The 488,964-nt window shown below is 45.6% G+C and overlaps 2 protein-coding genes and 2 pseudogenes across 19 annotated transcripts; 2 read left to right on the top strand and 2 right to left on the bottom strand.

Moving 5' to 3' along the window:
- Positions 1-41,699: 41,699 nt before the first annotated feature.
- On the bottom strand, positions 41,700-163,926 carry CDHR3 (cadherin related family member 3). Its single transcript, XM_012456274.2, has 19 exons — positions 163,806-163,926; positions 105,919-106,121; positions 100,290-100,455; positions 97,181-97,278; positions 86,533-86,627; positions 84,175-84,279; positions 77,870-78,018; positions 74,717-74,906; positions 66,080-66,251; positions 63,820-63,922; positions 62,675-62,773; positions 60,660-60,886; positions 57,877-58,048; positions 55,973-56,223; positions 53,930-54,111; positions 51,837-51,850; positions 49,976-50,007; positions 47,681-47,729; positions 41,700-46,150 (listed from the first exon to the last, which is right to left on the bottom strand). Exons 3-19 carry the CDS (start codon positions 100,438-100,440, stop codon positions 45,846-45,848), a joined length of 2,394 nt encoding a protein of 797 aa, XP_012311697.2. The 5' UTR covers positions 100,441-100,455; positions 105,919-106,121; positions 163,806-163,926; the 3' UTR covers positions 41,700-45,845.
- LOC105720312 (ATP synthase subunit f, mitochondrial-like) lies at positions 107,420-107,686 on the top strand (annotated as a pseudogene).
- A 35,372-nt stretch (positions 163,927-199,298) lies between the features above and the next one.
- ATXN7L1 (ataxin 7 like 1) lies at positions 199,299-466,269 on the top strand. Of its 18 annotated transcripts, none has more exons than XM_012456119.2 (13): positions 199,340-199,520; positions 200,021-200,089; positions 287,931-288,035; positions 407,573-407,795; positions 430,113-430,396; positions 433,670-433,752; positions 434,626-434,882; positions 448,110-448,302; positions 452,526-452,647; positions 454,827-455,132; positions 457,759-458,716; positions 461,590-461,664; positions 463,674-466,269. In XM_012456119.2, exons 1-13 carry the CDS (start codon positions 199,340-199,342, stop codon positions 463,713-463,715), a joined length of 2,898 nt encoding a protein of 965 aa, XP_012311542.2. In that variant the 3' UTR covers positions 463,716-466,269. The 18 variants fall into 18 exon arrangements, 7 of the variants coding, with proteins under 7 accessions (XP_012311628.2, XP_012311639.2, XP_012311688.1 ...); XM_012456128.2 differs by having other exon boundaries at positions 463,677-466,269; XM_012456185.2 differs by having other exon boundaries at positions 457,759-458,440.
- LOC105719951 (large ribosomal subunit protein uL13-like) lies at positions 255,579-256,205 on the bottom strand (annotated as a pseudogene).
- Positions 466,270-488,964: the final 22,695 nt, after the last annotated feature.

The following is a 488,964-nucleotide window of genomic DNA, read 5'->3' on the forward strand; positions in this document are numbered from 1 at the left end:
GAGATGTTCTGCTATAAAAGGGAGCAGAGAATTGGAATAGCTGAAAGAAGATGTGAGATCAAGGGACGCATTTTTGTGTACTTAAGACAAGCTATTACAGTATGTTTTTAAGCTGAGAGGATTGATTCATTTTAGAATAGAAAAAAAATGCTGACACAAGAAGGAGAGGTGGGGTGATTGCAGAGCCAACTCCTTAAGAAGGTGCCCAAGAGGAAAGGTTGATCATGGTGAGAGCAAACACAATTCATTCATTGTATAGGAAGGGAAACACAGAAGTTTAAAATATTTGTTTGTAGATTGGGTGGTGATTAAACTAAAGAAGTTCTCTATACACTTGTTTTCTCAGTGAAATAAGCCAGTTCATCACCTGAGAATGAGTAGCAAGGCGGTACAGAGGTTTGAGTGAAGGCCACATTCATACAATGTGTCAAATGAAATAACATTGTACTGAGGATCCTAGCCATCATAATAGAACAAGAAAAGTAAATATTAGAAAGCTAATATTAGAAACTTAACTGTCGTCAGCACATACTATGTATCCAGATAGAAAACCCAAAATAATCTACCACTAACCACTAGAATTAGTTAAGAAAGACACCTGATAGGACTGGCACCATGGCTCATGCCTGTAATCCCAGCACTCTGGGAGTCTGAGGCAGGCAGATCACAAGATCAGGAGTTTGAGACCAGCCCAGTCAACATAGTGAAACCCCATCTTTACTGAAAATACAAAAATATTAGCCAGGCATGGTGGCTGGCGCCTGTAATCCCAACTACATGAGAGGCTGAGACAAGGAGAATCAATTGAACCTGGGAGGAGGAGGTTGCAATGAGCTGAGATTGCGCCAACCACACTCAAGCCAGGGTGACAGTGCGAGACTCTGTCTCAAAAAAAAAAAAAAGATACCTGAATATAAGATCAATATATAAAAACTGTTTCTGTACAAGAACAACAGTTATAAAACATAACTTAAAAAAAACATCATCTAAAGTTAAAAAAAAGATTAGGAAGCTAGAGATAAAAATAAAATGTGCAAAATTATTACTAAGAAAACTGTGAAACTCTCTTGTCTGATCTACAGATTCAATTGAATTCCAATCAAAATTCTAACGTTTTGGAAAATCTTAATAAGCTGATTCTAAAATTGTTATATAAAAGCAAAAAGTAGCCCCCCAAATAGCCAAGGCACTCCTAGAGAAGGTGATAGAGGAATTTGCCCTACTAAATAGTAATACTATGAAGCTATTGTAGTATAATGTTGTGAAGGGATTTATTAAATGGATTAGGCCTCACACAGTTGCAGGAACTGGTGAGGAAGCACATGGAAGGCGGTTGCCTCTGCATTTGGAGATGGAGCTGAAGTCACAGTAGACCAGCAAGACCAGGAGTCAGGAAGCAAAGCTCGATGTGAAAGGAGAGAACAAACTAGAATCTGTGAGGGCAAGTTGGAGCCCATGAGAACAAATGGGAACGCAGAAGGACAAACTGGAACCCACCTTGTTTTCTACCTCGACCACACAGGTGAACCATGGAAGCAGCCTGTGCCTTTACTGGAGAGCAGCGTGTTTCTGGCTCAGGACTCAGAGAGGACAAAGCTGACCTGACAGCAGCTGGAGGAGCAGCAGACGCACCTAGCACCCCACGCCAACCTTCACAGCCTACTGGCTGCCACTCCTCTGCTACTTTCCAAGTCTGTTCTCTGGAGCCCATTGCCAAGGCAGGAGATGGGAATTTTGGGAAATGTAGTTCAAGCTTAACTAAGTTACCACACTTTAAAATCACAATGAGGAACAGCAAAGGGCCCAGTGTGGCCAGACTGCAGTGAGTATGGGGGAAAGTATATAGCAGTGGAGGAGGACTTGCAGAAGTGTATCTTGAAAATACGCTACCTGGGCATTCACTTATTTGATTCCCTCTACATTTGTCTGGAAACAACCTACCATGTATGGTGCCTTAGCTTCCTAGGCTGGGGAAATGCCTTCAATGTACAAGGAAGCAGCGGTGGTGGGGTAACAAATAGCACTGGTCATTAAAGCTGATTAAAGCTTCAATTTTTCATTTTGACATGAAAATCTTCATGATGTGGTTTCTACTCTTCTTTCCCTGACAAGCAGGCAGTCTTGGTTTTGGCACAAAGGGAGTTCTGAGATCAGGAAATAGATAGGGTGGAACAGCAGGCTAAGGAAGTTCCTTTGCAACTTTTTTATAATGTTATTGTTTGTTTTTATAATTACATGAAAAGGCCTAAGACATTGTTATACCTTGCAAGATATCCATATGACGCTGGCCTAAAGGCCACCTTGGTTTCTAGGCAACATCCAAAAGATATAGTGGAGGCTGCCTACTTAGTACCAGGCAAATAGCCATTCTTTCGTTTTATATCGAATTGACAGAACTCCATTTGCCCACCCAGCTAAAGCACTACATTTCCCAGCCTCCCTTGCAGCTTTGTGTAGCTTTGTGGCTAAGTTCTGGCCAATGGAATTAAAGCAATGTTCTGTGGGACTTCAAGAGTCTCCTTAAGATCCAATCTTAAATAAGAGTCTCCTTAAGATCCAATCTTGAACAAAGTGCCCACAACAAAAATCACACTAAGTAGGAAAACATTGAAAGTTTTTCTTTGAAAATCAGGACCAAAGTAAAGATGCCTGCCATCATTATTTCAAGTCAGCATTTTAGAGAGTGCAGCACAATAAGGAAAATAAACACATAAGAACTGAAATGCAGGAAATAAAACTACCATTTTTTTGTGGATGATATGATTGTCTACAGTAGTGTTGACAAAGAGTTAAACTCCATAAAATATTTTGAGAGATTTATTCTGAGCCAAATATGAGTGACCATGGACTGTGACACGACCCTCAGAAGGTCCTGAGAACATGTGCCTAAGGTGGTTGGGGTACCGCTTTGGTTTTATATGTTTTAGGGAGGCATGAGACATCAATCAAATACATTTAAGAAATACATTAGTTTGGTTCAGAAAGGCGGGACAACTCAAAGCAGGAGGCTTCCAGGCTATAGGTAAATTTAAACATTTACTGGTTGACAGTTGGTTGAGGTTATCTAAAGACCTGGGATCAATAGAAAGGAAGTGTTTAGGCTAATATAAAGCCTAAACATTTGTGGAGACAAATGTGGAGACCAAGCTTTCTTGTTCAGAGGAAGCTCTCAATACCAGACTTCAGAGACAACAGATTGTAAAGTGTTTCTTATAGGACCTAAAAGAGTGTCTGGCTCTTAGTTGATTATCTCCTGGATCTAGAAAGGAAGGAAGGAAAAAAATGAGTGGGAAGGGATTCTCTATACAATGTGAATTTTTCCCACAAGGGATGACTTTGCAGGGTCATTTCAAGATATGGCAGAGAAACATGTTTTGGGGTAAAATATTTTTATTTTCTTCCTTGTTATGCCAGAGTCAAACTGGAAAGTAAGTCACGATATACATGCTATACATCAGAAATAAAACCCATCTGATGAGAATTTATGTTTTGGAGGACATGACTTCGCAGACCCCTTAGATAGGAATTGGGGCAAGATTAAAAAATCAGAGCTTAGTTCTCAGTAGAAATCCCTAAAGAATCTAAAAATAACTTCTTAGACATACTAGAAGATTTCAATAAGATCAACATAAAAACTCAATTTCATTTCTATATGCTAGACACAATCTAACAACTATTTTAAAAAATAAATATTAATATTGTTGATGTACAGTACCACTAAACTAAGTTCTAGGGGAAAAAAACCTAAGAAAGATGTGTGAAATCTATACATAAAAATTATAAAATTTTAGTAAAAAGCGTTAAAGGACATCTAAATGGACAAAGATCCCATTTTTATGAAATAAATTCTTACGATTAAACACATGAATTTTCTCCAAGCTGATCTACAGATGTAATGAATTACAGTCAAAATCCCCAAAAGATTTTTCATAGAACATGAGAAGTTGATCCTAATATATACTGAGGAGCAGATGTCAAAGATAGCCAAAATATTTCTGAAGAAAAATAAAGAGGGGAGAATTATTCTAGCAGATACAGTGATTTTTAAATAAAGTTATAGTAATTAAGAGAGTGTGGTCTTGGTGCAGGAATAAACGAGCTGACTGGTAGATAGAAATAGAGGGCCAGGACTCAGACTCAGGCACATTTGAATGTTTAAGATGGGCTGGAAGTACAGAACTGGAGAAGGCAAGATTGAATAACAAGTGGAGCCGAAAAAGTGGTTATCCATGTGGAAAAATGAAATCAGATCTTACTTCACACCGTATACAAAAATCAAACCTAGAAGGATTAAGAGCTTACATGTTAAAAGCACACTTTCACTTTTAGAGAAAAATAAGCTAATATTGTTCTGATCTTAGAATAGGGAGGGATTTCCTAAATAACACACAAAAATATGCTAACCACTAGAGACAATATTCACAAATTCAGATACATTGGAATTAGTCATCGACACATGTCATAAAAATATTTTAAAGAAAATAGAAGAAAAATTCCAACTGAAGTTACTAGAGTACAAAGGATTAGCATGCAGAATAGATAAGGATTCCTACAAACAAATAAAAAGGGGAAAAAAGCTGACAAAACTGCAAAGATTCAAACACATTTCACAGAAGAGGAAATACATACAGGTAAAAAACATGAAGCACCGTTGAACCTCATTATCAGGGAAACGTAAGTCAAAACCACAGATACACCATTTTACACCTATTGATAAAAATTGTGTGTGACAATATTGAGTTTGAAGGGAATGTGAATCAATGTGATCACATTGCTGGTAGAAATGTAAATTAATATAACCCCCTTGGAAAATAATTTGTCATAACCTTGTAAGGTTGTTCACGCCTGAAGACACAGTAACTCCTCATCTAGGTATATACCCAAGAGAAACATTAGCACCCATCTAATATGAAATAGAAAAATGTTCTAAGCAAGAAGTTTCTCTTACAAAAAGAAATAGAAACAACTCGGATGTCTATTGGAGGAAAAAATATAAATTTTAGTAGAGTTGCACAAGGGACTATAATACAGAGGTGAAAATTAATGAACTACAGCTTTACCAACCACATGAATGTTCCAGAAACACTGATGAGTGAAAAGAACAGGCTAGAGAAGACTACTCTAGCCTGAGAAGACCCAATTACATATGTTTTAGGTGTTCAAGCATATTTGGTAAAATTCATCTTTAAAAAGCAAAGGAATGACAAACACCAGATTTAGAAGAGTAACCTACGTGAGAGAGGCAGAGAGCCGAGATAGACTGGGGGCCCTTCCCTTTCCCTTAGGTCAAGGTAAAATGGTGGTGATATTCTAGTTCTTGGTTAGGCCTTGGTTTCACCAGGTGTTCATTATTAAATAAAAGTGACATAAAGTAAAATAAGGCCATGCATGGGCTGATGATGATAGTGTGCCATGAATCAAGAATTTTTATTAATTGCATTCTGTGCATTTGAATTCCATTTTGTAAAAAATCAACAAAACTGTAAGAATTGTAAAGAAATGTTCTTCAATCCCACTATCAAAATGCATCAAGCAGTTCATCTTAAAAGTCTCATTTAATGACCTGGAGCACGCTTTTATGCTTTCCAGTGAAGTGTGAAGTGTTGCCTTTCTCGTCAACAAACTGTCAGTCAGCACTGTACACTTCCAGCAGTTCTGAGGTCAGGGGAAAGATTTTGAAAACCTTGGCTGGGAACTTTAACATAGAAACAAAAAAGGTGTCAGCTAAGGTTTCTTAGGAACAGTTGTTCATTTGTTTATTTTAAAAATCTGGTCCCAAAAAAGTCTCATTTAAATTCTAGGGGAAAAAAACAAATGAGAGTATTGCAAAGTAAATGTTTTTTCTATGTGCCAGGTCACATTTATATTGTAATGTGTTTTACACTTTTCTTGGGTGTAATTTCTAATTAAAATATTCTTTATAACTTTATACAGCCCACAGTTTCCACATAGCAATATAGAAAAGCATTTTGATTTAGAAATAGCAGCAAAAAAAAAAAGTAGTTTGGGAAGCTAGAATGTATGTGTACTTGGAGTACCATCCCAGGCCAGGCATGGTGGCTCACACCTGTAATCCCAGCATTTAAGAAGCCCAAGGAGCAAGTGTTACTTGAGCCCAGGAGTTCAAGACCAGCCTGGGCAACAAAGTGAGACACAGTCTTTACAAAAAAAAAATCAAAAAATTAGCCAGGTATAGTGGCATGCACCTGCAGTCCCAGCTACTCAGGAGACAGGCAGGAGGATTGCTTGAGTCCAGGAAGTTGAGGCTGTAGGGAGCTGCAATTGTGCCACTGCACTTTAGCCTGGGTGACAGAGTGAGATCCTGTCTCAAATAAGTAAATCAGTGTCCACTTAGATGCCAGACAAGCAAATGCACAATCTCCACTGTGTCATGAGCAGGGCTTCAGAGATGGACACTATGGTACTGTGGAAAGTGACTGGACTTAAGCATCAAGTGAAAACCCATTTGCTAAGTCTCTGCTGTGCTTCCAACCAGCTGTGTATCCCTGAACTTCAGTTTCCCTATCTGTTTAACTCGGGGACTAAAATACGCCTTCCCTACCTCAGATGTTAGGATATTGACAGAGTAGATGTGAGTAGATACTGGCCAGACACATTCTGCCCATTACACAGTAAACCAATCACTGAGATGATGAGTTTGGCGGTGGAGAAGATTTTATTCATGAGGCAGTGAAATGAGGAGCTGGAGAATGCCTCTCAGGTCTGCCTCCCTGAAGAAGAGGCTTTAGGGATATTTATGGGATAGAGAAGCAAGGTGGTCTGAGGTATGGGGAAACGTGACTGAGCAAAGGAAAATGAGGCAATGGGTGATCTGCACAAGTGCAGTCAAGCTTCACGGCTCTTCACAGGATGCACGTTAACAAAATGACATCATTAGTGTGATCTGAGGGTGGAGTTTTTGGCCCTCCAACTAAGGTCACCCATTGTGAAATGGGAGAGGTCCCTGAACCTCCTTGCAGGACATGCAACAAGAGTATGGCTCGTCTGTTCAGCCACCACGTGTGCTCAAACCCCTACGGAAGGGGGAGCACACAGACAGGCAGGTGTAGGAATCAGGGCGAGCGCTTTTGGGCTCCGGCCACACCAGTAGCATTTAGGGGTGGGAACCTGTGACTCCTGAAGCCCCAGTGGATGTGCTACAGTACTCTTTTAGCTCTGCCATCTGCGGACGGCTTAAGTGTTAACCAGCTCAGTGCCTTCTTCGTACCTGGGTTTTTGTCCAGTGTCCAGGAAGAATCAGGTCACACACAGATTTGAAGGATGGTGAATGCAGGGTTTTGTTTTGTTTTGTTTTGAGACAGAGTTTCACTCTTGTCCAGGCTGGAGTGTAATGGCGTGATCTCAGCTCACTGCAAACTCTGCCTCCTGGGTTCAAGCAATTCTCCTGCCTCAGCCTCCTGAGTAGTTGGAATTACAGGTGCCCACCACCAGGCCCGGCTAATTTTTGTATTTTTAGTAGAGATGGGGTTTCACCATGTTGGCCAGGCTGGTCTCAAACTCCTGACCTCAGGTGATCCACCTGCCTTGGCCTCCCAAAATGCTGGGATTACAGGTATGAGCCGACTGCAGGGTTGGGGAGGGGGTTATTGAGTAATGGAGGTGGCTCTCAGCAAGATGAATGGGGAGCAGGAAAGGGGATGGAATGGGAAGATGATTCTCCCCTGGAGTTTAGCCGTCCAATGGCCAATCTCTCCTCCCTGACTGCCCCAGCTGAATTCTTGATGTTCGGATGCTCCTTCTCTTCTCTCCTTCTCTGCCACACCATTCTGCTACTCTTCTGCTCTTCTGTTTGTCTGCTTATCTGCTTGTGGAGCCTGGGGCTTAGGGTTTATATATGTACAGGATAGGGGGTGTGGCATACCAAAAGGCAACATTTGGGTGTGAAAACAGGAATGCTTGTTCCCACTTCAGACTGTGGGTTTCCAGGCTTGAGGGTGGGGCCTTTGCCAAGGAACCGCCCTCTTCTACCCAGCATTTTCCTGTCTCCTGTCCATATCAATTGGACATTCACACAGGTTCAATTGAAGGGTCGGTGGTCTCAGCCGGTTTGAAGTGGACAAGGGCTGACCCCAAAGTCCTAAAAAACAACTGTTACCATAGTAAGCAATGCCTTAGAGATGTTATCTATAAGGAAGCTACTGTCAGATACATATTATTTAGCCATATAGATTTTAAAATCAGCTAGAAGCAAACGACTAAAAGCAAGCAAAGCAAGATAAGCTTGGTGGGCCTTATCAGTTTAGCACTCAGTTTCCATCAACAGCTATAGTCAAACAAGAGGCAGCAGGTGCGGTAACAGGAGACCAGTGGGATGCAGACAGCATGCCAATGCCCACTTCATAGTGCTCGGAACACGGGTTTACTATTTCTAATGACCACAGAGTTTAGAGCTATTTTATGATTGCATTCCTGACAGAAATCATCAAATCATATCTGATGTGCTTGATGTCAAGTCCCTAATCAGGAATGTAAGTCCAAATTTATAACCGCTTTTTTTTTGAGATGGAGTTTCACTCTTGTTGCCCAGGCTGGAGTGCAATGGCGTGATCTCGGCTCACTGCAACCTCCACCTCCCAGGTTCAAGCAATTCTACTGCCTCAGCCTCCTGAGTACCTGGAATTATAGGTGCCCACCACCACGCCTGGCTAAATTTTTATAGTTTTAGTAGAGACAGGTTTCACCTGCCTCGGCCTCCCAAAGTGCTGGGATTACAGGCATAAACCACCGCACCTGACTATAACCTCATTCTTAGGCTAAAAAACATATATAATCCCGTTTGCAGAAACCTGTTTTAGGATGCTCCAGTTTATGTGGTGATTTCTAGAAAAATTTTATGGTGATAACTGAAGATTGTCAGTCACTGAAATATTAATTACATAGTCAGTGAAGAGAAGGTAAAATATACTTCTGGGCTTCACTTTACACTAGAGATGTTTTTCTAAAACGGTGCCTATGAAGCAAATCTTTGTCCCCATTACTTCACATTTATCGTTTCAAAGGCACTTCATCTTTATTTCTGGTTGATCACCCTTTGAGGGTGGCACTCCCAAAATGCCAGCTCAAAATTTCCCTGCCCTTCAGTTTCCATGACAAGTAAGTTAACGATCTGTAAATAAATCCTGAAATGTCCTCGGGAATCTGCCACTTGAAGGAATCCTATTAGAATTCTTCTGAAATGCAAACATTTGGCTTGTTATGCGCCTGCCTGAAGTTGTACACTGGGCTTTCTGGAGGGCAGCAGACCCCTAAGAATAGAGCTCCGGGCTTTCCTTTAGTTCCTCTCATTGTTTTTCAGGGACAAAAATCGTTATCTTATGTTGTTTTTTTTTTTTTTTCCAGAGGAGTAGGAGGAAGATCTAAAATAGTTAGGTCTGGCAGCTTAATCTGGGTTGGCTGTCTCTGCCGGCAATCTGTAAAATGTGTTTTTCAAGGATAAGAAGTTTGGTCCTGGGCCAGAGCTCATGTCTGTCATCAGCGGGAAGATAAATGATCCCTGTAACCTACTGCTATGCTCTGTTTACCCTTGTGCTTAAACGTGAATATCTTGCCTTCCATAGGCCCAGAGCTGCTCCAAGTGGATCCTTTGCTCCTGTCAAACAGAACCTTCACAGGTCTGCCGTTTGGGTGAGCACAGTGGGGCCAGCCTTTTGTGAGGTGAAACTCCAAACCAGCTTCCATTCTTGGGATTGGTATGTGGTTTTTTCATGTTGCCTAAGAGGCTCAGGAAGGGAACTTGAGGTGTTTGTTTTTCCATGCCTGCAAAGGCCACTTCCTAAGAGGTGAGAAGCAAATGTACATGCCTGCAAGGTATCTGTGAATGCAGCCACCGAGAGTCTCGGGGCAAGAGCTCTCCAGGGGAATCTGGCATCTATTCATCATGCGAAACGTCATTCTAGCTAGAACTGGGCCTGGGCTACGCTTAAAGCTTAAAGGGATGCTTGTTAAACCATGTTTCCTGTTTCCTGTAGAATTTAACCACACTAGTGCTGAAAATGTCAAAGCTCATAGTAGAGGGTTAAGGTGTGAGAAAGGGAAGGCATTGGCAGAAGGCCAGCAGTGTGACCAGGTCCTTCTCCACCCTCTTCTCCCATCCCTTGCCTCCCTGGAAAAGCTGGTTTCCTCAGGAGTCACTCCTTCAGCAGCCGTACAAGGCAAACACCTCGGGGAAGCCTGGCACAGGCTGGGGTTGCCTCTCGCCTGCCCCTGCCCTGCCCCTGCCCTGCCTCCTGCCCCAGCAGACAGTGAATAAGCCACCCGGTTGGCTCAGCTTCCCCAAATCCCATATCCCACGCTGGGGCACAGGTATCTAGGAGGACAGGACTGCGTCGCTGGGAGGTGGCGCTAGAAGGATGACAGGAGCCATGGAATCAAAATAGCACAGTCAACTCACTTCTACTGAAAGATTCACAAAGGAAAGGTTCAGTTCTGTAGCTTGTAAGTTCAAGTCAAACATTACTTTTTATCTGACTTTGTTTACTTGTTTTTTGAGACAGGGTCTCCTCTGTCACCCAGGCTGGAGTGCAGTGGCACAGTGGTGGTTCACTGCAGCCTCCAACTTCTGGGCTCCAGGATCCTCCTGCCTTAGCCTCCCAAGTAGCTGGGACCACAGGCATGCACCACGATAGCTAACTAATTTTTTTTAAGAGACAGGGTCTCACTATGTTGCCCAGTGCTGGTCTCAAACTCTTGGGCCCAAGCAATCCTCCCACCTTGGCCTCCCAAAGTGCCGAGATTACAGGTGTGAGCCACCACGCCTGGCCGAACATTACTTTTTTATAAGACACATATTTTTTTCTGAAATAAGGTCCAGTGAAGCCCACGTTGTTTGCGTTTAAGAAGCCATGACCCAAAACAGCACTACCCATTCCCGCCCAGGCTTGTTGCATTCACCCATTTAATCGCTTATTCAACGCGCACACATGGGGCTCCAGCCAAGTGCCAGATGAGAAAGACGCAGGCCCGTCTCAGGAGCTCGCAGTGTAGCAAGGAGAAAACAGGTTAATGTGTGGTTTCCAGGCAGTAGCTAGGGCTCAGATAAGGGGCAGCAGAAGTGGTCACGGGAGCCCAGAGAAAAGACCCCAAATCAGCCTAGGCGCAGCTAGAGAGAGACAGTGGCCACTGGACTGAGGGAAGGAGAGACTCACCTACCAAGCAGGTACACTGCCCTGGTTAGGGGTTGCCTGCCCTGGCCTCTGTTTCTTCACCTGCCAGATAAGCAGTCAGAGGAGTGACTCTAAGCCCTTGCCGTATTGATAAGTCTGTGGCTCCCTTCACCTACATCTCTGCAGAGCTCAGTAGCTCTCAAAAGACAGAGCCCAACCTCAGGGCAGTGCAGTGGTGTATGCTGGGGCTGGGATGTGTTAGGGTCATCCTGACTCTAGGATGCAAAGGTGGCCATTGCTGGCCCCAGGGTTTCATAAATTGCTTTGCAAATGAACAGTCTCGTGTGGGCAACATCGGTTCTGAAATCCTGTCAACTAGGTGTAATGTGCAGGCCAGGTGGAATTCAGGGCATGTGCTCACAGAGGAACCACCAGGGATTCTGGCTGTGGCAAAGGTGCTGCAGATTTGCCCCTGGGTTGATTTGTTCCCAGATGGAGAGCACCACAGCCAGCCACACCCTAGAGCACATTCCCCCCATTCCCTCAGCACCCCAGCAGCCCAGCAGCCCTCTCTGTCCATTCATTGTTTAGGCAGTACCTGAAAGAAATCTCGCCTCATCTGGTCAGCTACCCTAAGCCTATCTGTAGGGAATTTCACATCCTCTTCCCCCACCAAAAAATACACGTCATTTTGTGTAAATGTGAAACTTCAGGGACTCTTGCCTCATAAATGCATGTGTTTTTGTCTTGTATGCAGTGCTATTTTCAAGACCAATATTTAAGTCTTTCTGGTGAATTCCTGCCCATCTGTCAAGATTGAGCCTGCATGGCCTCCTCCTATCCATCCTGTGGGCTTCCATAGCCCTTTGTGCCATCACCACCAGAGCTTGAGAGCACAGTCTTGCAATGTATCTGCTGACACGTCCATCTCCCCAGCTGGCCCTGAGCGGATTCTCAGGGGTGGGAACCGTACAGTGCCTGGCTTCCATCACCTGATACTAAGGCCTCTGCTGACACCAAAGCTCTGGAAATGTTGCAGTCAATTCCAAGTGTCTTTTTCTCAACTATTCTCATCTTAATTTTTGTGGTCTCAGTGCCTTCCACAACGGTTTACTCTCTTACTCAGATTTCACCTATCTCACTGAATGGTGGTGTTGGGTCACTTGGGGTCAGAAAACCCTTCCAAAAATGCTGACACTGTGGCTATTACTATTGCTGTCTTCTACCAACATCCATGAAATTGTGGCATGCATGCTTATTAGCCTGCAAATGAGGTAAGATCTCAGTTCTTGATGGTATGGAGCACTGCAGGGAGAGGAAGTGTGCACGCACAGGCCCAGGGGCCTGGGGGAGCCCAGCCTGCTGTTGGAACTGCCAGGAGAGCAGATGACTGCAGCACACCCTTGCTGTGTGGGGTGGCAAGCAGCCTCTTCCTTCAGACTTCTGCCCAAATGTGACCTCATTAGATTGGCCTTCCCTAACCATCCCAGCTGACACAGAATCTCACATCACTCCCTGTCTCCTATCTTGCTTTTCTGTCTTTCATACGCGTACCACATCATCTCATGTATTTGCTATCTGTACTTCCCTACAAAATGGCAAATCCTATCAGAGAAGGAACTTTGTTTCATTCACTGCTGTAATTAATTCTACCACTTAGGACAGTGCCCCACCCTGGTTTGTATCATGGGTTAGAGCCTGTAAGCCATGCCAGGAGCTTGGGTGAATCCTGGGAGGTCAGGAGAGCCTTTCAAGTATTGTATGATTTGCATTTTAGGGCAATGATCTCTTCAGCAGTTGGGAAGTTCATTGAAGGAAGGCAAGACCACAGGAGTCTGGGAGAGCAGGTGGGAGGCGGCTGCACCATCTAGGAGGAGGGTGTTGGAGTGGATTTAAGACGCTGGGCTGGAGAGGAGTGGAGGAGTGTTGAAGCTATCAAGGATGAATGGACAGGGCTTGGCGATTGATCAGATGTGGAATGCAGGTGAGTAGGGGTCACAGATGGTGATTTGGGTGACTGGCAAATGGTTCAGGGCATTCAGGGGAAATGGGGGGTATACCTGGAGGTAAGATGTTCAACTGGGGCAAAAGTTTGACTTACTGTTCTCTGCTGAACTGTGAGAAGGGCTGTTATCCTGTGATCATTACTTGACACGGTCCGATGGCAAGAAGTGTATTGCTGGTGCCAGGGTCAGAATGCGGGAGTGTCTCAGTCCTGTGTTCACAGACCCTAAAGGAGAAGCAGGTTACAGGGGTTTCTGGTAGTTGTTTCTGCAGCCAGCTCCAGCTTAGACAGCCCTCATTTAAGCTGATGTTTTTACACTTCTCCAATTTCTGTTTTTTAATATTTTTACATTTTTAATTTATATGCCACAAAAAGCACAATTCTTGGGCACACATCACTGTGAATATTTATCTTTGCATACACCCATGGAACCACCTAAATCAAGATTCGAAACCTTTCCATATTTCCAGAAAGCTATTTGTGCCTCTTCCAAGTCCAAGGTAACAATGCTCACCCAAAGGTAACCTCTGTCTGACTTTCATCGTCTAGGATCAACATTGCTGATTCTTGAACTCCATGTAAATAGAATTGCACAGTATGTACTTTTTATATGTGTCTTGTTCTTTCAACATCATGACTATGAGGTTGACCTTTCAGAAATTTGCTGTTTTTATCATAGCTGTGTAATGTTCCATTGTACAAATATGCCATAATTTGTTTACCATTCTCCTGTTGATGGGCGTCTGGGTTGTTTAGAATAAAGCTGAAATAAACTCTCTGGTCTAAGTCCTTTTTGCGTTTACTCTCTTTTGGCAATTCCAGGAAGGCCTGTGTTTCGCGTGTGTGGATGTGCATTATTAAAGGAAAACCTTCTCGACAAGGCCTCTGCCTGGGGTACCTTTGAGAATCAGCAAATCCAAAGAGCAGTGGACAGAAGCTCTAAATCACCAGTGACCAAGGGTAATGTCACATGCCCTCAATTATTTCTGTTTTATTAGGGATCAGGAGAATTTGGGGGAAATCTATAAGCGATTTTGAGCAGTTATTCTCATGCGCTTATAAAGACTTTCACCTCTTGCAAAGGAGCAGGGCTGGGGAAAGAGACAGAACCGGGATGTAGTTTGGGCCCCATGTACCTGGAGAATGGTATTGAGCTCCCTATAGCATGTGGCCACCAGTTAAGGGAATGGTTTTTCTATATCACAAATGGAAAATATTCTCATTTCTCTGTCATTGCAGTCATACTGTAAACCATCCTTCACTAGGGTTTGAATGAAAGAGGTAATCTAAATTCTGCTAAAGAACTTCTCACATCCTTGATTGCTGATGACTATGGCATCCTCATAGAGGCCATTTCCCTTCTAACTTTTTTCCCAAATATTTCTGATCCTCCCTGGACAACTCTACTAGTAAATATTCAGAGATTCCTAATCCTAGACTTTTCAGGCATCCCAGATTTTAGAAGAGAAAGAGAATTCTCATTAGTTAAGGACTTGCTATGTGCCAGGTACTATGTGATGTAGTGTGCATCCATTTCCTTATTTAATCTTTACAGCACAGCGAGATAGGTTTTATTATTCCCCTTTGACAGATGAGGAAACAGAAGTGCAGAGAGGTTAATTAATTTGCCCCAAATCACAGAGCAGAGCCAGGATTTAATCTGAGATATATTTGGCTGTCTTGCCTACAGCAGATGGCTCCTAACTGTGTCTGAATGGGTGTGGTGGCTCACACCTGTAATCCTAAAATTTTGGGAGGCTAAGGCAGGAGGATTGCTAGAGGTCAGAAGTTCAAGACTTCCCTGGGCAATATAGCAAGACTCTCATTTCTACAAAAAATAATAATAATAAATTAAAAATAAAATAAGTGTCTCTGACCAGACCTCCTAGCCTGGCTCACACTGTCTCTATAAAACATTCATATGGTCTAAAAAAAGTATTGTCACTCAAATGACTGTGAGATTCCACTGTCCTTTTATAACTTCATGATATGGAAAATAGTCACAGTTGGCTGGATGTGGTGGCTCACACCTGTAATCCCAGCACTTTGGGAGGCCAAGGCAGGCAGATCATCTGAGGGCAGGAGTTTGTGACCAGCCTGACCAACATGGTGAAACCCCGTCTCTACTAAAAAATACAAAAATTAGCCACGTATGGTGGCAGGCACTTGTAATCCCAGCTACTCAGGAGGCTGAAGCAGGAGAATTGCTTGAGCCTGAGAGGCAGAGGTTGCAGTGAGCTGAGATCATGCCTTAAACTCCAGCCTGGCTGACAGAGTGAGACTCTACCTCAAAAAAAGAAAAGAAAAGAAAAGAAAATAGTCACGATCTTGAGGCTAAAGTGATGTAACCCAGAATCACATGGGTCCTCTGTGAAAAAGCTTAAGGTGACCCAGGATGCAGTGGTGACTTCCAGAAACCTGGAGATCAAAGGTGAGCTACATGAAGGCGTGGAAGGTGCTGAGCGCAGTCCCAGCTTGGGGCGAGGGCACTTCCCACCCACCCCGAGGGCTGTGATCAGCCCCTGCCTCCTCCCAGCCCTGCATTGGCAGCTGCACACAATGCTTGCCCCTGCTCCATGTACCCTGGTAGCAGAGCCAGCATAATTTCATGCTTCCTGATTTCTAAGGATAGTGAATCAATCTCCCCTCCAGTTTGCCTAGAAGAGGAGCTTATTTAGATAAACGCCTCCACAGAAACAGTTGTGGAAATCACTTAAGAAAACAAGAGGCTGCTAAAGGAATGCTCTGCGCACTGTGTGGAACAATTTGCCGTCAACACGGGCGATCCTAGGTGGGGAGCAGCACATCTGCTGCACGTCCTTCCCAAAAGGAGCCCCGCTTATCCTGGATGCTGAACTGCAAATAAAAACAGCAAACACCAGAGTCCTAGAGTCAGGGGGAGGGGGCTGGGGACAGAGGTGAATGAAGACTTTCCTCCCTGGCTTCAGATGAGCCCTTAGACAGTTCTCAGAACTCCTAAAGTCCTAAGTGGTCTCTAAGTTACTGTCACACCATACCCATTTTAAGGGGGTTCAGGGGACCTGGCTGATAGGACCCTCTCCTGGGACACTCCTCTAGGCACCCCTCACCATGCCCTGGAGGTGTTGGACTGACAAGAGACTGCTCGCTTTAGGGGACAAAGGGCACTGGGGAGTTGAGACTGCAGAGAGGGAACCCAGGGAGGAGCGCTGGCCTCGGGATAGTGGAATCCAGCTGCCATAGAAAACTGGGAAGTGGCCTCCGAGAAGCCTCACCTCCAGTTTAGCCAAACAGTGAGTCCCGGAGCATGCTGCTGGCTCCTGGCAGGCCTGAGCAGTTTCTATTACAAAAAGAAAAGGAGGGGAAAGGCTATGAATGCTGGCCTGGTTCCCAGAACAGAGGCTTCGGGGAAAATGGAAACAGCTGTTCACCCGGCCTAGTGGGCTTGGCAAAGGCAGGTCAGTGCAGAAGCAGAGGAAAACGTGGAGCCCCCAGGCTCTGCTCCCTGGGGCCAGAATCACCCATGCCCCACCCCTTCAAGTCTCAGCTCAGACATGGTGGGAGTAGAAAGAGCCCTGGATTGGGAGTTTCGGTTCTGGCTGAGCTCCTAACCAGCTTCCTCACGTGTCCAGGAATCCTGGACTCACAGTTCCCAGAGCCCAGGAGGATCCCTCACCCACTAGGATGACTCACACAGTCCTGCCAGCCCTGGCTGACAACGGTCTCTCCCATCCTGAGCTGCTGCCAGGTCATTGCATCCTCATGGCTCCCTCCAGGCACCCTGCTGGACAGAGCTTGATGGAAGAGTGGAGAACCCCAGCCACAGGGCTCCTCTGCTCTCATCCCACCTTAGGTCTGCCCCAGCCCTGTGAGGTCCGGCCCCTGCCTCCTGTGCCTTTCATATCCCCAACAATTCCGGGGACGAGGGGGACTCAGGAAGTATTTAATGGCCTGGTTAATAATGAGCCCTGGCTGGGCACGGTGGCTCCCACCTGTAATCCCAGCACTTTGGGAGGCCGAGGCAAGCAGATCACGAGGTCAAGAGATGGAGACCATCCTGGCCAACATGGTGAAACCTTGTCTCTACTAAAAATACAAAAATTAGCTGGGCATGGTGGCGGGTGCCTGTAGTCCCAACTACTTAGGAGGCTAAGGTAGGAGAATCGCTTGAACCCAGGAGGTGGAGGTTGCAGCAAGCCAAGACTGCGCCACTGCACTCCAGCCTGGCGACAGAGTGAGACTCTGTCTCAAAAAATAACACAAAATAAAATAATTTTTAAAAATGAGCCCTGTCACAGCTTATGATTTGGGGTCCAATAAATCTGGGTTCCGATTTGAGCCCTGCTGCCAGCCGGCTGGGAGTCTGAGACAAAGGCCTTGGCCTCTCTAAGGCTCAGCTTCCTCGGCACCGAAGTGGTGGATGCTTCACAGAGCTGATGGGAGGATAAAGGAAATAAGCGTATGCCAGCAGAGGGGTTTAGTAACAGTGTTCATCTCTCCATGCATCTGGAATCCTTGCCCACTCTCTCTAGACACAGGCTCAGAAGCCAATGGAGCCTTTCAGGGCAGGAACCTCATTGGTTTTAGGGTCACATCTGTTGCTATGGAGGCAAATGGCACATCTGCTGGGCTCCACACTAGCCTGGGGAGAGGCCTTATGGTGCGACTGTTTCCCAACCGGCAATGGTGAGGTGTGCAGCAGGGCCCCGTTTAAACACAGAGAGGCGGGAGCCCTCGCCCTGCACCTAAGATTTGTAGGACACCTGCTCCCTGATGCGCTCCCCAGGCCTCACCTCTTGGTGGGAGTGAAGGAAGTGATGGGATGAGTCACCACAAAGACCCTTCATAGGACACATTAACTTTACAGAATAATGTTTCTGATACAGAGTGGAGGATTTTTTTACTTTTTTTGCCCTCGATCACTGAAAGAGTAGAGGATTTTAACTACACATAGCGTGCTCTGGCAATTGGCAAATTTAACCCCTGCTTACCCTAAATCTTTTTTTTTTCTTCGAGACGGAGTCTTGCTCTGTCGCCCAGGCTGGAGTGCAATGGCAGGATCTCGCCTCACTGTAACCTTCGCCTCCTGGGTTCAAGTGATTCTCCTGCCTCAGCCTCCCAAGTAGCTGGGACTACAGGTGTGTGACACCATGCCCAGCTAACTTTTTGTATTTTTAGTAGAGATGGGGTTTCACCGTGTTAGCCAGGATGATCTCGATCTCCTGACTTCATGATCTGCTCACCTTGGCCTCCCAAAGTGCTGGGATTACAGGCGTGACCCACCACGCCCAGCCAGGAAAGGGGTTCTTAGCCCTATTTTTCAGACAATGGCATTGAGTTCCAGAGAGGTTGGGCAATTGCCCCAAAGTCACACAGCTTATTATTCAAAGCACAGTAACTCATGCCCCCAGAGTTGACTTCCTGTCTTCTCACCACAAGCCAGGGACGAACAAACACCGCTGTCTGGCCTCGTATACTGAGTTTTGGTGAGACATTCTGCACACACACACACCCCCACGTGCGCACGCACACACCCGCATACGTGCTCTGTTTCTTTCCTGGGTTCAGCTTCCTGTCCCTAAGTGCAAGAAAGAAACCTGGAGACCCGGAGATCAACTCCCCCCACCCCATGCTGTAGACCTTACTTGGGTGGTGGGTGGTGAAAGAAGTAAACATGTTTCATCCACAGATAGATTTCTTTGACATAATTTGAGACGGCTGTTCAGAAGAAATGCAAACAGAAGGAGCCCTGCCATGCTCTCTTTCTGGGGGAGATTTGTATCTGCAGAGAATCTGCACTGATGCAGCCAAGTTTTCTCAGAGGTCTTCCTTTGTCCGGTCCAGGAAAAATTAACTGAAAGTGGGACACCTTTAAATGTCTGCAAGTAACATTTCCCATCAATTCTCTTAGGGCTGCTCCCTGTAAGGTTTTGTCTACGTAACAAGACCATCTTGGCTCCTCAGGCCTCCTCATCTCCTCCCATAACCTGTTTTGCCCCATCCACGCCCCCATTCTTTCTGTAACCTCAGGATGGTACATCTACCTCTGAACCCCAGGGGGATAGAGGTAATCACTCTATGGTTCTCCCCCATGTGCACATTAACAAATTTTTATGCTTTTTCTCTTATTAATCTGCATTTTGATGCAGATAATCACTGAGATGATTTTCTAATGAACCTACAGAGGGCAAAGGAGTTTTTCCCTTGGCCCCTACTGTGGCTTCTCTGGACTGTGAGACCACCTTTAGTCTTGCCCAGGCAGGTTCTGAGGCAGGAGAATAGGGTCTGGAGGCAGGAAACATAAGACCAATTCACATCGACTAACTAGAACTAAATCAAAAGGAAAATCCCAACTTTCCACACTTAAGTACCAAAAGGACCAGAGGCCACTCCCTTTGTAAATCCCACCCCCCAATAATCCCTCTCTGGCTGGCAAATGAAAATGGAAAGTGCCTCTGATTAGTTGCTTTCTGCAATCAATTAGACATTTGCATGAGAGAGTAACTTCCCTTCAGCCTCTGATTGGTTGCTTTCTGCAACCAGTCAGACCGATTGCAGGCCACTACTTCATTTGCATGAGGTGTACACCAAGTGGCCAATGGGAAACCCCTAGAGGGTATTTGGACCCCAGAAGATCCTGTAACCAGGGCCCTTGAGCTGCTGCTCAGGCCCGCTCCTACCTGTGGAGTGTACTTTCATTTTCAATAAATCTCTGCTTTAGTCGCTTCATTCTTTCCTTTCTTTGCTGTGCATTTTGTCCAATTCTTTGTTCAAAACGCCAAGAACCTGGACAACTTGCAGTCAATACCCTCTACCAGTAATAGTTCCAGCTGTCTCCACACACCCAGAGGCTCGCCCTAAGCCCTGCTCTGTTGAGGCCCTGGGCAGTGGAGCCACAGGAGGCACCTCTGACCCAGTGCTCTGTCTCAGGCTGGTGCGGGCCAGGGCCTGAGCCTGGGCAGAGCAGCACTGCACCCCTGTGAATCACACACCTGGCAGGGGCTGTAACAGGGCTGCATGGCCACCACCAGGCAGCTGCTGGCAGGACTAGGTTAGATGGTGGCATGCAGGGCAGGCAGGGGCTTCTGCACGGAAGAGGAACTGTGGCACGTCAGTCCCACCAGAAAACCCCGTTCATCACCCATATGTTCAGCGGCCACACCATGCACTGCCTCCCCTGTGGAGGATGCAGTACAGAGGCTGCTGAGTGAGTGTGGAGGCAGCCAGGGCAGAAGCTGGGAGGCATACGGCACAGCGATGACGAACAAAGACGCTGGAGTCCCACGGTTTCAGATTCAAATCCAGACTCCATCTCTTAGCAGATGGATGATGTTGGAAAATCACTGAGTCTCCCTGTGTGCCTGTGTCCTCATCTGTAAACTGGGATAAGAATAGCACCTCCCCCAGGGGTTATGAAGTGATTTAAATGCAATGCCTAGCCTGTAGTGATTGCTTCATCCATGGTTGTTAGTAAGAGGTCAGTGAAATGCCCTGTTTTTGCACCTGTGGTGCCATGGAAATAGAAGTTATTCTTGGGACTGCTTATCACTCTTAACATGTCATAGGTTTCACATTTTGTTTATTTCCTGTCTCACCATTTGGAACACAATCTCCATGAGGGCAAGGATTTAAGACTGTTTTGTTCACTGGTGTGTCCTCAAGTGTCTACAAGACTCTGTGCATAATGGAAGCTTGATTTTTTGAGTGAAAGAAAAACAGAAAAAAAAGAGAGCGAGAAAGAGGAACTGAGAAAGAAAAAAGTAAAATCTCCTTGATATACAGATGACAAGAACTGTACTGAGGAGCCATCGCAGGCCAGAGACCTGCCCTGCCTGCTGTTTTTATGAAGGGCATGAGAAACAACCGTGACCCCTGGAAGCTGGACTGGCTTAGGAGACACACAGGGAGGGAGGGGAGCCTCAATCAGACTTAGGAGACCAGAGCAGCAAGGAAAATAGACCATGACCCAAAGGCTTGCTCAGTCCCACCTGACTTAAGGTTTCACCAGTTCCTAAGAGCAGCCAGTTAGGACTCGGCACACAAACCCCCTGATTAGCATGTGTTATTTACTGCAGGGGTCCCTAACCTCAGGGCCTGTTAGGAACCGGGCCACACAGCAGGAGGTGAGTGATGGGTGAGAGCATTACTGCCTGAGCTCCATCTGCTGTCAGATCAGTGGCAGCATTAGATTCTCACAGCAGCACAAACCCTACTGTGAACTGTGCGGGCGAGGGATCTAGTTTGCCTGTTCCTTATGAGAATCTAATGCCTGATGATCTGAGGTGGAACAGTTCCATCCCGAAACCACCCCATCCTCCTTGTTCATGGAAAAACTGTCTTCCACAAAGCTGTTCCCTGGTGCCAAAAAGGTCAGGGACTGCTGACTTATTGGACAAGGAGTGATGCAAACATTCACGGCATGCTGAGTTGTAGCCAGTTCTCATTCCGAGCATGAGTTCGGGCATTTCAGGACATACTTTCAGCTGCCTGTTGAGGCTCCTTAAGGCTAATCAGAAAAGGTTTCCCAACAAGGTAAGCTCTTAGGAAACAGTGCCAGCAAGATCCCGAGTGAGCAGGCCACGTGGGCAGCCCCTCGGGAAAGTCGCCTCTGCAGGCCTCCCTGCAGTCTGTGTGAGCTGCTTGTTACACACAGCTTCCGCCTTGGACAGTAGTCCGGTGGGGCTGCGCATTAGGGAGAAGGGGTAGCTTTGTGGCCAGCTGAGGGAGCCCCTCTTGGTCTAGAAGGTGCTAGCTGTCAGCCATGTTTACCCTACCATCAATAGCCTGTTCTGAGGCCCTGCTGAAACTCACCATTGGGCTTGTGAGGTGGAGTGAACTACTTTTCTGATTGAAAATATGCTCTCTAGGCTGGGCGCAGTGGCTCACGTCTGTAATCCCAGCACTTTGGAGTCCAAGACCAGCCTGGCCAACATAGTGAAACCCTTTCTCTACCAAAAAAACAAAAATTAGCCAGGCTTGGGGGCACGTACCTGTAATCCCAGCTACTCAGGAGGCTGAGGCAGAAGAATCTCTGGAACCTGGGAGGCAGAGGCTACAGTGAGCTGAGACTGTGCCACTGCACTGCAGCCTGGGCAACCAAGCGAGACTCTGTCTCAAAATAATAATAATAATAATGCTCTCTAAAGCCCACTGGCAGATAAGACCTGGGTAGACGGCAAGGGAAGACTCTGAGGATGGGGTGAGGAGGCGTCTCTAGAAACTGGAGGATCTGACACACTCACCAGTGGTAAAGACAGGAAGGGAAGGGGCAGGAGCAGACTCAGGCTCTGAGTGGGAGGACATCAAGGGAAGGACAAAGCAGAGGGCTCTGCGGAGCCTGACAGGCCAGGCTTTCCAGGGAGAGGTCCAGGGCCACTGAGAGCCATCCAAGCAGCATCTCCAGGCCCCGGAGAGAGACTGGAGGAAACAGATCTCATTGCCTATTTTGCACTTTCCCGGATACTGACTAGGTTATGCCTACTCACATTTTTTTCTCATTTTTCTTCTGAACTATTTGTCTATTTCCCCCTCCCTCCACCCCACCAGGCATGCAGGACTCTCCATATATTCTTGATGTTTATCTTTTGTCACTTACGTGCTACACATATCTTTTCCTAGCGTGTGGCTTATCTTTTGAGTTTCTTTAAAGTACTTGTGATGAACCAAGTTTCTTAAATTTAATGTGGTTGAAATCACGAATCTTTCTTTTTATGATTTCTGATTTTTTTGGTGTGTTATAGTTAAGAAACTCTTCCTTACTCCAAGATCAAAGAGATATTCACTTCCATTTTCTTCTGGTCAGATATCCCACCCACACGGCTGCTGCTGTTGTTTGGAGATCTGTGTCCAAGGCAGGGATGGGCAGCCCCCAAACCTGCTGTGCTGTGCCCGGACACCAGGAGGACAAGTCAGAGCCTGTACAACCTTAGGGTGCCTTTCCTGTAAACCAGCCCCAGCCATCATTGGGTACAAGCTACTGCTCCTAATCTACCCCTTACCCATACTTTGGCCAACACAAAAGGTGCCAGTGAGCCTGAAGCCATAAGATCCATGTGGCAGATTTGAGGGCCCCAGGTGCTGCATTTAACTAGGGGTACTCAACATACTGTGATCAGCACAGATCTGTCTGCTCACCACATGCCAGGATCTGCCAGGGACCATCTCACAGCTAATGATAAATCCTCCTGTCAGGACCACAAAGCAGGGCTTTGTGACACTGTGTTAGCCCACATCGACCCGGGGCAGGGCTCCAGGCGGAGCTGGTCAGCCCAGGCCACTGCAGACAATGGAGCCACAGTGGGGCAGGGCTCTCAATCGAAGTCAGCATGGAGGATGGTGACAGGAAGCAAACACCCTGGAAGCAGCCAGGTCCATGCACACCTCCCCAAGGAGGGAGGGCAGGGTAGGGCAGGGTGGGGCGGGCTCTGCAGAGTAAACTGGGCAGCTTGAATCTTGCAGCATCTGGCTAGCACCCAGGCAGGCTCCACAGATGCCCGCCCGGGCCTGATTTTCCTGTTCTCAGTCTCCCACGTCTGCCAGGAGGCCTTGATAAATATTCAATAGCTCTGGCCTCAGAGCCTGTGTCTGGAGGACATTCGTAGGCAGTGAACTGTAGAGAAGCTGAGAGGAGGCCTTTAAAGGAGCCCCAGACCTCAGCCTCTCCATTCTCCTCGGCATTGGGTTTTACAGGGTCCCAGGGGAGCCACCCACCTGCAGGCCTGACCCCCTGAGTTCGACGTGTGGGTTCCCTGAGCCCAGCTCTCAGGGAAGAAAGAGGCAGAATTCAGGCTGCTAGAGCAGCCGGGATGAGAGAAGTAACGCCGGCAAATGTGGTATTTAATGGATATTTTTAAACACCAGTAGCAAATACAGTCATTTCTGGGACTTTTTTTTTTTTTTTTAGAAGATGCTGAATTAAAAATTCAGCATCTTCGCTCATTCTTGATCTCCTTCTGCGGTTCCAGTTGAGCAGCCCCACAGGCTGCAGGCTCACTTCCGCCGCACGCCCCCCACCTGCCGCCACACAGCTTCCTGCCCCGCACCGCCCAGCTCACCTGTTGGCCATCAGACATCGCTCACGACCGCTCCCTCTCACCACAGACAGTGGTTCCAACCATTTTGAGTATGAAGTTTCTCATTTCGCTCAAAATATTTGACAGACTCCCTGCACCATTCATTATATTAGACACACAGAGTCAAATATATATTAAACTTCAATGAAATCAATTCTATATTGGACTTCTATAACACATCCACTGCCTGAGAAACTACATAATGATCAAAGCGACTGTGAATTCAGTAACCACATTGTGCAATTATATTTTACTTATCACAGAAGTATCTAGACACCTTTGAGAGCCAAAGGGACATCCATGTGCAAAGGATGCGATTTGTTCAATCTAAAGACAGGGGAGAGGAGGGTGTGTGTGTGCGGGGGGCAAATTTGCTGGCCCCTCACAAAAGCTCTAGTTTTGGAAGGAGAGTCCCAGTGTCCACAGGCCCAGCGGTTCCAAGCATTGCTGGGTCCTCCACTGAAAGAGCAAAGGACTCACAGGGCTCCAGGTGCCTGGTAATAACGTGGAATTGGCCGGGGCTGCCTGCTGCTGAGGAAGTTCTTGTCAGGTCTGACCTGAGTGGGAGCACTGGTGGTAGTCAGAGTTTCTCCCCTTCGGTGTGACATAGACCCCTTGGAGTGAAAATGTTGGAGGTTTCTCCTGATAAGCGCATTGCAATTCAGGGGCTCCCCGGGGTCCTGGAGTCCATGTATAGGCTTCATGGACCCCACGTGGAAACCTCTAGGATTCAGAGGTCTCGGAAGCTCTTCCCGTCCTAAGAGTGTGGTTTCTAATTTGCTGGAGTCCGCTGTACTTTCCTTCCCTGGCAGAGCCATTTTGGAGGATGGGAAGATGCGTCCTCTCTACCACCGCATATGCAGTCGACGGTGACTGAGGGGAATGTCATGGTGCCACCTTGTGCTTCTGTCCTGAAACTGCACCTCCTCTGGGGTCCACACTCAGGTCCACACTGCCCACCTCCCATTCCATGGGCCTCACTGTCCACCACTCTCCCACCTCCTTACTCTGACCAAGCCACAAGGACTCCTTACATCCCTGCCTTGGGGCCTTTGTACTGACTGTTCCCTCTGCCTGAAGTCTGGGTCGAAAGCCATATACACAAGTGCAGTTTGTCCAGCCATAACATGAACCAAGAAGAAAAGCACATGTTTATGAAGATGCCTTTCTTTTCACTTGACCTAAGATGAGAAAATATCACAGCAGTACCTTAAAGAATTGTTTGAAATTTGAGGCAGCTTTGAGGAGAGACTGAGGGAGATGAGAGGGTGTAGTAGTCAGCTCTCATTAAGTTTTGCTGCAGTAACAAATAGCCTCAAAAGTCTCAGTGGCTAATAGCAACAGAAGTATTTCTCCCTCAAGTTGCTTCTTTTTTCTTTTTTTTTTTTTCTTTTTGGAGACAAAGTCTTGCTCTGTCGCCCAGGCTGAAGTACAGTGGCACAATCTTAACTCACTAAAACCTCCACCTCCCGGGTTCAAGTGACTCTCCTGCCTCAGCCTCCCAAGTAGCTGAGAAGACAGGTGCCTGCCACCATGCCCAGCTAATTTTTGTATTTTTAGTAGAGATGGGGTTTCACCATGTTGGCCAGGCTGGTCTCAAATTCTTGGCCTACAGGCGTGAGCCACCGCGCCTGGCCTCAGTGGCTTCTTTACGGTGGGGAAGCTGTGTCTGCTTCACTGCAGGACAGAGGAGTGAATAAATTGCTGGGAAGTCTCACTTTCATCCCCTTAAACGAGAAAGCAACGCCGAATGAAGAAGCCGGGCCCCCTGCTTCCTCACATCAAGAGCCTTTCTGAGGCTCCTGGCTTTCTTGCCTTCACAGAGCAGGACTGAAGCTGGCCCTGCTCCACGGGAGTGACCTGCAGCCAAGGGGCTGGACAGAGCCTCCCGCCTGGCTCTGAGTCTCCCAACCAACACGCACATTGACCCAAAAGTTCCCAAGAACTCTGCGGGGACTGCACAACCCCGAAGCCCTTCTACTCCGACTGCCACAAGAGGGAGGACGAAGGCTTCTGGGTGCCATTAGAAGACTTCAGGCAAAGAGAAGGAGGAAAAGAATCCTAAGGAAAGCAGAGGCCAGGAGAAAAGAGAGGAAAGAGGAGGATGCGGCAGACGTGTGGAGCGTGGCAGCCATCAACCTGGAGCCAACCCTGACCTCTTCCCAGCCTCTCATCTGAGCCTCTTCTCTCAGCAAAACGGGCACTGGAATGACCCACCTGGAAAACTGATGGGGGATTAGTTTCCCTCCCTTGAAAGATCTCTTTTCTCAGCCACAGGAAAACAAGTTTCAAAGTTGATTGGGAAAGGGGGGGTGGGGTTCAGATATGGAAAGAATGAGGAGGGAACAGATGGTGCCTGCTAAGGCGACCAGATTTTTTCCCCCAGTTAATCTGGGAATGACCTAATTTACATACTATTTGCATAAATTTCCATTTCAAATTAAAGCTGTCCTAACTTCAAGTATACAGGAGAAAATAAATGAGATCAAGCAATCTACTGTAATTGAACTCAAGCCGGTCCTGACTTCTGTGAAATGCAGGTCAGGCTTTGAGGCCCTGGCAGGGGAGAGGAAAGGAGTAGGCCCCACTGTCTCTTTGAAGAGGGGCTGGAGGAAGCCTGTCTCCACCTCTGAAATTAGAGAAAGTCATCACGAGGTCCTGGGACAGACGTGGGAGATGAGGAGATGCTGCCTCTCCTCTGCTCTGCTCCTCCCTCCATCGCAGGGCCTCCTTAGGAGGAAGCAAAACTAGGACTGGAGCAGAAAAGCCAGAGATGCTCTCCTAAAGTCAGACGAGACTAGCTGGCATCTCACAAATGAAGCAAAGGGAAGGCCGGCGTTGGGCCCAGCCTCTTCCAGGCACAGCAAACTGGGTTCTTGCGCAGGAGGGGAGTGGGGTTCACACGCCCAAGTGCATGGGACCTGGAGGCATACACCCGTGTGGTGTGTGGGGTTTTTTTTTTTGCCTGCCTGATTCCTTAGCACTCCATCCTTTATTCTCATCCTCCACCAGTTCCCAGACCCCATCACACAGCCTCACGGACACACAAACATATGTGAGTGCCAAGAAACACACAGACACACACACACACACCCTGGGCATTTCCACCAGCCCAGCCCGTGCAGTCCCAACCTAGCAATGGGAACACTGGGAACCCTAGGATGTGTTGGTCATCTTGCTCACTCAGTGTCCAGCCCCTTTGTCTATTTCTTGGATTAACTCAGATCCAGGGAATCTGCAAGGGCAGTGAATTCCTAGGGCATTCCAGATGGGGAAAGAACCACAGCTGGGGGCGGGACAGTGCTGTGCTCCACGTGGAGTCACCGAGAAGTACTGGCTGCTGCAGAAAGAAATCCCCACCACAGTGAAGGAAGGCCAGCCAGCAGCCCTAGATGCCACTGACTGCAATGGAGGCTGAGCGGTCAAGGTGGACTTGAACCTGCCTCTCACGTGGTCCTCTGACGGATGTCCTGAGTGCAGTGCTGGCCTCCGTGTCTTCAGGAGCTATGTCTTCTCCCCTCATGTGTTGATTCATCTGCACTTAGATCCCTGTCTGTTTCTCTACACGCCTCAAGGAGGTGGGAGAAGGCTTGCTCTATCTTGATGTTCACTGGAGCAATTTCTGCTGAGAATTCTCAGGCCTCCTTGTCCCTGAAGTTAAGCCAGAAAAACTCCCTGCCCTCACTCCCCTGAAACAGGAGGGCAGAACAGCCTAGCTGTTTCAGTGGGGAGACAGTTTGAGGAAAGGAGAGGCGAAGAAAATAAAGACTGGCCAGGCACAGTGGCTCACACCTGTAATCTCAGCACTTTGGGAGGCCAAGGTGGGAGGCTCACTTGAGCCCAGGAGTTTGAGAGCAGCCTGGGCAATATATTGAGACCTCGTCTCTACAAAAAAATATAAGAGGCAGGAGGATCACTTAAGCCTGGGAGATTGAGGCTGCAATGAGCTGTGATTGCACCACTGCACTCCTGCCTGGGTGACAGAGCAAGAGGAGGGAGGGAGGGAGGGAGGGAGGGAAGGAAGGAAGGAGAGACCGGGGAAAAAGTGGGTTCATCAATATTTCAAAAAGTTATTTTGTCACATTCTTTTTTGGGAAATAATGATGCAGGGATCATATACGCTGAAAGAAAGATAGAAAAAAGGTCCAGAGAAAAGAGTAGCTAGCAAGACAAGGAGGGAAGAAAAGCTCAGATGGAGACATCAGAGTCTAATTCTGGTGAATTTTTCAAGGTTGCGCCCTCTGAGCCCCTGCCCGCCCCCAGACGCCCTCAGCCAGGCCATGCAGCACTGAGAGCCAGTCCAGGTCTGTGGGCAGCTGCTGGACAGCTGCCCGCCTGCTCATGCGGTTAAGATGAGTTCACTGCACAGTGGCACCACACAGATGCTCCTCCTGGCCAAAGAGAAGGCTCCGGAAGGCCAGGCATTCTCATTCAGCCCACCCTTTGAAGGCTCCACACCAGCAAAACCGTTTCTTTGGGGGTCACTCCGTCCCCAGCATAAGAAATACCACAGTTTAACCCAGAAGTCAGCAAACTCTGTAAAGAGCAGGACAGTAAATGTTTTAGGCTTTGCAGCCCATTTAGCCTCTAAAACAGCGACTCAACTCCCCTGAAATGCAAAAGCAGCCACAGAAAATATGCAAACAAATGAGTGTGTCTCTGATCAAATGAATAGACACTGAAATCCGAATTTATATAATTTTCATGTGTTGTGAAATTATTCTTCGTTTGATTTTTTTTTCATTTAAAATCATTCTTAGTTCACTGACCACACAAAAACAGGCTGCAGACCTTACTTGACAAGTAAGCTGGATCTTGCTTTAAGTAAGCCCTGAAGTAGAAGGTTTGGTCTTCTTAAATGCAAATTAAGAATAGACTGATTTGATTTACAGAAGAATTTACGTCGGTGATCTAAATAAAGGGTTCCCTGAATGCATTCAAAATAAGATTTGATTGTAACTTCTTCCTGCTGTGTTACCTGTCTCCCTTTTTTACTTTCAGTGTTTTTCTTTTCTTTTCTTGAGACAGATTCTTGCTCTGTCACTCAGGCTGGAGTGCAGTGGTGCAATCTTGGCTCACGGCAGCCTCTACTTCCTGGGTTCAAGCGATTCTCCTGCCTCAGCCTCCTGAGTAATTGGGATTACAGGTGTGTATTTTTAGTAATTTTTGCATGTTTAGTAGAGACGGGTTTCACCATGTTGGTCAGGCTGGTCTCAAACTCCAGACCTCGTGATCCACCGCCTCGGCCTCCCAGAGTGCCTCTGCACAGCTCTCTCAACAGTGAGCCCTCGATGTGTGAGTTCCCCCAGTTTTCCATGATTTTGAAGAGTCTGTTGTTGTATGCTAATTGCCACAGTATAACTCCAACAATGAAATGGGGCTCCACACCTATCTACAGGACACCACTCCACCAGCAGGGACCTGTGACCTTGGGGTGAAGCTGGAGAAAGGGATGAGAGACACAGAACTTTCTCTCCCTTCTCCCAGAAAGAACGTTTAGAGTGCAGTGTTTTGTTCTGTTTTATTATTGTATTTTATTTAGGTGAAACAAACATCTGGTACACAGATCTTCTTCCATTTTAAATGCCGCTGTAACCCCTTAAGGGTGTTGTAACCCCTCCTCTCCCCCATCCTGAGTGTTAATTTGAATATGAACTTAATGGACGCTAAATAAGTCAGCCAAGATGCCATTTTTAGTGCAGCCGAGCAGATGTGTTTCAGGGGAAATGTGATTGCATGGGCAACATCACCCAAAAGGCACCTCAGTGAGTGCCCTCCCACCCAGGGGAACCCAAAGGGAAGCCGTGGCACAGCCAGCATGGCCCAGTGCCACAGGGGAGAGCACGGGGTGGTTGCCCTGTCTGGGGGATTTCAATGTGAAAATGCTACCCTGTCTTCCTCGGGACCTGCCTCTGCTTCAAGTTTCCCCTCTCTTCCTATGGAGCACCTGCCACATACTGTGCAAAGGACCCTGCCCCCGACTTCAAGTGGTGCGCAGTCATCCCAGTGCTGGGAAAATAGTCTGTGCTCAACTATTTTAATGGATTAAAATCAGGCTTTCAAATTCCACCTGGCCAAGTTCCATCCCTTTCAGGAATTCTGGGTAACTCAAGACAGGCCAGGGAGTGCTTGGCTTAGCCTGGGTGCACTCATGCCCACAGTTGGAGAATTCTTGTCTGAAGTCTGAGATTCCCAGTTTGGGATTTGGCAAGGACTCGAAGAGACTCCTTAGGGTAGCTGAAAGCTGGAGCTGTCGCTGAGACTGGTTTTATCCCCTCTGCCCCACCAAGGACTGTTCCTGAAGCTGCACTGGTGATGGGGATGTGGGCTGTGGCACAAAGCAGCCTAAATCGACACGTGGGGCCTGCACTGCAGTTGCCTTTCAAGAGCGCACAGGGTCCCCTGCATTAACCACAGTGTGCACGGCTGGAAGAACAAGGTTCCAGATCTGGCTCTAGCTCTAGCTCTGCTTTTCATTAGCTGAGTGACCTCACCCTTGCTGGGCTTCCTTTTTTTTGTCTGCATAACAAGAGAGTAAAGCAGATGACCTCAAAGTTCTTCCCGATTTAAAACTCCATGGGGAGTTTCTCTTCTCTAAACTGCAACTCAGAATTGTTACGAGGATTAAATCTGATGAGGTATTTGCAAAAGTGAGATGCAGAGCTGGGATCTGCCTGGGCCGTCACTTCCAGGTACTTTCCTAAGGGATCTGCCAGCTCCATAGATCAGTGACTTAACAGAAGCCCGGCTGAGTCCAGATTAGGTCTCCCAAATCCCAGGCTCGGGGACCTGTCCTATTGAGCCACTTTCTCAAAACCAGGTGATGTTCACAGACCAGGGTAAATGGCCGGAAGCGGGGACTCCTCTCCTATGCCCATCCCCTGCTCTGAAAGTCCTGTGCCCCGTGGCATCAAACAGCCACATGTCCTTAATGAAAACCCCAACTGAAGAGTGCTGGCTCATTCGAACCCTCTGCACTCCACACGCTTCCCACTCGGTGAACGACCAGTCCAAGCTTGCACCTTCCAAGCCTACTGTTGCCCTGGCTGTCTCTCTGCAACTAGTACCAGTTGTCTGAAGCACCAAGAGGCAGGAGGAACAGGGCTAGGAGGAAAAACCCATGACGCCCACCTATGATGGTTCTGCCACCCCCAACAAAGTGTGGGCAACCCAGCAGGTCTCTAGGAAAAAGATCTGAAAGCTTCCCAGAGAAATTCCACCCAATCGGAAAAAAGAGTGGGTCTTTCCTGAGTGCTTACTGTGCACATGATCTCACTTAATGTATGCACACAACTATAGGGCAGACTGACGCATCAGCATCCCCATTTCACACAGTAGGAAATACAGCTCCAAGATGCTCAATAACTTACTCAAGGTCACGCTGTGGTAACAGCAGAGCCAATATCTGAGCTCAAGTGCATCAAGTATCAAAGTCCATGCTCTTAACCACTAAGCTGTGTCTTCTCCAAAGTGGGAACAGGTCACCTTGGTGTTGTTCACTTACACTACGGACCATTCTTTTGTCTTGAGACATTCATTTGGCAGAGAAAGTCAAATAAATCACCAGAACCTGAGGGATTAAATAAATCAACCCTAAGCAAAGACCCTACAACTTGGGAGAAATAAACGGCTAAGGTTTGCAGAGTTGCATCTCTAGGACTCTGGGAGCCTTTACAACCAAAAGGAGTTAAAGTTTAGTGATAGCATTCTAGGCTTTGGCGGAAGTCAGCCCAGGGGAAGATGCAGCTGCCCCAGCTTCAAACTCTGTCCCAACCAGGGACAACATTCAAATCAGGCAAGGGGGTTTTCTAGTATGGCCCCACCCCTATCAGATTTCCTCCTACTGCCAAACCTGGTGGTTAGAGATTTGATTTGATTTGATTTTTTATTTTTTGAGACGGAGTCTCACTCTGTCACCCAGCCTGGAGCGCTCACAGCAACTTCCGGGTTCAAGTAATTTTCTTGCCTCCGCCTCCCAGTAGCTGGGATTACAGGCTCCCGCCACCACGCCCTGCTATTTTTGTATTTTTAGTAGAGACGGGGTTTCACCGCGTTGGCGAGGCTGGTTTCGAACTCCTGACCTCCGGTGATCTGCCCGCCTCAGCCTCCCAAAGTGCCGGGATTACAGGCATGAGCCACGGCGCCTGCCCGAGATTTTATTTTATTAAGAAAAGCAGTGTTCCGGTGTCTTTCATTAAAAGGTAACCCAGTTAATTGATGGCAGAGCTGTCGACCCTCCACACTCGGGGCTGGCCTGAGCCAGGCCTCCCAGGTGGAATCTTCTGGTTATTTGGAAAATACTTTGGCTTGAAGCTGTAGGTTCTGGAGTTGCCATCGAGCGTTGGTGCAACACCACAGGATAAACTCGGAAGATCAAGCCAGAGGTCAGCATGTGGATCCACAGCCCTGCCCTCAGTTACAGGGGAGGCTCTAGGGGAAATGTGTCCTTGTCCGGCTTCAGGGAAGGAATTGAGAATACTCAACTCTCAATTCTGTGTCCAGAGCTCGACAATCACCGTGTCTAAAGGCCACTGGGCCCACAGGGAGGGTGCTGTGCTCTGTGCTGAGGATACTAAAATGCATACTGAGCCGTTCCTCTTTCCTCACAGCCCCTCCAAGTCAGCCCTCTGGCTCCTGGAAGCTGATCACTTTCCCAGAGACAGCCAATGAGTGGGACGTGGGAAAAAGAGAGGTGCTGCAGGTGAAGCTGGTCCTTGATAATTATCATTCCATCCCCTGCTGTCATCTTGCTTTACTCATATTATTTATAGGATGGGAGAATGTACCAGGCACACTGATCATGGTAGCTGTCATATACACCATTCCCGCCTAAGAAAAACTGTACAGTCACAGCCCCCAAGGAAGAAAGTATCCCCAAGCTGTCCCTTATTCAGCGTTTGTCTTGTTTTTAGCCATGTGACCCATACCTCCTCTTGGCCACCTGTGCTTGGACAGGGGTAGATGCCTCGCCCAAGACCTCCTATCTAGGGACTAGTGGGATTGTCTGGTGTGGCCCAGCTCTACTAACTCTGCCCAAATGAGAATTCAAATTAGCAATTAGGTCAATCAAATTATCTTTTCCTCTGAGAAAACTAATTTCAGAGTCTAAAGAGAATTTTTTTATAGAGACAGGATCTCACTGTGTTGGCCAGGCTGGTCACAAACTCCTGTCCTCAAGTGATCCTCCTGCCTTGGCCTCCCAAAGTGGTGAGATTACAGGCATGAGCCACCACGCCTGGTCAGGAAACTGACTTTAGAGATAAAGAGAAAATGAGCCAACTGGTAGCAGAACAAAAGTCACGAAGAAACACTTAGAAGAGGTGAGTGGGGAGCGAAGGCAGAGAGTTGTACTGATGCCAGAGCCGTAGGACCAGTGGTTCTGAACCCAAACATCTCTGCACACCCGCGGTGGCTGGCGCATACCGTGCACAGGTGGGTAACACATGGTGCTCAAGGTGGAAAACGCACCTTTTGTTGCAACTGAGGATATGTATTGTTACAACGGTGCTTGTTGGACAGAATGTTGAGAGTACTCCATGTAGAGCGGGAGAATCCCAAACGCGCACATCAGAGGGAAGAGGTAGACGATAATGACAAGTGTGTGCCGACACAACCAAGTTTCCCAGAATGTGTGAAAACTCTGTCTTGTGAGTACAGAAGAGAGCACAGCTGGGGCCATAACAGCTATTCTCAAAGACACGGGCTTGCAGAATAATCGAGTTAATGCTATAATAACCAGGGATGCAATTTCATTCCTCGAAAGGTTTGCCAAAAATTCTAGTAGTTGAACATGTGCCATTGAATTAGTCAGGACCTTTTTGGTTTCAAGTAACAGAAACCCAACTCAGAATTAACTTACAAAGGAATCTGATGGTTCACTTCACTGAAAAATCTAGGGATAGAACAGACTTCAGGGACGGCTGGATACAAATGCCCGGCGTCATCAGGAATCACTATTTCTCTCTCTTACTTTGCTTTCCTCCAGTTGGCATTATTCTTTGATTGGCAGGCTCTTTGCACACTCAACAAGGTGACCAATATTGGCTTCATGCTTTATATGGACCTCCTTCCAGCTTAGCAGCATCAGCAGATAAGGAGTAATTCCCTAGATCTACAGCACAAGTCCCAGGGGTCGTTCTCACTGGTCCACCTTGGAACATGTATCCACCTCTGAACCAATTAACAGAGCAGGGGAGAAGCTGTGATCTGAATGGCTGGCCTGGGTCATATGCCCAGTTCTGGAGGTAGGGCATGATGTCAGCCCCAGCAGAATTCGGGACCTAATAGTAGAAAATGGTTATTGCTGAAGGGATGTCAAACAGGCAGTAACAACAGCCTCAGCCTCAAACAAAGCAACTGAGCACAGCTTCTCTAGAGCAAAGGTCCTTGAACTCCTGACACTAACCTCTTACAGCTGCCTTGCATGCTAAATAACTCTCTGATCCTAGTCTCCCTGAGGTCTCACTATGCTTTCACAATGGATTTATCAATCAGGATTCTTATCTACAGACAACAAAACCCACTGATTTGTTTAAACAGAAAAAGAACTTATGGACGCATATTAGTGACTCACAGACTCTACTGGAAAGGTCAGAGAAATAGGGGTTGGCACTCTGCAGCCACAAACAATACCCAAAGCCTCACCTGTCTGGTCACAGGCTCGATCCCACTGCCTTTGGTGCATGCTACTGTTATCATCTCTGCCCCTGCTGCCTCTGGGGTTCCACGTCTCTCCGCCATGTTCCACCCACCCCATCACCAAGAACAATCCCACGCAGCAGCTTCTCCCTTACTTTTCACTCCTCTGGACTGAAATCTCATGATACTGCATCCAATCCACAGAGCCTACGTCATGTGCCTGTGTCCTAGCTGCAAAGCAGTCTGAGTAACTGAGTTCAGAGCTCCACCCTGGTGAGGTGGCACCCTTCACATGGCAGATTTCCCAAATTTAAGATGGTTCTTCAAATGATGCTGAAGGCACCAATATGACTAATATCTATTTAACTACACCACCACACCATTGTACTACACCACCCTTCGAGAAGTCAGGTCTTCTGCCTCTTCTGGGTTATGGACAGACTGAGCAATGGAGCCAACTCTTTATTTTCACATGTGATATCCCAATAAACCTTTGATTCCCTGTTCTTTGAAACCAAAAAGAAACCCAGTTAAGACAACACGATTTAGTCAATGTAATTTAGATACACTGGAGACAGTGGTTCTCATCCCAGCAGGATTGGCTCACAGAAGCTCATGGCTTCTTCTCCACAAGGAAAGGCTCCAGTGGGCCTTTTGAGGGGGTCTGGAAAGCACGGCCACATGCAGCCTCCCAGGAGTGCCAGCCCACAGACATTTAATAAGCCTTGTTCCAGAACTCTGCAAATGCCACAGTAGGCTACCACTTAACCGCAAGCCATCCCCAGCTATTAACAAGAAGCTGGGTTGCAGGTAGGGACTCCCTAGCAAGGGTCTTGCTAGTCTGATAATTTCCTTTCAGAGTCTGGAATCCTCTGGCAGTGCTTCCCAGGAGACTGAACTCTCTGACGTTCCTCCTGTGGCGTCTGCTGCTCCATCAGGAGCTGAAGTCATTCAGGAAGAAATCATTTTTGAGTATCAACTATGTCTCAGGCACTGCGCTCATGCTGGACATGCTCTGTCTCCAAGGGCCTTCAGACAAGGAAATTAGACACAGCTTAAATGGCAGGAGAGGAGGCCAGGCAGGGAACAAAAATGTTCAAGTGCCATTAACCAGAAACAGACGCATCGTTTCACTTCTTTTTTCCTTTTTTCTTTTTTTGAGACTGAGTCTTGCCCTGTCTCCAGGCTGGAGTGCAATGGTGCGATCTCGGCTCACCACAACCTCCACCTCCCAGGTTCAAGCAATTCTCCTGCCTCAGCCTCCTGAGTAGCTGGGACTACAGGTGCCCACCACCACACCCGGCTAATTTTGTATTTTTAGTAGAGACCGGGTTTCACCATGTTGGCCAAATGTTCTCGATCTCCTGACCTCGTGATCCGCCCACCTCAGCCTCCCAAAGTGTTGGGATTACAGGTGTGAACCACCACACCCGGCCTCATTTCTTAGCAGATTTGTTGATCAGGGCCACTATGGACCCACAAAGTCTTTGACCTAATATAGAAGTATAGTCATTCTATTTTCTGAGCAGGTCGACAACAAAGAAATTTCTCTGACTGGAGAATTCATTTGTGTAAAAGTCACCTGAAGATTTTGCCATTAAATACATTTAGTTATATTGAATAAATGAAGAAACTAAAATTAGAAGAAATGGTGACCACTTCAGAAAATCTAGATGGTGCAGATCCAGTTGGATATGCATACCTGGTTAGTCTTGGGGTGAACACTAGGAAGTCCAGTCTTTGTTTTTTGAGACAGAGTCTTGCCCTGTTGCCCAGGCTGGAGCGCAACAGCGCAACCTCGGCTCATTGCAACCTCCACCTCCCAGGTTCAAGCGATTCTCCTGCCTCAGCCTCCATAGTAGCTGGGACTACAAGCAGGCACGACCACATCTGACTACTTTTTGTATTTTTAGTAGAGACGGGGTTTCAGCATGTTGGCCAGGCTGGTCTTGGACTCCTGACCTCGAGTGATCTGCCCGCCTCGGTCTCCCAAAATGCTGAGATTACAGGCATGAGCCACCGTGTCCAGCTAGAAAGTCCTGTCTTTTACCAGTGGCCCCCCCGGCCCCACCCCTGACTCTCCTCAGAGTACTGGCATGTTTCACAAAGTGGGAGGGTGGACAGTTGTGGAAAATATGTGAGCTGACAGCAAGGGAAAAGAGGAAATGTCTGATTTGGACCCCAAATCTCCTCTAGGAACCCAGTCGCCACCGACCTCGCCATTTCCTCAGAGGCGGCAGGTGCTCCTGGAGACCGCTAGGTGTCGCTGTGAACCTGTGCGAGCGCGGCCTCACCCTGCGGGCGCACATCAGCGCGGTCTGTTTTCAATCAACGCCTTGTCAGTTTTTCTCCCCAAGGCCCCAGGAGTGTGCTAGGAATTTTTATTTCTTGAGAAATACTGTGATTGAGCTGCCCTTTGTTGGCCCTGCTCGAGAGAACGAAGGTTGTGCTTGCTTCTGCCAGCCCCCTCAGACAGGGGAGTCCCCTGGAAGTGTCTTCAGGCCACCAGCCTCTGCCTCCCCACCTCCCATTCTTCCTCTTCTTTCTCCTTCGTATCTTTCTCTCTGTGTCCAGTAACACTGACCGGGAGAGGGAAAAAGGTCGTCATCCCAGAGGCCTCCTTCAACCCTTCTGAATTTCACTGGCGTCTAAATAAACTAGCTTGCAAATCCTGTCCTTGTCCTCCCCTTCTGACGCTACTGCCAGCCTTGCCCCTTTCTTTCAAAGCATCCACAAGATTGAGGCAGTGTTGCAGTGGGAGCAACAAGAAGCTCAGCTATCTTTTTAATTTCCTTTTTTTTTAACACAGGGTTTTACTCTGTTGCCCAGGCTGGAGTGCAATGGCACGCTCACAGCTTCCTGCAGCCTTGACCTCCTGGGCTCAAGCAGTCCTCCCACAGCAGATGCCCTAGTAGCTGAGTCTACAGCCCTGAGTCACCACACACCGCCAATTTGTGTAATTTTGGTAGAGCTGGGGTTTTGCCATGTTGGCCAGGCTGGTCTCAAACTCCTGGACTCAAGTGATCTGCCTGCCTTGGCCTCCCAAAGTGCTGGGTTGACAGGCATAAGCCACTGCACCTGGCCAAGGCTCAGCTAATCTTACTAGGTTTGTCAGACTCTACTCTAGGCACACAGGGGCTTAAAAGTAGAATCTGCTTTCAGATCCTACCTCCCTCTGCCACTTACTAGTTGTGAGACCTTTGGCAGGTCACACACCCTTTCTGAGCCTCAATTCTTCATAGGTAAACTAAATTTACACACATAAATTCTATATTAAGTAGAATTATAAATGTGAAGACCCCACATGATCTGGCTTGTAGCAAGCACTCCATAAATGCAAAGTGATTTCCTTATGACTACCGGGACACTTACACAGACACATATACACGCACTCAACCAAAGACAGAATTTGGGACCTTTACTCTCCCGAGCATGTAGCAAGATGGTATGCCGAGGAAACAAAATTCAGGGGTGTGTATCCAGAGATGCCAAGAACCCCCGCCATGGATTCCAACCCTCTCTGTGTATGTCAACAATGATGGACCTGTTTTGAGCCCAGCTGGGTGCTGTCTTGGTCAGTGGCCATAGCTTGCTTGGCAAAATGCCAGGATAGCTGTCCTGGGCTCTTTGGGAAAAGGCCACTTGTGGGTGGAGCAGCTGCTCACTCCCTCCTCCAGAAGGCTTGGTGCTGCTGCACTCCCTGGTTTCCAGTTACCACATGACTACTGTGGATTTTTGGGGTGGCCACAGGGTGGACTCATGGCCTTGGGTGCCCTGTGGCTGCTCTCTGCAGGCACTGAGGTCATATACCCTGGAAAACTTGGGGGAGGGTGGAGAGAAGGGAGAGCCAGTCTTTCACCAGGGGCTTTCTGGCCCATTCACTGGACGCTAAATGGCAAAGAGGGGCCACGCCCCTGCTGGCCAACATAGGTCACTGCAGCCCCTCTGTCTTTGGGAAGAGGCTGTTTCTGAGTAATCAGGATCTCTGCTTGGAAGGTACTTGAATACTCACAGCCAGGATGAGGCTGCTTTTGTTGAGCAGCAGATACATAGGGGGTGTGTGAAGAACAGAGAAAAGAATAAACATTGCCTCTTGCATCGCACATAGTAGTGTGCGAGGCTTGGCAGGGGTGCAGGAGGAAACAGCTGTTTCAGACCCCTAACTCAAGCCTCAAAGGACAGGACATGCTCAAAGTGTGTTGCTCCTGCAGAAGCTGGTGTTAACTCTGAACCTGTGAAGACTTCTGCAGCCATGAGCAGCCTTAAGCTTTCAGGGTAGGCCGGGTGCAGTAGCTCATGCCTGTAATCCCAGCACTTTGGGAGGCTGAGGCGGGTGGATCACAAGGTCAGGAGTTCAAGACCAGTGTGGCCAAGATGGTGAAATCCCATCTCTACTAAAAATACAAAAATTAGCCGGATGTGGTGGCCTGTGCCTGTAATTCCAGCTACTTGGGAGGGTGAGGCAGAGAATTGCTTGAACCTGGGATGTGGAGGTTGCAGTGAGCCAAGATCATGCCACTGCACTCCAGCCTGGGCAACAGAGTGAGACTCCATCACACACAAACACACACACACACACACACACACAATCTCAGGGTAGAGAGCTGTTCAGCCAGAGGATCTATCTGGGGGTCCAGTCACCTGACCCCTCTTCCCATCAGAACACAAATCAAAGGCCATCACTAAGTCCTTCCTGCCTAGGATCAGAGGAGACACACTCAGTTGCTGTCCTGGCTCTGTGACCTCTGGACAAATCTCCTAATCTCTCCAACCTTCAGCTTTCTCATCTATAAATGGATATGATTCTCAAGATGCAGACCATTCTCAGAAGCGTGCCATGAGAATAGAGATGGTGCAGGTGGAGTGCCCACTTGTGGTAGGCACGCACTGCAATCCTGAGGTTTCCAGAAACCTATCTGCAGGCTGCTAAGGCGCAGCGGGAGCTGTTGCTGCTAACCGCGGTGAGGTCTGCCAGCATTCCAGACCAGACTCCTCAAACCAAAGCAGACGGGAGCTGGGAAGGGCTGAATGTCCCACACTGCAACCTGGGCTAAGGGTGCCTCACTTGTCTGTTTGAAAAGCATATCAAACCCTTAAGCATTGCCAGTGGGAATGTACAATGGTGCAGCCATGGTGCAAAGCAGTCTGGCAATTTGTCAACAATATAAATATAGAGTTACCACATCACCCAGTAATTCCATTCCCAGGTATATACCTAGGAAAGAAGAACAAATGTCCACGGAAGAACTTGTATGCAAGTGCTCATTGCAGCATTATTTATAGTAGCCAGAAGATGGAAACAACCCAAATATCCATCAACTGATGAATGGATAAATAAAATATGGTATATCCATGCAACAGGTGATTATTCAGCCATAAAAATGAATGAATGCACCTACAATGTGGATAAATCTTGAAAATGTTATGCTAAGTGAAGCCAGACACAAAAGGACAAACATTGTGTGATTCCATTTGCATGAAATGCCCAGTATAGGCAAATCCATCTAGAGAGAAAGCAGTTTAGCGGTGCCAGTGCCTGGGGACGGGGAATGACTGTTAATGGGCGTGAAGTTTATTTTGGGGATGATGAAAATGTTTTGGAATTACATAGTGGTGACGGTTGCACAACTCCGCGAATATCTAAAAACCACTGAATTCTATGGCATGTGAGTTAAATCACAATGAATCTGTTATTTTAAAAAAGGACCCTTAGCCTGCCAGCTGGAGTGTGCTCTGACCGTGGACCAGTAAACGAGGTGGGCTGTGCGGGGAGTGCAACTCTTGTGAGCCTTGCCTATAAATCAGATTAAGCAGCTTCCCTCCCTCAGCTGTGCAGGGTTCGGAAGGGGCTGCAGTAGCCACAGGCTGTCTCTGAAAACCACCACTATGATGAAAGGGCTGCTGAGGGCGCTGTGGCCCAGGGTGTGAGCAGCACAAGGCCAGCCTCACCTGGATAGCCCAGCTTGCAGCCACCTGGGAAGAATCAGAGCTCAGGAGCACGCCCTGCCTCGGTCTCAACATTGATGGGGATCAGGTTTTCCAAACCAGGCATCAGAACTGATTGTATGGTTTGTACTCATGGGGACAGTGAGATACACCATTTTAAGTGGGATCTGTCTCCAAAAATGTAGGCAGGCCTGTTTCCTTGGGGTATCAGCTGGAACCTTGTCGGGAAGCGCGATGTGGCAGAAACCCTGACCAACACACCTATGTGTGCACACAGGACAGCCATCCCCCGCTGCAGACCATACATGGGGCAGTCGCACTCGGGAGAGTCGCTCAGAGTTATCTAAAATGACTGCATCTGGTCGCTTCCACTGAGGGAGGGGCTCATGCCTGCTGGGGAGCCTTGATCTGATACAGGAACAGGGCTCAGGAGAACTCAGGACTTCCTTCATACCCAGGACAATCCTTCACAAAGGTGTCACAAGGTTTCCACCATCCTCCACCGCTGCCCCGGACCCAGCCCCCACCATCTCATACCTGGATGCATCCAACAGCCACCAAACTGGTCTTTCCACCTCTATCCTTGTTCTCTCCCTTCCTTAAGTCTCTTCTCAAATCAGCAGGCGGTTGCTTTCATAACACAAGTAAGTAATGTCACTCCTCCGCTCAGCCCTCTGCCATGGCTCCCATCACTCAGAGTAAAAGCCGAAGTCCTTACAGCGGCCCACAAGGCCCTGTGTGATATGCAGACTCCTCTCCACACAGGTAGAACATTCAAGGATCCAATAAGCAAATAGGCCAGGATGCAGCTGGAACTAGAACTCTGTGGAACAGCTTATCAGCAGGCCACATTCAGCTGTAGAAACAGAATGGAGGCTGCTCAAGGGCAGGGATGGGAGCTGCTGTGTTTCCTAATGAGTCCACGCTTGGCACATGGTAGTTGCTCCATAGATATTTATTGAATGCATAGGAAGGATAAACACATGCTAAGGGCCGGGTGCGGTGGCTCACGCCTGTAATCCCAGCACTTTGGGAGGCCGAGGCGGGTGGATCACGAGGTCAAGAGATCGAGACCATCCTGGTCAACACGGTGAAACCCCGTCTCTACTAAAGATACAAAAAATTAGCTGGGCACGGTGGCGCGTGCCTGTAATCCCAGCTACTCAGGAGTCTGAGGCAGAATTGCCTGAACCCAGGAGGTGGAGGTTGCGGTGAGCCGAGATCGTGCCATTACACTCCAGCCTGGGTAATAAGAGCGAAACTCTGTCTCAAAAAAAAAAAAAAAAAAAACACACACGCTAAGTTTGGAATGAGAAACCCCAAGTTTCAATAGCAATCGTTTTCTTCAATGCTCACTCATTTTGTAGCTTAATTTTCACAGCCATTACAAAACACATTAGTAAAAAGGCAAGCAATGAGAACCCCCGCTGTGAAAGGGGGCTCTGAGGAGCCGAAATGCCATTTCCTAGTTTCTGCTTGCACCCATGCGTGCCACACAGGCTGAGTTGCAGACCCTGCTTTCTACTGAGCACGATAAAAACCTCCAATGTCACGATCTACTGGGCAGTTTCAAAGTCTTCAACAATTATGACTACTATGTGGTCTAATTCCTGAATGTATTTACCCCAATTTGATAATGAATCAGAATGAAGAAAGTAAACATTGGCTATAATCAACTCATACCTGTTTAAGGCCTTCAGAGGGAAATGGGAGAAAACTTTCACAGATCCATGATGGTCGCTGGCTTCATTTCATTCTGGTAACTTCTCTTCCCCAAACCTGATCAACACTGGGAATTGGCTGTCTGCAACCAATCAGACTGATTGCTGGCTGAGTCTTCCTTGCACCTGTGTAACTTAACCTTAGCCTCTGATTGGTTGCTTTTTGCAACCAATGTGGTTTTGCTATTTGCTACATGACCTGGAAAAGAGACCATCCACAAGCCTGCTTATTCAATCCAATTCTACAAATGTTTGTTCAGTGCTTGCTTCATATCAGATCGATTGTGGCCACCACTTCATTTCCATGAGGTGAGCGTGAAGTGGCCAAAGGGAAAGCTGTAGGGGATATTTGGACCGAGAAGGTTCTGTATCCCGGCCCTTGAGCCACTGCTCAGGCCCGCTCCACACACTGTGGAGTGTCCTTTCGTGTTCATTAAATCACTGCTTTCATCCTTTTGTTGCTGCATTCTTTCTTTGCTTTGCTGTGCATTTTGGCCAATTTTTTGGTCAAAACACCAAGAACCTGGCCAACTTGCAGTCAAGACCCTCTGCCGGTAACTCTTTGACTTGTGGATTTCCCCCAACCAAACAGCCAGATATACAAAATAAGAGGGGGCAGCAGGGGCTCTCTCCTCCCGGTGCACTCTTGCCCGATTTCTTGAGTTTCTCAGGGCCTGCCTTGCGACTAGGAAGACAGCAGTTCCTGCTCATCACCAGGGAAGACACTGAGCTCTTCAGAGAGGCCCCCAGCTTCAGGAAGTCCCTCTCTGTCCCTAACTTAAATCTCTTCTCTGGCCATTAAGCACAATTCCCTCTTGCCCTGTCATCACTGGAGAAGAAAGAACAGCTGCTCACCATTCCCCTTGGCTCACTGCAACCTCTGCCACCTGGGTTCAAGCGATTCTCCTGCCTCAGGCTCCTGAATAGCTGGGATTACAGTCACCTACCACCACGCCCAGCTAATTTTTATATTTTTAATAGAGACGGGGTTTCCCCATGTTGGGCAGGCTGCTCTTGAACTCCTGACCTCAGGTGATCCCCCTGACTCAGCCACCCGAAGTGTTGGGATTACGGGCCTAAGCCACCTAGCCAGGCCCTTTTAATCATTCTTAATGGGCTTCTAAACAGTAAGTCCCCCTTCAGCCTTCTCAAAGCCTCATTTTACTTGCATTGAAGCTGAGAGCTTCTGAGGAAAGCATTTGACTCCAGGCCCCACAGATTTGCAATGTCTTAAATAGGCAATCAGCCACTTCACTCGCTTTAACCTGCATAAACGAGCAGTTCTGCCATCTCTCGCAAAGTTTAAATCCATTCAAGGGAGTTCCCTGGCAACCAGCCCTTATTAATAAATCAAGCCCAATCTAGGCCAGGACAGGGCATTTTGCAAATGCTTCTTTTGCTTGAGAAGGGACACTGGCTCTAAGCACACAGTAAACAAGCTGCTTCTCTCTCTGAAGCTCTGTGCTGGATGGATCCCATCTGTCTCCCACAGGCCCTTGGGGGCCTGGTAGGCTCTCACCTGACTCCCCGCAATTGGGAAGGGAGTGCTGCCCTAATGAGCTCTCACCTGGACCTTTCTTGGGGTTACTGGACTAGGGTGGCAGCAGCTGGGCAGCAGGGCATACAGCTCAAGTAAGGCTTGCTCAGGCTCTGCTAGGCACACGTTGGAAAGTTTCACTCCCTATTCCACCATAAGACCATTTATTCCCAGTTTATTGCTCATGCCTGCAGGTGGAAGTCTGAGTTGTGTGTCTAGACGGAGCTTCCAGTATGTCCCACTCAGAGTCCTGAGGTTCCTTCCAGTCACAGGAAAGGGAAGGAGCAAGGCGGGTCAGTTGTAAGGCTGGTGGTGCTTCAGCTTTGAGGAAAAAGTGATTTCACTTCAATAGTAATTCTAACTAGAATGGATAAAATTGAAAGGACTGACAATCCCAAGTGTCGGAAAGGATACGGAGCAGCTGCAATGCTCAGTGTTTGCTGCTGGAGTGGGAATCAGAGCCACCACATTGGAACTCTTTGACAGCATCCAGCAATTGCTCCAACAATCCCACTCCCAGGTATATGAGCAAAAACGTGAGTGTTTATGTTCACCAAAAGACATGTACAAGAAAGTTCATAGTGTTGTAATTCACTTTTTTTTTTTAGATGGAGTCTTGCTCTGTCACCCAGTCTAGAGTGCAGTGGCATGATCTCAACTCACTGCAACCTCCGCCTCTTGGGTTCAAGCAATTCTCCCTGCCTCAGCCTCCCAAGTAGCTAGGATTATAGGTGCCCACCATCATACCCAGCTAACTTTTGTATTTTTTAGTAGAGAGGCGGTTTTGCCATATAGGCCAGGCTGGTCTTGAACTTCTGACCTCAGGTGATCCACCCACCTTGGCTCCCAAAGTGCTGGGAATACAGGTGTGAGCCACCATGCCTGGCCTTTAGTTCACTTTTAAGTTCATTTTTTAAAAGTAAAACATTTGAAGCAGCTGCCACCCAAGTGTAGAATGGATGAATAGATTGTGACATAATCATAGAATGAAATCAGACACAGCAACTGAAGTACTGTTAGAGAGAACAACACGGATGAATCTCACATGCAGGAGGCTGACCCAGACACACAAGAGCACATTCTGTGTGATTCTACTTATATGAAATTCAAAAAAGGCAAAACTAATCTCTGATAATAAAGATCGGAATAGTGGCTGCCTCTGGGAGAAGTGCTGAACAGATCTAATGTGTTCAATCATCTAGTTGAACACATTAGATCTGTGCACTTTGACTATAAGTTATACAGTAACACAATAAAAAAGAAAAGAAGGGGCCTACTGTGTTTTCTTTTTCCCAGATGACCAACTCTTATTCATCTGGTTTTTTTTCACTATTCTGCTTCCTTAGCAGAAGATTTGAGGTGACTTACAAAGGTGTATGGTATATTTATGAGGGAAGAAATCTGGGTGATGTTAAAATGAGGGCAGGAAAATAAGTTGGAAACCAGATGTGAGGATAATCTTCACTATTTATGTCAGGACGTCCTGTGAACTTCCTATGGTGAACCGAACAGAGCTTCCTAGCAGTCAGTGCAAAGAAGAAACACAACAATTCCACACCCCAAAGTTAACAGTCCTGCTGATCAGAAGCACAGGTAGTTTTGAGATCTGATAGAAACTTTTCCTGTATCATTTCAGAACAGGCAACTATGTGATCAAACCCCTTTCTATTTGTTTAAAACTTTGTCAAACATCCCAGGCTTGACCCTGGACATCTGAATCCCCTCAGCCCACATGTTCTCACCTATGCCATGCCCACACTGTCCCCGTAGAATTTAGGGTGAGGCAGCACCCCAGTGACTGACAGGCTCCTCCCTAGACCCCGTTTACTTTCTTGTGTGTGGTTTGGGGGAAGCACTGTTCATGAAGGCTGGGTTTCTGTTCTTTGGGGTGCCTGGCTTGCCACTCTTGTTTCTGGAACCCAGACTGGCATCCTCAGCCCGTGCGTTGCTACTCAGTTCATCTTCTTCCCGGCTGGCACTTCTCAGTGGCCTCATCCCTTCCCCAGCAGCAACTCTGCGTGGGGCAGCTCCCTGGGGGCCGGACTCTTTCCTTTTTGGCATTTGGGTTAGTGGATCTTTCCACTTTCTGGCTCCAGTTTTTGAATTGAATTCATATATTTTCCCAGTCACTAGTGAAGAAAAAAAAATACAACAATCACATAAACCAGAAAATTCCAATGACTGTCTCTTCCCCGACTTCTACCCTGCTCTGTTCCGACTCCCGAGGGAAGATGAAGCATACTAGAAGATGTAAATCACTGACACAGACAGCAGGCGGCTGAATAGCACCGCAGTCTTCACCAGCCTGCCCTTGCCACAAGCCGTGCTGCCCCGACCACACAGGTAGCAAACAGCAAACCTCTCTGGATAGAAAGGTTTAGGAGTGTCTCAAGGACATCTCAACTGCAGGATGAGAAGGCCATGGAAATCTTGAACTCCATGCAAGCTTCGGATAAATCAGGTTCAGTTTCTAATGGAATTACCCATTACTTTCTGATTTATTTTGTTTGTTTTAAAAGACCCCTGAATTCCTGCTACAAAAAGGAATTCATCAAGTGAGAAGGGAAAGGCTGATTTTTATTTACGTTAGGTTAGCAGCCATTTGTAGACACACACACACAAATCTGGCCCCACTTGAGATGATGCAAGGAAGCCATTTTTACTGTGGCAGAGCCAGCAGACACTAATTGATTTAGGCCAGTTGGTTCATGTCTTTCATTTTTTTTTTTTCTGTCTCAACTACACAAAAACACAAAAATCCTCCCCAGCCTTTTGCTCAGGAAGATCAGGTTTAAGGCAAGCCCTTGGTCCTTGCCATTCCCATACAGCATGAGTGGCCTCTCAGCTCAGGATCCCACCAGCACTTAAGCTAATGTGGGCACATTATGGTAACAAGCACCTAATAATAGAGGGAAATTTAATTCCAGCAGCAGCAGCGGCGGCGGCAGACTTACTGGAGAGGAGCCATCCTCCTTAGGAGGAGGACCGGTGCCGTTTGCATGTGAGGGTGGCAGGAAGCCAACACACTTGCCTCCTGAATCTGGTTTCCTTCCCTTTATTCACGTCTATAATTGAGCCTTTGTAAGCAGAGGGATGAGTGTAAAGGAGCTAAATTTGGAGCTGATTTCAGGGGCTGATGAGAGCTCCGGAGGCCTGCTCTGCCTTATGCTCGTGTTGCCGACCAAGAAGAAACGATTGGCCCTGATCTAGGGAAAAAAGAAGCCACACTTGCCATTTCTCTGTATCTTCCACTACTAATAAAACGCTATTAGAAGCATGCAGGAAGAATGTGGATGGAAGGGGGTGCAGTGAGAACCAAAGAGCAGGAAAAAATGTAGATTCCTGGATTCACCAGTTCCCTCAACTGGTTCGGAATTTAGGAAGGGAGGCGAGAAAGAGGCACGGCCCTTGAATGTGAGCCTTTCGGTGGAGGCCCACTAAGGCCCCACGTAAGCATGACCTGTACTTGAGTGGCTGCAAGCCAGCTGGGTTCACAGCTGATCTCATGTTGTATTTAGCCTAGAAGGTCAGCACTGGAAAGACAACATAGCCAAACAGATTGACAAAATGAGTTAAAAGCAGGATGGATAAGGGCCTCCATGCTTCTACCAGTCTGGAATATGAAAAGCATTCTTACGGTGGTATTGCCTCTTAATTACCTGGATCTGTGGCTTCTCCATCAAAGACAGTGTTCATCTGGATAGTTTCCTAAGAAGAAGACAGAGACGGCATGGAATGAAACCCTACATTCCTTCCACCTGGCAAGGCCGCGCATCCTCACAACCCACGTGTCTTACCCAAAGCCTTCTTGACTTCTATGTCTTTCTTGGTTTTTTTTGAGTTGGAGTTTCATTCTTGTTGCCCAGGCTGGAGTGCAATGGCGCAATCTCAGCTCACGGCAACCTCCACCTCCCAGGTTCAAGCGATTCTCCTGCCTCAGCTTCCCAAGTAGCTGAGATTACAGGCACCTGCCACCATGCCCAGCTATTTTTTTATTTTTAGCAGAGACAGGGTTTCGCCATGTTGGCCAGGCTGGTCTCAAACTCCTGGCCTCAAGGGATCCACCTGTCTCGGCCTCCCAAAGTGCTAGGATTACAGGTGTGAGCCACCGCCCCGGCCAGTTCTATGTCTTTAATAGGCACTGTGCTACATGCTGAAGACACAGCAGTGAACAAGGCAGGCATGGCTACTGCCTGTACGAAGCTTGCCAACTACAAACGGGTGCTGTGATGCAGAGTGATAAGACTATGAAGGGGAGACATAGGGTGTAACGGGGCACAGGGAGGGTAGAGGGGACATTTAAACCAAACTTGGGGGTTAAGGAAGCATCCTGAGTAAATCAAATCTGAGCATAGAAGGAAGAGTGAAAATGCCACACAGCACAGCTAAGACCTACATTGTGTCAGTGGATCACTGTTGTGTAGTGTCAAGGTGGACACAGGTGAGCTCCTAGGTGTCCATACCTCTGGCCCTGGCACTCGGGCCCTCCCCTGTGGCCTCCCGTTGCCTAGGCCAATGCAGTGTCACATCTGGGCCTCATCTAAGTCCTGTGCTCCGTGTCTTTTCTCTTCCCTGATCTGTCCCCAGTGCCACCCTCCAGATCTGTGTAAGGCACCTGTCCCTTGTCCCCATAGAAATACCCGCTTCCTTCACATACTGCCCTCTAGAGGTGCCAAAGTCAGAGTCGTTAGCACAGTAACAAGGATTGTGTTTGGAGTTTAGCAAGCTTTCTAATCCCCAGTTTTTATCACTTAAAGGATCCTCGGGCCAGGTGAGGTGGCTCACGCCTGTAATCCCAGCACTTTGGGAGGCCAAGGTGGGTGGATCACCTGAGGTCAGGAGTTGGAGACCAGCCTGACCAATGTGGTGAAACCCCATCTCTACTAAAAATACAAAAGTAGCTGGGCATAGTGGTGCATGCCTATAATCCCAGCTACTTGGGAGGCTGAGGCAGGAGAATCGCTTGAACCCCAGAGGTGGAGGTTGCAGTGAGCCGAGATTGTGCCATTGCACTCCAGCCTTGTCTACAACAGTGAAACTCTGTCTCAAAAAAAAAAGAGAGAGAGCGAGGTGGAGGAGAGACAACTTTTCAGCTACCCTGTAACATTTTGCATTTGTGTGACACTTAATTTTCAAACTATTTCTCCATCTGTTATCTTAGGCAGGTGTCCTCACCCCCATTTTACAGGTGAGGAATCTAAAGCTCAGAGAGGCCAAGGAAGGTGATAAGGCTAAGTGGCCAGAGTCAACCCAGGACCAGGCAGGGCCCTTTCTCTGTCACTTTTCTGCAAGGTGGTGGAAGAGCAAAGAAAATTTAAATCAGCCAGGCACAGTGGCTCATGCCTGTAATCCTAGTACTTTGGGAGGCTGAGGTGGCTGGATCACTTGAGGTCGGGAGTTCAAGACCAGCTAGGCCAACATGGTGAAAGCCCATCTCTACTAATAATACAAAAAATTAGCTGGGAGTAGTGGCACATGCCTGTAACCCCAGACACTTGGGAGGGTAAGGCATGAGAATCACTTGAACCTGGGAGACAGAGGTAGTAGTGAGCTGAGATTGTGCCACTGCACTCCAGCCTGAGCGACAGAGTAAAACTGTGTCTCAAAAAAAAAAAGAAAATATTTAAATCTCATTGGAGACTGAAGCACTAGTTTTGGTCTTTAAGCTTCATTCCCCCAACTCACTCTCCTAGAGAGCTGGTATAGATAATAAATACCACTACTCAATATTTATGAAATCCAGTTCTTCTGCAAATATATCAGCAGGCATGTTCAGTGGAGGGAACAAATTCTATCAGGCGCTCGTCACACAGCAATCTGTTCCAGCGGCCAAACGCAAGCACCTCCCTGAATGATAAACATGACCACGAGGCTGTGGCAGGCCTGCCTTCTGGGGAGATGGGAGTCCCATCCCTCAGCGTCTATGCCAGGTGCCCGTCGCTGTCCATACTCACCACCACCACCTCTCTCTTTGCATTCTTCATTTCTGCAGAGAACAGAACAGGCAGAAGTTAAGCTTCTTGGGCATTAAATCGACCTCAAAATTCTACCCCAACAATGGTATTTCCCTAAATAGGCTTTGATCTCAGTCTTGCAGACACAGCAAAGAATTGTTCTGTCTGTAGATGTGTTTGTTGACAGCTTTCCATCTTCTCAGAAACAAATACATATACTTATGTATGCACACGCACAATAATACACACACGATTTAATATGTTTTACTCTTTTTCTAGCTTATTATCAGTGGACCTAGGAAACTCGCTTTTAAATGGCTTTTGAGATAAGAAAGAAAGATTACATTGGATATCTCTGTTCATAAGGCAAAGATTTTGTGCATTCATTCCCCATGCCCTTTAAATTTTATTTTATTTTATTTTATTTTGAGACAAGGTCTCACTCTTGTTGCCCAGGCTGGAGTACGGTGGCACAATCACAATTTGCTGCAGGCTTGACCTCCCAAGCTCAACTGACCCCCTCAGCTACCTCCCCAGTATCTAAGACTACAGGCATACACTACCACATCCAGCTAATTTTTTTTTTTGAGATGGAGTTTGGTTCTTATTGCCCAGGCTGGAGTGCAATGGTGCAATCTCGGCTCACTGCAACCTCCACCTCCCGGGTTCAAGCCATTCTTCTGCCTCAGCCTCCTGAGTAGCTGGGATTACAGGCATGTGCGGCCACCACTGCCAGCTAATTTTGTATTTTTAGTAGAGATGGGGTTTCACCATGTTGGTTAGGCTGGTCTCGAACACCTGACCTCAGGTGATCTGCCCACCTCTGCCTCCCAAAGTGCTGGGATTACAGATGTGAGTCACTGCGCCCAGCAACCCAGCTAATTTTTAAAAAATTTTTCTACAAACAGGGTTTCACTCTGTTGTCCAGGCTGGTCTCAAACTTCTGGGTTCAAGTGATCCTCTAGCCTTGGCCTCCCAGAGTGCTGCGATTATAGGTGTTAGCCACCATGCCCAGCCCCCAGTCACTTTTAACAAGTGGAATTAGAGGCAGTTTGTGAAAATCTCACAAAATCATCTCTTTCAATATGATCAATAGCCATTATAATCAAATTTCTAATCTTGTTTAGACATGCCTTAAGCATGTCAGACACATGCCTGTGGAGTGTTTAAAGCAGGCGTTTTTTTGTTTTTTGTTTTTTAAATAAAAACACTTCCCATTTCTTTGTCCTGCCTCCCCCCATACCCTGGAGTCTACTTGAGGCCAGGCCAGGACACCTTCTCAGGCCTGGAGCTGCTCAGATGGATCTTCCCAATCTACCCACTTCCCTGAAGTCGTTCAGCTCCCTCAGCCCATCTGACTGCCCCCATCTCCCCTTTCTCACTAGTCTAACCTAAATAATTTGTGGAAATGATCAAATCTGTTAGAATGGGAGAATCAAGTATTATCTATTCTTTGAAAAGAGGCCTGTGTCCAGCACAAAGCATTGGCTGTCCTCAGGACACCCGTTGTGAGCAGCAGTAAGCAGGTCCTGTCTACATTTACCACGTGGAGAGTTCCTTCTTCCTGTGCCGTGTGGTGAGGGACAGACCTAGGTGTTTAGCTGAGCTGATTGGAGAGGGCCCCAGGTAGGGCACAGGCAGGGGACCAAGGTGAGAGACCCAGGCAGGCCAGGGCCCTGTGCCCCCACCCTTCCCCTTCTCCAGCTGCATCAGACTTCTGTTTCCTCCCATCCACAGAAGATGCAGCTGAAAACACTCTAGACGTGATGCAGACTGATTCTCTGCCTAGTAGATGCCTTTTTATGTAGCACAACAGAGCAAGCAAAAAACAACAGACAAAGGAAACGGGTAGTGTACATACCTCCTTTCTTTGTCCTATGGGGGGAAGAAAAGAATGGATATTAATTCACCTGAAAGTATGCTGCACTGGTGCACAAATGACACCATGGGGTTCTTTGGGCAATTCTGCCCTTTGAGATACGGGGGTTGACTGAAAGAGTGGCCAGGGATAGGGGCCAGAAAGAAGGCTAGACCACCATCCCTGCTTCAAAGAAAGCAGCTTCATCACTTTGGACTAGGGAGGTTCTGGGAATCTGATGAGTTAAAAAGTATCACCTTATAAACTTCAGGGAGTACATTGTCTCTGATGAGAACACCTGGTGAGGACATGACTGTCCAGCAAGTCTCCCTGCCCTATCCGTTTCTCCCCAAGAGCCAGCAGAGCAGAAGGCTTGGCTCACAGCAGGGAGGTTTGAGAGCTGGCAGTTACATTTTGGTTTCCTGTCACATGAAGAGCTGCACTTGGACCCTATGACCTTTCCCATGATCACCTTGGATTCTATAGCTCTATACTCTAATTTTCTTCTTTGCTACTTAACAAAGGCCGGCTGTCATATGGTACAATTAATTTCCAGAGAGGCTGAGTCTGAATCTGGTTTTCTAGCTAGTTTTTCTTTTTTAAGTCAACCATGTTGAAAACAATATTTACAACGTAAGTTAAAAGAACCAGGTTCAAGGTGAACATTTAACATTTAGCCATAAATTACATGAGAGTGCGGTGTCTATTGGATTAGTTCCTTCAAGAACTTCTATCCAAATCCCATTACAGTACACCACCATCCTTACAAGCAATTACTCTTTTAGAGCTGTTTTTTTTTTTAAATCAATTTGTGAATAGAGTTCAAACAAAAATGCCTTCTTTAATTTCAGCAGATGCTCGAGGATTTCTTACCTTGAAGTCAAGGTTGCCAATAGCAACAAACTTAACGCAATAAATATGGCAAAATGCAATGCATATCTTTATGTTAACGCCTTGTACTTTTATAGTCTTTCATCCACAGACTTTAAATTATTTGACAGTTAATAGTTAATATTTAAAATACCTTTAGGAGGCACACATGTCTCATCACCCCCTCTTTTTGCCATTGAGAGATCCTAGAACTCAGAGGTTCCAACACCTCAAGACATTTGGGCATAGCGCTTAACTTAGAATCTAGAATCCTGAACTCACTGGGACTCATCTGTGAAGAACAAGGAAACAGACTGGGTAGTGTACTAAGCATTCACCCTCTATCAGGAACGCAGCTAAGTGCTTTGTTTGCATTTGCTCATTTAGTTGATTAAGTTTATAAATAAGAAAATTCAAGCTCACAGAGGTGGTCCCTTGCTCAAAGCCATATTCCAAGAAAATGGTAGAGCTAAGACTTGAGCCCAGGCCTCATCTAACTCCCAGTCTCAGGCTCAGAACCATCTAAGCGGTAAGTTGTAAGAGCTGCCGAGAATCAAGAAGCCTGGCTCTGGGAGAAGTCTGTGATTCTTTGGTGCTCTCTTCACGTCGCTCTACTACCTCACTTTTAGCCAGTAAAAGACACGTCACAGATTGGCACAATAAGAGGTATGTTCGTGAGCAGGTGAAAATTGGAAAGAGAGACAACGGCCTGCATTTACAACCCTCAAGAGAGACTGAGACCCACATGCAAAGCACCAATAAGTATTTAGTCACACAAAAACCCAGCTGAGTCACTGGAGACAAAAGCCTAATTCCCGTATTGGTTTTTCGTGCTTGCTTTAATTCCATACTATCCTTTAAATATTCTACAAATAAGGGCACAGCATGTTCTATCACTATTCACAACAGGGCTTTTCTGAAGGTTTCATCCAGGGCAAGGTCATCAGAAGGTTGATGCCGCAGCCTCATTGAGAGCCCATCTCAGACAGAGTAGGTTGCCAGGGAAAGCCTACAGGATGGTTTCCTGGCCTAGCAGGTGACAAAGAGGGTGCACCAGGACTGCGGGGAGCTGGAATCCCTTCCCCCATAGCTCCTTTTCCTGCCTTCACTCCAGGCAACCTGCCTAGGAGAGAAATCCTGATTCTCCATTTTTCCTTCTCCAGACATCACCAGAAACCGTGTCCTAAAGGAGGTGGGGAAGAGGACCCAGCCCACTGGCAACTTACAGAGCGTTCTTGTTCTTCCCAGTCTTGCAGGGGCAGTGTCTGTGGATGGCTTTGGCCAACAGGATGACCAGGGACACCAGGAGACCCAGAAGCAATATGGAGCCCAAAGTGACGACAAAAGGCACGTACCATGCGGACGGAGAGTAAACGTTTTTCCTCAGGACCCGGTAGGTGACCCTGGGCTTGAACAACAGAGAGCAGGGAGGGTGAGTGGAGGGTGGTGGCGATTTTGCCATTCAGCACTCCCTCTCGCTGAGTGTTTACTCCGCTCGTTGTTCTTGCTCTATAAATTGGACATCTGTGTGCTCTCAGTTCTTGCTGCTTCAACACATCACCTTATTTATAGGCTTTGCAGACGTCCATTAGATCAAATGCAGAAATTTTAGGGAACTGAAAAGCAACTCCAGGCCTAATTTTATTCTCTGTCTTCCCCTTCCCCAAAACTAAAAAAAGTCCATTGGCTTTTTTTTCTGCCATATTGGGCATAACCCAGGGACGAATATAGCCATTGTCTCTCACCAAGAAGGCATAAGCCACTTAAGTCTTTTTTTTTTTTTAACACCTTGTAGGCTTTTCAGGGTTTTCTCAACTACAAGCTGCCACTGCCAGAGGAGTGAGCTGACAGCACAGTGAAGCCTCAAGTTCAGCATCTGTTTCCTAGAGCTGGAGACAGATACCAAACAAGTTACAGAGGTTTCAGGATTGGAGATGTCACCATCAGGTCATGCTATGAGCCCAAGAAAGGTAGGAACTCTTCACTGAGGGGAGCCTACCAGCTCCTCCCACAAGGAAAGTCCTTAGGGTTGCCGGATGCCTCCATTCACTGGGGTTCTATTGACTTGAGCACAGGAGACAGAAGCATGAACCAGCTCCTGGAATAAACTCTGAGAAGAAGCTGGCCACCTCCATAGGGGGTTCTCTAAGGTTCTGATTACCTTCCTTCTGGCATGCTGCAGGTATGAGGGGTGCAGCTTCTATTAGGAGGAGGAGGAGGAGGAAGAAGAAAGTGGGCAGATGAGTCAGCAAGCCAGTTCCTCCAGGGAGCAGGGGAGATAATCCTGTTGTCAGATTCCAGGCTCTCCCTTCCCGATTCTGTGATAGCACCTGGTCATTTTCTTCCCACGCTTTCCCACAGTCTGTGTTTACTTTGTCAGTTTGAATACTTGTTTGTAATCTATCTTCCCCTCCAGATCAGTGGCTCTCAGACTTTAACGCACATCAAAATTCCCTGAAAGGCTGATTAAAAACACAGCTCACTGGGTCCCACCTCCAGAGTTTCTGACCCGTTAGGTTAGGGGATAAAGTTGGGGATTCCAGGTTCCAGCATCCTCCCCTGGAGGTCATGGTGATGACCATGGTTGGGTGATCTATAACTTTAATAATCTAGGGTGGGCCTGAGAATTTGCATTTCCCACCAGTTTCCAGGTGGTGCTGATTCTGCTGGTCGAGGGACGGCACTTGGAGAACCATTGGCCTATACCATCATCTTCCTGAGAGCAGGGATCATTTTTGACTTGTCTGCTAAAGTGACTGGCACACTATAGACATTAAATCGATATTTGCAGATTGGATGAATTGTTTTTGGAGTGGAGGTGGGGTGTAGGGCACAGATTGGCACGTGAGACTCTTCAAAAGATGTGGAAAAGAGCACCCAGCAGCAAGTAATCTAATTTCATGGACATAGACTTGCAAAGACTCATCTGAACAAGCAGAGAGGAGTTGTGAAAGTAGCAACTGGCAGCATGCCCATGAGAATCAGCTCCTGTGCCACAAGCCACATAGATCTCTCACAGGTCTCTGCACAAACACACACACACTCTTCTGTACCAGAACAGGAAAAGTGAGTGGTTTTATGAGTCTGAGGTCTCACCAGATTTTTGCCACCCTGTAGCTACTCCCGCCCAGCCCATGGCTGCCATTTCGGCAACATCGTAATACCTTAACCCTTTTCAGTCCACCCCACGTATCTCCAAGGGGGAAAGAAGTCCGTCAATGTGACTCACAAGGGAACATGGCTGGGGATTCCAGGCCCTAAGCCCTTACCCTGGGGGTTGTGGTGATGACCGTCGTTGGGTGCGGAATGACTTTAATACTCAGTGTCACCGTTCCTGTCTCAACGAGAGCCTCGGCTTTCTTCCTGCCGGACAGCAAGTTGTCATCAGTTACGTAGACAAGTAGCTTGTAGTCCCAGATCTTATCAAGCCCACCAGCATAGTCAAAGCGAGACGTAAGCAGCAGGCGGGTGACGTTGGAACCAGCATTGGGAGAGAAGGTGAAATGATTGTTGACGTTGCCTAATGAGATTTGATGCAGGGGTGTTGGTAAAAAGAAGCAAAGAGAGTAAGAAATAAAGGTTTAGAAGAAAACTGCATTCAATCATTTTCTCAAATTTCCACACCTCAGGTGTAGACTATATCTCTGATATACCAGAGCTGGATTAATTATATGCTATAGGCTTTAACTGCACCAGAGATGGCATTAGTACAAAGAAACCCTTGCTCACCACCAGCGTGGCTGCAAACGAGGCTGAGTAGAAAAGGTCAATAGGACAACACCCTTAGCCTAGTACCGTCTTGCTGAGTATTAAGCAGAGACTTTGTAACCCTGCTGCAGCCCCTTCTGATTTATCATCCAGCAATTATTTGGTAACAACATGTGTAATTCACACTTAGACAAATGAGTGGGCATCAAGAGGGTGGAATAGGTCACATCCCTAGCCATGGACCAAGTTCACTGCTTGCTTTTCACAGGACCCGGTGGGTCGCACTGGTTATGGATGTCCCTGGAGTCCCCCAAAGGAAGGTGCCTCCTGGCTTTGAAGGAATTGCAGCCCCAGGTCCTCCTGAACCCACACCATCACACCCCCAAACACACACGCAGCTCTGCTGGGGCTCATGGCTCAGCTCAGGGAGCCTGGGGCAGAGAGGCTGTCAGCCCAAGCACACGCCTGCTCATTCCTCCACTGGCTCCAGACTCATTACCGACTGAACACCAGTAAATGGAGCAGGAGATGATGCAATTTTTGTTCCCTTAGCAGCAAAATGCTCCATAAAGGCCTTAGGGCTCTCAGTATGGATTATTTCCATCTTCGGCAACTGCAGTCTCCAGGCAGTTTCTGCCCCTGGGTTTTGTGACACAGCCAGCTCGAGAGGCTTCCTACTGTTCGAGTTCCTGCTCCGCCAAGGGCACAGCAGGCAGCAGGATGGGTTTTTACTCTCACGTGGAATTGTTCTGCTTGTTTGGGTTTAAATCTCTGGCCCCAGCACTTCATTAGATGAGCTATTTTGGTCTAATTTCCATTGAGGGGTGCTCTTTTTTCCCTACAATGGTATATTTTTAAAGAGAGAAGATGAATGGAGCAGAAGAGAATTCCTGAGGACACATTTCAAAACGCACTTAATCTATTTAATCTATTATTATCCAGAGAGAGGACTGGGATTCCCTGCCCCCACTACAAGCTTTCAGGAACAGAGGTGGTCGAAAAGTTGGACTGAATTTTTTCTAATGACACTAATATGCTTCATGACTCATACTGTAGTCAGGAATTGGGGGTTGGGGTTCACCCATTTCTTGGGCCTTTGGGCAGTTACGTATGGGGGTCTGTAGGAGTGAGGAGAGAAAGGGAAACCGAGAGGAGCGCTAGGAAGCATAGGGGCCGCTAGACTCTGTATCTCTGCTTTCCTCATTCAAATACTTCCCCAGCACGCTGGGTGCAGTGATGCGCACTCATAGTCCCAGCTACCTGGGAGGCTGAGCAGGAGGATTACTTGAGCCCAGGAGTTCAGGACTAGCCTGGGCAACATAGTGAGATCCCATCTCAAAAAAATAATGTCTTCCCCACTCCCATCCCACTTTGCCCATATCAGTGTGTGAGCACAGACCCCCACCCTGGACAACTTCAGGGTCCTCAGAGACAGGGCCAGGGTCATCAACGCCGAGTGCTATACCTGCGCCAATGGAGTAACGGAAAGATCTGGGGCTGGAATCAAGGTCAGTACACGTCAGCTTGAAATTCTGAATATTTGTGCCAACTTTCAGCTCCACTGGGAGGGCCAGGAAATAAGAGTTTGGAGTACACATTGGCTTTTCATCATTTTCTTCAAGGATGTTCACAGTAACCTAGAGCAGCAAGAAGGTGGGTGGTCATTCTCAACAGCTAAACCTCGTTGCGTGCTTACTGTGTGTAGGCAGTTTTCAGGCTAAGCACTTTTCCTAGATTAGCTCATTTAAACTCACGTGAGATAGATGACATGATTATTCCCATTTTATGGATGAGAAAATTGAGGTTTAGAGAGACTAGGTAATTGACCTAAGATCACTCAGCTAGTGAATGGCAGAGCTGGGACTTGAACTCAGGTCTGTCCTACTCCAAATCCTGTTATTAAATCCTACACTGTGTGCATGTGTGTGTGCACATGTATGCATATACCTCGCCCTCCCCACACACATGCATGCGCCTGGACACATGGGCTCACTGGCAGATGATACTGAATTGTTTTTCCAGGAAGGTGCGAGTTTACGGTGACTCCATGTGCTTCCTTGCCTGCTGTCGCTTGTGAACTGGAAGTTGTATTTTTTTTTTTTTTTTGAGACAGAGTCTCACACTGTCGCACCCGGGCTGAAGTGGTGCTGTGGTGCAATCTCAGCTCACCGCAACCTCTACCTCCCGAGTAGCTGGGATTACAGGCGCCCGCCACCACACCTGGCTAATTTTTTGTATTTTTAGTAGAGATGGGGTTTCACGATGTTAGCAAGGCTGGTCTCGAATGCCTGACCTCGTGATCCAACCCGCCCTGAGCCTCCCAAACTGCTAGGATTACAGGTGTGAGCCACCGCGCCTGGCCTGTAAATGGAAGTTCTTTAACTCTGGCATACACAGAAATGGTTCTCAAGCCTGGCTCTGCTTGCTTGGGCCCACTTCAGATTAAATAGATTGGACTCTCTGGCGGATGGGGCCCAGGGCCTTCATGTATGTTCCCCAGCTGATTCCAATATGCAGCCAGGGCTAAGACCCACTGGGACAGAACAAGCAGGCCTGGTTAAACTGGGATCTCATCTGTAACCTGGGTTATTAGCACTGTACTAAGCCCTAGGGCTAACCTGCCACAAGCGGGGGCCAGCCTATTCTCTTTCATCGCTGTCTTTTATGCCTGGTGAATGGGAATATAGCCTGGGATGCCTGCCAGCACAGAATCATACAATGTCAGCCCTGAAAGGGACTTGCGTGATCATTTAGTTCACGACCCTTTTTTAAAAGCTTATGAATTTTGAGTCATATTCATGCTACCTTTGAAATTTGGGATTTCAGCTATTTCTGGGCCTGGGAATAAATTGAAATGTTCACTCTAGTTAGCTCCCAAAGTGAAGTCCATTCATTTTTCTCAAAAAAAAAAAAAAAAAAAAAACCAGCCTAACAAACACTGCAATTATCTCCAACTTTCCTTGGGTAGCAATGCCAAACCTTGCACATCATTAAAAGCATTATCCCATTAATTCAGAGCAAGCCATTGGAGGAGCCAGACTGTTCAGGCATTGGGTTATCGGGTGACTCTTCATTTAAGAGATGGAGAAATAGGGACACGGAGATAAGCATTGCTCAGACTCCCTCGGAAAATTGGGATCAAAGTTGAGAAATGAACTCAGTCTCCTGACTCTGAACCAATCTTTGTCGATGACTGCCTGCTGCTGAGAGTTCATTTTGCCTTCATGCTTTTTTACTTTACTAATGGGAAGGACCAGGGAATAGTTTGGTCTTGGTGGCTGTCATGTTGCCCTTGGATCATCCAAACCACTGACAACACAGACCTATCAGACCCTTGCAACTCGAGGTGTGGCAGGGAACCAGCAGCACTGCCCCAGTTGGAAGCACGGCAGAAAAGCAGAATCTCAGGCCCCTGACGCACTGACTCTGAGTCTGCGTATAACAAGATTCTCAGCATCAAAGGTGGGAAGCAGCTAGCAGCTCAGCAGCGTTTTAAGATCTACCCCATCATCTGCTGTGGGCGGGGGCGGGGTAGGAACACAGCAGAACCGCTCCTGGGGAGGAAACGCGTTTAACTCCAAAACCACACTCAGCTTCTGGGCAGTGCACATTTCATCGCCATCCTTCAGTGAAGGCAAAGCGGGATTTAAAGGGCCACAAGAGGAACTTTGTCCCACAAAGTGGCTTTATGGGTCCAGCAGATATTCCAATATCTAGCCACCAATTTCAGTGTTTCTTTCTGTCACCCACAAACTTAGGCCTCAAAAATATGTGGGGTTGGGCACAGTGGTTCATGCCTATAATCCTAGCACTTTGAGAGGCTGAGGCAGGTAGATTACTTGAGGTCAGGAGTTCAAGACCAGCCTGGCCAACGTGGTGAAACCTATCTCTACTAAAACTACAAAAATTAGCCGGGCGAGGTGGCGCATACTTGTAATCCCAGCTACTTGGGAGGTTGAGGCAGAAGAATTACTTAAACCCAGCCCAGGAGGTAGAAGTTGCAGTGGGCCAAGATTGCACCACCATACTCCAGCCTGGGCAACAGAGCAAGACTCTGTCAAAAAAAAAAGAAAAGAAAAGAAAAACATGGATCTTTATTTCCCAGGGCACCTTTACTTGTTTCTCGCCACATCCACAGGATGTGCCCTGGGAAGTTTCCTCACTGCTGCATCCACACTCTGGGAGTGCCAGAGAGACCCTAGGTCAACCAATTGGGTTAGTGGGACTATACCAAGCAGCCCCACTCACAGTGACGGAGCTTGTGTCCTCGCTGTTGGTGGCCTGGATTCTGAGAATATACACGGGGGTTGTTTCATAGTCCACTTTAGTTACCAGCTGGAGTTCTCCTGTCTTGGGATTAATCCAAAATACGTTCGGGTACTGGAGGCTGGCCCCTCCGGTGGAGATGGAGTACACGAGGCTGCTCTGGGGGAGGTCTTTATCAGTGGCTCGCACCTGTCCCACTCGGGTTCTGGCTGGAGGAATAAAGTAACTGCAGTAAGTTCTGCTTTTAGCAGGTAGGGAAGGATGATCCAGGAACAGATGTCCTCACTGCCATGGGCAGAAGGACTTCTGGAGGCCTCCTTGCTGTCCAGACTGTTTTATATCTTCAATTCTACTAAATTGAAATATGCTAACACAACACTCAACAGGTAACTGACCCTATGATCCAAGCAGTCCTGTGAGGTGTACTAGACAATTTATGCCCCCCGCTTTTTTTTTGAGATGGAGTCTCACTTACTCTGTCTCCCAGGCTGGAGCTCAGTGGTGTGATCTCAGCTCACTGCAACCTCCACCTCCTGGTTTCAAGCAATTCTCCTGCCTCAGCCTCCCAAGTAGCTGGGATTACAGGTGCCCGACACCACACCTGGCTAATCTTTTTGTATTTTTAGCAGAGATGGGGTTTCACCATGTCAGCCAGGCTGGTTTCGAACTCCTGACCTCAAGTGATCCACCCGCCTCGGCCTCCCAAAGTGCTAGGATTATAGGCGTGAGCCACCTCGCCTGGCAATTTATGCCTTTATATAGACTCCAGGGACACCAATCATTTTGCTCTCATAAACAATAGTGCCAAGAACGTACATCCTCACACAAACATCTCTTTGCAGCAGTGTTGTCTAAAAGTCCCATGTGTTTCAATTTTCTGTAATGAGCATGAATTGCTCTTATAAAAATAAACAATTTTGAAATAATTTAGCAATTGGTGATTACAGATTATAGATTTTTAAATCCTCTTCCATTTTGCTAATTTTACAAATACTGTTGGTGGGGCTGCTAGCATTCTGGCTTGCTTGTTTCATAGGAGTTCCTTCCCATAAATTACATTCCTCAAGGGCAGAAGCCTTCTCTTGTTCAATTCCAGATCCCCAGCACTAAGTGTGTGACCCAAAGTAGGTGATCAAAGAGAACCGTAGTAAGATCTGTGAGTTCACAGAAAGCCTGTTCCTTTCTGATTTGCTATTCACTGAATAAAGTATAAGAAATTAAAAGCATTTTCTTTGGACCTTCATTTTGCATTTTGCTTGAAAACTTCATGTCAGGAAATGGAGACCATCCTGAAGAGAATGGATCATTTGAGAGGGAGTGTTTTGCTTTTGGTTTGATTTGTTGTTTTTGTTTTTACTATGAAAAAAGTATCCATGATCTAAAGATGAAAGACTGTGAGGAGTCTATTACACGAGAGCATTTACAGTATTATCTTCAAGCTTAGTGAGCAAAAGAGAGGCAGACAGTGAAGCTGGAAGCGGGGAGTGAGTCTTTTCCTTAATGGGGGAAGAGTCTGCAAAAAGCAGGGTGTCATAAAGGGTAGAAAAGAAGGCCTCCAGTGAATCCTAGCAGGAGAGAGAGAAATCGTCTTTATTTTGTTTGTAAATGAAGGAAATACAGAAATGGGAAACCTTTTCTCTGTTGTTAAAGTTCGATTCTCTGGGTGAGCTGGATAAAACTCACAGTGGAGATCAAGAGAAAACTTAAGCCTCAAAAAGGGAGGATTAGCGGAATTGGGCAAACAGACGAGGAAGCAGTCAGAGGCTTCCGAGAAAGGCGGTTTCATCAACAGTTTCCAAAACTCCAAGTTTCACCTGAAGGCCTCCTCAGCAGCAAGGAAAATTTAAAAGAAATAAGAGGTGCAATAATACTAATCAGCTGTGAATCACTGTGCAAAACAGCACATGAGGCCTCCAGAAGGGAGCTTTCCACTCCAAAGAACACGCGTTTGGACAGAGTCCATCAAGAGCACTGTGGTCTGTGACTTTGTGACTTACCCGGTCTTCTTTCTGACACAGAAAATACGTAGGATGGCCTATCAAAAATGAGAGGAAACTCATTTTCTGGGCTCGTTAGGATATAAATGTAGATGTTTTCTAAAAATGGAAACAGAAACACATTTAATCACAAGTTCATGCTCATCCGTTTGTTTATTCAACATCTTTAAAGAATCTCCTGTGTAGAGGCTCTGCGCATAGGGGATACCAGGTGACTAAGCTCTGGGAACCCCTGCCTTTTAGATGCTGAGGGTGGTCACCCTTTGATAAGCACATGAGCACACAGGGCACTACAGAACCCAGAGGAGGAGCAGCTTTCAGGAGCAAGTGCAAGCTGAGCCTTACAAGGACAGAATTAGACAAATGGGCCAGGGACGAGATTGGCGGGGCATTGTAGGCATATGCAAAAATGCCAAGGTATAAAACCACATAATTCACTCAGGAAAATTTCAAACTGTTTGCCCAGTTGGAAAAAAATAGTGGCTTGGGCCAAGCAAGGTGGCTTACGCCTGTAATCCCAGCACTTTGAAAGGCCAAGGCGTGCAGATCACGAGGTCAACAGTTTGCAACCAGACTGATCAACATGGTGAAACCTTGTCTCTACTGAAAATACAAAAACGAGCTGGGCGTGGTGGCACGTGCCTGTAATCCCAGCTACTTGAGAGGCTGAGGCAGGAGAATTGCTTGAACCTGGGAGACAGAGGTTGTGATGAGCTGAGATCGCACCACTGTACTCCAGCTTGGGCAACAAAGTGAGTCTCCATCTCAAAAAAAAAGGTGGGGGGGCTTGGAGGCAAGTGACGGAAGGTGAAGCTGGAGAATTAAGGGGCAACAAATGCTGAAAATATTTGTATGCCAGGCCCAAGAGTTGAAACTGGAGATGCTCGAAGGCTTTAACCAAGGAAGTAATATGATGACATTTGCATTTCCTGAAAAATCATTGACAGAAATATGGAGCATGCATTGGAAAGTGATGAGACTGAAAGTAGAGAGACCCTTCAAAGACTCTTAAGTGTTGTAATTCAGTCCCTGGGTGAGAGCAGTACTAGTGAGATGAGGGACCTAGTACAATACCTAGTACTGCCCAGCAGAGTTTAGTCATCGATAAAAAAGACACTCATGAAATAAAACAAAATTATACTTGCTTTTATGATAAGGGGCCACCACATCCTGCACCTGGATTATCACCATGTATTTATTGCCGGCTGCTAGATTACTTGGATTTTCATAATCTAGATCACCAATCAGCTAGATTAAAACAGAGATAGTACATTATACAGATTAAACAATCCTTGGATTTCCATAATCTAGATCACCAATCAGCTAGATTAAAACAGAGATAGTACATTATACAGATTAAACAATCCTATTTATTGTGCTGAGAGAGACATTTTCATACATCGTTAGTGGATATGTAAATTGGCAAAACACTTTTGGAAAACACTTTGCCCATTAAAAATGTTACGACCATACCTTTGCTCACTGCTAGTGAACTTGTTGAAATAATTTACCAGGAGAGAGAATCTATGTACAAATATGTTCATTAAGCACTACTGCTCAACAGCACAGGATCACAACTTCAGATTCATTGACGAAAAGCACAAAATTGAATCTTTTATGCAGGGTTGTTTCATCATAGCAGTCCCTCCTTATTATCTGTGGTTTTGCTTTTGACAGTTTCAGTTACTCACAGTCAACCTCAGTCTGAAAATAGTGAGTACAGTACTGTATGATATTTTGAGAGAGAGAAACACATCCCCATAACTGGTTTTCTTTATTCTTCTTTAGAGATAGAAGTCCCCTTTGTTTCCCAGGCTGGTGTGCAGTGGCTATTCACAGGTGTAATCATAGCTCACTGCAGCCTCAAACTTGTGGCCTCAAGTGATCCTCCCATCTCAGCCTCCCAAGCAGCTGGGACTGTGGGTGTGCACCACCATGCATGCCACATAACTTTTGTGATAGTATTTTGTTATAATTTTTCTATTTTATTGTTTGTTATTATTGTGAATACTTACTGTACCCAATTTATAAATTAAACTTACTATAGGTATCTATATATATAAGGAAAAAACATAATGTATGTGGGGTCTGGTACTGTCTGTGGTTTCAAGCATCCACTAGGGGTCTTGGAACATATCCCCTGTGGGTAAGGGAGCACTACTGTATTTTAAATACTTATGCTGGCCAGGCACGGTAGCTCATGCCTATAATCCCAGCACTTGGGGAGGCTGAGGTGGGAGGACTGCCTGAGACCAGGAGTTTGAGACCAGCTTGGGCAAGATAGCAAGACCCCATCTCCACAGAGAACTAAAAAATTAGCCAGGCGTGGTGGTGCACTCCTGTATTACCACCTGCTAGGGAGGCTGACATGTGAGCATCACTTGAACCTAGGAGTTTGAGGCTCTGGTGAGCTACGATTGACACACTGCACTCCGGCCTGGGTGACAGAGTGAGATGTAGTCTCCTAAAAAAATTAATAAAAATAAAAAATACTAATGCATATATGTAGAAAACACACATAAAATATATCTACAGAAAAAAGGCAAGAGGGAAATGTACCAAACTCTTAACACTGGTTAGCAGTAAATGGTGATGCTTTTCTGTGCTTTCACATTTTCTACAGTGAACATGTATTAATTTCCTAAACAGAAAAAAACAGAAATTATTTTTAAGAGGGTACGATGAATAAAGTGGGTGAGATGTACTTGGGGATTGAAGAAGGGTTTGGGGTGTGAGGTGGAGAAAGCACAGTGAGGGGAGGGTAGCAGGCGGCTGGCTTCCCTCCCTGCGGCTGCCAATCTCCCAGCCCTTCCGTTTTTCTCTTCTCCTTCCCCACCAGCCTCCGGCAGAAGCTCTGTAAGGAAAGGTCTAACTCAGCTCATTGGGATCCACTTTTCATGCCCATCCTTCTTCCAATGCAGCGTTTGTCCCTTGGAGTTGCCAGCGAGGGGGCTCTCTATACGTCCTCACTGTCTCCCTGTCCTGTGGTCTCCACTGGTTCTACAGTGCGGAATTCATCCGGACACGCTCAAGACCCGGCCCTGCTTTCTCTCACCTCACACCTCTATGGGCCAGGAATGAGCACTCAAATAAACAAAAGTGCCTGAGCACAGAGGGCACTGACGTGTCTGTGAAGGCACACTAAGCAGGCACACAAACTGGGTGCTACCCGAGAAAGAATCCAGTCCTTAGCAGCCTGGGCACAACTATGTGTAACCAACGATTCCTGGAACAGGGTAGAATAAAGAGCGAATGGAGAACACAGACTCACTATTAAGCCTGTCAGTTACAGTCGCTCTGAGAGGGGGTTACCTTGGAAATTTCTCTCTATGGGGCAGCAAAAGCGTGATGCATGTTGGACCAATTCCCGATGCCCTTTTAATGATGCAACGACCATTAACTGACCACAATTTTCCCAGAGCCAGCTGGATCCTGTAAAAATCTGCCGCTGCTCCCCACTCCAGATGGCGTGGTGAAGTTGAATCTGTTGTTTGGTGCCTCACTGTCATCATCAAAGCAGAAATTGTTCAGGTCAAGAAGCAACGTCCCGTTGGCTGTTCTTTCCGGCACCATAATGCTGGTGAAAAGACACAATTCAGTATTTCCCCCAACACATGGTGATCGAGTGTTTCTTCTCACATGGGTCCTGGGCTAGACCTCTCTGCTTTCGCTGCAATTTAAAGTGAGTCCATGATCATGGCAGTCACCTCCTAACTGGTCTCTCTGATTCCACCCTTGCTGCCTTTTGGGCTATTTTAAACACAGCAGCCAGAGGGATCCTGTTAACATAGTGTCAGATCATGTCACTCCTCTGCTCCTAAGTCCCAAATGGCTCCTCATTTCACACGAAGTCCCACCTTTGATCAGAACCCTTCGTGACGTGCCCGCCTTTTCCTCTCTGAACATTGCCCACTAGTTCTTCTCCTTGTTCACTCTCCTCCTGCCACTCTGGTCTCCTGGTGCTCCCTGAACTCTTCGAGAGGCTCTGGCCTCAGCGTTGCTGCACTTCCTGTGGAATCCTCTCCCCACAAATACCCATGTGGCTCCCACTTTCACTTTCTTTCATCTGTCTAATCAAATGTCACCTTATCAGTGAGGCTACCCTATCTAGAATGGCAGTGATCCCTGGCTGGTGCTACCTTTCCTGTTCCCTCTTTATTTTTAATTCTTAACACACATTATCATCTGATACACCATTCTGTTTATTGTCGATTTCCTAGAAAGTAAACTCTATGAGGGCAAGGATCTTTGCATTTTTCTTGGCATACTCAATAAATATTGGTTGAGCAAATGAAAAATAGACTTGTAAGACTAGCACAGTCATGAAGAAGAATATAAGAAAAATACAAATCTTACCTCCTGCCTGAAGGAGTTTCTAATTAGCCTAGGGCAAATCCCTGTACCCCTTGTCTCCCATGCTTTGAAGATTGAGAATTCCTTGATTTGTGTTCTAGTGGCTTCAATGGCCTAGAAGGGCCTCCTAACACCTTTATATTATTCATTCAAAAGAGGTTTATTAATGGTCAAATTTGGGTGTCTCAATCTCAGTAGACTCCAGGGTTTAGGCAAATAACACAAATGAGTAAAGCTACCCCCAAACTCAGAGCCTTCTAATGAAGCCCAGCTTTTGTGGGAGGTCCTGAGGAAGACTAATGAACACCTTGAGGTTTCAGTTCATTGAAGGCCTTTCTCACGTCTCCACGTTTCAGTTTCTTCATCTATAAAATGGACATAAATTATATCAATTAGTTTTTACTACAGAACGCACCATCCCCAAACTGAGTGAATTAAAACAACAAGCATTTATTATTTCTCACGGTACTATAGGTTTTCCCACAGTCCTTCTGGTTTTAGTGTAGCTCAGCTGGTCTCTGTGATCACTGACAGCTTGGCTGGGGCTTGGTGGTCTAGGATGGACTCGCTCACACGCCTAGTGGTGAGAAGGTGCTTGGTTTCTGCTTCTTCTTGTTCTTGTCTTCTAGAAGGCCAGTCTAGGCTCATTGCATGGAGGTCTCTGGCTTCCAAAAGTAACAAGAGAGGGCAAGTTCCAATGCACATGCATCTTTCCAGCCTCTGTTGTACCATGTTTGTGAATGCTCCAGTGGTCAAAGCAATTCAGATGGTCAAGCTCAGATTCAAGGAGACCCATCTCTTCTTTTGAGATGGAGTTTTGCTGTTGCTGCCCAGGCTGGAGTGCAATGGTGCAATTTCAGCTCACCGCAACCTCTGCCTCCTGTTTTCAAGTGACTTTCCTGCCTCAGACTCCCAAGTAGCTGGGATTACAGGCATTTGCCACCACACCCGGCTCATTTTAAATTTTTAGTAGAAATGGGGTTTCTCCATGTTGGTCAGGCTGGTCTCGACTCCTGATCTCAGGCGATGTGCCCGCCTCAGCCACCCAAAGTGCTAGGATTACAGGCGTGAGGCACCGCGCCCACCAAGACCCAACTCTTGCTGGAGGGAATAGCAAAATCACATTGCAAAGGAGCATGCATACAGAGCAGGCAGGGAGGAATTTGTGGCTTTTTTTTCTGTTTGTTTTGGCTACCTATCTCAATCACATTTTGCCTTGGTATAATTTCTTACAAAAATATATCGTGGCTGTCATGAGAGTGTGCCTGGAAGACCTCCCACCATGAGCACATAACTGACCATCGGCTTCAGCTGCTGGGCTCTGAAATCCACCACTGTGTTTGCGGTGAGGCCACGTACCAACAACTGGTCATGGCAAAAATACTAAGGTTTATTCCTGTCCTATGTTAGCTGACACTGGCTCCAGGACCCCCAGTGGCCTAGCTGAACACTCCTTAGATGGCATGGCAGCCTAGAACATGTCCATCTACCTTTCCTCCCTCTTTTCTTTCACCCAGGTCAGTCTTGCATCATGATCTGATGACTTGCCCAGCCTTGTCCATCTCTCTCCCCATTTTCTGCCACAGGCATCTCCCCTAATAATAGCCTTACACATTTAATGCCATCTTAGCATCTGGTTCTTGGAGCATACACTTCTCCCTGCAACCAAACTCTGCCTCCTTCTATGTTCCACATCCTCTTTTCATGGCAGATAAAATGGGCTCTGGGCTCAGCGCAGACGGTGCAAAGTCTGACAGCAAGGATGGTCATGGGCCACTGAGGATAACAGGTTTGCTGGCTGGAGTGAAAACAGGCAGAATGGAGTCTCCACGATGCCTCATTGGCAAAGATCACCTCCGTATTTCAGCAGGATTGGAGTCTGAGCATTCCTGCCTTGATTGCACAATGTGGTTTTATTCATAGGGACTTAGAATAGATACCAACTTACTAAACACCAGCTTCATGCTGTGTCATACCAAGCACTTTAAAAACACTATCTCTAATTTCCTCGTGTCAGAGAGGTTTGTATTCTTGTCGCCACTGCACAGGGGAAGAAAGAGTGGTTCCAAGCAGTTTCCCGGCCTGTCCAGGAAAGTGGATGTATCCAGACACGATCCTCTGCAGTGTAAGAGTCCCTGTAAACTTGAACTTCCATTGATAAGTATCCAGACTCACAGATGGTTTGGGGATCTAAGCCTTGATTTCAGCTCTGCAGAAGCCAGAAGATTGCATCATTTAAAGAATCCAAGGTCCTGAAGCCAGGCCTTTCAGGAACTCCAACCCTTCACTTGGCCCCCCAGGGCTGCTTGGCCTGTTCTCTCATTCATCCCTGACACTTGGTGTTTTTCCCCTACACGCCTAACTTGGAAAGCCACTCCCCTCATTCAGCAATCCCTGCCTCAAAAGCAGGCTGCCCTCTTTCCAGCCATCAGACCATGTTTCTCTCCCACGCAAGGTGACTGTGTCCAGCCCATTCCGAATCAGCCAAACTGCTCCGCCTCTTGCTCACAAACAGCTTGCGAAGCACTTTCAGCGAAGAGCCTAACAATTTACAACCAGAACGGGGGCTGTCACTGTGCCTCGGATGCCTCCTTGGGGCTCTGGGCTCATTCATCATCAGCCTGGGAAAGCCACGGGGGCCTCGGCGCGAAGGGCTGGGAGCCTGCAGGGGCCCGCACGGGCAGCAGGAGGCGCCCGCCTCCTCCAGGCCGCCCTCTTCACCGCGGGAATATGGCAAGCGACCTCCAGCAGCTGCGCTGACCCCACCCGCTCTGCCACCTGCTCTCACGAACTCCCCAGCAGGGCCACGCCCACAGCCTACGAGGAAGGAACAAACATTCCGGAACAAGCGTCAGATCCCGTGGCGGCACCACTGCTATTGTCACTTTGTTCTGTTTTGACCTGCTTGTGTGCTTGCTTTGACATAATAGGACTGGAATAGGTATAAGGCTGGGAGGATGGCGGGTGCTGCAGGTCAGGGCCTCTCGGCCCTCTCTGCACCCGTCCTTATGCAGACTTGGGGTGTGGGGCTGGGCTTTTAGACCTCGCCCCTGGGGCTGCAGAGGAAGGGTCCCTTTTGTTGCCCTGCCTCACAAATTGGCATTCACAGTGTGGTTGAGAATTCCTCCTGCTAGAAGAGCCCAGAGAAGGAACTTGAGCCCTGGTTAGATTGTCTTCAGTAATAAATGCAATTAGTCCAGTTACAGATTTCGCATTGGCCTTCAGGGCTAATCAGGAGGGAAGATTATCAAGAGCAGGACTCTGGGCTTGCCTGGACGGTCTAGGATATTTGAATTGTGGTTTCACCAGCTAATATGGAACACAGTCTGCAAACTGTCTTTCCATACCCCAGGGAACTCTGGACTGCAGGAAGCCAAATATACACTTAACAGATATGCACTGAAGGGAAAAGTGGGCAAGGAAGGTTTGAGACAGCGCACCCCTCTCCAGGCATTCTCACTTCTTAATCTTTACCCCTTACCTCTTAGGGCAGAAGAACAAGGAAGAGCAGGAGAATGGAAGAGGGCAGGAGCTTCCCAGGATGTACAGGAACTGCCCAAGAGTGCTAGCATACATTTAAAATGTCAAAGAAAGCGTAAGTGTGATGCTACAAATCATCTCTACTCCATCCTCAGGGCCCAGACATCTCTCAGCAGAGGGTGGGTTCAATTTATGCATGTAAAGGTGTGGAAGTTACAATCCTAACTACCCATGCAGCTGTCCCCAGCCATCTAATGGACTGTAGGGCTCAGGTTGGGATAGGAACCTAGCACGTGCTCAAGATTGTGACTGACGTTATCGGGGTGTCAGCAGGAAGCAGCTGGTGAATTAGGATCATTCTAGGAGGGGTCAGTAAAGGGACTAAGAAAAAGGTGCTCACTCACAGGGTATATGGAAATCTCAAGGGACAATGCAATATCTCAGAGCTTGAGAGTAAAGCATGCTTACCACCTCTAGGCCCAGGGGAATCAGTGGAGGGAACAGGTCCTGCTTCCAGGGACAGAGAGCTGCCTATGGGAATGGAGACCTTCAGGCAGGGGAGGAGTGCATCCAGCTCACAAGGAGAGAGCCTGGCCCTACCCTTTCCCCCTTCCAGGATTCCCCATTGGCCAACCAGAAGCTAGAAGGCAAGGGAGCTTGTTGGTGTCTGATATAGTTTGGCTGTGTCCCCACCCAACTCTTATCTTGAATTCCCACATGTTATAAAAGGGACCCAGTGGGAGGAAACTGAATCATGGGGGCAAGTCTTTCTTGTGCTGTTCTCATGATAGTGAATAAGTCTCACCAGATCTGATGGCTTCATAAGGGAGAGTTTCCCTGCACAAGCTCTCTCTCTCTTTGCCTGCTGCCATCTATGTAAGACATGACTTGCTCCTCCTTGCCTTCTGCCATGATTATGAAGCTTCCCCAGCCATGTGGAACTGTAAGTCCATTAAATCTCTTTCTTTTGCAAATTGCCCAGTCTCAGGTATGTCTGTATCAGCGGTATGAAAACAGACTAATCCAGTAAATTGGTACCAGTAGAGAGGACCACTGCTGTAGATACCTGAAAATGTAGAAGTGACTTTAGAAATGGGTAACAGGCAGGGATTGGAACAGTTTGGAGGGCTCAGAAGAAGACAGGAAAATGTGGGAAGGTTTAGAACTCCCTAGAGACATGTTGAATGGCTTTGACAAAAATGCTGATAATGATATGAACAATGAAATCTAGGCTGAGGTGGTCTCAGATGAAGATGAGGAACTTGTTGGGACTGGAGCAAAGGTGGCCCTTGTTATGTTTTAGCAAAGAGACTGGTGGCATTTTGCCTCTGCCCTAGAGATTGGTGGAACTCTGAACTTGAGAGAGATGACTTAGGGTATCTGGTGGAAGAAATTTCTAAGCAGCAAAGCATTCATGCGGTGACTTGGGTGCTATTAAAGACATTCAGTTTTATGAAGGAAGCAGAGTTTAAAAGTTTGGAAATTTTGCAGCCAGACAATGCAATAGAAAGGAAAATTCCATTTTCTGAGGAGAAATTCAAGCCAGCTGCAGAAATTTGCATAAGCAACAATGAGCTGAATATTATCACCAAGACAATGGGGAAAATGTCTCCAGGGCATGTCAGAGACCTCTGTGGCAGCCCCTCCCATCACAGGCCCAGAGGTTTAGGGGTAAAAAATGGTTTTATGGCCTGGGCCCAGGGTCCCTCTGTTGTGTACAGAAGAAGACAGGAAAATGTGCAGTTTAGGTACTTGGTGTCCTCTATCCCAGCCACTCTAGCCGTCAGTGACTAAAAGGGGTGAAGGTATAGTTCAGGCTGTTGCTTCAGAGGGTAGACGCAACACCTTGCCAGCTTCCGCATGGTGCTGAGACTGCACAGAAGTCAAGAATTGAGATTTGGGAACCTCTGCATAGAATAGGTTGTATGGAAATGCCTGGATGCCCAGACAGAAGTTTGTTGTAGCGGAGTGGGGTGGGTGGCACTCATGGAGAACCTCTGCTAGGGTAGTGCAGAAGGGAAATGTGGGGTTGGAGTCCACACACAGAGTCCCTACTGGGGCACTACTTAGTGGAGCTGTGAGAAGAGGGCCACTGTCCTCCAGACACCAGAATGGTAGATCCACTGACAGCTTGCACCATGCACCTGGAAAAGCCACAGACACTCAATGCTAGCTCATGAAAGCAGCCAGGAGGGAAGCTGTACCCTGCAAAGCCACAGGGGTGGAGCTACCCAAGACCATGGGAACCCACCTCTTGCATCAGCATGACCTGGATGTGAGTCATGCAGTCAAAGGAGATCATTTTGGAGCTTTAAGATTTGACTCCCTGCTAGATTTCAAATTTGCATGGGGCTTGTAGCCCCTTCATTTTGGCCAATTTCTCCCACTTGGAACAGCTGCATTTGCCCAAAGCCTACACCCCCATTGTATCTAGAAAGTAACTGACTTGCTTTTGATTTTACAGGCTCATAGGCAGAAGGGACTTGCCTTGTCTCTGATGAGACTTTGGACTGTGGAATTTTGAGTTAATGCTGAAGTTAGTTAAGACTTTGGGTGACTGCTGGGAAGACGTGATTGGTTTTGAAATGTTAGAACATGAGCTTTGGGACGGATTGGGGCAGAATGATATGGTTTGGCTGTGTCCCCACCAAAGTCTCATCTTGAATTCCTACATGTCGTAGGAGGGACCTGGTAGGAGGTAATTGAATCATGAGGGCAAGTGTTTCCCGTGCTGTTCTCATGATCATGAACACGTCTCATGAGATCTAATAGCTCTTTCGGGGGAGCGTCCCTACACAAGCTCTTTCTCTTTGCCTGCTGCCATCTATGTAAGACATGACTTGCTCCTTGTCTTCTGTCATGATTGTGAGGCTTCCCAGCCATATGGAACTGTAAGTCCAATTAAACCTCTTTCTTTTGTAAATTGCCCAGTATTAGGTATGTCTTTATCAGCAGCATGAAAATGGACTAATACGGTATCCATCCAGGTCAGCATCTTGGAGCACAGAGCAGGGTGGAGACTGGAACTGAAGGGACAAGTCAGGGGTGTGTCTAGAACAGAGTTTAATCGTTTTGATATCAGACTCGAGGCCACATGGATCCTCTAGCATTATGCTGGGCATGGCGTTTGGGACAACATGGAGACATCCATGAGTAAAACAAAGGAATTTCTATTTATACTGTTCCTCCTAGGCAATCCTCATCTGGGATCCTTTGTCCTCTGCATGTATTGGGTTTATGTTCAGAGTCACCTGGAGAAAACTTACAAAACCAGTCAAAGATAAACTCGGGAGACTCTCCCCATGGGGACATCTGACCTGAGACCCACCCTGGTCTTCAGCCTTGCTCCAGATACAGGGCCATCTCTTAGCAAGGGCTACTGTGGAGTTGCTTCCCACAGCCCCAGTTCCTCGCAAAGAGCTCTCTTCAGCCTCTCAAGCCACCAGAGACTGGCTGGGACAAAACCTCAGAGATGAGGCTAATGTGGGAAAGTACTAATCATGTGGCTATTTGACAAAACAGTAGAAAGACAATCTTGTTTTCAAAAAGCATATTAACCCAGAATCACAAGGGATTGTATTTTAAAATAATAGCAAAAAGAATGAGTCAAAAGATACAAAATCACTTGTAACCCACTTGTATCTGCATTTTTTTCTCTTTCAGATGCCTTGTGTTTATATTCAATTAAGCTGTGTAAGGCGAATTCAATGCTTTGTTTGGTTTTACATAAGCACTTGGTTTGATTTATTCATCTGGCTGGTGGTGTGTTTCTCTGGGAGTTCCTATTTACTGATCCTAAGGCTCAAGCATCTATTATAACAGCTAACTAACACCCCCATCTTGCCACCCGTGGCAATAAATAAAGAGCAGGCACAGTCCAGAGAGGGCCTAACAAGTCCCCGTGGTCCTTTTCACCAACAGAGATGAGCAGGATATAGAAGGGAGCAAAATAAAAAACAATTCTTAAGAGTAAGAAAGTGAACAAGGGAGATAATGAAGAAGAAGGAAAATGAAAGAGAGGGAGGAGGAAGGGACGATGACAAGGAAACCTGTGGACAAAAGTGAACAGTTCAAATCAATTTATTCTAGTGAGCTGTTTCTCCAAATGCCTGCGCTTCTTCAGGTCCTCCTGAGAATATACCAGAGAAGCCGAAGGGCGGAAGGCCACCAGAGGTGGAACACCCAGCATAAGTTTCAACATGTGCATACCTGAAGGTGAACCTTTGGCATGTGGCAGGATTGTCGTTGATGTCTTCCACAGTGAAGGTTATCTGGATGCGATTCTCCTGACCCCCATATGGTCTGTCCTTCACCAGAACTTCCAGGGAAATGGCGGGATTTTGTCTCAATTCACCTGCATCTCGGTCGATCCTCTGGGCCACTTGGATTGCACCAGTCACTAAGAAAGCAAAGGTTAGAATGTGACCCCTGGAAGAGAAATGAAAAATACAGAAACTTGGAGAAGCCTGGAAAAGACCTTGCTAATAGGAGGAAGAGCTTACGCAGAGCATAATCTCTTTACAAGTACATTTTTGAAAACCCATGAAGTTCCTGTGTTAGGCATTTATTGGGGTATCTGGCCTGACCCTTCTAGGAATTCTCACACTGCACTTCAGAGTTGGGTCCCTGGGGGCAGCCCTTGCCCATAGTAGACTGGACTGGTAGATAGCTGACTCCAGCTTGACCCACAGGGCTCTCTTATTGAAGAATTTCTAACTGAAAGACACATTGGAGGCTCAGCCAGGCTAACAGTGGAGCTGCAGAGCTGAGGTCCCTAGAGCAGCGCTGGGTCACATCCTTCCTGTGCCCCCATCTTTCGACATTTTCTTAGGAGATGCCCGGAATTCCGTTGATAGATGTCCCTGCCTTTTTCTTCCCTTTTGGTGAGCATGGTTTGCCTTAGTTTCTGTTACCTGCAACCGAAGAATCTTAATAAATATGCTCAAAAAATTTTAAAAAACCCAAACTCTCTCTATTTGTTAAAAGTTGAATTTTTAACACTAGAGTAGACAGCGTTCTCAACCATGGTTGTCCCTACACTCTCAGCTGACAGGGCATTAGGACGTTTTCAGAGGCAGTGCTCAATTATTGCCTTTGCCTGCATCTCCTGGGAATAGGTATCCTTTGCCCAAAAGCCTAAGGAGGCAGTAGCACATTGTTTTTTCTGGAATTGTCCAAGGCTGAAGTCCTTTTTGGTGATGCAATTAGGACTTATAGGGGTGGGACAGTCTGGTAGTGGTTAAGAGGACAGGCCTGAGGAATCGGGCGGTTGGTACTTCTGCTTCACGACCTACAAGCTGTGAGACTTTGAGCAAGTTGTTTAACCTGCCTGAGGCTCTCCCTAGGCCTCAGTTTCCTCATCTGTAAACTGTGAATGACAATAGTTCATTGAGTTACCATCTTGAGTACTTGAGATGAGATACATGTGAATAATCGCTCAGCATAATGCCTGGTATGTACTAAGGCCCAGTAAAAGATGGTTATAAAAGTGCAGAGAAGGGGAATTCCTCCCCTTCAGGGATGGGAAAATAACTCCCAGCAGTCTGGCAGATTGATCTAGAATGACACTTTCCCATACAGTTACCACTAGTCACAAGAGAGTTATTGAGTGATTAAATGGTGCTAATCCAAATTGAGATGTACTATAAGTATAAACATACAACAATCTTCCAAGACTTGGTACCAAAGAAAATGATACGAAACACTTCATGAATACCCTTTTTTTTTTTTTTTTTTTTGAGACAGGGTCTTGCTTTGTCACTCAGGCTGGAGTAGAGTGGAATGACCATAGCTCACTGCAGCCTTAAACTCCAGTCAAGAGGAGCTGGGCTCCTGCCTCAACTTCCTGAGTAGCTGGGACTATAGGTGTGGGTCACCACACTCAGCTAATTTTTAAATTTTTAGTAGAGACAGGGTTTCACTACGTTGCCCAGGCTGATCTCCAACTCCCGGGCTCAAGCAATCCTCTGGCCTCAGCCTCTCAAAGTGCTGGGATTACAGACATGAGCCACTATGCCTGGCCATGAATAACTTTTAAGTATTGATCACGTTGAAATGATTATTTTATACATGTTGAATTAAATAAAAATGCCTCATTGAAATGAATTTCTCCTATTTCTTTTTACTTTTTAAAAATGTGACTGCTAGAGACTTTGAAATTATATAAGTGACTTCATTCTATTCCTATTGGACAGTGCTGAGATAGCTCCTCTCTTCAGAAGACTAAAGGGTACTCTCAGGATAAGTAACCCATCCATCCTTACACACCTGCCTTTGAGAAAAAGGTGATGGGATTCAGGACACATTACCCTAAAATATGGCACCTTGCATTTGAGAAAACAGCAGAAGTAGGAAGGTCTCTCTGACCTTCTCCTGCCCTTCTTCCCAAAGCAGACCATAAAAGAGCTCTCTGGCTTTCCTTGAAGCTGTCATAAGACCTTCATTCCAGAGGTATCCTACCTATACCTGGAGGAAAGGCACGTCCTATTCGGGAAGACAGAGATGCCAGGAAGAGTCTGAACAAATGGGCCTTGCTAAACTCTCCCAGGTTTATTATCATTAGATCATACCCTTCTGTCCTGCAATCATACTTCTCCATAATTACTCACTTCATCAAACTGAGCATAAAAACACACGGGTTTCCCTGTTTCTTTGAGTCTTCATTTCTGAAGGCTCTGGTGTAACACAAAACTTACATTAAATAAATTTGTATGCTTTTCTATTGTTAATCTGTCTTTTGTATAGAGGTCTCAGTCATAAACCTAAAAATGGGTAAGAAAATAAATATCTTCACCCCCCCCCAGCTCCCACAAAGGTGAAGGGGGACATAGTTGTCAACCCTGTTTCGTTTCCCCAACTCCCACGCCAGCTGCTTCTCATACATCTATTACCTTGGTAACCAATGATGACCCCAGACAGAAAGGCATGCCCAGACCAGAAGATAAGAAAAATACAATCAGCCCTCTGTATCCATGGGTTCTGCATCCTCAGATTCAACCAACTGAGGATTAAAAATATTCAGCAAAAATAAATGGATGATTGCATCTGTACTAAACATATACAAACATTTTTTTTCTCATCATTATTACCTAAGCAATACAATATAACAACTCTCCACATAGCATTTACATTGTATCGGGCAGCATAAGTAATCTAGAGATAATATAAAGTATATGGGGGACACGCATAGGTTATATGCAAATACTATGCCATTTCAGAGAAAGACTTGGGCATACGTGGATTTTGGTATCCACAGTGCGTGCTGGAACCAATCCTCATGGGTATCGAGGGATGGCTGCATTGTAAAACCATCCAAATGGCTGAATTAGAGGGTGCACTTAAGGATGGAGGAGAGTGGCTTACACTGATTTATCATGAAATATTTGCTAACGGTGGTAATGCTGTAGAGGAGGTGGCTGGGAAGACCTTTCTCATCAGGATCCTCCGCTGTGATATTGGCCACGATGGTTCCGGGACTCAGTTCCTCCAGGATCGTGTACACTCGTGTCGGGCTGTAACAGAGATACAGCAGACACAGCTAATTTTCAGGGGCACAGGAAGGTAGCGTCTAGGCGATGGGTATTTTGGTTAGTCCTAAATATAGTGCAGAGCTGTTCAAGTTGCATCAACATGCTCAGCGAGAGAGCACAGCAGCGGGAAGGAACGTGGCTGGCTTTTGTATTCCCAAAGATCACATCCCTGTGGATACAAAGAAAGTACTGCACTGCCGTTGCAACAATTTACATGGGCCACCACAGTCTCCGACTCTACGCACATCTGCCTGATGTCATTTCAGATCAGCCTTGGCATTAACGTATTTTGAAATAAGGAGAGTTGGCCTATCCGGTTCTCTTTTCTCATTTTCCCACTTTTTGTGCAGATTTCCCTGAATTCTTTTAGAAATCACTGTGTCCAGAGTTACATGCCAGGGTCATGTCCGGAGCTGCGGGCTCCCTCCCTTGTTCCTGACTCCCATCCCACGGCTGCCACCAGAAGCCAGAAATGCTGTAAAGCCTCTCTATTCTCACACCTTTGCTCACTTTTTTTTAATTCCTTGTCTTTTTCTTTCTTTCTTTCTTTCTTTTTTTTTTTTTTTTTTTGCCTGAGGATACAGAATTTATGCACAGAACTTGCGGGCATTAATCATGAGGTCAGCTCTCTGACCTGAGAACTAGGTCCCCTGGCAGAAGACCAGGCCCCATAACTGTCCTTCTTGCAAGATAACCCCAAATCACCAACTTACCCATCTTCCTCAGACCTCCACCAATACCTTTGGAATAGGTCAGTAATGAGACTGATAGGTTGGGAGTTTTAACTAACTATATATTGAATAATTTTGAATGCTCTAAAGGAGGCTTATTGTTTAAAATAACTCTGCAGGAAGTTCTTCTGCTGAGGAAAATCATTTCGGTGGGGCAAACAGTCACCTCTAATCTCCCAGTTTCCCAAATGGAGGTGTTCCCATGTGGATCGTGTTTGAGAGGGGTATAGTACCTCTGAGATCTTTCGTAAGCTCAGCATGTTTCTGCTGTGCTATCTCACCATCCCGATAACGTAGGTAGGGCCAGAGGAAGGAGAGATGGCAGGGAACCAATCGCTAGAGTCAGGGGCAGACACAGAAAGGCGGGAACCAGGTCCTCGCCCTGACCCTCCCTACAAGGGCTCCTCCCTGGATCCAAGGTCCCCCCACATCCATTCACAAGGTGGTCTTCTGTGGGTGGAAGACACACAGAAGATTACTCTCCCATTGCTGGGGGAGAGTAATCATGTTCAGCCTAAGGTCACTCCAGTGCCCCACTGAAACAGGCCCATTCATCCTTCCCTTACTGGGTACACCTCCTTCTCAGGGAGTCTGTGACGCTGTCACTGGTGAGTCCAGGAATAGGCAAAGTGGGATGGGACCAAAGAGGTGGGGTGGCAGGAGGCAAAACCAGAGCCAGGAGGGGAGAAGGTGGCCGCAGCCCCCCAGGCGGGCCAGTTCCTCAGTCCCTTCTGTGAGCGCCCCTGTTGCTAATGAGGTGTGTTTTTGCTTTGGTCATTGAGTGGGTTCTATTAACTTCCAACAAAGAGCTCACTAAGAGGCCTGTGCTACTCACATGGCTATGCGCTACTCCAAGCACGCTCCTAGAAAAAGCATCGTCAGGGAGCTGGTTAGACATGCAGACCTCAGGCCCGCCCACCCCAGCCCTCCAAACCAGGACTGGCGTTTTCACAAGATGCCCAGTGGATCTCTACAGGCTTTAAGGTTTCAGAAGGATGATTATAAGGTGATGCCAGAGGTGGCAACCACAGCCTCCCAGCCTCCCACAGGACAGAGAGAGGATACCTAGGGAGGAAAAGCCCCTTCTTCCCATCACCCCTTTTTCCTTCTCAGGCAGTGGTTCTCAGCTCGGGGGCAGGGGTGGCATCTGAACACGTTTGATTTTCACAACGAGGGAGAGAGCTGCTTTGATGTTTAGGGGATAGAAGCCGGAGATGATGCTGCTACACATCCCCTAGTGCACAGGACAGCCCCTCTACAAAGGGGTGCCTGGCTCAATGCCATCAGTGCTGCTGTGTAAGAAACTCTGCTCTGAAGGCTCATCTAGTCCACACTGGGTGCTCCAAGAACCCAGATCCCCGAGAAGGGGACTGGTCAGGCTATTGGCACAGCTCCTCAGGTGAAATATTCTCTGCTGGTTAGCCTGACATTGAGCCTGGCAGGAGATAAAATCTTTCATCTATTTGATTTTTGAATCCAAGATACAGGTATATATAAAATATCATTCAACATAGACCACAGTTAAGAGTTATGCAAAGCACAGTGAAGCCAGGAGCCATGCAGCCAGCCTGACAGAGTAAAGCTCTGCCGCCACCTGCATTCCCATGCCCTTCTTCCCCGAAACACCTGACCTCCAGAGCTTGGGCCAGCAGCCACACTCAGGGGGAAAGGTGTAAATGCTGAGAAGCCATGGATGGCTTCGCTATGAATGAGTTTTCAGTAACTGCCTAAAGTGTGCATGACACTGCCGGGTATCAGGTGGAAAAGGACTGAGTAAATACAAAAGAAACAGGCAGGAGCGGAGAAAGACCTCCCTACCCAACTCTAAAATAAAGTGCTCTGCACACATAGAAAGCTCTGTGCATGGGAAAACAGTAAATTTGTCAGCTGCTGGGTTTTTTGTTTTGACACAGCTGCTGGGTTTTTTGTTTTGCTCTTGTTGCCCAGGCTGCAGTGGTGCGATCTCGGCTCACCACAACCTCTGCCTCCCAGGTTCAAATGATTCTCCTGCCTCAGCCTCCTGAGTAGCTGGGACTGCAGGCACCCCTGCCACCGCACCTGGCTAATTTTTTGTATTTTTAGTAGAGATGGGACTTCACCATGTTGGTCAGGCTGGTCTCGAACTCCTGACTTTAGGGGATCCACCTGCCTTGGCTTCTCAAAGTGCCGGGATTACAGGCGTGAGCCACCCTGTCAGCCTGTCAGGTGCTTTTATAATAAAATAATCAACGTCAATAATAGCAGACTCCTGGAGCTCGCATCCTGAGTCTATAAAGCTTTCCGACATTTGTCACCACCCAGGGATAAAATGGGGAGACAGTCTCAAGAACAGACACAGGATTCGCTTTGGTTGTGTTAATTGCAGGAGTTTAACAAATAGTAAAGATAGAAAGCCTGTCTCTACGTTTTACATTTCTATTTCACACTCAAACTCAGAACACTTGAGTCTGTTTGAGGATTTAATTTTGTTAATCCTGAATTAAAGAAGTTATCGTTAGTGCTAGCACTGATTTATGGGAAAAGGAGGCTCAGAAGCTCAGGGGAACCATGAAAGCCCTCCACATCAGCACTTAGTTTGAAACTGAGCAAATCCTTTCAAATTGTGGATGGCTGAAGGATGAGGCTGACTCTCATTGACTGCCTGTGCCAAGTCAGGGCTGCCACCCTGCCCCCACTCCTCCTTTTAGAGTGAGGCTCTAGCAGACCCATCTTCACCTTCATCCAAGAAATGCTGTTTGAAATAAAGTTGACTGACTAAAAAAACCAGATCGTCACACAGATCATGCTGTCTGCCTGGGGATGGAGCCCGATATGTTCCTCTTTCAAACCTAAAAGGAGAACCAGAGAGTTCCAGGCTGACCTCTGGGTGCATCCCAAGCCAGAGAGGGTCATGTTTTCTCTCTGCTAAAGTCAGTTGCTGTATTTTTGAAGATGTGGTCCAAACCAGATGGTTTACAAGTTCTGCCCCTGGGGAGTTCTTATTATTTCTCCCTTTGCAACCCCATTAACCTGCCTCCCCTCCTCACAGATGGGGCTCGTGGGGAAGGTGGCAAAGAATGCATCTGCTCCAGCCCTCAGCCATCACCTCCTCTGCGGGTTCTCGAAGAATCTGCAGAGCTGTGTGGGGCCATACCTGAGCATGAGTCTGGACTGGGATGTCACAATTGTTAATAAGCTGCCTGGACTTTGCTCCAAGAGCCACCTGTCAGCTTAAAGGCACTGTGCTCTCCTTCTGAACCTAACCCAGCTTGAGGCGCTGATGGAAAGCATTATGTAGCAATTTAATTGCAGCAGATAAATTGAGGGTCAAGGTTGGAAAGAGGAACGTATTGGGGCTCCATCCCCAGGTTGTGGGGCTGGAGCAGATGCATTCTTTGATACCTGCAACTGGACTGTGGACTGTGTTCACATCCAGAAGTTGTGCAACTGTGGTGCATGTACCAAGTGGCACCAGGTTAGCCTGCGAGTGCGGCTGCCTTAATACCTCCCAATCTTCCAGTACTTTTGCAAGCCCTCTACCTAGCTCTGAGGCCTAATGGTCTTGTTGGTGGAGGGTCCTGTGCTGAATCTATTCATAGCCATTTATGCTGTTAAAGGTGATTTTGCCACTTTCCTTGTGACTGGCTCCTATGCCCATCTCAGGGACTGGGGCAGGCAGAGGCTCTGTAAGCAGTATGCCAGGAGAACTGCCAGGGAAACATTCCACGTGAGAGAATCAAACTTCGCTGACATTACTTTAAAATGGGATGGGGAAAAACACGGAGTGGGAGGAGTGAGGGCAGAGCCTGCGCTTTCCAGCTCAGAATCCCCGCTTCTTCTAAATCGCCATCTATGATAGACTCAGATCTTCCTTTTGTGTCAGGTGCCAGGCACATTTGCACAAACTCCCGTCCACCCAACGCATTTACCCTTCCCACCTCTGCTGGACGGAGGAGCTGCCAGACACAGTCGGATCACTCTACTGGATCCACCATGGAAGGAAGAAACTTTAGAGCACCCAGTAATGGGCAGGCACCATGAAAACAGCCCTCTCCTCAGTGCGAGGATGACATGCCAGGAGGGAGACATGAGTGATGACACGTGATCTGGGACTCTGCATCATCACTGTTACTAACGTGCAGTTACTATCACTGTCACCAACGTGCAGACACCATCACTGTCCCTAACGTGCTGCCACCATCACTGTCGCTAACCTGCGGCCACCATCACTGTCACTAACGTGTGGCCACCGTTACTGTCACTAACGTGCGGTCACCATCACTGTCACTACACTATCACTGTCACTAACGTGCGGCTACCGTCACTGTCACTAATGTGCGGTCACCATCACTGTCACCAACGTGCAGCCACCGTCACTGTCACTAATGTGCAGTCACCATCACTGTCACTACACCATCACTGTCATCAACGTGCAGCCACCTTCACTGTCACTAACGTGCGGCCACCGTCACTGTCACGAATGTGCAGCCACCATCACTGTTACTAACATGCGGCCACCATCACTGTCACTAATGTGTGGCCACCATCACTGTCACCAATGTGCAGCCACCGTCACTGTCACCAATGTGCAGCCACTGTCACTAACGTGTGGCTACTATCACTGCTACGTGTCGTCACCATCACTGTCACTACACCATCACTGTCACTAACGTGCGGCCACCATCACTGTCACTAACGTGCAGACACCGTCACTGTCACTACACCATCATTGTCACTAACGTGCGGACACCGTCACTGTCACTAATGTGCAGTCACCATCACTGTCACCAACGTGTGGCCACCGTCACTGTCACTACATCATCGTTGTCACTAACGTGTGGTCACTATCACTGTCACTACACCATCTAACGTGCGGCCACCATCACTGTCACTAACGTGCAGACACCGTCACTGTCACTACACCATCATTGTCACTAACGTGCGGACACCGTCACTGTCACTAATGTGCGGTCACCATCACTGTCACCAACGTGTGGCCACCGTCACTGTCACTACATCATCGTTGTCACTAACGTGTGGTCACTATCACTGTCACTATACCATCACTGTCACCAACGTGCAGCCACCATCACTGTCACTAACGTGCAGCGCTTTATTATAAAAGCACCCTCTGCGTGTGCACAGTGGCAGGCCCCACACCCGGGCATGTGTCAACCCCTCCTTCCCACAATACCCCAAATCCCACGGTGCCTGTGAACGTGGGGGTACAGGCAGCAGAGGCAGCAAAAGTGGAAAACAGCAGTCCAGAGGGCCAGACAGAGACTTTGAAGAGCTCGAACCTCTAATCTCTCCTGCAGGTCAGAGCAAAGGGCATGTCTCTGCCTTGTATTAATGTGCCAGAGGGGATGAGGTGGCCTAAGAAGGACGCGCCGGTGGCCCAGGGAGTTCTGCATGCCCTCAGGCCTACCTGGTAAAGCGAGGGGCTTCATCATTGAGGTTCACGATGTTCACCTGGATGGCCGTGGAGGCCCTGAGGCCGCCGCTGTCCCTCACCTCCACGATGAGATGGAAACTGCCAGGAAACATTCCACATGAGAGTCAAGCTTCACTGACACTACCTCAAGATGGGATGGGGAAAGACATGGGGTGGGAGGAGTGAGGGCAGAGCCTGCCCCTTTGGTGGCGACCCTCTCCGTAATGCCCCCACAGTCTCAGGGCCTGCAGGGCTACCGTTTTCTCCCCGCCCCTGAACCCACTGGCTGCTTCTCATTCTGCAGTGGCTATTGACCACCATCATCCCACCAGGCCAGCGTCTGCTCAAGCACCATGCTGCACCCTCTATTCTGGTGTTTCTCGCAAGATCCCTGGAATGTGCCTATCACTCCCACAGGAGGGAGAAAGGCCCCCACGGCTCCCATGTCTAGCTCTTGTTCCCACACCCAGCACAGAGCCAGGAGCCTCACTTGCTTCACCCCAAGGCCAATGAGTTTTCATCTGCAAGGCCTGGACTTTCCCGGAGGCCTGCTCACCCCACCTCATTGCTTTCCCCTCATCAGCCACTTTGCTTGGATGGCTGCTGCTCCCAAACAACATGGGTTCTGAGAAACCTTGTATAGATCACCCTTAACATTAGTGACTCCATCTTAGAAAAAGATGCCATCTTACATTTCAAAAGGCATCAAGCCAACAGGGTCCAGATGTGCACCTAATCAAGAGAGACAACACTCAACTAGGTCAGGGCATAATCCTTTACTACCAGTCTTCACCAGAGGACCCAAGGACCATAAAATGAGCAGGACTTCACTGGCTCGACATGGCCGTCTTGACGGACCCTGTCTTGCTGTCACTTGTGATCTGCACCCAGCATCTGCCCAAATCAACAAGCCTTCCTTACAAGACATTGATGACCTCGGATGTGACCAAGACACTCTCCTTGTCCACATCACTGTCCTTGGTCTGGCTTATTAACTTCTTTTTCCTACTCCCTTTTCTCATGGTGTTAAATGTTACTTTGATGTGGAATGTTTATAACATGTATGTGTTGATGACATATCTATGTATGGTTTACAATGCTGACCGAACTGTGGAGTGGCTTAAGCCTGTGTGCTCTGACTATTGTGTCAAGAAGAAGTCTAAGGAGAGTTGCTTCCTTGGGAATTCCATGTAGTTCATGGCTTTTGGGATTGAAATAGCATCGGTAAAAATCTGACCTTATGGAAAGATGAAAATGTGCATGGACCTGGAGCTCCAGTGGCGCAATCGGTTAGCGCGCGGTACTTACACGGCAGTACATGCAGAAAATGTGCATGGACCTGGAGCTCCAGTGGCACAATCGGTTAGCATGTGGTACTTACACGGCAGTACGTGCAGAAAATGTGCATGGACCTGGAGCTCCAGTGGCACAATCGGTTAGCGCGCGGTACTTACACGGCAGTACGTGCAGAAGATGTGCATGGACCTGGAGCTCCAGTGGCACAATCGGTTAGCGCGCGGTACTTACACGGCAGTACGTGCAGAAAATGTGCATGGACCTGGAGCTCCAGTGGTGCAATCGGTTAGCGTGCGGTACTTACACGGCAGTACATGCAGAAGATGTGCATGGACCTGGAGCTCCAGTGGCACAATCGGTTAGCGCGCGGTACTTACACGGCAGTACATGCAGAAGATGTGCATGGACCTGGAGCTCCAGTGGCACAATCGGTTAGCGCGCGGTACTTACACGGCAGTACGTGCAGAAGATGTGCATGGACCTGGAGCTCCAGTGGCACAATCGGTTAGCGCGCGGTACTTACACGGCAGTACGTGCAGAAAATGTGCATGGACCTGGAGCTCCAGTGGTGCAATCGGTTAGCGCGCGGTACTTACACGGCAGTACATGCAGAAAATGTGCATGGACCTGGAGCTCCAGTGGCACAATCGGTTAGCGTGTGGTACTTACACGGCAGTACATGCAGAAGATGTGCATGGACCTGGAGCTCCAGTGGCACAATCGGTTAGCGTGTGGTACTTACACGGCAGTACATGCAGAAAATGTGCATGGACCTGGTTATGTCTGACCTTGCACTGCTCATGACACTCCTGTACTGGGGGCGCCGTCTCCCATACTGTCATTCTGGTTCTCTGGAGACCAAAAGAGGACTCCCAGACAATTGCTTTATTCCCTGTCCCTCTCTGGGGTTCACCACCATCTGAACTTACAATGAGGCTGTAGACAGCTCAAAGCACCCCCCGCCAGCTGCCCTCAGTTTGCACTGTGACCTGTCCCTCATGTTTTCCTTGACCCTCAGATAAACGGTACTTCAAGCAAGGTCAGTAACCAGGCTACCTGCTGGGTCCTGCTTCAAAGTCCAACTCTGTTGTGGAGAAGAGGGTGCCATTAGCAGACATTCTGAAGCTCTTTGAGGGAGAAATCAGGAAATACTAAAAAACAAGGGAAAAATGTTGATAAAATCAGCTCACCTGCCCACCCTTCCCCAGAAGATGTATGCTCATCTCCGGTTTTATATTCTTAGCCCACGGAATATTCCTGATGCTTCAGGATGAGGTTCAAATGAGCAATTACCCAATTTAATCGCTCTTGAATCCATAAACTTCTGGCTCTGTTGGTCTGAGCCCTGGTTGACCACACCCTGAAGAGCTGGTGAGTAGATCCTGCTCTAACTACAGAAAGTGTATAAAAGGCCCCTGTCAAGGCAGACTCTGCTTCTGAGTCCAATCTTCTTATCCCTATCAGTGTGTTCTCACTTCTTCTGGACAACTCCTGGCTTTGATTCTATGCCTTGGCTTTAACCAACACTGTTTAAATACACCTACTACCCATTAGGTAACAGGACTATATCAAAATGAGTAGGATCCGATCACTACCCTTACAAACAACTTACAATATAGCCGGGTATAAAAATGTGCATGACCAACACTCACTGAAATGACTGAAGGAACCAGGGACAAGGTGAGCTGAGAATGAAATGTGGCAGGGCCTGCCGTTCAGGCTGGAAGTTGCTTTATGGATGTAGAAGAGCTGTTTTTATATCTAATTCCTGGCAATGTGGGCCAATGGGAAAGTCCTTCCTATATCTTTGGGTAGTCAAAAGTCTTTGTCATCCTTGGCTCCCAGCCCAGCTCTCTTGATGACACCCTGCCCAGAACTCCTTGATCTGATAGGAAGAGACAGGTTTATGTGTACAGCCCACTGAGGACCAGTCCACAGGAGGACCTTGCCTGTGCCACCCATGGGAGCTCATCAAGACTGCTCTGTTTCTCCCACAATGGAGTCAAGAAAACAGGGGAAGAGCCTGGATCAGAAGAGCTGGATTCAGGGTCCAAGTTCTTTTTTTTTTTTTTTTTTAGACAGCATCTGGCTCTGTTACCCAGGCTGTAGTGCAGTGGTGCCATCATGGCTCACTGCAGCCTCTCCACCTCCCAGGCTCAAGCAATCCTCCCATCTCATCCTCATGAGTAGCTGGGACTACAGGTGTGTGGCACCACACCTGACAAACTTTTTTTGTATTTTTTGTAGAGACAAGGTTTCACCATGTTGCCCAGCTGGGCTCGAACTCCTGACCCAAGGGATCCACCTGCCTCTGCCTCCCTAAGTGCTGGGATTACAGGCATGAGCCACTGCAACTGGCTTAAGCTCTGGTCCTTACCACGATATCTGGGACAAGTGCCTTTCTTGCCTATAATTTAGGGCTGATATGACCAATCGCTCCTCCATGTTATCAAGGATTAAATGAGAATGCACACCATAAAATATGAAGGATCGCAGCAATGCTAGAGACTTACATGTCTATATCCATTTTTTCCAAAGGGCTTTAAGGTTAGAAGGTTTCATTATTTCCTGCTAGGATGAGGGATGTTCTAGCCTCAAGGCCTTAGATCTCAGGATCAGATCATCAGTGGAGATTTTGCAACCAGAGCCACAGCCCCTGAAGTCTAGAATCAAAGGAGACACCTGCCAAGGTTTCCAACCCAGCGATTTGCTGTGTTATGATCACTGCTGAGCTCCCAGTACAAGAAGAGAGTGTACACAGAAAATAGATTAAAGGTCTCCTTTGAGGCCAGTATAAAGTTTTAAAGCCATTTTTAAAGTTTCCTTTTGTTTATTATTTAATAATGTTTTTCTAGTTGTAATGAACATATTTTATACAAAACTGAGAAAGACAGAAAAGTATAAAAAAGAAATGAAATATGTCACCTATTAAATCTCATTTTGGTGATTAGCCTTCTGTTCTTTTCTATACAGATGTATACTCTCTAAAAAATAGTGGTGATTTTATCAACAAAATCAGAATAACTGTTCATTGCATTTATATCTTGAGCATTTGCCCCTATTCTTAAATCGTATTTTACAGCCTGGTTAGTTAACAATGGCACAGCATCACACTACAGGATTTATTTTACTAAATCCTTTCTTGCTGATCATTTAGGTGTTTTCTGTCCATTTTTAAGGGGAAATATTTGGGTGATACCACAGAGCACCCTTCTCCCAGCCCCACAGATTGTGCAAGCACCTTGGCGGTACTCCCAGGTGGGATGTTTAAATACCAAGCCCCCCATTAGCACTCCAGTTCACAGCCTGGCAGCAGTTGCCTAGGCCTGCAGCTGCCCACCCACAGAGCAGTCCTGTGTCTTTAAGCAGAGTCTTCCCTGCAGAGAATCCTCACCTGTCCATAAATCAGAGCCTTAAGCTAGATATGATAGAACGACAGAGTTTTAGAGACTCATGGGTCGGGAAGGAGATTTATATGAACCTGAATCAGGGTGTCTTTCCACATATGTTTTGAAATGCTCTAGCAGCTGGGTCTCCAATTCTGGTTGGTCCCAAGCATGAAAAGGTCCTGGGATACAGAGATGGCAGACAGGCCCTGCCCTCCAAAATCTTATGGTCAACTGAGGGAACAAAGGTTTGGGGAGGTGCTCCAAGGGGGATCAATACAGGATATGATGGGAACCGAGAAGAAGGACCCTTAGACTCACCTGGAATACGAGAGTCACAAATTAGGGCAGTAAATTAAGTCTGGTGACTTTGGAGCCAGAATACCTGGATGTGAATTCTGGTTCGCCACTTTCCAGCCATGTGATGCTTGCAAAGGGTAATAATATTAGGGCATGCCCCACGGGTTATCATATAAAGTGCTAGAACAATGCCTGGCACATAGCAAGCCCTCAATAAATGTTACTACTGCTGTCCCATTAGAAGGGATCCATAAGGGAAAGGGCTTCATTTTATTCACTGCTGCATCCTCAGTGACTAGCACATAATAGATGCTCAATAAATATTTGTTCAATGTGAAATATTAAGGTTTTCTTCTTATTCATTTCCCATCTACATAAGACCAACATTCCCACCTTAGAGAATCTTAAAACAAAAAAAGCAACAACAAAAAAAATCCTGCAAAACATTTTCTAAAAATCTATTTGAATGTGCTAATGCTAGACTTGGCTATGAAATCTTCTCCATCGGGCCCATAGTCTCAACAACTTATGCAAAAAGAAAAAAAGAAAAACGGTAGCAGATAGAAAGCATGTGGAGAACTGCAGAACTAGGCACATGAGAATTTTCTTTTTAATTTCTATTAAGAGGGTGATTTCCTGGAATCTTGATTTTTTTTTCTTTTTAATACCAGGCTAATTTCTTTTTTCCCTGAACCTAAGAGCTGTGTTAAAGGGAATACCAGTTTTGTACTAAGAGATAATATCCAAAGACTAAAAATATTGTGTCATGTGGCCATTTGCCAGCGACTCAGCAAGGCTCTCTGTAAAACCTGGCATTTTCTCCCCCTTTTTAAAGGCTTGTTTAATCAAAGCTGCTCCCTTGATATTCATTCTTGGAAAACAGAAATTAAATAGAATGAAAAGCAACTGCAGCCCCTCTCTGCCCCAGTCCTGGCTAAGAAAATCCTGAGTAATCAGATCAATTCAGTTAACAAATGCTTGTCAGACAAGCTTTCTGGTTTCCTGCTGGGAATATTCCTTTACCACCACCCCAGGTTTGGCTATTTGCAGCTAGGTTTGCTCTCCGACCCAAAAGCTTTAGTTTGGAAGACAAGGAACCCATCCTTCCTGCCCCATTCACCCTTTATTGTGCCTTGGCTAGGGAGAAAGGAAGGTGAGAGGGAGCTGGCCCAGTTTCCAGAAATGTCAGGCTCCCTGGGGTAAGAGGGGAACGCCACCTCCAGGCTCGCTTTCCCACTGCAGTTGGAGTCATAGGCCAGTGATTCAACCTGTGCCACTCTGCAGCCATCAATTGCTTTCAGGCCTGCAGTAGAAACAAGCAACAAGAATTCAGCCTCTTATCTTCTATAGAATAGAGCAGTCAACTGCCAAGCCACCGCAGGCCGAGTTTCCAGAGGGAAAGACCCTTATTCTGCCAACAAACAGAGAGTGTCAATGGCTCCACAAGCCCACACCCACCCCAGAGGGCCAGAGCACTCAGGACTGTGGCAAGTTACAAATATGTTGCCACATTCCTACGATATTTTTCAATGGAAGCTGAGTATATTGTAAAAGCCTCAATTCCTCTGTTTTTCCCTATTCCACCCTAATCTCAGCTAAGAGGCAGGAGGTCGGGAGGAAGGAGGGAAGAGTGCCTAGAAGAAAGAAAAACTACCGTGAAGAAACTACCAGCGGCAAGCCCTTAACGTGGCTCCTGCTTGTGGTTCATTGTTCTGGGGATGAGCTAGGTGGGTTATAGGCAAGTACTTGCATGTCATTAAGAAGAGACACTATGACAAATGCAAAATGTGGTTATTAATGTAATCCTTCACCGATAAAGCTGCACATCCTATGTCCTCACGTTGTGTCATTCTTTCTCCATAATCGGCCCAGGTTCTGTGCTGCAAGAGTCAGGCTTTGCTAATCTTAATGACAACGATCCCTATCTATTTGAGTGTCCCTCCCAACATAGAAACAGCCAGCAGTGACCACGTATTTGGAGTGGGAATTGTCCAATACCGTTGCTTTTTCCTTTTATGAGCATTTTAACAAGAACCTGGAGTAGAAGGAAGAATACCTTTTGCTAAGACCTCACGTGGTGACTCTTGAGTTGTCAGGCAGACACCAGGAGAGCTGAATGAGTGGGGCATGTGGGGGTGTGTGGTGGGGACAGGGATGCTGTCACTCAGCAAAGAAAGGGGTGAGAAGCCAATGGCAGAACTTGCCAGAACAGAGTAGAAGGGAGCTGGGTCAGGAGACCTGGGTTCTCACTGCAGTTACCTGGCCCCTCAGTTCCCTCCCTCATTCAGAAATAAAGGGCTGCTCAATGGACCTGAAAGATCTCATCTAGCTACGACCCTTGATAGGGCCAGGTTTGGCATACGATGACCACTTTATTCTCAGGAAAGCCAAAACTCACAACTGGCTGCCACTTCTGAGAACCACAAGCAAGATAAAGATGGAAAGAGAACGATGGCCCCTGCTGCCCTCCCAGAAGTCCAGGTAGTAGCTAGGTTATTGCTCTTTTAATTTAATCTTTTGTCTGCCCTAGTGAAGACAAAGCACATTTCATTTTATGCAAAAGCCCTTCCTCAGTGGAAAGGTCAAGAGAAAGCCCCTTAATGGAGAAATTGCTGCACTTGATCATTTTGCCTCCAGCTGAGAAATTGATTAACAACCTGGGAGTCTCCAAGGAGGCTCTTCCGCAGTCACGGTGGCCATTTCCAAGCAGAGGGGAAAGGAGAGAGTGTGGGAGTTGAATGGGAGGAGGGTGATCTCAAAGAGCCTCCTTCGGGAAGTGGAGGTGTGGGGGAGCACCCGAAGGCGAAATGCCAGTAAATATAATTATTCCCATGCAGATCATCCTTCTCTATGTTCTGAGCCCATTATTAATGCATACCTCCGAGCCCCAGCTCTACCTGCATGCCCACCACAACACAGAAGGTGCCCAGCGAGGGGGAACCAATGCTAGATCTAAGCCTGTGCCTGGCCAGTGTGGTAGGCACTAGCCTATGTGCGTGTGGCTGTGAGCACTGAGGCGTGGCTGGTCTGAGCGGAGGTGATCTGTGTGTAAAATGCACACCAAGTTTGAACACGGAGTATGGAAAGAAAATGCAACATATCTCATTAGTCATTTTATGTTGACTATTTCGAAATGATATTTTGAATATACTGAGTTAAATAAGCTATTAAAATTAGTTTCATTTATTTTACTTTTAATGTGGCTGCTAGAACATAACATTTAAAATTACATATGCAGCACTCATTTCTGGCTCACAGTATAGCTCTGTTGGACAGAGCTGGTCCAATATTGAACAGTGATGGTCCAAACAATGTACCAGCGCATGCTTTTTAAATTCCACTAAAAAGGAGGGACAAATATAAATGGCTTCCAGATTAGTACCTATTTTACATTAACTGTGATACAGTTTCACTTTATTAAGCTGGAGAAGAGTTGTAAGATTTGACGTTTTAAAGGAGTTGAGGTTTCAGAATGCATCCTAGAGCTACTTTTTAAAATCCATTATTCATTCTCTAGTTGCTGCCACCAGCAAGATGACTCATGGAGCCCCCCCAGGTTAAGATGACAGGCACGAACCAAGCCTAGGTTGCTTCAGTCATGTGCTTTGGTGTTTTGTTAAAGTCTGTCCTTTCTCGCTCAGTCCAGTGGTTCTCTAAGTACATGGTACATCAGAATCACCGGGGAGGTTTGTATTCAAACTCAGCATTCTCATGCAATGTCCAGCAATCTGCATTGTTAAAATCAGCCTAAGTATGTTCTAATGCCAGAACACACTTCGAACGCCTGAAAAACACTTATAAACCAGTGTTTCTGCTGGGCGCGGTGGCTCATGTCTGTAATCCTAGCACTTTGGGAGGCCAAGGCAGGTGAATGGCTTGACTCCAAGAGTTTGAGACCAGCCTGGGCAACACAGCAAAATCCTATCTACAAAAAATACAAAAATGAGCTGGGCAGGGTGGCGGGCACCTGTAGTTCCAGCTACTTGGAAGGCTGAGTTGGAAGATTCACCTGAGCCAGGAAAGGAGGCTGCAATGAGCCATGATTGCACCAGTGTACTCTAGCCTGCATGACAGAGGTGAGACCCTGTCTCAAAAATAAACCAACCAACCAGTGTTCCCAGCCTTTTTGACCAGAATAATTGCCTAAGGTATTTAGCAAATATGCAATATTTTCTCAGACAATGCAGAAATGCAGACTCAGACTCGAAAACTCCAAGAGAGGGGCTTAAAAATTTTGGGGCCAGGCGCGGTGGCTCACACCTGTAATCCCAGCACTTTGGGAGGCCGAGGCGGGTGGATCATGAGGTCAAGAGATCGAGACCATCCTGGTCAACATGGTGAAACCCCGTCTCTACTAAAAATACAAAAAATTAGCTGGGCATGGTGGCGCATGCCTGTAATCCCAGCTACTCAGGAGGCTGAGGCAGGAGAATTGCCTGAACCCAGGAGGCAGAGGTTGTGGTGAGCCGAGATCGCGCCATTGCACTCCAGCCTGGGTAATAAGAGCGAAACTCTGTCTCAAAAAAAAAAAAACCAAAAAACAAACAACAACACCAAAAAACAAACAACAACAACAACAAAAAAATTTGGGGAGATGGTATCGCAAACCAGCAGTTCTCAAACCCGGACATGCATTAGATTCCCTGGGGGCTTTATAGTCCGGATGCCCAGACCATGTCCAAGTCCAGTCACGTCAGACTTTCACAGGGTGGGACCCAGACATCCATGTTCTTTAAAGTTCCCCCAGTGGCTTCAATTTACAGCCAAGGTTGAGAAGCACAGGTTTGGTCAGTAGCAAATTACCTGCCTCCCTTCTACTTTTACGAAGCAAAATAGGTCATTTGCTTCTGCTTAGTACTCCCAAGTGCCCAGAATAAAACGTCTAAGCACAGAGGCCATCGTATGTTACATCCTAAACTGTTATTACCTTTTTCTAATCTGAGAAAGTTTTCTTCCAGATTCTGTTCACCGCTCCCGCAGGCTGGCGGTTGACTTTCTGTACAGCTGTTAGTTGCAGCACAGGTGTTAAATATTTCATTAACAATTTCTGCTGTGACTCTGAGTAGCCCCTCCCCAAACAACTCCTCAGCTCACTGCAGAAGCCACAAGTCCTGCAGCTGCTCTCAGAACGCTCTTGATGGCACTACGTTTTTTTAAAGGGAGCAACACCTGCTGCAGTTCTTCCCACCTGGGCAGCTCCCCTTCCTCTGAAAGGGTAATTATCTGATGTCTGCAGTGTTTTAAAAGGGCCCATGATCTTATTCCGTCTGCATCATTTGGAGAGATACATTTAAAATGGAGATTTAAAAACAAATATAGATTTGTCTTCATGACTGAAATTCTTTCCACTTTGCCCCCACTGGATCTTATAAAAACTTTACAATAATTGTCACGTCGAATGTTAATGATTTAATGTTTGCCTCTGTCAGAGATCAGAGCACAATACCCCAAAATACGGCATCTTGGCAACTGAAGAAACCTCAGAAGGAAGAAGGCCACTTTGACTTTCTCCCGACTTTCTCCCCTGAAGCATGATCATAAAGGAATTCTCTGACCTACCACCCCTAAAAGTAGGCCACGAGATCCTGATTCCAGAGGGATTCCAGACCCTGCAACCAGAGACCAAGAAGAATCTGAACAAACAGAGCCTTGCTAAATTCCTTTTTGTCCAGTTATGATTCTACCTCGAACCTTGGCATAAAAATACAGTTTTCCCTGGGGGTCTTTGAGTCCTCATTTCTGAAGCCTCCCGTGTCATGTAAAACTTTGGTGAAATAAATGTGTTACACTTTTCTCTTGTTAATCTGTCTTTTGTTATAGGAGTGTCAGCTGTAAACCTTTTGACAAGTGAGGAGAAGCTATTCCTTCTTCTCCCCTACGCATGGATGTCTCCCATTCGGACGATAAACTTCCTAAGGTGAGTGTGTCCTACTCGTGTCTGTTTCCAAAGTATCTAATAGAATGCCTGGCACAGAGATAGCTCTTCGTAAATGTTGAAATGAACTTAATATGTAAGCGAGGTGCTACACTCTGGGTTTCTGACTTTATCTGCATCCGGAATCGCTGGTCATCAGTAAGCTAAAGTGGCCATAGGGCAGAGTTCTGGCCTCTGAGATGTGGCAGAAGTCCTCTGGGTAGGGCTTCCGGGAGAGTTTTTGTTTTCCTGCCAAAAAAGGGACAGATCGGGCCTGTCCCCTCTGCCCTGTATCCCTCCCTGCCTGCTTCTTCCTTCTTTCTGCATGGAACTCAGAGGTAAAGCCTGGAGGTGCAGCAGCCATCTTGCAATCATGAGGTGAGGAAAAGAGGATAGTGCCAACAAGCAAGCTCTGGATAGAAAAGTAGAAACGTAGGAAGGGCCCCGGCTCCTGATGGCAGCAGCTGCACCAGGGCTGAGCTTCCTGCCTGCCTCTAGACTTCTTCTTAAAGTTCCCATGGCCACCACTGTAGTTAAGTTTTGCTATCTGCAGACAAACACATTCCTAACTAGTATGAGAAGTATGATATTAAGAAGTATGTGTTTCAAGCACCTAGTATTGCTCTTAACACATAGTAGACACCCATTAAATGTTTGCATACTCATTCATTTATTCATGCAAATATTAACATGAATGAATTCTGAATGAGTTAATGAATAAATGGATGATTTTCTTTTTTTACACAGAAGGATCATCTTCTAATAAAAATGGAGTATTCCCTTACTTTAAGTTGTATCCAGTAATTTTATAACAGCTTTGCATCAGAGTCTGTCTATATATATGTGTCCTGGTATTCCCAAGGCTCATTTCTTCCTTTTAGAAAAAGTAGTCCAATTGAAGCTGCAAATCATGCAGCAAACAGTAGAAACAGCCTCCTGGTGTTCTGTTCCCTGAGTGTCATATTTCAAGTATTCTCTTCTCTGCAAAGCAGGGTTGGCAGGAGTGGTTCCTGCTCCAAGGTTAGTCGGATGGGATTCGCTTTTTTTTTTTTCTCTCTCCAACCTGGGCTGCTTAGCTGCAGTGTGTGCACAGGGCATGTTAGTGGGCAGAGCCAGGAGCTGAGGCGTCCATGCCCAGGGACCAACTAAGAGGCTTCACCTGAGGATTGGTGGTTACAGTTGCCCCACTGGTAGCTACATTAAGAAAACTGATTAAGAAGGGAGAGAAGAGATATCTGCTGTCTCAGACTGAACCATGAGACAATTCCCCAGGACCCAATCTCCTGCTCTACAACCTGGAATTCTGGAGACTCTTTATTTTTTTATTTTTATTTTTAGAGACAAGGTCTTGCTCTATTGCCCAGGCTGGAGTGTAGTGGCATGATCATAGCTCACTGCAGTCTCAAACTCCTAGGCTCAAGCGATCCCTCCACCTAAGCCTCCCAAGTAGCTAGAATTACAGGCACGCACCACCATGCCCAGCTATTTTTTTTATTTTTTGTAGGGATGAGGTCTCACTATGTTGCCCAGGCCGGTCTCAAGCTCCTGGGCTCAAGCCATCCTCCCCTTTTGGGATTACAGGCATCAGCCGCCGCATCTGGCCTCTGTTTTAATTTTTTAAACTTGACTCTAAACAGCTTGACTTCATCTCTTGAGAAAGGTATGTAAATGCTTGGATTTGGGATGTACATTTTATGCTTTTAAATACTAGAGTTGGTTTTTAACAGCTTAGATTTTTAAACTATTGAGCAGTTTCACATGGCAGGCACTGTGCTCAGTGGTTTTACATGCGTTGTCATGTCATACTCACAGGTTCTCTACTGTGGCGGGTGCTAGTATCTTCTTGGTTTACAGATGAAGAAACTGAAGCTTACAGAGGTGACTAATTTGTCCTAGATCACACAGAGCCACACATCCACTCTAGAATGTCTGGTCCCAGAGCCCCTTCATTCATTCCAACCATCCCGCATACACTGTGTTTGGAAGTGGACGGGATATTCCCCCGATGGCCACGGCCCACACCCACCCCGCCAAGACTCAGGGCGGCAGGCTCCTGTGTCTAAGCCAACACGGACAAGCACCTCTTCCGTCTAAGGACACTTACACTGAGGGGAATGTTTTGGCCTGTGTCTTCCGGATCGAAGGCCTCAACCTGGTAAATGAATCCAGGGTTTGCTCCTTCTACTACGTAGAGTTGTAGACCTATACCAGTGTCCAAAGCGGAATAAGAAACATCTTATTAGGTAAAGCAAAAATGGGGAATTCCAAAATCAGGGCAGCTGTACGTAACCAAAGGAACCAAGTGTGTTGGCATCGTGGGACAAAGAACGCAATTAAAAAGGCCATGAGCAAGGCCACTGGCCAACTTTCCTAAGTGGGTCCATTTAGGGGAATTCATAAAGTGCTAGGGTTGGCCAAGCTGTTATCAAGTCCTCTGTTGAGAGGTGCCCCGGGGTAATGCTGTTTATGGTGGGGGAAGAAGGAGGTGATAGGGCAGAGAGTTGGCAAGTAAACCCAGCTAGGAACCTGCAGCATGAGGATCCCCATGTGCTGGATCCACTTTAATGTGCAAATCCCTCCTCAACTGTGCTAAGCTACCCTTTGAAGGACACTTGGCAACTCCGCAGAAATGAGCTACTGAAATGAGGGACCTTACGGCAGAACACAGAAGAGATAGAATAATTAAGGGAGGGCTACAGAGGCTGAAGGGAGGAACCAAAAATTGATTTCATCTGTTTCAGAGTTTTTCCTGGTGAAGGAGGAGGATGGAGGAGCTGGCGATACCAGCACTGACCAAGGGGCCATGGAGCTTTCACCCGGGCATTTTTTTTTTTTCTGAGTAATGACTGACAATAAGAAAAGTAACAGGCCGGGCGCAGTGGCTCACACCTGTAATCCCAGCACTTTAGGAGGCCGAGGCAGGCGGATCACAAGGTCAGGAGTTCAAGACCAGTCTGGCCAACGTAGTGAAACCCTGTGTCTACTAAAAACTACAACAAAATTAGCCGGGCACCGTGGCAGGCGCCTGTAATCCCAGCTACTCAGGAACCTGAGTCAGGAGAATCTCTTGAACCGGGGAGGCAGATGTTGCAGTGAGCTGAGATAGTGCCATTGCACTCCAGCCTGGGGCCAGTGAGACTCCATCTCAAAAAGGAAAAAAAAGAAAAGTAACTCACTCTTTTGGGGGCACCATGCTCAGGACTTAATATACATTTTCTATTTTCAGCTTCATAACAGTTCTATTAATAGAAAGCAGGCATTGTACTTATTCTTTTAATGTAATTAGTGCTTTTGAAATGAGAACTCTGAGACTCAGGGAAGTGATGAAGTTGTCCTAGCTAGTAAGTGATAAAATCAAAATTCAAATCCAGATGCCTTACATCTGAGCTTCAGCTTTGATTCACTTTTTATCACTCTCACGCTTCATTCAAAAAAATATCTATTGAGCACTATGTCCAAACACTGATCTATACACTGGGAATACGGCAGCTCGCAAAACAGAACCTCACTCTCATGCGACTTCCATTTCCTTGGAAAGATATGGATAGCGACATAATTGAGTAAAACCTGTGTATACTCGTGAGAAACATGATGAGAACAATGAGGGAGGAAGTGTGAGTTGGGTTATAATTTTAATAAAGTGGCTATGAAAGTTTCACTGTGGCAGGGAAGGGCATGACACTTGTCAAGGTGAGATAGGATCTCGCTTTGTCAACCAGGTTGGAGTGCAGTGGCACAAACACAGCTCACTGCAGCCTCAGCCTTCCAGGTTCAAGTGATCCTCCCTCCTCTCCCCCTGAGTAGTTGGAACTACAGGTGCCTGCCACCACACCTGGCTAATTTTTGTATTTTTTGTAGAGATGGAGTTTCGCCATGCTGCCCAGACTGGTCTTGAACTCCTGATCTTAAGCAATACTCCCACCTTGGCCTCCCAAAGTGCTGGGATTACCTGTGATTACAGGTATGAGCCACTGCACCTGGCCTTAAAGAAATGAGGAAGAGCCAGGAGATAGGAGGGGATGCAGAGGAATCAACAAATGCAAAATGCTGAGGTAGGGCCATGCCTGAGGTGCACAGATCAGTAAGGGGTCCGGAGGCTGGGTCAGAGGGACTGAGCGGGGAAAGGGGGAAAGGAGGGGTGGGAGGGTAAGGAATGTAAGCAGCTTGATAGATTTAATGAGCTCTCAAGGAGACGCCCTCTGAGTGAGATGGGAAGTTCTTGCAGGGTTTTAGCAGAGGAGTGCCTTAACTGACGTTTTAATAGGATCCCTCTGGCTGCTGTTTGGAAAACAGACGGCAGGGGGCCAGAAGGCCAGCTGCCAGCCATTGCAGCAATCCAGGTGAGATGGGCTGAGTGGTTTGGACCATGGTTGTAGTGGTGCAGACACTAGGGAGGGGCCGGGTTCTGGGTAGATTTAGAAGCTGGTAAGATTTCCTAATGGATTTCACGTCAAGTGTAAAAGAGAGGAGTCAAGGATGACTCAAGGTTCGGTCCAAGCAACAAGAACGATGGAGTTGCTGCTGATCAAAACGAAAACGACACGGGAGCAGCAGATTCGAGTGCGCGCGAAGGGTGGAGAGGAAGCCAGGAGTTTGATTCAGAAGCAGGTTAATTTGCGATGTCTGTTAAACATCCACGTGGAGACGCTGGGTGGGAAAGGTGGATATTTGTGTTAGGACTGCCACAGCTCAGAGCAGCACCTGGACTGAAATGACAGGCTTGAAAGTGGTCAGTATCAGGGTGGTGCTCAAAACCAAGAGCTCGGGGGAGATCCTGTAAGATGTTAGTTACCGTGTGCTCTGGTCTTTACATTGTCCCTATTCTGTAGCAAACACATACTGCCCTCAAGGAGTCAGAGTCCGTGAGGGGAATGAACAAGCCATCAATGGCCGCAGTGCACAGGAATGGCCCGGGGTGGCTCAGCCAGATTCCTCTACAGTGATCCACTTGAGGTCCCCGAGCTCCAGTTTCCTCCCAGGGCCTGGGAGGGGACGGAGAGAAACCATGCCTGTTAAGGGCTCTGCGTACTGCTGGACGTTATTACTGGGAGTGGCGAACTGGAGGACATTTCATTTATTCCCTGCTCATTAAGCAGCTGCCTTTTCCAGGGAAACAGCTGCTTGTTTATTTACTTTTTCTGTTTCTCTCTATCCCCCAGGGCCCTCCCTGACGCCACCGTCTGGGCTGCAGTGCACTTCCTGGTGTATCCTACCTTCCGCCAAGTTGCCTTGAAACTGAGGAGGCTCGTTCACATCTGTTACCTGAACAGTCAGGACTTGCAAGTCTGTGACACCAACCTCATCCTTCACATAAATCTGCAAATCAAATATGTTTGGTCCTGTTTCAAAATCTAGTTGTTCCATCCCAGTGGTGACAACCTAAAACAAAATGCGAAATTCTTAGTCACCATGTGAAAAAGGATCCTTTTCGTAAGCATGCATTTTGCAAAGGGATATTCCTAGGAAGGAAGCATCTGGCATCCCGGAAACCAGCATTCATTCACTGTCAGAGGAGCCAGTTGTTTTGCCTGAGTCCTTCCAACATAAGCCCTGTGACACTTCACCAAAGGGACTCCTGCGTGTGATGCTGCATTTCCAAGAAAAGAAAAATATTCAGGAGACATTCTGATGTAATTGACTGGGGACAGAAAGCCTGAGAATGAAAAACAAAACACAAACAAAAAACCCTCCACTACTTGGGGGTAGGTTCCTAGAAAAATCCTTTAACTACCCTGAATGTAGTTGGATTTCCTCATTGTTAAGAAAGAATGCTGTGCTTTCCTGGGATTCTGTTAAGTTTTATCTTGACTCATCACTTCATTCTAATTTTCCCAAAGCCACATTCAAAAATAAACAAGAGACGAGGAATACATCTGCATAAGTAATGACATTTACTTAATCATCAGGCTGTTCACTTTGTGCCTTTCCACACAGTCTTCCATTGTCAGGAGCTTTTGTTGTCTGCACTGTCAGTATTTTGGAGATGTGGGAGGGATGCCAGGAACCAGGGCCAGAGAGACAGCACCAGAATCTAGAGCTGTTGCCAGCAGGAACCCTGGTGGTCCACATTGGGAGGGTCCCACTGAAGCCAACTAAAGACCAGCCTGTGACTGCTCATAGCTATAGGCACACACCCCCGCCAACTTGCGCCTTGAACTCCCAGAAGGCTTGGAGCCCTTTGGGAATCAGGGACTGAATTCCATGTATGTCCTTAATTATGCCAACAGAACCTTTTGGTTATTAATATGACTGGGGCCAGGTGAGGAGACACTCAGCATCTTGCAGTGAAGACAGAACTTGGCTCCAATTCCATTTCTACCACTGAACTTCTGGGCGGCCTTGGGGAAATCACCTTTCCTTTCCCTGATTGTGTTTCCATGTGATTGTAACTAGGGAAATAATCATTGCATTAGTTAAACAAATGAAGAATGATACAAGGTATTAAACAGCTAGATCAAGGTACTATGGGAAATGACGGGGGAAAAGTTCAGTGTGAGCTGTGTTTAGTTGGGGAAGGCTGCATGGAGGAGTGGGTAGGTATTGTGTTGGACGCTGCAGGTTCTAGGTTGGTTAAGAGGAGAACCGGGCCACAGATATGAATGAGTACTTGTAGTGAAGGGAGAGGGTGGTTGAGGTGGGAAAAGAGGTATTTTTGTGTCTATTGGTGAACAGAAGCAGCCTGGGAGCCACGTAAGTGGAGATGAACTGGTCTCTTTGCAGGGCACATGGTAGTGAGGGACAGCACATGGGTCAAACACACAGACGCTGGAGCTGGACTTACGGGCTTCAAAGCCCAGCCTTCCCATTGCTTAACCTTCCTGTGCCTCAGTTCTCCCATCTGTAAAATGGGGATAATAACACCTACTTTAGGGGTTGTCGGGAGGATTCAATGAGCTAATCTATGGGAAGTACTTAGAAGACTGTCTGGCACTGACTGTCAAACACTCTGCGAATGGTGACTTTTCTAATCACTAGGTAGTCAAAAACTGTTCAAAAAATGTACGTTCACCAGAGCAAGTGGACTTCTGTTGAGATGGTCTGCTCTCGATTTACACCCTGGCTTCCTGATTTACACCCTGGCTCCCTACTAAGCCTGGAACCTGCTCCTGCACGCCAAGCTTGGATAGATCCTTGACGTCAGTATTACCTATTGCCAGCCCCTTCTCCTCGGGGAGTACCTCTTACACCCTAGAGGAAGGAAATAGATCATCCAAAAAAGGGTCCAAAAATGTTGTATCTTGGAACCAAAAGAATGGGGTTGCTCTCAACACAAATGAAAAAACTGTTTTGTTGTTATTGTTACCAGCATTTATTGAGCATTTATGTGCCAGATTTGTCGAGCCATTTTGTGGAGTATTTAATTGTCACAATGACCACAGGTTGGTAAAACTTCCTCCATTTCACATATAAGGAGATGAACTAGGGGAGGAGGGGAAGGAGCTCTCCTGAGGTCATAGCTGGGAGTGGTGGAGCCTGGATTTGATTGCGGGCAATCTTGCTACAGAGTTTTAGTGAAAGACAGTAGGTTTTGCCTTAGGCATGTTCAATTGGAGGTTGTTCTGGAGAAGGATGAGAAGGTCCCCAGTGCTCACGATGGTAGATGGGAAAAGAGGGGAGTCAGGCTCAGAGATGGGCAAATGAAAGAGGGGCAGCTGCTGGCCTCCAAAGGACCTTACAGAGCCCATCTCTCTGCAGCTGGCTGGTAGTCACTCCTTCCTGGCCTCTTGAGCTATGCTTCTGGTGCCGCTCCAGGAGAACACCCTTGACCATGATTAGCTACGAGTGGCTGAATGAGGATCTGACATCTCTCTTGCTGGGCAATAGCAAACCAGTGCAGCATGAGGGCAATGAACAAGGATTCTTGGGGCCACCTGATTGCAAATCCCAAGCCCGCCACCTCCTAGCTGTGTGAACTTAGGCAAGTTGCTCAACCTCTCTATGCCTCAGTTTTCCTGTCTTCAGTGTGCAAATAACAGTACACCACTTCATAGCATTGTTATGAGGATTCAATGAATGCATTCACAAAATGTTTAGGGAAATTCCTGGCATATGATAAGTGCCCCGTAAATGAAATGTTAGCATCCTCCTCATCATTATCATTACTCCTCCTCACCACCCCCTGCCCCGCCAGAAGTCTCAGTAGCTGTGTCCCAAAGCAGGAAGGCTTGGCCTGTTGCATGATTTGGAGTTTACCCTCAGGAAGTATAAATAAGTCACAAGGCAAAATGGTGACCTAGACTTGTCATCCTCCAGACCGTCAAGGCTGTCCAAGGAGCAGCCAGGTTCTGCCACAGAGATTTTCATGCCTGGAAGGCTGTAGGAGCAACTCTTGTGAGCAATTCGGGTGGAGAGTGGGATCTTCGTGGAGGGATGGTAGATGATGTTGTGTAGTTTCCAGGGAGAAGGAATCAATGCTTAAGAACAGCTTCATGACTTGTAAAACTGTAGCTCATCTTAGCACCAACACAGGGTCCTAGGCAGCTGCAGGGTGTGGTGTGAGGAGGGCACAGGACTAGGACAATACACCAGACGCTTGAGCTACATTAGTTGAGGGGCTGAACAATCTGCCATTTCTAGAGGTTATGAACAAGATGGAATTCTTCCTTGATTAACAGCCCCGCTTGAATCCCATGGAATGTGGGAAGAGCAGACCCCATGAAGAGAGTTGAGAGCTCACCCAAACAGCCATAGACGTGCATGGCACTGTGACAGAAAGCCTGGGACTGGGGGATCAGGAGGCTGAATGAAGTTCTTGTTTCATCTTTCACAGCTGTGTGATTTCAGATAAATCATTTAAATTTGCTGCAAGTGTCTGTAGTCTCAGTTACTGGGGAGGCTGAGGCAAGAGGATCACTTGAGCCCAGGACTTCAAGTCCAGCCTGGGCAGCATAGTGAGACCCCATCTCAAAAAAAAAAAAAAAAAAGAGATCAGGTATGTGAATGTGCCTTGGAGGCTGTATGCAAATTCAAAGGCACATGGTCATTATCATCACTAAAGACTGTAGACCATAGATGCTGAGGATGAGAACTCCCAAGTGGAAACAACCAAATGTCTGTCAATTGATAAATGAAAAAACCAAATGTGGAATATAATATAATTTAGCCATAAAAAGCAATGAAGTAGTGATCCACGCTACAACATGGGAGACCCTTGAAACTATGCTAAGTGAAAGAAGTCAATCATTAAAACCACATACTATGATGATTCCATTCATAGGAAACACCCAGAATAGGCAAATCCGTAAGGACGACGTAGATTAGTGGTTGCCAGGGGTTGGGGGAATAAGGGAATAGGCGAGTGACTGCTAATGGGTACAGGGTTTTGTTTAGGGGTGATGAAAATATTCTAAAGTTAGATTGTGGTGATGAGTTGCATGGCTGTGAATACACAAAAACCACTGAACTGTACAATTTAAGTGGCTGGATTATATTCTTCTGTGATTTATACTCAATAAAGCTGTTTTTTAAAATGAGAGCACTGGAGCCAGACTGCCTGGCTTCCAATCTCAGCTTAGCTACCTACTAGCTGTACAATCCAGGGCAAATGACATAACCTCTCTGTGCTTCATGTTCCCCATCTGTGAAAAGGAGGTAATAAGATAGATACAATCCTTATGCTTTCGAGATTAGAAAAGCAAACACATGCAAAGCACTGTCAACAGTACCCGGCATACACAGCGCGCTCTATAAGGGTAAGCAATTGACAAGGCTTACAGGAACTGAGGAGCAGCAGCCACTGTTAAAGATAAGCTGGGTGTCTAGGGAGTCAGTGCACAGGGCAGGTAAGTCACAGAACCAGCATCTGGGACCCAGGAAAGTAAACCAGGGCTCCCCCGGGGTGATGAGAATATCAGGAGCCTGGGCTCTGGCCTCCAGTCGTGGGTTCTGCAGGTCTGCTACAGGGCCTCAACGTGCACACTTTTTCAAAGCTCTCATAGTGACTCTAATGATGAGCTGGGTTTGAGAACACCTAGTGGGAACCTCAGAGAAGCAACCAAGCGTAGGCCAAGCAGGCCTGAGTCCACTGGGTCCCATAAGGATGCCAGAGGAACGGCAGATCCAACGGCCGAGCTGATGATACAGCAGGAGGTTCCCAGGCCAGTTGAGGAAGGAGGTAGGGGCAGCGAATACTGAAGCATAGGCCGATCCAGACACTGGGACCCTAAAGACACCTTCGAAGGCCTCTACAGTTACCAGTGGCAAGCATGCAAGAAACAGGCTTGTACCCACTTTGGGGAAGTGACAACTTTGGAAAAGATTCAAATGACAAACTAGAAAACAGAGCAGCAGAGGCGTGCCTCCTGAATGTCAATGGTTGGGTCTAAATTATCCAAGAGGAAACATTCACATGGTAGGGCTGGACATTTAGACATATATTTTTATTAAAGGGTATATAGCTTCCTTATTAAATAAATCTCCTCTTAGATTGTCTCTGAAACAATCAGACTTACAGGAAAGCAGAATCACTAGACACAAGTTCATCAGAGCATGGCTTTTAAGGAGATTAATATCCAAACAGTTCCACCTAAAGAATTTAGATACTGTAGGCTCACCTAACATCCGACGTCATGTGAGGGGTGGAGGCAATAAGAAGCAGCTTTCTGTTTGCAACACATTGAGCATAATGCTTATGTGAACTGTGTGGAGTGGAGACGGTCTGAAGGCTACACGGGCATCTTCGCACAGAAGCCCTGGGATGCCTCAAACAGGACTTCTGGGTCTTACAAGAGGGAAGATTAAACCAGAATGGAGGAATCCATCACCGATCTGGAATCCCATCCACCCTCATTTTCAGGATCACCTCTTTGCAGACAGCACCCACGTTGGTAAGTTGTTGCTTACCTCAAAGTCAGTGCCTGTCAGCCAATTCACCCTGAAGGCTTCCGTGAGGGGATTTGAGTTGATTATCAGGGGAAATCCTGGGATCACAGGCGACAGTGATGCTGCTAATTTCACAGAAAACTTGTGCACCGAAGTCCCAGGTGGAGAATTCTCAGCGACGGTGCCTGTAGCAGGTAAGAGGATTAGGTGTGTCGCCTCTCCCCCTGTGGAGTAAAAAGAGTGCAGGATGACATGAACACAAAGCCTTTTGCTGGGAACAGAGACTTAACAGCTTGGTTTGTGGCTTCATTTCGTGGCTCGGGGTGAAGATGAGAGCTGGTCACTCCCCAAGAACGAATGCTCTTGCCAAGTGCTGGCAATGGATATGTGAGATCTCCTGGGAGCCAAGCAAACAACCACTTCCAAACAACCAAGAAATCTGCTTCTGTCACTCAGTAAATAAAGCTGCTGCTTTTCTCTTCTCTCCCTGCTTCCCTTCTCTTTTCTTCCAGCCTTTGGGAGGAGCAGCGAAGGAGAAATGTGACACCTTAGGAGATAGACACCCACCTAAAGGACCTCTCCTGATACCGTCATCTTCTCTCTTGCCAGGACCCTGTAGCTTACACGAGTTTGTTTTCCTTCTTTGTGTCAGTGATCTAGAGGTCACCTGAGAATTGAGTATGCATGTTCTCTAGAACACCAAAATCATGGTAAATCTCTCCACGTCCGTTAGCAATCTCAAGGACAATTTGTTGTTATTACTGGACTGTGTAGGCATCATGCGGCGGCATCATCAATACGTCTTGGTTGGTAGATTAACAGCCATTCCACAGAGGAGGAAGCGAGAGGCTTGGGGATGGCATGTGAATTGCCTTGGGCTGCCTTACAGGCAGGGAACTTTATAATTTAAGAGAAAACACATTTCTTCCAGGAAAGCCTTGGGACCATTCTAAGGTCTCCATGACAGTGCAAGACTTTGCCCGTGCGGAGAAAAGGAATAAGCTGTGTTCTCTCATGCGTCTATAGTAATAGTTACTGTTGTGGGTTGAACAGTGTCCCACCCGGAACTGCAGAATGACCCTATTTGTTTTTGGTTTTGGTTTTTTGAGACAGAGTCTTGCTCTGTTGCGCAGGCTGGTGTGATCTCGGCTCACTGCAACCTCTGCCTCCCGGGTTCAAGTGATTCTCATGCCTCAGCCTCCCAAGCAGCTGGAATTAGAGGCACACGCCACCACACCTGGCTAATTTTTGTATTTTTAATAGAGACAGGGTTTCATCATGGTGGCCAGGCTGGTCTTGAACTCCTAGCCTCAAGTGATCCACTCGCCTCAGCCTCCCAAAGTGCTGGGATTATAGGTGTGAGCCACCACGCCCAGCCAAGAATGACCTTATTTGAAAATAGAGTCTTCATGGGTGCAACGAGTTGAGAGGCAGTCATACTGGATGAGGGTGGGTCCTAAATCCAGTGGCCAGTGTCCCCATAAGAAAACAGGACACATACAGCGGACACCAGGACCCCAAGATGGCGTCACTTCTACCAGTGAAGGACAAGAAACTTCTGGAAGTCAAACTAGGGGAGCTGCCAAGCTGGATCTTGATGCAAGACTTCAGCCCTCGTGGCATTGCCAAAGTGTTATGAAGAGGTTACTACCAGTACTGCAACAAGTACATCAACATGAAGAAGGGGAGCCTCTCAGGGGTTACCATGGTGCTGGCAGGCTATGTGCTCTTCAGCTACTCCTTTTCCTACAAGAAGCTCAAGCACGAGCGGCTACACATGTACCACTGAGGAAGAGAACACACTGCTCTCCCCCCACCATCTTGACCTGAGCCCCTCCATAAGGAAAACAGTCTCGATCGTTGTTGAATCCTTTCATATCTTAATGGAAGTAAAAGACTGGTAGTGAAATAAAAGACTGGTATGTGAAAAAAAGAAGTCAGGACACGCACATAGGGGAAAAGGCCATGATCTAGTGGTGGCAGAGACGAGTGATGCCGCTACAAACCTGGGAATGGAAAGCAAACAGCAGAAGCTAGGAGGTGGGCATGGAGCAGACATTCCCTCAGAGCCCCAGCAGAAACCAACCCTGCTAACCTTTTGATGCGGACTTCTAGTCTGCTGGGCTGTGAGAGAATAAAGTTCTGTTGTTTTCAAGGCACCCAATTTGTGGTAGTTTGTTACAGCAGCCCAATGTTACAAATAAGTGCAAAATGTAAAATCCTGTCTTTCATTTACTCCTCAAACACCTCTCCCAGACAGGTATTAATGTCATTTTACAGATGGGGAAACTGAGCTGAAATCCACACAGCAAATAAAAAATAACAGAGCCAAGATTTACACTGGTCCCTTTTCCCAGCCAGCTTCCCAGTCTTGGCCACCATCAGACCCTGGGAACAAAACCCTGAACAAGTAGGAGGCACGGGGGTGGGTAGGGTCAGTAGAAAGCTCTGTCCCGCTGAAAGGTATAAATGTTCTAGAAACAAACAAGCCAGGATGTTTTCTTTCAGTTGGTGGGGGGTGGGGTGAGTGCAGAGGAGTAAATGGAAATGAAAAAAATTGAAATATTAAGCACATCCACTGATACAAGCTTTTATAAATCTAAAGTCATCTTATTTAGTTTAGAGGCTAAAATGCATAATGCATAAGTTATTGTCACTAGCAGAATTATCAAGTTTTATGGACAAGGACTGTGCAAGGACTCAGAAATATCAAAACAGCTGAAGTTTATGTTGATGCGAATATGAACAGATTTTTAAAAATCTATTAAAATTGACTTTAATATTATAGCATTCTTATGGTAAAAACCAGGAGCAAAAGAGTATGGTTGGAGTATTTAAGGAAAAAGCTCTCAAAAATAGTTTTTCAAAATGAGCAAAATAATCTACGGCTTTGATGGGTTGGGTATTTGGGGCATCATTCCCTCCCATTCTCTTTTCTCACAAGTGAAAGTCACTAGGACACCTCCCTGAGCTGTTCATGAGAGTGTTTCCTCACTGTTTAGCAAGACAGAGACAGCCATACAGGAAATAGATTGGCAATCTGTCTCATGGAACACCCACCTTCTCACCCATATTCTTCCCTTGCCCCCTCCAGCCCTCCCCAGTGACTTGTGCCTCTCCAGGCAACAAAGTTAGAACTTGCTATGTTTTTCTCAATGATAGCCTGGGGTAAGGTAGTGCCTAGCCCAAATGAATAGACTAAAATAAGTACCCACCTGCATTTACCAAGCACCTGCTCAGCGGGCACAGTGCTAGCTCCTTGACTCCCTGATGCCCCTCACTCCCAGCACAATCCTCCGATGGAGGTATTGCTGTCACCATTGCACACATCTGAGATCATACATTAAGGGAGTGGTCATGGAGGGCTCTGGCTCATGGCATCTGGATCTTGTAGCTAGCAGACTACACATACCTACTACAGACAGTCGGTCACTCTATGCCTGTCACATGAGCATGCACATAGGATGCAGCATAGTTATTCAGTGACCCTGGGACACTGCAACAACATGGCTCTGGGGGCGGGGAGGAAATTGACCTTCAATCTGGATGTTAGATCTGGATGACGCAATCTGTAAGAGGCTGTTTTGGGAACAACACGAAGAATTGTGCTGGAGTGTGAGTATGAGCATGGTGTGGGCTCAGGTAGGAGGGGCTTGCTAAGCTCCACTCAGGGCTCTCTACAGCCTCACCCCGAGTGGGGAGATCACTGTGGCTCCCAACCTTAGTGAAGCTCCTTTGGGGAGCTGAGGACTGTGGAAAAGCCATGCTTCTCAAATATTGCCTGCTGATAGCTCCTGGTTTTCTTTGCTGGGAGTATATCCATTGATTTTCTTGAATTCATCATAACTGATAATTCCTGGGTCTGAAAGACTAATTCCATGAAAGATCCATCCAATCTTAGGCATCTGACTCCAAGGACAGCTCCATGCTGTTTCCTAGGTCAATCCAGGAAGGCTCCATGAGAGGGGTGGGGCTTGAGTTGGGCCTTGAAGGAAGCATAGGAGTTAGACCACATGAAAGGAAAGAGGATGCTGTATGTTACTTCATTCATTCATTCATTCACTCAACATTTACTTGAGATGGAGTCTCACACTGTCACCCAGGTTGGAATGCAATGGTGCGATCTCGGCTCACTGCAACCTCCACCTCCCAGGTTCAAGCGATTCTCCCACCTCAGCCTCCCAAGTAGCTGGGATTACAGGCACCCGCCATCATGCCGGCTGATTTTTTACTGTATGTTACTTTATTTGAGATTACTATAGTGATGCCTGCTTCCAGCACCCTGAAGGGATGCTGATGTGGCTGCCCCACTAGAATCCTCTGTAACACAGGTGTTGGTGTGTGAGGGTAACGAGCAGGTTCCCAGACTCACAAAAGACAGTGAGATAGAAACAGTTTGCATCACAGCAGCCCTTCCAAAAATAAGATTTGACCTATTGTGTGTTTTAAATAAGAAATCTCAAGTATTTCTTGCAAACCTTTGTGATCTGTCCCTTTCACACTTCTAATAAAGTTCCAAATGATAGGGTTCAGTATAAGAAATTGGGTTCTTCCTAACCTCACTCTTTCCCTAGTCACAATAAAAGGCACCTCAACTCAAATGATATGGCCCTAAAAGCCCATGTTTCTGGGGGAAATCTGAAATGTTTACTTCAAGTGACACTCTGAACTACTCATGGCCCACTTCACATTCACAGGATACCCTGCCCTCTGCTTAGCTGAAAAGTCCAAGATAGAAGAAGGCTCAATATTAGGAAACCCAGTTATTTATTTATCTTATTAGCAGATTGAAGAGGAAAATTAAATGGTCATTTTCATAGATCTTGAAAAAGCGTTTCATTTAAAAATCCATTTCTATTTAGAAATTAATATTCTTATATTTTTATTGTATGTTTATTTAGAAATAAATACTCTAATATTCTTATATTAATAAGAATAAAAGCCACCTCCTTAACATGTAAAACATTTCTCTCCCACACCAAAAGTTAACATCATGCTTAATGGGGAACAAGACAGGAATTTATACTCTTGTCATTATTTAAAAATGATCAGAATGTCCAGGCCTGGCCATTAGATAAGAAAAAAATAGGAGCTATAGAAATAGGAGAGGAAGAATATAAATGTTCATTCTTTCAAATGTGGGAAATTCATGAGAATCACCTGAAAAACCATGCCAAATAATAAGACAACTTGTTAATAGATTTCCATACCTCATACAACAATCAGTTGAAAGATGTAGGGAGGAAGAGATTCCATTTACAAATGTAAAAAAAGAAAAAGTAAGAACTAGAAATAACCACAATCAGAATGTGCAAAATCTATATGAAGGAAACCTCAAAATACTCTTCAGGAAAACAAATGAAGACTCAAATACGTATCTAGAAACCTGTTCTTGGATTAGGAAGACTCAAGAGGATCAATAACACTCACTAACATTTACTAAGCATTTACTGTGTACTCAGACACTCTTCTAAGTGTTTTACCGTATAACTTATCAAAGATGTAAATTATCCCTAAATTAATCTGCAAGTTTAACATGATTAAATTCTATACATTATGCATATACTACCTATTCAGAAATAAAGTTAATTTTAAAAGTGCAATTTTAATAATCCAGGCTGACATTCATAAGATCACCCAAGATTCTTGATGCCCTGGAAGAAGGAAGAGGGAGTGAAAGGATGGCTAGATTGAGTCTTTGGCCCCTCTGTCAGACGGTGTTTGCTTTGTCCAAAAGGAAGACAGCCCCTCAGTAACTCAGTCTCCTCACAGGATCACTTGGCAACCTCAAATTGCCTGGCCAGAATCTCCACAAAAACTGACCTGGCATGCACACGAAGCTCTGCCATGAACATTATTTTCCCAACCTTAGATCTCAGGAGGACTACCAAATGTAGGCCAGTTAACCCAAGAGGGAAAGTGAAGTCTGTACCAACATACGTGAGATTAGGCTCTCTAAGTATCTCTCTTCTCCAGGGCTTTACCCGGCCCCCCAGGGCTCCCTGGAGCTGCATCACCTCACTCATAATTGCAGCTAAGCCCTCAGTTGAACAAGCCTCCCAGGAGCAATTTCCTTTTTGGGGGACATTGTCATACAATGGTATTATGCAGACCAAGTAGGCAAGCCATTCCAAAGCAAAATTGAGTTCCCACCTGACATGGCACCCAGGAGAACCAGGAGAATGATGGCTTCTTGCATACTTGACGGCCACCACTGTGTGTACCTCCAGCACATGAGCCACGACCTGAATCCCGTCTCACACCCAAAGTTTATTTCAGATGCCACTCAGCTTCCCCTCCAGGTTTTGTTGCCATGCAAGAAATCAAACAGAGGCTTTAGCAGTAGCCAAGGGAGACTCTAAACACCACAGGACTGTGTGTTCTTTGATTACCTGCTTCTGTGACTGCATGGTACCCAAGAGATCAACTGGCCAGTCTTGGTCAGCTCAGAGTTCACCTTGAAAGTCCGCACTCACCGAGCATCTCAACCGAGAGCTCCAAAGAGAAGTCAAAAGAGAAAGCCGAGACGCAGAGATAACAGTAAGAGCTGGACATGCGTGCGTAGTCCACCCCCAGTGGTCTCAGTCACCCTGTAGCCAGGCTTGTCATTCCCAGAAACAGGGGCGGGAAGTGGGAGTTTTTCTGATGTCTTGAATCAATGAGCAGGACTCAGACTTGGGAATTAACTGGCACTCGTTGTAAAGACAAGATCCGAGAGCTGGGAGCAGACCCGTCCTCATGGGTGACTCGAGGTGGAAGACTCTGCCCTCTGACTCCACCCCTCACCACCGCCCCTCCAGCTGTTGAAGAAGGCTGTGAAGGAAGATTACTGGAGTTGTGAGGCTTCTGCCCAGTGGGGAGTGATGCAGGTGTTGCCCTTCATGATGCTTTTCTGCTCTATGCAGCCCTGTGCCAGGGCACAAGATGTGCCATGTGAACAAATGCGGGCTGGGGTCTAGTCTCCACCGAGAAGGAGCAACAGCAGAGAAAAGAGAGGGTGACCAAAGAGTGGCCTGTCGCCTCTCCATGTAAAAGCAGTAAAAGCAGTAGTGGATGTAGTGGAAGGCAGCTGGGCTTGGACCATCTCTCCCGTTCCTGTGCCAGCTTGGGGAGAAGAGCCCAGCAGCCCAAGGCCGGGGGCAGGAATGCAGTGAAGAAGGTGAGGAGTTGAGGCAGAACCTCCCAGTCTGGACAAAACCCCACAGGCGCTCTGAAAACTACACAGATGCCCCACAGGTGAGCCAGCTTTAGGCACCTGCTATGTGGAGGTCACCAACAAGGGATAGAGGGAGACAACGTAATGGAACCAAACTGGGGTCTGCTCACCTGGTGCAATAAAACCAGATATCCACACCGAGGTTTCTGCAGCAATAGAAAGGAAGGCATTTATTTGCAAGGGCACCAAGCAGGAAGGACCAGGCAGCTAATGCTGAAATCCTGACCGACCTCCATGATAGCTTCGGAAACTAATACATGGAGGTGACACATAGGTTTTGGCCTGAAGGAGTGGGATGTCCTGAAGTGGTGGTGGTGGTAAGGAAAATGTGGTTAACAGCCGGATTCAGATTTGCAGTTGGTTAAGGAAGAGAAGCTTTGTTTAAAATTTTGAGATCAGTAGAAAAAAGTCTTGCCTGGCTGGGAATGTGACTCCCTCCATGCCCCTTGTTAGGCCTCCAAGTCCAAGCCTGGCCATTATAGCCTTGGTGACCTGCACATACACTTCCTGATGGCCTCCAGGAGCCAGAAAGTCTGAAGTAACCGGATGGCCACAAAGAGAAGCAAAATGACTGGTTCCTGCCTCAACTAACTGCTCTCCCCCTGCAACATTCGACCATTGTTCCTGCTCAACCTTGTGAAATTTCCCCCTTGGCATTAGGTTTCTCAAGACCCCCACCCCTGAACTATATAATTTACTGCACCCTCCCCTCTACTTGTAACCGATAACCCCCACCCTATGACCGTGCCTGTTGGTAATAGATGACCCCTACCCTTGTGACCTCCTCCTCCCTAAAATAGATGACCACCTCTAACTGACCATTTGCCCCATCCTATAAAACCAGTCCCCGTTCCGATGCCCTCACCTAACTCCCTTCTTGGACTTGGCCCGCTTGCCCCCAAGCGCAAAATAAAACGGCCTGGTTGCCCACACAAAGCCTGCCTGGTGGTCTCTGCTCGAGCGACGAGCCTACCCCTAAGGGAGAAATTTAGAACAAAAAATGGTGATCAGAATTCAGCTTTCAGTTCCTCTGTATCTGAGTCCAGTGGGGGTTCTCCGTGCGAGGGCGCCTAGGTTTCTGAAGGACAAATCCGGGACATGTGTTAAGATGTTGTCTTTAGTTTCTATAGGAAACCAAAAAACTCAGGGCTCTAACTTCCTTGGCTAGTGTTCGAGGCTACTATCACCTGCTGGCATAAATTACTTACTTACTTCTCAGGCTGGCTGGGTGCCTGAAATTGCTCTTGAAGGAACTCCAAATTTTTCTTTATTTCCATGCTTGGGGGCGCTCATCGGGTCCCTAGGAGAGGGTCCCTGCTCCATCTCAACAGCAACAAGGGCAGCCACGTAGCCTGCCCTTCTCCTTTCCCTCCTCCTCTTCTGTCCACCCAAGGACAAGATGGAGGAGCAGCTGGCAGCCACAGCACCCCACGCCCACGCCCAAATCTCAGTCTCAGCCCCAGCCACCAGGTTCAGGCCTGGAGAGACTGAGTTTGAGATGGAAGCCTTAAACCGTGGAGGACTGGGAATGTGACCAGAAATCAAGACATTGAGGAACAAGAAAGGGAATTTTAACAGAGGCCAAGTGAAAACAGTGAATGTTCAAAAAAGGAAAAAATTAAAACAGTGCATGGAAGAAACCTAGAACCATCTCAGTTTACATGTCACTGAACAGAGACTGCTCAATCAGCTGTTTAGAGCCCCTTCGAGGCACAGGGACAGGGACACTAAGGCTCAGAGAGTGAGGGGTTTGACCCGGGTCATGCTGCCTGCCAGCGTCCCTTGTGTCCCCTGCGTCCCAATCCCAAGATGGCAAGGCTGCCCTTGTCTTCCCCCACATCCAAACATTTGTCAAGCCCCTTCCAGCCTCCAAGTGCCTCCTGCCGGTCCCCTGCCCAGGTTTGTGGCTACTCCCCTGGCTTAAGGTCTTTGCCTCTGGCCTGGGTTATGGCCCCCAGCACATCCTACAGAAGCTTACATTAATTTCCCAAAGTGCGATTTTGGTCATTTACTTTCCTGCTCAAAATAATGAACAACATTTCCCTTAGGAAAAGTTGACTTTTCCTGTATAAAGTGTGAAAGAAGGTAGTAAGATTAGGAAAGTTGGCCCATAGGCCTCTGTTTGAAGCACATAGATGGTAACAAAAAACAAAACAAAATGGAGTTTTGTTGAGTAACCTTAGACAATTTACCTAACCTTTCAGAATCTCAGTTCCACCCACTTATATAAATCAGGGAAAATAATTCCTGCTACACGGTATCATCGAGAGCAATACACAAGAGAAAGAAGTGAAAGAAACTAGCCCATACTATGTATTTTAACAATACTTTTTTTTTTTTTTTTTTTTGAGACAGGATCTCACTCTCACTCTGTCTCCCAGGCTGGAGTGCGGTGGCGTGATCACAGCTCATTGCAGCCTCAACCTCCTGGGCTCAAGCAATCCACCCACCTCAGCCTCTGGAGTAGCTGAGACCACAGGCGTGCACCACCATACCAGGTTAATTTTTAATTTATTTTTTTTGTAGAGAGGAGGTCTCCCTATGTTGCCCAAACTGGTCTCAAACTTCTGGGCTCAAGTGATTCTCCCACCTTGGCCTCTCCAAGTGTTGATATTACAGGCATGAGCCACTATTTTTACTAACAGGACCCTGGCAAGGCCTGAAACATAGTAGGTACTCAATATACATTGGCCAAATAAAAAGAGAAATAAAAAACAGTTGCCAAGCTACCAATTCTCACCTCTCAGTTTTTCCTGTCACGTGAGTTACTGTAAATAATCTATTTCATTATGTATAATTAAAGTTGAAGTGACGGCTCAGATTAAGTTATAGAAAACGTCAGAATAATTAAACTTTTGAATTAAAGAAACTCACATCTGTTTAATTTTCAGCCTGACTGCACAGCATCTTTCACGTTGCTCTGTTTTTACCAGGGTAGCATGCTTCCCCTTCTTTCCCCTTCCTGGTTCTAGGGAGCAAAAGGGTCATCTTTTGGAATTTGTTGTGGGTGTTTTCTCCTGTAATTACAGCTTCTATTTCCAGCCCTGAGGTTGCTTCTGCCATTGCCACAGGCTGCTGCCCATGTGTCAATTCCCATCTCCCTCCGAAATCTCCTGGTTCTAGTACCAGACACACAGCTGGGCCAGAATCACACGAGGCTGGGTGGGACTCTGCGGCCCCTGGCTCTCTTGTCCCCTGACTTCCAGCATCTGAGCTGTCCTGGATCCACCAAGGTCTCAGCCAGGTGGGATGAATGGGGCCCTCAGGCAGGGTCGGAGTCTCTAGGGCAGGCCCCCCTCCAGCTTCCCATGAGACTCGAGCCTTCTCCTCCATGCTATCTGGCTCAGCAGTGATTCAGGCAGGCCCTTCACGTATTTCGGGGGACTTCCCTGGGAACTAGCTGCTATAAGTGTCTACTTTGCTAGCAAAGGAGTTGTGTTCCAGACATTTTTTGACTTGGAACATGGAACCCAGTTACCCTTACATAATCTACAACGTATAGTCATGCACTGCATAACAACATTTCCGTCAACCATGAACTTCGTACACGATGGTGTTCCCATGAGATGATAATGGAGCTGAACCATTCCTATAGACTAGTAACGTTCTAGCTGTTGTAACATCGTAGTGCAACACGTTACTCATGTGTTTGGGGAGATGCTGGTGGAAGCCTACTGCACTGGTAGTCATGTGAAAATCTAGCACGTACGGTTATGTACAGTACATAATACCTATCACGATAATAAATGACTCTGTTACTGGTTTGTGTATTTACTAGTCATCTTAGAGTATACTCCTTCCACTTATTACAAAAAAATAGGCCAGTCACGATGCTCACACCTATAATCTCAGCACGCTGGGAGATCGAGGCGGGTGGATCACCTGAGGTCAGGAGTTGGAGACCAGCCTGGCCAACATGGTGAAACCCCATCTCTACTAAAAGTATAAATATTAGCCAGGTGTGGTGACAGGCACCTATAATCCCAGGTACTCAGGAGGCTGAGGCAGGAGAAGCTTGAACCCAGGAGGCAGAGGTTGCAGTGAGCTGAGATTAAGCCACTGCACTCCAGCCTGGGTGACAAGAGCAAGACTCCATCTCAAAAATGAAAATAAAAAATAAAGCTAACTGTAGAACATCCTCAGGCAGGTCCTTAGGAGGTATCTAGAAGAAGGCATTGTTGTCATAGGAGATGACAGCTCCATGCGTGTTATTGCCCCTGTGACCTTCCAGTGGGACAAGATGTGGAGGTGGAAGCCAGTGACACTGATGATCCTGACCCTGTGCAGGCCGAGGCTCACGTGTGTTTGTCTTCATTTTTAACAAAAAAGGGTAATGAGTTTTAAAAAATTAACAGAAAAATATTATAGATTAAGGATATAAAGAAAATATTTTTGTACAGCTGTACAATGTGTTTTAAGCTGTTATTACAACAGAGTCAAAAAGTTTTAAAAATATAAGAGTTTGTAAAGTAAAAATGTTACAGTAAGATAAGGTTAATTTATTATGAAGAAAGAAAATTTTAAAAATAAATTTAGTAGACCAAGTTTACAAAGTCTATGGTAGTGTACAGTATCATCCTAGCCTGTCACATTCACTTACCACTCCCTCACCCGAGCAACCTCCAGTCCTGCAAGCTTCATTCATGGTAAGTGCCCTAAAGAGATGTACCATTTTTAAAAATCATTTATGCAGGGTTTTTTTTTTTTTTTTTTTTGAGATGGACTCTTGCACTGTCACCCGGGCTAGAGTGCAGTGGTGCAATCTTGGCTCACTGCAACCTCCGCCTCCCTGGTTCAAGCGATTCTCCTGCCTCAGGTTCCCAAGTAGCTGGGATTACAGGCACCCGCCACCACACCCAGCTCGTTTTTTGTATTTCCAGTAAAGACAAGTTTTCACCATGTTGGTCAGGCTGATCTCGAAATCCTGACCTCATGATCCACCCGTCTTGGCCTCCCAAAGTTGTGGGATTACAGGCATGAGCCACTGCGCCTGGCCTTATGCAGTATTTTTACTGTACCTTTTCTATGTTTACATATACTACAAATACGTATCATTGAGTTACAATTGCCTACGGTATTCAGTGCAGTAACATGCTGTACAGGTTTGTAGCCTAGGAGCTATAGACTATACCATGCAGCCCAGGTGTGTAATAGGCTATACCATTGAGGTTTGTGTAGGTGCACTCTGATGTTCACACAATGATGAAATTGCCTACTATTGCATTTCTCAGAATATATCTCCTTCATTAAGTAACTGTACTTGTCTGTAGTTTAAATTTACAGCCTTAAGATAAGACACAGACGTATTGTTCAATGGCTGGGGTCTGTTACTAGCTCTATGGGCATTGGTGGGCTAGTCCACAAACGTCGTCACCTTTGTATATGTGGGGCAGTTCTGTTCACGGTTCCCATTCGTTCAGCGCTCAAACTATGGGCTTCGAGGAATCCAAAACCTGGAACAGAACACCCGGGTTCCACCCTTCAAGCACCTCCCCCATCTCAGGTCTCCCTCAGGAAAAGCACTCAGGGAAGACCCACGCTCACACCAGTGCTGCTTGCAGGAATGGAAACACATCCCTCCCCGTGTCTTCTTTGTGGGCCACTGTCCTAGCGCACACGTTGCTTTAGCACCACATCTCATGGTTCTTTTATACATCTGTCTCCAGGCAGCCTTGGCAAGTTTTCCAGGACAGAGAAGCTCTTATGCTTCTTTGCACTCCAACTGCTTCACATTTAACACTGTGCCAGATGCATAGCGATGCATAGCGAGTGCTCAAAAAACATAGAATGACTGAGCTGACTTTATATTTCCTTGCCTTGTGCCATGCTCTCCTCTCACACCCACCCCAAACATCCACCCAGTGAGAGCCCCTCAGCTCTTGCAGGGGTAGAAATAAAGAAGTCCCATAATCCTTCTCACTCCTAGAACCCCGGAGCTACGTTCCCCCACTGGCCCTGAGGACCATGAGAGAGGCTCCTCTCAAGCCAAGGCCCTCAGGACCCACTGCTAGGGTCCTTTTCCTGGCTTCAAGGGTGGAAGAGTGACTGAGAAGACTTCCTTGGGCTCAGCCCCACCCGACTCCAGGGCACATGCTGTGAGTGTGAGCTGGGCTGCCTGCCCTCTGGGTTCACGCTCCAGATAATTCTTTTTTTTTTTTTTAACAGTTTGTGATATAATTCACATACCATACAATGGACCCAGTTCAAGTGTACAATTCAGTGATTTTAGTATATTCACAGAGTTGTGCAATCATCACCATAATCAATTTTATAACATTTTCCATCACACACACCCAAAAAAACTCTTCAATCCTTAGCAGTTACTCTCAATTTTCCTCTAACTCTCGCCCCCAACCCTAGCAACCACTAATCTACTTTCTATCTCTATAGATTTCCTTATTCTGGGCATTTCATATTAATAAAATCATATAATATGTGGTCTTTAAAATTTTTTTTTTAATTTTTGAGATGGAGTCTCACTTCATCACCCAGGCTGGAGTGCAGTGGCATGATCTCAGCCCACTGCAACTTCTGCCTCCCAGGTTCAAGCTATTCTCCCTTGTCAGCCTCCTGAGTGGCTGGTATTACAGGCACACGCCACCACACCTGGCTAACTTTTGTGTTTTTAGTAGAGACAGGGTTTCACCATGTTGGCCAGGCCAAACTCGAACTCCTGTCCTCAGGTGATCCGCCCTGAAAAGTGCTGGGATTACAGGCATGAGCCACCACATCTGGCAACACGTGGCCGTTTGTAACTGGCTTCTTTTACTTGCATAATGTTCTTTGGGTTCATCTGTGTTGGAGTATGTTCAATACTTCATTCCTTTTTATTGCTGATTAATATTGGGTTGATGCATTACCTTTAATGGAAAATAACCGCAATTACTTTGCATCAACCCAATATTATTCCATTGTATGGATATACCACATTTAATTTTCTTGTTCTTCAGTTGATGGATAACAGGATTATTTCAACATTTTGGCTATTACAAATAATGCTGTTATGAACATTTGCGTACAAGTTTTTGCATGACATAGGTTTTCATTTCTCTTGGGGAAATACCTAGAATTACCAGGTCATATGGTAACTTTACCAGGTCATTCTTATAGGCAAATATCTAACTGCTTTGAAGCCAGTTCCTTCTCTAGCGTCCTTCATTGGCTTCCTGGAGCCCATAGCCCAAGCTGTGGGTCTCTTCCTACTTATCCTCTCTGCTACCGTGTTCAAACATCTTCTTGCCAGCTGATTCTTCCTCCTTCTCCCTCTAGGTGGCATTTATTTATTCACTCAACAAATACTGACTATCTATTGTGTTCCAAGCCCTGCTGTGCATGCTAAGGTTACAGCGGGGAATAAAGCAGATGAAAATGCCTGGCCACAAGCAACAGATGCTGTGGAAGCACTCCTCCTTCCGCCCATCCAGTCATCCAGCCATGGCTCTGGTTGAAGCCCACAGCATGGCAGTGCTGTGCATGCATCAGGGTGGAACATCCGCTATGACATGGTTCTCCCATCAAGGAACTCAGGCCCAGTCCAGACAAACCAGTAAGCCCAGGATTACAACCAGGTAATCCAGGCATGCCTCTACTGAACTCCAAGCATGCCTGAGGCTGTGGGGCTTGGGAGACTGGAGGGAATAGAATCAAATTCTGATCAAGAGTGTAGCTGTCAGAGATGGTTTCCAAAGGCAGGAGTGAGTTGGAGAAAAGAAGGGTAAAGGCCATTTCCAGCAAAAGGAATTAACAACGTAAAGGTATGAAATAGCATGGCTCACCCCATGGCATTATGCCAGCTGATTTATCCTTACAGAAGCTCAATTTTTAAGAAAAAATGATTTCTTAAAATAGATAGTACATGCACACGATACAAAATTCTAAATCTTCAAAAGCGTAAACAATGAAACACATGTCTTCCTGTCTATCTCCTTTCCCCAGAAGCTGTTTCCCTCCTCAGAGACAGCCATTATTGTCATAGCCTTGTGATCCTTCCAGAAACAGTCTATGCATATACAAGTGTATACTCATCTGCATAGTCTCTGCTTTATGGAAACACAGTCTGTGCTTCCTGCTACTAATGGAAGCATATTATATCCTCTACTTTACTTGGTTTTCCCTCTTACTATATCTGGGAAATTGTAACATATCAGTGCATACCCAGCAGCCCCATTCTTTGTAGTGACTGCATAATATCCATTGTATGGATGTGCCACATATTGATCAAGTCTGCTATTGATGGGTTTTGGCTTTGTTCTCATTTCTTTTTCTATTACAAGTAATGCTGCAATAAACATCTTTGAACCTACATAATATCATACCAGAATATATTTGTAGACTAAATTTCTAAAACCTGACTTGAATAGGAGAAAACATTAACTGTTTGATAGACATTGCCAAATTACTCCTCAAAGAAGTTGTTCCAATTTGTACTCCTACGATTGACATATAAGAGTATGGGAGAAATCCCCCAAATCCTCACCAATATAGTGTTATCAAACATTTTACTTTTTGCCAATCTGTTGGATTAGAAAATTGTATCTCATTTTAATTTGCATTTCCTTTTCATGAGTAAAATTGGGCATTTCTACCATTTTTCTACTGGGTTGTTGGTATATTTTCTGCTGATTTGTAGGAAATCTTGATATGTTAAGGAATTTAGCACTCTATCTGTAATATGCATTGCAAATATTTTTTCCTTTTTACCATTTGATTTTTGACTTTATTTCTAGGGATTTCTGCCATACGATTTTTTAAAAATTTTATATAGTCAAATTTATCAATTTGTGTTCTGTGGCTCCACTTTTTGCTTGCTGCTTGGAAAGGATTCTGTCTGAGATTACACTAAATACTTTCATATTTTCTTCTAATACTTTTATGGTTTTGTTTTCAAATATAAGCTTCTCATGTCTTTGGAATGGTTCTGAAATGGGAAAAGTTCCCTTGTCCTTACTGCAGGGCGAGCAATGGGGGTGTGGCTCCCTTCTTCAGTGCCCCACTGCCCAAACCTCTAGGGCAGCATACAGACGGGCAGGCTGTGGGGCTCCGATGTCATGACAAATGTCTAGGGGTGAATGTTTACAGCTGAAGCCCCAGTGGACATGTATTACAGTGTGCTCTTTTAGTTTAGCCATCCGTAGGTGGCCTGTGTTAGCTCAATTAGACCTGTCTTATCGCGAGGAGAGATGGCTTTTTGTATCCTGGTGTTCTTGCCTTGGTCTACCAGAAGAATCAGATCACACGTGGACTTGGAGAATGAGTGCAAGGTTTTATCGAGTGAAAGTAGCTCTCAGCAGATGGGGAAGCCAGAAGGGAATGGTTTTCCCCTGGAGTTAGGTGGCTTGGCGGCCTGGGCTGTCCTCCAACTACCCCAATCAAATTCCACGTTCTGCCAGCTTTCCAGTGTCTGTCAGTGCATTCCTCTAAACATCCAGTTGCCTGTGTGTTCCTCCACTGATGTGCTCGTCTCCATGTCCAGCTGCTTATGTGTCTGCCTGCTAGGGTCTCAGGATTTTTATAGGCACAGGATAGGGGTGCGGTAGGCCAGAGTGGTCTTGGGAAATGCAACATTTGGGCAGAAAAACAAAAATGCCTGTCTTCACCTAGGTCCATGTGCATAGGCCCTAGGGTGGAGCCCTACCCAGGGACCATGCCATTCTCTACTCAGCACTTCCCTACCTCCTTCCATATCATTTAAAGGGACCACACCCTTCCCAGCACTTACTTCCATATCAGTTTCTTAAGGTGTGAGGTAGGATCCAGTGGGAACTTCTCTTTCCAGTAACTGCTCTTTAGCCAACTTAGCCAGAGCACTAATCATCTTCTCAAAGAGTTGGGGATATGGGAATACATTCTCCTTCACATTCAAAGAGTAATTAAGCTTAGGATAGAACTATCAAGCAGAGGAAATGTGCCTCTAGCATGTTTCACACAGCACCTGGAAGAAAAGAGGAGGAAAGTTTCTCCTAGCTCACAGCAGGCCATTCAAGAGAAAGTTGGAACTTTCCCCTGTGTGAAAGAATCAAGCCAAGACTTGCTTTTCCTGGCCTCACTCCCCTCATTTGCATGGATGCAGGTGACCCAGTGTCCTGTGCCTATCAGCCCTGTGCTTTGTAATCCCATCCTGAGTAAAGCAGTGGATGAAATGCATTTCAATGTGAGTGCCAAAAGCAAGTCTGATACTGCAGGCAAAAATACTCAGTGTTCTCATTCCCTCCCTGCTTTTGCCTAAACAGGAAGCTATGTCTTTACTCACCTAAACTCATGCAACAAGACCAGAAAGAGCCTTATAACAGGCAGCAGATCCTTTCGACCTCACAGTCTTCTAGTTAGGAATTCTGACTATTTTGATTCGTTTATTTATTTTTATTTTCCTCCTCCCCGAAGAAAGAACTTAGCCAGTTTTTAACTTTCCTCTGAAACCCTTCTTCCCATTTTCTATGTTTTCTGTGTTATTTAGAATTAAATATATTATTCTTCTTACACACAGGTGAAGGGTTCTTTTTAACCATCAATATTGTCAATACATTTATATTTCTCAAGATATTTTATAGCTTTTTTTATGCAACTTATGCAGCTTTTCTTCTTTCAATTCTTTTTTCTAGGTTTTCTTCTTTCTTACAGTCTTTAGTAGTTCTTTCATCCAGAGTGTGTAGTCAATAAGCACTTTTAGTTGTATGTGTCTGAAAATCTTTATTTCATCCTAGCTTGTATGTAATAGTTCAGCTGGGTATAGAAGTCTAGGTCAACAGTTACTTTCTCTTCATTTCTTAAAGATAGGATCTCCCTGTTTTCTAATATCTATTTCTACCCATGAATAGTTTGCTGTTGGCTTAACATTGTTTTTGGTATTTGGTTTCAGAAATCTGTCTTTTCTTTTTGGTAGTGTTTAAGCTTTTCATTTATCCCTAATGTCTTACAATTTTAAAATTCTAATTTTTCTTTGAGACTACAAGGTTAGCTGTTCTGTACTGTAACTTTCTATTTTTGAAAGGATAACAAGTTTATAACTGTTTTTAAAGCTCCACTGGTTTATTACCAATTGAAAAACAAATTCATTGAGTAGATGGTATTAGTATCAAAGTTTTGCTTTGTTATGTTTTCAAACCATAAGTCTAAATAGATTTGATAGAAGGGCCTATAGATTAGGACTTCTGCTGAGTACTGTCAGATAACCACAGACTTATTGTATATGAAACATAATATTAAAATAACAAAAATTGGCTGGGCGTGGTGGCTCACGCCTGTAATCCCAGCACTTTGGGAGGCCGAGGCAGGTGGATCACGAGATCAAGAGATTGAGACCATCCTGGTCAACATGGTAAAACCTCGTCTCTACTAAAAATACAAAAAATTAGATGGGCACGGTGGTGCGTGCCTGTAATCCCAGCTACTCAGGAGGCTGAGGCAGGAGAATTGCCTGAACCCAGGAGGCGGAGGTTGCGGTGAGTCGAGATCGCGCCATTGCACTCCAGTCTGGGTAACAAGAGCAAAACTCTGTCTCAAAAAAAAAAAAAAATTTTCACAGATAACATTTCACATGTAACAAATCATTTTTATTATTTCATCATAATCCTTTATAGGTATGTTTCATTAAAAACTGATCTTCAAAGGAAAATAATCTTAATTTTCAAAGCAAACAATATGAGATCTTGAAAGACAAAAATTTAGAGTTGCATTTATTTGGTTTGGTTTTGCTTAGCTTTGGGGACTTAAGATTTTCTTCCCTTTTAAAAAAAAATAGTATACTCTCTTCATGCAATCAAAATATTTCAATTCAAAAAAATTTAACTTAATATCCATCTTTTCAGAGCCTACTATATCTTAATATGAGATTCTTCTATTTGTATATGTGTGTATGTGTATGTGTATGTGAGTGTTTATACATTTGTGTGCTGGGTAAACCTACATTCTCAAATAAGTTCCAACTCAAGCAGTTGGACTTTTAAACAGCTCTTTGTGCTCCTGTGGGCCCTCCATACTCTGCATTTAAAGTCTCTGCTATATTAAAAATAAAAAAACTCTTTGTCCACTGGGCTCCTTACAGAGTTGCCACTAATTAACAGTTTTCTGGACAGCTAGTTGATTATACTCATGGGGTTTCCTCAAGCAACTAGATAAAAACAAGAAAGGACCATAGAGATCTTCTAACTGAGTGCTATACAAGCTTTGCATTTTCTGGATAAGGAGGCAGTTTAAATGACTTACCCAACTCACAAACCAAGTAGCAGAGGTCCAAGAACGAATGCCAGTCCTCTGGCTCTCCAGCTCTGCTATATTTCTCCTACTGTAAAAGTGTTGTTAATTATAACAGGAGGAACACAGCAGCAGCAGCCAATGACTGATATGCATGCACTGCTTACAGAAAGCACTTTCAAGTGCAGACAACACCTTCCGCTATAACTGCTTCATTGACCATCTCTTAAAACTTGCCAATCTATCTTCCAAACTGCCACCTCTGTCCCTCAACAGATAATGTGAGAATATAGATATTCTCTGAGAGAAATCTGGTCTTGGAGGACAGTGGCTACTTAACAGGCAAATCACCATGGCTGGACAGAGTCCTGAGGAAGGGCCTGAGGAGTGGGAGTGGATGGCCACTAGCTATTTGGACATGATCATCATTGTCATCACAGAACTCTCAAGGGCACAGCACATAGGGTGGCTTTCCTGAGGTCTTCTGCTTTGGGGAGCTCTGATCTGGAAGATGATAGATAGAAAGAAAGTGAAAGCTCTGCCAACGTTGCTTAAAGGGGTCCCTCAAATATATCTTGTGTGAATCTACACGTGTGAAGGTATCATTATCTAATGAGACTAGTTTTTAAATTTGTACATCTCTTTGAATGTTATTCTTCCACAGAGGAGATGCCCTATACATGACTTTTGGCTTGTGGATATAGCTGAAAGTAGGGGAGCCCTTTGGAAAAGTGGGTGGTAGAAAAGGAGGAGTACTGACTTTGCAGTTAGTGGACCCAAGTTCGAGTCCTAGCTCACAAACTACCAGCTTTGTGCTTTGTATGAGTGTTACTTAGCCTCTTCCTAGCAAAAAGAAAGAAAATGCAGCTAACTTCCATCTCTCCCACGTCCAAGATACATCTTGTCCAACACAGAAGGAAAAATTGACCTATGGGCATCAGAGAAAGGTAATCTTGACTGTGGGAAATCGGTTTATACTTGTTTTGAAGCTTAGTGTTTTCCCAAACCTATTGCTCTTCTTGAAAAAATAACTGATGGAGTCAAGTGGGAATAGATGGATGAGGTAAACAGATATTCCGACCCAGAAATGGTAACAGTACAAAATAAAGAAACTAGAAAGGAACAGGTAGGCTGCTGCATCTCAGCTGAGAAGCAGCTGTGCTTCAGTCTTCTCTTCCAAGAAAAATCCAGCCAGAGAGGGCTGAACGGGCTGATGAAGGAGAAAGTGAAGCCAAGACTATAGAAATGACAGTGAGAAAGCAAAGTCATGATGCAAGCACCATCCACCTGGGGAAGGAAAGACCCAGTGCTAGGCTCTTGACATGTGGCTTAAAATTCAATGGCACAAATACTATACTAGGCAAAGTCTTCCCACCAATCCCAAGAATGTGTTTACAGTCATATAGGTATAGACACAAATCTTGGCTGTACTGCTGATCAGGAGGGTGACTTTGGGTGGGTAACTTAATCTCTCTAATTTTATATAATGAGAATAGTAATATATACACATAAAATCATATCAATTAAATGAGGTGGTATCTATACAGCTCTTGGTATAAAGCTGGCATTCCATAAATAATAGCTAACATAACAAGTATTAATTTCACAAAACACAGACTTATGTGGGCAAAAGATAACTTTAGTTTTCCTGTTTCCAGCCTTACTTTTCATCTCAAGCTTTCTCAGACCACTGTGGAAAACTCAAATTAGCTATTTTCAGGTAAATCTGGTCAAATCCAGTAACTTCCCAGGCATTCTGGTTTTAGAACTGAGTTACAGTTCAGATTTTCTTCACCCTCTTTCCTTGTATCTCTGAGGTTGACACTGGTGTCCAGCTGAATTCCCACCTGCCCACACAGTGTTGAGGCCTGGGTGAGGGCACGGGGAGAGGGTACTCCCTTCTTGGTGCACTGCTGGCCTGCTGCTTCAGACACACCATCACCCTGTCTCAGAGACCTGCTGGTCTTCATGACGTCCTCCCAGGCTTCCTGCAATCCTCACTGTGAGCTGCGCCTTTCCCACGTAGGGTGCCTTCATTCTGGTCTCCAGGCCTCACAGGCTTGCTGTCTCCCAGGTATCTTCTGTGTGTCCTCACTCAGGAGCCTTGGGTGTTTTCTGATGGCTGCCACACCCCTTTAGGGATATGGAAAACTCAGGATAGCCTCTGCCATCATTGCTACCCACTTTGACACACAACAGTGGATCAGATGTAGTCTCCCTGGAGTTTATCCTCACATTTAAAGGTGCTCCCCAGACACACCCACCTCTGTGAGTTGGCTACTGTTCTGTTGGAGATAGGGAGGATGTACGCCTTCCACATAGCATGTGACTTTCTTACTCGCTCTTTGACTCTCCTCTCTCCACTCAGCCTGAGGGCTTTATCTGTTCGCCTAGAAGCAAGGGAGGATATGGATGGAGAGCAGGCAGGGAGAAATGGGTGCTGCCTGCTCACGTCTTCTTTCAGATTTTTCTTCTGTCTATGCCCAGCTCATGCCTTCTGGAGCCTAGGAGTTTGGTATCTTGTTCTCTGTTGCTGCACTGTTTGGATTATGGAAAGCTGTATTTGTTTGCTTATATGGTACAACTATAACAAAGTGCCACTAACTGGATGGCTTAAACAACAGAAATTCATTGTCCCATAGTTCTTGAGGCCTGAGGTCTGCGATCAAGGTGTCAATGGGGTTGATTCTTTTTCAAGGCTGTGTGGAGAATCTGGGCACGCTCCTCTCCTAGCTCCTGGTGATTTGCTGTCCTCACCCTGGTCTCAACCTTCCTGTGAAGACGTGGTGCACTTCTCCCTGTGTGTGCTTCTGTCTCTGTGTCCAAATCTCCCCTTTTGTAAGGATACTAGTCATATTTGCTTAGTGCCTACCTTAACAACTGCACTCAGACTTAACTAATTCCATGTGCAAATAAGGTCACTGTGATGGTTAATTTTGTGTGTCAACTTGGCTAGGCCATGGTACTCAGATATTTGGTCAAACATTGATCTGGATGTTTCTGTGAAGTCAATTTTTACAAGAAATTAATATTTAAGCCAGTGATCTTTAAAAGAGACTTGCCCCCATAATGTGCATGGGTCTCATTCAATCAGTTGAAGGCCTCAATAAAACAAAGATTGACCTTCCCTGAGCAAGAAGGAATTCTGCCAGCAGACTGCCTTTGGACTCAAACTGCAACATCAGCCTCTTCCTTGGGTCTCCAGCCTGTTGGCCTGGCCTGCAGATTGTGGACTTCCCAAGCCTCCGTAATCATATGAAACAAATCCTTAAAATAAATTATCTATTTATTCATCTATCTATCATCTATCTCCCCTTTAGTTCTCTTTTTCTGGTGAACCCTAATACAGACATATTCTGAGTGTTAGGACTCTAACATAACTTTTGGGGGGACACAATTCACTGTATAACAGATACTATTCAGCGTACAAGTGAATGAGGTGCACGAGGCTGGGGGGCCTGTTATTGATACAACACGGTTATCCCATAGTCCAAGATTGCCACCACCGCCAACAAGCACCATCGTACAGTCCCTCCGACGACGTATGAGGGCTCTGTACATTGTTCCACAGTTTCGGTATGGCTTCTTAAGTCTCTCAATGTAGGTTTCTCCTCTCTTCTTTTTCCTTTGTAAATTATGTGTTGTTAAACTGGGTTATCTTTCTTGTGGATATTCCCACAGTCTGTATTTTAACAAGTCTGTTTCCATGTATTGTTTAAGATGTTTCTATTTTCCCTGTCCTTCTTGTTAACTACCCCATCCCAAGCAACTCGCCCCACCCCCACTCCCTCCAGCCGCAGTGACCTCTGTCTCCTCAAGGACACCAAGCCTCGCAGGACCAGGGATTTTCCCACACGGTTTCCTCTGTCTGGACCATCCTTCCCCCCACTTCCTCCAGCTGGCTCCTTTTCAACACGCAGATCCTATTTTAGAGGGAAATCCCCTGACCCCACTCCGAATCATCCTCTCTCCTGATACCGCCTTCCCTTGATTCATGATTTCATTTATTTATTTATTTATTGAGATAGCATCTCTCCCTCTGTCACTCAGACCTGAAGTATAGTAGTGCAATCATAGCTCACTCACTGCAGCCTCGAATTCCTGGGTTCAAGCGATCCTTCCTCCTCAGCCTCTCAAGAAGCTGGAACTACAGGCACATGCCACCATGCCCAACTAAATGTTTAACAATGTTATGTAGAGATGGGGTCTCACTGTGTTGCCCAGGCTGGTTTCTAACTCCTGGGCTGAAGTGATCCTCCCCCATTGACTTCCCAAAGCGCTGGGATTATAGGTGTGAGCCACCAGGCTAGGCCTATTCATAATTTTTATATTTTTACTACGTATTTCTTCATGAAGTTATTTGTTTACAGCCCATCAGATTGTGAGCTCTGTGAGGGCAGGGACCATGTGTGTTTTGCGGATGACCGTAGCCCAGTGCAAGCCACAGTGCCATTAACTTGTTAAATAAATGAATGACTCAACGAAGGCATGTTGGCTCTGAACTCAAACCAGTGGCAGAGATTCTGCCTAGCAACCCAGTCCCTAGATCCCAGATGGAGGCTATTACAGAGAAGACAATAATAAACCAAACGCCAGTTGTAAGCACATGAATCAATTAAAGCCCTGTTTACATTTTTTTTGTCAAACATAATCAGTTAGCATTTGAATTAAGGTCAGGCTCATTGTTTATAGCCTCTATTGCTTGTCAAAAATGGATATGAGTTCCGTGTGCTTAAAAGGCTTGGTATCCGGGTTAAATTGCTTGCTATCTGAGCAATGGGGCTTATCTTTCCTCATCCAGATGTGAAGAACCAGAAGGTACCAGTTACTCTCGTTTTAACTCTGCAGAACCTGAGGCTTAGGTGGTCTGGAGGAGGTGGTCCAGAGTCTCGACCGATTGGTAGGTAGTTGCAGAGCAGGAAGCATGCGGGCTTTGGCATTGGATTGGCCTTAAGCCCAGTTCCTCCCAGAACTTGCTTTGTGACTCTGGTCAGTTACTTAAGCTCTCTGATTCTGCTTCTTCATCTGAAAAGTGGGGGCAAGGGTGCCTCTCCATTGCAGAACAGCTTGTGAGAATCAAAAAGGACCATCTTTTTGATTGGGTGAAGGAGCAAGTCCTGGCACGTGGTAGGTACTCAAGACGGTGTTCTCGCGTTCCACACAAAGTTACAGGGCGCCTGCAGCATTCTCATTATTGCACTCAAGGTCTCCTGGCTCAGGGTTTCAGATGTTTTCCACCACCCCACAAGTGTGAACATACAAACAAAAAAAAAGGACAGATAAAAATGATAATCCTCCATAAAATAACTACAAATCAAACCCCACATGATGAATTTTCCAGTGACTGCCATTGTTCAACTACCATATCTTTTGGAAGTAGCTAGGCATTCATTAAAAGTAAGCTATAAATTAGACTTGCTCCCCACTTAAAATATAAGCTATGATAACCAAGTACATGGTGACAGAAACGGAACTATTATATCATAGCTATCTATAAGAAGAGCAAGCATTTATATAGTGCTTTTCATTGCAAGATACTGTTCTTCGGCCGGGCGCGGTGGCTCAAGCCTGTAATCCCAGCACTTTGGGAGGCCGAGGCGGGTGGATCACGAGGTCAAGAGATCGAGACCATCCTGGTCAACATGGTGAAACCCCGTCTCTACTAATACAAAAAATTAGCTGGGCACGGTGGCGCGTGCCTGTAATCCCAGCTACTCAGGAGGCTGAGGCAGGAGAATTGCCTGAACCCAGGAGGCGGAGGTTGCGGTGAGCCGAGATTGCGCCATTGCACTCCAGCCTGGGTATCAAGAGCGAAACTCCGCCTCAAAAAAAAAAAAAAAAAAGATACTGTTCTTCGTGCGTCATATAGAATAACTCTTTAATCCTCACGATAACACTGTGAGACGGTTGTACTAACATCTACATCCCCCATTTTACAGGTGGGAAAACTGAGGCAGAAAGTTAAGTAACTTGCCTAAGTCTACAAATCTAGGAAGTGATAGAGACAGGATTCAAACCTGGGTGATTTGGCTCCAGTCTGGGTTCTGGCAGTCCCTCTGTCCTCAATTACTGCACTATTCAGAGCACTTACATACATAAATAGCACATTTGTCCGTATTGTACGCAATAAATATATACCAAATTTTGTCAATTAAAAATTAAATTGGGCCGGGTGCAGTGACTCACACCTGTAATCCCAGCACTTTGGGAGGCCGAGGTGAGCAGATCACAAGGTCAGGAGTTTGAGACCAGCCTGGCCAACATGATGAAACCCCGTCTCTACTACAAATACAAAATTAGCTTGGTGTGGTGGCAGGCGCCTGTAATCCCAGCTTCTTGGGAGGCTGAGGCGGGAGAATTGCTTGAACTTGGGAGGTGGAGGTTGCAGTGACCCGAGGTTGTGCCATTGTATTCCAACCTGGGTGACAAGAGCAAGACTCCATCTCAAAAAAAAAATTAATTTAAAATAGATAAATAAACAGCACGTCTGTCCTCTTAAATACAATGGTGATCCCATCTCCTAGTGTTGCTTCTTATTCCTTCTCCCATATTCACTGGAAAGAAAAGTAACTGGACAAAGGGGTTTGTGTGTGGCAGAGGTGGAGGAGAAGAACCTACTGGAGTGAGAATTCAATCTGGATCCGTTTTGTTCTTCCTTTGGTTCACTTGTTTGCTGCTATAACAAGAAATCCCACTGTCAATCCCTGAGCAGGTGAGGTGGGAGGGGTTTGGTGATCAGGAAGGAATGGGGTCTGGGTGCTCTTGGCTGTCAGAGATGGGGACAGGCTCTTTGATGTTTTAAGCTCAGCTGTCTTTTTTGGGAGCTTTGGGGAGAATAAAAAAGCCCTAACCGCCAGGGGCTTTCTAGGGAAAGGCCTGGGAAGGGGAATCGTGAAGGCAGAAAGAATCCTAAATCAGCCCTGACCAGAGCCTCTGAGGCAAGAGGACCCCTAAAGAGAATGCCTGATGGTAGGTGGGTGGGTTGGGGTGGGCAGCAAAGGTATAAATGTCTCACCAGTCTTGGAGGAATGGGCTCAAGCCAGTTGTAGGTGACATTATCATGCCCGTGTATAATGGAGATATTCACACCTGGAATGCAAGTGGCGCAGATGGCAGACTTTTCAGCTCTCCCACCTCAATAGAAGGGCCAAATCAGGAACCCATAGTCCATGCCCACCACGTTTGTCCCATCAGCTAGGGGCTGCCTCTGATGTCCCCAGGGAGCTCTGTCAGGCCAAGGGGTCATGAACACATATTGCCCCAAACCAGAGCTGCCCGTTGTCTCCCTCTGTGAAAAACAAGTACAGAAACGTTTCATTTTCCTGGTCTACCTGAGCGAGAGGAGGTTAGAAAGCACCACTGTCAAACTCTCATTTGAGAACATTCTGGTTCTGCTCCATGGAGACAAGAAAATATGCTGCTTACAGATTTGGCTAGAGTTCCCGTCTTCACCTTGGTGTAGCATGGATTCCATTCCAACTGACTTTTCTGTGTTTCAGAGGCTCCTGATCTGTGGGAGACCTGTGGCGGGGGGTGGGGGGGTGGGGGGTTGCCAGCCACAGGGTCCCATCTTAGAGTTAGGGTTCCAGGAGCAAGTCAGGATTGGGGAAGACAAGAAGTGCAGGACCCAAAGGGAGACTGTAAATCTGAATTAAAGAGAAACAACAGAGTGAGAGCCAGAGAGACCTGCAAGGTGAAGGAGGAGAGTGAGGCTCTAAGTAACAGGTAACTGAGGCTCAGCACCCAACTGGAAAGAGAGAACATGGAGAGTAGCATGGGTTTGCGTTTGGGTGGCGGCTGTGGACAGGGCGAAGCTGTCTGGGACTCAGTTGTCAATGGGGCCAGCCATGGGGCAAGGCAGTACTACTGGCCTAAGGATACTTGCCCAGGGCAGTCAGATTGAGAGGAACTGAAAAGAGGAATGTTTTCATTTGGTGCCTTGAGTTTTGGACATTTCTCCAACAGGCTTTTAGGAGAGAATGTTCTAGCAAAGACGTCATCATTGTTCACTGAAGTCAGTGAGCTCCGCAGGCATTTGAACTGGAGAGGACCAGGAGTGGGCAACAGAAGTCAACACAGGTTTGTACTCAGGTTTTGCTTGTTCCTACCCCTAACAAGGTGGGAGAGTATGAGCAGGATCCACTAGGCTTTTCTCTCCAAGCATTTCTGAGGTTTTTCATTAGGCGAAGTCCTGTCTGCCTGAGGCATCTCCAGCTTCCGCTTTTCCTCTGACTGGAGATAAAGGTTCTGTTCCTGTTAAAGGGATAGGAAGCCAGAGGGAAAGAACTCTGGGACCCAAGAGAGCCTTCCCCAGGCCTGGGCAGAAGGACCAGCTCCTACAAACTGGACACAGGGCTCTGTTTGCTTTATTGCTATGCCTGCTTAAGGATGCCTGGCTGATAAGATTAGTTGACACACCAGTGTCCCTGGGAAGTTCTAAGTGATGCAAACAAGCGTGACAGGAAACACTGAGAACAATATGAGGTTTCTATGTACTCAGGCTGGAGGACAGCTTTGCTTTCATGAATCAAATCCCTGGACTGATAGCCTATGCTGTGGTCTGGTTGCTACAGTTGTGATAGAAGCCAGAGTTTCCTTGGAGAATTCACTGTAGACTAGGTTTAGTCATGAGCTACTTGATTCACAGCCTTTGACAATGCCTGTGAGGGACAGACTGTATACCATTCTAACCATGGCTACTGATTGGTACCCAGACTGGTGGAAGTGGCCATCAACAGGAAAGCCAATTCCAACCTCCTTGAATTACAAACAAGAAGGTGGTATTTGTAGCAAATGGAGTCTCAGAGAAAGATAACAAGAAGACATTTCTTTATGAGCTGAGTCTAGGAAACCACCTGATGTGTGCATTTGAATATCATAAGTTAAAAATATCATGATTTCAATATATAGCCTTTGGCAGTAATTCTTGGATTGGTTTAGTTGACTATGCATGCTGTACATGTGTGTACCTGTGCAAATCAAGGAATTTTCCAGAAAGATACTGTACTCCCAGTAAGCAGGACTGCAGCATGATGCTGGTTAGAGCCTCCCCATCTTCATCCTTTTCTGAGGTAATTTGTCCTCCCACGGTCCCAGGGAGGACTCTCATTTACCCTGATCTTTTTTTTTTCTTTTCTTTTTTGAGACAGTCTCCCTCTGTCACCCAGGCTGGAGTGCACTGGCATGATCTCAGCTCACGGGAATCTCCACCTCGCAGTTTCAAGTGATCCTCCTGCCTCAGCCTCCCAAGGAGTAGCTGGGACTATAGGCATGTACCACCATGCTCAGCTAATTTTTGTACTTTTAGTAGAGACAGGGCTTCACTATGTTGACCAGGCTGGTCTCAAACTCCTGACCTTAAGCAATCCACCCACCTCAGCCTCCCAAAATGCTGGGATTACAGGCGTGAGCCACCGTGCCCGGCCTCATTTACCCTGTTTGTACCACACCCTGTCCGCAGATGACTGAACGTCCTAACCCAAAAGACCCTAGGCCATGGACAGGGCTGTGCCTATCACACTTTCCCTTTGTTTTTTTCTCTTTCAAGACTTTGACCTAAGAGTCATGGTGATGTTTCAGCGATGAAGCGCTCCAACTCAACGGTGATATAGACTCAGGAGTGGGGAAGTGTGCCAATGAGGAAATGCAAAAGGCAGAGAGAAGAGGACAGGAGCAGACACACAGACAAGCAGAGAGAAGAGGAAGGCTGTGGTCTCATGAGAGAGGCAGGGGACGTTTGGGATCCCAACATCCTCATTCCACTCTGAGCCTTCATTGTCAGCCTTGGTGTCTGGAGGTTGTCTGTCAAATCCTCAGATCTGTACAGTAACCCCCATTAAACTCCAATGAGTCCGGGGATGTTTCTGTCCCTTGCAACCAAATAATCCATAAGACAGCATGATTGGACAAGATCAGAGAGTAACCATCCAACACCCCAAAGACTAGCATATCTAAATGGGAGCCATTTAGGTGTCTCCAATTTACTTTAAATATTCCAGGGAGGTAGATGCAGTGAAATTATCTGTGTGCTGGTTCATTTCTGCTTTTACTCTAAGGACAGTCAGTTGCTTTAATGGAAAATTCTACTCCAGGGTAGTGAGCTAGTATTTTATCAGAAAGGATGCACTCTAGAGGCAGCTACTTCAAGTGCTTCTTTAATCGATGTCTCCCTGAATACCTGAGGCTTTGTTAATTAGCATAGTGAATGTCAGAAATGGATTTTTATTGTTTAAATTAGTTCATCGTTAATAAATATGATGAATATTAGAAATGGACTCTCCTTTGTGAAATTGAAGGTATTCAAGATGTGTGGATTGGCCAGCATATTTTAGATGTGTTACATTCTTCGCTGTTACATGAGGAAAGATGTCACTGGAAAGGGGTCCCAATCTAGACCCCAAGAGAGGGTTCTTGGATCTCACACAAGCAGGAATTTCAGGGGAATCGATGCAGTAAAGTGAAAGCAAGTTTATTAAGAAAGTAAAGGAATAAAAGAACAGCTACTCCATAGACAGAGCAGCCCCAAAGGCTGCTGGTTGCCCATTTTTATGGTTCTTAATTATATGCAAAACAAGGGGTGGATTATTGATGCCTCCCCTTTTTAGACCATATAGGGTAACTTCCTGATGTTGCCACGGCATTTGTAAACTGTCACAGCGCTGGTGGGAGTGTAGCAGTGAGGACGACCAGAGGTCACTCTCGTCACCATCTTGGTTTTGGGGGGGCTTTGGCCAGCTCCTTTACTGCAACCTGTTTTTATCAGCAAGGTCTTTACGACCCGTACCTTGTGCTGACCTCCTATCTCATCCCAAGACCTAGAATGCTTAACAGTCTAGGAATGCAGGTCAGTAGGTCTTAGCCTTATTTTACCCAGTCCCTATTCAAGATGGAGCTGCTCTGGTTCAAACACCTCTGACATTGTCGTAGATCCATAAATGTATGGTCTAGAGTCCTCCTTCAAGGAAAGACTTGCTAGCCAGCTGTGCAGAGGACCATCAGGGGACAGCTGCAGCTGCCTGCTCCTTCAGGGTCTGCTTCAGATGCAGACAGCCTCCTTATCCACAGCCCTTATCTACTGCCTGAGCCAGGTGGGGGATAAAGACCCAGCCATTTGACCCAGTGCAAGATTACCCTGATGGCTAATATTTGTAGTGTGATGCATTCAGCCCACCAGGTTGCTGAGGGATTGTCTACTTCCTGAATCCTGAAGGCCAGGCCATGAGTGAAGTCCACGGTACTTAGCTGAGGAGCAGGTGTCCCTGAGAAACCTGACATCCCAGAGAGTATCTGCAAACCTACCAAGAAAAACAGTCCCATCTCTCTCTCTCACCCTGCCCCCCCCGCCACACACACGGCAAACAGCCAGAAAATGAGCTTAAAAGCAGCTTAGAGATGGGGGAGCGGGCAGCGTGGATCTCTAAAGCTGTCCTGCTGCTATCCAGGAGTTCCTTATATGTAAGTCCTAGTAAACTCATCTATTTGCTAGGCTGGACTTGTCATTTTTTGGTCTCTTCACTCCCTCCCAGTTTAAGGGAAGGTTTTTCTGTGTGATTCCAGGGTTTTCTCATTACAATATCCACGCTAAAACTCAACATTGGCTTGGTTGGGACTTTGTTGGATGTGCATTACAGTTCCATTTTCCCTCTGCCCAATCTAGATTCCTTCCCTTTGGTTTTTTTAATTTACCTTAAACTTTATTGAACTTAAATTCTAACAGAAGAGAATTCAAATAGAGCAGTAAAAACAAACAAAAAACAAGCCAGAGCAGTTATTTGCCATTAATAGTTGCCTTCAATGTATAGATTACAAAGCTCCGTCAACATGGAAATAAACTCCTAATCATGTCATGCTTTTGATAGACTAGTAAGAGAAAACACGTGTAATGAGTATACATGAAGTTTAAAGATAATCTATACTCTTTGTGATATTCAATTATTTTGAGGTTTTTTAAAGCAGAACTAGTTGGCTGTATATGTTAACTGGTTTCATGTCATTTGCATTTGTTTCTGATATGGGTTCTTTCCCCCTTCCTTTTAAGGATTTGATCCCTAGTAAACACTTTGCACCCCAAACTCTGTCTCAGTATCTGCTTCCAGAGAACCTAAGTGGTTGGGAAGTCCAAGATTAAGGCAGCAACAGATTCAGCATCTGGAGAAGGCTACTCTCTGCTTCCAACATGGCACCTCTTCCTGTGTGCTCACGTGGTAGAAGGGATAGAAGGGTCAGGCAGCTCTCTGTAGCCTCTTTTATAGGGGAATTAATTCCACTCACAAGGGTGAAGACATCAGGACTTAATTACTTCCCCAAAGGCTCCACCTCTTAATACCATCACCTTGGAGTTTAAGTTTTAACTTACAAATTTTGGAGGGATACAGACTTATTTATCTCAAATAAATAAGACATATAGCACTTATTTATCTCAAACTTTCAACAATGATTTTCAACTAAAAAGAACTTAAGACTGGTGCATCAAGACCGAGCTGATTTAGGTCAGTTCACCATAATGGTGATACATGCTTTAGTTTTAGCTGAGCGACTCTTACATGACTCACCCCCTCATTTCACTCGAGTTTATCTGTTCAAATGTCATCTCTTCCAAGCAGCCTTCCCTGATGAATCTATCTAGTCAAAGGACACACACACACACACACACACACACACACCCATCACTTGTCACTGTGTCTGAATCCTGCTTTACTTTTTGTATTGGCACTTATCAAACCTTTATTTCTATTTTCTCTCCTCCACCTTACATCTACCATGTAAGCCTCATCAGGGCAGACACCTTGTGCAGTGATGTCTTCCTACAGCCTGAAAGCACGCTGGACACATGGTAGAAGTTAATTGCCATCTTGATCGAGTACATGAATGGAACTATGCAAAAAAAAATCTACCTCTGTCAAGTGGCAGCTATGGAGCGCTGGGGCTTGAAGGCATCTACACAAGTGGCCAGCCGTCAAACTTGGGTCCTATAACTGCTTGGCGACCCTCTTCCCCTTGACATTCCCACCCTCTTGACAACCTTGATTCCTGTTCTTTCATATAAGTTAGATTCATGGTCGCCAAGAAACCGTTTATCTGACCAGCCCGATTACGTAAGTTCAGCAAATGTTTGTTTCTGTATCAAGTGCCATGTTTTGACTCTCCGTGGGTCACTGGTATGCCTCAAGGGGAACACTTCAATACAGTGACAGGTTACTAATTGAAAGGACGGGGCCTGAGAGTGGGGCTGGTTACTAAGCAGAAAGCGCATGCTAAATACATTGATAATGCAAACACAAGCTTTTCATTCACATAGAACACCACCGTTTTCAAATATTGCTTAAGTAGATAAGAAGCAACTACTTATCTACCAAAAGCAGTGATATGCAGATACAAACCATCCTTATCTATTCATTAAAGCAATTCTCCTGAATACTGGGCAGCAGTTTGTTAATCTACTTGTAGCATAGATTTGACAAAAACATTGAAAAGATGTATATTGCTAACTAGATCTCTCCTCCCAGAATTAGTCTGAATGAAGGTTTAATTTTCCAGTACCGACAAAATACAATACCAACATGAGTGACTCAATTAGTGGCGGTGGTGGTGATAGTGCTGGAGGTGATGATGACGATGGTTGTAGCAGTGGTTGTGGTGGGAACAGTGGTAGTAGTGGTAGAAATAGTTAACACCACCAGGCTCTTACTACGGGCTGGGCTCTGAGAGATGGATTGTTAGGACCTCCCTTCCACCAGATCTGGCTTCAGTCTTCTCCTCCACACAAGCTCAGGTTTCACAAAATGTGTCAGGATTGACACCTGTGCACTGTTGACCTGTCCACAGGGCCTTGCCAAGTTTACATTTGGAGAAATGTTGCCATCTAGTGCCCCACAGGAGTCTTCACTCTTCAAGCAGCCAAGCCAGTCTCCCTCTGCGTAGTTCCCCCACCTCCCTCTCAGGTAAGAGGTCAGACACGCTGCAGGCCAGGAACGATGAGTATGGCCCTTACCCACAGTAGAAACCATGGAAATGTCTCCAGAAGTTGTTTCAGTTTTTGTTTTCATTCCTTTTCTCTTTATAAAATGTACAAAGAGAAAGAGCTAGACAGGGGCAAAGAAAGAGCAAGTTAACATTTGCCATGTCTAGCAAAACCCAGTGAGGAATGGGAGAAAGGTGTTCAGGAGAGCTCTAGGTACGGTAGTGGAGTATGTGAAGATGAACCCTGGCAGGGACTTCAGTTGCACTTTGGGTCACCTCCTGCTGATCCACCTGGATTTATTCCTCAGCACAGCAAGCTGCAGACTTTCCCACACTCACCCATCTAAAGCCCTCCGTCTGTTCTCTCAAGCCCATCCTCTTGGATTTCTGCAGTAACAGCTAACTAAACCCATCAGCTCCTTTGTGCTCTGGGTGTCTTAACCCTCCCGTCAGGTAGAAGAGGGATGTTTTCAATGGAAACTTTCAAAGGCTTAACAACGATTAGCTATGCTATAGAGGGGCCAGTGGCAGTCAGGCAGGTAGGGGAGATGCTTCGGGCACTGTCTCCAACCCCAGGCCCGCTCAACTTTCAACCATGATTTTGTCTTTCCTGGTATTGATACCTCTTGATTTGGATTTACATATTTATTTGTTTAATCCCAATCTTCCCAACTGGTCTATGAGCCCCTTAGGAGTTCTGTTCACTGCTGTATGCCCAGTGCTTGGCAGAGGGCCTGGCACACAGGAGCACTCTCATGAATGCTGGACAGAAGAGTCGGTGCACATCTTTGGGGATATTTGGGTTAGTGAATGGAGACTGAGAAGCGAGGCACACCACACCGGCAGTGTTTGGTCGGAAGGGACGTGAGACTTCATCCAGACTTGTGATTTTCAAATTGTTTAACTTCAGATCTCTTGATTTCCTGGAAATGCTATGCTGGAGCCCCCTCCTTTTTTATTTTTTTGGAAGAAAGCCCTTCTTGGCCAGGTGCAGTGGCTCACTCCTGTAATCCCGGCACTTTGGGAAGCTGAGGGGGACAAATCACGAGGTCAGGAGTTTGAGACCATCCTGGCCAACATGGTGAAAACCGGTCTCTACTAAAAGTACAAAAAATTAGCTGGGGGTGGTGGTGGGCATCTATCATCTCAGCTACTTGAGAGGCTGAGGCAGGAGAATCGCTTGAACCTAGGAGGTGGAAGTTGCAGTGAGCCAAGATCATGCCACTGCACTCTAGTCCAGGAGGCAGTGCGAGACTACATCAAAAACATATATATATATAGAAAGCCCTTCTCAGCGTCTCCCCATCTTTTTGTTTTTCTACTGGGCCCTACCAGATCAAGTGGCTCCAGGTAGCACAGTTTGAAAGCAATGGATCCAATCCCTTCATTTTACAGAAAAAAGAAACCCACAGAAGGCAAAGAAATGGGGAAAAGTGACAAAGGTGAGAGACGAGGAAAATGTGTATGTCAGAGAAGGGAATTGCTTTGTCATGTTTTCCCATTATGGCTCTCCACTGTGATTCAAGAACACGCCTCAAGATTTGTTCTTTCTCACCCAGGAATTCACAGTGTGATGCATCCAGCCTGGACCAGAAACAAAAGAGGCCTGGAGAGAATGTCAGGGGTGTGGTGTAGAAGGCGAACCTTGCTAGGCAGAGGCGGTGGCTTTGAGGACCCTGCGATAGGGAGGGTGTGTACACTGTTAAGGGTCCATCTGGGAAACTGCAGCCTGTGGAGACGTTGGGGACAAAGCCTTTTTTGTCCTTTGCCACCCGTAAGGCAGTGCTTTTCTGAGCAGCTCTAATTATAAATCCCTGTCCTGCTAAGATGGGTAAACTTGGCAGCATTTGAGATCTGCCTTGTGTCTTAACTATTTCTCAGTTGGTTTAGGCTTGGCAAAACCCCAAACGCATTTTGCCAGGCACTCTTTCCCTTAATTTCTAATCTCTTGAGAGGCTTAAGGGAAATTTCATCCATATGTTTCTGAGTCACTTACTGTGAACTCATCTTTTGGTAAAAGAAATATGTTCTTAAGCCAGCACAGTTCAGTCCAGAGAGAAGCACATTTTTAGGCTGAAATGGGTCATGCTTTCTTTAGGAAGAATTTCCTGGATTTTCTGAGTACAAGGAAAGAAGAGAACAACAGTTCCTGTTCCCATATTCCTTCCCCTTTCTGAATGTGCTTTCTTGGGGCTTGCCTGAAAGCCTCCTCTACTGTTTATGAAGCTGGTAAATGCCATATCTGTGTTTGGAGCTAAACAAACCCCGTGGGTTTGTGGTTTCTTGAAAATTCCCATTTTTAACCTAGGCTGGAAAAAAAAGCAATTATTGAACACATACTACACGTCAGGTGCATCTTGGCAGCCTGGTAAGATAGACATTATCCTTGTATACAAGGAATCTGAGAAGCGAAGATAGGAAGTCACTAGACAAGCTATGTATTTCATAAAAGGTGAAGTCAGAATTCACATCTAGAGCTGTCTGACTCCCAAGTTCGTGCTCTTTCCACCTGGCTGTGCCCATTCCCATGCACAGACAGGAGAGGAGGCCCAGTACATTCTAGTTAATGGTCATGGGTCCAGTAATGGGAACACATTTTTTGCAAAGTGAACAGAAACTAAACTTGGCATTACTGCAAGAGTTATCCTTTTCTTATTGACTCAGAAGAGTTTGGGATGCTGCCTTACTCACCGTGGTAAGATGTCAGACATAGAGATTGCCAGTCTTAGAAGTGAAGTTTTTGATATTACTGCTAATAATGACAAGCCCTAGGTATAACTATCAGTTGATAGGAATTACAGGTCATTTGAGGAATTATAGGCAACTACAGGAATTACAAGAACATGTTAAACAATACCATGACGACGCAAACAGCAAAATGCAGAACAGTAAAAATTCTGCAAAACAAATATCTCAGTTTCTCCAATAAACGGCAAGAAAACAAAAGAGGGCAAGGAAGCCTATGGATTATGAACAGCAAGAGCTATTTCAACAGAATGCCACGCGTGCATCTTATTTGGGTCCTCATTTGAACAAACTAAGAATAAAAAGGAGATAATCAGGGAAATTTGAGAACTGACTGAATATTTTATAACATTAATAAATTATTGTTTTTTAGATGCAATGGTATTGTGATTATGTTTAAAAAAAGAGAGAGACTTTATCTCTTAGAAATACTGCTGAATTGGCCTGGCACGGTGGCTCACGCCTGTAATCGCAACACTTTAGGAGGCCAAGACGGGTGGATCACGAGGTCAGGAGTTTGAGACCAGCCTGACCAAATCATGAAACCCCATCTTTACTAAAGATACAAAAATTAGCCAGGAGTGGTGGCATGCACCTGTAATCTCAGCTACTTAGGAGGTTAGAGCAGGAGAATCACTTGAAGCCAGCCGGCGGAGGTTGCAGTGAGCCGAGACTGCGCCACTGCACTCTAGCCTGGGTGACAGAGCAAGACTCTCTTGAAAGGAGGAGAGGAGAGGAGAGGGGAGGGGAGGAGAAGAAAGGGGAGGGGAGGAGAAGAGAGGGGAAGAGAGGGGAAGAGAGGGGAAGAGAGGGGAAGAGAGGGAAAGAGAGGGGAGGGGAGGGGAGAGGAGGGGAGGGGACTGCTGAATTATTTACAGATGAAACAATATGATGCCTTGGATTTGTTCTGAAGTAATCTGGGGTGGGGTGAAGAGGAAGGTGGGCATGATTGGGAGAAATAGATGAAAGGATGAAATAGAGATTGGCAACTCAAGTAGAGTCATTGGTACAAGGGGTTCATTGGTACAAAGTCAGATGTTTATATGTTTGAAAGTGTCCACAATAAAGAAAAATTGTTTTAATTATGATGATCAAAATTATTCTAATTAATTTAAGTTTCTTTATTTCACACTTGTATCTTAATCTTTATAACTCTTTAGAGGATCTGACATAAGCTATAGGTTTTTGTAGTGTTGGTGGTGGTAGTTATTTAAAAGGAGGAAGGAAGGAAGGAGGAAGAGATGAAGGGAAAGAAGAGGAAGAGAGGAAGGAGGAAAGGGAAGGGGAGAGAAGAAAAGCTGAGTCCATGGAGAAGGGAAGTAATTTCTCATCAGAGAGCCAAGTTTCTGAAGATTCAAGTCCCAAAACGTGTAGTTCACATGGGTTCAAACTTCGCCTCTCACTTCTCTGACAGCCAGATTGCAGAGCTGAACTGTGGGTGTGGGCCTGGGTGCCAGAAGTCCTCAAAGGTAAAGAACGGCTTCATCTCGACCTCTGTCCCTGACTCCATGGAGTTGCACTTACGTTGATGCCTTAACGCTGCTCTGAATAATCTGCACCATAATGTATATTGAATGGCGAGAGGCAGGCATACTTGTGAGATATTGTTAAAAATAATAACTTCCAGGTGTTTTGAGTGATCTTAGGCTAATGGTAAAGTGAAGGTACACTCTCTGTCCATGAAGATATGAGAACCTGATTAGGCAGTATGTCTTCTTTGTAACTTTTTTAAATTAAAAAAATTTTTTTTTAATTTTCATTGTTTCAGATATAGAGTCTCACTCTGTTACCCAGGCTGGAGTGCAGTGGCATGACATGGCTCCCTGCAGCCTCAACCTCCTGGGCTCAAATGATCCTTCTTTCTCAGCCTCCCAAGTAGCTGTGACTACAGGTGTCCACCACCATGCTCAGCTAATTTTTAATATTCTTTTTGTAGAGATGGGATCCTGTTATATTACTCAGGCTGTTCACAAACTCCTGGCCTCAAATGATCTTCCCACCTTGGCTTCCCAGAGTGCTAGGATTACAGGTGTAAGCCACTGTGGCCACCTTCCTTTTTAAATGGACATGTTTAAAAATATATGCAAAGAGAGGCAGCATGCCCCATGACACCATCATCCAACCCCAAACGGTTGTCAATAGATGCCCAAGATGGAGTACAGTGGCACCAGCATCTTGTTCTGCCTATGCCTTTCCTATGCTGATTCCTGCTGGCTTATTTTCAAACAAATTCCAAGTGTCATTAACATTTCATCTGTAGAACTTCTCGATGCATTGCTGCTTTTTATTTCAGATTCATGGGATTAAGAGATGAGCCTCTGATGGATTCGAAGAGTGAAGAGTCCACACAGAGATAACTGGAGTCTGTTGGATTTGGAGGTCCAAGGAGGAGATGAGGTGGCAGGTGGCAGAGGCTTCAAGGAAGAAAGGTAGCAGGTGCTGCATGAACACAGAGTGGCGGACTGGAGCTGAGACCCACGCAGGAATGGCTGTAGTTACTGAAGGGCACTGCCCCATCCAGAAAGGGGGCATGAGTGGGTTGTGGAGGATAGCAGAGAGGGTCTGGTTCTGCCTCCATGATTGGCATTACCCCAGAACTGTCTACGAGGGCACTATGCCAGGACAGTGAAGGTTTAAGATACTGCACCGTACTCACTTAAACGGTCAAAACTTTTATTTCCACCCAATTCAATAGAGACCTTTCTAAACCATATTACACACCTCTCTGCCTTTTTTAAAGAGTACTGCACTCAACATTTAGCCTTTCCTTGTTGGCTTAAAGGCATTACCATCAATGACTGTTTTGCATTGACCTCAAATGTGGTCATGCCTCTAGAGCTTCTTGAGAATGATTTTACATGGGTGCTCCTGAAAAAAATAGCTGCTAGATCTTTCTATTTATGTTTTTCTTTTTTCTTTTTGAGACAGGGTGTCACTCTGTTGCCCAAGATGGAGTACAGTGGCGCCATCATAGCTAACTCAGCCTTGAACTCCTAGGCTCAAGTGATCTTCCCTCCTCAGACTCCCTAGTAGCTGGGACTACAGACACGTGCTACCACACCAGGCAAAACTTTTGTATTTTTTGTAGAGATGGGGTTTCACTATGTTGTCCAGGCTGGTCTTGAACTCCTAGGTTCAAGAAATCCTCCCTCAGCCTCCCAAAGCAGTAGGATTACAGGAATGAGCCCCTGTGCCCAGGCTCATTTTTATTTTAATAGGATAAAGTGAAGGTGGAAAGGATTGTCTCTTCTCTAGCTATCGATTCACGTGACTGCAAGGGCCATCTTTGTTCTGTCTTCTAACTTGGTGCTTCTAACCAAGCTGTGAAGATGTTACACCTGTGTCCCAGGTGAGCAGAAATTGACTGTGACTGAGGCTCCGAGTGGCTGGCCTCTGAGGAAAGTGTGTGGATTTTATGACATCTATTTTGTGTCTTCAGGGTCTCTTTGTGGCTGACTTTTCAGTTATTAGCTGAATCTTAGTTAAAGCTGCTGAGTAGGTGATCTGTTTCTTCTGTATTGCTCACAGGTATTTGACACTGGCTTTTCAGAAAATAAGCTAAATTAGGTCTTGGTATCTCCTGCAGATAAGAAAATCTGAAGAAGATGGGTAATAAGTAGTCCAAACATATAAACACATGATGGTAAAAAAAAAAAAATTCTCCCAGATATCCTTGGGTCTTGGCAAGAGAGAAATTAGAATGGAAATAGTAATTTTTAAAAGCATGTTTTATTCAAAAGAAGTGCATCTAACAAAAAGAAACATAGAACTTCACTTTAAGAACTTATTCAACTACATCAAAATCAGTAAGCCTAGGAGCAAAAAGATGCTCCTCTGATGAAGTGAATCAAAAATGCTTTCCCAAAATATAATATGAAAACATCTACCTCTGCATATGGATAAGAGAGCAGGGCCAAAGGGCATCACCTCCTCGACAGCTTCTACACATTTCATTCTCCTACAAGAAGTCATTCTTCCAGTTATCCATCTGGAATGGCAATCATTTTTCCCATTATCCAACTGATAACTCCCTTGCTCAGAAAGTAGACCTGGTGTTTTAGACTTCATTTTGTCCAACAGGAAGGTAAGGTTGGTGTGTTGGAAAAAAAGACATCTTTGATGAGTGTTCATGGTATTACTGAGTTCCTAATTACAAGATATTGGAATACGGTGCTGGCAGACAAAGGGGAGTGGATGTTAGGAAAGAAGGTTTCAAACTGAAGGGAAAAGACAGAGACATTTTATGAACTGAGCCAGCGTAGCACTGAATTGACTCTTACTGTGCAGCAAAATCATCTAGGAAGCATTTTTAAACTTTCATTCTCCTTATGATATATAATTTGTAAATTGCATGTGTAGGTATTAAATATACAACATTTAAGACCCCATTGGAAAATGAGTTTTGATAAATGCATATGTTTGTAACATCCACCATTATCAAGACATCAGACACATCATTCCAGAATGTTCTCTCTGGCAGTTTCCAGACACTCATAGATGCCCTGTCTTAGAGGCAACCTCTGCTCTGGTTCTCTGTATTTTAGCGTACTTATTCTAGAACTTTATATAAATGGAATTATGCAGTAGGTACCTTTTTGTGTGTGATCTCTTCCACACAGCATCATGTTTTCCAGGTTCATCTGTGTGGTCATGGGAAGCAGTAGTTTGCTCCTTCTCTATTACTGAGTCTATTTTATGGTAGAGATATACCACAACTTGTTTATTACTTTTCTAGTTGAGGAACATTTGGATGGTTTCCAGTTTGGGCTATTATTAATAAAGCTTTAAAGTCTTCTAGTTTGCGTCTATTTTCATTTATCTTAGGTAGACATCTAGAAGTAGTGTTTTTGGTCATTGGGTAGGTGTATGTTTCACTTCATGAGAAACTGCCAGACCAATATCCAAAGTGGTTGTGCCACTTTATACTCCTACCAGAAATGAATGAGAATTCCAGTTGATCTGCATCCTTGTTAACATTTGGTGTTGTCATTTTTAAAGTTCAGCCATGTGAGTAGGTATCTTATTTTGGTTTTAATTTGCACATCCCTTATGACTAATGATGTTAAATGGCTTTTAATGTGTTTACTGATCATTTACAAATTTTCCTTTGTGAAGTGCCTGTTCAAGCTTTTTGATCAATTTCTTAATTGAGCTATTCATCTTTTTATTACTGAATTGCAGCAATTGCTAATATATACTGGTTGTAAGTCCTTTGTCAGATATATGCATAGCAAATATTTTCTGCCAGTCTGTGATTTGTTTATTTTTCTTAACAGTAGCTTTTGATGAACAGGAATGTTTAATTTTGATGAAGTCGATTTTAATACCTTTTTCTTTTATGATTATGTGAAGAACCTAAACATGAGAGATGTTTATGATTAACTGGAAAACCATAGCCCAGAGGTTTGATTTCTCCAATCATTTTAATGTGCAGCCAGGGTTGAGAACCCCCACCTTAAAACAAAATATGACTTAAGAAGTAGAGGACTCTAAAAAAAAATGAAATTCTGAAAATACAATAAGGCATAATCCAAATGAACACAAGGGAGGAGGTACTTCAACCCCTGAGCTGTGTGTCGGCACAGAGAGCATTTCATTATGTGGGTAGAGAGGAGCACAGACGAAGGACAGCACTGGAGAGGTTGGGTCATGTTCACAGCTCTGAACTCAGGCCTGTGCAATGCTCAGATGGCAAAACATGGACCCCGTAAAATTATGTTTCAGGTAAGAAGATGAACAAAGGAAGACGGCCTGGAGTAGAGGATGGAACAGATGATGACACTGCCCAGCTGCAATTTTACTCTGGCCTTGCCATCTGGAAGCAAAATCTTCAATATTAGTGGAGCAGAACACAGATGGTTAAGAGGGAACAGAAGCTAAAGATGGATGGACAGAGATTTAGGGAGCCCCGAGCAGCCCAAATGAGTTCAGGTCTCCAGGCTCCATGAATTACAGCCCAGGGAACAGGAAGACCTTTCAGAGGTAATTGAGGAATCACATTGTAATCTCTGAAAATCACGGAGGAAGGGAACGGTGCCAGAAAACTCAAGGTGAGAAAATGTTCTAAGTTTTAAAAGTGAGGCTGTCAGAAACTGTCAGGCCACAGCAGTGCCCAGCATCTGCCCCAGGAATGTGGCCCTTGAAGCCTGGGCACCCCCAGGCAAGCTGTCCAGGAAGTTCAAACCCTCTCTAACTGCAAATAAACAGCTTCGACTGCAAATCCCATTGACATGCCTCTCCTCTCTGGGATAAAGCTTGTGAACACAGGCACCACCCAGCCCTGCTTCACAACACTTAGCTTCTTTCATATTAGTTGTAATTCTGTCACTAATTATTACATTTATTGAGCACTATATGCTTGGCTAGTTATCGCTCAAATTCTAAAATTCTTGAGTCCTCAATAATACACATTCAGCCCAGATCTCCAAAGACCCCAGTTTGAAAATCACTGAATTAAAAGTTAAGAGCTGGTAAATGGATTTTAAAAACTGTGGTATATCCAGACAATAGAATATCATTCAGTGCTAGAAAGAAATGAGTTGCCAAGCCATGAAAAGACCTAAAAGAAGCTTAAATGCATACAAAGTGAAAGACGCCAATCTGAAAGGCTACATACTGTCTGTGTTATCCCAACTGTCTGGCATTCTGGAAAAGGCAAAACTATGGAGACAGTAAAAAGATCAGTGGTTTTTAGGCATTGGGAGGAGGAAAGGATGAACAGACAGCACGGAGAATTTTTGCAGCAGCACAACTACAGCTACACCTAGTTTTATTGCATGTCGCTTTATTTCCCTTTGCAGATATTACATTTTTTTTAAAGTGAATGTTTGTGGCAACCTTGTGTTGCGCAAGATCTATCAGTGTGATTTTTCCAACAGTACGTGCTCACTTCATGTCTCTGGCTCACATTTTTGTAATTCTTGCAATATTTCAAACTATTTCATTATTATATCTGTTATGGTGATCTGTGATCAGTGGTCTTTAATGTTACTATTGTAATTGTTTGGGGGTGACTCAAACTGCACCCATATAACATGGCAAACCTAATCAATAAATGTGTGTGTGTTCTTCCTGCTCCAGAAACCAGCCATTTTCTCATCTCTTTCTCTCTCCTCAGGCCTCCCCGTGCCCTGAGACACAAAAATACTGAAATTACACCAATTAATAACCTTATAATGGCCTCTAACTGTTCAAGTGAAAGGAAGAATCACACATCTCTCACTTTCAATCAAAAGCTAGGAATGACTAAGCTTAGTAAGGAAGGCATGCCCAAAGCTGAAACAGGCCAAAAGCAGGGCCTCTTGCTCCAGTTAGCCAAGTTGTGAATGTAACAGGACAGTTCTTAAAGGAAATTAAAAGTGCTACTTCAGTAACCACACAAATCATAAGTGAAACAGTCTTGTTGTTTACATAAAGGAAGTTTTAGTGGTCTAAACAGAAGACCAAACAAGCCACGACAGTCTCTTAAGCCCAAAGCCTAATTCAGAGCAAGTCTCTTCAGCACAATGACAACTGAGAGAGGTGAGGAAGCTGCAGAAGAAAAGTTTAAAGCCACATGAGGTTTAAGGAAAGAAGTCATCTCCTTAACATAAATGAAATCTTCTTGCACATAAAAGTTCAAGATCCAAAAGATCATTGATAAAGGTGGCTACATTAAACAACAGATTTTCAGTGTAGACAAAACAGCCTTCTATTGGAAGAAGATGCCATCTAGATACCACCTAGAACTTGTATAGCTAGAGAGGAGAAGTCAATACCTGGCTTCAGACTTCAAAGGACAGACTGACTCTCTTCTTAGGGGCTAAGGCAGTTGGTGACTTTAAGTTGAAGCCAATGTTCATTTTATATTTTAAAAATCCTAGGGATCTTCAGAATTAAGCTAAATCTGCCTAGTGCTCTATAAATGGAATAGCAAAGCCTAAAAGACAGCACATCTGTTTATAGCATGGTTTTACTGAATATTTTAAGTCCAGTGTTGAGACCTGCTCAGAAAAAAAAAAGATTCCTTTCGAAATATTACTGTTCATTGACAATGCACTGGTTACATAAGAGCTCTGATGGAGATGTATAAGGAGATTAATGATGTTTTCATACTTGCTAACCCAACATTCATTATGCAGCTCATGGACCAAAAAATAATTTCAACTTTCAATTTTACTATTTAAGAAACATAATACATTTCATAAAGCTATAGTTGTCATGGACAGTGATTCCTCTAGTAGATCTAGGCAAGGTAAATTGAACATCTTCTGGAGACAATTCTTCTTCTAGATGTGATTAAGAACATTCGTGATTCATGGGAGGAGGTCAAAATACCAACACAAACAGAAATTTGTAAGAAGTAGATTCTAATCCTTATGAATGATTTTGAGGGATTCAAGACTTCAGCAACTGCAAATGTGATAGAAATAGAGAACTAGAATTGGAAGTGGGGCCTGAAGATGGGACTGAATTGTTGCCATTTCATAATAAAACTTGAACAGATGAGGAGTTGTTTCTTATAAATGAACAAAAAAGGTGGTTTCTTGAGATGGAAACTACTCCTGGTGAAGATACTGTGAACACTGTTGAAATGACAGCAAAGGACTTAGAACATTACGTAAACTTAGCTGATGAAACAGTGGCAGGGTTTGGGAGGCCTGACTCCAATTTTGAAAGAAGTTCTACTGTGGGTAAGATGCTATCAAACAGTATTGCCTGCTCCAGAAAACTCTTTCCTGAAAGGAAAAGTCAATCGATGTGGCAGACTTCATTTTTGTTTTATTTTAAGAAATTTCCACAGCCACCAACCACCCTGATCAGTCAGCAGCCATCAACATTGAGGCAAGACCCTCCACCAGTAAAATGTTTACAGTTGGCTGACAGCTTAGGTGATCATTAGCATTTTAAACAATAAATATTTGTTAATTAAGGTGTGTATATTGTTTTTTAGACATAATGCCATTGCACACTTAATATACTATAGTATAGTGTTAATGTAACTTTTATATGCACTGGGGAATAAAAAATTCATATGACTCGCCTTATTGCAATATTTGCTTTATTGTGGTGGCCTGGAATCAAGCCACGATATCTCTGAGATATGCCTATATTCAGTATGATACAATAATGGTGGATACATGTCATGCTACATTTGTTAAAAACCCATGGAATATTATAACTCTACAACATCAAGAGTAAATCTAATGTAAACTATGAACTCTGGGGGACAATGATGTGTCAATTGTGCCTCATCAATTGAAACAAACGCACCACTTTGGTGCAAGAAGTCAATGATGGGGAATGATATCCAGATGGAGCAATGGGGGTAGATTATAAACTACCAGTAGAGAGAGTTCTCTGTACTGTCTTCTCAAATATGATATGAACCTAAAACTGCTCTTAAAAATAAAGTACATGTCGGCCGGGCACGGTGGCTCACACCTGTAATCCCAGCACTTTGGGAGGCCGAGGCAGGTGGATCACGAGGTCAAGGGATCGAGACCATCCTGGTCAACATGGTGAAACCCCATCTCTACTAAAAATACAAAAAATTAGCTGGGCATGGTGGCGCGTGCCTGTAATCCCAGCTACTCAGGAGGCTGAGGCAGGAGAATTGCCTGAACCCAGGAGGCAGAGGTTGCGGTGAGCCAAGATCGCGCCATTGCACTCCAGCCTGGGTAACAAGAGCGAAACTCTGTCTCAAAAATAAATAAATAAATAAATAAATAAAGTACATGTAAAAAAAGGTTAAGAACTTAAGATAAAATTTTTGTGGAGAACTTTTGGACTCCCGAGAGTACATTTGTGAATCCAGTTAGAGAAGCAATGTGTGAGGCATGTTGATGCCTTATTTCTAATTCTTACCATCACCTGCAGGATACATATTATTATTTTAATTTTAGAGATGAATTAGCTGGGGCAGGTTTAAGTAAATCGTCTCAAATCACACTGCTAGTAACTGGGAGTACAGGATTTAAATTCAATAATAATATGAATATCAATAATAAGTGAATGAAAAACTCATGATCTTGACCGTAGTATACCACTGCTTCCCATTTGGACCTCAGCTTACCTGCTATGTACTTACTTGGCTTCAGGTCCATCTAGGCCATAGGTGTCCAATCTTTTGGCTTCCCTGGGCCACACTGGAAGAAGAAGAATTGTCTTGGGCCACACATAAAATACACTAACACTGCTGGGCGTGGTGGCTCATGCCTGTAATCGCAGCACTTTGGGAGGCCGAGGCGGGCAGATCACTTGAGGTGAGACACACCTGGCCAACATAGTGAAATCCCATCTCTACTAAAAATACAAAAATTAGCTGGGCGTGGTGGCAAGCACCTGTAATCCCAGCTACTCGGGGGGCTAGGGCATGAGAATCACTTGAACCCGGAAGGCAGAGGTTGCAGTGAGCCAAGAATGTGCCACCACACTCCAACCTGGATGACAGAGCAAGACTCCATCTCAAAAAAAAAAAAAAAAAAACCAAAAAAACACAAAACAACAATGATGAAAACATACTAACAATAGTTATGAGCTGAAAAAAAAGAAAGTTTACAAATTTGTGCTGGGCCACATTCAAAGCCAGTCTGGGCTACATGGAGCCTGCAGGCCGTGGGTTGGACAAGACTGATCTAGGCTCCTCTTAGGCTGGTTTTGTTTGCATACTTCTTCGTTCATTCCAGCTGTGTTGCTGCCAGAACCCCTGACCTACCCTCAGCCCGGTCCTCAGTCTTAATCCCTATCCCTGCTCACCTAGGTCTTGCCAACCTTATTCTAGCTATTTATCCTCCTAACCAGCACTATGCATACCTCCAGCTTTGATTCCACCCCTACCCATCCCTATATACCCAGCCCTGCCTCACTTAGCCCAGTCCAGAAGAATGAGCCAGGGCCCTGTCCTAGTATAACCATGAGTCACAATAGTTTGAGCCATGAAGTGGAAAAACTCATGACTCCTGCTGCTGGTGCTGCTGGAGGAAACCATGTCTTCTCAGGGAAAACTGGTCAGCTAGCCAGTGGGAGTGAGAATTGCTGGGCAGAACTCCAGGGACCTTCATGTCAGCTGTTACATCTTCTGTCTATGAAAGAGAAGCAATGCCTTTCAGAAGTCAGGTGGGTGCTATGGCATAGTAAGATAAGGGGCCATTAACTGAGCTCCATGTCCCCAAGTCCTAGTGACAGTCTATTCAGGGGCCTTCGAGAACTTGGGAATGGTCAAGGCATTCTCATCTGAGCCAAGGCCTACACCATGAATGTCAATGCCATTGATGATTTATTTGAGAGTGGAGAACGTGTTCAGTCCTCAAAAGCTGTGATCCTGATTTCCTTCTCCCTGACGAGCATGTCCACCAGTCACACAATTATACCTCTGAGCTGATGCTGGGCTACTGATCCCATGATACCCACCCATCAGCCACCCCCACCAAAGAGTTCATCAAGACCAAGTTTTCGGCAATAGTTTATTATCCATTCACCTCCTTCAGTCCTCTCTGAGAAAATAAAACCAGAGAGGTGAAGCTATGAAATGGCTAGAAGGCTTTCAATGATACAGTTGTACATGACTGCTGCCCATTCTTAGCATGTTCTCTACTGGATTCACCTGGAAAGGCCTTACACTTCCCAGATACATGACAGGTAGAAGCAGATAGAATAACCCTATGGGCTCAGCCTAGTCATGAACCAAGGTTTCTATGTTAGGCAAATAATGGTTTTATTACAATTTGGCTTCATACATAATTATCCACAGTTAAGAATGCACTAATTTGTGATCATAAATATTTCATCCTTGTGACAGTTGTATTTTTTAAAATAAATTATTTAGTCATCCTCCACTCTATAAAAGGTGTATCATTTCCTATTGCTATTGTTATAATTCCTACAGCCTTAGGTTCAACAACATATAGTTATTATCTTAGAGTTGTGCAGGTCAGAAGCCCAATACAGGTCTCAGCAGGTTAAAATCAAAGTGTAGACAGGGATGTATTCATTTTGATAGCTCTGTGAAGAATACGTTTCCTTCTCTTTCCCAGCTTCTAGAGCCTGCCTGCATTCTTTGGCCTGTGGCCCTTTCCTCTATCTTCAAAGCCAACAATGTTGAATCTCTCTGACCCTTCTTATATTGGTTGCATTTTTCTCTGTGACCACAAATGGGAAAAGTTCTCCACTTTTAAGGACTTGTGTGATGACATGGATTCCACTGGAATTATCCAGGATAATCTCCCCATCTCAAAATCCTCCACTTAATCACATCTGCAAAGTCCCTTTTGTCATGTAAGGTAACATATTCCCAAATTCTGGGGATTAGGAAGTTAATAACTTGGGGAGGTCATCTGCCTACTGCAAAAGTAAGGATAGTCTTAACGCCATTCATATTTTAAGTTCCTCTCATAATGCCAGAGCTTGTGAATTAGAGTTCATGAGACTGGTATCAGATATCTCAATTTTTAAAGGGAAAGACCATCTTTCACTTATTAGGCTTAGCAGCACAAAACCAATTATTTGTCAAAGAGTATTTGCTGAAGCCTACACTATGAGCTAGGTCTGCCACGCAGGCCACCAGTAGAACATGATCTTTCAGGGAAGAGGGTTTGAAGAGTATGCTAATTTCACAGGGCTCCATCCAGAAGACGCTGACATGCTTCTGGATTTACAGGTTAAATACAAAACTGCTGAAGTACACTTTTAACTGGTGGAAGTCAAATATCTGGGTCATGTCAACTTCAAACATAATATCCAGATGCATCAACACCATGCCCCGCGATATGCCCCTTGAAGATTAGGCAGCCCAAGGTGCCAATTCTTCTCCTACAAAGAGATTTGGACCAGTGCTGTACAATAGAACCCTTTGCAGTGATCAAAATGTTCCATAATCAGCACTGTTCAATACAGCAGCCACTAGACTTTATGTGGCTACTGAGCATGTAAAATGTAGCTAGTGTGACTAAGTAACTAAATTTTTTATTTTGATCAATTAACTTAAATTTAATACAAACAGTCACATATGACTACTGGCTACCATATTAAATAAGGCAGATTTAAACCCTTTGGGAAAAAGAGAGCTTGGCTTGGCCCTCAAGGTCATGTTTTGATCCTGCTGATCCTGTCTAGAGGGATGCAGAATCAGGCACTCCATCCTACTATGCATGAGTCACTACAAACTCAAGTGTTTCCAAAGTTCTGAGAGCTCAACTGAGCACCAAGTCTACTCATTCAGCATCAACACACACAGCACCCTGAGTGTCCAAAACCACAGGGTTTATATTCTAGCCCACAGGACTGGCTACCTGGCTCTGCTCAAGGCAGCAGGATCAATAGGCAAGAATGTTGAAGAATTTACCACAACTCAGCCTTGCTGTCCTTTGCATCTCTCAGCAGAAAGCAGCAGGAAAAGGCACAGACTATAGTCTTGGCTTGGCCTCTGTGTCAACCACAGGGCAGAGTTAGGGGTTCTATCTAACCCTAACACCCAGACACGGTAATAGTGCCTTACTTCTTCGTTTATTTCTACCTTTGCATTTTGTAAATAGGAACTTCTAGGTTAGAAGGATATGCTGACCAAAAAATGGGGACATATTCAAGGAATGTCCCTGGGTCAACTCGTCATTCAGTCTCTGCCACATGGCCAGTGACTCTGATGTTATTATCCTGAGCCTCCCAAGGTACAGCCGTTCACTACTATTCATCATATTGTCTAAGGCGTTCACTAACAGAGCTCATTTTCTATCAGACCTACAAGAAACCTACAGTGACTGCAGCTGCCCAGATGTGCATATGAAATGCATTTCATTTTTATGAATCCTCCTAATCAGATTGCTTCGGTACTGTAGCCCCAGTTTATACCCCAATTTTTGCAAAGCCAAAGTTAAAGATAATTTGTCTTTTATGCTCTACTGCCACCATCACTAAGCTCTCATTGATCCTTACAGCTATATTTTCTTTATAACATCCATCTGTTCTGCTACATTTACCCTACTTCTTGCCAGCCCCCAAAATCTCTTAAAGCCACCATGGTAGCAATAACTACCAGTACGAATGTCCTGTTGACAGGCCAATTTATGCCTTATCTTTCACCAGATCAGATATACCTATAAGGTTCAGTTGAATCCCTGGAGAACCCCTGCCTGTCAGGAACCTAGTAGAGATACTCACCAAAATCCTCATTTCACTTAATTCATCCATATATCCCAAAGTCTAAGAAGACAGAAAACACTTTCCAGTCTTATTTTCCATTGCCTAGGTCATTCATTCTGGTGGACTGGAGCCACAGTTCCTCTTCATCCCCCAAATCCACCCCCTTCTTCATAACCCCTTCCTCTCAGCCACCAAGATGGGTATCATGTCACAGCCAGAGTCCCAGGCTGCTTCTTACCCTCATCAAAGATGCCAGTGGATTCCAGGTAAAAAAGCTTCAGTTCACTGTGAACTAGGAGATATGAACTATTATTGTGCCTCTGACATACCTGACCTTCCAATAATAATGCCCTTTTATCATCATTAAGTATCAGGACCTAATAAACTGGGCCTTGGTTAGGGGGAAATAATGCCTCAAGATAGAGGTCTTTTAAAAAAAGGCCATCCCTCCTAAAAAGAGCTGTTCTCTCATTCATATTGAATGAATGACTGGATGGACAACTGGATTCAATACATCTTTTTGCTCACCTCTACACGCCAAGCTCTGTGCTAAGCACTAGGGATCCTAAAATATTTTCTGGGCTCTCATGGATCTCACAATCTAGAGAGAAGATAAGCAGATAAATCTATAATTCCAACACAGAGCAATCATGTTCTATGAAAGAAATAAAGGCATTCAAAGAAGGGTATGTTTCTCATAGTGGGAAGCAGGTTGTGGTAGACAGAGGAGACATACGGAGTAGAGTAGCAATTAGGTGAATGGGACTTAGGTGAATGTGAGTTAGGTGAATGGGAGTTAAGTGGGAGGCAGATATTTCTGGCAGTGGGAGTAACATGTTCAAAAGCATAAAAGAGCATTATAATCAACCAGAAGATGGACCACCAGAGTGTGAAGCATGAAAGATGAAGCAGGGGGTTGTGAGAAGTGAGGTATCCCTAGGAAGGGGCAGGTATCCCATGCTGAAGGGTTTCATTTTATTCTGAAGGTGACAGGAAAACCACTGAAGACATTTTTAAGCAGGAAAGAGATATGATCAAGTTTATTTCAAAATAAGGGCTATAACCACAATACATAGACTGAATGGGAAGTCGCGTCTGGAGGCCAGAGGACTTGTGATTCAAAAGTGAGATGACAAGGGTCATATTATTTTTGACAAGAATGCGAGACCATTCAGTGGGGGAAAAGACAGTCTTTTCAACAAGTAGTACTAGAAAATCTGCAAAATAATGAAGTTGGATCCTTAACTAACATATGCAAAAATTAACTGAAAATGCATCAAAGACTTACATGCAAGAGCTAAAAATGATAAAACTATTTGAAGAAAACATGGGGCAAGCTTTATAACATTAGATTTGGCAATGACTTTTTCGGATATGACACCAAAGACATAGGCAACAACGATTTTTAAATAGACATGTTAGACATCACGAAAATTTAAAAATATTGTACATCAAAAGACACTATGAGTAAACTGGCAATTCATGGAATGGGAGAAAATATTTGCAAATCCTGTATCTCAAGAGGGATTAACATCAGAATATATAAAGTCCTAAAACTCAACAACAAAACTACCCAATTCAAAAATGGGCAAAGGACTTGAATAGACATTTCTCCTAAACCATATGGAAATAACCAATAGTCACACATCTTTTCAAGATCTCAAAATCACTAATCATTAGGGAAATATAAATCAAAACTACAATGAGACACCACTTCACACCCATGAAGATGGCTATCAAAAAATTTGAAACTAAAAAGTGTTGGTGAGAATATAGAGAACTGAAACCCTTGTGCACCATTGGTGGGAATGTCATATAGTGCAGCCACTGTGGAAAACAGTATTATGGTTCTTCAAAAAATGAAAAATAAGCATCACACACTGGGGTCTGTAGGGGGGAACTAGGGGAAGGACAGCAGGGGATGGGGAGTTGGGGAGGGATAACGTGGGGAGATATGCCAGATATAGGTGATGGGGAAGAAGGCAGCAAACCACATTGTCAAGTATGTACCTATGCAACAATCTTGCATGTTCTTCACATGTGCCCCAAAACCTAAAATGCAATAAAATATATATAAAAAATTACAAATAGAATTGCTATATGATCCATTAATCCAACTTCTCAAAGAGATATTTGTATGTCCGTGTTTTTAGCAGCATTATTCACGATAGCTAAAGCATGGAAGTAATCCATCAACAAATAATCGGATAAACAAAATGTGATATATACATACAATAGAATATTATTTAGCCTTAAAAAGGAAGGAAATTCTGACATATGCCACAACATGCATGAAGATGTGAAGTGAAATGTTAAGTAATATGTTACGTGATATGTTAAGTGACATGTTAAGTGAAATAAAGCCAGTCACAAAAAGAAAAATACTATATAAACAGACTTATATGAAGTACTTAGAGCAGTCAAAATCATAGAAATAGAAAGTGGAGTGTTGGTTGTCAGAGGCTTGTGAAGAGGAAGCTGAGTAACAGCTGTTTAACGGGTACAGAGTTTCAGCTTTATAAGATAAAAAGAATTCCAGAGACAGATGATGGTGATAGTTGTACAACATAGTAAATGTATTTAATTCCACTGAATTGTACACTTAAAAATTCTTTGGGAGGCCAAGGCAGGTGGATCACCTGAGGTCAGGAGTTCAAGACCAGCCTGACCAACATGGTAAAACCCCATCTCTACTAAAAATAGAAAAATTAGCTGAGCATGGTGGCGCGCACCTGTAATCCTAGCTACTCAGCAGGCTGAGGCAGGAGAATCGCTTGAATCTGGGAGGCGGAGGTTGCAGTGAGCCGAGATACTGCCACTGCACTCCAGCCTGGGTGACAGAGAGAGACTCTGTCTTAAAAAAAAAAATTCTTAAGATGGTAAATCTTATGTTATTTATATTTTATCACAATAAAATAATGGGGGAAAAAAGAGATGACAGTGGCAAGGGTGATAGGGCAATGGAAAGAAATGGGCATTGAGAACTATTAGAGGTAGAAATATTAGAGGTAGGAATTATAGGACTTGATAGTTCAAGTGGCTATGGGGAGACTGAGGGAGGAGCAGGACTCCAGGAGGACACCAGGTTTCTGGTTTGGACAATTGAGTAGTTGGCATCATTTGCTGAGACAAGGAATACAGTTGCCTCGTCACAAGCCCTGATGAGGCTTCACTTCCCCAAGACCATTCCTCACCCTTGACTTACATCAGCTCCACCTCCCGGATCCTTGGGCTTTCATGATTTCTACCATAGTGTATATTAATCAAAATTCAGCCTCCAGCCTTCTCTGCCCAATTGGCTGCTCCCTGAAGAGACATCTACCTTGACTCCATTGTTCTTTCCCTGCCCCTTGACACATCCATACTGTGGATTCTTCAGTTTACCTAGCCGACAGCTAGCCAATTCCCTACCCTAATTAGCCAGCCCTATCACCTGTGCACTTAACCAACCCACCCACCTCATCATTGAGGCCTCTATTCACTATCCCTGTTGGCCTTGGCCTTGCCACCTCCAGGATCCACACATCCCAGCCTGAACCCAGCCCCTTTATGAGTCACCTGAAGCCCAACCAAAACGTAAGTTTGATATCAATCCACAGCAAAGTTCTTGTACAGACCATAAAAGAGATACTTTATGAACCTCAAGAAGAAAAGTGATGGTAAGTACGAACTCATACAGGTTTGGCAAGAATAAACTGAATACATACTTCCCTTTTTGAACAAATTTACTGGATTAATCAGGAAAATGCTGTGGACAAAAAGGCATTTGATCTAATTTTTCATGCCCTCATAGACAACACTGAATGATAATATAATCAGGTGTGTTCATATTTGGTTGAATAACTATAGCCCAGGAGTATTAATTAACTGATTAATTCCCCTACAAGTGCTCAGACTCTGTCCTTGGTCCTACCTTTAACAAAAACTCTTATCAATTGTTTGGACAAAGAGAGACATCACAGCTATTAAGATCTGAGAATGACATTGAGCTAGATAATTTAATTGCTGATTAAACTGAGAGACTGAAAGATCTATGTAAGTTGGAATAATGGGTCACAACCAAGAAGAAAAATAATGGAGATAAATATAAAGTCCTTTTAAGACCAAAAAACACATTTGCAAGGATACAAAATGAGTGACATCTGAACTAACAAGTTTATTTGAAACAAACAAACAAACGCTGGGTCTAGTTGCTTTAAGGTCAAAAGAAACCGACCCGCTGCTCCAAGCCCACAGTGCAGTTGGATACTGCAGTCACCGAAGATGGTGTCCAGAGCTAAGGAGGTGGCTCCCCTCTGCTGTGACTACAACCTCCAGCTTGCAGTGGTGGGCTTCAGAAGGCCTTTGCAAATTTGGCAGTGGCAGCCTCTAAGGTAGAATTTTAAACGGGAGGGTTTTACTTTATATATCCTGATTTAATGCACATTTGGCATTTATTACTTTGCGTTTAAAAACAAAGAAAGGAAAAATCTGAAGCATAACATGTTAGTTAAGGATGTAGCATTTGGAGTTAAACAGATTGTTCGAATTTCAATTTAGCTACTTAGCTGTGGGAGCTGGGGCAGGTCATATCACTTCTCTGTCCCTTGGTCTTCTCATCCCAAACACGGGGAAGACAGTGACACCATAAATTTCCTTCAAGAGTTTATCTAAAAGACATATCTAAAACACCTGGTATATAATCAACACTCTCACTCCAACCATAATCAGAGAAGGACCCTGGACTAAGGGTCTGGAAAAGGGACGAGAGATCCTGAGAAGGAAACAAGAACTGCTTGAGAGGTTACAGTGTTTGGAAGGTTATTATGGGGAAGGAGAATAGTTTTTTTATGGTATTGCTCCAACAGGCATAATTGAAACCAACAGGTAGCAATTCTTGTGGTGGAAATGCCTTTCCACCCAGCACAAGGAAGAATGTCTCAACTCAGGCCACTCATGAAAAGTAGTGAGTGCCCCATGGCTGGAGGTTTTACAGTGGAGGCTGTACAATCACCTGCCAGGGATGATCATCAAGGAGGTCTTACCCTCGGAGCCTGGCTAGCTTAGTGTTCTGAAACTGGCCTGATCATCAGAAACACAAAGAGAGCTTGTCCAAATGCAGATCCCACAACCACACACAGTCCTAATGAATCAGAATGGCCGTGGGGGCAAGAATATGGATTTTCTAAAAGTTCACCAAGAGACTCTGATGAAAAACCGGCTTGCAAACCACTGGGTTATTACCTTTCTGTTTCCTTAAGTTTAAGAATGTACAACTTGACATATGTTGAGCTGAATTTTGAAGAGTAAAGCAGAGTCAACTAGGACCAGGGTGTCTTTGAAGGAAATAGGAAAGGAGAAAGAATGTGAATAATTGAGTTACCCCATCCCTACAACAACCCCAGGCATGACCAGGGTACAAAGAGTCCTTGTCCAGGCAACGATGTGAATCCATGGGAACCCTGCTGCCCTCTGACAAGGGAACCCTGGAATATATGTCAACTTTCTGCAAACCACCAGCATAAATTTTCTTTAAAAACTAAAATCACAAACAATCCCTCCCCAATAGAAACTATTTTGTTTTCAGGTAAACTCTATCTTAGATAAAACAGGAGACAGAGAGAGATGTCAAGATGTCACAGCCAAGGAAGGAAACAGGGGAGGTGCGGCGTTTGTTACTTTTTAATTGGAAAAAATCTTATTGCAGGCAGCAAGACATTTAAGAAATGCCTTTAATTGTTTGTTGCTGTCACCACTGAGAAAATGGTGAACTGGTAGGAAGCCGACTTCTAAAATTAGCTATCTTTAAAAGTTGAGGTGGAATCCTTACTTCTAGCAGGGTCAGGTTACTGTATTAAATACTAACAAAATATTAGTTACAATGACTTCTCTAGTCCTCTTACGTGGTTAACCCCTTAATTCTAAGAAGATACTGGTTGACTGTCAGAGCACCATTTCCTTTGTGCAGAGGACATTTAAGGAACCTAAGAATGCAAATACACAACAAACAGGTGTAGCCGGATAAACTGGTCTCAAGCATATTTTTTATTACTGTTTTTGAAATGTATGTAGATGTTATTGAAATTAAAATACAGATTTGCATTACTGAATTCTCAGCAGCTTTTCATTGGTATGAACTGTCCCAGTCAATGGGTACCAAAGTACAAGTAGCATCACCTGGGTGTGCCCGAACCTTTTCCGGCCGCAAAGAGTGAACGCTAAGCTCAATAGCTTAGGAAGAGCCTATTTGTGTTCTTTTTCCTCCCATGCACTCTACAAATCGCTTTTCCTTAGTTCTTATTGAGCTGGCTCTTTGGGAGTAGACAGGAAATGCGACGGGAGTGCAGGGAGAGGGGAGAAAAGAGCAATGATTTAGCTGCTTTCTTCTTGTGTGGGAGAGGTCTACTCCCCACCTATGAAAATCTTCATATATTTATCCTACAAACGGAGTCCTCTGGGGCTGCCAACATCAGTGAAATAAAGTGCGATTTAGTTTATCTTGAAAACAAAACAACCAAAAACCCACTGCTATTATCAAAACTGAAGAATTATTGGGAGGAGGGATTCCCTGAATTATTCATTGTTTCAAAAAGCAATTATTGATTTTCTGCAATATGCAAGGTTTGTAAAGCACCCTTAAGCAGTTTATGAAATTGTAGGGATGCCACCAGAAAAGGAATGGGGAAAAAATTTTATGCATGCCCAAAAGTTAGACACAGTAATTTATTAGCTTATATTAAAATAAATTATGTACAATCTGTAAACCTTTTTTAAATGATGAAATTTGGTGCTGAGAAGTTGTTGAAAATGATACACCCACACCCTGCTGGTAGCAGTGTAAATTAGTACAATCCTTTACCAAAGCAATTTGATACTGAATTCGAGAACCTTAAAATGTTCACACCCCTTGATCCAGTAACTTAAAGAAAATTTATTTTAAGAAAGTAAGTCAAGGTTGGGCACGGTGGCTCACCTGGCACTTTGAGAGGCCAAGTTGGGGGTGGATCATGAGGTCAGGAGTTTGAGACCAGCCTGGCCAACATGGTGAAACCCCATCTCTACTAAAAATACAAAAATTAGCTAGGTGTGGTGGCGGGCGCCTGTAATCCCAGCTACTTGGGAGGCTGATGCAAGAGAATCATTTGAACCGGGAGAGGGAGATTGCAGTGAGCCAAGATTGTACCACTGCACTCCAGCCTAGGCGACAGGGCAAGACACATCTCAAAAAAAAAAAAAAAAAAGAAAGAAAGAAAATAAGTCAAATGAAGTTAAAAGTCATATGCAGAAATATTTTTATTATGTACAATTTCTAATATTGAAAACTTAGAAGCAGTCAAAGAGCTTAATAGAGGAATATCAAATTATAGTAAGGCTACTCGATGAAATACTATATAGGCATTAAAATGTCAATAATAAACTACAGAAACATGAAAAATGCTGAAGATAAAATACTGAGTGAAAAAAATGCAGAGTATAAAATTGTACCTACGGCCACAATTATAGTTGAATAAAAATATATTCCTTACATTACCAAAGATTAAGGACTGACCAGAAACATGGAAAATTCCAAACAATTTTATTTACGATTCAAAATTGTAGGTGAATTTTATCTGTTTTTGTCTTAGAGTATATCTACATCATTATAAAGCTTAGTGCATAAATAACATCTGAGCATGAGTGCAAAAAGGATTGTTAGCGGGCTTACCTGTTATCACTAACTCCTGATCCAAAGGTATCTCTCCCTGGGTTATGAAGTTTTTCTTCAATTTATCCTCAGGGGAAGGGAGAAAACAGAACGTACAGCACGAGATACAGCAGTATGAGGACCTTCACGCAAATAAGACTGTTTCTCCTTTCCAGTCTAGAATGGGATGGAAAGAAAGGGATGATGATGAAACAGGGTCTGACACTGGTGAAGCTGGGAAATTGGCTGCTTCTTTTGTGCCTCACAAAAACCCTCTGAAATGGTGTCCTTCGCTTAGAAGAACACATGCCCAAGAGGGTGATGTGGTTTGCCCAAGGACACAGAGCTAGTTGGTGATGGAGCCAGTTTTCAAATCCTGGACAGATCCGATTCTGAAAGCCTCCCTGTTCTACTCTACATCCCCTCCCAAGCAAGTATGGGAGAAGACGAAAGCACATTGCTTATGACATGGGTCAAGTCAGTTTGCACCAAGGTCATTAACCCATTTGGACCTTGAGGTTTTAGGCCACTGTTTGAAATCCTAATGGTATGTTAGAATCATCCCCGGATGTACTGAAAGTTTTTTTTTTTGATGCCTGGGCCTCACCTCCAGAGATTTTGATTTAATTGGCCTTGGGCATAGCTAAGGCAAGGACAGGATGTAAAACTCTTCAGGTGATTCTTGGCTCAATCAGGGCTGAAAACCACTGGTTTAGGCCCTTTGCATTTCCAACCTGTATCCTATAAACCTTTCAACTGGTCCCATAATGGGAGTTAGAACAACACTCCATTCACTCTTATACTTTTTTATTGTGATAAAATAGGCATTACATAAAACCGACCTTTTTCTTTTTTTTTTTTTCTTGACACAGTCTCACTCTGTGGCCTAGACTGGAATACAGTGACATAATCTCACCTCTCTGCAATCTCTGCCTTCCAGATTCAAGTGATTATCCTGCCTCAGCCTCCCAAGTAGCTGGGACTACAGGATTGTGTCACCACACCCAGTTAATTTTTGTATTTTAGTAGAGACGTGGTTACACCATATTGGCTAGGCTGGTCTCAAACTCCTGACCTCAGGTGATTCGCCTGCCTCAGCCTCCCAAAGTGTTGGGATTACAGGCGTGAGCCACCATGCCCAGCCAAAACTGACCATTCTGAAGTGTACAATTCACTGGTACTAAGTACATTCACAATGTTGTGCAACCATCACCACTATCTGGTTCCAGAACTTTTTTTTATCACAATGGGAAAAATCCAATGGGGAGTCACTCCCCATTCCTCCCCTTTCCCCAGTTAATCTGCTTTCTGTCTCTATGAATTTATGTATTCTGGTCATACGATATAATCATACAATATATGGCCTTTTGTATGTGGCTTATTTAGGTAAGCATCATATTTTTTTTCCAACCTGAAGCAGAATGGATAGCATAATGTTTTCAAGGTTCATCCAGTTGTAGGTGTATTAAGACTTCACTCCTTTTTATGGGTGAATAATATTCCATTGCATGAATATACCATAATTTATTTATTCCTCCATCAGTTGATGGATATTTGAGTGGTTTCCACGTTTTGACTTCTGTTCACTCTTCTCTCAAATCTGAAGTTCCTCAAGACACAGCTTTACAGAAAGAAGGACTACAGAGGAAGAGTTTTATAAGTTAACATTGGGACTGTAGAGTGGACCTGTGATTCTGAAATCTCACCTAGCAGCACCCACGTTACCTGGAGACTTGTTACAAATGCAAATCTTAGGCCCCACCACAGACCTACCGAAGGAAGAAACTCTGGCGGCGGGGCCCAGCAGTCAGTGTTTTCACAGCTCTCCAGGCGACTCAGACACAGGCTGAAGTTTAAGAACCACTGGCATAACCGACACTAGCATGGGGCTCCAGCTCAAGACATTTCTGCGGCTTTCGTTCAGGTTGAGTCCAGCCACGCTGCGAACCAAGCACCTCTGGAGCAGAGCAGTCTCCAGCCCTGGGCAGCCTCTCTGTTAGTGCCGTCATAACACTCTCATCTGCTGGATCCAGGATGTTAGTGTCACTGAGTTCAGCTGGTGCATGAGACGAGGTTGTCACGACACCCTCAAGTGATCACAGCTCTCTGTAATAAGCAAACACATGTTGTAAGAATATAGTCTTAATTAGAGAGCTGCATCCTAGCAGTTTACATTGTTGAGTGTCTTATACTCAGAGAACTGCAATTAACTTGTTCACTCCAGAATTGCTACCAGAAAACAATGACAGAGTCTCCATAGTCTGGTTTCTGCTTCTTCTTCCAGTCTGGTAAAAATCCTGCTCTTCCCCACCGGCCTGGATTACTCCTACTCATTCCTCCAAGTCAGTGGGTCACGTGTTATGCCACCTCCCTGTCTTTGCTCAAGGGGTTTCTCCTCCCTGTGACACCCTCCTATTCTCTCCCCACTCCTCACATCCCATCCATCCCTCATACTCAATCCAGCTTCGCCTCTCTTGTGAGAGCCCAATGGGGCCATCCCCGCCATCAGCCATCTCCTCTTCCTTGCCCTTATTTTTGGTACCACGATTCTTTACTTGATCACACTGTTTGGGCATCTCTTGTCATTTTTGTTATATTGTTATTTGGTGCTTACTTTTTCAGACTTAATTCCTGACTATCACCTATTCTATAAGCTTTAATACACATGTTGTAGCAGTGTGAGAATGCTATTTAAAGCCATGACTGTGGCCACTTTCACATATTAGGACATAAATTCTCTTATAGGAAGAAATAATACCATGAGCCTTGATGGGACTTTGTAGGTGAGAAACGCAGGCTCTGGGTATGGCCTGGGAAGTAGTGAAGAAAAATGAAGCATGAGCTGTATTGTGCTCCAGTGGGAAGTAACCAGAATTTGAGGATTGCAGGAAGCCGTTATTTGAGTAGACAGCCACTCCTAGAGAATAGCAAAGCCCAAAAAGGTAATAGCAAGGCAAGATCTTAAGGGGACATGGCAAGTGGTCTGGCTAAAGGGCAGGACATTAGGCCTTCTGCTATTGCCCCTATGATGCTGTGCTCCAATTCCGCTGCATTCAGCCAAACACTGCCTACGCCAGAAAGGATAGAGGAACTGGGGCCCTGTACAGCAGGGAGACACGTGTACAGCAGACTGACATGTCAGGGACAGGGCAGTCACTGCCAGGATGCTGACAACCCTGGACCAGGAGACTGTGAGTGCTCAGAGACAGTCTCAGGACATCTTGAGGAGGACTCGGCTCTCACAGAAGAGGAGTGGGACTCTGCTCGTTAATCTGGGTACACAAGAAGAGGAGCCCAGAAGACTGGATGCCTTAGAGTCCTGCTGGCCAGAATTATAAGGATGCAACGTCTTCCATGCAGAAATAGCACAATACTGTATTTGCCTTTCTGGAATACTCTGCTGGGATGGTGGTTACAGAGTGGAGAAGACTTTGGAACTGTTTTCTGTCTGATAGTTTGGGTGGTCCAATATATTAGGCAAAAATCACAATAAAAGAGATGTGCACTAAGTACCCTATGGGTACCATCTTTTTTTTTTTTTTTTTTTTTTTGAGACAGTGTCTTATTCTGTCACCCAGGCTGGAGTGTGGTGGCACAATCTTGGCTCACTGAAAACTCCGCCTCCTGGGTTCAAGAGATTCTCCTGCCTCAGCCTCCTGAGTAGCTGGGACCACAGGCGCCTGCCCCCATGCCTGGCTACTTTTTCTATTTTTAGTAGAGACCGGGTTTCACCATGCTGGCCAGGCTGGTCTTGAACTCCTGGCCTCAAATCATCCACCCACGTTGGCCTCCCAAAGTGCTGGGATTACCGGTGTGAGCCACTGCGCTGGCCCTATTCATTTTTTTTTTAATAGCCAGAACAGAAACTTAACTGCCTTGAGACTTTTTCCAATTAAAATTATGGCAGCCCTAATACATGAACTATGGGTTCTCAGTCATCCATTTGTCTGTGTCCTGGAGTGGACTGGAGCTTACTTTCTACGTGTACCCTGGCCTTGCTTCCCTATTTGCCCACCCCCTTTTCTGAACCTAGGTCAGTTCAAGCTAGAGCCTGTATTGGGATCCTGAGCAGGAGTATATCAGTCCTGGGTCCCATCTTGGCCCACAGGTAAAACATATGGCTCCACAGTAACTAGCCCTCCAGAACGTTGGCCCCTCAGGAACTCATCAGGATCCACACATCTCCTTAAACTCACTGCTGCCCAAGATTTGTCAAAGGCTCAGCTGTCAAGGACAGCCTTATGAAGGACTGTCACAGGGATATTCGGTCCTAACCAGTTTTCCAGAGAAGGCAGTGGCAGAGGCTCCCAAGCATCCCCGCCTGCCTGCTTGGGTTTGAAGGTTGCCTAGGGATCATGAGGCTCAGTGACCTTGGGAAGCTTTCTTAGCTTTTCTGGGCCTCAGTTTACTGATCTGTAAAATGGGGATGAGCATGTTACAATCTCATATGGGTGTTGTAAGACTTAAGCGAGATGATCCATGCCGAAGGCTCAGCGTTCTCACTGGCCTTCATGATGCTCAGTAAGCACCCGCTGTTGTTGCCCCTGGTTAAGCCACAGCCCCTGTGCGCTCTGTGCCTAGTCTCTGATGCTGGCTCTCAGGAATAGTTTCTATTGGCTTATGCTGTGGCTTGTTGCCATTCGCCTCTATTAAAGGGTAGCCGGTGGCACTTATCACTGGGTTTCCTCTGAAGAAGTTGTTGAGAACAGTTCATAACGTTGCACAATACCGTTCTCAGAAGGCCTCTACAGAGCTCCTTCTGAGCAGCTGCCTCTCCCGAGCCACTGTTTTCCTCTTGTGAACACTGTGAGTGTTGTAATAATCAGGTTTCTCTTATCACACTGGCCCTGACAAACTGAGTGTGACTTCATGGTAGGTATTTGTATATGGACCTCATTCCTGGCTCTATTCTATGACCCCACCCCTTGATTTCTTCCTGTTAAGTCATTCTATGCCTTGTAATAGTAATAACTATCCACTGAGCACCTCTGTAGTCTAGGAACTACACGCTAGTGCTAGGAGCTTTACGTGAACTGGTATTAATGTCTACCCTAATTCTACCGGGAAGACATCATTCTCAATTACAGGCAGAGAAACCCAGTGGCGGAAAGATGCTGGCACTTGTCCACAGTTCCTGGGAAGGAGAGCAGGAGAGCTGGGAGTGCAGCCACTCTGTCACACACACCTAACTGATGCCCTCTTCCAGCATGTGAAGCATTTCTGTTCCTGTCATAAATGCGCTGAGGAGCAAGGCAAGACATAAATAAATAAATTACACTTTAAATGATGTCTTCCCTTGCTAGTTCTCTTATTTCTCAGGTGGGACTGTGGTTTTGGTATCGACGCTCCAGGTCCCCAGAGAGTCCCAGAACGCCATGACCAATGGCCCTGGGGTAAAATAAGGAAGCGCTCAGGAAGCAGTAAAAGCATACATGAATTCTGCTGCTGGTGCCAGAAACATGATTTGTTGATCACAGAGCTGCCTCCTTCTGTCCCCCAAACACTGGCCTCCCTTACTCCCCTCCAGGCCCCAGAAGCAGTATCAGGACTGCTGGGGTTTAGGGAGCACCTTAAGCACAGCTCTGTACCCTGCACCATGCCATTAGTTACTCCAGATGGGTTATGTCATCCCACGTGGTCTTCAGGGGACTCCCTGTGTGACGTGCTGGATGTGGAGATGTCTCCGCATGTCCCTGGAGGAGGTAGCAAAGAAGCCCCAAGGCTCTGGAGTCTCCTGCCTGCACCTGGAATCCAGGACTCCTTCCTCTCTGCCTGCCTCAGTCTCCTTTTCATAAGAATATTAATGCTAAAACCCTCTCCTGGGAAGATGGTAGAATGCACAGTTAAGAGCACAGAGCCATATGATCAGTTTGAATCCAGGCTCTGACACTAGCTCAATAACCCTGAGCAAGAGATTTAACCTTTCTGAAACCACCTTTAAGCTTTCTGTAAAATGTGGGTAATAGTAATTACTACTTCAGAGGAGTATGAAAGAATAAAATTGGTTATGGTTACAAAATAATTTAAACTATTCCTGGCACATAGTAGGCACCGTTTTATGTGTTAGCTGTTACTATTATTATACATGCAAAATGCTTATAGTGACCACCAATTGATCTTAGCTATTATCCCCGCCCCCTCTCCCCAAATCATGAACACAACTGCAAGCGGTGCCCTGGGAAACCCGGTCTTGTCTAGTACATGCAAAGGGCAGGAATACTGTGAGTAGCTCTTTGCATGAGAAACTGAGCACAAATCCTCAGCCCTTCCATCCTTGCTGAAGCAAGAAGGGAGGCAGGGAGTACAAACCATCTTAGATGCAGCTAGCTGCATTTCTCAGCTCCTTAAGACAAAGAGAGACTCATCCCTTGAATTTCAAATAAAATAAACTCCCAAGCTTAACTCTAAGCTTCATGTAGACAAATTAGCTCTGAGGCCTAATCACTGAGGCTGTTTCTTAAGTGAATTCACATGAACAAATAGGCAACATTCTTCTTCCTTTTCTAAGTAACTCAGCCTGGGAACAAGAAATTGACAGAAGCGGGGATGAACCTGTGTGTGCACATGGAGCCGGGTTCTCGGCTCCCAGGGAGAGGCCGACACTCCCCTTCCCCTCTGCCCACTCTTTATAGCTGCTTCCCTGCTCTTTGCCCTCCTGAATCATTTTCTTTTACTGTCATATTTTCAGACACTGAAAAAACTACCTTGGAAAATTCAAGATGAAGTCAGACTCAGAGGCATTTATTAAGAAGCATTTCTAAAGGGAGAAAAACAAATTACAGAAGCAGAAGCTGGGGTTGAGCAAGAAGAGATTCAGCAGTTTCAGGTAAAGAAACAAGCATGATGGATAAAAACACAAATAGGAGATAGGCCCCAAGAATCACAAAGTATTATGTTTATTACTTAACCTTTATTAAATGTTCACTGCATCAAGCATACATGCATCTCATTTAATCTCTGGATGAAAAAGGGTAGCTACAGTGATCTTTATCTTTTTATAGACAGGGAAAGTAAAGTTTATAGAGGTTTAGGTATTTGCTGGCTTATGACTGTGCCCCTTGTGAATCAGGAAAGACTGGAGAAGATTCAGAAAAGATCCAAAGAGATAAAGACGGGATCTAAAACTTAAGATATCTGGCCAGGAGTGGTAGCTCACGCTGGTAATTTCAGCACTTTGGGAGGCCGAGGTGGGCAGGTCACCTGAGGTCAGGAGTTTGAGACCAGCCATGGCCAACATGGTGAAACCAGTGTGTACTAAAAAAAAAAAAAATAGCTGAGTGTGGTGGTGCGCGCCTGTAGTCCCAGCTACTCAGGAGGCTGAGGCAGGACAATCACTTGAACCTGGGAGGCAGAAGTTGCAGTGAGCCAAGATAGTGCCGCTGTACTCCAGCCTGGGTGACAGAGCAAGACTCCATCTCAAAAATAAATAAATACAGTAGAATACAATAAAATTCAAGACTTTCAGGAAGAGTTCTGTTAAAAGTCCTAAAATTGTTTAGCACAGGGAAAAAAGAACTGAAGATGGGAGAGGGAAGAGAAGACTTTAGTGTCCCTAGTGTCCCTTGCAACTACCCTCTGTGCCAGCCAGAGCTATAAGAAAAGGATCGTGTGGCACTTCCAATGAGTCTCCTTAAAAGAGAAGAGGTAAGCCTTTCTTCTGCCCCTTCCTGCTGCCTAGAATGCAGATGTAATGGTTGGAACTCTAGCAGTCATTTTGGACCTTGAGGTGACCTTGAGAAAAGGGGCCATACCTCAGGATGTGGAGCATCAAGCTAAATGTTTGGGTCCGCGACACAGTGGAGCCACATACCAGCCCCGGACTGCCTATCTCTGGATTTCTTTTATATGGGGGAGAAATACACTTCTATCTTGTCATAGCCACTACCACAGCACACAGAGTAAACTTAACCCTAACAGATGGACCCAGGCTTCTGCTGACAACCATCTTGTAACAACAAAGGAAGCCAGACTTGGAATAAAGCTGATACCACAGTAGCAGAGCAGAAACAAACCCCAGATCTTTCCATACATCATGAAACTGCTAGGTCAAGCTTCTCCTGAAGCTGACATTTTCATGAGACTTTCCAGTTACATGAACCAAAAAACTCGCTTTATTTTTGAAGCTAGTTTGAGTTGGCAGTTTTGCTACTTGCAACTGAAAGCATCATAGTTGACATGGCATTTCATTTCCAATGAAAGAAGTGTAAGCAGAAGTATATTTAAGTGCATCTGGGCTTTCCTTAGAGTGGAGTCATTAAATGCATACATAAGGTCTGAATGATTTTTTTAAATTACAATGATGTGATATATAACGTTTCAATCAGTGATAGGCCACATAGACAGCAGTGGTCCCATAAGATTATAATAACGTATTTTTACTGTACCATTTCTGTGTTTACATGTTTAGATACACAAATATTTAAGACTGTGCTAAGTTGCCTACAGTATTCAGTACAGTAACATGCTGTACAGATTTGTATCCTAGGTGGGTAGTGGGCATCTAGGTTTGTGTAGGTACACTCCATGACACTCGCCCAATGATGGAATCACCTAATAACACATTTCTCAGAACATCTCTCCATTGTTAGGTGACACGACGGTACTTAACATTTATTGAGTCCCTAGTATGTGCCAGGTAGTTGACATAAATTATCACTCATCTAGGCAACAGTACTGAATGGCAGAAATTGTTGTTCCTGTTTTACAAATGAAGAAACTGAGGCTCAGGGGATTACATAAGTTGCCCAAGGTCATATAACTAGTAAGGACACAGCTAGGAGTAGAACCCAGGCCTGCAGAGGTCCTACAGACTTAATCTTTGCATTACACAGAGCTCTGGCCACAAATAATCACCCAGGCTGGAGTGCAGTGCTGTGATCTCAGCTCACTGCAACCTCCACCATCCAGATTCAAGTGATTCTCATGCCTCAGCCTCCTGAGTAGCTGTCATTACAAGTGCACACCACCACGCCCAGCTAATTTTTGTATTTTTAGTAGAGATGGGGTTTCACCACGTTGGGTAGGCTGGTCTTAAACTCCTGACCTCAAGTGATCAGACTGCCTTGGCCTCCCAAAGTGCTGGGATTACAGGTGTGAGCCACTGTGCCCAGCTTGTTTTGTTTTTTACATTTTCTGTAGAGATGGGGTCTTGCTACGTTGCCCAAGCTGGTCTCAAACTCCTGGGTCGAAGCCATCCTCCCACTTTAGCCTCTCAAAGTGCTGGGATTACAGGTGGGAGCCACCGCGTCCAGTCTTAAATTAAGCTTTGCTTTTGGAAATCTTAAAACTTGGCCAATTTGGAAGAAAATTTATATCAGTCTCACCAAAAAAAATGGACCCACAGTTGGGTAATTCAGCAGATATTCATAGTCAGAGACACAAATGCCCTCTCTTTCTTGCCCACACTTGCTCGCTCTCAGAGCTCTTTGGCTCTCTCTGAGGAATGGCTTATTTGGGTACCTTGACTATTTCTTCCTCTTTGCGATAGTACATAGTGTTGAGGACACATATCTTAGATATTGGATCTGGCCCATGTTCATCTTAACAAATTATACTGTCTCACTAGTGTTCGTTCTTCTACTGCTGGGCTGAGTGTTTGAATTTCACTTTCATTTAAGATTTAAGGTTGGACATTATACTCCAAAATCATTCCTGGTCCTTATTGATTAGCATTGATATAGTGCATCCAAACTGAAGATATGTGACACCCAAGTTACACTGGGTCTTCAGGCTCTGTTTTTCATCTATGAATAAGCACACTGAAAGAGTTTTGTTTAATATTATTGAAGTTAAAGCATGTCATGTTCATTTGCTGGTATGTAATTCATTATAAGCAAATGCTGACTCTGAATGTGAAGTCACATGAGCTGTATTTCCCATGATTCTATGCCATTTAGAAATGATCCCGGTGGGCGCAGTGGCTCACGTCTGGAATCCCACCACTTTGGGAGGCCGAGGCAGGCGGATCACAAAGTCAGCAGTTTGAGACCAGCCTGGCCAACATGGTGATGCCCCATCTCAACTAAATACAAAAATTGGCTGGGTGTGGTATGGGCGCCTGTAATCCCACCTACTTGGGAGGCTGAGGCAGGAGAATTGCTTGAACCCAGGAGGCGGAGGCTGCAGTGAGCCAAGATTGCACCACTGCACTCCAGCCTGGGTGACAGAGCAAGATTCCACGTCAAAAAAAAAGAAAAAAGAAAAAAGAAAAGAAAAGAAATGATCCCCTCTGCTAAGTATTTTTAAATATTTCAAAGTAAAAAAAAGAAACCCCAGATAAATAAAATAAAAATTTTTGCTCTTTACCAAATTGCCATATTCCATCTTATTTGGATAAGTCATCAATACTTCACAATCATCAATACCAGGTAATGCCAGTGAAAGTGGCATGAAATGGGGTATATAAATAGCAGTCATTAATATTTCTTAGAATGCTAATGACATTTTGTCTTCCCAGATAAGTCAGAGTCTGAATACATAAGTCACCAAAGCATACTTTATCATAGAATTCTGACCTAAAACACTATCCAAGCAAGTTTCCCAAATAAACAAATTCTCTGGAGTGTTTCCTACTCCCACGATCTACTTAAGAGCTTCACGAGTAGCCAACAGAAAACAGCAATCAGGGGCTTTCTGCACCCAGGAAATAGGTATTTGCCAATAAGAATGAAAGCAACTTGAAAGGGAGAAATTCTGTGTTAAATATAATTTCTACGCCCATACAACATCTAACAGAGCACTCTCAGAAGAGTGTATATTCAAGAGAAAGAGAAAACAAGCCAAAGACTAGGAGAAAATATTTACAAAAGACATCTGATGACGAACTGTTACCTAACAGATACAGAGAACTCTTAAAAACTCTAAAAACTCAACAATAAGAATATGAACAACCCAACTGAAAAACTGGCAAAAGATCTGAATAGACACTTCATAAAAAAAGACAGAGTTTATTGTCGCCTGGTTCGGCTCCTGGTGCTTTCAGGGGTGAAGACTCTGTGTGAGTTCCTTGGCTATAGAGAGTCTTTGTATGGTGGCTTTTTCAGCTGCTGGTTGTAAGAGCAATGTGCTGAGTATGTGGACAAGCTCACTGTCTCCTGTGGAGTTAGAATGGCAGAGGTCTCTCGAAGCTTATCTTGTTCTCCAGTGGTATGCACTTTTAAATTTTTTCCCTAGTGCTTTATTTACTGGGTTGAACAGGTTGAGCTTCAGGCCAGACGGGGAGCTGTCCACAGGGAAAAACTGATTGTGGTGGCCAGGCACTATGGCTTATGCCTGTAATCCCAGCACTTTAGGAGGCTGAGGCAGGCATATTGCTTGAGCTCAGAAGTTCAAGACCAGCCTAGGCAACATGGTAAAACCTGTCTCTATCAAAAATACAAAAATTAGTTGGGTGTGGTGGAGCAGATCTGTAATCCCTGCTACTTGGGAGGCAGAGGTTGCAGTGAGGTGAGATCGCAACGCTTGCACTCCAGCCTGGGTGACAGAGTGAGGCCCTGTCTCATAAAAAAAAAAAATGTGGCTACAGCAAGTGGGTAAATGCAATACTCAATGATGGGCAGAGGTACCAGCCCTAATACAGGCGGCTGAGGGAGCTCTCAGTGAAATACACTGAGGTCTTTTAGAAGGAAGGGAAGGAGACACCTCAGCTCCCCTGAAAGTGATCCACCTCCCAGTCATGCTTCTGACCCAGTGTCCCAGCCATTCAGATCAGACAGACACCTCTTTTCATCTGCAGGAAGGCTGATGTTCCATGTTAAGGTGCAGTGTGACTCTACCCCTTATGCAAACCTGAACCTGGAGGGCACACCGCCTGTGGTCCATGTTGAGGTGCAGTGTGACTCTACCCCTTATGCAAGCCTGAACCTGGAGGGCACACCGCCTGTGGAGATGCAGCCCCCTTGAAGTGTTCAGGAAAGGCTGTCTACAGGGGCACCCCATGGAGCACTACTCAGCCATAAAAAAGAACAAAATAATGTCTTTTGCAGCAACTTGGATGGAGCTGGAAGCTATTTATTCTAAGTGAAGTAACTCAGAAATGCAAAGCCAAATACCATATGTTCTCACTTATAATCAGGAGCTAAGCTATGGGTATGCAAAGGTATACAGAGTGATGTAATGGACTCTGGAGACTCAGAAGGAGGCAAGGGGGAGGAGGGAGAGCAATAAAAAACTACATATTGGATACAATGTACACTACTTAGGTGACAGGTACACAAAAATCTCAGATTTCACCACTATACAATTCATCCATGGAAACAGAAACCACTTGAACCCCAAAAACTATTGAAATAAAAAAAAAAATAAAGATATATAGCTAGCAAAAAAAGCATATAAAAAAGCTCCATAGCATATGTCATTATGGAAATGCAAATTAAAACAATGATATACCCTTACATACCTATTAGAATGGCCAAAACCCAAAACACTGACAATGGCAAATGCTGACAAGGATGTGGAGCAACCGGAATTCTCACTGATGGCTGTGCAGACGCAAAATGGCACGGTCACTCTAGAAGACAGATTGGTGATTTCTCACAAAAAATAAATATATTCTTCCAGTATGATTCACCAAGAATGCTCCTTGGTGTTTACCCAAAAAAGGTGAAAACTTAGGTCCATACAAAAACCTGCACATGGATGTTTATAGCAGATTTATTCATAATCGCCAAAACGTGGAAGCAACCAAGATGTCCTTGATAGGTGAACAGACGAGCAAGCTGCCGTACATCCAGACAATGGACTATTACTCTGCTCTAAAAAGAAATGAGCTGTCAAGCTATGGAAAGACATGGAGGAAACTTAAGTGTATATTACTAAGTGGAAAAGCCAACTGGAAAAGCCTACATACTGTTAATTCCAACTGTGCAACATTTTGGAAAAGGCAAAACCATGGAGAAGGTAAAACAAAAAAAATATGGTTGCCCGGGGTTAGAAGGGTGGGAGGAACGCCTAGGTGGAACAGAGGCTATTTTTAGGACAGTAAACTACTCTGTATGATACTATAATGGTGGATACATGCCATTATAAATTTATCCAAACCCACTGGACGTACAACACTAAGAGTGAACCCTAATATAAATGATGAACTTTGGGGGACAATGAGGTGTCAGTGTTGCTTCATCAACTGTAACAAATATCCCACCTCTGGTGGGGAATGCTGTTAGCTGGGGAGGACTGTGCAAGTGGGTGAGTCTATGAGAAATCTCTGGACTATCTGCTCAAGTTTGCTGGGAACCTAAATCTGCTCTAAAATATAAAGTCTATTTTTAAAAGTATATGTTCAATAAACTCAACTTAATCTATTTAATGAACTACTTGTATGTGAAATGATAACTTAAGTTGCACGTATGGCAATTTCAAAGCCACACATTTGGTTAAAATGGTTATTATCCAAAGACCTTAAAAACAACTATATGTAACTCAGCTCTAATATTCTACCCATGGAAAAATGCCACCGCCAGGTCAAATAATCAACCACAACCAAGTTAATTTTGCCAAGTGATGGCAAAGGCTCAATCAGCGCTAACTCCAGCTAGATGCCATCTTACGCCTCCGTTGTCTTGGAAGGTGGTCTCAGAGGCTCTGAAAAGCACAAAGTAGCATCTTCGCTGAATGCAATCATGGAAATAGACCAAAGAAGTTTCTGTAACCCTGGAAACAAAGCCAGACGTATCATTGCAGTATAAAGGGCAGATTCTAAACAGCCTAAACACTATCAAACATCCTTATCAATGCCACACCTGTAGAGTTCACAATACACACACCATTTGTGGGAGGTGTGGCAGGAAGGTCCTCACGAAAAGATCACCGCCTCTGGTCTGAAATTAAAGACAGAAATGTGGGAGAACACCTTACGCAGACAATTTCTCTTCTAGAGATTAGAAAGGCATTTCCTTCCTGGTCAGAAAGACGCTACACAACTACTGTCAGCTAAAAGATTAACAAACAAATAAACAAAAACAACCACATAGGAAAAATAATGTTACCATGCCTCAGGAGTTCTGAGGAGCATCAAATGGTTATTATCCAAAGACCTTAAAAACAACTACCGTAACTCAGCTCTAATATTCTGCCCATGGAAAAATGCTACCCCCAGGTCAAATAATCAACCACAACCAAATTACTTTTGCCAAGTAATGGTATGATGTTTTTCATGGACGTCAAAATGAAAAGTGTACATAAATAGTTTATGCATCAGGATATACATTGGAGTTTGCAAGTTCAAATTAAAAAAAAAAAAGCATACAGTCCAGCCCCTGATCTGAAGCTCTACCAAAATCTAAACTTTTAATCTTGGGTTCTTTGAAGGACTTTGAAAGGCATTTAGTCCAACCTGCTACCCAATGCAAAAATCTCTTCTAAAACATATTTGATAGTCATGCTGCTTAGAGAGAGAGAGAGAGAATCTGCTGTTTTCTAAAACTCCCTATCCCAGTGTTACATTGGCCTGTTAGGATGTTTTTGCTTACTGTTACCAAAACGTCCTTCTGTCTAACTCCTAAACCCTGGGCCACACCTTTGCTTCTTCCAGAACTAGAGACTAAGAATGATCCTTCTTCCTGGCTCTAGCATTTACCAACTGTGTGAGCTGCAGAAGTTACTGAACTCCCCTGTGCCTCAGCTGTATCTCCTGAAAGGGAGATAACAGTACCTACCTCTTAGGGTTGAGGTGAGAATGAAAATATTAGCACAGTGCCTGGCTTCTGTTGAGCACCCAATAATTATTAGTATTATCATTAGCTATTGTACACAACAACCCTCCTGATAACTATGAAATGGCAACTTCTTTATTAGGCTTGCAAGGAATAGAGACATTCTCAGATTACCTTAAATCAGTGATTGTCACCCTTTCTATGGAATACTAGAATTTGGGGTTACACATATGAAGGCCTGAAATGGTAACCACAATTATCCTGGGATTTCCCTGGTGCCCATCTACATCACTGCTATTTGAGTGTGTCTTTACTTCCCTAATAGCCTCTGTCTTTGAAACCCAGAGGTCTCTCTTCTTTGGCACTACTTGCCATCAGGTTCCACCTCTGCTCCTTCAACTCTGACCTGCGGCAGGCTAGACTCTGGCTCTATCCCACATCATGCGGTGCTCAATTTAGCAATCTAGCTTTCTAGAATTGCATAACAACAGAAATGCTCCCAAAAAAGGTCTTACACATTGCAGCACACTTGGGAAGCATTTACAGCAATAAAATAAACCATCACATATCCATTGACAAGCACTGCCTTAAGTAATAGGGTTTATTTGGGGCCACCCTGAGAAACAGAGGGGTCTGGAATCTCAACCTCAAAGCCAGACTGCATGGAGACTAGAGCTCTTTCAGGAGCTGGAAGGTTGCTTAGGATACAATGTGGCTCTAACAACTGGGTTATACCAGTAAATAAAATTGCCATCTGTTGAGCTCTTAATATGGGCCAGGCACTATGCCAAGCATTTTACAAGTGTTAGCTATCTTTTCTTTTTTTTTTGAAAAAAAAAAACAAAAAAACGCTGTTTAAATTGTGGAATAAAATACTCTTAGATTAGAGTGTTCAAAACAAATGTACAGTATAATGAACAATCACAAAGCAAACACTTGTGTAACTACCTGCTCGGTCAAGAAACAGAAAACACTCAGACACTGCAGTGTCCTCTCGCGCTGAGAACTCCCTTGAGATCCCAGGGCCCCTCCCTCCCTAGATGCAACCACTGTTCTCATGTTTCTGATCAATGTTTCCTTACTTTTTAAAAATAGTTTCCTTAACAGTCTATGCTTTTTAATATCAATATATAATTTATAGTTTAGTTTTGCTTATTTTTGAATTCTCAAGTACAATCATACATATTTCTTTTGTTCAACATTGTGCTTATAAGATTCATCCATATTGTTCTCTATTGCATAGTTCATTCCCTCTCAGTGCTGCATAGTATTCCATTATGTGCATATATAACAATCTGTTTCTTCATTCTACAGTTGATGGATTTTGCATTGTTCCTAATATGAGGCCATCATAGCAATAAAATTATGAATATGCTTGTATGTGTGTATATGTATATACACATACACATACATATATGTATATGTATACATGGTATATGTGAAAAGTTCCTCTTATATACATACACCCAAGAATGGAATTACTGGGTTGTGCACTGTGCATGTTTTCAGTTTCATTTGGTAACGCAATGTGTTTTCCAAAATGGTTATACTAATCTACATTCCATCAGCAGCACACAGATTTCCTGGTGTACCATATTCTCACCAACAACTGGTACCATCAAGTTTTTCAAATATGCCCCTCTGACGAGAGTAAAAATATTTAATTGGAGTTTTAATGGCTGGTCTTTTAAACTTTAAATACACTGAATCATACCTTATGATTCATCTCTATCTTGCTTCTTTTGCTCAACGTTGTGTTTAGAGGCTTCGTCCACGTTGCTGCATATGGAATCTCACTGTGTTTCTCTTTATTAATGACGTTGGTCATCCTTTTATTCTTTGACCACTTTAATATCCTCTTTTGTTAAGTGTCTGTTCAAGTATTTTGCCTGTTTTTCTATTGGGCTGCTTGCCTTTTTCTTACTGATTTGTAAGAGGCTTGTGTTTTTTCAAAAAAGTCTGGAGACCGGTTAGTTCCCTGGTGGCTTTCTGTTGTAAATATCATCTTTGGTATTCATGCATATCTCTTGAAAGCTCATAACAACCCCAAGAAATAAATATTATAATGTCTATGAACAGAACAGTCTTAGAGAAGTTGGGTGGTTTCTTCAAGGTCACTGAGCTAGTTAGCGCGAGAGGTGGGAAATCAAACTCAGATCTGCTCAGCCTGAAAGCCTGGCTCTTAAGCACTCAGCCGCACTGGGGACAGAGGTCAGCCCTCCCTTGCTTGCGTTCTATAGGTCTTCAGCACCTTCTCCTGCACCTGCTTCTCTCTTCTCTGCTTCCCTGTGACTAACTTACGACTTCCATTTCCTGCCCTCTCCTTGTGTGGCCTTTCTTCTTCTTCTTTTTCTTTTTCAAGACAGAGTCTCACTCCGTCACCAGGCACCAGGCTGGAGTGCACTGGCGCGACTTCGGCTCACTGAACCTCCGCCTCCTGGGTTCAAGCTCCTGCCTCAGCCTCCCGAGTAGCTGGGACTACAGGTGCACGCCACCACACCCATCTAATTTTTTTTTGTATTTTTAGTAGAGACAGGGTTTCACCATGTTGGCTAGCATGGTCTCGATTTCTTGACCTTGTGATCCGCCCGCCTCGGCCTCCCAAAGTGCTCGGATTGTGGCCTTTCTTCTGACCCCCTCAGCTCCAAACATTGTCGGTCACTTGGGTTCTCCTTCAAACTCCAAGGACATCTCATCAGTTCCATTTGGCACTGTCCTCTTCATGGGCAGGCTTTCACCCCAGGCCACATCATGGCCATGGCTCAGGTACTTTCTCACTCAAATCGGCTGTGGCCAGGGCGGCAGAATCCCATGGTCAGCTTGCCTTTGATGGAGTTGTGGGCATGAGAGACAAGGGTGCAAGGGCTGTTCTCTAAAACAGGTATCTCCTCTGGATCTTCACTTTTTAGGCCAATCATCACCTGCTCCTTTGACATCTCATCATCCCAATAACAAATCCCATTCCATCTTTCATCTAGGACACTGTCTTCTTCCTCGGTCCCCACTCAAGCATCAGCTTCCATCAGTTCTGTGACCTAAAAAACTGTTAAATGTGGCAACTCCTCTCCATGGCCTGCCTCCACCTGAGTCCAGGCTACCAAAATCTCTCACCTAGACTCCCAAAATAGCTACTCAGGTGCTCTTCACATCTACTTCTCCATCTTCCCCGTCCATTCCCCCATACGGCAGCCAGAGGCACCTGTTCAGAATGCCTATCTCATCATGTCAGATCGCATAAAATTCCCTTTGGTTTCTCCTTTCTCTTCAGATAAGGACCAAAACCCTCAAGACTAATTGCAAGGCCCTGGAAGGGCTGGCCTATGCCTCCCTCTTCACTCCCCACCTGGCTGTCTGCTCTCTGCCCCTAGGGGAACTATTCAGTCCTGCTGATACACCAGGTTCCCACTACCACAGGACCTCTGCACTGTCTACACTGCCTGGAATGTTAAGGCTGCAAGAAAACATGTGGTCTCATTTGTACTCTCATTCAGGTACATCCTGAATGGTAAGAAATGTGGTGGGATCTATCATTTAAATTTTCCGTACCTTTTGACACAGTATTTCTACTTTGTGTGTGTGTGTGTGTGTGTGTGTGTGTGTGTGTGTGTGAGACAGAGTTTCACTCTTTGGCCCAGGCTGCAGTGTGGTGGCTCAATCTCAGCTCACTGCAACCTCCACCTCCTGGGTCCAAGCAATTCTCCTGCCTCTGCCTCCCGAGTAGCTGGGATTACAAGTACGCACACCATGCCCAGCTAATTTTTGTATTTTTAGTAGAGACGGGGTTTCACCATATTGGCCGGGCTGGTCTCAAACTCTTGGTCTCAAGTGATCTGCCTGTCTTGGCCTCCCAAAGTGCTGGGATTACTGGCGTGAGCCACCACACCCAGCCAGTATTCCCACTTCTCCAAATCTGTACTTTAGAAATACAACCACAGGCTATATAAAAAGGTATGCAGAACAATTGTTTGCAAATCCTTATAATAGTGAAAATGGAAACAGTACACAAAGCTATCAATAAGATACTAGTCAAATAAACTATAATACATTCACAGCATGGAATATTATTCAGACATCAAAAAGAATAAGGTAAATTTCCTTGTGTCCATGCGAGACGATATTCCAGATGTATGAAGCTAAAAAAAAAAATTCAGAAGTATATGATTCCCCTTTTATGCTTTAAAAATACATTGCATGTATATTTTTTAAAGTTGCAAAAATATGCACAAACTGGTTGACAGTGGTTATGTTTGGGGAGGGAGGGTGAGCTGATGGGCATATTTTTTCCTGTTACATATTTCAGTAATATTTCGTATTGCTATTTTATTACTATAATTTTATAATATAAAAAAATTAATACAGTGAAAAAGACATGCGCATAAATTAAGTCTGCCACGTCTATCTTCTCCCTAGAATGTAAGGTCTTTGATCTTACATCACTAATATGTGCTCATTAAACATTCATTCATTTAATGAATAAACAAATAATGAACTGTTCCTATGACCCCATAAAATGCGATACCCACTCAGTCCTCCAGAAACGGACCCCTGGCTACTTCCTCCCTGGAGTTGTACTCCACACTTTTAAAAAGTTCTAAAAGCGCTTGACTTTTTTATGGCAGTCACATCATGCTATGTGCTGACAGCTTCAGGAACTTCACACCAGTACTGCACTCAAGTCGAGTTCCTCTTCTTGACTTCAGCAAATATCTTTTCTCAGACCCAAGCAGGACTTCACAGTTTGCCCCTGTTGAGTTTCATTGCTTTGTTCATGTCTGTCAAGGTATTTTGAAACTCAATGCCTGACTCCAACCCAGTACACACCCTACCAAGCTTCATACTGCCTGTACATTTATGATGCATTATGTTTACTTCCAATTTAATTATACAAAATGAAAATCGCACTGGGCAGAGCCTAGGACAGAACCCCGCAGCCTCCCTGAGCAATGATCTCCCTGTCGACTTAGGGGGACCTGGGCCTTCTGTTTGCTTCTCACACACAAGAAGCTCATCCCCACCTCAGGGCCTCTGTGCTTGCCGCTCACTTCACTTGGAAGATGGTAGCTCTTCCATGATCTTCGGGACTCATCTCCAAGGCTTTCTCACCGGAAAGAACTTCCTACTACCTAGTCTAAAATGATCCCCGTCTCCGACTCCACGTTACTCTGTTTTGTCTTCTTTAAAGGCACTTGTCAATGGCTGAAGTTACCTTGTTCCTATTTTTCATTTACCTGTTTATTACCTGCTCCTTCCCCTTACCCCAGTGTCAGTGGGGATGCTGTCGGCCTTATCCACCACTCCAATGCCTGGAGCACTGTAGTCACTCAGTAATTGTTTCCCACGTGAATGAGTAACAGAGTTGTCAATTTTTTTTTTTTTTGAGATGGAGTCTTGCTCTGTCACCCAGGCAGGAGTGCAGTGGCACGATCTTGGCTCACTGAAACCTCCGCCTCCCGGATTCAAGCGATTCTCCTGCCTCAGCCTCCTGAGCAGTTGGGATTACAGGTGCATGCTAACACGCTCGGCTAACTTTTGTATTTTTTAGTAGAGATAGGGTTTCACCATATTGGTCAGGTTGGTCTTGAACTCCTGACCTCGTGATCCGCCCACTCAGCCTCCCAAAGTGCCATCATGCCCAGCCTGGTCAAATATCTTGATACCTACTCACACTGTCTCCATTCTACCTGCAAGGATGGTCCTGGGACTACTGTATAACAAATTACTTCAAGTTTGGAGGAGTCAAAAAACACAAATTCCTTCTCCCATAGTTCCGGAAGCCAGAAGTACCACATGTGTTTCAGAGGGCCAAAATTGAGATGTCAAAAGACCTCACTCCTCCAGCAACTCTGCAGGAGAATCTGCTCCCCGCCTCTTCCAGCTGCCACTGGCTGTGGTGTTCCTCGGGGTGTGGCTGCATCCTGCAATCTCCATCACCGGCCCCTTTACATCTTCCCTGCTCCATCTTTACATCGCCTTCTCCTCTGTGTGTGTCTCTGCCACCTTCTTATATAAGATATATTTAACGGCATTTAAGGCCCAACCGGCTAATCCAGGATAATCTCTCCAACTCCAGAGCCTTAACTTAATCACCACCACAAAGGTTTTCCCATATAAGGTGACATTCATAGGTTTCAGGGATTAGGACCTGATATCTTCAGGGGCCACCATTCAGCCCAACAGAGGTTATTACTGACTTCGTGAAATGCCTCTGCAATATTGAGACATACAATGTGTCCAGATTTCTCTTTTCCACCTCTCGGGTAGGACCTGCCACAGAGGAGAGCTCCATAAATGCCTGAATGAGTAGATGAATAGAAGATGTTGTTCCACTCCACCACTCCCCACCTTAACCCTTAAAAAGAAAAGAATGGGTCTACGGCTCCATTAGCATAACTGGCTTTCCCAGTTCACAGACTCTTGAGAAGCCAGGGGGTTTCGGAAATGGGAAGCTTGTCATAACTGGTGGCCATCTGACACGCTGCCAATACCCACTGGGAGGGAAACGGAATCGCTGAATGAGCAACAAGACTAACATTATTTACAAAATTGAGCCTTGCCCACTACAGAGGGTATCAGCTTTGCTCAGATTTCTCTCCCTCCCCACTACTCTGAAGAGGGTTGTATTGTAGCCAAATGAGTTCTTTGGCTACTGAATAGGAGGAAGGGGAGAGGGAGACCAAACGGCAAAGAACAGACAGGAAGAAATTAATTTATCTTCCCTAAACAGAAGAGACCCTTGATGCACTTCATATAAAAATACAGCATCTTGGGAGGGGGCCACTGAAACCCCTAACAGGGTCACTTCATGATAAAAACTATTCTCAAGCCCCTGATCTAGCCCCCAGAGTTGGATCAGAAACCTGGTTGGCTGCTGTCAAAGAAGGTCATTCTACAGTTAGCACATTTATTGCTCTTTCATAATTCCTTATCAGAACCAAACATTTACTCCTTGGTCCTCATCCCCAAGACACCCCACCTATGATGGAGTTCTCTTGAGGTATCAGATGATACAGTTTGGCACCCTGAGATCGCACCTGGGCTGGACCCCAGGGTCCCCACTGCTAGCGCAGGGGGAAAGGCTCTGAAAGCTGAGGCCGAGGTGAGTCGCCCTGTGTCAGCATCACAGTGGTGCTATTGGTTGAGGTTATGCTCAGCTCCCAATGGTGCTCAAGACCTTCTGTCCCTCATTCCACAAGAAGAGGAACTCTGATGGAAGGAGGGGTGAGGCTGAGGGCAACTAAGTGGACTATCATAACGTCTGTAATGAGTGGAGAGGAAGGGGAGATTCTCTTCTCTCTCTCCCCATGGTGTAAGCATTGAGAAGGCTGAACAGGCACAGTAAAGGGCCAGGGGAAAAGCAGGATGCTCAAGTCTCCCTTCAAACACAAAGAAGGGGTTTTTGAGACTCACATGTGGTTCAAGCCAGCACACCAGCATAGCAGTCCAGATGCAAGCTCAGGCACAACGGTCCCAGCCAGAGCGGGATGTGCCCTTGCGGGGCGGGCCCTCCTGACCATGGTGTACTAACTCTGCCATGAAGCCTGGGGGCGCCATGCCATGGAGAGCTGCTTGCTTTGGGGGAGCTACAACTGGCTGTAGCATTTTCTTGACTATGTATTAGAATCTTGAGTTGGTGCCAGTTTTCTGGAAAACACATCAGTGCAATTATAAAGCACATCAATGGGACAATATGATATATTCAGCAAAATTCTCAACAAACTAGTCCCTTTTGACTCCCATTATAGTCTTCGATTATACAAATAGAGGCACGCGTGTTTTGTGGTTGAGGAAAAGAATGCTCATCACCGGTTCTTACTTGCAGTGACTTATCTGTGAATTTTGAAAGTGGATAAACCCCTTCTGAAGGATACGGTGAACCACAGAAGTGGAAACAAAAGTTATACCTTACCTATCTACAATGCCCATACTATAAAGCTTGAAAAAGGAGATCAAGGGGTTTAGAGCATCAGATAAGACTGTAAAAATTACACAGGTTAATTTTGTCGCAAACTTGGTCCTTTAAAAAAGTACAAAACTCTATAAAGGAAGAGACTGATAGATATAACTGTATGAAAAGTAAAGACTTCTGAATCCACATAAATCTACCATATCTGTATACACATCAGTCTACCACAAATAAAGTTAAAAGACAAATAGTAAGTTAGGAAAAAATCTTGGAACTTATAACATAAAGGGATATTTTATTTAAAATATAAAGAACTTTCACAATTCACTAAGAGAAGGATGAACACTCTAAAAGAAAGGTAGGCAATTTACAAAAAAAAAAATGAAATACAAATAGTCAGTAAGCAGAGATACAACTGAAATAAGCTGAAGAAGAAATTCTCTCCTTAGACTGAAAGATGAAAAAGAATCATCAGTATAGTTTCTATGAAGCCATGAGGAAATGGGAATTCTCACACACCCTGGCAAAGTTTGGCAATTTCAAAATTGTAAATGTGTACCCACTTTGACTTGGCAATTTCATTTACAGAAAAGCATCCTAAAGAAATAATCATAGGCTGGGCATGGTGGCTCATGCCTGTAATCCCAGCACTTTGGGAAGCTGAGGTAGGTGGATCACCTGAGGTCAGGAGTTCAAGACTAGCCTGGCTAACATGGTGAAACCCCGTCTCTGCTAAAACAACAACAACAACAACAACAAAACAACAACAACAACAAAATATATATATATATATAAATTAGCTGGGCATAGTGCCAGGCACCTGTAGTCCCTGCTACTTGGGAGGCTGAGGCAGGGGAATAGCTTGAACCCAGGAGACGGAGGTTATGGTGAGCCTGGGCAACAGAGCAAGACTCCATCTCAAAAAAGAAAGAAAGAAAGAAAGAAAAGAAGGAAAGAAATAATCGTAGATGTGCACAAAGATATAACTACACACAACATTTATTGCAGCATTCTCAATAATATATAGAAATATTGGAAAAACCTAAATGCCAAAACTTGGAATTAGTTAAAAATATTTTAGTTTAAGAATCAATCACAAGAATATTATAGTCTTTCAAAGTGATTATTTAAAAAGTGATTATATAGATCTATATTGGCTATGCTATTCAGTTCTAGATATTGAATATATACATATATATATATATATATAAAGTGTCTTGGTTTGGAGATTGGGGACCTAAAAGTATATATATTATTGATAATGTGTAGTGTTACATATATATCAAAATATTGACACATTTATAGGCTTAGGATAACTTTTATTTATGCCTTTCATTTCCTTCTGAATTTTTTGCAATGATTGCTTTCTACGTGAGGAAAAAAATACAACTGTTTCATGAAGACAGAATGTACATGTGGGCAAACACTCTTAAGCTGGAAACATCCTTTTTGGCCAATGACAATTCACAGAGTAAACAAAAAAGATCAAAGTGCATCATTTAAAACTAGGATAGCCATATAATTTATCGTCTAAACCAGGACACTCTTGATTCTGAAAGGGGAAGCTATTAATAATTTTACTGGGACAGTTAGCATAATCCAGGACTCCCCAGGCAGAGTCAGCTATTTGGTCAGCTTAAATAGAATGAAGACTTTATATATTCTGTCTCCAAAAACAACCCAGTGTTGGAGTGTTCAAGGGTCAGCCCCAAATGTAGAGACTACCCTTTTATCAGTACATTTGGGTATAGTTTTAAACATGCCAACCTGATGGTTAAGGGATCTTGAAAACTTCATCTTTCTCATCTATTTAGCTCATTTGGATCACCAAAGCCTTAATTTTAGAGATTTGTTCTTGATAAAAAGTATTTCTCAAAGAAATATTCCAGTTGACTAAGAACACACTGTATTACTAGCTATGCTATGTCACACTGCAGATTTTAATCTTGGAAATATTGTGCAACTCTTTTAAAGTTTTCTTGATTCCAAAATCCCTGAGACTCACCTGGTTTCCACTAAGTGCTTTATATAGGGAACTATTATCTCTGTGACCCGAGGCTCTTACTTAAGATGGCCACTATTCGCACCCTTCAGCCCTGGGTCACTGCCCACCAGCCATTTATGCCCTCCCTGCCTTTCGCGTCTGGGCTCAAGTTTCTCCTCTCTCCTGAGCTTTCGCTGCCCACCACAGCCGTCCGTGCTGCTCAGCCTCCTGTGACATTTACTACCTGCACATCAGATCAGCATCTTCTCACTGATGCTGTTCCCTAATTATTGATTGCACACAATCTCCCCCAAACTAAATAAGCTTCCCAGGAGAAGCAACTATTCTTAGTCTACGCCACGTGGCACTTGGCACTCGGCCAGGCAAGGTAAGTCTGTCTACCCCTCTTATCCAGATTATAAAGTGGAGGTTGTAACTCCTTTGTATATCCCACCTCCAACGCAAACTGAGGTAGTAACTAGGCATTATAAGAGACAATTTTTTTAATTAGGCAAATTCCCCGAATGCCAGGGTATTTGCGTAAGTGGACAAATCAAAGCCTTCTCAACTGAAGCAAGGCCTTTTTTTCCTTAAAACCCCATGAAATGACACACATTACAGATTCAGAACAAAGTCAGAACAGATCTATTTAAGAATAGTGTCCTGTGTGTTAAAAAATGGCTGCATAGGTATAAAGGATAAAAGCTTGGACAGGCTGTGTTAACATCTGCAACACACTGCTTCCATTTTACAATATTTTACTTGTATTTTGATTCTCTTTGTGGAAGGACAATATGGAGCTCACCCATTGATCAATTCCCCAACATTTGTGCCCACCCTCCTAAGAGTCCAGCACCTGCCACTACGTGGGCATCGATCGCAACCTAAGCAACACAGGTTAAATCAATCACGGGTCAGTCTATAATTGAAATAACATTATCTGCTCCTCCCCGCTGCTAAATTTATTAAACTAATATAAACGCCAATGTCTCTTTCTTCCAAGCCCAGCTTAGGATGGCTTAAGCCCTAACTGAATGGTGAACAACCAAAATTAGATATTGAGGCTATCTTATTTATTCCATGACCCAAGGCACTATGTTTCTCAGACACAAGAGAAATCTTGGGAAATCTGCCAACTCAACTGTATTACTTGTAAATGGCATCACTCTGTAATACCAATGTACAACCATACAAGTGGTTGGCAAGAGAGGGTGATTCCTCTTGAAGCAAAAAGTAAAATTCCCAGGTGAACTGGTAACACATACAGAGACATCAACGACACCATTCCTTCTGCTAGTCCAGCTAGCACCTGAGTGAGCATTAGGAAAAGGCTCACCTGCTTCAAAAAACTCGACTTCCATCTGTAGGAAAATAGTCTTTATATTCCCGATTTTGTTAGAATAAGCTACTTTACTGCCATCTGCCAGAAAAATTATCACAATAAATCTCTGGTGTCTGTGATTTGAACAGTGGCTCTTTAGAAGTGGCATAGTTGTATAGTGTACAACCTCCACAGCAGTGCTGGCCAGGTGTTTAATAACTTTGGAATATAATAAACTAGCAGGGGGAGCCACACTTTATTTTACTTCCCCTCTGAGTCTCAGTTTCATCATCCATACATTGGCAATAATGAGAGCTATCTAGTATTGGTGTCTTAGCACTGTTCGTATTGGAGTAGGAAAGCAATGGTCTGTGAAAGATTAAGACAATAAAAGAAGACCACATCACTTGATTATCACATAATAACTATACCCATAAGAAAGAGCGCTCACATTCTCTTTGACTCTACAAATATCATTCCTTCAATTATATAACTGAGGTCTTCACATATTGAAAGTGAAGACTTTGGGTTTTTTGGTAGTGACAATGGGTCTCACAACCCCCACCACAGTCTTACTAGATTTCTGATTGAAGGCAGCCTCAATGGCAAGGTAGTTGATGAGACTTAGGCATTGATTATTTAGAAATGAAAAAGAAAATCTAAAATTAATTGGCGTACATCAGGGTTTCTCGATCTCATCACTATCATTTGGGATGCGATCAACCTTTGCTGTAGGGGCTGCCCTGTGCATCATTGTAGGAAGTTCCCAGCATCCCTGGCTTCTACCCACTAGATGTCAGTAGCACCTTCAACCTCCAGTCATGACAACCAAAAATGTCTCCAGACATTGCCAAATGTCCTCTGGGAGGAGTGGGTGGCAAAATTGCCCATAGCTGAGAAACAGTGGCCTACACAGAAATTCAAATGTATGGCTGGAGCATACATTTGAATTTCCTGGGAAAAAGCAAGCTATCCTCCCACCAAAGGAGACCAGGACTCTAACTTCTACTATGGGTATTCCGTGACCTTAAAGGTTCTAGCTTCTACTTCCTGTCATAGAAATAAAAACCGGACTCTGGCCTCTTGCTTCAAGGATTTCCTCCTTTGCAAGGTATTAAAAGGTAGGGCTGGGGGAAAGTGTTAGGGACGACCTCACAGCCCAGGCATCCCCCTCTGCTCACTTGGTACCTGGCTGGCTGCCGGGGTCCCAGCATTGCCAACCTCTCTTGAATGATGGTGCTGTTACCACACAGGGCTGGCATGAAGCTGGATACTTGCAGCCTTCCTGTTGTGGCTCCTACAGAAGTATAAACTCATAACTTAGTTTCCCACAGCACAACTATCGAAGGCCAATAAAAGAAACAACCACACAGAAAACCTGACAACAGGGTACTGGGTTTGAAGGATTCCAGAGTCACGCCTTGGTCATTCCAGACAGGTCCCCTTTCCAGACGCTGCCTGGCCCAGCGTCCAGCTCACACTGTCTAGCTGCCTCTCTCCCACCACCCAAGGAGACCTTTAGTCCTTTCCCCTCTGGGAAGCCCAGGGGCTCCATGGCCTGTCTCCGGTCTGTTCTCTCCATCTCCTCCAGCCTTCACTTTCCATGCCTCTACTTTCTCCCTTCTGGCCTGACGGACAGCTGAGATCATCCACATCATTTTAAAAAATTCCCAGCTACCACCTGCAGAGGTTGGCCTTTTTAGATACTTAGAAGACAATATCTCTCGATAATTCATTTCCCTAAGTCTGAGCTATTTGGCTTGGAAAATCATCTCAGGGGAAGCACCACCAAGATCCGAGCTGGCTGTAGCCATCGGGCCGATCTTTACAGCATCCTGTGGCCATGAAGTGAGGTTCTGTCTCCCATGATCATCTTCTGGACATGGCCCAGGCTCCACTGGGAGGTGTCCTATGGAAAACGTTGGACAATTTCACGTATAATACACTTTCCAGGAATTTTTAAAAAATACTTTTTTAGAGATAGAATTTTAAGTCCATAATGAAAAAGATTTTTTAGACCACAAAGCATATTATTTAAAGCAGAGTAATTAATTGGTGCAGGAAAAAAATAGTTCAAACAACAAAACAGAAAAAGAGCTCAGAAACAGACCCAGGTGTTTGGGAAATTAGTAGATGAAAGATCTCTAGAGAAAAGGTAAACTATTCAAAATATGGTTCTGAGGATAAATGATAACTGTTTGGAAAACGATTGAAAATTAATTTTTTACCTCACATCATTAACCAAAATATTCCAAGATCTGAACATAAAAACAAAACCTATAAAGCATAAAGAGAAAATATCAGAAAATAGTTGATGACCTTGGGGAAGTGAAGATCTTCTTAAGCAAGACACAAAAAACAAAAGGCCTCAAGGGAAGAAAAAGTGTGTGTGTAAAAGATGCCATAGTCAAGGTCAAAAGGAGAAAAGCGACAAGCTGGACAATTACATTATTTCCAAATAGAGAAAAGATCCAAATCGAGAATATACACAGAATTCCTACAAATCAATAAGCAGACATAAAAAACACCAATGACAAATCATCAAAGGATACTAACAGCAATTTACAGAGTACAAACGCAATGAACATGAGGGGGAAATGCTCAAAAACACACCACAAATGAGGGAAATACAAATCAAGATAGTTTTTTACTCTAACATTGGTGAAAATGAAAAGGTTTGAAAATGTTGAGCATTAATTAAGGAAATGGGCACATCTCCGTACTGTAGTGGAAGTAGAAATTAGTCAGCTACTTCAGAAGACAATCTGGCAGAACTATTAAAATTTAAAATGCACATACCCAGCAATTCTATTTCTGGGCAGTAACACTCCCTCACGTGCCCAGGAAGCATATATAAAAATAAAGATGTTGACTACCTATTTTTCACAAAAACTAGAAAACTAAATGTCTATCAATAAGATAGATAAATATTTGGGAGGCCAAGGGGTGTATCATTTGAGGTCAGGAGTTCGAGGCCAGTCTAGCCAACATAGTGAAACCCCACTTCTAGTAAAAATACAAAAATTAGCCAGGCATGGTGGTGGGTGCCTATAACCCCAGCTACCTGGGAGGCTGAGTCAGGAGAATAGCTTGAATTCAGGAAATGGAGGTTGCAGCGAGCCGAGATTGCGCCACTGCACTCCAGACTAGGTGACAGAACAAGACTCTGTCTCAAAAAACAAAAACAAAAACAGATCAATAGACCCTGAAACATTTTATGGAATACCATGAAGCAGTTTAAAAGAATGAGGTATTTCCATATATAATGACATGTAACAGCACATGTGAAAAAAGAAAATTATAGAAAAATGTCCGCAAAGTGATACTATTCACATTAAAAACAAACAAACAAAAGACAACACACACAGCAATACCATCTACACCTATAATGACAGGCATATACAGTAGGTAAATGCCTAGAATAAATGGTATGAAAAATGCCTTCAGACCTGGGGGTAAAGGAGTGACTATATTTGAAGGGAATATTTCTCTCTTATTGCTACTGTTTTACTATTTCATGAGGAGAACATGTTTATTCATGAGGTATTAGTTTGTTTTCATGCTGCTGATAAAAACATACCCAAAACTGGAAACAAAAAGAGATTTAGGCCAGGCAGGGTGGCTCATGCATGTAATCCCAGCACTTTGGGAGGCTGAGGCGGGTGGATCACCTGAGGTCAGGAGTTCAAGTCCAACCTGGCCAACATGGTGAAACCCCATCTCCATTAAAAATACAAAAATTAGCTGGGCTTGGTGGCGGATACCTGTAATCCCAGCTATTCGGGAAGCTGAGACAGGAGAATTGCTTGAACCTGGGAGGCGGAGGTTGCAGTGAGCCAAGATTGCGCTACTGCACTCCAGTCTGGGTGATGGAGCAAGACTCCATCTCCGAAAAAAAAAAAAAAAAGAGGTTTAATTGGACTTACAGTTCCACTTGGCTGTGGAGGCCTCAGAATCATAGCAGGAGGCAAAAGGCACTTCTTACATGGGTGCACCAAGAGAAAAACACGGAAGAAGCAAAAGCAGAAACCCCTGATAAACCCATCAGATCTCATAAGCCTTATTTACTATCACAAGAATAGTATGGGAAAGACCAGCTCCCATGATTCAATTACCTCCCGAGTCCCTCCCACAACATGTAGGAATTCTGGGAGATACAATTCAGGTTGAGATTTGGGTGGAGACACAGCCAAACCATATTACATGATTTTCAAAATTCGCTATCAAGTTTCTTTTATGGAAGAAACACATTTTTCAAAGAAAACAATAACAAGCAGAAATCACACTCTGCTTAGTTTTAAGACAACTATTTCCTTTATCATGCAAAGGCAGTTTTGTCTGCAACCAAACTGGATTGTGCAGTTCCTTCGCATAGCAAACAGTCTTTCAGGACCTTTCCTGAAGAAAGGGATATTTATGTATTACCATGATGTACATGTCAAGAGGAAGTTCTGGGCAGAGGTTTTAGACAGAGGCCTCCACATAACTGAATCAGGCCAGCAGCTCCATTTAAAGGAAAGAAGCACTTTAGTTTCCTTTCCAACCACTGTCCACTGTGCGCCCTATGGCTGGGGCTCATTACCCAGAATCTCACTTCATCCTCTCATCAATCCCAAGAGAAGAGCTTTACTGCCCATTTCAGAGATGAGGAGCCTGAGGTTCAGATGGATCCAGGAAGGTTCTCAAGCAAATGACTAACGGGCAATTCTAAGTCATGCCTGCCCATCTCAAGCCTGTGCGCTGGCTTCCACCCTGCACTGCCTCCTGCACCGCAGTAAACGGTAGGTTTGGAGATGTGGATGGACTTTGCTCAAATCAATATGTGTACATTAATGTAAAATTTCTTTATATGTAGGTTAAGGGCCAAAAGTGATATCTATAAGAATCCTAAAGAGAAGCTATCATCTTTCCTGTCTCGCCCTTGCAAAAGGACAGTGGTCAGGAATGGGGCTGGATCTGTCACATTTTGGGGAACAGAGATGACCTTAACCTTCAGCACCACAGCAGTTCCAGGGAGCCCCAAATGACCCAAGTCACAGCCAAGAGTTTTAAGACAGATTTCCATCAAGATAACACACTCCCATGTTGGCTGTTCTGGCTCAGTCAGAGAATGCAAATGTTTCTGTAGTTATATTTATTAATAGAGTCCATGGTTAGCCAGGCCTGGCACATGGCTAGGGCTCTATATTGAAACCAATAAGTAAAAGCCTGGAATTTCTATTTTCTTTCCCACTCCTGTTGCTACTGGGGGCCTTTTATCTAGTTCTGTTTTTAATCCAGCAGCCTGCAAGGGGCAGGAAAGAGGCAGGCAAAGTTGTCTAGCAAGGCAGAGTAGAAGGCACACCTGCCCTCCAGATGTCAAGAGCTTTTATAAACGGTAACAACGTATGTAACAAATTTTCCCCAAACTATAATTCTCAGGGAGAGTGGGTTAGGGAAATAAATTTAGAGAGAAGAGTGGCAGATGGGATAGATGGATTCAATTAAAGCAAAGAACATCAAACAATTCCGAGGATGCCTCATTCTAATGGAACATGTCATTTTCTCCTCACTGCCTCCAGGGAACTCCCAACAGTCTAGGTAGGAAGTAGGGTGCTCACATGGTGCCTCAACCCCAGCAGGAGTTTAATATCCTCAAAGGAGAGACCTAATATTCCCTCTTCTTTTCAATAATATGGTGAAGCAGCACATGAATCAGACTAAGTGAATGCAGGATACATATTAGACGCACATCACTACAGAACCAGGTGTTATTCAAATTAAATAGGTATTTTCCATTGTCATCTCCATAGAACAGATTTCTTTATTCGTCTATGGGAGACTCTCCTTTTTAATTAAACCAACCACACTGTCATTTTCCTAAGAAAGATAATAAAATGATAAAAATATTTACATCCTTTTATCTTCCTAAACATTAATCATGAGGGGAAGAGAGTGTTTTGCTAGATAGTTTTATCACATAGACATTATACTAATATGCTTTAAATTACTGTTTTACAGGTCACTTTATCCTTATTAAGGATGTATAAGATTCCTATTGCCTCTAACAGTATTTGTAATTATTTACTACCAAAAGGAATTCAACTCTGTAATAAATTGACCACCATATATAATTGATATATAAGTATTGATATATATATATAATACAGCATGTAAACGTGAACTCTACTTCCAACTGACCTCAATTTTCATCCAAAGTCAAGTGTAAATGTCTAGTAGTTTGATGAGCAATGCTTTCTTTATTCTCTGCCTCTCAGTTATGCAATTTGACTGACAGTCATGTTATCCAACACAGTCGTAGATGGGTTACAGTTTCAACAAGTCAGTATTATTATGTCTATAGTCAATGGAGAAACTGGGGAAGGCTTAGAGTAAAGGAACTCTATAATTATACTCCATAACTAACTGCAACAATGTAGATGTACTCTGTTATCAATTAAATGTGGCAATGCATATAAAGTCTTCTTTTGTAGAGATGCTAAATCACTTTTAGATTCTAGCCCACAATTTACTATGTTGTAGAGTAAAATCATCCCAAATAGAAGGAAACAGTATTTGAGCTGTCAGACCCTCTTCAAGGTCCTGTGTAGTAACCTCCATTTGAGAGATTCTGCCGGGAAAGCAAGCTCATGTTAAAATATGGAACCATTGATTTGTTTCACGGTAACTGAGGTGCCCTGACTTCTGACGATAAGCCACCTTTGATTTTTTTTGAGGGGTTTATAGTGGCTCCCAGGAGAGGAGACAGCATTCTAGAAGCTCAAGTCACTGACTCCCAGCAAGTGGCTCATTCACATGGCTACTAGCAGGATTCAGCTCCTTGCTGGCTGTTGGATTGAGGGCCTCTGTTCCCCACTGGCTGATGACCAGAGCCCTCCCTCAGTTCCCTGCCACACAGGCCTCTCCATAGGGCAGCTTACAACATGCCAGTGGGTTTCCCTTAGAGCAAGCCAGGGCGTGCAAGGGAGAGTAAGAGCAACAGAAGTGACAGCCTTTTTGTACCCTAACCTCAGAAATGACATCCCACCACTTTTGCTATATTCTATTGGTTACAGGCAAGTGACTAAGTCTAGCCCACGCGAAAGGGGAGAGGATTACACAGGGCATGAACGCCAGCAGGTGCAGACCTTTGGGCCACATTAGCAGCTGCCCACACCTTCCTTGCATGCCCAACAACACAGGAATAAACATCAAAATAGATAAGAGAGGGGAAATAGGGAGGCAGAAGGGAAAAGGGAAATGTTCCAGCATCTAATTCCTCATGCCTCAGAGTGCTCAAATTCTCTCTCCCCACCCCCAAATCCGACCCAACAGCGCACCCTCCGATCAGGTGCTCTCTTCAGTCTCACATCTGTCTCCTCTTCTCCACCTGCATAGCACCACCAAAGTTCAGGCTTTCAGTTCTTCACACCACGGATATTGCAGCACTCCTTTTCTAACCAGACTGCATATGCCAATCTTTCTAAGTCACACTTTTAACTCATCTTTATGGTGCAGAAAGCCCTTCAGTAGGTCCTCATTGTCAAACAAAATCAACTCTTTAGGCTGCCATTTGGTGCCTTCCATAATTTAACCCAGGCTTGGGTATCCAAATGCATCACCCCCAAACCCCCAGTAACAATTCTCCACCCCAGGCAAACCATGCTGAACACCCAATTATGCTCAGCTTGAAGCCTCTGCTGATAGCATCATTCACTCCCTCTCCCTCCACAAGACCAGTCTTCACTTTACCATTATAAATCTTTGCCAATTTCCAAGATGCAGAGCAGATCCCATCTTCTCTGTCACACAGTTTCTGTTCACTCCTAACTAGATTTCAGTTCCTCTTATGAATTGACACAGCCCTGAGAAACCACCCCATCTACTGCACAGGCCAGTCCCTGTGTACCTGCCCTTTTTTCCCCAAGGAGTCGGTAAGTTTCACAACTTCCTCCTTCCAGAGACTTCCAAACTGCATCTCTGTGAGAGTGAGGATGGGTCTCATTCATCTTTCTCTCCTGAGGGCAGCTGTTCCATGACAGGCAATGTTGGTTGACTAGGAAAGAAGGAAGGGAGGGAGGGAGGGAGGGAAGGAGGGAGGGAGGGAGGGAATGTCAAGCCCAGGATCTAGCATATAGCAAGAGGTCAACAAGTAATAAATATTTGTTAACATCGCGGGTTCTTAAAATAGGAATTCTTCACCCAGCGACACCTTAGGTACGTAGAAACCCTTCCAAAGAGAGCAAAGGCAAATGCAGTTTATCTGAGTCTGACACAAACAAGCCGACTCACACAGACATCACAACTAAAAGCAAATCCACAGCTCCTCCTTCACTGACCCTCCTAACATCGGCTTAGAGATACAGGGTGCCAAGCTCAGGGACATTATTAGATGGCTCAACTCAGTCAGTACAAAGCAACTTCACATCAGTGCGCTTCAGCTGTGACAACTTGGGAAACAGCAGTGGTGAGAGTTAAAACGGTGCTGAGAAAAGAGAGAAAAAATAAATATCAATTGTGGGGTGGGGGCGGTGTCCATATAGTTTAGATAATTCCTAGTAAACAAAAGTATTTGTTAAAAAGAAGTAACAGAGACTTTTTAAAGCCTTTGTTGCCTACCCCCAGGGAGACGGTGAAAATCTCAACTAAAGCACCCAACGTTCAAAATCCAGAGGAAATCTAGCGCTCCCTTTCTAGCTGGCTAGAGCAGTTAGTCTGAAGTGAATTCTCCCAGGTATCAGATTTCTGGCCAAAGGTTGCCTGCGCAAACCTGGGCCACCCTCGTCTCACCGCAGGGAGCGCTGGAAATGGCTCAGGGGCTAGGCCCGCTAGCATCATCTTCCAAGAGCCGTGAATTAGCCCTCCTGTTCTGCTGACCCTGGAGCAAAGTCCATGCAGTGGTTCTCTAAGACCCGAAAACACGCACCGCGCGGGGAACCTGGGGGTTCGGGAGCCCAGAGTTTTGAGTTTTGCACGCCCCGCAGCCTGAGATGGAAAGGGAGCTCCTCGCGCCCCAAACTCACCTGCGTTTCAGAACCACATCTACCCACTGGTTTTAGCTCCCAGAGCAACTGCAGAATCTCCACGGTCCAAAGTCCTCCAGGAAAGGGGGTGACGGGGGTGAGGGCTGGGAGGCGAGGTCACCAAGGTCCCTTCCGTGGCTCCGAGTGGTGGTGGGGGCGCAACCCCTCTCGGCTCCTCCCCACCAAGCCGTCGGGACCCCCGCGGGGGCGTCTCGCGGTGGGCGACAGGGACCCGGGGAGACAGGGACAAGCTGGAAGCAAGAGCTGCCTGCAAAAACTTTCGGTCCTCCAGCGGAAACTCTGCGGGAAAGACCACCCTTCTTTCGGCCCCGAGTCGGGCCTCTCTCCGCACGCCCGACCTCTGCGCCCCGGCTCGGGAGGCGCCGCCGCCGCCGCATCCCGGCTGCCGGGTGCGCTGCAGCCTCCGCTCTCCGGCACGCGGCGCTCGCCCGGCCGCGCGGCCCCTCCCCGGCAGGCAGGCGGGCGGCCCCCGGCGGGCGGGCGCGGACTGCAGGCGCCTCTCTGCTGCCCCTGGCGGCCGCGGGAGCGCGAGCCCCGCCGAGCCGGCTCCGGGAGCCAGAGCGCCCGCCCCTCCTCCGCTCCCTCTCCCCTCCTCCTCCGCCGCCCTCCTCCCATCCCGCCCTTCCTCCCTCCCTCCCCCTTTCAGAACACTCAATGTCGGAACGTTCCGAAGATGACGTCGGAGCGTTCTCGAATCCCGTGTCTCTCGGCTGCTGCTGCCGAAGGAACAGGGAAAAAGCAACAAGAAGGAAGAGCAATGGCGACACTGGATCGCAAAGTGCCCAGTCCGGAGGCGTTTCTGGGCAAACCCTGGTCCTCCTGGATCGACGCCGCCAAATTACACTGCTCCGACAGTAAGAACCCCACCGCCTCCTCCTCCTTTTATTATCCTGTAACCTTTCCATTCACCTAGAGCCACTGGGAAAAAGTGTGTGTGTGAGAGAGAGAGTGGCCCCCGGTGTCCTCCATGCTTCTCCCTCTCTCTCTAAATAAATACACACAGAGACAGATCATCAATGCACAGGGAGGGCCCGGCTGCCAGGGCTGTCTGTCTGTCTGTCTGTGCCCGGCTCCCCGTGGCAGCCCGCGGGGTGGGCTCGCAGCCCCACGGTGTTGTCCGTTTAAAAGGCTACTCTGTTGCTGCTTGCATAGTTTTTTGGGTACCTATCTGGGCCAGGTAGATGAAAACCCGGACTTGGGAGAAAATGTTGCATTGTCAATTTTTGAAAGAATTTCATATACAGTATTTATATCGATCTGTTTGCAAATAAACACTCTCCCTCCCCCCTTGACTTTGGCTTTTTTCCCCCCTTTTTTCCTTATTTTCTGTTTTCCTTTTCTTTTTCATCTGCAGATGTAGATTTAGAAGAGGCTGGAAAAGAGGGTGGAAAAAGCAGGGAGGTTATGAGGCTTAATAAAGAAGGTAAGTGGAGCTACTGGCATTTTAGTGTTAGCATGTGTGGCAGAATCTTCACAGGATTTCGAATATAATGTGAATTGTTCTGCTGGGTACAGAGTGACTAAGGCTTGTCAAAAATTGAGCACGCCCAGGTGACTACTGCTTCATGTTAACTTCTTTCAAAGTATAAATACAACGGGGGGGTAAAGGGGGGTGAGACTGTTGAAGGCAGAAGTTTACTGCACTTCAGTTGGAGTCCACGTTTGAACCTTCTGATGCATATCTGCCATGCTCCTCGGGAGCATCATTGCCAAATGGTGGGGCGTTAAAATCTCTGAAATGAAGAGTGGGGCTCCCTTCACAACATCCCATCCTTTCTTGTGGGTGAATGCACAACAGTTTAATGAACCCCACATGGTCAGTCATTCCAGCAGCTACTTCTCCACTCGCCATTGAAAACCATTGTACGTGGCAAACCCTTGCAGCAAGTTACATTTCGCCCGATTTGCATTTGGTCACAGATTGTCACGTGGCAAGCAGGGTTAGGGGCATCTGTGTGTGCAGTGCCCCAGCTAGTCGCCCTCTCTTTTCCCAGCATGGAAATACAGTACCTGAAATGGGACACACTGAGTAGATAGGTCATCCCAGACCAAGACATGCAAGAGAAGCCACAACCTGCTGGAACTGGGCATCAAACACACATGGTCGTCATAAATAAATCATATCCTGTTCGCATTTGCAAGCCTTCGGTATGTAACTCTGGCCTATGGGCTTCAAATGGAGCAACTCCAGGGGCCACTTGCTGCTAAGCAAATGGATGGGTTCATTTGAATTGATTCAGTAACTGATGTCTTATAAACATAATTGGCTGAAATTGGGGGTGGGAAGATGGCACAAGGGGGCGGAAGAGGTTAATATTGAAAGAGTTCAGACATAAGTAGGCCGTAGGTGCACTGGTCATCCCAAATAAATGGAGAGAAGACAGTTAGACGCCAAAGAATGGTCCCCCTCATAAAATGGGATATCACCCTGGAAGGCAGCTGAATCCTGCGTGGAAAGATGGAACTCATTTTGTGAATCGACACTTCAGTTAGTTGGTTTTCTGTGCCCAATCATTTCCTGAGCATCCACTGAGAAGAAACTTTGCACTTCAGAAAAAAATCACATGAAGGTTAAAATGCATGCATATTCAAGGACAGTTTCCTAGCATAGTGTTTCTGCTAATTAAGCACTTTGGGAACAAAACATTATTCTAAAGATGTTTGCTTCTAAATATCTTAGTGTGATCTTGACATGTGTCTTCAGGATGCACGAGGGATTGATGTCAAGTGGACTTCTTACAAGTGGCAGCTTATTTGCGTTAAATATCCGTGTGTGGGCAGTGGGAAGCATCACTAGAGGTTATTTTTCTTCACAGACAAACTCTTGAGATCTCTAAATGTTTGCAAGACTCAGTTATCAGGCTACTGGCAACGTGTCCACAAAAGATGATGAGGCTGCGGAAATCTTTAAATTAAAGTTGAGTAAAGGTCATGGCATGGCACAGGATCGGTACCTCTCAAGTCTGGGTGACAGGTTATGACTATCACACATAAAACTCACATCCTTTCCCCCCAGTTCCTGTTTCTATTTCAAAAGACTCTTGTTCTCAGATTCTCTTTGCCTCATGAGAAATGGATTCTTTTTTCTTTTCTTTTTTTTTTTTTTGAGACAGAGTCTCACTCTGTTGAGAGGCTGAAGTGCAGTGGCACGATATCGGCTCACTGCAGCCTCCGCGTCCTGGGTTCAAGTGATTCTCCTGCCTCAGCCTCCCGAGTACCTGGGATTACAGGCGCCCGCCGTCACGTCCAGCTAAGTTTTGTATTTTTAGTAGAGATGGGGTTTCACCATATTAGCCAGGATGGTCTCAATCTCTTGACCTTGTGATCCGCCTGCCTTGGCCTCCCACAGTGCTGGGATTACAGGCGTGAGCCACCACGCCCAACTGAGAAACATTCTTTTAAGAAAAAGTGAAAAGCTCTCCTTTCCTCAGAAGTCACAAGTGGTATATCCTGCTTATTAGGTCCTTTGTCCTGTACAAAGATGTAGCTCCTAATTATACACATTTGCATTAAGGACACCCACTGTTCAGTGTAACTTGAAATTGCTAACTTCACCAAAAAATAGCCATATATGGGCTGAAATCTCTTTGTTCACAGGCCTGGTGGAACAGACTTGGGTGAGCAAATCCCAGTGGTCTTTCTGGTATATATGCACTTAGTTTTCTTTTCTTTTTTTTTTTTTTCGATGGAATTTCATTCTTGTTGCCCAGGCTAGAGTGCAATGGCACGATCTCGGCTCACCACAACCTCTGCCTTCCAGGTTCAGGCGATTCTCCTGCCTCAGTCCCTGGAGTAGCTGGGATTACAGGCATGTGCCACCATGCCCGGCTAATTTTTTGTATTTTTAGTAGAGACAGGATTTCTCCATGTTCATCAGGCTGGTCTCAAACTCCCAACTTCAGGTGATCCTCCTGCCTTGGCCTCCCAAAGTGCTGGGATTACAGATGTGAGCCACCGTGCCTGGCGACATGCAGTTTTCTTTATACGTAAAATATCTATATAGTGAATATATATTACCCCATGGTGAGAAATTGAAGGGTTGAGCTGACACAGGGTGTTTGGTTACCTGGATCTCCAGTAATGCTTGCCATGGGCCCTCTTGTTGGAGTAATCGACAAAGTCTTGGGGTGGATACATGTTTGTGGATGGGTCACTGCAGGACAGAAGTAGCCTGTGTGTGGCTGTGTGGCTGTGTACCTGTACATATGAACGTATATAGATTGTCCTTAACACTGTCGGCTTTAAGCAGGTCTTGAGAAGAAATCTGGGCTTTAATGGCAATGAATGAACAAAATAAAGATTAGAAATTCCAGTTGAGAAATAGAGGGAGGTGATTCCAATTTTGATATCATTTTTTTCCTGTGGTAAAGTATACATAACATAAAATTTACCATTTTAACCATTTTGAGTCTATAATTCAGTGGCATTAAGTACATTCATAGTGTTACGCAACTATCATCGCTCTCCATTTCCCAAATTTTCCATCATCTCAGTCAGAAACTCTGTACCCATTATACAATCCCTCCGCATTCCCTACTCCTCTCAGCCCTCGTAACCACTGTTCTACTTTCTGTCTTTATAAAGTTGCCTATTCTAATGCCTCATTTAAGTGGAGTCATATAATCTGTGTCCTTTTGTATCTGGTTTATTTCACTCTGCATGTCTTCATAGTTCATCCATGTTGTAGCATGGACCAGCACTTCATTCCTTTTTAAGGCTGAATAGTATTTCATTGTGTATATGCACTACATTTTGCTAGCCACTCATCTGTTGGTGGACATTTGGGTTGTTCCCACCTTTTGTCCATTTTGAATAATGCCACTATGAACATTGGTGTCATACGATATTTTTAGTGGACTAAACTCAGGAAGAGAAGTTAGGCTGGAAATGTGAAATGAGAATTATTTTGCTTTCTGCCTCTATCTGCCCACAACTTTAGAAGACATAGCAAGGGCTTGCAGACTTTTTCAATACCTTGATTACTGTAATATAGTTCCCCATTCCTCACTCCTTTAAACTTTCTTTTAATTCTTTCCATTTCTTTCTGTTCTCCACCCCTAATGTATAAAATGTTAATTGGATGCTTTGAAATGTCTGTAATAAAGTTTTCACATCATTGTTATTATTTCATCTAAAATTAGCTAAATTATAGCCAAGAGGAATTTGCCAAATACTTTTTTTTTTTTTTGAGATGGAATTTCACTGTTGTTGCCCAGACTGGAGTGCAATGGCATGATCTCAGCTCACTGCAACCTCCACCTCCCAGGTTCAAGCAGTTCTCATGCCTCAGCCTCCCAAGTAGCTGGGATTACGGGCATGTGCCACCACACCCGGCTAATTTTGTATATTTCGTAGAGATGGGGTTTTACCATGTTGGCCAGGCTAGTCTCAAATTCCAGACCCCAGGTGATCCACCCGCCTTGGCTTCCCAGAGTGCTGGGATTACAGGCGTGAGCCACTGTGCCTGGCCCCAAATACTTTTGAATGTTGTCAAGTCATCACCTGGGTTCAGAAGGCATTGCTAGTTCCATGGGTGGATATGCTTAGGTGGGGTTATATCCAGGACAACCTGGGCACTTGAAGGAGGAGAGTGCTTTGAGGTGGTTTCCTACATTTTGATCTATGCTCTTTGGAAGTCATTTCCCTTCTCTGGGCCGATTCACTCATATTTAAAGTAAGGGGGGGTGGGACTAAATGTCCTTTAAGGTCCCTTTGAGACCTCTGAACCCAAGCTTCTGTATTGAATGTACCTTTGAGATGCAGTTACACCAGGCAAACTGTTTCTAAAGAAACCTAAAAAAAAAAAAAACAAAAAAACTCAAGCCCTCACATTAAAAATATCTTAAACTACTTCAAAAATAACTGGGTTTATTTTCTCAATTTATAACTTCCTGGTGGCAAAAATCACTGCATCTGATACACAAGCAATATTCTGCTGCAAATCATTTGTGAATGGTACCTGGCCTTCAGCATTCTGAGAAGAGTGGAGTTCTGAGTCCAAAACCCAATGTGTTCCCACAGTGAGGAATGATTTGACCTCAGTCAGCTTGGATCAGTCAGGCATTCAGATTTCCTGAGAGGAGGAATCCCAGAAACCTTAGCCTGTGAAAGGTGTTTATGAGAGAAAATTTCAAGGACAGCCATTCTTCTATGGTAACCTTTTCAAATAGTTTCCTCTTCAGCTTGGTAGATTTATCTGAAGACTTTTTTCAGGCTAATTAGGGAAAAGCTCTCAGTGATTTAGAAAGATGTTCCCCTTGCCTCACCTGAAGTTTTTTTTTTAAAGAATGCCAATTCGTAGATAAGGAATAGGGTTCCTATGGCTCATAAGTGTCCCTAACTATAAAACAGAGATAAAAATAGGGTTGTTGTGGTGATTAAATGAGATAATACAAAAGGGCTTAGCATAGAGTAAGTGCCTAATGAATGCTGGCTTTTATTATTATTATTTATTAATGAAGCTAGCTCTAGAAAACGTTATTCTAATTAACTAGGATTTTAAACTAATCTGTGATGAAAAGAAAAGATATCTAGCAGAAACTTTATTTTTAGAGTAAATCATTTTATTATAGTTTCATGAAGCTAACGATTTTTTAAAGAAACAATTTCTATGGATATCAGTTTTTTGTTTTGTTTTTTTTTTTTGAGACAGAGTCTCGCACCGTTGCCCAGGCTAGAGTGCAGTGGCGTGATCTTGGCGCACCGCAACCTCCACCTCCTGAGTTCAAGTGATTCTCCTGCCTCAGCCTCCTGAGTAGCTGGGTCTACAGGCATGTGCCATCACACCCGGCTAATTTTTTGTATTTTTAGTAGAGGCGGGGTTTCACTGTGTTAGTCAGGATGGTCTCAATCTCCTGACCTCGTGATCCACTCGCCTCGGCATCCCAAAGTGTTGGGATTAGGGGCATGAGCCAAGGCTCCCAGCCGGATATCATTGTTTTTAATGAAGTGCAGTTAAGTGATCATTGCTAAGTTTTGTCAAGAGCTAGAGAAAAATACTTAGGCTGTACATAGCCTATGGCTAGGAAGAGTTTATACAAAGTTGTTTCTAGGGTCTGGGAAATCTAAATAATTTTTTTAAATGATAGAGAAGTTGTTTTATTTTATCACTGAGAAAAAATAGTCCTCGTAGATTGCTGTTTGGGTCTCTTGGAAGCAAGCACTTGTCACTTTGAAAACTTGCCTGTGTTTTAAAGTTCTCACGTGTTTTGTTGTGATATCAATAAACTGGTGGAAAGCTTCCAATTGGAAAAGTGTGCTGAGGCCAGTAAGATATTGCTGTGACCATAAGAGTTCGCCATTCTTTTGAGATGCTGGTGGAATTGGACTGGAATATAGGAGGATGCAGAGAACATAGGAGCACACTCAGCTCGAGTTTAGGATTCTTGCTGTCATAGCTGGATGGGAGCAGTTGGAGAAAAAGGTGGCACCTGACCTGGTAAGAATGAAGTATTCTTAGAATCCAAGCCAGGGAAGCCAGCAGTCGGCCATGGAGATTTATGGGAAACTGGGCAGGCTTCCCTTTATCATTATACAGACAACTCTGTTATCTATGATAATAGGAGATGGGAAGACACGAAGTCCACAGATTACACAGATAAACCTCATTTTTACCATTAAGTTCAGCTTCATTCCTCATTAAGCCTACCTTCCTCCCCTTTTGCTAACAAGCAGTAACATTTGTTCACTTTGGTGTTTCATTATCATCTCTCTTCTCTGGCCCAGCTTTTGGGATGGAAGCCCGGGAGAGATGGAGTGGCTCAGAGGCGATAAGGAGGAAAGATGAGAAGGAGAAAAGGAGAAAGGCTTGGAGAGCTATATGCTCTACAGGTGCAGCCCACTGCTGGAGCAGGGGCTTACCACAGTCAACGCAGCACAGCTGAGAGAGGACATCCTGATCATCCAGTTTGGAAAATACAAAGCTTCTAAAATGAGTACTTCTTTATACACACAATTATTTCCTTGTGCCTGGGTTCCCATGTGGAGGAAAAGCGTCTCTGGCTCCTTCCACAGCAGGAAGCTAGGATGGACACACGGAAACACTGTATGTGATTTTGCCTTCTTTGTAAGTTACCCTGTACCAGGGTCTTATCTAATGTCATTCTATGAGAATAATGTTTTACTGCTAGAAGATGTAGACCGTTAGACACACACACACACACACACACACACATTCATTTTTAAACTACTTATTATTTTTTAATAATGTTCACGTTACAAAATTCAAAAGGCTATCCAAGTGGAAAGTAAGTCTCTCTCCCACCCCATCCCCGGTTGCTTGTTATCCTTCCAAAGATATTCTGTATGCATTCAAGTAGATACATACATCATTTTGTCTTCTTGTTCTCACGTGAATGATAGAAAGCTATAGTATTAGCTGGTATCTTGCCATTTCCATTTATCTTAGAGAGCTGTCTGTATCAGTTCATAAGGAGTCACCATGTTCTCTTTTGGTGCCTGCATAGTAGGGTAGCAATGTAAGCCTCTGGGTGTCTTGCTAAGTTTTTAATACCCTTTACTGCTTTCTTGGCCTCTCTCATGCATTTGACCTGGAGGGAGCTCTCCTGATGTGCCAGCACTGGGCTAGATACCTGGGACACAGCAGTGAAGAAGCACAACCCCTGCCTGCCCTCAGGGTGCTTCTAGCCTAGTGGCAAAAGCACAGGTGGACCCTGATGAGTGCTCTGAAAGAGAAACTCAGGTGCTGCTGGAGGGCGTTGGGTTAAGTCCGGGGTGGGGGCGGGGTGCTCAGTGCAGGCCTCCCAGAGGAAATTTTATGTAAGCTAAAACCTGGGGGATGCATGGAAGTTACCCATGTGTGAAGCTGGGCAGGACGGAGTTAGAGGAAACGACAGGCATAAAGGCCCAAATGCCAGAGAATATAGACTGTTCTGAAACCAAAAGATCCTTTTGCCAGAGTAAAGATAGCAAAGCAGAGAGTAGTATAAGGTTTCTCACCAGCAGCACCACTGAAGTTTTGAGCCGGATGCTTCTTTTTAGGGGCGCTGTCCTGTGCGTGGCAGGATGCTGAGCACCATCCTGCGCCTCCACCCACTAGATGCCAGCAGTGCCTCCCTCCCCTCCCCCAAGTTGGGACAACCAAAAATGTCTCCATCCATTGCCAAATGTTCCCTGGGGGACACATCACTCTGATGGAGAATCAGTGGCTGGTGAGGCTGGAGAGGTAAGAACACAGGAAAAATAGACTAAGATACTCACAGAAATATTCTGCCAATATCTGTCCATGTGTTAGTTCTTCAGCCCATGTTAGTCAGCCTTATCAATTACTCAGCAGATATACCTGGACTGTGACTGTCCCCTGGCACTGAGCTACATTTGGGAGAATCTAAAGAGAGAGAAGACTTGGTCCCCCAGGGAACCCTCCTCCACACAGTTCCCAAGATGAGTCCAGTCTGTGGTCACAATAGTGGGTTGCAGGTTCTAATTCTGGGTGGCCCAACCCTCCTTCACTGTGGGTGGAGGAGACCCCAAAGCATCAATTCTGGTAATGATGGCATTTATTACACAGCGGCCCCCGATGTCAAAAGCACCACAGTGAAGCATTAAGGATTTCCGTTTGTATTTAAAGCCAGGCTGGAAATACAGCTGGCGTTCTCTGCAGTTTGATTACCCAGGGGATATGTCTGAAACGGGGATGCACATGACGGAAAGCAAAGTGGCCAGTGTCACCATTTCCATGTTAGAACGGGAAAGTACAAAGGGCAGGGGAGGGTCTGATTCCTGAGGCCTTCTGACCTGTGTACCAGGTGGTCTGCAGCACCAGTTAAGAGTGGGAGGCCATGTTGATGCTTTCAGCCAACAGTTCCCAGGGGCCTGTCGCCTCTGCTGCAGAATTGATTTAGAAAACTTAGGCAGATTTGTTTCTGTATGGTTTTCTGGGTTGGTTGCATTTATATCCTTCAGGCTAACCTTCTTTCGTTTATGACATTTTGTTTCATTCATGTTGTCCTTCAGAAGTAGACGTAAGATGCTAGTAGCCGACGCAGTGAGACCTTGTCCTAGTCAAATCCCTCTTCTCTAAGGCCCCACACCCTGAGGTGGCCCACTAGTCACATCTGGAGGCAGTGATCACTGAGTGATTGCAGTAATCAAACATAGCTGTAATGGAGAGGAAGAGCTTTAGCTGGTGGGTTCTACTTTTTCAGAATATTATAGAAACTGAGCAGCAAGGACTGACTTCTGTGTGTCTGTCTCCCAAAACTCCCAGTCGAGTGTTCTGCTGATGACGTGCTCCCAGCTAACACCATTTGGCTGGCTTTCTCTTCCTCTCTTCTGTGGTAGGGCTCAGACTGCCAAATGGACCTGGATTTGGACCCTGAGGCGCTTGAACTAATGATGAAACCTCAGGAAATCCCTTCTTGCAAGTGGGCTGAGGCTACAGCACAGGATCTGAATATTCAGGGGCTAGACCTGGCTGCCCTAGTCGTCTATAAGTAAAGCTGGAACTCTGCTGTGGGGAAAGCATTGTTTTTCTGGAGATGCTTTATCCTTGTACCTGTGGTTTCTCAACACAATTCTGCTTGCCAATTTTGAGGGATCAGGTACTTACAGAAGAAATGGAAACCAAATAAATACTCTCTAGGGCAGGACAAAGTGGCACCAGGTCACCATAGTGGAGAAGATAAAAGTGAGTCGATGACGGGCTCTTTGAACACAGAAGCACTTATCGGTGTACCTGATTCTGTGATGCTAATTGTAAATCTGTGAACATTAGTGGTGTAAGGATACCCTTAACTGTAGGGGGAGTGGGAGTTATGTGACCTTACCCCAAGACATCGACAGGCCATAGAGTCCTGGGGTGGGGTGGGGACACAGGACACCCAGTCCGATGATACTAACCGCTGATGAGTCCAGCATTCCAGAAGTAGGGAAGATGGTGGAGGCATGGTCCCAGTTTGGTTATATCAGACCAAGGTGATGGTCCAGTTCTTAAAAAGTATATGAGCCACAAAAGGACGAATACTGTGTGATTCCATTTATATGAGGTTCCTAGAGTAGTCAAATTCGTAGAGACAGAGAGTGGAATGGTGGATATTCAGGGGCTGGGGGAGGGGAAATGGAGAGTTAGTGTTGACATGATACAGAGTTTCAGTTGGGGAAGATGAAAATGTTCTGTTATCAGGACACACACTTAAAAAATGGTTAAAATGGCCGGGCGCGGTGACTCACACCTATAATCCCAGCATTTTGGGAGGCTGAGGCGGATGGATCACAAGGTCAGGAGATAGAGACCATTCTGGCTAACACTGTGAAACCCCTTCTCTACTAAAAATATGAAAAAAAAATTTAGCTGGGCATGGTGTCATGCACCTGTAGCCCCAGCTACTCAGGAGGATGAGGCAGGACAATCACTTGAATCCAGGAGGCAGAGGTTGCAGTGAGCTAAGATCGTGCCACTGCACTCCAGCCTGGGCAACAGAGCAAGACTCTTATCAAAAAAAAAAAAAGGTTAAAATGGTAAATTTTATGTTATAAGTATTGTACCACACACAAAAATGTTCATTGGCATTGCAGGCTTGGGAGCTTAGTGGAGTATTATTCAAATCTTGACCATTTATTGGCTATGTATTAAATTAAGCCTCAATTTCCACTATTCTTTTTTCCAGAGTGGGAATAATAGTACCTCTCAGAATTGTTGTGGAAATAAATGAGATGCTATGTGGTATAAAGTAGATACTCAGTAATGTAAGCCTTTGTTGTGAGGATCGTTGTTTTTAGCAGGCACTTGGGTCTTTGCCTTTGTCTTAGAGCTGCCACTTCCAGGGGACAGACTGCGTCCTTACTGCTCCAAGGGTGTGCCCGGGGCTCACCAGACATCTTTTGTCAACATGCGTGTCTCCAGTTCTTTAAGGTTGCCAAGAATAAAGACAAAGGGATTGGACTGGTGTCCCTGTACTGTTAGTTTCAAGAGTGAATCTGTTTCAGTGTTTTACAAAGTGTGTTCGTTCTGGAGACCCTGCTGTGTTGTCCCATGGGTACTTCACAGCCCCGGCCCCAGGCTGCAGTCATACCAAAACAAAACAACCGGGAGTGAAGCACAGGAACCAGGAATGTGCTTTTTTTAAAATTTTATTTTTTTGAGAGAGCGTCTCTCTCTCTCACCCAGGCTGGAGTGCAGTGTCGTGATCAAGCTCACTGCAGCCTCGATCTCCAGGGCTCAAGCCATCCTTCTACCTCAGCCTCCCAGGTAGTTGGGACTACAGGCATGTGCTGCCATGCCTGCCTAATTTTTTTGACTTTTAGTTGAGACAAGGTCTTGCTGTGTTCCCCAGGCCGGTCTCAAACGCCTGAGCTCGAGTGATCCTCCCACCTCAGCCTCTCAAAGTTCTGGAATTACAGACGTGAGCCACCGCACCTGACCAGGAACGTGCATTTTAAACAGGCTCTGCAGGTGGCTCTGATGTTTTCTGAACTTTGAGAACTGCTACTTTGGTTGAGAGAAGTGGCTCTCAACCCTGCCTACCTTGAAAATTCCTTGGGAAGTTTTTTAAAAGCAAAGATACCAGGACCAGCCGCAGAGATTCTGATTCTTTAGGTCCAGTTTCAGGGGTTCTAAGGAGCTGCTTATATGTTTGCTTTTGGAGTTTTTTGTGGGTTTCTTTTACATTTATTTTTCTGGTACCTATTGGGTTAAACACAGCCCACCTTATGTGTTTTTTTTTTAAGTTACAGTCCTAGTTGTCTTTTATCGGGCATTAAGTAGGTGCCAGGCACAGGGCTAACTGTGCATGTTTGCATGTAACCCTCATGACCACCCTATGAGGCAAATCCTGTTATCAGCCCTATTTCCGAAATTGGGAAGCTGAGGCTCAGAGAAGTTAAGTGATTTACCCAAGGCGACATAGCTGGGAAATAGTAGGGCTGCCTTTAACCCCAAGGCAGGCTGATTCCAAAGGCTGAACTCTAAGCACTGTGTCCTGATGTCTGTCATCATAGGAGCAGGGTTAGGACTAAGGGGAAGCAAGCAAGCGCCCAGGACACATGTTTAGGGAGGGGCTCACGTGGGCTTCTGCAAGTGCAGAGTGAGTGCTCCGTAAGCATTGCACCTGGGCACCTGGCTTGACTCATCCTCTCACCATCCTTGCCCAAGAGAGCATGTTCTTTAAGCTAAATGGCAAGGCCAGGCTACCTTTCCTTCCCCCTTGCCTGTGTAAGCCAGTGGCCTGCTGATAGGGCCCTGGGTCTCCCCATCAGGGAAACACTCTCTCATCCCAAGGCTCCAGCTTTGGGGCCTCTGTGGTCAGAGTTCTGGCCTCAGGGAAATCACAGGAGCTAATGCAAACTCTGTTCCTTTTTGGGAGAAGGTGTTAGCAAAGATGGTTGCCAAGCAACTCCAGGGGCATCTGTCTACAGTGATGATTTCTCTCTTTTTTCCTCCTTTTGAACATCTTCTAGGCTGCTGTTCAGTTTCCATCGTGGCATTGGGGCTGCTGTTCAGTTTTCCTAGTGGCATTGGGATTGTTAGTGATTTCACGAAGGGTGCGTTCCCTGGAGCGGAGATAGCTTTTCAATACCGCCACACTAGAGGTGTCCTTTTGATGGTGATATGCTTGCTAAGTGGGTGTGAAAGTCCTTTGCCTTCTTCAGCAACAGTGATGCCCTAGTTGTCACTAGCTTTGAGAGGGCAGTGACAAAGAGGATTCTTTGGATTGGAGTAGCTGGGAAAGGCACAGAATGCATCTCTCATATGAGGACAGGACGATGTGGCAGCATTTACTTCCCATGACGTTGGATTTCACCCATTCTCCATTAACTGGGGCCCCTAAGCATTTTGTAGTGATTGCCCTGCTTATCCCAGAGGAGCTGGTGACAACCCCCACACTTGTCTCTCCCTCAGTGGTTTTAGAGACCAGGGGAGTCCTTGACAGTCCTTTCCTCCTCAGTGCTGTCCCCTCTCCTACTTAGTCACCTCCTCTGTGTGGGGTTTCAAGTGACCTTCGGTGGACCCCAGACCCAGTCTACCAGCTGGTGGTTTGATTCTTCCGATAATGACCAGGAGCTTGCGGGTTCAAGCACCTTTTACACTTGATGGGACAGAATCCCACTCAGACTGGCAGGAAGAGGGTGATCCATTGGAAAAGAGGAACCGGTCACTTTTTTGGGTGGGGAGGGGCAGTAGCTCTGTTGCCCAGGCTGGAGTTCAGTGGTGCAATCATAGTTCACTGCAGCCTTGACCTCCCAGGCTGAAGTGATCCTCCCACCTCAGCCTCCCTCCCAAGTAGCTGGACCACAGGTGCACACCACCATTCCTGGCTAATTTTTTCTACTATTTGTAGAGATGGAGATCTCTGTATATTGCCTAGGCTGGTCTTGAATTCCTCGGCTCAAGCAGTTCTCCCATTCGGCCTCCCACAGTGCTGGGATTGCGGAGTCAGCCGCCACACCCACCGACACTGGTCACATCTGGTTAAGGTTGACTCTCTTTGGCCGACCCTTGTACAACAGCCCTGTTAGCTGAGTCCCCAGACTCCAGGCTTCTGTTCCCTTGAGTCACTCCCTCAGTCTCTGTGTCCCTCCTCATCATCGTTTGCAGAAGCAGGGCAGGACCCAGAGAGAATTAGGGACTCGTATGAGTCCTGCCACTTTCAGTGGCTGAGACAGAAGACTTAATGGCAGAACAGAAACCCGGTACACAATCCAGGTTAAAACAGAGCAGGGGCTTATTTGCTTTCCAAATGGAGCTGTTGGGGATTTCTTTAAATAGTAGACAACCTAGAGGTTTTTGAAAATCATATTTGCTTCACAGAAGTTTTCATGGCACCTGCTTTTGTGCCCTTTCTGCCAGCTCCTCCCTCTGAGACCAGGCTTTGCCCTCACTGTGCTCTGCGTTTGCTCTGGACCCTGGCTCCTGATCACACCCCAGGTGGTCCCTGTGTGTGGTGATTCTAACATGCCCGCTGCTTGCCTGACCTCTCCTCCACCCAGTGCTCATCTCACCCCCAGGTGCCATGCTAGACAGCCCCTCACGGATGTCCTTGTACATCTCAGACGCCCCTAGGCCCAAGTGCAAGCCAAGCCTCTGTGTTTTCCCCATCACTATCTTTAGAAAGACCCCCTCCTGCTCTCCTCCCTCCCATCTCAGCAATTCCCTGCACCTCTCCATCTCTCTCCGCTCCCCCACCCCACCCCAGCTTACCTGCCTCATAGCCTACCTAGATTTTTATAATAGCTGTTTAATTGGTCTTCCTGTCTCCGTCTTCCCTGCACACCACTTCAAAAATTAATCTTCTGAAAATTCACATTTATCAGTTTGTTCCTCAAGTGTAAACCTCTCAGCACTTCCTCATCAACCTCAGTTAAAGCAACATTTAAAGTCCTCAGTCCCTTCCCATCCGGACAGGTAGCCTGCCCTTTGCAGCAGCACTTTGGACAAGTGGAGTCTTTTCCTTGTCCCCCTCTCTGCCTCTGCCTGCTCTCTGCATCTACTGTATTCCCCTTCCCCCCTTCCCCCCTTCCCCTAACCCCTGGCCCCCCTTCCCCAGGGCCAGCCGTACTTACTAAGGAAGCCTCCCCGCCGTCGCTTGGGCCACCCGCCTGCACGTCCTCTGCACCCTGTGCATGCTGGCCATGCCAGCGTGTACTTTACCCCTAAACCTCACACTTCCTTGCACTGCTGCAGACTCTTCCCATGGTCTACCTGTGTCTTGTCATCATAGCTGCATTCGAATCTTCTGGAGGCAGGGTGGAGGAAGAGCGATCATATTATCGCCTTTTCTTTCCTAAGTTATCTTTGAACCAGCAAAGTATTACAGTTCGACTAAGCATCTTGTTTTTCAGGCACCTGTCTTGAAATACCTGTATTGTCTTTTTCTTTTTTTCTTTTTTTTTAAGAAAATCATGGTAAAATACAAATAACATAAAATTTACCGTATTAACCATTTTTAAGTGTAAAGTTCAGTTATGTTAATGACACTCACGTGGTCATGTAGCCAATCTTCATGACTCTTTTCATCTTACAAAATTGAAACGTCATACCCATGAAACAACAGTTCCTGTTTGTATTTTCCTTTTTAAAACTCAGTCTGGAGATGGCCAGTGAGGTTTTTGATTCACCATCTGACATTTTGAAGTTGTTGAGACTCTAAGAACTGGCAAGACTCCTGAAGTTTCTGTCCAAGAGGATAGCTGGAGCTACAGTGCAAAATCCAGCTCACCTTGGTGCATTAGCTCCAGCGCCCTAGGTCAGCAGAGAGAATTCCATGGAAAAATGCTACCTCTGGTGCACAGAGTCACAGACATCTTTGAGCACCTAAAGTTTTTCCTTTAGTATTCGGTAGTAGCCCCCACCCTGCAGCATTCTTTCTTCTTCGCCCTTGCAGGTCAGTGTGAAAATTTTTCACACGTATAAGAAGGTTGAAATAATGGTACCATGATCACCTGTAGAATTAATTGTTAATTCCCATTTTGTCTTATTTGTTTTCTTATAAAGATATGGATATGTTTCTATATAAAGATATATCTGTATATGTGTCTTATAAAGAATATACAGTCATGCATTCCTTAATGATGGGGATGTGTTCTGAGAGGTGTGTCATTCAGTGACTTCCTCGGTGTGCAGTAGGCTGTGCCATCCAGGTTTGTGTAAGTTCACTCTGATATTCCTATTGGTATAACCTGTTGCTCCTGGGCTACACACCTGCCCAGCGTGTTGCTGTACTGAATACTGTAGGTAATTATTGTAATACAATGGTAAGCTCTCGGGTCTCTAAACAGATTGAAACATAGAAAAGATACAGTAAAAATGTGGTATTATATACTCTTATGGGACCACTGTATATGTGACCCATTGTTGACCAAAGTGTCATTTATGTGACTGTGTGTCTATGTATATGTATGTGTGTATATATATATTTATATTTCTGTAGCATTTGAAAATAAGTTGTAAACATCACGACACTTCCCTTTTAAATATTTATCATTTTTTCACATCTTGATTGTGCCACCTTGAGCTGTTCGCTTAACTTCTCAGAGCCTCATCATACGTAAATATGTATGTATGTTTTTGCAGAACTATTTGGTAAGTCACAGACAGCATGACACCTCTAAATACTTCAGCATGCATCTCGTCTCCTAAAATTAGAGGCATTCTCTGACCTAATCATAATACCGGTATCACACTTAGAAAACTAATGGTAATTCCATACTCACATCTAATACCTAGTTCTCATTCAAAACTCGCCTGTCATGTCCCCACCTCCAAAAGCTTATAACTGCATTTTTCAAACTAGATCCTGTTATGGTTCATGTATTGCATTTGATTGTTATATCTCTTCAGTAGTTTTTAATCTAGAACAGTGCCCCCCACGATGTATGTGTAAATATATGTATACATACATATTTCCATGTACATATGTATACATATTTATATATATAACTATAGAAAACATTGCCATTTAAAATGCTGTATGTTCTGGTCTGTCTGATCACTTCCTTGTGGTGTCCTATCTTGTTTTTGCTATTCCTTGTTTTCCCCCATTCTGGAAGTTCGAGCTTAAGTATCATTTGATTCAGACTCAACATTTTGGCAAGAATGTGTCCCAGGTGATTCTGAGTGCTTTAAGCATCTCATCCAGGGGTTACAAGATGTCAGGGTGCCCTGTTATTAGATATGGATCACTTGGTAAGGTGGTGACTGCTTCTGTCCATTGCAAAAGTTGTATTTTTGTTCCGTAATTAGCATGTCATTCTGTGAGTAATGCTTTGGCACCAAGTGACTATCCTGTTCCCCAACAGGAAATTTTGTGGACTCTTCTAGGCATCCATTGATCACCCTTGCCTGGATCAGTTATTTCTTTGGGGATTGTAGGATGGTCATTTTCAATTTGTGTCATTCTGACCTGCTTTTATTGGTTGGCATTCTTCAATATCGAAGACATCTTTCTCATCAAAGGGGGATGAACTATTAAATTCCTCCAAAAGGTCAGAGTTAAGTTTTTCTCTTTAATTATCAGTGCTCAAAGTAAGGAATGATTCTTTCATTTTTCTTTTTATTTTTTTAGAGACAGGGTTTCATTCTGTTGCGTAGGCTGAAGTGCAGTAGCATGATTATAGCTCACTACAGCCTAGACCTCCTGGATTCAAGTGATGCTCCCACCTCAGCCTCCTGAGTAACTGGGACTACAGGCACACACCACCACACCACACCACACCACACTAATTTTTTATTTTTCATAGAGACAGAGTCTTGCTATGTTACCCAGGCTGGTCTCCAATTAAGCAATCCTCCTGCCTCAGTCTCCCAAAGTGTTGGGATTACAGGTATGAACACCGTACCAGCCTGTGATTCTTTTTTTTTTTCACTGAACCCTAATCTTGGAGGTGAAGATGATGGCCTATGATTCTTTAGCTTAGGAGGGACAAAGTTGAGGACAGGGTACACTAGAATTTCAAGAAGATGTATGTATAGTGCGAAAACCACAATCAATGGGAAATCTTAGAAAGAGAGAGTTAGCTTTGTAGTGCAAACCTCAGGAAGTAAAAGTGTGATCCAATCTTGGTTGGTACAGCATGAGTTGAAAAACATTGAGAAATATTATCCCACACAGTCAAGTGACCCTCTGCTTTAACCTGAGGAAGGAAGAAGATAATTATACTTAAAATAATCCTTCTCCCACCTTTCAGAGGGAGCACAGGATTTTGCCTGGATCTGGTGAACCGCTGAAGTTAAATTGCAAATCATGATGAGTGATGCTCTGCAAGTCAGAAGCTAGGGCTGTGCTTCCTGCCCGTTGCTGACTCAGTAGAAAGTGACCAGTTGTCCAGGGGGTGGAAGGCCCTGGGCTGGGCTCTGTGTGGGATGTAAAGGTGGGACAGTGGCCCTGCCCTCTAGAAACTCACTTCACAGCACCTGGAAACTCGGATGCTGCTTAGAAAAGGAAATGTGACTAGAATGCCTTGGAGCCCAGGGAAGGAAGATATTTCAGTCTATGGTCAGCAAGACCTTTAACCTGGGTCTGAGACCTTTGACTTAAAGGTAGAGGCTGTTTGGTTTGTGGTTTTACTTGGAGTACAGTAAAGGGTATTTAAGTCGGAGTCAAGTTAATGTTTGAAAAATAAAGGAAAGAATGAATGGATGGATGCCTTGTGCAGAGGCAGCACAGCGGCTAGGATTTGGACATTCAGGGCATTGTACAGGGAAGGAAGAGCTTAAGCAAAGGCTTTAAGGGCTCTGAGTTCCTTGAGAAGTTGCTTTTGGAAAAAGAATGGTGAAACTCCATTAATACCAAAGAGAAACAGTTCATAATTTATTCCAGTTGCAGACACACTCAGTGCCCAACTCCATGCTGTCTTTTTTGGAGTAGAGTTTTCAGAAAACAGCCTTTTTTCTTTGGTAATGTTAGTGTTTATTTTGCTTTCGCCATTCAGGGTGCTGGAGGGAGTACACACTCTCTGTCTCTCTCTCTCTCTCTCTCTCTCTCTCTCTCTCTCTCTCTCATACACAAACACACACACACTTTTTGGGTCTTGCTGACCCATTAATTTGTAAATTCTTTTCTATTAGAATCAGTGTTGTGCTAGTAAATGTGTAACAATCCGCTGTCTAAAAAAAGTTAATGCATATGCATATATATGTTTATTATATAGTCTACTGATAGAAAAAGCTGTTTGGCATATAATTTATAAAGAATAAAATATTTAAATTCTTTTTTTTTTTTTGAGACTGTCTCTCACTCTTGTTGCCCAGGCTGGAGTGCAATGGCATGATCTGTCACCACAGCCTCTGCCTCCCGAGTTCCAGTGATTCTCCTGATCAGCCTCCTGAGTAGCTGGGATTATAGGCCTGCGCCACTACGTCTGGTTAATTTTTGTGTTTTTAGTAGAAATGGGTTTTCACCATGTTTGCCAGGCTGGTCTTGAACTCCTGACCTCAAGTGATCTACCCACCTCAGCCTCCCAAAGTGATGGGATTACAGACACCAGCCACTATGCCCAGCCTAAATTCTTTACTGTAAATTTCATATAGTCTATAGATCCTCAACAACCCACCTCAGCCTCCCAAAGTGATGGGATTACAGACACCAGCCACTATGCCCAGCCTAAATTCTTTACTGTAAATTTCATATAGTCTATAGATCCTCAACAAATGCTTTGGTTGACTTTTGCCAAATTCTTACATCCCCTGACCTTCCTAAGATTTTCATTGACAAACAAATGTAAACCCCACATAAGTGTTAGTTGATACTTTTATTTAAGTCAGTGAGTAAGTTAAAAGTGAAAGAACAAAGATATACATTAGAACTTCAAGATCGTTAGTGACGTGACTTCCTTGCTGAACTGAATAATGGTTTTCAGGTACTAAAAGAATATGTCCTCATTGTTCTGTGCTAGTCACCCAAAGCTATAGACATGATATACAGCTGTCCCTTGATATCCAAGGGAGATTGGTTCCCAGACCCCAAATCCTTGGGTTCTTATCCCTTATAAGAAATGGTGTAGTATTTACATATACCTATACAGTCCTCACAGTAATCTCTAGTTTACTTATAATACCAAATACAATGTGAGTCCTGTGTAAATAGTTGTCATTCTGAGTTGTTTAGGGGATAATGATATGGGAGAAAAAGCCTGTACACGTTCAGTACAGACTCAGGCATCTTTTTGTTGTTGTTCCACATATTTTTGATCTGTAGTTAAGTTGAACTGCAGATGTGGAACTCACAGATTTAGAGGGTCGACTGTTCTTTTAATTTGACTTACATCATTAAAATTTTCTTCATCACTTTGTTAAATCTTGATAATCAAAAAAATAATAAATCACACCCTGATTTTGTAGTATGTGATGATTTCCATGGTGTAAACTCTCCTACCACTGCATTTCAAGCTGTCAATGTGATATCACTGAACTGAGAGTTGGGGAGAGATATGTGTCAGCACACTGTTATGTAAGATATCCACCATACAGATACATTAGATATAAATGACTTTGAGAACAGAATTAAACAACCTGTGGCTCATGGGCAAAATGTAGCCAGCTGCCTGTTTTTATAAATAAAGTTTTATTGGAACACAGCCACACTCGTTCTTTTATGTATTGTCTTTGCTAGCTTTTGCACTACAATGGCTCCATGGAGTAGTTGAGACAAGGCCTACGAGTTTTACTATCCGGTTTTTCATAGAAAAAATTGCCAACTCAGGCCAGGCACGGTGGCTCATGCCTGTAATCTCAGCACTTTGGGAGGCTGAGGCGGGCGGATCACAAGGTCAGGAGTTTGAGACCAGACTGGCCAACATGCTGAAACCCTGTCTCTACTAAAAATACAAAAATTAGCTGTGCATGGTGGCAGGCGCCTGTAATCCCAGCTACTCAGGAGGCTGAGGCAGGAGAATCATTTGAACCTGGGAGGCAGAGGTTGCAGTGAGCCAAGATTGTGCCATTGCTCTCCAGCCTGGCAACAGGGCGAGACTCTCTCTGGAAAAAAAATAAAAAGAAAAAAAGAAAAAAAAGTTGCCAACCTATACTCAAAGCATAGGTAATAAGTGAAATGTAGCAAGATAAATTGGAAGTGATGAGCTTTATATTCAATTGTAAGCTTATGTCATATAACTTTTAATAATTTAATAATTGGCTCATCACATTCCTGAAAATTTAACAATCAGCTCTTGTGAGCCTTTACAAGCCAGCCCCAGCTTACCACTGCAAAGCATGGAGGACTTCAGCTTTTAGTGCCAAAAATGAAGCTGTCACTATTAAGCAGCAGCAGCTGACAATACCGGATTGGAGGGGGAGCCTCACTAAGAAGGATTTGAACTACTTGAAATTGTGGTCTAATTGTCCATAGAAATCAGAAGAAAGCAATTTTGAGGTTAGTTTTCCTATGATGGGGTTTTTGTGTTTTGGGGTTGTTTTTTTTCTCTCTCTTAGAGTCTGGGGTTTGTTTTGGTTTTTCAAATGCTTTTTTTTTTTTTTTTTCAGAGCTAATTTTAAAACCCAATACAGCATGCTTTTCTTACCAAATTTTGTGAGCGTCTGTCTTGAGCCCGTTTAGCCCCTGACAGACGCCCAGCAGCTTCCAGAACTCCCACAGATGTTCTGTATCCCAAGAAAGGCCGACTTCCTGTTGCTGGCCACTAGCAGGAGGAGAGGTGGTCCCACCAGTTGCATTTTGCAGGGGTTTTCCTTGCCGCCATTTCCTGCCGGTTGCCTTTGAATGGATTACAGATGGTCAGAGAAAGACTTCTTGGCACAGTGAGAGGACCAGTCTCCAGTGCTTTGTGGGAAAGGATTTATAGCAGGATGGCAGTTTACGCCTACCAAGAATGGGCCTGGCTGCCGCGGCCTTGTAAAGAAAACTGCCTGCCGAGATGGGCTTTGTGGGTGGAGGGAACGGCCAGGATGAAGGGGATGTTTAAATTTATGTGGCACTTTTCAGTGGGTGCTCGGATCGCTGTGTGTCCAGAGATGTTAGACCTCTGTGGAGGTATCAGCCGCCGGGGAATGAGGTGCTGCTCTTGTTACATCAAGCACTTGTGTGAAGTATTATGAATCCTCATCTTTTCAGAGAAAGGTACAGCCAGGCGCTGTTATTCCCCACCGCTCACCCTTTTTGTTAAGCCACACTATAGAGCACATTTAATTTTTTTTTTTTTTTTTTTTTGAGATGGAGTCTCACTCTGTTGTCTAGGCTGGAGTGCAGTGGTGCAATCTCGACTCACTGTAACCTCCATCTCCCACGTTCAAGTGATTCTCCTGCCTCACCCTCCCAAATAACTGGGATTACAGGCACCCACCACCACACCCAGCTATTTTTTGTATTTTTCATAGAGACAGGGTTTCAGCATGTTGGCCAGGCTGGTCTCGAACTCCTGACCTCAGGTGATCTACCCACCTTGGCCTCCCAAAGTGCTGGGGTTACAGGCATGAGCCACTGCATGTAGCCTGCATTTAATTTTTAAACTTTAAAAAATATAGGTAACTTAAAATTTTACTACTTTAACCACTTTAGAGTGTATAATTCAGCGTTACTAAGGACAGTCACAGTGTTGAGCCGCTGTCGCCACTATGCATTTCCAGAATTTTTCTCTCATCCCAAACAGAAACTCTAAACCTATTAAACAATAATTCACCGTTCCTGCCTCCCCTCAGCCTTGTACCTGTTCTACTTTCTCTATTCTACTTTCTGTCTCTATGAAGTCACCTATTCTGGTCACCTGTTCCCCTCACATAAGGGGAATCATGCAGTGTGTGTCCTTTGGTGACTGATTTATTTTACTGAGCATAATGTTTTCAAGGTTAATCCATGTTGTAGCATGTAGCAGAATTTCCTTCCTTTTAAAGGTTGAATCGTATCTCATCATATGTCTATTTGACATTTTGTTTATCCACTCATCTATTGGTGGACGTTTGGGCATTGTGAGTAATACTGCTGTGAATGTGGGTATACCTGTTTCCATCTGTGAGTGGGTCAAACAGAGACCTGGAGAGTGCTGATTTGACTGGGATGCTTCCTGAGTCCTTTTGAGATAACCCAGCCGAGGTGCACTCAAAGCTGCCAGGAACGTATGTACGGAAGAGGATTATGAATCCTCATCTTTCAGGGAGAGGTATGGCCAGGCGCTGTTGTTCCCCATTGCCCACCCTTTTTGTTAAAGCCACAACATAGAGCACATTTAATTTTTTTTTTCTTTTGAGACGGAGTTTCGTTCTATTGCTCAGGCGGGAGTGCAGTGGTGCAATCTCGGCTCACTGCATCCTCCACCTCCCAGGTTCAAGCAATTTTCCTGCCTCAGCCTACCAAGTAACTGGAATTACAGCTGCCCGCCACCATGCCCAGCTAATTTTTTTATTTTTACAAAATACAGGATTTTTTGTAAAAAAAAAAAAAAAAAAAAAAAAAAAAAAAAATCCCATGCAGGATTGCAGGGTGAGGGATCAGATCTAGCTGGCACTCTGCTTGCCAAGCTGTGTGCCCCCTGAGCTGCATCTGACTAGAGAAGATGATCTGCCTCTAGCTTGCACAAAGATGCTTGCTTCATGGTCTGGAGGAGTCCTGCCAGGGCTGAAAATCTGAGAGGCCAGGATTGCACAAGGCCACTGGTGCTCTTGCTTTCTAGGGAAGAGGCAGCAGATCGCTGGGCAGAGGCCGTGTAGGGACGGTTAGGAAGGCTGAACTAACTGGGTCAAGATTCCTGGGATCGGGTCTCCCTCTGTCAGAAAACAGGACAACCTTGAGCAATGACGGAGCAAGACCTGGTGATCTGCATCTGTGAGATGAGGGGAGGACTGTCAGGTCCCTGCCAGTAGTATAGGGCTGTCTGTCGATAAAGAGCCGGCAAAATATTTGGGGGACTAGAGAGAGGCAGGAGCAGGCCTCTGAGAACAGGGTATGGATGACATAGAGCAGGAAGGTGGCAGAACTTCCCAGAGGGAGCGTGGTACAGAGAACTGAGAAGGGAGAGCCAGGGAAGCACCTCACAAAAGTGTGATGAAGTCAACAGCTACATTCTTTCTGACCAAAGATGGTGGTAGCAGCAGGAGGAGAGAGAAGTGGCGTTGGTCCTTCATAAAATTATTCAGCACTTACTGTGTATAGACACAGAATAGAAGGTGCAAGAGGGAAACAGAATCGTGATTCCTGACTTACGTCCTGTGAAGCGCTCCGATTGCATGAAGAATTGCAGAGGCGTGAGGGCCTATTTTCTGTGTGTACACTTCTTCTGGGGACAGTGCTGTGGTGTTTTTTTCCTTTTCCTTTCCTGTGGACTTCCTCGCCCTTTCAACAACAACAGAATGTTTAAAGAAATTTACAGCGTGGGAGGGAGACATACCTGTGCCCAGATATAACAAGGAAGCAAGCCACATGGGAAGGGGATGGAAACAAGCAAGGACTGAACTTGCTGCTTTAAAAGTTGCATTTTGGTGTTAGGGTTTGCGGTACATGTGAATTTCCTTGGAGAAAGAGTCCTCCCTGTTTGGGGTGGAGGGCTGGGGAGAGCCACTTGAAAATCTAGCCCTATTGACATGATTGGTGTTTAAGTTTTTACTGGGAGACAACAGACTGACAGAGATACAGGGAAAGACTGGTAATATGTATGCTAGCTGGAGAAGCCACCTCTCGATCCTCACCCCCCACCGCCCACTGTATAGTCAATTGTCAAGGAACTCGGTGGTGCAGAGGAAAAAGCACAGCTTTGCAGTCAGACCTTAGCTAACTTCTTGGCCCTGCTGCCTGCTTGCTGTGTGACTTTAGGCTAGCTACCTTGCCTCTCTGTTCCTCTGCTTGCTCATCTGGACAAGAGGGCCAGACCTAAGATTAGGGATAAGTCACCAGCTTCCATACTGTAGATGGTCAGAAAATGGTAGCTGGGATGATTGCTTGGAGGAGAGACAGGTCTGAGAAATCCAGTGGTTTCCCTGGATTAATTTCACGGTTGTAAATCATTGTGGGATGCACAAAAAATGGGCCAGAATTGAGAGCAAGGAGAGGGAAGTGTTGTGGGAGGTTGAGTTTGGAAGTGTCTAGGTGAAGAGGTGGGTTATAAGGAAGCGGGGCAGCAGGAAGTAATAAGAACTGAAGTGATGTATCCTGGGGCAGAGATGGCTTTCTGCCCCTTTCGATACTGACTTTCATTCTCTCTGGGCTCTGTCTTTATCTTGTCCACCAGCTCAGCCTACGCACCAGGGCCCCCACTGAGGGCACTTGCAGAATCTGGGGAGATGGGAGGCCGGGAGCTCCTGAGAGGGACTCTCTTGCAGGCAAGTGAGGATTACTTTCCAAACAGGCAGGCCACATGGGGCATGGATACCCCTTCTGTGCAGAGGGAGACACCACAGTGTCTGGCAGCAGAAACCCATGCTTGCTCTGTGCTCGTTCTTCAGGAGACACAGGGATCAGTGTGAGGCCACTTAAGTCAGAGAGATCTGGTTCAGTGCAGAGGAAAGTCTCATAACCCCTCACAGCCTCATTTTTCCCATCTGCATAATGGGATGACCACAGGTAGCTCATAGAGTTGTTGGCAAAGTTGAAGGAAATGAACACATAGCATTTAGCTCAATGCATGGTCCATGAGGACTGCTCAGTGAACATTTCCTTTGGATGCCATTGAGTAGACCCCGGAACAGAGGACTGGGGGGTGTCCTTTGGGATGAGCTTCCTCATGGTCCTGTCCTGTGGGAACAGTGTGTTGGTGGAGGCTGTATTCCCGATGCCATGGGGCATGACAGGCATGAGGAAATGCCATCTAGCAATGGGCCTTAAACCCGAGCCCTAGGCAGGGAGCCAGGAGTGTGCAAACCTGGCACATCCTTCAGAATGTCAGTTCAACTCTGCTTCTACAGGAAAGTAGTATTTTTTATCATTATATTTCATCAACTCTAAGATGCCATTTATCAGAAAATACATTGTTATTTTATGTAACACTGAGAAAAAGCACTGCCAATTAAACTGCAACCACTGTGAATTCTAAGACATCTTGATTTTAAAGATGTTAGTTACAGTGGAAGTGGGGGTGAGTGCAGCTTAGCATGAATAAAATACAGGAGGGCAAAAATAGAGCATCAAGCAAAATCTGCATTAATTTTTAAGATAAAGCACGAAATTTGAAGAAACACGGAAAGCTCCTGCGGTAGCCCCAGAAGGTGCAGGTATGTATGAACATGCCAGCCCATTAGGGCAACTCTGTTTAAAGAGCTGAGAGCAGCTGGGGCTTGAGCTCCCTTTAAGTTCAGATGGGAAGCAGGAGGGAAGGAAATGGCCCAGACTTCAGAGCATCCATTGTCATCCAGGGGCCTGAACATCCTCAGGGAGCCCCAGTGACCTCAAGGCCCCTGGTGAATCATTTGTGTTCACTTCACTTAGAAGCAAAATCTACATACAGCACTTTCAGGAGGAGAGGAGGTGTCCTGAAACCAAGCAAACAATGGCTACACCTCCAAAAGGGTGTGAAACCACAGAACAGCACCACCCTGTGAGAGAGACAGCTTCCTGTGACTTGGTGTCTTTCTGTACAGCCTGCCTGACCCACGAGCAGCACATCTCCCAGCCCTGGCGTTTTGGTGTTTGGGTGGAAATTCAGGGAGAAAACCAGGCTTGACTCTCTTGCCCTTAAGAATTCCTGGCACATCTCAGGTCTGTCAGAAGGGACCTGGTCATACTAACTTCTTGCCAGAGCCCTCCCCATCTATATATCTTTATGTAGGGACGGCCTCTGGGCAATTGTGGGATTGCCAAGGAGTGCGCCCTGGCGTGGTGACCAGCCTTCTGCCACCTTCTTGGCAGAGAAGTGAAATCACACCTCCAAGCTCTGTTGAGATTGTCCATCTCCTCTCAGGCCAGTGGTGATGGCCTGTCCCCTCTGACGGACTAGAAGGGAAACTAATAATAGGGTGGTAATAATGGTGCCAGCCAAATTCAGTGGAACAGTTTTATTTTCAGAGTGCTGTGTCCTGGAGATTAGAGCGGAGGGTAAGCCTTAGGTCATGGGACTTGCAGGTGGGGGCATGGAGGTGAGGAGACCACGTGATCCACTGGGTGATAGCTAGTGGCGGACCTGAGTCTGGAGTCATGCAGTGCAGGGAGGGGCTCAGAGAGGAGCAGAAAGCAGTGACTTGGCCCTGAGAACACACTCCGGGCTGGGAGGAGAGGGGACTGGAGGCTGGAAGAATAGGCACTGGGCCGAGGAGCAGGGTGCTCTAGGCTGGGTGCACTGAGCTACATTCATGGAGGATCTGGGCCTCCATAAGCAGATTTATTTAATGATCCTTTTTCTTTCTGAAACAGTGATATGTGATCACTGTAGGATTTGCACATCAACAAAAGAAGAAAAAAGCTAGCCTATACGCCTGTCACCGAGAATTAACCAGTGCTGACCTTTCATTTATTTCCTGTAACTTATAAAAATGGGATAATTTTGTATTGTGTTGATTATGGTGACCACCTTTCCTCGTTATTATGTATTCCATTGTAAATATGTTTCATCATTTATTTTATTTTATTTATTTATTTTGAGACAGAGTCTTGCACTGTTGCCCAGGCTGTAGTACAGTGGTGTGATCTCAGCTCACTGCTAACTCCGCCTCCCGGGTTCAAGCAATTTTCCCGCCTCAGCCTCCCTGGTAGCTGGGTCTACAGGGGTGTGCCACCACACCCAGCTAAAGTTTTGTATTTTTAGTAGAGACAGGGTTTCACTATGTTGGCCAGGATGGTCTCAATCTCCTGACCTCGTGATCTGCCCGCCTTGGCCTCCCCAATTGCTGGGATTACAGGTGTAAGACACCGCACCCAGCCTGTGTTTCATAATTTATTTAACCAATTCCCTCTCATTGGATATATTGGTTATTTTCAGGTTTTTGTAATTAAAAATAATATTGCAATCAAATGAATATCCTTATAGCTAAATTTTTGCACACATTCATGATTATTTCTAAAGCATAAATTCTTAGAAATGGAATGCTGAGTCTGAGAGTGTGCTATTTTTGAGGCTTTTGATACTCATTGCTAAATTGCCCTCTAGAAATATTGTTCCAATTAATACTCCCATCAGGAGTGTATGAGAGTGGCTGTTTTCTCAACTCTGGTCAATATCTCACCAAAGATTGTCAGCTATTTGATGATTTAACAAGTTCAAATGTTATCTTGTTCTAGTTTTCATTCTTAGGATTAGTAATAAGTTTGAACATTTCTCATGTATTTGTTAGCAACTCATATGAGTTGCTTTTTCACAGTTTTTGCTTAATTTTCTGCTGGTCTATTAATCTTTTTCTCATTTTTTTCTAAGAGCCCTCTATAGATTAAGGGTAACTTACCCATCTCTGTCACATTTGGATCACATGACTTTTAGGAAATCTTAATGCCCAAACATTTTCTGTCCAGTCTTGCCTATGGGACCAAAGTAGCTAGGAAAACAGAAACGTCCAGATAATTCTCAGACCACATGGCAGGCATTACTCAATGCTGGCAGGGGCCATTGGCATTAATAATTATGCTGACAAGACAGTACTAATAATAAAAACTACCATTTACTGAACAACTATTTTATGCTGGGCACTTTGCATATATTAGCCTTTCAATCGTATCACCCTGCAAAGAGCTGAGTAAACTGGGGCAGAGAAAAATTAAGTAGCACTTTTAAGATCACACAACTAGTAAGTGGCAGAGCCAGGATCTGAACGTGGATCCGTCCATCTCTACCACCCATGTCCTTTCTACTTTGCCGAGCTCTTGTTCTTGGGGTAAACGATAATTTGACAAATCAAGTCTTCCTCTCAGCACCTTCCACCTCTGGACCTGTTGGTTGGCTCTAGAAGAGTCACCCTGCCCTGGTTTTACCTGCCTTTGCTGCTGTACATCGTTTCTCAGCTGGCCCTGTTCTCTAGTCTTCCAAACTGCATGCTTTCTCCTTGGTGCTAGAGAGCCTGTCTGACTGTTCTGCTACTGATAAAAAAGCCCAAAAGATACCAGGACATGATTTCTATCTCAAATTTCAGGATCAGAAGGTAAAACTAGATCCATCCAGTCCTTAATCTAGTGGCCAACTGCCAGTGATCTCACCCATTATGACAAAGGAGCGAGTTGGAGCGCACATGGTAACTGGTCTTCAGAGGAGCCCTTGCAGGGAACGCACCTCCCGTGTAGTCTCTTCTCTGTGACGCTCGGCTCACCCTGTGACAGACTTTATGTGTGTGTTTTAATAATTGCTGTTGAGATATAATTCATATGCCACAAAATTCACTCCTTTAAAGTTGTTGTTGGTATTAATATATTCAAAAGTTGTGCACCCAACACCACTGTCTCATTCCAGAACACATTGGTTAGCCCCAAATGAAACTTTGTACCCATTAGCAGTTGCTTACCATTCCCTTCTCCCCTCAGCCCCTGGCAACTGTGAATCAACTTTCTGTCTCTATGGATTATCCAGTTGTGAATATTTCATATAAACACAGTTATATAATATGTGGCCTTTTATGTGTGGCTTCTTTTCACTCAGCATAATGTTTTCAGGGTTCATCCATGTGGTAGCAGGTATCAGTACTTCATTCCTTTTTTGTGGCTGAACAGTATATTCCACTGTAGGATTTACTACATTCTCTCCATTCATCAGTTGATGGACATTTATGTTATTTCTACCTTCTGGCTATTTTGAATTGTGCTGCTGTGAGCATGTGTATAAGTTTCTGTGGACATATGTTTTCTCTTGAGTATACACCTTATATACCTAGGAGTGAAATTGCTGAATCATATGGCAACTCCATGCTTAACTTTTTGAAGAACTGTGAAGCTATTTTCTAAAGCAGCTGTACTATTTTAAATTCCCACCAGCAACGTATGAGGGTTCTAATTTCTCCATATCCTCGCCAACATTTGTTATTGTCAGTCTTTTTTATCATGGCCATCTTTGTGGGTGTTGAGGATATTTCTTTGTGGTTTTGACTTGAATTTTCCTGATGACTACATGATGTTGAGCATCTTTTAATGTGCTTGTTGGCACCTATTGGCCATTTTTAAAAATTTTATTTCTTTTAGAGACAGGGTCTTGCTGTGTTGCCAAGGCTGGCCTCAATCTCCTAGGCTAAAGTGATGCTCCCACCTCAGCGTCCCTAATAGCTATTAAATTATTTCTCTTTCAGTTAAGTTTTAAGAGCTCTTTATTTATTCTGGATATATACCAGAAACTATATATTTCTTATCAGATATATAATTTGCAAATATTGTTTCCCTGCTGTGGGTTGCTTTTGCTTTCTTGATGATGTCCTTTGAAGCACAAAAGGTTTTAGTTCTGATGATGTTGTATTTATCAAATATTTCTTTTGTTGCTTATGCTTTTGTTGTCATATCTAAGAAATCACTGTCTAATTTCAGGTCACAAGATTTGCTCCCACGTTTTCTTCTAGAAGTTTTGTAGTTTTAGCTCTTACATTAGATCTATGATCTGTTTTGAGGTACGTTTTTGTACATGGTGTGAAGTAGGGGTCCAAATTTATTATTTTTCATGTGTCTATTCCGTTGTCTCAGTATCATTTTTTGAAAGAGACTATTCTTTCCTTCATTGAATTGTATTGGAACTCTTGATGATCAACTGACCATAAATATGAGTTTATTTCTAAACTCTCAATTCTGTTCCATTGATCTATATAATCTAATGCCAGTAACACTCTATCTTGGATACTGTGGCTTCATAGAAAGTGTTGAAACTGGAAAGTATGATTCCTCCAACTTTGTTCTTTTTCAAGATTGTTTTGGCTTGAAACAATAGGAATTTCTTGAATTTCCATATGGATTTTAAGATCACTTTGCCAATGTCTTCTAAAAATACAAAAAAAGGATTCTTACAAATATTACATTGAATCTGTAGATAAGTTTAGAGAATGCAAGCCACCTTAGCAACATTAGGTCTTCCAGTGCATGAACATGGGATAGTTTTGCATTTATTTAGATCTTAATTTCTGTCAACTATATTTCTAGTTTCCATGTATGAGTCTTGCGTCTCTCTGGTTAAACTTATTAGTATTTTTTTTTTATATTATTGTAAATGAAATTGTTTTCCCAGTTTTACTTCATGATTGTCCATTGGTAGTATGTAGAAATACAACTGATTCTTTTTTTTTTTTTTGAGACAGAGTTTTGCTCTGTCTCCCATGCTGGAGTGCAGTGGTGCGATCTTGGCTCACTGCAACCTCTGCCTCCCAGGTTCAAGGGATTCTCCTGCCTCAGCCTTCTGAGTAGCTGGGATTACAGGCACCCGCCACCATGCCCAGCTAATTTTTGTATTTTTAGTAAAGACAGGGTTTCACCATGTTGGCTAGGCAGGTCTCGAACTCCTGACCTCAGGTGATCTGCCCACCTCAGCCCCTCAAAGTGCTGGGATTATAGGCATGAGTCACCGCACCCAGCCCACAACTGATTCTTATATATGTTCTTTTATTCTGCAACCTTGTTAAACTTGTTTGTTAGCTCTCATAGTTTTGTGTGTATTTATACCTTAGGGCTTTCTAAGGTCATGTCATCTGCAGATAGATCTGAATGCATTTTATTTATTTTTCTTGCCTAATTGCTCTGGCTAGAACCTGCAGTATAGTATTGAGTGCTAGTGGTGAGAGTGGACATACTTGTCTTATTCCTGATCTTGAGGAATAGCATTAAATCTTTCACTATTAAGTATGATATGGGCTTTTCATAAATACTCTTTATCAAGTTGAAGAAGTTTCCTTGTATTCCTGTTGGTTGAGTGTTTTTATTAAGAAGGGGATTGGATTTTGTCAAATGTGTCATTTTCTGTGTCCATTGAGATGATAATATGGTTTTGCCCTTTATTATGTTAATATGGCATATTATATGAATTGAGTTTCATATGTCGAACCACTCTTGTGTTGCTGGGATAAATTCCACCTGTTTGTGGTATATAATCCCTTTTATGTATTGCTGAATTCGGTTTGCTAGTATCTTGTTGGGGATTTTTATGTCTATATTCAGAAGGGATTTGATCTTTAGTTTTCTTAAGATGTCTTTGTCTGGTAAGGTAATACTAGCTTCATAGAGTTGGAGAGTGTTCCTTGTGACCCAGTCTTGATCAATGGAATATGGCAGGAGTGACACAGGAGGCTGGGTCACAGGGCCCTTGCAACTTCTGCCTGTGTTTCTTTGGAAACTCACTGTTGGGATGCTTATTCTTGGATCCAGCTACCAGGCTATAAGAAGTGCAGGACATTTGGGGTGGAGGCCCTCCAGTCAACATCCCTAACTGACAGCAAGCATCAGATGCCAGCCATGTGAATGGGCCATCTTGGACATCCAGCTCAGTAGATGTACATACAGATACTACTGTAGCTTCAACTGACGTCCGATCGTAAGGGAAAACTGCACAGCTGAGTTTAGTCAATCCATTGAACTGTGAGAGATAATAACAAATTGTGGTTTTAAACCACAGAGTTTTGGGATAGATTTATTACACAGTAATAGAGCAGGAATCCATTGGCTGCAGCCATCCCTGGCCCATACCTTTCTACAGAATTGTGGAAGCATGCGATGGTGTTTTCTTTTCTCCTGTCTCTTGAAAAGGCCCTGAAAAACGAAATGGCCAGAAGGCAGCATTGAAAAGAAGAGGGAACCTGGGTCTTGGAACACCCATGCCTAAGTAACCAGTGGCCTATTTTCCAAAAGATGCTTGCCTAGCTGTACTCTGCCTCTGCTCTTAGCAGAGTGAGTTAAAGGCTCACAGGGCTCACACATCAGTCAGCCTTCAGCCACTTTGCTGCCCCTGTACCACAGGAGGGTTTTGCCTCTTTGAGTGCCCAGACCTGCCATTGGCTGGCATTTGGAGCCATCTGCTCGCTTAGCTTCCTAAATGGATCTGTCATGTGGCATTTATCCTTAATTCCCAGGGTTTTCTCAGGCCTGCAATTGGTCTGTAAGCTGAGCATCTCAGACCATCTTGCTAATCCCACCTTCAAGCCTGTGGACAAAGCTGGACTGCCATTCTAAAGACAGATATGACCTAATAACCAGAGAAGCAGAACCAGAGTGGGCCCCAGGTAGATGTGAAAGCTTTTGTGAGCCAGTGCAGCCTCCCCAAATCCCACCCTAACCTTGGGGCCACCATTTGCTTGCTGCACATAGGAACTAACCAAAGGACCCTGTCTGTTGGATATTCAGTTTCCCTGCTGCAGTCTCTAGGTGCATCAGCTTTGTGTGTCTGCACCAAGCTTACTTCTTCATTTTAAGAAAAAAATGCCAAAGATTTTGTATCTTTTATTTCAATTTCCATAATTTCAAGAACCTAAAGATACACTGTACATGAGAACAGGCTCAACATCATCAGTCATTAGGGAAATGCAAATCAAAACCCGAAGAGACACCACTTCACATCCACTAGAATGACTATAATAATATATATTTTTTAAATTAGAAAGGAAAATTACAAGTGTTGGCGAGGTTTGTGGAGAAACTGAAACTCTTACACATTGGTGTTGGGAATGTAAAATGGCACAGCCGCTGTGGAAAGCAGTTCAGCAATTCCTCAAAAGATTAGGCATAGAGTCATGGTATGATCCAGCGATTCCACTCCTAGATATATACCTAAGGTCACACAGAAACTTGTACACCAGTGTTCAGAGCAGCGCTATTCACAACAGCCAAAAGGTAGAGCTAACCAAATGTGCATCAAATGGTAAATGGATAAATAGAATGTAGTATATCCTACAATGAAAACTGTTCAGCCAGAAAAAGGCGTGAAATATTGATACCGGCTATAATCTGGGCGAACCTTGAAAACATTATGTTAAGTGAAAGAAAGAAGTGAAGGACCATATATTGAATGATTCCATACCTATGAAATGTTCAGAATAGGGCAATCCGTAGAGAGGAAATAGATTGGTGGTTGCCAGAGCCTGGGCAAAAAGGGGAATTGAGAAGTATGGGGTAGGAAAAATAATCTCAAATTAGATAGTGGTAGTAGCTGCACAATATTGTGGATTGCATATTGAAGTGTACACTTTGGAATTTTTTTTTTTTTTTTTTTTTTTTGAGACAGAGTTTCACTCTTGTTACCCAGGCTGGAGTGCAATGGCGCGATCTCGGCTCACCGCAACCTCCACCTCCTGAGTTCAGGCAATTCTCCTGCCTCAGCCTCCTGAGTAGCTGGGATTACAGGCACACGCCACTGTGCCCAGCTAATTTTTTTTGTGTGTTTTTAGTAGAGACAGGGTTTCACCATGTTGACCGGGATGGTCTCGATTTCTTGACCTCGTGATCCACCCGCCTTGGCCTCCCAAAGTGCTGGGATTACAGGTGTGAGCCACAGCACCCGGCCCACTTTGGAATGTTTAATGAATTTTGTGTTAGATGAATTTTACCTCAATAAAAAATTTTCCAAAAAAAAAAACTCTTCTACTTTAATGGTTATTGCTGTAAGGTGACAATATATATGTTGTTTGCCATGTAAAGGGCCTTTCCCAGTCAAGAAGCAGGACTAACCAGAGAATAAGTGCTTCCCAGAGTGGCTTGACGTGGCATGAAGAATATGGTCTGGGAGCCAAAGAATTCTAGTTCTCCATCTCACATTCCAGACGGGCAACTTCGGGCAAGTTCCTCAGCCTGGAGCACTCTGTTTAAGTCATTCTAAATTGCAGATCTTTCTCTAAAAATGCCTATAAAGTGCCCACTGTGCGCTAGGCATTAGTCCACTAGTCCCTGCTTATCCACGAGGGATACAGTTCCAAGACCCCCAGTGGATGTCTGAATCCACAGATAGTACTAAACCTGGTGTCTACTGTTTTTGCCTGTGCATAGATACGTACCTGTGATAGTTTAATTTTTAAATGAGGCACAGTAAGAGATTAACAATAATAACTAGTAACAAAATGGAGCAATTATAACAATATGCCAGCATCGCTACTCTTGCGCTTTGGGGCCATTGTTCAGGAAAGTAAGGATTACTTGAATGCAAGCACCGAGATGCCACAGCCTTCCATCGGATGACTGAGACGGCTACTGAGTGACTGATAGGCGGGTGGCATAGACAACGTGGGCATGCTGGGCAAAGGGATGATTTATATCTCAGGTGGGATGGAGCGGACGGCGTGAGATTTCATCAGGCTGCTCTTAACAGTGCACAATTTAAAACCTATGAAGTGTTTGCTTCTGGGATTTTCCACTTAATATTTTTGGACCATGATTGGCTGCATGTAACTAAAACTGTGGAGAGTGAAACCATGGATAAGTGAGGACTAACTATGAGTTTTTCAGTTGGAGACAATGAGGCATAAGGAAATAGAGTACTTGTCCAAAAGGAGGCAGCCAGCGAGAGGCCGAGCAGCGTTCCACACCAGGCATTTCTGCTGCAGAACCTGTGGTCTCACGCTCTGCTCCATGTGGCCTTCTAGGAGTGCCTGACCTCCCCACCTCCCATGGCGCCGTGGGATCCAATGCCATTAGACACCGGGAAACTCTCTTATAAACATAAACACTGTGCAGCACACACAAGGCTCAGTGTTGCTCCTGTCTCAGATATTAGCAATGAGAGTTATAGAAAAAACACCTGGAGCTCGTCTGCCCAAGTGGTCGGTCCTGGCCTTACCCAAAATGCATTCCTTGTGGAGTTCACCAAGGACATTAGGATTGCCTTATGTCCAGATTTCTCTGGACACAGGAACATGTCCCTATAAGGCTTCTGAGAGGACCCTGAGATTGCCATCACTCCATGGGGCCCAAACTTGGGGACAAAGGAAAACCAGATGGATCCCGGAATTCCTGGCACCAGCTGGGGCGGGTAAACATGGAAGGGGGCGCTAACCTCTGGTAAGTTATGTTTTTTGTATTTAGAAGAGGGTCTGTAGACAGAATCAAGTGGGAAGTATATCCCATTTCCTTTTTGGGGCTTCTGGTCCTGGAGCCAGTGGAGATGCAGGGGTTGGATAGGGAGACTCCCTGGCCCAGCATTTGACAGCTGGGTTGGAAACTCTTAGGGGCAGTATGTATGATCTGGAGGGAATATAACAGAGCTGGGAGCCAGAGTATTGCTCAGATTCTGGCACTGGTGAATCTGAGAATCAGGAAGATTGAGAAAATGTGGCAGAAGAGCTGGTGTGTTGGCAGCCTGCACTCTTGACACATTGAAGACCCCAGGCTTTTGGCCCCAGGCAGGCATCACTCCCTGCTACCTGCAGCCCTGTGTCTCCACCCTGAAGCACTTCTCTGGCTCCTCCCCTTCCCCACAGTGGCAGGCTGTTCACACCCGCCCGCATTCTCTAGGGCCTTCACAGCAGCCTCTTGACTGGGCTATTTCCTGGTTTCTGCCTCTCCAATCCAGCTTTACCGTCTCCAGTGTGACTCTTCTGAAACTCAGATCAGATTGTCACTCTGCTCCTCGACTCATGTCAGTGGGTCCCTGGGGTCTGCTGAGTGAAGTTGGCATATAGCCCCTCACCGTGGCCCTTGTGGGCCCTCCCAGCCCCAGCCACTGCCCCCTAGCAGAGTCCCTGTGTTCTCCACAGACCACTCCCCCTCTCCTATCACTCCTCTGTTCCTGACTGCTGCCTGGGTTCATCTGGCAATTTCTACTCATCCATTAGGGCCCAACTCAGATGAGGTTTCCCTGATACCACCCAACCCTCAGACCCTTGCAGAATTAGCCAAGTCTTCATCTGTTTACATAGCACATTTCAGCTGTTTCTTTTACAGCATATAGTAATATCGTATTGTATCTTATTTCACCTGTCCTCCTTTCTGGTGGGCTCTGGGTTCCTTTAGCACAGATCCTATGCCTCATTTATATTCCTCTTTCCCTTGCCTGGCACATAGTAGGTGCTCAGTACGTGTATTTTCCCATGAGTGTTCGTGGGCTCTCTGAGTGCAACAAAGTATAAACTGATTATTCCTTTCTGCCATGCATATGAGGCTGGACCTAAGGCTGTCGTCCCTGGTGGGGTGTTTAAAGTTCTTCCCTCTCCTCTGGGTATCCTGAGCAGAGATGCAGGGAGAAAGGGGAGAAGACTCATCTCATCTCACCTTGAGCTCTAACTGCCATTCAGACACCCCAGACGGACCATTCAGTGTAGGCCGAATGGCCAAACAGGCTCCTACGTGCTAATCAGGTACCATCTTGAACCCAGTCCAAATGGGGAAGCTGCCAGCATTTACACCCATGTGCCCAGCAAACTGGGAGTGAGGGCAGTAAAGAGTGCCTGGGGCTGAGGCATGGAAAGCCCGGGGTTGGATCTGGAGTGTTTAGGCCAGGGAGAAATGCCAAACCATCAGGCAGTCATCTTCCACATTCAAGTTTTGATTTTCATTTTAAGTGCACAAAATCCACAATCTTTTTTTTTTTTTATGCAGCAGCAGCAACAGCTTCCTAAAAATGTCTCTCAGCTGAGCCGTTGCCCATAACAGCATGCCATTTGGCCTTTGTGAAAGGAAAAACCTCTGTATTTGTATCTAGAACACCCACAGCTTAGTGTGTCAGATGCTGCTGGCTAGTTTGATTGGTTGCCTTGCGTGGGTGGCTTCCCGCGGGGGCTGGCTTCCCTAAAGTTGAGTGGGCAGTCCCAAGAGTTCTTCAGTCATTTCTGCCTAACCCGAGGAATGCCAGGTTTAAGCAGAGATGAGGCTTCGTGAAGGAATGGATTCCTTTGCTTTTCTGTGGGGAGCGACAGAGGTTCCTAGAGTCTTCCTCGTGAGTGAAAAGGAAGTAGAGGTGTGCTCCAGCCAACTCTTCAGATGAGGCAAGTGGATTGATAATGGCGCATTCCTAGATTCCCAGAGACCTGGCTGGCGGGCTGCCCAGTGATCCGGGAGTTCGGGTCATCTCCACGTTGATCTGGGCCCTGGCTCGGGTGCCAGACGCGGAGAGTAATTAGAAGGGAGTGGAACAATCGGGGAAGATGATGTTTGCCAGCCACAGGCCGTTTTTATTGTCCCCGCGGGTTGGACACCGGGCTGAACCAGGTAGGACGGAGATCAGTTTTATTATCGTCTTTCGGCCCCTGCTCCTCCTGGCTGGAATTTCAGAGAAGCTAACCAATCTCTGCACGGGCGACTCCTCTTGTATCAAAAGGCTGAAATCCCTGGGGGTGTGGCCTACGCGGCAGCTGTTTCTCTCCTGATTTCCAAGGATAATGTCAAGTGCCTCCAAGTGTGTGAAATTCTGGCTGAAAGTGAATGATTGAAATGCTTTTTCCATTAAACCGTCTCCCTTTTGGTATAGGTGTTTTCCTAACAACCCTTATGCAAATAGCTGTGAAAAGTAGGAAATGGTAAGATGTCGAGTGTCTTCAGCTCCTGGCAGCCTGCTCTGCTGAAGCCTTCTGATTTTCCACCAAAAAAAGAAAGAACGACAGGCAGACCACCAGCCCTCTGTGTGGCACTGGGCAGACACAGCTGGGAGGCCTGTGTCGTTTTCTTGTCTGCTTCTTGGAGGGCAGGATTATGTTAGAACACTGAGCCATTATGGGTCTCTAGGATCACATATTGCGCTTTATTGTCTACACGGCCAATGTAAGTTATTGATTTGCAAATGGGAAGCATTCCTTTCCAACTCTCTTGAAGGAGGCTGGAGGGGAGCTATTTTCCGAGGGAGAAGACTTGGTTCATTCTTTGCAAAACATTTCCTGTGCAGCCCGATTCCTGCTTTTAGGACCTGCGCCATCGTCAGCGAGCGCACATGTGTGGTGTTCATTCACGAGGGAGGCAGGCATTTGGCAATCGTCCCCAGGGGTCCAGAGTGCCACTTGTTGCACGGAGGCCTCCGCTGTTGGCATCAGGCTCGCCATGTGAGTGGAGAAGGGTGGCCAGGGACTTGCTCCATGGCTGAGTCCGCCCTCCACGGAGACAGTAAAGCGGATCCCCAGGGAGCCCTCCCGTCCCTGCTGGCTTTTGCTGCTCCCTATTCTTGCATCCGCCTCCTTCTCAGCTCTTCCTTCACTGATCATATGTGGATTCTGGCAATGATGCAGCTTTGCCAAGTGAATCTTTTCACTGGCGCCCTTTCATTGGTGCCGTGGACGGGAGGTAGTGTCATGGTGCCGTGTACCCCGTCTGAAAACAGCCAGGTAGTGTATCCCTCCAATCCTTCATTTTTCACTGATTCTAAGATGCCTATTTTATTCACATTTTAACATCTCCAAAGTGGGGATGCATCTGAAATTCCATGTTGTGTCATTGTTTGGTAGTTTGGTTTCTTGTTTCTCACTAATAGATAAAATAATGGAGCATCTTATGGCATTGTAGATTCAAAGAAGTAGGAAGGAATCAGAAGGCCAGTGGTCTGATGACTATGATATACTTGGGATATTTGTCCCCACTCAGATCTCATGTTAGAATGTAATCCTCAGTGTTGGAGGTGGGGCCTGGTGGGAGGTATCTGGGTCATGGGGGTGGATCCCTCATGAATGGCTTGAGCCATCCCCTTGCTGATAAGTGAGTTCTCGCTCTGAGTTCACATGATATCCGATCTTTTAAAAGTGTGTGGCACCTCCCCCCACAGTCTCACTTTGGCCCCCGCTTTGCCTTCTGCCATGAGCAAAAGCTCCCTGAGGCCTCCCCAGAAGCCCATGCTTCCACCTCCTGGGTTCAAGCGATTCTCCTGCCTCAGCCTCCCGAGTAAGTGGGATTATAAGCACATGCCACCACACCCAGCTAATTTTTGTATTTTCGGTAGAGATGGGGTTTTGCCATTTTGGCCAGGCTGGTCTCGAACTCTTGACCTCAGGTGATCTGTCCTTGCCTCCCAAAAGTGCTGGGATTATGGGCGTGAACCACCACACTTGGCCTAAACCTATTTTCTTATAAATTACCCAGCCTTGGGTAGGTATTTATAGCAGTGCAAGAACAGCCTAACACAGACCGCTTTCAAAATGATTGCAAATCCTGCGATGTCCTTTGAGACTGTTCAGGGCCAGGTGCTATGGAGTAGGCAGATGTGTGGAGGGCACCACCTGTCCTGATGTCTCCCAGTTCCAACGCTTTCTTCTGGGGACCCTTATGCCACCTGATAGTGTTTGCCATCTGTCCCTGGCAATTTACTTCTCCTTCCCCACTTCTCTGGAAACATCACCCTCAGCTGGGAGCTTGTTGCCCTACCGTTTTAAATGTTGGCATCCTATTTTCTCCTTAATCACTCTCTCCTGGGCTCTTAACACATTCGTCTCATTTCTTAGGTGGTTTTCTGATCTTTGGGTCATTTTGGTTGTTTGGGTGACCCTGAAGCTCTTGTGTGGTTCAGAGACTTACATTCTCAAGTGTCCAGGTATAAGAGGACTTTTAGCTAAATAGACATTTTCTCTTCAACATGATGGAAACCTCCATGTTCTGTGGAGTAGGCATTTTCCCTTTACTGCGATTGTTTATGGTTCTCGTGGGTTTCGTCTCTGGTCCCCCATAACCTAACGCCATCCCATGCTCCTCCTCCCTCAGCCTTCCAGGTTTGGGGCACTGCCTCTCTTGGCTGTCGGCATTCTTTTAATTTTGTCTGGGGTTGCAGCGCATGCCAGCTGCTTCTTCTCTGGGTAAATTGGATCATTTCACCTCGGAGCAAGCTTGTTCTTACATTTTCTGAAGACCTCTTTCCCCTCACTTTTTAATCCCTTAGCTGATTTCCTCAGAAAGTTCTGAGGGTTTTTTTTTTCCCCTTGGTATTCTTCCTCTAAAAAAAAAGAAAAAGAAAAAGAAACTAGTCAAACTTCCCAAGAAAGTTTCTTTTTTAGAAAAATTTCTGCCTCTGTCACCAGTCTTGTGAAAGTCCCTTCAGTATGTCAGTTATTAATAGGGTTTCTCTATCCTTTAAAGAAGATGGGATTTATTTTGGTTTTACAAAGGGTCAGAAAAGCTCTTGTTGGCCAGAAGAGAAACTGTCTTCATTGTATAGGGAAATATGTTCCAAGCTCCAAACCACAACTTACAAATGAACTTTTGGACTAAGACCAGTGTGTGAAGTGAGGAGTCCATCTCTGCTGAGCTCTGAAATGGAAATGCTGGTGTGCTGGAGTTCAGGCTAAGACTCATGCGCTGGCTTCGAGTAGTCTGCAAGAGCCCACCAACTTGGGACCCTTGACCTCTGGAAAACTTTTTTAAATTAATTATACAATTAAGGCTGGGCACTGTGGCTCATACCTACGATCCCAACACTTTGGGCAGCTGAGTCGGGCAGGTCCCTTGAGTCCAGAAGTTCAAGACCAGCCTGGGCAACATGGTAAAAACCCTTCTCTACAAAAAGTACAAAAATTAGCCCAGCATGGTGGCATGCGCCTGTAGTCCCAGCCACTCAGGAGGTTGAGGTGGGAGGATCACCTGAACCCGGGATGCAGAGGTTACGCTGAGTTATGCTTGCACCACTGCACTCCAGCATGGGTGACAGAGTGAGACCCTGTCTCAAAAAAAAAGTTACACAATTATAAATTATTGTTAAAAAAACAGAGCATCCAGAGGGGCATGGAGTAAAGAAAGTGAAGCCCCCTCCTGCGCCCTGTGCAGGCCTCGGGTACCATGCTTCCCTTAGTATCCATCCCAAGCATCTCTCCCCCAGCATTCATGCAGCTTGACTTCATTTTCTTTAGGGGTCACAAGAGTGTTCCCTTGTTTTGGTTCAACCAAAATCCATTCATTGAGGCCCAGAGACCACCTTTAGCCCTGGGAAAAATTGGCCCTGGGTTCCCAGTAGAAACCAATTGACATGGTTTCCCATCTGAAAGACCCTGGGTTTTGGCTGCCAGATTGCCTGCCATCTGCAGCCCTCTCATCTCCTCTCCTCTCCATCACAAAAAGGCAGCCTCAAATTTCTTGTGAAGAAGAGTATCTCTACCCATTCTCAGCAGTGCAGCAGGACTCATTCTGGTCATGTGTTTTCTGGACGTTACTGAATTTGTTTTTCTGTGAGCCTACAGTGTACATGGCAGTACGCTCAGCCCAGAGAGGGAGGCAGAGCAAAGCAGTTGATCTCTCTCAAGAAACTTACAGACTCATCAGAAAATAAGAATATGCCCATTCAACAGCCACCCTTTATGAAGCAAGGCAGGTGTGCATATCAGGATTCTAAAATGTTATGACATTTGACCTTTGCATTTCTGGGCATATAAACTGAGTAAATAAACATACTTATGCACACAGATTTATATACAAGGATTTTCATTACTCTGTTGTTGATAAAAATGAGAAATTGAAGGTGGCCTCTAGGTCCAAAGATAGGAGACTGGTTAAGTAAGTTGTGATATATCCATTCAGTGGTTTACTAGATAGCTGTGTGAAACTAAGCTTTCAAAGTCAATCATGAGGCCGGGTGCAGTGGCTCCCACCTGTAATCCCATCACTTTGAGAGGCTGAGGCAGGTGGATCATCTGAGGTCAGGGGTTCGAGATCAGCCTGGGCAACGTGGTGAAACCCTGTCTCTACTAAAAATACAAAATTAGCCGGGCATGGTGGCACATGCCTGTGATCCCAGCTACTTGGAAGGCTGAGGCAGGAGAATTGCTTGAACCCAGGAGGGAGAGGTTGCAGTGAGCTGAGATCATACCGCTGCACTCCAGCCTGAGCAATAGAGTGAGACTTGGTCTCAAAAATAAATACATAAAGACATTATGGCATGGGAAAATACCATAAAATATTCAGCAAACCATGTTGGATATACTGATTGTAATCAATATGATCTGAATTAATTTTTCCCAACATTTTATAAAAATGTTCAACATATAGTTGAAAGGATTTTGCAGTGAAATCTTCCTTGTGACTACCACTGGCTGTACCATTACCATTTTATTATATTTGCTTTATCATCTGTCTCTCCCCCTCTTCATCCAATAATGCATGTGATTTTTAATGCATTTTAAAGTAAATTTCAGGCATCAGCACACTTTCCCCTTGACATTCCAGCATGCATATCATTAACTAGTGTTCACTATTTGGTTGGTTTTTTTCTTTTGAGGAAAAAATTACACACAGTGAAATGTACATTTGTTAAGTGTACCTTCTCTGAGTTTTGACAAATGCATACTCTCATGAAACCAGAATCCCTATTAAGATACAGAACATTACCAATTGTTTTTACTACTAAGCACACATACTTATTTGTATATGTCTATACCTGTGCAGTGGGATTCCAAGGCTGATGTTATTTTCTTCACTGTATTATTCTTTACTTTCTAAATGGTCTGAGTGAGTACATCTATTTGTTCTTTTATTTAACGGGTATTCATTTATCATGGAGTGTGTGTGCCAGGCTCTGCCCTAAATACAGGGACTCCAGGGGTTGACAGGACTGCAGAATTCCCTGCCTTTATGGCACCTATGATCTAGTAGTGAGTGGCAAGATGAGTGAACAAAAGATAATGCCTCAGTGAGATAGTGAGTGAGGGGCTGGGCGTGGTCAATGGAGGCTGAATGATTTGAGGAAAGAGCCATTGAGGGTCAGGAGAGTCTCGGGGGCCTGGGGACCGTCAGGAACAAGGACCCTGAGGCAGGAGGGGGAACGTGACAGGATGGGAGGTCAGAGGGGGAGCCACAAGCCAAGCCGTACAGGGCCTTGTAGGTGATGTGAGGAGTAAGGACCTTATCCTGGTGTGGAGAGAAGCCGTTAGAGGGTTTTAATCCGGGGAGTGACTCGCTCCTATTTCTGTTTTGAAAAGCTCTGCTCTGTGGAGAATCTGCTGTTCTGGGGTAAAGGTAGAAGCGGGGAAGTCAGAAAGGGAGGCTTGTGCTGGGGTGGCAATGTGGTTAGCAGCTGTGAGGGTAGAGCTGGCACTGCTTCCTGAGGGATGAAAGGTGGGATGTGGGTGAGAGAGGGGTCTAGGAAGATTCTCAGTTTCTTTGTCTAAGCAACTGGGTGAATGACGGTGGTCTAATTGCAATGGGCAGACTTGTGTAAGAAGCAGGCTCTGGGGAGGAGAGAAATCAGTTCTGTTTTAGACATGTTCGGTGCAAAGTGGAAACTTCACCTTTCAAACCTTTATGTGGCGAAGTCAGGCAGGCAGCGGCTGGGTGAGCACTGGAGGAAGGGGAGGGGCCCGAACTACTCCCCGTTGTTGGTGCACAGAAGGTGCAGGGCCATCTGCAGCCACCTTGGGGGCAGATGTGGTTTGGAATTCAGAATTATTCAAACTTTGGAAAGGTAATCGATTAACCCTCACCGAGGTCTGGGGCGTCACCTGTCATCAAATACGGAAGGTATTTCTGTAGCAAATTATAGTCTTCACACTTAAACAGATTAATAAAGACTAGAAATAGCCTCACATCAGTTCAGGTCAGGTGTTGTTATGAAGGCAGTTTTGTCACCAAATTAGGTAAAACTTGGTTTCAGAGCTTTTGAGTTTCTGAATTTCAGAAAATTAGCAATCCCCTCTCTAGTCTCAATTTCTACTCCCCAAATGCAAATACTTTGAAAAAAATTTTCACTGCTCTTTTCTATTTACTTCTATAATGTAAAGTAACTGGGCTTTCCTGCCATCTCTAGATTCTTAAAAGCTTTATATTATCTACTGACTTGCTACCATGGAAAGTGAGGGCTTATTTCTTTGATAGGCCCTCTGCACAGCGCACCCCTCCTCCATCCAGCCTTCCAATATAGTCACATGGTGATTTTTCACTAAATCAGCATTGGAGGCTTATATTATTATGACTGTAAGGTTCGTTAGGTTCTTGCCGAGTTTATAAAGAAGAAACTGAGGCCAGCACAAGAAGATCCAATGTGAATTTATTTGGCTCCCGGGTGAGGTTCTGAGGTCCGACAGGAGGTACCGGAGAAGTCGCACGGACTCCTCTCAGACGTGGGGTTTTATAGGGAGTGGAGGCGTTCGATTGGTTGTGGGAGAGCAAGGTTTGGGAAAGACAGGACTACTATTGGGTAGGGTTACAAGACTTTGTTTGCATACAGGACTCGACCACTATTGGCTAGAGTTACAAGACTTCGTTTGCATACAAGACTCGACTGCTACGAGTTACAAGATTTTGTTTGCATACTAGACTTGACTGCTATTGGGTAGGTTTACAAGACTTCGTTTGCATCCTGGCAGGGTTCCTTAAGGGAAGGCTAGGCTGTGCGAGGGGGTGAACGTGTCCGAGCTCTTGGAAAAAAAAGCGGGGGGTGTGTCCGAGCTCCCGGCGAGGCAACCGGCCTTACAATGACCATGTGAGTATTATTCACAGCTGAACCACCTGCCCTACTATTATTACATGTCCTTCCTTAAACAACTCTGATTTCTTCAGTCTTTTGCAGCGAAGAAGCAAAGGATATCAGGGTATAAGGTAATACAGAGTTCCCACCAAGCTTCCCATGCATACCCAGCCCCTCCCACATCCCTGTTCTTGAGGGTAGCCTTCCTGGACTTTGGGAACTAAAATCAGCCTGTGTCTCTGCCCCCCCGCCCACCCCACCCACTGGCTGTGTTCAACTAAGTCATTTACCATTTGTCCAACTGCTCTGCAGCAGCCTCCAGAATTTTACTGGCATCTTGGGTCTACTCTCATCTCCTATATTGTAGGACGATCACATTGTTCTGGTAGTTTATGCCTTTTTAAAATTAAATTTACTGTCATTCTTTGTGGGGCTTCAGGAGAGAGTAGAGATAGACATAGTTTATCAACCTGCCACGTTTCATGAAAAGCATCCCAGACCACTGTTCATACTTCCTGGGCCATGACCTTTTCATAGCGGGTGTCAGCAGATGTTTCTTATGTAATGATTTTGTCCACCTGTTGCCCAGTTCAGCCCACAGAGTTGGAAATTGGAAATTTGGAAGCGCTGTTACAACAAATTGCTTTCTAGGCATTTGAAATCTCCCAGGGTTTTCCCAGAGCAATTTAGGAGACCTCCTGAATGAGCCTAATGTGCTTTCAGCCTTTCTTACTACAGTGAAGAGACTACATGGCATTTGTATTTATTCAGCTATTTTGAAGTAGAATTCTTCACGCAACCGGGGTAGCATAAAGGGCAGGCAGTGGTCAGACAGGCCGGAGCTTGGTCACCAACAAGTGTGTGTACTGCACAGCGTACTTTTGCTCTCTGGGCCTCAGTCACCCCATCTATGGTATAGGTGGACTGGGGCACCTCATTCTATATCCATACTTGACACAGAGCCCTCTGTGTAAAACACAAAAAGAGAAACTGTTCTGGTTGAAGAAGAGGCAGATGCCCCCAGAGTGAACTGAGATACTTCCGAGCCATCCCAGGGCTCCTGGGAATATACATCGAGAAGCACTGGACTTGAAGATGTCTCTAAAGTCTCAGTTGGACAGCTCTGGGAACCTTGTCTTTTAAAAGGTTTACTGCTCTGCAGAAATAAAATACTCTTTGCAGCTGGGGTCCCAGGATGTGCAGCCCCTGCCTGGCTCCAGTGCCACTGGACCTGACACGGCGTGGCAGGCACTGTCCTAATCTCCCTTTCCTGGTGCAGAAGAGGAAGTGGGAATGTTGGTTCTAGCTGCCTCTTAGCAAAGACACAGATTTGTTGATTTATGGGTTAAGAGCCCTGGGATTGGAATCCTCCTGACACAGGCTCTGTAAGAATACAGGAATTTGTTTTCCCACATCATTTGCTTTTGATTTAGTGTTTTGATGTGGGGCTGCCTTATGACTCAGATGTTATCTTCCATTGCCAAATCACACGTTAGGTATGTATAACATTTCCTACACAGTGACAGCTTATCCTCTTCCAATCATCAGTGGCCATACCCCACACCCGCCATGGGGCAGGGCAGGGAGGGAGGAGGAATTAAAAAACTTTTCTATTCACAAATCAAGACATGTCACAGGGATGGGGCAGTGGTTTTCCAAATCGTTGTCTTTGTTGTTGATGTTGTTGTTTGAAGGAGACAATCATTTTCCAAAGAAAATCTTAAGCCAAAGCCCAATCAGTAAAACAGGTAAACATGGAACCCCTGCTCAAGTTGCAGAGTGGGATGAAGTGGAATAGAGACTCCAGCCCCTCTTCCAGCTCGCCATAGAGGCTTCAGTTATAGGGACAGACTCCCAGCTCATTTCTAGATCTTCCTCCTATACTTGACGTGACCTAGTAGGATAAGTGACTGAACCTCCCAGGGCCTCCTTGTCCTCATCTTTAAAATGGGGCTGTTGGGGGATGGGATAACATCTACCACCACTAGCTTTGAGTGAGGCACTTGGTGTGTTTCCCCAGTGACAAGTAGTCTTCTTATTACTGCCTACTTAGAAGGCTTGCTCCAAAAGGAAGCCTTCAGCCTCACAACAGCTTTCCTGCAGGGAATGTTTTAGAAAACCTGATTTGCACAGTTTGCAACAACTACTGTTTTCTTTTCAACCTCTGCTTTCCAGAGAAGGTCCTTGTAAGGTCATAGTAACATCCAGTTGTTAAGAGCTTGTGATTTTGCTTGGAATGTAAACAGTACTCTGTCTTTGGCTAGTTGGGAAAGGAAGTTTTATGTTTTCTTCTCTGTCTTTGGAAGTAGCCTTACTTTCGTGAATGCATTTTGATAAGACATACTGAAATCTGTGATTTTGGTTAAGCTCAAGATGAGGACACTGGCAGTAGTGTGGATCTTCTCAATGAGTGTATATTTGTGGGTGTTTTGTAGCTGTTAATTACATTAAATAAATTACCATAAAATTGCACCAATATTGCCCCTCCTTCCTCCATGCTGGCCCATAGGAGCTTTCTCTCTGTGTGGGAAATGGCTGTTTTTTCACTTCACTATTTGAGGACTGAGCAGCCTGTCAAATGTATTGATTGCCTTCTCCAAGTTGGAGATCGGGAGCTACATATTTGCTTATCTTCCCTAGTGAAAAAGCAAATAAGACTGCTTATCTAGTATTTAAACTTGCTTTTCATTTACTCTGTCAAAGGCATTATCCCACGAAGACATAATTTGAGAAGTATCTTCATAGAAAATAGCTCTCATTGCATAAGCCATGAATACCCTTGCCGGTGGAATCCATGTATTGCTTCTTTAGAAACTGTCAGTGCTCACAGCTCTCATCTCCCTCAGTGAATTATCTAGCTTCCAAACCTGTACTTTTTCTCCCACCAGCTCTTTCTTCCCCTTAAGCTCTGCCTGCAATAAACTGTGGACTGTGTGCATTTAGCTTCAGCCTCTTCTTCTGTAAAGTGAGAATAATAATGGTTCCTCCCTCAAAAGCTTTTTGCATGGAAAAAGAAAACGTGATATTGCTTACAAAGTGCTTAGTACAGTATTTGGCATAGAGTATGTGTTTGATAAACAGTAGTCATTATTTCTCTTTGTTGCCTTTTCAGTTCCCACATTCATAGTCACCCATCTCTCGGGCCATATTTACCTGGTTTATCTGGGACTTTGTTGTATTTTCCTCATCCCATGGGATTAAAAGCAAGCACAGCCCCTTTCCAGGGTGCTCTGTGTGCCTGCTGCCTCTCTGGTTCAAGATCTACTATGAACAGCTCCAAGCCTGGTGCTTCCTCCAGGTCGTTCTTCCTGTTCTTCAGGGATAGGAAGCATTGATGCCACCTGGCTTTCTTCCGTATCAACAGGACTCTGCTTGGTTCTGAATACCATGTTCCTTGACTACTTGTGTGGTAAAAATGTAATTTATGCCCTCTAATCCTCAATCCTAAACTGTGAGCCACATACAAGGAGCCAATATGGCAAGGGCAGTTAGAACCTAGATTTGGGGCCACACTGCCTGAGGGGTCAGTCCCTGACCCTACCACTTACTACCTGTTTGATTTGGAGCAACTTGTATAACTTTTTTTGTGTCTTGGTTTTCTTATCTATCAAATAGGTATAAAAATTCGGATCTGTATTTCTGAAATCCTAGCCACTCTGAAAACAAAATTGTTGTTTTTTTTCCCTCCTAATTTTGAGGAACACTCATTTGGCATCAAAGTCTGCCCTGACCTGACATATAGCTACTTATTATATACTTTATCCAAATTAGTATGATTATTCCTATGCTTCAGTGGAAAAATATTAATGTTTTTGATTATAGGATGCAGCCCCTGACTGCTGGAGTATTATATAATGTGTACCATATGACCTTACTAAAATATGATATATACAATTTGGGAAACCCACTTAGCCCAAGAGCTTTGGATAAGGGATTGTGGATCTATAATAGCCACCTCATAGCATTGTTGAAAAGATTAAACAAGATACAGCCATCCTTAGTATACATGGGGAATTGGTTCCAGGACACCCGTGTGCACCAGAACCCGTGCTGACTCACATCCCTCAGTCAGTCTTGTGGACCCCGAATATATGAAAAGTCAGCCTTCTGTGCAGGCGAGTTTCATCTCTCACAAATACTGTATTTTCAACCTCATTTGGTTGAAAAACTTTGGCATATAAGTGAACCCATGCAGTTCAAACCCATGGTGCTCAAGGGTTAACTGTATTTTGCATAAAGCTCTTAGAATGGTCTCTGGACTATAAGTACTCAATACACACTTGCTATGATTCTCCTAAAGACATGAAACAGTCCTGTGTCCATAAGAATGAGTGGTTTCTTTTACCACAATAAAAATGTTTGTTCTTTTTTTAAGTGAATGGTTTAAATATTTAACGAATGATATGAAAATGAATTTTACCGCCTGGATCTAAAGGAAGTGTGCTGTTTCTTTTGGAAAGACTTTCCAAATCCAACAAGAGAAGTCAGTTTCAGCAACTATGGGTGCCACTCTGTCAGATTTTTTTCTATACTCTTGACCTAGGGCTTGCTTACGCTAGCAAAGACAGAGTCCCTGTCCTTTCCTTTTCAACCTCACCTTCCGTTCTGCATACATCAAACATGGGTCGGAGTAGAATCCAAGGTTGACTCTCTGAGATGTTGTGCTTCCTGAAAACCTGTAGTTCTGGTGTCCCTGCTGTCTTGCATCTTTTCTGTACCTTTGTCCTCGATGACAAACCCTGTCAGCTCTTCCTTCTATATCCCCCAAAGGTAAAATATTTGTAAGTCTCTTGTAAAATATTACAGCTTCTATCTTTCTCATTGTTTTTCATCCCCAGTCTCAAGCTTTTGCCAAAATCATCTACCATTTGGACTTCTCCACTCACCTGTATAAATACAAGGTCCTATTTCTCCACTCCCCAGCCCCTGTCTCATTTAGACCTGGTCAGGGTCTAACCCTCCTTGTCTGTTTGATTATTATTGCTTAGTTATTTTTTCTTGGTGGCCATGTTGTGTTATCTTATTTGACCATCCTGTGTTTTCTTCCATATTGCACTTCTGCAAAATAGTCACAATTTACATTCCTTCATTTCTCTGGCAAATCACAAGACTCCCGTATTGTACGTTTGTTCCAAATGCCTCTATTTTTGAGATACACATCTATGTAACAAAATGCTATTTTCTTAGCACAGTGCTAAATCATATTACAGTCCAGGAAGTCAAGTTTGGATGACACCACCAACATTGGCAGAGAACCCAAATTAGCACATTAGAACCATGCGGTCATAGAATTGGACAGTTGGGAAGGACTCCAACTCCTCATTTTATAGATGAAGCAACTGAGGCCTGGAGAGCAAAGTGTCTTGCTCAACCAGACACAGTTGGCTAGTGACAGACATTGAGCCAGAACCTATATCTCCAGGCTAGCGTTCTTATTATGTTTTTATTAAACTGTTTATGTGCTTTATTTTCCCCCCGAATAATACAGGTATAGTTTAAAAACCAAGTTGTACTGAAAACTTAATCCAATGGCAGTCCCTTGCCCTGTCTCTGCCCACTGCTAGTCTTGTCTCCCTAGAGGCAGCCACTTTTCACTCTTTTAGCTGTTCCTTCTAGCATTTACTCCGTATCTCCATGAAATGTGTGTATATGAGTACTTCTTCATGTATCAGTTTTAGGTATTTCGGTGATCTGTGAACCTTCCATCACTGTAGAGGAGGGTTTGGCTGTCACACATCTCTACCCACTTTCCTTCTTCCATCCCTTCCCTATGGCTTTTCAATTCTCAGTGAAGGTATATGGTTATATCAAGCTTGTAAATATCAAGTGTCTGAATCTGTCCAGTTTCTAAGTCAAATAACAAGCTCAGAAAATGAGAGACACTGTACATCCAAATTTATTTGGTTTCTGGGTTTCAGATGTGAGTAGTGGAATTTCAAATGACGAGGAACAGATTTCAGAAAAGTATCCAAATCTGTTCCCTTCTAAAGGATGAAGGCTAAGTGTTTGGATAGTGAGAGGCATCTATACTGTTCACTTACAGAGCCAAGGAATATTTATTTCCTTGTGTCTTAAAAACATGCTTATTGATTCAGTCCTTATCTACCAATATTAGGCAATATTAGGCAATATTGGCAATTACACTTTACTTTGTATGTAGGTTTTTGCTTGTCCTAAAATTATTGCCTCATGGGTTTTACTTGTATTCTTATCTATATGTTTGTCCTTAATTTTGCCCACTAGACTGGGCATATCCTGTCACTGTTTTTTGCCCAGCTGGTCAGACATACTGGATAAACCCATCAATTCCCCTGTATTTTCTGGAGCCCAATAGCCCCTTGGCCTGCTATGCTGCTATGCTGTGACAATGGCCTCCCTCCCTGTTGTCCTGGGAAGTCCACTGACTGGCAGCTTGTCTTCTTCTGCTTGATTGACTCCCTCTTTTGCTAGGACTAATCTTCCAGGGACATCCTACATAAAAGGTAACTTTTTGGGGTCTTCAAAATATGGAAATGTCTTGGATCTGTCCTCAGACTTGATTAGTAATTTGGTGGCTACAGAACATTCAAAGTTGGAAATAATTTTCGCTTGGGATTTTAAAGCCATTTTTGTATTGTCATCTAGCTCTAGAGTCACTCTTAATAGGAGATGCCAGTCCTATGTGAGACCTCTTTTGCTCTCTGAAAGCTTTTAGGATCTTCTCTGTGTCACTATTGATCTGAAATTACTTGATAATGTGCCATGGAGGTCTTTTTTCTTTCTTTGGGTTGAGCACTCCACTGGTGGGCCCTTTTAATTTGGCAAGGCATATTCTTCAATTCTGGAAAATGTTCTTATACTGATGATGTTTTGTTTTGTTTAATTTCTTCCTTCCCATTTTCTTGGTTTTCTTTTTCTAGAATTCCTTTTGTCAGATATCGGACCTTAAGGAGTCTAAAACTCTATCAATTTCCACTGTGTTTGCTTCTGTTTTCTTTTTTGAAGACTCTTATATGCCTTCTAATAAAATTTTTATGTTACCTGTCATATTTTTAATTTCTAAAAGTTTTTTATTGTTTTCTGCTTTTTCTCTTGCTGTTGCGTCCTGGTTTTGGTTTCTCTGTCTAAGGACATTAGTAAGTGTTTTTGAAGTTCTCTTCTACTCATTGTATAGCTTCCATATTCCTCTATGCCTGTCATTGTGTCTCAGTCTCTTTCACGTAGGTGCTTTCTTTAGATGTCTGGTGATCCTTGGTCATTCATATTTAAGAGTGAGGTGCTACAAGTGGCTGGGAGGTTTAGGGTGTTTTAGTGGAGCTTTTTAACCGGTGGCTCATTGTACAGGGGGATTACATTGTGAACTTATCATTTATTTGGAGAATTTTCAGTTGCCAGCATATGGAAGCCTTTTCTTAAAAGAATTTCTCACTGTTTTTCCAAAGATGAATTCTCCCCTTTGGAGGAGAGACCCAAGGGCATCACGCGTGAGAGTGGCCACCCTCACTCCATCCTCTCCGTTTAGCCTGCCCATCACCCCATCCCTTCACCATGCCTCCTGTCCCCTGGTCTGGATCCTCTTCTAACCCATCTCTCCAGTAATCAACCTTCAGACTCAAGCAGTCTCCCCTCACATCACCCCTGCCATCTGAAGTACATAGTGCCTCCAGCTCCCAGGCCTCCCAAGGGTTGTATCCCAGGCAGATATGCTCACTTTGCATCCATACTCCTTTCTTAGACACATAGGTCACTGTTTCCTCCACTCTACTCAGTCAGCAATCACTCCTCACCTGTCTTCCAAAACCATGCCCTTGTTTGCTGATATCTCCCATTTCTATTGTCTTTGAACTCTTTTTAACTCCTTTACTGTCATTTTAGGAGTGTCTTGGTCAAGAGAAAAGATAAAATTGAGGAGTAACCATTAATCCACCATTCATTCAGCCAGTCAACAGCTAGTGGAACCAAGTGGGTTCCAGGCACTGCTGGGGATGGAGCAGTGAACAAATCAAACAACAATTCCTTCCTTCTTAAAACTTCCAATATAGTGTTTATTGGAGGTGCCATGCTCTTAAATGCCACAAAGTGGCAAGTCTAGTAACATAAACCAATAAAAAGAAGCTTGGGCTTGTTAAGATTCAAGAACCAATGTGCAAACGCCTGGGAACCCATATGTTTACTTGAACTTCTGCTGTTTGTAAGTGATCACAATGATATTGGAAATGGGGGTACCTCTGCTTATGAGCTGGGAGCCATCATGTTTGCATAGCACTGGATAGCCTTTGACAACAAAAGATGATTCATGTCAACCTTAGACTTCGTAGGAGATAGAAGACACCTTCTGCTACTCTAGAAAATCAGGATTATCACTTCACAAGGTTGTGGTGTAATCTGAAGAATACAGACCAATAAAAGTTCCTGACCAAAAGTAACCAATAATAGCAAACAAGCAGAAGGATCTATTAATCTCCAATATTAGTAAGACTCCTCTTTAGAGCTGTGGCTTCCAAGCTATTTTAATCATGCACCCTTATCAATAAAAATTTTTGGAGCTGGAACCCAAGAGGATGTGTATTTAATTATAAGTTACATGCACATATAAGTCTAATACATTAGCGATACTATGGAACAAAAGTTAAAAGTTAAAAGGGCAAGCTAAAAATAACTAGAAGTAGAAGTTGTAATATGTTTCCCCATCCTAATAGATCATCTTGGGCATGTAAAACTCACTTACGAACAACTCACCGGGAGAATGGAAGTGAGGATTTGGTCATACCTTACATCCACCATTGCTTAGCTGTGGGATATTGGGCAAGCTGCTTAATTCTAAGCCTCGGTTTCCTCATTTGTAAAGTGGTAATAAAAATACTGCAGTTTCCCTGGCTTCCTCATAGGGTGACTGTGAGGGTGAAATGGGCTCTGAAGGTGTTTTATAAACTGCAAGGCACTCAGCACTCAACATGCAAACCCACACATGGACACAGGGAGGGGAGCATCACACACTGAGGTCTGTGTGGGGGGACTAGGGGAGGGACAGTGGGGGTTAGGGAGTTGGGGAGGGATAACATGGGGAGAAATGCCAGATATAGGTGATGGGGATGGAGGCAGCAAACTATATTGCCATGTATGTACCTATGCAACAATCCTGCATGTTCTTTACATGTACCCCAGTACTTAAAATGCAATTATATATATATGAAAGAAAATAACTTTCCCACCAAATATTCCTTCAATAACACAGAGAAAAAAAAAATATGCAAACCCAATTGTGTGACCAGTTAGCCAGCTCCATGCCCCAGCCAATAACTTCTCCCTGAGTTTATTCCGTCACCCCAGATATCCTTCCTAATGATTTAAGAAGTAATGATGTGAAGGTGGATAAGAGAAGCAGTGAAAGTCTCTCATCCTTGCTTAAAAAGAGAGACAAAACCAAAAAGCAACCCAAGCCCAAATTCTGCAGCTAGTCAGTACCATCCACTCCATTCACAGAAGAGCAGCTTTCTCCCTACAGCTCCAAGGGTGTTATGTTTTCCACACTATAGATGTTATGGATTTATTTTCAGAGACAGGGTCTTGCTGTGTTGCCTAGGCTGCCATAAACTCCTGGGCTCAAGCAATCCTTCCATGTCAGCCTCCCAAGTAGCTGGAACTATAGCTGTGTGCCACTGCACCCAGCTGACGTTACGGATCTTGAGAAAGTAAATCTATTGTTGAGAAGCAGCAATGTTGTTCCTGAGACTCAAAGAATTTCAGTGTGTCCAGCTGAAGCATAGGGAAGGTCTCTATGGCCTGAGCAAGACAATTATGTGGGCTGCCTGGTGGCAAGTCGCTAAGCACTATAGCATTGTTACTGAAAGGTGTCTGGGGCTTACACACTTGGAGTATGTGCAATGTCACCATATAGCAAAACTGCATTTCTGGCATCATCCAAAGTAGAGGATTAATTATGCAAGGGGAAAATAAGATGTTCCAAGCACCAGTTAATGGAAGTGTTATGAGAACAGAAGCAATCATCACAGTTAAGTGTACTGAGCACTTGCTTTATGCCAGCCTCTACAAGGTGTGCCGCATGTGATCCCATTCAATCCGCACTGTTTGCATTTCCATTTTGCGGTTAAAGAAACCGAAGGTGAGAGAGGTTAAACAACTTGCTCACAATCATGGTGGAGCTGCAATTCAAATTCAGCTTGATCTGTCTCCAAAACCTGTACCTGAAACCACCCTATTCGTCCACCTATCAAAAGAGTTCTGTATTTTCATCTTTGTCAGTGACTCCTCTCTCTGATTTCCATATAACCAATCTTCTGTGCCATTCAACAGGACAAAACTGGAAGGAGACTAGTGATCTCCTGTGTTAGCCACTCTGCTGAGGTTAGAAACCCAGACTTGCTGCACAGGATCTTAAACAGCAGCAGCATCTGTGTGTTAGTCAATTCTTTTTGCATGACTCTAAAAGAATAACTGGGACTTCGCAATTTATAAAAACAGAGGTTTCATTGGCTCATGGTTCTGCAGGCTGTACAGGATGCATGGCACCAACACCTGCTAGGCATCTGGTGAGAGCCTCAGGAAGCTTACCATCATGGCAGACGGCAAAGCAGAACAGGCATGTCACATGGCGAGAGTGAGGGCAAGTGGGTCGAGGGTAGGTCCTAGACTTTTAAACAACCAGATCTCACATGAACTGAGCAATAACTCACTTATCACCAAGGAGATGGTGCTAAACCATTCGTGAGGGATCCACCCCCATAATCTAATCACCTCTTACCTGGGCTCGCCTTCAACATTAGGAATCATATTTCAACATGAGATTTGGAGGAGGTGCACATCCAAACCATATCAAGGTGACATATTGGTTTATTATAATTGACTCTTCCAAGGACATGGAGGGAAATTTGCAATTAAAAAAACCCAACCCTCCCCTTTTACTGCAAACTGGAGTGCAAGTAAGAAGGCATTAGTCAGCCCCACAGAAGGCAGCTCCATGGCCAAGCTTTGTTATGCTGAGAACCACAGCTCTCTGTCCAGCCAAGCTGCAGCCTCATCAAGGGGCCAGGTGAGCCTTGGAGGTCCTGCCCCAGGTTTAACACCTTCCCCCAACTGCCCAACACGTTCCTCACCTCATGCCCATCCCTCCGCACTCACTTTTCACTCCTTCCAAAAAGCCTTGCACTCTGGAAGGACACTAAGCTATCAGTCATCCATACCCCAATATGAATATTAAGCCAATATATAACTAGTATATGTACGCTTTGATGATTTTCTTGAATATTAGTTTGAAGGGCTTTGCTTCTATTGCTTTGAACTACAGGCATTAGGATCAGATGGGGTGGAGGACATCTGAATGAGTTACACATTTTTTTTTTTTTTTGAGGAATGAACAGTCTTCACTGGGCTCAGACCAGGAGTCCATGGGTCTTGAGGACCTCTGTGTATTTGTGAGTTTTTTTCTCCACGTTCTTTTCAGCCCATTTCCGTAGCCTCTTGAACTGTTTCTTCTTCTGGTAGTGGATCTTGGCCTTCTCCTTCCTCTTCTCCTTCAGGGTGGTGCCACTGCCTGGTACTTCCAGCCAACCTCATGAGCCAGGCGCCCCAGGTAGACAGACTTTCTTGTAGACTTCACATGCACATCCTTGAGGGCAGCAGGAACCACCATCTGCTTTTTCTTGTCCTAGGGTGGAGGGATGCCATCAGACACCTTGAGGCGGTCCAGGGCGGCCTGGCCTCACTTGGCCTGGTGGGGCAGCATGCCTTGAGGTCTGCCGGAAGATGCGGCTGGGGGCCAGGAAGTGGTAGGGGCCTCGGGAAGGGTTGGTGTTATTCTCCAGGTTGGTGTTCATCTGCTTGCAGAGGAAGGCCAGGTACTTCAGCTTGTTTCTGTAGAAACTGCCAGAAATGTTGATGCCCTCGTAGCATACAACAGCCACCTTCTGGCCCAGCAGTACCTATTTAGCCACAATGGCTGCCAAGCGGCACAGGAAATGGCTTCAACCGTGGAGCACCAGGACCTGCTCCCCCACCATCCTCTGCAGCCGCCTGGGAAAGTGTACTTTTGTTTTCATTTTGCTTTGTTCTAATTGTAAACTTTTTTATTGTTAATTATCTAATATATGGCTGGGCATGGTGGCTCAATCCTGTAATCCCAGCACTTTGGGAGGCTGAGGCAGGCAGATCACGAGGTCAGGAGTTTGAGACCAGCCTGGCCAACGTGATGAAACCCCATCTCTATTAAAAAATACAAAAATTAGCTGGGCATGGTGGTGCATGCCTGTAGTCCCAGCTACTTGGGAGGCTGAGGCAGGAGAATTGCTTGAACCTGTGAGGCAGAGGTTGCAGTGAGCTGAGATCACGCCACTGCACCCCAGCCTGTGTGACAGAGCAAGTCTCTCTCTTTCTCTCTCTCTCTCTGTATACATATATACATCTCCAACATATACAGGTTGTTAAAAATAGCCAAACAAAATACAGAAAGCTTCATAAAACAAATGTACAAACTCATATGAGGCCATCACCCTTTGCAGGGTCACCAAGATGCCATTTGTGATCCCCTCCCAGTGACTGATCCTGAAATTTAAAAACCAAAATAAATCCACTGGGTAGATTGGCTGTCCCCACATGTTTAACAACAAGGGATAGAGTCATAGTCTTTTCTAGCTGCAGTGTCTGGAGGTCTTGCATGGCTGTACCCCAGTTTTTAGGTAAAGCATTTCCCCTGGGTACATTATGCATTTTTTAATGCAGCTTTGTCCTAATACATGCCAGCCTCAATGCGTGCTGCATCTTTGAAGGGTACAGACTTACCAGTAGGGCCCAAACTTTTGGAGATCTCCTTTTCTGAATTATCTTAAGTTGGTAAGACAGCTAGATGGTTCTTTTCTTTTAAACCAAAACTGTGTTAGAGCAGCTGATCATTCAGCCTTGAATTTGGGCCATTACAGAGTTAAACCCTGAAAGAGTCGTTTTCTTTCACCTTGAACATTCTGATACTGTTTTACTGGTTCTAAATCTATTTCAAAAGACAAGGCGCTAGGCATGGGGGCTCACATGCTGTAATCCCAGCACTTTGGGAGGCCAAGGCGGGAGGATCCCATGAGGATTGCTGACCAACATGGCAAAACTCCATCCCTACAAAAAATACAAAAATTAGCTGGGTGTGGTGGCAAGTGCTTGCAGCCCCAGCCACTCAGAAGGCTGAGGCAGGAGGATTGCTCAAGCCTGGGAGGCAGAAGTTGCAGTGAGCTGAGATCTCTCCACTGCACTCTAGCCTGGGCAACAGAGTGAGACCCCCCCCATCTAAAAAAAAAATTTTCTAATTAAAAAAGACAAGGATTTTAGCCTAAGAAGCTTGTTAGATTGAGAGTCTGGTATACAGCACTCACCAGGATGCTTTTGGAATGCTTATGAAACCTCAGTGATTTTCTTACAGCTCCATTTGATTTTATATTATTTTTAACTTCTTATTTGGAAATAATTTGAGATTTCCAAAAGCATATCGAAAATAAGAATAGCACAAAGAACATCCTATAGCCTTTACCCAAATTCAACATTTATTTATTTATTGAAACAGGATCTTGCTCTGTTGCCCAGGCTAGCGTGCAGGGGTGCAATCATAGCTCACTGTAACCTGGAACTCCTGGCTCAAACAATTCTCCCACCTCAGCCCCCAAAGCAGCTGAGACTGCAGGTATGTACCACTGCATCAGCTAATTTTTTAATTTTCTTTTTTTTTTTTGGAGATAGAGGTCTCGCTGTGTTGCCCAGGCTGATCTCCAATTCCTGGCCTCCCATAGTGCTGAGATGATAGGTGTGAGCCATTGCCCTGGCCCAACTGTTGTTAACATTTTGTTCCATTTACTTTGTCCTTCTGTTTCTTGGGGGTAGGGAGTGGGGCAGGGGCAGGGGGAGTGAGCAGAGAGAGCGAGAGCAATCCAGATTTATTTTTAATAGTCACATATAATAATATTTTTCTGAACCATTTGAGGGCAAGTTACATTCTTCATGGTATTTTACCAATTACTTCAGTGTGTGTCTCCTAAGAATAGGAATATTCTCTTACATAACCTCAGTACAGTTTTCAACTTCAGTAAATATAACATCCAGGCATTTACTTTAATATAATCAGAAGAAAAAACCACCAACAGTCAGTGGTTTATTTTTTCTACACACTGAGCAGTAGGCTTCCATTTTCATGTGCTTTGCATATGGCAATCTTCAAGTCTAATTGTTTCAATCTTATTGAAATTGCTTTCTCCTGTATCAACAATAGGTAGAGGGTGCATATTGACATCTCCATTTTCAATCATATGTTTGTTTACTTTCTGCCCTCATTAGGGTCTCTAAACACATCAGAGAGAGAATAAAAATAAATATCCCATCCCGCTCCCAGGCCTTGGAAATGAAGGAGTAAACACAAGTATAATTTAACACTTTCCTAGTCCAGGGGAAGATGTTGCCTTTTTATGTCTATGGCCCTTAAGGAGGAGAAGCTCTCTGTCAAACAAAATATCCTTTGAATCTTCCTTGCTGAGCTTCCCCTCCGTGACTGGGTTTCACCGTGAACCCTGTCTGCTGGGGTAAAGTACTAATGAGTGACCCATGCCTGTTCCCCCCGGTTTTCTAAATTCAGCTGTCAGTGTTTGTGTCAGCTGTCATCAGCTGCATCTCACCGTGCTCCCCACTCTCTGCAGGGTTCTTGGCTTAGAGAACTTAGCTTAGAACTCCTTAGAGCTCTTGGCATGTCCCACATAGGAACTGAACCTTCCAGAGCATTCCAGCTCCCAACTGGAGGCGAGACAGCACACACATTTCCTGCTGGGGCCTCCGCTTGGGCCAGGAACAGGTATGGTGAGGGTGGCAGCAATGTTGGGAAAGTTCTTGGTGGCTGGGCCCCCTCCCTGAGGGCTGCGGCTAAGGGAGCACTGCAGGAGTGCTGTGCTTGGAAGTTTGCAGCAGCAGGAAATCACATTTATAGATTCTGGATCTGAACGATTTCATGCTGAGAATTTGGTAATACTTCCTCTTTCTTCACCTGCACCCTAACCTCTCATTTTGAGTTGCTTTGTCACCCCATTTCTCCTATTAAAAGCTGGTTTCTATAAAAATTTCAAGGCAGTGCATTCTTCCTTAAATTGTTTTCTATCAGGGTTTTCTAAAAGCAGTTTAAAATTCAAACAGCAGTGCCCTTCTCAGACTCTCCCTGACCCCAGACCCTCTCCCCAAAGCAACCTCTTTCATATCCTTTTGCTGTTTTTTCTGGTGTTGACCCCTCTAAATTAGATACTTAGACTGCGTTGCTAATTTATTGGTTTTAAACACGACCTGCTGACTTCCCATTAGAGAATTTGGCCCTCTTGTACCACCCGCCCTCACTTCTCCCCATCCTCCCGGTGGAGCTGTACAGGCGGGCAAAATTCATGGTCAGTGTTTACAGTGTGTTGATGATTTCAATATTATTCACTAGGGAGCCAACTATGGTTCTGGGATTAGGTTTCCTTTCTTATATAACTTTTTGTTTTCCTTTGAGTTAATAATTGCCTTTAAAAGACTGCTGTGTCTGTGAGATGCCCATTGCACATTCTCCCGAATGCCTACCCATGGCATCTGCCAGATGCTCACAAGCACCCTGTGAACTCTCGATCCCCAACTCCCGAATCCTCCCCCTCCCGCTCCTTCCTGGACTTGTTCCCTAGGCAAGCTGCCGAGCATCATGCGGGGACTTCCTTTCACTGTACCTCTGAGGCTTAGATCTCTGTTTTTCTTGGACCTACTTCCTACTTTTTAGTTTGTCCATTTTAGGGAGGGAGTATATCCTCTGACAGCTTCCTGAGAAAGAGTGCCTGGGAGGCAAAGTTTTTGACGCCATGTGGGTCTGAAAGTGCCTTTGTCCTTCCCTCAGTCTCAATAATGGTTAGTTGGTTACAGCGTTTTCACTTGAAAATAATTTCCCCTCCGAATTTTGAAGCTAACACTTCACTGCCTTCCAGCTTCTGGTGTTGCTAATGAAAAGCCCAGAGCCATTATGAGTCCTTGATGTGACCTGTTTTTCTCTCTGGAAGTTTATGAGATTTCCTCATTGTTTTTTTTTAAAGCGAACTGATCTCAATGTAGAAGATTTAGGGGTTTCAGAATCACGCAACTCTTAATCGTTAGGTAGAAAGTCAGCCTGCAGTGTGCATACCTTTTCCTAGAGCCAAGCACGAAATGCAAATGTGAGATTTCTATGATTCCTGACTCTCAGATGGTCTTGCACCTGGTACTTCTCCCCCTCTTCACGCCATAATACCTGGTTCTTCAGGCACAAGTAAGCAGTTTTCAGAATGTCTGAGAGAGAGGAAATGAACACCTTTATATACGTGTAAGAGTGATTTCACATCTTTTCCCTGAAGAGACAAAACTGAGGTGGGGATAGAGGAATAGGATAGAGGAATAGCATCATGGGCCCCCCTCCCCAGAAAGGACCCCAGTCCCATCCACTGCCCCCAACCCTGTTTTAGCAGCAGTTCCATTTCTTATATGTTTCCAGTAAATGATATTTTGTAACAGTCCTGTGAACTGATTGTTCTAGACTGGCAATTTCTGTGAAACCAAGTAATAAATACAAAGCCCCAGGAAGAAGCCATTCAGAACATTCTCTTCTTATTTAAAGAATATATTTGTACATGAGATTTTCTGTATCTTTTCTGAATGCTTAGCCATGAGGAGTGAGAGACAACTTAAAATGTTATCTTTTAAATTCTGCAAGTATTTTGCAACTCTGTCAATCCCCCTTCTGGCTCTTCTTCTGTCCTTTCTCATACGTGATTCTTCTTCACATGTACTTTAAAGGATTTCTAAGCATCAGAGTCAGTGAGTCCCTGAAATGAAGAAGGAATTGAGATGTAGAAGAACAAACTAAAAACAGCAAGCACCTGCCTGAAAGTCAAGTAATCATAAAGTACCTGTTAGTAACCTAAAATATGTAAACATAATCCAATAGTTATGCTAATGTATGTGGGCATCCTAACTTTCATATTCCTCAAACATAGACCCTGAAAAAAAAAACCCTGCTGGAAAGCACTGAGTTGATAGTTTCTCTCCCTTCTCCCCATCCCCTTCTTCAACATCATCATCATCATCATCATCACCATCATCATTGCCACCAAAGCTTCAAGTGGTGGGAGTCAGGGCAAAGATAAAGTTTATTGAGTTTTTAGAAGCTCACTGGGGTGAGGACAGTGAATTGCCAAGTCAGTTTCCCGGGGGGCGATGTGGGGGCATCGGCATGGCTACTGGCGTTGCTGTGACCACAGTTGGAGGCTGAGTGAGAGAAAACACTGGGTGACCTACAGGTAGAGAGGGTACATTCTGAAGGGCAGGGTCTGAGCGCCCAATGGATGTGGGATCCTGCAGAGAATGGAGACTGCTACAAAGCTGGTTTTATTCGACTGATTTCCTGAGGACGACGTCTCCTCCGGAAAGACAGCTTTTGTGTAAGGTGAAATGGAGGAGGAGAGGAGGAAGGTATTGAGGTTAGAGGGGTATTAAAAAGAAAGATTTGAGACTCGGAAGGGTGAGACTCATACTGGTGGGAGGAAATTGGAGTCCGGGATAGATGGAGAAATTGTCAGAACACCCAGCTATCTCAAGTTCAGAATTCAGGTTCAGATAATGATATCCTAGGACACTGGGAAAAAAAGAAAGAGATGGAATTGCTTTTGGTAAACTTAGCAGAGTCAGAGAGAAAAGGAGAGGTCACAAAAAGAAAGTGGCCAAATGATTTTCTGGTTTCCAGAAAAGGAGGGGAAAAAAACCTTAATTTCAGAATTTTCAGAGAAAGGAAGAGTCTAGTGTACATTATTAAAATTTTTTATTATGAATTCTAGAGAAGAAGGTAGTGAATGCCAGGAGCCAACCTGAGTTTAGTAAGAACTGTGTAGACCAGAGAAATCTCCTTTTCTTCTGGGCTGGGAGGCCAGAGAATATTATAGGTAAAACGTCTCTGGTTTTAACAAAGCATTTGACAAAGGATCTGTCACGAAATGTATGCAGAAAAGATGGAATCCACATGAAGTCATACAAGTAGGTAAATTTACAACAAGTTGAAAGGCAGTACCTGTGGAGAAGTCACTGAGAGCAAGGATCTTGTTTGTGTGGTGGGGTTGTTTGGTTTGGTTCGGTTTGGTTTTGAGACAGAGTCTTACTCTGTCACACAGGCTGGAGTACAGGGGGTGTAATCACAGCTCACTGCAGTCTCAACTTCCCAGGCTTAGATGATCTCTTCCCATCTAAGCCTCCCTAGTTGCTAGGACCACAGGTGTGTGCCACCATGCCCAGATAAATTTTTGTGCTTTTTCTAAAGACAGGATTTCATCATGTTGTCCAGGCTGGTCTCGAACTCCTGAGTTCAAGTGACCTGCCCGCCTCAGCCTCCCAGAGAGCTGGGATTACAGGCATGAGCCACCGTACCCAGCCAGATCTTTGTTTAGTTCACTGATGAATTCCCAACACCTAGAACAATGCCACAGTGGGTGCTTAATAAATATCTGTACAATGAGGGGGCCGTAACTGAGCCAGAGGTACAACTGTAGGGAAATGTTACAGGCTTCTTTCCTGCCTCTGCCCTGCTTGACATTGATGATGTGCTCAGTAAAGTTTGTGGAGAACAGAAAGCGAAGCCTGAAAACTAGTGTAGAAACCGATAGAATCAAGACCCGAATATCTCACTAGTCTGAGTTAGATTTCTCAAGATCTAAAAGTTTCATAAGAATATATGTAAACTACTCTTCTTGAGACTTGAAAATCAACTGAACAGGTACAAGAAGGGGAGATATAACTTAAGAAACCTTACTTTTAAAGTTCATATATTTTCGTTGACTCCAAACTTAGTGTTAATGCGGGTTATGATGTAGCTGCCGGAAGAGGTCCATGTCAGCTATCCATGTTTGAATTTATCAGTTTCAGCAAATGCTTCTTGCAGGCCCGCTCTGTGCCAGAGCCTGGGCCGGGGAACCAGTGGTGTACAGAGACGGGCATCTCCATCAACCCCGGGACAGGAGGTGAGCACTAGGGTTGAGGCAAGGGTAGCATCCTCGGGGGCTTGAGAAGGGAGCAGGGTGCCTCCCTGTGCCTGGGGTGGTCCAAAGCATTCACAGGGCAGGGAAGCTCTTAGGCTGAGACCCAGCAAACAGGAGGGAAAGGGACAGCTGGCAGAGGAGACAATTTGTCCAAAGACAAGGGGTGGGGGCAGTTGAGGGTGGTATGTTCAGTGGGCTGTCTGGGGCTTAGCCTGTGACGGGGAGAGGAGCGGTGGCTGCAGGCAGGTCAGCAGGAAGGCCTTGGCCCACCAGGAGCCATGGGAACCGTGGGAGCCGTGGGAGCCGTGGGAGCCGTGGGAGCCGTGGGAGGAATGCATGCCCCAGGACTCTGCACTCTTGGTTTTTCTCCTACCTCCTGGGCTGCCCCAACTCAGATTCCTTTGATAGTTTCCACTTCTCTGAGTCTCAACTTTGGAGTGCCCCAGGCTCAGTCCGTGGCCCTCTTCTCTTCCCATATATACCTTTATGCCTTTCTGCCCTCATCCAGCCCCATGGCTGTAAGTGCGTTCTATTTGCAGACGAGTCCCAGACTTCTGTCAGCAGCCTGGGCCTCTTTCCCAAACTCTGGACTCAGACGTCCCACCACCTTCATGACATCTCCAGCATTTAACATGTGGAAAACTGAACTGTTAGCTTACCCCTTCATAGTTTGCTAGGGCTGCCACAACAAAGCACCATAAACTGGCAGCTTTAAATAACAAAAATTTATTTTCTCTCAGTTCTGGAGGCTGAAAGTCCCAAGTCAAGGTGTTGGCAGGGCTGCACGCTCTCTCTGAAGGTTCCGGACAGAATCTGTTGCACACCTTCTTCTTTGCTTCCGGTGCGGCTGGCCATCCTTGGCTGTCTGTGTCTTGTAGCTGCGTCAATCCCAGCTCTGCCTTCTTTATCACGAAGTGTTCGCCCTGTCCGCCTTCACATCATCTCCAGGCCTGTCTGTGTCTCTTCTCCTCATCTTATAAGGACACCAGTGATATCGGATAAAGGCCCAGCCTAATAACCTCATCTTGATCACTTCTGCAGAGACCCTCTTTCCAAATAAGGCCACATTCACAGGTACGGGATATAGGACTTCCCCATGTCTTTTCAGGGATCCCATAACTTTCTTCATCTGCAGCCTTCCCAGGTTAGCTGACAGCCACTTCATTCATCCAGTTGCTTTGGACAGAACTCTTGGCATCATCCTTGACTCCCATCTTTTTCTCCCACCCACATCTAGTCCACCAGGAAACAGGCTAGGTTCAAAACCACCTCCACTTCTGCTGCCCTGATCTGAGCCACCATCATCTAAATCACCATAAAATCCAAGTATCAGTTCATGTCACTCCACTGGTCAAAAGCCAGCACAGCTTCCCGTGCCACTCAGAGTCATTGCCACAGCCTTTCCGCCACCCCCATGCCATCCCCGACTTCAGGGCTGTCTACGCTGGCTCACATTGGCTCCTGCACACAGGCTGGCCTCTTTGCTCTCCCTCATATGTCTGGGAGTACCCCTTCTCTGGACCTTTGCACTAGCTCTTCCCTTTGCACGGAACCACATCCCCTAGATGTGCTCCAGCCTCACAATCAACTGTCTTACCTTCTTCTGGTCTGCTGAAATATCACCTTCTCAGTGGCACCCTTTTTACAATTCCAGCCAGCCTCCCCACCCAGCCTTCTCAGCTTCAGTGTTTTTTCCATGATACTTTTCCCCTTCTATACTAGAATATTTATTGTTTGTCGTTTGTCTTGCCTGCTAGTATGACTCTACAAGGCAAGGATCTTGGTTTTGCTCACTGGTGTTTCCCAAGTGCCTAGAGCAGAGGTAGAGCCAGGACTGGGCCCAGGTCTCCCTGGCTCCAAGGCCATCCCCTTCCTGTTGTGAAAGACCACTATGAACTATGCAAGGGTAGAGCTCTCTGACACCACATCTTATTTATTCTCCCTGCCCCATCTTTTGCTGTCATCCTTAGTGACTTCAGTATCTCTGTGAGCCTACTTGCTAAAATAGAAATTTTAAACTGTACAAAAAGAACATGATGTTATGTTCAAGAGAATGGAGTCTGGGCTGGATGTGGTGGCTCACACTTGTAATCCCAGCACTTTGGGAGGCCAAGGCTGGAGGATCGGTTGAGTCCAGGAGTTCGAGGCCAACCTGGGCAATATAGTGAGACCTCCTCTCTACAAAAAAATTTAAAAATTAGCTGGGCATGGTGGCATGCGCCTTTCATCCCAGCTACTTGGGAGGCTGAGTTGAGAGGATCACCTGAGCCCAGGTCAAAACTACAGTGAGTGATGATAGCATAACTACACTCCAGCCTTCCAGCCTGGGCAACAGAGTGAGACCCTGTCTTGGGGAAAAAAAAAAAAAAAGGAATCTGGATCCACTTACACAGCAGGTAAGCATAGGCACCTCACTTCACCACTTCATCTCCCTGTGCCTCAGTTTCCTCATCTATCAAAAGGAGATAATCATGCTAGCTTACCTCAAAGGGTTTCTGTGAGGGTTAAATAAGTTAATATATGGAACCACTTACCATGGAAACAGTGAGTACCATATCAATATTATTGTAAGAATATATATTTGAGTCTTGAGAACACTACGCTAAATGAAATGGGCCAGTCATAAAGGACCAGTACTGCCTGATTCCACCGGGCAGTTGTATCTAAGGTAGTCAGACTCACAGAAGCAGAGTGTAGAATGGTGAGTGGCAGGGGCTGGGGGAAGGAGGAAACAGGGCTGCTGCTGAGTGGGTGTGGAGTTTCAGTTGTGCAGGCTGAGTCAGTTCTGGAGAGCGGCTTTACAACAGTGTGCTTATGGTTAACAACAGATTTGTTAAGAGGGTAGAGCTCATGTTATGTGGGGCTTTTTAAACCACAACTTGTTTTTTTAAAAGGATGTAATGTATTAGTCACTAACCCTTTGTTTTATTGAATTTTCTCAGGGTTAAGGGACTTACCCAAGTGCTCTCAGCTTATAAACGAAAGAGGGTAACAAGAATGAAGCCTCTGACTTCTAGGGCTCCTTGCCCCGTTCCAAGTCAGGCATCAGTCCTTTCTGTCAAAATCCAGATTATGAAAGGACCATGGTATAAACGGCTCTGCACTATGGGGAGGTGCGTCCGTGCTTTCTTGGGAGAAAGGCCTCACATGTTGGCTTCATAAAACTCTTCTATGCCCCATAGGTTGGGCAACGAGAAATAAATAATCCAGACATTGGTGTTATTGATGGGTGGCTAGGGCTTCCCAAACAGGGGTAGTAAACAAAAGAACCATCTTAATTTCAAGCTTCATTAGAACTAGCAAAGACTAAAAGTCATTTTTCAAAATGGTGGGTGGTGCCAGGGATCTCTTCCCACCTGGAAGGGGCACTTGGTCTGTAAAAGCAGCAAAAATAAGTGTGTCTTTTATGTCGCTTGGGTAGGAGCTCCTGTCCCAATTAATTCTTATCTCCTCCCTTTATAAATATGCTTGGGCAAAGTGACATCCTAGCAGTTTGTTGTTTTGTTTTTTCTCTTCTTAACAAGGAATTCTCTCTGCTCAGGCATTTTAGGTGCTGATTTTTCTCATGTCCCAGAGATGCTTCTAATTAGTTGATGCTTCCTTCCCATAATAGTTCACCACAGAGAGTGGGTTTGGACTGGAGGAGGGAGCAATTCTGTCATCTTATCAAAGCGCCGCTGATCAGGTTGACTTTCCTGAGTGCTCATTCATTTTTCCACCTCTCTGGCAACGGAAGCAGCAAGCTCCCTGCTGAGTGGAGCTGGAGGTTGCTGGGTCTTGCCGTGTCCCCAGCGCTCGCCAGCACCCTTTGATGAAATGCTGCCTCGGAGCCTTTGCAGTAGAGCTCACTGGAGGAATGATCTCCTTCCTTTCTCATCATTGGATAAACACTCAGCTGGGGATAATATGGCAAAAGCATGCCACTGTCACCTTGTCCCTAAGTAACCTGGCACCCATCAGGGCTGCCTGCAGGCCCGTGTGTGTCCCAGAGAGAAGGTATGTAAAGGTCTCTTCCTTTTCTCGCTCCCTTTAGGAGCACAGTGACCCTCCAGGCCAACAATACAGTGTTGTATTCTTGGGTGGTTCTGACATTGCAGAAAGGCTCTGCGGACACTAGAGATCCAAGAATTCTCCTCCAGTGCTTCAGAACCGGAAGGGGATGCTAGCTCGGGCCTTCTTTTAGGATTTGTATCAGTTAGCTTTTGCTGTGCGACAAACCACCCCAAAGCTTGATGGCTTAAGACGGGAAACATCACTTACCATGATCCCGTGGGTTATCTGGGGCCTCGGCTGGATGGTCAAAGGGACCCTGCCTCGCCTGTGTAGTGGTTGGGAGACTGCTTGGTCTGGAGAGGTCTGGCAGGAACAGCTCACTTGCAGTCCTTGTGGTCCGCCCATACTGCTGCAGACCAGCCCGGGCTTTCCACTTGAGGGTTCCAAAGAGAATAAGAGGGCACACAAACCCAAAGCACAAGTGTTTTATAAGTGTCTGTCACATTTGCTGATGATTGTTGGCCGAAGCAAGTCACGTGACAGCCCAGAAGCAATGTGAGAGGGAGCACCCCAGGGTGTGAAGATAGGAAGGTGTAAACAATTGGGGAGCCATTCCCACAGCGGTCTACCCAGGAGCGCCGCGTCAGAAGGTGCGTCCTGTTCTCGCCCTGATTGGGTTTGTGTCAGTGTGGGGTGGCTCTTTCAAGGAAGAAATGAAAGGCTCTTTTGAGGCAGGGAAGCACAGTGGAGTTTGACACACAGTGTTAAAATTCTGCACCGCACTTACCAGCAGTGTGGCGCCGGGCAGGTGACCTGACTTCTCTGAAGCCTGGGTTCTTCACCTCAGGCTGGGTCTGGTCCAGCCTCCCTCCAAGGTTCTTCGGGACACTCACTGATGTTTGTGTAGCAGGGTGCGTGGCATGTGGTCGGCACCCAGTGTAGCTGGCATGGTGGTTGGGCAGCGGAAGGGCAGCTATGCTGGGAAGTTGGGCAGTGCCAACGCCTGGGGCAACAGGTGGCCATTCATGCACAGAAAGCTTGGCTGGGCCCTTGGACAGCGGTGTGCCCTGGCCCGGGAGGCCAGGTGAAGATCACAGAAGGCTCTCTGGCTTCTGGCAGACTAAAAGCCTATTCACGTATTTGTTGTTTAAAATGGAAACAAGTCACCCTTTCTTGATTGTACATCCCCCACAGCAACTGCCCGTTGACTTCCACGCCCTATCTTTCCCCAGAACTTTCACTCCTCGTGCTTCCACCGTGGCTTCTCTGTGCCTTTGACTCTGTTGCTGGGTCTTCCCGGACGCTTCCTCGTGACTCGCCTCCTACCTCTGCGAGTGTTCTGCTCAGCTTCCTTCACTGGCCCCTTCCCTCCTCTCATCTTCTTGTTATTTATTGGTGTTCCCCAAATTCTGGCCTTCACCCTGTTGTCAGACAACACCGTTTCACAGAGAGAGTCCAGCACAACCCCAGCTCGGCTCCCGCCTGCTCATGATGTCCCCACTCTGTCTCTCTGGCCCCAGCTTGCCTCTTGGACTACAGATCAGTTTCTCACACTCAGTAGGCTGCAAAACAAAGCTCTCTTCCCCATATGTCCTCAGTCTGCTCAGGCTGCCATAAGAAAGTACCAGAGCCTGCGTGGCTTAAACAACAGAGATTTATTTCTCACAGTTTTGGAGGCTGACACCCACGATCAGGGTGCCAGCATGGTAAGTGGACGGGTGCTCACTGGGCAGAGAGAGCCCTGGTGTCTCTTCCTCTCCTTACAGAGGCACCGGTCCCACCACAGAGCTCCACTTTCAGGTCCTCATGTAAACCTCATCATTCCCCAAAGGCCCCATCTCCTGATACCACCTCACTGGGTACTAGGGCCTCAGCACATGAACACATGAATCCGAGTAGGGGGGACCCAGTTCAGTCTCCAGCACCATATAACCTGCATTCCGATCTGTCTTCCCCTCTTCTCGGTAAACCAAACCAGAAAGCTCTCAGTCATTTCCCACAGTGGTCAGTTCCAAATAAATGTCTCCTGGGTCCTGTGTCCTCTCTGTCCCTGCAGCCACTCCCCCCAGACCCTGCAGCAACTCCCTCACCTCCAGGCTTGGTCCAGCAAGTTCAGCATTGCTTCCAAAACAAACACCTGATCACTGCTCTCTGCATTCTCTCTCTCATACTCTTGAGCACATGGTAAAACCCTGCCTCACGCCTCTCTGGCCTCATCACCTGCCCTTCCCCCCAGCATCCTCATTCCCTGCTATATTCACCCACCTGTGGCCCCCTCACCGGGGCAGCACTGCGCTGCGTTTGCTCCTGCTGTTCCCGCGACCTGGGCTACTCCTCCCCCTCCCCGCGACTGCCTGGAAGCTTGTGCTCATCTGTCAGGAACTGACTCTGGGGTCATCCTGGTGAAGCTCTCCCTGCCCTCTGCCGCAGCGTGAGCCATGCACGCGTCCTGTTTATCTCTTGCCAAGTGTACTGTGGGCTTGTGAGTCTCAGCCTGTCTCCTTTAATGATCTGTGAGCTCCTTGAGGGCATAAATCATCTCATTCATTTCTCAGTACCCCAGTGTCTGGCATATAGTCAATGACAATAAATAAGTGTTGGATGAATGAATGAATGAGTGAGGGGATGAGGGCAGTAGGTGAGACCGGCAGCCTCCTGTTTCCCACACTGAATCACCGAAGTTCCCCGTTGGCACAGGCGCCACCAGCTGCCAGCCCCCGAACTTCCTGCATATCCAGCTTACCAAGCCCTGGAGCAGCTGGCGTTTTCCTTCCCACCCCATAGCACTAGGGCCCCTGGCAAGCTCTCGCCTGCCCCCAGGAAGGCCTCTTATGGAGAAAGCCCTTGGCACCTTAGCCAGAGCTCATGGCTCCCTCCTCGATTACGCTTTGCCCTTTCTGCCTGTTTAATCATGTCACTTTATACCATCCCATTCTCTGACCGTCTGGCTCAGGCTAGCCCTTTATTAATCAGTTCGCTCTGCTGTCCGGCTTGTTTCATTGTTTTAAGTGTGTGTTGTCGTCCTAGCGGATGCTCATTGTACACAGAGCTTCTGTTCTTGATTGGTTCTTGGACATTTGGTAAATGCTACGCCACGGGTGTTTATTCATAACGGACCTCGGAGTTCTTGTCACTTCCCTGCCTGCTTGTCTCCCTTTCTCCCAGCTGCCCTCCTCTTTAAAAAGGCACAATGTCTTAAGAGTTAAGATTCAGCAGACTTGAGTTCAGATTTTGGCTCCACCATTCCCAGACTGTAAGACTGGGAGCCAATAGCTTAACCTCTTTGAGCTTCTATTTCCTTATCTATAAAATGGAGCTAATGTCACCCCTGCAGGGCTACTGTGAGGATTAAATGAAACAATCCATAACAGCACTTAGCACAGTACCTAACGTGGAGTAAATACTCAATAAATGCCGGCTGCTGTGATTGATGTTTTTTCAATAATATTATTTTTTCAATAAATCTTCTGCTTCAGGTTCTGTTATAGACTAGCCCCAGGCCAGCACCTAACGCATAGGACAAGTTTTTGTGGAAAGCATGCAAATTGATTTCTAGGGCTACCCCTGAAACGCTTCCCCTTCCTTGTTAGTTGGAATGAGGGGCTAATTTCCCTAAGATGTTTCCACTCGTCTCCAACAAGAGCTTCCTTCTTGTGACACAGCGCATGTTCTTATCTTGGGGCAGGGTGGGTTATGCTGGCTCTTCACCTATACACACGTCTGGGACAGCCAGGCTCAGGAGTCCCTTCTTTTTTTTTGAGTTGGAGTCTTGCTCTGTCAACTAGGCTGGAGTGTAGTGGCACGATCTCGGCTCACTGCAACCTCTGCCTCCCGGGTTCAAGCTGTTCTCCTGCCTCAGCCTCCTGAGTATCTGGGATTATAGGCACATGTCACCACACTCGGCTAATTTTTGTAATTTTAGTAAAGACAGGGTTTCACCATGTTGGTCAGGCTGGTCTGAAACTCCTGACCTCATGATCCACCCGCCTTGGCCTCCCAAAGTGCTGGGATTACAGGCATGAGCCACCGTGCCCAGCCAAGGAGTCCCTTCTTAATCAGGCAAGACAGCTAGACCCTTCCTCTCTCATATCAGAGTTTAAGGCTTGCTTTCCTGGTTTGATTTGGTCTCAGCTTGGCTGTCACCTGTCTCGAAGGGCTTTTCTGGGAAGACAGCCTGAGGGACCTGACCAGGCATCCAGGAAGACTGCTCCAAGGCGAGGAAAGGATGCTGGGCCCCCGCTTCTAGCCTCTGGAGCATGGCCAGGCAGAGGCACCCTGGCTAAGGGATGCCCATTTCTCTCTCTCTGGCCAAGGCTGGTAGAAGTCCTGCCCACTGAGAGTCAGGTGAGGGGCAGGGGCACAAACCCTACTGAACACAGTTCTTGGTCCCTTTCCTGTGGATGATTCCTTCCTGGGCCACTTAGCTGCCTCAGAGAGGGGACAGTATTATGGTCCCATCTCTGATCACTGGAGAGGCAAATCAAGCACATGATTCTCACCCCTAACCTTCTTTATCCCAGTTCATAACTGGGTGGAAATAGAAGAAATCATAGACTATTCCTATGGGAAGGTATCCTTGAGGGGAGTCTAGGCCAGTGCCAGGCTGAACAGCTACATCAAAGTTACCTGGAAAGCTTTGTGCAGATTCCAAAATGCAGATTCTTGCAGTGGATGCATATCCAGAATTTCCAGTTCAGTCAGGGTGGCTGGAACCCAGGCATCTGTCCCCTACGAGCTCCTGAAGGATTCCAGTGCACAGTTAGGTATGAACCCACTAACCTATCCCACTGCCTTATCTCACCAGCAGAGGTGGAGGGTGCTCTGAGGGCCCCAGGGAGGTCTCGTGCCTTGAAAAGTTGGTGATAAAGGCCCAGATCACCGAGGATACTGCTGAAGTCCTGCCACCTTCTCAACAGCCAGGGCTGGCAGTGTCCCTTTACCAGATAGGATCCTGGATATCAGGGTGAGGCCAGCAGGTAGCACTGACTCACGGGGTCCCAGCAGGCCACATTCCCAGGGGAGCTGAGAAGGAACTAGGGCAGAGAAGAAGGGCCCTTGGCCATTTCTTTCAGAGGTCTGTGGTATGGATCCATGGATGCCCTCTTCCTCTGCCCACTGCCCTCCCTGGGCACCCATGGCGATAGAGGGGCCACTCTACAACCCACCACTGCCAGGCAGGTGGAGAGTGAAGCCCGTGTGTTGCACCGAGTCCTGTTAAGAGCATAAGTTGAAGTTGGCTGGCTGATGTTTTTGACACAGAGGTAGAAAGTAGATGTGGGAAGGCCGGGCGTGGTGGTTCACACCTGTAATCCCAGCCCTTTGGGAGGCCAAGGCGGGTGGATCACCTGAGGTCTGGAGTTCAAGACCAGCCAGACCAACATGGAGAAACTCCCTCTCTACTAAAAAATACAAAATTAGCCCAGACTGGTGGTGCATGCCTATAATCTCAGCTACTGGGGAGGCTGAGGCAGGAGAAACGTTTGAACTCAGGAGGCGGAGGTTGCGGTGAACCAAGATCACACCATTGCACTCCAGCCTGGGCAAAAAGAGCGAAACTCCATCTCAAAAAAAAAAAAAAAAAAGTAGACGTGGGACAAAGTCTAAGTTCACCAATACAGACAACTCCAGCTCCTGAGTAGATTGAAGGGGTTTTGTCTTCTCATCTGGGCATTTGACCCTTCTAGAAAGATGGGACCATCCAGAGATAGCCAGCCCTGACCCCAGCAGTTTACACTGTGGGCTGCTGGAATCACAGGCATAAACCTCACAGAGACAGGTCATGCCTCTGAATCAGAAACTGCATTTAAACGAGGAAAACAAAACTGTGTGAGCCCTGGACAGCCCAGGAAGGAGAAAGCCCCAGGCTGCTGTGAAGGGAGCCTTCTGCCGCTGGGAATTAAGGGCCCGGAGCTTCAGTTCCTCTGGACTCTGTGGCTGGGCTGCTGGTGTTACAGAAAGGTGGGATCTTTTTCCTGGTAAGCGAGAGGCAGTTTGATGGCGCTATGAAAAATCTTCCTCGGGCGTGCAGACCTTAAGTAAATAAAAGCACAAAAATAGATTTTCTCAAACCGTGTCCTTCCAGAGCATAGTAGGATTTACTGGGAAATTGGATTTAATTTTCCCTGACTCACCTGACTGGTGAGTGGAGGAATTCAAAGGAAAGGTCTGTGTTTCCCCAGTGGAATCTGCTGAAACAGGGACAACTGCAGGGCTTACGGCTTCTTATAGGTGACCTTTTAAAAGGCAGCTGGGGGTATCTGAACAGCAGGCTGGGGAGTGGGGGCTGATGCTTAGCTAGATGCTTGCCTCTGAACCTGGAGATGAGAGATTGATTGTAGAACCTCTGCCCCGTCCACATCTTATAGATCAGTTTCCTGAGGTACGGAGGCTGCCGGGCAGCCCTCTAGAGAACAGGATTGCTTTTCTAGTGGTGGTGAAGGATTGGCCCTGAAGCGCCCATGCCTTGACTCATTCCACTTGGGTATCAAGACTGCAATTTGCTAGATGGTTGGCCCAGTGCTGGGGTTTAGGGTATGACCACAGAGCACAAAGGAGGGTTTCTCTTGAGCCAAGCTCTGCAAATTAAAATGCTAGAACATCACTAGCATCTTAGGAGGGTTTTCAGACACCAGGCTTTAAGTGGCCCCAAACCTTCCCCAGACCAAAATATAATGCCATGGGCCACATTCCAGAGTTTGGGTTCCCACACCGAATTTTATCATGGATGAGAACCAGAAGTGTGCCAATATACTGCCACTCTGAAGAAATATAAAAGCCTTGATTTGTAGTGTTTGCCAATTTTCAAGGTGTAACTACTCCCACTGTGCCAATTTCAAACTACCAATGTGATGTCTCTAAAGATGGAGTTGGAAAGAGGCGTGCACAATTGGCTGTCATGAGCAGTTCTAGTCGGCTCCAGCACACCACTGAGCTCTTGAGCCTCCAATTCATATGTCCAAAGAGCTCACAAGTAGAGGTGCCTCCGAGGGGCAAACGGCTGGCACCCTCAGTACCCCTACAGGTACAGAACGCCCTTTCCCCTTAGCTAACGGAATCTTCTCACTAGCAAGAACTTCCATGTTACCAGATTAATACTGGGATGTGTCAGTGGGTGTCTCCACTTTAATAGTAGTCATAATAGGACAAAGATTGGTCAAGTTTAGGAGTTATCAGATCCCTTAAGGAGCTTATTTAAAATGCATCCTACTCGACTACACACCCCAGAGAATCTGATTTCCTCTATCTGAGCTGGGATCCAGTCATCTGTAACTGTCAAGAAAGTTGCAGGTAGTATTCACACTTTGAGAAGCCCTCATCTACTGTTTGCTCACCCTGTGGCTTAGAGGTCTGGAAGTTCAAGGTCTGGTGACTTTTAACGGTGATTTTATTCTTCATACTAACTGTTTTTCTCCAATGAAACTTCATACTAACTGTTTTGCTCTGTGTTTTTTTAAGTCCTACCATGCAAAATCTGATTCTAAACTATAATATGTATTGAGATCATCCCAAGTATCAGACATCAGACATGTGTTACCCCATCTTATTCTGACAACTACCCTATTATTACCTCCCCATTTTGCAGATGAGGAAACCAAGGCCCAGAGAAATTTCCCAAGCAGGTGGTGCTAGAATTCAAGTTCAGGCCATCTGACTCCAGAACCTGCATTCTAAGCATGATACTGGGCTGCCTCTGTAAAATAGTATTCCTTTGAGGGTCTTTGGCTTTTTACTTAGCTAATTCAGGCTAAAATTCAGTTAAATTTCATGAACATTTAATTGAGTACCTATAAGATGCTATCACTGGCATACGTTATCTCATTTAATCCTAGCAGCAACCTTACAGGGAAGGTAAGGCTTACTGTTTGCTGGAAGAGGAAAGGGAGATCCAGAGATGTTCTGTGGCTTGCCCTGTGTTGCACAACCAGCTGGAGGCAGAGCAGGAATTTGTTGCTCATTCCACTACCCCACAGCTGCCCAACTAAGTTTCCTGTGTGGTTCTTTAGTCTAAGGCAGCTTTGATTCATTGCTGCTTTTTTAAGCATTTGAGCACGTTTCTGGCAGTCTTCACTCTTGACTGATAAATGTCTGAGTCTGTATATAAAACAGTGTATGAATGGGGAAGACAGCCGTATCCACCACTATCTTTAAACACCAGGCAGAGTGGGCTAAGTGCAGCGCTAAGATGCAGAGGAGCGTGCAAATGCAGAGAAAGCGTTTGTTGTCTCAGCAGGAAGTGAAGAAGGCTCCCTGAAGGAGGTAACACCAAGTGGGACCTGGAAGAATATGCAGTATTTCAACGAGTATGGAGGGAGGAGTGGGGGATGGGCAACAGTGAGAGAGGATTTGGTGGAAACTGAAGCTGGGAACCCAGGGATTGGGGCCCGATTATATGGCTTGATGAATGTTGCCAGCAATCTCCCTTTTTTCTTTGGCCCATAACTAGTTTCATGCTTGACTTGTGATTAAGGACATTGTGATTTTTCTCCTCCAGCTGATCGATCTTATTTTCCATTACCTTAAAACAGCTTTTTGTAGCCTTTCTATGGGGGAGTTTTAATTCCTGGGCCTTTGTGCTTTAAGCCCCAGCACCTTCAAAGTGGGCTTCCAGGCACATGTGATTTGCTTGAGGGGCCCAGATGTGCTGAAATGCCCCGTGCTCCTTTCTGTTCTCTCAGAGCAAAGGTGTATTTCTGTCCCTCGGCAGCATTGGTGCGGTCGGTAGCCAGTCCAACTGGAGTGGCTCTGGCTCCCTTTGTAAGCACCCCCATTCCTAGGAGAATGCCTTGGGATATGTGTCAGCAGCTTCCTGTAGTCTGGCTGTCCTGGTGGCTGGAGTGCTTTGAACACTGATTCCCAGGGACATTACACACTTCCTTTCCACTGTTTTCTGGCTCTGCCAAGTGGACACTGACCTCAGTGGAGCCAAATGGCACATTTACCTCTGAGCTCTGGCAGCATCGTTTGAGCAATTATTGTAATCTTGAGAGGCTTGTGGGGCTCCCATAGCCTTGACTAAAGGCCTTCCATAGGAAAAAAAATGTTGCAGTTTCTTTGCCAGTTAGAGATCAATCACAGCCAGAGCCAACTTCTGCTTTCCTCAAGGAGAGGCTAACAAGTGCCACAGGATCAAGGTCTATCGCCCTGGAACCTCTGAATAGGAGCCCACCATGGCCAATAGGACCCATGGAGACCATCAGCCGTGGGATCACCTGTCATTCCTGGACTCTGGTCTTATGGATTCCGAGCAGTGCGTCTCTCCTTCATCCCTGAGTCTGCAAGCAGAGCGCTGATATAACATCCCTCACTACTGAGCGGGGGTTGGTGTGTGTAAAATGATGGGGGAATTTTCTGGAGTGAGCATTTTCTCGTGGTCTCCATCACATGTTCTGCATGACATTTGTAGTAATAGCTTGATGGCTGAGGCCTGCTGTGATGCAGTCTCACTGGCAAAGGCCTCTCCTTGTGCCTTTACAAATGTCACACTTCCTGCATGTGTGAGGGACCGCAGGAGGGCTTCTTTATAGACTCTGCTTCCAGTGTAGCCCTGCCACGTGTCATCCGAGAAGTCTCTCAGGATGCTGTGTTGGGACAGGTGGTGCATCTCTCTCTGTGCTAGATAGATGCTGCTGCCTGGCCCCTCCTGAGGCCTTTCAGTCCATTTCTAAATTAAATCTCTAAACAGTAGCAGAAGACTAGTGAGAACTGCTTTTCTCATCCTTGTTCTAGTCTTAGCAGAACTGTGAGAGCCCTCAGTACAGGGTTTTGGCTCCCACAGACAACTAATCATTCTCCCCATTTCTTTGCGTGGGATTCCTATCTTTTTTCATCCAAATAGAAGAAAAGACTCTCAGGATGTGGATCTCAGGAAGCAGTATGGTGGATATCAGGTTCTTGAGTGTACCTCCAGGTAGCCTTTTTTTTGATTCCAAAGTCTACTTAAGTGTCAGAGAGAAGGCTGAATTCAGTTGCCGACGAGGAGATCTTCAAGTAAGACTTCTACTTAGCACCTACTGTGAACAGAACTGTGTTAGGGTGGGGAAGATGAAGATATACATGAGCCTAAAGCAGGCATAGGCCATGGGAAGCCCTTTGCACAGTTATCCTCTTGGCTACCAAGGTCATCCCTGTTCAGCCAATCAGTGAGATCTCTGCCACGTTGGGCCCAGATTGCCACAGTGTGCCCTCAGTTACTCTCCTGCATGCTGGCCCAGTGTCAGACGTGCAGAGCTGGGACAGGAAGGGGTGGGAGAAGCCTAGATCTTCCAGGCCTAGGATCCCACATGGTCTCAATGTCAAGGGCCGCCCAAAGTCAGGAAGTAGAAAATGGGCCTAGAGAGAGCATCCAAAAAACACCCACACCCATCCCAAACCCTGGCTCTGAAGAGGGCGTTGCTGAGGATGGGGATGCAGAGTAGCTGTGTTTGCCATGGGGTGTGGGGAAAGAGCAGCTTTCATGCGCCTGGTGTGATGGGCACGGGAATAAACCGCTTCTCCACTGATGGCTCACCTGCAGCATGCCTTAGATCCCCTTAGTACTTATCTTCCAAGGGGCTCAAAGAGTGAATAAATAGAGACAATTATTGACCTCGTAATCTTAGATAGCAGCATGGATATTAGGGCAATTTATTATCATTTACTGCTTCCCCTTTCGAGGGAAGAGAAAATGAACGAGCATGGAAAATAAATCAACTTCTTGGGAACTTCAGCCTAGTTAACATATTACCATTGATTAAGCAGCTACCACGTGCCAGACTGTTTGGCTATGGAGATAGGAAGGGCGATAAGTCACAATTCCTGTCTTCCAGAAGATTCTGGTCTGGTGAAAGTCAGAGACATAAACCAGCCACTTCATGACAGCCTTAGGAAAGCTGCCATCGCTTTGCTGAGGGAGGGCACCAGGAGGGGAAAGGGAGGCTTCCCTGGGGAGGGGCCAGGTGAGTGGGAGAGATGAGAAGGCGCCATGGATAATAACATGTTCTATTTATTACATCCCTTCTGTGTGCCAGCCCCTTCACAAATAAGTCATCTAATTCCAAGTGTGGAAACACAGGCTTAGAAAGGACTGTAACGTGAAATGCCAGATTTGAACTTGGGCTTCTAGGGCTCTAGGGCCCAACAAACAGGCACTGCATTGTTTTTTTGTTTTTTTGAGACGGATTCTTGCTCTGTCACCCAGGCAGGAGTGCAATGGCACAATCTCTGCTCACTGCCGCCTCCGCCTCCTGGGTTCAAGAGATTCTCCTGCCTCAGGCTCCCGAGTAGCTGGGATTACAGGCACCCACCACCACGCCCAGCTAATTTTTTGTATTTTTAGTAGCGACGGAGTTTCACTGTGTTAATCAGGATGGTCTCGATCTCCTGACCTCGTAATCTGCCTACCTTGGCCTCCGAAAGTGCTGGGATTACATATGTGAGCCACCGTGCCTCGGCCTACTGGCACTGCATTTTTAAGGCCCATCTCTCATAGTTTTTTTTCTAAACTCTGAGCAAGACCTGAGGCCTAAGGGAGCATTCTGGGGACCCAGCACAGCCCCTTGGCCTCGATACACCTTGAATGCCAGTTTTTTGTTTTTTTAGATGGAGTCCCACTTTGTCACCCAGGCTGGAGTACAATGCGCAGTCTCGGCTCACTGTAACCTTTGACTCCCAGGTTCAAGCGATGCTCTTGCCTCAGCCTCCTGAGCAGTTGGGATTACAGGTGCCTGCCACCACGCCCAGCTAATGTTTTTGTGTTTTTAGTAGAGACGAGATTTCACCTTGTTGGCCAGGCTGGTCTCAAACTCCTGACCTCAGGTGATCCTCCCTCCTTGACCTTCCAAAGTGCTGGGATTACAGGCGTGAGTCATTGTGCCCGAATACTGGTCTTTAAAGGTCCTTCTCCTGAGGAAGTAGGGCTGAGACTGTCTCGTGTGGTCGTGTTTTGTTGGGTGGTTGGGGTCAGGGTCAGGAGGGACATCCTGTTCATGCAGCCTGCTTCCACCTGCCCCGTATGTTTCTCAAGAAGCTTCCACCTGACCCTTGTGTTTCTCAGCGCCTACCTGCTACCAGGCCCAGCTCTGGGCTCCAGCCAGGGGAGGGGATGCCTTTCAGCCTAGCCCTGGCAAGAAGAAGCCAGGATCCATTTTAGCCATTGGTTTGCAAAAGAAGAAAAGCTTTGCTCCTGCTGCCTGCACACACCCGCCCGCTCACTCGCCTTGATGCTGGAGAGCTGACCGCTGCTGCTTGCTTTTCTAGTTCCCTTCTTTCATTTTCCTTTTGCAAATTTCACTGATTTTGAATCTCTCACAGTTGAGCCCTTGGTTTCCAGAGATCTGAGAAACAGAAAGTGATCACATGTTCCTAGAGGGGAGCTCAACATTTTGCTGGGAAAGTGGGAGATGTCAGGTCTGAGGTCATTTTCAGACCCCAACTTGTTTTTTTCAATGCATTCAAGGAGATTTGAGAGTTGGGGAACAAATATAGTCATTCTGTCATAGCAGAGGAGAAACATTTTTGTATATTGTCTTAAGCTTTCCATGCAGTGTAATTGATTAAAATGCAACTGAAAACTGCTAGCAAAAAGAAAAAATAATAAATACAGTATAATGAGTGCATAAAGATCATTAGGGGAAAGGAAGACTCTTAGGGCTAGCCATTCTGTGTCCTGATTTGAATCTGCTTGGAGTAATCACGTGTCCTTGAACCACGGTTGCTGTTCTTCTCAGCAGTTTGGCGCATCTGTGTTCATGTAAGTGGAAGCCCACCGATTAAAACCACTGTCAGCCACCAGCACAGCTTTTTGGTAGTTTTCCAAGGAAGTTCAGTGGCACCTGGTCCTCTGGCCATTGTCATAGGTTTGTCACTTCCATAGGTCTTACCAAGATCTGTGGGTCCAGTTACCTCCCAGTGAGCAGAGCTCCCATCTACTTCCTGGAAAGGGCTTGGTGTATTTAACACAAATACAGCCCCAATTTTTTTTCATTACAATACCTTTTAGAGTAAGTTAAAATGAAAAGCATAATTTTTAAATTATATAAAATTATGTTAACAGCTATAGCATTATAGCATATGCCATCTTGACGATTTTGTAATTCCTTTAGCGACTAAGGTGGTTTCACAACCCTGAAATCTAAGGCCGTTTTCAGGAGCTTTGTTATTTTTTCCAAGAAACTGGAATGTAAGGTCGTCTGTTCTGCTGTCTTCTTTTTTCCCACTGCGGGATTCTCTGTGGCGAGCGCAGATATCACTGTTTGCGAGTCGGCTCTCCGACTGCCTTCAAAGCCGCGTCTGCTTCTTGCAGCTTCTCTGTACACCTGGTGCTTCACCTGGAATTCCTGCTTGCATAAGGAAGGAATCAAGCCTTACTTAGGCTCTCTTAAGATTTTCATCATTTGAGCTCTCACCAGTTGTTGCTTCATAATGTCAAAGTCTCGAGCCTTGGAAGGTATCCAGGGGTAAATTCAAAGGCGCGCAGCATCTAGCTTGATCCTGAATCCACAAAAGCAGCTGTCTTCCTGTCTTAGAAACAAGTCCTGTATAAATAGAGAATTGGAGATGTCACCCTGTCTTTTCCTTAACTGTAACCATTTTCAAAAGTGAATATTGGATATAAAGTTTATAAACACATGACTTTGCTTGTCAAAAGTGTTCTCCCTAGAAGACTGTTTATCTTGAATAAAATTCTGCTCCCATGCTGCCAGTTTCCTTTTCAGTGTTGACTTCAGAAGCAGTTTACCAACTACACTGGGAAGTCAGTTATTACTTTACCTTTGTAGGAACCATTCTATCGTCCCAAACTTTGTGTCTCCTTATATCACACCTGAGCTCTTATCCCTCCCTCCTCTGCCATCTGGGGACGTGGGAGGCAGATTTCAGGGGGAGGAAGGCTGTGAGCACGGACAGAGGCCTGGGAGAACCTCAGTGCCATTGGGAAGCAGGAGGAGTGCCAGACTAAGTTGATAACGTAAATGTGATGGACTCTGCCATGAATGGGAATTGTACCAGAAGTTCAGTAAGGGGAGTGAAAGGCTGCTTGCTCAGAACAGAGGCAGTGAGAAGAGTGTGATAAATTTATAATCAGTGTAGGTTTAATGCTACAAGCCTGACCTGTGAGTAATCTCCTGAATAATCTTTAATGAGTCAATATTAAGTTGATAGACATTGGAAAGAACTCCAGTAACCTAATTTCACATCCCCCGCCCCACCCATGAGGGTTTATAGCCTCTATGTGCTCATTTGACACAGGAAGTGATCAACTTGTTTACCTGGCTGTGTTGGGCATAAGTTCTTAGGTTAATAATTGGTGCTGTAACCATAATTTTAAATCAGTATAATGATTTCCATTTCTGTTCATAAAAACCTGTCTGCATCCCAGTATGGTAGATGATGAATATAATTTTCTCCATTTTATAGCTGGAGAAATCGAGCCAGGAAAGAGTGATGCCGGAAGGGGCACTAGTCAGTGAAATGCTGGTAAATGTTTTCACAAACACCTCTCCGAGGGAAGAAGTCCTGTTTGTAGTGGATGCTGACTTCCATCATGTAAATACTCCCACCTTGGCTGATTCAAGCTACCAACATGGCATCACTGAATGCAGAGTTGGGGAGAATTGCACAAAGCGCCTATGAGCTGGTACTAGCTGGCTGCAGCATATAATTGGCACGAATGATTCCGTTACTGGCTTCAGGCTCTTGGATGACCACTGAGTACCAGCTCAGACCACTTTAAATCCCAATTTAACTCTCAGACTCTGCTCAGCCTCTAACTGCATTGCCTTGAAGAATGTTTTTCAAACTTTGAGTTGTAACCCATTAAAGGATCCTGAAATTAATTTAGGGAGCTGAATGAGCATTTTTAAATGAAATAGAATAGAGTAAGACAAAAAGAAATGAATAGAACAGAACAGAAAATATCAGAGTGTAGTCTACATGTTTCAATGATAGATGATGGATAGATGGATGGATGGATGGGGTGAGTGGGTAGATGGAAAGATGGATAGATGGATGGGTGAATACATGTCTGTAGTAGGTTGGGGTCAAAACTAAAAATACTAATCCAAAAGCAAATGTACCTCTGTTTTCTCATCTGAAAAACTGAGTTGGTGGAGTTGACTCCTCCCTGCCTGTGATCAGGCCAGGGGCTGACCAGATCACTCTGCGATATTGCCATGGCAGTGCTACCACTCTATCTAATCCAAAGTTGATCCATTTGTGGGGGAAAAAAAGGGGAAAGCAGTCAGGTTTGGCTTTGTCTCTTTGGGAAATGGTTGCGCATTGTGTTTGGAACTGGACACGCATTGTGTTTGGAACTGGAGAGAGTCCCATCTTCATTGGGCACATGTTTTCTTGGCATTCAGCCACAGCCTAGAGAAGCCTCCCAGGGGCTCTCAGCCTTCCTCTGCCCACATGTGTACACATGTGCACATACACACACATGAAGTTCTGCAGTCAGAGGGATCAACCTTCCTAGGTCTGCTGTGGCATGTCATAGGGGAGAGTCCTTGCTCCAAGGGAACTAGTGAATTTTTTAAAATAAGAGAGTTAATAATGAAAGCTTTCTCCACACTCTTTCCTGAGTCCCTCCTGGAAAAAGGTACAAGGCCAAGCAGTGTTTAGGAGCCATCACAGCAACCCCGTGAGATGAGACAAAGACTGTTAGCTCTTTTCAGAGATGAGGACACTCAGCCTAGGAAGGGCTAAGCAATGAGCCCTGTGCTCCCAACCTCACCTTCTGACCCCAGGCCAGTACCCAGGCCAACAGCCCCTTCAGAGCCTCAGGACAGCCTGTTAGTCACCCAGGAAACCCTTCTAAACTGGTTTTCTCATCTGTGAAATGGGATGTTGTTCTATGTAAGCAGCATTTTGCTGAGAAAGGAGAAGTGGCTTTAGAGTCAGAGTATCCAGGAATCTCATCCTATTTTTTACAAATCACTGCCATGGGATTGCAAGCAAATTACTTTACTGTCCTTCTCTTGCATGGAAAGTGGCAATGTTGACAACTTCCAAGGTTCATTATGAAGATGAACTAAGATGATGTTGTCACATCACAAATCTGCAGAGATATATATTAACATGTCAACAGTGCTTATCACCAGGTGGTGGCATTACAGGTGGTTTCACTCTTCCCTTTTTTGCCCATGTTTTTCCAGTGGTGCACCAGTAAATATTTTTTTTTTTTTTTTTTTTTTTTGAGACGGAGTTTCGCTCTTGTTACCCAGGCTGGAGTGCAATGGCGCGATCTCAGCTCACCGCAACCTCCGCCTCCTGGGTTCAGGCAATTCTCCTGCCTCAGCCTCCTGAGTAGCTGGAATTACAGGCATGTGCCACCATGCCCAGCTAATTTTTTGTATTAGTAGAGATGGGGTTTCACCATGTTGACCAGGATGGTCTCGATCTCTTGACCTCGTGATCCACCTGCCTCGGCCTCCCAAAGTGCTGGGATTATAGGCTTGAGCCACCGTGCCCGGCCGCACCAGTAAATATTTAACAAAAGAAAAACAAAAAGCCTGATTTGTAGTCTTTGCCCATTTCCTTGGTGTAAATACTTCCACCATGGCTGATTTCAAGCCACCGCCATGACGACACTGAACATGAAATTGAGAAGGGACATGCATGCTTGGCTCTCACAAGCTGGCACCAGCCCACTTCGGCTCACCACTGTTTTAACTGTGCACTGAATGTTTTGCTTGAGGGTAAATTAAGAGAGAGAGAGAGAGAGAGAGAGAGAGAGCGCAAAAAAGAATTAGTTAGCAGAGTCCCTATCATTATGCCTGGCGTTAGTTCTCCTCGACCCCTGCTCTCCCTCCCGCTTTGTCCCCCAGTCCACATTGCTCTAATGAAACAGCACACTGCCTGTGAACGCCTAGCCACGTGAAGTGGTGGGTTTCCTGGGAGCCAGCTGCCTGTATTTGCTCCCTGTCAGCAGGGCCCTCAGGACCTGGGCAGCCTGTAGAGGAGATCCTAAGGTTGACTCACTGAGGAGTAATCAAGCAGACTCGCAGCCCTGTCACTTTCCACGGGAGACATGCTCAGAGCAGACACATAGGAGGTTGAGGCTGACGCTGCCCTGGAGGGAAACTAGGAAAAGTCTCAGTGAGTGAGAGGCCTGGAGGGGAACACGCTCAGGTGGCCACAGTGTCTAAGGAGCCGAACCTTTACCTTCCACTCACTGATGTAACAGACGAGTGTAGGGGTGGGGGTAGGGGAGATGGGATGGGCTCTGCAGGGCTCTGGAGGAATATGGAAGAATGAGGCGTCTGGCAGCCTGACAGGCCCCCACAGGTCACCCAGCATGTAAGAGAAAGGTGCAGGAACAAATTCCCCACCCACTCCAGTGTCGAGTCTCAACCTCCCAGCACTTGGCAGTTTCTGACACAAGAGTAGATGTTCAAGAAATTTTTGTTAATGCTTGGTTGGGTTGTTTTTTTTTTTAATTATTTTTAATGATCACCTTTGATTCCTTCATAGCTTGACTTGTTGCAGAAAGGATGTCAGGCAGCCAAATAAATGCTTATTGAATAAATAAGTAATTTATTTATAAATAAATAAATAAGTAAGTTATAGCCGTCACCAGCTCCCGGTTTTACCTGTTCCTGGATATAAAACGTGACTTTAAGTCGAAATGAGACATAGAGTGTTAGTCAAGTTTGCTGGTAATGGTATTTTTCTTTAATGTCTTCTGTATTTTCTGTATTTTTCCAAATGTATTTTCAGAGAACTTGGATCCCTTTTATTTTATTTAAAAAAATGAATATGTGCTACAAAAATAAACAACCTGTAAATTAAAAACAAAACTAGAGTTGTGTCAACAGTTAAGGCCCAAGAAGGGTGGTCTCCATGGCTCTGTGGCTCTGTGTGAGGGTCCTGCCTGCCCACAGAGTGTTGCTTGGACCCAGTATTGGGCTCGTCTCAGCCTCTCTTCCCACAGGCCTCCCGCCTACCAGGCCCTGACTAATAACGCTCCCCTCCAGCACCTCCCAGCACACAGTGTGTGCCAGTCTTGGAAGTGGCAGTGGCGAGAGATGAGGGGGATGACAGGCCACGCCCTTTAAAATACAGTTGGGCCTGCGTCCTGGTCACCTTCTGTGAGGCAAGCAGCCTGTATACTTTGAATGGTGAACTGTAGGGTATGTGAATTATATCTCAGCTGGGTGTGTAATCCCAGCACTTGGGAGCCAGGAGGATCACTTGAGCCCAGGAGTTCAAGACCAGCCTGGGAAACAACGTGAGACCCCATCTCTATGAAAAATGTACAAAAAGCAGCCAGGTGAGGTGGCTTGTGCCTGTGGTCCCAGCTATTCAGGAGCCTCAGTAAATACCCAGTGGATAATGGGTCATGACGGCAGCAGACGAGCCACTTGTTTAGCCGCTTGTTCAGCGGACTCCTTCAGCCGTGGCATGTCCCTCGGGTGATGGGGAAACCCAGCCACTGCCGAGGCCAATTGAGGGCACCTGAAAACCTGGGGAGGCCACTACGGTGTGAGTCGCCTGCCCCCAGCCAGGTCTGGTCCACTCTTTCAGTCACAGGCTTCCCCCAGGGCGAGTAGGGGCCTCACCCCTTGCCTGTGATAAACCTGCAGGTTCCATTTCCCTTGAAGCAGCAGGGCTGCTCTGGGAGCACAGAGCCTGGAGGCCTCCCAGGCGTTTGTTGGGTTTGAACCTTCCCCTCCTCTGGCCTAGGATCGCACTTGGGGGAACCATCATGTTGGGGAGTTTCATTAAAGTCACAGGTTGGGTGTAGCAAAGGAAGGCTTGGTGGGGGGTTCTCAACCAGAGGAGATTTAATTCCCCCGTCACCCCTGCTGGTGTTTATGGCTGCGCTCTCAAAGCCAGTCAGCTAAGAGGAGGCAGGGCGGAGGTGTCTGCCAGAACCCGTCTCTACCCAGTGGTACACAGATGTGACTGTGGGTTTCTCATAACTGGCCTTTTTCTTGTCAGATAGATAATTTTATTTTGATTTTGATTTTTGGACAGGGTCTCACTCTGTTGCCCAAGCTGGAGTGCAATGGTATGATTGTAGCTCACTGCAGCCTTGATCTCCTGGACTCAAGCAACTCTCCTGCCTTAGCCCTCCGAGTACCTGGGACCACAGGCACAAGCCACCTCACCCGGCTGCTTTTTGTACATTTTTCATAGAGATGGGGTCTCACTTTGTTTCCCAGGCTGGTCTTGAACTCCTGGGTTCAAGTGATCCTCCTGCCTCCCAAGTGCTGGGATTACTACACCCAGCTGAGCTATAACTCACATACCCTACAGTTCACCATTTAAAGTATACAGTTCAGTGGGTTTTAGTCTGTTCTCAGAGTGGTGTGACCCTCTTCACTATCCATAATCTTAGAACATTTTCATTGACCCAAAAAGAAACTCTGGACATTTTATCTAAATGGGGTCATTCAATATGCAACCTTTGTGTCTGCCTCTTTTCATTTAGCCTAATATTGTCTAGGTTCATCCACATTGTAGCTGGGATCGGTACTTCTCCTTTCAGTGGCTGGACAGTGTTCTGTGGTATTTTGTTTATCCACTCGTCAGCTGGTGGGTGTTTCGGTTATTTCCACTTTTTGGCTGTTCTGAGCAATGCTGCTGTGAACATCCGTGCACCTATGTGTTCATCATCTCGGAGATACTGCCATGTAACTGATCTTTTAACAGGACACACCTGATCATGCCACTTCTTTGCTCAAAAAGCTCTATTACTTCCCAGTATTCTTAAAGTCAGAGTCAGAACCCTCACCTGGGCCTGGCCAACCTCACCCTTCCCGTTTCCCCTGTGCTGTTCCAGCCAAGAGGCCCCAAGCCTCCCTCTATGCACAGAACCTCCTTCCTTGGCTTCAGCTTCGAACTTTCTGCCTTCCCCTGCCCTTTGCTTCTCTAAACTCTACTCATCCCGGAGTCTCAGATGGCCTGCCCCTCCTCAGGGAAGCATTCTCTACTGTCTCATACTAGGGCCACCTGCCGCACACTCCCAGGGGACCCCGTGCATCTCTGCCATAGCCCCTAACACAGCTGCAGGCAACGATGACACCTTGGTGGTCTGCCTAATGTTTCTCTCTTCTGCTACCTTAAGCTCCTGGAGAGCAGAGAACCCATTCTTGTTCCCCAGTTTTCCCCAGCACCTAGCACAGTGCCTGGCACATGCAGGCGCTCAGTAAATACTTACCAAATGAATAATGGGTCACAATGGCAGCAGACGAGCCACTTGTTTAGCCACTTGTTCAGCGGACTCCTTCAGCCGTGGCATGTCCCTCGGGTGATGGGGAAACCCAGCCACTGCCGAGGCCAAATGAGTCCTCCTTCTGTCCCCAGCCAGACACACTCTCACTTCCCTGAGGGACCCCTACTTATGCAGGAATGGGTTTGGGGGAGTTCCCCCCGATGCTGAGATAAATAGAGCCTCAGTGAGTCCCAGTTAACATGTGTGTGGGTTCTCTCAGGACAGGGTGAATCCCAAAGCACGTGACTCAGAGCCCCTCAACAGCACGTACTGATCAGCAGCAGCTGCAGTCCATTTCCAGGGGAGAAATGAGGAGGGATTCTCTGAGCCAATTGCTTCTCTGAGAGGTGGGGAGATGCCTTCTGACAAACCAAGTTCCCTTTAGTAAAGATTATTGCCTTGCCAAGTGTTGTGCTTGAAAAACTGTCCTTGAAGAAATTCCAAGAGGAAACTGTACACCTTCTGAGACTTAATTGCTGTTTCAAAAAACACTGTTTTCATTTCCCCCACAGATATGCACTTATTTGGCCATTACCCAGCACATGACGACTTCTATCTCGTGGTGTGCAGTGCCTGCAACCAGGTCGTCAAGCCACAGGTCTTCCAGTCTCACTGCGGTAAGTGGACTCCTGCCCCGGTGGGCACATCGGCAGCTGCCACTCTGGGGACAGTCGCCTTCCCCCAGGCTCCCCGACGGGGTCTGCCGTGTCTTGTCTTAGCCTGAGGCTGTGGGTAAAGTCTTCCTGGGCTGCTGCCTCTGCTCGCAAGCTAACTCTTTCAGGAGCTGTAGTCCTTCTGCTGAAATGCGCGGTCCTGTCCGAACAAATGAGAGGAAACCTACAACTTGTCTCAGTCAATGGGACTAGACTGAAACCATCTGCCCAACTTGGCGATGGCCTCTACAGGTGACCAGGGGGAGAGGAGAGCTGCTTAAGGAGTCACTCCTGCAGCCAGACCTTTTCTTCCCCTGAAAGAGGGCCAGGAGAGAGTCTCCCCAGAGTTATACAAAGACGGGCTGGAGCTAAGCGCAGCCAAGTGTGTGGGCCATTGGGGTGCTGCCCCAAGGACATGGTGCCACCAGTAAAACCCTTACGTTCCAATTCACCTTTCCCAAGAATCCCCCTTGTTAAAAAAAATGCAGGTGTGCTTGGAAAGTGCTTTCTGTCTGTGTCTTAACATCCTTGATGTAATAAATTCCTTCCGTTGGTCGTCAACAAACCATGCAGCTGCCATGGACAGAACAGATAAAAGTCCACGTGGCTGCTCCCCTCAGGGATGAATAAAACGCCATTTGGCCTTAGACTAGAAGTCACTTAACCTCTCTGGGTGGAAGTTTCCTTATCTTTAGCACGAAATTGGATCAGACAATTTCCAAAGCTATAATATGCTGTGAGTCCAGTATCTCCCAATCTCTTTAATTTAAGCCGTATTCCCTTTGGATGAACGTAAACTCTGAATGCCCTCCTTACCGTTAAGATTTCAAAGTACATTTTATTGTGCCTTAAAAAAGTCAAAGCAGTTATAATATTGAATATGCTTTTGCAAGTTACACACTTTCCCCCTTTCTCACACTCCGAATTTCTGACTTTCCTCTACCTCTTCGGTTATCATTATTCTATAATAAAATAAAGGGAGTTGAGCTTATCCAAGCTCTTTAACAGTCTCTCTATATGCTAATTGTCAGTTGCAAACACGTGTATATGTATGTAAATGATATATACATATCTACATATATATAATCTGTATCTGTGTATACACTGTAGGCATATTCTGTGTTTATAATGTATAGAATTCAGGCTTAAGGGGCACCTCTGGGAGTGAGTCCAAGACTTTCAAACCAGCACAAGGCAAAGAAAGGGTCCTAGAAAGTGCTGTACGAGGCGCTTTAGTCAGAGGCCAAGTGTTCTGCCCTGCCTGCAGCCAGCGCTATGTCCTCGGGCTACTTGCTTGATGTCTCAGGGCTTTGGTTTCCGTGTCCCCACCATGGGGAGATGACTTCTGTGGGTGCGTCTAGTTCTGACATGTTCGTTCTGGCAGAGTGAGCAGGAAAGGAGCAAGACGTGTGCCCGGCACAAGTCAACCTTCTTGCTCAGTGCTCTGTAGCAAATGACCTTCGCCACTGCCTGGAAGAAAGAAAAGGTTAAACCTCCCCAAAGAGGAACTGTCAGAGCTTGGTGGTGGTGCCACCAGCTGAGGTGACAGGTGGAGAATCCAAAGCAGAGCCATGGCAAGAAAGTCCCACCCAGCCAGTGGTTCAGTGACCAGGCATAGAAGCTCCGTGGCCAGTGCATCTGTGTGTCTTGTGAGAATGCAGAGGCTCTATCATCCTGAATGTGATTTTCATTCACAAGGATGGACAGCTATTATAGGCATGAAACAGGGGTTTGCATTTTACTGTAAGCTATCAAAACCTTCACTGGAGCTGGGTGCAGTGGCTTATGCTTATAATCCCAGCACTTTGGGAAGCCAAGGCAGGAGGATCTCTTGAGGCCAAGAGTTTGAGACCAGCCTAGGTAACATAGTGAGACGCCCATCTGTACAAAAAGAAAAAAATTAGCCAGGTGTGGTGGCATACCTGTCAGTCTCAGCTACTGGAAAGGCAGAGGGGGAGAATTGCTTGAGCCCAGCCGTTTGAGGCTGCTGTGAGCTGTGCTTGTGCCAGTGTACTCCATCCTGGGCAACAGAGCAAGACCCTGTCTCAAGACAAAAAAAAAAACTTTCACTGGGAACTTAATTCACTGGAGTCTTTGATGGAAGGATCCTGAAAGGGACCCAAGACCTGGGATCCCACTGTCCCCTGCAGAATTCTGCCTAGGGGAAAGGTCCCAGATAGCCAAGGGAGGAGGCTCTGGGGCTTGGCAGAGCTGATATACCTGCCTCCCCCGACCCTGGGGCTTTTGGTCTAAAAGCCAAGAGTCAGCTTAGGGGACAGCCTATGCTTTGGGGCTCTGAGCAATGCAGTAAATTAGTTTGGGGGTTTGGGGTTACTGACCTCAACACTCAAAGCCCAGTCTCCATTAAGCTTCTTGCTGAACCAGCTGACAAGCAGCAATGGGGACATGACCACAACTTGCAAATTGAGACACCAAGGCCTCCCTCAGCTCTCAGTGTGTGTCCTAGTACAAATGCAAACTTACATTTATCAAGACCAGGAGAGATCGCAAAGCAGAGGTCAGAACCATCATGGTTCTTTGTGGGAAGTACTTTTTAATGTCCCTAAAAATTCCTTTGATAGCTTCATGATTGTCTAAGTCGATTCAGGCTGCTATAACAGTATCATAGACTGGGTGGCTTATAAATGTATTTCTCACAGTTCTGGAGGGTAGAAGTCTGAGGTCAGGATGCCAACACAGTCAGATTCTGGTGAGGACTCTTCCAGGTTGCAGGCAGTCAACTTCTTACTGTGTCCTCACGTAGTGGAAAGAGAACAAGAGAGTTCTCTGGGGTCTCTTTTATATGGGCACTAATCCCATTCATGAGGGCTCCACCCTCATGACCTAATTATCTCCAAAGGCCCCACCTCCTAATACCATCACGTTGCAGGTAGGATTTCAACATCGGAATTTGCAGGGGACACGAACATTCAGTCCATAGCAATATTCGTTTTTTGGTTTTTTTTTGCTCTTTCCTTGCATGACCGGCCTTGCTATTTTCCACAAGTTAATAAGAATGCCAGTGTGCTGAGTGCCAGATGCTGTGCCAAGTGCTTTCCATGTCTTTTTGTTGTTGTTGATGTTGTTTTTTAAGACAGACTGTCACCCAGGCTGGAGCACAGTGGTGTGATCTCAGCTCACTGCAACCTCCCCCTCCCCAGTTCAAGCAATTCTCCTGCCTCCGCCTCCCAAGTAGCTGGGACTGCAGGTGCCTGCCACCACACCTAGCTAATTTTTGTATTTTTAGTAAAGACTGGGTTTCCCCATGTTGGCAAGGCTGGTCTCAAACTCCTGATCTCAGGTGATCCACCAACCTCAGCCTCCCAAAGTGCCGGGATTACAGGCATGAGCGACCACGCGGCCTCCATCTCTTTGAGCATATAATCCTTTCAGCAGCCCTGCCACATAGGTGTTAATATTATACCCATTTGGTAATCGAGGACACAAAGGCTTAGGAGGTCAGTGTTTTGCTCAAAGTCTGGAAGCTAGGTGTGTGTTGGCTTGATTTTGGGCACAGGCCAACACCCTGTGTTTAACTGCAGAAGTTTTTTTCAAATGAAATCTTCTATAGAACTCCATTCTATAAGTATATATGGGAAGCAGAGCTACTGGGGTTGAAATTAGGGTGGGGGTCCAAGTCCCATGGGCGCAGCCTTGTCCTGACTTTCCTTACCCCCCCGCCGTCAGGGCTCCACAGAACATTATTTGAAGATTGTCGATACAGAGGAGAGAACATGGGCTTCAGAATGAGACAAAGCAATTCATGACTTCCCCACTCACTGTGCGACCCTGGGCAAGTCACCTCATCCCTCTTCACCTCCCTTTCTTCATCTGTAAAATGGGTACTCTGCCTGCCGCAGGGGGTTGTTGGGATGATGTGACTGATGTGAAGCTTAAGGTTCATTTTTTCCTCCCTTCTGTGCATGGAGTCTTTCCCCATTGCCCCCAGCTGGATGTGACTCTTCCTGCTGAACATCCACAAAACAGTTCTTCTGTGCCACTTCCCCTCCTGCCATGCCATCATCTGTGGCCTGATCCAGATTCTAGGATTCTTTCCTGATCTAGGATGTACCTTTTCAGTTCTGTGTACTCAGTGTTCAGAAAGTGAACTCATCCTAGGTGCATGGCAGTGTTCAAGATCTCAGTATACTAGTCATTTAACTTAAATTGAAAAAAGTGAGTGTGTGTGTATATGTCTGTGTGTGTGTACATGTGTATGTGTGTGTGTGTATGTTTAGGCAGTCAGTTGTGGGGACTTCAGAAATTTGTGGTTAAAGGAAAACTGTTTCTTACTCAACACCTCTAATACCAAATTGTGAGTTTTCCATACAAAGGAAAACTGTTTCTTACTCAACACCTCTGATACCAAATTGTGAGTTTTCCATACCAAGGGGATTCTCTGGTGGCACCAGTTCAGTGGCCGACGATTTAATTCAGTTCTGACAATAACTACCCAGAGCTGGGGCCAGGCACAGGGGCTTACACCTATAATCCCAACATTTTGGGAGGCCAAGGCGGGAGGGTTGCTTGAGCTCAAGAGTTCAAGACCAGCCTGGACAACATGTTGAAACCCCATCTCTACAAAAAATTTTAAAAATTAGCCGGGCATGTTGGCATGTGCCTGTTTTCCCAGCTACTCAGGATACAGAAGTAGGAGAATCACTTGAGCCCAGGAGGTAGAGGTTGCAGTAAGCTGTGATGATGCCACTGCACTCTACCCTGGGTGACAGAGTGAGACCCTGTCTCAAAAAAAACACGAACCAAAAAAACACTACCCAGAGTTAGCACAGACCCCACAGGTTAAAGGCTCAGTCCCTCAGAACTGCACCCCCACTTCAGATGCCAATCACAATTAATAGGTTCCCAGGTTACCCACATTTGTGTCTGGCTTTGTTACACATTAGGGGCTTCCACAACCCCTCCTCGGGAGTAATTGGCTGTAACAACTCACATAATTCAAGGAAACACTTTACTAATGTTTACTGGTCAGCGATGATAGGGTGAGGTCTGGAAGAGCTCTAAATGCAGGAGCTTCTGTCCCTGTGTGAGGTTGGGGTACACCACCTCTCAGCATGTGGACATGTGTACCAATCTGGAATCTCTTCAGACTCCATCCTATAGGGTTTTTTGGAGGTTCCATGCATAGTTGATAAAATCATTGACTGTTGGTGATGGACTCAATCTCCAATCGGTCTTTCTGGTAACCAGCCCCCATCCTGAAACTGTCTGTGTACCCCCGCCACCAGTCATCTCGTTAGCATAAAAGGACACTCCAGAGATCCCAAGGGTCGGAGAAGCTCTTGTGTCAGGAAACTGAGGACTAAGACCAAATATAATGAAAGATATTCCTGTCACCCCTGTCACCCAGGAAATTACAAGGGTTTTAGGAGCTCTGTGCCAAGAACTGGGGATAAAGACCAAATATATATTTCTTATTATATCACAGCATCACAGTAGCAGTGTGAAAAATAGAATGTCATAGTGGAAAAGTCATGAATTTTGGAGTCAAACAGAGCCAGGTTAGAATCCTAACATGTACGAGCTGTTTGACCTTGAGCTAATTGTTTGACCTTCAGAGCCTTCTTTTCCTCATCTATAAAATAAGGATGGTAGTTCTTGCTTTGCAGAGTTCCTGTGAAGAACACAGAAAAGGGTTGTATAGTTTTCTGGCACATGGTAAGGGAATAAAGAAAGGATTGTCAATAAATTGTGGCTATTTTTTATTAAGTTGAATGTTACTTATGAAAAATGGGAAAACCAATTCAGTCAAGTGCTTCCTGCCTTCGTTTGTTGCCCTGTCTCAGAGGACGCGCACACCGAGGTCAGCCTACAGACTTTCGCCTGTGATTCATCTTTCACTTCCCACACTCTTGGAGGCAAAAAATGCCGGCCTGAATGTGATTACATTTGCCAGGAGTCCTGAGGGCTTCGCTTTGCAAATATTGGTTTACATTAGGCCTCTATGGCAGCTCTTTTGGAAATGTCGTGAAGCTCCAGTATCTCTCTGGGTTCCCTGCCAAGGTCCATCCAGCCGGTGTCATAGCATCCTATGGGGTAATGTGGAGCCCCCCTCCTCCCAGGGCGGGCCACAGTCCTTCTGCTCCTGATCCTGTGCCCCAGGCTGGCCTCCCAGATGTAGAAAGCAGGTGCAACCACTGCTGGCGAGACCCTCTGCTTGGCATGGAAGTGGAGTGCTCTGGGAGCCACGTTCTGTGCCACCACATTAGGGCTGGCTTCCTTGGGTCTGTTTCCTAAGTCTGTACCACCAGTCTTTTAGCCACTTTTTAAACTTCTACCCAGGAGAGGTAGGATTTCGAGAGGTTAGTTTGTTTCTAAAGTCCCTTAGGTGAATGGATAAGGTTATTTAGGAATCGTTGTAGAAAGGGAGAAACAGAAACAAGAAGCCTTACCTTGGGAGTCTGAGTTCCACTCTGCAGGCATCTCTGTCCTTCGTAGCTGTCCATCCCAATTTGTGACATGGTGCATTGGCATGACGTGAGAGCCTAATGGTTGAGCGTAACCACTCTAGGATTCATCTGTTAGGTTAAAATTCCAGCTCTAGGCCAGGCACAGTGGCTCATGCCTGTAATCTCAGCACTTTAGGAGGCCGAGGTGGGCTGATCACACTGAACTCAGGAGTTCGAGACCAGCCTGGGCAACGTGGCGAAACCCTGTCTTTACCAAAAGTACAAGAAAAAGTTAACCAGGCCTGGCGTTGTGCTCCAGCTACTTGAGAGGCTGAGGTGAGAGGATTGCTTGAGCCTGGGAGGTGGAGGTTGCAGTGAGCTGCAATTGTGCCAGTGCACTTCAGCCTGGGCAATGGGGTGAGACTGTCTCAAAAATTAAAATTTTAAAAATTCCAGCTCTGCACCTTATTCCCTGTGTGACCTTGGGCGGGTTACTTTGCCTCTGTGTTTCAGTTTCCATATTAAAATGGGAATAATAGTTTATCTCATAAATTTTCATGTTGATTAAACAAACTTGCTTATAGAAAGCAAGGTGGTAGAACAAAGTTTGGTTTTAAAAAAATGTTTCACAACTATTAACCGAGCGATAAGCTGCAGAGATTCGTGAAATCTTGTCCAGAGTTTTCACTTGCAATTACTATGGAAAGGGAGATGTCTGTGACTCTTTGTCTTGTCAGAGCTGTGATGGGTCCTTACCTCAGTCCAGGGAGACTCCAGGAAGAGGGCAGGGGTGCTCTGTGTGTGTGCACAGGCATGTATGAAAGACGAAAACAAGGAGATGCAAGGTGCCTATACTGGAAAAAACCATTTTTATTACTTTTTAGTAATTGTGTATTTTCAGTCAATTTGGCCTATTGTAATTAAAGAAAAAAATAATAGGTAGATCCAGGTTGTCGTTTTGTAATTGGGGTGAACATTTATGGAGAGTTGCCTGATTTGCCTAAATGAAAAAGGTATGGCTTTATTATTATTATTATTTGGTCTTCTAATATATTGACATTACTACCTACAGTAAAGCAGCATTTCTCAGCAGGGGCACTGTGGTCATTTGGGGCTGAATAATTTGTTTTGGGGCCTGTTCTGTGTCTTGCTATAGTATGTTCGGCAGCTTCTCTGACCTCTACCTACTGGATAGCAATAGCAGTCCCTACCCCACCCCTAATCTTGACAACCAAAACCATCTCAGGGCTTTGCCAATGTCCCTTAGGGGGCAAAATCACCCCCGGTTGGGAACTACTGTGGTAAAATATAACATGCCACCATTTATTATACTGTATTTCATGCTTTTCTGTATTTAAATTTTTTATCAAAGTAAAATGTGTGTTTATGCCCAGATTGACTTCTGTGGAATCGCATCCATATGTGGAAAGTTGACTCCTTCAGCTTACACAGAGCTGACCATCGGGATTATTTCCCCATCACATGTATGTGCAAAGTGTAAAACAAGCTATCTTACAGCAGTCCATAAAGTCACAGTCCTTTCCACCTCAAAATAATTTTTTTTTAAAAAAAATGGCAAAAGAAATAACACCTTCATGTACACAGTTCCCACAGAATTTGTCAGCCACACTTGGCACTAGTCCTCTCAGCGGAAAGCCATACGGCTCCACACCCCGCCCATCAGACAGAGATAATCCTTGGATGTCACTGCTACTTAAAAAAAAAGGTTCAGAACCAAAGAACCTGGATGTCATTCAATAGACGAGAGAGGATTCGATTTTTTTTCCCTCCTTCTCAGAGAGGGCTTTTTATTCCCTTTTCTGATTATATTTTTGAATGCCCTTCAAGTAGCTGTTTTTCATGTTGATGGTGATGCAGTGGAATTTAATGAACTGTGAGCTAAAGCAGAGAGGCTGAGCAGAAAAATAAATGAGTGACAGAAACTCACCCCTGGAGCGAGGCATAGCGTGTCCTGGCTGGCACCCCATCCTTCTGTGTACATCCAGATGCTGATGCTGGTTGGATACCGAGAACAGGGTGTCTCAGCAGTGCTACATGTGGGAGCCTAATTAATGAGGATCCAAGGTTTCCAGCAATTGTTCTTTTTGTTTTGTCTATCTCCAGGTGACCTCTGGTTGAGAAGAGACAAACGGTGTGTGCTCCTGAGCCCTAGAGAGAATTAGTCCCTCCAGATGTCAGCACCCCCTGGGCTTCCCAGGGTGTCAGGGGCATCAACACCTGCTAATTATCCCGCCAAGAATTCCTTTCTGAAGGTGTTGATTGCCATAGCGCCAGGCTTCGGTTTTTTGTCAATTAAGTTAGATTTGTTTGCTGACATTAAATTATTGTTATTGTTATTGTTAGTTGTCTTTTATAAGACTAGATTTTTTTTTACATCAGAGTAGTGTAAAATAATTAAAGGAAATTATTCTGTTTGAACATATTCTTTGTCAAGTCCGATAGCCTTAATTAATAAGGCTTGGCAAGAGCACGTGAATCTGTGCAAACTTTATTTCATTAGTAGGATTTTTTAAACTTTTAATTTGATCAATCTTTCCCAGAACCAGAATGAACTCGTGGTATTGATATAATCTTTTGAGTTCCTAATGATCAGAAACAATGTCTGCTATTGTTTTTTCTTATTTCATTTTTCCACCATCGCTAGTAAGGTGCAGTTACACTGTAGATCCTAAGGAAATCCTTATGATAGACCCTAAGAAAGTCTCAAAGGAAAGAAATGACAGAATGACTGATTAATGAAGGATTATCCTGTAAATCAAGCATTACAACCGAGAGAATCTACCACTAAGTAGGACTATGTTTTGCTTCACTTCAAATTTTTATACTTTGAATTTGCTATTGCTCAAATTAAAGTTAATGCTGGGTCCAGAACATAGCAGGTTGACCCAGTCCCACTTTTCACTCCTCTAATGCAGGATAAAAATAAGAACAACAAAGCTAAAACACTTACTGAGCACTTACTATGTGCTAAACATTTTAATGTGTTAATCGTCTCATCACCTTCAGGGGATATCTGGTTGTATTATCTTTATGTCACACTCAAGGAAAGGGAGACCTAGAGGACTTAAGAAATTTGTTCAAGATCAGGCTGACGTAAGTGGCAGAACCAGAATTTCAACGTCTGACTCCAGAGTGCCTTAACCACTACATTGGTTGTATGTTTTGTGTCTCAAACTCACTGCGATACCGTAACTAAACTTTGATGCAGAAAAGTCATTTTCATCCCCTGTAGGATGCTGAAAAGTAAGCAACAGATGCTTGGGGCAGGTGAGCTTCATTGCTCTTTCTCATCATTTTAATCCACACCACTAATCTTGTCTGCTTATTGGTATAGGCAAAAACTTGAACACAATTTTGAGGGAAGGAAGAAGGGAGGAATAAGTTGGTAATAGGGAATGTATTTAGAGCCTTAACCACAGCATTTGAAATAGACCTTTAAATACATGAAAGCAAGAAGAACGAAGCTCGTAGAAGAGGTGGAGTGGGTACCACATATGTTCTCCTAAAAGTTCTACCTGTATTTCCTGTTTATCCCCGACAAATTAGCAGATCCATGACGTTCACAAAGAGTAGATAATTTCCTCCATATTCAATTAAATTCTCTTTTTTGCATGTTTCTGTGAATTGAGTAGAAATGTTGCAAATAAGCACATAGCAGATACAACATTCAGCTTAAATTTAGAAATAAACTAATAAGATCTTCATAACTTTAGGATTATTTAAATCTTTTTTTTTTTTTTGAGACAGAGGCTTGCTTGTCACCCAAGCTGGAGTGCATTGGCACGATCACTCCTCACCGCAACCTCAACCTCCCAGGCTCAGGTTATCCTCCCACCTTAGTCTCCCAAGTAGGGGGACCACAGGCATATGCCACCATGTCTGGCTATTTTTTTATATATATATATTTTGTACAGATGGGGGTTTTGCCATGTTGCCCAGGCCTCAAATTTCTGGACTCAAGTCATCCTCCCACCTCAGCCTCCCAAAGTTCTGGGACTACAGGTATGAGCCACCACACCCAGCCAGAATTCATTTTTAATTGAAACAATCTTCTACTTACAAACTCATGAAAGGCTACTTCTTGAAGGCTGAGTGTCTCATATTACATTCTCCAGAGTCACATGGTTTCAGTTCATTCATTTATTTGAAAAATATTTATTGAACACCTGCTATATGCCAGGCACTGTTCTAATGCTACAGATACAGTGGTGAACAAGACAGTTAAGGGCCTGGTTTTCTTGAGGCATATGTTCTGGCAGGTTAAATAACAAACAAATACATGATCAAGCCATATGAAGAGCTGTCACAAGAGTGTCCCAGCAGAGAGCACAGAAGACCAGAAACAAACAAGGCATGTTTGAGGGCATCAGAGTAGTAGACAAGGACCAGAAGGGCAGAGTCGTGGAGAACAGAGTCTCAAGGTTGGGTTTTATTCTGGGTGTGGTGCTAAAACACTGGAAGGTATTGAATGAGGGAAAGACATAATCTGGTTTCTGTTTTCAGAATCTCCCTCTGGCTGCAGTGGAGCCCTAGGAGACCCAGGAAGGGCTAATGCATAGCTAGCGACAACAGATCATAGTGGTAGCCGTGGAGATGGAGAGAAAAGGATAAGCTCGAGATGTTTTGGAAATGTAACTGACAGAACTTGCTGACAGATTGGATTGGATTAGATTGGAAAGGGAAGAGTCAACATTTATTTAGAGTTAGGTTGAAGGAGAATGGCCAGTGACTTGGCAGGAAAAGCAGCAGAGAATGACGACACGGAAGCCAAGAGAAGAAAGCATTTCATAGATCATGTCAGATGCCAAGAGGTTGAGTAAGATGCGAAAAGAGAAGCAGTCGCTGGGTTAGCCACCTGAGAGTTGTTGACTCTGACAATAGCCAATTGACAGTAGACGATTTTAGTTGTATCTTGAGAATTTTTTCCAAGAACAGATGACTTCAGTTTTGCTTTACCAACATGCACCCTTTTTAGGCTGGCAGCACCCCCAGTGTTTTATTGACAACTATGCTGAGCTCAGCTGCCACCCAACTCAGTCGTCAGCTGGCCCCTCTGCCCTCTGCATCTCCGTGGCCTATAGCACCAATTACTGTGCAGTAGAGTCACCTGTGAACATTAGACAGTGAGCTTCTGAGGGCTAGGGCTGTGCCTTTGGCATCCTGAGTCCCAGCAGGAAGCACTTTTCCTGGCTTCTGGTAGACACTCAGAAGCGTCTGGGATAGGCTGAGTCAGATGGCTCACCTGAGGTCAAGAGTTCGAGACCAGCCTGGCCAACATGGTGAAACCCCGTCTCTACTAAAAACACAAAAATTAGCCAGGCATGGTGGCACATGCCTGTAATCCCAGCTATTCAGGGGGCTTAGGCACGAGAATCACTTGAACCTGGGAGGGAGAGATTACAGTGAGCCGAGATTGTGCCACTGCACTCAAGCCTGGGTGACAGAGCAAGACTGTGTCTTTAAAAAAAAAAAAAGTGTCTGGGATAAACAGGTGGATGAACAGGCAGAAAGAAGGACTCCTCCAATCCCAAATTCAAGTGCTCACCTTCTGCCTCACCAATATTAGCATCTATGATGGCTGTTGCAAAAGCTTATGCACTTATCCACCCCTGCCCTCTCACACTCTCAAGGAGCCACGGCCCCTGCCAGGCTCGTTATTCGATTCCCTGAGTCCACACAGGGAGTGCTGGATTTCAAAAGTTGATTCCAAGTATACTGGGTTTTTTTGTTTTTGTTTTTTTTAAATAAGGGAATCTTGGAAGAAAGAAGGGAGGAAGCCAGCAAGGAGGGGAGATTGGCTCGCCAGTTTTGAATAAGCCAAATTCCACATGTAAGTGAATATATTCATTTAGAAGGGATGGCTGCTTGAAAGAGAATGTTCAACTCTGTTGAGACGCAGTTGGAAAAGCTGATGCGGGGAAACATCCTTCCTCTGTGAGCAGTGGGGAGGCCATGGCTTTGATCCCTGACCACAGCTGATTGCTGGAGGGCTCTCACTGTAACGTGACCCCTGGCTTCTGACTCATCACTGGCACGTCCTCGTGTCCTCGTGTCCTCGCCATGCAGGCTGCTCCATTCCATTCCTCAGAGCTGTATCCACCGAGGAGAATTTGGGTAACAGTCATTGCTTTATTTAAATCTGAATAAGGAATGTTAGGAGCACTGATTCAAAAGGTCATCTCGGAATTCTCCCCATCCTGAGCCATAAGCAGAGCAGCATCTCCCAAGCAGTACTTTCTCTGGAACAGTAAGCCATACGAAGAACAAGGGTTTGAGTGGATGCATACCCTTGTGAAATTGTGCCAGACTCCCCTCCCCACCCCCCAGCCTCATAGAGGCTTTTAGCACATTAAAGCGTCAAAAACAAAAATGCATCTATTGCACATTGGGGTCCCATCGCCCTCGTCCGAATTCAGCCACATGCAGTGAGCAACAAGAACAACGATAATGCATGTGTTTCCTAAGAACGTGGCCCTAGACACAAGCTCACCCTTTTGTCTGGTGTCTGAGCAGAGAAACAAAGATGTTTCCCGGCCCTGGAGGAGAAACTGGCCATGGGGAGGGCCCACTGTCCCACATGCTGCGTGTACGGTACTCTTTCAAGAGGGGTTTTGGTCATACGGGATTTTCGCCTCCCACTCTGACACTAGAACCCGATCCCATGTAAGCTGCAGCATTCTGATGCCAGTTTTTCTTTGGGGAGTGCCCTCGGAGTTTTCTCAAGGAGCAGATTCTTACGTCTTCATCTGGGATCACGGAGAGTTACCCACCCCTATGTGGAGTGTCACATGCTAGAAGCCCGTGTGCAGGCTTGCCCCCGGATGCTGCAGATCCCTAACGATACTTCCAAGCCTTATCATTTCTAAACCCAAAGTGCTTCTTCCCATGATGAAGCACTTTGTTACTATGGCAGGCTTTCTTTCGGTTTATTTTTCCCCCAGAAAACAGTGCTGTTAAACTGATGTTGCATTTCACAATTAATGGCATCCTGGAATCGGGGAATACTGTTTATGATTTGGGTAGGCTCTTTCCCCTGCTGCTTTGCAAGGCCAGGCGTTTCTGAAAACTGGGTGCAAATTCGGGAGTGCTACATAGGTCCAGGGGAAAGCGTAAATTGGGGGGCATAAAGGATGAAATAGCCAGTAAACCCTTTCACTGTGATGAATCCCACTTCACGTGGAATGAATAAACTTTTTTTTTTTCCAGAGAAAGCAACCATTGTCTTTGTTTTACCATGCTGGAACTACAGATTCCTAAGATTTGCTTTCTGTTATTTGTTTGTTTGTTTGTTAGCATTATAGATATTTTGCATTTCTCCCCCTGAATTATTTCCTCAAATTCTAGAGCCTTCTGTACAGTTATAGAATCGCTTAGTTTACATAGTGGCTGTGGTTTTCTGTTCATCCCTATAAGTGGCTGCCTCCACCTCGTACATAATCTTCTTAAACAAGCACCTTCTTAAATGAGACAACCCTCTTAACCAAAGAGCACTACCATATACTCATTAATAAGAAGGTTGTGGGGCCAGGTGTAGTGGCTCACACTGTAGTCGCAGCACTTTGGGAGGCTGAGGTGGGTGGATCACTTGAGGTCAGGAGTTCGAGACCAGGCTGGCAAACATGGCAAAACCCCATCTCTACTAAAAATACAAAAAATTAGCCAGGTATGGTGGCACATGCCTCTAATCTCAGCTACTAGGGAGACTGAGGCAGTACAATTGCTTGAACCTGGGAGGCGGAGGTTTCAGTGAGCCAAGATTACGCCACTGCACTCCAGTCTGGGAGACAGAGAGAGACTCTGTCTCAAAAAAACAAAAGAGAGAAAAAAAAGTTGCTGGCTCTAACTGATCCCCTACTCCTGTGACCCGCATTTGTCAGCTTGGGCATCATCCTGATAGTGACACTAGCTCTGAAAACATGAAGCAAGTTTCCCAGTGTGTTTAAGGAGGCAGGGACTAGACGGTGGCCCTTTGAAAATTCTCCTCCCACTTTCTCGGCGGAGCTGCCCTTGTCATATTCTTACAACAAACCTATGAGTTCTTAGGGTTTGGTGATGAGGGACTTCGAGCCCTTACAACTAACCTTTGCCTTAGCTACTCTTTGAAGGGGGTACTGGGGATGGTGGTAGTGCAGAGCCGGCCTGGGAGATGAGTGGGGTGGCCAGAGGAAGAGGGTATACCCCAGAGCTGCCCCTCTCTGTGGCTTGTATTGTTTGTGAACCAAGAAACCACTGGGCTCTTTGAGCTCCCCGTGCCCCGCGTGCAGGCTGAAGAACTTAGGGTCTTCTCATTTATCTTTTTTTTTACCACTTCTCTCCCACCCTTACTTGTCTACAGAACTTGTTGACTTGCCATCAATGCGATTTGATCAATGTTACCACGATCCTGCATTCCATCCTTTTTAAGTTGTTAGGGGGTTTCTTTTTCATGTTTGTTTCATTATTCATTCGACGCTGGAGTTGCATTGGGCTGGTAGCACATCCTGGGGAGGAACCATCCATCTGGTTTTGGTTTTGATTGGGGGGATTTTTTAGGAGAAGTGCTCATTTTTCCTGAGATACCTGGGCCTGTATCTTCCCTTTGTGTCTCCTGTTTAGCCTTTCCTTTTTCAGAAGTGAAAGAGCAGACAGAAGGTCCCCTACAAACAGTTAACTATGGTATTTTCTCGATTCCAGGATGCCATTAATTGTAAGGTGCCACATCCATTAAATAGCACCCTTGCCCAGGAGCCAGCAGCATGTCAAGGGAGTCTTTTCTTCCACCCAGCATTAGGGAGCGGAAAGAGATGGGGTATAGCATGATAGCGCATAGCATGCGCCGGGGAATGTACTAAGAGCAGTTTCTAGCGCCGTATGACTAGGTCATAATTAACCCACACATGTCCCCTCTTTTCTTCTGGGAGTCAGGTACTTCATTTTCCCTTTGGCTTAGAGTTTAGTTTAAAATAAATAATAATGAAGCTACAATGGTCTGGGAGTTTCCTGCTTCTTGTGATACCCCTAATAATTGTCATGTAAATTAACTAGTCCCACAACAGCTAGGCCACACATAGGAAGAAAAAAACCACACCACTGCCAGATGGTAATCTAGGAGTGTGATTTTAGTTTTCAGACGTAAAGGGTCAAGAGGGAGTGGCCTTACTATTTTTTATTTTTGATTTCTTGTTTAATTTATGGTGGTCATAGAATGTTACTTATAGGTTATCCACTTCATAATTCACGATCACTTCCTTTGTGACTAGCTAGCATGTGTGATCCACTTTTGTAAATGTCTCACATGTGATTGAAAAATGCACATAATCTCTCTTGCGTGCAGTGTTCCATATATTTATTGTATATTTTGTAATTTAGGTCCTGTATGATTAGAAAATTTGTTTAATCTCTCTTTTGTGTGCAGGGTTCCATATATTGTTTATTTTGTTTAAGTCTTGTCTATTCTTGCCATTTTTTGTCTGCTTGCTCTGTAATTTCTGAGAAGAGAGTTTTAAGTCTTCTGTGATACTTGTAAGTGTGCCGGTCTCTCCTGTAACTCTAACAGCTTTTGCTTTACAATTTTAAGGCTGTCCTGTTAGGTACATGTAAGTGTAATTGTGATGTCTTTTTAGTAATGGTGTCTTTGTGCCTATTAATGCTTTTGCCTTAGGTTCTGTTTTATCTGATTAACATTGCTATTCAATTTTCTTTGGGTCAATATGTATTTGCCTCATTTATTTCTTTCCAGTCTTTTATTTTCAACTTTTCTGTGTCATTTTGTTTTAGGTGTCTCTCTTGTAAGCAGTATATAGCTGGCTTTTTAAAAAGTCCAATCTGATAGTGTCTTTTAATAGACGAGTTTTATCCATTTACAATTATTGTAATTACTTTATATATTTGGACTTATCTCTAACTTCTAATTTGTATTTGTTTACCTTGCTGCTTTGTTCCCTTTCCTGCCTTCCATTAGATAAATACAATTTTCCTTACCCTGTCCCATTTTTCCCTCTGCTATCTTGGTCACAATAGATTTTATTTCTAAAATCTATGTATTTAATAATTGCCATTTTTTTTTTACATACATACAGAACTTTAGTTTTTGAAGACTAAAGTTATCCAACATCTCTATTTTCTCAAATAACACAAAGATCTTTGCATATTCTACCCACTTACAGTCAACTGGTAATTACAATAAAGAATTGAAATCATGGCCCAAAACACTGGCAGTGCTTCTAGCCTGCTTCTCAGCCTGCTAATTCATAGGGGATTAGAGGCACCCTGATTAATTTATAAAGCACGAACTTTTTGCTGATTCGCTGCTTTACACCCTGAGGTGCTTCCAAGCACATCTCAAGTTCAGAGTGATACTTCATTCACAGCTCATAATCTGTCTCTCAAGTTCCCAAAGTGTTCTGAAGTAGGATTGGACAAAGGGGAACTCAGAATCCTATGATCCACTACTAGGACCTGTTTTCATATGTCAGATTTGTCATTTGTCATAATTTTCAGTGAGAACATCAGGGAGCTTCTCCTCCCTGCTCAACACCTGCTTCCCTGTCCTTCAGTTCTCAAACTTGACTGTGCATACACATCTTCCAAAATATCTTGTTAAAATGCAGATTCTGATTCAGTTCAGAAGGTCTGCATTTTTAACATGATCCTTGGTGATGCTGGTGCTTCTGGTCCACAGATCCCACTTTGAGAAGCACATGCTTGGTGAATAAAATTTAGCCAGGAAATTTGAAGTATCAGCTCTAGGTCAGGGTTCCTTGATACTTACAGAATATCAGATACTAGAAGAAACTTTCTCTTTGAAGGGGTTGGGGTTCAGGATTATTTTAATTCTTTTTTTTTTTTTTTTTTTTTTTTGCGATGGAGTCTCACTGTATCACCCAGGCTGGAGTGCAGTGGCACGATCTCAGCTCACTGCAACCTCCTCCTGCTAAGATCAAGCAATTCTCCTGCCTCAGCCTCCTAAGTAGCTGGGACTACAGGCGCATGCCACCAGCTAAGTTTTTGTATTTTACATAGAGACGGGGTTTCACCATGTTGGCCAGTCTGGTCTTGAACTCCTGACCTTGTGATCTGCCCACCTCAGCCTCCCAAAGAGCTGGGATTACAGGCATGAGCCACTGCACCTGGCAGGATGATTTTAATTCTGAAGGTCTCTTTAAGACCGGGCAGAGTGAGTAGTCATTCAGTGCTCTGTGAAGTCCCTCCACTTTGACCCCCAATTCCTCTGCTGTTCCTCTTGAGGTCAGCACAGCACACACTTCTAGTCTCAGGCCTGTCACTGCACCATTTAGATGTGAGTCAATGCCCTGAGGAAAAGTCTGCCTCGGGTTAGGGGCAGGCTTCCGGGTAATTTATGTTTAAGACAAGCTTTTAATAGAGATACACTCCTAAGTAGTAACCAGGAAAAAGATTCTCTCTCTTAACGGGTATCCATTTATAGGACTCAGCTGTTGAAGCTCAAGGGTAGCATTAGGCTTAAGCTTAATCTTCTGTATACCGTAATTTACAGCACTGAGTAAAGCATTGTACGTACAACTATTTCAGTCATTTGCCGTGATAAATAGCTATTGCTCTTGGCAGAGCAGAAACGCCATCTATGCTTTCCATTTATGAATATTGAATTGTCTCAGGCAGGCTTTTGCTGTAAGTTTTTAAAGGGGAAATCCCCAACTAATCACATCGCCTCACTGGCCCAAAATGTGATCTCCCTGCTATGTGCACCAGTCAGCTCTTGATCCAGGCAGCAGGTCTGCAGTACACGTGTTTCTGGTGAAGTCTGCACAAAGCACTTGTAACAATTCCAAGTGCAAGTCCTGCTAAAGGCTGCAGTTTTACACCGAATGCCACGAGCTGTTAGGGTGAAGATTCAGCTGGTGGCAGAAAGCCACGAGCAGGGATCAGGAAAATAACTCAGAGGTGATAATCTGATGTAGGAAAAACAGAAGGGGCATGATTCTATCAGGTTCCTGATTGTAAAAAGATGATGTCACCCATTAAAACTAAGGGAGTCAAAAAGGTAAAAGAAAATGCCCAGGCTGTAAATCCCTAGGGATCCACCCTTCAGGAACTCAGAGGCACACATGCCTTCTACCAGTTTTCTCTTCAGATACTGTATTCCCTGCTGGCGTGGAGGAAGCACAGTGGATATTCAAATAGGACATGCAGGTAGAATGACTATCTTGTCTTGGGAAATCCCTTAGGCCTGGGTCAGCTGGTCACCCTACACTCAGGCTTCCAGAAATTTCCCCTCTTCACCCCCATTCCATCCCACCAACAAATTTGCCGTGCCCGAGGGACTAAAAAACTTAAGCTGGCATTCTTTATCTCACATTTCTGAGTACCCACTATGTGCCAAGCATTGCCTGAGTGGTGGGATAAGAGAGAGTCAAGCACGAACATGAGTAGAGATGGCAAACTCACCAAAGAGTGTGCCGTCACCTGTTTTTGAATACCGTGAGATAGACTGACACGGCCACGCTTCCATGGTCACGCTCCCAAAAGCTGCTTCTCAGCATTATCTCTGGAAGATGATTCCTCTGAAAGCACTACCACCTTTTGAGCTCGATCATATACCTGTAGAAATACCTTCCATTTCTACAGCATCTTGCTGTTTCCGGAGCGCTCTTGCAGCTTACTCATTTTGATTTTCATAACAGCTCAGTAAGGTACACTGGCAGATACTGGTTTCACAGATTTGGAAGCTCAAAGAAATGTAGTGATTTACCTGGGGCCATCCAAGTGATAAGGGCAGAGCTGGGACTAGATGTCAGGATTCCTGACTCCCCACACTGCATCTTCCATGGACAGAGACCCCAGAGGGGGAAAAACATCACAAAGCAGCAAAAAAAAAAAAAAAATTCACCCACTACAGCAGGCAAATTTACTTTTATGAAACTTCCAACATTTACAGTTTCTAATTCTAAATTTACATGCAATGAATACATCCTCTAGCTATCTCGTATCTTCCTTACACAGGGCCCAAGCTTTCTGCAATACCTATTTGAAAACCAGTCATAGGATTTGGACTCTGAAGGAAGGTGATTCACCTTCTTGTAGGTTCTGGTCTTCCCTTTCATTTCCTAGCCAGAAGATTCTATCAGAGCAAAAGTGATGCTCATTTCAGCAGACTCTGAGAATAAATCCCTTCAGCATTTTGATTAGTTACAATGGGTAATAAGAGAACATGCATGTAAACCTACTCATGAGAATGGGTTTTGGCTGAAAGCTAAGCATTGATGTCCTTGCCACCAGAGCTTAGAGTTGCTTATTAGTATTCTGAGAGCTGGAGTATAGGCACGGATAACTTGAGGTTAACTTGATCCTGTTAACGCCTCTCATTCCCAGGCCACAGATAAGATTGTTGGATAGGAAGTTGAGAGGAAGCCATCTGGAGAGAGATGCAAATGGCTCAAGTGACCTGGCAACTTGGGACTCCCTTGCAACCTTGCTGTGACCACCTACCTCCATTTGCCCATCTGTGGAATGGGTATGGCAGTTATACACCAAGGTTATTATTAGAAATGATACATTTGAAAATACCTTAGCATGTAACTTGTGCTATAATTATACTCAGTGCCACATGGAAAATAGGCATTTTTAGCTGAAATGCGTAATGAGGTTAGGCAGGGAACATCAGTTGGTGGCAGGAAGAGTGTTCCTAGAGACGAGAGGTGTGAGGAGAGGGGGCCAGGTGCTCACTAAGGAGAACAGAGAGACCATCTATGAAGCTGTCTTGGGCATCACAATGGAATGCTCAGAACAAACAAGCACAAAACAAACATTTGGACATCTGGCCTGAATTTAGAAACAAATAAGGGGCTTGGCGATGAGCCTCTGTCTTTTCACGCTGCAGCTCTGCCCTCCAGCCCTGGGTACCAGCCGAATTCCAGAGGGGTGGGCTGGAGAAGGAGGAAGGCCTGAGTAAGCCAGTGCCCACGGGGGCTGCAGCCGCTGGGTTTCAAGGAGCCTTAGGGAGCCTTCTATCAGGCAGCAGAGGGGTTCTGAAAGAGCCAGACCCCAGAGCCGAGCCATCTGGGCTTGACCTTGGCTCTGCTACTCACTCACTGCGTGACCTTCAGCCAATCCTCTTCTCTCCCTGCCTTGATTTCATCATCCTCAGAATGGGGGTAATAATAGTACCTGTCTCAGAGGTTGTCAGGAGGGTAACATAAGTGAATAGGACAGCAACATGTAGGAGAACACCAGGCATCTATGTACTTAAACACAGCAAGGCACTTCTCTGGCCTTGTGAACTTCAGCACGTGGCAAAGAAGAAACACAAGCTGGACTGGCTGAGGAAAGCTCACCTCCAGAGGACTGGGTGGGTTGGCCATGAATTACATAGTCATTCTCAGAGAGGACGCATGGCGGGAGATAAGCAGCAAGGCTCATAGCTGGATGGATACATGGCCTTGGCTGGACCACTGGCTGGTGAGCATAGGGGACCTATGAGGGGCTAGGTTTTGCTCAGGCGGACCCTCTTGAAACTCCCAGTGGGCCTCCCTCCTACCCCGACTGAAGTTGGAATCTTGGGGGCTTCTGTGTCCCCAAAAGCAGATTCCAGTGGCCAGCATCCTAGAAATTTTTGTCCACTTATCTCACTTATGTCACTCCTTCCTAGGGTCAATTACTGATACTATACTTTCTCTACTCTGCAGTCATTCTGCTGCAGAATCATTCCCCTGTTATCTGTCTGCCTCAACATGGGAAAAATCCTTGTCATCTGGAACTCTTGCTTCCTGCCTGCCGTCCTGTCTCACTGCAGTGTGTGGGCAGATCAGCTCTCTGCTGCACACATCTTCAGAAAGACTGGATTTCAGGCTTTCAGAGCAAGTGTCTGAATCCACTGGTGAAAGGAGACAGCAGTCATCTGCTGGTTGGTGTTTGCCAAAATGTGGCCTTAGAATGGGATGAAGTGATGGCTCCTGGCACGGAACCTGGTTCCCCCTGGGCGTACACCCAGCCTGAACAGCTCCTTTAAAACCAGAAGTAATTTGTCATCTTTTGATTCTCTTCCAACACTGTCCCTGTCACAGGTAGATAAATGAGGCGGCATATGGGTGTCCACACGCAGGATCGTCTAATCCCAGCAGTTTCTCATGGAGCCATCGCTTCACAAGGGTGGAGAGCACAGTGGGGTGGTCCCTGACTTCAGGATTGTAGCCATAAGCATATTTTTTTCATCGCCTGTCCCATTTATATGCATGAAATGCTTTCTCAGAATCTCCGAGCTTCTATGTCATTGATAGGTGCATTTCTCATTTCAAAATCCTGAAGTGAATCATACATTTGTGAGCTCAGCATCTCATGTCTGTATTTCCACAGAATGCTACTAATCAAATCAATGTCTCAGCAAAAGCCAACAAGCATCCCTGAGTTAAAAACAGAAAACAAGTCTAAAAAGACTTGATTACAGAAAGTCAATGAGAAAGGTGCATACATTTCAAGTTCCCCTCGAGTTGCATGCACCTATATGTGGCTTGAGAGATATCTGCAGGGTTTTCTACACAGCCCATGTGGACTTTAGATTTGTTGCTTACATATAAGTAAAATCACCAGGTTATTCCCAAGGATGCAACAGGCAGAAGAGGCCTCCTGATCTAGTTGCCAAAATATGGTTGACCTGTGACTCTTTTGTAAATGAAGGATGAGCCTGTGTGGCGAATTAGCTCAGCTCACAAGGGCACACCTCCTGTCTATGCCAAAGGGTTGAGTGTGTTTCTAATCTGGCCAGACTGCTTTGATTTCTGTGGGCATAGGTCACATTCTTCATCCACACAGCTGCCAGATTAACTAGGCATCCTTGGTCAGAAGGTCCTGGGCTTGGCTGGATCAGTTCAAGTTCATCCCAAACACAGGAAAGTCATCTGCCCTGCTAGTATTACAGTGAGTCCATGAGCATCTTTGAGACACCCTTAGAAAGGAGAGAATTTGGAGCATCTTCTCCAAGCAGGAGCTGTTGAGCATGGACCAGATTCTTACGCAGGCTACTAATGCTGGTGACCATAAGAAGTGTATAGCTGCCTCTTCATTATCTATGGTATTGAAGGATAAATCTAGCATGAACTTTAAAATTTCAAAATAAATCCCACAGTTTAAGCTTTAGCCAGGGATTTCATACTAGAAACCTTTTAGGGGAGAGTAGTATTTCCTTTTATGTTTTCCCAATTAATCAGTAGTTTTAATGAGCAGCAAAATGACCCAAGGGGGATGAGAGACAGCACAGGAGGATAATTTGCCTGGGGTTAAGAGATGAGTCTGGGTTCCTGTTTCTGCTGCTTTGAGACTCTGTTCGTCTACAGACTGTATGTGTTTGCTACATGTACTTTGTAGGATCAGCATCTACTTTGTAGGATTAGGGAGGGATCAAATGAGTTAATGAATACAAGAGATATCCCATGCCCGGAACACAATACATATGAGCTGTTATGACTTATTAGGCTTCTTTATTTTTTTGAGACAGAGTCTCACTCTGGCCTAGGCTGGAGTGCAGTGCTGCCATCTCGGCTCACTGCAACCTCTGCCTTGAGGGTTCAAGCAATTCTTGTGCCTCAGCCTCCCAAGTAGCTGGGATTACAGATATGCACCACCATGCCCGACTAATTTTTGTATTTTTAGTAGACAAGAGTTTTCACCATGGTGGCCAGGCTGGCCTCAAACTCCTGACCTCAAGTGATCCACCTGCCTCAGCCTCCCTAAGTGCTGGGATTACAGGTGTGAGCTACCATGCCCAGCCTAGACTTATTTTAAGAGAAGGTGGCAAGAACTCCTACTTCAAGGAAGATGGTAACACTGAATAGTTTGTTCATTAAGACAGACACATACCTAAGTGAATCTTTGAAATAATCCTGCATTTCATTCATGGTGGAATCTCATAATTTTTTTTTAAGTCTAAAAGCCTGAGCCAGCTGTACATGATATATTAAACCCACACATTTACTTACTTTAGAAAGGTTACTATTTTGAGAGTATGATCATTCCTGGAAAAAAAAAATTTGATGTGCCTCTTGTCCATTGAAAAATTATCATATAAAGAATAATTCCATTCTTTGGATTATATCTTCAGATTCCTGCATTCTTTTCAAGCTTTGTAATAAAGCAGGGGAAAGGAGTATTGTGAACATCTTGAAGAAGACATTCCCTATCATTCCTCCACCTTGCCCCAGAGTTCACCATGTCTGACAAATAGTGGGTATTTGATCAATATCTTATGAATGAATGAATGATTTCGATATTTAATCCTTTAAGTCAGTGATACACAACGTGTAGTCATGTGTCAGAACCCCGTGGAAGGCTGTTAAAATCAATTGCGGCTCCCCCACCCTGAGTTTCTGATTCAGTCAGTCTGGTTTGGGGCCCCAGAATGTGCATTTCTAGCAGGTCCCCAGATGATGCTGATGCTGTTGGCCCTGGGACCATACTTGGAGAACCCACTACTTTGGGGTCTACTCCACTGCTTAGGTCCATTTTTTTATCCTTTGCCAAGCCTTCTAGGAAATTGACCTCTACCTCTGTCTGACTTTGCCCCATTGAACTGACATGAATTTCATAAAAATTACTAGGATTTGATCAGATGGAAAAGCTACCTGGATTTTTGTTTGTTTTCAGTTAAAAACTATGGCCAGGTGCAGTGGCTCATGCCTGTAAACCCAGCACTTTGGGAAGCCAAGGTGGGTGGATCACCTAAGGTCAGGAGTTCAAGACCAGCCTGGCCAACATGATGAAACCCCATCTCTACTAAAAATATAAAAATTAGCTGGGGTGATGGCGGGCGCCTGTAATCGCAGCTCCTTGGGAGACTGGGGAGGAGAATCACTTGAACCTGGGAGGTGGAATTTGCAGTAAGCCGAGAATGTGCCATTACATTCCAGCCTGGGTGACAGAGCGAGACTCCATCTCAAACAAACAAAAAGAAAGCTACATTTTGCCCCTTGTATAATTATAAAAGAAATGACTATCAGATTGCCACCTCCTGCATCATGATGTCTATGCTGGCAGGTCACAGCTGGTTGGGGTGAAATACAGTGGCCCACCTTACAGCATTTAAGCCAGATTGCATCTTCATCCAGTTTTGGAATCCCCACCTAGTGTCACATGTACTTAACTCCAAAGCTGAAATGAAACATGACCTTTTGCAGAAATTGCAGAGAGCAAAAAGGGCACGGGAGATGAGCATATGATACAAAGAGGAACACGATATTTGCAAAGTCTTCTCATGCTGGCTGTGGGCCTGGCTGAAGTCATTATGTCCCCAGGTTTATAAACAAGAGGCAGCATGGCCAGAGGAAGGCTGCCCCCTGCAAAAAGTCATTCTCCTAATGCCAGATGTCACTCTGGATGGCAGGCAAGAGTGGAATTGTAAACCCAGGTGTGAGGGAGCTCCTCCCTCCTCCATAACCCCTTCTCAGGAAAGAGTCCTTGAGACTGTGAGGACTGAGTGGACACAGAGGGACGGGTCAGTGGAGGGTACAACGGGGATACTAGACATCCTCAACAGAGAGAAGATACGAAAAAGGAACCTAAGAAGGGAATTGAAGGGAAGAAGAAAAGTGCCTTACCCTAAAGTAGGAAGAGTGTGTTAGTAACCTGTTGCTGCGTAACAAATGACTCCAACATTTAAGCAGCTTAGAACAACAAATCTGTGTTGTCTTGCACAGGGCCAGGGATCTGGGAGCGGCTTAGCTGTGTGGTTCCGCTCAGAGTCTCTTATGAGGCTGCAGTCAAGCTTTCATCTGAAGGCTTAACTGGAGTTGGAGGGCCCACTTCTAAGATGACTCCCTCACATGGCTGTTGGCTGGAGGCCTCAGTTCCTGGCACCCAGTACCTTAGGCCTGTCCACAGCCCTGTTCACAGCATAGCAGTTGACTTCCTTGAGAGCCAACAACCCAAGAGAGGGAGGGGGAAATTCAAAATGACTTTTATGGCCTAGTCTTAGAAGGGACACACTGTCACATCCACTTTATTCTGTTATAGAAATGAGTCTCTAAGTCCAGCCCACACACTACAGGAAGGGAATTGGGCTCCACCTTTGGAAGGGAAGAGTGTTACCAGAGTGAGACTCTTGCTAGGCTCAGAAAGCACCAGAATAATTGACAGGGCCTTTGGAGTAAAGATGAGGAGGGCTGCAGCCATTGGGGCCATAGGGGTGCAGCCTGATTCAGCAGAAGAAAGGTGGTTGGGTAGAGGAAGGGGCATTGGAAATTCTCCGTGGGCTTGAAGCCTACCATCCTATAGGGGTTGTGCAGGCCCCTTCTCTCTTTCAAGCTAAAGGGTGACTTTGCTTACAAAAGCAAAACCACCGGCAGGGCGCGGTGGCTCAAGCCTGTAATCCCAGCACTTTGGGAGGCCGAGGCGGGTGGATCATGAGGTCAAGAGATCGAGACCATCCTGGTCAACATTGTGAAACCCCGTCTCTACTAATACAAAAAAAAATTAGCTGGGCATGGTGGCGCGTGCCTGTAATCCCAGCTACTCAGGAGGCTGAGGCAGGAGAATTGCCTGAACCCAGGAGGCGGAGGTTGCGGTGAGCCGAGATCGCGCCATTGCACTCCACTCCAGCCTGGGTAACGAGAGCGAAACTCCATCTCAAAAAAAAAAAAAAAAAAAAAAAAATGCAAAACCACCTATGAGTCCCAAGACTCAGATTTGGTTCCAGAGAAGAGAAAGGCAGGGCTGGAGGCTTAGACCCAAGCCTCTGCTGGAAAAAGAGCAGTACACAGCACTATGCATCTCCTTCTCGGTAGTCCGCCCTGCCAGGTGCCTGGTAGGAAAAGAACAGGGAATGAAGGCAGAAGGGATGTCAAGGAATAAAGAGAAGCTTCTGGGCTGTGATTCTCAGGAAAGGCATTGGGAGGGGGTGTTAAGCAGGAGGGGGTGTTAAGCAGGGGGTGGAGAAACCCCACTATTTTTTTTTTATTAAAATCCCGCTTAGGATGATAACTCAGTCCTGCCAATAATGACAGCAGTCAGCCCTTCGTGGCTGCTACAGCTCCTAGGTTGCTCGGAGTTCCTCCCATGGGTGGATGTTTGTTTTGGCCACCCTGGCTCCATAAATGGATTCCATGTAGCAGTCTTCTTTTGAGAATGCAGAGCCATTGGGGTCATATTGTACTGTGTCTGTTCTTATCTCCCCTATCATCCCCAGGGAATAAGCTAATCAAACTTACTGATGATTTTACACTGAGAAGGAGATAGCTAATAACTTGGATGACAAGTATTAGAATACAATGTGATGTGGATAAATTGGGTCCCTGTATTAAGAGCTATAAAATGAGATTCTATCAAGGCATGAATAATGGTGGCCATGAAAAGGATTAATCAAATACCCCTTTAAAAAGGTATAGAAATTCTGGTCAGACAGCCCTTGTTTAATTGCACTCTTGCCCCCACCCCACCCCCACTCCATTCCCCCTGAAACTGCTTTCTACTAGGAGAAATATGGAAAAGAGTTTAGAGGAAGTAATGGAGAAATTGGGACATACATTTTGATAGAACAAGATCATGAAGACACATTTAAGCAACGAGTGTTTAATTTAGGGGGAAAAATGGCAATTGGCATGAGTAATCATTTACAAATATAATTTCCAAAGGAGCCGTGTTGATACCATTCAGCAAATGCCAACAAAGCATTTACTTTCCAAAGGGAGAAAGCAAGACAACAAGAGAAATGAAGGCATCTCCAGGAGTGGACCCGCGAGCAGCCAGGCCATAGAGAAGCATCAGGTGTGAGAATGGGAAACGCAGAAGAGACGTACAACTTCTGAAAGATCTCAGAGGACTGGCATTGTCTGGAGAAGGCTTCCTGGAAGAGGAGACTCCAGCAGAGCCCTGAAGTGTGGACAAGCTTCCATTCACTGCAAATTCGTGAGCACACTCTGGTGTCAGGATCTAGTAAGAAAATGGGCTTGAGCAGAACAGGGGGTACCTGTGGGGTTCTTCTCTTCATTTTCACCACCACAACGCTGGTCTGAGCTGCCATCAGTTCCCACCTGGACAACTGCAAAAGCCTTCCAGCTGTTCCTGCTTCCACTCTTGCTCCTCTACAATCCATTCTGCACGCAGAAGTCAGGATCAAAATCAGAGTTCATCATGTCATTCTCTTGCCTTGTGGCTTCCCATTGCTCTTAAGCTAAAAGTAAAAATCGTTATCATGGCTACCAAGTCTTGTGTGGTCTGGGCCACATCCTGTGCCAGGCTGCCTTTCATTGCCTATGTTCCAGTCAAGCTGGCCTTCGAAATTTCAGCACATTGGGTCTTTCTGCCACAGGGCTCTTGCACATACATGCTTTTCCATCTCTACATGTGATTTTCCTTCATCCTCTCTTTTCAAAGCTAACTCCAACTCTTCCCTCAGACTGCATCTTAATGATGACTTCCTTCTGGAAGACTCCCCTCATTTTCACAACTGGATTTGCTCGCCCTCATATGCTGAAAACAAGTATTTCTTGTGTGAACATATGTGTTTAACACCTGCCTTCCCAGCTCAGCCACAAGCTCTGAGGGTGGAGACTCAGTCTTTGAGTCCCTTGAAGCCTAGCATAGTCTCAGTAAATACATGATCGCTGGAGCATGACATTTCATTAGAAACAGTGAGGCTAGTTGAGAAATTATACCTGACCAGTATATAGGAGAGTACCATTATGAATTCTTAATGGGATGAAAACCCGAATTCATGTCTAGACCCTGCCACCTGCTGGCTGTGCTGCTTTAAATAAATCACAGATCCTCTCAGAGCCTGTTTCCCTGTATATAAAATGGGGATCCTAACAGCCCCCTCATATGGTTGCAGCATGAATTGAATGAAGTAATATATGGAAAAGCATTTTTTAACTGTAAAACCAGACATAAATATCCTTTGTCATTTTTCCCAGTGCATGGCACACTGGGTCATTCATTAAACACCTATTGGATGGATGGACGGACAGACGGACGGACGGACGGACGGATGGATGGATGGATGGTTGGATGGACAGACAGATTAACAGTTAGGGGGCCAGCATGAGTGAAGAGGAGAACACAAGAGGAGAACTTGGTGTATGGAAAGCATGATGGAAGCCAAAAAGGAGAGACTTCTCAGAAGTAGGAGGAGGCTTGTCGATTCACCCACAATATCACATGCAGTAGAGCAGGCAGGAGAATGAAGGGGGGAACCATTTAACCTGGGTGGAAGGAAATCACTGGTGACCTCAGGCTGATTCCGTCTCAGCCTTTTCATGTTGTCTGGGCTTTCAATGACATGCCTTAATTGTAACTTAATCACTTTACTGATTTCTATCTTTGGAGGGGGGGAATCAAATTGATTTGCACATACGGCAAAATTGGTGAGATTACTCCAGCTGCTGCCAGCAGGTGCTGACAAGTGAAGAACTAAACGTCAGAGGATAAGAAAATACACTAAACATTTCTTTTAATAAGGCCTAGAAACCTTAGTTATTTAATAAATTGCCATGGGTAATTGGTTTCAGTTTCAAGGGTTGTTTCATCTTTAACTCCCTGTGTTCCGGAAGGAATCGTGCTGATTGTGTAGACAGCCTTGTGGTTTGAGACCCACCTGAGCTATCACACATTTCTCTGTCTCTCTGATCACACCCCACTTTCTACCACCACTCCCAGCATCCACCTGGGATAGGTCACTCTGACACACACACGCATACACACGTACACACACACACACACACACACACATTCACTGTTCAAGTTGCTAGTCTTTTTATTGGTTCCTCCTCCAGCGAGGATGTTTAGGCCTCACCTCCCTGCTGGGCCCTGATCCAGCTGGTCTGTTTGTGTATGAACCTTGGGAGTGAGTGGCCCAAGCTGGACCTAAGCCCAGCATTTATCATCTCAGTGCTGACTCCCATGGAAGGAAGAAGACATGATGAATAAATGAAACCCCATGGCTGTTTTAACATTCATCATCCCAGTCCTCCAAACCCGGCTGATAAAAATGGGTACCTGGATTTAAAAAACAAAAAAAGAATAAGCTAGAAAAAAGGGCCACTAAAGGGCCTTAATATTTTTTCTATAATTTAGTACATTTATTATATATTTAATATTTTCTGTGTAGTAGTTGGTGATGTGGAACATGGGTTTATGGGGAAAGGAGGCAACATGCAAGAAAACTTTAAAATGGTTCAAAGAAAGGACTTGAAGCCTCACCGCCCCCAGCCACCCCATGTCCCCCTTCAGCAGAGATGGCTCAAGATGTAAAGGCAGACTTGTACCTGTCTCCGTTCTCTCCCCTGTACCTCCCAAATCAGGGGCTTTACTTACTGCCCTGTGTTGAGATGTTCAGTGTCATCTGCAGAGTGGTTTCCTGTGAACTGATACACACAGTTTGCTAAAAAAGGAGGCTAAGGCCCTAGTCTGCGTATAAATGGCACTGTGCTGGGAAGAACCACCACATTCTACCCTGGGTAGTATAGGGAGGTGCAGAGTGAAGAGCTCACACACCCGATCAGTGGTAGACCCCGTGAGAAAGCCGGGCGGTCGGCAGGGAGGCCTAGGCACAGGCGGGGCAAGGCCCCCTCCCAGAGTTGTGTGGCAGGGGACCACAGAGCCGGGACCTGTCACCACTGATCTGTCCTCCAAAGGAGCAAACCCCAAAGCTCTTGGGTCCTTCCAGTGTCCAGAAACGTGAGGATAAAATCCCTGCTTCACATAGAAGAATGTGATGGTTCAGAGCCGGGCTGGGAGCGATGTTCACTGCTCAGCCAGCCTTATCTAGCTCCTGCTCTGTCTCAGTGTAAATCTTCTCATGTGTGGAAAATGGGTATAATCATGCTTCTCAGAGAGGTGGTATGAGGATTAAACACTGTTACGCACGTAACATGCTTACACTGAGCCCAGCCCAGCAGGAGAAGTGAGCTGATGGGAGCATGGAAGCCCAGATAGGTTTATCCCCCCTCGGGAAATTCTGCTTTCCCTTCACCTATCACTGCTGGGAGCCAGCCCAGCCTGCCCGCCAGGAATTTCATTTCACCATAGCTCTTAGAGGCAGGGGTGAGAAACCTCAAGAAGACAGCAGTCCATGAGGGGTTTTGGAGTCGGGACTCGGAAGAGGGACGGGGATGGGAAAAAGGCTTAGGGAAGAACTACAGAATTCCTAGTGATCCAGAGAGGGGGCCTGGATGAAGAGCACTAGCCTGCCAGGAAGACAGTAGTTCACCTCAAAACAGCAGCCATGTCCCAGGCAGGGTGAATTCCAAGGAGAATCAAATGTTTCAAAAGGGGCCAGCCATGGTAGCTCACGCCCATAATCCCAGTACTTTTGGAGGCCGAGGTAGGAGGATCCCTTGATCCCAAGAGTTTGAGACCAGCCTGAGCAATATATTGAGAGCCTATCTCTACAAAAAATGTAAAAATTAGCTAGGTGGGGTTATGCATACTTGTAGCCCAAGCTACTTAGGGGGCTGAGGTGGAAGCATCGCTCCTTGCGCCCAGGAGATGGAGGCTGTAGTGAGCTGTGATCATACCACTGTACTCCAGTCTGGGTGACAGAGTGAGACCGGTCTCAAAAAAAGAAAAAAAAACCAGAAAGGTAGACTAGGATGATAACTGACAAAAAAGCTTTTGAATGTCTGCCTTTTTGGTGAAAAAGAATTCAAATTAATTTGGCTTTGAGAATTTTAATTGCACACATCGTAATAATTGCATATACCCCAGAGCATTGTAAAATCAGACTTGGAAATCTCTTACCATCTACACTGTAAAAGCAAGAACCTAATCTTGCAAGCAGAGTTTTAAAACTCCTGAGCCCAAGGAAGAAATCAGTCTACCTGTGAAATCTGCCTCCGTCCTTCTCATGGTTGTCTTTTCCCTCCCTATCCCTTTTGGTCCCTACCTTCTCTCTAGTGAATGTGAGCAGGGAGGAGGCCTCACAAATCTGATTTTCTTTTTTTATTCAAAAATACAATCCCTAGGAAAATCAAGGAAAGAAATAAGAATAGAGAACCAGCATGTGCTCATTTAGGCCTTCTGCCTAATTTCTTTTATTCCCCTCTGATGTCTTTTTGGCTCCTTTTATGGCTGTAGAACTAATGTGATGGTTTTGAAGGTAGTGCCGGTAGCCTATTGGGTTCGAAGGGAGCCTTGACTTCTGAGTCCTTTTATCATAGCCATTCATTTTTCCGGAGCTCTTTTTCCCTCTGTAAATCAAAACAGGTATTTAATTCAGACATATTTAACTTTAAGTGTTAAAAAAAACTCCCATCTACTAGTCTGACACTACTCATTTATTTTGTCCATCATGTAGGTGCTGTAGCTCTGAAGCATATAATTTAGGGTTCTGGGCTTACTGCGAGTACCTGGAGGTCATCACCGTTAAGTGAATGAGTTCTTTATTAAGCCAGTATTTGATTAAGCCTTGAAAATACTAACAATTATGTACATGGGACTGCCTGCTGAGATTAGAAAACGCAAAAAATCTTAAAGCTTACGTTTCTTGCATAAGTAAATAGCCAGATTTGATCTTCCTTTCATCTGTGATTTATATTTATTACAGTTGGTGAGTCTAGTTAGTGGTTTAGTTTCCTTGGGTTTTTGCTACATCCAGGTTCCCATTATGTAATCATCTTTGATAAAAACTAATGCATACTACCCTGGACCCTAGAGTATAACATGATGCCAAATCCCATTCCAAATGTGTTTCCTACTAAAGCAAACTATATTGGAAGGCATTAAAGAGACGCATTCCCTGGTCACTTCCAATTGGAAATATACAAGTTTCTTTTTCATAAATCACATTCACATTTTTCTGTCTGCCTCATTACCTCTATTGTGAGCGCTCCCTTTGCCCACATGCTCATGAGAAAGTGATGATGGTGGGTTGTGCCATCATCACTTAAGAACATGACTGGCAAACAGGGTTTTTTTAAATGGGTCATTATTTGCATCAAAAATAAGTGCATTTGGACATATTAGCATCCATCAAGAGCAAAATCCAGACAGTGAGAAACTGCAGATTGGACAGCAAGAGTCTTCAACAGGAAAACTGTAAGGAAAAGAATGAGGGGGAAATTGGTTGCTTAAAATAAGTTTAAAGGGCACGTAAAAAATGGAAAGACTAAAATGCAGCCTCTGAGGATACACGCGTGGGTGATGACATCAGAAACATACACAAGGAGGCGAAAACTGTGGAGCCAGGAGTCTGCTTACTTTTGGAGGGAGGTGGGGGGTTACAAGTGGACCAGACACATGGAGTGGGGTGCTTGGCGAAGTTCCGAGTCTCCACCTGGATGGTGGTGACCTGGTTGTTGCCTTCCCATCCCTTCCAGCGCAGTGCATCTCTCGTTGGTTTTCAGTGCCCATGCTTTATTTTACAATCCCAAGCTTTTCTTTTAATGAGTCTACTCAGGGTTCGCATAACCTACAGTCTTGCAGGAATTTCACTTTAGGGATTGGGGTCTAATAATAAAATGCATTTCACTTTTCTCACTAAGAGGGAAATTGAAATTCTAGCTGGAAATTCACCAGTAGGATTGTCTGACAGCTTGGTCAGAAATGAGAGAAAAATGAGGGCTGGTGGATGGAGCTTTTCTAGGTTCTGGCTTACAGATGACTCCCCTGGTCTTTATTTTTTTCTATGTTCATTTATACAGTGACTTGCGTAGTTAACGTGTTTAGTAATGGAATAAGCCCTTGCAAACTCACCTCCTCTAAACAAAAATGAGGACCCTGACAGCAGCCATATTGCTGCCTGCCCTTCCCCTCCTTATCTTGAGCAATGTTTAAAGAGCACAGAGGTTTGCTTAAGGGAACTCATCCCTGCCACTAGCACCCATTTCCTCTACCCCTGTTGCCCCCGTAAGTGCCAGTCTGAAGAAACCACCCTAGTTGTGTGATTTAGGATGTCCTCTAACATCCCTGCAACTGGGGTTTCATTTCTTTAAGTTTTTTTCCCCTATTAAATTCAGTTCGGCCAGGCACGGTGGCTCACACCTGTAATCCCAGCACTTTGGGAGGCCGAGGCAGGCAGATCACCTTAGGTCAGGAGTTCAAGACCAGCCTGGCCAACATGGTGAAACCCCATCTCTACTGAAAATACAAAAACTAGCTGGGCATGATGATCCATGCCTGTAGTCCCAGCTACTGGGGAGGCTGAGGCAGGAGAATGGCTTGAACCCAGGAGGCAGATGTTGCAGTGAGCCGAGATTGTGCCACTGCACTCCAGCCTGGGTGACAGAGCAAGACTCCATCTCAAAAATAAATAAATACATACATAAATGCAGTTCTTCTAGAGTATGAACCGCCCTAATGTGAATGAGGCAGGTGAGAGTTCCAAAAGAGGGTAAAATCATAAAGAGCATGACTCTGGAAAGTGGAGGTGGGGGCACAGGAAGACAGACCTAAAAGAGGGGTTGCTGAAAGTCTTGCCTTTTCTTTTTTTCTTGTTAGACATGGCCTAAACTTGTTGATATTTTTCAAATTAAATCTGGAATCCCACAAAAACACATTTACATCTGTCCCCCGGGCTGGATAGTACTCACAGGATTCAGTGCATAGGACTGAGTCCAAACATGTTTGAGAAGAAACAGGCCAGATTCTACTCCATGAGGGCAGGGGTGTTACTTGGTTTTGCTTACCATTCAATTCTCAATCCCTGGCACAGTGCTTGGCACATAGTAGGTGCACAATGAACATCTGATTTAAAAAATGAATCAATAAACCGAATATGGTGGCTCACCCCAGTAATCTCAGAACTTTGGGAGGCCACAGTGAGAGGATTGCCTAAAGTAAGGAATTCAAGACCAGCCTGGCCAACATAGTGAGATCCTGTCTCTGCAAAAAATTTTAAAATGTGCTGGTGCAGTGGCTTATGCCTATAGTTCCAGCTACTCAGCAGGCTGAGGTGGGAGGGTCACTTGAGCCCAGGAGTATGAGGCTGCAATGAGCTATGGAAGGTAGCTGGGCTCACCACTATTCTATTAACGCCACAGGGCGTGGGCCACAGTGAGCTATGATCGTATCACTGTACTCCAGCCTGGGCAACAGAGGGAGACTCTGTCTCAAAAAAAAAAAAAAGAGAGAGAAAAGAACAAATAAACAAGGGACCAGACTGACAAATAGCTGAAGAGATAGTGTGCAGAGATCTTCTAAGATGGGCAGTGAGAAAGTGTCTGTGGTCACTCCAGAGGGTTGTCCTTCCCCTCTCCTTCACTCCTATTTTCCTTTCTGAAGCCCAGGGTCGACCACCTGTGCTCTGTGCCTGCCTAGCCTCAACAGGAAAATCAACTAATGCAGAGTTGGTGAGTTGTAACAGCTCTTACCACAGTTTATCCCTCTTGCACAGCACGTTTTGGGTGGTAGAGGTATTTTCCCACAGATTGTCTCATTTGGGCTGCACAATACTCCCATGCAGTAGGTAATTCCCACCTTACGGAGGAGGAAACTGAGACTAAAAAGGATTAAAATGGCTTTGGGGGCAGAGCTGTAATAGATCTCGGAACTTCGGATCCTTCCACCCCGCATCCTTTCTGCTGCACTGTCCCAGGCACTAATGGAGATAGAAAGCCTCATTGGGATTCAGACCTTGCCCTCAAGAAGCAGAAAAGTCTCATTCTGAAAGAGAAAACTACCATAACTAGTGAACACACCAAGAAACATAGAGCAGCAGTACCTGATTCTTCCCCAGTTGTACTCCTCAAGGATGCTCTGAAAGATGAGTTAGCTGTTGCTTTTTCTTAGAAGGGTTCTTTCTATGTAAACTTACTTCCAGAGTGTAGAATGCGTGGTTCAGCCTGTCTTCAGCTGTCTTCTATAATGGAGAGGAGAGGGAGAGCATATATAATGAAAACCCAGAGGTAATCCCAAGATCTCATTTTAATCACCTGTATCAATCTCGCACTTCAGCAGACCTCATTAGAAATAACTACATCATCGATAGAAAACAGAAAGCAAAATATCTAAATAAAAGTCCATCTATAAACTAGATAACCTTCACCTTATACCAGTGTCGTCTATAACAGAGTTAAAACTACTGACACAGAAATGTCCATGCTTTTGGACTTTCTTCCCTCCAGACTGTTTCACGTGTATTCTCTCGTTTGATGTTCTCAATTATCCTGTGCAGGAGTTAGGGCTGATATTGAGGTTCAGAAAATTTGAGTGACTTGTGCAAACCCCCACGGCTACTTAGTTGCAGAGCTGCAACTTGCACCAGACCTCTTTCCAGCCCCCAGCTCTTTTCCTGTTTCTACAGCCGCCCCTCTCTCCTACAGTGGCTTCTCCTTCAGCCGTCCTTGAGAAAGACTCAGCAGCAGCAGCTCGGCCACCTGTGAGTCGGCAGCGCTGGCTCTCACCGGCTCTGTTGCTCACATCACACACAGTAGTTAAGTGTTCACTGACCACTTGTCTGTGTTACAGTCATTTATTTAGTCTGTGCTGAGGAGGAAGAGATGCTTTATTTAGAAGCCTAATAGTGAAAACTTCTGAGTCTTCACTATGAGCTTAGTGGCATTCGGATGATCTTGGGGTCTTCCAGTGGTGCTATCTTAATCCACTTTGTACCAGGAGGATAAACCAGGGAGGGCTCTGTTCAGGGTGTGCCCACTGTGTTGAGGACTTCAGGAAGGTCGTGTCTGGGTTAGCTAAGACAGGGCAGACGAGGAAGGCAGGATAATGAGAAGAACCACTTTTAGGACCTTAGCAAAAATAATCAGACCTTTTTATGCTCTCTTGCGATGAAAAAAAGTGTAGAATTTCTCTTCTTGGGACCTGGGTTGGGGCAGTCTCAAGGTTCACATCCATGTGTCAGTTGACAGCCAGTGCTTCTCAGCCTCAACTCCGTGTTTGAGCCACATGGGAAGCTAACACTCTGCATGATTCCAGTGGCAGCCAAGCATGGGAATGATGTTCAGAGGGCAGTGTGGTGGCTGTCAGGCATCTTAGGCTGGGCTGAACTACATTTCCCAGAATTCCCTGTCCAGTGGGTTTCTAACTGGGAAACCACAAGAGAAATTCTTGGGAGATTCCAAGGATGGAAGGGCAGCAACACTTTGCAACACATACTTTGTCGCCCATCTGCCAACTGGGCCTGCAACTGTTCCACCTTCTGGATCCTCCTTCAGCTTCTCTGGCTCCTGGGCCAGGTGTGTGCATTTAGTTCCATGGTGAAGAGCTGCAGCTTCTGCAGGACATCAAGGTCAGAGGCAACAAGAAGTGGCATGAGTTCAGTCCATCTTCATGTGGTTCCAGTTAAGGCCTGTGAGTTCCCGATTATTCCTGGTCTACCCAGCTGCCTGTCTTGCGAACCTCACACACTCATATCAGATACAAAAATGACCATTTTGTAGAGGCTGCTTAACTGGCTCTTACTATTGCAAAAGGTCAATACCCGAAATAAATTCATGAAAATGCTGATAGATATGTCTGTACTGTATTCATCCTTGTGTTCTGCTTCCCTTAAGCCCTGATACAGGTGGTTTTCAGGATTATGGTTGTTTGAAGGATTGATATGCACTGAAGGAGGCCCAGTATAAGACAGAGATTCAAGTGATTCTGATCCATGGAAAGACAGAGCTGGCGGCTCCTTGTCTCCACCCCTACCTCCTCAGGGGGACACCTGAGGGGCATCCTTTGAAAATCTTTGGTAGATGAGTAGTCTTCAAGTCAGTGGTACATGGGAGACCCCTGAGGAGAATCTTATAAATGCAAATTCTTGGGCTTTACCTCAGATCCAAAAATCCAGATATTAAATGACTAATCTGAAAGTGAGACTTTTTTTTCTTTGAGGCAGGATCTCACTCTGTCGCCCAGGCTGGTGTACAGTGGCAAAATCGTAGCTCACTGCAGCTGCGACCTCCCAGGCTTAATTGATCCTCCCACCTTAGCCTCCCAAGTAGCTGGAACTATAGACATACACCACAACGCCCAGCTAATTTTTTTGTAGTTTTAGTAGAGATGAGGGTTTCCCCATGTTGCCCAGGCTGGTCTCAAACTCCTGGACACAGTTGATTCACCTGTTAGGCATGAGCCACTACACCTGGCCTGAAAGTGAGCATTTTTTTAAAAGTCCTTTGCCCAGCCTTTATGGGGTGCAGGGAATGTCATTTCTGACCCAGATGCTGGTTACGTGGAGATTTTGTTTGTGAATAGGCATCCAGGAGCACACTTGTGATTTGTGCCTTTTCCTATATCCATGTTATAACTCCATTGAAAGTTTTATAACACCCCCACTTCTCACCTTCTCATCCCCCATAATCCCATACTCCAGTGACTGGCCAAAGCTGAAGGCCACTGGACTGCATGATTCCTTAGACACCCTTCCTGGCAAAGTAAAACACAGAGAAGGGAAATAGAAAAATGTTCAGCAATTGAGGAGTAGTTAAGTCAAGATACATTCATCATTCTAATGATACAATCCTATGCCGTTATTACAGCAGTGAAGGAAAAAACTACAGTAAGGCAGCCAGTCAACTTGAAGCAATGAGAATGGGTTGAGGAGGTATGAGAGGAGCCAGTTTGGAAAATCACGCTGGAGCCAGATCATGGAAGGCTTTGAATGCAAACTGAGGAAAAGAAAAAGTCACTTGCCGAAAGAGTGATTGATAAAAGTAGCTTTTTTTTTTTGAGATGAAGTTTTGCTCTGTCGCATAGGCTGGAGTGCAGTGGCGCAATCTCGGCTCACTGTAACCTCCGCCTCCCAGGTTTAAGCAATTCTCCTGCCTCAGCCTCCCAAGTAGCTCGGATTACAGGTGCCTGCCCCCATGCCTAGCTAATTTTTGAATTTTTTAGTAGACACAGGGGTTTCACCATGTTGGTCAGACTGGTCTCGAACTCCTGACCTCAGGTGATCCACTGACCTCGGCCTCCCAAAGTTGCCGGGATTGGTGCCTCACACCTGTAATCCCAACACTTTGAGAGGCCAAGGAGGGAGTTCAAGACCAGCCTAGGCAACATAGCAAGATCCTGTCTGTACAAAACAATCAAAAATGAGCTGGGCATGGTGACATGTGCCTGTAGTCCTAGCTACTCAAGAAACTGAAGTGGGAGGACCACTTGAGCCAGGAGGTCAAGGCGGCAGTGAGCCGAGATCTCATCACGCACTCAGCCTGGGCAATAGAGTGAGATCCTGTCTCCAAAAAAAGAGCAGTTGTAAATCTAACATTATATTATCCATCATATTTAACTGCTCACAAAGTATACTGTTTGAAACACAAACTGTTAACAACGAACAGGTCTTGGAGCAGCAAACAGGGACTTTCCCTTCCTTGGAAGTCAAGACAGACTTTTCAACGTCAGCTTCTTTCTAAAGTGCCTGAAGTCTACACATGGTTCACAGTGCATTTAAATGAGTGAAAAGAAAAAGGTAAATCCCCACTTCTCCCATTCTGAAGACCTCACAGGTTCCTGTGGGGCATAGCTATTAAAGGTGAATTAAGATTTTCTATGTGGAGTGCAGGAAGAACCTTCACAGACTGGTCCATTTTTAGGCAGTGAGTATCCAGAATACAGCCAACAGTGATTCTCAACAGTGGGTTTGGACCTGGGGGAGAAGGGAGCAGGGGAGACAGCAGACAATTGTGTTAATTTACACTCATCTCTGAAACTTTTTGAAATAAAGAAGTGGAGACCCTTGAGACCTGCCAAGTCAGAAGCCCCACAAGCGATCTGGTGCTGCCCGGATGAAATCCACTAGCCTAATGCTGTCTACTACTTTATTTAATATCCAGGGATAGAGCTCTTACAACCTCTCTCTCTCTTTTTTTTTTTTTTTTAAAGACAGTCTCGCTCTGTCGCCCAGGCTGGAGTGCAGTGGCACAATCTCACATCACTGCAACCTCCGCCTCCCAGGTTCAAGTGATTCTTGTGTGTCCCATACAACCTCTATTAGTGACCCCTTTTCTCAGGGTGACAACTGTGTACCTCCTGCCTCTACCTCCACCCTCAAATGACAACTCCAAAGACTAGAACTCTTGAGCTTTCAAAATAAAGGTAGAATTAGACTTAAAAGCATTGGTTAAGAACAAAAAGTATTGTCAAACTTCTTTTAAAAGGCCCACTTTCTTTCTCATTCTTGTTTGACTTGTAGTATGATAGTTTTACCCTTCCTTACTCTCCTGTACTGTACCCTAAACTCATTCTGAGGACTATCCAGAGAACATTCTTTCATCCTGCAAGGAATTTCCTCTGAAACCCAAAACACTTCCAAATATTTCTCCATCAGCCCCTTGGCCTGTGCAGACAGAATCTAAACTCATATTAACATTTGTCTCAGTCTACAATCACCAACAAGACAAATCTAATAAGGAAAACAGTAAGGTGGGGCATTTCAAAGTGAGGGGGGAATTCCTATGCACCCAACCCATTTCCTTCCTTTCCTCGTGCAGGTCATTTAGAATTAGCTCCCAAGCATCGTCTCTCCCACTCCTCACGTTCCTCCCCAGCAGAGGACCTTTGCCCAAACATTCTGAAAGTACTTTTTGTTGGCAGATTTTTCTTACTAACATTTTTTGGGAAAGGAAAGTTCACTTTCATGTGCCCTGCTGCCTCATGAGACCACCTGATGATCTCCTTATCTCCGGGCTGGGCCAGCTCTAAAGCCACAGGCAGCCCTGTCCCCGCCTGGCTCTGAGTGTTGTTTTGCTCAGCTCCCGAGAGAGCTTCAAGAGGCAGAGGCGCAGAGTGCAAAGGCCCCAAGCCTCAGGCCTGAGGGGGAAGACTCTGGAAGCAGGAGGGTGAGCCTCAGCTATCTAGCCCAGTCATACCCAGGGCCAGGTAACCAGGGGGACACCTAGCTGGGTCACTGGCAGGAGGATTCCTGCAACATCGGTGCTGGGTCTGCACAGATCTCACGAGGACATAGCATAGGACCTGTCCATTTGTCTGGTCCAACAGGTAAGATGCAGTCAAATGGGACTACAGAGCCATACAGCTGGAGAGAGACCTCTAAGATGGTCGGATCCAGCCTCCCAAACCCCTTATTGCAGTAGAGGAACCCGAGGCCTACTGAGGCTAAATGAACAACCCAGCCAGAGTCTCACAGGGAGGGAAGAGCTGGACCACTCTCCTAGGCATTCCAGGTCCAGCGTCCCGCTTCTGCGCTTTGTCTCTTGTCACAAACGCAGACTAAGTCTGCCCTGAACATGTCTTCCCATCATCATTTTATTAGAGTTGTGTGTTGTATGTGCAAAAATCATGCTCAATGTGTTTTTCCTCTGCTCTTACACCGTAACAGTCATCGACAGAAGACTTCTGAGACCAAACATGCTGGAGTTTTTCCCACCACCAAGCAAGCAATCAGTTCCACAGTGAACACCAACTGGATGTCTTTAATTCAATTCTGATGCTATCTACCTAGACATCACGTCAGATCCCATAGGGTGAGGGCTCAGTCCCTAAGACTCAGTCCTCCCTCTGTCCCACCAGTTGCAAATCTGGGCCTCCAGAATATTTGGCCAACTGGCTTCAAGTTGGAACTCTTATAACCCTGTCTTTGGGTTCAATTAATTTACCAGAGTAGCTCACAGAACTCAGGGAAACACATTTACTGGTTTATTACAAACGATATTTTAAAGGATACAAATAAACCATCAGATGAAGAAATACGTAAGGTGAGATCTGGGAGGGTCCTGAGCACAAGAATTTCTGTTCCTATGGAGCTAGCGTGCGCCACCCCTGCCCTGAAAGTCAGTTCCTCTTAACCTTTCTGTAAGCATCCACGTGTTCAGCTATCTTATAGAGGCTTCATTATGTAGGCATGATGGATTAAACCATTGGTCATTGGTGATGAACTCAACCTTCAGCCTATCTCCCCTCCTGGAGGCTGGGGGGTTGGGCTGAAAGTCCCAGCCCTCTAATCCTGCCTTGGTCTTTCTGGTGAACAGCCCCCATCCTGAAGATACCTAGGGGCTGCCAGCCATCAGTCAACTCATTAGCATGCAAAAAAGACATCATTTTGGCACTTCCACAGATTTTAAGAATTGAACGCCAAAAAATGGGTTGAAGACCAAATATATAGTTCACAATATCACAGGTGTAAATGTTTTTCTGTTTTTTAATTCACTGGACAGATAACACATGTATCTGCTACAAAAGGAAATACAGTGAAAAGTCTCCCTCCTCCTCCTGCCCACAGCCACCCATCCCAGAAGCCAGGGCTGTCCCGTCCTCCCAAAGATAAGCAAGTGTACATGTCTATATTTTTATTTATTTAAAACAAATGAGTGCATTTTATACATGATTCTGCTCCTTGCTTTTTGACTTACTAATGCATTCATTTATTAATCAAATAAATAAACTACAAAATAGGAGATCCTATTATGTGCCAAGCAGTGGCTGGGGTTCAGAGGGAACCACATCGATTCCCTGTGTCTAGAAACTTCCTGGGGGATATAATAGTAAACAAAGAAGTGTATGATGTCAGGTGAAAAAGTCAGTGCAGGAAGGGCAGAGTGCCCTTTGGCACAAGGGAATCGGGGACTGCAGTCAGTGAGAGGGTCTTGTGGATACTTGGTCAAAAGACTCTAGGCAGAGAGGGCACCAAGGGAGAGACCCTGGAGCTGGGGGCTTGTCAGGCTCCTCGTGCCCCTGGGATGACATGGGGGTGACATGCTGAAGTGTCAAGGAGTGAAGAATGGGAGAAAGGAATGACTGCTCAGGGAGGGACTAGTCAGGTAAATCCTTCTAAGGATGCAGATTTTATTATAAGTGACACAGAAGCCTTTGGATGGTTCTGAGCCAGAGAGAGACATGCTCACTGCAGTTGCTGAGTGGGGAATACAGGGTAGACAAGGGAAGGGTGGCAACAGGACACTGTCACAAGGTGCTGGTAAAAGTCCAGATGAGCAGTCCTGGTGGCCTGGGTCAGCCTGGTGGTGGCGGCACTGAGGAAAAGCCAGATTCTGAATACGTTTGGAAAATAGGGCCCGTGTGATTTGCTGGGATGTGGAGTGTGAGAGAACACAGGAGGCTAGGTGAGCCTGAGGTTTTGGCCTGAACTCCTGGGGAAATGGAACACTGAACCCGAGGCAGGGAAAAGCAGTGGGGGGAGAAAATCAGCCTTTGGTTTGAGACATGTTACATTAGAGGTGCTGACTCAGTGGCCAAGAACTGGCAGTTGGATATAGGTGTGTGGGCTGCAGGGAGAGGTCAGGGTTGGAGAAACAAATCTGAGGCTCATTCACACGTAGGTGTTACCTAGAGCCCTGGGAACAGATGGGATTAGAGTAGTTTGCTGACATTTTTCACATCCTGGCGCCACTCTGGTTAAACAGAGAGACAGACTTGGACTCCAGGGCCTTCTGCCCCTCCCAGCAGGCCCGACATCATCCCAAAGGCCCAGGGTATCGCTTGCCCCTGCCACTCCTTTGCAGCCTCTTGCAGTGAGAAATAGGGGAAAGAGCCCCTAGGATGCAGGGCAGCTTGGGCACTGTCAGCTGGGTGACAACAGCCATGGACCCCTCTCGGCCTTGTTGCAGCACCCAGAAGTTTCAAATTATGTGGTGTCTGAGGACCATTCCTTCCAGCTGTAATGTTATTTGCCTGTAAGTCAAGTGATATGAGGTGTACAAAAGGAATTCCTATGCACGGCCCACATGAAAAAATACACAGGACTTTAACAGAGAAAAAGAGGAAAGAGCGCAATCAGTTGTGGAGTGCTTTTCTGGGAAGAGGAAGGTAATTTCAAACTTACTGAAAAGTTGCAAAAACTGTCCATCCCCTCCTCTATATATGTATGTGTCTAGGCATATTGGTTTTTTAATATATACTTATATTTTTTATTTTTTCCTGACCCATTTGAGGGTAAATTGCAAAACTGTATCCCTTCACCCCTTAATATTTCCACGTGTATTTTCTAAAAACAAAGGTATTCTCTTAAATAACCAGAGTACAGTTATCAGGAAACTAACATCATTGATAAAACCTTATTCAAATTTTGCCAGTTATCCCTTATATCAAAAAATTGTTGTCAGCTGACGCAGTGGCTCATGCCTGTAATCCCAGCACTTTGGGAGGCTGAGGCAGGTGGATCACCTGAGGTCAGGAGTTCGAGACCAGCCTGGCCAACACGCTGAAACCCTGTCTCCACTAAAATCACAAAAATTAGCTGGGCATAGTGGCATGTGCCTGTAATTCCAGCTACTCGGGAGGCTGAGGGAGGAGAATCACTTGAACCCAAGAGGCAGAGGTTGCAGCGAGCTGAGATCACGCCACTGCACTTCAGCCTGGCGACAGAGCAAGACTCCATCTCAAAAAAAAAAAGTTTGAATCCCAGAGTACATATTGCATTTACTTGTTGTGTCTGTTCAGTCCCTGTCATTCATGGCCTTCATGTTTTTAAAGATTACAAGTCTTGGATTTGGTTTACCTGAATATTCCTTGTGATTGGATTGAGGTTTTGCATTTGGGGGTGGAAGGCTTTTTTAAGGGGGTGAGATCTGAGTCTGAGAAGTTGGGCTGACTGCAGAGGAACATCAGGACAGTGCTGCTGTCACATGGAGAACAAGCCTTTCGGGTGGGGACTGGGCAGCTCAGAAACCTAAATATTCCCCTGGTGTGGGCACAGAGCATGTTAAATATACCCTAAGTTCTTGGGCAAGGTAAGGGACTCTCTCCCTGGCGGATTTAGTCTCCGGGTTATTCTGAATATATCTAATAGATTGTTGCTTTTGTGTTGGGATGCGTTGTCTCATTTAATCCTTTGGTGACTTGGGAGGTGATGATGTTTCTGTTGTTTTACAAATGGGAAAACTGAGGCACAAGGAACACAGCCATTTAGAGACAGAACTGGGCATGAACCAGACCTCAGCCTTCACACACGCTGCACCGTGCTGTTTCAACCCCTTAAAGGGTTTTCTCCGCAATCAGTCCTTGCTTTGCTTTGCTTAAAACAAGACTTAAATAAAGACGCCAGCTCCATTTTCCACTCATGTCAGTGATTGATACTTGATTAATGTTCAGGATTGCTGTCATCTAGAGCATAATTTTCACAGATGCAACGACCAATTTTGTTGTTACTGAGGCGGAAAGATCTATTTCCTCATAAGTTAGCAAGCAGATTTGGAGGGAAGCAGGAACCACAGGGTGTCTCGCTGGCTGATTCTGAAAGGAAGCTGTGCCACATTTGGCATTGTTAGCATTTATGGCTGGTGGGTCAGAAGGTGCAAGTACATGAGTGTGGCCACCTCCTAGGCTGCTGCAATGCAGCTGTGTATCTTTCAGCATAGCCACGGACTTTTTTTTTTTTTTTTTGAGACGGAGTTTCACTCTTGTTACCCAGGCTGGAGTGCAATGGCGCGATCTCCTCACCGCAACTTCCGCCTCCTGGGTTCAGGCAATTCTCCTGCCTCAGCCTCCTGAGTAGCTGGGATTACAGGCATGCACCACCATGTCCAGCTAATTTTTTGTATTTTTAGTAGAGATGGGGTTTCACCATGTTGACCAGGATGGTCTCGATCTCTTGACCTCGTGATCCGCCCGCCTCGGCCTCCCGAAGTGCAGCCATGGACTTCTAAAGTGATCTATCTGCCTTCTCAGTGTCGCCCTGAGTGGCACAGAGAATCTTGGAGAGCTCCCTTCCTTGACTTTCCAGAGGTGACAGTGATAGTTAGAGTTTTGTAACCTGCCTCCCTCCCCTACCGAGGATTCTCCTGGAGAAGACTTGCTGCTTGTCAGAAACAGTGAGCCAGTCTGCAGCCTCCCTGGGACTCTCATTCAGGTGCTGCTGGAGGAGTACTGGGTTCCAATCCAGCTTCCTGCCACACGCTGCCTAACCTCTCTGAGCTGTTGGCAGTAGGAACCATGTGCTGAGTACCTGGCCCCAGTTCCTGGCACAGATACTTAATCGTTCTCGGTTTTTTCTCTTCTTTATTTTCTGTCTGTTCTCTGCCTGTGTGGATCTCCTGTGCCTCTTCCCCTTCTCTGACTCCCTCAGTAAAATCAAGAATATTTTATATCAAAATCTAAATCAATTACAGAAGCTGGGAGGCCGGGTCTGACAGCTCCACTCATCTCTGACCAGGAGAGCAAAAGACCCTCCGAATTCTAGTTTGAAAAGCAGTGAGTTTGACCTTAGGAGGTTGGGCTGCCCATGAAGAATCACTTCCTAATTTTGGCTGGGGAGGTAAGGACTGGAAGTTGAGGAGGACATAAGGGTATTGAGGGGGAGAGGTGAGTTGTGGGATGCTGGAAGATACTCACCAAGGGAAGCTATAGGATCCCCAGCCAGTGACCTGTTTTGTAGGAGGGACCAGGCTGCGCATACGTGTTTGGGAAGTGGGGGTAAGCGGCAGACCATCTTACATTTAAAATTAAAATAGTGGCCGGGCGCAATGGCTCACACCTGTAATCCCAGCACTTTGGGAGGCCGAGGTGGGCAGATCACGAGGTCAAGAGATCAAGACCATCCTGACCAACATGGTGAAAACCCATCTCTACTAAAAATACAAAAATTAGCTGGGCGTGGTGGCGCGTGCCTGTAGTCCCAGTTACTCAGGGGGCTGAGGCAGGAGAATCACTTGAACCCAGGAGGCACAGGTTGCAGTGAGCTGAGATCGTGCCACTGCACTCCAGCCTGGTGACAGAGTGAGACTCCATCTCAAAAAAACAAAACAAAACAAAAATTAAAATAGCTTCCCTGAAGTATGAATATGGAAAAATAAACAGTCTGCGAGCTTAGATAAATGGTTGTGCGTGTAAAATGGATGAATAATGTCAGTATTTGGAAAGGGCCTGTCGAGAGTGAGCCCTCGGCCTGTGGCAGCCATTTTTGAGGTGTAGAAGGACACAGACTCTGGAACCGTACTGCCTTGCATCCCCATCCCAGCTCCAGCATTTCTGGTTGTACAGCCTTGGGAAAGTTGCTCTACCTCTATGTGTCTCACTCAGTTTTCTCTTCTGTAAAATGGGCATAAGCACAGTACACACATAATAGGGTTGTTGTGAAAATGGGGCGGATTCAGGTACATAAGGCACTTAGAAAAATGCCTCGCATATATTAAGCATGAGGTAAGAGTTATTACCTACTGTCCTGATGAGAGAGTCCATATGAAAATTGCCACTGGTTATTGCTCCGATGCAGGCATGTTTAAAGACATCAACCAAGAGGCGGGTAATCTTGAAATTAGATCACAAGCTTTATTTCAAGGCTAGATCTCTGCAGAAGATAAAGCCAATCATCTTGCCTGTGGGTTAAGAGTTACCCATAGGACAGAGCATGCTTACTCTTCTGAAGCTCTTGAAAGGAGACAGTTGGGGCTCTTTGCCTCTGTTCGTGACAATGTGCCCTTTGAACAAAGATCTGACACCACTGCACTCGTTTGCGAGGGCTTCCATAACAAAGTGCCACAATCTGGATATCTCAAGTGACAGAAATGTATCTCACAGTTCTGGAGGCAGGAAGTCCAAGATCAACATGTCGGCAGGGTTGGTCCCTTCTGAGGGCTGCGAGAGAGAATCTGCTCACTGACTCTCTCCTAGCTTCTGGTGCTTTGCTGGCAGCCTTTGGCGTTCCTTGGCTTGTAGACGCCTCACCCTCATCTCAGCTTTCATCTTCACAGTGTGCTCTCCCTGTGTATGTCAGTCTCTATGTCCAGAGCTCCCTCTGTAATGACACAGTCAGATTACATTAGGGCCCGCCCTCATGACCTTGTCTTAATTTGATCATCTGCAAAGACTCTATTTTCAGATAAGGTCACGTTCACAGGTGTGAGTGTTTAGGACTTCAGCATCTCATAGGGAGAGACTTAACCCATAACACTCCCAATTCCTCCACCCATGTCTGAATTGCTGACACTGCCTTCCCTCCCACTCACCTTCCACACGGGCTGAAAAATCATTCTTCGACTGCATTTTTCACCACGGAGGCATCGTACTGATACTTCACCAGAAAAGAACGTCAAGCTCAAATGTGTCAAAATCAAACACTATCATGTTGAAAGGCAAGCTGTATAATGTTGTAGGGAGCGGATGTGACCTGGTTATTGGGTAAAGAAAACTAAGGCTTTATTTTGTGTGAGGGACTATTGGCCCAGGGCTCTGGCAGAAGTTCAGAGGGGAAAAGAGAGAAATGGCCATTTGAGGTCTTTTGAGTTGGATTTAGATGAGCCTGAAATGCAAGACCCTCCCTGAGCTCTGTTCTGTACTGAGAGGAGGCCCACAGTGCCAGAGAATTCACATCTAGAGCTGAGCCTCCGCACCTGCCCACTCTGCTGCTGCCCAGCTGCGTGAACCTGGACCTTCCTTTCTGGGGCTTAGGGTTCTCATTGGTCCTGAAGAAGGATTAAGAATGGAGCGGCCTTTCGCTGAGCAGCTGCTGTGTGTATGTAACTTCCTCTTTAATCCTCACAACAAGCTGCTAAGATGGATGTTATTAGGCCCATTTCATCCACGGGAAACTTCAGAGAAATTAAGAGACCCCAAAGCTCACATCTTTTTTGTTACATGACCCTGCCTCTTTAACCCTTGGATCAATGGTTTTTCCATCCCAGCTGTATAGGCTATGCACTTGGAAGCACTTTGGGTTAGAGGTTTAGCATGTCTGGGAGTGGATATTGGTATTTTGTGAGTGTTTTCGAAGTGATTCTAATGTATTTCTAGTGTTGAGAGCCACTGCTGTAAATGCTCTGTGGATCTTTCCTGTTTTGGAAGCCACAGTGAGTGTACAGCGCCTCTGTGCTCATCGCTAAGCTCCTCAGCCTGCAGTCTCAAGCCTTCCACCAACCTCTTTTCTCCTTTCCAGCTTTCCCAACCAGTGTCCCTTTGTTGTATTTCACATGTTGTGATCAGCTGCCCCTTGGGTTCCCTGTGGGTTGGACGGGTCAGCATGGCGCTGCCTGGCCTCTGCCAGGTGACACAGATTCTGGCTTTCTGGCCCTGACAAAGGCGTTGTTCTTGACTCAGAGATTGTCTTCACCAGGTTTTACAAATTAGCTCAACCCACTAGTGTATCTTGAAATCAGCAGAGTGGAACATTTAAAAATAAAAGAAGAAAACAGAGTGGATCACAGTAAGGGAAAGGTTTGGAGCTATATATACAGTATATAGTCTTCATGAAAAGGAGGTTCCAGTGCAGTCAGAAATGTTTGAACTGTTGAGTGTTGGAATGAAATGTTTGAACCTGTACCAACACGTATTTATCATTGCTTTTAGAACCTGGGGCAAAATTCTCCTCCCCTAAGGTCACAGAATAGTAGATGAAAAGACCCACAGGTCATGTGGCCAACTGATCCCCAATACCAGGGCCAGGCAGCTGCACAAGGATCCCTAGGGAACTTGCTAAAAATGCTGATTCCTCTGGCCCAGTACTCAGGATTCAATTAAATCAAATGAATAATAATTCATTTGATCCAGGAATGTGTATTTTCTGATTGTGAGTTTCATGAACCTCTGATCTAATCCACTTTTGTCATTTGACATTGAGTGACATGCCTAAGGTCACATACCTCATTAGTGACAGAACTAGGCTCTATCCCTTGCCCTCCTCCATCTTTTCATTCCACGGGTCTCTAGAGAGGAGCGAGGCAGTGGTTCCGACCCAGACTGAAGGTTAAATTAACTGTAAAAGTTTTTGAAAACATGAATGCCTTGGCTAGCTCTCCCCCAAACCAATCAGCCACAGTCTATGGAGGTGGGCCTGAATGTCTGGCTTTGCGGGAGTGCTTCTGAAACTTTAGGGTTCATGCAACTCACCTGAGGATCCTGTTAAAAGATAGGTTATGCTTCCATGGGTCTGCGGTGGGGCATGTCTATTTATTAGGTTGGTGCAAAAGTAATTGCGGTTTCTGCCATTTAAAAATGGGATTTGAACCCATTTTTAAAAATGCAAAAAGCCGTGATTAATGGGCTCCCATTGATGCTGCTGCTTGTCCAGGGACCACACTTTGTGTAGCGAGGCCTTAAGGCACGGTCTCAGGTCCCTAAGGGCCAAAGATTTCCACACCTCTGCCAGCATCTTCCTTGTCTAGCTCAGTTTGTATCTGTGGATTTGCATTTGATCACTCTTCAGCAGTGATTTTCCACTATATCATTTATTAAAAGTCAGCCTCCCTACACACATTTTAAGTATCTTGTCAGAAGGGATGGATATTGGTTGCAAATTCTTCCCCCTTGCCCTCCCCACCTCATCCACCTGGTACTATACTCTTCTCTACAAAGTTTACCAAGCTTTGCAAAAAGCTCCATGACCAACTCTGGCTTAGCTCTCTGCATCCAGCAAGTACTTATGGCACATCCAACTGGATGGGATGCAAAAGTGCACCAGACCCATAGCCTTTCTTGGAGAAGCTTATCGTCTGGTAGGTGTGGTAAGAAAAGTACAAAAGTCATCATAGCTCATGTCTGCTGAGAGAAACAGATACTGTGCAGAGCGGTTGAGAGCAGGGAGCCAGATTACATGGGTTCAAATCCCAGCTCAACTACTAGACAGTTGGGTAGCCTTGAAAAAATCACTGATCCTCAGTTTCCCCAGTTATATAATAAGGATAAGAATAATGTGTAATTCACAGGGTTCTTTTGCAAATTAAATCAGTTAATGAATATCAACTGCTGGCAAGTATATGGGAGTGCTATTATGATTTAGTTATATTGCTGGTAAGTATACGTGAGTGCTAGTATGATTTAGTTATATTGAAAGCGGTATCATGACGTTTGTGCTAGACCTTGAAGTATTCATCACATTTAGATATTCAGAAGTGGAGAAAGGGCACTCCTGGTGGTGGGAACATGTCGGCAAACACAGAAAGATAGACGTACAAGGACATATAAAGCTAGGAGTTTAGTTTGACTGACACAGCAGTAGTGCTGAGGGGAAGCTAATGGGCTTAGAAAGCCAGTCGATGTCAGTTGGTGGAAATCCTTCAAGGCCACACGAAAGAGTTCAGCTTTTGTTCTAGAAGCAACAGAGAGCCATCCTGGAAGATCTTTTAAACCTGTCTTTTCATACAAAGTTGCACAGTGTGATGTGGCTGTGAGCAGAGCATAACAACCACTCACCTCTTTTAGGTGGTTGTGGTTATTTTCTTCATCCCTATTTGTGTCTGCTTCGTGTTGTCGGTGTGGGCTTCTTGTTGCCTGAGTGAACATTCAAAGCAAATAGGTTACCTTGGGCCAGGTTACCAAAAAGATTACATAGCACAGAATCCATCTAGTCATTGGAACTCGTGGCCCCGAGTCTCTGGGCCATTCTTTACCAGTGGAATCTTACCACCTTCTAGCCACAAAATTCTTAAAAGATCATACTCCCTCCTCACGAGCTTTGAGCAGGAACCTGCAGCTCCCATTGTTGCTATTCCTCCCGCCCCTTCATTATTTGTATGTTTTGTTTAATTAGAATTTGAGGTTAGAAATAATTCTTCACCCACTTAATTAAGAATCCCTCTTAATTCTTAACCGTATGTATAAATGATAGGCTCATTCTTCACACACACACACACACACACACACACACGTGCGGGTGCATTAGTAGGTAGCATGCTAGAGCTTCATGCTGCTATGTGACCTAAGGGCAAATTGTTTAACATCTCTGCATACCCAAAGGGGAGGAATTCATCTGTAGCATGAGGATTATAAGGGTTTCTACTTCTTTGAATTGTCATGAGGACTGAGTTAGTACAAGTAAAGCAGTTAGGGCCACGTGCTCTGCACGTGATCAGCTATCAATAAGCATTAGCTATTGTTGTTACAATGGAGGAAGTTTGAAAAGTTTATGAGTGAGAAAGAAGATATAATCACCATTTGGGAAAGGAGCAGAAGAATTTTTCAAACACTGAATGTGAAATCTATGGCAATGCACTTGAAAAGCTAGAGAAAATGGAGAGTTTCCTGGCAAAATATAAAGTCTCAAAATTGTCCCCAAAGAGGTAGAACACCTGAATAGACCAGTAATCATAAAATACATTCGAAATTTTATTAAAGAGATTCCCTTTTTTTAAAGTCCTCATGGTGTTTTAACTGGGTACTAGTCTTCAAAAACCAGGTATATCCTTTGTTATTCAAACTATTTCAGACCATCGCATAAGATGAAAATTTCCCTCAATTCATTTTATGAAGCCAGCATGACCTGAATACCCAAACCTAAAAAGAACACATCTCTTCCATCTCAAAAGCTTTGAGAAAAAAAAAGATTATCCTAACAGAGAAAGATGGAGAAGAAAGTAAGACTCTGTGTGCACAACATGCACTTGCTTTAAAGCAGTGGGTCTCCACCTGGGCAGCGCCAGCCCCCCCATTCCCAGAGATCCTGATTTAATTCGTCTGGAGAAGAGCTGGGGTTCATAAATATGTTTTCCAACTCCCTAGAACAATTGCTTTAGGGGAAGTGGAAATTATATAAGCCCACAGGCCTGGTTTATAACTCCAACCCATCCCAGCTCAACAGCAGTTCCCAGAAGAGACTTTTTGCTCAAACATTGGCATGGTCAGAGCTAAGAGAGCCATTCTTTGGCCATAGATGTGCCAAGTCTCCCATCAGAGCCTGGAAGAGGTTCCACAAACCTGCAAATGCTGTATCTTCAGAGACCAGAGACTTAGCGAGGAACAAACCACTCATACTTTTAAGTTCTGAGCCAGCAACCTTGCCTGCTGCGAAGGAGGCCAGGAGAGCCCAGAGAGAGTTTTCATCACTGGAATCCAATGGGATTTTAATGACAGACCTGTTCATTATCATGCTGCAAGGTAATTAAGCACACATGGCAAGCAGTTCACATAAATAATTGAATAGCAATGCGTGCACACAGTCCGTCCATGTCAGCTTCCCCGTTCTTCATGCATTCTGCGTTTCCTGTATTCAGCCCCAATGTGGATAGCACTGTTGCCACTCAGTAATTGAAGCCTCATCACACAGTCCTGGGAAGCCCACAGAAGAGGGAGAGACTGAATCCCATTTCTCCAGTGGTTGGTGTTCCCTGACAAGGAACTCTAGAGTTCCTTTGAATCATCCATCTGCAGAACCCAAGAAAATGATTGGCTTTACTGTCTTCAGCCCCAGTTTTTAAGAGTAAATCTAGTTTCAGTCCCTTGTTTCACTAAATAATAATTATAAGGCAACTTGAACAATTCTTACCATAAAACAATGTTGAAAATAAATGAGTACATTGATGGCTTAGATTTGATTAATATAGATTTAATTAATTAACGATTAATTAAATAGCCAGCTGATATCATCATAATTATTGTAGATGTTGTTATTGTAGCCCAGGACACGGGGATCTAGTAGGAAAGCGGCCAAGGAAGAAAGGATTTCTTCAAGGTATTTAATTTGAAATCATTTTAGCCCTTATAGGTGAGAATGCACAGAGGAGAAGTGAGCCTTTGTTCCTGTAGAATGATTTCACCAGCTCAGTGGGGCAGCCTCCACGTTTTCAGTTAATGCTGACAATGTCAGGCACTCTATCAGGAAGGGAAAGCATACGTGTAGAGGCTGGAAAGTTCCAGAGCTTATGGAGAGATGCGATCATGGCTCCAGGAAGAATGTTCTAATAGGTGTTCTCTCTTTGTTCCTTCTTGCTTTGTCCCATATTTGTATTCTCTCTCACTCTCTCTCTCCTTATTCACTTTGATTAGAGTTTGGAAGACTTACAGTATCTTCCTTTTGAACAGGGCCTGGCCACATTCAGGAATCACTCTTTTAGTCTTGAGCTCCATCTTGTAAGCAACTCCAAAGCCAGCCAGTTTCAATTTTTTTTTTTTTTTTAAACATGAAAGGAGTCTGCTAAAACTTCAGAACAGCACACAATAGCCAACAGAGCCTCAGCTGGAGGGCGGGGAGGGTGGGGAGGGCAGTAAGAGCTGGTGTACACTTGAGTCAGATATTAACCAAAGATTATTGATGGTCTACTTAATCTGCAGAGGATCACCTTGACAGGAGCTGGGCTGCCTGTCCTGATTTCTCTCCAACTGTGGAATTTCTGAGTGATGGCAGATTGGACTTGCCAGCCACCGCAGCTGCCCCAGGCGCTGAGGCCCACTCAGAAGCATATAAGGAAAGGCCTGGAGTTGGGTTTTTTCTTTTGTTTGTTTGGAGTTTTGATTTGGTTTTTAGCATTTACTGGCTGAGAATCCCTTATATGTATTTAGGACTTCATAATGTAGAAAGCTTATTTTATTTCTGCACCATCTCATTGGACGTTCCCAGCATCCCTGTAAGGCAGGCTGACCAGAGGTCTCAAACCCGTATTTACAGATGAGGAAACTAATACTCAGAATTTAGTGATTTTTGCAGAGCTGCAACTAAATTATTAAGTTCCCTGCCATTAGAAGGGTTAACAATCCAGAGACAAAGACAAGATGGTGTACCAAATACTATCTTAAATATGCAGTGTCTGGAATTCGGCTGGGGCTCAAAAGGATTGAAAGAATGGATGGATGCATGGATGCATGGATGCATGGATGGGTGGGCGGGTGGGCAGGCAGATGGATGGATGGATGGTTGGATGGACAGATGGATGGATGGATGGATGGGTGGGTGGATGGATGGGTGGGTGGGTGGATGGATGGGTGGGTGGGTGGGTGGGTGGGTGGGTGGATGGATGGATGGATGGGCAGATGGATGGATGGATGGATGGATGGGCTGGTGGGTGGATGGGTGGATTGATGGGTGGGTGAGTGAATGGATGGAAGGATAGATGGGTGGGGGTGGATAGAAGGATGGATGGATAGGTGGATGGGTGGATGGATAGATGATGGATGGCTCCTGGAAGTCAGAAAGTGGATCTTACTCACCTTCGTACCCCTGGTTCCTACTGCAATGCTTTGACATATAGGACCCACTCATTAAATATTTGTTGAATGAATAATCTGCTTATGTATACATATACTTTTGTACATAGGTAATTTTCTGAGCTTTAAAGAATGGAAGGGTCTGACAAATGCAATGTGGATACAATTATTTGTTGTTTATCAGCACACATTATTCACCATAACGTTAGGTAGAAAATCATCCATTCATTCATGTATTTCTTCAGCAGATATTTTTGAGTGCCAGCTATCTCCTAGATTCTGTTTTAGGTATTGGTAATGCAACAGTGAACCAAAGCAGACAAAAATAGGCAAAGTCCCTGCTTTAACGGAAATTGCCTCTTAATGGGAGACAGCAGACAACAAGCAACTAAATAGATAATATGTTAGTACTGAGAAAGAAAAGTGAAGCTGATGAGGTAAAAGAGAGTGATGATGTAGGGTTGCTATTTTCACCACAAAGGTCTCTCTGATACAGTGTCATTTGAGCAGAGACCCAAGAGAATTGAGGAGACAAGTAGGGAGGTTTTGTAGGGGAAGAACATTCCAGCCGGAAGAAACGGCAGGTGCAACAGCACTGAGGCAGGAGCGTGCTTGGTGGGTCTGAGGAACAGCTACGAGCCCAGCGTGTCTGGAGAGGGGAGTAAATGAGGCAGACAGCTACAGGAGATTGAAGGGATTTCAGCAGAAGAGTGATGTATCTCCCAAGCTACTGCTACCATCTAAACCAGCTGCTAGTGTGGTAAAGAGTTACCCACAGGCCTGATGGTGACCCCACCCCTGCCAACATAGGCACCATGTTGCTTGGTATTGACTACAATGCCCACTCAGAGCAACTGTACACTCAGCAGTTGTCCCTGGGTGCTGGAGGGGCCTTGGGGGTCCATGGCCCCAAGCTGCTAAACCATTTCCACTATCATCTCAAATAGTTGTGACCTCCTAGTCCTAAAACATCCCCCAAAGAAAAAGAAAATCCATAATTCATATGCATTTATAATCTGTACTTAGTTTGACTTAGGTTTTGGCTTTTACTGTGGCCCAGGCTGGAGTGCAAGGGTGCAGCCTCGGCTCACTGCAAACTCTGCCTCCCAGGTTCAAGCAATTCTGCCTCAGCATCCTGAATAGCTGGGACTACAGGCACGCACCACCATGCCCAGCGAATTTTTTGTACTTTTTAGTAGAGATGAGATTTCACCATGTTGGCCAGGCTAGTCTCAAATCCCTGACCTAAGGTGATCTGCCCACCTTGACCTCTCAAAGTGTTAGGATCACAGCCTTGAGCCACCACACCCAGTCAATGTGGGCTTTTTTTTTGAGACATCGTCTTGCTCTGTCCCCCAGGCTGGAGTGCGGTGGCACGATCTCAGCCCACTACAAACTTTACCTCCCAGGTTCAAGCGATTCTCCTGCCTCAGCCTCCCAAGTAGCTGGGATTACAGGTGCCCACCACCATGCCTGGCTAATTATTGTATTTTTAGTAGAGATGGGGTTTCACCATGATGGTCAGCCTGATCTTGAACTCTTGACCTCAGGTCATCCATCTGCCTTGGCCTCCCAAAGTGCTGGGATTACAGGTGTGAGCCACCACACCTGGCCGGCTTTTTTTTTTTTTTTTTAAGAAATAAGAAATAATGTATAGGTTAAGGGCACAACTTTTCTTCTTAAAGAGACTTTATTTTTTAGGACAGTTTATATTTAAAGAAAAATTGAGAAGATAATGCCTGTTGAATATCTCTTATCCAGCATCCGGAATGCTTGGGACCAGAAGTATTTTGGATTTCAGATGTTTTCTGACTCTGGAATATTTGCATATACATAATGAGCTGTCTTGGGGATGAGACCCAAGGGTAGACACAAAATTCATTCGTGTGTCGTATGCACCTAATACACGTGGCCTGAAGGTACATTTATACAATATTTTTCATAATTTTGCCCATGAAATGAAGTTTTGGCTGTGTTTTTACTGTGACCCGTCACTTGAGGTCAGGTGTGAAATTTTTCACTTATGGCATCATGTTAGCACTCAGAAAGTTGCAGATTTGGAAGCATTTTGGATTTTCCGATTAGGGATGCTTGACCTGTACAGAGAGCTGCCATATATAAACCTGCATCCAGTTTCCCCTGTAATTAACGTCTTACATTAGTGTGGTACATCTGCTGCAATTCTTGAACCAATGTTAACACGTTATTATTAACTGAAGTCCATAGTGTATTCAGATTTCCTTAGTTTTGCACAATAGCATTCTCTTTCAGAATCTCATCTAGGGCACACCTCACATTTAGTTGTCATGCCTCCTTAGCCTCCTCTTGGCTTGCCAGTCTCTCAAACTTTCCTGGTTTTTTTTAATAACCTTGACAGTTTTGAGGAGTTCTGGTCAGGCGTATTATAGGATACCCTTCTGTCGATATTTGCCTGATGTGTTTTCTCATGACTAGACTTGGGTTATATGTTTTGGGGGTAAAGACCACAGAGGTAAAGTGCCATTTTCATCACATTACATCAAGGTTAATGTACTCTCAGCATGGTTTACCACTGTTAATGTGGACTTGATCACCTGACTGAGGTAGTGTTTGAGGCCGTATTTGTTAAGTTTGTCCTCTGTGAAATTACTTTTCTCCCACAGCCTCTCCTGCCCCGCTTTTTCCATACTGTACTCTCTGGAAGGAAGTCACTATGCACAACCCACACATAAGAAGTGGGGACTTGCTGGGCACGGTGGCTCACACCTGTAATCCCTGCACTCTGGGAGGCCAAGGCAGGTGGATCACCTGAGGTCAAGAGTTTGACACCAGCCTGGCCAACATGGTGAAACCCTGACTCTACTGAAAATTAGCTGGGTGTGGTGCCACATGCCTGTAATCCTAACTACTTGGGAGACTGAGGCAGGAGAATAGCTTGAACCCAGGAGGCGGAGATTGCGGTGAGCCGAGATTGCACCACTGCATTCCAGCCTGGGCAACAGAGCACGACTCCATCTCAAAAAAAAAAAAGAAGGAGGAGGAGGAAGAAGTAGGGACTTATGCTCCCTGTCCTTAAGGGTGGAATGTCTCTATATATTATTTGGAATTTTTCTGCAAGGAAAATTTTGTCTTCTCTTTTATTTATTTATTTATTTATTATTGGTACATAGTCTCACTCTGTCACCTAGACTGGAATGTGGTGGCACCATCACAGTTTACTGCAGCTTCGACCTCCTGGACTCAGGTGATCCTCCCGTCTCAGCCTCCCAAGTAGCTGGGACCACAGGTGCATGCCACCATGCCCAGCTAATTATTATTATGATTATTTGTAGAGACAGATCTCACTATGTTGCTTGAACTCAAACTCTTGGGTTCAAGCAGTCCTTCTGCCTTGGCCTCCCAAAGTGCTGAGATTACAGGTGTGAGCCACCATGTGTGGCCCATTTATTTATTTATTCAATCATGTATTTATAACAATATGGACTCATAGATCTTTATTTTGTACTTTGGGTTATAATCCAATACTACTTTATTTTGTTTCTCAAATTGTTCAGTTTTAGCCACTGAAAGCTCTTTCAAGTGGCTCTTGTGTCCCTTTGACACACGCCCATCCTTGGAGTATTTTATTATTTTTTTAGCACTTCCTTACTTTTTGGTACTACAACATGCCCCAGGCTCATCTTGTATATTTCCTGCCTCTGTTCCAGAATCAGCCATTTCTCCAAGGAGTCTTGGCTCCTTTCATAGGAGAATGGTATTAGAAACCAAGGTCTGGGTACTAGGTATGCTCATTGCTGCTGGAGTGTTGCTGCTTCTGGCCTTCTCAACTGACAGAACAAGAAAATAAGTATGTGTCTTCTAACTGTGTATTTATAGCTATAAATAGGTATCATATTCCTGTAAATATTTCTATATGTAACCATCTGTATGTATATTAAGTTAAACATGAGTTCATACTCCAACCAATTACCATATGTATCATTCTAGTCCCCTCCCTTTGCTTATGTTTAAATTTCTACTGCAACAGTAAGAAACCTGGCATCCACCATATGCTATCCATTTTCTTAATTGTTCAGTTCCAATATGCATATATAATAGTATCAAAATTGTAACCCCTGGGAAACAATGTTATCAACTAGAGGAAAGTGCTTATATCCACCTTTTTTTTTGGGGGGGGGACGGAGTTTTGCTCTTGTTACCCAGGCTGGAGTGCAATGGTGTGATCTCGGCTCACCCTAACCTCCACCTCCTGGGTTCAGGTTCAATTCTCCTGCCTCAGCCTCCTGAGTAGCTGGGATTACAGGCATGCGCCACCATGCCCAGCTAATTTTTGTATTTTTAGTAGAGACGGGGTCTCACCGTGTTGACCAGGATGGTCTCGATCTCTTGACCTCGTGATCCACCCGCCTCAGCCTCCCAAAGTGCTGGGATTACAGGCGTGAGCCACCGTGCCCGGCTTATATCCACTTTTGCCTTTAGTTTATGGACTACTCATTTCCAAAGTTACTTAGCTCAGCACTTTTCCCCAACCCTCTTCAGTGAAGTCTTTTTATACCTTTGTAATACAGTTAGATTTTCTTGTCACAGGCTGCATTCCTTCCTAAGATCTACAGGAATACCTTTTAATTTAACATTTTATCTCCAGCTAGATAATAAATTCACAAAGAACAACTATCGTGAGAAGCAAAGTGGTACAATCATACTTTTTAAAATTGTTCTTAGGTTTTTAAAAATAATTTTCACATTACACAAGTAATACATTATTACAAGTTAAAGTCCTCCTTAATAGTACTCTAGGCCAGGCTCAGTGGCTCACACTTGTAATCCCAGCACTTTGGGCGGCTGAGACAGGCGGATCACGAGGTCAGGAGTTCGAGACCAGCCTGGCCAACATATTGAAACCCTGTCTCTACTAAGAATACAAAAATTAGTCAGGCATGGTGGCATATACCTGTAATCCTAACTACTCAGGAGGCTGAGGCAGGAGAATTGCTTGAACCCGAGAGGCAGGGTTTTCAGTGAGCTGAGATCATGCCACTGAACTCTAGCCTGGGAGACAAAGCGAGACTCTGACTCAGAAAAAAAAAATACTACTCCAAGCCCATTCCCTACCCCAAACATACATACTGTTGTTAGTTTGGGATGTGTCTGTCCAAACATTTTTCTTGCATTTATACTCTCATATATATATAATATACGCACATATATTTTATATATATAAAATATATATATACGCACATATATTTTACACACACACACACACACACCCCCCTGTGGAAAATGTCTAGTGTTGCTGTATGTTTTTCTTTTCTCTATTTTTCCTTTTTTTTTTTTTTTTGAGATGGAGTTTCGCTCTTGTTGCCCAGGCTGGAGTGCAATGGTGCTATCTCAACTCACTGCAACCTCCACCTCCTGGGTTCAAGCAATTCTCATGCCCCAGCCTCCCAAGTAGCTGGGATTACAGGCGTGTGCCACCATGCCCAGCTAATTTTTGTATTTTTAGTAGCAATGGAGTTTCGCCATGTTGGCCAGGCTGGTCTCAATCTCTTGACCTCGTAATCCGCCTGCCCTGGCCTCCCAAGGTACTGGGATTGCAGGTGTGAGCCACCACATCCAGCCTGCTTTGTGTTTTTTAACATAAATGCTAACAATATATAACTTCTGCAACTCTGTTTTTCTCGAAACCTTTCAACCTAGGTATCTTTCAAGCATGTGCATGACTGTCTGCTTGATGAGTAATATTCCATAGAATGAACATGTTGGTTACATTTCCCCCTACGAATACTGGCAGTGCTCTAGTGCTCTACTGAACACTCTTGTGCATAGTGTTTATTCAGGAATGACTGGGTCATATACACGTTTCAGTTTTAACAGCTACTATCAAATTACCCATTGGTATACTCACCCTGGGGGAAAAAAAATCTTGTTCCGTATTATGTGACTGCGTGGGACAAAGAAGAGAATCAGATTGCTAGTTTTTAATTTGTCTTAATATTTATTTCTAGAGAAAAGTGAATACGGGGGTAAGACTTAGTCTGTTATTTAAAAGAACCTCATGCTGTGATGATTTCCAGTGCTTTTTTAATGTTAATTGTTAAATTATTAGAAGATGGGTAGAAAGCTGGGGTAGTCTACCCAGCTTTCAGTCAATGATGCTAAAGTAGCTCTGCCGCAATTGTATGAAGCAGCAGGAACTCCTTGTTTGCTCGATAGGGCCCTTAGATGCCACAGCACAGGAGGACCAATGGCAGACACAGGGCAGAATCCTTCTTTGTCTCTCGTGTGCTCCTGATGAGTAGGAATCTCATGAGTTCATTCACTGGGCAGATGCGATTGATCATCTCCTAAGGGCTGGGCTAGGATGCCCTTTGCCATACTGGACACTCCCAGGATGCATCTGCAGAGGTGAACACTGTATTTCTCACCTGTTGTTTGCCATTTGCTTGGGTGCCAGCATGAAGCCCAACACTAAGGAGACAGGGGAAGGTGACAGTGCCGCCTTCCTGGGTTTGCCCTGCCTGGCTCTGCCAGCCATCACCTCACACTGTCTGCTCAGTCTTGGTTTGTTCACACTAAGGGACATGTGAGGTACCTTCAGGGCTGCCTGAGGGATTGGGGATAACTTAAGCATCCTACAATAAGGTGAGTGGTGGACTCTGACCTGGCACAGGCCACAGGTGTGCTCCTAGAGCCTTCTTTGTGCTCTTGGAATTATTTCCTAGATGATTGGAAGTTTGGATGGAAGTAGCTGATATCTCGCCGTGCTGCTGTTTAATCAGAAATGGAAATTAGGGCCGGGCACAGTGGCTGACGCCTGTAATCCTAACACTTTGGGAGACCAAGGCGGGTGGCTCACTTGAGGTCAGGAGTTCGAGACCATCCTGGCCAATGTTCAAGATTCACTTGAACCCGGGAGGCAGAGGCTGCAGCAAACTGACATGACATCACTCCGGCCTAGATGACAGAGCGAGACTCCATTTCAAAAAAAAAATGGAGATGGGGCGTGGTGGCTGACGCCTGTAATCCTAACACTTTGGGAGGTTGAGGCAGGAAGATCACCCGAAGTCAGGAGTTCGAGACCAGCCTGGCCAACATGTTGAAACCCCGTCTCTACTAAAAATACAAAAATTATACGGGCGTGGTGATGCATGCCTGTAATCCCAGCTACTCGGGAGGCTGAAACACAAGAATCGCTCAAACCCAGGAGGCGGAGGTTGCATTAAGCCAAGATTGCGCCTCTGCACTCTAGCCTAAATGACAGAGAGAAACTCCATCTCAAAAAAAAGAAAGGAAATAGAAATTAAAGTTGCTCACAATGTCCCAGTTCTGAGTAATCAGGACTAAGTATGTGCTTCCCATTTGGAGAGCAGATTCCTTACAAAGAAGGCTCTCCCTGCCAGTCCACACACTGGGGAATGTTTAGACCATACGATCTGAGAAGGAGGTGAGGAGATTTTTCTAAGGTTTGTGAGGCAGCTTTTCTTGAAACATCAATCATGAATGCTTTATTCTCCCAGTAGTCCTGTAATTTGTCACAACTGGCTCCAGTATGGGGAGTGCAAAGGTGGAGGGGTCAGGTTGCTTCCACGCAGTATTGTTTTATAGCTTTTCTCATTACAGAGGTGATTTCCCTCATTTTACTAGTGGCCAGATAGTAAACTCTCTCTTTCTTCTCTCTTTACCTTTGTGTTCTGAATCTTGTTTGCCTTGTGAACAAGGTCACAATGGGTTAAATTGTGTCTTCCCCAAAAATAGGCTCGAATTTACCCACCCCCTACCTGTAGATGCGACTTTATTTGTAACTAGGGTCTGCATATGAATTAAGTAAAGATGAAGTTGTACTGAATTCAGGTAGCACCAATAAAAAAAATCAGTCAGGCATAGTGATACGTGCCTTAGAATCCCAGCTACTCAGGAGGCTGAGGTGGGAGGATCCCTTGAGCTCAGGAATTTGAGGCTACAGTGAGCTATGATTACACCACTGCACTCCAGCCTGGGCTACAGAGCAAGATCTTGTGTCAAAAAACAAAAACACACACAAAAATAGAGAGAGAGAGAGAGAGAAAGACTGGATGCAGTGGCTCACGCCTATAATCCCAGCACTTTGGGAGTCTGAGGCGGGTGGATCATAAGGTCAGGAGTTCAAGATCAGCCTGGCCAACATGGTGAAACCCTGTCTCTACTAAAAATACAAAAATTAGCTGTGCATAGTGGCAGGCGCCTGTCATCCCAGCTACTCAGGAGGCTGAGGTAGGCGAATCATTTGAACCTGGGAGGCAGAGGTTGCAGTGAGCCAAGATCGAGCCACTGTACTCCAGCCTGGGTGACAGAGTGAGACTCCATCTCCAAAAAAAGAGAGAGAGAAGAAAAAGAAGAAGGTTTGGAACCAGAGGCAGGGAAAAAGGCCACGAGAAGATGAAGTCAAAGATTGAGAGTGATGCAGCCACAAGCCCAAGAACAGCGAAGATCGCTGGTGACGACAGCAGCAAGGAGAGGGGCAGGTAGCACATTCTCCCTGAGAGCCCCAGAAGGAACCACCCCTGCCCACACCGTTATTTCAGACTCTGGCCTCCTGAATGATGAAAACTAAGTTTCTGTTCTCGTAAGCCCCCCAGATTGTGGGACTTTGTTACGGTTGTCATAGGAAACTAACACACCTAGTCTTTTGGTCCTCTTGAAAAAGGAGACTTTAAACCCAAATATCCTCTTTCCATCAAAGAAAAGCTTTAGTCCTACATCGAGCAGTGTCTTCAGTTCTAAATCCAGCCTTTTCAGCAAGCATCACTTCTCCTTTTCCTCCCTACTTTGCAGGAAAGTCAAGTACCAGTGGAGTGTCTCAGCAGCCGCGTGGACACTTGAAGCCTGTTAGCACTGACCCTGGCAGCCCAGCTAAACAGCACAGCATAATGCAGCAGCGGCTTGGGAGGTGGAGCTAGAATCCACAAACAGGCAAAACAAAAAGGGTTTTGACCTCACTCTGCTGCCTTCGCAAGGGAAGAGGCCGCAGGGCTGTGGCGCTGTCTTGGTGTGTGCCAACCTGAAACACACGTGCTTTGACACAAAGTGCACGTACAGGGGCCAGAAGCAGGGTGGGCAGCCTCTTCTTAAATTCTTCATGGCCTCTCTCCCTTTGGCTGGTGTGTTTTCTAAAGGATCCATTCAGGATCCATTAAGTCTTCCATAACATCATGAAACTATGGGATTTCAGAGCTGCAAAAGACCTGAGTGTGATTCAGTTCCACTTCCCACCCTTTTTTATTTATAATAATAGCTGCTATCTGTTGAATAATATAAATACCAAATATTTATTGATACATACTACGTGCCAGAAAGTATTCTAAGTGCTTGATATGTATTCACATATTTAGTCATCACCGGCAATGCTCTGCAAATAGAACCCTCAATATTTCCAATTTGCAGATGAGGAAACTGAGGCAAATAAAGAAAAGGAACTTAACCAAAGACTAACAGCTAGAAAGTGGCAGAATCAGGATTCAAACCCAGGTGTGTCTAACCCTGAGCCCTCTTAGCCCCTCTGCTTTGCAGAGACCTAACGCACCCCACGTCATGCATCCAAAGAGCATGGGCATCAACACCCAGACCCACACTGCCTGGGTCCCCTGGAAGTGGTGCTGTACATTTTTTTTTATAGATAGGGTCCTGCTATGTTGCCCAGGCTAGTCTTAAACTCCTGACTTCAAGCAATTCTCCCTCCTCAGCCTCCCGAGTTGCTGGAATTATAAGTGCACACCACTATACCTGGCTTGTATCTTCGTCTTTTTTTTTAAGGCAGAGTCTCACTGTGTTGCCCAGGCTGGAGTGCAGTGGCACCATCTCGGTTCACTGCAACCTCCACCTCCTGGATTCAAGTGGTTCTCATGCCTCAGCCTCCTGAGTAGCTGGGATTAAGGCACACACCACCACGCCCGGCTAATTTTTCTAATTTTAGTAGAGATGGAGTTTTATGATGTTGGCCAGGCTGGTCTCGAACTCCTGACCTCAGGTGATCCACCCACCTCGGCCTCGAAAAGTGCTGGAATTACAGGTGTGAGCCACCATGGCTGATCTTTGTTTCTCTTAATATGGACCCAACTTTAACTGTGAGGGCACACACAGGCATGCACATGTGTGCACGTGTGCACACATAGTCCTAGCCCTGCCCTCAGCCTGTCTTCGTGATGTCTGAGGACATGGTAGTACCAGTGATGAGTTACAATGCATTTTGAAGTCACTGTGAAAAACAGGTTATGTGATGAAGTAAAGTTACCACTACCAGTAAACAATGCAGTTGGGACATGCAACTAAATTAGAACCAAACTGTTAATCTACGTGTATGCATACACACTCACACTCACTCACTCACACACACCCCTCTTAAAAATAGTGTGCTAGTCCCTCCCAAGAGAAAACTAGCTTAGAGGTAGTATTTCCATTAGGCTACGCTATTCTCATTCATATCAAAAGTTTCTCAAAAGAGTTTGGTCTGAGAGAGGCAGCCACAGGAGGCCTCCTCTGGCTGTGCTGTCTCCAGGTAAGGAGCCGGCAGCAGGGAAAGCAGAGCCCTGTGGGCCCTGTCCCTGGGCAGAGCAGCTGGGCTATGTCTGCCACCAGCCCCTGGGAATTCTTTCATCTGGGATGGTCCTCCTCTCAGGTCTAGGGTGTTCATGAGTTTTACAAAACACGATCACAAAGGAACGACACCCAAGTTAGTGCAAGCCTCCTACTGTCTCATTGTCCCCCACACAAGCCCTGGGAGCAGACCACTCCCCACATGGCAAGGCCACAGGCGTGCCTGTGAGCATCTCTAAGAGCGGGATGCGGGCACAGCAGAGCTCACCCCCGGGCCTGTGCAGAGGGTTGGGAGCCTCCGAGCACAGTGATGAGTGATGAGCTGCTCCAAGGCCACTGTGCCGAATGTTCCAGGAATCCTTCCAGCAGCTCCGCTTGGCACCCCATTGTCCCCCACCCAACCCTGTGTTTGTTGAGTCAGGCCTTCAGTTCCTCCCCTTTTTTTGCCTCCCTCAAGGCAAGGTGGAAGCCATGATGGCCATGAACAGAGTCAGAGACGTGGGTGACTTCTGTGGCCACCCTGTGGCTCTCTATTGTGTGTCCTCTCTCCTGTGCCCACTGAGAGAGGTGTGGGGAAGGTCCCCAGCCCTGGCCCCGTGAGTCCAGTCAGGGACCCCGTGTTCCGGGCCGGCCACTTCACTCCCGGCAGCGACATTGGGTGTTAGGTTGTCGTAGTTGTGGCTGCTCAGCCTGTTGGGGCAGGTGCGGGGTCTCCTGGCTAGAATTTGTGTGGGGTTGGAGGCAGGGCAGGGAGGCCGTGTGTGTGGTGCTCAGGGAAGCTTCCTACAGCCCAGATCTGAAGAGAATGGAGAGGACATAGGCAGGAAGTAGCTTGGCCTGAGTGGAAGGAGGCAGGGCTTCCCCTGGGAGCTTCATCAGGGCCTCCCCAGGTGTGCTCAGCTCTGCCAGACAGGTGGAGCGCCCTGGAATTTTCCAGTGGATGCCCAGAAGACACCACAACTCCTCTGAGGTAGAGAGGAAGCCAGCGCAATGGCTCACGCCTGTAATCCCAGCACTTTGGGAGGCTGAGGCTGGAGGATCGCTGAGCCTGAGAGTTCAAGACCAGCCTGGGCAGCATATGAGACCCATCTCTACAAAAAATAATAAAGCCAGCCTGGGCAATATAATGAGACCTCATCTCTGCAATACATTTTTAAAAAATCAGCCAGATATGGTGGCACATGCCTGTAGTCCCTCCCCTGTAGTCCCAACTACTCAGGAGGCTGAGGTGGAAGGATCACTTGAGCTCAGGAGGCAGAGGTAGCAGTGAACTGTGATCACACCACTGTCCTCCAGTTTGAGCAACAGAGCAAGACCCTGTCTCGGAATGAATGAATTAACGGTACCTGGATTACTAGCCCAGGCGAGAGGCAGTGTTCTGTCTGTTCAGGTCTACATTCTGCAGGTATTAATGAATTAACCACCTATACCGGGGAAAGCTGCCCAGAGAGGTAACTGTGACCCGAGGGCTGTACCAAGATCAGATTTCAGGCTTCCTATGTGGTACTCAGACTATTCAAAGCAGCAAGAAGTGGCTGGGCATGGTGGCTCACACCTGTAATCCCAGCACTTTGGGATGCCAAGGCAGGGGACCACAAGGTCAGGAGATCGAGACCAAGCTGGCCAACAGAATGGTCTTAGTAGAAATTCCATCTCTACTAAAAATACAAAAATTAGCCAGGTGTGGTGGCATGCGCCTGTAGTCCCATCCCAGCTATTCGGGAGGCTGAGGCAGGAGAATCACTTGAACCCAGGAGGCAGAGGTTGCAGAGAGCCAAGATCACACACTCCAGCCTGGGTGACACAGCAAGACTCCATCTCAGAAAAAAAAAAGAAAGGAAGAAAGAAAGAAGCACATCCAGGGGCTCCAGATCCAAGTCTGTGCCACCAAGCTTCTTACTAAGATGTCATTGGGCTTTGGTAGTTAAAGGGGGCAGAGACAGTTAAAGGATTATGTGGTCACCTGGGTTTTGGAAGAATCCAACATGGGGTCACAGCTGAAGGGTTACTCCTTTCCTAGGCCCTGGCAGCGCAACCTTTAAAGGCATTCTTCACTGGGCCCTTCACAGCTGGGTCTTTCTGGTTCCTGCACTTGCTGAAAAGCAGAAATTTACTCCAAAAGGAATGCTCACTCCTTTTACCCCTGCTTTTTCTGTAAGTGGTGGGTTTTGTCTGTCTTCTGTTTATGGAGCTGCCAAATCCTAACCCTTCCCATATCCACTGTGGTCTCCAGGCACACCCCCTATTTGAATAGGTATCAGATTTCCCCCAAGTGTAATCTAATTATTCCTAGAATTAGTCTTCTCTGAGAAGGCCAAGAGCCCTGACCTCATTCTCTGCACTGGCTCCTGCTACTCTGAGATATATCCCTGGGGTACAGCTAGCTCTGCAGGGGCTTGGGAATCTCAACCCAGTGAACCAAGAGACAAGGTTATACACGAGTTTTGGAAGCCAGAAAGACCCAAAGCCCCAAGTAGGAAGTTTCTATAAGAAAATGCTTACACTATAAGGCCTTACACAAATATCTGGGATAATTGTTTGAGATGGAGTCCTACTCTGTTGCCCAGGCTGGAGTGCAGTCGCACAATCTTGGCTCACTGCAGCCTCCACCTCCCAGGCTCAGGTGATGCTCCTGCCTTACTTAGCCTCCCAAATAGCTGGAAATACAGGCATGTACCACCACACCTGGCTAATTTTTGTATTTTTAGTAGAGACCAGGTTTCACCATGTTGGCCAGGCTGGCCTTGAACTCCTGACCTCAAGTGATCCACCCGCCTTGCCCTCCCAAAGTTCTGGGATTACAGGCATGAATGATCATGCCTGGGACGATGATTTTATCAACTACCCACATCCCCTTGAGAGGACTTCATGAGGGTCCTTGAAGTAGATCCTGTGGGGTGGGGTCTACTCCGTGGGAGCCTCCCAGACTGAGTGTGAAGAAGGGTGCTCCCCAGAGGAAAATCAAGGTGCTATTACTGGAAGAAGAGAAAAAGGGGAATGGATGCTGAGCAGGCCAAGATCACAAATACTCCCCTCACCCATCCAGGACTCTTTCTCTTTCCTTCGCTTCCCTTCACTCATCTGTTCTTCAGTTCCTGCTCACAAAAGGACAGAAGAATCATTCTGTTTCAGTAGGTACAGTCTGTGATTCTGGTGGCCACTGTGAACTGGTCTGTTTCCTAGTCTTGCTCATCCTGGAATCAGGATGTAACATGGAAACACAACAGGCCCCTTGCTTCCCGGCTGCCGTTCATCACCTGTCTGTGATGCCTTCCTGTGCCTGGAGCAGGTGCTTCTCTCCTCAACTCGGAGGCCCTCCCCACAAGATAAATCCTCTCTCCGAAGCCTGCCCTCCTGTGCTGTAGCCTTCTCTTGGCTTGTTTTGTTCTGAACTTCCTGTTCTATTTTTGAACAATCATAGCCTGGACCCAGGCCTTGGCAGACAAAGAGCCCATGTGAATGGTAGACATCCGACCTGAATACCTGACCTGCGATTAGTAACCTGGGTTGGCCCCAGGCCGAAGGTGGTTCCATGCCTCCATCAGTCGTCACCCTCCACCCTCCCAACCTGGCTGGCCACATTTTTTGCTCCTGCCGTCAACTGCAGAGATGCAAACTGTGTGTGAAGAGGTGTTTCCCTGCCTTGGAGGTTTCGGGTTGTGTGTGTCCGCCTCTCCCAGGAGCCTTCAGGCACACACACCAAAAGGTAGATGCAACCCTGCCTCTTTGGAACAGTGAGTAGAGCAAACAGACTGTGTTAGAGCGTCCTTAAATATTCCTTAATCCAGCCCATCCTGCAGGTGGAAGTGAATGCCATTTATATTGTTTTTTAGTGATCACTCAGCTCACTCCAAGTGGCACCCAGAAACTCGGAATTCAGACTGCTTACTTGCTGGCTCCAATTCTGCAAAATACCCTGCCATCCCTATGGCCACTGGGGTTGGACGGTGCCCACGTGCACTTTCCCACTCAGGTAGCCTATAGCTGATTAACCAGGAAGGCGTGGGGCTACCTAGCACAGCTACAGGACTCGATCTGAGATGCCTCTCTATCGTTGTTTGTATGGCTGATGTTTTCTTATCGTTGCTGTTGTTTTAAAAGGGGAGAGGTTTTGACACAGAACTGTTTTATCTAATTCACCCTTCACTGCCCCTTCCACGCCCTCTCCCCTACCAAAAGAACATTTTAATGCTTTTGATGATATTCACTATTTCATAGTTGTCTTAAGAAACTGTTATGGTTTTCAACTTCTGATTTTAAAATATTAATAGTCTTACTATTACAAAATTTCTTATAGATTAACGAGACAAAATATACTCATTAGAGAATGAGTGGGAATAGGCAATTCACGAGAGAGGAAATTCAAGTGGCCAATTAACCTGAAAAATGTGCAGCCTTACTGGCAGGCAAGAACACAAGTTAGTCAGTATTTTTCACTGACGAAAATGACGCTTGTTTAGAAATTAATAATAATACCCAGTGGTCGTCAGGAAGAAGCAAAGCAGACTTTCCGTCAAGCTGCTGGATATACAAGTTGGGGCTCCCTTCATCTTGGGCATGTGGCTAGATGTATCAAGGACCTGGAACCAAAATTTGTACTTCTCAGAATTTATATAAAGTAAATAAATCAAAATGTGTACAAGCATGCCTTTAAGGAATATCCATTCCAGAATTATCCATAATAGCAAAAAATTGCAACGAATATGAATAACAAACCATACAGGCTACAAAGTAGCCTCTAAAATAATCTTTTAAAAATATAACATGAAAAAATGTTCATAATGTGAAAAGTAGGGGGGGAACAGCATTTAAAACAATGCTTAGTGTGATCACTTTTTAAAAATTTTGTACGTATCTGTGTATTTTTAACTGAAATGGGATGGTGACTGTGGGTCATTTTTAGTTTCTTCTTCATTCATATCTACATTTTCTAAAATCTTTTTTTTTTTTTTTTTTTTTTTTTGAGATGGAGTGTCACTGTGTTGCCTGGGCTGGAGTGCAGTGGCCATCTCGGCTCACTGCAACCTCTGCCTCCCGCCACTACGCCCAGCTAATTTGTTGTGCTTTTAGTAGAGATAGGGTTTCACCATGTTGGCCAGGCTGGTCTCAAACTCCTGACCTTGTGATTTGCCCGCCTCGGCCTCCCAAGTGCTGGAATTACAGGTGTGAGCCACCGTGCCTGGCCTAAAATCTTTATTATACACTTAGCATTTTAATAATTATATTTTTTAGATTTTCTTTCTTTTTTTGTTTTTTTTTTTTGAAACAGGGTCTCACTTTGTCATCCAGGCTGGAGTGCAGTGATGCTATCATGGCTCACTGCACCCTTGACTTCCAGAGCTCAGTAGATCCTCCCACCTCCCTCCAGTAGCTGGGACTACAGGTGCATGCCACCATGCCTGGAAAATTTTTCTTTTTTTTTTTTGTAGAGATGAGTTTTTGCCACTTAAACCAGGCTGGTCTCAAACTCCTGGACTCAAGCAGTCTGCTCACCTAGGTCTTCCAAAGTGCTGGGAGTATGAGCATGAGCCACCACACCTGGTCCTTTTTGTAATTTTACAAACAGAGAACCACAGGGTCAGAGTTAAGGTATAAGAGAACTCAGTTTGCTTTTGTTTGGTTTTGTTTTTCTGGGCCAGAATCTAAAAGGTTCAGAAAACAACTGGGCCCCCATATAAAATAGTCTGTCTTTGCAAAGGTCTCCAAACCTGAGGGGAGAATGAGAAGATGAGGTCTGCTCAGGTTTTTATTTTGTCACCTGCACCCTTTTATTGAAATTTTTTATTACAGATATGAAGAGTAACTACTGACATGTCCCAGTGGGATTTTAATTTATATAATGAAGTATATAATAAGTGTATAATGAGTGTATATAATGAAGTATATAGTATTACTTATTTTTCTTTATCTTTGGGAAAAAATCCCTTAAATTCTGCTTGTACCTTTTCCTCCAGATTGAAAAACAGACTAATTGTGGCTTACGGCAGATTTGGCCTCAGGTGACTTAAGTAATGACAGGAATGCCTTCTGAAGCTCCTCCCTCCTACACCATCTCGTTTTTTCTTCTCCCATTCCCTCTCACTTTTTTTTGGAGGGTAGGGGTTCCTTTTCTTTGCCTATCCCTTAAGCCTGCTGGTGTCAATTAGGATGCTCCAGTCACAGCAAGTGTGAAGAGCTCTTCCTCCAAGTTATCCATATGGCCAGAAATGGGGGATTGGTTTGACTCAAAGTACTGAAATGTCAGTGCAGAATTTGGTCTGTGCTTGCAGCCAGTTGTACACCACCAGTGTTTTTTCTCCACCTCTGGGGTATACAGTGGGGGTACACTTTTAATGGCATGCCACTAGTCACAGTTTTACCAGGTATAGTTGGGGGTCACAGAGATGAGAACAAAACCATTGCTTACATGTGAATTTCCTTGGTTCCTGAGTGAGCACCCCTATCCAGTTTGATGACATTTGGGCAGGTGCTCCAAGTGACTATCTACAGAAATGCCTTTAGGCACTGTTTAGATAGCACAGTACTCCAGTGACCCAGGAGGGTAGCTGCCTTATTCTTTTTGAAAGCTATTGTCTTGACTTGGCAGCTATAGGAATTCAAGATTCATGGTGTCGTAAAACATGCTAGGAAAGAACATGAATTTTAGAAAACAGGGAAGCTCTGAGGAAGTACCAGGCTACTATTTACAGAGTCTTTCCTGGGTGCCAGATACGGAGCACAGCACTTTACGGAGTTATCTCATTTGATGCTCACAGGAACTCTGGGAGTAAGATATCATACTTCCATTCTTTAGATGAGGAAGGTGAGACTCAAGAAGTTAGGTCCTTTTCCCAAAGTTTCCAAGCTTGTACCTTCTGCTGGAGCTGTTTTGAACCCACACCTGATCTCTTTCTGATGTACCAAGCTGCCTCCCAGAGCTTATGCTAAGCCATGAAGTCTATACTTCAAGTTACACTTACGGTCTATTACTATTGTAATAAGACCTCTGCTGTGTGGCATCAAGGACCCATGGGTGACATTGACAGCCATGGTTCCTAAATGCCACACATGTATCCTCAAGAAAACCTAGTCAGGGGGCCTCAGAGGGCTTCTAGGGTAAGCCTTGGGATTCATATAATTTACTGGTCTCCCACAGCAAGAAGCTATCCAGGGGCGCCGAGGCAGGCAGATCACCTGAGGTCAGGAGTTGAAGATCAGCCTGGCCAACCTGGTGAAACCCCGTCTGTAGTAAAAATACAAAAATTAGCCAGGTTTGGTGGTGGGCATCTGTAATCCCAGCTATTCAAAAGGCTGAGGCAAGAGAATCACTTGAATTCAGGAAGCAGAGATGGTACCCCTCTATTCCAGCCTGGGTGACAGAGCGAGACTCCGTCTTTGGAAAAAAAAAAAAAAAAAAAAAAGCTATCCAGATGCCCATTATCTCTTCTGTCCAGAAGTATATGAGAGCTCTGAGCATCTCCCTGTCCCTCAGGGGACCCAAGGATTCAAGAACTGACCTAGACAGGATCTCAAAACATCTGACTCAAAATTGTAATATGTATTATAATATTACTGTAGTAATGTGGTCTTATTGTTGGCCTGGCCTGGGAAATAAATTTCCATCAGGGATGCCTCTGGAATGGGTATATTCAGCATATAGCAAAATCATCCAGGGAGCTTGTAAAGCACAGATTCCTGGACCAACCCTGAGATTCCAGTTCAGAAGGTCAGGAGGGTGGGGCATTTGCTGCCAAGTGGCACTGATGCCTCCGATCCAGAGCTGTGGGCTCCTTCTGGAATAACACTGCCCTAGTGTGCCCTGCAGGGGAGGCAGGCGAGTGTGAAGGTGCTATTGTATTGCATTTGGATTGAAATTCTGACCCTGCCAATGAGTGGGTGGCTTGGTCAAGCTACTAGCGTCTCTGGGCTTGCTTACTCACCTTGAAAATAAGGATTTAAAGAGCAGCTACTACATAGCATTGTGGGGATTAGATGAGCTAAGCCATGTGAGGTATTTCAAATTGATAGCTCTTAATCAGGGTTTGCTTTTATTAGCAACACATGGAACCACGATGTCCCGGAATGGAGTAAAGTGCTCTGGCCTTGCAGTCAGAAGTTTTGAGATCCTGTCTAGGTCAGTTCTCAAATCCCTGGGTAGCCTGAGACAGAGAGGGGTGCTCAGAGCCCTCTTATACCTCAGGGCAGAAGGGCTGATGGGCACCTGAGTAGCTTCTTGCTGTGGGGAACTTTAAATTGCATGGATCCCAAGGCTTACTCTGGCCCTCTGAGGCCTCATGACTGGGGTTTCTCGAGGGTGCATGTGTGGCATCCAGGCCCCATGTCTGACATGGCTCAGGTAGGGAGCATGCCACAGGCACCCTGGGCCTGCTGACCTGCGGAGTCCTAACCTTTCCCCTTTGGGCCTTGAGTCACCCTTATTCCCACTGTGCCTGCTATAGTTTAAAGGCCTCAGGCCCTGCTTTCTTTTACTTGCAGCTTTTTATTTAATTTCTATCTAGGAAAGCGCCACAAACCCGTGTCGTTTGGAAAGTAAGACAGAAACCTGACAGTTATCTCAGGGTCCTCTCTGCGGGAGCCTGGGCCTCTCCACCCACAATATTCCTGCAGCGCACTGGGCTCCGGGGCAGGCCAGACACATAGAGCACAGCCATTCCCCTCCAAGCCGGCCATGATGGCACCGTGTTCTGTGTCAGCATGGGAATTTAGAGCCTGGCTGTACCAAGTGTGGTTCTCTGATCAGCTGAGTCATCATCACCAGGCTCCATCTGATATGGTTTGGATATGCGTCCTCACCCAAATCTCATGACAGATTGGAAGAGGGGCTTGGTAGGAGGTGATTGGATCATGGGGGTGAATTTCCCCCCTTGCTATTCTCGTGATAGCAATTGAGTTCTCACAAGATCTGATGGTTGAGAAGTGTCTGGTACTTCCCCCTTTACTCTCTCTCCTGCTCTGCCATGGTAAGATGTGCTTGCTTCCCTTTCGTCTTCTGTCATGGTTATAAATTTCCTGAGGCCTCCCAGTCATGCTTCCTCTTAAGCCTACAGAACTGTGAGTCAATTAAACCTCTTTTCTTCACAAATAACCCAGTCTCGGGTAGTGCTTTATAGCAGTGTGAGAATGGACTAATACTGAAAATTGCTACCAGGAGTGAAACACTGCCATAAAGATACCTGAAAATGTGGAAATGACTTTGGAACTGGATAACTGGCAGAGGTAGGAACAGTTTGGAGGACTCAGAAGATAAGATGTGGGACAGTCTGGAACTTCTTAGAGACTTGTTGAATGGTTTTTGACCAAAATGCTGATAGTGATGTGGACAATGAAGTCCAGGCTGAGGTGATCTCAGATGGCGATGAGGAACTTCTTGGGAAGTGAAGCAAAGGTGACTCTTGCTATACTTTAGCAAAGAGACTGGCAAATTTCCCCCCAGCCCTTGAGATCTGTGGAACTTTGAACTTGAGAGAGATGATTTACGGTATCTGGCAGAAGTAATTTCTAAGCAGCAAAGCATTCAAGATGTGACCTGGCTGTTTCTAAAAGTGTATGCTCATATGCTGAACAAAGAGATTATCCGAAACTGGAACTTGTATTTAAAAGGGAAGCAGAGCATAAAAGTTTGGAAAATTTGCAGCCCAGACGTGAGGTAGAAAAGAAAAGCCCTTTTTTCTGGGGCTTTTCAAGCCTGCTGCAGAAATTTGCATAAGTAAAGAGGAGCCAAATGTTAATAGCCAAGACAATGGGCAAAATGTCTCCAGGGCATTCCAGAGACCTTCATAGCAGCCCCTCCCATTACAGGCCCAGAGGTCTAGAAGGAAAAAATGGTGTTGTGGGCCAGGCTTAGGGTCCAGCTGCCCTGTATAGCCTCAAGACATGGCACCCTGCATCCTAGCCACTCCAGCTCCAGCCATGGCTAAAAGGGGCCAAGGTATACCTTGGCTGCGGAGGTTTGGGGTTTATACCATTTGAAGTTGGAATCCCCACATGGAGTCCCCACTGGGGCACTGTCTAGTGGAACTGTGAGAAGAGGGCCACTGTCCTGCACCCCAGAATGGCAGGTCCACCAACAGCTTGCATCATGCATCTGGAAGTGCCACAAGCACTCAATGCCATGAAAGCAGCCACAGGGGTTGTACCATGAAGAGCCACCCAGACAGAGCTGCCCAAGGCTTTGGGAGCCCACTGCTTATGTCACTGTTGCCTGGATGTGAGACACGGAGTCAAAGGGAATTATTTTGGAGCTTTCAGATTTAATGATTGCCCTACTGGGTTTCAGACTTGCATAGGGCCTATTGCCCCTTTGTTTTGGCCAATTTCTCCCATTTAGAACAAGAACATTTACCCGATGCCTGTACCCCCATTGTATCTTGGAAGTAACTAACTTGTTTCTGATTTTATAGGCTCATAGGTAGAAGGGACTTACCTTGTCTCAGATGAGACTTTTGGACTGTGGACTTTTGAATTAATGGCTGAAGTGAGTTAAGACTGGGGAACTGTTGAGAAGGGATAATTGTATTTTGCAGTGTGAGAAGAACACAAGATTTGGGAGGGGCCAGAGGCAGTGATACAGTTTGGCTGTGTCCCCACCCAAATCTCACCTTGAATTGTAATAATCCCCACATGTCAAGGGCAGGACCTGATGGAGATAATTGAATCATGGGGGCAGTTTCCCCATGCTGTTCTCATGATAGTAAGTAAATTCTCTTGAGATCTGATAGTTTTATAAGGGGCTTCCCCCTTTGCTTGGCTTCATTCTCTCTCTTTGCCTGCTGCCATCCATGTAAGACATAACTTGCTCCTGCTTACCTTCCCCAGCCATGTGGAACTGTAAGTCCATGAAACCTTTTTCTTTTGTAAACTGCCCAGTCTCGGGTATGTCTTTATCAGCAGTGTGAAAATGGACTAATGCACCATTCTCGTGATAGTGAGTGAGTTCTCACAAGATCTGATGGTTTAAAAGTGTGTGGCACCTCCCCCTTCACTCTTTCTCTCTCCAGCTCTGCCATGGTAAGACATGCTTGCTTCCCTTTCACCTTCTGCCATGATTGTAAGTTTCCTGAGGCCTCCCAATCATGCTTCTTGTTAAGCCTGTGGAACTGTGAGTCAGTTAAACCTCTTTTCTTCATAAATTACTCAGTCTCAGGTAGTGCTTGATAGCAGTATGGGAACAGACTAATATACCATCCCTGGTTGTTTTAAGATACAAACTTTGACCAGGCACAGTGGCTCCCACCTATAATCCCAACACATTGGGAGGCCAAGGCAGAAGGATCACTTGAGTCCAGAAGTTTGAGACCAGGCTATCTCTACAAAAGTTTTTTTTTTTTTTAATTAGCCAGTTGTGGTGACAAACACCTATAATCCCAACTACTCAGGAGGCTGAGGTGGGAGGATCACTTGAGCCCAGGAGATGAAGGCTGCAGTGAACTATAATTGCACCACTGCACTCCGGTCTGGGCAACAGAATGAAACTCTGTACCAAAAAAAAATTAAAAAAACAAAGAAACAATGCAAGCTTTATTATTATTTGGGTATGGGGAAACCAGGAGATCAGGAGACCACTGCCATTGAAATGAGTGTTGGTTACTCACAGTTCCCAAGAGAAGGGAGTGCACATGCCTCAGAGCCACATGAGGAAGCACCAGGAGTGCTTAGGAGGCAGAGGGAACAAGAGAAAATGTAGGCAGGCCTTTCTGGTGATTTCCACAGGAAAGAATTGACTAGGCATAGTAAGTCAGTTCAGGATTGGCTAGTTTGAATCATCTCAGAAGGCTGTAGGGTGGAGAGGCAGTCTTTAGTTGTCTGGTACCTAACCCTGGGGTGATTAAGGAAGGGTCTAGTGGTGCAGATTGTAAGAGGCAGACAAAAGAGATGATTGAGATGTGGGCTTCGGGTTGGTTGGTCTGCATATATACTCATACTTATAGGTGAGTCCTTTACTATCTCTAGGAATTTGCTAACCCTGAGAAAAGCAGTCTCCCCAGGACAAGCAAGCCCCTACAATGTCAAAGCATTGGAAATACAGGAAAAATATTTTATTTTTTGTTTTTTGAGACAGAATTTTACTCTTGTTGCCCAAGATGGAGTGCAATGTCTTGATCGGGGCTCACTGCAACGTCTGCCTCCTGGGTTCAAGCAATTCTCCTGCCTCAGCCTCCCAAGTAGCTGGGATTACAGGCTCCTGCCACCATGCCCATCTAATTTTTTAAATATTTTTAGTAGAGAATAAAAATACAAAAGTAGAGTATTTAGTAGAGTAGTATTTTTAGTCTCAAACTCCTGACCTCAGGTGATCCACCCACTTCAGCCTCCCAAAGTTTTGGGATTACAGGTATGAGCCACCATGTCCACTGGAAATACAGGAAATTTTTTAAAAGGCACGATTAAAATACATTGACCTATAGAATAAGCATCTGCATTTTAACCAGATGCTGGAGTAATTAACGTTGGAGAACCGCTGCTCTAGGGTACTACTCTCTGATTCTCTGAATTGGGTCTGCTAAAAGCACCATTTGTCCTAAGCCATTCTGTATGCACATAGGGACAGTGACTCTGGGTTTGTAAGACTATGACACCAAAACGAGTCTGAAATCTTAAATGGAAAGCAAAAGAAGAATGTCCCAGAATATTAGCAAAGCCTTCCATTTCTTGGGCATATGCCAATAATATTAATATTCTTTTGATTGTTACTAATGGATGGCACAGCAGTCTTAGATATTGAGCAAACAGATGATACTACTTTCTATAACAGAACTTATTTAAAGGGAAGGAACTTACCACCTCATCAGTGAATAGAGATAAAGCCAATATTTTTAACCCATTTCACAATGGGAAAATTGATCAGTTAATTATCCAATGAAATCCTAGTTTTCTATATTCCCAAACAAGTTGCACTCCAATTTATTTTAATGGGGCAAAATATTTCTTTAGATGACCCATCTGGCTTACATTTGTCATCACCCCTAGAAACTCCTTTAGAAGGAACACTTACTGGCCCACTCAACTTGGACAGGCTGTTATATTGAGGAAGAGAGGAAGAAGAATGAGAGTCAAATGTGGGTGCCTCACAGAATCGCAGTGCTTGGAAATAAGGGGACCATTCAATCAGTCAATATAATCCCTCATTTTACAGGTAGGGACACTGAGCCCTGAGAGGTTAGTAATTCTCATGAGGCTCTGTGACTCTTTGATGCAGGCACGGAACGGTACCTAGGCCCCTGGGTTCACAGCCAGCTGTTCTCCACAATACTGTGGAGTTTTCCTTTTCTCATCATCCTTCTACCCTTCCCACCTCAGCAGAGCACCTCCTTCCTCTTAGATCAGAGCTAAAACCCTCCGCGCCTAGTCTGGCAGTGCTGACAACAGCAGCTGCATATTTTATTTCTTTGCTTTATTTATTTTTACCCATCTTTGTTGCAAAAGGATTTAAGGCCACTTACAAAGTTGCAAACAACAGAACAAGATAAAATAAATTTAAAATAAGTGAGAAGGATGAGACAAAGGAATAAGTAGCTTCACTGCATCTTTGCCCATTGCTCTCCTGCTAGGGCTGTTGAGCTTCTAGCCATTAAATCACAATGATGGGCGATGACGTCTGTACTCATGCCCTGGCTACTCAGCACTTCAGTGGATTTTTCTCCTGGGCCAGTTTTAGAGCCTCTCCCCCTTTATGATACAGATGCCCTTTTAGGTCACTTTGGGAAAAACAGAAGTTCTCTGCAGGGAGCCTTATTTGCAGGGTGCGACCATAGTGGTGATAGGGTTGTTGCTGTGTTGTTGCTCTTTTAGGGCCAAGCAAGAGATGAGAGCTAGTTCTTACCTAGAACCTTCAAGCTGTTGGTGCTGTCCGGAATCGATGACTTTCTTGGCTTCTTTGGTCTGCCCTGCATTCCAGAGGCTGTAAGGAGGAGGCTCACCCTGCAGCCAGGGTACAGCCCATAGCCCAGTCTTCCTCCATCTCCCACTCATTGTTCATCCTTTTCTGCACAATTTTTGACCTCTGCCCAAGCTCAGATCTCTTGGTTCCGTGAGCCCATCTTCCTCACTGCGTTGACTTCATTCAGGGACCCAGTACACCCTCTCTGCTCTCAGGACCTCCACTTCTCATGGACAAGCCTTGGTCCACCTGGCTCATTGCCTCGTGTGCGCTAACTCCCTGGGCCTTGTCCCTTTAGAATTCAACCCACCCCCTGGGTTGGGTGGCCTCTTCCATTTCTTCTAAGATGCTGCAAAATGAATCAAATATAACTCCACCAAGAAGCCCAGTATTCATGATGGCTCTTACCTCTAGAGATGTTTGGAAATGTTCATTTGGGGGCTGTCAGGGTAACTGGCATTGATTTGATTAGAGGTGCTAAATACTGTGCATTGCATGGGACAATTCCACCCAACGGAGAATTAGCCCGCTTAAAATGCCAGGTGTGTTCCTACTAACGAACACTGATAAAAACACAAGGAAAACCTAAACATTACCCTTGTACAATGCTGTCAGAACAGCCACACTGCAGATTTCTTGGTTGATGCCCAAGAGTTTAGTAGGAGGAAATCACTAAATTATTTTTATCTACACAGTGTGGTCAGAAAGAATTACATTTTGAAGAGGTCGGGCTATGCCGGGAATTGTTTATTTCATTAAGCCAGAGTCCCACAGTTAGATCAAGCTATAGCTCTGCTCAGGTCATTTGTTGGTCTACATCAGGGCCCTAGAAGCTGCAGTGTTAGTGAGTGCTCCATGAACTGCTAGCGCAGCCTGTCCTTGGGCACCGTCAGATACCCCAGTCCCCAGAGGGGAGGCTGGTGGCTGGCATAATGATGGAGAACTGGCCACATTGGAAAATCTTAACAGAGGTTTGTTGTTTTGTTTTGTTTTGGTGGTGGTGGTGTTTCCTGTAACAGGCAGAGGAGCAGAACATTCAGAATTAAATGGTCTGTTTTCTCTCATAAAAACCAGCTATGTAATCCTAGCACTTTGGGAGGCCAAGGGAGATAGATCACTTGAGGTCAGGAGTCTGAGACCAGCCTGGCCAACATAGTGAAACTCCATCTCTACTAAAAATGCAAAGAAATTAGCCAGACGTGGTGGTGCACATCTGTAATCACAGCTACTCCAGAGGCTGAGGCAGGGAATCACTTGAACCCAGGAGACAGAGGTTGCAGTGAGCTGAGATCACGCCACTGCACTCCAGGCTGGGCAACAGAGCGAGACTCCATCTCAAAAAAAAAAAAAAAAAAAAAAAAAACTAACTGTGATGCTCTTAAGGTTAAAAAATAAGCTCAGGGCCTAAGAGAAATAATTAAGTTTAGCTAGCTCTCAGACCACTGAAGACTGCTGCCCACTGATCCCTGCATTTCTCTCTTCCTTTACTGTGGATTGGCTAATTATTTCCTGATTTATTCATTCATTATCTGACACACTTGGAGTGCCTGCTATATACCAGTACTAAGGAAAAGTCCCTGACTTGGGCTCTTTATATACGAAGAAGGGTGGCAAGTCTATCTGCTATTACAGAGCCACGTGCCAGCTGCTAAGGTGGAGGTGTGCTCAGTGGGTCCAGAGAGCAGAGAGAAAGGGCTTCAAGTGAGGCCTGGCAGAGGTTCAGGATGGCAGGGAATCTCCTGGGTGTCCCAAATGCACTCATGTTTGAACTAGGTCCTGAAAGAAAACAAGGAGTTAACCAAGGTGAAGAACAAACGAGTGGACAAGGATTCCAGAGAAAGAACACTGCACCAAGCCACAGAGGCATGAAACAAAAGGCTCTCAGTTGTCTAGCATGGCACTCGGCAAGGGTGCATGCGGGGAGGGTGTCATAGTGGTGCCCTGGAGACAGGGAGAGCTACCACAGATTCTTGGGGATGGATCCTTCTCCAGCTCAAAGATATGAGAGGCCATTAGACATCCCTCAAGGCCACATGTCAATCAAAATAATTAAAAGTAAAAGAACTGGAAAGCAGGCTTATATATTCCAACATCCATCTAGTTTTTCCCCAAAAAAAAGCTTTTGATAAAATAAGATGAAGTGCCAAAAAGATGCATGTGTTCAGTAGCACAGCATAAAGTGAGTAGAGTGAAAGTAATAAAAAATACTAGGCCAGGTGCGGTGGCTCACACCTGTAATCTTAACACTTGGGGAAGCCGAGGCAGGCAGATCACGAGGTCAGGAGTTCGAGATCAGCCAGACCAACATGGCGAAACCCCGTCTCTACTAAAAATACAAAAATTAGCTGGGCATGGTGGTGCACGCCTGTAATCCCAGCTACTCTGGAGGCTGAGGCAGGAGAATCATTTGAACCTGGGAGGCGGAGGTTGCAGTGAGCCAAGATCGCACCATTACACTCCAGCCTCGGAGACAGGGTGAGACTCCATCTCAAAAAATTAATTAATTAAAACAAAATTTAAAATACTCAATTTCTACAAAACTGAGTTATTGCTAATTAAGGACAGCACAGCACCAGAGAGCGTGCTTGGGTGTGGAGTCTGACAGAGCTGAGTTCAAGTCTTGGCTTTACTAATTTGGCTCATGCCACTGTGCCAGCACTTTGGGAGGCCGAGGTGGGTGCATCACCTAAAGTTAGGGTTTGAGGCCAGCCTGGCCAACATGGTGAAAACCTATCTCCACTGAAAATACAAAAATTAGCCATTTGTGATGACACATGACTGTAGTCCCAGCTACTTGGGAGTCTGAGATGCAAGAATCATTCAAACCCAGGACCACCGAGAGGAGGATGCAGTGAGCTGAGATCACACCACTGCACTCCAGCCTGGGCAACAGAGCAAGACTCTGTCTTAAAAAAAAGGCCGGGTGCGGTGGCTCACGTCTGTAATCCCAGCACTTTGGGAGGCCGAGGTGGGTGGATCACAAGGTCAAGAGATCGAGACCATCCTGGTCAACATGGTGAAACCCAGTCTCTACTAAAAATACAAAAAATTAGCTGGGCATGTTGGCGCGTACCTGTGATCCCAGCTACTCAGGAGGCTGAGGCAGGAGAATTGCCTGAACCCAGGAGGCAGAGGTTGCAGTGAGCCGAGATCACGCCATTGCACTCCAGCCTGAGTAACAAGAGTGAAACTCCGTCTCAAAAAAAAAAAGATATAATCTCTCTGGACATTGGTTTTCATCTCCAAAGATGGGGGTGATGATACCAATCTCATTGCATTACTGTGTAGATTAAACAATATCCCAGTGGTTTTTATTATTTACCTGTTATTTGCTGCTTTTTGAAGGACTAACTTAATCAGGGCGAACAATAGGTTGTGGTCTGTGCAGATCAGTTCTCATTAGTGGAATAAAGAACAATCACAGATTACAGTTAATAAACTAGATCTAGAAATGTCAAAATTCTTTCTTATTTTATTCATTTGACAAATGTAAATTACACACTTCCCTTGGGCTGGCACTTCATGAGGCTTAGAGTAGTGAACCAGACAGACCCCGTCTCTGCCTTCCTGAGGCTGATAATCTGGTGATGAGGAAAATATATTAAGGGATCCCTTCCTGAAGTCTACCCATTTCAGATTCACTGAATGCCATGTTTGTTGGGGACCAACCTCAAGTGGTTTGCACATAGGCCTCTTGGGTTCTCTTGGGTAGAACACAGTTGCCAGCGTGAAAGGTTGTGAAAGATCAACCTGGTGAGTGAGGGTCAGCTTCTCCCCCACAGCCTTGCTACCTTGTGAATGAATGTGGGTGTGAGACTGAATTCTACCACAGTTGCAGGCATTTATCAAACAAACGTTTATAGACAAGTAGAAACAAAGCAGTTGATTCAGCCTTTTTGGGAAGCTTGACAAAGGCCCAGCCCTCACTCCTTTGAGGTTTTCCAACCACACCTGGCACGAAAGGTTCTTTCACTCCAGGCAACTAGAAGAATCCTTTAGAGAGAGGAACACTGTTTTCCCAAATCAGCATCATTCCCTTAAAAACCGTCCAGATTCGATGGCTGGACACAGGGCAGCCTGGAGCACTGTCCCTGGGGGGGATGGGACAGTCCTGGCTGGATTCTAATACCTGTTGATACAAGGGTGGGGAGTGTCTCTCAAGGTTTTGGCCGGGCCCCATACCTTGAATACCGTTAATTTCACCAGTGAAAAGCCTGTTTCTAATAGCGATTATACTAAGTCACAAGTTTCAACGATAAAACCCATTTTTTGTGTTCAGAATGTTGGACCAAATATGGATAACAGAAAAACTTTAACTGGCCACATTTGGAATGTGGCCCACTTTGATTAATAGCAGTTGCCCAATCTAGACTTTGTATTCTTGTTACCTGGGAGCTGCTGACCTGAAAAGGTAAAGCCTAGGCTCACTTCCACAAACAGTAAAATACAAATTATACTCAAGTACTTTTAATTCATTTATTTATCTATTTTTATTTTTTAATACTCCAGCATTTTATAGGCATTGTTACCTTGTTGCATTTCCCTTTCCTATTTAAAAGATATGATTATGATTCACTCTGTGTGTGTGTGTGTGTGTGTGTGTGTGTGTCTGTGTGTCTGTGTGTCTGTGCGTGTGTCTGGGTGTTGCATGTCTGTGTGTGTGTAAGGGGCTGGCTTATATCTAAAGTGACTAGAAGTCCTGATTTGCCTGGGAGAGTCACAGTTTATACCTCTTGCCCTGGGGCCCATCCGTTTAGCACCCCCTTTTACTTTCAAAGGTGTCTAGTTGGGATGATAAATTATGTGATTTCTCTATTTCTAGAAAGAATGCAGTGGCACAAAATAAAGAGAACAAACCCAGGAAAGCTAGGTTCAGCTCCTGTCTTACCAGTCCCCATAGGGTGGCCTTGGCCAATTTGCCCAATATTAGTGTCCTTCTCTGTGAATTGAGAATGATGCTTCTACCCACCCTCCCTCCCCAATGAGTTCTCTCTGAGATACCAGTTATGCCATGGATGCAAATGAACTTTGTAAAGAGAAAAGCCTAGCAAGAGTTAGGGATCATTACCATCTTCAAACTAACATTGTTTTACACCTGAATTGACTCTGGCTTGGGAAAACTAGCATGAGAATATAAGTCATGTGAGCTTTTCAACTTGTCTTCTCTAAGGCTGGAGACATCCATAGCCTGCTTCTGCCAAGGAAGTAACTAGCAAAGATGTCCGCTTGAGTTTCCACCTCCAGAATTCCATCAGGGAAGAGAACATGGCTATTAAAAGTAAAACCATAATCCGATGGTTTTCTTTAAAATGATTTGGGCACTGTGGCTCATGCTTGTAGTCCCAGCTGTTAAGGAGGCTGAGGCAGGAGGATCACTCGAGCCCAGGAGTTTGAGGCTACAGTGAGCTGTGATTACACCACTGCACTCCAGCCTGGGTGACAGAGCAAGACCCTTTCTCCAAAAAAAATAAAGTGCACCAATGTAAGAATTATCCAATAAAGATTTAACTTAACACTTTTTTTGTATGAGTAGAACTCTTCTGAAAGTTTGACATGAGGATGGGATGGGGTGCAAATAGGAGTGGTGCCCCAGACAGAGGTGCTGTTTTGCCTATAATACAGTTTCATTTTTTCAAAGTTAAAATTGCCTTTGTTCTTACTATAAAGGAATGCACTGCAAAAACTGCCAATATTTCAGAAAACCTAAAAAAGTAAAATACGAAAATAAACATTTCCATGTAAAACTTTCTGATCTTTTTTCTATGTGTATGTGTTTGTCTGTGTGTTGTACATATGTATCTACATGCATATATTTTATATTTTTGAAATAAAAGTGGAATCTTATTATAGACATTGCTTTGCAACCTGCTTTTTTTTCATCTAAAATTATCATGGACACATTTTAGTAAATATAGATCTGCATCATCATTTTTATGCATCTCCAGCATTCCATTGAGTGGATGTGCCAATAATTTACTTAACCAGTGCCTAATTGCTTGTAATTGAGGTTGTTTAGGGGCACAGTATCTACCCCTTTTGCTGTAATTTTTAGAAATCAATATAAGGTATCTACACGCATACACACAAATTTGACACACTTTTTGAAATGCTACCACAAGTTTCGTGTATTAATGTTTGTCTTTTTTTGCATTTAAGTGGAAAGATCTATGACAGTTAAAGTGTACACTAGGAGAAGCTATAAATAATAGGGCAAAGGGGCCGGGCACAGTGGCTCACACCTATAATCCCAGCACTTTGGGAGGCGAAGGCAGGCAGATCACTTGCACTCAGGAGTTCAAGAGCATCCTGTGCAACATGGTGAAATCCCATCTCTACAAAAAATGCAGAAATTAGGCAGGTGAGGTAGTGTGCACCTGTAGTCCCAGCTACTGGGGAGGCTGGGGTGGGAGGATCACTTGAGCCCAGGAGGTGGAAGTTGCAGTGAGCCAAGATGCACCACTGCACTCCAGCCTGGGTGATAGAGCCAGAGCCTGTCTCAAAAATAATAATAATAGAGGGAAAGGGCAGCTCAGGGTGGAAAGCCAAGGTATCACATCATTGCAAACTGCCTGAGACAGTAAATTAGAAATAACCTCCTCATACACAGGAGCTCCAATATGGTCATTCCTGAAGCAACATTGCTGCCAGGGGCCCTTGTCATTTTCTGTCTTTTTTTTTTTTTGAGACAAAGTCTCGGTTTGTCACCCAGGCTGGAGTGCAGTGGCGTGATCTCGGCTCACCGCAACCTCCGCCTCCCAGGTTCAAGCGATTCTCCTGCCTCAGCCTCCCAACTACCTGGGATTACAGGCACACACCACCGTGGCAGGCTAATTTTTTTGTATTTTTAGTAGAGATGGAATTTCACCATGTTAGCCAGAATGGTCTTGATCTCCTGACCTCGTGTTGCACCCACCTAGGCCTCCCAAAGTGCTGGGATTACAGGCGTGAGCCACCACACCCAGCCGTCTTATTTATTTATTTATTTTTAAGACGGAATCTCACTCTGTCACCCAGGTTGGAGTGCAATGGCGCAATCTTGGCTCACTGCAACCTCCACCTCCCAGGTTCAAGCAATTCTCCTCCCTCAGTCTCCTGAGTAGCTGGAACAACAGGCACGTGCCACCACGCCTGGCTAATTTTTATATTTTTAGAAGAGATGAAGGCCACCCTGTTGGCCAGGCTGATCTCCAACTCCTGGCCTCAGGTGATCCACCCGCCTCGGCCTCCCAAAGTGCTAGGATTACAGGTGTGAGCCACCGCACCCAGCCCTGTAAAATTTATTTCTTAAGGTAAATCGGGGTCAGAAAGTTTGACAGCTACAGTCATAGGCTCTAAAGTCATCATAGTTTTATAGCAGTTAATGCCTGTAACATTGACTTTTGAGTTATTAAAAAAGGATCAAATAACATTCAAAGTGTACCACTTAAGGAATCAAAAGCAGGCACTGTGGCTCACGCCTGTAATCCCAGCACTTTTGGAGGCTGAGGCGGATGGGTCACGAGGTCAGGAGATCGAGACCATCCTAGCTAACATGGTGAAACCCCGTCTCTCCTGAAAATACAAAAAATTAGCCAAGTGTGGTGGCACATGCCTGTAATCCCAGCTACTTGGGAGGCTAAGGCAGGAGAACCACTTGAACCCAGGTGGCAGAGGTTGCAGTGAGCCGAGATTGCACCACTACACTCCAGCCTGGGCAACAGAGTGAGACTCCATCTAAAAAAAAAAAAAAAGAAAGAAATCAAAATATAGTCAAAATATAGTGGGATGGCCGGGCGTGGTAGCTGATGCCTATAATCCCAGCATTTTGGGAGGCTGAAGCAGGCAGATCACCTGAGGTCAGAAGTTTGAGACCAGCGAAATCCGTCAATATTAAAAATACAAAATTAGCTGGGCTTGGTGGCGCACACCTATAATCCTAGCTACTTGGGAGGCTGGGGAAGGAGAATCAATTGAACCTGGGAGGCAGAGATTGCAGTGAGCCGAGATCACACCATTGCACTCCAGCCTGGCAACAGAGCGAGGCTCCACCTCAAAAAGAAAAAAAAACAAAAACAAAGTGCAGCAGAATGAGGATCTTTTGGAAAGAGTCCTGTTCCGCTGTGGCTACAATCTTTTTAAAGATTTGGCATTATACATTTTGAATGGAAAGCCTTTCTACCTTCTCCCTAACTTGAACCACAAACAACTTTTTAGAAACACCAAATTTGATTCATATTTAATATAAAGATATTCACTTTCCAGATATGCCTAGTAAGGTATACATATATCTTTACAATTCAGATTAAGAGAGACTTCATTTGTTCATGCAAAACACGTATTTAAAACACACAGCAAAGTTTCTATGCTCTGGCTGGGTATTGGCCTGCAAAGATAGATGAGACTCAGAACCTGCCCTCAGGGAACGTCAGTCCGGGGGTCTGGATTCCAGTCAACCCACATTTGAGACCTTTATCATAAAGTCATCTTTCAAACTGTAGTGCAGTACCGGTTAAGGCTGTCTCACATTGATACTCGTTCTCCCCAAAAATCTGGTATATGGCCAGGCGCAGTGGCTCACGCTTGTAATCTCAGCACTTTGGGAGGCCGAGGCAGGCGGATGACTTGACCCCAGGAGACCAGCCTGAGTGGCATGGCAAAACCTTGTCTCTACAAAAAAAAAAAAAAAATTAGCCAGGCATGGTGGTACATGCCTGTGGTCCCAACTACTCAGGAGGCTGAAGTGGGAGGATCACTTGAGCCCAGGAGTTTGAGGCTATGGTAAGCAGTGGTCACACCACTGCATTCTAGCCTGGGTGACACAACGAGACCCTGTCTCAGAAAAATTTAATTTTTAAAAAGAAAAATCCAGCATATGTGGCCCCGTAGATGCAAAACTGATATTGTGACATCAGTTACAATGTCTTGGTTTGTGGGTCCACGTCACAAAGGATTAAGCCAAAATCTAGTTGCAGGTTTGGTCAGGCAAGACTGGCTTAATCGCTGTGAATCCAGGTAGCAGGGCACAAGTGAGGCATGTTGAGCTGAGTGCAGGCACCACTGGGAAGTCCGCATGGCAATGTCAGGCTCTAGAACCCAAGCGCTGAAGCCAAGCCTGCAGCCAGTAGCAGCCACAGCTACCAACATGCTTTCCTTGCCTTTCTATCTCCCAAAAGCTCAGGCTCCATCCTGTGTTGGCTCCATTCTCTTTTTGGCCAGCTTTCCACATGTCCAGACCATGTGTAAAGACCGTGCTGGTCCCCACCCAGCTTCCTCCTCCACGTATGGAGTCTGATGTGGCTGCCTTCGCTCAGAGGAGTATAGACATCCAGGGCATGGGCGCAGGGCCCCAGCTTCAGCCTCCGTGGGCCGGGTGTACTGAGCTCACCAGCATTTCCCAAACCGCCTTCTCTTGTCTGCATCAGCACAACAGCATTTGTCGGAACTGTGGTGGAACTGCTTTGTTAAGCATGGTACTAACTACAACAGATTTTTGCTAATATTCCATATGTCTCCATTAGTGCACTTTAATTTGATATTACAAGTTCGGTGGCTAGGCCTCATGGACTTGCACAAGTTCTCATTTTAAATAGCCTACCCTGTCTTCCCTTAATATGCCAGTGCTTGTCAAATCATGTATCCTTCTTTTTGGCTTAAAAAAAGTGGGGTGGGGGGTGCTTTATGATCAGAGGAGTCACTCACATGTTATATGGAAATATTCTCCTCACTTTGTATCTTGTAAGCAAATGAGTTTCCCTGCCAAGAATGTTCTCATTCACCTGGCACCCGTATTCTTTCAGGCGGCATTGATGCAAATGTCCTGTGATTACCAAAAACACCTAAAGAACACTTCAGAGTGAGTGTTCACTAGCAGTGGGAAGCACTGCATACACCTCCCACCAAGCTGCAGAGCATTTCCAGTCAACGGGAGCATGTAGATTCATTAGTCTTCGTGACCTTCATGACAGTCAATGTGAAGCCCACCTTGACCCCCAACTTCCTTGGCCTTGGCCTTTGGGTGTGTGTTTTCTTGTGTTATACTTTCAGGGAGAAAGAGGTGTGAGAGGCAGATTCATAAGGGGGTGGCAGAATGTTCTGTAACTTCCTAACCATCACCTCCCGACAGGCTCCTCTCTGCATTATACATTCAACGTCTCTGATCCTGGCCCTGAGCCTTCACTTCCTGACAGACACCTCGATTCATCCCTGCTTGCAAACCTCCTGGCCATCTGCAGTAACCTGCCACTGTGTCCCCTCAGAGCAGATGCCCAACACCTGCAGTGAGCCTGCTCAGCCTGTATCACGTATTACTATTGTATGTCCAGTTGGCATGAGCAAGGGAACATGACAGTGGGAATCTACATTTGGTCCAATATTTTCAGTGACCTCTGTTGCAAAGAACTCAGCAAGGCCTCTCTTTGAAACACCTGTTAGAGAATTGATCCACCAAACCATGTGCTAAGCTAGATCCCTTCTACATGTGCAGGGGCTCACCGTGGACATAACATATAGCTGTCAGGCCTGCTGGGACATTCCACTTCGCTGCTCCTTAGACTAGGATTCAGTAAGAAACCAGGGGTTGGCATTTAGGTGAACTGATCAAATCAAAGGACAGGATGCAAACTGGATCAAGACAGTTGTTTTCCATTGAAACAGTAGCTCTGGAGTGCAGATGTCTGAAACTCCCCCAACACTGTAGAAAGGAACCCTTCTGTGTTAGGCACTTGCACTGTCAAACACTGGAAAAGCCATGAAGACAGGGAGTGTTGAGAAAATTGAGGATGATGTTGTGCTTTTATTTTATTTTATGTTTAACATATTTGAGACAGTGTCTCACACTATCACCCAGGCTGGAGTGCAGTGGCATGATTGCAGCTTACTGCAGCCTCCGCCTCTGGGTTCAAGCAATTTTCCTGCCTCAGCCTCCCCAGTAGCTGAAAATACAGGCACCTGCCACCACACCTGGCTAATTTTTTTATTTTTAGTAGAGACAGGGTTTTACCATGTTGGCCAGGCTGGCCTCGAACTCCTAACCTCAGGCAATCCTCCTGCCTCAGCCTCCCAAAGTGCTGGGATTACAGGCATGAGCTACTGCTTCCGGCCGATGTTGTACTTTTAAAGTCAAACAACTCTAATGGCCTTTTCAATTTTATCATTCTTTTCTCTGGAGGCACCATGGAGTGAAGCAAGGAGGGCCAGACCAGGAGATCAAGACCTGGTGCTGTTTGTGGTTTGCAGTGTGGCCCTGGCCAAATCACGTGGCCTCTCTAAATCTAAGTTTACTTGTCTGTGGAAATGGGAATAATAAAGTCTGCCCCTTTTAAGCTGCTTTGTGAACAATGAAGCTCTACACCAGCATATGTCATTGGCCATGTGGCTGAGACCCAGGATTGGACATCAGAAAGCTTTCCTGGGTGTGTAACCTTGGGAAAGTCATTGGTTTTTCTGAGCCCCAGTATTCCTCCTTTGCAATAGGGGTAATAATAGCTGCCCTTCCCACCTCACAGGATCAAATAGTGTAAGGTGTGTGAAAGAGACATAAACTGTGGGGTTTTAACCCACAGAAATCCTGGGGCTGCTTTAAAAGTTGCTGACCCCGAGGGCAGGGCTGATTGAAGACTCACTTCTTGGCCAGGTGTGGTGGCTAATGCCTATACTCCCAGTACTTTGGGAGGCTGAGGTGGGCAGATCACCTGAGGTCCGGAGTTCGAGACCAGCCTGGCCAACGTGGTAAAACCATCTCTACTAAAATAGAAAAATTAGCCAGGCACAGTGGCAGGCACTCGTGCTCAGCTACTGGGGAGGCTGAGGCAGGAGAATCGCTTGAACCAGGGAGGTGGAGGTTGCAGTGAGCCAAGATGGCACCACTGCACTCCAACATGGGCAACAGAGCGAGACTCTGCCTTAAAAAAAAAAAAAAAGACACTTCTCCCTCAGGACCTGAAACTTCTCACTTGCTGTATCCCTTCCACCATCCTCCTTTCTCCACCCCAGACTTCTTCCTTCCCTGCTCCTTCCTTGGTCTTGGATGCACTACGTTGCCTTTGTTCTCCTGTGATATGTCAGGCAACTTCTGCGTTTCACTCCGGGGTGGCTCCATTTCAGATCCCTCTGAAACAATTTCTATATATAGTTGGTAATAAAATGTGGGTTATTTTGAGAGGAAAGCGAAAGCCGCCGTGTGGGTTCCTGTTCACCACCATGGCGCTGGTGACCCCAAAACCAGAGGAGCAACTTTTGCTCTTCAGAATGAATGTAAAGCTGGCCCACAGTCACAGTGGCTTTTCCAAACAGCCTGTTTCTACTTACTCATTGCTTTCCCCAAAACCTGTGGAGTGGAAAGGGGGTGACATTTTATTCTTTAAATTAGATGGATGGATGGATGGCTGAGGCATTAGGTTTAAGACCACCCAGCAATTTAACATTTCTTACTTGGCCAGCCATGGTGCTGAAGCCTGTAACCCCAGGACTTTGGAGGCCCAGGCAGGAGGATTGCTTGAGGCCAGGAGTTCAGGACTAGACTGGGCAACATAGTGAGACTCTGTCTCTATAAAAACTTTAAAGATTAGCCAGGCATGGTGGCAAATATCTGTATTCCCAGCTATTTGGGAGGCTGAGGCAGAAGGATTCCTTGAGCCCAGGAGTTCAAGGCTGCAGTGAGCTATGATGGCACCACTGCACTCCAGCCTGGGCAACAGAGCAAAACCTTGTTTCTAATTAAAACAGCAAAAAAGTTTCTCACTTTTACCTCCACACCCAGGTTCTCTTGGAATTGTTTTCTAAACTCCTCAGGTAACTGAAATTATATCTGTTTAATTCTCTTGGTCCTACAATGAAATACTGCTTGATGCACTCTGGGGAAAAATGGGAAAGCCTGTTAAATAGGCAATTTAAGAAGTGTTTCTGCCGGGCATAACGGCTCATGCTTGTAATCCCAGTGCTTTGGAAAGCCAAGGCAGGAGGATTGCTTGAGGCCAGGAGTTTGAGACCAGCCTGGTAGCGAGACTTCGTGTCAACAAAAGATTTAAAAATTAGCTAAGTGCAGTGGTGCGGCTGTTCAGGAGGCTGAATCAAGAGGATTGCTTGAGCCCAGGAATTCAAGGATACAGTGAGCTCTGATGGCACCACTGCACTTCAGCCTGGGTGGCAGAGCAAAAGTTCTCTAAAAAAGAAAGAAAGAAAGAAAAATTCATCCAGCATGTCCCTTTCTTCTCCTATGGGATTTGCCAACTAAGAAATTCCAGTGCTCCTGCCATCACCCCCCGCTGTGCAGCAAAGCCTCCACATTTGCAAAACTAAGTCAATCTCTAAAAGATGCCTCAAGGAAGCACCCAGTTCCTTCTGCTAATAACCACAGTGTGTCATGTGACACCTCCCCCTCCCCCCAACCAGTTCTCTCTGAAAACTACCCACCCACCCCACCAGTAAAGTAGCATGACGTCTGTCCTTCAGCTGCCAATATCTACGTTTCCTTCAAGGTGGTTATCTTTTGCTTTTGTTATTTAAGTTCTTTATTTTTAATTGTTACCCGATTGCTTTGGGGCTTGCATAAACAGTTAACAAAAACACTTGCACGAGGCAGCCGGTTCGCTTTCAGTGCTTGTTGTTCTTGGCACTGGGTCAGTTCTATGAACTTCTGGTGTCCAACTGGTAGGACCTGAAACTCTGTGTTTAACAAGTGCCTGTAGTCAAAACAGTTGGCGTGTGCAAGCACAGATAGCTGGTATTGACTGCAGCTGGTCAGCCGTCGGGCTGTGCACCGTGCAGAATACCGAATCGCGTTGCTCTGTTTTGGGGTTGGGCTCTGTTGTTGTTTAATTGTTGCAGGTTTTTTTCCTCCTTTTTCTTTCTTTTTTTTTTTTTTTTTTTTTTTTGATGACATCCGTGCTAATGTGGATCGCTTCAGGTTCCAAAAGTACAACATGTTTACAGTCGCCGTAGCATCAGATTAAGTTGGCAGCCTGAGTCTCTCTGTAAGTGGTTTTAGTTTACATTTCTTCTTCTAGCAGGATGTTTTGCATAATTTTGCTGATCCTGGGTTATTTATAGACTTTTTTTGAAGAAACGGGGATGCATGAGAGTTTCTGTTCCAACTGTGGAAAGTGAAATTTATTTCTTCACTGAGAGAAACGGTGGTGACTGTGCAGCAGAGGGTTGTTGTAGCTCTTGGTGATTAATTTCTTAGGGGTCACTTGATAACGTTCTGGAGTGTCCTAGGACGTGTTGTTTTCCTTTAGTCGTTCACAAACGGAGTAAAATGAAAGTAATGATGCCATTTCCTCTGGGGCGCTCCTCGAGGGTGGATGCAGTGATTGGGTATTGTTTCAAACATCTGAAATGAGTTTACACTGGTTGTTTTGTCAAACTAACGGGAGCAGTGGCAGCTGGTGACCGAAAACCTGCCCAAGGGCTGGTCTGAAGGACTCAGAGACATGGGGGAGGGAGACAGAGGAAGGACAGACACAGGGAAGTTCCTGGATCTTAGTTTGTCCCCACCTAAATGACAGCAATATGCAGACATTTGTAACCTTTTTAAAAGCATGATTGACTGCAAGATGGCATGCCGGCTCATGCTTTATCACTGTGATTTTCTGGCCTGGTGGTAGCATCTTTGGGGGCCCGTGTGCATGTTTGAATAAGAACTAAAGCTTAGCAAAAATGCTAAGCCAGAATTAGCACTCTATAAAAGGGTTTCCTGTAATATTTACTAGAACAGTTGGCTAAAAATTGCCGTGCTTGGCCCACTGAATGGCTGTGTAATTAAATCAGCCCTTGATATTGTACCTTGAGCACCTCCCATCTCCGAGGCTGCCTCTCCTGGAATTTGCATGGGTAAGTAGCGCGTTCATCAGCATAATGAGTGTGGAGTCCCAGTCTAATGGTCGGGGAGAACCTTGTAAATGAGACACTTCATTGTGCCTCCGGTTAAATATTTTAAACTAAACAAGTCGAAAAAGAAGCAGAAGACAACAAACATCATTTAGGCCTCATGGAAGGCCCTCTGAGGAGCGGGTCTGCTTAGATCCAGGACTTAGAGTCCCACACAGATGAGCCCAACCCCCACCCCCAGCATCACTGACACACGTGAATGAGAACGGACAGTGAAAACGGAAATTTCCAAGGTGGTAAATGTGACCATTAGGCTGAGGCTTGACATAGTTCTTACTGCTGAGTGCTGTCAAGAGCGGATTTCTTTTCTCCTCCATGTTTCTCTCATTCATATAAAAGTGCTTTTTTTTTTTTTTTTTTTGTCTCTAACCTTGCAGAGAATAATGATGAGGCTGCCTTGCTTTCGGTCTTTGACGTTTAGAGTGTGTCCCGTGCTTTTTCACGCTGGCCCCACCACCAAGCTGGCGGGGCCCAAGTCCAGCCCTTTGGCCCTGGTAGGAAAAGCCTGGCTTTGGGGCCTGGCACACACAGGGGAGCTGAGAGGCTGGAACTCAGGCTCAGACATGATCTTTCAGACCTTCGCCTCCTCATGCCCCATCTGCTCTGGGCTAACTGGCTACAACCCGATGCTAAGGGACTCTTTGTTCTAATTTGATTCAAATCTGCCCCTGTGGATGAGGCCCCTGTTCCACTTCCCTGAGCCTCCTCCGTATGTCAGGTTGGGACAGGGAAGACTTTAGGCCTACCTTCGGAAGGCCACAGGCTTGAGGTGTGTGTGTTGGTTTGTATGCTTCTCAGCTAGGAATGATTATGGGGGCTCCCACCCCGCTGTGTCAATAACTCTTACAGTCAAAGTGAATGGAAAGATGTGAAGAGAACTTACAGGCCTTTATGTTGGAGCTGGGAAGAGTGGCAGTGAATACCGAAAGGCTTTTGCATTTGAATGGGCCAAACCCGCCCACCCTGCCTTCCTTGGGAAAGTAAAGGCCCCTCAGCTCTGTCTCCTAGAGCACATCGCCCCTCCCAGCCCCTGCAAACATTGGCCTACTAATACCTTAGAAACACCCTCCTCCCTCACTCTGATTCTTCCCTCCAGCCTAGCCCCATGACCTAGCTGCTGTTTAAATGTAATTGATCCAGAGCAACTGGACCGCTTAGCAGCAGTGAGTATTCATGAGCCCACCTCTTCTCTCTTGGCCCTGGGGAAGTAGTTCTGTCCACCCTACACTCAGGGGAGACCCAAGCATTTAGGCGGAACCTAGAGACCAGTGAATTCCCAGCCAAAGGCAGCACTGGGCCAGATGGTCCATATAATTCTGTCAAACCTGTGAGAGTCAGCTACCTCACTTTGCCATCAGTCCATTCACCCCCCCACCCCGAGGACTTGTCTTCTGGAAAAACAGCCATGACATGTAGATGAATCAGGACCAGGAATCAGATTACTTTTTGGGTAAAAGGTGAAACAAGCAAGTAAGCTGATAAAAGGAGTTGGTCACTGCCAGTCTATAGCCTGGAGTCACACCTTTTCAGACCAGCTACTAACACCTGCTCCGTGTACTTGTAGACTACCTCAGCTTCAGGGCTCCAGGACAGGCAGGCTTTGGCAGGTGTCAGGGATTGGGAGATTTGCCCCACGACGACCTTGCTGTTACTGACAATGGGTTCTTGGGCCCTCTGTGCAATAGAAATTGACATGAGGCCAAAAGTGTCTTCCCAGACAAGTCTTCACTGGACCTTATGCCCAGGCATAAGGGAGAGAAAGAATTCCCCAACTGACTCTCTGAAAAGAGCCGATTGGGAGTTTATTTTTTTGACACAGGGTCTTGCTCTGTTGCCTGGGCTAGAGTGCAGTGGCACGATTATGGTTCACTGCAACCTCTACCTCCTGGGCCCACGTGATCTTCACACCTCACCTTCCCAAGTAGCTGGGGCTACAGGCGCGTACTACTATGCCCAGCTAATTTATGTATTTTTAGTAGAGATGAGGTTTTCCCCATGTTGCCCAGGCTGATCTCAAATTCCTGAGCTCGAATCATCACCCACCTCAGCCTCCCAAAGTGCTGGGATTACTGGCATGAGCTACTGCACCCAGCCCCAGTTGGGATTTTTTATTAGGCAAAGTACGGGAATTGATATCAGGGTCGGGTATGCAGGCTGGGCTGGGCAAAACGTGTGAGGGGTGGAGTATGCAAGTCAACGTACCTGGTTATGTTGATTACTCATGGGCCACCTGGTGGACTGACCAGCGACTACAAGGCTGTAAATCAGTTGTTCAGCATTCCTTCCTGAGGTGGGACACTCCACAACCTTGGTTTCGGTATTTTGGATCTTTTAAGTCCAGTTCCTGGAATTCTTTAAGTAAAAGGCATGGTTAAACATTATGAGAGCACCGAAGAACAATATAGAATGGTTTCTTTCTTTGTATGACTGAAGTGTTGGGGTGAGTGGACATGGTGTCAGTGAGGTGGTGGTGTGGGTGTCGTGGTCAGTGGGAATGAATGAAAGAATGCCCTTGTGTGGATAGCTGAAGCCAGGCTGCATTCCTGCTCTGTCACACTCCTCAGTCACGCAGCCCAAGGAGGAGGATGCTTCCGAGCTGCACCTGGGCCTCTACCTCCATCCCATGCTTTTTCTCCCTGATCTGGCAAACATGCATTTTTTTTAGGTGAACCAATTGCCCTGGTATGATAGGGCTGTCAAAACAAAATGCAACAGCCTGGGTGGCTTCAACAACCACAATTTATTCTCTCATAGTTCTGAAAGCTGGAGGTCCAAGATTCAGGTGCCAGCAGGTTTGTTTTCTCCTGAGGCCTCTTCTTGGCTTGCAGATGGCTGCCCTCTTGCCGCCTCTTCATGTGGTCCTCTCTTTGGACCTGTGCCATTGGCATTCCTTCCTTTCCTTAAGGACACCTGTCCTACCGGATTAGGGCCCCATCCTAGTGGCCTCATTTTAACTTAGTCACCTCTTCAAAGACTTTCCCTCCAAATGTGCTTACATTCTCGGGTACTAGGGATTAAGACTCCAACATATGAAGTCTGAAGTGGACCAATTTAACCCATAATCGACCAAGCCTGGTCCTGCCTCAGTATCCGAACATTGTAGGAACCTCCATGCTGTACAGATTCATCTGGGAGTTTATTCCTCTCATGCATGAGTTTACAGAACCAGGCGCCATCTCTATATGGGTGCATAGTCAAAGGAAATGTGATGAGCGAAAGACAGGAATATGTTTTAAAGTCGTCAGTGGCTGTGAAAGACTAAGTTAGCTTCCATGTGGCTGATGATGATTCTTAGGTGACGTGGCAGCCCACCTGTCTCCAGAGAGACTCTTGTTAGGGGTAGGTTGAGTAACGGTAGCTTGTGGACCTGTAGACTCCAGAAACTATGTCAGGAATTGTTACCTTCCCTTCTGGGCCCCTTCCCTCCCACCTCCTTTCTGGGCCAACTCCCTGATCTGTTAATAGATTCATTGGCATAAACCTCTCAGTGTCTTGCCAACAATTACATATAGATACAGACGGTGCCTGACTTACAATGGTTTGACTTACGATTTTTTGGTTTCAAGGTGGTACAGAAGTAACATGCCTTCAGTAGAAACTGTACTTTAAGTACCCATTAAGTACCCATGTAACCATTCTGTTTTTCATTTTCAGTACAGTATTCAATACATTACATGAGATATTCAACACTTTATTATAAAATGGGTTTTGTGTTAGGGGATTCTGCCCAACTGTAGGTTATATTTTGAGCACATTTAAGATAGAGTAGGCTAAGGCTGTGATGTTCAGTAGGTTATTGCATTAAATGCTTTTTGTTGTTGTTGTTGCGACGGAGTTTTGCCCTTGTTGCCGAGGCTGGAGTGCAGTGGCATGATCTTGGCTCACTGCAACCTCCACCACCCAGGTTCAAGCGATTCTCCTGCCTCAGCCTCCCGAGTAGCTGGGATTACAGGCACCCACCACCATGCCCGGCTAATTTTTGTATTTTTAGTAGAGATGGGGTTTCACCATGTTGGTCAGGCTGGTCTCAAACTCCTGACCTCAGGTGATCCAACCACCTGGGCCTCCCAAAGTGCTGGGATTACAGGCGCGAGCCACTGTGCTGGCCCTTAAATGTATTTTTGACTTATGATATTTTCAATTTATGATGAGTTTATCCAGATATAACCCCATTGTAAGTCAGAGAACATCTCTGGATATATTTTTTCGATCTGCCCCTAGCACTGATTCCCCTTGAAAGTTGGGAATCTAACCTTAGATGGATGAGGAGAGGGAAATTAATTTATGTCAGTTATTGCCTTCCATCTTAATGCTGCTCTCTTCCCAGGGGCATGTGGTTGGCCATGCCATTTCTTCCCCTGCTGTGGGATATCCTTGACACTGAGACTGTAAGGGCCAACAGGTGGCCCCTGACCATGCTTTGCAAAATGTTTCCAAGATTGCTTTTAGCAAAGACCATTTCCTCCTTGAAGACACCAACATCCTCAGCTGGAGTGAGAACAGGGTTTCTGAGGACCTGCCCTGAGAATGTCAGAGCCTAAAGCCTGATGTTGTTAGAAACCCGGTGGCTCACGCCTATAATCCCAGCACTTTAGGAGGCCAAGGCGGGTGGATCACGAGGTCAAGAGATCGAGACCGGGCCGGGCGCGGTGGCTCAAGCCTGTAATCCCAGCACTTTGGGAGGCCGAGGCGGGTGGATCACGAGGTCAAGAGATCGAGACCATCCTGGTCAACATTGTGAAACCTCGTCTCTACTAATACAAAAAAATTAGCTGGGCATGGTGGCGCGTGCCTGTAATCCCAGCTACTCAGGAGGCTGAGGCAGGAGAATTGCCTGAACCCAGGAGGCGGAGGTTGCGGTGAGCCGAGATCGCGCCATTGCACTCCAGCCTGGGTAACAAGAGCGAAACTCCATCTCAAAAAAAAAAAAAAAAGAGATCGAGACCATCCTGGTCAGCAAGGTGAAACCCCGTCTCTACTAAAAAATACAAAAATTAGCTGGGCATGGTGGCGCACGCCTGTAGTCCCAGCTACTCGAGAGGCTGAGGCAGGAGAATTGCTTGAACCCAGGAGGCGGAGGTTGCAGTGAGCCGAGATCGCGTCATTGCACTCCAACCTGGGTAACAAGAGCGAAACTTCGTCTCAAAAAAAAAAGAAAAGAAACCACCATCAGGGTGGACGCTCAGGGATTGGTTGGGGTCAAGCCATAGGGGAGCTAAAAGCAACCCTCATGGCCCTTCATCACCTGCCGGTTCCCTGCTGCTGATATTCAGGTCCTGATCTCAACAAGGAGACCGTGGAGAGACACTGTTCCCACAGGCTGAGGGGCCCCTCTGCAAGCATGGTGAGAAGACCCATTACTTTTTCTTTATTAGCCAGCTTCAGCTCTGGTCTGAGATGAAAGAGGGGTAACTGCTACTGGGAGAGATCAGGAATCTCAATATCTCAGTAATCCAGCTGCTGTGTGCTGAAAGACCTGTTCCTCCTGGCAGCCTGAGGACATCTATAGGTTCCTCCCTGGCTTCACAGACAGGTTTCTGCCAATGGAAATGGTATCTTGACTTATTTATAACAGTAATCATCATAGTCTTCTTTTATGTTTTGCATAGTCTGACTGAACTTTGAAACCTCTTTTACATGCCTGATGTCATTGACTCCTCCCTATAGCAATGGAGGCGGCAGGTAGTGCTAACCTCAGCATGGATGTTCTGGAAGGAGAGCCAGGATTTGGACTCCTGCTCTTGGATGTCAGTGCTCCTTCTATTGATTACAGCTACCTTTTCTTTTCTTTTTTTTTTTTTTTTTTTTTGAGATGGAGTTTTGCTCTTGTTGCCCAGGCTGGAGTTCGATGGCACAATCTCGGCTCACTACAACCTCCACCTCCTGGGTTCAAGTGATTCTCCTGCCTCAACCTCCCAAGTAGCTGGGATTATAGGCATGTGCCACTACGCCTGGCTAATTTTGTATTTTTAGTAGAGACAGGGTTTCTCCATGTTGGCCAGGCTGGTCTTGAACTCCCGACTTCAAGTGATCCACCCACCTCAGTCTCCCAAAGTGCTGAGATTACAGGCGTGAGCCACTGCGCCTGGCCTGATTACAGCTTTCTAATGGCTGTATATGGTGGCCAATAAGGAAGGTCACTTGTCTGGGAATTGCAAAACCATTTATTATTATTATTATATCTCTTCTCAGTAATAAAGGCAATGTTGGACTGCTCATTGTGTGTAATACCCACTTGAAGAGCTTCACACTTAACCTTCACATCCAACAGTAAGAGAAGGGCTATCCTTGGTCCCATCCATCAAAGTCACCCACGAGATCCTACCAGGAAGATGAAGAAATGTGAGCCATATGAGACACCTGCCCTGAATGGCACACGGTTCGGTACAGCCACACCTCAAGAGCGCTGTTCACAGGCCACTGTCGCACTGAGGGATGTATCGAGGTGCCGACTTGGGACGGTCCTCTTCCACGTTGTGTCTGAGCACTTGGAAGGATACTGGCATTGATGGCAGGCCGATCGAGTTTTCAGGTGGTAGATTTGGGAGGGAAAGCAGATTATGTTAATGAATCAGAGTCCAAAAAGATCTCAACAGACTGGAGCAGTAGACTGAATCCAACAAGATGACATTTTTAAAGGATACCTGTGGATATGCAGCTTGGCAGCAAAATGTGTGAAATAAAACTTAGGGATGAGGCAGCTGTCAGAAATTTAAAAATCTAGATTGGATCTATAGCTACATTAATAGGAGAATAATGTCCAGAACAGACCATGAGGAGCTGGTCAACCCCCACCCCCGTAACGCTGAGTTCCCAAATCTGAGTTCCGTGGTCTGGGAAGAACAACAAGAAAACCGAGACCAGGGAGTAATGAAGATGCTGTTTTGTGAGGAGCAGGTTAAGATGTCTCAGGGTGTTTAGCCTGAGAGAAGCAAGTTTCAAGGAACAAATATTTGGCAAGATGTTCCATGGAAGGGGGATTAGACTGGTTCATAGTGACTCCCACAACGCAGGCATGGCATTCGTGAGTAGCCATTACATGGGAGCTTGGCATAAGGGAGAACTCTCTAACGGTCAGGACTGAACTCGGGAGGTGCCACTAAACTGGCACACCGCTTACCTGGCGCAACACTTACTTGGCTCACTGCTTGCCTGATGCACTGCCCTAGATAGAGTCTGCAGTGAAGCTGTGCCTGGCAGCCCCTGGGCGGGAGTGTGGGTGAGCGGCTGCAGTCCTGGAGAAGGGGGCCTGCAGAGAATGCTTACCTGTGGGGTTTCTCTTGCCTGTTGAGAGTCTGTTAGTCCCAACTTAAAGGTCTAAGACTTGGGTCCGTGGGAGAGTAATGATCCCTTTATGGAAATGATGGCTGTATCAGGGATGAACCAGCAAGTTGGCAGGAGAAAGAGCTGTGCCTCGGTGTCCCATTTGTAAATAGCTAGTGGAGCCTGTGTGTGTGTGTGTGTGTGTGTGTGTGTGTGTGTGTGTGTGTGTGTGTGGTGGTGGTGGTAGTGGTGGTGCTGGTTGTTTGAATTCAGGGTTTTTGTTTGTTTGTTTTGAGATGGAATCTCACTCTGTAACCCACCCACGCTGGAGTGCAGTGGCACAATCTCAGTTCACAACCTCCACCTCCCATGTTCAAGTGATTCTTCTGCCTCAACCTGCTGAGTAGCTGGGATTACAAGTGTGCACCACCACACCCAGCTAATTTTTGTATTTTTAGTAGAGGCAAGGTTTCACCATATTGGCCAGGTGGGTCTAGAACTGCTGACCTCAAGGGATCTGCCCACCTTGACCTCCCAGAGTTCTGGGATTGCAGGCATGAGCCACCCTGCCTGGCCCTGAATTCAGGTGTTCTTTATTTTACGAAGTAAGGGCACTAAAACCAAAACAACACCCAGTAGAGAGTAACAAAGCTATCACAACCAGTCTATCTTCACTATCAATACGAAGAGGAGATTCTAATGCAGAAACATAGGGAGGACATAAACTCTGACAAATCTGTATGCACATGTGCATATATGTGCATGTGTTTGTTTATATATCACATTGTTTAACACAAATTAACACTTCTTTGTAGACCCAAATTGGTAGCGTTTGGGAACTGCTGTCTTAGAGCGCCTGTTTGCTGTATCCTGCTGGCTGCCTTAAATACTGTAACTTAAAAATTACCTCCTTTAAGTGATTCCAGAAAGGGCTTTAAAGGTAACTCAGTTATCTTGAAACTAATTGTTCTGCTGTAGATTATCCTTGCTCTTTCTTTCTGCAGGCTTTTTTAAAATTGGGATGAAATTCACCAAACATAAAACTAACCGTTTTAAACTGAACAATTCAGTGGCATTTAGTACGCTGGCAACATTGCACAACCAGCACTTCTATCTAGTTCCAAAGTGTTTCATCACTCTAAAATAAAACCTCATACCCATTAAGCAGTTACCCGCCCCCCATCATACAGACCCTGCTAATCACCAATCTGCTTTTCGTATCTGCGGATTTACCTATTCCATTTCATTTAAATGGAATCATATATATATTATATATATCTATGTATGTATATACACACATACACACACACTTATATATAAAATATATATATGTAAAACCTTTCGTGTGTGGCTTCTTTCACCTACCATCATGTTGTTGAGACTCATTTGCGTTGTAGCATGTATCATGCGTGCTTCATTCCTTTTTATGGCTGAGTATTCTTTTGTTGTATGTATACAGCACCGTTTTTGTTCATCCGCTCATCTATGGATGGGCATTTAGGTTTTTTCCAACTTTTTGGCTCTTGTGAGTAGAGCAGCTATGAACATTTGTGGACACGGATTTCTGTGAGTATCTGTTTTCAGTTCCTTTGGATATATACCTAGGAGTAGAATTTTGGTCCATATGGTCATTCTATATTTAACTTTTTTTATTTAAAAGAATTAATTGTGATGAAATACACGTAATGTGACATTTACCCATCTTAATTTTTAACGTACCATTCTGTGGCATTAAGTATCTTCACGTTGTTATGCAACCATCACCACCATCCTCTCCTGAACTCTTTTTTTTTTTTTTTTCTGAGATATTATCTAGTTCTGTCACCCAAGCTGGAGTACAGTGATCTTGGCTCACTGTAGCCTCCACCTCCTGGGTTTAAGCCATCCTCCAACCTCAGCCTCACGAGTAGCTGGGACTACAGGTGCACGCCACCACACCCAGCTAATTTTGTATTTTTTCGTAGAGGCAAGGTTTTGCCATGTTACTCAATCTCCTGAGGTGAAAGGATCCTCCTACCTCAGCCTCACAAAATGCTGGGATTACAGGTGTGAGCCACTGTGCCCAGCCTTCTCCTGAACTCTTGATCTTGGAAAACTGAAACTCTGTACCCATTGAAAAATAACTCCCCATTCCTCCTCCCTTGCAAGCCCTGGCATCCGCCATTCTGTCTATGAATTTGACTATCTAGTACCTCATATGAGTGGAATCATACATTATTTGTCTTTTTGTGACTGGAATATTTCACTTAGTGTAGTGTCCCCGAGGTTTGTCCAGGTTGTAGCATGTGTCGAAATTTCTTTTATGGCTGAATAACATTCCATTATGGATATATACCACGTTTTGTTTCTCTGTTCATTCATTGATAGACACTTGAGTTGCTTCCACCTTTTGGCTATTGTGAATAATACTGAGATATCAGTTCTTTTGTGTATAGATCCAGAAGTGATATTGCAAGATCATGTGATGACTCTGATTCTTTAAGGAATCACCTTGTTCTTCATAGTGGCTTCACCATTTTACATTCCCACCAACAGTGCACCAGGGGTCCTGTTTCCCCACATCCTCACCAAGACTTATTTTTATTTTTGTTTAACAGCCATCCCAGTGGGTGTGAAATGATAAGTCACTGTGATTGCGATTTGCACATCCCTAATGACTAGTGACTGGAGAGCATTTTTTCATATGCTCTTGTCAGCCACCTATATATCTTCTTTAGAGGAGAACTATCTATTCAAGTCTTCTGCCCTTTTTCTTTTTTTTTTTTTTTTTTGTTTTTGAGATGGAGTCTTGCTCTGTCACCCAGGCTGGAGTGCAGTGTCATGATCTTGGCTCACTGCAACCTCCTGGGTTCAAGCCGTTCTCCTGCCTCAGCCTCCTGAGTAGCTGGGACTACAGGTGCGTACCACCACACTCAGGTTATTTTTGTATCTTTAGTACAGATAGGGTTTCACCCTATTGGCCAGACTGGTCTCGAACTCCTGACCTTGTGATCCACCCACCTCGGCCTCCCAAAGTGCTGAAATCACAGGTGTGAGCCACCACGCCCAGCCCTTTGCCCATTTTTGAATTGGGTTGAGCCTGCCTGTGTTTTTATTTAGAGTTATGTTTCTAAACTTGCTGCTCTTCAGAAGCTAGAATAAATATTGCATCTTATTATCCTAAGCCACATGTTTGCTGAGAACTTAGGCTGCCTGAGGTGTAAGGCCACCAGGAGCCTACATGGGCACCCGAGATGAGGAGGGAGAGCAGGGCTGCAGGAAGCAGGGGCCAGTGCTCTAGAAGGTCCAGATGGTTCTGGGAGAGCTGGCCCAAGGGCAGCTGTTCCCATCTCCGTTTTCCAGGTCATCCTGGAACTCTTTGCAGATATATTAGGAAAGCAACTCACGTTTGTCTCTGGAAAGACTCGGGTTCCCAGGCCTGGGGCCTGCCCTTTCATCTGTGTTTCTTCTAAACATTGCAACATCCAGCAGGCCTCTACTCCACAGTCCCCTGGGTGAGTGAAATGTGCCTAAGGGCCCTTGACCTGCTAACCTCGGGTTGGGGAACAATGCTCACAGCCTAACTCTTGGGAGCAGATAATCTCCAGCCAAAGCTGCAAATGACTGAAAAGGAGGACTGGTCAGATGGGTGGTCAGCTTACGCCCCCTCGGCACCCCCCAGCTACATTCCAAACAAATGGTTCTGCTTTGCCAGCCAGCACAGCTCCCTCCCAATCTGAAACCGATGAATTCTCCTCAATTCTGGGAAGAAACTCTGTCAAAAAGAGGGGAAAAGGAAGCCAAGAACCCAGAAGTCCAAAGTCATGTTCTCCCAGAATAATTTTCCCACTGGAGGCTCACTGTCTCTGGCTTTGGTTATGTTTTCAAGTGGCTGAAGGGATGGTCCCAACAGGAGGCTACCTTACATAGGCAGTCATTATAATGACCTCTCTATTCTTGCTAATGCGTAGGAGGCTCTCCCTGGCATGTGTGTGCCGGGAGCAAACGTGTGAGCGTGACATGAGGAGATGTGTCTTCCCACAGTCCAAAATTCTCCAGGAAAGTCAAACTTTCTGAGTCTTGGAAAACTTTTGTATCTTAAAGATTTGTGTTGCATTCTCTTTACTAAAAGGCATATGCCCCTTAGCTAGGGTTGATTTAATATTCATCAGGTAATAACCAGGTTTTACAAAGAAATGTCAGATGCCACACAGGAGAGGTCCTAGTAGAAGATAAAGATGCGCAAAACATACTTTGCTAATTTTTTTTTAAATTGAGGTGAAATTTGCATCACAGAAAATTAACCATTTAAAGTGTGCTGCTATTCAGTGGTATTGCGTACATTCACAATGTTGGGCAACCAGCAGCCCCCAAAGGAGACCCTGTGCCCGTTAAGCAGTCACTACCTCCGCCTTCTGCAAGCCTGCCCCTGACAACCACAAATCTCTGTCTGTCTCTGTGATTTTACCTATTCTGGACATTTCGTATAAAGGGAATCACGTAACATGTGGCCTTTGTGAACCATTGTTTTGCTAGGCATTCTCCCTGCTCCCAAGTCTGCAGTTTTTGGCCAAGATCAGGGAGGAAACTTTCTAAATATCCAGAATGAATGAAAGCTCCCTGCTTAAATCAATAGTTCCAGCCACCCACAAAAGTATTTTCCAATCATTATAATGACTGCTCTAAAGCATAGTGCTTGGTATTGAAGTGGACTCTGCCTATCAGGATGGACAGGCCAGAGCGAAGGGGGAGTGGGAATGCCCGAGGCATCTTCAGGCTGCCTGGGGACCCTGGACCCAGGCCAGACAGACAGCAGCTCCAGGGCTGCGGTAAGGCCCAGCCCTGCACACACAGCGCTGGCTCTCATGCACCTCTGAGGAGCCTGCTGCTTCTGACCACACCTTGTGTGTGCGGTTCAGGAAAACCCAAGTTCATCTGCCAAATTCAGGATACAACCCTGACTTTTCCGGGCTTTTCTTTCTGCCTTTCCCTAATCTCATCTGGGCGTGCTCTCTTAAAGGGGAAGTGGTGCGTTCTGACTGGCCAGGGCCCTTATCCAGGAGCCAGGAAACGTCTACTACCACGAGTCGCGTTGCCCAGCGTGTCACTGGCTCAGCCTCCTTATCCAAACGGCAAGGCAGCCTCCCCGGGATGTGTAAGTGTGAGCGCAGGGCACGAGGGCCACACAGGACGGTGTGGGGCTGAGCGCAGGTCACGGAACAGAGAACCTGGCAGGCGGAGCATGCTGGCAGCCCACGAGCCATTTAGCAAGATGAGTGTTAGCATAGACAGCGCTCTTGCTCTGTGGGCTGGAGCTGGAGCCGAGACAGGGCTGAGGCGGGGAGCGGGGAGAGTGGCTGCCTCAGAAAGAGGTCAGGAGTAGGAGGCTGGGTTGGGGACCAGTCTATTTTGGACAACCCTTCTGGATGCACCAGCCTCAGGCCTGAAAAGGAGTGGAGTGGAAAATTTTCCAGCACACCTTTCAGAGCACTGGGAAGCCAGCTGCAGTGAACCTTCCCCGTGTGTCAACCCCACTTCCCCGCGTTTATGTCCGTGTATTTATCTACTCAGGGCACTTATCTACTCAGCCATGGCGTTTCTTTGTTGTTTTTCTATGCAATTTGTGTTAAGACGTGTTTGGGGTCCTTTCTATTCAAACTGCATAAATTGCTTGAAACCAGCACCCTGGTTTTTTCCTTCTTTCCTGGCCACGCATGGTCCTTGTCCAGTGCGTGCACGCTGCAGGCCCTGAGTCAACACGGGCGTCTGGCCCACAGGTGGACCGACCGGCTCACTAGGATGCTGGGTGGTGTGTCTGGCTGGTTTCGAGCTAGGGCTCTGTTTCCTGTGTGCCTCGCGAAATCAAGGGGCAAATGCACACCGACTCACGCTCACAGTCAGCTCCTAACTAGATGCTACCAGTGAGTGACTGGTGGCAGGAAAATAGACCCTCGCTGTGTTTTAGGTTCCTTTCTGTCCTGGGTGTGTGTTTGTATGGTAGGGCAGGTTGATCTTAAATCATGTAAAAAGTTTTGTTTTCACCAAAGTAACTCAGACCTTTTGCTTCTAAAGAAGGAAGAGATAAGGGGGTGAGAAAGGAAAAAAAAAAGTGTGTGTCTCTGTACGCATATGTTGACAGGGCACAACCACACCCTACTTCAAGACAACTTCCTGTTTGCCGCTGCCAACTGCCACTCCAAGAAGAACAGAAATGGTTCCGTTATTAGTGGCTGCTGTAGGACCATGACGGTCGATGGGGTGAGAGGCTCTGAGCGATGCCGTGAGCTTAGCAGTCAATGGAGTCTTTTCACCTTCTCTTGTAAGAGACCGTGGTCCTGTGCTGTGGAAAGGAGACGCTGGTACAGATGGAAATAAAGCACTGGTGGCCCCTCCTACCAGCCTGTGGTCCTTAAACGGTGTGCGCCCATTGGCTTCTGTAAGTGGAATGATTTCATTCAGGGGCAGGGAGAAGACTGAGAATTTCCTCCTGAGCAAAGCTACTACCTGTGCATGTTTTTCTAATGGACATTTTCATATATCAGGGGAACTCATGTTAAGCGCCTGCGATGGGTTGGCACTGTGGTAGCCACATTTTACATGTTCTCAATCCTCCCCACACCCATTTATTCCACCATGAGCAGAGTGAGTGCTCTTGAGCGCAAGACCCTGTGCTAAATGCCAGAGATAAAAGAGTAAACAAGACACCTGCCCTCCAGGTGTGTCCAGGCGCAGGACACTTAAGCCAGTAAACCGGTAATTACAGCGTGTGATGTGCACCAAGATGAGGGACACAGTGTGCTTGACGGGCACCTGTCCTGTTGTAACTCCATGATGTGGGTATTACTGCCCTCATTTTTTGTTTTTGTTTTCATTTTCTGAGATGGAGTCTCACTCTGCCCCCCAGGCTGGAGTGCAGTGGCTCAATCTCAGCTCACTGCAGCCTCTGCCTCCCAGGTTCAAGTGATTCTCCTGCCTTAGCCTCCTGAGTAGCTGGGATTACAGGCACGTGCTACCACGTCCAGCTAATTTTTGTGTTTTTAGTAGAGGCGGGGATTTGCCATGTTGGCCAGGCTGGTCTCGATCTCTTGACCTCATGATCCAGCCTCCCAAAGTGCTGGGATTACAGGTGTGAGCCACCACACCTGGCCTATTGTCCCCATTTTACAGGTAAGGAGACTGGGGCTCAAGGGGTTAAGTAATTTCCACAAGTCACAGAGCTAATGAGTGACAGAGCTGGGATTCGAGCCCAGATCTTTCTGATTCCAAAGACAGCAGTGTCTGCTCTGCATTTCCAGTGATTCCCAAAGCCCATGGAGCATGAAAATCACCTCAGGACCTTTTAAAAAGTCACAGATTTGGGGGCCCTGGCCCTGGTGTCCCAAGAGTGAAGAAATCCCTGCTGCACTGGATGTTCTCTGATGTGTAAGTGCAGCTGGGGTACTTTCTGCCTCCATGGGGCCTGGCAAGCCCTGAGGCCTTAGCTCAAGGCCCCAGGGCAAAGGCCACTGATGCTGCCTCAAGACAGCGTGGGGAAGATTCGGTTCAGCTGTCCAGGTATTTTTATTTATTTATTTTTAAATTTCAGCTTTTATTTTAGATTCAAGGGGTATATGTGCAGGTTTGTTTTTGTTTTTGTTTTTGTTTTTTGTGGGGTATTTTTTTTTTTTTTTGAGACGGAGTGTCACTCTGTTGCTCAAGCTGGAGTACGGTGGTGCAATCTCAGTTCATTGCTACCTCCACCTCCCAGGTTCAAGTGATTCTCCTGCCTCAGCTTCCAGAGTAGCTGGGATTACAGGCACGCACCACCACGCCTAGCTAATTTTTGTATTTTTAGTAGAGACGGGGTTTTCCCGTGTTAGCCAGGCTGGTCTCAAACTCTTGATCTCAAGTGATCCACACCCCTCAGCCTCCCAAAGTGCTGGGATTACAGGCGTGAGTCACCGCGCCTGGTCGTTTTATCAGATATTTTAAACGTTGGGAATCCCAGCTCATGGATCTTCTCCCCAAGATCCTGGGGCCTGTGTCACCCCCTCTGCCAGGTCTAGCTGTCTGCCATAACTGTCCTATCGGTGCTCTTGGTGTGATGATGTCAGCTGTGTCATCGTAAGGTAGCATTCAACAGCTTATCTGCAAGCTGGAAGCCCTCAGTTTTCACCAAAGCTGTGATGACTCCTGTGTTTAAACACATGTGACTTGTGCGGTGCGTTTGTGGTTTTGGTGGGGGCTACTCTGATGGAGAAGTTCAGTGCCATGCATGCGGAGTCCTTGTCAACCCCTCTGCTACCACCGGGCCCAGATAGTGGGGAGCAGATAGAGCCATAAAAGGCCTAACGTTACAAAGAGGATCATGGCTCTGGCTCCAGGTGGAGTCTCAGACTCAGGTCCTTCGGGCAGCAGCCTGCCTTCTGATGGCCGTGTCCATTCTCCTCTACTCAGAGTGACAACTGTGGCAGCAAGCCAGGATCTGGATGGAGAGTGCTGTCCCCTGAGCACAGGAAGCCCTCGATGACAAAGGTCTAGCAATGACAGCACCTATCCTATCACCACTGTAATAACCCAGGGCTCATAGCCCAGTGTCTGACACGTGGTAGGTGCCAAGGAAACACTAAGCAAAAAAAAAAAAAAAAGAGTGAATGAATGAAGGAGGTTTCATTTTAACCCATATTTTTGTCTCCTTCCTGCCTTTGTATTTGCACCTACTTTCCTCTGCCCTTTCTGTTTCAGGATACGTTCGTGTTTTGTTGTTGTTGTTGATGGACTTAAACAGCTTTAACAAAGACAGAGCCTATTAAGCAATGCATCTTATATCATTTCCTTTTTTCCTCATCCTCATGTATTTATCAAATGCTTTTCTTTGTTTCCTTTTTGTTGTTATTTGTTTGCTTGTTTGTTTTTGAGATGGAGTCTCATTCTATCACCAAGCTAGAGTGCAGTGGTGCGATCTCGGCTCACTGCAACCTCCACCTCGGCCTCCCGAGTAGCTAGGATTACAAGCATGCACCACCACGCCTGGCTAATTTTTTTTTTTTTGGTAGTTATAGTAGAGACGAGGTTTCATCGTGTTGGCAAGGCTGGTCCCAAACTCCTGACCTCAAGTGATCCACCTACCTCAGCCTCCCAAAGTGTTGGGATTACAGGAATGAGCCACTGTGCCCAGCCTCAAGTATTTTCCTTTAAGTACTGATTAGTATCTACATACTATTTGTGACATCTTGTTAATTTTCTTGCAGATCTGAGTGTACTATTTTGCATACATTTTCTTAGGTTGATATAACTCTCCTACCTGTCTCCTACCATTCGCTTTATTATGGATTATTCAGGTTGTTTGTAGTAATTTTTTACTATAGTAGACAGTGCTGAGAATATCTTTGATTTTTTTTCCTTTGGGATATTTCCTGGAGGTCTGTTTTCTAAACTAACATTACCAGATTACCAGATCAAAGGCTATGGATGCTTTTTAGTTCCTGTTATTATCACCAGGTTGCTCTCCAGAAAAATGTAATCCCTTGTAAGTACCGCTGGCAAGGTGCACATCTGCTTGTTTCCCCACAGGTTCTATTTCTGTGGTTTTTCCTTTTAGCTACACTAGGTGTCCGGTGGGGGCATCCTTGGGGGCTGATGGAAGTATTCAGGGCCCTGGAAAGCCCCTGGGACTCCCCAGATCCTACCCAATAGTGGTGATGCCAGAAATTTGCACCTTAGTATACATGATAAATAGAAGAGGAGGAGGAAGGCGGAATGCCTCCACAGGGGAAAAGTTAAAAAGGATCCTACTTCGCAGGAGCTCTGGAAGTGGGAAGTGCTCTTGTAAGAATCATCCGAGTTGGCGTTTCTGAAGTGTGGAGGGAAGGGAACGTCCCAGGCACAGGGGCATGGTAGAAAGGGCATTGGCTCTGGGGCCGGGCAAGCCTGGGCTTTCCTCCCAGCTGCTGAGGTCTACATGACCTTGGTCTTGTTTCACAATCTTGCTAAGCTTTAATTTCCCCATCTGATATTTAAGAAGAAAAAATAATAATTTCCCCATTTATAACAGGGCAACTAACAGTATCATACCACGTGGTAGGGTTTTTGGGTAGATTACATGAGCTGGTGAGTGAAAAGCAGCTTGCACGGTGCCCGATACATAGTAGGTACTCAAGAAAGGATGCTTTCCCTCCCTTTTTTTTTTTGAGACAGAGCTTCTCTCTCGCCCAGGTTGGAATGCAGTGGAACAATCTCGGTTCACTGCAAACTCCACCTCCTGGGTTCAAGCAATTCTCCTGCCTCAGCCTCCTGAGTAGCTGGGAATACAGGCATGTGCCACCACGACCGGCTAATTTTTGTATTTTTAGTAGAGACGGGGTTTCACCATGTTGGTCAAGCTGGTCTCGAACTCCTGACCTCAGGATCCAGCTGCCTCGGCCTCCCAAAATGCTGGGATTACAGGCATGAGCCACCACACCAGGCTGCTTTCCTCCTAACTAAATGAATGTGCCTGGGGTGAGCAGATGACCAAGAAACAAGCCCAGAGTGAGCTTAGGGGATTTGGGAGCTGAGCTGGCATGAGCAGTGTAGATCACAGGCCCACATTAACGTTTGTCAAAGAACTTAGTGCCCCAGATAGTTTATGTTGCCCACAGTGGGTAGGAGGTGAAGAGGGGTAAAGAAGACCTAGTCTAAGTCAATTGATGGCAGGCACCTGTGTTTAAGGAATGCCTCCTCGCTCCTCAGCCCTGCCATTTTTAAGAGGTACTGCAATGTGAGAAGGGAATGGGCACTCCAGAAAAGCTCACAAGCACTCCTGGCACGGGAACTGCTTGGCACAGCTCTGCCTGCACCCGCGGCCTGCCCTATCACCTGACTTTTCTGTGTCTTCATTTCCTCCTCTGCTGAGCAAGGCTGATTCAATATCCCCCTCTAACCACCATGGCAGTAAGTTTAGTATCTAACTTTGATGGTGACACATGAGACCACAGGCCCAGGTTCTAGCCCCAGCTCTTCCACCTAATAGTCTTATGACTTTGGGCAAGTTTGTCAAATGCAGTCTGTCTCCATTTCCACAGCTGTAAACTAGGGGGAATCGTTGCCTCCCCAAGCAGCTGTGAGTACGGCTGCCCTGGCTCCTGGCACAGCTCCCAGTGCAAAGGTGCCAGCCCTGCCTCTCTCTCCAGCTCCAGTTTACGTTTAGAAGAAGGTTCCTTGGAAATCAGGGTGTTTATAGGCAGCATCCTGACTGCAGCTACAAAAGCAGATTGAACCCACTGATAAGATAGAGGCCGGCTAATGACTTGCCAAGCACCTGCCCTCAGAAGTGGGGGCTGAAGGAGACTCCATGCTGTCAAGTGAGTAAGCCGGGTGCTGGCCTAAGCCCAAGTGTGCTTACACAACCATGGCAGGCCACAAGCGACTGTGGTGCTCAAAGTCCATTGGGAGGGGGTTGGTCTCTTAAAGGCCCTATTGGAACATTCCCAACAAGTTCTTTCTAAAAATGATGCAGGGAGCCACCTTGAGTATTTGCGGCCGGCTCAGCCATTCACGAGGCATCTGTGCTGAGGTTTTCCATGCAGGACATTGATGATGCTAGTATGAAAATATCTCCATGAATAAGAGTATGTATGGGAAAGGGAAGGCTCTGAATTTTTACTGAAATGAAATTGCCTGAGAACCTGATGGAGTTTATCTGCAGAAGGTGACGGAAGCAAACTGGAGACACCAGGGCTCCCCGTGCCTGTCAGATTTGGGGGATGCTGAGAGGTGGAGTCTGCAAGCTCCCTGCGCAGCTGATCTCCAGGACTGCCCGTGGAGTTGCACCTGGATGGTTAAGGAGGCTTTGGGAAAGCAGGTGGTCTTGAAACAAGCAGCTGCTGAGACTTTGGCCTGGACTTCCTGTGGTGGAAATGCCTAAAAGTGAAAGGATTTGGCTTTTCCTCTCTTTGGTTCCGGGGCCCCCAAACTCCTTGTGATTGAGGTCTCAGGCAGTGGCATGGAGCTGCTGACTGGCACCTGCCAGCTGCCTAACGCTTACAAGGTGTTTCTTCCTCTCCCTAGGGGAGCCAGCTGCCCTGCTGAAAAACCCAGAGCCAGTGGGAAGGGAGAGGTCCCTTGGCTCTTTCAGGCTCCTCCTATCCCTAGCATTATCTTCCAAGATTCCAAGGTGGTAGAGCCCAGAGTTAAGACAGGGGCTCTGAAAACATCCCAGATCTGACGTTTTCTAGCTCTGCGACATTAAGAACTCATTGTATCTCTGAACCAAACCTCAGGAATTATACCTCAAGGAAATAATTCTAAATCACTTTTTAAATAAATCAGTTTTTTAAAAGACAAATAGTAGGTAGAGAGTGAGAGGGTAGCTAAGTAATCTACAGCATGTTAATGACTGAATATTACCTAATGGTTTAAAATGGCAAGTATGTGGGAATTTGATACGTATATTTAGAATAATGATAGTTGGCAAGGAATAGTCCAAAATATCCATTGATTATAGTTTTGTCCATAAAAGTTAACTGTTGTAAAAAGAGGCCAGTAGTGCTTCTCTTACAGTATTGTAAGAATGAAATGCTAAAAGGTAAATCAAGTGTTTAGAAGAGTGCCTGGCACATAGGAAAAAAAAATTTTTTTTTTGAAACAGAGTTTCACTTTTGTTGCCCATGCTGGAATGCAATGGCACGATCTCAGCTCACCACAACCTCTGCCTCCTGGGTTAAAGTGATTCTTCTGCCTCAGCCTCTCCAAGTAGCTGAGATTGCAGGCATGCACCACCACGCCTGGCTAATTTTTTGTATTTTTAGTAGAGACGGGGTTTCTCCATGTTGGTCAGGCTAGTCTCAAACTCCTGACCTCATGTGATCTGCCCACCTCAGCCTCCCAAAGTGTGGGATTACAAGCCTGAAAAAAAAATTTTTTTTTTGAGACAGGGTCTCACTCTGTCACTCAGGCTGGAGTGCAGTGAAACAATCTCAGCTCGCTGCAGCCTTGACCTCTCTGGCTCAAGCGATCCTCCCACCTCCTAAGTAGCTGGGCCTACAGGGGCACACCTGCTGATCTTTTTTTCTTTTTTGTAGAGACAGGGTTTTACCATGTTACCCAGCTAGTTTTGAACTCCTGAGCTTAAAGTAATTCACCCGCCTCAGCCTCCCAAAGTGCTGGGATTACAGGTGCGAGCCACTGTAGCCACCTGAAAAATCTTAAAACTATTATAACTATTGATCAAAGGACAGAAAGGGTGAGAGCGGAGGTTGCTGGTCCAAGATCATTCACTGAGGTTGTTATTGATGTATTGTATGCTTAATTCTGCACAGATTTTCTGATAGTGATTTTCTGTTTTCGGTAGGTGAGTGGTGCTTATATTCAATATTAGCACAATAGATTGGTTTGGTCTTTCTGTCACATGGTCTGGAAAGAAATGTGTAGCAAGAGCTATAAACTTGCAACCTTTCAGTTTGGGAATTATACCTCAAGGACATAATTCTGAATCACTTTTTAAATAAGTCAGTTTTTTTAAAAGACAAATAGTAGGTAGACAATAAGAGAGTAGCTAAATAATCTGCATCATGTTAATGATTGAATGTGAATGATTGAACCCAGCCTTTTAGAATGGCAAGTGTATGGGAATTTGATTCGTATATGTAGAATAATGTTAGCTGACAAAGAATAGTCCAAAATATCCATTGATTACACTTTTGTTAATAAAGTTATATGTATTAGCAAAGACTAAGAACATTTAGAGGAAAGTGCTCTTTTTCTCTAAAATTGCTTAAGTATGAAATATTTTAACAAAGAGTGAGGGATATAATGTACTACAAACTCTTTCTGGGCAGGGCAAATAGAATTAGAGTAATTATAGGGATCTACCTTAGGCAGGCCCTTAATCAAAACATAGAAAGACTTGATTAAGCCTCAAGTGGGTGAAGGCTTATATCTGAATGATGGTAATGTACAGCAGGAGAGCTTTACTCAGAGAAATCTCACCTGCAAAGCTACATCTTTTTGCAAGACATAAGACCCTGCCTTCTCCTGTCACCAACCTAACCCACCTCCTCACCAACACAAAACTGTGTAAGTCTGCTACAGGCAGGTCTTCATACACTAGAGAAACACAGATTAAATGGGTCTTTTTGTAGAATCCACTCACTCTGCCCTACCTGGGACATCAGCTCTACCCATTTTCAAAAGCTTAGCTATAGCTCACCTCCAGAGTGAAGCCCAGACCACTGACACTATTGGTCCCTCCACTCTAAATTCTTACATAACCTTTCTCAACTGCACCGGTAGGAGGCAAGCTTGTTCCCATAGTGTAAGGGTTGTGAGAGCCCTTCTGAATTAATTCAGTTTCACAAATAGAAAATACTGCTTTCACCTATTTATTGCAATACAGAATCACACATCAAACAACTATTTAAAAAACTTATATTAAGGGTAAAGGGCTGTCTTCAGGTTTTAGTTAATATTTCCTCATTCCAACTTGTTATTTCAATTGGCAATTTAAGACAAGTTTCTGAACCTAAAATATGAAACCAGGCGTGGTGGCTCACGCCTGTAATCCTAGCACTTTGGGAGGCTGAGGAGGGTGGATCACTTGAGATCAGGAGTTTGAAACCAGCCTGACCAACATGGTGAAACCTTGTCTCTACTAAAATTACAAAAATTAACCAGCCGTGGTGGCAAGCACCTGTAATTCCAGCTACTCTAGAGACTGAGGAAGGAGAATCACTTGAACCTGGGAGACAGAGGTTGCAGTGAGCCGAGATCACTCCACTGTACTGTAGCCTGGGCAACAGAGTGAGACCGTCTCAAAAAATAAAATACGAAACTAAGAAAAAAAGCTTATCCACTGATACAGTTGTTTTGTGGGCCAAATGTGGTGGCTCACCTGGAATCCCAACACTTTGGGAGGCCGAGGCCGGAGGATCTCTTGAGCCCAGGAGTTCAAAACCTGCCTGGGGAACATAGAGAGACTTTGTAGCTACAAAAAAAAAAAAAATTGAGATAGGGTCTTGCTCTGTTGCCTAGGCTGGAATGCTCTAGTACAATCACAACTTGCTGTAGCCTCTACTTGCCAGTCTCAAGAGATCCTCCCACCCTTGGCCACCCAAAGTGCCGGGATTATAGACACGAGCCACCACACCTGGCCTTACCAAAAAAAAGTTTTAATTAATAATTAACTAGGACCAGGCACAGTGACTCATGCCTGTAACCCGAGCGCTTTGGGAGGCTGAGACAGGCAAATCACTTGAGGCCAGGAGTTCAAGACTAGCCTGGCCACCATGATGAAACCCCATCTCTACTAAAAATACAAAAATTAGCTGGGCATGATGGTTCATGCCTATAATCACATCTACTTGGGAGGCTGAGATCTTGAGAATCTTGAGCCTTGGTTTTCCCATGCCCAAGAGAATCGCTTGAGCCTGCATGGTGGAGGTTGCAGTGAGATGAGATCATGCCACTGCACTCCAGCCTGGGCCACAGGAGCAAGACTCTGTCTCAAAAAATAATAATATTTATTAGCCGTGTGTGGTGGCACACACCTGTAGTCCCAGCTACTCAGAAGGCTGACATAGAAGGATCACTTGAACCTGGAAGCTGAAGGTTGCAGTAAGCCATGATCGTGCCACAGCACTATAGCCTGGGTGACAGACCAAGACTCTTTCTCAAAAAAAAAAGTTTTTTCTGTAAATTTAGCAGCAGAATACCAGGACCACTAACCAGCATCCTTTTAGAAGGTGATTGTAGATTCACTGGTCTGGTCCATTTATTTTGGTCTTCATGGCACGCTTCCTTGTGATTTGTCTTTGTTTACTTGCATAATTTTTAACCCTTAGTTTAGCAAAATAAAATGTATCTTCATTATTCAGATTTATCTCCCCACCTAAACCGAGAAATATTTCTGTACATCCCCTACCTGCCCACCACCAGCTTTTAATAAGTGATAGCAAGGGAATGAATGAAGACTGCAGAAAAATCTAGAGCAGTAATGGTAAAAATCAAAATCTTATTTTCATATTGGAAGCCTCTGCCAAAAAATAAATTGCTAAACAAGACATTTCTGAGATGCAGAAAGTCCACAGACTTGAAGTTAGGAGACTTGGTTCTAGTCCCAGGATTGCCACTAACTGGCTTAACCCGAAGGCTGGCAACTGATAACCTCATCCATCAGAAAGATCACACTAGTTGATTTTTAAGATCCAGTTCTGACCTTTAGTGATTCTAAGTTCTGCATTTTCTAATTTCCTGGCTTAGATTCTTATTCACCTGGTTTCCTGCCTTCCTAAGAGGCATAGGCCCATGTACCCAGAGCAGAGGCGCCCTGATCCTTGAGTAGCCCTGACCTTGGCAATCATCTCACCTCTCTGGGTCTCCTTTGGCCAGTCAGCTGTGAGGAGGGTGAAGACGCCTGGCTGCTTCCTGCCTGTCTCACAGGGGTTGTAAAGGCCAGTATAATTTTACAGAGAGTGAATTCCTCCAAGGAAGATCTTGCCTGAGTAAAATTGTTCAATACTTCGGCTGTTATTATCGCTATGACATCCAGGAATGATGAGGGATGAGAAGGGAAGGAGCAGATATAAGCATCCATTGTATTTATGGTGACTGAGTGGATGGAGGCCTTGAAGCCATCTAGGGACCCACTTCATCTACAGATAAAGACACAGGAACCAAGGAAGTTTAAGTGGTGAACTGAAGGCCAAGAGCCTAATACTGTGTATGTGTGGTTGACATGGGAGCCCAGGTCTCCTGGCTCAAAACAGAGGCCCCAGAACTAGCTCTTTGTTCTCAAAAGCTTCAACAGGATGGCTTCTGAGAACTAATCATGTATGCAAAGGTCTACTCTGATTCAATGAAAAAAAGTACCCTGTAAATTTATTCTGTGTAGGAGCATATGAGCCCTGGTCAAGCAAAAACAAACAACAATCAGATGATCCTCAAAAATCTGCTTCCTCCTAATTCCTATTGCGTCAGAAAACTAAATGCATCCTGCTTTGAGACAGCCTGGCAACCCGCTGGTACAAGGGAGCACAGAGAAACCCCAGACTCCTGTCCCAGCTGGCCATGGGTGGGAGGCTGGCATCCCCCAGCTCAGGGTGCCTGCAAAAGCAACCAGGGAAGGTGTGCTAACGAGAGAAGCCTCGGCTCAGCTTTGGACTGGAGAGAGTGATCTGCCATCTTTGCCTGTCACATTTTGCATTATCAAATTCAGCCAGCTTTTCGGATCTGTGATCTCCAGGATATCTGTTATAACTTCATTTATTTATTCAACACAGGTTAATTAAGCACTGAGTATATGTGGGGCATAAGAGAGCCAGAGAGGGCCTAGGCTTTCAGGAAGCTTTGTCTTTTTTAGGGTTTGGGATTCCTTCCTGTAATCATGTACAAAGTTTCTGAGCAGGTGTAAAAGAGCCTTTTGCTGGAATCTTAAATTTTTATCAGATCTGTTTCCCTAAAACAATTAAGAACCACCATAGGCCAGGCGTGGTGGCTCACGCTTGTAATCCCAGCACTTTGGGAGGCTGAGGCGGGCCAATCACGAGGTCAGGAGTTCGAGACCAGACTGGACAACATAGTGAAACCCCATCTCTACTAAAAATACAAAACAAATTAGCCTGGCATAGTGGCAGGTGCCTGTAATCTCAGCTACCTGGGAGGCTGAGGCAGGAGAATTGCTTGAACCTGGGAAGCAGAGGTTGCAGTGAGCCAAGATCATGCCACTGCACTCCAGCCCAGGAGACAGTGTGAGACTTACACTCAAAGAAAAAAAAAAAAAAAAAAACAAAAAGAAACACCACAGTGGGTGCACACTAGAACTTCACTTCATTGCTTCATGCATCTGCTGTCCTGGTTAGTGTCCTCATCCTGCCCATTCAGTCAAAAGCACAGGGGCTAACAGAACGTGAACAAGTGAGGCATCTCTGCCCAGAGCACAGGTTTGTTTTTGTTTTTGTTTTTTTTGAAGCAGAGTTTCACTTGTGGTGCCCAGCCTGGAGTGCAATGGCGCAATCTCGGCTCACTGCAACCTCCGCCTTCCGGGTTGAAGCGATTCTTCTGCCTCAACCTCCCAAGTAGCTGGGATTACAGGCATGCACCACCACGCCTGGCTAATTTTTTGTATTTTTAGTAGAGACAGGGTTTCTCCATGTTGGTCAGGCTGGTCTCAACCTCCCAACATCAGGTGATCCACCCACCTCAGCCTCCCAAAGTGCTGGGATTACAGGCGTGAGCCACCTTGCCCTGCCAGAGCTCTGGCATGTTCTGTAGAACCTCAGGACGTTGTGCTCGCTGGCCCAAGTCCATGCCCCACATTGCAGATTCTGTCTCAAGCATTGACATCCTCCTACAGGAGGCCCCAAACCTCTGTGGACCCTAAGGAGGCTTTAGCAGGGGTGTGTCAACACTGCCTTCTCAGTCCCAGGAAGGAACAGCTGCTGGGCCGCTTTCTCGCTCTCAAAGGCCCTTCAATTCAAGCCTGCTGGCCCCTCTAACTTTAGTGCTTCTGCAGAGTGTCAGGTTTGAGAGTTTCTTATTTGTTAAGAGTCCTGCCCTGTCCACTGCCCTGAGGGACCTGTGGCCTCTGTGTAGCTGTCTAGGAATCTCTTTGGCTATGTGGGGTTATCCCACTGTTCAGGTGACACCTGGTGTCTATCTTCTACTCCTGTGGAAGTGGTTTTGCAGAAGGATGGCCTGGTAAATGTCTCCCACGAGAACCTTGATGTTAGTTTAGCACGCCATTTGATACGGAAACCCAGAACATAATTATTGCTAGCTGGCGGAATAGGAGCATATGTCAAGACAAATCATCATCAGAACCTAGGCTTCAGGGATGCCGATGCTGCAAGAAAAGCGCTTCTCTTTGCCTGCTGTATGTTTGAGTGAATGTGAATGTGTGAGAGCCTTACCTGCTACAGATGCTGTGCTGAGTTCTCTACTTTCTGCCCCTGTAGAGAGAAGACACGGTTCAATGTGTAGACCTTCTCCCTCTCCAGCGTCTCCAGCGTCCAATCCCAGGACATCACTAGTACAGGTGAAAACAAAAGCCTGTTTCAGCGGCCATCACTCTGCCAGCAGCACCTCAAAGCCATTCAAAACGCCCAAAGACAATCTACTTACCTCCAGCAGCAAACAGCACACAGTCTTTCCTGCAAAAGGATCAAGGGATAAACCATGGTGAGTGTCGGATGCTGGCAGCTAGCTACCGTCTGTCCCCTGTGCTTTTCCTGTCACCACGGGAAAGTGTTTACCCTCTGGCTTTGTTCCTGGGTGTCACATGCAGGAATTTGGGGAACTAAGGAATGAAGGGACCGAAACCCAAAATGATGGAAAGATAAACTTAAATATTAGAGAACATGTGAGACCTTTAAAGTACCCTATGGGCTGGGCACGGTGGCTCACGCCTTAATCCCAGCACTTTGGGAGGCTGAGGCAGGTGGATCACCTGAGGTTGTGAGTTCGAGACCAGCCTGGCCAACATGGTGAAAACCAGCCTCTACTAAAAATACGAAAATTAGCCAGGCATGGTGGTATACACGGGTAATCCCAGCTACTCGGGAGGCTGAGGCAAGAGAATTGCTTGAACCTGGGAGGCAGAGGTTGCTATGAGCCAAGGTCATACTACTGCACTCTAGCCTGGGCGACAGTGAAACCCTAGCTCAAAAAAAAAGGAATACCCTACGCCTTACAGGAGACTTTTTTATTCTCTTGAGAGTTGAGCCAAGTTGTATCTAAGAAAAGGGTAACAGGGAAATATTTCTCAGTTCTACAGTCACCTCTCAATTTTCCACCCTATTAAGAGAAGCTTTGGTATAAAATCAGAAGCACTGACAGTTGGCCTTGCTCCACGCCTACCCCCAGTGCTGGGTCCCAGGTCCCATGGAATAGTGGAATAGCCACCCGCAGAGGCAAGTGACTGGGAGCTGACCACGGGAAAAAGAGAGGAAAGCCAAGTAGAAGGTCACCCCTTTGGTGGAGTGGGCAACAGCTGCTTACAGGTGGCTGAAAAATCAGAGGCTTTTTGCCAGGCACAGTGGCTCACACCTGTAATCCCAGCACTTTGGGAGGCTGAGGCGGGCAGATCACTTGCGGTCAGGAGTTCAAGACCAGCCTGACCAACACGGTAAAACCCCATCTCTACTAAAAATACAAAATTAGCCAGGCGTAGTGGTGCACATCTGTAATTTCAGCTACTCAGGAGGCTGAGGCAGGAGAGTTGCTTCAACCAGGAGGCAGAGTTTGCAGTGAGCTGAGATCATGCCACTGCACTCCAGCCTGGGTGACAAAGTGAGACTCCAATTCAAAAAAAAAAAAAAATCTGAAGCTTTTAATTCATTTTGCTATTTCAACCCTTTCTAAAAAGTCAGAAAAGGTTGCCTGTGGAACAGACAGATAGGAAACCAAACTTAAGAAAGATGAGTATCTTCAAATGCTGTTGGCACCCAGCTTGGAGCACTTAAGAACTGGCTTCTGACAGCACCTCTGCGCTTATCTTTCAAGCCTCGAGAAGGCAGAGAAGGGATAAATGTGGAGTCCATCTAATTTATGTATTTAAAGAAAAAAAGTGTTCCATTCATTAATGACAGTTAATTGCACTTAAGTTTATACCCAGGCAAACTGTGGAGTAAAATCATCCATCAATGGGTTTGTCACTGCACACTGGAAATTATGACTTAGTAAAGAGCTAATTATGTCAGATCAATTATAGAGCCTCTTGTGATGGAGTGGAAAGGTGTAGGCATGGCTGTGGAGGAGTTACCTGCCATGCAGCTGGGCCTCAGGGGCAAGCTTTGTTCTCCTTGGGTTGTTGGGATCACGGGTCCATCCCGTGGGAGGCTGCAGCTGGTTAGGGAAGACTCAGCCTGAGAGTGGTGGCTGCCCGCCCACTGGCCATGGGAGTCTACCAGTCACTACCCTGCAATCCGTCTTATCTGTGACCTGAGAATGTGCCTGGGAGTTTATTTACTGGGGCTGCATGGTGTCCTGATGTAACCACAGCTCTGGAGTCACTGCCTGGGCACAAATCTCAGCTGGGTGACCATGAGCAAGTTTTTTGATCTTGAGCAAGTTTTTTGATCTTACTGTGCTTCCATTTCCTCATCTATAAAGCGGGGCCAATAATAGCTCTATTCCTTGGGATTGTGGTGAAGATTAAGTGAGCTAGTTTTTATAAAGCAGCAGGCACAGTATCTGGGTCATAGTATATGTTCAATAAATATTTTAGTATAACGTCGTCATTATTATTATTATATTCACATGTGTGCCAAAGGACAGAGCTTCCATCCTGGGATAAAGATTGACAAGTCAAATCTCTCTAAAAAAAAATTAGAGAAATGGCCCTTCAGACTCAGAGTGAAGATAAAAATGATCAAATAATTTATTCAGGGTCCAGAAATGAGCTACAGAGAAACGAAATAAGGAAAGCCAGGCCAGGAGCACATAAGCCAGGAGGAGACCCAGGGGACTCGGGGAAGTTCATAGATGAATTCTCCTTGTAAAAGAGCAAATGAAGGGTCTCATGTAGCCCCATGGCACCAAAAAGCACTCGCCCAAAAGGCAAACGTTCAGGGAGACCATTGGATTCAAATCGTTGTCTTCACTCAATCCTGTCCAAATCAACACACACTTCTTAAGACCTGCCGCAGGCGAGTCCCCTTCAACTAGGGGTAAAAAATGATTTTGAAATAATCTGGCCTGGCTCAATGGCTCACGACACCAGCACTTTGGGAGGCCAAGGTGGGTGGATCACAAGGTCAGGAGTTCAAGACCAGCTTGGCCAACATGGTGAACCCTGTCTCTACTAAAGATACAAAAAAATTAGCCGGGCATGGTGGTGTGCACCCGGGCTACTCAGGAGGCTGAGGCCGGAGAATTAGCCGGGTGTGGTGGTGTGCACCCGGGCTACTCAGGAGGCTGAGGCAGGAGAATTAGCCGGGTGTGGTGGTGTGCGCCCGGGCTACTCAGGAGGCTGAGGCCGGAGAATTAGCCGGGTGTGGTGGTGTGCGCCCGGGCTACTCAGGAGGCTGAGGCCGGAGAATTAGCCGGGTGTGGTGGTGTGCGCCCGGGCTACTGAGGAGGCTGAGGCAGGAGAATTGCTTGAACCTGGGAGGCGGAGGTTGCATTGAGCCAAGATGGCACCATTGCACTCCAGCCTGGGCGACAGGGTGAGACTCCATCTCAAAAAAAAAAGAATCTGAAGAAACTAGCCTAGGTCCAGAGATGAGCAACCAAGAGAGTTGTAAGGAGCTCATAGTGAAAAAAGCCTTCAAAAACTAGAGCACTTATGTATGGGAAGAAGAGAAAGGCATGGGCAATTTGCCATGCCTTCAAGTTGGTAAATATTCTGCAGACAGAACGAGTGGTGTGCCATGAATGAGGCCGAACCATGGATTGCAGTGGTCTTCCTACTGTCCCCCCCTCCCATCTGCCTGGCTGTCGTCCATCTACCTACCATGTCCAGGAACGTGAGTCAGGGAAAAGATAGAGTCTCCAAGCCTGGGAAGATTTGGCTTTGAGCCTTAGAGGGCTCAGCCTCAGTTCTAAGAGGTATCCCAGAGTGCACTCTCCAGACCTGTACTGAGCTAGGAGCAAGAAGCCAGTTCACTGCGTGCGGTGGCTCACGCCTGTAATCCCGGCACTTTGAGAGGCTGAGGCAGGCAGATCACGAGGTCATGAGATGGAGACCGTCCTGCCAACATGGTGAAACCTGGTCTCTGTAAAAATACAAAAATTAGCTGGGCCTGGTGGTGCATACCTGTAGTCCCAGCTACTCGGGAGGCTGAGGCAGGAGAATCACTTGAAACAGGGACAGGGAGGTTGCAGTGAGCCAAGATCGCACCACTGCACTCCAGCCTGGCAGCCTGGCGACAGAGCAAGACTCTGTCTCAAACAAAAAAAAAAAAAGAAAAGCAAGTTCAAATCTGGGCCTGCCTCTAACTTTCTATGTGTCCTTGAACAAGTCACTTTACTTCTCTGAGTCTCATTTTCGAGCCTGAGTATTTTGAAATTCTGTATCACAGTCCTACCAAAAATTCACAAAGTTGCTCACTGCCTCCTGAATTAAAGAGTTAGTCCCTCAGCCCAACATAAGGGACCTCTACAAAGTAGCTGCAACCCCCCAAGTCAATACTGAGTATCCAATACCACCCTATTACACCAGGTTTCCGCCCATCTCTACCCCTGGTACCTTTGCCTGGAACATCCATCTATCTTTACTCAACATTTAATGAGCACCTATTGTAATACTATGTGTGCCAACTCTGTAACAAGCACGGGGGATACACGGGGCCCACTGTTGTCACACAGGCATCCTTGTGCAAGTTAGAAAAGGGTCTGGATGCAGCCTGGACCAGGTGCACAGTTGACTAATGGCCTTCATCCCACACTCATTTCCTGAGCCAGGCATCCTTTCGCAGTGCATAACCTATACAACTGTACACTGCAGCCCCGGGCGTACAAAGTAAGACACAGACACCGTCTTAGGGAGTCTGTCAGTAAAAACATAAGCTAACACAGGACAAAGTGATAAGGACTGTGAGATCTGTAGCAAAGAGAAAGGCACCTGACCCAGGCTGAGGACTCAGGAAGGGTTTTTCAAAAGAGGTCACTTCAGCTAAATTCAAAGGACAAGGGGTAGGAAGGAAGTAGACAAAGAAAATGGGGTTAAAATGGGAAATTTTTAATGTTATGTCCATTTTACCACCAAAAAAGAATTTTTTTTTCCTAAGAAAATAGGAAGGGTGGCCGGGCATGGTGGCTTACGCCTGTAATCCCAGCACTTTGGGAGGCCAAAGCAGGCAGATCACCTGAGGTCAGGAGTTCGAGACCAGCCTGACCAACGTGGAGAAACCCTATCTCTAATAGAAATACAATATTAGCTGGGCATGGTGGCATATGCCTGTAATCCCAGCTATTCAGGAGGCTGAGGCAGGAGAATCACTTGAACCCAGAAGGTGGAGGTTGCAATGAGCCGAGATCACGCCATTGCACTCTAGTCTGGGCAACAAGAGCGAAACTCCTTCTCAAAAAAACAAAAAAAGTAGGAAGGTTGTCCCAGGCAAAGGGAACAGAATGTGCAAAAGTATTTGCATGTGGGGAGAGGCAGTTGTGAAACTGGTAGGGGAGTGAGGCCCAGATTATAAAGTTCTGCTGTATATGTTAAGTTCAGGAATTTGGACTTCACCCTGGAAATTGCAAAGAGGTGTTAAAGGAGCAGTTTTCTGTTGTAGTCTGGTCACCTTGACAGCCATGTAAAAGGATGGCTCGAGGGGTCACACGAGAAGCAGCAAGAACGGTGAGGATGTTGTGTCACCCAGGCGAGGTGCGGTGACAGCCTAGACCCAGCAGTGGTGTGTACAGAGTGGCTGGGTGAGATAACTATTAAGGAGGGAAAACGCCACAGGACTTTGGGGCTGGTCATATGTAGGACTGGAGTACAAGGGTAGGGATTAGGACAGCTGAGTTGTGGTCCTGCCGCTTCCTCAAGGGAAGGACAGTGAGGGCCAGAGCTGTGGGAGGGAAGGGAAGGATGAGTTTGGCTGGGTAGTCAGTGGATTTTGAAGTATCCGAGAAATATCCACAAACAAATGTGAGTGGACATTGACTATTTGGAACCAGGGGTCGAGAGACAGGTATGGGCTGGGACTAGAGATGCGGGAGTCATCAGTGTAGATGTGGGCATGGAAGCCATGAGTACAGATGGTGCCTGCCAGGGAGCTATATGGTGTGAGAACAGGCCAAGGGTGGTGCCAGGGAGGACTGGGACAGGGGAAGAGGCGCCTGAGGACGCTGGGTCTGCTGAGTCCAGTGTTCTTCCCACAGCGTTCAGACCCCTTCTCTCTTGGCCAAAATCCTTACCATTCTCCTTGCCCATGTCACTGGCTACCTTCTCTTAGTGCCCTTTCCTCATTCACTTCCTCCTTGCCAACAACCCGATAACGCTATCGCCTTTCCTTTAATCCCCAGAGTACTCAATTTTTACCTCCCGTGCGACACTTTCTCTGGTCTTCCATAGACTCCACTTCCTGTCTTCCTCCTGCTCAGTTCTTACTGCAGGGCCTCCTGTATGATAACCTCTCACCAGCTCAACAAGCATGGTGCTCTTGGCGGTCAGTATTTGTCGAATTGAATGAAATGGATGTGACCATTGAATGGGATTCTAAGATTTCCATTCATGGAGATGGCTGACCTTTTGTCTAGAATTGTTTAGACAAGCACTGTCTTATAGAAATATAATTTTTGTCGCACATGTTAATTTTACATTTTCAAGCAGCCACATTGAAAAAACGTACAAAAGAAACAGGTGAAGTCAACTTTTAATAATACAGTCATTGGCCAGGCATGGTGGCTCATGCCTTTGTTCCCAACACTTTGGGAGGCCAAGGTGGATACATCACTTGAGGTCAAGAGTTCAAGACCAGCCTGGCCAACATGGTGGAACCCAGTCTCTACTAAAAATACAAAAAAATTAGCCAGGCACGGTGGCGCATGCCTGAAATCCCAGCTCTTCAGGAGGCTGAGGCCAGAGACTTGTTTGAACCTGGGAGGCAGAGGTTGCAGTGAGCAGAGATATTGGCACTGCACTCCAGCCTGGGCAACAAAGTGAGTGAGACTTCACCTCAAAAAAAAAAAAAATAGTCATGTGCCACATAACAACGTTTTAGTCAACAGTTGTCCCATAAGATGATTATACCATATTTTTACTGTAGCTTTTCTTTTTTTGTTTTGTTTTGAGACGAAGTTTCGCTCTTGTCACCCAGCTGGGGTGCAATGGCACAATCTCGGCTTACTACAGCCTCCACCTCCCAGGTTCAAGCAATTCTCCTGCATTAGCCTCCTGAGTAGCTAGGATTACAGGCACACACCACCACACCCGACTAATTTTCGTATTTTTAGTAGAAACAAGATTTCACTATGTTGGGCAGGCTGGTCTCGAACTGCTGACCTCAGGTGAGTGATCCACCTGCCTCGGCCTCCCAAAGTGCTGGGATTACAGGTGTGAGCCACCGCACCTGGCTAGCTTTTCTATAATTAGATATGTTTAGACACACAAATACTTACCCTTGTATTACAGTTGCCTACAGTATTCAGTACAGTCACATGCTATACAGGTTCGTGCCCTAGGAACAAGTGGCTGTACCATACAGCTTAGGCTCAAGCACCTTTCACACTTGACAGGACAGATCCTGCCCAGACCAGCAAGAAGAGGGTGATCCATTGGAAAAGTGGAGCTAGTCACTTTTTTTTATTCTTTTGAGACCGGGTAGAGCTCTGTCGCCCAGGCCAGTGTGCAGTGGTTTGTGTTAGTGCACTCTGTGATGGGAGCATGACAAAATCACCTCTCATTGCATTTCTTAGAACGTAGCCCCATCATTAAGTGACACATGACTATCTTCTTTAACCTAATATATTCAAAATACTACCATTGCAACATATAAGCAATGAGATAGATTACAATACTTTCTTTTCATAAGTCTCCAAAATCCTGCATGTATTTTATTGCACTTACAGCACATTTCAGTTTGGACACTAAATTTTCATCAGAAATATTTGATCTACTTGTAGATTTCATAAAAACTATAGATTATAAAATAGATTGACATACCCAAATTGTTCTATATATATTTAAACATTTTCTAGGCCAGGCATGGTGGCTCACACCTATAATCCCAGCACTTTGGGAAGCTGACACCAGTAGATCACGAGGTCAGGAGATCAAGACTATCCTGGCCAACACGGTGAAACCCCGTCTCTACTAAAATACAGAAAACTAGCCAGGTGTGGTGGCTAACACCTGTGGTCCCAGCTACTCAGGAGGCTGAGGCAGGAGAATCGCTTGAACCCTGGAGGCAGAGGTTGCAGTGAGCCGAGATCACGCCACTGCACTCCAGCCTGGCGACAGAGCAAGACTCCATCTCAAAACAAACAAACAAAAAACATTTTCTAATAACTGAATCAAGTATCTGTTCTTAAATTTTAATGAACTAAAATGAAATTTAAAATCCCGCTCTTCAACTACAGTAGCCACATTTATGTAATTTATTTTTTTATTTATTTGAGACAGGGTCTCACTCTGTCACCCAAGCTGGGGCTGGAGTGCAGTGGTGTGATCTCAGCTTGCTACAGCCTCAACCTCCTGTGCTCAAGTGATCCTCCCACCTCAGCTTCCCAAGTAGCTGGGACTACAGGCACATGCTGCTGTGCCTGGCTAATTTTTGTATTGTTTGTAGAGTTAGAGTTTCACCGTCTCGAACTCCTGAGTTCAAGGGATCCACCTACTTTATCCTCCCAAAGTGCTGGGATTACAGCTGTGAGCCATGGCGCCTGGCCCCCACAGTAGCCACATTTTAAATGCTCAGTAGCCTGAAGTGGTGAGTGGCTGCTGGATCTAGACACATGGGTCAAGGACCCTGGGTGGGACCCTCTGGTTTTTTCAATTCAAAATTGTGTTAATTGGGCTCCTCTGATCTCTTTAAATGTTACACTCCCAACAGGAGTTGCTGAATTCCAGCCCCTTTCTCCCCTCGGTCTGGTGCTGCTGGGTCTGTGGTGGAAACAGACCTGGAGGACCTGCATCAGGCGGTGCAGAGAACCCCCGCCCAAGTTCTGTTCCATTGCTCCACGTGAGCTCTGTATCGGCCCCTACTGGCCAAGAAAGCATAAGCAGTGCCAGCCCCTGCTGGCCCGTGGCCCTTGATTAGAGTTAACAGCAGGTTAGGGATGCCGTTTCCAGATAGCTCAAATTTACATGTACAGCAATGCAAAAACTACTCTAGAGTTCAGGCCGACCTCCTGGCATTCCTGCACAAGGTTAAATGGTCTGTGGTTTTGTTATTTTCTCCTTTATGTGGCTGAGTAGGTTAAAAAATAACTGCATTACAAGAAAGGGAAAGGCTGGGCGTGGTGGCTCACACCTGTAATTCCAGCACTTTGGGAGGCTAAGGTGGGTGAATCACCTGCGATCAAGCATTTAAGACCAGCCTGGCCAGCATGTTGAAACCCTGTCCCTACTAAAAGTACAAAAACTAGCCAGGTGTAGTATAATCCCAGACACTTGGGAGTGTAGTGTAATCCCAGGCACTTGGGCGGCTGAGGCAGGAGAATCACTTGAATCTGGGAGACAGAGGTTGCAGTGAGCCAAGATCACACCACTGCACTCCAGCCTAGGCAACAGAGTGAGACTGTCTTAAAAAAAACAAAAAAGAAGAAGAAGAAAAAGAAGAAAGGGGAAAACAGAGAGAGCATTGCCACGTTACCAGGTTTGTCCCCTGCAGAACTGCCTGACAGGACTCATAGGCTGCCCCACATCCCTAGCCCTGCACGTGGGCTCTCAGAGCCCCCTTCCACTAGTTCACTGTCCTGCTGGTAGGGACCACCTTTGTGGGAGCCCGAGGTCAGGGATACCTGGCCACCATCCCACAGCATTGGCATCCGTGTAATTGGTAAAGTGGAGGGAGGTGGGTAAGATGACTCAGTCTCCAGGGAAGAATCAATAAAGAATTATGGCTGTTTGGCTTTTTTGAACTCAGATGAGCATTTCAGCTTTTACTTATGAGTCCCCGCTCAGCCATAGGATCAGACCCTGGCACAGCGACAGAATCAGCCAGTCTGACTCTCCCAGCTGCTGTCACTTTGGCTACCCTGGTCTGGCCTGGCGAATTGATGAGGAGCTCCGACCCACTGATGTAGGCTGTGGTGGGCAGGAGGCAGGGAGGAGGTAGGAGGAGGATTTCCTCCCCTGGATGGCTTGTTGCCTTCTCTTTGGGCCTTATCAACCCACACGTGTATGTTGAATGCTAAATATGCTCAGCTATTAAAAATGCAGGAGATGAGCCCACTGCTCCAGGAGGAAAATGAGCCAAAGCAAAAGAAAAATCAGCAGGCTCCCTGGCCTCCCTGTGCATGCCCTGCAGCAGGTGGGGGAGGACTTCCTCTCCCCAGGTAGGTGGGGCTCCTCTCCAAATGCTTGGAAATACCAGGCGGGTCCTCCCAGAGCGACTGGGGCTGAGGGAGTGGAAGTGCTCTGGAAGTCTTCCCAGCGCTTTATGGAGAGGGAAGCAATCACTGAGAGGCCCTGGCCAGACGCCTGTGGGAGAAACTGGACGGCTTATCTCTTCCTGCCTGGTGCTGGCATGAACTGGGGGTAAGACCAAGGCTCAGGATTGATGGTTCCCTGAAGACACAGGGAGTCGTCTCAGGCTATGAAATACGAGCAACCCAAGGAGCCTTAGACACTGCAGGGCCCTACCCCTTTGACTGCCCCGCATTCCTCAGCAGGATGCTTGCAGTCCCCGCTCCCTGGCCTCCTTGCCCCTCGCTCTGCCCTTCCTCCAGGCCACCCCGCACACCCCACCAGGATGATGTGTGCCCCTGCTCTGCCCACAGCTCTTTGGTGGCTCTCAGTTGTTTGCCTACTGAGTAGAAGTTTAACATTTTTGTGATGGACTTCAGGGGGAAGGGCTAAGAGAGGGTGGGGTGATACACAGACCAGAATATTCAAGCATCTGCGGTGTCGGGGAAGGGGCATAGTATCCCTTCGAAGACAGGGAGGCAGTGGGAATTTCAGCATCTAAGTGCTGCCTGCTCACTGGGTTTTCAGATGAGCAAAGGTAAGGACAATGGACAGCTCCTTGGGTGTAAACGCAGCCAACCTTGTGAAGTCACAGAAGTGCTCAGAAATAGGGAATCCAGCCTAGGGAGGGACAGTAAGACCAAGACAGCCAGGGAAGGAAGAAAATGGCCTGAAGCAGCCAGGCGTTGTTGCTCATGCCTGTAATCCCAGCACTTTGGGAGGCCAACGCGGGTGGATCACTTGAGGTCAGGAGTTCAAGACCAGCCTGACCAACATGGTGAAACCCCATCTCTACTAAAAATACAAAAAAAATTAGCCTGGCATGGTGGTGTGTGCCTGTTATCCTAGGTACTTGGGAGGCTGAGGCGCGAGAATTGCTTGAACCTGGGAGGCAGAGGTTGCTGTGAGCCAAGATTTTACCACTACACTCAAAAAAAAAAAAAAATGGCCTGAAGGAAAGAAGAGGAATGAACCACAGAGATCAGTAACCATGGTCCTTCATGGCTGCGTAGCTCATTATGATGTGTAGATGCTTTCATAGCCCAATCCTACTTGAGCCTAAAGACTATTTTGTGATGAAGATAAGAAAATAGAGGCCCAAAGAGGTGAAGTGATGGGCCGAGATTATACACACAGTGGGACAGCAGGAGAGCTGTGACTCAATCCCGGGCCGTCTGGCTTCCAGTGCTGCAGTAAGGAGCACCACCCTCGGTGCTGCCTGACGTCAAGCCCATTCCGCCCTTCATTTTGTGGAATGACCTGGGGCAGTGTTTCTCAGCCTCAGGCTCCGCATTTATGAAATTGGGGGTGGAGATTAAACACAGCATTGCATGTGGGTGCATAACTCACTGCTTGTGCCTGTGCAGTATGTGTCACCATGAGCGCACACTTCACCTTTGTCATCGCCCAGTCTCTTCTCCTTGGAAGAGGAGAGGCAGCTGCAGCCTGATTCCCACCTAAGCATTTGTTCTTACCAAGCCTTGGTGGGGTGCCAGTTTGGCTTGTATTGTGTTACATGATTTAACCTTCACTGAGAACATTAATTCATTCATCAAACATTTATCGAGACTTTCCTAAATGCTAGATAATGTATAGGCTGCTGGGATCATTCCAGAGCGACGTGTATACTGGGATAGGGTTCCCATTGTCAGGCAGCTCACAGTCTGGTCAGGGCACATAGATGTCAAAATAAAACCTTGCCATAGGACATGATGAGTGCAGCAGAAACACCTAGGAAGGAACAGCAGGCACTGGGAGAGAAGAGGATGTTTCCTCCGGATCTGGACAGATGGGGGAGTGTTCACCCGGAGAACGGGGGAGGGCACACCAGCAGGAGAGCCCGGCCCACGGAAAGGCACAGAGCCAGGCCGGAGCACTGGTGTTCAAGGAGAAGGGAGAAGTCCAGTGAGGCTGTGGGAGAAGGTAGCTCGGCCAGGAGGGGTGGGGGGCCAGGCTGTGAAGGTTGTACTTGGACCTCTGGGCCATGGGCAGCCCACAAAGCCTCTCTTGGTCAGATTTGCATTGGCTGAGTGCAAACAGATTAGAACACACAGAGAGGCCAAGCCAGAAAGATTGCAAGGGATGCTGAGGCCTGTTTAAGAGGTGGACTTTGGTCAGACTGACTTGTGAGTAACTGTCAGGGAAGAGCTGGTTTCGAACTGGATGTTGATGATGTTAACATGGAGTTTTTTGGTTGTTGTTTTTGTTTGTTTGAGGTGGAGTCTGACCCTGGCTTCTAGACTGGAGTGCAGTGGCACAATCTCGGCTCACTGCAGCCTCCATCCTGTGGGTTCAAGAAATCCTCCTGCCTCAACCTCCCTAGTAACTGGGATTCAGGTGTACACCACCATGCCTGGCTAGCTTTTGTATTTTTCGTAGAGACAGGGTTTTGCCATGTTGGTCAGGCTAGTCTCAAACTCCTGACCTCAAGTAATCCACCTGCCTCGGCCTCCCAAAGTGCTGGGATTACAGGTGTGAGCCACCGCACCCAGCCTGATGTTGCTAACATAGAGTTTAAAAAAAGAAAGTCTATTTAATTTGGGACAGAGCTATCCTGAGTTTGCTGCAGGTCAGTGTGAAGAGTAAACTCTTTTTTTTTTTTTTAATATGGCAAAATGCCATTCAGAATAAATTTTTAAATGTTTAAAAAGAAAATGTGCTTTGTTTTCTGGATGGAGGTGGTTCAGGTGCAAGGCTGCCTGCCCAGAACTGGATTCTAATACCAAAAAGGAAAAACCAGAGTGAGTGAGTGATGCCCAGGAGAGGGAAGGTGCTCCCAGGGGCTTTTCCTCTGGCAGGAAACTGGGAGCAGCAGGTGTCAGGGTACCTGGCCAGAAGCCAGAGCACCGATCAGTAGCCTGGGATGCTTTGCCATTTCCTCATCTCTCAGTGTGCTCAGAAAAAGCTTCTTGAAGGCCAAAAGCTGAGGATGGGAGCCCAGGGTCTCTGCTCAGGGTGCCAGCTTCCAGCCTTCCTGGCAGGGGAATGGAGGGTGTTCTGTAAGGAGTTGCCCTGTCTTCCCTTGGGTCAGTATTGCCTCCAGCACTGTTGGGAAACAGTAACTGTCTGAACTGTACTGGCTGGAAGGCGTTGCAGACAGAGCAGCTTGCAGCTCGAACAGCAGGAACCAATGACCTCTGGTGGCTGCAGAGGGGAGCGCTTCCGCTTGCTGCTCCCGAGAGGAGCCTGTTCTGGGCCAGTGCTGGCGACGGGTGCTTGGGGCTTTGCCTCACCCTGCACCAGCGCTCCCTGCAGAATCCACTTGCCTCCTAATGTCTGCCTTCTCAATTCCTGCCTCCAAGGCTCTGATACCATTTCTGCATTGATGTGAATTTCAGTGGCCATTCATTGGAATTGTGTGACTCTTTGTTCTCATGTGCGGAGGAAAGGCACTTAGCAGGTGCAGTTGATTGGTCTGGGGTTGTCCTTAAAACCCTCCTATACTCCCTGCCTGAGGCCACACTGCTGCAGACACAGCTGGTCCCAAAGGCAGCCTGTGCAGCATCGTATGTCCCACTGCATGAGGGCTCGATTTTTCCTTTTTTATCTTCTCCTGTTCTCTGGCTTGTGGATTTTTTCACAGTTCTAGGGCACTAGGACTCCCCAGGACTGTCAGGACACTTAGTATCCCTTATTCACCCAGCGGATTTGGAGACCACCTTCTGAGCTCCATGCCCTGGGAAGCCGTGAATAACAGAAGTACAAGAGAGACTAACAGACCAGCAGGGAGACCTGTGCTGGGGCCTCCTGCTTCCAGAAAACGGGAGCAGCCAGAGGGGGGCTCCACTGGTTCTAAGATGTCTTTCTCTGGAAGACATCTTAGAACTAGCGGAGAGCTCCGGTGCCTAACATGCTTCAGGATTGCAGGAGACCACATGTTTGTATGTGAGGAGGCTGGAGTTCCTCCTTACTCTTCTTCTAGAACGTCCTCTCCAGATGGGACCTTTAACCACTAGTCCAGGCTTAAGCAGTGCCTAGAATACGCGGGATGGAGAACTAGGTGGGATTGCGAAGTAGGGCTGACAGGTCCTGGAAAAGGGTCATTGAGTCTGGCCCCACCTCGTTCTGCTTTTCCTCTTCGCTGTGCCACCCAGAAGGGGTCCTCTACTCTGCATGAATGTGGAAGGCCACTGCCCCCACCCTCCGCTGGTGCTTCCTCCACCCTGTCTGCCCCTCCTTCTACTGTGGGACCAGAAGGGACTGAGGAGACAGAAGGTTTCTGATGGTGACCATGATTTGCACCCCACATATAATACCCTACAAGTATCAGGGGGATGAGAGCAGATGCTGGGATCCCCTGTCCCTTTTTTATTTAGTTACAGTTGATTGAGAGTCTGCTATGTGCCTGCCACAATGCTAAGCACTTGGTATCTATTATCTCATTTAATCACTTCAGGAATCTCTTGTTATCTTCATTTGACTGATAGTGAAACTGAGGCACGAAGACCTGAGATAAGTTAGGCCGGGCAGCCACATATGTTTGTGTGGGCTTTGCACTGTGTGAGGCCACCCCACCAAGGCAGGACTAAAACCAGCGCTCCCTCCTTACCAGGCCCGCTGTACCCTTTCTCATCCTTACTGAGTCCTGATGGGCTCACTGAGGCCCTGAAACCTGGTAGCCAGAAGGCTGTGATACCGTAATGCATCCAGCAACAGAAAAGTCAGGATTTGAGTCTAGGTTGGTCTGATTTGAAAGACTGTATTCCTAAGCCTTATCCTATACTATCTTGAAACACTCCACACTCTATGAATTTGCCAGAATATTGACAAGGCACAGACCTTCAATTCAGTCATACTTGTTCTCCCTGATTTTATTTGATTTGCTCCTGGCCATTTTTACAGTTCTTCCAAGTCAGCTTGTTCATTTTTTCCTCCCACCTAACTGACTCAGGAGGAAATCCCACATTATTCTTCTCAGCAGCTAATCATCTCTTAACCCAATTGAGGAACAAAGTCTTGGCCCATCGTCAAAGTCACTGATGACAGTCTGACCTTGGTGGCGGTGGGTCCCTGTCGAGCTCTGCATGACACCACTCTAGGCTAGAATTGAGCCCTGCTAACCCATCTTTCTTTTGCCTCTGCTGCCAGGACCACTCACCCGATAGCTGTGTGTTCTGACCACATTTCCCCAGTTTACTGAAGGTGTGTTATGTGGGAGAGAACCCAAAACTGTACAAAGGCCAGGAGAGATCAGACACGATGTCTCCTCTCTAACAACCAGGCCTGACGCTCAGCCACAGAATAGTATTAGATTTATCTAGCAGATATTCTTTTTTTTTTTTTTTTTTTTTTTAATTAAGACGAGGTTTCACCGTGTTGGTCAGGCTGGTCTTGAACTCCCGACCTCAGGTGATCCGCCTGCCTTGGCCTCCAAAGTGCTTGGATTATAGGCGTGAGCCACCACGCCCGGCCGGCAGATGTTCTTATTTACCATGCTCTGTGGTTGAAAGCCTGTTTTCTGTTTGCTAAAGGAGTTCACAGACAGGCTTCTGAAAGTTTTCCCAATATTTTTCCAGACACACACACAAAATACCATTTATTCACTTGTCAGGATGTATGCAGTACCAACTGTATCTGTCATGCCACAGTAGGACCTTGTGTCTCTGTTATTTACCCTGATTCTTACTGATTGCCTGCCTCTCAGCCTTCTAGAATCTCCCCAAGTATTTCTTCTACTTAAAGAATTTAGATTGGATATAAATAATCTCCTCATAGTAGCCGCCAAAATACATCCGAGAGAGCCAAATTGAATTCCTTCTCCAAGGGCATTTTAAAAGAGGGTACATTCCTTTTTCTTTGGGATGACTTAATGCTATCACTGCTTGGAAGCCAAGAGGCTGGGTAACATGGCCCTTCTAAGGCTCTGCCAGTGAGTCAGAGGCTCTCAAAATTCTGCCAGGCCAGCAGCATAAGCACATAGGCTTTTGTGGGAGGAATTGGTGGAGGAAATCAGACAGCTGAGAACTCTCATCAGACACAAAACCCACAGCACAAATACCATATGTCTTCAGGCTCCTGCCTGTCAAATTCATCTTTACCCTGCTCTGGTAAGTGAAGAAGGGCTGGCAATAATTTCTGCAGACCTAAAGACATTCTGAACCATTCTCTTAAGGCATATCTGTTGATAATAAAAGAATAGATCATGATCACCAGGAAAGCGTAGCTGGCAGGAGGGCAGCTGGCCCTGTGGCGCATTGGTGGCTCTTGCAATGGCACCGTCACGAGTCTCCACCTCTGTTCTTTTGCAGACATCACTGGGCAGGGAGGGGAATCTTCTTGATGCCAAGAGAACCATGTTTCTTAAAGCCAGAGGACCCGCCTTGATCTAGAAAGATAAATTCAGACAGGCCAAGCACACAGGAAGAAGACGTGGGCAACTAAAGCAGCACAAAAGAAACAGAGGTAGATACCGCCCCCACGTAGCAAGAGGGGTGAGGGAGGGTGTTCTCGGCATTGGGTTCCTTTCCCAGGACCGAGACAGAGGTACAGAGATGATGAGGAGATAACTACTCCCAGCATATTAGACACAGCAGGGGAACAGGCTGCAGCCCTGAGCTCCCTGAAAGAGTTCATCCCAAGTGAACAAAACAGGCATTATGAAAGCAGCAGGGGAAGCGTGGGGACTCATCTTTCCCTTTCAAACACTGCCCCACAAAGAAAGGACAATCGTGAGTTGATAAATGCAGCTAATTGTGTGACTTTGGGAAGTGTGCACATGCATCCTTTAGACTGAAGGGAAAGGAACTTTGAAGGGCTTTAGCTAAGCTTGGGGGTAACTGCCAGGCTTGTTTGTCACCTAAGCAAACAGCATAATAAATTGCTGAGTCAGCCATCAGGCTATTGCCAACTCACCACCCCCTCCCAGGTCCCACCACCTGCACAGGGAGGTGTTTGCATTACTGTGATTAGACACAAAGAAGATGGGAGATGCCTATACTGTGAAAGCAGCGGTCAGAACCTTTTGGCTTCTTTCCAAATGGAAAAAAGCCAACCCTGTCATTCAGGGCCCATGGCCATCTGGAAGGGGTGTGCCCAAGGCTGGGACACTTTGCTGGCCAGGGAAGGTGACAGCAGAGGAAGTGAGGGGAATGCATGCGGGGACAGTGAGCGGAAGCAGAAGACAATTCTGAGACGCTGGCTTCCCTGTGACTGCACTGTCCCACTGGCTAGAGCATAGGCACATGTGTGATCTGCGTGTACGGGAGGTGGGGGCGGGGCTCTACATAGGCTCTTATGTCAGCGGGATCTGTTTGGTTAAAAAGGATCATCTCTGGGATTGGCTTTCCAGATTCTGTGGCACTGTCCTGTGACCGTGTCCTCCTTTGCTCTCTCAGTTCAGGATCTCGGGGCTGTCGCCAGCTGCAGTGAAGAAAGTCTGGCCCAATGGCTAGCATGTACACTGGGGAAGAGGATGGCGAGGTCAAATGCTTTTGCCACCGTCACTCAGCTGCCTACTTCTGTATCTTCTCAGTGCAGGCCAAGGCAGGTTCCCTTCCAGAGAAAGCCCAAAGCTTTTGAGGGAGAGAAGGGACACCAAAGAAGAAAGTATCAGAGGCAGCTCCACGCTCTCCTCCCTCACTCTTCTAAGCCCTTGTCCACTAGCTAGTGAATACCCTTAGAACGCACTCAAAAGGGCTCAGTCTCCTTTCTCTCCTCCTGCCAAGTTGCCATCCTTTTACCTAACATCAGAGGTGTTTACTCAGTGGCCCAGCTCCTTACCAATTCACCTGGTGTTTGAAACCTTTGAAACATTCTTGATCAGACTTTTTTCCCCCAACACTTCTTATTCTTCATTCCAGAGGACTGCATGTCAGGCTGTCTTTCCTGTTTCCGGTGGGCTCCGATTTCGCATCCAGCTGAGTTCTGGAAGCATTGACAGTAGAGTATGAATGGGCCATACTCATTACATAGTGGAAAAAATTCCAAATTAGGAGACAGTCACAGACATTAGCTGGCCTGGCCCAAACTCAGTTACACACAGTTGGGAAGGAGTGTCACCAAGGAGATGACTGGCATGGTTCTACATGCCGGGACCTGGTGCACCTGTGCTCATGTAGCTGCCTTAAGGAGCACATTCAGAGCTGCACATTGGCTTTAGATGAGAAACGCAGACTGTGCTGTGAGCATTTGAGGGCTGCTTGGCTTGGTTTTTAAATATATTTCTATCTGTACAATTGCCTGGATTATTCTATCCCAGGTATCATATCTTTGTCTGCTGAAGGCCTAAGGGCCTAACATCTACATAGGGCATTTTTCACAGAAACTAGAGGCATTATGTTAACTTGTACCAGCTCATGCAATGAGAACTAGATCTGGAACTTCAAGTTCTAATTTCCTTTCCTGAACTAACTTGGCTTCACAAAGAAATATTAATACATCAGAGAAGGCTGCCCAGGTCCTAGAGCACCTTCTCACCTGGCTAGCTGTCCATGTGTTCATATCAATATCACTTGAAGTTTAATTTTTTTTCCCTAAATAAATAAAAGTCAACAGATAAAAACAAGGGTGAGAAATTAAATCAATAAAAGCTTTTTGAACAGAACAGATTCTTATAATTTTTTTTTTCCCGAGCTAGGGTCTCACTTTGTTACCTGGGCTGGAATACGGTGGCACAATCCTAGCTCGCTGCAGTCTCAAACTCCTGGGCTCAAGCGACACTCCTCCCTCAGGCTCTCATGTAGCTGGGACTAGGTGTGTGCACCACCATGCCCAGCTTTTTGTAGAGACATGGTCTCACTATGTTGTCCAGGCTGGTCTCAAATACCTGGCCTCAGCCAGGAGCAGTGGTTTATGCCTGTAATCCCAGCACTTTGGGAGGCTGAGGCAGGTGAATCACCTGAGGTCAGGAGTTCGAGACCAGCCTGGCCAACATGGTGAAACGCTATCTCTACTAAAAGTACAAAAATTAGCCAGATGTGATGGCATATACCTATAATTCCAGCCACTCGGGAGGCTGAGGCAGGAGAATTGCTTGAACCCAAGAGGCAGAGGTTGCAGTGAGCTGAGATTGTGCCATTGCACACTCCAACCTGGGCAACAAGAGCAAGACTCCATGTCAAAAAAAAACAAAAAAAAAACGGCTGAACGTGGTGGCTCGTACCTGTAATCCTACCACTTTGGGAGGCTGAGGTGGGAGGATCGTAATCCCACCACTTTGGGAGGCTGAGGCGGGAGGATCATAATCCCACCACTTTGGGAGGCTGAGGCGGGAGGATCACTTGAGGTCAGGAGTTCGAGATCAGCCTGGTCAACATGGTGAAACCCCATCTCTACTAAAAATACAAAAATTAGCCAAGTGTGGTGGTGCACACCTGTAATCCCAGCTACTTGGGAGGCTGAGGCAAGATAATCACTTGAATCCAGGAGGCGGAGGTTTCAGTGAGCCAAGATTGTGCCACTGCCCACTCCAGCTTGAGCAACAGAGACTCTGTCTCAAAAAATAAAACCTGGCCTCAAGCAGTCCTCTCACCCTGGCCCCCAAAATGCTGGGACTACAGGCATCAGCCACCACACCTGGCCAATAAGTTTGGGTTTGGGGGGTGCCGGCGGGGCCTGTGGGATGAGTTGAGACACAGTCTTGCTCTGTCGTCCAGGCTGCCTTGCAATAGTGTGATCATAGCTTACTGTAACCTCAAACTCTTGAGCTCAAGTGATCCACTTGCAGCCTCCCAAGTAACTGGGACTACAGGCACATACCACCATGCCTGGCTAATTTTTATTTTTATTTTGTAGAGACTCGTCTCACTATGTTGCCCAGGCTGGTCTCAAACCCCCAAGCTCAAGCAATCCTCCTGCCTCAGACTCCAAAGTGCTAGGATTACAGGCATGAGCCACCACACCAGGCCACTGATAATTGTTTTTTGTTTTTTGGTTTTTTTTTTGAGTCAGAGTCTCGCTCTGTCACCCAGGCTGGCATAGTACAGTGGCACAATCTCGGCTCACTGCAACCTCCACCTCCTAGGTTCTGGTTCAAGCAGTTCTCTTACCTCAGCATCCCGAGTAGCTGGGATTACAGGAATGCCACCATGCCCAGCTAATTTCTGTGGTTTTAGTAGAGACAGAGTTTCACCATGTTGGCCAGGCTGGTGTTGAACTCCTGACCTCATGATCCACCTGCCTCAGCCTCCCAAAGTGCTGGGATTACCGGCTTGAGCCACTGTGCCCGGCCCTGATCTGTATTTTTAAGATCAGGTTTATTGAAGTATAATAGGTTGTAAGAGTTTTGTAATTTTTTTTTTTTTTTTTTTTTTAGTTTGTATATGTAAAAAAAATTTAAGTGTGGTAAAATACACCTAACATAAAATTTACCACCTTAACCATTTTTAATGTACATTTGGATAGTATTAACTACATTCCCACTGTCATGCAACCAGTCTCCAGAACTTTTTTTTCCATCTTGCAAAACTGAAACTCTATACAGTTATTCAACGGGCATTAACAAAACCTGCCCATTCTCCCTGCCCCCCATTCCCTGGCAACCACTGTTCTACTTCCTGTCTCTATGAACTTGACTACTCCAGGTACCTCATATAAGTGGAATTGTACAGTATCTGTCTTTTGTAACTGGCTTATTTCATTTAACATAATATCCTCAAGGCGCCTGCCCGTGTCAGCATTTCCTTCCTTTTTAAAGCTGAATATGCCACGTTTTGCTTCTTCATTCATCTGCCGATGGACACTTGGGCTGCTTCCACCTCTGGCTACTGTGAATAAAGCTGCTGTGAACCCGGGTATACAAATCTCTCTTCAGAACCCTGATTTCTGTCACTTGCGGCTTTTTAAATGTGCCAAGGAGTAAGCCTAGAAGAATTCTGTATCACATTGTTTTGCATCTCTTATCACTTGGAAAAAAATCAGGAATGCAGCACTAATTTCACCAGGTAATCTCTGTGTAGCGTCTTGGTGCACCCATTCTCAAAGGGCTCCTTGTGCCATTCTTCAGTGATAGGGGAGTGCTTTGAGAATTGGCATTAAATAGAAAGGAACAGCAGTTCAGCTCTGTGTCAGAGACTGAGACACTCTGATCAAGGACGGAATTGGCAGTGGCACGGGGTGTTACCAAAAACTGTCATTCTAGTGTCCCCTCACATGGGACTTGAAGCCCACATCACCTTTCCCCAGCCCGAGAAGGTATGTGGTCCGAGGGAGAAGCCCATAATGTCCAGCCACAGTCTGTTCCACTACTCTGCACCCTTCTCACTGGCAAAGGTCTGTAACAAACAGCTGTGATCCTGTTTCAAAGACATAAAAGGGGCAGGGGCTGGGATGGGGCTAAAATAATTTCATGAACAAGTTGATCAAAGAAATAATCTGTGAATGAATCTTAAAGAAGGGAGAGCCAGCCCACCATGTGGACAGATAAGATTCTTCGCCTGCCAAAAACAGCCCCTCTTCCCTGCCCTACATTGCCTGCAGGAATGTAAAAGCCATATTCTAGATCATTTGGCATTCAAATAGCTAAGTAGGCTTCACTCTCAGCTCAGAGATGACTGGGGAGCCCATGTTAGCATTCTCCCCTCCTGCCAGGAGGAAAGGGAATCTAGCTCAGGGACCAAAGCAAAGCTTATTCATCTCATCTTTTAAGACCCTGAGACAGAGTTCTCCACAGCCCCCCAGACACAGATCCTTCTGCATTAAAGAGGCAGAGAAATCAAATGCACATCCCATACAGGAGAAATAGCAGGGAAGGGGGCTAAGGTGACAGATTCTGAAGAGTCAAGCACACCTTTGTGCTCTGCCTTCTTAAAATTCATCCTCTCACCTGCCAGCCTTGAGAATTGCCTATTTACATAACTCGCTGCCTAAAATGGAATATTGGATAATGCTACATGGCGGCTCACTCAATTTGAGCCCATCCCCAGGATGTGAGAGTGATCCAGAAGCCGTCCGACAGCACGCCGTGCAGCACGCTGGCCTCCAGCCATGCCTCCGTGTGGTGTGATCCTGTCAGCACTCCGGAGCTAAGCAGATGTCAGGCCCGATCCGGGCCGGGCTGGGGACTAGCTGAGCGGCGGGGGGAGGGGGCGTGATTCAGCAGTGGCACACTGTCTTCAGGGGACAAACGGCATCTCTTCCTGAGCTTCCCAGCGGGCGCCTTGTTCTGCCCAAGGTGCTGTGTCGGAGACCGTCAACCTCTAGGGCCCGGGAAGGGGGGAGCTGCAGGATCTATGGGGCAGCCCAGCATGAGAGGTAATCAGTCAGCCCTGATGCCACCCCTGGTGCCGTGCCAGCCTTGCACCCCCTGTTGATCCTTTCCAGGGCACAGAGCTCGCTCCCTTCAAAACTGGACTCATGCTGCTTGCTTATAGGAGGGGTATAAATAAGTGATAAGGACATGTTCTGATAATGATAAGCGGGTATGGCTCCTCAGCAGACTAAATGTATCAAAGAAGGCAATTGTGTGTGTTTGTTCATTTATTTTTCAGCGTTCCGGTTCCTGTAGTCAGTTTAGAGAAAATTCCTAACCTAGTGAAGGCAGATGGTGCCAATGTCAAAATGAACTCCACAGCCACTACTGCAGTTTCCGCCTCCTCCACCTCGTCCTCTGCTGTCTCCACCCCTCCTTTAATTAAGCCGGTCCTGATGTCCAAGTCAGTGCCACCTTCACCAGAGAAGATCTTAAATGGCAAAGGAATTCTGCCAACCACCATAGACAAGAAACACCAAAATGGCACCAAAAACAGCAACAAGCCTTACAGGAGACTTTCAGGTATGTGTCAGTGTCGTCAGGGTCTGACTCATGATTAGACTGAAAGGGAGTCGCATCCATAACCAAGGAGTGATGTGTTCTTGTCATTAAGCAGGTCTGTCTTACTTTTAAGGGGGACGTGGAGCTCACCTGCAAACAGGAACCCCACCTAAAAATGCAAGGGAAAACCAGGTCTCTTCTTCCCTGGGCAGATTAAGTCCCTGACTTAGTTCAGTGCTTAATGGGAGTGACCCTCGCAACCCAGGTGGCAGGGTGCCCTGCACCAACCCAGTCTGTAGATTCCGAGGGTCTTGTGAGCAGGTGGTTCTGTGTATCCGCATCATGCTGACAGCTTGAACTAGCGCTGGCTTCCATAGACGCTTCACTGCTAAGAAGCTGGACAACACACACACACAGGCATCTCATGGTGGCTCAAGGTGTGCCAGGGGCAGCCCCGCCAGCGCTGTGCTGCACAGGGACACACAGCCTCTGTCCTTTGGCCTCGGGAGTTTCCAGGTTGATTCTGCAGTTGGGTTTACAACCGTCTATCCCCCATACTCAGGTTGGAATTCCCAAACAGGAATGCTGGGGCTGGCAGTGCCCATGGGGTATTGGGGCGGCCTCTTTTGGGTCTGCTCCTTGGTTGTCTGAACAGACACTTGGGGTGCCAGGAGAGGCACATGGGGCCCTTCTCTGAGATGACGGTTGCTCTGCTGGAGGCCCCCACGTGGGTAATGTTTGCTTTGAATCTGCTGCAGAACTAAACGTGTCAGTTTTTGCTTTCTCTGAAAGACCAGGAGAAGCCATAATCATCATAACTTCTTCACACATCATGGGCACTCCCTAATGGTGGCCAGAGAAAGTAAAATACAGTGACAGCCACACTATGACAGAGAAACTGTCCTCGGGTTAAGCTTGATTTTTAAGCACCCAAGGAATTGTTGGTAATTTTATTGTCTACTTCTGTATTTGACTGTATTTCTAGTTTTTCTGTCTTTCATCTGTAACTCTCTTAAAAATTATGTCTGAAAAGTCCCTCAGTCCCAAAGCATTCAAATAAAGCAGGTATCGTGCCTTGCACATCCCTGCCGGCACTGCCCACCCACTGTCAAGAGAGGAAGGGAGAGCCTGGCACTCTTCCTAAGCACCGTGGGCCTCACGGTTCAAGCTGGAGCCTCCAGTGCCTGGCTCTTCCTGAATGGAAAGCTCGGTTTCACTCCTCAGAGGTGGTGGCACCATCCCCGGAAAACCGGTAGGCGTGGGCACAGTGGCTAGAGGCCAAGGGGTCCTCGCTGTACCAGAAGCACGGCCTTGGCTTCCAGCCTGCGACCTCATCTGAAGTTGTTTGGGGGTTTTTTTTGCCGCGTGTGGTTTTTGCATTCTGTGGGTTGTCCTGTTTTATTGGGTCTTTTGCTTGTTTCTGCCTCACTTTCACATTTGGCAGCCAGCTCCTCCCCACAGCCAACAGCCTGCTCAGCTCCAGGTCGACAGGAGGCGCTGGTGTGGGACCAGGCACAGGCCTGACACTGACAGACCCAAGAGGAAACACCAAGCCAGGCAGCCTAGTCAGAGAGGGCTCCGAGCAGACCAGCATCTCCAGGCCTAGCAGTTTTTTTTTTCCCTAAGTGAAGCTTAAAAAAAAAAAAAAGAAAAACATTTTTAAAAAACAGAGAGAGAGAAAAGGCAGATAAAAAGAAAGAAAGCAGAGAGGCACTTTGGTAACCAGCCAGGGAATCTGCTTGGGTGCAGAGTGGTTTTCCTGTGCATGCCATAGGCACCATCACTGCAACCTCCCTGTGACCCTCAAAGCTTTTGAAAATAGAATACATTTATTTATTATGTTATAATCTGAGCTTTATTGTATTCTCAGAGTTTACTCCACCAATTTCAGACAGTTTTCTGGTTAGGTAACCTTTTTTGAGTTTGCAGCCATTCCAGGGTCTTAAGGATGTACCACCAATTTCTGTACACCCCTACCACCACCAACACTGTTACCAGATGCCCCACATGCCCAGAGGGCTGTGTCTTTCCTGCTCTGCGGGACTCACATGTTTGCTTGGTGCCTTCCAAAAACGGCACAGGCCATCTGAGAGGTGAAATTTTAAAGGCCAAAGAATCCTTAAGAGATCCCCTAGTCTGGAGAGTGTAGTGAGACCCCGTATCTGCAAAAAATAAAAATGAGCCGGGCATGGTGGTGTATACCTCTTACTCAGGAGGCTGAGGCAGTAGGATGGCTTGAGCCCAGGAGGTCAAGCTGCAGTGAGCCTTGTGATCCTACCACTGGACTTCAGCCTGGGCAACAGAGCGAGACCCTGTCTCAAAAAATAAAAATAAAAAAAAGAGATCAACTCAGAAGCCCTCATTTTAAAGGTGAGGACAGCATGATTGTCATCCTGGCAGGGGTGAAGAACCCAAGATGAGCATAGAAAGAACAGGCTCCTTAGATGTAACTGCCACACAAGCTGTCCACAGTCAACTGGAAAGGCAGGAGCTGGTGAAACCTGGCCTCTCCGCACAGACATCCTTCATCTCACAGGGGCAGCCTGCCGTGTTTTATTCCCACATGAAGCATCAGGCTCAGGACAGTGGGGGCGGGGAGCAGCTGTGAGATGAGCAGACCCTGCCCTCTCTGCACGTTCAAGTTCAGCCTCCTCCCCTGCCCCTGCCTGTAACACTGCCAGAGTCTCCCTCCATCAGGTAAATGGTGTTTGTGGTCAGCGAGGATGTGTGTAAAGCCTGTGCTGAGGGCTTTGTCCAGTGTGAGAGAGCCAGGTCATTCTGACACGTCAAGGAGTAATCTCCCACTTAAATGGCTAAAACTAGCAAGAAGGCAGGAGCCGGAGTCAGGGTTTCTGCACTCTTGGAGCAGCCCATGAAAGAGGCCGTTGGGTCTCAGGTGGCTCTCCCTGGTCTGCAGCCAGCTATGCCCAAATGCCAAGGACCTGTGGACCCATTGCAAGTGAAATAAAGCGTTAAGAGCGGCATGGCTCCTCTCCTTCCCTTTGGTGCCTGCTCCCGCCCTCTTCCCCGAGCTTTGTGCTATGTTAGGCCATCCTGCCGAAGCTAGACTTGGAAACTCTGGGTTCAGAGGGGAGCACCATTTCCCCACCAAGCGGTTCTGGAAGCATTTTAGCAGCCGGTTGAGAAAACGAAAAACAAAAAAACAAAAAACAGATTGCCTGACAATGTCTCACTTGTTGGTGCAAATGTGCATTTTTTTTTAAATGTAGTCTTAATGCCAAATCCTATTTAGTCTCCTTTTTTCTTATATTTTTTGTTTGTTTCTTAAACCAGAGAGAGAATTTGACCCAAATAAACACTGTGGAGTATTGGATCCCGAGACAAAGAAACCTTGCACAAGATCCCTCACCTGCAAGGTATTTCTCTTTCCATAAAAAATACTTCCTGCTCTCGCTGGGGCCTTTGTCGAAATGTTTGCATGCCACTCTCTGCACACGGCAGGGTGTGGAACCTCGACATGACCCCCAGCTGTTCTTTGTAAGGGAAATGCTTTCTTCTCGTCCATGGTAGCAGAGTGCCTGCCTCAAGCTGGCTGGCTTTTTAAGAAGGAAAAAAAAAAAAAAAAACTAGGCTTCCCCTGTTACTTGTGAGGCCAGACAGTAAATTGTATTTATAGGCACTCACAGGCGGTTCTAAAGCCTGCTACGTTTTAATGTATGCAGGAGCAGCGGCAGCGGCGGCGGCGGCGGCGGCAGCGCCCTGAAAGGCAGCCCTGGAGGGGAGGATGATATGCCGCGCCCCTGATCCAGCCACACCGGGGTGGCCTGGGGAACAGCTGACCCAAGGTGGCCGCCATTGGGTAGCCCAAAGCCCTGTATTTCATACTGAACTGCTAGTGCTTCTTGGGATCAAGGCGATGGCCCTCTCTGCTTGGTGGCTCTGTTTGTCTGGGCCGAATTGAGCCTCCCACCTGCACCTGGATTAACTCTAGCATTCCCTCGCAGTTGCCTTTCATCAGAGAGGTTTTCATGGGTTCTGCGCTGAAGCTCATCATCCTATGCCATTTTTTGGAGGAAGCTTTGACTTCTTAACACCAGGAGTGTAGGGCATGGTTGCATTCGTGTGGTCTCTGCCTCTTCCTAGCCACAGAACAGGAGCTGTTGCCTTGAAGTTGACTTTTCAAGCACCTCTAAATTTCCATGAATTGCTATTTCTGAAATGGAGGGCCTGGGGAAGCAGGTTTATGTGCTGATCAAAGAGGCTGTGCTTTTCATTTCTCTTCTCCTTAGACACATTCGCTAAGCCATCGGAGGGCAGTCCCGGGCCGGAAAAAGCAATTTGACCTCCTCCTGGCAGAACACAAAGCCAAGTCCCGGGAAAAAGAAGTTAAAGATAAAGAGCATCTCCTGATTTCCACAAGGGAAATACTTCCAAACCAATCTGGGCCGGCACAGGATTCTCTGCCAGGGTCTTCAGGGAGCTCTGGGCCAGAACCGAAAGTTGCATCCCCTGCAAAATCCAGGCCACCTAACTCTGTACTTCCTAGGTAAGTACCACCTTGACGATAGAAGCCCTGAGTGCTTGGTCAAGTGACTGTAGCTTGCTGGGTCTGTGGCGTGTGGTCTGATCATGTTTTAAATGGAAGTCATAATAGTACTACTTCCTAAGGCAGGAGTAAAGTTTAAATGAGATAATGTACATAAGAGGCCCAGCCCGGTGCCTGCCACATAGTGTTCAACAGATTTTACTGCTGTCATCATTATCATCATCACTGTCATCAGCATTGTTAGCAGCAGCAGACTTCAGAGCAGACCACCAGACCTTATATCAGACAGTGTGTGTTTTTACAGAGCAAGAGTAAGCTGGAAACAAATAACCAGGAACTGTGACACATCAGCCGCCAGGTGACTTCCTGGTTGCCTAGGTTTTGATATTAGTTGACAATTCCTGGAGCGGAGTAGGGAAACCGGGGTGGATAGGTTATTAGCACCTCTTAGGCGCTCACTGCACCATGCTAGTTCATTTCCCGTGGTATTTTTTTCCACGCCCTTCTATCATCAGGATGAAAGGGGAAATTGGCATAGCAGAGGTTGTTTGTCCTTCCACGTGTCTCCACATCAGGAAAGCTGCTCTTCTGGGCCACCTGTTTGCGGTTCTATTTGGTTGTCCTGGACAGAAAGGAAAAAATAGAAAACAGAATTAAAACTCATTTGGATTAAAAGTAATTTAAAATCCATGCATGTCTGTTTTTTGACAGGCAGCAGCTCAGTTTCCAAATAATGGGACAGGGAACCATTTATTCAAAAATATTTATTGAGTGCTCACTCCATAAGCAAGATTCCATGTTAGGTACTCTCAGGCAGGGGTGCAGAGATTAATGAAGCTAGACCCCGCTTTTCAGAAATTTAGAGTTTAAAAATGAGATAAGAATCAAGTAGCCATAATTTTTATAAAAAGGAAACATTAATAATACTCCATGAGAAGTGCAGATAATAGTATTATCTGATGTCTTTTATGTATACAGTGTGAATCTCAATGGGTAGCAAATAAGCTTTAAAAGGACATAGTCATAAAAGAAGGGGAGGGAGTTGATTTTTAAAGCAAAATCAAATACTTGATAGCAGTCACTCCTGATCTGCCAGGCTCTCACCCTGACGCCTTCCATGTTGGTGCAAGCCTGACCCAGTTTGCCAGCCAGAGTCCCTCTGTCATTATGGCCGAGCTCAGCCTCGGGCATTCAGGAAGATGTGGTCAGATGGAATTGCCATCGCCAGCACTTCCATCATGCTCACCATCATGCCGTCACTGTCGCCATTGACATGCTACTTTCCTGGCCACCCCTCACCTTGCAAGGTCATTTTATAATGACTTCTCACCGTGATATTGGGTGTTGGTTAAGGATATTACCCTTGTTTTAGAGTTGGGGCAACAATTCCCTTCCAAACTTCTGGAAGGGGCTTCAATTCTGTATACAGCGGCTTTTAAACATCTTTGTAGCTGTCGAACATTTCCATTCCAGCACGACCTTACATGGGTGCTCGATAAGAAAGCAGACCTGCCTCCACCTGGACCCTAGCTCAGCTCACACATGGACCCAGAGCCATCGTCCCCCACACTCGCTCAGGGATCTCCTTGGGTTCCCCAAGAACTCCAGGGAACGCCTTCTTTGATTATACAAATCTCCTTCCATTTTTGACTGATGGAGGCACTTCTCACCCAAGCAGTGGTACCTGGCTTTACAGAGAAACAAGGGAGCAGCTGTTAAACAATAAAACAGACAGTGGAGCCTGAAGGATCTGCTCCGACTGTTCCTTTTTGGTTTAATTTTCAGAGGAATGTTCATCTATAGAGAAATGCCAGCTGTTTGTGTTCTCTTAGGGAAGCAGAAAAGGAGGGGTGAGGTTAATCAGCAAAAAGAATGTCTCTGGAAAGGAAGTGGAGGGGCAAAGGAACACATTACAAACGTTGGTAACAGAATCTTTTTTTTTTTTTTGAGATGGAGGTTTGCTCTGTCGCCTAGGCTAGGCTGGAGTGCAATGGTGCAATCTCAGTTCACTGCAACCTCCCTCTCCCGGGTTCCAGCAATTCTCCAGCCTCAGCCTCCCAAGTAGCTGGGATTACAGGCATGTGCCACCATGCCTGGCTAACTTTTGTATTTTTAGTAGAGATGGGGTTTCACCGTGTTGGCCAAGCTGGTCTCGAACTCCTAAACTCAGGTGATTCGTCCACCTCAGCCTCCCGAAGTGCTGAGATTACAGGCATGAGCCACCGCACGCGGCCCACAGAATCATCTTTGAGAATGCTTTTCAAGGTTGAGACAGGCACCAGAAAATTCAGGGGAGAACTTTTTTCCAAAGTTAATCAGGAAAATGTCCTACCCTTATCTTAGGTTAGGGCAAGATCGCTGCAATTAAAGATTGAACAGGCATGATCAGAGTTGAATATTGTAATGACACAAAACTTAGAAAAACATTTCTTTACTCATATTGATGTATATATAATAGATGTTTAATCTACACAGATTATCTGTTCTTAGCAAAAAAAAAAAAAAAAACTATCCCACATGAATGGAATTTATTGTCATTCCCTCCCACTTGTGAGTTCCCTTTGTAGGAAATGCTAACGTGTGTGAATTTATTTCTTTTTGTTAACCTTGAAAATATTTTAGTTCTCATATTCTTACATTGCAACCCATTCTTGTCAGGGATTACTAAAAAAGGAACTTGAGTCTAGAATTAGAAAAGTTAAAGTTAGATAACAAGGGTTGGAATGGGATTTGAAGGGGAAATCTCAACTCCATGCCTACTAACTAGGCAAGCTTGGTCATGGTTCTTAGCCTGTCTAGCCTCAGATTGCTCATCTGTACAGTGGAGCTAATCAGAGTCAAGTGAGGAAGTACCAAGCACATAAGAAGCACTCCATCGATGGTAGCTGTTAGTGAGTGGGAGGGGTACTCCACGGAAGGTGGAGGGAGGGAATGCAGGCCTCGACACTGCCTGATTTCCATTTGCCTGCCCTCCGTGCCTTTGCCCTCAGCCCGAGGAGCCTGGAATAACACACTCATATGTTCTGTTTCTTTGCCTCCAACTCTAAAGGAACACATTGCTTGCTTCAAAAAGCCTGAGGGCTAGGGATGACTAGCCCAGCCAAACCCACCAGGACTGTTGAAGAGGGTGAAGAGGGCCAGGGTCAACCTGGGCTCTGACAAGCCAGGCTGAGAGCCCTCAGGAAGCCAGTGCCACAAAATCTGGGCACAGTCCCCTCTGCCTCATAGATGCTTGCACATGCAGTCTGAAGTACGAAAGGGCAAACTCTAGTTAATCTTAAACTGACAGGGACAGTGTGGAGAGAAGCAGAAGGTCCTAGATTCCTGACAAAGGGCAGGGATGAGTCTGGAGTAAAAGCAACTTCTGTTCCATTCTGTATCTCATTAGGACAGTGATATTGCCACACTGTAAGCCAATTCTCTTTTTTTTGTAGAAACAGAGTCTAATTGTGTTGCCCAAGCTGGTCTTAAACTCCTGGGCTCAAGCAATCCTCTTGCCTTGGCCTCTCCAAGTGCTGGGATTACAGGCATGAGCTGCCACGCCCGACCTTGTTCTCTCCCTGACTTCTTATATATTTGTCTCTGCGCTGTTTCTACATCTGCTTCTCAGTCTGGGAGGTTTGAGATCATGCAGATGGGCACAAAACCCCTCCATTTCTTATTAACTTTAGAAAAATTTCCTCATCTGAGGCCAGGCGTGGTGGCTCATGCATGTAATCCCAATGCCTGGGAAGGCAGAAGTGGGAGAATAGCTTGAGCCCAGGAATTCGAGAGCAGCCTTGGCAACATAGCGAGACACCATTCTCCACCAAAAGGGAAAAAAAAATTCCCGTCTACGAAAGGTAGATCCTAGTTTACTCACCTAAGGTGGATGGAATAAGAAGTGTACATTTCATGCCTGGCACATAGTAAGGACTGAATTAAGGTCAATTACCTTCTGCTCTCTTCCCCAACACACTCAGACAAAAGGCTGATGTTCTGCTTCCTCAAAGTGGTGGTGTGGGACTTTCTCTGCATTTCCCTGAGTTGAACTGGACAAGAGCCATCATCCTATACTTTGACTTTAGACCAGACTGGCGGGCAGAGGGGGGAAGGGTGATGTAATGTGGAGAGGGAAAGAGTGAACGGCCACTAAACAAACTTGAGTGACTGTGTCAACACCTTCCCGTGACTCCTCGCCCAATTCACCATCACTCCTCACCCAAGCCTTGCTTTTTCTGAGCCAAGCTGGTTCCAGGGAACTCCTTCCCGCCAGGTGTCACCCTGGAGTGCAGCAACCAGAGCTAAAAGGTCCTGAAAGCATCCACCACTCCATCATCTCCAGGAGGCTGCGTGCACCCTGAGGGAAGTGAACCTAAAAAGGAAGTGATGCAGAGCTCCCCGCTCCCAGTGTGTGTGTGCACACGCAAGCATACCGTCATGCATCCCTGTTTCTCCCTTTGCTCCCACAGCCACTTCTGGGCTAGAGCACAGCTTCCATGCTCAGCTTACTCCCCAGGAATCTCTTCCACTCATCTTCTCCTCTCTTTTATCTGGCAACCAGAACTTATGGAGTGTTTCAGCCAGTTTTCTTCTTAATTACACTGCTTTTTTTGCTGTTAGTGTTTTGAGACAGAGTCTCGCTCTGTCACCCAGGCTGCAGAGCAATGGCGTGATCTCGGCTCATGGCAACCTCTACCTCCTGGGTTCAAGCTATTCTCCTGCCTGAGCCTCCCAAGTAGCTGGGATTGCAGGCGCCCGCCACCATGGCTGGCTAATTTTTGTATTTTTAGTAGAGATGGGGTTTCACCATGTTGGCCAGGCTGGTCTCAAACTCCTGACCTCAGCCTCCCTCACCCACCTCAGCCTCCCAAAGTGCTGGGATTACAGGCGTGAGCCACCCCATCCAGCCTGCATTTTTTTAAATCAGAGTAAGATAGGCACATAGTTCAAAAATTAAATTGTGCTTGAAGAATTAGAATGAAAACAGTTTCTGCTATCCTGGAACATGTCTTTGCCCTTTCTGTGTGGAAGCGGAGTGACTGCTGTTTCCTGGATCCGAGTGACTGCCTCCTTCTTGGTTTGCTCCTTTATTTTGATGAAGTACCTCCTCCATTAGCTTTCTGTGAAAAGATGTGTGGGAGGTCAATATTTAGAATCCTTGCACGCTTGAAAATATTTTTATTCTACTCTCACACTTAAATTGGTAATCTGAATATATAACTGGATTGAAAATCATTTCCCTACATAATTTTAAAGACATTTTTTCATTGACTTGTAGCATTTAAAATTTTATGAAGAAGTTTAATATTCTGATTATTGTTTCTTTGCACATATCAGGTTTTTTTCTCTGAAGCCTCGGGGCTCTGAAAGTTCACAGTGATCACTCTTTTTTTTTTTTTTTTTTTTAAAAGACAAGGTTACACTCTGTGACCCAGGCTGGAGTGTACAATATACAATCATAGCTTATCCCAGCTTCAAACTCCTGGGTTCAAATGATCCTCCTGCCTCAGTCTCCCAAGTACCTGGGACTACAGGTGCAAGCCACTGCCCCTGGCTAATTTTTTTATTTTATTTTTTACAGAGACAGGGTTTTGCTGTGTTGCCCAGGCTGGTCTTGAACTCCTGGGCTCAAGCCATCTATCTGCCTCAGCCCCCCAAAGTGCTGGGATTACAGATGTGAGCCACCACACCTGGGTAATCACTCTTGATGTACCTCGTTTTCATTCATTGTACTGGATACTCAGTAGGTCATTCAATCTGAAGATACTTATCCTCTTCTGGGATATTTTCCTGTGTTACATCTTGGATAATTTTCTTCCCACTATTGCCTTTATTCTTTCTTTCTTGACTTCCTATTATTTGGATGTTGGACCTTTAGCTCTCTTACCTCTTTTTGTCTCTGAATCTCCTTGGTCTACTTTCTGAAATATTTTCTTTGACTTTATCTCAAAAAATGATATATTAATCATTTATGTTGCTTTCCTATTTTTTAGGATCTGGTTCTCTTTATCTGGTTGTTTCTTATACTATTCCATAAGATACTATCACTTTTCAGAAGTAATAACATCCTAATATCTTTGAAGATAGGTTTTTTAGGTTTTCCTCTTTCCATCATTGTCTTAGTTTTTTCCGGGTTTGTTTCCGTTCTGTGTTCATGTCTTTGATGTTTGGTTGGGCAGTATCACAGTGGAGATGCTGCAGCAGTGTTGGGTAACCTCTAACCATGCACATTAGAAGAGAGGCTCTACCAGCCTAATTGGAAGTCTGTGTGTGAGGTTGTCAACCAAAATTTGTCTGATCACCACTCAGCCTTTTGTTTGAGGATTCCCAAAGGCAGGATCTGGAAGCCTTCTCTGGGGCCAGTTTCTCAAAGAGAGAGGCCTGCCTGGTGATGTGCCTGGCAACGGGCATTCTGGAAGCCCTGACTAGAAATGGCCCACAGTGCCACTGTGTCCAGCCCTGTGCCTCACTCCTACTCTGTGCTGAGCCTGATGGCCTCATGTCTAGAATCTCTCCAGTTCAATTTATCTGGCAAGCAAAGCTTTGCTCTCTTGTTAGAAAGTTTATTGTGGGTGGCCGAGTGTGGTGACTCATGCCTGTAATCCTAGCACTTTGGGAGGCCGAGGTGGACCCATCACTTGAGGCCAGGAGGTCGAGACTAGCCTGGCCAACATGGTGAAACCCTGCCTCTACTAAAATACAAAAATTAGCTAGGTGTGGTGGCATGCATCTGTGATCCCAGCTACTCGGTAGGCTGAGACAGGAGACTTGCTTGAACCCTGGAGGTGGATGGAAGTTGCAGTGAGCCACGATGGCACCACTGCACTCCAGCCTGGGCGACAGAGCGAGACTCCAGAAAGTTTACTGGGGTACAAAAGAGGGTGTCCTGGCAGAAATGGTGATGACTCATCATCTGGCTGTGTGAGGTGGTAGAAATGACCTTTAGGTCCAATTGCCTTGTATTAAAACCTTCAACTCTCGAGCTGTGTTTAGTCCTCACCTCACCTATGACTTTTGCAGCTCTAGGGATGTCCTGAGGTTCTTTAGTAGGTCAGTTGCTTTCCCATCAGTTAATACTTCTCCAGCCGCATCCTGTTTTCATAAAATGTTAAGACCTCATGTGCTTGTATCAGTTAGGATGCTTCAGGTACAAGTAGCAGAAAACATAGACTACCATACACTTAAATAATCAGGAAACTTACCACGTGCAACGTGAGGTCCAGAAGTGAAGGAGCACCAGTCCCCAGTGATCAGAAATTGACTTGCTTTCACAGCGCTTCTTTTAGTCCAACCTCTTCAGTCTTTTGGCTTCATCCTCGAAGTCTTGTAGCAATTTCAGGCACATGCAGATGTAACACCAGATGAAACTGAAGACCACCTTTTCCATGTGTCTCTTTTTTTTTCTTAATAAACTTTATGTTTTAGAGGAGTTTTAGTTTCCCAGCAAAACTGAGCAGAAGGTACACATTTCCCATTTACCTCCTGCCCCCACACATGCATAGCTTCTGCCACCATCAATGTCCCCCACCAGAGCTTTGTGTCTCTTTTTTGTTTTTTTGAGACATGGTCTCTGTCCCCCAGTCTGGAGTGCAGTGGCATGATCTCAGTGCAACCTCTGCCTCCCAGTCTCAAGCAATCCTCCCACCTCAGCCTCCCGAGTAGCTGGGACTACAGGGTCATGCCACCATGGCTGGCTAATTTTTGTGTTTTTTATGGAGACAGGGCTTCACCATGTTGCCCAGGCTGGATGCCTCTTTTTTAAAGTGAGAGAAAGCATTCCAAAAGCCCTCTACCCCAAAAAATAATTTAAAAATTTTTTTCTCATGTCCTTTTCTAAACCAATCATTAGCAAGCAAGATGAAAGAGAGTCCTATTATTGGTTTAGGAGTTAAATGGATGTTAGGAAGTCATTACCATGACTATCACCATATTTCTGCTGATCTCTTTGTTCTTTAAAGCTAATGCCTTTTTTATCTCTTTACAGTTATTTTAGTAAGATTTTAGAAGAGAGAAGAGATAAATGTGTGTGATCCATCTGCCCTGTTTAACAGGAAGTTTTTCACATTCCATGCTCATGGCAGCGTGATAACATTTCATCCTGGTGTGGTGGCTCACGCCTGTAATCCTAGCACTTTGGGAGGCTGAGGTGGGCGGATCACTTGAGGTCAGGAGTTCAAGACTAGCCTGGCCAACATGGTGAAACACCGTCTCTATTAAAAATACAAAAATTAGCCAGGTATGGTGGCTCAGGCCTGTAATCCCAGCTACTTGGGAGGCTGAGACAGGAGAATCTCTTGGACCCAGGAGGCAGAGCTTGCAGTGAGCCAAGATTGTTCCTGGGTAAAGGAGTGAGACTCTGTCCCAAAAAAAAAGAAAAATTAGCCGGATATGGTCACGCATGCCTGTAATCCCAGCTACTCAGGAGGCTAAAGCAAGAGAATCACTATTTTAAAATTAGCCAGATGTTGTGCCACATGCTTATAGGCCCAGGAGAATTGCTTGAACCCATGAGGGAGAGGTTGCAACGAGCTGATATCACACCACTTCATGCCAGCCTGGACGACAGAGCGAGACTCCATTGCAAAAAAAATAAAGAACAACAATAATAATAATACTTCTTTTTATATATGTGTGTATATATACATATATAAATATCTCTTTATGTAATCTATATATGTGTATATATGTATATATATAAAAAGAGATATTATTTGACAGTAAAAAAGAAATCCTGCCATTTTCAACAACATGGATGAACTTGAGGGCATTAGGCTAAGTGAAATAAATTAGACAGAGAATGACAACTACTGTATGATTTCACTTACAGGTAGAATCTAAAAAAGCCAAATTCACAGAGAGAGAGAGTAGAATGCCGTTTGTTTGGGGCTAAAGGTTGGGAGCAATGGGAGATGTTAGACAACTTTCAGTTATAAGATGCATACACTCTGGAGATCTAATCTCTAGCATGGTGACTCTAGTTAAAAATACTGTATTGTGTACTTGAAATTTGCTAAGTAAGTAGATCTTAAGCATATTTCACTGGGGCTCAGTGGCTCATGCCTGTAGTCCCAACTACTTGGGAGGCTGAGGTTGGAAGATCCCGTGAGCGCAGAAGTTCCCGTGAGTACAGTGAGTGAGTGCTCCACTGTACCCCAGCTTGGGAGACAGAGAGACACCGTGTCTTTAAAAAATAAAAAAAGTGTTCTCACCATGGAAAAACAAAAAAATGGTAACTGTGAGGTGACGTATGTTAGCTAACTTGATTATGGTAATCATTTTACAATGTATACATATACGAAATCACATTGTATACCTAAAATATATACAATTTTATTTATGTATTATAAGTATAAGATGTTATACCTCAATAAAGCTGAAGAAAAATAAAATGCCAAAAAATAGGAAGTTCTTCAGTAACTTTCTTATATATACTTACAGTAGCAACTCTATTTTCTTCTTGTTTTTGTTTTTTCTACTTTTCATTATAAAATTTTTCCCATGTATAGAAGAGAGACTAGTATAAAACCCACATGTCTAGTTTTAACAGATACTATATTAATATTTTGCGATTATATTTGCTTCATCTACATTTTTTGATGACGTATTTTGACATAAATTGCAAGTACCATGGCATTTCACCTCAAAAGCCTTCCAAATGCATCTTTAAAAAGTAAAGACAGGGTATGGTGGCTCACACCTGTAATCCCACCACTTTGGAAGGCCAAGGCGGGTGAATCACCTGAGGTCAGGAGTTCGAGACCAGCCTGGCTAACATGGTGAAAACACGTCTCTACTAAAAATAGAAAAATTAGCCAGGCATGGTGGCACACGCCTATAGTTCCAGCTACTCAGGAGACTGAGAGAGGAGAATCGCTCGAACTCAGGAGGTGAAGTTTGCAGTGAGCCGAAATCGTGCCACTGCACTCTAGCCTGGACGACAGAGCAAGAGTCTGTCTCAAAAACAGAAAAATAAATAAATAAAGGTAAAGACAGGCCTAGCACAGTGGGTCACACCTGCAATCCCAACACTTTGAGAGGCCGAAACAGGACGATCATTTGAGGCCAGGAGTTTGAGACCAGTCTGAGCAAGGTAAGCAAGACCCTGTCTCTATAAAATACTTTAAAATTAGCCTGATGTTGTGCCATGTGCTTATAGGCTCTGCTACTCACAAGGCTGAGGTGGGTGGATCCCCTGAGCCCTGAAGTTTGTAGCTACATTGAGCCATGATCATGCTATTACACTCCAGCCTGGGTGACAGAGCGAGATCTTGTCTCTAAAAAATAAAAATAAGTACATAAAAAGAAGCAATTCCCTACATAACCATGATGCTATTACAATAAAATCCAGCTCCTTTTTACCTATCTCATGCAGGACAAGGAGGTCCTATCATGATGGAGAGGGCTTCACAGAGAGAGAGCCTGTTAGAAAGTTTGGAAACAAATGTTCATCAATAGAAGATTCATTAAGTAAATTATGACATATTCATACTATGGATTACTGGGGAATACTAAAAGTGATGTAGTTCTATACATGGAAACACTTCTACAACATCACTAGGTTTTTTAAAAAGCATATCTCAAAATAGTATGTACTGTTCACATTTCATGTTCAGTGTGATCGTGTGATCCAGTTCTTGCTTTAAAATGCATTTGATGTGTGTGCACAGTAACAAAGTCTGGAAGGATGGAAATCAAAATGCTAATAACACTTGATCTTAGGTGGCAGAGTTATGGATACTGGTTTGTTTGTTTGTTTGTTTATATGTTTCAGCCTCATCTAAATGATTTTATTATTTGGGTCTTCATCGGTAAGCAGACAATAGCGTTGTTGCCCCTCCCAATACAGAAGAGCAGGTATTGAGGAACGGCTGGGGAGATGCGTTCTTTGGCCTGTGGACACGCAGAATGAATGGCATCTTTGTTTTTATAGTACAGGAAGGTGATAGTCCAAAATGAATCGTCATCCCAACAGAATTCTTGTCATGACACTGAAAAACTACATATGGCCTTGTTTTGTTTTCCTAGTAAAATATACGTAACACAAAATCTACCATTTTTAAGTGTCTAGTTTAGTGTCACTAAGCACACTCACAGTGTTGTGTATTCATACTGTCATCCGTCTCCAGAACATTCTCTTCATCTCCAATTGAAGCTGTATACCCACTAAACACCGCTTCCCTATTCCCCCTCCTTCCAACTCCTGATAACTCTTTTCTACTTTCTGTCTCGGTATCTCACAGAAGTGGAACCATCCAATACTTGTCCTTCGTGTCTGGCTTATTTTATTTAGTGTGATGCTTTCAAGTGTCATTCATATCATAGCAGAATTTCATTTCTTGTTAAGGCTTGCATAATATTCCATTGGATGGGTATACAATATTTTGTTTATCCTGTCATCAGCTCATGGACACTTGGTTTGTTTTCACCTTTGGGGTTTTGTTTTTAAGTGGTATACTTTTGCAATCTGGTTTAAGTTCAAGTATTTGAGACCTGAAAAGATTTCGAAGCAACAGAGAATCCAGGGTGAAAATAAGAGAGAAGGGAGACAGATCAGCAGTGCTATTTCATTAGACTTGAAGGAGCAGCTTTCAAAGCAGAAAAACAATTCTTTTTTCCTCCAAAACTTCTTTTTTCTCCCTGTCTTTTTCGCCTCTCCCTGCTCAATCACCTGATGAAAGTGGAGAAGTAGTAAAAACTAGTAGCAGTTAACTGTGACTGTTCCTCATCTAACTCTTCTGCTAATGTGGATGTGTTTGATTTTGCTTTTTTCTTGTGTTGTTTTGTTTTTTACTGCCTAGGAAGCAGGTAGTTCTGCCCCTTATTGTGACATTGCTTTTTATAAGCTTAACCATGATTAGGATGACATCTGTTGGGTTGTTTTATACACACATAGAATTCATTCATTCATTTCATTCATTGAGAAAAATCTCTCTTTAGCACCTACTATGAGCCAATCATACCCCACAGTGCATAAAAGGGCTTGTCAAAAAGTAAATTGAAGCCAGATGCAGTGGGTCACGCCTGTAATCCCAGCACTTTGGGAGGCCAAGGTGGGCGGATCACCTGAGGTCAGGAGTTTAAGACCAGCCTGACCAACATGGTGAAAGCCTTTCTCCACTGAAAATACAAAAATTAGCCAAGCATGGTGGCAGGTGCCTGTAATCCCAGCTATTCGGGAGGCTGAGGCAGTAGAATCGCTTGAACCTGGGAGGCAGAGGTTGCAGTGAGCTGAGATGGCACCACTGCACTCCAGCCTGGCGGACACAGCGAGACTGTCTGTCTCAAAAAAATAAATAAATAAAATAAAGTAAATTAAAACACTCATTCTCAGAAAATACATTTAAACTACACACAACTCGACATTGAGTAACAGGCCAGTATGATAACAGTTTCCTAAAGTCATAGCTTTGTGTCAAAGAACGTATCCAAAGGACTGCGTTTCTTCATTACTGGTATTTTGGTGATTGCTCTGATCTTGTTTACCTGGTTGATCTTCCTGCCAGGTTCCACTTTCAAAGGAAAGCAATTGTATGGCAAGTGCGACTTACTTACCTACAAATGGGTGAATAGTTGTAACTGAATTCATAGAAGACTGGTTCCGGTTCATTTCACTTTGTCACATTCCCGTATTTGACGTTCCACTTACGCTGTTGGGATTTTCCATCATTCCGGTCATCTGCCCCAGAGACAGCAAGTGGGGCAGAACCTAACTTAACTGGGTACCTGGAGAGAGATGGTCACTGCAAACCCTTCAGACTTGATTGTTTTCCCTTGTGCAAAGTCACCACTGATGTGCCCACCCTGAGGTATTGGCACGGCTAATCAAGCTGGTTTCTGTGTTCGTTGTTTGTTGTTTGTTTGTTTTTTGAGACGGAGCCTAGCTCTGTAACCAGACTGGAGTGCAGTGGTGCAATCTCGGCTCACTGCAACCTCCACCTCCTGGGTTCAAGTGATTCCTCTGCCTCAACCTCCTGAGTCGCTGGGACTACAGGCATGTGCCACCACACCTGGCTAATTTTTTGTATTTTAGTAGAGATGGAGTTTCACCATGTTGGCCAGGATGGTCTTGATCTCCTAACCTCGTGATCAGTCTGCCTCGGCCTCCCAAAGTGCTGGGATTACAGGCGTGAGCCACTGCACCCGGCCTTAATCAGGCTTTCTGAACACCATTAAACTGGGTGGATCTTGTTACCTCAGAAAAGGTTTATTTGGTTTATTTTGTTTGTCCTCCCCTCTTGCCCTTAGACCATCATCTGCAAATAGCATAAGCAGCAGCGCGTCTTCAAATCATAGCGGCCACACCCCAGAGCCCCCACTGCCACCGGTTGGAGTTGACCTCACCAGCCGACTGTCCAGTGATGAAGGGGAGATGGACGGAGCCGACGAACCCGAGAAGCTAGACTGTCAGTTCTCCACACACCACCCCAGACCTCTTGCGGTAGGCCTCCTTCTGTTCCTTGCCGTGCGTTCCTCGCCTGTGCTTTGCAGACACGTAGGTGATCATACCAGAGGCGTGATCCTTCCTGAGGCAAGGCTGTTTGTGCAGTGTTTTACAAAAAGGCTTATCGTGAGTTTGAAGGATTGCCTTAGAAATACCCTTGAATATTACAAAAGGAAAGGAACAGGCTCCCGGCTGATTATAATCCCGAGTACTTCCACATACTCTACTAAAAAGAAAAAAAGGGCAAGAAAGGATAATCCTGAGTATTTATGGCCTGCCTTGAAGTGAGCATGCTTGAGAGATAGTGTTTCTATAAGTGCGCTCAGGAGCTGACCCTCTGGCCTTGGCCATCTAAAAACAGAGCCTCTGATGTCCAGGGTGAGCTGGGTTCACCTGCTCGGGAAGCCGTCTTTCTCAGCAGCATGTCAGGAGCCAGCCCTTGCTGGTATTCTTCCCTGTTGGTTCTAAGTATTACTGTTTACTCCAATATTACATCCTCACCCAGTGGTGTGCCTCTCAGGTTAGAAAGGGACAAACAGAAAAGGAGTCTTCTTCCAAGATGCTGCCTTATGTTAGGAGAGAAAATCTTCCTATGAAACCCCCAGCAGACTTCCCCTTATATGTGACAAGTTGGCACCAGAACTGAGCATGTGTGTGTGTTGAAGGAAAGAGGAAGCATTTCAGGTCACCACTATTACTGATTAATAAAAAAGGGTACTTTCTTTCCAATTCCTTGAATGAGTGCACGCTAACAATTCAGAAGGTCATTGAAACTGAGGTGGGAAACAGGAGGCATCCACTGGAGGCTTGTTTATTGCTTGCCTGCGAGTGCTTGAGAAGGGAATACCTGGTGCTGCCATCACAGAGCCGAATGTAGGGGCCTAGAACATGGGACCCCATGGTGGTTTACTCTGGTGCCAGCCTGAGTCCTGCAAGATCAGCTCTGACTGTCTCTAGACTGTAAATGAAATCCATCCTGCTCCTATATCAAGATAGAGTGAATCCCTCTTCCCTCCTCTCCATGTCATGAATGAAGGCCAAGTTCACTTCCCTTTCCTGGGGATAATGCTTACCTGTGGCTCACCATCAGCCTGAGACTTTGCCTCCTGGTTAGTACAGAAGATAGTCAGGGACGATTCAGAATGCCTTTGACTGCCAGAAGTAGAAAACTCAGCTCATCTGCCACAAGCGCTGAGGTCATTTAATTATCTCACATAGCAGGGAGTCTGGAGGCAGGTGCTCCCAAGCTTGGTTCAGCTTCTCCACAATGTCATGTAGCTGAGGGACAATCTCTGCAATTCCCTCTACCTTTCACACATGGTCCCAGTATGTCAGCCGCAGCTCCGATATTACATCCTCACCCAGTGGTGTGCCTCTCAGGTTAGAAAGGGACAAACAGAAAAGGGGTCTTCTTCCGAGATGCTGCCTTATGTTAGGAGAGAAAATCTTCCTATGAAACCCCCAGCAGACTTCCCCTTATATCCAACAGAAATGGATCACATACCCACCCCTAGATCAGTTGGCAGCAGAGAAGGAAGGGGTTACAGTGACGCTGGAGGAACCAGCCATGATTCATCCCAAGGTTCTGGGAGGAGACCCACTTGAATACTGCTGTGTCAGATATAAGAACAAAAGTACGATTCTGTTAGCAAGGAAAAGACAGAGAGAGGTGGGAGTGGGTGGCAGCTGGTGAGGTTGGCAACCAGTAGGGTCTGCCACGGTGGCCCACGCAGTGAGGATCTACAGCTCTGCTGGAGGCGTAACATGCCAGCTGGGAACTGGAGCCTCTCGGGGCCGAGCCTCACGTCCGTACGGAATCAGATACACAGGTAGCAAAGACAAAACGGTGCCTCCAGCTCCTGAGTCTGAAAGAGATACGAGGCTCTCCAGAAGGCCAGACTCTGGAGCACATCAAGACATTTGTCCAAATGACAAGCTGCCAAGCTACAGTGGATTTGCTAAACTTGGGATGTGGCGCAGCTATGTGCCCTGAATGTTTTGCTGATTTAAATGGAAAAGCCACGGATGTGTGTCTTTGCTTTGTCCTTTCTCTTGTGGCCAGTTGATACATTAAATCATTGTTTGTAATGGATGCTTGCTCGGTGCATCTTTAGCAATTGGGATGAGGGAAGAAATGATGTCTAGACCTGGAACAGCTCCCATGTGCTGCCAGGGACCAGTTTCTGTGTCGGAAAATTCCCTTCGTATGTTTTCTTGCTGGTCAGTAAGCACTTAACATGAAAGTGCAGAGAAGCATTTTTCATCAGCAGTACTAGATGGGTGACAAGATTTTAATGCAAAACCTCCCAAAATACCAACAGAAACAGAACAAAGGGAAGGTCTTGCATTTCCTCCTGAGAACAGTTCCAAAGGCTGGTTCCAGGATGGGTTTGTGGAATGAGTGCCAATCCAGCCCTGTGTCTGGGATAGAGGCCAGGGAGCTGCTGGGAGGCCTGGAGGAACGGGGAGAGCTGCTTTTGAGTTATAGAGTCATTTGCAGACTCGCCTGAGCCCTAAACCAGCCAAATGCCACCTTCTCAGAGGCTGCTTCTTGCATTTCTGTCTGCTAGCCTTCCGGTTGTCCCAACATTATGATCAAATGTTTATTAAACATCTGAATGCCAATATTTCATCCACATATTTTAAGAGGGATAGTGTGCTTTAAATATTTTCTGGATTCCTGTCTCCCCAGTCCATTTGTTAGCACAAATGCCTACAGTCCTCATACTGAGGAGATGGAAGAGAATGAGCTCCCCTGTCTATAAACTGATAGTCAAGTCAGGTGTGTAGGCATCCTATATATAATGTAAAACAGCCATGTCATGAATCCGAGACTAAGTGTAATAAAGTAGGCAATGGGTGTGCCATGGGAATTCACAGTGGGAGGATCACTCAGATGAGAGCCCCTGGAAATGAGAGTCTTGATAAGGAAACCAGGAGAAAGTGGGGGTGAATTGGGATTGACAAAAAGAAGAGGGAAGGACTGGGTGCGGTGGCTCATGCCTGTAATCCCAGCACTTTGGGAGACCTAGGCGGGAGTTCAAGACCAGCCTGACCAACGTGGAGAAACCCTGTCTCTACTGAAAATACAAAGAAAATTAATTAGCTGGGCATGGTGGTGCCTGCCTGTAATCTCAGCTACTGGGATACTGAGGTGGGAGAATCTCTTGAACCTGGGAGGCGGAGGTTGCGGTAAGCCGAGATCGCACCATTGCGCTCCAGCCTGGGCAACAAGAGTGAAACTTCATCTCAAAAAATAATAATAAATAGATAAATAATAATTTTTTTAAAAAAGAAGAGGAAAGGAGATAGCAGAGAGAAGGAACAGCAGGAGCAAAAGTGTCAAGGTGGTGCTGTGTCCCAGTACAGCCTACAAAGACTGATTGGAGGCAGAAATGGGATCGGGACTGGCAAAGGAAGCCATTCAGCTTGGCTGGAAGCAAAGTGGCTCTGTTGACATCAGATAGGAAAGGTGGGACCTGCGACACCTGCACAAGCAGTTTCCATTACTGTAATGAGAAGCAGGGAACCACCAAGTTCCTTGAGGAAATGTGGCTGGTAATAGGACAAACGGATGGTCCTGAAAAGTCACCCTGGATGCTGATTATTGCTTCTCTATTTTATCTATCTATCTATCTATCTATCTATCTATCTATCTATTTATATTTTGAGACACAGTCTCAGTCTGTCACCCAGGCTGGAGTGCAGTGGCACGATCTCAGCTCACTGCAACCTCCACTTCCTAAGTTCGAGCAATTCTTCTGCTTCAGCCTCCTTAGGAGCTGGGATCCCAGGCATGCACCACTATGCCCGGCTAATTTTTGTATTTCTAGTAGAGACGGGGTTTCACCATGTTGGCCAGGCTAGTGTGGGACTCCTGACCTCAAGTGATCCTCCCATCTCAGCCTCCCAAAGTGCTGGGATGACAGGCGTGAGCCATTGCGTCTGGTGTTGTTATCCCAGGAGTAGAGAACGTAGCCCGCTCTGTGCCACAGAAAATTGAATGTAGCTATTGTTGAGTTGTAATGTGAGGTTCTGCAGAAAATTCAGAGCTCAAACTACAGCACTGCAGAAATATTTTTGGCTTCAGTACGATTTGCTGCTTTATTTTGAGTAAAATTGTGCCCCTGTGTGCTTTTATGCAAATGTTATTTTTCTCTGTATAGTTTATATTAGTTTATTAACCTGTAATCAAAATTAAAAATTTTTTTTCCTCACAGTTTTGCTCATTTGGGAGTCGCCTCATGGGACGAGGGTACTATGTGTTTGACAGAAGATGGGATCGTTTTCGATTCGCACTAAACTCCATGGTAGAAAAACACCTGAATTCACAGATGTGGAAGTAAGTGAGCAGCTTTTGTGCAATATAAGATCTGAGCTGCCCCACAGTTACCTGAAACCTAACTTTCTATATAAATGTCAGTGGTTAACTTTTCATAGAACGAAATCATTCTGAAATCAGGATGCTTGATTAATTCTTAAATGCCAGCTCTTCTTAATGGTTTGCCTGAAGGTTTTGAGAAACAACGAATGATGTGTTACATGCTTTGTCTTTTTCGGAGACCATTTTTGTGTTGGTAATCTAAATGAGAAGGATATTAGATATTGTTTGTTTACCTGTGTTAAAGGGCCTTTTCATTGCTCCTAGAGAATCTAAGGATATTAACAACATGCTTCTGGCTGATTATGGTGGTTCATGCCTATAATCCCAGTGCTTTGGGAGTCCGAGGCAAGAGGATCACTTGAGGCCAGGAGTTCAAGACCAGCCTTGGCAACATTGCAAGACCTCATCTCTACAAAAAATAATTTTTAAAAATTAGCTGGGTGTGGTGACAAACACGTATAATCCTAGCTACTTGGAAGGCCTGGGGTGGGAGAATCGCTTCAGCCCAAGAGTTCAAGGTCACCGCTATGGTTGTACCACTGCACTTAGCCTGGGCAACAGAGCAAGACCCTCTCTCTTAAAAAAAGGAAAAAAGGCCGGGCGTGGTGGCTCATGCCTGTAATCCAAACACTTTGGAGGCCAAGATGGGCAGATCACCTGAGGTCGAGAGTTCAAGACCAGCCTGACCAACATGGTGAAACCCCATTTAAAAGAAAAAAAAAAATTTTTATATTTTTTTAAAAAAGAACATGCTTCTGTTTGTAATGTTAATGCTACAATATCAAAACTAAAGATTTCAGCCAGGCTTGGTGGTTCACGCCTGTAATCCCAGCACTTTGGGAGACTGAGGCAGGTGGATCACCTGAGGTCAGAGTTCAAGACCAGCCTGGCCAACATGGTTAAACACTGTCTCTACTAAAAATACAAAAGTTAGCTGGTGGTGCACACCTGTAATCCCAGCTACTCAGGAGACTGAGGCAGGAGAATCTCTTGAACTCAGGAGGAGGAATTTAAGCACTCCACCCTGGGTGACAGAGCGAGACTCCGTTTAAAAAAAAGAAATTAAAGATTTCATAGAGGTGTGGACCAATTTCTAATTGTTTGCTGTCCCGCAAAAGCATCTGTACACCTGCCAACAGGGCAGATCCTAAGCAATGCTACAAAGTTGGTTAAGTTTGTCTTTGGCCCTTCCTGTCTCCCTAGGACCGCCCCCCGCCTCACTTGTACTTCTCTACCCTGAACTCTAACTTAGGTTCCCTTTCTCTTAAGTTCCCTTATTATCCACTTCCCAGTGTACTTACATCTTAATAAGGGATTCATAAACGGGGAAGAAGCCTTAATCTGAAAGAATGCTATTGGGAAGAAATAATAGGCCTAGACCCTCTCAAACCACAGCACGTAAGTGGCTACCATTTTGGCCACTTGATAATGTAAGGGCAGCCCACTGGGCATCCCCATCCCCCACTCCTACAATGAAGAGCTCTCAATATATCATCGTCCATTGGAGTCATGGGTCATGTAAATCTGGGCCTAGATAGTCCAGGAAGGACAACAGCTGAGGCCCCCCACCTGCCCACTGAGGCCCAGTAGAGTGAAGGAAGGCATTCATAAGAAACGGGAGGGAATAGAAGTCAAAATTTACCCCTCTCCCAGGTTTCCTCCTCTCCCCCAGGCAGCTACGACACCTCAGGCCCCTTTCTGGAAGCCTAAAGAGCTTCCAGACCTGAACTTATAGGAGAAGTGAGCCCCATTTGTATCTGCATTGAGCTCTCATGCCAGACTCAGGACTAAATATTAATATTTACTATAAGGTAGGTAAGGGCCACAAGAGAAGCTTATCATTTCTTCCCATATAAGTGACTGCCCAGTGTGTCTAAAGGGCACCCTTGATATTTACATGTATCCATTCCAAACAACAAATTGGTGCTGCACGTGAGGTGACCATGCTCTCAGTTACTTGGTGATTGAGCCTCTGTGCTTGTTCCCCAAGACGGCAGCCAGCCCTGGTGATCCTCAAAGCTCTTTGCTCCCTGTGTTATGGAAGTATCAATCCCGGACACGTGGAAGGAATGTGTTGATCTGTATTTCACTCCCTGCTGTCCTGTCAGCTCAAGCTCCATATTCCTTTCCTCCTCAGGCACAGAAGCCCGAGCCACAGGGCATCAGGTCCCTCCCCCCTGTTCAGGACTTGCCTAACCAATCTGCTGTCACTGAGCAACATTGGGGCTGCCTGGGTGTCAACTCTGGAGAGCGTAGCACCCCGCTACCCTCTCAACCTCGCTGCCCAAACCCCAGGCCCAGGCGGGCCCGAACCTGGAGGGATGGCAGCCGATGGGGGCGTGGAAGACATTAGGAAGAAAAGGAACGGCCAAGACTCTTTTTTCTTTAACAAGCATTTAACTCTGCATCAGGAGCCGCCAACACAGTATTCTCTTTCAGCCAGGTCAGCATCTGGACCTCCACGCCACCTGGCAGGGGAGGATGGGCACTGTCAGTAATTTATTCGCATCTGTGGGCTTTAGTATGGGACTTCCCTGGGCCAGTGTGCAAAGCTTAAACCAGAGCACAGCCCAGCAAAGCTGAAATCCCCTGCCGTTTGGCACCTAGAGAAACACATAAACTGTTTAGCCTTGGAGGGGGAGGGACTCCTGGGGACAGGGAGCTGCCACATGCCCCTCGCCCTGTTTCCCCCACCCTGTCTCCCCTCCCACCCCTGCCATCCACATGTGATTAGTGAGGCAAGAAAAGGATAGAAAGTGTGCCATAAAAGAGCTCCCATCCCAGTCCTGAGTGCCAGCCAGGTGAGATTTAGGACTCAGCTCTGCTAGTCAGCATGAGTTGAAGTGTAAATTTATACTATTTAATTGGAAAATTATAAATAGAGACATTAAAAATGGATCCCATTCACAGTCATTGATTGGGATCCTCTCTAAATGAGCCATCTGGTATTTGTAAATAACTTTTTATTACAAGTAACTGCCAAACCTCTGCCCACATGTATTTCTATCTATACTTTAGTGGGTAAGCAAACTTGAAGTCAAGGAAAGATGGAGTGGGTTGCTTATAGTACCACAGAAGGCAACAAAAGCAGCAGGAAAGTTGGGAGGCACCTCCCCCTCTAAGAAACATTCCCCGCCCCTGCTAGGAAGGGGTTGTGCGGTGCCATACAGTTCTAAGGACGTGTGTAGACATTTCCAGTCTGTTCATATGGGAGTCCTTGCCCAGCATGCAGAGTCCCTAACAATTGGGTATGGTGCTGCTGAGAATCCACCTGCTCACCCATCCACCTGCCCATTCATCCATCCATTCATTCACTCATTCATTGCAACAAGTATTTGTGGGGCACCTTGCTGAGTGCCGACAGATCTCTTACCTTCTTTAGGCTTGAGAGAAAGTAAATTCTCAACACCATCGTGGCCACTGTGAGTTTGGCAACATTTTTCTCTTATATTTGATCTCTTTGGTCTGACATTTTCAAGGACAAGGATTCCTCTGGATTCCACCCTAATGATAGATGCCACAGGCTCTACCAAAGTGCAGACCAAAAGCAGAATCTTCAGAGAGAGAAATGCTAGGAGAAACGTTTATCTCTCAGCAGTTCCTCTTTCCAGAGTTCCCTGGCACCTGGTCCTGATGCTACAGCTGCGAGAGTGGCCTCCAAAGAAGAAAAGGGCGGTGTGAGGCCCTGTCTGGCATGTGTTCTAGCCCACTGGGTCACAGGCTCTGGACCTGCTCACCTTCATGTGCTGCTTTCAAAGAAGGAAAGCTAGTTCCTAATTGCTAGTAAGCCCCAGCTACGGTGAAAATGATTTCCCAGGGAGACCGGGAGAAGGAGGAAGGTGAGAAACAGGAAAGGACCAGCTTGAGCACATTTACCTGGCTCCCGAGGGCCTTGTGCTTTCCTGCAAAATCTTGTCCCTGTGACTACTGTGCCTCCTCCCGGTCTCCAGAGTAGCAGCAGCATCAGCGCCCCAGGCTGTAGAATGAAGGAGGAGTCACTCCTAGCGCAAGGGAGTTAGCAGGGAGGCCCCAAGAGTAAGCCACAGCCTAGTGCTGGCCTTGGCTCCTGGGAGTTTGCTCTGAGGCACCCCCCCAAGCTCCAAGAAGACCAGAGAAGGAAACAGTGGGTTTCCCCTCCCCTCCTGTCTTTCTCCTCCTACTGACATCCTACATTTATCTTCGGAACAAACTAGAAATCCCTGATCCCCTTCTCTGGACACATGAGGGTCCCACACTCACCTTTTCCTAACACAGGACAGGAAGACCTGCTAAAGGTCAGCAGCTGCACCCCTGACAGTTCCTGTGAGTGAGAGCTAAGGTAGGGTGGGCTGAATAGGAAAAAACAAAGCTAGTTTGGGAATGGGCAACTTGTCATCTCACCATTCCCAAACCCCTAACCCTTCACACCCAGCCACCAGGAGCCGGCAGCCACAAGTCAATATGGAAATGACTCTCTGCTGAGGGAACCAGAGGCTGCAGACGGCAAAGGCAGGAGGATGCTGGCCCTGGAGAGGACCATTCTCCAACTGCCTCCAGCCCAGAGCAGGTTGGGGAAGCCCTGAGAGTCCCTGGGCAGAAGCTGGAGTGGGTGGAGCGGGGAAGCTCCGGCCCCCGTATCCAGGTAGCAAAGCCCTATCCTCACATTTCTTACCTGCCACCAGGACCTACATGTGAGATGATCACTTCTCATTTAAAAACCACCTTCATTGCTGCCGAAAAAAAAAATAGAGGGGTGGGTTGAGAGAGGAGAAGACTGGGGAAATTTCTATTCTAAATAACATTGACCTTTTATTCATGAACCAAAATCAGGCCTTCTCCAGTAGCCAAGCCTGGGGAAAAGGATCTGAAAGGCTGAGTGTGATGCAAATTAGGTTGCTGGATGTTGCAATGGGGGGTGCCATAAGGAGGGGCCATGCTTCAGAGTCTCCCATCTTTCAAGGCTTCATTCTTCATAGTCTGGTTCTGCCGGGGTGTCCTCTGTAGCCCTGATGCTCAAGCGTCATCTAGCCTCCCGAGCAATGCCAACCCCATGTCTCACTGACTGTCTTTCACTCTTCTCTCGTGTTTAGGAAGATCCCTCCTGCGGCAGATAGCCCCCTGCCCTCGCCGGCAGCCCACATCACCACCCCCGTTCCAGCATCCGTTTTGCAGCCTTTCAGCAACCCCAGTGCTGTGTATCTTCCTTCAGCTCCCATCAGCTCGAGGCTCACCTCTTCTTACATAATGACATCAGCCATGCTCTCAAACGCAGCTTTCGTGACATCGCCGGACCCGAGCGCCCTCATGTCCCACACCACAGCTTTCCCTCATGTGGCCGCAACCCTCAGCATCATGGACTCAACCTTCAAGGCCCCATCCGCCGTGTCCCCGATACCAGCCGTCATCCCTTCCCCATCCCACAAGCCATCCAAAACCAAAACCAGCAAATCCTCAAAAGTCAAAGACCTGTCCGCCCGTAGCGACGAGTCTCCAAGTAACAAAAAGAGGAAGCCGCAGTCTTCGCCTTCCTCCTCCTCCTCCTCCTCCTCCTCCTCATCCTTGCAGACATCCCTCTCGTCTCCACTGTCAGGGCCTCACAAAAAGAACTGTGTTTTGAATGCCAGTTCTGCTTTGAACTCCTATCAGGCGGCCTCTCCCTATAACAGTCTGTCTGTGCACAACTCAAACAATGGGGTGAGCCCACTCAGTGCCAAACTGGAGCCCTCAGGACGGACCTCGCTGCCCGGCGGCCCCGCGGACATAGTGAGACAGGTGGGCGCGGTGGGAGGCAGCAGTGACTCCTGTCCCCTCTCTGTGCCCTCCCTTGCGCTCCACGCGGGGGACCTCTCTCTGGCCTCACACAATGCTGTGTCTTCTCTGCCCCTCTCTTTTGACAAATCAGAAGGAAAAAAGCGTAAGAACTCAAGTTCTAGTAGCAAAGCCTGTAAAATCACTAAAATGCCTGGTATGAATAGCGTTCACAAAAAGAACCCGCCCAGCCTTCTCGCACCGGTGCCCGATCCCGTTAACAGCACCTCCTCTCGGCAGGTAAGGGACCTCCTGGCACCGCCTTCACCGGCTCTGGGGGGCAGGGGGAGCTGGGCAGCGCCCCTGCTTAGCCGGGCGGCTCCGACAGGTAACGCAAGCTTGACTCCTTTCCTCGTTCTCCCCGAGGGCAGTTTTCACCCTCTGCTTTGAGAGCACTTTATTGAACAAGTACTTGATACCACGCTCACTATGTACTAGGCGCTGTTCTCAGCACTTTACAGGTATTACCTCACCGAGTCCTCATGACACCCCAGTGCAGTGGGTGCAGTGAGCACTGTACAGATGAGGAAACCGGGGCATAGAGAGATTCTGAGTTCCCTGCTCCACATTGGTCAGTTTTATGTTTTGAGGTTCTGGGGACGTTGTCATTAAAGAGTTCTGTTGCTAAGAAGCTTGATCTGATCTGTTGGAACCCCTTAGGAAGAGCTTGAGGCCCAGGCAGGTTAGATGACCCAGGGTCTCACCTGGGAGTGGAAGAGCCTGTGCCCAGCTCCCAGGTGACTGTCCTTCCCCCTTTTCTAGGCTGCCTCGACCCCCACGTCCTCCTCATAGAACTCATTCCTTCCTAAAGGAAAACTGCAACTCCCACCAGCTGGCAGAGAAGTGTTCAATGCCATAGTACAAATAGGAGTGTGTATGGTGAGGAAGCTGAGAGAGTGCGGCGCGGTCTGAGAAGAACACATGTTTCTTTCCCCTGAGCTTTGCTCTCATCCCTGAGTCTAGTCCTTCTGCTCCGGCTGGGGAGGCTACTTAGGAAAGCCCACCACCACCACCACCCCAGCCCAGTCTCTGGGGCCGGTCGGGCAGAGATGAGGGAGCGGACATCGGGATGGGATTCTCTGCAGAGCCGGGTCTGGCGAGAGGACTGGCCGACCTGCCCCGGAGCCTAGACCCATCAGGGCAGTGTGTCCAGAGACCATTATACAGAATCAAGGGAACCAGACCCCAAGCCCAGCCCCATCTAGGGTTGAGGACTTTGGAGCAATGGGAGGCAGTTGTTAAAAGATGTTTTAATGTTTTATGTCACCGCTTATGAGACTTGTTATAACCTCATGAAGAGCACAGCCTGAGGGGGATTCACAAATCACAAACACATAAGAAACAGCAAGTTTGGAACCCAAGGGCCAGACAAGCTGCAAACTAAGGCCAAGGTGAGAGGAGGGGGCGACACAGGTCCCCTCGCTCGAGCAGAGGGCACTGTTCTGACTCCCCATGGCCAGGGGTGTGGGGGAGGGGGCCTGGCGCCCACAGGGCTGTCCCTGGAGGCTAACTTGCTGCTCCTCAGCCTGGAGGCTAAGCCACCGCCAGGACCCAGGACGGAGAGCAGAGCCAGGATACATCTCAAGCTTAAACATGTACACGACTCCCCTGGTGGGGCTTGTGAACATGCATATTCTTAGTCAGCAGGCCCGGGTAGGGGCCTAGGAGTCTGCATTTCTAGCAGCCTCCCAGGCCACAGCTTGAACAGCAAGGCCGTGGTATCTCACTCATTTTAGAGACAGTCCTAGCAGCTAGCACGAAGGTGATGGGCTCTGTTCCAAGCACTTCAGGTGTATATGATTACTTGCTGTTACTCCTCTTTTACAGATGAGTGAACCAAGCCAAGGTACAGGAAGGTTAAGCAAGGCACCCAAGCCACACAGCAAGGCAATAGCAGGGCTGGGATTGAAACCCAGGCATTTGGCTCTGCAGTCCGGGCTCTTGGGCTCCATGCCATTCACAGAGTGCTCTGTGTTGAGTAGATGTGGCTCTGGTGATTCTTTGGTCTGAAGGACTATAGGAAATGCTTAGTAAATGCTGAGGCAGCCAGAAGCGGTGGTGAAAGGAGCTGCCAGATGCTCAGCAGGAGGGAATTTTTAAAAAACTGATGCATTTAACAGCTGCCTTGGGTCTGGTCAGCATTGGTTCCTAATGCAGGTGAAACCTCCGTGCTTGTCACCAGGGCATTAAGAAAAGGCTTTATCGGCCAGACATTGTGGCTCACGCCTATGATCCCAGCACTTTGGGAGGCTGAGGTGGGCAAATCACAAGGTTAGGAGTTCAAGACCAGCCTGGCCAATATGGTGAAACCCCGTCTGTATTAAAATTACAAAACTTAATAGTGATTTAAGGCAAACATCTTTACATAAAGGCAAGTTAATAGACAAGAGGAGCAGTTTTTAGGATCAAAGTACAAGCTGCCTTTGCAGACCAGACAGGAACAGGTTAGTGCCTGGCATCAGCTTCCCCAAGGACCGGGCTCCCTGTGGGCAGGACAGTCAGAGGAAAGGGAAGAGCACAGTGGCCACACCCACAGGCACAGCGTTCCTGCCCTCCCCTCCGTGTGAAGGAGAGGAGCGCCATCATGCTATTTTTCTAAAGAACAGTGGAGTGTGCGTTACATCTCCTATCCAGAAAAACTGGACCCAGCAAAAGATCCTGGTGTTTTATCTGCAGTTGGGCTGAGGGAGTCTGGGCTGGAAACAAGACGGGTTTGGGACTGAGGGTCAAAGGTGGATGAGCTATGTGACCCTTTGGCCACAGGTAGAAAAGCCCAGCCTCTGCCAAGTGAAGTGCTCCCAGGAGGGGCCAGGCTTCTCCCCAGATGCCTTCGTCCTCATCCCTCCCCCTTGCGGTCCGGCCAGCTAGGGAGCAGTATGAAGAGTTCCCCACCATTCCACTTTTCCTCTGGGAAGGAGAGGGCATCTCGAGGCACCCTCTGCAACATTATCGTTTTCTCTGCCTCTTACGATGGAAACACCAGTTCCGAGCCAGTGTGAGGGAATGAAGCACGTATTGTGCAGCCCTTCTTTCCCCTGGCAACATGTGGCATCGGCGGGCCCTCCCCAGGCTGGCTCTCATGTCTGAGTGGGGGCTTCACTGGTGTCTTTCAGGTTGGGAAAAATAGCAGCCTAGCTTTGTCACAATCCAGTCCTTCAAGTATATCCAGCCCAGGACACAGCCGACAGGTAAGTTACTGGGGTGCAAAAATCCATGTGGTCATCAGCAGAGCGGAGAGAATTTGGGCATTGGGGTCAGACCCTGATTCAAACCTCCTCTCCAGTTAAGAGCATGGCTACCTAGCTTCCAAAACTAGGCCTTCTAGTTATTAGCTGTGTGCCCTTGTGCAATTTACTTAACTTCTCTGTGCTTCCATTTCCTCCATCTATAAAGTGGGAATCATACTGGCCCCTACCTTCTATGGCTTTTGTGAGGATCAGCCTATTCATGTAAAGCATCTAGAAAATGCCTGGCACACAGTAAACCCACAAGTGTTAGCCATTATTATTACTAGCTGTATGAGCTTAGGCACATTACTTCTCTGAGTCTCAGTTTTTTCATTCATTAAAAGGCAAAATTGATGCCTCCCTCTTAAGTCTATTAGAAAATTAAAGGGACTTACCAGCCATGCATGGTGCCTCATACCTATAATCCCAGCAATTTGGGAGGCCAAGGTGGGAGGATGGTTTGAGCCCAGTGGTTTGAGACTAGTCTAAGCAACATGGCAAGACCCTGTCTCTATAAAAATTTTAAATAGCCAAGCTTAGTGGCACATGCCTGTAGTCCCAACTATTCAGGAGGCTGAGGCAGGAGAATCGCCTAAGTCTAGGAGGCTGAGGCTGCAGTGAGTTGTGATCACACCCTGCCCTCCAGCCCAGGCAACAAAGCGAGAATCTACCGCCAACAAAAAAAAAAAAAAAAAAAAAAAAAGAGGAGGGGGGCCTTGCCCTTGGTGTCTGTCCATCAGCATTCTCTCAAAAGCCTCTGGCGAGCTGCAGCCACCATTCCTGAAGTGGTTTCATGGCAGCAGTACTCAGGGTAGGCTTAGTAGTTTTTATCAACGAGGTGTAAGGGTAGTGGACGTATACACCTGAGACAAACACTGTTCTCAGTAGAATGTGTGTATATGTGTCCTGGGGAGGACCAAGAAGGATTAGGAGGTGGGGTTTTGCCTCTTATACATGACTGGAAAATGTTGTACGTGTGCGCGTGCGTGTGTGTATAACTGTGTTGTTATGTTGCCTTAGATGTGCCGTGTGTTTGTAGACACCAAATAGCAAATTAGCAATGTGTTTGTCTGGGTTTTGCCCTTTGGGATCTTCCCACAAATCCTGGGTAGAGTTTGGGTGAAGATGATGAGGAAATAGCTTTTGTATCCCCGGGCCAGGATATAGTTTTGTATCTCCTCACCATTTTGAGCCCTTTCTGTGCCAGAACACCTGCAGCCCATCATGTGTGCTGGGGTGGGAAGGCGCATTTCCACTCAAGCCATCAGCCTCTGTTGATGGGGCGTCTTGTAGCAGTTGCGGTGTGTACATACAGACTGCAGTTCGCCCTCACCAAACACGGCCTGCATGTGCCCATAGGTCCAGGTACACCCGCTGGGAACCCAACATGCTGGCAGTCAGCCCTGACAAATATCATAATGGCCACCACTTGTTAAGTGTAGCACATAGCCTGCAGAGAGAGGGCTATGTGGTATGTCCTTCACACACACTACACACATTTACACCTTTTCACGACCCTGTGAGGGACAGGATGATTACAGATGCAGGTAGCTACGCTGAGAAGCTAAGTAACTTGAACGCAAAATCTCTCTCTCCAAAGCCGCTATGTTTAACCCAACACTAGACTCCTTAGATAATTCACTGTGTCATCTGTAGGTTATGTAGGAAGAGGTGAACTAATGGAGAACAAAAACAAAGGCATCAGTTATTCTGTCCACTCTCCTAAAGAGGACTCCCACGAATGTCCACGGCAACTGGCCTTGTGTTTTCCCCCACAGTGAGGACCTCTGTGACTGCCTTACACGCAGGGATCCATCACCTCATTTGCTATTCCAGCTGTCCTTTGCCGGATACGGGAGGTGGGATATGATCCTCTCTATTATAGGTGAAAAAACTGAGGCTCCATCCTTGAGTTCTCATGGGTAATCTCAACTGTATGGTTTTGAAACAGTGTTTCTTTTCTTTCCTAGAAGAACACAAACAGAACGGGCAGGATAAGGACTCTTCCATAACAAGACTATGAAGCCACTTCCACACCAATTCCAGGCCACCTAATCCCACCACAGGAGGCTATGAGGAGGGAGGGAGTGGGCTCGGGGGGAGAGTCTGTTTTCTGTGCACTCCCTGTGCCTCTGGCCTTTCTTCTTCTTTTTTAACTGACCAATTTTTAGTTTTGAAGAAAAAGAAAAAGGCAAAAGAACGTGAATTTGAGATTTACAGAAAACAGTTCCAGTGTTTTGTTTCTGTCGTCTTTCCTTTCATTTGCCATGTTTTTACATTCTTCCAAATTTGGGGTCACTCCCCCAGCTCCTGATGCTGCTACTGTACCATCCTTTTGCTCCAGCCATGAGAGCAGACATGACGGAATGTTGGTTCCAGGTTGGCATGCTCTGAAGCTCTTGAACTTTAGCACAGGCAGAGCCCTTTTTCTTCCCGTCCTCTCCTCCCGATCCCTTCCATTCCCACATCTGCCACTCTGTGGGTCCTTACTGGCCTTTGGGTCTCACAAGATCTCCTCAGGACTGCATACAGGGAGAGGGGGATTTATTGGGGAGGAACTGAGAGTGGAGAGCTGGAGGGTGGGTGGGGTTCTCTCATCCGGTTTCCATAGCTCACCATGGCTGGAGCCAAATGCTACAGGCAAGATTGAAAACAGTGGCCATTTAATGATGTGGTTTACCTAATACCACTGTCCAGCTGTGCAGCTCAGAAAGGATAAACCAGTCAGGGACAGGGACCAGAACAGGTCTGAAAAGGTGGCAGCAAGCAGAGCATGGTGGGTAGGGGATGATCCCTAAAAAAAAAAATTCTGGGGACTGTGGTGGTCTGAGCGGGTCAGGAATCTATAGAATCCCTTCCAGGAAGCAGTGTGCCAGTGCCCAAAGCAAGATGAGCCAGGAGGGAGAAATCCCAGGAAAAAGGTCGTGAGAACCCAGAAAGCCACTCCATGAGGAGGCACAGTGACCACAGCTGCTAAAGGTTCTCAGGCTGCCTTCCCGGGCTAGGAAGAGCCCTCCAGGGAGAGCTTCCACACAGGGCGTGTGTCAAACCTTTTGTGAGAATAAATAAGATCATTACCCATCCCCATGCCCTGGGCCACGGGGACCTGGTGAGACACCCTTGGGTCAGCTTGTGCTGTTTTAGAGACAGCCATCCCCAAGAAGGGATGATAAGGACAGCCACTGCTCTGTGAAGAAAGCCATTTGGAAGAGCCACGCTGGGGCCCACCAGCTATAGAACTATTCACACTGGAATTTTGAAAGAAACAGCAATACCACAAGCTCTAGTAGGGAATCATAATCAGGAAAGGAATTCACGACATAAAATAGGTGTTCTGTGCTATTAATCGTGTAACTTTGCATACAATATATGGCAGACATACTGGGAGGTTTTGCTTTATCCTTAAATCAGCAATGAATGCTAATTTCACAGCTGGGCAGAACCCTCATCCCCCACCCAGAAGTTTTCCTTTTCTTTCCCATTCCCCCAACCCAAAGATCAGACTACTGTTAAGCTTCACCACACAATTGGAATTGCAAAGACGGGAGGTAAATGGAGTGATTTGCATCAATGGAATTGCACTGACAGTGTTTCTTATAGGATTACTAAATTTTTTAATGTAACATGATTTTTTTTTAAAATCAGGAGTTAATATTAAGTACTAGGATATTAAGTTCAGATGATTTCATTTTTGTTTCTACAGTGTTAAAAGTGCACTTATATGCTGGTTTATTTACATCTTGGGAAAAGAGACTGCAAATTGAAGGGACGATTGTTACTTTTTCTTTTCAAAAAAAAAAAAGGTTAAGCAGATTTTAAGACTTATAAATGTTTAAGAAATTATAAACAAGGTTAGACCCTTTGAAAAAAAGTTGAGAAGATATTCTTAAAGTAAATTTTTATAGTGTTAATTTTGTAATAATTTATGTTTTACTATATTACAGAGCTAACTGACCAGAATAGTTTCAGAAACAATATGAAACTTAGGAAAGTTTAAGCAATGTTTATATTTTTAAAAGTTCTTTGAATTATGTTTTTATTGTACATTTCTTCAGACTGAAAAGTATGTACATATCTTTGTTATTTTTGCACAATTTTGTCTTGTTCGGTTTCAGAAGTCTGTTGTTTTTTATAATTTATTTTGAGTTGTAAAACTTGCAGGAGTCAAAACAAAACAAAACAAAATCTCCGCAACAAAATAACCCTCTGATTTATAAACTCTTATAGTCAAAGAGGGAAAACAAAGGTTGAGATTAAGTGGCTGCTTCTGAGAAATAATGTCTCAAGGACTAATGGAGCAATTCAATAGGTTTAGACGTTGTAGCTCTCTACATCTTGAATTGGAAGCTGAAATAAAGAGCCCCCCCCCCACCCCTACCTTCATCGAATGCTGCTTACTTTGTCAAAGACTGGCTGTGACCAAGATGAGGACATTTCTGAAAAACTGGGCAAAAAGGGAAAGCCCACGGTATTTCTTCCTTTGCAATCAACCACAGGTTTACTTTCTAATGATGTATTAGAAACTTGCAGCTTGAAAAATGGAATGCAAATAAAAGGTTCTCTTTGGGTTTGTCTTAGTGGAGTTAAACTGGAGCAGCCTATAAAGCATTTTTTAGGGTGATGTCCTCTGGGTCCTTCTGTTCTGCACACCCACTCAGTCTTCTCTCCCAGCCCCTTGACTGCACACATCCCTGTTTGCCTGAAGATCTCCTGACTTGTCGCCAGCCATAGAGGCTCGAAAGCTCTGGTTGTTAAGCATAAACGCAATGCATAGACCTGTCAGCCATAAAAAAAAAAAAAAAGAAAAGGAAAAAAAAAGCGACATGGATAACTTGTATGCCTTCTTTTGTATCAATGTACCAATTGTAAATAATGCTGATCAACCTTTGTAGAGAATAGTTTATACAGCATATTCTATTATTGCTGATTCTCAGTGAACTCTTGTTTTGAAAAGAAAAAAAGAAATTTTCTATTTACACCTTCTATTTTGCTATGCTGTCAGCCCATGGCACTTTAACAAAACTCTGTGGGTTTTACGTAGCTGGTCAGTCATGGGGTATATTAAATAACTGTTGTTGCACAGACAAGAATTTGCACCTGCTCATTTGTCCTTTCCTACTACCGATTTTAGAACCTTTTCCAGGAGAATTTTGAAGAAAGCATGTCCAATCATTCTAAACAAACGCCACACTTGTGGAGTGGGTTTCTTTTCTACGATCCATATTTTGTAACACTAAGTATTTTCCTTCTTCGCCCTGCACCTTTATGTATTAGCACTATCAGATAGAGTTCATTCCATGCCTGTGATATTGTAAGCAGAATAAATGTCTAAGGTAGGTGTAAATAGTAAATTCTATGGCTTACAGTTTTAAAAGGAAAGAACAAACATGTATCTATTGATACTGCTGTGGTTCCTCACCAGGCCTGGAAATATTCTCCAGTGAGCGATTGTATTTTTTTGTTGTTGTTTTGCTTTTTTTTTTTTTTTGTAACATGGCTTTGTAAATAAAATAATTTATATGTTTGTAAAACAACGTCTTCGGGTTTTCATAAAATTTAAATTTTTGGCATTTAGTTTTTCTTTGTGGGGAGTGAAGTTATTCTCACCGGAAGAGCCTTCCTGCTAGAACTACATGTGAGTCAGGGGATGAATAAGAAGAGAAGACGCTGGGCTCGCTCAGTGTGTATTTAGGGGGAACCCTCTCTGTGCCGACCCCCGAGCCAGGCGCTCTGTGCTCGGGAATGAGAAACAGGATCCCAGCTGCTTTCTGGAAGACAGTGGACTCATTCAGCGTGTATTTAGGGAGAACCCTCTCTGTGCCAGTCCCTGAGCCAGCGCTCTGTGCTCAGGAAAGAGAAACAGTATCCCAGCTGCTTTCTGCAAGCAACCCAATGAGGGGGAAAGCAAATAAATCCACACATGATCAGATGTGTAATTGCAGATTGTGGCAAACGCTATGGTGGAAAGAACTGAATCCTGCGAGAGAGAAAGTAACGGGAGACATTTAACATGGAGAAGGGGCGGCTGTCAGAAGTTCTCTTGGAAGAAGTGATCTGAAGGCAGAGATCACTTCTTGGAGCCTAAAGAGCATCCATTGTGGACAGAGCAGGGCCAGAGAGATGGACAGAGGGCAGGGACAAGGCCACGAAAGGCCTTTAGGGAGTTTGAGTTTTGTGACAGATTCAGTGGGAATCCTTGGAAGGGCTTTAAGGAGGGCCACGGTACTGTGATCTGTTAAAAGGACCCTCTGGCCACTGTGGTGAATCAGTGGGAAGCGATTACAAGAGACAAGGTGAGGAAAACATCAGTGTGATCGAAGGATGCTGACACTGGCTATAAAGAGAAGTGTGTGCCGGCCTGGGCAATAATGAGAGGCCCTGTCTCTTAAAAAAAAAAAAAAAAAATGCTGGCCAGGCGCGGTGGCTCACGCCTGTAATCCCAGCACTTTGGGAGGCCGAGGCGGGTGGATCATGAGGTCAAGAGATCGAGACAATCTTGGTCAACATGGTGAAACCCCGTCTCTACTAAAAATACAAAAAAATCAGCTGGGCATGGTGGCGCGTGCCTGTAATCCCAGCTACTCAGGAGGCTGAGGCAGGAGAATTGCCTGAACCCAGGAGGCGGAGGTTGCGGTGAGCCGAGATCGTGCCATTGCACTCCAGCCTGAGTAACAAGAGCGAAACTCCGTCTCAAAAAAAAAAAAAAAAAAGCCAAGCATGGTGGTGAGTACCTGTGATGCCTGTTATTTGGGGGCTCAGGAGGATCGCTTGAGCCCAGGAGGTAGGTGGCGTTACCAGTGGAAGGTATCCAAGTTACTGGTGGCAAATCCATACGGATTTGCAGCAACCTCAGTTCTTGCCTCTTCAGAAGAAAGAATTTGACTGGGGCATAAGGCAGAAGAAGAAATCAACACAAGTTTAAGAGCAGGAGTGAAAATTTATTAAAAAGCTTTAGAGAGCCAGGTGTGGTGGCTTACGCCTGTAATCCTAGCACTTTGGGAGGCCGAGGTGGGTGGATCACCTGAGGTCAGGAGTTCAAAACCAGCCTGGCCATCATGGTGAAACCCCATCTTTAAAAAAAAAAAAAAAAAAAAAAAGCTTTAGAGGCCAGGCACAGTGGCTCATGCCTGTAATCCTGACATTTCAGGAGGCCAAGTCCTGTGGATCACCTGAGGTCAGGAGCTTGAGATCAGCCGGCCAACATGGTGAAACCCCGTCTCTACTAAAAATACAAAAATGAACTGGGTGTGGTGGCGCATGCTTGTAATCCCAGCTACCTGGGAGGCAGAGGCTGAGGCAGGAGAATAGCTTGAATTCAGGAGGCAGAGGTTGCAGTAAGCGGAGATCATGTCACTTGCACTCCAGCCTGGGTGACAGAGCGAGTCCATCTCAAAAAAAAAAAAAAAGAAGAAAAAAGCTTTAGAGCAGTAAGGAAAGGAAAGAAAAGAAGGAAAGTGCAACTTGGAAAAGGAGCAAGTGGGCGACTTGAGAAACCAAATATGCAGCTTGACCTCTTGAGTTGGGGGTTTGATCCGTTGGGCTACTTCCAGGATCTTGCATTACTTCTCCCCACTCCTGAGATCTTATTAGGAAGTTGTTGATAGTTTCAGGTGTTTTCTATCTAGTACAAGACTGCTGGTCCCTGGCACCAGCTGTGACCAATTGTTACTTAAGAGAAACAGTTAACAACTGCCTGACCATCACCTGAGGGCCAACCAACACTCCTGCTGTCGGGGAGGGGGGCAGAGGGGAGCGGGCTGGGGAGCTCTTTCCTGCCCTGCTCATGCCTAAATAGCTACCCACTGTAACAAAGGGTCCAATGAGCCATGATCATACTGCTACAGCCTCAACTTCCTAGACGGAGTCTCACTCTGTCCCCTAGGCTGCAGTACGGTGGCACGATCCCAGCTCACTGCAACCTCCACCACCCAGGTTCAAGTGATCCTCCTGCTCAGCCTCCCAAGTAGCTGGGATTACAGGTGCGTGCCACCATGCCCGGCTAATTTTGTATTTTTAGTAGAGACAGGTTTTCGCTATGTTGGTCAGGCTGGTCTCAAACTCTCGACCTCTGGTGATCCGCCCACCTCGGCCTCCCAAAGTGCTGGGATTCCAAGCGTGAGCCAATATGCTTGGCCACAAAGTTTTTAAAAGAAATTTTGTTTCTTGAGAAGGGTTAAAAATAATAAAAGAAATTTTGTTTTGCATGTGTGTTTGCTCATAAACATCTCAGCTTCTGTGTCAAAAAGGTACACATGACTGCAGCTACTAGCAGCTCTAAGTTGGAGGCATCAGTTTGGGAATCTTGAGTGCAAACAGTCCCTGACTTACCATAGTTTGACTTAGACTTTACAATGGGATTATCAGCATGTAACCCCATCATAAGCTAGGGAGCACCTGTACATGGATGTTATTTATTGTCGTGATTACCTGAGTGAATGTAAAGGGAGAAGAAAAGAGAGGTTGGATAGAGGCAGAAAGTTGGCAGGGAACCCTAAAATGAAGCCCTCACAAAGAAAAGAGTGAGCCCAGCAGAAAATAGTTCCCTGGAAGCAAGGACTGTACATGTATCCAGGGAAGGAGCAGTCAGCTGAACCAAATGCTGCTGCAAAGTAGAAGACAGGGATGGCAGCGTGTCTGGGGCTTTGCAATGTGGTGGTCATTGGTGAATTATTAGTTTCCTAGGGCTATCATGACAAATGACCACAGTGTGCTGGTTTAAAGCAACATACATTTATTCTCCCACGGTTCTGGAGACCAGAAGTCCAAAATCAAGGTGTCCACAGTCTGCATTCCCTCCCAAGCCTCTAGCAGAGAATCCTTCCTGGACTCTTCCAGTTTCTGGTGACTGCTAGCAATCCTTGGCTTCCCAGATTAGAGGTACATCCCTCAAATCGGCTTCCATCTTCACATGGGCTTCTCCCCTGTTTCTCCTGCGTCTTCAATCTCCCACTGCCTTTCTTTCACCAGGACGCCTGTTGTTGAACCTAAGGCCCACCCTAAATCCTGGATGATCTCATCTGGAGATGCCTAACATCAGCAAATTCCGTTTTTCCAAGTAAGGTCACACTGGCAAGTTCTAGGGGTTAGGACATATATGTTGGGAGTCACTATTCAACACACGACAGTGGCCTCAGCGAAGCAGGTGTGACAGAGTAGGGGTTGGCATGAAGGGCAGATGGTGGGCAAAGCCAGACTGGAGAGGTTTGGAGGGTGCGTGAGAGCTAAGCCAGGGAATTCACTGTGCAGACAGACAAATCCTAAGGAGCTTAGATAGCACAAGGGAGGCTTTGGATTTTGTGTTTTTTTGTTTTGTTTTTCACGGGAGGAGACACCAGATTATAATCCATATGCTGGTAAGACTGAGGTAAATAGGAGAGGGAGAGGTTAAGAAAGCAGGGCCGGGCGCGGTGGCTCACGCCTGTAATCCCAGCACTTTGGGAGGCCGAGGCGGGTGGATCACGAGGTCAAGAGATCGAGACCATCCTGGTCAACATGGTGAAACCCCGTCTCTACTAAAAATACAAAAAATTAGCTGGGCACGGTGGCGCGTGCCTGTAATCCCAGCTACTCAGGAGGCTGAGGCAGGAGAATTGCCTGAACCCAGGAGCCTGAGGCAGGAGAATTGCCTGAACCCAGGAGGCGGAGGTTGCAGTGAGCCGAGATCGCGCCATTGCACTCCAGCCTGGGTAATAAGAGCGAAACTCCGTCTCAAAAAAAAAAAAAAAAAAGAAAGCAAGAGAAGGATGTTGGTATGGTTAGGCTTCGTGTCTTCACCCAAATCTCATCTTGATTTGTAATCTGCAGAATCTTCAGAATCCCCACGTTACGAGAAAGACCAGGTGAAGGTAATTGAATCATCGGGCAGTTTCCCCCACGTTGTTCTCGTGATAGTGAGTTCTCAGTTCTCACGAGATCTAATGATTTTATAAGGCGCTCTTCCCGCTTCGCTCCGCAGTTCACCTTCTTGCTGCTTTCTGAGGAGGGTGTTTTGTTTCCCTTTCATTTTCCACCGTGATTGTGAGTTTCCTGAAGCCTTCTCAGCCATGCTGAACTGTGAGTCAATTAAAGCTCTTTCTTTTATAAATTACCCAGACTCAGGTAGTTCTTTATAGCAGTATGAAAATAGAGTCTTACAGGGTAATTTAAAAGAGAGGTATTTGACTAAAGGTCCAAAAAATAAAAAAAAAGAAGTCCTCGAGATGGCAGGAGGGAGATACTGGCCTTTGTAGAAAGAGGGACACCTCAAAGGTAATGGGGAGGAAGTTAGCTTACAGATGGAGTGTTAGGAAGATGAGGGAATGCCCAGCTGATGGCTTCCATTTTCTCAGCGATCATGGGGCAAGGTGAATGAGAACATGGGAGAAGTTTGAGAAGAGTAAAGAAAGAATTAAGGGCCAGGCTTGGGCTTAGCGGTTTACACTGTAATCCTAGCACTTTGGGAGGCCAAGGTGGGTGGATTGCTTGAGTTCAAGAGTTAAAAACAGCAACATGGTGAAATCCTGTCGTTATTTAAATAAAAAAAAAAAGAAAGAAAGAAAAATTGGCTACACGTGGCGGTGGGCGCCCTGTAGTCCCAGCAGGAGGATTCTTTGAGTCCAAGAGTTGAAGGCAGCAGTGAGCTATGATCGTGCCGCTACACTCCAGCCTGGGCGACAGAGCGAGACCCTGTCTCAAAAAAAAAAAAAAAGAAAAGAAAAGAAAAAGTAGTTAAAGAACTAAACTACGAGATAGTGCTGAGAGCGCATTTGAGATTCATAATCTAAGATCCCAACATGGAGAAGATAATCGTGGAGAGTAGCTAGAGTCCCCTAAGAGCAGAGCAAGGCCACTCAAGCCAGAGCTGTCGGGCAAACTAAGGCAGATTTTTTTTTTGTCATTTTGCCTCAGTCACAAGTGAATTTTTTCACTGTGGTGCAGAACAGAAAACCAGAGGAAGCAGACGAAGCTTGACACATAGCGCATACTGAATACATGTTTGTAAAATGGTATTGCCCAGCATCACGAAACGGCAGTGTGGCACTTGCTGCACTCAGGACTTCTTTTGCCCACTGCTTTGCTGAGAGCCTTGTCTCCGGCTGGCGGTCCATCACTGTGCACTGGCCTGGGTAACATCAAGCTCCATTGTGAAAGGGGCCGATACATTCTGTTTTTTTCTAAAGCCAGGATTCTGCAAAGCCTCCTTCAAAACTACTCATAGGCCTGCAAAAACATGAGAAACTGGAAGTGATCTTAACTGTAGAACCCTCTTCTACAGGTGAGGAGATAGAGACAGCTTATTTTTGGTTTTGTGGAGGCTTTTCTTTTTGAGACAGTGTCTCACTCTGTTGCCCAGGCTGGCACAATCAGGGCTTACTGCAACCTGACCTCCCAAACTCAACTTATCCTCCAGCCTCAGCTCCCCCAATAGCTGGGACCACAGGTGCGTGCCACGACACCCAGCTAATCTTTTGTATTTTTAGTACAGATGGGGTTTCACCATGTTGCCTAGCCTGGTCTCAAACTCCTGTAATGGAGCAATCCACCCTTCTTGGCCTCACAAAGGGCTGGGATTATAGGTATAAGCCACCATGCCCAGCCAAGACTGTGATAGTTTAAATGAGGTACTGAGACCTCACAGCTGGCTGTTGGTCAAGCCTGATTGTTTTTGCAACCCAGTGCTCTTTCCATTGTACTTCATTTCCTCCTGTAGAAAGAAACTCTACCAGCAGGGTGCGGTGGCTCACACCTGTAATCCCAGCATTTTAGGAGGTCGAGATGGGTGGATCACCTGAGGTCAGGAATTAGAAACCAGCCTGGCCAACATGGCCAAACCCAGTCTCTGCTAAAAACACAAAAAGTAGCTAGGTTTTGGTGGCATAGGCCTGTAATCCCAGCTACTCTGGAGGCTGAGGCAGGAGAATCACTTGAATCTGGGAGGTGGAGGTTGCAGTGACCCAGGATCATGCCACTGCACTCCAGCCTGGGTGACAAAGCAAGACTCTTTCTCAAAAAAAAAAAATGTACCCACAGACTGTTCTTCCTATGCCACTGTGGGTATTTCCATATATGTGTTTTAAAATTCAATGTGTCAGCCAGGCACAGTGGCTCTTGCCTATAATCCCAGCACTTTGTGGGGCCAAGATGGGTGGATCACCTGAGGTCAGGAATTCAAGACCAGCCTGGCCAACATGATAAAAGGAGTCTCTTCTAAAAAAAACAAAAACTAGCAGGGCGTAATGGTGGGCACCTGTAATCCCAGCCTCTTGGGAGGCTGAGGCAGGAGAATCACTTGAATTCAGGAGGCAGAAGTTGCAGTGAGCTGAGATTGTACCACTGCACTCCAGCCTACTGGGCGACAGTGGGAGACTCTGTCTCAAAAACAAAAGTGTCCTCTAGTTGGTTTACTTCACCTTCTTTAATTTATTTTGCTTAAATATTTTTCTCCTTTTCAGTTTTTTCCATTAGGCAAGAATTACTTGCCTAATGGTTTATTTCTTGCTTTCTGATCTCATTGGGGCTATTCGAGAGCAGCAGGTTTTAAGTAACCATGTTTCTGAGCAAAGTTCCCAGGAATGTATTTTAATAAGTTTATTTTCTATTCATCACATCTTCATAAGCCATTCAACTAGAAAAGTAAATGAAAGAGATGCAAAGAAAGCTGAATGCCTCGAAAACCAAATCAATCCTATTCAAGCCTGAATCATTGCAGAATCACTGTGGGAAGCTTGCCAACAGCTTGGAGGTACTGCATTTATTGAGACAATTCAGAACTGGAATCTGATCTAAGGTCATTAACTTTGGGAAGGTTCTCCATTTTTAAAATGGTGGCACTTTTCTGGGTTTCCCCTTTAGCCGTCAAATACTTCAGTAAATTTGTAAAACAAACAGCATCATCACAAAAATGTTTGCTTCCTCTGCAACCTAAACAAGTACTGAGAAAGCTGCTATTAAAATAGGAGCTTGAGCCAGGTGTGGTGGCTCATGCCTCTAATCCCAGCACTTTGGGAGGCCAAGGCGGGTGGAACACGAGGTCAGGAGTTCGAGACCAGCCTGGGCAACATGGTGAAATATTGTGTCTACTAAGAATACAAAATTAGCCGAGTGTGGTGGTACATACCTGTAGTCCCAGCTACCCAGGAGGCTGAGGCAAGAAAATTGCTTGTACCTAGGAGGCAGAGGTTGCAGTGAGCCAAATTTGTGCCACTGCATTCCAGCCTGGGTGACAGAGCAAGACTCTATCTCAAAAATAAATAAATAAATAAAAATAAAGACAAATAGGAGCTTCTTCAACATGGGCAGAGAGAGACCCTGTCTCAAAAAAAGTAGCCAGGCGCGATGGCCCACACCTGTAATTCCAGCACTTCGGGAGGCCGAGGTGGGTGAATCATTTGAGGTCAGGAGTTTGAGACCACCCTGGCCAACATGGTGAAACCCCATGTCTACTAAAAATACAAAAATTAGCCAGGCATGGTGGCACACGCCTGTAGTCCGAGCTACTTGGGAGGCTGAGGCATTAGAATCACTTGAACTCAGGAAAGCAGAGATTGCAGTGAGCTGAGATCATGCCACTGCACTCCAGCCTGGGTGACAGAGCAAGACTCCATCTCAAAAAAAAAAAAAAAAAGTAAATAGGAGCTACTAAAGTCTGTATTAGGATTTTCATTTTCTCTCAACCCACTTCACTTACTGATTTCATAGCCAAACTTATCTTTAATCCCCTTTGTACCCCAAAAAAATCTCTTCCATGTTCCAGAACAATCTAAACATGACTTGCAGGCTGAGGGAGGAGGGTAACAATTCTTGCATATTACTGGAATAGGGCAAAGCAGAGTGGCAGGGAAGAGAAGAGCATGGGGAAGGAAAATCTCAGGGATCCTGGGGCTTTTCTTTGGGAAAGAATCAGAGGCAGGTTTTTGTTTTCAATTTGTGCACATCTTTTTGTTCTTTGCAACTCAATACACTGGGGACATTTTGACATGGACTAGATATTCCACGCGAAGAAGAGGACCAGCTGACTCTGCTGTAGGACAGATTCAGAGAGGGCGCCTCCAAGTCCCTGCTCACCTTCCAGCACTGGGAGGATGTTTCTGCCAGGCCCATGCTGAGCCCAGCACTGTTCAACATTTTAATTAATGAATTGGCATTCAAAGTAACCTTGGTAAATTAAAGCCATGAATACAAACAGACTGATTTATAGAATAGTGGTTACCTTTGGGGGGCATGAGAGATTTCTGCAGTGCTGGAAATGCTCTGTATCTTGACCTGGAAGCTTCTTAAATGAATCTAATCATTTGTGAAATATTTATCAGGTTATATACTTAAGATATGTTCATTTTACGCTGCACTCTTAAATTTGAAAGTTTATACACACACAAAAGGTAAATGGAAGACTTGAAGTGATAATTATCTTAGCAGAAAGCAGAAAGTTATCAGGTGGTTTGAGGAGAATACTGATAAGAAGCCCATTTTCTCCTCCCATCTCCCAGAGGCAGTAGGTACCACAGAGGAGGGGGTGCAACAAGTCGTCGACAGTGGCGAGGGGGTTTGAAAGTCTCACATGAAGTTGGTTGCCCCCAAATCCCCTTCACCTACTGTGCAGCCTGGTGGTGACCTCCCCCAGCCTCTAGCAGGGAACTGGAGGGTTATTTTCTGGAGAAATTAAATGGAACACTCAGGTTCAGGGTTCAAGGATACCAGACCTATTTTAAAGTTTTTAATAAAAAATTGAAAGCATTAAAAAAAAAAAGCTACCAGTTGCCTGGGCCCCACCACAATCCAATTGAATCAGCATTTATGTAGGGAATAGGAATCCAGGCATTTGTATTTAAATGCTCTCCAGATAATTTAACATACCCTTAGAAAACAAATGAAAATAACAAAGGAAGCAAAAACATTTAAATTATTTTCTTTATTTAAAAAATGAAATAGAGGCCAGGCACCGTTGCTCACACTTAGAATCCCAACAGTTTGACAGGTGGAAGCAGGAGGATCACTGAGTCCAGGAGTTTGAGACCAGCCTGGGCAGCATAGCAAGACCTTGTCTCTATTTTTAAAAAGAGGCTGGGTACGATGGTTCACGCCTGTAATTCCAGCACTTTGGGAGGCCAAGGTGGGTGGATCACCTGAGGTCAGGCATTCAAGACCAGCCTGACCAACATGGCGAAACCCCATCTCTACTAGATACAAAAAATTAGCCAGGCATGGTGGTGCATGCCTGTTGTCCCAGCTACTTGGGAGGCTAAGGCGGGAGGATTGCTTAAACCAGGGAGGCAGAGGTTGCAGTAAGCAGAGATTGCACCATTGCATTCCAGCCTGGGCAACAAGAGTGAAACTATCTCAAAAAGAACTATATGGGCGCCATTAGGTGATCTTACCTTCATGTTTACTAAAGTACAGTATTTGGCCCTGCGCTTCAAAGCTTAAAGAAACTGGATGGATATGGGGGCCAGAGAAAAACTCTGCAAGTGATCAGAAATCATTGATTACAGTGAAAACTTACGGAATCTATTTCTCTGTAGATGGTTAAAAAGAGAATGCCTGGGATGTCTTCAAAAGCAATCTACTTCAATTTTCCAATGGAGATTTTGTATCGTGAAGCTTGGTGTGGATTACCATATGGGTTACATTGACATTCTGGGGCTTTTTCATTCCAAAAGTAAGTGTATTTCATATTTTTGTGAACATCAAATTTGTTTTTAGAGATCACCTTAAAATTCCAAGAGGGAATGTCTTGTTCAGTGTTCAGTGTTCAGTTCCTAAGTAGTGTCAGACATACAGTTGGCATACAACAAATGATTGTCGAATTAAAAATGAAGGCGCCTTAAGTGAAAGTTGCCAGGAAAATTTAAAATTAAAAAGGAGCCAGTGGTGTGCTGGTAAATGTGAAACAGTGGCCTTTGAGGGGTGAGAGGGAAAGCATCTGTGAATTTCTGTGACACAAACATGGCCACCATGGCTAATACCAAGCTAGCAGCAGCCTGTCCTCACTGGAAAGAAATGCCATTGACTCTCCTGAGGCTGTGCAAACCAGCTCCAATACACTGCCAGTCCTGTCCAATGCAGGAGACATACTATGACCACCAATCCTATATTAATTCACGTTCAACTATGTGAAATAACATATCCCATAAAGCCAGCACTGAGAACTTGGCTGTCATTTGGAAGTGACCAACACTCAACACTGACAATTTTTACCCTTTTTAACTTGTAACCATATTTCTGCTTGAAAAGAGTATTCAGGCAAAGTGATGTCTTAGTTTCAAAAATAATATATGAATAATTATCTGTCTGTCTTGTATAAGTGATTCCCACTTTGGGCTATACTACAAATGTTTCATTTGCAACCTACTATAGTCTTCATTTAAATATAAAATCAAGGGTGAGTAGGTTGTGAGACAACCAACCCATAAAGGCCCATATATCCCATGATGCACCTGAAGTCTAATATCATCAGTACGGTGGTATTCTGGGAAATGCATTCTCAGTTTCAGCCAGGGAAGAGAGGATTGCATGCCAGCTGGCCATCATACCAGCTATGAGAAAGTAGACCCTTCCACCTTGCCATCTGCCATCTGCCAGGAGAGCAAAGACTTATAGTCTGTACCCAGGGCAGACTCCCGGCTCTAAGCCATACTGTCACCACTCTGATAGCAAGAAATGGGCTAAAGGGACAGGATTCCCCTGGTGGTGGCAGTGCTGGTAAACAAATAATATTGATCATGTGTTTCACTTTTTTTCTAATTTAATCCTCAAAATAACTCTATGAGGTATCTAAGATTATTATCTCTATTTTACAGGTCAGAAAACCAAAGTTAAAAGAGATCAAGTTATTTATTCAAGATTATAACAGCAGCTAGTAAGTGGGAAAGGGTCTTTGACTTCCCCATGTAACTTGCGTAAATTGGAGATCATCTGTGGTCACCTTTCATACAAATAATACAGAAGCTCAGAGTGTTGGTTTCAAGAATTTTGTTCTGGGCTTCAATTTGGTAGACCGAATTAAAGCTTAAACAGAAGTAGCCAGTGTGATGGGAGCTAAATTTAGACTCAGTTTATAATATGTTCTGAAATTCAGAAGTAGCCTCAAAAATGAAACAGAAGGAAAAAGAGTGTATGTAAAAACTGGTGAAATCCAAATGAGATCTATAGCTGAGTTAACAGCATTGTAGCAATGTCGATTTCCTCATTCTACAGTTACACGATATTAACATTGAGAGAAGTAAGTTTTTTCATGAAGTACTGTGAAAGGGTACCATAGGCCCACAGTCCCAGCCTTGTCCTGCCACCCTGTATGCTGTTGCCACTTTATGTTTTTTGCACTTTCATGTTTGGTAAAATGAATTTAGAGTTTTAAAATGTTTTAAGCATTTTTGCTTTTTTAGGTCCACAAAGAATGAGCAAAGGCTAGATACACTTTGAATCCATTTTCTACTGCCTCAGATATTAAATGTTACCATTTTACAAAAACTGAGATGGAACTTTTGAGACTTGAGTTCTAATAGTTGTCACTATTAATCTATGTTCTGGCTTTTTTTTTTTTTTTTTTTTACTTTAAAAATGCAGCTAACTGGCCAGGCACAGTGGCTCATTCCTGTAATCCCAGCACTGTGGGAGGCTGAGGTGGGTGGATCTCCTGAGGTCAGGAGTTTAAGACAAGCCCTGCCAACATGGCGAAACTCTGTCTCTACTAAAAATACAAAATTAGCTGGGTGTGGTGGCACATGCCTGTAGTCCCAGACTTGGGATGCTGAGACAGGAGAATCGCTTGAACCCAGGAGGTAGAGGCTGCAGTGAGCTGAAATCACGCCACTGCACTCCTGCTTGGTTGAGACAGAATGATACTCCATCTCAAAAAACAAAAGTAGCTTGCCAATAAAACAACTTGGTGAAAGTAACATCATGTTCTAAATTTATGTCTCCCTTATGATTTGCACAAGAATATTAGGCATATAATATCTTGTCGCCTTCTTACATTGCCACATAGAACCAAGAGTCCGTAGTTTTGAAAAAATACAACACAAGGCTGGGTGCAGTGGCTCACACCTGTAATCCCAACACTTAGGGAGGCTGAGGAAGAAGGATCACTTGACATCAAGAGTTCGAGAGCAGCCTGGGCAAATAGACTGTTATCTCTACAAAAAAACATTTTTTTTTTAAATAGCGGTGCTTCAGGAGGTTAAGGCTGCAGTGAGCTGTGATCACACCACTGTACTCCAGCCTAGGCAACAGAGTGAGACCCTGTACCCAAAAAAAAAGTGAGGTAGATAGGTTATCCCCATTATATCCGTGAGGAAACTGAGGCAGAGAGTCTAGGCATTTTGCTCCAGGTGACATAGTTATTAATGGACAGTGGTAAGACTGGGATTGGAAGTGAGGCAGTGTGGCTTCAAAGGCCATTTGGCACACTGCCTGCTTTCTCAAGAAATTACCCTTAATATTTTTTACCTTCCTTTTTAATAGCAACCAAAACTCTTAGCCGAGGCATCTCTGACTTGTTCCTGGTTGAAACAAAAAATGGAGAGAGGATATCAGGCCCCAGTCTGTTCTGGCCACTCACGTCTCCTCACTTTTCCTTTTATACGATTCTCTCCTCCGCCAGTACATAAACACACACACACACACACACCCTGAGCTATAACTCAAGGCTGGCAGGCAGATGGGTAAGTCTACCTGACACTAAAGCCCAAGCTCTTTATGCTGGTGGTCCACACAGGGGGCGACAAAGTGTTTCCATTTACCTGGGATTTTTCCAGTTTTATCACTGATAGTTTCACAGCACTAGAAGCCCCTCCCTCCAGAACAAATCAGGGCAGTTGGTCACTCTCTGCTCTAGAACCCTGTCGGGGAGCTGTTAATAAACTGTGATGTCTGAAACAGCCCCACACTCCCACTTACAGAGCAAAGCAATTTTATCAGACTCTGGGGGAAGAGGGAGCAGACACTGCATTTTCTTTTTTTAAATTTCTTTTTTTTCTTTTTTTTTTTAAGGCTAGTCAAATGAAGGGATATGCTGCATTTTCAAAAGCCTTCCCAGGAGACTGCAGTGTTTGTGCTGGTTGGAAAATCACAGTAAGTCTACCCTAAGCATAAGCTGTGTACTCTCAAGCTCTTGTGGACTCCTGATCAAACACTGCCAGCCCTCTGTTTCAGCCCACACAGCTTGCAGTAATGCAGGGGCTTGGGACTGGTTGTGCATTACAATCATGTGGGAAGCTTCTAATGCTTATCAGCTTGGGAAGTCAAAATTGTATAGCCGCTCCAGAAAACAGTTTCTTTTTTATTTTTTTTAATTGCATTTTAGGTTTTGGGGTACATGTGAAAAACATGCAAGATTGTTGCATAGGTGCATACGTGGCAGTGTGATTTGCTGCCTTCCTCCCCTTCACCTATATGTGGCATTTCTCCCCATGCTATCTCTCCCCAACTTCCTACCCCCTGCTGTCCCCCCCTACTTCCCACCAACAGACCCCAGTGTATGGTGCTCCCCTCCCTGTGTCCATGTGTTCCCATTGTTCAACACCCGCCTATGAGTGAGAACACGCAGTGTTTGATTTTGTGTTCTTGTGTCAGTTTGCTGAGAATGATGGTTTCCAGGTTCATCCATGTCCCTACAAAGGACGCGAACTCGTCGTTTTTGATTGATGTGGAGAAATAGGAACACTTTTACACTGTTGGTGGGAGTGTAAATTAGTTCAGAAAACAGTTTCTTAAGTTAAACACATGGCGCAGCACAATGGCTCATGCCTGTAATCCCAGAAGTTTGGAAGGCCAAGGCAGGAGGATTGCTTGAAGCCAGGAATTTGATACTAGCCTGGGCAACATAGCAACACCCCATCTCTTAAAAAAATTTTTTTTTTAATTAGCCAGGTATGGTGGCATGTGCCTGTACTTCTAGCTACCTGGGAGATTATAGCAGGAGGATTATTTGAGCTCAGTTTAGTTCAAGGCTGTGGTGAGCCATAATGGTGCCACTGCACTCAAGCCTGGGCAACAGAGTGAGACCTTGTCTCTAAAAGACAAAGAAATCTGAGCGTGGTGGCTTACACCTGTAATCCCAGCACTTTGGGAGGCCAAGATCACTTGAGTCCAGGAATTTAAGACCAGCCTGGGCAACATAGTGAGACCTAGTCTCTACAAAAGAAAAAAGAAGAAAAATTGGCTGGGCATGGTGGTGCACATCTGTAGTCCCAGCTTCTTGTTAGGCTGAGGCGGGAGGATCACTCGAGTCCAGGAGGTCCAGGCTGCAGTGAGCCTTAATCATGCCACTGCTCTCTAGCCTGGATGACAGAGCAAGACTGTTTAAAAAAAAAAAAAATTAAACGAGTACTGACCATCTAGCCATTCCACTCCTAGGTATTTACCCAAGATAAAACTATATCCATGTGTATGAATATTCGTAGCAGCTTTAGTTGCAGTAGCCCACAACTGAAAACAACCCAAATGTGCATCAACAGGTAAGTGGGTAAACAAAGTGCGGGATATACATTCAGTGGAATCCTCCTCAGGAATAAAAATGAAATACTGATACATGTAATGACATGGATGAATCTCAAAACATTATGTTGAGTGAAAGAAGCCAGACAGAAAAAAAAAAAAAGACTACATACTATGGTTCCATTTATAACAATTCTAGAAAATAGAGAAAATGTGTAGTTACAGGTAGTAAGTGAGTGGTTGCCTGGGGATGGGGCTGGGGAAGAGTTGGTGGTGGAAACGTTCATTATCTTGCTGTGGTGATGATTTCATGGCTATATCAAAAACTTACCACATAGCACACTTTAAAAACGTGTGGTTTATCAAATGTTAGTTATACCTCAATATAACAATGTAACTAATGTCCCAGCCGCATCCCAAGAGATTCCATGGCTGGGCACCATGGCTCAAGCCTGTAATCCCAGAACTTTGAGAGGCTGAGACAGGTGGATCACCTGAGGCCGGGAGTTGGAGACCAGCCCGACTAACATGGAGAAACCCCATCTCTACTAAAAATACAAAATGAGCTGGACGTGATGGCACATGCCTGTAATCCCAGCTACTTGTGAGGCTGAGGCAGGAGAATCACTTGAACCCGGGAGACGGAGGTTGCAATGAGCCAAGAATGCACATTGCACTCCAGCCTGGGCAACGAGAACGAAACTCAGTCTCAAAAAAAAAAAAAAAATTCCATTTCAAGGCCTGAAATGGGCACAGTGTCTCACTCTGTCTCCAGGCCAGAGTAAGGTGGGGTGATCTGCAACCTCCGCCTCCCGAGTAGCTGGGACTACAGGCGTGCGCCACCACACCCAGCTAATTTTTGAATTTTTAGTAGAGACGGGGTTGCACCATGTTGGCCAGGGTGATCTTGATCTCTTGACCTCGTGATCCACCCGCCTCGACCTCCCAAAGTGCTGGGACTACAGGCGTGAGCAACCGCACCTGGCTGTCAGTACTTTTTAAAGGTTCCCAGGTGTTCTAATGTGTTGCCCTGAGTGAGAACCACAGCATGAATGCCTCCCGCCCGGAGCCACTCCACAACCACCGAACAGATTAGTCACAATATTAAGAGTGATAAGGAGGTGAAGGGCAAGTTGTGGAAGGAGCGGCGCTGTAAGGATGTTGAAAATGACACTCATTAAGCCCAGTTTGGCTTATTAACAGACAACACCAGCTGAGAATAGCTAACTCCACTAGGTGGCATCTGGACGCTGCTCTTGAGCAGTGTCTGAAGTGTCATAGCAGCTTTAGTTGCAATAGCCCACAACTGAAAACAAGGCACTGTCTGAAGTGTGCTGAGTTCTAAGCACACGATGTTGTTCCTCTGACAGAGAAATGACCCAGACTTATTGGAAAACAACCAGAAACCTAGGAAGATGTCAGCAGGGCCCACTGTGCTCTCCTCGGCCTGACTTCGTAGCCAGAGGACATCAGTCTATTGCAACTTCAGTGTCATTTGAGGTTCTAGGGTACAATAGAGCAGCTATTTATTCAGGGGCCAAGTAACTCCTGAGGAGTAAGTATGTTCTCAGCCAGGCACAGTGGCTCCCACCTGTAATCCCAACACTTGAGAGGCATAGGTGGGAGGAGGACCGATTGAGCCCAGGAGTTTGAGACTAGCCTGGGCAACATAGTGAGACCCCATCCCTACAGAAATCAAAAAAATTAGCTGGGCCTGTAGTCACACCTATTCTGGAAGCTGAGCTAGGAAGATTGCTTGAGTTCAAGAGGTCGAAGCTGCAGTGAGTTGTGATCATACTACTGCACTCCAACCTGGGTGACAGAGCAAGACCCTGTCTCAATAAAAATAAAAAATAGTCCAGGTGTGGTGGCTCAGGCCTGTAATCCCAGCACTTTGGGAGGCTGAGGCGGGCAGATCACTTGAGCTCAGGAGTTTGAGACCAGACTAGGCAATGTGGAAAAACCCCATCTCTACAAAAAATACAAAATTAGCCAGGCGGGGTGGCATACGCCTGTAGTCCCAGCTACTCAGGAGGCTGAGGCATAAGAATCACTTGAACCTGGAAGGCAGAGGTTACAGCAAGCTGAGATGGTACCACTTCACTGTAGCCTGGGTGACAGAGCAAGACTCTGTCTCAAAAAAAAAAAAAAAAAAAAATACATGACGTCCTAAAGGAGAAGACCAAATGTCTTGTGCTTACAGCACTGAGCGGAAACCACTGTCTGCGGGGGACCAGCACTTTGTCTTCTCTCCCTTATTAAGGAATGTTCCTTACATTTTACTCTGTTTTGCTTGGGCCACACTGGCCTTTGGCAAGTCAAAGGATATCATGTTAGCAGCCCTGTTTGCTGTGACTCAGGTCCTCCTCCCCAGGCCTGTGGTCTCCTGCTTCTCACAATCGCTATCCCCACTGCACGCTCCCTCTCCATTTCTCATCCCTGCTGCCACTGCTGGGCCTCTGCTGTACTGGCCGCTAAGCAGAGCCAGAGCTGCTTTCCCAAGTGATCATGTAGCTTCGGTCAAACCTTGCAGGATCAAGCGCTTAGGGAGTCAGAAATTGAAGGAGGGGCGCATAATTTGGGTCTTCCTCTTTATGCTTTCCTCTCCCTTCTACCACTGAACATAAAGGAAGTCCCCAGAGGAGTGGATTTAAAAAAAAAACACTGAAGAATAACATCCACATCAGTTGTCAAACTCTCCCAGAACCCATCAGGAACCAGGCTTCAGAGAGGGCCCTCAAATCCGAAGGCACCGGAGGAATGCATTGACTTTGTCAGCTGAGGTCTGTCCCTGCGTCAGAGCTCCCCAGGCTCCAGTTAACTCTGTCACGGTGATCACGCAGGCAGCCAGCCAGCCAGCCAGCCAGCCAGCTGTGCTTCTGTGAGAAAAAAAAGTTTAGAAAATGTGATCTTATGGCCAGGCGTGGTGCCTCACACCTGTAATCCCAGCACTTTGGGAGGCCAAGGCAAGTGGATCACCTGAGTCAGGAGTTCAAGACCAATCTGGCCAACATGGTGAAACCCCATCTCTACAAAAATTAGCCAGGAATGATGGCGGGTGCCTGTAATCCCAGCTATTTGGGAGGCTGAGGTGAGCGAGTCACTTGAACCTGGGAATGGGAGGTTGCAGTGAGCCGAGATCACACCACTGTACTCCAGCCTGGGTGACAGAGACTGTCTCAAAAAAAAAAAAAAAAGAAAAAGTGATTTATGTGAATTTCAGTGTAATGCTCTTTTATCTGTCAAATATGTGTTTGGGGGCAGGGGTAATGGGAGGAGATTCCACATATGATTTTTCAAAAAGTATTCTGTTGTTAAAAAGTTTGCAGAACCATTTCCAACATCCTTCTGAAAGACCCTTCCTACGAACCCAAGCCAGTGGTGCAGATTTGGGTGCACAGTCTTTTGGGGGGTTTTGTTTTGTTTTCTTTTTGAGACAGAGTCTTGCTCTGTCACCCAGGCTGGAGTACAAGTGGCACAGTCTCAGCTCAGTGCAAAACCTTCACATCCCAGGTTCACGTGATTCTAGTGACTCAGCTTCCCGAGTAGCTGGGATTAGAGGTATGTGCCACCACAACTGGCTATTTTTTGTATTTTTAGTAGAGATGGGGTTTTGCATGTTGGCTATGTAGTGGCAACAGGAGGCAGCCAAATGCCTAGGCAGATAGGGGCAAGTCAATGGTGAAACCCCACCTCCAAGCCAAGGACAGTTTAAAGCCTGAAAGCCAAGCTATGAGTTAAATCCTCGACCAGACTGAGAACTTGTCTTCCCGTTTGGCATGTTTTCTTCTGATTGATCCTCATCCTTCACCAATTGTACATACACCTACCCTTTCCTAATTGGTTTTCTACACTGTCATGCCCACCTTGGAGTGGTGTCTTCACTTTAACCTTTTTTGGATACTCACAAACCAATCAGCATGCACTCCCCATTCTGAGTCCATAAAAGGTCCTGGACTCAGCAGCACAGAGGGAGAAACCACCTGACTACTGGGGTGAGGGACTACCCTCCCCCCATGGCCCCCAGCATCCCCTCTCCACTGAGAGCTGTTCCATCACTCAGTAAAACTCCCCACCTTGCTAACTCTTCGATTATCAGCACATCCTTATTCTTCTTGGGTTAGGGACAAAAACTCAGGAATTGGTGCACAGGCCAGACTCAACCCAGGTAGGCTGAGTGGGCTGGCTGTCTCTTGCAGCAGGAGAGTGAGGCCTGGGTAGGATACCACTGGCTGGAGATCCCTGGCTTGCAAAGTGATCAATCAGAAAATCCTGCATTACAGACTGACCTCAAACTCCTGGGCTCAATCCTCCTGCCTTAGCCTCCCAAAGTGATGGGATTACAGGCATAAGCCACCTCACCTGGCACACAGTTTTCAGGTCTTTTCAGAGAGTAAGTCTTTTCCCCCGGAGAACACCTCCTCTAGACTTTGAGGACAAGAGCATCATCCCTTCTCTCTGTTCGAAGTTGGGCCAAAGACCCAAACATTTCATAAAATTTCCTCTAGTTCTCCCAGATGCTCAGGGCTTCTCTGGCCTGCCAGATCGGTCAGAATTCTCGAGGTAGGTCTGCTCTCCAGAGATTCTGTGCCCACATGTCCCCAGTACCATGGCTACTTTCTGTTTCAGGCTTGGTTCCGTCTCCTAGCGTTCATTTTGTAGCTCCTCTTTCCACTCTATTTTTTTAAACCTTATTTTAGGTGTGGGGCACATGTGAAGGTTTGTTACATAGGTAAACAGATACCAAGGGAATTTGATGTACATATTATTTCATCACTTGGGTACTAAGCCCAGGACCTAGCAGTGATTTTTTTTTTGCTCCTCTCCCTCTTCCCGCCCTCCCCCATCAAGTAGACCCCAGTGTCTGTTGTTTCCTTCTTTATGTCAATGTGTTCTTATCATTTAGCTCCCACTTGTGAGAACATGTGGCATTTGGCTTTCTGTTCCTGTGTTAGTTTGCTAAGGATAATAACCTTCAGTTCCACACTATTTTTCAACTGATGAAAAATTATTTTTACTAAATGCTGAATAGATTAAAAAATTATAAAATACGTATATAGGGTATAAAGAATCATCTGATGAACACCTGTGAACTCACCCTTCAGTTAAAGAAAAATCATATTAGAATTAATCCTCAGCCAGGCACGGTGGCTCATGCCTGTAATCCCAGCACTTTGGGAGGCCGAGGCGCGTGGATCACGAGGTCAAGAGATCGAGACCGTTCTGGTCAACATGGTGAAACACCGTCTCTACTAAAAATACAAAAATTAGCTGGGCATGGTGGCACACGCCTGTAGTCCCAGCTACTCGGGAGGCTGAGGCAGGAGAATTGCTTGAACCCAGGAGGCAGAGGTTGCGGTGAGCCGAGATCGAGATGGAGCCATTGCACTCCAGCCTGGGTAACAAGAGCAAAACTCTGTCTCAAAAAAAAAAAAAAAAAAGAATTAATCCTGCAGTCCCCAGGATATTTCTCTCTCATCTCCAAGGCAAACACTAGCTGAATTTTGTGCTTACCATTTTCTTGTGTTTGACAGATTTCCTACATATGTTGGAATCTGCAAACAATATATTGTTCAGTTTGGCATGTTTTTAAACTTTATATAAATTGATTCATATGATATATATACCCTGGAAACCGTTTTTGAAATTCACCTATATTATTGCAAGTAGCTACAACTGATTGTTAAAATGCTTTATAGTATTCATGTATCATAGTTTTTAAAATCCATTTTACTCTTCATATTTGGGCTGTTGTCAGTCATTTCTATTATGAATGGTGCTGCTATAAACATTCTTGTACATATCTCCTGGTATACATTTACAAGAGCAGCTCTTGTAGTGAAATTTCTGTGTCAGTGTGTGGAAACATGTTTAAATTACCAAGATAATTCTAAACCATTTTCCAAAGTGGATGTTCCAATTTATACTCCATGATCAGTGACCATCTCATTCATTGTTCAACTTTGTAGTCTTTATCAGCCTGGTAGATATAAAATGGTATTTTCTTGTAGTTTTGTTTACCCGGTTGTCAAAGAGGCTTAGGTTATTTTCACATGCTCGCTGACCATTTGTCATTCTTCTTCTTGAAGTGCTTCTTCGGGGCTAACTCTTCAGTGAAGGATGTGGGCACAGGCCCTCAAGGACAGATGGCCCAGAGTTAGTTTCTCAGCTCTCCCCATGACAGAGTAGAGGCCCTCCTAGCTGCTTGCATCCCACCTTACTCAGTGACCCTCCCTCAAAACAACTGTCAGGGCCAGGCATGGTGGCTCATGCCTGTAATCCCAGCACTTTGGGAGGCCAAGGCAGGTATATCACCTGAGGTCAGGAGTTCCAGACCAGCCTGACCAACATGGTGAAACCATGTCTCTGCTAAGAAAAAAATATATAAAATTAGCAGGGTGTAGTGGTGCATGCATGTAATCTCAGCTACTCGGGAGGTTGAGGCAAGAGAATCTCTTGAACCCAGGAGGTAGAGGCTGCAGTGAGCTGAGATCACACCATTGTACTCCAGCCTGGGCAACAAGAGTGAAAATCTGTCTCAAAAACAAAACAAAACAAAAACAAACAAAAAACAAAATTCAGGTGGTCTCTGTCTCCTAAGACCAGCTCCAGCAAACAAGGGTTGAAGCTCAGGATCCAGGCTGCTCTGTGGCCCACAACCCAGTGAAGTCAACAGGCCAAGACCTTTCTGTCTGGTGTTCAGCGCCATGCCTGCAGGCTGCACACACAGAGGATGCTACTTAGAACTCTCCACTGGGCACCCTCAGAACTGCACAAGTTTCTTCTGTTACTAGTTCATCCAGTGTTATGATGCCAGCACTTCAAGCCTTGGTTAATCATTGGATCAAC

The sequence above is a fragment of the Aotus nancymaae genome, unplaced genomic scaffold (assembly GCF_030222135.1).
Source record: "Aotus nancymaae isolate 86718 unplaced genomic scaffold, 86718_ANA_hifiasm-v0.15.2.pri h1tg000002l, whole genome shotgun sequence".
NCBI lineage: Eukaryota > Metazoa > Chordata > Mammalia > Primates > Aotidae > Aotus > Aotus nancymaae.

Bases quoted from the DNA above. Each gene is read 5' to 3' on its own strand.
- CDHR3 (XM_012456274.2), bottom strand. From the start codon at position 100,440: ATGGAACAACTAGATTTTGAAACAGGACCAAACATATTTGATTTGCAG. The intron at 66,252-74,716 runs GTATGCACATGT...TCTTTTCACCAG, and splicing joins TGCCAAAGGTTCACCTTCAG to CATTATGGTGCCGGAAAGAA. The intron at 63,923-66,079 runs GTCAGTTAATGG...GTTTTAATCTAG, and splicing joins CTGGCTCTGGGAAAATTGTG to CTGATTGGTGATCTAGATTA.
- ATXN7L1 (XM_012456119.2), top strand. From the start codon at position 199,340: ATGACGTCGGAGCGTTCTCGAATCCCGTGTCTCTCGGCTGCTGCTGCC. The intron at 455,133-457,758 runs GTCAGCATCTGG...TCTCGTGTTTAG, and splicing joins CAGTATTCTCTTTCAGCCAG to GAAGATCCCTCCTGCGGCAG. The intron at 458,717-461,589 runs GTAAGGGACCTC...GGTGTCTTTCAG, and splicing joins ACAGCACCTCCTCTCGGCAG to GTTGGGAAAAATAGCAGCCT.